At 43.3% G+C, this 576,716-nt stretch overlaps 4 protein-coding genes and 1 non-coding gene across 11 annotated transcripts in view; 2 read left to right on the forward strand and 3 right to left on the reverse strand.

The window, feature by feature from the left end:
* The first annotated feature begins 8,782 nt into the window (after nucleotides 1-8,782).
* LOC137449168 (U11 spliceosomal RNA) lies at nucleotides 8,783-8,922 on the forward strand. Its single transcript, XR_010989326.1, has one exon. It is a non-coding gene; the product is annotated as a U11 spliceosomal RNA (small nuclear RNA).
* A 31,840-nt stretch (nucleotides 8,923-40,762) lies between these two features.
* TAFA1 (TAFA chemokine like family member 1) lies at nucleotides 40,763-321,362 on the forward strand. Of its 2 annotated transcripts, none has more exons than XM_068154321.1 (5): nucleotides 40,763-41,382; nucleotides 43,502-43,622; nucleotides 258,132-258,272; nucleotides 312,841-312,965; nucleotides 321,213-321,362. In XM_068154321.1, exons 2-5 carry the CDS (start codon nucleotides 43,505-43,507, stop codon nucleotides 321,228-321,230), a joined length of 402 nt encoding a protein of 133 aa, XP_068010422.1. In that variant the 5' UTR covers nucleotides 40,763-41,382; nucleotides 43,502-43,504; the 3' UTR covers nucleotides 321,231-321,362. The 2 variants fall into 2 exon arrangements, with proteins under 2 accessions (XP_068010422.1, XP_068010423.1); XM_068154322.1 differs by lacking the exon at nucleotides 40,763-41,382 and adding an exon at nucleotides 42,544-42,644.
* An 82,409-nt stretch (nucleotides 321,363-403,771) lies between these two features.
* Nucleotides 403,772-508,861, reverse strand: TAFA4 (TAFA chemokine like family member 4). Of its 6 annotated transcripts, none has more exons than XM_068154325.1 (7): nucleotides 508,209-508,861; nucleotides 473,878-474,013; nucleotides 470,651-470,766; nucleotides 426,763-426,846; nucleotides 425,480-425,635; nucleotides 410,588-410,671; nucleotides 403,772-405,730 (listed from the first exon to the last, which is right to left on the reverse strand). In XM_068154325.1, the coding sequence occupies exons 2-7, from the start codon at nucleotides 473,955-473,957 to the stop codon at nucleotides 405,594-405,596; spliced, it is 657 nt and encodes a 218-aa protein (XP_068010426.1). In that variant the 5' UTR covers nucleotides 473,958-474,013; nucleotides 508,209-508,861; the 3' UTR covers nucleotides 403,772-405,593. The 6 variants fall into 6 exon arrangements, with proteins under 6 accessions (XP_068010426.1, XP_068010427.1, XP_068010425.1 ...); XM_068154326.1 differs by lacking the exon at nucleotides 508,209-508,861 and adding an exon at nucleotides 471,914-472,051 and having other exon boundaries at nucleotides 473,878-473,931; XM_068154324.1 differs by lacking the exon at nucleotides 508,209-508,861 and adding an exon at nucleotides 501,456-501,672 and having other exon boundaries at nucleotides 403,773-405,730.
* A 22,898-nt stretch (nucleotides 508,862-531,759) lies between these two features.
* EOGT (EGF domain specific O-linked N-acetylglucosamine transferase) lies at nucleotides 531,760-554,310 on the reverse strand. The gene is made up of 17 exons (XM_068154331.1): nucleotides 553,668-554,310; nucleotides 553,150-553,196; nucleotides 552,099-552,329; nucleotides 551,114-551,214; nucleotides 550,467-550,575; nucleotides 550,282-550,376; nucleotides 549,223-549,327; nucleotides 547,960-548,066; nucleotides 546,295-546,398; nucleotides 543,131-543,223; nucleotides 542,282-542,353; nucleotides 541,657-541,743; nucleotides 539,774-539,842; nucleotides 537,958-538,019; nucleotides 536,819-536,938; nucleotides 535,989-536,091; nucleotides 531,760-535,132 (listed from the first exon to the last, which is right to left on the reverse strand). Exons 3-17 carry the CDS (start codon nucleotides 552,306-552,308, stop codon nucleotides 534,986-534,988), a joined length of 1,584 nt encoding a protein of 527 aa, XP_068010432.1. The 5' UTR covers nucleotides 552,309-552,329; nucleotides 553,150-553,196; nucleotides 553,668-554,310; the 3' UTR covers nucleotides 531,760-534,985.
* Nucleotides 554,311-555,130: 820 nt separating this feature from the next.
* TMF1 (TATA element modulatory factor 1) overlaps nucleotides 555,131-576,716 on the reverse strand; it is a 22,028-nt gene continuing 442 nt past the window's right edge. The window contains exons 2-17 of the mRNA XM_068154330.1: nucleotides 572,385-573,628; nucleotides 570,011-570,114; nucleotides 569,031-569,157; nucleotides 568,232-568,337; nucleotides 567,681-567,823; nucleotides 566,559-566,725; nucleotides 565,913-566,069; nucleotides 565,348-565,440; nucleotides 563,937-564,093; nucleotides 563,014-563,206; nucleotides 562,624-562,693; nucleotides 562,454-562,546; nucleotides 560,983-561,093; nucleotides 560,233-560,379; nucleotides 559,637-559,762; nucleotides 555,131-558,208 (exon numbers count right to left, since the gene is read on the reverse strand). Of these exons, the coding sequence (XP_068010431.1) occupies nucleotides 558,065-558,208; nucleotides 559,637-559,762; nucleotides 560,233-560,379; nucleotides 560,983-561,093; nucleotides 562,454-562,546; nucleotides 562,624-562,693; nucleotides 563,014-563,206; nucleotides 563,937-564,093; nucleotides 565,348-565,440; nucleotides 565,913-566,069; nucleotides 566,559-566,725; nucleotides 567,681-567,823; nucleotides 568,232-568,337; nucleotides 569,031-569,157; nucleotides 570,011-570,114; nucleotides 572,385-573,628 (3,182 nt within the window). The 3' untranslated portion in view covers nucleotides 555,131-558,064. The remainder of the gene's footprint in view (nucleotides 558,209-559,636; nucleotides 559,763-560,232; nucleotides 560,380-560,982; nucleotides 561,094-562,453; nucleotides 562,547-562,623; nucleotides 562,694-563,013; nucleotides 563,207-563,936; nucleotides 564,094-565,347; nucleotides 565,441-565,912; nucleotides 566,070-566,558; nucleotides 566,726-567,680; nucleotides 567,824-568,231; nucleotides 568,338-569,030; nucleotides 569,158-570,010; nucleotides 570,115-572,384; nucleotides 573,629-576,716) is intronic.

Here is a 576,716-nt window from a genome sequence, read left to right on the forward strand (position 1 = left end):
TTTTGGCAATGACTAGGTACAGTGATGAGACTAGAGAGAGGGAGGGAGTGTAAGCATATAACCCAGGAGTCCTCACTTGCCATTTCTCATCAGAACTCTGCTGTGTAACATTTGCTGGCTGTTGTCTTGAATAACAACACTCTTGTTTGCATAAATGGGCTGATAATCTGACATTTGTGAAAGTTTTCTTCCACATAAATGCACAACAATAGGAGATTCATATCTCAGTGCTTCTGCTGGACATGAAAGGGTTCAGTTCAGAAGAAACTCAGTGGTACCTCTTTTTTTAAAGCCATGCAGAGATATGCATGAGTTGGAAATAAAAAAAGTCCTTATCTTCCTGCTGCTATTGAGATCCAGTACAATGGGGAAATGTTGATTAAATGTCAGATACACTACACTGGGCAGCACTTTAATCAGTTGTTTCTATATATTCCAAAAAGAGATGCACACTTAGAATTCAAAGCTCTGATAGAAACAACCAGTAGTGCTTTCATCAATAGGATGTATGGAAATGCCAGAAATCTCATTCAAACATTTTCAAGCTTTTGTACAGCAACTCTATGCAGGGCTTAGAAAAATATGGTATCAGAAATGTAAGCTTTTCAGCATTGCTGTTCTGCTCCAGTGAATGGCCATAAATATCATCTTTATAAAGTTTCATGTTTGTCACTCAAAGATCCAATAAAAATCCTGTTATGTTTATAATTACAAGAATGTTCTGTTCCCTTTCCCAAATTCCAGCCTGTGCTCTGGAGGTCAAGATGCAGACTTTGTACCATGAGCACTGACAACATAGGTGAGGCTCTATAAAAACTTCTTTCCTGTGAAGGTGCTGGAGCACTGGAACAGCCTGTCCAGGGAGTTTGTGGAGTGTCCTTCTCTGGAGCCTTTCAAAACCCTTCTGGACACCATCACATGCAACTTGATCTAGGCGAACCTGCTTTAGCAGTGGGGTTGGACTAGATGATCTTCAGAGTTTCCTTCCAACTGCCACCATTCTCTGATTCTACACCAAACTAGGCTCAAGTTAACACCTCAATAATTTCAGTTTATTGAATGTGTCTGCACAAGACTAAAACTTAGTTAATAGCTTAGAAGATGATGGTGTAATTGTGGCTTTCCAGTATCTGAAGGGGGCCTACAAGAAGGCTGGGGAGGGACTTCTCAGGATATCAGGTAGTGATAGGACTAGGGGGAATAGAATGAAGCTGGAGGTGGGGAGATTCAAGCTGGATGTGAGGAAGAAGTTCTTCCCCATGAGAGTGGTGAAGCCCTGGAATGGGTTGTCCAGGGAGGTGGTTGAGGCCCCGTCCCTGGAGGTGTTTAAGACCAGGCTGGACAAGGCTCTGGCCAGCCTGATCTAGTGTGGGGTGTCCCTGCCCATGGCAGGGGGGTTGGAACTAGATGATCCTTGTGGTCCCTTCCAACCTTGACTGATACTATGATACTATGATAAAGGAGGGAACTTCCATTCCAGTGTTATCTCTGATCTGGTACTCAGGAGCAGAGAACAATCAAATTTTGTCAGAGTGGTTAGCTTGATAAGCCAACAGGTGTCTGAAAAAGAGAACACAGAAAAAGGTGGTATTCTGAGATGTACTTTTTCAGCTGGAACCACAATTTGACTTGTAATGGTTATTCTTTTTTTTCCCATCCAGAAAATTCTCACTGAGCTCATCAAAGGAAGCTGTGAGCAATTAATGCTCCCCATATTAATGCTTGGTTGCCCCTAGGAAAATAGAAAGCAGCTGTAGTCCACTAGCAGCTGAGTAGTGAACAGACCTGGCTAGTAGTAACCCTTAAAATACACTATGGTTTGCAAAAATTAGGCAAGTGCTATTTCCATTCCTCTGAACAAATAACACTGCACACACATACCCCCTACTCTCAAAGTTCAGTTTTTGTTGTGATCCAAATAGTTTTCCAACAAAATCATGTGGATACTTGTCACTTCTTGCTGAATAATTTGAACAACATTTGGGAATCATTCTATTTTGTTTCAGTTTAAGTTTACAGAAATCACCTATGGTTGGCCTGAGAGTCCTCTGTGCGTTCTTATAAATTTCTTCTGTTTTCACTTCTTCCTTAAATTAAAAATTAAGTTCCAGCAAATAGAAATTTCCTCTGCCAGTTGGTGTTTAGAGAAGCATTCCTCTAGTTGCAGCTTCATGTGCATGGTAAGGAATAACAGAAACTTTTTAAATTATAGAACCAATTATCTACACACAGCTGATCAAACACTTTGCACTTCTAGCTGTGAGCACAACTCGCCACATCTGTTAGCCTCTCCCGGGGTAAGTCTATGCTGCAGTTGCTACTGTGAATGTTATGGAGTGGAGACACACCAAAAGCAGCATTAAACTAACAAGCCCTGGATTTGTGAGCATGACAGCACACAGCTCAGTGGTGCTTTTTATGCCTGGAGTCTTAGCCAGTCACTTGCTGGGTGTTGCAGCCAGCAGAGAGTTTGGGGGTGCCACAGAGCTGGGCAGCTGCAACAGCTCTTGGCTGTAAAGGCTACTACTGCTCTGTCATTCACAGTCTCTTTCCTTTGCTTTGTTTGTTTTTTTTTAATTGCCTTAGTTATTCAGAGAGTTTATTGAAGCTGCAGCTTGCACTTAGTGCTCTTAGTGGACAGAAGGATGACAGTGAATTGGCACAACATCAAATAGGGATGGAGTCCATGCAGTCTAGGAGGTAGTTTATCCCATCATGGAAAAGTTGCATGTCCTTGAGTTGTAGCTAAATGAAAGAGCAAATTTGAGACAGGTAGAGCACCTTAGAATGGTCTGGGTTGGAAGGGACCTCCAGAGGTCATCTACTCCAAACCCCTTTGCAGTAAGCAGGGGCATCCTAAATTAAATCAGTTTTCTTCTGAATGCAATCTATTGTGACTATTATTTATTGTTCGAAACATCCTTTTTCTTGCTTAGATCACAAGGACCCAGAGCATGCAGAACATAAAGTGCTATTAATGCACAATGTATTCATCCTTGCAGTCACATGGATGGGCTGTATGAATAGCTTTCCATACATTCTTTTAGACCTCATGAATAATCTTTCTGCAACACAGAGATTTCCACATGCATTTTCCACATGCATCCATCCATATGCCTTGGAAAACCCTCTACTTCTATCTTCTGTACAGTCACTAACTTGTGCTGTATGTTCAGCTTTAACTGTGCATAATAATAGCAATAGAAAGGCATAGGGTGTTCCTTTTCATCTTTATGTATAGCAACACTGTTGGAAAGCTGTATGATGCTCCATATTCTCTTTGCAAGCAGAAGTGAAGAAGCAATTGAATTCTTTTTGTTCAGACTCATGCCATTTTTCACCTTTCAGAATCAACAATTGTCAGCCCATTGTTTAAAAATCCCTTGGACTGGTTCTATTTGTGGGGCCTAAAGAGCTTGTTTTCCCTGGCTAACAAAAAGCTTCTTTTTGTTATTATTTTTTTCCCCTCCACAGAATGAGAGAATATGGGCAAGCAATTTTTGATTTAACCTCCCACTGCTGAGTTTTCAAATTTCAAAGTGTTAACAAAAGGGACTGAATGTTTTCAGTGCTGAAAGCTCTGATTATACTATGACACAAATTTAGAAGAATCAAACCCAGGCAGAGAATAGCAGGCTGGAGATATGTGACTCTCTTTAACTGCTGGCCTCCCATAATAGAAATTGAACTTTCTCTAGAAAGCAAGCTGTTAAAAGAGACTGTTCTAGCAAGTCTTAGTCTGTGCCCATTTTTGATGGATTTAGTTAACCTGCAAGGGAACAGCAGTATTGGCATACATCACTTTGAAAAATGCCAGCTGAAGGAGATATTTTTGTTTCCTGGGTTACGTGCTGCAGCCGTGTCATTTGTTCTGATTTTTTTTCTGTCCCTGCTAACACACTCTGTTCCTTTTTTTATGATTGCGTGTTCACCCTCTGAACTACCCCAGAGAGGCTGGAGGTGAGGAGAAAGTTCTTCACTGAGAGAGTCGTTAGCCATTGGAATGTGCTGCCCAGGGAGGTGGTGGAGTCACCATCCCTGGAGGTGTTCAAGAAGGAATTGGATGTGGCACTTGGTGCCATGGTTTAGTCATGAGGTCTGCGGTGACAGGTTGGACTTGATGATCTTTGAAGTCTCTTCCAACCTTGGTGATTCAGTGATTCTGTGAGCTTGGTTGCATTTTTTGGTGAGTGAACAGTAGTTTCAAAAATCTACATGAAACTCTCATTTTTGTTCCTGGCTAAATAATTGTTTGGGCTAGAAATATAATTAGATGAGTAAAATTGTTATCCTAAAGAGCCTCTAAACATGGTAAATAATTTTTAGTGGGGAGACTTAAGGTTCCACAGTTTTCCTCAGCTGACATATCATATGAGAAAGAGTTGCCTCCAAAGGAGAAAACTAATGAGATTAGTTACATTTGGGTGTTGCCTCAGTGGGTTTTTCCTAAGAATTAATCACTGCCTGGTCCTGTGCCTTTTGAGCCTCCTGCCCGGAAGGGTAATTAATATTAAAGAAAGGATCCTTTAATTTTTTTGAGTCTTCAGTAAAACCTTGGATACAGCTGCCTGCTGAGGCACCTCACAATGCAAACCAGAACCTGGGATTTTAAGATTCAGATCCATTAAGGTTCAGAAGATGATGGGAAAACCAAAACAATATGGACAGTGTCACAACTGCTTTTACTTATAGCTTTTTTGGTGAGAAGAATTTGGGTCAGGCTTGTCAAGAAAGTTTGATGCCAGTCAAGCTTTTACAACAGAATTGTTTTCTTTTTCTTTCATTCTCTTTTCTCTGATTTCCCACAGGGAGTGGACATTTGTGTGGACAAAATCTGCTTTCCCTGTGCTTTGCTGATACCCCATCACATTTGTTTGCAAAAGGCACAAGCACTTGTATAATTCATGATGGTGTGGCTCAGAATGCTGCCTTGAACTTACTGTTTGATGCTCCCTTCCTGGGAAAGCCATCACTTGTTATTTAGCATAGGAGCTGATAGTGTTGATAGCAGCTCGGAGCATCTTTGCTCCCTGGCCAGCACCAGAAAGCAGATGTGTGACATGCCATAGCCTTAACAGATGGACATGCCATATGCTATTAAAAGTGGTGATCCAACTTTCTCTCACATTGTGGGTGAATAGGTCTTCTCTTTTACAGCAAAGCTTTAACAGGCAGAAAAAAGGTGTTAATTCCTAGGGGAGGTAAGCAACTCAAAGGATTGATTTCCCAGGCATCTTGCAGAGTTTCTCAGTGTTGAGCAGTTGTGTGCCTTCCAAGGGTCTGTATACCTGAGAGTTTGCTGTGCCTGTGTTCCTGGCTGAGAGAGATATCTTCTCTGACTCACAGTCCTGGGATTACACTAATGCATGTCCAATTCTGAACTAATTTATTTGCTTTTCCTAAAGTAGGCTTGAAGCTGGCCGAACATGGCCAGGGGACATCTGGAATGACTTGGCATACACAAGGAGCAACCTCCCATCTCCACAGAGCAGTGGCAGGGCTTGTAGAAGTAAAACTGGATGTGTAACTGAACACCAGCTAATTTACTGGATGGAGTAGAAAGTTGCACAACAGCCTAAGAACAACTACACACATAACAAATCTGCTGGTTAGATGTCTTGGTTAGGTGGGACACTTGAGGGCCATGAGTATGTAGGTACTGAACTGCTCCTCTGCTTCAGGGTCACACTCAGCTATGGACCCATGAATGATACTATGGCATTGTGTGGTTAAGTGATTCGTTGGACTATTGTACAGGTTCTTTTTGATATTCAGGAGGAAAAGGTTTTGGCATGCCACTGATCACTTGTGGTTTTAACAAGAAAGCTGAGATAAGGAGAAAATTCTTCACTGAGAGAGTCATTAGTCATGGGAATGGGCTGCCCAGGGAGGTGGTGGAGTCACCATCCCTGGAGGTGTTCAAGAGGGGATTGGATGCCATGGTTTAGTCATGAGGTCTGTGGTGACAGGTTGGACTTGATGATCTTTGAGGTCTCTTCCAACCTTGGTGATTCTGTGAACTAGAAGTTATCATTTTAGGGTGTGAACTGTAACATAGAAGGGACTAAATGCATTTTGGTGAATGGCTGAAGATGTCTACAATGGTAAAACTTAGCAAGTATGCTGAGAAATGTAACATCCATTAAATAATTTGTGTTTAGGAGCCTAGCCTTATATGAGGAGCATCAAAGTTTGCTGGAAACATGCCAAAGTAAGAATGTTTTGAAGATGACAGGTGTATTGGTTTGGTTTCCCTCTGACTATAAATTTGCTTCCTTCAGATGAATAACTGGGCTCTGGACTGGATGGAGATGATGCAAAATAGGAGTTGAGGAGAAGAGCTTTCATAGGTAAAGTCTTCTTAGACCCAAGCCAGCTCCTAAGGGTGATTTTTTTTTTTGCTGTCTGAAGTTATTCAGAGCCCCAAAATGCAGGATTATAATGAATGGTCTTGATGTGGAGAGTCTACAGCATAATGTGAGACAATGGCCACAACAGAACCCGCATAGATTGAATAATGCAGAATCAATACGTGAACAGAAGCGTGTGACAGGGGTTGCTATGGCACCTCCTTCATTTAATAAAGGAATACAAAAAGGGATAGAAATCTCCACAAATGGTCTCAGCACAAAGCAGAGCTGTTCCTAATGGCTCTAATATATGCAGTGGCATTTTTGAGAAATTAATTTTCTTCTGCTATGAACAAGAAGGTTTGGGTTTTTCCATCATACTTTAAATTACCTACATTTGTACCTGTTCCAGTTGAACTGCCTCTGAAGCTTCACTTGGAGAGTAGGGAAGTTGTGAATAGAGAGATCTGTGCAAGTGTTTTGTTCAAATGCCTTCTGCAGTTTTGTGCTAGAAGTGTAAAAGGACAGGGACAAGCACACCCCAATATGCAGTTCTGTGAAGAATGTGGAACCTAAATCTGCAAGAACCTGACTTTATTTTGTTACTTGACTTAACAGAGAATGGACAATTAGAGGATTTGTTCAGCTTTGCAGAGCCATGCTGAAGGCTGTTCTGGCAGCCTACCTGTGAATCCCAAACTGAGTCCTAGCCCAGGGTGCCCCTAATGTAGAAAACCTGCCCTTACGTTCCAGATGGAGATGCCAGACCACATTCTCATGGGTTTAAAATCAGGGTATCCATGGAATTAACAGGATTACACAGTTTGGGTCTGGAGAGACAAAAGGGCAAGAAAGTTATATGCAATGAATAATTAATCTATGAAGTTAAGAACTAAGTTTGCTTGTCAAACATCAATTTACAGCATCACAGTATCACTAAGGTTGGAAGAGACCTCGAGATCATCGAGTCCAACCTGTCATGCGACACCTCATGACTAGACCATGGCACCAAGTGCCATGTCCAATCTCCTCTTGAACACCTCCAGGGATGGTGACTCCACCACCTCCCTGGGCAGCACATTCCAATGACAAATGACTCTCTCATTGAAGAACTTTCTCCTCACCTCGAGCCCAAACTTCCCCTGGTGCAGCTTGAGACTGTGTCCTCTTGTTCTGGTGCTGGCTGGCTGGGAGAAGAGACCAACCCCTTCCTCACCAGGATTTGATGACATCACACACATTTGAATAGTTTTGCCTGGTCTGTAATTTTCAGGGCATATTGTTTAATTATACATCACCAGTCATGTGGTATAGTTCTTCATCTCGAATGGGACTGTGCTGAAGTTCTGCATCATACCTTGTAGGTGTTCAGAAATGTGATTTATTGACAACAAATCCCAATTGTTCTAACAGAGAGTTTCATGCAAATTAATACCAGAAGGGCATATTGTGCCAAAAGGTAATACAAGGAAAATTTGGGTGAAACTTCTTCAAATGTTGTTGTTTGGTGGTTTTTTTCCATTGAGAGGTTGAGTGGAGGTTTATTTGTGCTTGAGCATTTGTTACCCCTTAAATGTATCGCACCCACCACATCTCCCACTGTTCCTGGAGAGCACGTCAACCTTTAAATGAATAATTTAAAGCTAACGTAACTTTCCTGAGGAGCAGTCTAATGAATAGATGCAATTGATGCCCACTAGTTATCACATTCCAAGGTACTTGGTGAATAAATTAGCTTTTTTCCCCTCTAGCATGAAACAGTCCTTATTTTGGAAATGCATTTGTTAGCCACAAATATCCCTAAAACAAGAAAAAAAAACCCCACATGCCAACAAAACAGTGTTTGTTATATGCAAAAGGCCTTCACTTGAGTCACAGGCAAGTTTGTACTTTAACCACATGAAGTAAATACCAAATGACAAATGATTAATGCTTGCTTAGGAGAAAATAACATTGTTTGCTTTCAATTCAGGCATTTTTATGGGCTTGATTTAAAGCCTACCAGTAACCTGACAGTCTCCCACCTTGTGCAGATCAGGCAGCTGAAGAACATGTCTTTCTCCAGATTTTTGTGATAAAACAACTTATGGGGCTATTTAAAAGGAGGCAAAAGTAACAGGTACTGGGAAGCAAAGTAAAGATCATTCCAGCAGCTCCATATCTCTTGCTGTTTGTCTCAGCTACAACACAAAAGAAGAGAGCAAACACAGAAGAAAAACTTCACCCTGTGAGCCTGTGTGGCAGCCTGGCTATGAAGGGGACAGCACTTCCAGTTTATTAGAGATGAATTGCTGAAGCTAATCAAAAGTATAAATAATTTGCAACTAGAGAATGAACTGGGCTGCAAAACTGATTTGTCCATATATTGATTGACTGCAAAGGCATTTTTCACATTCCTTGCTATGTGATAAATCCCACAGGTGGCAAAAACAAAAAAGGGTTTCTGCCGTGCGTGGCACGGGGGCGGTCGCGCAGCCGCCTCCGCGGCATCGACATCAAGAGATTTCCGAAGCACAATTTTTGTAGGGGGGGGGGAGGGGGGGAGCTGGTAATTGCCTTTTCCGGCACCCTGAGCACAGGTGGTTAACGGTAGTGAGGTGGGGCTGGCGTCTGGTAGCGACCCAGAGTATGTTTTACTGTGTCCAGTTCTGGGCCCCTCAGTTTAGGAAGGAGGTTGACTTGCTGGAACGAGTCCAGAGAAGGGCAACAAAGTTGGTGAGGGGCTTGGAACACAAGCCCTATGAGGAGAGGCTGAGGGAGCTGGAGTTGCTTAGTTTGGAGAAGAGGAGACTCAGGGGTGGCCTTATTGCTCTCTACAACTACCTGAAGGGTGGTTGTAGACAGGCGGAGGTTGGTCTCTTCTCCCAGGCAGCCAGCACCAGAACAAGAGGACACAGTTTCAGGCTGCGCCAGGGGAGTTTTAGGCTGGATGTTAGGAAGAAGGAAGAAATTCTATACAGAGAAAGTGATTGCCCATTGGAATGGGCTGCCCAAGGAGGTGGTGGAGTCACCATCATTGGATGTGTTCAGGAGGAGACCAGATGTGGTGTTTGATGCCATGGTTAAATTGATTAGGTGGGTTGGATAGGTTGATAGGTTGGATGCGATGATCTTGAAGGTCTCTTCCAACCTGGTTTATTCTATTCTAGTCCAGTCTAGTCTAGTCTATTAAAAAAAAAATTGGACTGGAACATTTGCATTGAATTCAGAAGGACTGAACAGTTTTGCCTTCTCATGGCTCTGCTCTGTAAATCAGCAAACAAATGTTGGCAGCTATTTTATTCTCACTAATGAAGTATACTTGAAACTGTTTTGTGCTTACTTCCTTCTGTGGATTCACACACGATACACTTCTCTTTGGCATCAAGTCACTTTTCAACCAAATTGTGTTTTCAATGTAATGAAGCTAAAAGATGTCTATTAACTCATTAATTACTTTTCACTTATGCCTTAGGTTGCACTCTCCCCTTTTTACAAGAAGATGCTCCAAAACATTTTGACTAAACATACACAGTAGCAAAGGTTACAGCCACCCTGAATCACAAGGGGTTTTTACTTGTGCCTCAGGTAGGGACAAATAAACAACTGTAGCCGCTATAATATCACTTCATGCAACTTTCTCTTGCCACTAGTTAGGCCTTAATATACTTAAAAGTTTGCTCTTCTAATTTGAACTGTGTGAGACTTTGGCTGGAGGCTACTCCTGCGTCCCAGTGATAAAAGAAGACATAAAACATCCCAGTGCCTGATCGTTCTCCCTGGCTGTCACTGAATCATGTTTAATAGCATCTCCATTGCAGTTTTGGCCAATTTGCTTGCAATGGCATCCTTTTCCATGGGCTTACTGCTCAGCAGGCCCTGAAGCAATCTATGAATAACTTCCCAACAGATGCTGTTTATGAATTGAAGCAAATGGCTTCCCTGTTTCTCTTTTTTCTCACTTCAATAATTTTCGGTTACATTACGATGAATATTTATAGTCCTATAGCAGTGCATAAAAATGGGAACAAGCAGACCTGTGCATTGTTCCATACGTGAGTGCTGTTCTAATGGGCTTTGGCTCAATGGTTTTAATAATGTTCTGTTGATGGACTGAAAAGAGAATGCAAATTGCAGATCAGTCGCTTCCATTCACTGTTTTAGCAGACCAGGCATTGATGGAAGACTGTATTAGGAGCACGTATAGTGCACCTTATCTTTTGGAAATTATACACCCCTAATACAAGCCTACAATACCTTTCAGCTCAGCTTTATTTCCTGTGAGTAATCCCAACTAACTGCACTGTCAAATGCAGGATTTCATGCTATGGAGCCAATCCTTACTGACGTACTGGGTTTGCAAGGCAATGTGTGATGAACTGGCTGCACCCCCTATTCTCTGTCTCCCCGCATTGCTGGCAAGGAGGAAGCAGAGAAAATGTAGGGTAATGCTAAGCCCAGGAAGAAGGGATGGGTGAAGGGAAGGAGTTTTTAAGACTTGTTTTTTATATCTCATTACCCTACTTTGATTGGATTGGTAATTAACTAATTTCCCCAAATCAAGCCTGGTTTGCCTTTGGTGGTGGTGGAGAGTGATCTCTCTGTCCTTATAATGAAAGTCTTGTGGGTCAAGATATTTTGTCCCTTCCATCCAGTTGAGGATGGGGAGTGATAGAATGGCTGTAGTGGGCACCTGGTGTCCAGCAAAGGTCAACCCATGACACAGGGTTTTTTAGGCTCTGGCTAAAAAATCATGTGATTGATGATAAAACTGCTGTTTAGTGCTAGAAGTAGTCAGCGTTGCAAATATGCCATATCTCAAGCTGTGCCAGGGGAGGTTTAGGCTGGATGTTAGAAAAAAATTCTACATAGAGAGAGTGATTGGCCATTGGAATGGGCTGCCTGGGGAGGTGGTGGAGTCACCATCACTGGAGGTGTTTAGGAAGAGACTTGATGGAGTGCTTGGTGCCATGGTTTAGTTGATTAGATGGTGTTGGCTGATAGGTTGGACTCGATGATCTCAAAGGTCTCTTCCAACCTGGCCTGGCCTATTCTATTCTATTCTATTCTATTCTATTCTATTCTATTCTATTCTATTCTATTCTATTCTATTCTATTCTATTCTATTCTACTCTATTCTCTGCAAATTAAATTGAAAAGTGTAAAGGATATTTGTGATCAGCCATCATTCTTTAATAGAACAGCACAAAAATTCTTGTTCACTCCTTTAAAAGGCCACTTTACAACATTTTATAATTCTGTAACAGTTCTTCAATGCTGTTTTGCCAAGGGAAAAAAAAAAGTGGTTAGATTTACAACTGTAGATGTTTATTGAGTTTTTTCCAAGTGAACTGTTCTTGGTGCTGCTTCATTCATCTCCAAATGTCTGATCTACTTGTCATTTCTATTAAACAGCAGAGAGGATAAAGAAATAATGCCTTCACTATCACAGTAATTCCAAGATTAATAAACCACTCTAACTTCCTAGATACACTTGTACAAACATATTGCCTATAAATATAGCCTGGATACAAAGCATGCATATTTAAGCACAGAACATGTCCAATTATTGCCTTTTCCATTGCTCTATGATCAATTCATTCGTATGATAAAAATAATTGGAAGCATGAATGACCACACATATTTTTCACACTGCGCACCTTTAGCCCAGCATTTTATTCCCCAGTTCAGAAACAGGAGGCAGGAAACAATCTGAACAATTTCTTGTATCCTAATATGATGGCACTCATGTGGATTACAGCTTTCAAAAAAATCCATTGTAAACAGAGCACTCTAAATAAATATGACTGTTGTGCCTGTGAAACTCAGATCCAGTGGTTCCATCACTTTTGGCTTCCCATAAGTGAATAAAAAGCATATACCATGTTAAGTTATATTATCAATTGCCATCTCAGGAAAGCAAACTGAGATATGAGTTCTAGGCCATTAAGTAGCAAAATAACACAATTACAGCTGCAGCAACCTACACTTCTAGAAGCATTTCTTCTAAAAGACATGCATTGTAGAAGGTTGGCATTGCTAACTGATGGGTTAATTTGGCGTTTGGAAATGTGCATTTGTTCCATTTTGCATCAAATCAATACCCTGAAGAGTTGTCATGTTGGACTATGAAGGCGGATTTGGACATCAGGGTCAGGTCTTGTTCGCCACTGTTGTAGGTTAAGGATCAATTGCAAAACCTTAGAGATAGAAGTCACGGGATCACAGGATGTCAGGGGTTGGAATGGACCCAAAGACAGCATCGAGTCCAACCCCCCTGCCAGGGCAGGACCAATCAATCTAGCTCAGGTCACAGAGGAATGCATCCAGACGGGTCTCAAAAGTCTCCAGAGAAGGAGAATCCACAACCTCTCTGGGGAGCCTGTTCCAGTGCTCTGTTACCCTTACAGTGTAGTTCTGTGATACAGTAAAGAAGTTCCCCCTAGTGTTGAGGTGGAACCTCCTGTGCTGCAGCTTACACCCATTGCTCCTTGTCTTCCAGGGGGGCTAGAGAGTCCAGAGTCCCTTCAGAGGGAGGCGCAAGATACTGATATTTCCTATTCTATTCCCTTTTCCCACATCTCCCTATATAAAGAGCAGACTTTCTGGTCAGGTCTCTCTCTCTCCAGATGTGTGGCTTGCAGTTTGTGGGGGGTTTGACCAGCTGGGTGATATTTTTTGGTGTCATTGAGGCTTAGCAGAGGCTTAGCTGAGGCCTCATTGAGGCTAGTTTGGGGCTTAGCCAGGAGCCTAGGCTAGGGTTGATTCTGTGTTTATATACCCTTTTACTTTGGTACCTTTTGTAGTTTGTTTACTATTGTAAATAGTATTTCTATTTAACTTCCAATTATGTGTGTATTTACTCCTCTGGGTTACATTCATTCTGTCCTCAGTCCAGAGCTGTTCCAGCTCAAACCGAGTCAGCTATGCTGGGAGCTTCTGATGGGCTCAGACCTTGGCTATTTGAAGATTCTGGTTCCAGCATTCTTTCTCCATGTTTTGATCTGCTCTTCTCTAGCATGTGCCCTCTGCTGCAATTCCTTTAGGAGTTCTTGGCACTTCTTGTTGCACCAGAAAAGTGCAATGTAGTGGTGATTTCTTCACATCTTTACTGATGTTTCCTCTGGTCTCCTCTAGGCAGATCTGCAGACAGTATAGAATCATAAGCAAGTCCTTCCCTTGAGACTATATTTAATTAAGAAAGGAACCAAATCCACAGAAATGTTAAGGCTTAATTTGAATTTTTCAGTATCTTTTAAGAATGGAAAAAACAACCCTGAAACATTAAAATGTTGACAAGATATTCACCAAAACATCTTCTTCCTGTCAATCACACATAGTACACTTTGTGTTTTTAATTATTCCATATAATTTATCTTCACAGTTCTCTCTGTAACTCATTTCCACAGCTCCTTGCTTCTTGGACAGGTTATTGATCCTGATGTGTACAGATAAAGGTTTTTTTTAAAGGCAGGCTTTTAATAGTAATCACCTATGCACAAAAATCAAGGAGGTCTTTAATGTAAGCAGTAGTAAAAATGTGATCAATGTGAGCATTACAGCATTAGGGTTTGAATTAATTGCTGCAGCTTATACTTTAGCTAACTTTGACATCACTTCAATATCTGACCTTTTCAGAATTCTATCACGTGGGAAATGTTATCTTCATAAATCACTGTCAGCTGAGAAATTTTGCTGGAGACATAAAATAAAGCAAGTTAGCCTGAACAATCTTCCTGTTGAAGCTGGGAACTAAAGTAGATACTGGCCCTAGCTTCCAGCCCCCATGACAATGATTTAATATCTCAAAAAATACTCAGAGAGAGTGGTGGAAAAGATATACCCAAAAGAGCTGACACAAAACCTATAATGTCTTATAGGAGCGTCACTCAGAAACTGGCATTGGGATACAGAGATCAGATATGCTTAAGAGGAATATTTGGTCTCTGTCTGAGGACTTTTTTCTTTAATTCATCATACAAATTCCTGCTGAGGAATATTTCTATCAGTTAAGTTTTCATGGGGAGAAAAAAAAAAGAAGATTCTATATTTTTAACTGCTGGACTAAGATCGAAAGTGTAGACCCAGTACTCCCTCCTTATTAACCTCAATCAGGGATGATAATTAGATGCTTTCTCAGATTAATCATAAAGCATTGATTTTAATTTGTTTGTTTGTTTGTTTTTTAAAGAAATACCTGAAATGAACTGTGGGGATCAAGCATGAAAGCATTTCAGATCGCACACTGCTCAGCTTCCCACTGGTCCTTGGGGACCGTCGCTGGTGGTGGCAAATACCCTTCAGTAACAGGAATAACAGAGCAGGCAGTGGGCCCTGAGAGACATAAGGGAAGTGGCTGAAATGGATGTTGGTTTCAGGAGGAAAAGATATGCATATAAATGCCCATATATTTCTTCAAAGGGGTTTAATGATTTACATGTAGTTGTGAACAGTTGGACATGATGATCTCGAAGGTCTCTTCCAACCTGGTCTATTCTATTCTATTCACTCTACTCTACTCTACTCTACTCTACTCTACTCTACTCTACTCTACTCTACTCTACTCTACTCTACTCTACTCTACTCTTATTCTATTCTATTCTATTCTATTCTATTCTATTCTATTCTATTCTATTCTATTCTTTTCTATTCTATTCTATTCTATTCTATTCTATTCTATTCTATTCTATTCTATCTACAGCTACCTGAAGGGAGGTTGTAGCCAAGTGGGGGTTGGTCTCTTCTCCCAGGGAACCAGCACCAGAACAAGAAGACACAGTCTCAGGCTGCATCAGGGGAAGTTTAGGCTGGGGGTGAGGAGAAAGTTCTTCGCAGAAAGAGCTGTTAGCCATTGGAATGTGCTGCCCAGGGAGATGGTGGAGTCACCCTGAGGGTGTTCAAGAGGGGATTGGACGTGGCACTTGGAACCATGGTTTAGTTAGTCATGAGGTGTTGCATGACAGGTTGGACTTGATCTTTGAGGTCTTTTCCAACCTTATTGATTCTATAGTTTTCTGTACATTTGAAACAATTCTAATGAATAGAATAGAATAAACCAGGTTGGAAGAGACCTTCAAGATCATCGCATGCAACCTATCATCCAACACCATCTAATCAACTAAACCATGCAACCAAGCACCCTATCAAATCTCCTCCTAAACACTTCCAGTGATGGTGATTCCACCACCTCCCTGGGCAGCCCATTCCAATGGGCAATCACTCTCTCTGTGTAGAATTTCTTCCTAACACCCAATGCTTAGTGTTTCTAACAAGTTGTTTATTGTTGTGGACCTTCCAATTTACCACGCACTGAGCAGGCTATAAATACTGCTTCCATGTCAATTATTGATAAAATCAACATCTTTTATCACTTTCTTGCCTGACATAAACTATGATGAGCTGAAAGTCCTACAAATACTTTTAAGCAACCTCCTCCCCCCTCCACCCCCAGTACACATGAAGAAAATATTTGCTTTTACAAAACAGTGGAAGTGCTTTTTCTGTGGGTAGAATAAATTTCCTCAGCCTTTCTATAGCGGATACTAATAACCAAAGTGGCTTTCTTATTAACTAACAAAAGACTAACATACTTGGGTTTTAAAAAATCCTGTCCTTCCCATTGTCCTTTTCATCTCAGCCTGGCTTTCTGCTACAGTTAATTATTTTTCTCATAGAGAAAACAAATCACTGCAGTACTAACAAGGGAGATTCTGATTAAGGGCTCACAGAGGCTTGGATCTTACTGTTAACATTATTGTGTGAGGAGGAATGTATCAATCTGAGATTGAAAATTAATAATAAAAAAAAATTGTTTTAGGAGCATGATTCATAGTCAAATCAAAACACCAGAATGATTATCTGATTCCATAGAAAAGGCAGATGTCTTTCTCTTTACTCTATGGGAGCTGAATTGGAAAATGAAAAGGAGTGTGCCTTTAACAAAGCTAAATTTGAACCATCACGTGTGATAATTTAATTTATGTTTTGGTTTGGGTTTTTTTTTTTTCCCTTCTCTCTTTGCCTTTCTCAGTGTGGCATGACTCAGACAAAAATAGCAGGATATTATCACAGATGTTCCTTTGCACCAATGTCTGGTTATTGCTTATCCAAATGATGTTTTAATACAAACACACCACTGCTCCTTCTGTTCTATTGCTGTCAAAATTCTGTTTCAAATGTAACAAATGGAGAAGTGTGAACAGATGTGTCATTGACAGTTTGCTTTCTTCACTGGGCTGCATGGCAAGCTAGCGGATGTTAGTCACATCTGCATTTTTGGAATGTTTAATTCTGTGCCTTTTTCACCCAGTCTGGTGCTCCTCAGCTGGTTATTATAAGGCCAGCTTGAATAGGCTGTGGCTGAGCAGCAGATCCGGAAAGCTTCTGCAAGCTCAGAGCTGTACAAAGACTTAACATCCATCACTAGCTCCTTGAACCTCAGGTACTTCTCTGGCCTTCTGGAGAGAACTGAGTTAACTCATTTCCCCAGCCATAGACAGTCCCTGAAAACCTAATCAATGATTGCATTTATCCCAGATTTTTAACATACTACTCTGGCTTCCCTAACGGCTGCACCAGTTTGGTTTCAGCCCCAGCTGTGCTCTTGTAAAGCCCATAAGACTGGCTGCTTAGATCAGATCAACAGGAGTCTGCAGCCCCTTGGGTGTCTGGGTCATCAGAAAAAGAGCATTCTTTGTCAGGTGGCATTGTTTAGGGTGTATTCCTGCATGGCAGAATTTGGGCAGGAAAGTCAGCAAGATCCTAGCTAGCATGGATCCCCTAATCCATTGAAATGGGTAGATTACAATTCCGGGAACCAGGCAGAAAGAAATCCCAAGGAAGAAACTATCTTAGTACAGCAACAGCTGAGACCACACACCACTGTGGAAATGAATCTACTTTATAAATATAAAGTGGAAAATATAGTCCCTCACTTACAGTTTTTATGTGATTTATGTCTTTAATTTATTTAAATCAGTGACCCATCAAATGCATACAACAAAACTAGAAATTCAGCAAAAAACTTCCACTGCCATAAGGATGCACTGAGGTTTTATTTGCTTGCCTCATGCAGCTGCTTCACTGTGCTCCATGAATTTCTCTCAAAATGAAGCACAATGAGGAATCATCTTGCCAGAAGATTATTGATCTGTGATTTGGGTATCAGGCTCAAAACACTGTAGACGCAGATGTGAGAGAGACAATCTACTCCCTCTCACCTCCAAATTGTTCAGAGTACTTCCTTTCAGATATAGAAATCTGCAAGTTTTCCACCCTGGTTTTGTGACCAAATATATGCCACTTATATTTCTTATGGGATTTTTCAGTAAACCAAGAATGAATCCATGTATTAATCAGATGGTCATGGTTTGAAAGCTGCTGATATCCATGGCACATGGCCCAAAGGGGTCCACAAACAGCAAGTCTTGCTCTGTGAGGCACTGAAGTGAAAGAGTTTATTTTTCCTTTCTTCCCCCACCTCCCCCCATTGGTTACAGTGGGATTTGGTGCAAGCTCAATAAATTCAACAACAAGTACTGGATCTTGAGCTGGTGTAAATTTCACACATTTACTTCAATAGCAGACGCTGCCTTTCACGGTGGGAATTTTCCTGCTATCTTGGGTATACCCAATTTGCAAGTGCTGAAGTTTGAGTGTCCAGTTCCATAACTTTGAAAAAGATATTGAGATTTTTCCATGATCTACTGTTGGCAGTGCTCTGAAAAGTATTTTTCTCCTTCATTTTACTGTCTTTGTTGTTGACTAGTAAAGTGATTATTTGCACAGACATCTTCCAGAAAGATGTGAGCAAATTATGCACACAGTGTTTGAGGAAAACATGATCCATGTACCAGGAGAAAAAAAATTCAGACCATAAGATTTTTCTTCTGGCAGCTGTTCTAGATTTTCTTTTAGGAAATCATACTGTTTGTAGCAATCTGGACCTCCCTGCCAAGAAAATCCAACCTTCTTTCAGTATTTGTCAGGAATGCTACTCCAATGTATCAACTGTTAATTACTGAAACCCTTGTCTGAGCATAGGGAAAGGAGAGAGTTTTAATTCTCTCCAAGGTAGAGATTTCTTCTGTAGCCTCTGAGAAGTCCATCAACCTGCTTGCTCATGCAGCAACCACTTATTCAGAATAGAGGTGGTGTAGGAAGGAAGGGCTGATGGGGCAGAGTGTGCCTGTGGGCACAGGGCTTGAATAAAGCACCTCTATAAATTACTGCCTCAATAAAGAGCTACTTCACTTCTGCAGGCTTAGAATTGTACAAGCACTTCCAGGAAAAGCTCTTTTATCTTCCACAGAATGGGGTTAGTTCTACTCATCAGCATATATATATTCCTTAGGAAGATATCTTCAGAATTAGTGTCTTTGAAATGCACCAAAGACAGGTTGCACTTTCTAAAGGCTGTGACATTATATGTAAAAGCTCTTTCTGAACTTTGGCCATTTAAAATATTTTAGAAATCTTTCTCATTAATAGATTGGGCCCCAAACATGAGATAATGGCATTCAAATATTTGTTCTTGTTCCCCAGTGATTACCGTGTTACATTATCTATGTCAAGGAAAAACTCTCACATTCATGATGCAAATATTCTCTAAGTGATTCTTTATAGCTGTGCTCAGCTCTGTGCAAAGATAGAGGCTTCTTGAAGGCCTGTCAAACTCTGCTCCATGGCATTCTGTGATAGTCACAGAAATTTCTTCCTCAGTATGATAGGACAAGATAATAGAATGAAACTACGATGATTTCTGGAAGATAGGGACCTGTTGTACCTGTGTACCTGTTGTACCTTTACCTTACTGTATGTCATGTGAGTAGCACTCTACTCTTCCAGGTGTATCTGTCCAATTGCAGTGTAGAGGTCTAGCCACTAAGCATGGACCTTGGCAGGTCCACCCTACTTCTCATAAAAAAAACCTGTGCTGACAGCAATAAGGGACAAAAGAGTGATGCTAGTTTGTCAGCTATGCCAAAAGATAACCCAGAAATACTTAACTCAGGTTCTGGTGTGAATTCATGAATCTTCATGGATGTAAGGTGTAATACTGGAAAACATACTTTACCCTATCCTTTTCCAGATAATAGCTTGCAAGGCCATTGCCCTGAGTTCAGTATTTTCCCCTCTATTTTCTCAGCTTTTCCCTTCTGAATGGGCACTACTCCCAGGCTTTCTGATCTCATGTTCCTGCTCCATTGCCTGGTGTCATGCTGCTGTGCTGACCGCTCCTTCTAGAGCTCTGATGGTGATGGATGACAAGCATGGCATGCAGCTGTGTCTCTGCAATTGTTATAGCCAAGTTTAGATGCAGATTTCATCTGTATCAGGCACAGGCACTCCCTGCATTTGTGTTTCTTTAACAGGATGCCCTGATAAACAGCACATCTGGGTTTTTCTGAGACCTAAAAACACAGGTAATACCAGTATTATAGACCCATCATAATACAGGAGAGAGTGATCCATGATAGGTGATCTACTCTTGGTAAAGTCAAGCCTCACTCACACTTTCTAAACCAATATGAATGAGTAGAATGATCTCATATCAGACCAACTCTTTACTTTTTCATCTGTGATGCTTTTGACTGAATCCAAGAGCTTCAGAAGCAGAATTTACAGTGCCATCAAGCCACAGCTCCATGAGAAGCCTATAATTCTCTTCCCAGTGTCATATCTAGTGACCTCAAAATGAGACTGGCTTTTGCCATACTCTGTGGATTATGGAGCCCTCTAATGTCAAGAAGCTGCACTGGGTGAAACACATCCTCCACAGCTCAGCTCCTCACCTTTAGGCAAGTTGTGGATATTGGCAGGTTCATTACAGTGTGTTGGACCACGGGATAATCTCCATTATGAATGAAAGATGTACTGTGTATGCTAACACTACATACAGACTTCCAAGTTGTGCTCCTGTTTACACTCTGATAACTGTTAACTCCAGTGGTGCTTAATCAGGCCACAACTCAGTGTTGTATATTTAAGAAACAGATATTTTTCTTATAATAGAGTTTTTGTAGCAGCAGTGACATGCACCATTCCATCAAGAACTGATTGGAAAAGGAGAGAAATAAGCACTCAGTGTTGTGTGATTTTTTTTATTTCCTTGGGTTTTTTAGCAAGATAGATGCAAAATAAATTTCTGGAAGAAGCCAGTAAACTAAAGTTAGAAATTAAATTGTGCCAAAACCTTAAATCTGGTAAAAATAAGTGGTCACCAAAGAAGGAAAAAGAAAATAAAAAGAAATATGAAAAGAAAGCCAAGCCACTGAACCTCATAATCAGATCCTGGGCTGCATCAAGAGAAGTGTGGCCAGCAGGTCAAGGGAGGTGATTCTCCCCCTCTACTCAGCTCTGGTGAGACCCCACCTGGAGTACTGCCTCCAGTTCTGGAGTCCCTATTACAAGAGGGATATGAACATGCTGGAGCATGTCCAGAGAAGGGCCACAAGGATGATCAGAGGGCTGGAGCACCTCTCCTATGAGGACAGACTGAAGGAGTTGGGGCTGTTCAGTCTGCAGAAGGGAAGGCTCCAAGGTGACCTAATTGTGGCCTTCCAGTATCTGAAGGGGGCCTACAGGAAGGTTGGGGAGGGACTTCTCAGGATGTCAGGTAGTGATAGGACTAGGGGGAATGGAATGAAGCTGGAGGTGGAGAGATTCAGGCTGGATGTGAGGAGGAAGTTCTTCACCATGAGTGAGTGAAGCCCTGGAATGGGTTGTCCAGGGAGGTGGTTGGGGTGCCATCCTTGGAGGTGTTTAAGCCCAGGCTGGATGAGGCTCTGGCCAGGCTGATCGAGCGTGGGGTGTCCCTGCCCATGGCAGGGGGGTTGGAACTAGATGATCCTTGTGGTCCCTTCCAACCCTGACTGATTCTATGATTCTATAAAGTGTCCAACTGCTGAAAGCAGGAAAGAGCTGTATTAACAGATGGAATATAGCATGTAACAATGAGAAAATCAGTCATAATGGCTTAAAAAGCCAGTCTAATTTTCCATGACCCTACATAAGCCTAGCAATGCTCATTAGTGTCTCCATGAATTTGTTAAACCTTCTCAACACTGAGAAAACATGACTTCTTTCACTTTGAATTTGTTTGCATCAAAAACTTTCATATGGTGCAGCTTCCCTGGGAGTGACAATAACTTGTATTTGAGGATTAAAGAAACACATTATTTATTCCACAGCTCAATAAGAGCAGCTAAATAGTCTAATCTGCCACATTTCTGAAAGCAATCAAATGGACAGATCCCTGCTCTTTTAAGTAAGCAAGCTTGCCTGTAAGAGAAGCATTCTCAATTTCATAATTACTTGAAAAATTAGATGAACACAAGTGAGGCCCTATGAGGAGAGGCTGAGGGAGCTGGGATTGTTTAGCCTGGAGAAGAGGAGAGTCAGCGGAGACCTCATTGCTCTCTAAATTACCTGAAGGGAGGTTGTAGCCAGGAGGGGGTTGGTCTCCTCTCCCAGCCAACCAGCACCAGAACAAGAGGACACAGTCTCAAGCTGCATCAGAGGAAGTGTAGAGTCGAGGTGAGGAGAATGTTCTTCATAGAAAGAGTGATTGGCCATTGGAATGTGCTGCCCAGGGAGGTGGTGGAGTCACCATCACTGGAAGTGTTTAAAAAGAGACTGGATGAGGCACTGGGTCCCATGGTTTAGTTGATTAGATGTTGGGTGACAGGTTGGACTTGATGATCTCAAAGGTCTTTTCCAAACTTCTTGTTACAATTGAGATACATCATAGAATCATAGAATCAATAAGGTTGGAAAAGACCTCAAAGATCATCCAGTCTAACTTGTCACCACAGACCTCATGACTACTAAACCATGGCACCAAGTGCCACGTCCAATCCCCTCTTGAACACATCCAGGGACAGTGACTCCACCACCTCCCTGGGCAGCACATTCCAATGGCCCTGTTAGGCAGGCAGGTAAGTGTGCTAGTCCTTTTCACAGTATCACAGTATAACTAAGGTTGGAAGAGACCTCGAGGATCATCAAGTCCAACCTGTAACCACAGACCTCATGGCTAGACCATAGCACCAAGTGCCACGTCCAATGCCCTCTTGAACGCCTCCAGGGATGGTGACTCCACCACCTCCCTGGGCATAAAATGCAGAAATGGGGGATTTGGTTTTGTTTTGGTTATGCTGTATTTGAAGAAGGGACCAGGTGTCACACAATGGCCTTTGGTGGTGTTGCAGAGTAGATATAATAAAAGGCAGAAATGGGGGATTGGGTTTTATTTTGGTTATGCTGTGTTTGAAGAAGGGACCAGGTGTCACACAATGGCCTTGGTGGTCTTGCAGAGTAGATATAATAAAAGGCAGAAATGGGGGATTGGGTTTTGTTTTGGTTATGCTGTGTTTGAAGAAGGGACCAGGTGTCACACAATGGCCTGCCATGGAAACAGCAATGTCACGGATTTTAGAAGTAAGTTGCAACGAAATGCCCTTTTTGGCCTAGAACCTACATTCACCCCTGACTATGTTGTTATCCTACTCAAGCTGACACACTGATTAAAAGTAATTCCATTTGCTGCTTCGTTTAATCACTAGGTAAACACAATGCAGAGTGCTCGGTGTGCCTGGTAAATATGAAGTCGATCAGCTGTTGCTCCTCAGGTGCTGATAGCGCTATCGCCCGGGATTATCTCCTGGGTTATCAGCACCCTTCTGCCATAGAGCAACTTCTTGAAATGCCATCATGGTAAACATGAGGCCTCTGGGTATTTGCTGTTCTCTCTTTCAAATATGCATAATCACTCAGCAATACCTGCATGGTTAAGTTATCCTTAGAGCCAAATGACTTTGAATTAGATTTCTTTTCTGAGCTACCTCAATCCCCCGTGCACCACAGATATCTGTGCAACCGGTACACAAACACTGGGCCACATATTAATACCCACTTGCAGATTAAGGTGGACAGCAAGCATCAAGCCCTCTCAACAGCTCATGCTACTGCACATGACTGTTCTGCTAAACTCAGGCTACAAACATCCCCAAAAGAAGAGATGGCTGAGCCTGCCCACATAGATGTTCATCTGTTGGCTGTCCTGTGTCAATGCTGTCACCCTTACTGACAGAGGGACACCCTGTGCCAGGGGAAGTTTAGGCTTGAGGTGAGGAGAAAGTTCTTCACAGAGAGAGTTGTTAGCCATTGGAATGGGCTGCCCAGGGAGGCGGTGGAGTCACTGTCCCTGGATGTGTTCAAGAGGGGATTGGACATGGCACTTGGTGCCATGGTTTAGTACTTACGAGGTCTGTGGTGACAGGCTGGACTTGATGATCTTTGAGGTCTTTTCCAACCTTATTGATTCTATGATTTATGTGTATGATTTACTGTTTTCAAGGCAGGTGAAAGTACTGCAACAGCAGAGTGGGTTTTGAAGAGCACTGGTCCATCTCTTCTAAAGCAATGAGAGCTTTACTATTGATGTCCATGGCACCAGAAATAGAGTCCAGCTTTACAAACCTCTTCTGTTCAAAAAAATGCAGAGCATATTTTGAAGTTAGGGACAACGTAATGAGGGCTAAGTTAAGCCAAGCTGAAGGTCTGGTGGGCCTCCTTCTGTTAGCTCACTTTTTGTCATGTAGATCCACTCCCTTCCTTGCATTGCACTGGTACCATCTGACATGAAAACCCAGGGAAAACAGTGGACAGGCTGCATGGAGATGGAGGGCAACGCATTATGGCACAGGCAGTGTGTTACACTCTTGGATGCAGCCAGTCCTTTCCCTCAGTTCCACAAAATGAAGCCTTGTAGGGTAACACACAGGAAGATGTGTCTAAATCCTGCTAAAAAGGATGTTCTGTCATTCTGCAAGAAACAGCCTCCAAAGGTCCCCCAGGTAGGAGTTTTGAAAAGCTCTAATTTTGCAAATTAATATTTTTCAGGCAGTTCCTGTCATTTATTATTACAATTACTATTGCTACTCTTGGCGTTTTTGCCCATAGTATCTTGTGCCTTTTCACAGAGCAAGGATAAAATTGCAACCCAATTAATTTTTCCAATTCTCCTCTCACACCTCTGAAAACATAAAAATTCTGAAGTTGTCACCAGTCTGCCTATTATTTTGTTTGCTGCTTCCCTCCTGAACAGCGGCATCAAGATGGGCTTGTATTTGATACTTTGTTGTCATTTCTCTTTGTTTTCTGTTTGTGAGACACTGATGACTTGTTGCAAATGGGAGAAGGCTCTCAGCATGTCAGCTGTCTGGACAAACTGTAGGAGCAGGATAGCTGGTTAAAAAAAAAACCAAAACCTGTCTGAGCTGTAGGTTGAATACTGTTTGCATGGCTTTCCCTTTTCAGTTTACAATCACTCTGACTTCAAAGAAGGGTTTTACAAATTCCTGCATTCAGAGCATTGCAGAGAAAAGTATTTGTTCATTCTTCCCATCAGTAGCTCCCAGAAACAGCTTTGCAACAGCTGGTAAAGGGTAGGGAGGCATTTTATTGTTCCAAATCCCTTAAAGCAGTAACACCATGCAAAACCGCAGGACAGTTTATAGATGCCACGATCTTTTTTGCTAGCATCCTTCCTGGCTTGTGCATTCTAGTGGAATACATCCTCACCGCCGTGATTTTCTATAAGCATAATTAACATTTTGACTTCTCATTGCAATAAGGTGCCTTTGCAGCTCTGTCTGGAGGCTGAGCCAACACATATTGTTTCCTACTTGATAACTTTTTTCTATGACTAGAAAACCCCAATCTACACATTAACATTTCATTCAATTAACACCTCAGACAAAACAGCTCTAATCTTTTGCACATGACTCACAGAGTCAGTGAGGTTGGAAAAGACGCCAAAGATCATCAAGTCCAATCTGTCACCACAGACCTCATGACTAACTAAACCATGGCTTCAAGTGCCACGTCCAATCCCTTTTTGAACACCTCCAGGGACGGTGACTCCACCACCTCTCTGGGCAGCACATTCCAATGGGTAACAACTCTCTCTGTGAAGAACTTTCTCCTCACCTTGAGCCTAAACTTCCCTTGGTGCAGTTTGAGACTCTGTTCTCTTGTTCTGGTTGCCTGGGAGAAGAGACCAACCCCTACCTGGCTACAACCACCCTTCAGGTAGCTGTAGACAGCAATAAGGTCTCCCCTGAGCCTCCTCTTCTCCAGGCTAAGCAATCCCTGCTCCCTCAGCCTCTCCTCATAGGGCTTGTGCTTGAGGCCTCTCACCATCCTTGTTGCCTGGAAATATATCCAATGGCATTGTTTTAAGCATGAGTTTTCTTCAGGAACTCTTGTATTCACTTATTAATTTATTGTTAAGAGCATTGAAGATTGAGAAAAATAAAAACAAGCAGACAAACCTGCAGCCTGCTGATGTGACAGACTTGTATCCTGATAACAACATGCAGTGTGGTGTAGTCTGTGGTCAGGAGGGAATCCTGGCCATGAACAATGACATAACTCTCATTACCTTCAGGAAGATCAGCGTTTTTCCAGTCTCTCTCTTGTGAGAGCAGAAGTTCTCCTTCTTTTACTGAGCCTCATTTCTAATTCATCGATGATCTGGATGAAGGGGTAGAGTCAGTCATCAGCAAGTTTGCAGATGACACAAAGTTAGGGGCAGATGTTAGTCACTTAGAGGGTGGAAAGGCTCTGCAGAGGGACCTCGACCGACTGGACAGATGGGCAGAGTCCAATGGGATGGCATTCAACAAGTCCAAGTGCCGAGTGCTGCACTTTGGTTACGGCAATCCCATGCAGAGCTACAGGCTGGGGTCGGAGTGGCTGAAGAGCTCCCAAACAGAGAGGGACCTGGGGGTGCTGATCGACAGCCACCTGAATATGAGCCAGCAGTGTGCCCAGGTGGCCAGGAGGGCCAATGGCATCCTGGCCTGCATTAGGAATAGTGTGGCCAGCAGGAGCAGGGAAGTCATTGTGCCCCTGTGCTCTGCTCTGGTTAGGCCACACCTTGAGTACTGTGTCCAGTTCTGGGCTACTCAGTTTCAGAAGGACATTGAAACACTTGAACGTGTCCAGAGAAGGGCAACAAGGCTGGGGAGAGGCCTTGAACACAAGCCCTATGAGGAGAGGCTGAGGGAGCTGGGATTGTTTAGCTTGCAGAAGAGGAGGCTCAGGGGTGACCTCATTGCCCTCTACAACTAGCTGAAGGGTGGTTGTAGCCAGGAAGGGGTTGGCCTCTTCTCCCAGGCAAGCAGCACCAGAACAAGGGGACACAGTCTCAAGCTGTGCCAGGGGAGGTTTAGACTCGAGGTGAGGAGGAAGTTCTTCACTGAGCGAGTCATTCGTCATTGGAACGGGTTGCCCAGGTGGTTGAGTCATCGACCCTGGAGGCGTTCAAGGGGAGATTGGATGTGGCACTTGGTGCCATGGTCTAGTCATGGGGTCTGTGTTGATAGGTTGGACTCGATGATCCTCGAGGTCCTTTCCAACCTAAGTGATACTGTGATACTGTGATAGTGTAATTAAGTCACTCTTGACACTTTCTCTGATGTCAACCTTATTATGAACTTCAACTATTTTTTCCCCCCTCTTCCACTAAAAAGATTAGATTTCTTTAAAACACTCCATGAACTCTACAGAAACATTTTTGGGCAGAGAAAATTGCCATTGAATAACTGGGCATTTTTTGTCAAAAAGACTGTAAGATCATGGCATTGATTCCCACTGGTGCTGAGAAAATTCACTCTTCAGGCCCATACCTGAGTTTCCTCTTTGCCTGATTTATTTCAGATTTTTCTCTTATCAGGTGAGTAGTTTGACCATTTGATTTTATTGTTGGTTCCTTTCCAGATGCCAGAAGTACTGAGTATTTAAATATATAGCAGAAGTTCAGCAGGAAATTGAAAATTGATTCTCTACAGCAGTTATCTGAGATATGGTTCAAGTTCTTGCTTCCAGTTAGCCAGAGCAAAGAGCTAAAGCGGTCTCAGGGGAATGCCAGCTTGACAGACATTCTGGAATGATTTCTGTGGCATCTTTGAAGATAAATTCAGAAATTGTACATTTGTTTAAACAAGTCTCCTGTTTACTATTGGCCCTTCTAAATGGCTGGGCTTCTTGCTCATGGGGGGTGAGAAAAGAACAAAAAGGGATTTTGAATGACTTCAATAATATGTAAGCACCTTTTGGTGGAGACACAAGTGACGAATTGTCAAATGATGGTCAGATTATGGCTCCTTAGGATTTTCTTCAGCTGTCCTGTGGCATGATCACAGGCTGTGGTCATAGCTCAGCCTACTGGTGCTAGATCTTACACATGTAGATATAAAGGTGGTGGCTTCTGTCCAAGATACCCATAAATTGCAATAGAAGCCATACAGAAGAAAAACACAGGGGGACATAAGATGACAGACCATTGCTGGAGCTTTGATATCTACAGAGGCAGACATCTAATGTGTGGATGGCTGTTCCTACAAGCACACAACCACTGGTAACCAGCATTGAAGACTCGTAGCTCAACCTCTGCTATGAAACTGAATTTACCCTCCCTCAGTTTTCCCAACAGTTCCCAAGGCTGCTGAGTACAGCTGAAGCTCCAGTAAAGCTAAGTGTTTACTGTAAAAGTAAGTGGCACAACATAAAGTCATATTTTCACTAATGCTTTTATGAACTTGATATACTAACAGAGCTGTACTGACACAGAGTGGTACTCAAAACCTTTGTTATTCTGAGTTGTATATAAATGAATGGCAAAACCAGCACTTGGGTGCAGAATTTAGTGATGTTTTTCTCAGCAAAATCAATGAAACTAATCTTGGGTAAAATATTTGCAAAGAATATAAAAGTGACTTAGACATCTCTCTGCCTAAGCTTAAGATTGCTTCAGCAGCACCTCCAGTGGCAGCCTATTAAATGTTTCTTGGACTCCAGAAGCTGTGATATGCGAGAGAGCTCAACCCCCCTTTTATACTCTGGCAGGAGAGTGACTGCAGTAATGATTCGCTGCTACTGGCCACAGTTAGCTCAATACAGATTTATTTGGGGCTGTATCTTTTTTGTTTGTTTGTTCAAAATACATTTCCACACAAATGGGTCTGGTGTGTTCAAACTTCCTAAATAATAATTCCACCAAAATTCTGTCATAAATAACTTACCATCAAAAAATCTCCTGGAATTAAAAACAAATCAGCAGATTCTCTGTTCAGCAGCAGTGATAAATCCTTCCTCTATCACAGCATACACTGTTTACATTTGCCTAGGGGCTCTAAAACATTATGAGATGAAATGATTTCCCTGTTCCTTGGTGTCTGGCTGCCATAGAATTTAAGCGTTTCATGAATTTAATTGTGAATAGAACAGTTTAACATTCTTCAGTCCCCTGTGGGGAAATGGAAGGAGGAGCCATGTGGATATTCTGCTGCCTGGAAAATGATTCATATTTAATATTTAGCCCTGATGACTGTTTCAGGTGAGATTCAGAAGGCCAGCAAATGACTCCATGTCCATTAAAGACCCATGTAAAGTGTCAAAAGAAGTATTGGATGTCATAACTAGGGCCAAGCCTTCTGCTTGTGGTAGACTTTCATTCCTGGTTGAAAAAATATCTTTCTTTATTAATCATTATTTCAGCATTCTCCTGAAAATCTATTAGTTGCTTTTGGGCTCTCTGAAAGGTATTGTATTTCATTGCATGAGCATTCCTCTGTCATACTTTGAGGAGAGAGTTTATATACCCAGCAACTAAAAGCTTGTAAAAAGGCAGTTGCAGTCTTCTGCTGGAGCATAGATAGAAGAAACAAAAATACACTGCTGTTGCTTAGATGTAAAAAGAGATATTTTGTTTCAATGGAAGAGATTGTTCTGTCTTCCCTAGATTACTGAAATCAGGGAAAACATATAACTTAGGTTTGCCAAACCATTTCTGTACAATTTAGGGAATGAGGGAGAAGATTGCTGTACAAGCTGGAATAAAATCAAAACTAGTAGTTGTGCCTCCTTTAAATACACACCCCTTTTTATTTTCATTTTGCAATCTCTATTTCTTTTCTTGGTCCTCTTTTATTCACTTTCGTGCTTTGCAAGCAATATAGAAAGGATTTCTGTGCCATTGTGTACGCTCACTTATGCTGACTTCTCTGCTTGGTGCACAGAAGTTGGGGTGTGATACAGACAGCCATTTGATGTATAGAGCCTACAGGGCCAAAAGAACTTGGTATTTCATTCTGGTTGAAAGTAGGCTGAACATAAGCCAGCAGTGTGCCCAGGTGGCCAAGAAGGCCAATGGCATCCTGGCTTGTATCAGGAACAGTGTGACCAGCAGGAGCAGGGAGGTCATTCTGCCCCTCGGCACTGGTTAGGCCACACCTTGAGTGCTGTGTCCAGTTCTGGACCCCTCAGTTTAGGAAAGATGTTGACTTGCTGGAACATGTCCAGAGAAGGGCAACACAGCTGGGGAGGGGATTGGAGCACAAGCCCTATGAGGAGAGGCTGAGGGAGCTGGGGTTGCTTAGCCTAGAGAAGAGGAGGCTCGGAGGAGACCTTCTTGATGTCTACAACTACCTGAAGGAAGGTTGCAGCCAGGTGGGGGTTGGTCTCTTCTCCCAGGTGGCAAGCACCAGAACAAGAGGACACAGTCTCAAGCTGCACCAGGGGAGGTTTAGGTTGGATGTTAGGAAGAATCTCTTCATAAAAAGAGTGATTGATCATTGGAATGGGCTGCCTGGGGAGGTAGTGGAATCACCATCACTGGAGGTGTTTAGGAGGAGACTGGATGGGGCGCTTGGTGCCATGGTTTAGCTGATTAGATAGTGTTGGATGATGGGTTGGACTCGATGATCTCAAAGGTCTCTTCCAACCTGATTTATTCTCTTCTGTTCTGTTCTATTCCTTCAAAAGCAGATGACAACAAAATCTTTGAAAAATCTGAGAAGAAGGTGGGGTAGCAAAAGGGCTGTGTGGGAGAAGAGGAATATTAAAAAAGGATCAAAGCAGATAAATTTCAACTGGCAAGTGATTACATGCTCAGTTTCCTAGAGTTAAATTTGTAGCTTCCAATGTATTTTAGTGAAGGACCCTGCACAGCAAACCTCCCCTAAAGTAGCCATAAAAGCATTAGTTTTCTAACCAAATAAATAGAATTGAATATAATCTGAAATATTTTGCTAACCTGCTTGGTAGTGAGGCAAAATCAGCACGATGCAAAAGAGACTGCTGACAATTTCAGTGAAGAACAGAACCAGTCAAGTATAATGTTCATCATTTCTTGTTTACTATGATAATTAGATCCCAACATTCCACACTGTGATGTGCATGGCTTGCTTTGTTCAAGATGTTACCCACGTTATTTCTTTGGGAGTTGCCTTCTTCCCTTGCCACCAACTTAATATACATGCTTGTAGCACACAGGCACTGGAAATGAGCGCTTCAGAAGTTCCTGATCCAGCCCAGCATTGTTCTGTGTGCACACCAGATGACTCGGAGACAAATGAATCTGCTTCCAGGGCCACCACTGTGCAAAGCATCACTTTGGCTCATTAAAGCAAACGAATGGCCACGAGCTCAATAAATCTTCTTTACCACTGAAAATTAGCAGTGGTGTGAAGCGGCCTCTTGAACTTTGTGACTGCAGCCACGGTCAGGAGTGACAGAATTGGAGCGCTGGGAAATGGAAGAAATAAAGGAGTAAATCTGCAAACAGAACAGACTGGAGAATGGAGCACTCCTGCATCTCTCTTAGGGTGGAACTGTGCATTAGCAGATGGCAGCCTAAAAACAATATGTGCTGAGAGAGCTCGGGATGTATGGCAAGATTTTCAACACCTACGCAAACGTTCAAAAGAGTATTGTCTGTCAGGGGTGGTGGAGGGATTTACCAGTTGCTTTTGTGTGGCTCTCTGAAGCGATTATCTGTATACCATCAGTTATGGGGTGTTGGAGGCAAATCCAAGGCAAATTTTTACAAAATGGGATGTGAGTAGTCACAATATTAATCCATATGTTTTGATGCGAGCATTGTGAAACACAGAGAGTACAGCCCAGACCCTTCACATTGGTAGATCATGTAGCTGGGTTGCTTGTGAGAGGCAGCAGAAAATTGCAAGTGAAGAGCAAATCGTGATCTTGCCATCTGCCTGGAAGGAATTATTATATAGGATTTGCTGTCAATCAACCAACCTGTTTTGAAGCAAAGGCAGAACAGTATATGGTTTTCCCCCCCGCCCCCCCATGCTCATTTCATGCACTAATTCCTTACTCAGAAACCAACCATTTCAAGCACTAGCACAACAGAGAGAGCTCTGTCTGCAGCTCTCTGCGCGGCCCTGCAAACAAGTAGATGAGGTGGGAAGAGACTGCTTAGTGTTTTTGTTAAATAATGACAAAGCTCATAGATGTGACAAGGAATCGAATCTTACAGAGCCATATTTACTGAGGTGATGACATCAGGGAAGGGTTGGCTGCTGTGCATCACTGGGGAAGTTTAGGCTCGAGGTGAGGAGAAAGTTCTTCACTGAGAGATTCGTTTGCCATGGGAATGTGCTGCCCAGGGAGGTGGTGGAGTCACCGACCCTGGAGGGGTTCAAGAGGAGATTGGATGTGGCACTTGGTGCCATGGTCTAGTCATGTGGTCTGTGGTGACAGGTTGGACTTGATCTTTGAGGTCTCTTCCAACCTTGGTGATACTGTGATACATATTCATGTCAATTCTCTTTTTTTTTCTCTTGTTTCAGTGGGAAAACTTTCCTCAGTCTCTCATTTCCACCTCTTTGAGGTTTGTTTGTTTTGGTGCTTTCTAATTTCTTGGGGTTGGTTGGGAGGTTTTTTTTTCATTAATATAACTGAAGTCAGAAATTGTCCTTTTCTGCCTGCTTGATCATTTCAAGGATTTTCCTGCAGACCCTAGGCTACAGCATTGCACACCAATGCATTTCATCCATAACCACATTTCCATCTGTAGGGCCTCTAATCCAAGGGTCTCCAAGCATGCTAAAATAGTTATATGGAAGCCACACTGTACCCTTGCAGAATCCAGGGCACTTTAGAAGTAATAGCCTGAAGTATAATTTAAGATCATATAGTGAATCCATTATAAGAGTTTGCACTGCAGGGGGGCAAGTAGGATAGAAACCTCTCAATTTGTAATGTTGGTGGTGTTTTTTTCACCACTGCCTTTCTTTGTGATAAAGTGAAAGTGAATACATAGGTTTGCAAATAAGCTATTTGGTCAATCCCCTAGTGTAATGTAAGAGCTGAGATTTCCTCTGCAGCTGGGGCTGATGCAGACTTAGTAGACTTTAAAGTGCTATTTTCAGGGTAGCACCTGGAGTTATAAAGACCAGAAGTGTGACACTGCACAGCTGAATTAGCTCCTTGCATTTTCCTTTTGCAAAGGTACCAGACGAAGCTTTCTTTCCAAAATAAGATGTTCCTGAGAACAGGTGCTGGGTTGAGCCAGGATGTGCACTTGATGTGTACTGGAGCACCCAGGCACACCTGAATGCCTGGAGACATTGCGCAGCCAGGAGAAACATTAAGGTCCTAGCGCAGCTCTGTGTAGTGCTCCACAGCACAACCATCCTGATGTATTTCCCAAGTCAATCTGGCAATGGTTTGTCCCTGGGATTTAACCAAGAAGTGCTTTACAACTGTGGTATTTTTGAGCCCCCAGCCCAGCTCATCCCTGTGCTAGGCTACGGTGTTTGTTTCAACAGCGAGTAGCCAAAAATTTATACAAAGAACTGTCTGAGTCAGGGGGAGACAGAAACAGGAGCTAAACCTGTCTGAAAGCTCAGATAGGATCTTTTTATGGTTTGTACTTGGGAGCTACAATTTTGGGGTTGGTAGATGTGTTCTTGGTTGTGTGGATGTTTGTGGCTTTGGGCTTTCATGGTTTCTTAGGAAAAGCTCTTTCCTTTCACAGTGATAGGAGAGGTTGGAGGCGGCCAAGGAAGAAGATGGTCATGTTTCTGGGCGTTGGTCTGTGTGGTTACATTTTTGCTTGGCTCCTGGCTGCTTTTCCTACCATTTTCCCTATGTCTGGAGAAAGGAGGCTGGCTGGGCCGACAGACAATCTCTTGTGCAGCTGGGCAGGAGATGGGATAGCAAGCTGGGGCTGACCTGCTGCAATACTACAGGGAGAAATTTCTTTCCTAGATGGCCTCATTTCTATGCTGATGTCTGAAATATGTGAACTTTGACAGAAAGGGTTTTCTTTAGCTGCAGTTAAAGCCTCCTTTCTTTATTACTGGGCATAATAGAGGCTTATTGTTTTGGAAGCTTAACTGAAAGGTAGGAATATAGCAAGCCTAGAAGGAGTGAAGATATCCCATGTCTGAACTCAGCACAGTGAATTTGCTTCCCAGAGTGTCTTTATTGCCTTGCTTCTGTTGCATTTATTTTGTGTTGTGAATATTGAAAACATTTGCATGTTCATGTAAAAATTGACACTTCAGCAGCAAAAATAAGCACTACACCTAATGCTTGAGGACTGATATTTGACACACTGAAACTGATCAAGTCAAATATTAAGTATTCTCTCTGACTATAGATATATTAATTTTCAGTTCATGCCCTCTGGCCAGTCACTAGGGGTGTCCCCCAGAGATCAGTTCTGGGTCCCATCCTCTTTAATATCTTCATTGTTGATCTGGATGAGGGGATTGAGTCAGCCACCAGCAAATTTGCACATGACACCAAGTTGGGAGCAGATGTTGATCTGTTAGAGGATAGAAGGACTCTGCAGAGGGACCTTGACCGACTGGACAGATGGGCAGAGTCCAACATGATGACATTTAACAAATCCAAGTGCCGGGTGCTGCACTTTGGCCACAACAACCCCATGCAGAGCTACAGGCTGGGGTTGGAGTGGCTGGAGAGCTCCCAAACAGAAAGGAACCTGGGGGTACTGGTTGACAGCTGGCTGAACATGAGCCAGCAGTGTGCCCAGGTGGCCAAGAAGGCCAATGGCATCCTGGCATGCATCAGGAATAGTGTGGCCAGCAGGAGTAGGGAAGTCATTGTGTCCCTGTACTCAGTACTGGTTAGGCCACACCTTGAGTTCTGTGTCCAGTTCTGGGCTACTCAGTTTAAGAAGGACATTGAGACACTTGAATGTGTCCAGAGAAGGGTAACAAGGCTGGGGAGAGGCCTTGAGCACATGCCCCACAAGGAGAGGCTGAGGGAGCTGGGATTGTTTAGCCTGGAGAAGAGGAGGCTCAGGGGAGCCTCAGAGGAGGCTGTCTACAACTGCCTGAGGGGTGGTTGTGGCCAGGAGGGCTTTGGTCTCTTCTCCCAGGCAACCAGCACCAGAACAAGGGGACACAGCCTCAAGCTGCGCCAGGGGAAGCTTAGGCTGGAGGTGAGGAGAAAGTTCTTCACTGAGAGAGTTGGAATGTGCTGCCCAGGGAAGTGGTGGAGTCACCATCCCTGGAGGTGTTCAAGAGGGGATTGGACATGGCACTTGGTGCCATGATTTAGTAGTCATGAGGTCTGTGGTGACAGGTTGGACTTGATGATCTTTGAGGTCTCTTCCAACCTTGATGATTCTGTGATTCTATGATTTGTGTGCTGCAGATGGGTCTTGCATGTGACATGGAATTAGCTGGTCTGGGAAAGCAAGTGCTGACTGAGAACTGTGAAAAAGTGCATTCTGAAACTAGGACTATTTCAGTAATATTTTATGTAATGGGTTAAATTAGGCTGAGGGCTCTTGAGTTGTGCTATGCAGAAGCTGAGGATCAATGAGAAGAGGGAGGTTCTGGATCTTTAGATCAAGGTGATCTCTCCAGCTAGTGCATATCCGATGAAGGATTCCTTGACAAGAACACTATGACCGACATTACTCAAGGGCTGTTTTGGCTTTGATGTCTTTATTTCCTTGCATCTCTGAACTGAAACTAAACAAACAGCTTGTCTCCACTCTATGAAGGTTGCTTTTACCTGCCATGATAACCCAAGCACAGCCATCTTTTTATGGTAATAGTCTGAAAATACTGCATGCTACTGACATTTTGTTGCATGATGATAACGCGCTGCACAGATAATTTGTCTTGTTAATCCTTATCAAGTACTGATTTTGTTGGCCAATAGCAAGTTATAGATAAGGGTTGGGAGGGAGGGTTTTTTGTGCCTTGTCCTACATACTTGAAAAATAACTAGGACACAAACTTTTTGATGCAAACTTGCTTGACAAATATAGATGTGTTCTTTTTCTTTTTCTCTCCTCTCTTAAACATGGAAAAAAACTGCAAGGAGGAGAATCATTGCCTCCCAAACACAGTAATTGTGAAGACTAGACATCCCTTTAACAAGGAATAGCAGCATCTTTAAGATAGACTGGGGAAAATAACAGTGAAAAGTCTTTCCTCTTGTGGAGAGGCTCTTGCTTCTCCTTGCTTTTGTCAATATTCAGACTTGTTATGTAATTCTTCATTGTTTTCCAATACCAGCTGCTTAGGGTGTTCTTGTGGCTCATTTTTTTTTTGTTGCTTTTTTGTTGGTTTGGTTTGGGTTTTTTTTCCCCTATAAGCCTATGAGGAGTGGCTGAGGGATCTAGGGTTATTTAGCCTGGAGGAGGCTCAGGGATGACCTTATTGCTCTCTACAACTACCTGAAGGGTGATTGTAGCCAGGAGGGGGTTGGTCTCCTCCCAGGCAACCTTTGACAGAACAAGAGGACACAGTTTCAAGCTGCACCAGATGTTAGGAAGAAATTCTTCACAGAAAGAGAGATTGGCCATTGGAATGTGCTGCCCAGGGAGGTGGTGGAGTCACCATCACTGGAGGTATTTAGGAAGTGACTGGATGGGGTACTTGGTGCCATGGTTTGGTTGATTAGTAGGTGTTGGGTGATAGGTTGGACTTGATGATCTCAAAACTCTTTTCCAACTTGGTTAATTCTGTATTATGTAATTCCTTTGGCTATGCCACCATGCTGGTTAGAACTTCCCTGTATGTTTGGAAGTGGGAGATGGCTGATAAAACTTCTGCTTGTGCCAAGCAAGGTTGGAGTGACTGAGATGCCAAGGAGAGGGGTATTGCAGCCATACAGCTTGAGATAAGAGGGTGGGAAGGAGCCAGCAGGTTTCTGGGTGCCAAAGTGGAAGAAACAGAGCTTTCCCATTGAGTATGTTGCACTGTTCCACAGTACTGCTGTGTCTTTGGCTATCTCCTATACCTACACAGCTACACCTATGCTGGAAAGAGGAAATTTGAGGTGAAGCAGTCATTGAACCCCCATGGGAAATGGTTTCCCTGCATGTGTTCTAAGGCTCTGCTTCAAGCAGAGTGTGTAGAGTCTTTGTGTTTGGCTAGCAGAGGCTGTGGATGAAGCCAGACCTTTCTCCAGAACTTTCTTGGGTGTTTTTACTTCAGAAAAATTTGTGTAGCTTCCTAGCTGTGTTATCATGGTCTACTCAAGAAAATCTCCTTGCCACTGAAACAGCTAAAGGAGAAGAAAGCCTAGCAACATAGGATATAAGGCTTTTGTAGAAGACATAGGAAAGAAAGGAAATGGGTTCAGCTCATTCTGGGCAAAGCTGTAACCACAGATGAGTTATAGGAAGCATGCAGATTCATAGAATGGTTGGGGTTGGAAGGGACCTTAAAGATCCTCTGGTTGTAACCCCCCTGCTATGGGCAGGGACACCTCCCATTAGACCAAGTTGCTCAAGACCTCATCCAACCTGGCCTTGAACACCTGCTAGGAGGGGGAACCCACTACCTCTCTTGGACAATCAGTGTCTCAGCACTGAGAAATCTTGCACTCTCCCTGTTCCAGAAGAATCTTGCCTTATTCTTTGTGCTCTCTGTTCCACCAGGGAAAGATAGCAAGAGCTAGCAGCACCCAGAGAGGCTTAGGCCCCTAGGTGACCCCTGCTGCTTGGCTGGCTGTACTCTGGGCTTGGTGGTTGGTGTTCAGCTATCAGATGTAGGCAGATCAATTTTTACATGCTCAGCTGCTGGTTGTCTATGTGGGCTGGTTCTCAATGGAAGACAAGCTGTGTGGGGAGGCTAGGCGGGCAAACAGAACTTCTGCTCTGTCAGATTTTAAAACAGCTTCCAGAAATGCTGTAGACACACGACAAGACAGTCAGTAATTTGGGTTTCAGTGGAGGTGAGGTAAAACTTGCTGTTAGACTAGACTTGGCTTACCCTCAGCAGGAACGTGTAGGCACAAGAGGGGCCGCAATGTGAACTGCCTGTTGCCCAGGCAGCAACCAAGGCTCGTTTTTGGGTCAGAGCTTTTTGTAGGGTGGGTGGAAGCAGCTGGGAGGGATGGAGAGCACAGTCGGTGAAAAGCAGAGTCTCATTGTCCCAGAAGCACTAGAACTAATGAGCTTTGCATTTCAAAGGTGATGAGCCTTCTTCAGGCCCTGTAAAATACACGCCTGGGATTTGTCACATTAAATCTCTACATGGGAGAAAGGTGTCTATGGGGGAGGAAGAGGGAGAAGCAGAGGAGGCAGCATGCAGAAAGCAGGGGGCAGAGGCCCTTATTTGGGTGCAAGCACCAATCTGCTGTCTGCATGAGTCTACCCAGGTTGTATATGCTCTCCTTTTCTGTGTGCACAGAAAAATGTGATAAATAGAGGGTTCAGGCAGTGAAGAGCATTTATTTTTATTTGCCTATTTTTGTCATTCCCTTGGCATCTCTAGATGAATAGTGGAACCAGGAGGAAAAGGCTATTCTCCTTGTGAATATAGTCCTTGTGTGTAAGGTAGACTGTCTCAAAGACAATTTGATGCCTGCTGACCCCTTGCAACCTACCTTCACCTCAGAAATATCACACCAGTGCAATGGTCTGCTTTTGGCAACCTCGCCAGCAACCCTACGGAGTCATTCAATTGCAGCTGTGGACAGGCAGTTTTCCATGCTCTCTGACTGTGATAGCTCAGGTCCTGGTCTCTGTCCTTTCTTTGGTTTGCTGCCAGGTATTAGAGTGGAGGTGGAAGGAACTTCTTTGGGCACTTCATATCCCAGCAGCCAGGCATAGACCATCTAACCCAAAGGCTCTTCTAGCCTTCTGCAGGGCATGGATCCACCCTGCCCCAGTGCTGGTGGGAGCTGCCATTGCACAGGACGGTTGACATAACCTTTTGTCCCATATCCCTTCTTTCTAGAGATGAACTAGTCTTTCAGGCTTCCCTTTTCATGAGAAAGGACTTCAAAATGTGCAGACTGTTCACTAGTGGGCATCTTATTTTTCCTTCCTATTTTCTTTTTCCAACACATCACTGTTAGAGGTCCAACACTTGGCACACAGGCCCATGGGCCCATGTAAAGCATCAGCCCTTTCCTGTCAGCACCAGTGACTCCTGAAGTGAGGAGGCTGAAGTAAAGTCCCAAAGCATCAGGTGAAGATGACACTGTGCATAGCTCAAAGCAGGGTAAGAGGAGCTGTTTCATGTCTTGTTGGTCCACTGAAAGTTAAAATTGGCAGCAAAGACATCAAAGCAGGTGTGAGGATGCTTCTGCAAGACTTGCCAAGGACTCCTCTGTTCCTGTCTGATGCTGGAAGCCAGGGCAGGGATAAGAGCACAGGGAAAGCCTGTTTAATATTCTTTTCTGTCCCTCTGATCCCCTCCCTGTCTTGCAGAAGCAACATGTCCCACGTTTCTGCAGAGCTTGTCCTGAGCAATAGCAGCATCTGTCAGGGGTTACAGTGGCATTAACCTCATGGAGCTCGGAGTTAGCAGTGCTTGGCAGAGTGACAGTTCTGCTGTACCTTACATAAATCTGTATCTTGCATAAATCTGTCTCTGCCTTTTCTGCCAAGGTGTGTGGTCACAATTTGTCTGATTCCCCCTGCTGTCCACAAGACCTTTCAGTTTCCTAGATTTTATTTGCTTTTTGGGGCCCCTTTGCTTCCTCTTTCCTCACACCTCCCCACTCCATACCCTTTCCCTCATAGTTTCCCCATGAGTCCCAATTTGTTAGGCAGATGCCCTGCCTCTCTCAGGTGCTGCAGAAAGCTCTTTGTATTCCTGTAGAAAGAGTCTTTAGACTCCTTGTGGCAACAAACTACAGAAGTCCTCCACCCACCACCTTCTGCTATGGGTTGCATCTGATCCCAGGTCCTGGTTCCTTGCTCATCAGTACTTCATGGTACTTGGTGTGCCTTGGTTGTTTCTTCATTTTTCCTGAGCACTCCTAGATCCTTCTGAGGCTAGAAAGTTGCAGTAACTGCCCCAATTCTCAGCCTTTTTCCAGTGTCTAAGAAAATTCTTGGGGGAAACATGACAACTTTTATTAAACAGAACATTAGATCCCCAACAGTACTCATGCCTCGTGTTTTCATACCAAGGAGCTGAAAAGAAAATGCTGACCTCTTGAAAAAAATCTCAGGTCACCATGAGAATTATCCTGAGCCATTGTTTCCTCCCCAGCACTCCTCAGAGACCTGATGGGAACCATGCTGCAGTGGAGGGGAAAGGTTCACTCTCTAGTGCTTTTCCTGTGTCAGTTTGTCACACCTCACCACCAACTCCCCTCGATTGCTTTATTGTTTCAAGGCTGTAATAAAGAGCTGCTCTGAGGACCATGGCAGGGATCAGCATAACGCTCCTGCTGGTCTACAGGGCCCATTTCTTAGTATGCATTACCCAACAAAAGACTCCAAAGGAGTCTGCAGTCTGTCAAGCAAACCCATTGCATCTCTTGGTCAGACTCTCCACTGAGATGTATATCCTTGGGTGCTGAGAAAGAGGTACTCAAGAATACCTCTTTATTACTTTAGTACCTTATTACTGTTACTATTCAGTGTCTGGAGCTGGTAAGGAGTGAAGGCAAATACATGCTTCTACCACAGGTTACCGAGGGGGTGGTGGTGGTGTAAAAAAGCCCACATTGTGTTATAGCATGCACCCTGGGCTCTGAAAATGGAAGTTTCTGTTTTCTCTCCAAGCCTTTTTTGTTTGTTTTTGGTAAACAGATGTATAAGCCATAATGGTAAGTGAGTGTTATGTATTAGGTCCATACAATGGCTCTTTAAAAAATAATTACATGTGGTACACGAGGGAGAGGAAACCACTCTGTTCCTGTAAATGGCCACTTAAGATGTGAACAATAAATAAATAACCGTAGTAAATAATCTGGTGTATCTGAGCTTAAGCATTTAGGAGGAATAAATCAGAGCTCCTTCTCCATTGTCTGCTGAGATGCATCGGAAATGGAGTTGGAAGGAGATTTCGCCCAGAGTTGTGGCAAGGTGTTGGAAATCCCATGGGAATGTGTGGGAGTCTCCTGCTTTCCCCTGCCTCTCTTGCGGGTTTTTTTGCTACACTTCCCTGCACCACCCCTCCCTGTTCACAAGCCTGTGCCACTCTCCAGCGGAACAGGAGAAATTCCTTTTAGTCTCACTTGCCTCTTGTGAATAAGTGCAAGAGCCACGCCTGGGGGACGCAGCCTGCGCCAGCAGAATTCACGCCTCTCCCAGACTGCTCATTGAGCGCTTAGTCCTTCTCCCCTCCACCAGCGCTCCTCCACCCTCCTCTGCCCATCCATACCTGCTCCTCGCAGACGAAACCAGCTGCTCTGTACCAAATCGGAGTGAGTGCCGGTATTTAAATGCGGCTCTAGTTGCTAAGCCCCGGCGAGTAGCAGGGCGGCTGGCCGGGGCTGTGTCGCTTTAAGGCATGTGATACCTCCCGAGCGGGGACGGCTTGAAATAGGCTCCGGCACTTCCATACAGCGGTGTACGCACAGCTCTGCACTGCCCGCGCTGGAGTCAGGCTGCTCTGTTGTGAAACACAAACTGCTCCTCGTCCTTAAGTATCCTGGAAGCTGCACATTATCTCAAGATCACTTCAAAGGTCTCATCAGGCAGAAGGTGATGCTAGGAGATGATTTAAAGGTGAAAATGAGAAGGTTTCCACCCCTCAAACCTTGGCCACTTTTCTGACGGCAGAGTCTGAGAGCTCAGATGTCTCCTTTACTCTGGAAACAGGATTTGTAACGAAAAAAGAGATTTTTACCTTTGTTTTCTTCGTTTAATCCTGATACAGAAGATTATTGGGAAGCTATTAAAAATCCCTTCTTGTGATACAAATGGATTTTAAAAAGTGTTAGTTCTTTCCAATGAACACTAATAGAGTGCTCTGCTCTTGGTTGGATTACTCAGGTAAGAAGCTTCTTTAGGATTTAAGATTCAGAAACCAGATCTGGAACTCGTCAGATAATAACTGGAGGAATATTCCCTGCTGGGTTTCTCTGCTAATGATAAGATGATCTCTCTGTAAAAGTGTGTATGTGACAGCAGTTTGCTGGCAAACAAGTGCATGAAGAAATGGGATTTTTTGTAAGAAATGCTGGGTTTTGAACACAGGTAGCTTGAAAGAGTGTAGTTTGAGAAGGGGGTTTTACTTTTCTTTTAAAAGGCAGGGAGCTAATAAAGCCTGAGTGGGTTAAGTCAGTTTGCTGCCCATGTGGTTAAGAATATGATGCCAGAGGAAAGACAGAGGAGTATAGCAGGCTGTAGAACTTTGGCTTTGCTTTGCTGGTTTGACTAGGGTTTTTTAAAGTTCAGTTTCAATAACCTGAATACCTGAAATATCCCTGTGTGAGAGTCCCTGTTCCCTCTTACCTTTTTGTATAAGAAAAAGCACAGGAGCACCAAATGTGACAGGAAGGCATTAATTCCTGAAGACACAGGAAGCCTCCTGGGAGCTCCCTGTTCTGAAGGGATTGAATCTATTTTGCAAGATAAATAGGTCTAAAAAGAGAGGAGAAAAAGTACACTGTGTGCTGCAAAGTAAAGAGTCGGAAATGAAATTAATTATCTGTTATGCAGTGCATCAAACACTCAGTAGAGAGAAAGGAAGAGCCTCATGCTGATCAAAATAAAGGTTTGGTATTTTCTCTTAATTATACTTGCCAATTTCTGTGGTGCTTTTCAACCACTTAGACTTTAAAAGCTTCCCAAAAACCTTTGCTGATTTAAAATAAGGGGAAAAAACTCAACCATATATGTTTACTGCTACTGTATTCCACTGTTTTAATCTTGTTAATTTTCCTACTGCAGAAATCCCCCTGATGCATCAGATACAGACTTTTGGGTCTCTAGTTTTACTGTAAAGACATGATTTTTTTCTGTGGGAGAGAGTGAATCTTTCCGAGTCTTCCTTGCTCTGTGCAAATGATGTTCAGCTGATTGGGTTATTAGATTGGGAACGGCATCATGTCATTGGCTGAATAAAGAAGGTGCCTGAAGTTTGATTAATTTGGCAATATGAAATGCAGCAGAAGGTGTTGTTAAGGGAACTGGACGATGTGTAGCGTAGCTGAGCCTTGCAAGCCTCCCAGTCCTTGCAGGCATTGAGGGGGAGCTGTTGAAGTTAGAAAGTCAGAGGGAAATTTAGCCTGTTACTAAAATAATGAATACAGGTAAGGAAAAAAAATCTGTTGTCTGCGTTGGATGGGGAAGTATGCCAGCACTGGGAGACAAAGAAATTGCTCCTCCCCTTTGCCATAGTAGTCTTTTAAATGTTTTGTTTTTTTTCAGTTTGCTTTGTGAAAAGATCAAATCTTCTGTAGAGTACATCTGAAATTCAGTCTGGACATCCTCCAGTCCTTTTATGTGCACAGGTCGAACAAAAGGAAGCTGATTTCATCTGGGGATTAGAACAGAATTCTGAGAAACAATTGCTTTGTTTAGCAGACAGATTTGTGATTAAATATTTATGCTTGGGAAAGTCAAAACCAATAAACTGTTACCTTCTGGGTCGGGATTAGGCTTCCAGTTTCAGGGCTGGAGTGTTTGTGAAATGCATGTCAGATACCTAAGGATGCTGTATGCCTATCTGTAACACATTTAAAGTACTTTTGATACTGTTTGGACATCATGGGGTTTGTTAGCTTGCTGTGTGATTGTATTATTATTCCTTTTTCTTTTAAACTCTTGAAAATTCAGCTATGGACCAGTTTGGGAATATTTTTCCAGCCTTCTGTATACATTGGGTTTGGTATTTAGTCCTTAGAGCATTACAGTTTCATTTCTGCCACTGAATTATTAAAGTTATCCCGGCGCCTCTGTTGACACCTTGTTACCTCAGCTGTCCTTTTTGGACGTGACCTTTGTTGTATGACAATTGCAACCTGCAGGGGGAAATAATCACCCAAAGACAAAAGGCATTTAGCAATAGGTGGGAAAACATACAATAAAAATACTGTTGTAATGGAAGCTGACTATGCTGTGTGCTGTAAGGCAATGGATAATAATGTCTGTCTAATATTTTGTTTAGAGAATGGCAGTGGTCTCTGCAATGTCCTGGGTCCTGTATTTGTGGATAAGTGCCTGTGCAATGCTGCTCTGTCAGGGGTCCCTCCACCACACTTTCCAGCAGCATCACCTGCACAGACCAGGTAGGACCGAGATCAGCTGTGGGGTGCTGTAAGATTGCAGGCTCTCTGCCTGTACTCATGTCTGTCTTGATTAATGATTGAATAACCAGGAAATACATCTAATCATTGAACTTTTATGAGTTGCCTTTTATATTGCATGGCATCTTCCCTTTTTTTGTTTTAATTGATGTGTTGTGCTTTGCCAGTCTGATGTTGGAATATTAATCCTTTAACATCCTGTAACAACTTCCTAACACAGGAATCCCAGTTTGGGCAATGTTCAGTTTCTCTGTCCTTATTTCTCTCTCCCCTTCTCCAGATTTTGTGCAGTTGTAGAGTGGGTGTATAGCACAGAAAGATATTGTGACACCACAGGTTTGGGTAGCTTTGCAGTTATCTGACCCAAAGTGGACATGGGCTTGCTTAAAGTGCTGGCACCATCATAGTCACTGGTGTTTAGAGATCAGCTGTCTGCCTTAGCACAAATCAGAGACAATTATTCTAAGGTTTGTAGGTTTACCTCTGAAAATGGATTGGATTGCAAAAGTACAGCCCAGAGGAGAATTTGGGACTGTCTTTCAATGAAGTTAAATGCCCAAAAAGTCCCAGGAGAGCAGTGGAGAATGCAGCTCACTTGGGCTGTTGTGATCCACAGAGACTGCACATTAGTTGTTTTATTGTGTTTTTATTGGTAGATATGGATCACATAACTTTTCAACTGCTAATTGAACTTTGAAGAGCATGTGCTGTGTTAAAAATTGAGGAGCTGGCATATTCTAGCACAGTATTGTCATCTGGTTAAAATGAGATGGGCCAAGAATGTCACTTAACAGATTTGAATACAAGGAAAAGTGGAAGAGGTTTTAAGAACTTTAGCAATGAAGGAAGGAGAATGTTAACTTGCAGTGATGAATCATTTAACAATGGGGCAACTAATACTTTAATGGGTTTTGATCTAATGGCATAGCTTCAAAGATGGACAGTCTTGAACCTCAGGTCTTTAGCAACCTAAATGACTCTCTTTTCCCAACCACTTTCATTGTTAAAAAGTCATAGGTATTGGCATTGTCTTGGTTGCTTGTAATAAAATATGCATAGCATAGAGGAACAGACCTAAATCATTGACAGACCAGCTCTAGGTAGCTGTGTTAGAGTATCAGATAAACTAATGGTGTTAGCTTTGTTATCTGGCACTGGAAGTTTGAGAGTGTTTGAAGTTGGAGTGCCAAGGTTCTTATTTGGAACTTGCAGAGCAGCGAACAAAATATTCATTACGATGCAACTGTAAGTCACGCTGCTGGTTATTTGTGTTTGTCCCCAGTGAAGGGAAAAGGAAAAACCAGCCCAGCTAAACAGATAGGTAAAAGGAAAATGTAATCTCGTTTTGTAAAATCGATCGAAACAGTGACATTATGAGGAAAAATGAGAGCTGGGCAGATTCAGAGCTCTGCAACATTTGCCTAAGCTTGAAAAATCACTTTTTTTATGAAGCAAGAACAGCAAGACACTGAATGCATACCAAGTGTTGGGGAAATGTGAAAGATGACAAAATCTTTCACTCAGAGATGTGATACAGATAGAGTGAAGGTTTTACAGCTGCCTCATCACCTACTTAGAAACAGCCAAGCTTTCCCTCTTGCGAGACTTCCTCAGGCAGCTTCTCTGCACCCTACATGAATAAGATTGATGGTGTTCTGATCCCAGGCAGCCAATTTCAGTCTCTCAAGAAATAATCCACTACATTGACAGATGAGTGGAATTTGACATGATGTTCACCTCAGATTCAGATTGTGCTGCACCTGGGAAGTACCAGCCAGTGAGCTTCCTTTAGGGAAACTGTTAGGGATTTTTGGACAATTTCTGCTGTCACAACAGAAAATCAAGACAGTGTTTTTTTATAAGGCCATGAATTTGCAGTCTGCCAACTGCATGTGAAAGGTTGCACATAAAAGGGATGGAAATATGTTAACTAGCAAACTGAGTGATTTTAATGTATTCAACTGCAGTCCCTGAGCACACCCTATTTTTCATATGTATAATATTAGGAATGCGTCATTTACTTTTAGTTAGTCACTGTGTAAGTAAGATTAAAATGTTCAGCCAAATAAAAGTGAATGAAAAAATGGATGCAGATGAGCCAGTGCATAATTTCAGTAATTTAATATTTGGTATATGAAATTTCAACTTATTGAATCATGGCAAATATAGCTATAATCAATAGCATGCTCAGCATACCTTTTCCCTCCGTTCGTGATCTTCCATAGGTAATGAGATGCTCTAAAATAAGAGATTTTGAGCTGCTCAACTCCATTGTGGGGATACTTTGGCACAAGATAATTAAAAAAGCAGATTCCATCCCAGCTTTTGCTTGTACTTCATGAATAGAGCAGTCTCCCTGAGCACGTGAAGGTGCAGGTAAAAGATCAAATCCTCATGGAGCGTATTTAAACACAATAAACTTGAAGCGAACTCCATGGATTCGTGCAGTGAATGTACTCATCTGTATCACTGAGGGTAATCCGGTTTGGAAATGCTGGAAACCAAGGGCAAAATATGAAAAGGTTAGGTTATTAGAGATTTCTCAGCTTGTTATCTCTCTTCATTGAAACTTCCTTAAGCAAGCATCTGAATTTGCCTTAAACAGATTTCTGCACGCTGTGTACAATCACAAAAGTTTGAAGTTCCTTTTTAGTGTGGCATAATTTTTCAGTTTTATAATTCAGTGCATCTTTATTGAGTTAGGTGACTTAGCAGAAGGTACAAACCTGCAAACAAATGCAATAAAGCACTTTACGTGACAGTATTTGTAATTGACTGCAGCTTTACTTTCTCTGGAATGTTGGCAGACGGGCACAGATTCTAAGGGCATAGTAAATACTGCTTGGATGCAGGATGGATGAGGCTGTATTACTTGTACTTGTTCAGGAATTCTTTCTTGTCTCATTAAGGCAATGAAAAGTTTAAATGCTGCTGTTAAGTACCCTTCAGTGTTGGTGGCTCTTCCTCTTGACTCGTAGGTGAGGTGGGCAGGATAGATTTTCAGATTTCTTTTCTGGGATCCAGAGACCTTTGGCATGGTAAGACCCCACCTGGAGTAATGTCTCCAGTTCTCGAGCCCCTATTACAAGAGAGATATGAACATGCTGGAGCATGTCCAGAGAAGGGCCACGAGGATGATCAGAGGGCTGGAGCACCTCTCCTATGAGGACAGACTGAAGGAGTTGGGGCTGTTCAGTCTGCAGAAGAGAAGGCTCCCAGGTGACCTAATTGTGGCCTTCCAGTATCTGAAGGGGGCCTACAAGAAGGCTGGGGAGGGACTTCTCAGGATGTCAGGGAGTGATAGGACTAGGGGGAATGGAATGAAGCTGGAGGTGGGGAGATTCAGGCTGGACGTGAGGAGGAAGTTCTTCACTATGAGAGCAGTGAAGCCCTGGAATGGGTTGTCCAGGGAGGTGGTTGGGGCGCTGTCCCTGGAAGTGTTTAAGCCCAGGCTGGATGAAGCTCTGGCCAGGCTGATCTAGTGTGAGGTGTCCCTGCCCATGGCAGGGGGGTTGGAACTAGATGATCCTTGTGGTCCCTTCCAACTCTGACTTATACTATGATAAGTTAGCTGAACACCATTGCAGTACCATTCCCCTTGGGTAATACACATGGCTTTCTGTAGGATTTTTTCTGACTATATTTCATTTCATGAAAATTATGTTAGGCAGAGGATGTATGAAAGCATTCACAGGAAATAACTTTATGTGGAAACAAATCTCCATTTTTTTCAAGCATGTCATTTCTGTGTGATTTAATAAGAAACACTGGTAATGAGAAGAATTCCACACTGGCTGGTTTAGGCTCTAAGATACATACAGTTGTAGAGCTGTTGAATTGGCCTGAGGATTAGAGTGGACAGGTTGTGATTTGCAGAGCTAGCTGAGTGCCTGTGATAGTCCATTGATCATCTGATTGACAGGACTGACCCTGCCCAGAGGTAGGAAGTAGATGCTGGCATTTGGTAAGACAACACAATATGACAAAGTAAAGGATTCAAGTTTAAAAAATGAAAAATAACCACCTCCCCTTCAATCATGCAATTCTGAGCAAGTGTTCTGGCTTTGTTCCATGAATGAGAGATGTGTTGTTCCTAGCAGAGATCATCAACTAGTAATGAATCACAGTGGACAGAACTGGCCACACATTGCTTAAAAATACAGGAAAGCACGTCAGATTCGCCTGTACATTTGTGCAAAAGAATTAAGGCTGCTGGGTTAGTCTTGCATGTAGTGTAAAGATGTGAGGCAGCCACAAGCAGAAACATGTACCTGCTGTAGCAATGCTGACATTTGCAAATATGTTAATTAAAAATAAGCCCATTCAGAGGAAGAAATCACAGACTGAGTCAAGGCTGGGCTTGTAAGTCTACAAAACATGAAGTACCTTTTATTGTGATAGTAGTTAATGATGTGCCCAGTAAAAATCATCTCGGGAAGGGATTCTCTATACTTCATATTGCAAGGAGGAAGATCAGTCTCAAAGCAATTCTGCATAAACCAGCAAGCCACAGCAACCTAGGGATGCTCTAAGCATGTTTCTCAGTAGACAGCATTTTGCAGAATCTTGAGTCTGTGGCTGTGAGCAAAAATTTTCTTAGTTCTGATCTTGGCCTTCCCACTGATTTTTATAGCCCTGGGGGGAAGTGCACATTTTCACATTTCAAAAGGTCTGCTATTTTCATATGCTCCATATATGTGGCTCTTCAGTTCAAACAGACTGGGAGGGGTATTGGTCTGAATGCAATTCCTTAGGAAAGTGTAAATAACATGTCTCTACATTGTAGAACAACCAAGATTTTGGGGTTTTGTATTGATAGAGGCAAATGTAGGACTAGGCAGTTAATAAAGTTTCTGTGACTAGCAAGAACTGTATTCCATTCATCATATGGTCTGAATGCAAGCTGTTGCTTTCAGTATAGCGTCCAGACTGCCACACAGCACCTTAGCCAGCATCCAGTAGATGATGTTATAGGCATGAAAGTTGACAACTGGTCTGTCTTGCTGTGTTAATTAAAGTGAACAAATTTATAAGCTCTAAGGCCTGATTCAGCTTTGATTTGCACCGGTAAGTGCACAGGAACAAACCTGGATACAAGCAGGGAAAACTCTTCATAATGAGGTATTCCAGTAACACTCTGGAAATCATCTTGTGGTACCTTTCTGTTACACATTTTGGCCTTCTCAGTCTGTTCTTGAAAATATGAGACTACCAGTTACTAAGTAAAGAAATCCAGGTTGGAGGTACCTACTGGGTTCCTGGTCACATGCAAAACATATTTGGATGTGTGTGGACAAATAGAAGTATTTTGTGTAGACAGAAGCCTAATGTAAAGAAATCAACACTTTAGGACGAGGCAGGATTACTAACAGCATGACAGCAATGAATTGCCTACTGTGCTTGTGCGATGTACTTGTTTACAGCAGCAGACTTTATCAGAAGTATTGTACCCTGTGATTTTTATTTTTCCTGACAATTTGAACCTCCAAAAGAGAAACACCATGGCTATAGGGTGTGCTTGCAGCCAGAGAGTTAGCTACATTTTTTTGGGGACCCTGTAAGCTCTTACTTTAATGGTCTTCTGCCTCTCAGGTAATGGGGAAAGGGTGTAGGTCGGCATTGCCAAGTAGCCAATGGAGGGTCAAAGGCAAAAGAACACCTGTCTTCTTCACTGGAGAAGGGTGCATAGCTGGGAGGCTTGCAGCTCAGTTGCAGTTGGAGGAAAGCTGTCACCAGTCATGCTGTGGAATGTGATGCCTTGTTACTTCTGATCCAGGGAGACAAAGCAACCTGAGGGGGAGCAGGTGTTGCAGCTCGATGGACTGTGAAGAGCAGCATGGGCAAGGTGTGCAATGGGGCACTGAGCAGACCGCTGTGCCCAGCGTGGTTCCACAGGAGCTGCTGGAAGCATGGTTGTGTTCCAGTGTCCACCCTCACAACACACCTTGTGCAAAAGAGCAGTGGCAAGATGCTAACATGGTATTTCCAGAGAAAGGATGTGCCTGTGCATGTGTGGTCTTCTCTGGCAGCATGTGTGCTCTAGTTCAGTTACTCTGCTCTGTCCTGCCTTTTGGCCATATTGCTGTCCCCGTCTTGTGCCTCTTCAACTCTTTCCTCAGGCCTCTGCAGGAAGCCATGCAGGCAGGTGCAAAGCATGTTGCTCTGTCTGGCAGAAGCTGCTCTGGGAAAATGGGGACCAAAAAGTGCCTCTTGCTGCAATGGCCCTGGCAGGCATCTCCTACGCCTGTGTGCTGAGCCTACAGCTCCAAGTACAGCCCTGGGGCCTTGGTGAGTCATGAAGGGACCTTTCAGAGCACTGCACTACTTGCAGTTTGCTGTCATTGTATTGAAGACTGAGAATTCATACTATGGTGGTAAAGTCCCAAGAAAAAAAATAGCACCTGCAACTATAAACCCAAAAGGCAAACTGTGTTGCTCTGTGCTGAACTAACTCTGCTGATAGAATCAGAATCCTGTCTTTAACGATTAGCCTACTTTAGTCCAAGGCTCATTTATATTTTAAAAGGCAATACCCAAATTTCCTCATAAGAGAGATGTGTTTTCTTCCATTAAGTTTCATATTGTTTAATCCTATCCTGCCTATAATATTTGTACTTCCTTTTGAATATTTTCTTTTTTACTGTGCTGTGAAATCAACCTTTGCTGAAAGCAAGATTCATTTTCCTGGTGGGATTCAGAGCTTTCACCATTTCCAGATGCTCTGTACAGAACTGTTCTCTGCACCTAAACTTTTGTTTTGCTTTTTCTCTTCATGGGAGCAATGCTGAATGTTTCTTTTCACTGTGCTGTAGGCAGGGACCACAAGGACTGGAGCACTGCACTGGATGGTTATAAGGCCTTCAGGTGAGGGAGAAGAGGAGTAGGGGTGGCCCTGTATATTAAGGAATCTCTCTATGCCACAGAACTTGAGGTTAAGGATGAGTGGTTTGAGTGCCTATGGGTAAAAATCAAAGGGAGGCCTAACTAAACTGACATCCTGGTTGGGGTCTGTTATAGACCACCCAACCAGGATGAAGAGGTAGATGAAGTATTCTACAAACAGCTGGAGGTCATCCCAAATCACCAGCCCTTGTTCTTGTGGGTGACTTTAACCTGCCAGATATCTGCTGGGTACTTAACACAGCAGAGAGGAGGCAGTCCAGAAGGTTCATTGAGTGTATGGAGGACAGCTTCTTGATGCAGCTGTTATGTGAGCCTACCACAGGACCAAGACTCCTGGTCTTGATCACAAGCCCTGTGAGGAGAGGTTGAGGGAGCTGGGGTTGTTTAGCCCGGAGAAGAGGAGGTTCAGGGGAGACCTTATTGCTCTCTACAACTGCCTAAAAGGAGGTCGGAGACAGATGGGGAGGATACAGTCGTAAGCTGCACCAGGGGAAGTTTAGGCTGGAGGTGAAGAGAAGATTCTTCACAGAATGTAACTGGCCATTGGAATGTGGTGCCCAGGGAGGTGGTGGAGTTGCCATTCCTGGAGGTGTTCAAAAAAAGATTGGATGTGGCACTCTAAGGCATGGTTTAGTTGTCAGGTGGTATTAGGTGATAGGTTGGACTTGATGATCTCTGAGATCTTTTCCAACCTGATTGATTCTGTGACTGCAGCACAGTTGGACTCTAAATTTATAAGAATCAGTGATGCACAGTAGGGAGTTGGGGGTGTAAGTTCAGATGAATGAAGTTACAAAGCCTTGTGTATGTATCTGTGACTCATTTCTATGCTCTATTTAGAAGATTGTTCTGTGACATCTCTCTCTTGCTTTATGTATTCCTTTAGACCAACAGTTTTCCCTCTATCCTTCACAGTGGGTGAAGGAATCAGTCCTGCCCTTCTTGAAAGGTCACTTGAGAGACAACAGGTGCAGGATCACTGTTGCTATCCTATGATAATTAGTAATTTTGTCATAGTGTGCCATTTCTGGATGATGTGAAAATGATTCTTTGAGAATCACCAAGTGAAGAGCAATACACAGACAATCTGCCACCTGAGAATGCTGCATTTCCTTCTGCTGGGATGCTGTCATTGTGGTGCCTTGTCTTTGAGCTCCAAGTAATCTGGGAATAGCCTATTCTACACTAGCAGGTCCCACCAACAGTCATGTGTGCTGGGTGCCTTCTAGGTGTGCATAAATATTTCTCCTACAAGCTGTGAAATTGTGTGTATTGTGCACCTTCTCACTAAATGAATAGGAAAATAAAAGGCAACCTAAGTGGTGATCCTTGTCTCTTGATTGTTAGGAGAGGTGCTGATTCATTTCAAAATGTGCACTTTAACCATTCTCATGCCAGATCAAAGCTTCTATCAGATTAATTTTGCTTTGTGTAGGTGACAAACCTGAACCAAGAGCCTTCGTGGTGAATCTACTGAAAAACCAATGATCAAAACTCACCTCTATGGTTAAGTTTCACTTTTGTGCAAGTGGAAGTTACGTTGGCAGGGAAACTGATCAGAAAACTCCTGTGAACATGTGTGCCAGTTTAGTGGAAAGTGGGCAACTTGGTAGTGTAACATCCACGTTGTGTGCTGTGTTGTAGCTTCCAAGTTGTGTTGTAAATGATGTCAGCAGCCAGCAGGCTCTATAGATCAGCCTGAGCGCAGGCAAGAGGCTCAGGATCTTAATTGTATACACTGATAAAACTTTTTAATATCTTTTTTTTCCTTTATGTCCTCATTAATGCTCTTCCAAAATGCTGTTAAATAGTTCAGGCAAGCAAAGCTTTGGTGTAGTTTTGCTCTATTGTTAAGGATTTATTAATTATAATCTTTTCTTGCAGCGTCTATTTATATTTGATCATGACGTTAATTAGTTGCCAAAACAAACTAGAGTTAATTGTGTTTAATTAAGTGGTTGGGAGCAAGCAAGGATAGTTTATTTGGAAAATTGGTTTCATTGATTTACATGTTTATTTTTTGAAAGAATATGAGTAAGTGAAGGGAATTGTTCAGTACCATTAGAGCCACAAGGATGATTAGGGTTAGGCCACACCTTGAGTGCTGTGTCCAGTTCTGGGCCCCTCAGTTTAGGAAAGATGTTGACTCGCTGGAACATGTCCAGAGAAGGGCAACAAAGCTGGTGATTTGGAGCACGAGCCCTATGAGGAGAGGCTGAGGGAGCTGGGGTTGCTTAGCCTGGAGAAGAGGAGACTCAGGGGTGACCTTCTTGCTGTCTACAACTACCTGAAGGGAGGTTGTAGCCAGGAGGGGCTTGGTCTCTTCTCCCAGGCAACCAGCAGCAGAACAAGAGGACACAGTCTCAAGCTGCACCAGGGGAAGTTTAGGGTGGATGTTAGGAAGAAGTTCTTCATAGAAAGAGTGATTGGCCATTGGAATGTGCTGCCCAGGGAGGTGGTGTTGTCACCAACACTGGAGGTGTTTAGGAGGAGACTGGATGGGATGCTTGGTGCCACAGTTTAGTTGATTAGATAGTGTTGGATGATAGGTTGGACTCGATGATCTCGAAGGTCTCTTCCAACCTGGTCTGGTCTGGTTCGGTTCTATTCTAGTCTAGTCTATTCTAGTATATTCTATTCTGTTCCACAGTTGTGAATAGATTCAAGGTTGGGAAAATACCTGTGCTATATGTTGGACTATACCAACCTGTTAAGTAAATGGTCACATTCTGAATCACCCTGAATTGAAATAAAACCTGAAAGCAAGCAGAAATGGGATCAAGTAACGCTGGAACTAGCGGTGAGGTAATGTTTGGAATGATGCAGCTTGACAAATGACTTTGGAGAAAAGTTTTATTTCAGATTTGGCTAAAGATGCTTTACATCAGGAAGGCCTGGTAAAATACACTGAGATATGACTCAATACATATTTTTATTAATTATATTAAACCATATTAAGCCATAATTACATTATGGTTATGGTATTTCTATGATACAGTAATTTCTGTATTTTCTGCATTACAAATCAACTCATTCTACACTTCAGAAGCATTGAACACCAGCCTGCTTCATGTTTTAATGTAAAGTCAGAACTGAGGGGAGAATTTTGAGGACTTAATTGTTTGTTTGGGTCATTATTTTATTTTTTTCTTTGAGGACTCAGTTTCACAAGTTGAAACTGAAATAAAAAATGTTTGATATCTTTTTGCATTCCTTGTTTCTGTCTTGATATTCCTTGATAGGGAGGGGGAAAAAAAGTTACATGCACAAGGATTCTGCTACCTGAGCAACCACTTAAAACAAGTTGGCATCCTGATAAATAGTTTCATAGTTTCATTCAGGGTTGGAAGGGACCACAAGGATCATCTAGTTCCAACCCCCCTGCCATGGGCAGGGACACCCCACACTAGATCAGGCTGGACAGAGCCTCATCCAGCCTGGTCTTAAACACCCCCAGGGACGGGGCCTCGACCACCTCCCTGGACAACCCATTCCAGGGTCTCACCGCTCTCATGGTGAAGAACCTCCTCCTCACATCTAGCCTGAATCTCCCCACCTCCAGCTTCATTCCATTCCGCCTAGTTCTATCACTACCTGAGATCCTGAATAAATGCTGCCTAGAAAGTGTATATTCAGGTGTGCCAGTGGCTGTCTCTGTCCCAAAAGACCTCAAGGACTCCAAATCCAGTGTCACTGCAAGCACAAGGAAGGTCTTGTATGGCCTTCTAGCTGGTATCAACTCTTGTTTTGGCTTGCAGTAGCACTGAACTTAAAGGAGGTCTAGTGTTTCCAGAAGCTGCCTGTTTCCCCCAAATCAGCCTTCTCTGCTTTTGTAATAGGAGATATTTCTGATATCTAAAACTCTTGTTCAAGTGTATGAGCTTGTCAGGGCTGCACTAAATGTTTGCTGTGAATATCATTAACTCATGAGGTTGCTGCTCTTGGTTATGTGCATGAGGCACTTTCAAATGTGGGTGGTCAGTCAGCCAGAAATCACTGTCGTGCATGAAAATAAAAGCTCGAGAGGTGAGCTTGATGATAACAGAGGGGTTTGAGTTTGTAATTGGTTTCACTGTGCCAGGGCAGGATCTGACAGAATGATTGTCTCTAAGCCAGCTTCCACATCTGTAGTATAATTACTTCTGCTGTAATATCAGATTTTTGTGAGGCTTTAAAATGCAGGTTTTTATTTATTTGTTTATTTCCCACCAGGTAATTAGAAATTGTCTTGCTATGGCTGAAACATCAGTGCCTTCTCCATTAATTCAGCTGCCTGGGTGGTGTTTATCTTAACCTCATTTTGAGTTTCTCCAACAAATAGATGACTCCTTAAGTTCTAATTTAGTCTCTCATGGTATTTCTATTATCTCTTTCTAGTTGGCAGGCAAGGAAATCAGATGTGCATCAAATGAAACCATTTGTCATGGATTAGTGCATGCAAATGACTTGATGACAGCCACAGACAAAAGCCAGGGAGCATCTGAATGCTAACTTTGGAAGAGAAAATTTAACAAGGCCAACACAGCAGTGATAGCAGCTCCTGAATGAGATTATTAGATGCACAGTGACAATCTGCCTCCTCCCTAGCTTTAGTTTCTGATACTGAAATCTTGAGACACTAGGTAATCACAGTGACTCCTGCTGAGTGGGGAAGTGTCCATGGAAGACCTACACAACAGCAGGACCTTCCCCCTGCCTATCAAAACCCAGCTACACCTAGAGCAGAGGAGAGGGAAGGGACTTATAGGTAGGCAAAAGTGGAGAAGAGCCTTAGTAATACTCTGGAATACATATCCCAGTTTGTCACAGAAGTCAAAAGAGTCAGAAGAGCTATCAGGCACGATCTTAAGTGAACCATGCTGAGGTGGAATGTAGCTTCCTCAGTGTCTTGGTTGGAAATGTTTTGCATTTCCATTTTCCCTGAGGACAGAATTGGTAATTGTGTAATGCTGATCTACTGCAGATAACATTGAACTGAATGAGTTGACAGCAGTTATTAGATACTTATCTCATCCTTGTGATTATTACTCTGATTGCACTCTCTTGAGTCTTTAAAGGTAAATGTGGGCTCTGCTGAATTCCCCACTCAAAGGATGGTGTAAGGAGAGCTGAGACACCATTATGGGAAGGGTATTTTGAGGTGCCCTGGCTGGCAGCAGGCTGTGGACAATGAGCATCCTATGCACATTTCTGTGTTGTATTTCAATCCATCGCAAACCACTCTTAGGAGAGCAGCAGACCACAGAGGCTGTAGTTTGGTGAAAGGACCAAAATGTAACCAGATTGCCTGTTGTCTTCTCTAGGTTTTTATTCTTTCCCCCTCCTGCTTATTCTGTTTCTGAATCCCTCTCCCTTCCTTTAAATCGGTTTCCTTTATTTTCTTGAAGATCTTTCTTTAGGTAAGCTCTCAGTTTTAGAATAGGCTCTTTGCACCACTTTTACTCAATGCACCTTGATGTGGTGCAACACAATCCCACTTGATTTCATCCCAACTAGAACACCACCTACTTTCCTTACAATATGCTTCAAACATTGCTATTTGTAAAGAACTGAAATAGAGCTATTTGATCAAAAGGATTGAAATACAAGATATTTTCTACTTGCTGACAGTGACCCCATGTTATAAGTGCTTTCTAAGAAAAACTGGAGAAAATACAGGTGTTTTTTTCTTTACCCACAGAAAAAATATTTCTGGTGGTCAGGATTGTCTGATAGAAAAAGATGCACAGGTGCTTTGTACCTGTTCTGCAGCAGACTGAATGCAAGCTAATACATTATCATAGTGCTTGCTGGTTGTTTTTTGTTGTGTTTTGTTCCCCCCATCTCAGCCCTTATGCTTTGATTTTGGTGTGTTTGTGGTGGAATCAGACCTTCATCCTTTATATCCAGCAAAGCTTCCCTGTTTTGGTGCTGTAGTGTAGTCAAGGCACCTTTGTGGAGGTCATGATGTTATCACAGACATAAACATGTGTGATGCAAACTGGAAAGCAAGCTCTTGGCTGAGCAGAAGGAATTCTGAAAGTCATAATCTCAGAATGGTTGGGTTGGGAAGGACCTCAAAGATCATAGAATCATAGAATCAATAAAGTTGGAAGAGACCTCAAAGAGCATCAAGTCCAACCTGTAACCCAACACCTCATGACTACTAAACCATGGCACCAAATGCCATGTCCAATCCCCTCTTGAACACCTCCAGGGACGGTGATTCCACCACCTTCCTGGGCAGCCTGTTCCAATGGCTAACAACTCTGTGAAGAACTTTCTCCTCACCTCCAGCCTAAACTTCCCCTGGCACAGCTTGAGACTGTGTCCTCTTGTTCTGATGCTGGTTGCCTAGAAGAAGAGACCAACCCCCTCCTGGCTACAGCCACCCTTCAGGTAGATGTAGAGGGCAATGAGGTCACCCCTGAGCCTCCTCTTCTCCAGGCTAAACAATCCCAGCTTCTTTAGCCTCTCCTTGTAGGGCTTATGCCCGAGGCCTCTCCCCAGCCTCATTGCCCATGTCTGGACACGTTCAAGAGTCTCCTGCTTCCAGCCCCTCTGCCCTTGGCAGGGACACCTTCAGCTAGATCAGGTTGCTCAGAGCCCACTCCAACCTGACCTTGAACACTTCTAGGGAGGGTACATCCTAAACTTCCCTGGGCAACCTATTAGTGTCTCATCACTCTCACAGTGAACATTTTTTTCCCCAGAACAACTGCTGGTGATAGAAGTAGTGCAAATTAAAGGAGAAATGATTTCTGCTTTTGCTGTGGATTAGTTGGTTTGCCCTAGTGAAGCAGTTCCTTGACTTTTTAGGTTGTCTGAATCGGCTTGGAGCTGCTGGTTGCTGCACAGTATTTTGGACGATGTACCTTCTACAAGCAGTGTGGTATTCAGTGGTTCCTTTGTGTCAGTTGTAGTCCTCTGAGTTCCAGGCTATCTAAACCCTCTTCTTAAGTAAACTGAATTATTTACTTATGCTCTTTTTGTTGTTTTCTAGTCTGTCAAAGGGAAAGGTATCTAATGTCTAGAGATGGAAACAAACTACAAAGCAGTATCACAGTTATTCTGAAGTCCTTGTGATGAGGATTGTGTGTCTTTAGTATACTGCTCCTACATCTAAGGGGCTGTGCTCTTTAACAGGTGAGAAGAGATTATCCCTATGTCCTGATGGAATCTGTAAATTTGTGAAGTCTGTTAGGTGAAATTCACACAGAATTTAAAGCACCACTCTGCTTTTAGATCTAACTATAGCAAAATAATTTCCTTTTCCTTTGTGTAGTAAGTATACATTGTATGAATAAGTACCCAAAGCTTCAGATGTCCTACTGTAAGCTGTGTCCTGTCTGATTATGAACAAGTGCTTTAAGGTCCAGTTTTCACACAGGAACCAAACAATAATATGAAAAAAAAATCAAGTATGCCTTTGTCAGGAGGGATTATTCCATACAGATCTCAGAACATCAATATTTGCTATAGAGTTTTCCAGGACACCCACCCAACACCTGCCTTCCTCTCTGGTTCTTTTCTTTATATTTATGCCCAACTAAGGGACAGTTGTTCCTCCTGTGCAGTCAGTACACAGCATCCAAAAATGGAGTAGATCCTCTGAAGAAATAGGTCTCTATCATGAGCATATTTGGGGCAAATAAGTAAGGTTTGCTTATTCTGTTCCTTGTGTAGCTTCTTCAGATGAGGCTGGTGGCTGTCAGACATTGCCCTCCCAGTTGCTGCCCGGAGGAGACATCTCATCCCTAGTCCTCCATCCTTGGCACGACTTGCTGTGCAAGTGCAGGCATTGCTGTGAACTGGGTGATGGATCATGGAGGCTCTTAGCTCCCTCTTTTCCTGAAATCAAGTGCTTTACTGTAAGCCAGCTTCACATTGGCTTAAGCTTTCATGGTGGTTAAGCTATAATCTATCAGACTGCCCCAGCTGTGAGGTGTAAAGAGCCTTCATGTTCACTTACTGTTACTCAATTGACAAACAAGTTGTACTGTTGTAGCAAATTTTTCCCGTGTCCATGCTCTCAGCTGTACCAGAGACTCAGCACACACAGGCAGGCAGTGCTGAGTTTGCTTGAAATGCAGATCTTTCCACTTTCTACTTAATTACTTCCTTTAGAGATGAGAAGGTTGGGTCTGTCTTTGGACAAAAAGGCTTCCACTTTAAGTGTGTTTCTCACTCAAAGGCTGTGCTTCTCACCAGAGAAGGTTCCACAGACAGCACAACTCAAAGAATGCATTTTTGGGAACGTGTCTGCCTTGTAAATGTTGTTAACTACACACTGTTATCTCAATACACTTGCAGGCCAGCTACAGCAGCATGTCAAGATGAATCATGTCAATTATCTTTAATGGGGGGTGGGGAATTGAGGATGTTTCAGTTGTTAAAATTGGAAAAAACTTAACCTCTTGGTTGCTTCTAAAGGCAGAGATTGCTCTGGGGAAAGATCTAGAAGATCAGTCCCAAAAGAGGACTGTTCTCTGAGGGTTGCTAGATAGAAAATCATCTCTGAATGATGTCTTGATTGACCCAGCCAAAGGTGTGTGGAAGACTTGGTAGGAATAATATGTTGTTTGGGTCCTGCATGTCTTTCCTTACTCATGGCCATTTTGGGGCTTCTACTGTTGAGTTCAAAGGCAGCTGCAGAAATTTTGGTCCTCACTTGCTAAAATCTCCAGGGCTGGGGAAAGGTCTCCATTACTTACCTCTTTTTAACACCACAGAAGTTCAGAGGATATATATTTACTGGTATTGATAGTGCTTCCTGGCAGGACATCATACAAAGGCACAGCATGAATCCTGTGGCCCAGTTTATACTGGGGCCATCTAGTTGGACTGGGGAGTCCTGCCAGGTGATCCTCTTCTATGGGATTCTTTTTCTGTTAGACTGTAAGAGGGCAACCAATCTCTTGCTGGTGTCCAGTGCCTGGCTTGTAGAGGGTATTTAGAGGTTCTTGTTAGCCTTGAATGAAACTATGACTTCATTCCCTCTGTATTGCTGAATTGATGTAAAACCTGCTCATTTTAACCTCTTGTGGTTAGAAGCTTTTATGCACTTTAGGAATTGTAGTCAATTTTCTGTTGTGACAACTGTTTGTTTGTTTTTGTGGGCTGAAGGAATACAAGGTAACACCACGTGTTGCAAAGCAGCGTTTCCTTTGTTGTGTGACTAAAGCACTGCAAATAATTGAGGTTTTTTTAATTTGACAGCCAAAGGAAGATCTCAAGTGTTGGTTTGGTGCAGTGTTTACATTCTGCAATGAGTTGAGAACAATTTGATTGTTTTCCTTACTAACTGGAAAAGAAAAGAAAGAGAAAAAACAAACCCCAAACAACCCTGAAACAACGTGGCATATTTCTAAACACTGAAAGAAGGCCAAATCAAATTAATAAAAACAAGGCTAGAGAAGGTATTGCTTTCCTTAAATAGATTTAAATCTCTAATCAGAAGCTATGTTCTGCTGTAGGGGCTGATGCTTCATCTTTTTACCACAAGTAGAGCTGTAATGTTAAGGTGTTGCTGGTAGGGAGAATAACTTTCAATACCTCTCAAGTCTTCCATAAAAAAATTAGGTAATCAGGAGAGCAGAGATGGGACATCAGGAATTTTCTCCCTCATTTGCTAGGAGAGGGCAAAAAATAGCCAGTCCATTGCTCATGGTCTCTGTGGCTAATGTAGTGTTCTATGTAAGACTGAACGGGCTTTGAGACACGTCCTAGCCCTGCCACAAAGTGTAGTGATGGAAAAGGCAGTGCTAAACTGCCCCTGAAACTGAGCACACAGCTCTGCTGTGAGCTGGTGAGGGATCTCAGGCAGCTTTGGCAGACACTACTCATGGAGAACTGCACACATATGAAAAAGGTTTTAATAAGGGTATTTTAAAAACATCTTGTTGTGAAGCTGAGTCTCTGGGAAGGGATTTTGCTTTTCTTTCAGAGCAAAGCTGAACTGCTGCCTGCCAACTCTGTGTAGTGCAGCAGTCATAGGTTTTCTGCCATTCTTCAGCTGGATTTGGACACAAGGCTTGAACTGTGGCTTCTCTCCCTGATTGCATTTTGGAGGAGGCGAAGGTAGTACTCCAGACACAGCAGAGCTCTACTTGTGGCCTCTGTTCATCCATTCAGAAAGAAGCAGAAGCCCACAGGGAGGCAAAGCTTTGACAAACTGATGTTTGCCTGTGTTGCTATTCAGGTGTTTTGCTGACTTCCCAGTTATCTCAAGATCTTTGCCAAAGAGCCAGCTTCACTGATGAAGGTGACAGTTATCCGTGTCAGAGAGCAGTACTCCTCCTCACTTAATGCGCATCTGTAGCAGTTATTTTGCTGTCCTTGAAGAAACACAGATTGGAATATCACTTTGAGGGATGCTTCTGGGTTTTTTAACTGAGGCTTAGTATTAGAAATGTGTTGCTGTATCTGAGAGATAGCATCTGCTTTTGTCACTTTTATGCAAACTCAGCTCTGCTTTGCAAGGCACCACTGTTCTCCTCTTCCGGAGAAAATGTGATCATCTATCAGCAGTGCAGCTCTGTCTGTGAGCTCTAATATTAATAATTGAATCTAGCAGTTCTTTAAACTGTGTCTACTTCTGCCTTTCCCATGACAAGTTCTTGGGAGGGTTGTAGCGGGATTCATAAGTGGCCATATTGGATTTTGAGTACTTACAGTAAATGAGTTAGGGATTATGTGCCAGAGGAGACCTTTAACGAAAAGTAGTGACTTGTCAAAAGGAAAAAAAAATAATCTTCTGGCAGGAACATACCATTTTTAGCAGGATCCAGATTGTTGTTAAAACAGATCTTGAAATGTTATCAACAGTATGATCAGTGGCGTGGTGGTTTGGGCATTTCCCTGGAAGCCAACTCAGATGAAGGACTTGAATCGCAGGCCTTCGCCGGGCTGTTGAGTTGTTCTGAATGTTCCCTTTCCTGGGGAGAAAGTTTGATTTCACTCATTCAGCACACAGGGAGCTCACAGAGTAGCCTGGCAGCAGCACAGCACAAAGACTAAGGATTGTGGGTTTTTAGCAGCACAAAGAATAAACCTCTTTCTACAACCCCTCGGAGTTTTGCAGAAGCACCAACCTAGTTCCCTGTGATGTCTTTTTATGTTGTTCTCCAGCTCGGTGGACAATCTGTAGCTGTCAAATCTTGCAGAGCCCCAACATTCTGCCAGCAGAAATAGAATGGGGTGTAAAATGCTTAGGATTGGGTTTTGACGGCCCTTCATGGGAATAGAAAATGTAGATTCATTTCATAGCTGACAAGGAGCTGATTATTTATGTTTCTTGGAAAACAACTAAGAATCTTTATTTATTTATCTTTTTACCATTATGGATGACTTTCTGTGCATTTTCACATCATTCTTTTTGAGGCATGACAAACTGAGATTAGACAGCAAACAGCCCCTGAGATCTGTCATTTCCCCACCACCCCCCCCCCACCACCCCCCCATGATTTACATAGGATGGCATCCATAAATTGTGCAGGCAGCTACCAGTTTCTGTGAATGAACAAGTCCTTCATTTGTGGTGCAGTTATGAGAAACACCCTGTGAATGGTATCTGCAGAAGTTAATGGTGCCATCCCATTAAAAAAAAAACCCTTGCTTAACATTTTCAGGGTGCTAAGCCATGAGGTAAAGGTGCTATTTTTTTATTTGTTTGGGTTTTTTTAACAGAATAGAATAGAATTAACCAGGTTGGAAAAGACCTTTGAGATCATTGAGTCCAGCATATCATCCAACACCATCTAATCAACTAAACCATGGCACCAAGCACCCCATCCAGTCTCTTCCTAAACACCTCCAGTGCTGGTGACTCCACCACCTCCCTGGGCAGCACATTCCAATGGCAAATCACTCTTTCTATGAGCACCTTCCTAACATCCAGCCTAAACCTCCCCTGGCACAGCTTGAGACTGTGTCCTCTTGTTCTGCTGCTGGTTGCCTGGGAGAAGAGACCAACCCCCACCTGGCTACAACCTCCCTTCAGGTAGTTGTAGAGAGCAATAAGGTCCCCTCTGAGCCTCCTCTTCTTCAGGCTAAGAAACCCTTGAGTTTTTATGCTGGATTATATCATTGTCTGCCTGTCTCCTTTCTCACTTCTCTATCACATTCTGATGTCAAAAGTACAAACATTCTCCTCTTGCAACAGGAGGATGTAACAGGAAAAGGATGAAAATTTGCCATCTTGCTCTGGTGCTCTGGACACTTCAGCATCTTTAATATAACTGTTTCTCAATAAATAATTCACATAGTTTTGAACCCCCCTTCTTTGTCTGAAGCACCTCCCTCCTCTGTAATGGGAAGTTTTAAAGAGATGCTGTAAGAAAAGGAAGCTTAATTTTGTTTTGCTGCAAAGCCTCCTTATCTGTGGCTCATTAGTTTATTTCCTTTCATATTCCTTGAGGAGGATGGAGGAAGGTGGTAATGTATCATCTCCCAAAATGAGACTGTGAGGATGTGCATATGGCCATATTTATCCAAGTGTTTTGTTCTCAGTGGTGTAGGCATATTCACATACAACCCTCTGTGTTTTACCTCCTCTGGTAGTGCAGAGATCCATTTTTAGTGTACAGAGCTGGATTCTGCACTCACTTTCTTCACAAAAGTGAATGTCACAGTGTCCTTTCTTTGTTCCTTATTTCTCATCTTCTCAAAGTAGTCCATAGTGGGGATGTTCAAAACAGCCAGGTCTTGGTCACCCTCAAGGCTAAGTGCTACATGTTTCCCATCAGCTTAGCAGGTTTTACAGTCAGGTATTTGAATAGTTTTAAGGGTGTGGTGTTTGCCTGTATTCTGCTGGGTCTTGATGAAGACTGAAATGTTTTGAGTTTTGGTACTGCTTGAGAGCATCTTTCCACATTGTGCAAGTGCCAGGCTGGAATGAGATGCCTCCCTCAGGACCATGGCTTGTCACAGGCCAAAGGAGCAGCAGGAATAGCATTGTGAGGGGCAGCAGAAAATCCCTACATTGTATTGCCCAGGGGAAATTAATGTTACTTGCCTTCTTCAGATAATTTTTTTTCCCCACAGAGAATTTCTGCAGCTTTCCTAATAGCAGTAAAGACATCTGTTTGCAGCTGTGGAAGGAAGACATGTGTCAATAGCTTCCCTGGACAGGCCAGCAGCAGCAATGTCATTGCAATGCAGGAAGCTCAGCACACTATTTCTCCATATTTTTTATCTAGCTTTGCCTGTCCTGAGGCCACAGCACTGTCAGGCTTAAAGTGGTGCTGGTGAGCTATGGTTCGGGTGAGGACACATTGAACATATCTCCTGCCATCACAGGGCAAAGGCCTGGCAGAGGTAGGGATAGAAAATAGGCCATGTTGGGCACAGGGCTTCTGTCATTCTCTTTAGTTTATATGCATTTGTGGTTTGCTTTTTACATTCCTACTGGTGAAAAGCTTCAAAAGGGTCATTTTATGGGTAGTAAATACTAAATTCCCTCTCCCCCCCACCCCAATTATTTATCTGCCTACCTATTTCCCAAAGAAAGAAGATACTTCCTTCTAATTTTATTTTATTTTATTTAGATAATGCTTCTCTTTTCCAATTTTTACCTTCTGTACTCTCATGGCCACAGTTACAGACCTCAGTGGTTACAAGGATTGGGTTTTCTAAATGAAGCACTTGAAATCATAAAGGATAAGCGTATGAAACCTGGGAATGGTATCAATTATCCTGCCTTCTCTAGACAGATTTTTCTTACCACATGTTGAATTATGATTCCTCTAACAAAGTCGAAAGCATATATGTCCACTCAAGTGCAGAGAATGCCCAAAGAGTCACTAAGTTTGACATGACTGTTTCTGCCAGTATTGAGTATGTGAGTAAGTAGAGTTCATGCTGTAAACGGAGCCATGGTAACTAGGTGGAGGGTAGTGCTGGTATGTATACACATCCATACCTTTACTGTAAGCCAACTCGTTTCCTGCTTTACATCCCTCCCATTCATATGGATTTCTTTTGTGGGCCCTTCAGGCATGACACACTTCTGAACGTGTGTCAAGATTCAGAAGCTTCGAATCCATAAAATCAATCCACTTGGTGATCTTCTGCTCAATAACACCTCAGAGTTTATAGCTTGTTCAGCTTTGTGATGGGTCGTAATTTGGCTTTACAGCCATTTGCCAGCCTGGCAGGCAGAGGGGTAAATATCTTCCCCTCTGGGAGCCTCCAACCTGGCAGCACCTCTGTGTCATGCTCGGAAACCTGCAGCAAGGGGATGCTTATGACCTCCCTGGGAAGGGACCAATACTGCTCCAGCATCTCCAAATGCTGCCCTGTGCTACAGCTGCCTTTTGAGATGAGGGTATAAAGATCTGCTAGTCAGTAGGGAGTGAGGTAGTAGCAGGTTTTCTTTACAATAAGCTTGCCAAACATTTTGGTTTCAACACACTTCTTCTGGCAGTGAGAAATATATTAATTAGCATTTTTATCACATAATAGTCTATAGGCTTAAAATGTCAGTGTTGAGCACGTTTGTAGACTAGGCTTAACTATTAGAGCTTTTCCAGGAATTAATCCATATATGTATTATTCCTTTATTGGCAATATTAAATCATTGTAGTTGGAGAGCTGTACATCTGTTCTTTATTCATTTTTCCCCTACCACCAGGAAAATGCAGATATTGCAGCATCTCTCCCAGCTGTCAGTATTTGAAGATGGTTTCTCTTTTAAAGTCTCTTATATAAGATGGAGGAGTGGAGGATATAAAGGTTTCATCAACTTGCTTTTCTATAACTTAATTTGTATTTATTATTTTTTCAAGGAGGGAAACTTCCATGCCTGTAAGGAGAGAAAAAGAGGTAGACTATGAAACATTGTTCTTAATGGCAGCAATGAAAGTGTTCTGTGATTTGGAATGTTAGAGCAAGTCTTCTGGGAAATGGATTGGTAGGCCAGGAGAGGGTATTGTGATCAAAGTGCATGGTAAATTAATTTACCTCACACTCCTGCAATTTATCACATAGATATCACCTCTGCACATGAAAAGATACATGAGTATGGATACAATATTGCTCTAGTGCTTATATCTTATTCCAGAACTTAAATTATTTAGCACTCCTGCTTTAACCTTACTGAAATATTAAAACCCTGCAATCCCTTAGATTTGCTTTTGTTACAAGTGTAACATTACATTTTCCTGTCATTATGACACCACTTCATAATTGCAGCCCAGAAAGGTCTTTGGTCATTTGAATAGAAAAGTAAAACTGGTTTTGACTGGTAAGCTGCTAAGCAATTTTATCATGAACAAGGAAACACATTAGAAAGGAAGAGGAATTAGAGATTCACTTACATCGGGAGCCCTTTTAAATAGAACTTTTCATTTGCTCACCCTTGCAACTTTTGGCTTGCAGTCATTTCCCATCTATGTAGCAGTTCTGAGTGATTTTTCAACTTGCAGTAGATATGCTTTGCAATTAGACTTGGCTGGTAAACAGTTCATTAAAAAGATCTACTTCAAAGCAAGATGAAACAAGTCTGTCACAGTTTTTGATGGAGAATGGAACAAAGTAAAGTTCCAGCTATTGTAGAAGGGCCTCTAGCTTGGGTGGTAGTGGTGCAGTGAAGCTGAGCATATGAAACGCACAGTTATGCTCTGACCTGAATTATGGGGGTTAAGAGTTTTCCTTTGTTGCTCATGGTCCAGGTTCCCTGATTAGGCTGTGCTGGTCTGTCTGTGCCTTTGACCAAAACCTGCCTTGTTCCTGAGCAACAATTTCCCATCAAAATTACTGACAAGTGGGTCTCCATCTCAAAACGTTCCAGCTGTACAGACTACATGCTGTCAGATTAAAAGGATTTCCTCAAAAGAAGTCCTAGTTAGCTATAGCCACTGTGCTTAACTCAAGTAAGTTGAGCTGATCCCTGCTGCTCATGGAGCTGGTGAGCAGGGCATTGCAGAGGAGTGGGTCTGCTCCTCTCCTGCTGTCCCACACTCTCTTTCAAAGCATTACTTAGCTCCTGTCTTCAGAGCCACCAACTCCTTTAGCTGGAATCCCGTTATTGCTTGGTTCCTCTAATTAATTACTTATCTGCAGGTCTTTTAGAACTTGGTAATTGGTGGACGTAGCTGCCTGTTTCCCCTAAAGTCTGAAACCATTTTATGTATGCCTTATCGAAGTGTACAATCAGCTAAATTAATCCTAATTACAATTTCTGAGACTCTCTTGAATTGCTCATTTTGTGAAGAGAGAAAAGTTTTTTTTCCTGACGGTTATTTATGGGTAGAGGTCACGGATATCACTGTATTAATCTTTTTTTGATTGCTACAACCTGATAACTCAGATTGCTTCTTCCTAAAGCATTTTTGCTTCTATTAATTTGCTTTTACTGCTAGATCTAACATGCATTCTGCTGTAATAAATCACCTGCTAATAAAACTACGCCATCCTAAATCGGTTTAGACTCACTTGTGACTATGTTTGTTCTTGTTAGGCTCCCATTTGAGGAAAAAAAATGTGTAGCTGAAAATACTCAGTGGAAGTTTAAATAAAGGAACCCCCCTGAGCACTCAGTTATTTCACTTTACTTCAAACTTCTGTAGCAAAATGCTGTTGCCTTTAAATTCTTTGAGGTTTTAATACTGACATGAGTGGGTTTGACCAAGCTTTGGATAGTTTTATTGGGGTTTTTAAATGTAGGATTATTAGTGTTCCTGGATTGGTTGGGTTTTTTTTTTTTTCTCCCCTGTTTCAGTTGTAGGGCTCAGAGCCTTTATCTTCATTATTAATAGAATAGAATAGAATAGAATAGAATAGAATAGACCAGGTTGGAAGAGACCTTCAAGATCATCGCATCCAAGCTATCAACCAATCCAAACCGCATAATCAAGCATCCCATCAAGTCTCCTTCTGAACACCTCCAATGACAGCGACTCCACCACCTCCCTGAGCAGCCCATTCCAATGGGCAATCACTCTTTCTGTATAGAACTTCCTCCTAACATCCAGCCTAAACCTTACCTGGAGCAGCCTGAGACTGTGTCCTCTTGTTCTGGTACTGGCTGCCTGGGAGAAGAGACCAACCACCGCCTGTCTACAACCACCCTTCAGGTAGTTGTAGAGAGCAATAAGGTCACCCCTGAGTCTCCTCTTCTCCAGGCTAAGCAACCCCAGCTCCCTCAGCCTCTCCTCATAGGGCTTGTGTTCCAAACCCCTCACCAACTTTGGTGCCCTTGTCCGGACACATTCCAGCAAGTCAACCTCCTTCCTAAACTGAAGGGCCCAGAACTGGACACAGGACTTGAGGTGTGGCCTAACCAGTGCAGTGTACAGGGGCAGAATGACCTCCCTGCTCCTGCTGGCCACACTGTTCTTGGTGCAGGCCAGGATGCCATTGGCCCTCTTGTCTGCCTGGGCATACTGCAGGCTCATGTTCAGCCTACTATAGACCAGCACCCCCAGGTCCCTCTCTGCCTGGCCACTCTCTAGCCACTCTGACCCCAGCCTGTAGCACTGCATGGGGTTATTGTGGCCAATGTGCAGAACCCGGCACTTGGATGTGTTAAAATGCACCAGACATTGTGGTGGATATGCTAAGGGTGCTTTTTGTAGCTGGCACATTAGCATGGCCATGCAGGGCAAGACACATTCAATCTGATCAGCTGCAGGAAAGTATGCAGGAGAACAAACGAAACTATGAGGGTGGCAGTGCTTCTGAAAGCTCAGTGAACGATGAGGTGGTACAAACATTGGAATTCAGACTCCAAAACTGGCAAGAAAAAAGTGATGGAAGAAGTTGCTACTCTCATAGAGAAGGAGGAAATCTTTCCAGAACAGGCAGTTGGTGCTCGGTTGAGTTTTCATCGTAGTGTTACTCCATCAGCAGAATGTAGGCACCAAGTAAGCCCACACTAATTCAGTGGCATTTTACAAGCCTTGCCCAAAAGACTTCTGGCAGTAGATAACTCTGTCCTAGGGTTATATACAAAGGCACCTCTTGAACCTCTTACAAATGAGCTTCATTGATTGCTAATGCAAGGCATTTCAGATGAGCTAAGTGATCCATCAGAGAAAGGAGGAAATGGATAATCAAGGCGCTTGATCTCAACCAGTGCAAAATGAATCTCTTCCACTGAGGTAGAAAATTCATCATGACAACTTTTGTTCAGGTCCACAGGAGTGAGTGCTGTATAGCTAGGTCTGCAGGTGGCAAAAGTGTTTGGGTATTCAAGAGTTAAAAAAAGGAAATAAAAAGGAGCAATCTTAAACAAGAGGTCAAAGGTACAGAACCAATTTGCCATGTGCTATTCTAATCACAAATCAAGAATATGCTGGGATTCCAACATCAGATTAGAGATTAGGTGATTATCAAAAGTGTATGTAGATATTCAGGTATGGTTGGGGAAGGTGTTAGTTTATAACCCTCATTTTAACAGTCTACTCTTGCTATTCAGCTCTTAACTTCTTGTCTCTAGTGCAAATCCTAGTCATTCCTGCACTAAAATCTGCACCTATGTCTCTGATGTCCATGGCATCTGGCTTTTAATTCTGATGCAGTTCAGATGGAACAGAAGTATTCTCTTACTGTAACTACAGCAGGATTTATTGCTGTCAAATCTGTTTTTAGTATTGTCCACTCTGAATAATTCCATCCTGCCCATGACATGAGTGTCATCTCTAGCTCCTCAGCTTGTGTCATCCTGAGCACCACTGAATCATGCTGCACAGGCCATCTAAAATGCAATCATTCAAGTTTATATGTGCAGCCAGAAGACTTGTTAAAACTCTTACCTCATGCCTTCATTATTTCCACCTTAATTTGTCTGTTCTTCATAAGTTTATCTGTACTGTTCTAGTGTCTATCTGAAATGATGAGGCAAAGACTCTCCTTAGCCAGTACCTCATTGGTTGGGTTGGATTGGTTGATGGATTGGACGCGATGATCTTGAAGGTCTCTTCCAACCTGGTTTATTCTATGTATTCATTTTTCCTCTGTCCTGATATCCCCTTTGCTATTGTATCAATTGTGAACTATTTGTTTTGATATTTTTTAATAGCCTTTTTGGTCTGTTCCCAGCAGATTCATTTCCTGTTTATTGTTGTACATGCTTTCATGTGTCTCCCACAGTGTGCAGGTTTTCATGTTATTCATTCACACAGTACTTTAGGTACTCTTTCAAAGTACCAATCCACTTCAGTGTCAGCTGGGATGCTGGATTAGATGTAGCAATTGGTCTGATACTCTATAATAATGTCTCTATAAAAGCAGAATGAAAGTCTTTCTGTAGCTAGTCTGTCTTCAAAGATCTGTACTTAGTATAGCAGATAAATTATTCTTAAATTCAGGCAACCATGTTTGATCTACAAAGGCACCTCCTGCTTTAGGTACACAAATGCAGGTTTGTAGTTACTGGGATTTTCAGCCATGAGGTTTCAGGCATCTAGTTTAAAAGAGATGGCTGCATAAGGATTTCATTTCAATGGGTCTTAGTCCTCTGAATATCCCTCTCATAAAAAGAAGCTTCTCAGCATATCCACACAATGTAAAGGCAAACAGATGTCCTAGCTGGAGTTTGTACTAGCTCCAGAATCAACATAGCTGCACCAGGATGTACTAGCTCAAACTGATTGCTGTGTTCATTTGGTACCCTGCTTCCCTGGGTGGGTTAGCTTCTGTGTGGCTCCAGCCCCACACATAGGTTGTTTACAAATCTGTCTTCGGCACTTGAGTCTTCAGTGTGCACTGGTTTAACGCTATTAGTTTAGGTGCTCAGAAGACCAAAACTCCATACTTGGATATTTAGGAAAGATTACCTTAATTGCACAAGTGTTTGTGCTGTATGTTTCTCAGATTTTATTAATAAACCAGCAACTACCAACACCAATTATGAAAAGGTATAGCTAAAATGTAATATTGATTGAATCATTTATGTCTGTGCATATGCATAATATAGAGAACCCCTGGTTTATTAATCTGAAGCAAACTGTGCTGCTCTGAAAGAAGATGTTATTAAAGTGAAGTATATGAGTATAGTCAGGCTATTGCTTTACAAACTGCAGTGATAAACCTGAGGCTTAGGGAAATATCCCCTACAGAGAAGTGTATGCGTGTGTTTATAATAACTCAGAGACTTAGAACAGGATTTCTGATGGTGTTTGTAGCCTGTGACCTGACAGCAGTCAGCAAACAACTTGATTAGCATCTAAACCCAACATTAGGGCCTCAAGGGTGACCTTCAGTAGAGGGGAGCAATCAGACACTTTTAATTTCCTAATTACTGAGTGGGGCTAATGGATGCACACCGACATCAATTCCACAAAAAACTATTTGTGTTTCTCTTGGGCTCCTCAGATTCCTTTGTTTATATTGATTGTATCTCTGCCCTGAGAAATGTATAGACAGTGAAAGCAAGCTATTTTGGCCTGAGGTGCTGTGAGATCAACACTGTCAGAGTATACATACTGATTTAAATGTGGCTTTCCAAAGAGAGGGCAAGATGCTGTAGCTCACCTCCACTGAATTACTAGTTATTAATAACCGTGTTCCGGGTTTAAGGAAATAAGTGTTCAAACACAGATATAGGCAGGGCAAGGAGTGGCTTGAGGGCAGCCTCAGTGAGGAAGGACTTGGGGTGTCAGTTAGTGGAAAAACTCAACATGAGCCAGCAATGTGCACCTGCAGCCCATAAGGCCAACAGTGTGCTGGGCTGCATCAAAAGCAATGTGACCAGCAGGATGAGGGAGGGGATCCTCCCCCTGTGCTTTGCTCTTGAAAGACCCCCACCTGGAGTACTGCTTCCAATTCTGGTGCCCCCAGCATAAGAGTGATCTGAAGCTGCTGGAGCAGGTCCAGAAGAGGGCCTCAAAGTAGAGCAGAGGGCTGGAAACCTGTTGTATAGGGACAGGCTGTAAGAGTTGGGGTTATTCAGCCCAGAGAAAAGAAGGCTCTAGAGAGACCTTATGATGACCTTCCAGTACCAGAAGGGGGCCTAAAAGAAAGCTGGAAAGGGACTTTTTACAAGGGCTTGTAGTGATAGGACAAGAGCAAATGGATTTAATCTTGAGGAGGGTAGATTTAGACTGGATGTTAGGAAGAAATTCTTTACAGTGAGGGTGGTGAGACACTGGAATGGGCTGCCCAGGGAGGTTGTGAATGCTCCCTCTCTGGAGGTGTTGAAGACCAGGTTGGATGAGTGACCTGGTCTAGTGGAGGGTGTCCTTGCCCATTGTGGGGGGGGAGGGGGGGGGAGGGGGGTCAGAACTAGATGATCTTCAAGGTCCCTTTCAACCTAAAGCACTCTATGAATCTATGAATGAAGCAGAGGATTCCCTCAGAGTTGAGGGTTTTGAATTGCTCCAGTCAATAGTACATGTAATACCATTAGTAACATCTATTAAACACAACTCTCCAAAAGGGAGAAGCTAATGTTTTTAAGTGGCTGTGGGTGCTCACTACTTCAGTAGCTCAACTACTGGTTCACATGCTTTGTGAACATGCTCACAAAGTATTTCTTACTCACTGAGAACTGCTTAAATAAACAAAGTAGCTTAGGTCTGGTCTGGAGCAGCAGGTTCTGGGTTTCAGACCTTGCTGCCAGCCAGTGCTATGGGTCAGTGACCTTATGTTGGGTTCAGAGGCCACACAATAAATTATTTCCTGTGTATCACTGGGATACAGGGTCCTGCTTTTTCACCTCTCTAGCTTTGCTGCACCTCTTGGTAGCACAGTTCAAGCTTGTGTAATGACCTAGAACTAAGTAATTACTGTGCCTAAAAGTCCATACATTTAATGGAGAAAAATGTTAGTAAGTGTGCCATGTAGTAATTAGACCACTTTAAAAATTACCCATCTAAATCACCTGAATATGTGATGTCTTTTAATGCTTTTCACTGCTTTTGCATTATGAAACATGAGAAATAACTGCTTGGTCTTTCTGTGTCATCTGTTGGTTTTTATGCTGTCCTGTGCTCCTCCCCTTTGTTTGTTCCTAATAGAAATGCAGTGTTTAGATTTGTTTAGTGCTCTTGATTCCCTTTGGCCTTTTTGCAGGTGTCTCTCCTGGTTTTCCCCACTTTGTCTTTTTTAAGGTGGATCTTCAAATTTACTTTTATTTTTTTAAAGTATGATTTAACTATATTCCTTCTCTGCTATTCTTTTCCAAGTGATTGTTTTTCTAGCTCCCAAACTGAGATTATGGCTGAACTATATATATACTTTTTTTTTTCCAACCTGACATTGTTTGCTTTAGAAATATCTTAGAGAAGGTACATCTGACTGTTTTGACTTGAAATTGCATCTGTTCTGTTAACTCTTGTATAATTAAATCTTTCCCCTCCTTTTAAAAAAAACACCCAAAACCATCTATAAAAAAGTAGTCAATTGAAAGGCATTTAACAAATTAAAATAACAATGAATGTTGTCCTTCAGAGTGGATCAGGGGGGAGTTAAAGCTGGTATTCCCTCCAGAGCTGCAATGCTATTTTTCTTTGATAATACCAACAAAGTGGAAGCAGCTTGGGCAGATTTGTGTGGGGAGGTGTAAAAGTTGTGGGAGTGTGGAAATAGGAAAATAAATTTATCTTCATCCCACTACAGTGTGTCATTGCAGCTGTTTATTTCAGTAGTTGTTCCACATAAAATACTGAAGCAGAGCCAGCTTCTGTGCTGCCTCAAACCTACTGTGGTCTATGGGTGTTTTCAGGTAACCAACCAGTAAGAAGCAACAGGCTGGAGTGCTGCCTGTACTGCTAAATGTGCCTTGGGCTACATGCAGGTCCTGCTGCTTCGTCAGTTGACAAAATAGCACCACCAGGAATTGTGTCTGTAAAGAGAGGAAAAAACCAAACAAACAAAAACCAACAAGGCCCTTTGAGGAGGAGCTTGAGGTTGAAGGATGCTCTTGCTTTACAGATTTGGAAACCAGTGTCCTGTAATTTTTCCCATATCCCCATTCCTGAAGGGAGCAGTGGGACAAATGCTGAGAAGGATTCACCTGGTTCCCAGCTTCCTTCTCCCTCTCATCACAACTGTGCGATAGAGAGTCACCTCTCTTAAAAACAAAAAGTGACTTGGAGTGCTGCTGCTGCTGCTATTGACTGTACCTAGGGTGAGCTCCAGCATGCCCCTGATGAGCCTGCATCCCTGTTTTCATAGAGCTGTGTATTTTGGCTCCAGTATAAATTAAAGCCTTTAACTATTTCCCAGGCCTCTTATGGCATCTCTTGCATTGGAAAGAAACCTCACCCTCTGCTCCCAGCTTCTCATTGTACCTGGCCAGAGACAAACTTTTAGCTGAGGCATGACTCTTGAGTAGAAAGAGAAGAGACTTTGGCAAATAAAATACAGATTATTTGTATTTATTAAATATAATAACTATTAAACTTAAATAGGAAAATAGCTGTTTCAAATGCAGTTTTCTCTTCTAAAGTTCAGCTGCTGCTAAATGAGATTCTGGTGCTCCTATACTTAGAAATGCTTAACATAAATTATGACCTAATTAACATTTGCATGGTAATCTAGACTTCCTACAGCTTATTCTGCTAATTAACACATGACAAATGATCAAGAATTAATATTTCATTGAAACATAACTTGTCCAAGAAAGCCCATTAATGTTGCAGAGAACATTTCCTTCCTTTATTGTGTTCTACATGAAAAGCGTTCTGTTACATTTAAGACCATTGTGTAATTCTTGTCAATAAAATTATTTGTTATTAGAAAAATTACTGCAATAAGGATGACTGCAGGTGTTCCAAACTGCACTCAGGTCTCCTGAAAAATAAGTGAATATGTGTCCTGACATGATCTGCTGGGCTAATTAGGGTTTGGGGTAGTTTGGATCAGGGAGGTGACCATCCTCTGTACTCTACATTAGTGAGGCCACACCTGAATTAGGTTGGACTCGATGATCCTCAAGGTCCTTTCCAACCTAAGTTATACTGTGATACTGTGAATATTGCATTCAGTTTGGGGCACCTCAATACAAAAAGACATTGAGGTGCTGGAGTGTGTTTAGAGAAGAGTAACTGAACTGGTGAAGAGCCTAGAGAGCAAGTCTTGTGAGGAGTGGCTGAGGAAAGTGGGGCTGTTTAACAGGGAGAAAAAGAGAGACCTTATCACTCTCTGCAACTGCCTGAAGGGAGGTTGTCTTGAGGTGGGTGTTGGTTTCTTCTCCCGAATAACTAGTGATAGAACACTGGAGGTGTGTAGGAAGAGACTGGATGGGGTACTTGGTGCCATGGTTTAGATGGTGTTGGGTGATAGGTTGGACTCGATGATCTCAGAGGTCTCTTCCAACCTGGTCTGGTCTGGTCTGGTCTGGTCTATTCTATTCTATTCTATTCTATTCTATTCTATTCTATTCTATTCTATTCTATTCTATTCTAACAAGAGGGAATGGCATCAGACTGCACCATAGAAGGTTTAGGCCAGATATTAGGAAACACTTTTTCATGGAAAGGGTTGTCAGACATTGGAACAGGCTGCCCAGGGATATGGGTTTAAAACCTGTGCAGATGTGGTACTTTGGGATATGACTTGGTTGAGTTGGGTTAGTGGTTGGACTCAATGATCTTGAAGGTCTTTTCCAACCTAAATGATTCTGTGATTCTGTAATATCTCGTTGGACTTCAAACAGTCAGCTCCACACAGCTTGAAACATGAATCAAATGCAAACCCCATGTGCTGTTCATCTGCTCTTGTTTGTTTGTAATGAGATAGTACCGAAGGGTAATATCCATGCTGTGTAATGCAGCGTTATGAGCAGATCTGCAGGTTAGCTCCAAGCAGGCCAATGTCAGCAGAGAGCACAGCTAAGTGGCATGCAGAGGTAGCAGCTTGGGACCTTAGCTGCTATTGCTGCATTCGCTCCGTTTCATATTCCCCCCTTTTTAATGCTGCAGAACATCCTTGTGCCTATCACTGCCGCAGTGGGGCCAGCTTGCCAGCACTCTCAACAGGAGCTAGGTCCTTGTCCTTGCCTTTCCTGGGGAGATGGGTCTCCTCTTTGCAGGATATGGAGGTCTGAGCACTCAGAGGTTCTCATCTTAAGTGGATGCCAAAGTATGGCTAAACATTGCCCTTCAGAAGAAAGAATTTCTCTGGATTCACAGGAAAAGAGCTTTAGGATTTCAGGATGTGTGTATAGGCTAAGGATAATTAACAACTAAATAATAATAAACTGCTAACTCCTATAACCAAGAAAAGGAAGGTTTGAATCAAGGTTGTAATTACATGATAAATGCAACACAAAACCCCAGCAAGCTGGTTTCTTGAGTTCAAAATGATTAAGTACTGGCCATTCTTGCCATGTGTTGTTTTTTTCAGGCATTTCTATTTCTGCTAACCCAAAATTTGAATAAAGCTGTGTCTCCTTGGGCTGAAACAGTAATTCAGGGGCTCTTAAGGGTAATTGAATTTAAAAATAATCAGATTAAACCCGTTATTGGTCTACCTGTATTCTTATGCAAATGATATACCACTTAAAGCAACAGGTATCCCTTTGCAGGGAACTCATCTTCCTTGTTCGGTCATCAGACACATCTCTACAGACATCACTTGCTCCATTTCTTTTAGATTATATAACATCATTTGTGCACTAAGCAATAAATCCTTAGTGATTAATCAGTCAAAATGCCTATTGGTTTCAGAAGGAATCTCAACTGCTTGCAAAATACAGGATCTGCTCTCTAAGGAAAGAGCAGAAAACATGTGCATATTAGACTAACATTTGCTTTGTTTTAAAGTCAAATTAATTTTGTCTCGCCTGAAGCCGAGAAGGAACTTAATCATTATATAGAGAGTCTGTAATAAATCCTGCTTGACATGTGGTATTTCCCTATGAGCTTCCAGGAAGGAGAGGGACACGGCAGATCCGTTGTTCAGGGACAAAGGCCTGGTATTTCTCAAGCAGCAGTTGAACTCCGACATTTTGTGTTTGCTTTTGTGCTGTAGTTGTGTGTGCTTCTCTTGGAAAGTGCTCAGAACTCAATTTTGTTGCACATGGCTGCTTGGCACTAGGCTCTGATGCAGGCACAATGCAGAAACATCTATCTGAAAAATCTGCTTCGTGGGATGCCAATGGCATCCTGGCCTGTATCTGGAACAGTGTGGCCAGCAGGAGCAGGGAAGTTGTTCTGCCCCTGTACTCAGCAATGATTAGGCCACACCTTGAATACTGTGTCCAGCTCTGGGCCCCTCAGTTTAGGAAGGATGTTGACTTGCTGGAACAAGTCCAGAGAAGGGCAACAAAGTCGGTGAGGGGTTTGGAACACAAGCCCTATAAAGAGAGGCTGAGGGAGCTGGGATTGCTTAGCCTGGAGAAGAGGAGGCTCAGGGAAGACCTTATTGCCATCTACAACTACCTGGAAGAAGGTTGTAGCCAGGAGGGGGCTGGTCTCTTCTCCTAGGCAACCAGCACCAGAACACAGTCTCAAGCTGTGCCAGGGGAGGTTTAGGCTGGATATTAGGAAGAAGTTCCTCCTAGAAAGAATGATTTGCCATTGGAATGTGCTGCCCAGGGAGGTGGTGGAGTCACCATCACTGAAGGTGTTTAAGAAAAGACTGGATGAGGCACTTAGTGCCATGGTCTAGTTGATTAGATAGGGTTGGGTGATCGGTTGGACTTGATGATCTTGGCAGTCTGTTCCAACCTGGTTGATTCTGTGATATTGCCACGCTGTTCTTCTCCGATGTATAAGGTCAGTGTCTAAGGTTTGAGCTTTGTGGCTGTCATCTTGTACTTTGATTGCCCACAACATTTTTAATTCAACCCAGAGAGGTAAAGATATTTGGGTCTGTATGTTATCAGTTCTGAGGTTATGAATCTCTTAACATTTCAACCTGCCCAAATTATTAAGGTTAAGAGTTCATTTCTCACAAGTGTGATCATGAGGAATCGTGACTGCTCAAGCTGCGGAGTCTGTTTTCTCTCCCACCAAATGAAAACTGCAGTGCAAGTCTAGGGGGGGTTGGACCAAAAGGGGAATGACGAGGTTTGTATCTAAATGGTGATATTATGTAGCATGCCTTCTTGGGAGAGGCTTCAGTGAGTGCTGGGTGTAACCCATTGTGTAATTAACTGTTATTGCTTTAATATTGTAAGGATCTGAGTGTTAGTGGAGTTGTATCTTTGCGTTTCTTGTAAGGGTAACCGTTAGAAGAGTTTCTTTTGTCCAGAGATGGGAGCGCAGATAGACATTGGTAATATTGATCTGCCAACAGTGATATATTTTACAACTGAGTCTGAAGCATATCATCCCTTTGAAGCTCTCTTTCTTGTTTAACTATTTTCCCTTTGTTCTCGTCATTTTTTATGTTCTGGCATTGATGCCTGCAATGCTAAGAGAACTGAATGAAAAGCCCTTCAGAAATCCAGCACTTTGTGTGTTTACATTCTTCTGCTCTACATTAGAGGTACTCAAACACACCTAACCCTGAAGAAAAGGCTTCCTTTAAGGCTTTTGATTCACTGTGACACATTACGTGTGCCTGCATTACGCAGGTGGCATCATGGCATTTGCCCTCTACTATGCAGCTGGAGAAGAAAATAACATAACATTTCATGTCAATCACTTCAGCTGTAGGTTGCCTTTCCATGCTCCCAGATTCTTGATGTGCATAATATTTTTTCCCCTAACTTCACAGGGGAAAAAAAAAAAAAAGGGATTTATCATATAAGACTGGTTTTGAATTTAAAATATAGTATCATGTTGTGTGTTTTCTTGAACTAACAAAGAAGCAGAGTCTTGATTTCAGAGCACCTTGAGTCTACTTTAAAACTACAAGTTTGCTACTTTCTCCAGGAAAATCCTGTTGAATTTGTTGAGGATGTCTTCAGAGCTTGAATTTGCAGCAGTCTCTGAACCTTCATGATCTGCACCTTTAAAGCCATTTTAGTGTTTCCCAGGAAGGAGTGACATCTGCAGCAGGATGCAGCTGGGATGTGCAGTGCTTCAGGCTGCCCTGGATGCAGAAGCATGTCACAGCTGCTGCTGTTCCAAAGGCCTGTAAAATTCCTATTTGGAGACTATATTTTAGATAAATCCACATTTATCCAGGATCATGCTGCATCGTGCAACTGAAGCAATCTGATTCATGCCATGGAGTGACACTGAAAGCCAATGGCTCACTTTTTCAATTACTGTCCTTTGAATTCAAGAGGAAACATCTTGAGTGTCTTTGATCTATAACCAAAGGTCAAAAGTTTAAGATGCAGGAGATACTGCACATCACCCATGGATCTGGCAACAGCAGAAATGTCAGTCAAGCTTCCGACTGATTTGCAGTAAGAATGATTTTATGTCTCCAGTGGTCCTACATCCTCCAAATGTAGAACTCTCTCACACTTGTTTCCTTCAACTTCTTTCCTTTAAACATTTGAAGGGTGATGGCAACCTGGCCTACTGACTGAAATGCATCATGAATAATTAACCCTTAGCTTATGTGATTATTTCAAATTAAACAGTCTGTGATCCAGAGAGGGTATTCATATTTTTATTCCAGAGGTTGAGGACTGAGCATGTTGACACAGATGTATTTCGTCTATAAAAGAAACAGCAATCTCTTGTCTCTGTTTTCTGATATTCTGGCTCCAGTAGATCTGCAGGTAAAACCACAGCCCAAACTGCTTCAGAAAATGTTTTGCTTCTTTCCAGTTGTTTGAAGCAAAACCCGTTTGCAAATAAGCTGTCATTAATGGAGTTCTCTGAAAAACATCAGTTGGTGCAAGAAGGAAGGAGCTGCTCTTCCAGTTTGGCTATCTAAATCCAGTTAAACACTGCTAGATTTACCATAATAAATGGCTAAAATGCCACTGTCATCTACTGAAAGAGACACCTCAAGTTATTGAGGGCACTGTTCATTTCCTCCTGGCAGATAAGGGATCTGTCCAGCTGTCAAGTGTCACACGTCAGGCGATGCTGCTCTGTGCCTGGACTCCAGAGCGTGCCTCGTGCTTAGTGCTTGGATGGCATTTTTGCTTACTCTTCTGCTTGGTTTTGCCACTTTGAGCATGCATTTGTGTTTTCAGCTTTCCAGAAAATTACTTCAGGTTGTAAGGGGTGGCGGTAATTGCTCAGGGAATGAGCAGAATGGAAGCAGCATTTAAATGGGTAAACATTTGTGATATTTTGGAGATGAGGCAGATCTCAATTGCCTGGCCATGGTGAAGGCACAGGCTATGGATTTATGGCTGCAGGAATTGTCAATCACAAGGTTGTTTTGTTTTCTTCAAACTCATGCTTTGTTCTGAATATCTGCATTTACACAGACCATCACAGGCACAGTAGAGGTTAAACTGAGGGAGAGGAAAAAAGTGTCCTTTTTTGTGGAGCCTGCAGCAAATTCATCATGGGACAGGTTTTTATGGCTGAGTGTGGAGGCTGTGCTACTTGAATTTGGTCTGTCTTTACTATTGAACTCTGTAAGTCATTTTACCTTTTTGCTTCTTTTATCTCTTTTGAAATGGGAAGTTCCACCAGAGGGTGTTTTCAGCATTAATTAGTTGGCATAATTTGAGAGGCTGAAGAAATTCATGACAGTTCAGCCACTTTATTTTGGGCTATTGCCTCTCTTACTGATTGGTGTTGCTTTTTCTTCACATATCACTTTAAGAGGGAAAAGCCACCCTTTGTTCAGTTTGATGTTAGACTGATTTTTCTTTCTGTCTCCTTCAATCCAAAGCATCTGAAGCTCATGGAAGCAGCTGCCTGCATGCCAGGCCACTATGAAGTGAAAGTGGCTGTGCACTGATCCACACATCCATTTTTCTGAGGTGTTTAGCTTCACTGATGTTGGAAGGCAATACTTTGGCCACTGGAGCTGGTATTTATGTTTAGCACTGAGCTGTCCATTTGCTGCTTGGTTTTGGAGACGTGAAGTTCTCTGACTGTAGACCTAGCACAGGTATCGCATAGCCTTTCAGCTCCAAACGGAAGGATTACTTTGCAGTGAGTTATCCAGTCATATAATCAAAATGTTTATAGCATCTGCATCTTGGCAAGGCCATCTGCAGTGCCCCAAACACAAATTCCATCAAACAGCTTGTTGCAGAGCAGCCATGTGTATTAACTCTATTTATCAGATAATTAATTCTGGTAGCAGAGGGAAGGGATGGCCATAATTTACAATGCAATTCAGGGCCACGTGGAAGAAAGCAATGCTCTGGTGGTGTGGGATGCAAACAGGAATTCTGGGTGCACCTTAATATCTCAGTGAATATACTAAATGCATTAAGTAACCTTCTAACCTGAAGGTCTTCCTTCTGCTAACAGGAGAGTCGGGTTCATATCCTGCTCTGGCAAGACAGAAACAATTTCCTATTCTAAGTGTCTCTTTGGTGAGGGATGGGGTTTGGGGTTTTGTCTGGGCTATTTTATTTTGTTTTGAGTTTTACTACAGCATAAATACCAAGAGGTGGGTTTATTGGTTCCTGGCAGCAGTCATATTTCAGGTTTTTTAAACAATATGCTGTTCACAGGCCAGCAAAAGATTTTAAAAGTTATTTTAAGTCACAAATCCTGGCTGGATTAGGAGATGTGGAATTAAATTGTCCCAGACAGGGCTTGAACCCTATAAATATATAATCATCCCCACTGCTATTTACTGGATGAGTTTTGTTGCTGAATGCCCTGCCAGGGCATGCTAGATGACTTTACCTCTGTTTCCTCGCTCCTTGCTAGAGGAGAAGAGGCAGACATCATTTGTATCTTCCCTGGAGCATGTGGAGTGTTTCTGCCTTCTACCCTGCAGCATCAAGGTAGGGTAGGTAGGAGATGAACAGGCAGGAAGCACATTTATCCTGGCTCTTTCTTTATTTCCTTAGTATTGTCAGACCGAGTAGTCCTATTTGACAAAATGTGTACAGCGTGCAGTGCTTCACCTAGTTTTTTCATCATTGGGGTAGCTTCTGTTTATCAACAACTTAATAATTATAGATACTACATTTCCTACAGAGCAGGTAGCATCTTTTAAAAGTTATTCTCCCTCCTTGCAGGTTTCCTCCATTTTCTGCAGTTTCTAGCTGGAGGGGAGAGAATTAAAATGAGCATTCAGTTTTATTTTCCAGTTCAGAATCCCTTTCCTTCCTGCAAGCAAAGCGCAGGTTGCACTGCAAGCACTAGATAAATGGCTTCTTTTTACCTCATCATCAAGTGAAATGTTCTTGCTCACTTTGGGTTTGGTTTTTTTTTGGTTGGTTGGGTTTTTTTTCTTCTCTCTGCTGCAATGTGTTTGGTGGTGTTCCATTTGCAGCATTTGTAACAGGTTCCAGTCTAATGACCTCCCACCATCCCCTCAGCAATGCCTGCAAGTGGTGCATTGTTATAGCAGAAGAGGGAATGGGCAAAATTTCCTTTAGTGCTGCACTGCTCTCTTCAGAACTGCCTGTACCTTTGGAATATGCTGCATTGTTAGTTTGCCTTTTATTCTACCTCAGGTAGCTACAATGGGTTGCCAGACCGCAGTGAGTAGTCAAGAGGTGGCAAGGCTAACTTCGATTAGTGTTGTAGCACTGAGAAGCTGATGATGCTTTAAGACATGTCCTGGGAAGCAGCATCTCAGCTATATGGTGTGCCCCAGGCTGGGGAGGTGCTGTGGCTCAGGCTCATGCCTTTTGCCTCTTCCCCTCCGTGGGTGTCCACAGACACTCTCTTCCTGCAGCATATCTGGATTTGGGTTGGGCTGAGATGTTTTTTGTTTTTATTATTTGAAAGTGCTTTTTTGTTTGTTTGTTTGGCTTTGTTTTGTTGTTTTAAGTTTTTTTGGGGGGATTTTTGTGGGTTTTTAAATTATTTTTGTATACTCTTTATTCTTCAGCACTTTAAAAGTGAGTAGTGGTTCAACATTTTAACTCATCTTTCATGTTGTTTTGAAAATCATGACTGCCTTGCACTGAGCAAATTGCAGTATCAGAGCAAAGTGTCTGCTCTGAGATGCAGAGAAGGGTAGGCTTGACACTTGTACAAAAATCCTACATTAGGGCATGGCAATAGGATGTTGACTTGCTGGAGCGTGTCCAGAGAAGGGCAACAGAGTTGGTGAGGGGCTTGGAACACAAGCCCTATGAGGAGAGACTGAGGGAGCTGGGGTTGCTTAGCCTGGAGAAGAGGAGACTCAGGGGTGACCTTATTGCTCTCTACAGCTACCTGAAGGGAGGTTGTAGACAGGCAGAGGTTGGTCTCTTCTCCCACGCAACCAGTACCAGAACAAGAGGACATAGTCTCAGGCTGCACCAGGGGAGGTTTAGGCTGGAGGTTAGGAGGAAGTTTTACACAGAGAGAGTGATTGCCCATTGAAATGTGCTGCCCAAGGAGGTGGCGGAGTCACCATCACTGGAGGTGTTCAGGAGGAGACTTGATAGGGTACTTGGTTACATGGTTTACTTGATTAGGTGGTGTTGGATGATGGGTTGGACTCAATGATCTTGAAAGTCTCTTCCAACCTGGTCTGGTCTGGTCTGGTCTGGTCTGGTCTATTCTATTCTATTCTATTCTATTCTATTCTATTCTATTCTGTTCTCCAATTATACAGTAGTGCAGGATGTTACTAGCATTGTTGGAAAACATAAGAAGAGCCATGGAAATTGTGAAATATGGTATTTTTATACTCCACTTGAAGCCCCCTAAATATCATTTTCAAATACACCTAATTGGAATAGATTCTCTTCCACAAGATCTTTGTCAAAGTTTGTATTGAGGTCAATGGAATTTGTAAAAAACCAAAACACACAAGAAACCCCCCTTTGTCTTTGGACAAAGACCAACACTTAGATCCAAGACCCTACAAAGAAACAATACATCATAAGGGGAAAGAGGCCCTTCATGATGCTCAGGTTCTTACCAGAAACTCCAGAAGATTGGTGCTAAACACACTTTCTATTCTTGCTAGCTCTTTCTCAATCAACCTCTATTGTGGGTGAGAAGGAAGGAAGAGCTATTCTTTCCTGAAGCCCTTTTATGATGATCTGCAATCCAAGACACAATCAAGTCTTTATATACTAGAGAAGTGGGTGGTAGATGTCAACCCAAATAGATTAGATGAATTATTAATGTGCATATTTTTGAGACTGACACTAGCTGGTTGAGGAGGACAAGACTGTTTAGATAACTACTATGCCTCCAGACACACCATCAAATGGAGGGTCTGGCTTGGGGCCTCTCAGTTTGCAGAGATGATTGAGGAGGACACTGGCATGCCTTGACAAATCACTGTCCCAAGACAAACAGACGGTGTGGAGATGTTCACCATGTCCTTCAAAATTAGAGCTGTGGGCACCCAGCTAGCTTAAAATTGATTTTAAAAGGGTGTGTGTCCCCTTCAGTGTCCCCAGTGCAGGGCTGTAGGTGCTGAGGGAAGGATGAGGGGGTATGATGGCATTAGTGTTGGAGGCTCCCATGCTCCCCCTAACTACTGCTGTGGGAGAGGGAGCACCAAGCCACAGGGCAATTGCTGTGCTAATATGCCTTTCCTTATTTTACTGCCTTTCCTATACATTCTGGGAAGGGAGAAGGGGCATATGAATTTGAGCTGAGTGAGAGGGTGCTTCATCTGTTTTCTCAAGGAAGGCAATGCTTATATGAAGGGAAGTCATAATAACAAAAGTTTTATCCCAGATTTCCAACTTCTCATTCCCTTGCTAACAGCCACACAGACTCAGCTCTGGTTGTCAGTTGTCAACTGGTTGTCAACTTTTCAGTCAAGAGCCAGATCATCACTTTTGAAGAACTGGATGAAGCTTCAGTGATATGGACAAGTACTTTTGAGATTTAGCTGGTTTCCAGACACCCTTAATCTCATGTTATCCAACATAAAAGATTAATCTGGTCAGCTTCCAGCTCCTCTCTGTATACCTTCTACAAGCTCTCTGCAAACCTTCTACAAGCTCTCTGCAAGGTATGCAGCTTTTTAGAGTGTGATGGCAAATGCATGCAGAATGTGCTAAACCTATTCATAAGCAAATACTGGATAGGTTTTACTAACATTTGTCTGGATCCCAGCTAGTCTTTTCAACTCAATTTATATTGATCTTTCAGCCTAATTTCAACCTGTCCCATTAGGGTTGTTTGGTTTTGTTTTTATTCATTGATCTTAATTTTGTTTTTTTTGGAGCTGTAAGAATGACCAAAGTGATGCTATTAGGTTCCTCTTTGGAGAACTGATAGTGACAGCGGCAACTTTCATTTCAGGTCATCAGGAATATTCAAGTGTGTGACTGATTTTCCCATGTTTTCCACCCTGAGGTCAGGTTGATGGTAGGCTTAACATGAACCTGCAGTGTGCCCAGGCAGCCAAGAGGGCCAATGGCATCCTGGCCTGCATCAAGAACAGTGTGGCCAGCAGGAGCAGGGAGGTCATTCTGCCCCTGTACACTGCACTGGTTAGGCCACACCTCGAGTACTGTGTCCAGTTCTGGGCCCCTCAGTTTAGGAAGGAGGTTGACTTGCTGGAACAAGCCCAGAGAAGAGCAACAAAGTTGGTGAGGGGTTTGGAACACAAGCCCTATGAGGAGAGGCTGAGGGAGCTGGGGCTGCTTAGCCTGGAGAAGAGGAGACTCAGGGGTGACCTTATCACTCTCTACAACTACCTGAAGGGAGGTTGTAGACAGGCTGATGATGGTCTCTTCTCCCAGGCACCCAGTACCAGAACAAGAGGACACAGTCTCAGGCTGCACCAGGGGAGGTTCAGGTTGGATGTTAGGAAGAAGTTCTATACAGAAAGAGTGATTGCGCTATGGAATGGGCTGCCCGGGGAGGTGGTGGAGTCGCTGTCATTGGAGTTGTTCAGAAGGAGACTTGATGGGGTGCTTGGTGCCATGGGTTAGCTGTTTGGGTGGGTTGGATTGGTTGATGGGTTGGACACGATGATCTTGAAGGTCTCTTCCAACCTGGTTTGGTTTATTCTAATAAAGGTTTATTCTAATTCTAATAAACTCCAAACATAAAGAAAGAGCACTTTGTCCAAAAACTCTATCACCTCCAGAATGAGAAGAGTGTACAGTGGAAGCATGCTGGTAGTGCAGACACCACTGTTGTCTTTCAGAGATGCTAATTTGAAATGACATGGAAACACAGAGGTTAACATTTGATGTGATTGAATACTTGTAGGGTTGTCATTAATTTTACCTGTAGCCTGCAGAATGAGAAAGGCCTCCTTAACAAGACGTCTCTTAAACCCCAAGGCTACATTTGCCATCTTAAAGGTGGAATTCCCTGATGCTTACAGACATTTTCCAGTGTGGCACATGTGGCTTTAAGAGCTGCATGAAATATTTATGTGTTGTGCAAATGGCACTGCTTAGTTACTGTTGGATACCTGTTGTGGTACAAGGCTTGAATCAGAATTGCACAAAGCATGAATCACAAGATGCAAACCGAAGCCCCTGAAAACAGCCCCATTTTGTTCAAAGCAGCTGACTCTTTAGTTTGAGGTTGAAGGAAATTCTGAATTCTGTCCATTTCCAGAGGGATCGTGCTTTTGTCTGGATTTGCTGTATCAGGAGAGAGATGAATGCTTGGCAACATGTTTTGTGAGAACAGTAAAGTGCATCTTGGCTGGTGTATTATATATTCTTAGATCTACTCCACAGGGAAGAGCAGGTCAAAAGGACCATCCTGCTGGCTTTTAGCTGAGTTTCCCACAGTGTGGTTATCAGTTAACTGATGAAGAACCACGCTCTTCAAGATGCAAGGTATTTCCTATGAAGGGATGATTACATTTGTTTTCCCCTGGCAGCTGAAAGTGCAAAACATGCTCACATGCTACAGGACTAGCTCTAGAGGTGGCACAAGTATGTTTGGGTTAATTTTAGGGGTAAAGACCCATGGGGAGAAGCTAAAACGTATGACACTGAGATGCTGGTTTAGTCCCTGCAGCTGTCTATAGCACCTGCTTAACTTCTTGGTCTTCTGGGAAAATTAGAAACAGGTCCACAGCTATAGGCATGTATGTAGGTACCTGAAGATGCAGAAAGAGGCTGCAAAAAACCTCCTGGATTATCTCCTTATTAGTAAATATTTCACTGTTGCAAGAGTGGCCCTTGAGTTGTGCCTCCTGCCTCAGACTTTCCTTGCCTAAAATAATCTGGTTTTGTAGTGATGTTTTGAGTTAAATTTCTGAGTCTTTGGAATATTTTGCCTCTCCTCTCCTCTCCTCTCCTCTCCTCTCCTCTCCTCTCCTCTCCTCTCCTCTCCTCTCCTCTCCTCTCCTCTCCTCTCCTCTCCTCTCCTCTCCTCTCCTCTCCTCTCCTCTCCTCTCCTCTCCTCTCCTCTCCTCTCCGAACCTCTCCTCTCCGAACCTCTCCTCTCCGAACCTCTCCTCTCCTCTCCTCTCCTCTCCTCTCCGAACCTCTCCGAACCTCTCCGAACCTCTCCTCTCCGAACCTCTCCTCTCCTCTCCTCTCCGAACCTCTCCTCTCCTCTCCTCTCCTCTCCTCTCCTCTCCGAACCTCTCCGAACCTCTCCTCTCCTCTCCTCTCCTCTCCTCTCCTCTCCTCTCCTCTCCTCTCCTCTCCTCTCCTCTCCTCTCCTCTCCTCTCCTCTCCTCTCCGAACCTCTCCGAACCTCTCCTCTCCGAACCTCTCCTCTCCGAACCTCTCCTCTCCGAACCTCTCCTCACCTCTCCGAACCTCTCCTCACCTCTCCGAACCTCTCCTCTCCTCTCCTCTCCTCTCCTCTCCTCTCCTCTCCTCTCCTCTCCTCTCCTCTCCTCTCCTCTCCTCTCCTCTCCTCTCCTCTCCTCTCCTCTCCGAACCTCTCCGAACCTCTCCGAACCTCTCCGAACCTCTCCTCTCCTCTCCTCTCCTCTCCTCTCCTCTCCTCTCCTCTCCTCTCCTCTCCGAACCTCTCCTCTCCTCTCCGAACCTCTCCTCTCCTCTCCGAACCTCTCCTCTCCGAACCTCTCCTCTCCGAACCTCTCCTCTCCGAACCTCTCCTCTCCGAACCTCTCCTCTCCTCTCCGAACCTCTCCTCTCCGAACCTCTCCTCTCCGAACCTCTCCTCTCCTCTCCGAACCTCTCCTCTCCGAACCTCTCCTCTCCGAACCTCTCCTCTCCGAACCTCTCCTCTCCTCTCCGAACCTCTCCGAACCTCTCCTCTCCGAACCTCTCCTCTCCTCTCCGAACCTCTCCTCTCCGAACCTCTCCTCTCCGAACCTCTCCTCTCCGAACCTCTCCTCTCCTCTCTGAACCTCTCCTCTCCGAACCTCTCCTCTCCGAACCTCTCCTCTCCTCTCTGAACCTCTCCTCTCCTCTCCCCTCCCCTCCCCTCCCCTCCCCTCCCCTCCCCTCCCCTCCCCTCCCCTCCCCTCCCCTCCCCTCCCCTCTCTTCTTCTTTTCTTCCCCCCCCCTTTCTTTTCTTCCCCCCTACATGTAATTTCTTGCCAATCCTGAGTTTGTTTTGTTTTTTCCTGTGAGCCTTGCAAGACTGACAAGCTTCTTGTTGTTTGATAGATATGTACAACTGTCAGTGCCATTTTGCTCATTCAGGGATGAAGAGACCCTTAATAATGATAAATGGTTAATATTACCAGCTTTTAATGCCTGCTGTCTGGAATTACAAATCTCATGAAAGCCCTTACATGCTTTCAAATGGTGGTTGCTCAGTGCCTTTGTGCTTTTATGTGCTAGAAGTCTAGCAGCTATCCCTTTTGTGCCTGATAGATGCAGAACCACAGTTGTCTGAAGTCAGAATGAAACCACAAAGATTGCTGGAGCTCACCTAAGCATTTGCTTAAAGATTTGGTTTCATTTATATTGCTTGGTGATTCTAATCTTTGTTTCAATTATAGTAACATGTTGATAACTTGATGCTTGGGTATGGATATAATCCCAGATCTATGTATATGTGAGTTTAACAGGTAGATCTACCTCTTTGTCTGATGCAGAAGTGTTTCTATGGCTGCTAATTGTATATTTAAAGTAACACTTCTGCATAATTTGCAAGCCCAATTAATGCACAGTATTAAAATGCAAATCTTTGGCCACCTTCTCTAGAGTCTGTTCACAAACTTCTTTGCTGTGGAATAGTGCTGAGTACAGTCTCAGACTCTTTTGCCAGAGTTACTATATTTAAACTACCCTGGATATGCTCTCTGGTATCTCTGTCAGCGTGGGAGAGCAGGTGGAATCAGAGTGAACAGGAGTGTGAGGTTAGTTGCTTCTGGAATTACTCTTGGATCCATCGGAGGGTTGAGTTGTCCTGCTGGGTTAACAGATGGAAATGGACTCCCTCTTTTCCAGAATAAGTTGTTCCATCAGGCCCTAAAGAATAATATATTGCCTACCCTAAAACAAAGCACTGGTATATGGGAAGCTTAGTGTAAAATAGTTTTCTGGAGCCTTTCAGATGGGTGTCAGTGTACCCCTAGTACTAAATTACCCCTAGTACTAAATTACCCCTAGTACTAAATCAGACCAAGTGCTTAGATGAAACAAAAGAGAAAATTACCACAGTTAACTTTAAACACTAAATATTTTTTTCCATGTCCAACTATATTGCTTGTAGCTTGTAGCAGTATGGGCTAAGGTACTCTAAGGAGCTCATAGTCATTTATTTAGGATGACCTTCATAAGTTCCTTTAGGAGTTTATTATCTGCAGTGGAGACATCCCCAACAAGTGCCAATTAAATATTTATGCCACAACATAACATTGCACAGCTACAGTGGTCACCATTAACATTTCAGGATTTGTTTACAGATGCTGAATTCTCACCACAGTTATTTGCTAATTTGGGCACATGCACAAGCAAATGGTATCTCAGATAACTCTAACTGTTGGAGGAAAGACTAAATTTTTAATTGTGAGCACTGTATATACACAGTTTGTGTATTGTTATTTTAAGTGATTGGGCCCAAAAGCCCCAGCTGAGAGCAGCAGTCTCTTGTATGAACTTCTGTAGGAATCTAGCAAAGTATCATTGCAATAAAAGCTGCAATAAGAGCTGCCATTCAGAAGACTTCAGATAGCTGGGTTAATGAAGGTAGCTGCTAATTCTAAGTAAATTGAGGACATTCATTCAGAGATTGTGTCAGAGTGTAGAACATGAGTTTAGGTGACAGCAGCATTTCTCCAGTTCTGTTAAAACAGAAATAATGCAAGAGGGAGAAGTTACTTTAAAGCCAGTAAGTGATGTGTCCTTACATAGTTTCTTCTCGCTTTGGGTTTGGAGCTAAATGCAATTTACAGTCCAGTGCTCATAGTGGAAATGATGTTTCTTTTAAGTTGCTGTGATTCCTGTTCTTAAAGGGTACAGCTTAATGAAACACAATTTCTCTTTGAAATGCCTCTTGTCAAAACTAAACACTTCGGAAATTTTCAAACAAACATCAGATGAACTGGCTGTAATTGGCACCAGTGTGCAGACTATAATGTGCATTGCTCGTGGAGGATTTGTTTCACTCTACATTCATTTCAAAATATTGGGTTGTTCTGCATGTTGCAAATGTTTGGTGGCAAGAAAAATAAGTGATGAATGAACGCGACTGGTGGCGGGAAGTAAAATATGCTGCAAGCATGTATTCATCATATGACTGTGTGAACTCCATTGGGGTTGGATGGCCTCAATTTCCACATATTTTGCTGAACACTTACCAAATTCAGGACTCTCTCTGCTTCCATTTGTGTATTTCAGCCAAAGGAGAGGTCGTACCCAGCCTAATGATGAGTAAGTTGCAGATATGTCTCATTTTTTTCCAACTGTTCCAGTCCTCCCTTCAGATTTCATAGAATAGAATCACAGAATCACCAAGGTTGGAAGAGACCTCAAAGATCATCAAGTCCAACCTGTCACCCAACACCTCATGACTACTAGACCATGGCATCAAGTGCCATGTCCAATCCCCTCTTGAACACCTCCAGGGATGGTGACTCCGCCACGTCCCTGGGCAGCACATTCCAATGGCTAACAACTCTTTCTGTGAAGAACTGTCTCCTCACCTTGAGCCTAAACCCTGGTGCAGCTTGAGACTGTGTCCTCTTGTTCTGCTGCTGGTTGCCTGGGAGAAGAGACCAACCCCTTCCTGGCTACAACCTCCTTTCAGGTAGTTGTAGAGAGCAATGAGGTCACCCCTGAGCCTCCTCTTCTCCAGGCTAAACAATCCCAGCTCCCTCAGCCTCTCCTCAGAGGGCTTGTGCTCAAGGCCTCTCCCCAGCCTCATTGCCCTTCTCTGGACATGTTCAAGTGTCTCAATGTCCTTCTTAAATCTCAACAACGAGGGTGAGGGATCGCTAACAGTACCTCCTTCTGACTTTCTCCTTTACAGTATCACAGTATCACAGTATCACTTAGGTTGGAAAGGACCTCGGGGATCATCGAGTCCAACCTATCAACACAGACCCCATGACTAGACCATGGCACCAAGTGCCACGTCCAATCTCCCCTTGAACACCTCCAGGGTCGATGACTCAACCACCTCCCTGGGCAGCCCGTTCCAATGATGAATGACTCGCTCAGTGAAGAACTTCCTCCTCACCTCGAGTCTGAACCTCCCCTGGTGCAGCTTGAGACTGTGTCCCCTTGTTCTGGTGCTGGTTGCCTGGGAGAAGAGGCCAACTCCCTCCTGGCTACAACCGCCCTTCAGGTAGTTGTAGAGGGCAATGAGGTCACCCCTGAGCTTCCTCTTCTCCAGGCTAAACAATCCCAGCTCCCTCAGCCTCTCCTCATAGGGCTTGTGTTCAAGGCCTCTCCCCAGCCTTGTTGCCCTTCTCTGGACACGTTCAAGTGTTTCAATGTCCTTCTTAAACTGAGGGGCCCAGAACTGGACACAGTACTCAAGGTGTGGCCTAACCAGAGCAGAGTACAGGGGCACAATGACTTCCCTGCTCCTGCTGGCCACACTATTCCTAATGCAGGCCAGGTTGCCATTGGCCCTCCTGGCCACCTGGGCACACTGCTGGCTCATATTCAGGTGGCTGTCGATCAGCACCCCCAGGTCCCTCTCTGTCTGGGAGCTCTCCAGCCACTCCGACCCCAGCCTGTAGCTCTGCATGGGATTGCCATGGCCAAAGTGCAGCACTCGGCACTTGGACTTGTTGAATGCCATCCCATTGGACTCTGCCCATCTGTCCAGTCGGTCGAGGTCCCTCTGCAGAGCCTTTCCACCCTCTAACTGACTAACATCTGCTCCTAACTTTGTGTCATCTGCAAACTTGCTGATGACTGACTCTACCCCTTCATCCAGATCATCAACAAATATGTTGAAGAGGACAGGGCCCAGCACTGATCCCTGGGGGACACCACTGGTGCCTGGCCGCCAGCTGGATGTGGCACCATTCACTACCACTCTCTGGGCCCGGCCCTCCAGCCAGTTCCTAACCCAGCACAGAGTGTAGTGGTCCAATCCACAGACTGACAGCTTAGTCAGCAGTTTGCTGTGGGGGACGGTGTCAAAGGCCTTGCTGAAGTCCAGGTAGACCACATCCACAGGCCTCCCCACATCCACCAGGTGGGTCACCTGATCATAGAAGGAGATCAGGTTGGAGAGGCAGGACCTGCCCTTCCTGAATCCATGTTGGCTGGACCTGAGCCCTTGGCCATCCTTCAGGTGCGCAGTTATTGCCGCCAGGATAATCTGCTCCATCACTTTCCCTGGCACTGAGGTCAGGCTGACCGGCCTGTAGTTTCCAGGTTCCTCCATCCGACCCTTCTTGTGGATGGGGACCACGTTGGCCAGTTTCCAGTCATCTGAGACCTCACCGGTGAGCCAGGACTGGAGGAAAATGATGGAGAGTGGCCTAGCTAGCACATCCGCCAACTCTCTCAGCACCCTAGGATGGATCCCATCTGGTCCCATGGACTTGTGAATATCCAAGTGGCTCAGCAGGTCCCGAACTAACTCCTCATGGATTTCCAGGGTATTACTCTGCTCCTCGACCCCAACGCCCAGCTCCGGAGACCACTCGTCCTGAACTCCTGCCTTGCTGTTAAACATTGAGGTAAAGTAAGTGTTCAGGACCTCAGCTTTATCCTCATCCTCAGTAACTGTGTTCCCCTCCAGGTCCACTAGGGAGTGCAGGTTCTTCCTGCCCCTCTTCTTATTGTTAATATATTTATAAAAATGCTTTTTATTGTCTTTGACAGAGGTGTTCAGCTTCAGTTCCAGCTGGGCCTTTGCCTCCCTAATTTTATTCCTACATAATCTAACAGCTTCCTTGAACATACCTCGAGAAGCCTTCCCCTCCTTCCAAAGGTGATACAGCCTCCTCTTCCCCCTTAAATCCTCCAGGAGCTGCTTGCTCATCCAGGCTGGTCGCCTTCCCCGCCGGCTTGCCTTCCGGCACGTGGGAACCGCCAGTTCCTGTGCCTTCAAGAGCTCCTGTTTGAAGTAGGTCCAACCCTCCTGAACCCCTTGGTTCATGAGGGCTGGTACCCAGGGGACTTTGCAGACAAGTTTTTTAAATAGGCTGAAGTTCGCCCTTCGGAAGTCCAAGGTGAAGGTCCTGTTGGTGCTCCTCCCAATCTCCCTGCATATTGAAAACTTCACTATATTGTGGTCACTGCACCCTAGGCAGCCTCCCACGATCATGTCTCCCACCAGCCCTTCCCTATTGGAGAACAGCAGGTCAAGCAGAGCCTGTCCCCTGGTAGGCTCGCTTAACAGCTTAACAGCTGTGTCAGGAAGCAGTCCTCCATTCGCTCCAGGAATCTTCTGGACTGCCTCCTCCCTGCTGAATTAAGTTCCCAGCAGATATCTGGTATATTTGTTGGTGGCCCTGCCTCCAACTTTTGCTGTTGTGAGATGCTGTAAAAGCAAATGTTTGAAATGTTTCAAGACACTCTCCTACTGTGAGAACACAAAGCTCTGTGTGTATTCTTGCCATATGTGTACCTGCAAAGACCTGCCAGCTCAGTATTAAGACTAAGTTGTCTTTGGTTTAATAATTCATGTATTTTGATAGATGCTATTAGAATCATAGAATTGTTAGGGTTGGAAGGGACCTCAAGGATCATCTAGTTCCAACTCCCCTGCCAAGGGCAGGGTCACCTCACACTACATCAGGTTGCTCAGAGCCACATCCAGCCTGACTTTAAAAACCTCCAGGGATAAGGCTTATACCACCTCCCTGGGCAGCCTGTGCCAGTGTCTCACCACCCTCATGGGGAAGAACTTCTTCCTAACATTCAGTCTGAATCTACCTATTTCTAGTTTTGCTCCATTCCCCCCAGTCCTATCATTACCTGACACCCTAAAAAGTCCCTCCCCAGCTTTCTTGTAGGCCCCCTTCAGATACTGGAAGGCCACAATTAGGTCTCCTCAGGGCCTTCTCTTCTGCAGACTGAACAGCCCCAAATCCCTCAGTCTGTCCTCATAGGAGAGGAGTTCCAGCCCTCTAATCGTCCTCATGGCCCTTCTCTGGACACATTCCAGCATGTCCAAATCCTTCCTGTAACAGGGGCTCCAGAACTGGATGCAGTACTCCAGGTGGGGTCTCTTGATCTGCTGGCTATGCTGCTCTGACTGCTTCTGACTGGCTTCCAGGTGAGATCTAGACCACAATGGAAGAGCTCAGGTCCATTTACACTGCCCAGACAGATATAGCCTTCAGGTGGGCATGAGGTATGACAAGACTGGGAAATGGAGACAGGAGGTGGCTGAGAAAGGGCTAATGAAATCATAGCAGAAAACCAAAATAAATCAAACCAACACAGAGAGAATTGAAAAGGTAGCACCCTGGAGGCAAGGACATAAAAACTGAAATTAAATTAAATTGCTGCAAAGTATTACACCTGGAACATCCCTACTGTCTAGTCAAAGAAAGAAGGAGGGCTTCAAGGGAGGCCGGGACTGATAGTGAAAAGTAGAAGTAAAAAACCTGAACCCTGTGTCCTGAAAAGAAAAGCCCTGGCATGAACACCTGCAAGTATTTTCCCTGTTGTAACTTGGAGGTGAGACTATCTGTACCTTCAGAATATAATGCAGAAGATTTCTGATTTTCATCTTGGTTCTTTGTTTTTTGGTGTTGTTTTTTTTTCCTGAGGAAGGATGGAGGAAAATACCTGGGAGCAATGTAGCAAATAAAATCAGTGCTATGCACTGGAAAGCAAAATAGTTGGGGCTGTCTCTTGATGTATTTTTGTTTTGGTTTTGTTTTTTTTTCTTCAGCTTGAAATTAAACTAAACTTCAAATGCATTCATGCTTGGTGGTGCAAGTCACTTCTCAGAAAGGCAGGCAGAGATCTGGGATGGAGGGGTGGATTCTTTCCAAACTGAAGATGCTTTCTGCATGATGAGTGTAATTAAGCGGTTTTGAAAACAGAGCCTTTCTAAAGGGACTGTGGCCTGTATCAGGAACAGTGTGGCCAGCAGGAGCAGGGAGGTCATTCTGCCCCTGTACTCAGCACTGGTTAGGGCACACCTTGAGTACTGTGTCTAGTTCTGGGCCCCACAGTTTAGGAAAGATGTTGAATTGCTGGAACGTGTCCCAAGAAGGGCAACAAAGCTGGGGAGGGATTTGGAGCACAAGCCCTATGAGGAGAGGCTGAGGGAGCTGGGGTTGCTTAGCCTGCAGAAGAGGAGGCTCAGTGGAGACCTTATATCTGTCTACAACTACCTGAAGGGAGGTTGTAGCCAGGAGGGGGTTGGTCTCTTCTCCCAGGCAACCAGCAGCAGAACAAGGGGACACAGTCTCAAGCTGCACCAGGGGAGGTTTAGGCTGGATGTTAGGAAGGAGTTCTTCACAGAAAGAGTGATTGCCCGTTGGAATGTGCTGCCCAGGGAGGTGGTGAAGTCACCATCACTGGAGGTGCTTAGGAAGGGGCTGGATGGGGTGCTTAGTGCCATGGTTTAGTTGATTAGGTAGTGTTGGATGATAAGTTGGACTTGATCTCAAAGTTCTTTTCCAACCTGGTTAATTCTATTCTATTCTAGAGTATTGTATAGAATAGAATCCTCTGTGTGTCACCTTTTTAGAGCTGGTTTTTCTTTTTTATTTACAGCTTCTTGATCCTTTCTCAGACTTGCCCCTGCTCTGCTCTTGAAGCATGGTATGTTTTTTCACTCCCTCCCTGACAAACAGTGCAAACAGAGCATGCATCAGCCACACATACTCCCTTTCTCAGGAGTATCTTTCCTTGGGGACAGATAAAAATATCTGTGAAGAAATGCTACCCATGTTGCTGAAGGTGTGTCCCAGGCTCCAGGAGAGATGCTGTCCTGATAGCTGTGCATTTTGTGACTTGGGTCTAGCTGACGTGGGGAAGGCATACATTTCAGTGCTGTCCCCTCTGCTCCTGCTTGTGCGTTGTGGTTGCTGACCTGTGTCACTGCTGCTGGGGTGAAAGCCATGCCCTGCCCTGGGTGTAGGAAGGCACTTCGGGAGACCAGGGCACTTGCTGAAGCTGAATGAATTTCACTCCCGCACAGTCACTCAGCTCTCTGAGAATAATAGAAATTACGTGCACTTGCATTTAAAAACCTCCTTCTGACAGCACTGTTTAGAAATATGTCAGCTTCTGAGCTCAATGTTTGAAGTCTTTGGTTGGGAAACCTGCCTTTTCTGAGTTCTTGTCTTGCTAGAAGAAAGCTGGCATCTTAACCTCCTACCAGTTTGCTTTTAGTCAGTCAAATGATGAGATTTAGCCGAGTTCTTTTTCCTTGTAACTGGCAGCATAATTTCACATCTACCTTTTCTTGCTACACAAAGCCAACACCACACACATGCTTTCTGACTATGTACATTAACAATACCACTTCTTAAATCTGTCTAAAAAGCAGCAAAATCTGTTGCTTGTGGAGTTGTGTTATTTAATTTAATTTAAAAATAACTTGGGCAGTAAGCATCTGGGTTTACATAAAATTCTGAAACTTTTGTTTCAGTAAAAGGAGTGGGGTTTGAACAAAGCCACACTGGAAAAGTCAACATGTTCTTCAGCAGTTCTCTTCTTGGGATGCATTCTGGATCACCTCTGCTGAAGATGGTCACAAAAGAAGTTTGTGCTGCTCAATGTCAGACAGGTCCTTTCCTGTAAATCCATCAGGAAATGTTTCTTGCAGTCTAGTCACTCCAAAAAAACAGGCCTGGAGCAGACAGGATTACAGGGATATTAGGAAGGGCAATCAATTTAATGCTGGTGCTGTAAGAGAGGCCAAGCACTTGGGGTGTGTAGTGGTGCAATGGTTTGTGCCCAGGTGGCCAAGAAGGCCAATGGCATCCTGGCCTGCATTAGGAATAGTGTGGCCAGCAGGAGCAGGGAAGTCATTGTGCCCTGTGCTCTGCTTTGGTTACGCCACACCTTGAGTACTGTGCTCAATTCTGGGCCCCTCAGTTTAGGAAGGACATCAAGACACTTGAATGTGTCCAGAGAAGGGCAACAAGGCTGGGGAGAGGCCTTGAGCACAGCCCTGTGAGGAGAGGCTGAGGGAGTTGGGATTGTTTAGCCTGGAGAAGAGGAGGCTCAGAGGAGACCTTATTGCTCTCTACAACTACCTGAAAGGTGGTTGTAGCCAGGAGGGGGTTGGTCTCTTCTCTCTAGCAACCAGCACCAGAACAAGGAGACACAGTCTCAAGCTGCACCAGGAGAAGTTTAGGCTCGAGGTGAGGAGAAAGTTCTTCACTGAGAGAGTCATTCATCATTGGAATGTGCTGCCCAGGGAGGTGGTGGAGTCACCGTCCTTGGAGGTGTTCAGGAGGGGATTGGATGTGGCACTTGGTGCCATGGTCTAGTCATGAGGTCTGTGGTGACATGCTGGACTCGATGATCTTTGAGGTCTTTTCCAACCTTGGTGATATTGTGGTTTAATCCACCCGCACCCACATAAAGCACAGCTAACCCAGCCAGAGAAGCAAATGAAGGCTGTATTTTACAAGCAGTAATGAAATGCAATGAATATATAGAAAATATACAGTATTTACAATAGTATACAAGAATTTAAAGGAAATAACACAGGAAAAAGCCCCATCACAGGAGGATCCCTCCTTGGGTTCCCCCCAAACTCTCTCACCCTTCCCTTTCTCCTCCAGTTAATTAGATGAAAAAGGAGAAAGAGAGTGAAAAGGATATTAAGGGAAAATCGTTAGCTCAAAGCAGTTATTAAAGAAAAGTTAGATTTTGTTATCTTATCAGTTTCAGTCCAGGGTCAGCAGCATGCATTCTGGCCAAGAAATGAAAGACAGACTGAAGCTGGAGTGACTGAGAGAAAAAATAAAATGCTAGAGATATTTGCTGTGGTACATCTCACACCTGACCAGTGAAATTCATTTAGAATTAATCTTTGTTTTCCTTTTTACACCCAAACATTCAGCTAGAGAATTCTGCATCTGTCTTTTCTTAAAGACACTGCCTAACCTGTCACAGAGTGCCTTTCAGCTCAGAAGCTGCATTTTTGTGATTTGAATTTGGGAGGTTTCTCAAAGTATTCCTGCCTGCAAACAAGTGAAGTGGGAACCCAGAACAAGAGTAATTTTCATTTGTCAGAACTTTGAAATGACTTTGTTTGTCCTCTCTGCATTTCTGGGTGTTTTAGAAGGCTAAGGAGAGGCAGACACACAGCAGAGTAATTACTTTGTGGAGCATAAAGCATTCATATGGCGAAAGGAGGCAAATGAGTGCTTCAGGGAAGATGTGGGATGCACCTGAATTAGCCTGGGTGCCTGATGTGAGTGATAAAGCTGACCCCTTCCTGGCACAGGGGTTTTAAATACTCATTGTCATGGAGAGATCAGGTAGTCGCACTGCAATTTGCTACAGTAAATCACCCAAAGCAAGCAGGTGAGCAGGATTTACACAGGGCTGATATGTCATCCTTTTACACGAACAGGCACTTAAGGCGTTTGGTTCGGTTATGTCTTGTTCCCCTGGGAGGCTGGAGTAATTTTTTGTGGGGGTAGTTTAGTTCAGCTCTGAGGAGGCTTGTCTGGGCTCTTTATTTTATGGCACGGCAAAAGCTCCTGATCTACACTAGCCTGTCTTTGCTTGCAAGTACTTGCTGTTGAGCTGCGTGATACCTCTGTTTCCCCAGCAACTCTTTGAATTCATTTAAATCTCTCTTTAAAAGTTACTTTTGCTGTCTGTCTTAAGATAGGGAGTTGTAGGGGAATTACAAAATCAATATACAAACCAAACCTGAACTAAATTTAGAGAGACCTCTGCCAATGCAATCCGTGTTTGTGTTCCTCATCTAAGAAAGATTTACTCTTTGCATTGCTCGCTTTGTTCTTCCTACATCTCTTTCTGTACCCATCATATCAAACGTGGGGAAACAAAATGCTGAAGCTACTGAGGTATGAATTTATGCATGTGTTGTGATGTGTGATGAATCTGTGTTATTTTCCTCACCTAGGTATTTCTTAGAAGGAGATCCCAGTTTGTGTAGAATAAAAACTGTATGGTGCATTTATATGGATATTTAGGAAGTACAGAGATTGCTTTCAAGAGGTGAATTCTGGATGGCATTCCCAAAGTCCAGCCAGGATGATCACCTAGTTGCAACCATGACATCAGAAATCTGTAGTGACTAACCTGGAGACAAAAGTAATAATTCAGGGAAACACTGATATTTGGTACATGGCACAGCCTTTGGCTCTGGTTTAGAAAACATTGGCATTGAGACGAGAGGAATTTCCCCTACGTTGCTGAACTCCTGCAGTCTGCCCTGTTTGATTCCTTAGCACTCCAAATAAAACCCCCAGGACGCTGGCAGAGTGTTGGATTTCTTTGGAACTCAGGAAAATATGAAAAATAATGGGAATTAGCCTTTATTGCACCCTTAAAAACCAGGTCCTTTCCCTTTCTAGGCTGCATGTCAGAGCCACTTGGGTTGCAAGAGCTTTTCCAGTCCAGACCTTTGCAGTGGCTTGACTAGAAACAGATTTTGAAGATGTGAGATGCTGTCTCGTGCTGAGCAGATCCCAGGCCTTGTGTTGATCATGTTTGTTTCACAGACACTAGAGAGCACAGCCCTCTGCTTCACGCCCTCCTGCAGGGCAAGCGGCATCTGCCAGCTTTTCCAAGGACAGCTATCACTGCTCTGTGTTTTACAGGCACTTCTAAGGAGTTCATTGCAGGATGGGATGAGCTGGTCTTCCTGACAGGGAAACCTGCACTATTTTGTCTCTGCATCCCCTGTATGCTTCTAGGAGATGAAAATTAAACTTGCAGTAGTGTCTTAATCCTGAGCAAGTTGTGCGCAAGCCGGTAGCCTGCATGGGGGCCCGTTTCAGTCTGTGTTTCTTCATAGCCCAAGGCTGTCAACTCTGTGCTTTCCCTGAGCTGTGGGGATTCAAAGGAAAAAAAATAAGATAAAGAAAGCAGCTTTGATTTTTATATTTTTGCTGCCACCACTGAACAGCATATAATTAGCTTTTTTTTTTTTTACATATTAAAGCTGGTCTGATGATGCAATATCCATTATAACTCTAAAAGCTTAATCTTAAACAGAGCAAAAAAAACCCCAGAGGAGGATCATATGCCTGGAAATTAGCATAGGGCTTTTTCCTCTTTAGAGGAATGCCTGAGTGCATGGATGCTGAGAGGATGTGACTCATGCAGAATGAGAATGAGTTGTTCTTCAGCCTCTTGATATAGTGCCTGGGATATCACATCAAGTCCGAGGCCTGATGTGGAACTCCCTTGGAGGACCAGTTTCTAATTGGATGTGAACTACTTTTAATGATGGAAGGATACCTCTTTTGGTGTTGCATTTGTGGGGAAATAAATGGGAAACAAAAGCAGTTTCTTTACAACTAGTGACATACTCCAGGGTACACAGTCACACAGAGATATTTCCTGATTGCTGGATTCAGAGCTGCAGCATGGTGTATAGAGTATCTAGGCTGCATGGCGAGACTCACACAGGGCTCAGTGTAGTTTATGAAGTGTAGTTTATGCACCAGAACAAGGGGACACAGTCTCAAGTTGCACCAGGGGAGGTTTAGACTTGAGGTGAGGAGGAAGTTCTTCACCGAGCGAGTCATTCGTCATTGGAATGGGTTGCCCAGGGAGGTGGTTGAGTCATCGACCCTGGAGGCGTTCAAGGGGAGATTGGACGTGGCACTTGGTGCCATGGTCTAGGCATGGGGTCTGTGTTGATAGGTTGGACTTGATGATCCTCGAGGTCCTTTCCAACCTAAGCAATACTGTGATACTGTGATACTGTGGTATTGGTATTTTACAAAGACAACTTCAATCTCAGGACAAGAGTATTTTGCCACATTTCCTAAGGAAAGTGAAGATCTCCCTGGAATTTCCTGTTCTGTGCGTGTGAGGAATGGGTAACTGACTGGCTCTCAATTCTTTTCTCCTCTCATCAGACCTACATTTGTAACATACAGGCTGTGAGGAACATCTCACCTCTTCATACAATTCTTACCTGCCTGGTTAATACAGTGTCGATGTCTTGGCACCATCCCCTGAGGAATGAAACCATGTGTTTGTGACTTACTCCTGTGCAGGTCCTCTGCTTAGTGGTTTTAATGATACAAGGCTAGGGTTAGCTTTCTTTTTTCCAGTGCAAAGGTGCAAGCTCTCAGGAGAAGCCACCTTCCATCCTGTGCTGCGTTAGAGTGCAGGCAAAGCAATCTTTCCACCCACCAGTTGTAACTGATATATGAAGTTTGTCAAATAACTCATGTGGTACAGTTGCTCTTTCTTAGAAATCAGATCATGCTGTTCTTTTGTTGTTTGCCTGGGTTTTGCCTCTTATTAAGCAGCTGAACAATGGTTTGTACAAACCCAAAATTTATAAACCCCCCCTTTTTAAATTGGTCCTGGCAAGTGGCAATTTGAATTGCAGAGCACTGCCTTTGACAGGAAAAAAAGATAACACTTGGACTTTGCCTTTTACTTTTTCCTCTGTTCAGAAATCATCAACCACCAACTACCTGGCTATTTAGATAACCTTTCATTCTATTAACTTAGCTATTTATCAACCACAACCTCATTATTTAGCATGAACAGAAGTGTTTTGCTCTGCAAAATCTCAGTGCTCTTTCTACCCACTGCTGCTGATCTATCTGCAAACCCTCACACCAGTTGATTTTCTGTCTTTGTTTCTGTGGTATACTCAGGAGTTTAATATTCTGCCCTATGCTTTCTGTGCCCTGGATGTCCTCACGGAGTTGTTACAGAGTAGCTGGGGCAGGCTACATTTATAATTTGCTTCTCAGTAATTTGCCTGTGAAGACAAGCTCTAAAACAGCTACTTTTGAGCTAAAGGTCTTGCAAATTTCATATAACTATGCAAGAAACAAAGATCTGGTCTCAGGGTTGGCTGCATCTGTGTCGTTCTTCCTATTCTCTTCAGGTTTTTGAAGCCAGCCAGCCACAGCTAAAACTGAACACTTTTCAGTGTGTATTATCCAGCATAGTTAATATCTGGTATGTTTTTTTTCTCCTTGCCTGCTCCTTGGGAAGGGAAGCATGAAGCACAGTGTGCTCAGGTGTTTTTGTTTGCTTGGTTTATGCAATGCATAGATTTTCCTGGGTTTAACTCAAATGAATATTCTTGAAAAGGGGGTGTTGAGGGGTCTGTAATTCCAGTTTCACACACAGGAGCCTGGTCTTTCTTACAGCATATATTTTGCACACAGTGAAGTCCTGAAACATGGGTTTCAATCTGCACACAGTGCAACATGTACTGCAGGCACAACAAAGCCCAGTTGTGTCAGGGGGAGAGCAGTGCAGTGCCTGCTGGTGCCTGCTGGATGGGCTTTCCAAAGCATCACAATCATGTCATGTTTATTTTGATTATTTGGAGAAAGTAGTTACAGTGTCATGCTGATACAGGTATTTTAATTCATGGCTCGTGAGTTGGTGGGCACTGGGTGCCATGGCTTCACACCCTAGGGTACATGGTTGAGTGGGATTCAGGGTATCCAAGGAATTTTCAGGGGATATTGCTGTAGAAAGCAGAGGACTAACCTGTTTTGCTCACAGAGGAAGCTAAAGGGATTGTTACTGTTTTCTGTCATGGATGGGATTTCTCTGATTAGACCTTTCTGTCCAAGACCTTTGCACCACATTCAGACTTGTCTAGGTAGGACCAGGCTGAAATTAGTCCTCATCTGCACCATTGAGGGGGATACCATTTGTGTGTGCAGGCACTTGTAGCCTTGGATTTCTCCAGCCTTATAACCACTGTGAAACTCTTCTCTCGACAGTAGGATCCTTGCATCTTATTTCATCTTGGCCACAAAGGAAAACTTCTAACAAATTTCATTATTTCCTCACTGAGAGTTGAATAGACCTCATGTTAATTGCCACAGTGCTTCAAATTTTCCATTAGTATGTGCTGCATCATTCTTTCATGTCAGTAATTCTTTGTTCAGTTTGCCTCACTGCAGGAATATATTAAGAATCCTTATAGCCCAGATTTAGACATGCTTAGGCATGATGATTTTCCATTTATTGCTGTAGAATGAACATTGCAGAGTAAGCAGGAGGCTAACCATTTAACATCAAGTGTCTTATTAATCAGCTTTTGTTTATTTAATTTAATAAGCAGCTTTTGATAGCTGTGAGAGTCTGGTCATATATTTAATTCAAGCAGTACTTACTGCTTGGGTCTATGGAAAATTTGACTTCAGCCTTTCTGCTACTTCACTGCTGTGTGTGGTGGCCTTTGGATCTCAGAGAGTTTGTTTCATCTTTTCTCCTTTTTCTTTTGAAAATGCAGCAAGTGTTTTCTCATTAAGATGCCAGTGAGTCCTCTTTCTTGGGCTGAACTCCTTAATTTTGGGAGGTGTGTGCAGGCACACAAACCCCAGGCAACTGCTTGTCTTTTATCATCAAACCCACAGAAATAACTGCTAGAAACTCTTGACTTTGTATCTTGCCTGGTCCTTGGGAAGCTCTTGAACCTTCTTATCATTACTTTCTCCTTCCTGACAAAAATGAACATTATCAGATCTCTGCCTTGAGTAAATCCTAAACTATTTCAAAAATGCTACTCTGTGAGGTGAGGACCAGAATCCATGTTAGAGACCACTCTCTTACAGCCTTCTAGTTGCATCAGGCCATGGGTTTTGTCATGCAGCTGTTCTTAGAGCCATTAAAAACACTTCCAAAACATGCAGCATACTGCTCTGCTTTGCCCAACACTGCAAACCTTGTTTCCTTAGGGATCTGGAGTCCAGGAGATGCCTGTCACTCTGGTCTCCCTCCTCAAAATTCCCCAGAACAAAAATCAGAGACCTACTGGGTAACAGGGCTCTGCAAGCCTTTTCTCCAGGTTCATTTGCATTTCATGTAATCATTACTTATTTATTAAGTAATTAATCTGGCTGTATTTTCCTGAACTAGAATGATGCCATGTGGTTTTGTATCTTTCATTAGTTCAATCATGTCACGCTAACAGGACGTATTTTCATGCACAGCCTGTAGTTTTCAGTGGCCTCAGGCTTCTTTTATTTTTTCCAGGGATTCAGTAGCTGAAGCTGGATCTTGCTCTATCTACTGAAGATTCAGGAATGCTTAATTTCCAATGTAACATGAGTCAATAAAATCTTGCTAAATTGATGCCAGTGTATTACTGAAATAAATAGACAGATATGTGAATACCAATGTATTTCTTTTTCAAGCTAGAAAAAAGGGTGTAAAGCCCCCCTTCTTTTACCCATGATAGGCATATTTGTGCATGTTCACATCATTAGACTGACATGGAGACTGTGTATTAAGTTGACTATATCTATATATATATGCATAATTGTATTCACAGTGCTGTGGGCTACACTGCTGTCTTTGGAAAGATGATTCAGGATTAAGTCTCATACTTATAGAATCATAGAATCAGTAAGGTTGGAAAAGACCTCAAAGATCATCAAGTCCACCCTGTCACCCAGCACCTCATGACTACTAAACCATGGCTTCAAGTGCCACATCCAATCCCTTTTTGAACACCTCCAGGGACAGTGACTCCACCACCTCCCTGGGCAGCCCATGCCAAGGACTAACAACTCTCTCTGTGAACAACTTTCTCCTCACCTCCAGCCTAAACTTCCCCTGGTGCCGTTTGAGACTGTGTCCTCTTGTTCTGGTGCTTCACAACACCTTGAATAAATTATGGTTTATTCTATTCTATCTAAATGCTGCAGGGGTGGGGAAAGGGAGTTTCAGGAAAATGGATAATGGTAATTGTCTTGGTGAAATATTGACAATATTAATGTTTAACTGCTTGATAAACCCTTTGAAAAAAGGTAGTGTCTGCTGCACTTGGAAGATCTGAAATGCAGTCTGAGAAATGCAGAGATTGATAAATGACTGAGTGCTGCACATCCTCGGCTGTAGTTCCCATTGCTGCAGCCCCTGCAAGTGGCCTCTATTATACTATCCTGATACCTAAACAGGAAGATAAGTGAGGGGCAGTCAGTCATTGCTGAAAAGCTAAAAAGAATCTACCTCAGAACAACAACAAAACCCAAAATATGTTACAATTTTTTTATATACTGGCTATGATGATCTCAAAGGTCTCTTCCAACCTTGTCTATTCTATTCTATTCTATTCTATTCTATTCTATTCTATTCTATTCTATTCTATTCTATTCTATTCTATTCTATTCTATTCTATTCTATTCTATTCTATTCTATTCTAAAACTCAAACACCCCAAATTCCATGCCTGACAGAAAGCCAAGGGCACAGTCTGATTTGGTTTTTAAAAGCATGAGTGTAAAATAAATTAACAAACCAAGCTTTTAAAGCCAATTTATGAGGAAAGAAAGGAGAGAAGAGTTTTTAAGCACATATTTCAGTTTTTCCTTTCAGCTTATTCCCATGCATCCATTGATTTTTTTGGGGCTGTTGAGTAGTCCAGTTGTAGTCATTGTGATCCTAATTCTCTTAGGTACTTATTAAGCACTATATTACTTGCTTGTGCCAGTTCTTAGGAATTCATTGTCCTGAATTAGAAAGACAAAGAGCAAAGAGTGACATCTGAGTTGTTATTTTTCCTATTGTGCTATCTGGCAGAACAGTAAAGTCAGCATTTTACAGCCTCTTCCTCTCTCTGCACTCTAATCTAGACCTAAGACATCTCTAGCAACAATGGAAATGGAGTACTTAAATATGTTTTTCCATGATTTTTTCATCCTTCCAGGAACAGGCATTCATATCATATTCTTGCTAGCCAGCTCCTTCCATTTCCAGATTTCCAAGACCACTGTCTTCAGGAGCAATTTAAAGTTCTTTTATCCAGTAGTGGGACTATGACACATTTCTGAATAGGATCTGAAACAAAGACACTAAGTGCTAGTGTGGGAGCCTCAGCTCCTCACTGTAAGTGGAAAGGGCTCTTATGTGGCATCAATCATGGAAAGTTTTATTGTATGTCCATCAGCTGCAAGAATGAGCCATCTCTCAGCTATTATGCCTGTAAGGCCTATGTGGACATCTAAAGCACATTTCTGCTGCAAATAATGTCAAAAGGTCCATAGGTTAATTATCTCTGAGCATTACAGTTCCTTGGGGAGACATAAGCACAAAACCAAATGCTGCTGTGTGCATTGGGCACAGCAAGTCCAGCAGTAATGTTTTTGGCACAGATAATGCTCAAGTGAGAAGCCAGCCCACTGCCAAGCCTTAGGTACCTTGGTTTTCCCAGAAAACAAGTGGCCATCTGTGAATTGGCCTGAGTTAGCTCTCTGCTCTAATGGAATAGCTGATATAAGAAAGCCGGTGAGGGACTTTTTAGGGTGTCAGGTAATTATAGGACTTGGGGGAATGGAACAAAAATAGAAATGGGTAGATTCAGATTGGATGTTAGGAAGAAGTTCTTCACCAGGAGGGTGGTGAGACACTGGAACAGGTTGCCTAGGGAGGTAGTAGAAGCCCCATCCCTGGAGGTTCTTAAGGTCAGGCTGGATGTGGTTCTGAGCAACCTGATCTAGTGTGAGGTATCCCACGGCAGGGGGGTTGGAATTAGATGACCCTTGAGGTCCCTTCCAACCCTAACAATTCTATGATTCAATGATTCTATGATATGCAGGAGCATCAACAAGTGCTGTTTGACAGCAGAGTTCCCTGATACAGGATGTCAAAAATAGCTCTTGGGGAGGAGGGGAGAAATCAAAAGCTCAGGCTGGTGGAGAAGTCAGCTTTGCTCAGCAAAAGGCAACATCAAGCTCTCTGCATGGGATAACGGGAAAGAACTGAGCTTGAAAAGAGCTAAGGCCTGTTATCCTGTAGTGACCTGAAGTGATGTTGGCATGAAGGAGCTATTAAAGGGCAGTGGAAGCAGAGGAGGTACTCCTTTTAAGTTAGAAATGAGTCATTTGAGGAATGAGTTGCTTTTATTTTTTTATTTAATTGCTTTTCTCTCTATTAGCTACATATCAGCTCTGAGAACTGTGCCTGTTTGGGCATCTGGGAATTTGCCAGCAGTTTTTCAAGTTGGTGTGTCTGTTGGTTTTATAGACTTGTCAGCAGGAAATCATGGGAGAATGCAAATCAGGACAGCTTTAATTGTGTGTAACTTCTCTGTCTCTATCCATGCTTATTTCTCAGTGATCTTATTTCCACAACACTAAATGCCTGTATGCTTTTTTATTGCTGTTGTGTTTATTCATTGAAAAGTTAAATAGAAAAGTGTGTTCCTAAATGCCATCTCGCTAGCATTGTAATATCATGTCTCTGGCGCTCTCAGTTATGCCACCAAGAGTATTTTTTGCTGCCAGTTCCAAAAATGAAGTCATAGCTTGCTCTTCCCTGCTTGTTTCCTGCATCAGGCTTTTTAACCCCAGATCTACCTAGAATTCCCTAAGAACTTAACCTGTCCTCTACATCTTTTGAGCCTATCTATGCCATTGCTCAACCCTTGTCGTACAAAACTGCCATGTGGATCAAAACACCTTCTCTCTGGTGATACCTCCAAAATCACCCCATGAATAGGACACCAAGTTCTGCTCCAGGCTTAGTCCTTTCCTCTTTGCTTTTCTCATCTATCCTCCACCTCTTTTATAGCTTACTCTTTACTTCCCCCCCCCCCCCCTTTCCTTTCTTCTAGACTTGTTTCTTTCCCTTGTCCCTATTCTCTCCTGCCCTCTTAAAAGGCAAACCCTTGTTTTACCTGATCTGACTCTCCCTTTTCCCCAATGGTTGCTCTCCCAGTGATAATCATTCTCTGTTCCTCACCCTCCTCCTCTTGTCCTTTTCCCTGTCACTCTAGTTTCTTTCCAGGACAGTGTCTGACAGTCAGGTTTGCACTACTTTACCCAAAGGAGACAAAATGAATCTGCAGTTATTTCTGTTTATAGCAGCTTATTTCACTTTACATCAGAACTCCTCTTACACTTCACCATGATGGAAACAGCACAGAAAAGAACCTTTTCATTTCTATGCATGCTGAAGAAGCCACCCAAAGTGATTTGTTGGCTGATTCCTGCTGGATCTTGAGTAACCAGACATGGGGTCATGTGGACAGGCACTGAGGTTTCACGGTTCAGTTCACAGAACCTCCATTATCTGCTGCTGCTTCTTCCACTGGTTTGTTTTCAGTTCGAAGAGACACTTTTCTTCCAACTCAACCATCTGCCTTGGTCTCACCACGCTTTTTCTCTTCTCTCTCTAAATGGAATGTTCACCATCTGGACCTTCCCCCTCTTAGTGGACAGAATTTGTAAATATCATGATGGATTTTCTGGTTGCTTTCCTTGCGATTTCCTCCTTTCGGGAAGAGTGTGGAATCGGCAGAGCAATCGCCTCGTGGATATTGACTGAGTCACCATCCTCAGCACCTCTCCTGCTCTATCTTTTCCAACTCAATTTGTGTGCTTGAGCTGGGATGACTTCCTAAGTGTCTGTGAAAGCATTACAACATTTGACAAAAATAGTAGTGAATAATGCTTTTAGCTCCTCCTCACTGTGGTTTCATTTCCTCTATCTCAAGTGTAGCTCATTAAGGTTGTTGTTAATTTTAAAAAATCTCTTATTGTCTATTAATTTTCAGCTTTGATACCATCCTGGGTGACCTGTGCTAGATTCTATGGTCCTGCTCTGGCAGGGGGGTTGGACTCAATGATCCTTGGAGGTCCCTTCCAACCCCTAACATCCTGTGATCCTACTGCTGGATTTTCTTTAACCTCAGTGGCTCACTGCAGCTCTAATCATAGAATCATACAATTGTTAGGGTTGGAAGGGACCTCAGGGATCATTCAGTCCCAACCCCCCTGCCATGGGAAGGGACCACTCACACTAAATCAGGTTGCTCAGAGTCACATCCAGCCTAGCCTTAAAATCCTCTGAGGATAGGACTTTTACCACCTCCCTGGGCAACCTGTTCCAGTGTCTCACCACTCTCATGGGGAAGAACTTCTTCCTAACATCCTAATCTGAATCTACCCATTTCTAGTTTTGTTCCATTCCCCATAGTCCTGTCACTATCTGAGACCCTAAAAAGTCCCTCCCCAGCTTTATTGTAGGCCCCCTTCAGATACTGGCAGGCCACAATTTGGTCTCCTTGGAGCCTTCTCTTCTATAGACTGAACGGCCCCAATGCTCTCAGTCTATCCTCATAGGAGAGGAGCTCCAGCCCTCTGATCATCCTTGTCGCCCTTCTCTGGACACATTCCAGCATGTCCAGATCCATCCTTAATCATGTCTCACTGAGTTTCTGGTTACTGCTGAGGGCTCATCTCTGACAGCAGCCAGGCCTTTAACTCTCTGCAATCACATAAATCAGTTTAATTTACCTGATTTTTATTGCTGTCAGTGGAACGGGATGCTTTCATTTGTACCTCCACCTTCAGCTTTGCATTTTCTAGCTCCAGCCACTGATGGTTGTTTCTCACAGCACTCAGTATGATGGTAGAGGACAGCTGTTGTTTTCTCTATACCTCTGGTTTTGAGGAGAATATAGAAGACACCTATAGGACATTTGCTCATTTGCAGAGGGATGGATTACCCCAGCCAGCCATCCACTGCTAGAGTCCTATGAATGGGCTTGATGTCTCCTTCAGCACTATTTACTGCTTCATTGAGTTGGTCTACTAATCTAAGTGCACTGAGGGTTTTTTAAAGAAGTATCATTGCCTTCAGCTTAATTAATTAAATTTTCTAATTGTGCTCTCTCTTTACTGCTGTACGAGGTAATAATTGGTGCTTCGATTGGGGTAATTCAAGACCAAAAAAATCAACAACTTATGATTGGGTTGTGGCTTTTGTTTGTTTATTTAAGGTTTCCTCAGTGGAATACTCATAACATTTAATTGCTCATGACCCTGGGAAAGCATCTGCCATACTCAAACCCAAATCATTTTGTAATTCTATGATACACAACACAGGAAAGAAGCCAACCATCCTGGGTGATGTGCCTGCTGGGTCAGGCTTGACTTCCTAACAGACCTACAGCTGGCGATGGTGGAGTTCATACCACTGCTGGGAACCCCATGTTCCTTTTAAGACTGCAGGGTGAGAACCGTGGGGGTCATTTAAGCCTGATCCCAGTTTGTAATGACTTTATTGTCCTCTGAAATGGATGTTGGAGAAGAGAAATAGGCCCATTGGGTGTCTTGCAATCGTAGGGTGTATACCACAAGCCAATCCCTGTGTAGTCTGTTTAAGGGAAGAAAACACAGCAGAAAGATCCACTTGAATGGTTTCAAGACCATAGTATGTCTCTTATTTTCTAGAAGACTCTTATATATGGTAATTGCTGCTTTGGGAACAGGCCATTGAGAGTTTGTGGGTATTTGGCAGTGACTGGAGTCAAGGGTCTTAAGGGCTTTTCCACATGGGAAAATTCACTGGTGTAATTACATCAGCATAATTATACATCTCTAATTGAACCAGCATGAACACCCCATGTTTTCCAGGATGAGGGTTACTTTCTTCTTCTTTATTGTGTTTCCACTGTGACGTGTTTTGAGTAAAAATCAGCAAGCTTTATCAGGTACATTCACCCTTTTATCAAAGTGCTGCAGCTCAGGCTGTGCCAGGCCCCAGCAAGCCATCCACAAAGAGACATCCTGCCATCTGCCATACTCATAGCCATGTGGATTTATGTCCAAGCACCATGGTAAAATTAGGAAGGCTGTGTTGCTTAGCTCAGTGGGATTATCTTGTCCATGGGCTGTGCTTCAGCCAGCTGTGCTGCTTTCCGGCTTTTCTGCAGTAGAATAGAAAGGAGGTGTCTAGCAGGGACATGACTCTTTTGGTACTACAGATTCCAAAAAGGGATGAAGAAATGTGTGCTTTCAGCATGGTGACATTGTACTCTATTATGGAACAAAAGAGGCATGGGATTCTTTTGAGAAATGTAAAAGCAGGATGCTCAGTGAATGTTGCCTTCAGAGAGGGGAGGAGAATACTCCCAGAATCAGAGCTTTGCTTTGAGGCTGGGTAAATGAAAGAGTAGAGGAAGCAAAGCAGGTGAGGGGGGAATGAATTTACTGGAGTTTCTGTGCAGGATGAAGTTAAAAGCATTAAGAATTGTGTAACCACTCTTACTTGCAGAGGCAAAACTCTTTATTTTGGAGTTGTGTGTGTGTGTGTGTGTGTGTTCAGAACAAAGAAACGTTGCCTCTTTCTGCAAGTCAGCATCAATAACCAGCTGGATCCTGCCTTAAAATGTTTCCCTTTGGATTTGCAATTATTATTTTTGATTAAATTAAAAAAAAAAAAAAAGAAAGGACCTCATTTTGTTTTAAGTACACACTGCAATATTTCTGATATTATAGGAAAGAGCATACTGTGCACTTAAAAATTACTGCTTGTTAATTAGCTTCTTTGATCCTAAGAGTGAAAAACATCCCACCTGTGCTACAAGGCAGCTTCAGGAGTCACCTTTACAAGAAAGAAAACCTCTCTGCTGTTACACAAACCAATTATTTTTATTAGTTCTTTTTTTCTTCTTTTAGTAGGGGTAAAGCATGAGTTCTTTTTCTTTTCCTGGCTTGCTAAAAATGTGTGATAACAAGTTGACTTCAGTGGGAGTTTTGCATGGGTAAATCTGAAGGATCAGTCCCCACATTGTATGTGATTTTGCCCTAGTAATTATTCTTCAGTTGAACAGCTTCTCCATGGCAACTGCTTCAAATAAGTCTTGTATCTTCACCTATTTTTAAAGAAGGACTTATTAGAATGTATGTTTTAAGGTTTTTTTTTCCCCATCCTAAAAAGGAAGACAGGAAAAGAATCAGACATAGGTAGAAACATACAGGATTTGGCCAAAGACATCCTTTCTTCCACTCACATCCCCACCTTTTCTCTGTCCTAGGAGGGGAAAAAGAGCAAAAGCAAAACACAGTTCATAGAATAATAGAATCATAGAATCAGTAAGGTTGGAAAATACCTCAAGGATCATCAAGTCCAACCTGTCACCCAACACCTTATGACTACTAAACCATTGCACCAAGTGCCACATCCAGTCCCCTCTTGAGCACCTCCAGAGATGGTGACTCCACCACTTCCCTGGGCCACCCATTCCAATGCCTAACAACTCTCTCTGTGGAGAACTTACTCCTCACCTCCAGCCTAAACCTACCCTGGCACAGTTTGAGACTGTGTCCTCTTGTTCTGCTGCTGGTTGCCTGGGAGAAGAGACCAACCCCCTCCTGGCTACAACCACCTTTTAGATGATTATAGACAGCAATAATGTCTCTCCTGAGCCTCCTCTTCTCCAGGCTAAACAATCCCAGCTCCCTCAGCCTCTCCTCATAGGGCTGTGCTCAAGGCCTCTCCCCAGCCTTGTTGCCCTTCTCTGGACACATTCAAGAGTCTCAATGTCCTTCTTAAACTGAGGGGCCCAGAACTGGACACAGTTCTCAACGTGTAGCCTAACCAGTGCTGATAAAATCACTACCTTGTCTTTCCATGTCCCCTTCCTGAGCCTCTATGATGTTAGGACACTGACTTGATCAATCATCCCACATCTGCCCTGACAGTTTCTTCATACTAAATGTCTTTTTCCTGCTTATTTTTTTCTTTCTTTTTTTTTTCTTCTTCTTTTTTTCTTTCTTTTTGTTTGTTTTTTTTTTTTTCTTCATCTTCATCCTGCTTTCAGTCTGGGAATTAATTGTCATACATTTCTTGTCCTCAGAACTGCATTTTTGTCAGATGGCTCAGCTGGAGTCAAGGCCTGTTAGCTGCTTGCTTTGTTTTGTACCCTCTCATGCAAAAGTAAAGGGAGCACAATATTCCATGGCTGGATATTTTCTTCTGTATTGGGCTCCTCTATTTCTTTTTCCCCAGAGACTAGAAAACCCATATTTTGTCAAGAACACAGTACTCAGGAAAAACATCCTATCATTTTACAGTTAATCTTCGATTTTCTTTTCTGTATGGCAACCGTAGCGAAATTCCAAGAGCAGAAGTGTCATAAGAGATCATCTTCTCTTTCTAGTTTTCTGTCATTGGAGGTGACTATTTTCTGAAACAATACATCCCTTTGGAAAGTCCTTTTCCTTGATTGGTCTGCAAGTGTGGGGTTATTGTCACATGTTTTTTGTTTGGTGCCACATTTTAAAGGCTAATAGGATAAAATGGGGCCCTGTCCTGTCTGCTGAACAACATGAATATGGAAACTCTGGCAGATAAACTTACCTGTCCCCATGACAGGATTTTTGAAACACTGCTGACTGACAGTTTTGATGGCAGGTTTTTAAACATGGCTTTTTTTTAGACTGATATATAAGGCCATGTTTTGTTTTAATAGAATAATAGAATAAACCAGGTTGGAAGAGAACCTCAGGATCACAGAGTCCAACCTATTATCGAACCCACCTAATCAACTAAACCATGCAACCAAGCACCCTATCAAGCCTCCTCCTAAACACCTCCAATGATGGTGACTCCACCACCTCCCTGGGCAGCCCATTCCAATGGGCAATCACTCTCTCTGCGCAGAATTTCTTCCTAACCTCCAGCCTTTTGTTTTGGTTTTATCACAGTATCACTAAGGTTGGAAGAGACCTCAAAGATCATCAAGTCCAACCTGTCACCACAGACCTCATGACTAGACCATGGCACCAAGTGCCACGTCCAGTCCCCTCTTGAACACCTCCAGGGACAGTGACTCCACCACCTCCGTGGGCAGCACATTTCAATGACGAACAACTCACTCGGTGAAGAACTCTCTCCTCACCTCCAGCCTAAACTTCCCCTGGTACAGCTTGAGACTGTCCACCTTGTTCTGGTGCTAGTTGCCTGGGAGAAGAGGCCAACCCCCTCCTGGCTACAACCACCTTTCAGGTAGTTGTAGAGAGCAATGAGGTCACCCCTGAGCCTCCTCTTCTCCAGGCTAAACAACCCCAGCTCCCTCAGCCTCTCCTCATAGGGCTTGTGCTCAAGGCCTCTCCCCAGCCTTGTTGCCCTTCTCTGGATACGTTCAAGTGTCTCAATGTCCTTCCTAAACTGAGGGACCCAGAACTGGACACAGTACCTGAAAGCCCAGGTAATGTGGCATACAAAAGATATTACCTAATGGGTTTCAGCAGCACCACATCGCATGTAAGAGCTATTTATGTAATTTTTTAGGTTGCCTCTAAAAGTTTTTGCAGGGGTTGTATACTTTGGAACTCACTGGTCTGTCTCCTGAAGTTCATCAAATGCTGATGGTTTAGATCTGTTTGGGTTTGAGTGTGCTTTTTTTAGCAAATTCAGTGACAGATTCTGGCCCTGAGTTTTGCCTTCTGTAGCTGCTTGTTCCCCTGGTTATATGCTCCTTTCATCCTCCCTGCAACACACTTTGCTTTTAAAGACCCAGTCTATATTATGGCCCAATAAAGTGTTTTATCTGCAGAACTAAGATGGCAACAAATCGTGGCAGAAGGTGGGAAGAGTTTGCTGGAGGATGAGAACATAATAAACCAGCTTTCTCATTTAACCTGATTTATCACTCTACCCTGAGCCACAACACTCATGCATGTCAGCAGGTGCTGCTCAGTTTTTCTTCATTTCTTTGCAGCTTTCAGTGTCAAAGAGAGGGCTCATCAAAAAGAGGACTCATCAGGCAGCCTCCCTGTGTTTGCTGGGCACACTATAAAGCATTGCCTTTTGCTGTTCTCTGACAAGCAAAGTAGAGCAGGGTGGTTAATAAAGCTAAACTGGTATTTTTCAGTCAAAACTGTTGACAGCCATTTTGCAAAAGCCATCTTAACTCTATTATTTTGGGAAACAGCTCAACAATTAACGTTACAGTGGAGACTTTAACTCTCTGCCAGTTCTGGCTATCACCAAAACAGCACACAAACTCACTAGACGTGGCAGCAGCACCTCAGGTAGGCTGCATATCAGGCACTGAACAGCAGCTGTCACATTTGATGTGGTGCCATCAGATGGAAGAAACTCTAGCTGTGTCTTAAACAGGATGCATGTATTAACTTTTCATTATGTATGTTTGGCTTGAACAGTTTCAGCACCAATCTCATTGTTTTCTGTTGGCATTAAAAAATTAAGCCAGCAATTAAAAAATGAAATAAACAGAACTAGCAGTGAAAAATCTATTTATTTTCTTTTTTTTCCCCCAGTATGTCTTGGCTGCAATAGTGATTAAATGGTATACTGTCAGTCAGGTTGAGAGAATAATTCAACTGTAAAAAGCTGTGAGACAAAATTTCTTGTTGCCCTCAGTTCTGCACCACCTGTTTTGTCACTTAGTCTAATACCAGAGTAATTAATTCCAAAGAGTTATCACTGAAAAAACAAATAGCCCTGGCTTCCTGCTGGAAATGATAGATATCACTCTTCAGGGAAAATAATAAATAAACACTGGTTTGTATTTGTCACAGGAATTTGGACAACTCTGTTTAAATGAGAAGCATCCAAATTAACCAAGTACTTAGTGAATGGTAGCAGTGGGTCTGATTTGGTACCATTCATCATTGGCTGTACCAGTCTTCTGGCCAGGAAACCAAGAATTAGAGGGTTCTCCACCCTATTAGCCTTATTATTGAACTTTTAGTAATAATAGTAGAAAGACACCCAAACCTCACCTCTTCCGTTTATGGCTTAATGTGGTTCCACAGACCAAAGTGAAATGCTTGCTGGTGCCCTGTGGACTGCCAGGCAAAGCTGGGACAGGAGCTGAGATCCTTGCTGCAATCCCTGGAATGCCTTTGCTGAGTGTGCAGAATTTCCAGGGGTATTTCAGCCAGGATCATTTTCCTTGCATGGCAAAGAGAAAAACCATTTTGCAATAGCAATGAAATGATTAATACTGTTGGGTTTTATTACATCGAGGTCTTAAAACATCCATTTATCCCATTTGTCCATCCCATGCAGGTTTTAGACAATGTGACATCTTCTCCATGAGTCTCCTGAGCTTGCTTCACTCCCTGAGGCAAGGTTCCTTCAGTGCTTGTATTTTCCTCAGGACACCCATCTCTTTGCTTGTATAAGTAGGATAGTGAATTAAATATTCTTTGGTGGGGAATTCAGCGGTTTATTGTTTCATTTATCACTGGATTTGGGTTTTGAGCAAAGAGTAAAGGAGAGGGACTGCACACTGAAAGCTGAAGGGAAGAACAAAAGCTGCATGATCTGCATTGCTGGCTGAACTGCACTCTGATTTGGGCAAAGTCCTGAAGATCAGGGGGAATGGAGCTACATACACCTTGTGCATAGGATTAATGTTGTAGGATTAGACCTGACAGCAGGTTGGATCCTGCTTTCTCAGGACTTGGCTTTGCAATTTAACATTCTTCTCAGTCACTTTGTGGCATTATTGCTTATGAGACATTATCTTTAGAGACCTTCCAGCAACTTCCTTGGCAGAAATCCTTCTAGTCAAAACCTTTCCCCATTAACTGGATCTTGTGCCTTGCTGTATTACAGAGATTATACTTCCTGATTTCAATGGAGCCCAAGATGTGGCTGTCCAAATGATGAAGAAATGATTGTGTCAAATCAAGAGCCAGGGTACAAGGAAGGAGAAAAGCGTATAGTTTCCATGGTTGGAGGCCAAAAGAGGAAAGATTATTGTCTCTCAGATTATAATACACCTGCTCTATAGATTCCTATAGGTTAGCTTGCCTTTCTATCCTCCTAAAGCTGGTTATATTGAAACACACAGCTACTTGAAAGGTGGTATTATTTAAGATAACATAGCAAGTGCATCTCTGTCACTTGTTCAACTAGCAAGAAATATCATAAACAAGATACCTGAAACAGTTTTTGTACCATACCATGTCATTTTGCTGTCACAATTAACATCTAGCAAATTAGGTGTTTGGTTTCTCCTCAAATCAAACCATCCCAGTTCTTATTATGAATTAATGACACCAGAGCACCAGAATAGATGGGAGGAAAAATAATGTGTCAGGAGCCTAAGTTACAGTTTTGAGTCTTCAGAAGTGAAAGCAAGTCTTTGTATGTGTTAGTATCCTCTGAATGGAAATGTGTCTATTAACTAGGACAAGGGGCAATGGATATAAACTACAGCACAGGAGGTTCCACCTCAACATGAGGAAGAACTTCTTCACTGTGAGGGTCCCAGAGCACTGGAACAGGGTCCCCAGAGAGGTTGTGGAGTCTTCTTCTCTGGGAACTTTCAACACCCACCTGGCTGCATTCCTGTGCAACCTACACTACATTCCATGGTTCTGTTCTGGTAGGGGTGTTGAACTTGATGATCTCCAGAGGTCCCTTCCAACCCCTAACATCCTGTGATCCTGTGAACTGTGGTAAATCTAACACATGCTCCTGTCAAACCACATTTTTGGCTAGGGATATTATGAGTAGATAGACCTTAAGTAAAACATTCAGCTGTAATTTGTCTCATCTCCATCACAATGCCACTTCAAAGTCTGCTTTTTTTTTCACGTGCTTTGTTTAATTTGTATCTTAAGTCCTGCTTTAGGTAGCACAGAAGTGAAATCCTGCCATTTATTGAATGGTTAAAACTGATCCTAGTTTCCAAGTGTCTATTAGAATGCAAAAGGAGTCATGACATTTATCTTGCAGACTCATGCTTTTGAGATATAAATGTATATATAATATCTAGTAATGAAATTTTACTTGCTGGTCTGGAGTCTTTGGTCATGTTGAATTTATGCTTGTGCAATCTTTTCTGAGGGAAAGAGCCTTTGCTTATATCTTTGAAAGGATGAGAGATAATGGACTTCTACACTGAGACATTTGTACTTCCAGAAAAGCTTTTACTGACCAAGAGCAGTACCCAAGCACTGCTGTGGCTTAGGAAAAGATTAATTGGTGAAGAGGCATTTCACATTTAGTGAAAATGAAAAAAACAGTGATTTGATAACCTTAGAGGCTGACTTCTTTCCTAAAAACTGACTATTTGAGCATGCTGAGGAAGACACACCATTGAGTTAGTATACAGAAATAAATCTCAGAGAAATATATACTAACACTCAGGCAGTGTAGCCATGGCTGTGGGTTAATGACATGGCTGTGGGTTAATGACATGGCTGTGACTATACCTATGGAGGAGAAATCCATGAGATGAATTCCACATGTGTCTGTGTGTGCAAGTTAATCCTTTACAGCATAATAGCAAAAGGAAGTTATGCTGCGAAGTCAGGGCTGAGAAATAGTCCTGCAAGCTGCCTCCTTTTCAGTTAATGAAGACGGAGGCATCTTTGTAATGTATAGAAAATCAGGGCTCTGTAATGTGTTGATTATCCTCCCATTAAACATTATCCTGGACATAGAAATGGAATATAAGTTAGCTTTATAGCGGAAATATTGACTAGACAGGCTGCTAACCTAGAGATTGATTTTATTATTTAGGAAGGCAGAATATTAGGATACATGAGTGTTTCTTTTTTTAACCAAGATGCTGTGCTGTCAGTGGTGAAATATTACTGCAGGAGAGTTTTCTTTTTATACACAGTGGTAAGAAGTATGGCTTCCTTTCTCGGCACTTCAGCCACAGATGCTATCAGCTAGACCATCTGTGGTGACAGATTTGTGTTATATCACTTAGAAACTAAGCGAAGCTGGTGAAGCCTCCTACTACAGGCTATAAGTAGCTCCTGCTAAGGCTGGGATGTATTGCAATTCTGCCTTTCTTCGGGGGGCAGAGGAGTGGGAGGATTGTGTGGATAGAGGCTCACAATAGCTTTCAATCATGGCCTCACCAAGTCTTGGAATGCTGGCGTGGGTCTTCTAGGGCAGGGTACACGTGAAGCCCCTTCCTCTGTGTCCCCACAGGGGAGAGATCTGGACACTTCTTGTTCACTGTGGGTCAAGGGGGTGGAGTCACCGTCCCTGGAGGTGTTCAAAAAGGGATTGGATGTGGCACTTGGTGCCATGGTTTAGTAGTCATGAGGTCTTAGGTGACAGGTTGGACTTGATGGTCTTTGAGGTCTTTCCTGACCTTATTGATTCTATGATTCTATGAATAGCAAACCTAACCAGCCTGCGGAGGTCAAGGGGACACTAAATCTCACCTCAGGGGAAGGCTGTGTAGGTGCTATGTACCAGGTTCTCATGTGGCCCATTTCTCTTCTAGAGGCATGACTCTGTAGTAAACACCGTGTTTCCTCAAAGTTACCTTGTCTTAAAGGTGGTGACATTTTCATAGAATCATAGAATCAACCAGGTTGGAAAAGGCCTCGGAGATCATTGAGTCCAACCTATAATTCTGGGTCACAGTAAACTTCTTCCTGCCTAGATGTCACTTTTTTTCCCTTCTCCTAATCTTCAGAATATTCTTAATTGCTGTTCTGGGATTTCCCAGAGGATGATATACTTTGATGAACATCATTGCTAGCAAGTGATTATGGTGACCATGAACACTATTTGAGCACGCTGGGACCAGAACCACTCCACCACACAAGGAAGGCTGGGCACACCAGAAACAGTTTCTCCACCATGAGTGTGCAAGACAGGGGTGTTGATGGCATGCTGCATCACACAGCATTTCTATGCAGTGTAGTTATAGATAGGTGTTTTGGCAAAAACATTGCAGAAAGCTTTACTGAGCCAAGACTGGGCTGGATGTTAAGAAGAAATTCCTCACAGAAAGAGTGATTTGCCATTGGAATGTGCTGCCCAGGGAGGTGGTGGAGTCACCATCACTGGAGGTGTTTAAGAAGAGACTGGATGGGGCGCTTGGTGCCATGGTTTAGTTGATTAGATAGTGTTGGCTGATAGTTTGGACTCGATGATCTTGAAGGTCTCTTCCAACCTGGTCTGGTCTATTCCATTCCATTCCATTCCATTCCATTCCATTCCATTCCATTCCATTCCATTCTCATAGAACCTTCAGTCTTCACATCTGTGACTGTCCAGTTGGGGGTATTTGGAGATGTATGATGTTGGAAGAAATATTATTTTCTCTTGTCTCCATAGGCTGAGACTCAGTTCTTGCTGATAAGAACATTGTAATATACTTGTGGTATGTTCAGATTCAGTGGGTCATATTCAGATAACAAATGAGCACAATAGGATTTAGCAGTGTAAAAGCTTGTATCTTGTCATGAGAATTAGAGGCTCCTCAGCCCATGGTATTACCCACTCACTCCTCATCTCAGATTCTAAGAAGTAACAACAGAGCTATAGGACTTGAGCACCTTCACGGGAGTTGACATTTTGCGATCTCAAAGCTTCCCACCTTCAAAACAATGGAGATCATCCATTTGGTTCTGCAGAGATGTGGCCGTGGCTTCTTTCAGTAACAGCAGCCATAAAGCAACCAAAAATAAAGCACTGGCATTTTACAAACTCTAAGTGATAACAAACACCTACTTGTCAGTATAAATTTGCAAAATTGTCCTTCCGTTCTTTTAAAATAAAATCCTCCTGATAGCATGCTTCCCATCCAGCAATCAGCCTTTCAAACAGATGATCTCAGGAAATTGGGTTTGTATCTTTGTCTTCAGAAATTTAGGCTTGCTACATCTCACCCACAATAATTTTGCAGGAGGAAATCATAGCAGTGGTTTTCTGGGTGCTGCTCCTGCATGCAGTGCAGCCAGCTGAAATTTTCCAGTTGGTAAGATAAATACTGAAAGAGTCATAAAGGGAACAGTTCTTTCTGTGTGTGTGAAGTATTTCCTGAAGGATAAATGGGTAGTCAGTGAAGTCCTCAGTTGGAAGATGTAGCTTACATGCAGTAGCTTATTGGCACCTCAGGTGTTTCTATCCCTTTTCTCAATTTGTCTCTTTTTTAATTCTTTTCTTTATCCTTCCTCTCTTCTTTCGTCCCTCAGAGCATTTGTACCCTAGCATTATGAAGACTCAGAGTAATGTACCTGAAACAGCTGTATCGATTGCAGTGCTTACTGCATCTATGTTGTCTGCAGCTGCCATATTGCCTCCAAACAAAATCTCCACTCAAGTTTTCTCCTTTCAGATTAAAGTCCCAAGACACTTCTGCAATGCAGAGGGCATAAGAGGAGGTTGCCGGGCCAGTCTCCTAGGCATGATATCAGAGGTCTTTCAAAGCATGCATCATGCTCTGACTTCCTCAGTTGGCTTACCAGCTAGGCTGCTGCAGAGTTACACTAGGCACATGCTGTCAGGAGCATAGGTAGGCAGCAGGTTGGCTACTGAGTATGGCCCAATGCTGCACCTGAGAAGAAAGGTGTGTGCATGAAGTTGTGCAGGCATCCCACTGCTCCTCCATGAGGCTCTATCAGTGCCCCACAATCCCTGCCTAGAGCACTCCTGTGTCGCTGTAGGGATAGGGTGATGGTCAAAGCAACAAAGATAAAACGCAAGCAGATTACAGAGAAGGACAAAAGACTCCATTTATTCCAGCAAGCAACACATATTTGTATCTATCTTGTTAGTGTGGTTGCATGTGATTGGTTAACAGACTCTTCTCAAGATTCTTATGGGTTAGTGATAGCATTGCTATAGTTACTTGTTAAGCTAGTCCAGGTGGCCTCCAATCTTATCTTGCAGTTTCTCATTCTCCAACATCCAGTCCAGAAAGTTTCCAATTTGTCATGGGAACTCAGCTCCTCACCAGAGCTCTTCAGAAGGTCCACAGATTCATCACAGTCCCCCACGCTCCTGTATTGCCATTTCAGGGAACACTGTGTGGAGTAGGAAACAACCTTACCCTTGACCCAACACCTCAAAAACAGTCTCTGAATAGCACTGCAAGACAGACCTGGAAGGCTCAAATCCTGACCTAGTCTATTTTGGGTATCTGCTTCTCGGCAGAATCCTTTGGGTCTTATTGCTGAAATACGCTGGAGAAGTTGAATAAAACTGCTTAGTAACATAAAAAGATCAGATCAGCCAGTGCACCATCCAGAAACATTTGAAATTAATTCTTTTCTCTTTTTGATTTCCAGAAATTATTATTTTATTTTTCTTGCCTTTTAAAAATGTGAACCAGCCATCGTCTGTTTGAAAGCAAAAGGAAACCAGCAAGAGAGAGCACTTCATTTAATTATTTTTACATATCAAAAGTACTGCCTACAATGGATGTGTATTGTTAAGAAAAAGAGACAAAATAGTGTTTTGTTTTACTCCAGGATCAGTGGTGTCCCTTTAACTGGGCTTTTTTCTTGATCATGCATTTGGCAGGAATATTTGCCATGTATGTATGGATGGTAGGATGAAGCTGAGCTAAGACACAGCAGATTTATTAATTTACCAGGTTTTCTTATTTATATGGGAGAGAGGGGGTGTGTTCAGCCTTCAGTATCATTTACCTTGTTGCTTGCTAGCTCTCTCTCCTGCCCCATGTGAAATGAGGGAGCTTTGTGATGTCTTTGCAATGCCTTGGAGCTCTAGAAATGCACAGCCATGCAATAAAGTCAAGTCAGGCTTCCTGCTCCATGCTTTTAGGGAATCCTTCTATGAAGACCTTGAGCTTCTGAGCACTTTCTTAATGCCATCACCCAAAGTCCTGCCTAAGCAGAGATTCCCTGGTGTCTGGGTTTGGGTTTCTGGCCATTAGAGGTGTGCAGCATAGTGGGGTGTGATCCACAGGGGCTTGTGGGAGGGCTATCTGTCTCCAAAAGTACATACCATTCTATACTGAATACTCAGCTATCAGCATGCATACAAAGACATTTTCTCCCCAGTAACTCTTCATACAGCTAAAGGGATCAGTATTGGAATCTATCTGTCCCTGATCGCCAGTGTATCACCCTGATAATGGATTGCAATAGGATGTGTTACAAACGATTAGAGAAAGAGGGAGTCAAAGCATGAGATCTTGTCAATTGGAAGGCATCATCCAGTCTAGATGATGCCTCTGGGCATTGTCTAGTCAAACTCCTGCTCACTGCTGGGCAGGTAGAGCTGGCTTTTCAGGAGCTTCTCTAGTCAAAGTCTGAAAAGTGGATGCTGTGCAAGGTCCCAATGAGGTGGGTGAAATTCAAATTAAATGTAGACAAGAGTTACTGCAATAGGAAAGGTCCTGCCAAAAAAAAGAGAGATCATCACTAAGCTGCATGTTAAAGAGGTGATAGAAAGCAACCAAAATCTTTGGGTCTCTATTATGTCTTTGTCATGTCCTTGAAGCCAGAAAATCCACCTGCTAGATAACTCAGGTCAGAAACCAGTTCTGCATCAGTGACACCATGATTATCCTGTAAAGAAGAATCCTTTATTAACAATATGTTTAAGTGATATCAATGATCAGCCATTCATGAACTTTTATTGACAGCTAAATAGAATCTGAATGATTTGGGGGTTTGGCTGTCATTCAGGGGTGCTTTTTCTTTCAGGTCTGTCTTAACCTGAAAGCATGTAATTTGTTTCATTTGTGGTGCTGCATGGGAAATGAACCTAGGTCTCTAGCGCTCAAAGGCAAATGCAGTAATCATCTGCATGACTTGATTCCTTATTCCAGTAATATGAAAATTGTCAATTATGGATGAGTTATGTGTGCTACTGATACCTGTAATTTGGTTCTGCAGTTTTGTAAACATGTGCAGCTGCATTTAATTGTATTCTACTAGTCATGTAATTCATTAAGGTGCACCTGCAGTCACCTAAGACAGATATTAATGAACTGAAAAGCTGTATTTCATTGTCTGCTATTTATATTGGCAGCTCTTACAACTGTTTGTTTTTAATCACATAATCTGTCTATCTGGGGTGCTGATATTTGAAAAAAATAATAAATTATTATGAAATAGCATAGCTAGCTGCTGCATTGTGACTTCCTCAAAGTACTTGCTGAATAATTAATGTAAATAATTGCTTTTCCATGCAAAGCCCAGGACTGGGGGAAAACTCTAGAATTGATTTTTGCAACAGTTATTCTGGCAAAGATGAATCATTAGATAACTGATTCCAGGGATATGAGCTGCTGAAGCCCTTACTCTGTATTTCCATGCTTGAGTGGTGATGGATGTTGTTCAGCTCTCCGAATACAGTAGCTTACCTTTCGTCTTCCAGTCCAATCTCTCAGAGAAGCTATCTTGTCTTCTGGGAAGACATTTTGTGCACAAACATGTTTAATGCGCACAACCTCCCCCTCCTCTTCCTCTTCCACATCTATCATTTGGACTAAACCAAAAAAAGCAGATAGTTTTGTCAGCCATGTAACCAGTCCTCAGTTCAGTGCATGTTCCAGAATATACAGGTAGAGCACTGAGAATCAGGTCATACACATCATAGCCCAGAGCTCCTTTTTCCCCCCTGCTTTTGGCCTGTTTCATTTTGCCTAATATTGTACAGAAATAAATGGCATCATGGCAGAAGCCTGTGGCTTCAGCAAGTCTGGGGTAAACTGTCTCCATAGATGATGGTCATAACTTTGCTGCACAGGATAAAGATAGAAAAGAAGGTGACACAGAGAGCTTCAGTTACTGTCTGCATCCCTGGGAATGTTGTTCTGTGGCTGTTGTCTGCATTGGAGTTCACAGAGGAGAATGATGAGCCCATTATCTGCAAGCTGCTTAGGGGAAGCTCAAGCCTTTCCATCAGCACAGGAGACACACTCTGCTCTTCTCTCAGGGCTGGTCTCTGCCTGTTCATGCTCTGTGATAGCTACCTCTTGCCTCTGATGAAGTACAACAATTAGGCATCTTCTTCTCATGATTACTTTCTGCTTGAGCAGTTTGTGGTCTATTTCCTTACCTTACCTCAAAGATTGTCCCCAAACACACTGGTACACATATGAAACAGTCCACACCACTGAAGTTAAATGGCATAGCAAGTGAAACAGAACAAAATTACTGAGACAGGTAGAGTTTCTTGCCATAGCTTATGAATGTTGTAGTTCCCATCCCTGAATCAAAGGTATTGTACTTGAGAAAAAAGCGCTTTTCCTTAAAGAACCAGTCAGTTGGTTGAAGATCTTTTCTGGAAACAACATGAACTTGTTGTATATTCCATGTTCACTGAATTTTTTATTTTTTTTTTTTTTTGCCAGAAAAGTTTTCCAGGCCCTAGCTATTAGAATACACTTTCTACCTTGAATAAAGTTGGTCCTCTGCCCTGTGATGTGGGTCCTGGGACAAAAATAGAGTGAATCCTTTCCATGCATCGTGACATTTTCAAGGATGTGTAAAATTTTTGTTGCAGGTTGGGGGGGAAGGGTGTTAATTCAGTATTTCTGTGATCTGAGTGAGTATGATGACATTATGCTGAGAAATGTTTTCCTGGCCTTATCATGAAATTCTATGATGGAGGCTTTTGCAGTTGCAGTGTTCGTCACAAAATGGCCTAATCCCATCTCTCAGATGATGTGCTTTGTGGTTTGGCACCATTTAACTGCAGAGTGATGGTTATTGTAAGAGCAAGCTTCATATTCTTCAGCCTATCTAGGATGTTAAGTACAAACATCACATCTCCACTTTTGGAGGTGCTTTATAGATAGTTTCAAGCTAGAAAAATGTCAAGCAAGAAGATGAGTTGGAATCTGAGTAGCAAGACTTGCCTGAGGGGACACAGGCTCCTCAGATAGAAAAGACAGATATTGGAGCAGATGCCTTCAATTAGAAGGAATTAAGGATTAATGTTGTAAATAACCTAAAAAAAAACAGAGGAGCTGCTGGAATGAATGATCTGATTATGTCTGTCCTGACATCTGTGTAAGTGTTGAAGTGTCCAACGGTGGGAACATTTGCATGGGAACAATCAAAGTACTCATGTTCTTCTTATGCTAGTCTAAAAACAGATGAAAAAGTTAATAGCATGTCTCTTCTGTTTCTTTGTAATGCTCATTAAGAACATTGCAGACAGCTGAAGAAAAAAAAAGCAAAGGAAAAAACCCAAAGGATCTGCCATTGTTGGGGAGAGGACTTGGAAATGAGGAAAGTTGGGTGGGAATTTATGGTGTATCAGATTAGGGATGGTGCTGTTCACCAGGGGAATAATTTCACTCTAAAATATAACTTCATATTTTTACAATTCTGTTCTACTGACTGTACTGAAATGAGGTATTAAAGAACAACTGAGATGCAGAACAATGGCAGCAGTAGGCAACATTTTGAAATCACTTTATTCAAGCTGTTCTTTCCCAGGAAGTATAAAATAGATGGAGCCTAGTTCCATTAAATTAATATGTCAGTTGAGTCATTTTAAATTCCCCTTTCTGCATGATAATGGGATTTGTAAGGATAATGGGGTACCCAAGTCCCACAGGTTGATTCACCTACTGGGCCTTGCTCTTAGTCAGTTCCAGTTAGGATCACTTTTTTCCTTAGACTCAGATTAAATCTCCTCCAATACTTGGCTTTCACTGGCCTTTGGGGTTCTTTGAACTGCTGACATGTTATGCACTTCACTATGTGAGGGAACAAGATTTAGCCCTTATCTCTGCCCATAAACATCACTCAGTGTTTTCTTTAAATGAGGTTCTATTCCAAGCCACATGGGTGCCTAGATTAGAGGTAAAATATCTCGGTCATTAAATCGCTCCTTGTCTTGCTGCAAGTCATGCAGTGTTGGAGAATGGCTCAATTAGTTTTGAGTTTGCCAACCTATTGATTTTCTGCTCCTTTCCCCTCTGTCAAGCAACAGACACTGGTTATGACAGCACCTATCTGTGTTTTATGAGAAAGTTCCATGAGCAGCAACAAACTTCAGAAATTAATGGCTTTATGACAAACTCACAAACTTGTATGATTGCATTTACTTTGATCATTGATTTGTACACAGTCTGAAGTGTTAGGTGAGAGGAGAGGTGTATCCAGCTCTCAGTGACCAGTAAGTGTCATAGCAGATTGATTCTTTTGTGCCAAGTGGAAATGGAGTTTTCTTTGCTCACAAAAAGGTACCTCTTTCTGGAGTATGCTAGCAGTCAAAACACTTCTGTTTATGCTCATGACTGCCATTGATACCCAGCATTGTCATTTGCTTTTTGCTGTGGGTTTCTAAGCATGCTGAACTAATGAACTTTAGTTTATAACCTTAATGCTTGCTTGTCTAATTGCTTCTTGCTACATTGAACATTTACTCTTATGTCTCAGGTCTTTTATTGCTGAACTCCACTCAAAACACTTCAGTGATGTAGGCTTACATCCAGACCACAGAATTGCTCATTACACAATACAGGTAATTCAGTGTTTGGTTTCCTGCAATGCATATCAAGGATAGTTATCTAGAACTTGGTTTGTCTTGAATAAGGACAGAGCTAGGATTATTTTTGCTGTGGGTAGAAGGCCAAGGGTTACAAAAAAATGAATGTTTTTCTATCTTTTAACAGTATTGGCAATTTCAGGGTGCTATGAGACGTGCGCTTTGCTAACTTTTGGCTTCTGGTGAATTCTGAAAGGGTGTCAGAGCAGAACTTGGGGTATGAAGCTCACAATGGCTGTGTACTAAACACAGCTTTAATTTCAAAATAAGTGTGGGATAGTTTGTAGTTTAATTGGTTTTTGGCTTCATCTGTCTAGAGAAGGTAGGAGGAGGGTATATAAACTATCCTCCATTCTGCAGCTTGCTTAAACCTCCGCTCTCACTGAGTAGACCAGGAGATGGTGGGTAGCTCCAAGGACTGGGTAACACCTTGGCTCAGCCCTCCCACTCGTTGGGTCAAAATAGCTGAGCCAGCACCTGGGTGCGGGGAGGTAAGAACTTAGTCCTGTTATAGGCCAGCGGTAAATCGCTACCCTTTCCCTCCCACGGGGAGTAGGTGACTGTGATTCAGAGAAGCGTCTCTGAGTCAGGTGGCCTCCCAGGGCTCATCGTGGGTTGTTCACTCCTGGTTTAGTGTGCAGCGATGCAGGAGAGTTGACGCTCGCCAAAACATTGCTGGAGGCAGCTAATTGCATCCAGTTGGAGAAGAAAGTATAAGGAACTGCTTTACCTTTTGGTTCCTTCTAACCAGTGTCTCGTCAGCCCTTTGGTGACAAAGGAAAGCTTAACATCCTAATATGGAAATTTGCAGCCACTCTTTTCAACTGTTTGCTTTCTGAAGAGTGTATTCTAAAACACAGGAATGTAATTGTAGTAAAGGCTGGGAGCCTGCAGAGATATCACAAGTGCTAAGGCAGCAATACCACAGCAAACTCCTGGCCAAGCTGTCAGCCTGTGGCTTGGACAGCAGCACTCTGCACTGGGTTAGGAACTGGCTGGAGGGCCGTGCCCAGAGAGTGGTGGTGAATAGTGCCACATCCAGCTGGAGGTCAGTCACTAGTGGCGCCCCCCAGGGATCAGTGCTGGGCCCCATCCTGTTCAATATCATTATTGATGTTCTGGGTGAGGGGATTGAGTAATTTTGCAGACAACACCAAGTTGGGAGCAGGTGTTGATTTATTAGAGGGTAGAAGGGCTCTGCAGAGGGGCCTTGACAGGCTGGACAGATGGGCAGAGTCAAACATGATGACATTCAACAAGTCCAAGTGCTGGGTGCTGCATTTTGGTCACAACGACCCCATACCGCACTACAGGCTGGGGACAGAGTGGCTGGAGAGCAGGCAGACAGAAAGGGACCTGGGGGTACTGACTGACAGCTGGCTGAACACGAGGCAGCAGTGTGCCCAGGTGGCAAAGAAGGCCAATGGCATCCTGGGCTGCATCAGGAATAGTGTGGCCAGCAGGAGCAGGGGAGACTGGGGAGAGGTTACGAGTACAAGCCCTGTGAGGAGAGGCTAAGGGAGCTGGGGTTCTTTAGCTTGGAGAAGAGGAGGCTCAGGGGAGACCTTATTGCTCTCTACAACTACCTGAAGGGTGGTTGTAGCCAGGAGGGGGTTGGTCTCTTCTCCCAGGCAATCAGCACCAGAACAAGAGGACACAGTCTCAAGCTGCACCAGGGGAAATTTAGGCTTGAGGAGAGGAGAAAGTTCTTCACTGAGAGAGTCATTCATCATTGGAATGGGCTACCCAGGAGGTGGTGGAGTCACCATCCCTGGAGGTGCTCAAGAGGAGATTGGATGTGGCACTTCATGCCATGGTTTAGTAGTCATGAGGTGTTGGGTGACAGGTTGGACTTGATGATCTTTGAGGTCTTTTCCAACCTTACTGATTCTATGATTCTATGAATCTGAAGTAGTTGAGGCAGTAGGAGTTTTCTGGAACAATGACTTCCCAAAGGAAAATATCTTTCTTCTTAAATCTGAAAATGCCTATCATGAACAATAGCATCTTAGCACAATTTAATGTGGAAAATAAAATTGGAAGTTTTCTCTGGTGCATCCCTGAAGGCTTTCCTGAAGAACCCCAATATTACTGTCACTGCCTGGGTACTGGCAGGAAGGGAACGTGCAAGTTTGTTTTCCCCAGGGCAGCAATTTCAGCCAGGCTTAGATAGAGTTCTCCTTTTTTTCAGGAAACTCTTACTGGGGAACACAGTGAATTTTATCTGTTATATTGTAGGGTAGCTTTGCTTGGTCTTTTAATTAGCTTGTTGTTGCTGTTGTTTGGTTGGGGTTTTGGGGGTGTTTGGTTGGTTGGTTTTGTTTTGTTTTCTTTAAGTAAAGGGAGTCTTTATCACAGTATCAACAAGGTTGGAAGAGACCTCAAAGATCATCGAGTCCAACTGTCACCACAGACCTCATGACTAGACCATGGCACCAAGTGCCACGTCCAATCCCCTCTTGAACACCTCCGGGGATGGTGACTCCACCACCTCCCTGGGCAGCACATTCCAATGGCGAATGACTCTCTCAGTGAAGAACTTTCTCCTCACCTCCAGCCTAAACTTTCCCTGGCACAGCTTGAGACTGCCATCTAAGCACCTTGTCCAGTACTAAAAGTCTGGTTAACATCTTTGTTCTGACTGTTATTCTGGGTTATTCTGTTACCCCCCATGTGTAGGAATGAAGGTTCAAGCCTGAGCACAAACCCTATGGTTGTAGTACTGCAGCAGGAGCCTGCTGTGGGTGAAGAACTGTTTCCTCTGCATGCAGCTTTCTCATTTAAGTTGGTTTCTTGACATAATCTGTTTCTGAGATTCTTAAAAAAAGGTGGCATACTCATGAATGTGACCACTTCTGCAGGACTAGCAAACATGCAGGAGTAAGCTGACAAGTCTAGGATCTGCCCAAATATCCTTTACTGGGTGCAGTATTCACTAACTGTTCCTCGAGAGTCAGCACGTCTTGCTCAAAGGGGATAACCACAGTATTTCTTGTAAATATATTGCTAGTGAACACTTGATTAGCTAAATGGAAAGTGTACTCAAAATGTTCCTTAGGCAGGAGGGAAAGCAAATGTAAGAATAGGAAAGGTTCAAGATTTTGATGTATTTTAACAGTAAGTGGCTCAGACTTGTATAAGATACTTTTTATTCCATTCTTTTGAGCACTTGTGTCACGGCAGATACTCATGTCTTGTTCTCTCTGTAAAGTGACTGTGGTACTTATGAAAAGACTGTTATCAGTGCCAGGGAGAGAGAAATGCTCCATGGAAAGTGGCAGTGGAAGCTTTCCTGCTCCACAAGTGTCCTTGTCTTGAATTTATTTTTAATTTTTACTTTTTTTTAGGAGCTCTCTCGTAGGATAAAATTCATACATCAGCTATCACAGCCCTTCAAACAAAACTAACTATAAATATCTCTGCCAGCTCCAAGTATAGGGTAGTTTTTCACTGGAAGTGTTTGTTCAGCCAGTATCTCCTGACCGTCCCCAGGCGCTGTTGAGTAATGTCTCTGCAGAGGCAGGGTTTGCTCTCCAGAGAAATACTTGCCATCAGAGCTGGAAATCTAGTGTCTCTTCCCATTAATCTTAAAGACTCTTGGTGAGAGTTAGTCACCCTCATCAACCAGTGTCTCAAAAAGGATGGCTTGCACCTCTGAAACTATCTGGTGGTTGGTGGAGTAGCAATACTGTTGGCTATCGCTGGTGTTGGCGTGGGGAACTGGTGGTGGACCCAAAGCTCTGTTGTGGCAGCACCGCTAACTTCCCAACTGATGATGCACAGGAGCTGTGCAATCCCTTTGCAGGTGATTTGTTGGATGTTTCTGACTTTCCTTACCCAAGGATATTACTTTTACTCTCCTCTGAGTGTTGCTTGTGAATGAGTCCTGTAGCTCTAATCTTAAAATTCAGGCTGAACATTAGACTAAAATTTAATGGTAATATAATTGCTTCCTGTGAGATCATTCCACTTCATGAAAGGTGCCTTCTGATGGTCTGGAAATAATGTTATGAACCAGAAAGACCTCAGAAACACTAATGCATCACCATCTCTAGAGCTGTGTTATCTAAAAAATACTTGAAGTGCCTTTCTGGTGTGCACTGTGTCCAGAATCAAAATGAGGAAAGACAAATTTTTAAGATAAATTGGTTGGTGAAAAATTCATGTGCACTTTACTAGAGCAGGCAGGATGTAATCTGTTTTGTATTGAATCTGCTTGGAGAAAAAAAACCCCACAATGATAATGAGATTTTTTTTAAAGGCACTTCTAAATTCATGCTGGCAAAAGACAAATAGTCATGACTTTTAATTTCTATAAACTTAACAGCTGGGGACAAAATAAAGCATTATTAACTTAAGGGGTGTAAGGAAGTTGCTTTTGTTTCAAGGACAAAATAAGTTATTCTATTTTCAGTGTTATTCATCTAAGCTGTCTGATCTTTCTGCTGGCACAACCAGGCCAGGGAGTGGGTTTATTTATGCTGCTTTTACTGTTAGCAGTGGGAGAAGAGGGGCCACAAACCTCTCCTGTGAGCTCTGTCTTCCCCATCCTTGGTAATGCCCGCAGAATGATTTGGTATGAGGGAACTATGCTTCAGGAGCAAGCTGTTCTGCTACTAAGTGGGATATTCCTTGCATTCAAAACATAAAATGTATTGTCAAACAGTGAGGACCGTCTTAAACTCCTTTTATGTTTTGGAAAGACATGATTTGTCTCTTCTATCATGAGAGTCATTAACGATAAAGATGTTTGTCCTTGTAAGACTGAGTTCTTATGCTAATTTTAATTGCATTAAGTGCAGTTTATTGTTATCAGAAGATAAATAAGTTCTTTTTCTTTATTACTGTATGCCTTAGATTATAACTAAAAAGTAATCTATCTTTTTGTTGGCCTTGTGTTGTTGTTTTGGTTTGTTTCATTTTTTACTATCAATTTAATGGTAATTCAAAGACCAACCACAGTTTCTTGGTATTCTGACGTGCCTGCTGCTTCTTTCACCTCTTGAATTCAATGCCACTTATATTAGTGATTTATGTTTTTTTTTTACTCTAAATATGTTTGTCACCTGCAGTCAACCACAAGTTCATGTTTATATATTGAAGGGTTTCCCTCGAGTCCCAAGTCTTTACTAACTGATTTGTCATAGAGGTGAAGGGCACAACCTCTGTGTTTAAGAAATCAATAGAAGTTGCCATTTCCATTAAGGAGCCTTAGCTGAAGTTGTTCTGTCTTGCATATTACACTGCTGTCAGTATATACTTTCATTTGCACATGGCCTGGAGCTAAAAATGGGGACAGACCAAAAGAGGTAGAGCTTTTTTATTCTCAATAAGCATATCCTCTCTGTACAACAGGAGGAGACTGATCTGAAGATGGCTTGAGGAAAGAGAGAATGCTGAAAAACTCATGTGTGTGAAAGGGTGTGCTTATGCATGCTCACCTCAACCAAAACTGTACCTACCCCTGAAGTCAGCATGTGACATTGCAAAATGTCTCTCTCATGATTTTGGATTGGCACATCCCGGTTGACACTAACCATTTCCTCTAGGCAAGAGTGTCATTTTAAAGAGATTAAACTGCACATGACAAGGATAAACTCCCTTTCTCCTCCCAGAGTTCTACCCAAAGCTTACCTCCTTAATAGCAGTGTTGGTTACCCTTCTCTCACTGTAGTATCAATTTGATTAGACCCTGAGATCTCCATGGCAGGACTAAAGCACCATCATCAGTGCTCCTCAACGAGGCTGCAGGAGCCCAGTCCACTTGTCTAGAGCTTCCAAAACCCAGTTTATGAAAGGAAAAGATTTGTCACCCACTAAGGGCTAAAATCACAGCAACCACAGCGGTGTGGAAGTGGGTTAGGGAACAACTTGCTATTCCTGCTTGTATTTTCTCACATTTCTGCCTACACATGAGCCCCTGTACTACTGCTCTATCTTCTGCACTCTCCAGTGCATATAGAACATTCTACCTTTAAGTACTGACCACCAGCAGTACTGTACTCCCAGGTAGGATAATTTTAGGGAAGATCTGTTTCTACCAAAATTATTAAAGGGGCATCTGATAGCAGTGTTTCAGTTAAGGCTTATTGAACACTCTCCATTTTATCCTCCATTTTCAGAGATTTCTAATTTTGCTATAAAAATTCACTCAACCTTGAAACTTGGCATCCATGGTTTCATTTCAGAAGGTATTTTTAAAGATACAAACCCAGAAATATCCCTATTCTGGCAATGGCTTAAATGGATATTAACTTTCAGTCCTGCTGCGTGGCACACTGGGAAGTTAAAAAAAAAAATAAATGCTAAAAATTACTCCTAACAAAATAATAAATAAGGCTTTGCATCAACACAGCAGGGATTATCCATTGAAATCTTGAACTCATGAATGTGGTCTGCTACATTCATTAGACTCAACCTGGACAGCCTCAGTGTGTGGTGCTATCATCTCAGGTACAGTTAATTTTACCCTAGGGCAGAGGGAGAGATGGACTCTCTCCTCTGGCCTATTTTTGAGTCATTATTCATCAGAAAATTTGCTATACACTTTGTCATTGGTGTTCCTTATTCCTCTCCTCATTACACCATGGAAGTGCTTTGCAGTTGTCTTAAGTGGGTCCTTATTTCCTGGTGCAGTGCAAAGTTGTTGTTTTTTTGTCCTCAGTTAGAGGTCTCCATTTTCCTGTCCCTTTTACCTAACCTATCTGAGCCTGGTGTCTTCTTGATTTCATTGGCATTTAAACTGCTAGACATCTTTAGCCCTCAAGGATGCTCTGAGCTGTAAAGACTCCTTGCTGGAACTGCTGTTCTGGAGTTATAGGAGATGCACGATTGGTTGGCTGCTTCATGCGCTAAAGAAATCAAGCAGCGTGTAGCTTCTCCCATTAAAAATTAACGCTCTGCAGTAGGCAGTAAAGACCTTAAATGTTTTGTTGTTAAGGAGCAAATAAAGGAAAAACACCACCTTTTTGCTAAAGAATGAAGGATGCTTCAAGTTAGGAGCTTGCTTTTGTTATGCAGCTATCGTCACCTTGAATCTAAAGACAGGAGAGAGTGTCCAGGAATGCATGATCATGCCTGTGGGTCGCTCAGATGTTGTTCCACCATTCATAATCACAGTGCTTTTACCTGAAATGGCCAATGTATGTATGCAATATGTTAAGAGGTTGATAAGCACCTATGTGATTTGGCAAGTTTTTGGGTATCTGTTCATATACCTAGCATGCAGGTAAAGCTTCGTGCGCCTGCAGGTGGCTAATCTGAAAAGAGGCCTGTAGGAAATTTGGCACAGAGTTCATTCCCTAATGCAAAGGATAATAATTCTCGTGGGAAAAAGTGAAAAGGTCATTTCACAGTGTCACAGTATCACAGTATCACTAAGGTTGGAAGAGACCTCAAAGATCATCGAGTCCAACCTGTCACCACAGACCTCATGACTAAACCATGGCACCAAGTGCCACATCCAATCACCTCTTGAACACCTCCAGGGATGGGGACTCCACCACCTCCCTGAGCAGCACATTCCAATGACGAATGACTCTCTCAGTGAAGAACTTTCTCCTCATCTCAAGCCTAAACTTCCCCTGGCGCAACTTGAGACTGTGTCCCCTTGTTCTGGTGCTGGTTGCCTGGGAGAAGAGACCAACCCCTTCCTGGCTACAACCACCTTTCAGGTAGTTGTAGAGGGCAATGAGGTCACCCCTGAGCCTCCTCTTCCTCAAGCTAAACAATCCCAGCTCTCTCAGCCTCTCCTCATAGGGCTTTTGCTCAAGGCCTCTCCCCAGCCTTGTTGCCCTTCTCTGGACACTTTCAAGTGTCTCAATGTCCTTCTTGAACTGAGGGGCTCAGAACTGGACACAGTACTCAAGGTGTGGCCTAACCAATGCAGAGTACAGGGGCACAATGACTTCCCTGCTCCTGCTGGCCACACTATTCCTAATGCACTATTCCTAATGCAGGCCATTTAAAGTGGAGCAGTGATTCCAAAAGTTCCCAGACATTTGTGAATATCCTGGGTCAAGAGGCTAAGCTCATGGCGGTGGAACTGGGCAATCTGGTCATGGTTTGGGGCTATGCGAAGATGAATTGTGGAACATCAACGTTCATGTCTATTTTACACGCTCAGTTTGCAGTGAGAGATTTGCCTGGTGCATGGGGCTGTGCTGCCCTACTGTAGCTGTCTCAAGCACTTCTTCACTCTGCTAAATAGCAACGACTGCAAGCCTGAGCAATGTCCATAGAGTAGGACGCAGCGATTAGAGCAGATCTGTGGAAAACAGGCACGTTTCCTCTGTCTGCCAGAAATGGCATAGTGTTTTTGGCAAGGACCACAGTGAGAGAAATGAGAGGGGCATATTTTGTCCAGCCAACTGTCTGCTCTCATCCACCTCCCCTCAGCCTATCTGGTACATTATCCCTCTTTTCAGTTGCACCATCTAAATGCTAAACAGCAGGGCTGTGGCATGTCTGTAACTATGCAGCACTCTTTTGTTGCGCTCCATGCTGTTACCAGATGAGAAAGAAAAACAGTTACCAAGTAATGGAAGATTTAGGAGAACTGTGGAGCGCTGCCATGCAAATAAGAGGGGGGAAAAAATATATATAATGTTATAAGAGTGAAGTGTTTGTCTGGAGAAGCTCTCTAGAGTGATATAAAATGAAGTTTCTCTCTTTAACAGGGTTGCGGCAGAGGGGTCCTTCAGCTCATCTGGAATGTGACAGGGGCTTTATGGGGCATAAAAGCTGGTGCTCATAGTCTCTGCCTAATTGGGAGTAATTGCAGTAAACTAATGGTGTAATAAAGACTAGTTAGAATAATGCTATTAATGACAGTAACACGTGTTAATGGTGATAAGATGATTGTTGCATGTTGGTGGCTAATTGCTGGGTTTAATTTTCATTTTACCAATGAAATTACCTCTTGTCAACCACCTACTTGTCCAGTACAATGTGAAGAGTGGTAGCTAAGACAGACACCTGTATTCAGACTCCCTTGGATGCTTTACCCATGCTGCACTGTGCTCCACTTTTAAAGTGTGCTCACAGCCTGCGATGCACATCCTTAACGGAAAGAAATGAGCAATGTCACTTTGAGACAGATCCACGGGGTTTAGACCAACTTTCCATTTCCTCAGTTAATTACCAGCATAATCTCTAGATAATCTCTTCTCAAGTCTATGAAGATTGGCTGCCTTTGAATTCAGAGGACACTTAGTCTTTTTGGATTGTAGCCATAGATTAAACTTCTTCAAAGTGGAGATAGCTGTACTTTCCTGCTGTTGATTGAAACACGCCAGTGAACACTTTTCAAGTCGGATAACCCCTCCAGAAATGCAAACAATTGCTGGCCTCCCTGTGTCCTCCCAGCTCAGAGGTGCCAAATCCCATTATAACTCATTCCTGTGCAGTCAGTCAATCATAGCCTTGTTGTTCGATATGTAAGAGGCTTTTCCAGTTATGCTATGAATGCTTTATCAGTAGGAGATCACACATTATGAAAGAGCTATTTCCACTAAATTTGCCAAATTTGGTCCATTATTGCATCGTTATGCATGAACTGCATAACCCTAAGCTGGGAAGTTTACTACATTTTTTTACCTGTCCTCATCATGACCAGGTTCTTACATCTCCTGTGAAAGGAGAGATCTCACATCTACAGCAGATGTACCACTATCATCTGCACACCTCTGCTATCTTCAGTCCCAGGCCTTTGATGCATGGCATGTGATGCAGACAGCATCTGCCTACAAACATGCTCACAAGGTGAGTCTGATGTCACCTCTAGGAGCTTTGCAAAAGATCAGAGAACTGTCAGAGGAATATTAAAATTCACAAGCCCTATGAGGAGAGGCTGAGGGAGCTGGGGTTGCTTAGCCTGGAGAAGGGGAGGCTCAGGGGAGACCTTTTTGCTCTCTACAAGTACCTGAAGGGTGGTTGTAGCCAGGAGGGGGTTGGTATCTCTTCCCAGGCAACCAGCACCAGAACAAGAGGACACAGTCTGATGCTGTGCCAGGGGAGGTTTAGGCTGGATGTTGGAAGAAGTTCTTCACAGAAGGAGTGATTGCCCATTGGAATATGCTGCCTGGGGAGGTGGTGGGGTCACCATCACTGGAGGTGTTTAGGAAGTGACTGGATGGGGCACTTGGTGCCATGGTTTAGTTGATCAGATGGTGTTGGATGATAGGTTGAACTTGATGATCTCAAAGGTCTTTTCCAACCTGGTTCTATTCTATTCTATTCTATTCTATTCTATTCTATTCTATTCTATTCTATTCTATTCTATTCTATTCTATTCTATTCTATTCTATTCTATTCTATTCTATTCTATTCTATTCTATTCTATTCTATTCTATTCTATTCTATTTTCCTGTGGGAGCAGGCAAATTTATTTAAATGAACAAATTTCCCCTGTGCTGCATGTTTTCCTCCTGAATCCCCCACACCACCTCTCCAATTCTGTGCAGGTATGGGTTACCTAAGGAGCTCTTTGCCCCACTGCATGCGTGTGGCTGGGGGGAAATGCAGACTCTCAGTAACCAACCTGATTTCTTATAAAACACATCAACCATTCAAGCTTGTGCTAGGCTGTCCTTCGGGGATCTCTAAGACCATTTTTGGCCCTGCCCTTCTGGATGTGTGCTTCTGGTCTTAATGGGCTCATGTAACAATGCTGGGATCTGACAGCATAAATGCTTTTGGAGAATAAATGTAATGTTGGACAATAAAACTACTAAGTTTAAAAAAAGAAAACCACAACATTTAGTAATTTATGGGACAGCAAGAGAATCAAATGCTTGATATATTCTTTCCTGTAGGGCATCATTTTAAATTAACTTTTGCTTTTGAATGCACCTTACACTTCCATACTATTTCACATCCAAAAAAATATCATGCAGATACCTGTATAGTCATGTTGCTGGGGTTTATCACAGTATCACTAAGGTTGGAAGAGACTTCAAAGATCATCAAGTCCAACCTGCCACCACAGACCTCATGACTAGACCATGGCACCAAGCGCCACGTCCAATCCCCTCTTGAACACCTATCTATGGTTTAAGATCAGGTCTCTAGCAGTAAATCTTCCACTTAATTTGCTGATGTTTATTTACAAACTAGACCTTACCCACACCTGAAGGTAGCTTGGTAGATGTCTGTCTGATTTCAACACCTGATATGGCCCGCTGTTCAGATCTCCATACAGTAATTTCCCATGAGCTCAGAGGAAATCATTCCATCTCCTAGTAGACGTCCCACATCATTTTCTGTTGTACTCGAAATTTCTTCTATTGTATTGGATTTCTCCCCTGCCCCAGACACACAAAGTCATTTCAGTTTTTGCTAACAAGTTTTTGATCAGATTTCCTTTGTGCTCTCAGCTCACCATTGGGGTAAAGGTCTCTTTCATCTTTCTGTAGCACTCTCCTCCTCCTTTTCTCTGAAAACACCTGAAACTGGTAAAGAAGAACATTGCAGTGCAAACCCAATTTGCTTGTTCAGTTTGAAATGGTAAATACTTTGTAGTTTGGTTTGTTTTGTTTTTAATTGTGCCTGAAAGAGAGACTTTCTTTCTTCTAATGTGAAAGGGGTGGGGGGAACCCAAACCAAACACCAAACCAACATTTAAAAATTGTTATTATTTTTTAAATTAATCTTGTGACATTCAAAGATGGAATTTCTACTTATGAAGAATGGGACAACTCATTCACCAGCAGTATGTGTTTTTATAAGTGTCAGGATTAGTTTTGGATGAATGATTTGCCTGAAAATATAACTACAGACTCCAGTGTGGTGCCATAAAGGTATCTGAAATGACAGAGCTGGGGTTGACACTCTCTGGGTAGAAGGAATGGTGCAAGATTCGCTCCTGCCCCATCTAGGCCTGAATATTTTGGATGCTATCTGTAAAAATTCAACAGCTGAAGGGTTTGCTAATCCAACCCTGCTCTCTACCCGAGTGCTAAAGATGTAGCTATGGCTAAAATGTTTATGGCTGTGTGAAACGTAGAGAAGTGGGTGAGAAATGGCTTTAGAGAACGACAGTGATTTTGATTTAAGGCTTAGGAAACTTGAACTTGTCTTTCTGCCGTGAAATAAATAGAAAATGGACTTAAATGCAGTCTCTGAAGCCAGTAACCGGTCAGCAACATGTGTTAATGAAGGACTGCAAAGGTTGGCTCTGCCACAGGATGGAGCTGTCATCCCTCAGCCATATCTAGCCGTCACAACCCTGTCTGTGTGCCCCAGCTCATCTTGCAACGCAGCTCTGGTTTTAGCTTGCCCAGTGCTTTATCCAGCCCTATGGTGAAGACTGCTCCACCATAATCTTCCGGTCCAAAAATCTTAGAAACACTATAAACGATTAGATTACCTTGTGCTCGTGCCCCCTTTTCCCCACCACTGCTGTGGAGCATCAATTATCTGCAGGTTTGCGGAGTCTACATGAAACACTTGCTGCCAGTAGGACCACATTTGTACTCTTCTGCCGTGCCTTTTGTTTTCCTAAGCCTATGAGCAGCATCCAAAATTCCTGTGAGCTGGACCTGTTCTATCAAGGACCATTCTTTCCGAGTTCAGAAAGAACAAAAGCTGTAGCAAGGAGAGGGCTTTCAATTCAGCTCTGGCAGATGAGCTCTCCTGGCACTGGGAAAGCCATGTAAAATGCCACCAGATAAAACCCTAATCCAGAGTAAAGTGGAAAGCCAGATGTTTTAGACAGGGATGTCAGCAGCCTTTTTGTTTTCTGAAACAAAGACGGAGTAATCTTGAGGCTACCAACCCATGAGTACACGATGAGTGGATTTAGTAAGATCTCAGAAAGCAGTGAGTGTGTAGGGAGATATTAAAAAAATAAATACATAAAACACTTTCCTGTGTTGGGCTTGTTGAATGTAAAAACTTCTTGTTCCTGTTGGATTTGCCGCACAAATCCATGTGAAATAGAGTGTATGTGTCACATCTGCATATGCATGTGTGTACTGAGCACTTTAAAATCTCTGACGTGCCTCCCTGTGGTGGTTAATAAATTTTTCATGGAGAAGAGAGACCCTCCTGAATTTCCAGATCAAATATGGTTACTCCCTGCAACATTATAAGGAGAACTTGATCCCAGAGGGTGTGAACTGGTATCATCTTAATGAAACCAAGAGAGCAGATCAGAACTCAGCTGAGAATAAGCAAGTTTCAGAAATAAATTCTTGATGCATTTTACTGGTAGAATATTTACTGTGGCAGAATAGGCTTGTTGTAGGCTGAACATGAGCCTGCAGTGTGCCCAGGCAGCCAAGAGGGCCAATGGCATCCTGGCCTGCATCAAGAACAGTGTGGCCAGCAGGAGCAGGGAGGTCATTCTGCCCCTGTACACTGCACTGGTTAGGTCACACCTTGAGTACTGTGTCCAGTTCTGGGCCCCTCAGTTTAGGAAGGAGGTTGACTTGCTGGAACAAGTCCAGAGAAGGGCAATGAAGTTGGTGAGGGGTTTGGAACACAAGCCCTATGAGGAGAGACTGAGGGAGCTGGGGTTGCTCAGCCTAGAGAGGAGGAGACTCAGGGGTGACCTTATCACTCTCTACATCTACCTGAAGGGAGGTTGTAGACAGGCAGATGATGGTCTCTTCTCCCAGGCAGCCAATACCAGAACAAGAGGACACAGTCTCAGGCTGCGCCAGGGTAGGTTTAGGTTGGATGTTAGGAAGAAGTTCTATACCGAGAGAGTGATTGGCCATTGGAATGTGCTGCCCAGGAGGTGGTGGAGTCACCATCACTGGAGGTGTTCAGGAGGAGACTTGATGGGGTGCTTGGTGCCATGGTTTAGTTGTTTAGGTGGGTTGAATTGGTTGATAGGTTGGATGTGATGATCTTGAAGGTCTCTTCCAACCTGGTCTGGTCTATTCTATTCTATTCTATTCTATTCTATTCTATTCTATTCTATTCTATTCTATTCTAATATTTTCAGGCAGAACATTTTCAGGCAGCACAAATAAACAACTTCCTCACTTGCTAAACTACAGAGAGGAGACCTGAGCACTGTTGTCACTGAATGTGGTTTATTGCTGGCATAATTGACATAAACCAGAAAGCAGTTCATGATAATGGTATTGTTCATACTCCTGTAATTAAGATTGTGTCAGTGTTTCAAGGGCATGATACCCAGGCAGAAAAATGCATGCAATTACAGCGTTCATTTCTTGGGAAGGAGATTTTTAGCCAATTTTTATGTGGGAAACACTGGTTTGGTCAGTGACCAGGTAGAGGAGCCCAATAGAATACGGTTTTGGGTTCCAGTGAGGCATCAGATGCTTTGCATTCCTCCCATAATTAAAGCCTAATGTGGAAGTGAGGCCTTGATGGACTTAACTTTGCAGAAATGCAAATATTAGACCGCCTTAGTGCGTTCCACTTTTACAATGTATTAATTGCTGTAAATATGCAAAGGTATGCAATTAAAAGAGCAAATGAGTATTTCTAATTAGGATGGAATGGTAGCACATCTCATCAAAGTAGGACACAGTGTGCTACTTAGCTGTGTATATGTTTTTGCCAATTAGTCAACAAGGAATTCTTGTATGTACAACTGAACCTTATGTAATTGGAAAATGAGCACTGAAGTACCAAAGTCCAAACCCAACATTTTGATTACCCTGGAACACAACAGGGTACTTTTGACCTTCTTTGCATCTGGGGAAAGGGATAATTCATTGACAAAACCTGCACCAGCATGTGGGGATGTGGCTTCTCTTTGCTGTCTGCACTGCAGCGTGCTGATGGGGCCACCCAGCAGAGATGTGAGGAGAGTCCTGCTTACAGTCAGAGCAAGTTGTGTGGGACTGCGAAACCAGGTCCCCAAGAAACCTAGGGGCAGAGCTACTTTATATCCCGTTCATATGCTCCTTTAGATGTGTCTTTCAGCACATCAAGCACCATGGCAAGCGTCCACAGAATGTCAGCGTGACATTGGAGCCTGGCTGTCCTGTCAGTCCCAGCAGTGTGTTACAGCTGGCTTGTTCTCAAGGGCAGAACACCCCATGAACATGTACCAGCAGTTTCCTAGAAATCAGAAACAGCTGGTGGCCAGTCAATAGTGGTGTCCCCCAGGGATCAGTTCTGGGCCCCATCCTGTTCAATAGCTTTATGGATGATCTGGATGAGGGGATTGAGTCAGTCATCAGTAAATTTGCAGATGACACCAAGTTGGGAGCAGGTGTTGATCAGTTAGAGGGTGGAAGGGCTCTCCAGAGGGACCTTGACAGGCTGGACAGATGGGCAGAGTCCAACAGGATGGCATTCAACAAGTCCAAGTGCCAGGTGCTGCACTTTGGTCACAACAATCCCATGCAGTGCTACAGACGGGGGTCGGAGTGTCTGGAGAGCAGGCAGACAGAAAGGGACCTGGGGGTGCTGGTTGACAGAGGATATTGTCTTTGTGGATGCACTTGTGGGAGATAGGCAATTCCACAGGAAGACCATGCGTAGCGTGTAGCAGGGCTCCATGACCATTGGGACCATTTCAGGTGAACTGCTGTAAAGCTGGAATAGGTGAGCATCATGCCAGGGGTACAGCCCTCAGACACAGACCCCAAGTTTGTATGCTGCACCTCATGTGGTGGGGAAGAGAACCAATTTTCTGTGCAGTGAGGAAGATCCCAGTGAATATTTCACACTTTGGATGAGGGGGCTCTTGGAGTAGGGTTAGTTTCTCTTAGTTGATGCTATGCAACACACACACTCCCAAGGGAAGATTTGTGTTTGGAAATTTAGTGAATGGAGCATTTGAAATACTAAGATCAGACCCTGATTAGAAAGGAAATAATGTTTGTCCTTAACTATCTGTTCTTTACTGTAAAGGTCACAGAGCCCTGGAACAGGCTCCCCAGAGAGGTTATGGAGTCTCCTTCTCTGGAGACTTTCAAGGCCCATCTGGATGCATTCCTCTGTGACCTCAGCTAGATTGCATGGTCCTGCTGTGGCAGGGGGATTTGACTTGATGATCTCTTTGGGTCCCTTCCAACCCCTGACTTCCTGTGATCCTGTGAACTATCATCTTTGGGGTAATCTTTATGGAAAAGGATACTACTAAAACAAATCAGAACCACAAATTCATCAGTCAAGGTGTCAGTTCAGGCTGATGTGAAGTTTTCAGGAGAAGAGCTTAGTCTGCCTGTCCTGGTGAGCTAAAAATCTGTAACCACTTGTAAAACCCCTTGAAGGGACAACACAGCATGATGAGCATGAGGGAGAGTGGTGGAGGACACAGCAAAGACCTTAACTTAAGCACTCAAGAAGCACTCAGAAGAATGTGACTCTAATATTTGTAATGATTTGCTGGGTTTGGGGCTGCCCTTCCCTTGCTTTGGGTAAAGTTTTCTTGTGCTTGTGAGCATTCAGAATCTGTGTTGTAGATCCAGCGAGTTTAAGGGGTGCATTTGGGGAAAGGAAAAGCCATTTCTCTCTCATGTAATAATATAAATGCACTTAGATACAGGCTGTACTTAACTGACTGAAAGCTTCTGTGGCAGATGAAATAGAACATTCTGGGGCTGCAGAATAAAATAAAATAATTCATGCTGTACTGGGCAGCCTCCTGCCCTGCGCCCTGACCCCTCAACAGATATTCTTCCCATAACCTCCTGAAATATTCCCAGAGTCTCTTTTGTGGTGAAAGGTATCTTGCTTAGTGCTTCTCCTGTGCTCAGAAGGCACTGGCCTGGAGCTATAAATAATTACTGACTACTCACACTGCCTAGCACAAAGTTCAGGTTTGAACTTTCATTCAGATACCTCTGTGACTGCTCGTGCTTGCTGTACATGGTAAAAGTTGTCTTTTCTACATCCACCCCCTGCACTTCATTTTAAAGTCGTTCTGTCGTCTGCTTGAGATGCTTAGACAATGTAATTGAGGACTTTTTTCATGGTTCCTCCCTCCCTTCCTCCCTCCCTCCCTTCCTTCCCTCCCTTTTTCCCTTCCTCCCTCCCTTGCTCCACTCCTTCCTTTTCTCCCTTTTCTCCCTTTTCTTCCTTTCTTTCTTCCTTTGTTTTCTGTCTTGAGGAACGTTTCTAAAACTTTGCTCTTTCCAAAATAAAGAGAGTTAGTCACCTAACTCCAGGTCATCAGCATGTGAGTATTTCAGTTCCTTTTGCTCCACAATGAATCACAACCAAAAGGCAGATGTCTTCCCTACTACTGCCTTTCACAGCTCTCCTCTGGAATTATGGACATCCCTTGGCACACAGGTGAGGCAAGGATGGGAATGAGTAGATGAAGGTGAGGAACATCTACAGTCTCTCCATCCTGAATGTCTGCAAGCCCTGGCAACTGCCTCAAGGAAGGACATTGCCCTTCATGCCACATTTGCAAGAGATCAAGCTTACAGTGGCTCAGTCATGAAGCTGGAGGGCTTAGTTGGAGCCCTCCAGGCTGATCTCCATCAAAAGTGCATTAACTCATGCCGCTTGTGTGAAAGCTTTTACACACACCCATGGGACTACAGCTGTTTTGGGGTCTTTGGTTTGGTTGGTGTTGTGTTGGGGTTTTTTTTGTTGTTGTTGCTGGGTTGGTTGTGTGTTTTCTTAAAGACCAATTCTATGTGGTAATGGCAACAAATGCTTCTTGTGTCATGGCTGAGGCTGATGTGTTGATAGCTGCACTCACAGCTGATGCTTCAGTAGAGCGAATCATTTCCTTCAGCTTTCAACAAACCTCAAGGAATTTTGCATCTGGTTATTTGCATGCTGTTATCTTGACAGACTTCCTGCCCAACCTGCTCTGCATCACTCAACCTTGCAAGATACTGAGCTTCATATTTTGAGTGAGGGTAACTTTCCTGATGTATTGAAGGTGTTTAACACTTTCATTTGACCTTAGCTTTAACTTGCTCTTATTTGTCACTGGGAAGAAAGGTGATTAGGAAGATCTATGGCACTCTGCAGTGATCACAGACAGCTGATATGCAGCACTGGCTGAGTGGGCAATTGCTGATAGAACTGTTTCAAGTTTAGTACAGTTTGGATCTCAGACTTGCATCTCTGTCAGCTCTAGCTGAATATTTCCTAGCACAATTTCAATATTTACTTCATGCAGAATAGAGAACATCTGGGATTTATGTGGCTGCTCACAGGAGGAGTACAGGGAGAAAAAAAAAAGTGATTCTGGGGCTTTGCCTACAAAAGCTTCAACTTTCTGAGCAAAGCTAAATGGTGTTTGGCAGTGCTATAGTAGAAAATTAGAATGAGAACAGTATAAAGGCTCCTGTTAGTACCAAAAGAACTTGTATTTCTGCAGAATTTGGCATAGCAACATCATGCATTCCCAGAACTCTCCTGATGTATTCAAAAATAATGAAGTGAAAACAAAATGGGTTTGTGGAGTACATTATATGTGCCAGCAGGCTTGTTTGTGTGTGTCGGAGATAAATGTTTGTGTGCCTGTGTATATGTGGGGTAATTGTTATCTGCTAAAGGCTGTGTGATCCCCCTCCCTCCACAAATTCACATCACCACTGAATGCTGCAAATAACAAAGGAGTGCTGGGTACTACCATTTATATGTCTACACTTGGTTTTCCTGTAAAGAGGCTAATACTAGCTAAGAATTAAGCGGTCTTCCTGCTACTTTTAAGGCATTGGGGAATATTTTTCATCCCTTTCGCTTTTAATTGCCACTGTCCCTGCTTTATCCTCTCCCTTGTTGCCACTTAGTCCTGGCTGAACTGAAGAAATGGCTTTTGCACAATGTTCTGTAACTGTTGAGATCTTTGATTATAAAAGGTACATGCTGTTTCTACAGCCTCCTGTAACTGTAATTTGCACGGGGAAGTAATGATGAAGGTTGCACTGAGGGGGTGGCCGAAGCCTTAGGAAACCTACTGACATGAAAGTGCTGCTCTGCATTGCACTGGGCGAGGCTCTGTCTCTCTTCTATCCCCTTAAAGGTGGTTATTTTTGTCAACAAAATAGGGCTTCCCTACAGTGTCAGGGCATTGTTATCCCAGAGGAAGTCAGCTGAATATCAGGACACTACAGTATCTTCCCAGATGTTTGATGCTGTGATAATACACACTCCATTTTGACAGCCTGCATTAAGAGCCCAAGCTTTGCACTCACTATAGTGAGCCTAATGTGCTGCAGTAATTGCACAACGTTCCACTATTGTGCTGCTTTTCTTTATTTAGCTCAGAAGAAAATTATTTGCATTGGTCTATGCCTGAGGCAGGTAAGCTCTGTGTGGTAAAGTTGCTCATTGCAAGACTTCTTGCAAGAAGCCACAGCACCTTAGTATGGGCTGGAGCACATCTCCTACAGAGACAGACTAAGAGAGTTGAGGCTGGTCAGCCTGGAGAGGAGAAGGCTCTGAGGAGACCTTATTGTGGTCCATCTGGAGAGGAGAAGTCTCTGAGGAGGCCTTATTGTGGCCTTCCAGTATCTCAAGATACTGGAAGGGGGGCTACAAGAAAGATGGTGAGGAACTTACTAGGATATCAGATAGTGATGGGACTGAGGGGAATGGAGCAAAACTAGAAATGGGTAGATTCAGGCTGGATGTCAGGAAGAAGTTCTTCACCAGGAGGGTGGTGAGACACTGGAACAGGTTGCTCAGGGAGGTGGTAGAAGCCCCATCCCTGGAAGTTTTTAAGGCCAGGCTGGATGTGGCTGCAAGCAACCTGGTCTAGATTGAGGTGTCCCTGCCTATAGAAGAGGGGTTGGAATTAGATGACCCTTGACATCCCTCCCAGCCCTGACAATTCTATTGTTTCTATGATTCTGCTTATTGGGAACTGATGATATTACCAGTTTCCATATCCTACTATCCACCCTGTCTCCTATCTATATCATGAGTCAAACATGAATGTACAACACTTGAAACATTTTCTGTTTGTTTCCCTTTGCAGTCCTACTTCCCTCCCGCCCCATACATTTTGGCTTGTGTACTAAATGTTTTCACAGCTATGTAGCAGTCTTTATATCCAAAGTTCCTGTGTGTCTTCCTGGCGTGTGTTGAAGTCAGGGGCACTGTAGCTATGCAGTAAGTCAAAACAGCCCTTTAAACATTGATAATAGGATGTATGCACAGTATATGTGTCTGTGTGTGTATATATATATATATATAAACCTGTAAAGCAAGTCCTGGACTTCATTGAAATATTTGGATTTGCTCTGCATGTCTTGAAAGTCAATTGTGTATGAAAGTGCACTGCATGTGCACAGAGCATCTTTAGTGGTGATGTTTCCCAGGGGCACTTGTGCATATGCAAGTCATAGAATCATAGAATCAACTAAGTTGGAAAAGACCTCAAAGATCCCCAAGTCCAACCTGTCACCCAAGACCTCACGACTACTAAATCATGGCACCAAGTTCCATGTCCAATCCCCTCTTCAGCACCTCCAGGGATGGTGATTCCACCACCTCCCTGGGGAGCACATTCCAATGCCTAACAACTCTTTCTGTAAAGAACTTTCTCCTCAACTCCAGCCTAAACTTCTCCAGGTTCAGCTTGAGACTGTGTCCTCTTGTTCTGGTGCTGATGGCCTGGGAGAAGAGACCAACCCCCTCCTGGCTACAACCTCCCTTCAGGTAGTTGTAGAGAGCAATAAGGCCTCCCCTGAGCCTCCACTTCTCCAGGCTAAATCCCAGCTCCTTCAGCCTCTCCTCACAGATCTTGTGCTTGAGGCCTCTCCCCAGCCTTGTTGCCATTCTCTGGACATGTTCAAGAGCCTCAACGTCCTTGCACAGGGTGATGGTCACGGAGCAGGATACTTGGTCTTCCAGGAGAGCTTGCTTGTAGCATATGGGTTGTAGTTTCTTACTGTGGGGAAGCCCTATGCTGTTCCCTATCTCAGAATGGTCTTTCCTGAAGGAAGAACAACCACATCTGAAGAGGAATGATCACCAGGAGGTGATGAAAGTTTTGTTCATGGTGGGGAGGAAAAACAAAAGAAGTTTATAATCACAAAGGAAAATGACCTCTCCTCTGGAATTTTCTAGATGTGTATCATTATACTTGGGAGTTATCTAACATTTCTGTAATTGCTATACCACTGGTTCTCATACTGCAGTGGAGTAATTCTGCATGTGTAGGTGCACATAAAGTGGAGCCATGTTTTTATTAATCTCAAAGGAACAACAAAACTTTGAGCTATATCTAAGCACTGATATATTATCAGCTGAGTGTTGGCCCTTCTGCTTAGTCCTTTCTCCTCTTTTCCTAATAATTCTGACACATCCTTTTTCTCTTTTTTGTTTTGGACATATTCCTCCATAATCACAGTGGTAAGATGTACCTCCCAACATGAATCCTGGTTTGTACAGACTTCCCTACTTGGATTTCAGCATTAATCTAACCTTAAAGTCACCACTGTGCCTAGTCTAGGTGTAATATTTCCATATCATTTTTGTTTGGATGTGGTGGTATTCATTTTATTCATACACAAGTGAGGCCAGTAAAGTACATCTCTGGTGCATATTTTCTTAGTAATGTAACATTTATTGTTAGCATAAAATAATGGTGCACATATATAAAGCAAATGTTTCAGCATAAATCACTCTAAATGTTCAGTCAGCGTGACCATCTCATATAATGTTTCCATTTATCAATCAATATGTCAACATGCCTTGATGCATCAGATGCAAATTATCATCTCAGGTATCTTTAACTCCTCAAAATGTCATCCATTGAACTGAGCTCGTTGAAGTTCACCTTTTAACTTTTTCCCTGAGATGCTCAGTCCATCAAACATGTGAAGGAGGTCAGAGGTTAATGAATCTTAATTGGACTTCATTATGTGGTAATACAGCACCTCGAGTGCTTAATTATGCCCTGGTGCTGAAGAGAGCAGTGTGAGAACGTAAGGGTGTAATGAACTAGAAGCTGTGCATTATCATGCACTGTAACACTTCATGACTTGCTATGGTTTTCTGCATTGTCTCCAGTGAGCTGTAAACATGGTGCATACTAATACAGTCAAATTCCAGTTTTGAGAAGTATTTTAAACACATTTGTACATATGAAGACTTCTGTTTTAATTGTGCTATAAGGATAGCCCAGTGCTGTATAACAACTCTCATTGCTAGAAACTGTTTTGCTTTGCCTATGATGCCAGAAGAGAAATCATGTTCCTTCCCAGCAAGCTTTTGGCCAGCAAAAGTGCACCTTGATTTCTGAGCTGAAACTGAGAATTTTTTTGGTGGACTTTCAGTTGTTAGGGAAGGAAACCTAGTTACATGCTGCTGTCTGTACCATCAGGTATTCTGCTTTGAATCCAATAACTGAGTTCAACAGCCTTGAAAGGGTATTAAACGTCAATATCCTTTCCTCAGAACGAATCGGTTCCATCTCTCCAGCTTTTGGGATAAAATGAGGCAGCATTTTGTATTCTCTCTCTGCTTTTGTTTCCATCTCTCTTGTTCAGTTTATTTACGTGGGATAGGTGCAAGTTGAGTGTATGACTACCAATTGTTTCAAGAAACCAACATGTAGGACATGTTTGTCCAGTGGTTTTCCTCAAGATAGGGTCATGTGTCTATTCCTTAGTTTGTTAAGAACAGCCCCATGAGATAAATGACCAGTGGGGGACACTCTTTGAACACAGCAATGACCAAGTTGTCTTCACCTCTCTGGGAAGTGGCCTTACCTCCCAGGAGCCTGGGCTGCGTTGAGGGCAGACCTCTTTGCCACTCACTGTGCTTGCTGTGGGCTGGTGCTTAGGGATGGGGAGCAGTGCAGGTGTCTGCTCTCACTACATATAAACTTTGTCTGACAACGTTCTTCTTCCTGGGGGCTGTTCCGAATTGAATCCAGCAGTGAACACTGCAAGGTAGCAAATCTTCCTTTTGCCAGGTTCTTAAAGCCCACAGCAGAGAGGGCCCCTGCTCCTGATCAGGCTGTCACAGCGCTGCTGTAATGACGTGCCTATTTTTCATTGCATCAGCTGATAACTCGATTCAGATAAATGATTACATGAAGAAAACAAACCCAAGAAAACCCCAGGCATATGTGGTGCAGGAAAGCAAATCTCAGCCCCCTATTAATTTTTAGACTGTTCAAAACCACTTTCCCGGAGCATAACACATCACTATTGTCCTGAAAATGTGAAATATCATACAAATAAGCAGCGGGTATGAGGGATACATTTGTTGTGTGTTCAGGTAGGGTTCATCTGGTGGAGTTCTATCACATTCTGATAGATTTATGACAGCTCAATCAGGAGTACAGCACTTGTGCGTTGTGTGCTCCTCCATACCCGCGGGGACAATGCAGTTTTCAGGGAAGGCAAAGAGCATTCCAGCAACAATCACAATTCAGGACAACAGTGTCTTCAGTCTGGATATCAGTGGCAGCATCTAATTATAAAGAAGAAAATGTCAATGCTTCCTCTTTATTACTAGCATTGCGGCGGCATTAAATCTAACTTTATTTGACAGGGACTACTCAAAATTATCTCCTACAGAAATGTGCTATCAGACAGCAAGAGTATATCTTTGTCAAAACAGGAAGCAGTAGCTGCTGTTAAGCAATTTTGCAAATATAACACCTTCAGGCACATATACTATATTTCATTCTGCATTTACTGATACCACAATTAGCCTTCGGTGTCAAGATAAAAAAAGATTATGGATGCAAATATGGCTATTTCTTTTCTTTCAGTTGATTGTATCTGATCACAGCCAGCTACTGCTTCTCAGAGTGATGAGCTTAAATATGTTTTACCCTTTTTGTAAGGGGAAAAAAAATGGAAATTGACAGTGGAGTACTTAACTGCTGAGATTCATGTGCTCACTTTATGTATATATGAAATGTAATTCAAGTGGCTGCAAACATTGACTAATCCAAGAATTCAAGCTTATTTGAGTTTTCTGAAGAGAAGCTTAGATTAGATCAAGTTGATGAGTTCTTTTGAGTTGCATATTACAGTGTCATAAAAGACTTAACTGAATTCACTCCACATGCAAGCTGGGCTCCTGCACTCAGTACTACCAAAGAATAGAATCAGGATTTTTTTCATCTCCTCTTCACAGGCAGCAAACCTCCTCGTTGTTGCTGGAGGAGTTCTGGCAGGTTGTCTCACTCAGCAGCAAAACAACAAGGTTTGTTATGTATCAGGAATAGTGTGGCCAGGAGAAGTCATTCTGCCCCTGTACTCAGCACTATTTAGGTCACACCTTGAGTACTGTGTCCTGTTCGGGGCTACTCAGTTTAAGAAAGATGTTGACTTGCTAGAATGTGTCCAGAGAAGGGCAGCAAAGCTGGTGAGGGGTCTGGAGCACAGCCCTGTGAGGAGAGGTAAGAGGGAGCTGGAATTGTTTAGCCTGGAGAAGAGGAGGCTCACAGGAGACCTTATTGCCATCACAACTACCTGAAGGGAGATTGTAGCCAGAAGGGGATTGGTCTCTTCTCCCAGGCAACCAGCACCTGAACGAGAGGACACAGTCTCAAGCTGTGCCAGGGGAGGTTTAGGCTGGATGTTAGGAAGAAGTTCTTCACAGAAAGAGTGATTGGCCATTGGAATGTGCTGCCCAGGGAGGTGGTGGAGTCACCACCACTGGAAACGTTTAAAAAAAGACTGGATGAAGCACTTAGTGCCATGGTTTAGTGTTGGCTGATAGGTTGGACTCAATGATCTTGAAGGTCTTTTCCAACCTGGTTAATTCTGTATTCTGTAAAGAGTCAGCCTTTATACATGGATTTTATTACTGTAGTTTTCTAAATATGAGCTATTCTTCTGGTTTACAGTTTTAGAGGTGGCTTTAAATCTTGTCTGAGAATTCCAGTGACACATAATGACCTTCTGGAAAACTATCCAGAATTATAAAATCATTGAGTTAAAATTTGAGTCATCTATCACACAGTTTGTCCCCAAGGAGCTCTGGTGAAGGACTGACACAGTCTGAGCTTGGCCTGATGCTTCTGTTAAACACAGTGGGCTTGCTCCCAGAGAAGGGTAGAGCCTGTCTTGCTCTGCTCTCCTGCTCATGATAGAATCATAGAATTGTTGTGGTTGGAAATGACCTTTAAGATCATAAAGCCCAACCATTATCTAACTCTACCAAGTCTGGTGATAAATGATGTCCTCTTTCACCACATCTATGTGTCTTTTAAACATCTTCAGGGATGGTGATTCAACCACCTCCCTGGGGAGCCTGTTCCAGTGTTTCCTAATCCTTTCAGTGAACAAATTTCTTCTGATATCCAATCTAAACCTTCTCTTGTGGAACCTGAGGCTATTTACTTAGACCTTGCTTTGGAAAAGTCCAAATGTTATTTCTTTATGCTTTGGAGGTGCAAGAATTTATTAAGGGAGATAGCAGAAATTGTTGTGGAAAATGGGAAGTCTTCAGCACAGCCTTTGTAATCAGAAACTTCCTTTGTATCTACACCAAAAACCTACCTGCATTATTTTTTTTTGCAGCTCATTACCTGAAAAGGAGGCATAGCGATGGAAGGGAGTGTATGGGATAAAGAGATGGGGTCCAGACCTAAATAAATAGAACAGTGAATGTTCCTGAGGTTATGCTGTTGGAAGAATGGCTGGATGCAGTTAAAAATCCAGCAGATCAGTTCAGTAAGGTGAAATTCATGGGAGGATGCTAGGTAGTAATCAGAAAAATATGCTCCAACCACAACAAAAACTGTGAAAAGGAAACACTGAGATGGCCACAGCAGGTGTACTTCATACCACTGGCACTTGAGGCCTGCCAGAGAGCATTACAGACATGTGTCAGCAGATCATTTGAGTATAAAAGAAGCATAAAATTGCCTGGGCACCCACATCCAATTGAAAAGAAAACCACTGCTTTGATACTTAGAAAATATGTCTCTTCCAAATATTTCATGTGGAGATTGTGGTGCTTTTGCTGTTCTAATCAGGAGGACATTCATGGAAGAAACCAGTGAACAGCAGGCCTGAACAAATGCTTTTTTGAGCTCCCAAGTAGGAATTATTTTTAATTATAAGACATAAAGCATCCATCAGAGTAAAGCTCTGATCAGTATCTTGCTGCCATGTGAGTTGTGTCATTGATTTCAGTGGACCTATTAAAGATAAGCATGTGCTTAAGTGCTTGGCTGGCTTGAGTGATAAAGAGGGTACATAATTTTTACAAAGATATCTAACAAAACCTGCACTAATTTGCAGCTTAGCTCCCATTTCACAGTTCTGTCCTTTAGGGAAACCTTAATTCAATGAGAATAAGAAAGGAGTCATAGACCCAAACTGCACCAAAACACAGGAACACTGTTTTCTCTGCAGAGATCACAGCAATGTGCCATGACCTCCAACAACTTCAGTTAAAGAGAAAATGCACACAGAATAAAAGAGTACAAGGGTATAGCTGTGGCTAATAATTTTGTGCAGCATCAAAAGTCAGTGTGCTTCATGAAGAGCAACTGTCAGTCTTTGGCCAACAACTACAAAACATGCTATGATGCACTGAAATATCAGGAGAGAGAAAAAAAAGGAAGAAGAAAGTTTTCCTGACTTCTGAAAAGTGGGCACACAGTGCATATTCCTTTAACAACCCAAGGGAATTAATTAATGAGGAGGAAGAAGAAGAAAAACCAACAAACATCAGAAAACCAAAGTCCACTGGGAAGTTAATTGCAGGTATCTGCTTTCTAGGTCACCTGCTGCTTTGGCTGGCTTTATCCAGGACTGCCATTAGCAGCTTCCAGCCTCACCCTGTGAGGCAGTTGTACAGACCTGATAAAACTCAAGGTGCTATAACCCTGAGTGGCATTCTACCAGAACTGGCTTTCCGTGATTAATCCAGGGCAGGTGATTATTAAAGAGCAGCCACCTTTCCTTCTCATTAGCTGCCAACCTACAGAACTTCCATCTCCATTAACACACACGGGCTAATGGACTTCTATGCTACAGGGTTTCATTGTGACTCTGCTCCTCCAGCTGTTTCTTTCATTGATTTCGTCTCAGTCCACTTTAATGGTACCTTTGGGGGATGCCTTGTTTTCCCCTCAGAGGGATGGAAAGGCTGGAGCTGAATGAGGGATGCTGGGGATGTGTAATCTCAATCTCTGCTTGTCAGATCCTCTCAGGTGCTAGTCACATAAAGCTGTAGCAGCAGTATGTCTTTCTTGACTTCATCTGCAAATGATGTCTTCTGCTGTTGGTGTTGTTCACCTTTAGCAAGCTTGTCATTCTGTCATAGCAGAAAATGGAAGGGCATGCAAATGTAGATTGCTTTGTAGGTTTTAGCCCAATTTTCAGGAAAAATCTATGTATTTGTACCTAAAACTCTACTCTGTGCTTACCCATGGGTTGTTGGAAACTTTGCTGTTATGCAGTGATGATTAGGACATAAGACATTGCCTAGGATGTCTAGAGTCACAAATTCAAAGCAAGGAAACAGCAGTCAGCAGCCCATGCCCCAGCCCCTTTCCTGCTTTGCTCCTGTGCAGACTCTTGCAGGTGGAAAGGGGATAGAAGTAGACTGTTACTCACAGATGAGGAAATTAAACTGTAAGTAATCAGGTTGGGCAAACAATAAATGGCTTTCAGAAAAGTAGATGAGAGGCCTTTTGAGATTTAGAGCAGATAACAGCACTGGCAGGACTAGCTGTACTCTTTGTTTTATTTACAATGTAAGGTAAATCTGGTTTGTTTCAGTGTCTCACTCCCATACAAAGTATCACTGCAAATACCGTAGCTGAAACAATAACCAATAAAGTCCTTGAAGTATTTATTTGATAGAATAGAATAGAATAGAATAGAATAGAATAGAATAGAATAGAATAGAATAGAATAGAATAGAATAGAATAGAATAGAATAGAATTAACCAGGTTGGAAAAGACCTTTGAGATCATCCAGTCCAACCTATCATCCAACACTATCTAATCAACTAAACCATGGCACCAAGCACCCCATTCAGTCTCTTCCTAAACACTTCCAGTGATGGTGATTCCACCACCTCCCCAGGCAGCACATTCTAATGACCAATCACTCTTTCTATGAAGAATTTCTTCCTAACATCCAGCCTAAACCTTCCCTGGTGCAGCTTGAGACTGTGTCCTCTCGTTCTTGTGCTGGTTGCCTGGGAGAAGAGACCAGTCCCTACCTGGCTACAACCTCCCTTCAGGTAGTTGTAGACAGCAATAAGGTCTCCTCTGAGCCTCCTCTTCTCCAGGCTAAGCAACCCCAGCTCCCTCAGCCTCTCCTCCTCCTGTGCTCCAAACCCCTCCCCAGCTTTGTTGCCCTTCTCTGGACATGTTCCAGCAACTCAACATCTTTCTTAAACTTAGGGGCCCAGAACTGGACACAGTACTCAAGGTGTGACCTAACCAGTCTATGCCTGTAGGGTTTACAAATTAAAACATCAAAGAACTACTGTTTTGGTTTTTTTTTCTACTTCCCCCCCCCCCCCCCCCCCCAAATAAAGCACCAAACCATGTTTTAATGTCAAATTTCAGCTCTGATTTCAAGCAATTTAGTCAGAGTCTTTCCAGCATTAAGGGTTCAGAATTGCGTTCACTGATTGCAGACTCACTTCTCTGGCAGACACAGTGATTTCAGAGAGAGTCTTCTGGCTGTTCCTGAGAGATCTGTAGTAGTACAACCACATTTCTTGTTGAAGTGTGTTTCGTCTAAGCCCTACCATTTAGCAAATAAAAAACCATTTAGCGAGATACAGTAGACGGATGCTGAAATTGGCCCTATTAAAGATGCTTTAGCAAATGGTATAATGAAATCTTCTTCAGCTGAGACACTAAGCTTAATATGACTCAGAATAGATGAAGTAAATAGTGACTAAGAGTAAAAGCACTTTATAGAAGATAATTATCGTTTAAGTAAGGTACTTGGCAGATGTGAGGAATTTCTGCAATGCTCTTCTGTTTCTGCTAGCATTAAAGGTAGTTTCCTCTCGGTGACTCAATGTGGAGCAATTTGTTTCATAACTTAGGAGCTTAAAACATAGTTTGGAGGTTTTCTGAAATGCCTCAGACTCTTCATTTTGTGATGCTTTTGAAATAGTCTGTGTATTTATGAATGATTTTCCCCTGAGTCTTTATTAACTAACAACCATAAGTCCCCCACATCTTCCCACAGAAGCTCCTGTGAATAGTGAATGTCCTTGTTGCCTGTGTAACATTTTCATATGCTGCAAGAAGTTGTGCTTTACATGCAGATGCTCTAGTAAAATTCTGGCTGACTAATAAGCTGCATGCTTTAAGGTCAGGTTTCAAGTGCAGCTTGCAGTAATCCCTTTTTTTGATTACATATTATAGTTGGAGGAGTGTATTGGGTCTGACTGGGTTATAAATATGTGTCTGGGTTATAAATATGTATCTGTTCCCACTGGGTTATAAGTATGGGCTCAACAGCCTTGTAGCCTCACCTTGACAGCACGTTCAGAAACAAGGAGACCATTGTCAGTTCTGTATGAACCAGGGCTTGATTTCCAGAATTAAAATTATTTCCATTTTGCCATTTTCCCCTTTCTGATACGTGTTTAATGCTTCTGAAGTTTTCTTCACATATTAGAATAGAATAGAATAGAATAGAATAGAATAGAATAGACCAGACCAGGTTGGAAGAGACCTTCAAGATCATTGCGTCCAACCTATCATCCAACACCACCTAATCAACTAGGCCATGGCACCAAGCACCCCATCAAGTCTCCTCCTGAACACCTCCAATGATGGTGACTCCACCACCTCCCTGGGCAGCCCATTCCAATGGGCAATATTAGTGAGTTCTTAATTTTTTCCGTAGATAATAGTCAACAAGAGTTTAAAAGTAAGGCCATGTCTGGACCTTACGTGGTCAGGTCCAAAGCCTTGCCTTATCCAGAGCCAAATGGAGAAAGATGCCTCATAACCTATTCTTCCCAGTCCTTTGAAGTCATCATTTTCTCCTGGGCAGAGGGACTACTCCTGGATAGGGCTTCTCACAGGACAGGCTTCCCCAGGTGAGAAGTAAGAGGTTGACACACATAAGTAATTTTACCTGCTTAAGTTGTGTTCTAAGATATATGAGTCCTGAATAACTTTTTAAGTAGTTGAGTTCAGAACAAGAGGACACAGTCTCAAGCTGCGCCAGGGGAAGTTTAGTTTCAAGGTGAGGAGAAAGTTCTTCATCGAGAGAGTCATTTGTCATTGGAATGTGCTGCCCAGGGAGGTGGTGGAGTCACCATCCCTGGAGGTGTTCAAGAGGGGATTGGATGTGGCACTTGGTGCCATGGTCTAATCATGAGGTCTGTGGTGACAGGTTGGACTCGATGATGTTTGAGGTCTCTTCCAACCTTAGTGATACTGTGATACTGTGAGTTACTTGATCAATTAGTTTTCTGTGTTACATGTTATCCATGGGCACTTAGGAAGCCTTTCCACTGAAGCACAAAGCATTTGACATTTTTATTTTGCCAGGCATTATTTTCTCTTCATGTGCAGTCTATTCGGCAACTGATTGCAGTGCCCCATACAAGATCTTTACAGGCATTGCTCTGTGTTTTAGCAGTCAGTATAGTTACTGTAAGGTTTAATGTTCACAAGCCTTCTGAAACAAATGGCTTTTCAGTATCCATATTATTTCATCATACCAGTAATAAGCTATTACATGAATATGGAACAAGTTTTATGTGACGCAGCAGAGAAACAGTATTAATTTCCCATACCATTACATTCTCATTTTGAATTAGCAAAGGTGTGACTGAGAGCCATTTCTGAAAAAAACATTGTGCCATATATTGCTGCGTGAGGAATGTCCTGATGAGGAGTTGCTGCAATTATGAAGGGACAAATGGCACTTTACATTTAGATGAAAATCCCTTCCTTACATATCTTTCTCCATCTGTGACACTGCAAAGGAGAGAGGGACCATGCCATTTAGCTACTGGCCAAATGGCCCACAGGGGCCCTGCACTTGCCCTACGCACATTTGATTTAACTTCTCTCAGGCTGCATCCCATTGCAAGGACACTCAGAGGTCTCCTCTTACCCACTGCTTTCCCATGCAACTGCTCTACTTTTGTACTGCTGCCTGTAACTCATCTTACTGTGGCTTTTCCACCTTGAAAGGGCTCCATGGCTTTGCACAGTGAGTGTTTTAGGTTAAGATTAGATTTAGGGCTGGGCAAATGTTTTTCAGGGATTAAGTTATTCACACACACAGAGGTTGGAGCCATCCCAAAACTCCTCGCTGAGAAGTTAAAATCAAATCTGCTGAATAAAATATTTTAGGCTAAATCCAATTGGGGGCTTGGGCTATCAGCGCCCAAGGAAAACTTTGGCATTGAAACGAGATCAGAAGGCAGAATGAGGAGGACAGGGGCTGCCCTGCTGTGCAGGCTGCCCAGGTGAACATCCTTCAGTCCTCATTCCACAGAGCAGCTGGTGCCGCTCTGGACATGCTGGTTGGCAATGTTTGCTCATGTCTACCCTTGTGGACATCTGCCCTTGTGCAGATGTCCACAAGACCTTCCCTCATTTTTGGTTTGCTTTGCACTGTACCTCCAGAGTCAGCTGTGTCCCAGTTTGTCTTGGCACATCTGATTTGTCTTCCACACTGTAGTACTTTCCATGTGTCTTGAGTGAATTTAATTTTCCTGATTCATGTCTATTTCTCCAGTTTTTCAAGATCTTTTTTTTCCTAAGCCTGTTCCTGAGAGACTTCCCCACCTCTTCCAGCTGCTTGTCAAGTGTGTGTTACAGCAACGGGCTCTCTTTTCTAATTACTGTGTAGAAACATTGCTATCACTGCTGGTAAAGAGTAGTAAGCATTTCTTTGAGGCCTGAAGAGTTTACCAAGTGTTGCACTTTTATTCTGGAAAGACATAAAAATCTCCAGAAGGTGTATAATTATTTATTTGAATGTAGTGGGTTTATCGATTCCTGTGGAATCCAATCGATTTTCATCCCTGTTAAAACCCAGGTGACTAAAGAATGTAGCCTCTTTGATAAATTAATAATTGAATGTAATGCATTATTAATTGTGGTTCTTGTTGTGTCTTTGATGACACAAGGTGTGAAAACCCCAATTAATACCACCCCCCACCCCCCAATCACACCCCTGTTTTCACACCAATTTTTATCCAGTTCTATCATAAATCTGGCAAAAGAATAATACTAGGTATGCTCTTGGTCCATTCAGTTTGTGGACTGACCTATATAATTGCAGTGTTTGAGGCCTGCTGAAGTTATTCTTTTTAGGGTGTCAGGTAATGATAGGACTAGGGGGGATGGAGCAATTGGATGTGGCACTTGGTACCATGGTTTAGTCTTGAGGTCTGTGGTGACAGGTTGGACTTGATGATCTTTGAGGTCTCTTCCAACCTTGGTGATTCTATGTGAAAAGTAGAAATGGGTAGATTCAGATTGGATGTTGGGAAGAAGTTCTTCACCAGGAGGGTGATGAGACACTGGAACAGGTTGCCCAGGGAGGTAGTAGAAGCCCCATCCCTGGAGGGTTTTAAGGTCAGGCTGGACGTGGCTCTGGGCAACCTGATCTAGTGTGAGGTGTCCCTGCCTACGGCAGGGGCGTTGGAACTAAATGATTGAGGTCTCTTCCACCCCTAACAATTCTATGATTCTATTCCAAGCTATCTGCTTTTTTTTTTCCAGCAGAAACTCTTGCATTCCTCAAGTGAGAGGTTTCACTGCAAGTGAGAGTTTCACTACATGCATGCAGTCACTGAGTGTGAAGGTTTGCATTCATTCAGCTCCAAAGTATGGGTAAAAATTGCAAGTGTTCTCGACCAATCATTACCATGAGAAATCACATGGATGTGGCACAAATAGCTGGGGGGGGGGGGGGGGGAGGGGTGGAGCCTGAAAATCAGTTCTTAAACATTGCATAGGGCAGTAAGTGGAAGTCACCTGTGGTGCAAGAGAAATGGCTTGAAGGAATCCTTGTCCATGTTCCAGGAGAAATGAGCCCAGTGCACTGCACTCTGCTATTTGCTTCTGTTTCAACATCGCTGTTTGCTCTGGAGACCCCATTTACTGCAGCTGCACACACACATCACTTTTGCTCATGACCTTGACTTATCTTTTTATTGACCTAATGGGGAGAACTCAATATGTTTTCTGGAAGATGGGATTACAGACAGCACTGGACAAATGATTCCTCCTTTCCTTATCCTGGCCTTAGGTACGTGTTGCCTCACTGGCCTGACGACCAGCAAGAGCTACTGCTCAGTGTCCTTTCCTTGCCTTAGGAAGTGGCAGCACTGCTAAGTGTCCTTGATCTTGCCAAAGGATTTTTAAGCAGAAATACCTCATTCCTGAGATCCTTCCTTTCTTTTTTTTTTCCTCCTCCTGAATTATTTTAAACCAAGATATTCTCTAAAAGGATTTATAACTTACCATTAGAAATCCGCTTCATTGCTTTTTAGCCCTTTAGGATTTTGTCAGTATTACTAAAGGGATTTTTATCACTAGGGAAATATGGCTTCAGACATTGTATCTTAAAAAAATAAATCTGAGGCATAGGCTGTCAGTGAAGCAGCCAACACATTTATATTCTTCTCCAGAACAGCTTGTCTTCTAAACCAGGGGATTCTTTAGCAAGGTGTTTTAATTTTTTATGTGTCAGAATAAAGCAACTTTCTGGCTGAGGAAAACCATCTGTGTAGATGACAGCTTGACAATTGGGGTTTACTATTTTGCTAGCATGTATCTACCACATAGATTTCACCTTGTTTTCAGAACATTTTGCTATAGCTGCATTTCTATTCATTCTGGTCCCATGCTTAAATATATTCTTAAGTCTTGTTCTGATCAGCTATTCACTTAGGATTGCAAGCGTGTACCTAAGTAAATCAAGCAGCCTCTCAAGTGTTTTCCTGCATTAAGGCCTGTCTCCTGGTGTATAGAGGATGAGTAAAGAAGGAATTAGGGACATTAGTTCCTGCTATGCTAGACCTAAGAGGCACCATAGAGTAAAAAGCATTCAAGCTCCCCCCTACATTTATCTCTGGGTATACAGGGCTCAAAAGGTGAAAACTTGGGTGGGCTTGAATGCACTGTATATATGACTTTATTTAATAGCTTTTCCTCACAGAATTCTTTGTCCTGACTTAGAGTTGTTATTTTACCTAGAGGAAGGAGGACCAGGAGGATTTTGCAGTCACAGCTTACTGCATATCCATTGTGAACTCCCTGAGCAGGCAATGGAAGCAGTTCACCAGCAGTATTTGCATAGAGACCTGTTCATAACCACATTATGTCTCCATATTATACCTTGTATATCAGTAGTTTGGGAATGGGAGCCAAATTAGGAAGGCAACATGCCTGAGGAAATGCTGCATTGCAGAGGAAGCGTGTTAACCTTAGTTGTGGTCTTCAGGGATGCAAAAGCTGAAATCCATGCAAAAGCTTCCTGATGACCAAGTTCTGTTCATCATCAAATGCAGCAAGAAATAAATTTCCTTTCTTCTCCATCTAAAACTGCCCTCACAGGGTGTGAGGAAGAACCCCATGTCTTTGGCAGGCTCTTTCTGCTTGTGTTCCACCCAATGCAGACTATTCATCTGGAGTAGGGGAGACTGAAGTGTTGTCATAATAGAGTGGTTCTAAACTGAAGCTCGAGGAGGCCCTTAAAACAGGAGATATCACCTGGTTAGGCCACACCTTGAGTACTGTGTCCAGTTCTGGGCCACTTAGTTTTGGAAAGATATTGGCTTGCTGGAATGTGTCCAGAGAAGGGCAACAAAGTTGATGAGGGGTTTGGAGCACAAGCCCTGTGAGGAGAGGCTGAGGGAGCTGGGGTTGCTTAGCCTGGAGAAGAGGAGGCTCAGAGAAGACCTTGTTGCTGTCTTCAACTACCTGAAGGGAGGTTGTAGCCAGATGGGGGTTGGTCTCTTCTCCCAGGCAACCTGTGACAGAACAAGAGGACACAGTCTCAAGCTGCACCAGAGGAGGTTTAGGATGGATAATAGGAAGAAATTCTCCACAGAAAGAGTGATTGGCCATTGGAATGTGCTGCCCAGGGAGGTGGTGGAGTTACCATCGCTGGAGGTGTTTAGGGTGCTTGGTGCCATGGTTTAGTTGATTAGATGGTGTTGGATGATAGGATGGACACAATGATCTCCAAGGTCTCTTCCAACCTATTCCATTCCATTCCATTCCATTCCATTCCATTCCATTCCATTCCATTCCATTCCATTCCATTCCATTCCATTCCATTCCATTCCAACTCTGTTCCTGAAGGTCTTTATCCATGTCTTGGTTTTGCCTGGAAGGTAGGCTCCCATGGTGGACCTCTGTGCTTCAAGTTTACTGAAGCTTTGAATGTCCTCATTGTAAACTGGTCAGAAACATTTTCTAAAGTGTCATGTGTGGTTTTTTGTTTGGGGTTGGTTTTGTTGTTGTTGGGATATGTTTGTTTTGTTTTTTTCAGGGTTTAGGGTGGTTTTCTGTTCCATAAAGAACATGGGTAATTGTTTAGAATGCATGCCACTGCAGAGGTTACTGAGTCATCTTGTAGAGCAAATAACTGGGCTTTTATTGAAACGCAGTGCAATAATAGGAGTGAAATCCTCTGAGTACAATCTTTGTAGCTACTTACAGGATTACCCATAGGAATTCTCCCGTGCTTTGGGAGGTGGGGATGGACAGCTCTTTCCTTTTCTTTAGTTTTCTTTTCCTTTAAAGAAAAACAAACAAACAACTTCGGGATCACTTGCCAAGAAGTTTGGATTAATTAACAACAAGTGCAAAATGCTGGTTCCTGGGAATGTCAGAAAAGCCAAGCACGATCCATCCAGATCCAAATGCAGAGGCTTTGTCATGCTGTGACCATACGGTGACCCTGAGCTGCAGCCTCATCCTCTGTTTGTAGCAGTATTTAGAATGTTCTCCAGCTCATCTTCTTTTCCTGAAGGATAGGATAGGATAGGATAGGATAGGATAGGATAGGATAGGATAGGATAGGATAGGATAGGATAGGATAGGATAGGATAGGATAGGATAGACCAGGTTGGAAAAGACCTTTGAGATAATCAAGTCCAATCCCATCACCCAACACCATCTATTCAGCTAAACCATGACACCAAGTGCCTGTGAACAAGTTTTGTCAACAAATGCTCACAATGATGCGCTATTAACTTTTAAAGTGGTGTGTGCAATCCTCGCAGCTGGTAGCTCTGTGCTGTTTACAGCAGAACTGATCTGTCTGTTTATATATTTATAAGAGGCCAGGTAGTGATTAATGTCTAGGGGACTGGGGGGCAACTTGCCTCAGCAGGCACTTCCATCATGCAATCCCTGCTCCCCCTGCATTGCCCAGCTCAGGTCACCTTTGTCCCTCCATGAACTACATGTTCCACTTCTGCACCGCTAAATTATGTAAGTCAAAAACCAGGCAATAGGATTAAATGTGTGTGATCTTTAAAAAGAAGACTGTGTCAGGTAACTTTTACTTCCATCCTTGGCTTTGACCCTTCAGGCTTTAATCAGCTTTCATTTTCAAGCTCATCTTTGAACCCACAAAGGCTCTCTTGTCAAAGGCGAGATATTGTATCTAATCACTTGATTTCAAGAGCTGGGCTTTAAAATTAAAATAGTAGATCTTCAAGTTCATGATAAGGACAGGAAAAGTCATCCTTAAAGCAAAACTTAGCAGGACTTCTTTTTTCTGCTGACGAGCCATGGCTGAGCCCACGGTGCAGCCCTGCAGTCTAAGCCAGCTCTCAGCAGCACACCCAGGAAGGATAGGAGCCCAGCAGCTCCTTTCCTGAGTCAAATTTCACAAATACCAAGCTTGGCAGCTTGCCTCACACATGGGGTTTGTTTTAGCAGGGGAGCAAACAGTTTAATTGCTCAGATTCCAGGCCCCGACCTCAACTAACCTTAATTAATTAATTAGATATCGGTGCAAGTCATCAAGCCTTTAGGTGAGGAGAGGAAAGAGCTTCTATTTTGAGACCTGCTCTAGGAACTTCTTGTTTGCCTTTGCCAGAGGAGAGGAGTGGGGAAAGAGCTTTCTGCTGCTGCTAAAACAAGACCTTCCATGGCTCAGGTAAGGGCAAGGTGAGCCACAGTGGGGCATGACTTTGGACTCTCCTACAGCACCCATCATAGAGGTGTTTGTGTGGCTTCTGTCACCTCAGGTTGGCTAATGTCCATACCCAGGCTTATCTGCTCCCCAGCTGAAGTGGTAATTTAGAAACTAAACACACATCAAGGCAGAAGGGCTGCAGCTGGAATGAGTGTTAGACACTATCCCATGCAGGGGTTGGTGGTAGGCTGCCCAACAGAGGATGAGTTGTTAACACAGCATACGTGCAGGTATCTTCTAGGCTCTGTGGACAGTAAGGACAGACAGATTCATCCAGAGAATGGTTCAGGAGAAAGGGCTTATCTGGAAAGAAACTCCCTTTCTTGCTTACAAGTCCCTGAGCTGCCCTTCTGGAAGCAGCAGCCTCTGCAAACATTGAGATAGATGCCTAGAGGGAGATGGATGCCAAAAGGGAGGTGGAGCTGTTGCAGCAGTTGCTCTCATACAGCTTGGGGTGGCTGTAACTCAGCAGGACAGCAGCTTGTTTGTCTGCAAGCTCAGAATTGGGATATAACAGCTTCCCTTGGGAAGAGAAACACAGCTTTCTTGAATAATTCATATTTTTTTCCTTAATTATTCAATAATAGGTGCCCAATCTTTGGTACTGAGATCCCAGATAAAGTGCCAACAGTACATTATGCCTCTGGATCTCATTTTCAGTAGTTTAAGGCCAAATTTTCAAGGTTATAAAAGCATCTTAAGATAGAGATAGCAATTTTCAAGACTGGTAATTAAGCTGGGCATCCAATTCCCTAGGAGCACAACCTCTGTAGGCATTTTGTAAATGTCTCTTTTGGCACCTAATGACCTTGGCACCTTTCTCAAGCAGAATGGAGGGAGTTTGGATGACTTCCTGTGATTAAGTTGCAGTGGAAGCTTTTGTTGAGTAGGAAATGCAAAAAAAAAAAAGAAAAAAAGGTCTTTAGCATGTTTATTTTGTTAGCTGCTTTCTTGTGACACAGCAGAAAAGACAGGTCTGAAAAAAGCTGAAGTGACAAGCAGTCTTGTTATTTTGAGGGTGAAAAAAGAAGTAAGGATGCCATGTTTTTCTTCTAGCTAATTTGGCACTTGTGTCTGAGGCTGTGGTACCACCTTTATGTGGCGTCATTAGAATACATTTGCTTAAAATAGCTTTACACTATTCATTTCTTAGAAAGTCTGAAACACAACTAGCAAATGTTAAATATTTTAAGCATAGTCTTCCCAGCTGCACGACACTACTACTGGTTTTGGCAGATCCCCAGCACGGCTGGGAGTCCTCCCTCTGCTTTCTGTCCTCAGAATGTTTTCTGGATCAGAGCTTTTGACAAGCAGAGAGAGTGTGGGAGTTTCATGTTCCACAGCTCCAAATCATTAGGAAGCAGCTGAACTGGAGTAGATCAGCATTTCTGCGCTGACCGTGGTAGTGTTCTGTTTGTTTGGGTTAGTTGAGGTCCTGATCTATTCAAGAAGAGATTACATTCAGATGAGTGTTTTAAAGTGCTCATTGAGGGACATAAACGATCTTGAGGGTACATAAATGGTCTGTTTTGTTTGTAATAAAATATTGCTGTGGTTTACAGATGTATATATATGTATCATTTACTTTATAGTCAACTAGATTATAACAGCTTAATATAAGTTAATAAATAACAGAAAGTAGTGGAATTTGTGATACTTTTATTTCTGTTAGACTGGAAACTAAGCTCCCCACTAATACACTCCAGCCTGCTAACTGCCTTGTACAGGATTTCTTCCTGTCCTCTCTCTGCCTTATGGGGACAGGCAGGGAGTGGACATCTCACCACATTCCCCAGTGCAGTGTGGTGAGCTGGATCAGTCCCAGGGGCAGCACAGCCATGTCAGCAAGTACAGAGTGAGTTCCACTGGGTTGGCTTCTACTTGGGGATCAATGTATTTGGTATTATTTGTAGTATAAACTTACCCTAAGGCTCAAGTCTTTAAATGTATTTAGGAACCTAAATATGCAAGTGATTTACTGATGGACTTGCCTGGGAACGTGGATGGGGACTCTGACTGAGTGTTGTAACTCTCTCTAGTCCCCAGAAAGAGAGGAAGTGTGTTTCTGGAAATAGCAAAGTGTGTTGGACTATGTTAGGCTTCTGGTAAAAGTGGAATATTACTTTGCCAAGGAGAACAAGGAAGAATTCACTTAACCCTGACATGAAGATTATCTAGCCCCTGCTGAGCATCTGCTAACCATAACCCGCTCTGGCTTCTGATATGGTAAACTTGTAGCTGGTCACTTATGAATAAAGTGCAGAACACTAATTATTTACAGAAATCATATGGCAAATAACTGTGCACAACAAAAATGCTTCCTTCAGTCTGTGAATCTGCTTGTGAATAATTTGCAAAGAGGAAAAATGTGATGCTGTATGGGAAATTATTCATTGCTATGAAATGCTTTTCCCAAACTTATTAATCATGAAAGAGCCAAGGGAACATTGCATAGCGTAGTTAGTGTTTGTGCATAAAAATCAGGTAATGATTACTTAGCATGAAAGTCTGGCAGTAGAAATTCAGCCAAAGCTTTACACTGCTATTAGGTTTTCTTTACATACATTTCAGATCAGAATAGCGCTGCCTTGCTAACTTTAATTGATATGTAGAAAGTAGGGGACAGCAAGTGAAATGACAGAAATGTTTGCTAGGGCTCTTGCTTCAGCAGACCCATTCACAAACTTCAGCTTTTGCAGCAGGTTTTTACGATGCTCAAATAAAGAGCAGCAATTCCTGGTAGCTGAATTGCCCTGTGTGCTACTTGACAGCTGTCAGTCAATCACTGCTGAACTTTACTTCTTTGTTACATGTGTTTGAAGGAGGAAATAGAGGAGCACTCAAACAACCTAAGTGGACTCCATTAGCATAATGACAAGAACGTAATACTTCTGGAGGGAAAAACAGTATAGGGCAAGTTTAACCTGCCTTCCAGCCCAGTTTCTGCGTGGAATGGAAGTTTCCTAACCAAGGAATTGAATCTAATTTCCTGAATCTCTAGACTGATGGTGGAAATAGTTCTGGTAATAGAGGAGTGATCACTTCATGTGGCTGGTGATTGCCATTTGGATCTGAGGAGGATACTTGCAAGATGCGTGCCAACAGAGGCTGGCTTTTAGGTTGAGCCCTTCGTCTTTTTACTGTCTGACTTAGTCTTCATTAAAATTGCTGTGGCTTTGTCTGTCTTTCACTTCATACTCCTGGGAAGTGCTTGCCTTGACTCAGCATTTATTAACTTGAATGATTCAGTTAATTTAATCAGGATGGTTAGAATTAATACCACAGCACATGTATTATATAGCTTGTTTGTCCCTAGCTAATTTAGCAGCATTAATGCAGTAACAATAATCCTAGCCCTGTTCTATTCAGTAACCATGTAGCCCTCAACTTTAGAGACCCCTGAATTTCAGTTAGTTTTCTAAGGCTTTAAATATCTTGACCAAACTATGACTGAATACAGAGCTATGCTGACTTTTTTTTCAGAGAATCACAGTATCACCAAGGTTGGAAGAGACCTCAAAGATCATCAAGTCCAACCTGTCACCACAGACCTCATGACTAAACCATGGCACCAAGTGTCATGTCCAATCCCCTCTTGAACACCTCCAGGGATGGTGACTCCACCACCTCCCTGGGCAGCACATTCCAATGCCTAACAGCTCTCTCTGTGAAGAACTTTCTCATCTCCAGCCTAAAGTTCCCCTGGTGCAGCTTGAGACTGCATCCTCTTGTCCTGGTGCTGGTTGCCTGGGTGTGGTGGGTTAACGCCTTTTTCTGAAAACAAAAGAAGAAAGCAGGGTGGAGGGCTTGGGGGTACTTTACCCTCCCTGAAGGGCGTTTCCCCCTGGGAAAGCTGAGTCTGTTCCACTCCCCCCTCCCTGCCCAGCTAGGGTATAAAAGAAGGACATCACTGCCCATTGCAGGCTCAAACCCACAATCTCAACACTCAGAGTCTCATGCCCTACCAACTGAGCCACGTGGTCCTCCTCCTCAAACCCAGCCTAAACCACCACACTGGGAGAAGAAACCAACCCCCTCCTGGCTACAACCACCCTTCAGGTAGTTGTAGACAGCAATAAGGTCTACCCTGAGCCTCCTCTTCTCCAGGCTAAACAATCCCAGCTCCCCCAGCCTCTCCTCATAGGGCTTGTGCTTGAGGCCTCCCAGTCATTCATCATTGGAATGGGCTGCACAGGGAGATGGTGGAGTCGCTGTCCCTGGAGGTGTTGAAGAGGGGATTGGATGTGGCACTTGGTGCCATGGTCTAGTCATGAGGTCTGTGGTGACAGGTTGGACTCGATGATCTTTGAGGTCTCTTCCAACCTTGATGATACTGTGATACTGTCATACCAGCCTCATTGCCCTTCTCTGGACACATTCAAGTGTCTCAATGTTCTTCTTAAACTGAGGGGCCCAGAACTGGACTCAGTACTCAAGGTGTGGCCTAATCAGTGCTGAGTACAGGGGCACAATGATTTCCCTGCTCTTGCTGACCATAGTATTCTTGATACATGTGAAGCCCCAAAACAGATAGCTTTCGAGAATGTGAAGCAATTGAAGGAAGCACAAACCACATAGAGCAATAAATCGCTAAGGCCTGGGACACTGTGACAGAAAAAGGAGATAAGTGATAAGGACTGACGGAGAAAGCATGATTCAGAACCAGAAAGGTCAAACTGACCCTAACAGCCTTGTCCAGTCAGTAAAACTAAGCCAGGCACACCGGGAATTGACCACCAAGAAGATCCTCAAAAGAGATGTCCCTGCCCACGCTCCGCCTACACCACGCCTCTTATGAATATGTATGCAGAGATATGATTATGTATGTGATCTGATGCAATACCACATCCAAAACTGTATAAAAGACATGCTTTTGTTACGGGAAAGGCAGAAATCCATTTAGTGATTTCTCCAACGCGTTGCTAATAAAATACCTCCTGTCCATCTGACTTAAACTGAGTCTCTTAGGCAGTTATTCTTGCCTTTTGGGGCAAAATTCGGCATCACATGCCAGGATGCCATTGGCCTTCTTGGCCACCTGGGCACATTGCTTCTTCCAGCTGAAGACTGAAATCTTAGTGCCAGGGCTTTGAAATTGCTTTTCTGACTTTTTACAAGACTCCAAGGGAAAAATAAAAAATCAAACCCTTCTTTGAACATGTAGCAGGATTCCCTTTTGGTGGTAGTTAGGAAACAGGATTGAAAGTTAAGTGTATCCATATATGTATCTGAAGGGGGCCTACAGGAAGGCTGGGGAAGGACTTCTCAGGATCTCAGGTAGTGATAGGACTAGGGGGAATGGAATGAAGCTGGAGGTGGGGAGATTCAGGCTGGATGTGAGGAGGAAGTTCTTCCCCATGAGAGTGGTGAAACCCTGGAATGGGTTGTCCAGGGAGGTGGTCGAGGCCCCGTCCCTGGGGGTGTTTAAGCGCAGGCTGGGTGAGGCTCTGGCCAGCGTGATCTAGTGTGGGGTGTCCCTGCCCATGGCAGGGGGGTTGGAACTAGATGATCCTTGTGGTCCCTTCCAACCCTGAATGATACTATGATACTATGTGCATATATAGGATAGGATAGAATGGAATGGAATGGAATGGAATGGAATAGACCAGGTTGGAAGAGACCTTCAAGATCATCGTATCGAACCTATCCTCCAACACCACCTAATCAACTAAACCATGCAACCAAGCACCCCATCAAGTATATATATACAAACACACACCTATTTAAAATGTGTATATTTAAGAATTTTTTAATATGTTTATATCATCACAAATATATATTTGCACATATATGTTCTACATATGTATTTTAAAAACCCCACCATCAAATCATGCTAAATCAGTTAGAATTCTGAAATGAAGAACCAAAGTTTTCTTCCTTGCACGAGACATAACCTATCAAGTGTGGTAACAAAAACATCATAGTTTGTGTGCCAAGGTGTTGGAGTTCTTGCCCTTTTAAGGAAGTTAAAAATAACTAAATTTCATAAGATGTGTAAGGAAAATGCTTGCTTGCTTTCATGCTGATGCTGTTTATTTTTGTCTGGCCCTGGCTGGTTTGTTAAATATCACTAAATGATATTTCCAAGTTTGCAATGCTCCCACAGACCAGGTGCAAAAATTTTTATGTATGTATGTATCTATCTATATGTTACACATATATATATATATTCTTGATTATAAATAATTAAAAGGAGAAATTAATGATAAATTCCCACCTACCCATCATCAGGACGTCACTGCACAAATGTCATCTCGTTTTATCTCTATTCAGTTTAGTGCTCAGGGAAATTGGTCAGACATTACAGCCCAGAGGACTGAATATCGAGTAGTTGTCTATGAAATTTTCCAGCAGATTAAGGTTTACATGCCTCTGTCATGGACTCATCCCTTTATTTTATCATCTTCATCTCCATTCCCATATAAACCCACAGCTGCTGGTGTTTGAATTTCCTCCTCTTTTGCAGCCCAGACCATCTGGAAGAACCTGCCTGTGTATCTCTGTTTGCAGTAACTCTCCATCTATTTTCAAATATCAGCCAAAAATATCTTCCTTTTGCCCATAACCCTTCAGTTCTCACCCCATCTGCAGCCACATTTTAAGTGTTGAGGTTGAGATTGGACTATCTAATTGTGGATTGTGCTTTGAGATGGGAGTAGCTATCCCAGGTGTCCTGGTACACTTTTGGGCTCCAGCCAGGGAAGCACCCAAGGGAAAGACTGCAGACAACAAGGAGAGAGTGCCTTTGACCTGTGAACCTGTGTAGCTGCTGCCTGATGGGGAAGCTCAGCACTATGAGTCGTGTGAGCTTCACTGCAAGCTTTGTGTCACAGGTGGCTTTTACAATTATTTGGGTACTTCCTTTAAGTACATTAGAAGAAAACTTTATTTTCAGCCAATTTCCTTTGTTGTCCCTATTTAGACATCAAATAATTTTAACTTCCCCCTGACCCCAGTTGCCAAGTAAAACTAATTCTGAATTTTCCTAACTCTGAATTTTCTCATTTAACAGATAATGTCAGTTAAATTAAACTCCATGGCTGTTACTAAATGGCATGTTAATCTAGACTGCCCAGCATCTTAATACACATGTACAACTCCACCTGCATTTATTTCTTAGCAAGGTTACAGTACATTATGGCATGTATGTGGTCACCAGTGCCACCTCAGAATACAGAATCACAGAATCACCAAGGTTGGAAGAGATCTCAAAGATCATCAAGTCCAACCTGTCACCACAGACCTCATGACTAAACCATGGCACCAAGTGCCACATCCAATCTCCTCTTGAACACCTCCAGAGATGGTGACTCCACCACCTCCCCAGGCAGCCCATTCCTATGCCTAACAACTCTCTCTGTGGTGAACTTTCTCCTCACCTCCAGCCTAAACTTCCCCTGGTACAGCTTGAGACTGCATCCTCTTGTTCTGGTGCTGGTTGCCTGGGAGAAGAGACCAACCCCCTTCTGGCTACAACCTCCCTTCAGGTAGTTGTAGACAGTGATAAGGTCTACCCTGAGCCTCCTCTTTAGGCTAAACAACCCCAGCTCCCTCAGCCTCTCCTCATAGGGCTTGTGCTCCAAACCCCTCACCAGCCTCGTTGCCCTTCTTGGGACATGTTCAAAATACATAAAGAGTACATCATAAATCAGTCTGCAAGGACAGAGTAAAATTTCTCTGTTTAATTCTAAGGCATTTTGGATGCTCCAAAGAACAAAGTATCATGTTCACCACATCAGTGAAAAATTCTTAATTCTTGCATGAAGGTGTAGCTGGTACATCAAACACTGAAGATAAATTTATGACAGCAATTCTAATTTGAGCCACGTTTTTGAGTTCAGTCCACCTGAGCACAAAGACTATTTGATTGATAGGAAAAATGTGTGATCTGTGTGTCTCTAGGGTGCCATCTTTTCCCATTGTCCCTTTGAGCTCTCAGTTCTGACACAACTGAAAACAAGGGGTCAGGTTACTGCTCAAAACGGAATGATTTTATGCCACTTACTAATGTGATTTCCTTGTAGGCCAGCCAAAAAAGATCGAAGAGTTTGACATGCCTTTATGCCCCTTGAAATGTGGTATTGAAGACTATATTAGCATACACATATTTGCTCCATCTCTTTCTTCTGATGTACAGCTAACCTGTTCTAAAATTAATCTGAAGCAGGCTGCTTGCAGAGGGGGAATCTGCTTATTCGAAAGACATCTTACCTTGATTTCTGACACAAAATGCCTGAGCTGTATTTTAGATTTAGTTATGATTAGATACAGCTTATTGATAGACAAAATGGTACCCTTGATGCTTTGCCTTCCTGTTATTTTGACATTTCCCTTGTAATTGGTGATTATGAAACCTGAAAATTAGCAAGATGGAATTATCTGCTACAAAGAGAATGCCCTGAGTTTGGCAATAGTGAAGTGGAACAGAAATGTATCTGCAACCGTTTGCTTTTTGTGTTCTTTTCTTTTCCTTTCTTTTTTCTTGTTTGTTCCATAATCATTTCTGGTGGCTGCTTGTGTTTCAGAAACTGCAATTTGTTCTGCATAGCTCCTTTCATCCAGAAGAAATAGACTAGAAGGTGTTTTATGGACTGTGATAATTTAACTTACCATGGCAATATAGGCAAAACATGGCAAACAGAACTTTGAACTGGCAGAGCAATTAATTCATGCTGAACACTAAGCACCTCTCACTAAGCACCTCTCCACTTGGAGACTGCTGACAGGACATTTTAATGTTAATCACAAACTTACCACCTTTGTTGCATCAAGGACTTAATTTCCCAGCACTTGAACAGTATGTGGCAAGAGAAGGAGAAAATAGGGAAGGCGGTGAGAAATCATTTTCAGGTAGAAAGAACAACAAATCAAAAGATACTGAAAGGGTCACACCTTCAGGAATCTTATTGACACTTGGCTATGGCAAGATGAAACAGTTGAACTAGGGAAAGGCAAAAGCTTACTCCTGTCCAGAAACCATTCAGAGCAAAATTTGACTCCATTTGGCTTTGTCACAAGCCCTGATAAGAACAAGATCTTGCTCACTCTTTATGATAAGCAGTTGCTCCTGTAGCATTAGTATGTTGAATCCTAATATTCTTGATCTCATATTAGTATGTTGAGTCCTAATATTCTTGATCACATTCAGAATAGAATAGAATAGAATAGAATAGAATAGAATAGAATAGAATAGAATAGAATAGACCAGGCTGGAAAAGACCTTTGAGATCAAGTCCAACCTATCATCCAACAGAATCTAATCAACTAAACCATGGCACCATGTGCACCATCCAGTCTCTTCCCAAACACCTCCAGTGATGGTGATTCCACCACCTCCCTGGGCAGCACATTCCAATGGCCAATCACACTTTCTATGAAGAACTTCTTCCTAACATCCAGCCTAAACCTCCCCTGGAGCAGCTTGAGACCATGTCCTCTTGTTCTGGTGCTGGTTGCCTGGGAGAAGAGACCAACCCCCACCTGCCTACAACCTCCCTTCAGGTAGTTGTAGACAGCAAGAAGGTCTCCCCTGAGCCTCTTCTTCTCCAGGCTAAGCAACCCCAGCTCCCTCAGCCTCTCCTCATAGGCCTTGTGCTCCAAACCCCTCACCAGCTTTGCTGCCCTTCTCTGGACATGTTCCAGCAACTCAACATGTCCTAACTCAGCTGTTTCTCTGTAGCTCCACAGGCAGATGTAGTTCAATTGCAACTGGCTGTCAACACATCAGAAAGGGTAAGACTCAGCCTTTGCTTTGTGTGGCCATCACCAATCAAGGGAGAAGAGCGAATTCCTTAAAATATATTTTCATTTAACATGGATACTTGAGAAAATATGTCCTTCAAGAAATGTGACTGCTTATTGAAGACTGTGACATTTTGAGTTTGGGGCTTTAAGGAGTAAATGGAAGAAGGAATTACAGAATCAAGGAATTATTAAGGCTGGAAAAGGCCTCAAAGATCATCAGGTCTAACCCTCAACCCAACATCACCATGCTCACTACTTTATATATGGTGAATGAGAATCAGATTTGCTTCTCGTACAATAACATGACAGAAATGTTTCAAGCAGTGTATAAGATTTTTGTACAATCATTTGCTGCTGAGCGATTTCTGAATCCTGAGGAGATTTCAGTGCTAGATGTGGTCTGGGATCTCTTTTGCATCCTATTGTATCTCTAAAGGGTGTTCTGTAGATTTTTTTATAGCTGGCCCTTGGGTGACAGGTTGTCTTCCATTTCAGAAAGACAGATGCAGTGGTCTTGGCAGCTTCTAACTTGTTTCCTTTATAAAACATATACATTTTTAAAGATACATAAAGATATATCTATTGGAGAAAAATCCCCACAACACAACAGCAAACATTTCTTCTCCTATCATTACAAATACAGGAACAATCTAAAAGAAATATGACACAAAATGAAGGATGGAGAGAAGATGTGTGCTGACTCTATACCGACAGCAGTAAAACTTTTGCAGAGCACATTGAAACTCCTGTCACTGGAACTGTTTTATTGCAACTGAGAATGATAAGAACTCTGAGAACCAATCATTAGAGACAATAAAAACAATGCTTTTTATTCCCCCCCCACCTCCCTCCAGATAGGTAAATCACATTTTGAGAGGTAATTGATAAACTAATGCTACACAGCCAGCTGTAAATAAACCATCCATCCCAAAGATGAAGTATAGACTTTCTTCAGTCACAGTCCTAAACCTCCATCAAAGATCTAATTTCCTCCCTTTTGCAGGTGAAAATGCAAGCCTTTATCCGACAGTAATTCTTTTAACAGGAACGCCACTTAAAGCCACCCTTCTCTTTATACTGTATGGGTTCTTACCATCTGTCTTACAACTCTGTACTGTAAATAAGAAGGAAAATAAAAGGATTCTCAGTTTATTATAGCTTTAACTGTAGGAAACAAGATTCAAGCGTTCCCTTGATGTCAACAAATACCTCTTTTGGCAGCCAGTGGAAACATGGTTGTACTTCTGCACTTCTGCTTGAATTAATGAGTTTGAGCTTAGTACTCAGGATGCAGGGCTGAGAGCCAGAGGTTTGTAGCCTATAATCCAGGGCTGGAGAGACTTTTCTTCTCTGAGGGCAAACAGGCCTTTGAGAAGCCTTTGGCAGACCACACAGCAACACCTGGCTGGAACAGCAGCAGCTCTGAGAATACACAACAAAAGCCATGGAAGTGGAGGCTGCAGGAGGTTGCATAGAAGTATCCCATGGTGTTATTAAAAGCACTTTGTAGCACTGACTAAAGCTTCTGGAAGAAATCAGTAATTTCTTATGAGCTGTGTAACCACCGTGACTTCTTATTTGGAAATGGGATGCCTTTCCAGGGTATCAAAGCTAGAAGTCTCCTGCACTTCTCTGCCGAGTTGTATGTTAAGTTAGAGCAAGGTCCTGGCTCATATTCCAAAGTAGTATCTCTGTCTCTCTCTCCTTTCTCTCTCACACCTGTGTAATTGCCTATCCCGCTGCTCAAAATCAGGAGATAAGACAACCAAAGCCATCCAAACCAGCAGCAGTTTTAAAACTAAATGTGTCAGGACTTCTGAAAGCTGCAGCAGATTTTCAGAATGGTAGCATGAAAATAATGCAGCACTTTGTCAGGATGCTCAAGCCCTGATTTCTTTAATTTCTTTAAAGCCATTTAAAATATTCCATGACCCCTTTTCTTTGATTTTTAGCAAGCGATTCATAAGTTAATTTCCCTGTCCTGTGGGACTGATGTCCTCACAAGCTTTTTCTCTTCTGCCAACAACCTGATCAGTTGTCCATGAGGAATCTGTGTGCAGAAAAGCCACAAGCTCACAAATTTGCATGAACCAGAAACTGTGATTAAAAATGGCATTAAATGTTACCAAAAATGGGGCCCAGAAATGTAGGTTGTTTTTTTCCCCCTCTCCAGTAGATTTAACACATCCAAGTGCTGGGTTCTACACATTGGCCACAACAACCCCATGCAGTGCTACAGGCTGGGGTCAGAGTGGCTGGAGAGCGGCCAGGCAGAGAGGGAGATGGGGGCTGAACATGAGCCTGCAGTGTGCCCAGGTGGCCAAGAAGGCCAATGGAATCCTGGCCTGTACCTGGAACAGTGTGGCCAGCAGGAGCAGGGAGGTCATTCTGCCCCTGTACACTGCACTGGTTAGGCCACACCTCGAGTACTGTGTCCAGTTCTGGGCCACTCAGTTTAGGAAGGAGGTTGACTTGCTGGAACGAGTCCGGAGAAGGGCAACAAAGCTGGGGAGGGGTTTGGAACACAAGCCCTATGAGGAGAGGCTGAGGGAGCTGGGATTGCTTAGCCTGGAGAAGAGGAGGCTCAGGGGAGACCTTATTACTCTCAACAACTACCTGAAGAGAAGTTGTAGCCAGGCGGGGGTTGGTCTCTTCTCCCCAGCAACCAGCACCAGAACAAGAGGACACAGTCTCAAGCTGTGCCAGGGGAGGTTTAGACTGGAAGTTAGGAAGAAATTCTTCATAGAGAGAGTGATTGCCCATTGGAATGGGCTGCCTGGGGAGGTGGTGGAGTCGCCATCATTGGAAGTGTTTAGGAGGAGCCTTGATGAGGTGCTTGGTGCCATGGTTTAGTTGATTAGATGGTGTTGGATGATGCGTTGGATGCAATGATCTTGAAGGTCTTTTCCAACCTGTTTTATTCTATTCTATTTTATTCTACATTTTTCTGTTTCTCAGAAGAGCCCCTGGTGCCTGGCAGTGGCACACAAGTAGTTACTGGCAGTCTGTGGTATGGTGTGGGAGTGAGTGTGGTGGAAAGGACTTAATGGATGACCCTTTCTTAGGCTGTGGCATTAATAATGGGTTTTATACATGTATTCCAGGGACCTGCTGCAGCATGATGAATTCAGCAGCTTACCTTGGCACAGTTCCTGTGAAGTTGGTATAAATTTGCAAACATAGGGACAGGGAGGGCAGGCTGCATTTGATTGTGTGATCAGGTGGAAAACTAAACATAGGAGTTTCGTATGCTCATCTCAAGTAAGGTAAAATCTCTCTCTCTTTCTTTTTTTACCCAAAATACCTTTTGTAAAACCTTTTTTTGTCTTGTTTTGGTTTTGATGCAGGAGCACAGAAGATGTGTTGCAGTGGGCATTAACATGAATGTCAAGGAAAAAAAGTATCTTTTTTTCCACCTGCATGTAACAAGAAAGAGCCCAATTCATTTATGCAGAACTTAATTAATTGCATAGTTAGCAGTATTATAAATCTAAAGAAAATGACCCTCCTTTTTTGGCCTACTTTTTTCTGTTCTTTCAGCTTTGGTTCTGCTGGTCTCATAGTTTTGTGAACTATTAATTCTGCTTCAGATACACCTTGTATAGGCCTAACCATATGTTTCTGCAGATTCTTTGTAAGTCAACCCCTTCTCCTCTGGGAGTGGAGTCACCATACCTTAATTCCCCTTTGCATTCAGGAAGTACACCAGAAGGCTTGCTGCCAAAGTACTTCCTATCCTTTTAATAACTCCTTTAACTCTCCCATCTCCAGTTTGATGGCTTGTGTTTTATTGCAAAGTGAGCTTTCCTCTTAAAGATAATGACACCCTTTGGTTTGTAAGTACCTAGTAAATTGGTCTCAAGGTGTCTTATGACTTTGACTTGAAACATCCACCCCATTCCTTGCACAGCTCCCCGCTTGTATAAAAATATCCTTACCAGGTCTGTGGTAGTGATGGAATTTCCATAACACACTCATGATCATGTTGTTATTGATTAATAATCTGCACGTCTGCGATGCTGGGATGTGTTTGCTTCTACGTGTACACAGGCAGAACTCCAAACAGCATGTATGTCTAACACAGACTGTAGCTTTATTAATGGAAAAGACATTATACACTATACATGTTTAAACTAATTGTTAGATGTCTCTCATTAAGATATTGTAAAGATAGGAGAAAAACAAGATAAACTAGTCAACAATGAGGCAGTATATTGAAATAAATGAGTCATGCCTATCAAATCATATTTGCTTTTCCACCACAGCAGCCCAAATCTTACAATAAGCCTGAGGAATATTGTACATTTTTCAGACAAAATCAGTCTGAAATATCAGATTCACATTCTGGTATAATTGTGCTGCCTTGGAGGCCTGATGGTGTGTAAGGATTAGTGTCATATGTGATCCTAGGTGGCAATAAATGTTAGGATGTTCCTAAGCCAGAATCCAGAAATATGTGTATCTAAAGATAACCAAATCTGTTCTGCATTTGTCTCAGGAGGATACAAAGAGCTTCAGTTCCTTTTCCAGTAATGTGTACTAATGCACTAATCATTCACCTAGAATGTGAACCAGAATCTCTTCATGACAAACTATCATAGAGTATCTAAAAGGTGTGTCTCCCTGTGGAAAAATTAAACCAACACAGAAATTTTCAAAGGAGCAGGTATCTCCTAGATGCTCTACTTCTGCACAGCTTTTAATGCCACAAGAATTTCACAGCAATTGCCACAGGTGTCAATTCAGGCACATGTAACAGGAATCAGAAACCCTTTGGCAGCAAACCTGCTCTAGTGAGGCAAGGCACTGACTTTTTGGCAGGTTTCTCCAGATGAATTTGCATTCATAAATACTATTCATTAGAATAGTTTACTATATAACAAGGAAAGTGGCTTCTTTGTGAGCACTTGTGTAATGAATATAAATAACACCATACTGTGAGGTTTGTCCCTTTCCCTCCGAGCCCCTTTCTGAGTGCTTTCCCCTGAGTGATCCACTTGGCCCATCAGTCATACGGGTTTGAAATAAAACAATCCTCCTTGTGTGAGCACTCAGGGTAATTACTAAGGCCACTGCTTAAATAACTCTGCTGGAGTCACTCCATCTGTGAACTGCATGAGCCTACGTCAAGTAATTCACTACACACGTTAAAAGAAAAGGAGAGAGACACAGGAAAATCGCAGATAACTTCAGGGCTTAGCTGTAGGTCTCCTACAATTAAATGAAAGATTTTCTGAAGGTGACCTTGGGGATGTTCCTTTCATACTCTTGTCAACAGTGGACCATGATGACAAGGCGGGCAGAAGGTAGTAATGAGACAGTTTGATTGATCAGTGTATGTCAAATTAATTCAGCTGGAAGCTTGCCAGAGCAAAACACAAACCTGCATGGTAGAATAAATAGAAGAGTGCATTTGATACTTTGGCTAGAACAATGCCCTGAAACTGCTGAAGGAGGGCTTGGGCACAGAAAGGTAAACAAATGGATTCTCTAAGGAATTATTTGTCATTCAAAACAAATTTGGTTTTACAACAGGAGATAAAAACCATGCACAAATCTTAGCAGCTTTGCCAAAAGGAGAAGCAATATATTAGAAAAATACTGGGGGGGACAACTGAAGAATATTCCTTTCTCTTTTGTCAATCTGCAATTCAGCCTCTTAGATTAAAGGTTTTTCCTCTTTATTTTGTATGTAGAAGCACGTATTATTTTATGGATGTTCTTCAGAATCAATCTTGGGAAGATTGGTCTATTAAGCATATTTATTTGGATTTGATTGCAATCATTTATGAAATGTTTATGGTCTGCTGTGTACGCAAAGGGAAACCCTGGGCTGGTGAGTCAACGGCCAAGCCTCCCTGATGTCAGTAGGCTCTGGGTATTACTGCTACACATACAAGGAAATCAGGATTTTGTCAGATAGTCAGGTGTAAGGGCTATTTCCTGATTTGCTTAATTTAGCCCAGCTCACTGAAATAAAAACAGGAAAAATAGCATTTGCCTCCTTAACAATGTCCTCCACAAAAAGTATCTACACAACTTATGCCTCCAAATAGCATGATGATCCTGTTGAGCAGCTCCCTTTCCTACATGGTGGCACATCCAGAAAGCCTTCTTGCTCCTGAATGTAGGGATTTTTTTCATGTAACAGAACAGAATAGAATAGAATTAACCAGGTTGGAAAAGACCTTTGAGATCATCCAGTCCAACCTATCATCCAATGCCATCTAATCAATTAAACCATGGCACCAAGCACCCCATCCAGTCTCTTCCTAAACACCTCCAGTGATGGTGACTCCACCACCTCCCCAGGCAGCACATTCCAATGGCCAATCTCTCTTTCTATGAAGAACTTCCTAACATTCAGCCTAAACCTCCCCTGGCACAGCTTGAGACTGTCTCCTCTTGTTCTGGTGCTGGTTGCCTGGGAGAAGAGACCAACCCCCGCCTGGTTACAACCTCCCTTCAGGGAGTTGTGGACAGCAATAAGGTCTCCTCTGAGCCTCATCTTCTCCAGGCTAAGCAACCCCAGCTCCCTCAGCCTCTCCTCACAGGCCTTGTGCTCAAACCCCTCATCATCTTTTTGCCCTTCTCTGGACACGCTCCAGCAAGTCAGCATCTTTCCTAAACTGAGGGGCCCAGAACTGGACACAATACTCAAGGTGTGGCCTAACCAGTGCTGAGTACAGGGCAGAATGACTTCCCTGCTTCTCCTGGCCACACTATTCCTGATACAGGCCAGGATGCCATTGGCCTTCTTGGCCACCTGGGCACACTGCTGGCTCGTGTTCAGCCTACTATTGACCCGTACCCCGAGGTCCCTTTCTTCCTGGCCACTCTCTAACCACTCTGCCCCCAGCCTGTAGCACTGCATGGGGTTATTGTGGCCAATGTGCTTGGGAGGAAGGGAAGTTCTGGAGTTACAGAGAGATCAAGGAAAGAAGTGAAACCATGGAATGTGCTTGCATTGTTTGTAAGAAATCCGTGCTTTAAAAATGCCTACTGAAAACAATAGCAGCTTAGACAAGTCATTTTGCTCCAGTGTTAACAAAGTGTATGGTTGCAAATGTATGTGTTGAATGCTAGGAAGGCTGGTGTTAAGGTTCTTTACGTAGTCCCAACTGTATTATCCTTGGTGTAGATATTATAAACTAGGTTTTGTGTCTGGAAGGATAGCAGCAGATTCCTCGAGGTGAGCTGCTCCTGCTCATGCCCATTGGAACCACAGGACTTTGAAGCTTGATATTGCAAAGGTTCAGACACCTGGATCTCATTCTGCATGGTGCAGAGGGAATGGAAAGAGAGTACGTGGTGGTGGGACATGGATCCTGTGGATTTTCCCCACGGGCACCACTTGGCAAATCGGCTGCTGCCAGCACACTTCCTCTATGGCAGCACCAGCACTGCTGTGAGCACATCTGGGCCTCATGGCACAGAAGAGAAGGAGGATAGGAACAAGACGTGGGAATTTTGCCACCAACTTCAGTGTGAAACAGATTGAGGTGTTGTCTTTTTATGCATTTGTCTGCAGCAATTAATTTTTTAGGGAGTCAGGGACAGCCAGCTGCTACTGAGCTATTTGTTCCTAGGATCCAACTGTTAAAAAACTTCCCAACTGGAGAAGCCTTTATCCCCACCTCATCTCTTTTTTGGTCATTTACATTATCACCTGATAAATATCTCATGACACCATGCTCTCTTTGACCCAAACCTGCACCTCACAGACTTCCCAGCAACTTCAACCATTCCATCCCCAGGAATGTAATGCATCAATAACAAATAAGAATGACTCATTATGCTAGTCTGAGTTTGCACCTCTTGAAGTCTGTGACTGTATTCAATGGGAAGGATCTCAGCCCATCCACTGCCTTGAAATTCTACCTATTCCTTCTTGCAGTAGTAATAACTAATGTTTTTCTCCACAGTGATGATGCTCTTTAACTCTCCAGTTTATTGACTGTAATATCCTACCCTAATATTTATTGTGCACGTTGGAAATTTTCACTTGGTTTTCATTGCCAGTTTATGTCCATATGTCTGTTATGGTAACATTTTGATTTTGCAGCTGATGTACACTTTTCAGTAATGAAGCACTTGAATGCTGGGCCCCTCACTTTAGGAAATATGTTGAGTTGCTGGAATGTGTCCAGAGAAGGGCAGCAAAGCTGGTGAGGGGTTTGGAGCACAAGCCCTGTGAGGAGAGACTGAGGGAGCTGGGGCTCCTTAGCCTGGAGAAGAGGAGGCTCAGGGGAGAGCTTATTGCTGTCTACAATTACCTGAAGGAAGGTTGTAGACAGATGGAGGTTGGTCTCTTATCTCAGGCAAACAGAACAAGAGGACACAGTCTCAAGCTGCACCAGGGGAGGTTTAGGCTGGATGTTAGGAAGAAGTTCTTCCCAGCAAGAGTTACTGGCCATTGGAATGTGGTGCCCAGGGAGGTGGTGGGGTCACCATCACTGGAAGTATTTAAGAAGAAACTGGATGAGGCACTTGGTGCCATGGTTTAGTTGACTAGATAGTGTTGGATGATAGGTTGGACTTGATGATCTCGAAGGTCTTTTCCAACCTGGTCTGGTCCATTCCATTCCATTCCATTCCATTCCATTCCATTCCATTCCATTCCATTCCATTCCATTCCATTCCATTCCCATTGCTCTGAACTTTGAAGAGGCATCAGAGGACTGGAATGAACCTAGAATTTACTTTAAGAGCCTCTCTCACCTCTAAACAACTTACCCACACCCCAAAAAAAAACCCACCCCAAACAAAACAAACAAGCAAAACAAAAAACCCAAACAAAAACTGTTTGCAAAGCATTACATTAAATAAGGATTATGTAGCATGTTTGAATAGCTTTCCCAAAAGGCCACATATCTAAAACTCACTCACATTTCTGCAAGCCTACGCTGGTGTTTCTGATGTCATTTTTATTAATGTTAAGGAAGGGAAATGGTTTTGATTTTCCCCCAAGGAGATACCAGGTTTTCATGTGGTGAAAGAACAATCATCATTTGCTGAGATTTCCATTGCTGTGACTCATTTACTTGTCCTGCTCTTTCAGTAATTAGCCTAGATGAGCTCTCTTTCTGCCAGTTGGCATTCCCAGAGCGTCTGAGGGGAATCCTGGTGCCTTCTGGTTGCATCAGTTGAAATGAGAAAGGTCCTGGGTCACTCTGAGCACAGGCTTTGGCACCATACCTCTCTGTACTCATCCATCACCTCCCCACTAATTAATGTGTCAATCCAGAGCAGTCAGGTTTGGCAGTGGCTCATGCCTGGGATGTGGCATGTCAGAAGGGTCACCTTCGAGGAGGGACCATTTAAAACACAGGAGAAGAAAATGCTAGTTGGGAGATTTTTGACACCTGGAATTTCTAAATTGGCTCTTGGAGATGAGGGGAGATTACTGCAGTGAGGTTTTCCTCTTCTTCCTAAAATCCTTTGCTACAATATTTTGCAGTACAAAGCATTTTTTTAAGTGGAGGGAGGAGGAAGGGGGAAGCATTAAAGATAAGGATTGAATTAAGGGAACTAGCCAGCTTTGGAGCTAGGCACTGTGACAAGATTGAGGTGGAAGAGCAGAGACTGATTTTTGATGTGGGATAATTTAACTTAAGACCATGACTATCACTCAGAGTTTTACACATTGTAATGAATGCAGGCATGCAGCGAGAGCAGTTTGGGAGCATCTGATACATGAAAGCATGAATATGATATTAGACACTTTTAATTGCCACATTTTTGGTGTCTCAGGCTCTTTTTGAATCATTTCTATTGTTACAATTCTTTCTTAAGTGGCTATAAGGGTACTTCTTATCTCTACAGAGTATGTTGGACGTGGGAATATAGAAACCAATTGGGTTGTTTCTATACTTTATGCTAGTAAATGATTTATTTTGTAGGAGAGCAGCTTTTGTGATGCATCTCCTTAATTAATCTACTTGGAGCACCCTTTCCAAGCACAGTGTATATTGGCCCAGGTTCAAGATCTTCTCAGTGCAGAAGAGGGGTACCAGAGAGCCGATTATAGGTCTCAGACTCACAAACCCCATCTGCTCCTGCCTTGATTTCAATTACAGCATCTCAAAGGCTGGCTCCAAGTTGTCCTCAGTTGCTTTGTGGCCTCAGAGACTCTCAGCTAGCTGAGAACCAGGAAAATTGAGGTTTCTACCCATTACGCGTTGTGACAGCTGAGCATTTCTCCAGCTAGGGCTGTACTCCATCCAGATGTGCTCTGTCAGTGACTGGGGTGAGTGGGACGAAATTGTGTCCTCTCTTGGCAATGTCTGTTAGTCCTCAGCAGCCTTTATGTGAGATGAGTGGATGCCACTCTCCACAGATTTCCATGCTTACAATGAAGTAATTACAAATGGTGTGAAAATTTAGTCACAATGTGGCAAATGTTTCCTTAGGATATGTATCTAAAGGAATTCTTTCATAAAAAGCAGATAGAGAAGTGATAGCTTCACTCAATTCAAATGGAGATCTTTGATATGTTGGTATTCTCAGTGTATTTCAGTCAGAAGCATTAGTTCAGCTGTAACTACTAATATACATTTGTGTGTGTGTGTGTGTGTATGTATTTGAACTGCAGTGTTGGGGAGGTAGACACCAGTCTTGGGACTGGGTGAAGCTGCATTTGTTGAATTAATGCTCATAAAAAATTATCCACAAAGCAGTTCTAAATATAGCTGATATCTGCAAATACCATACTAACTTAAGAGAAAAAAAAGAAGAGAGAATCTGTTGTCCTTGCATAAGGGAAATCAAGTGCCTGGTAGGATGCCCTTTTGTAGCTCCTATGCTGACACTTGAGACGTTTAAACTCACCTGTGAAGGATTCTTGCCAAAAGAGGGTCTGTACTTGAGCAGCTCTGAAAGCAGAGCTGGTGATTTGAAATTGTAAAATTGCTACAAGAAAATCTTCCTGCTGGAAAGTCAAGGAGAAACCTGAAGTTAAAGAGAATTGAATCAGAAATCCTTTTTTGTAAATTATACTCCCAGGCTACTTAAGAAGAAAGTTTTGTGGATGTGAGGCAAAATAATTCCTTGAGCTCGATGTCTACCATTTCCGAGAGAGCTGGTGCTATTTTATGCTTTTATTGTGTATGTGTTGATGTTTTGCTCTGACTTGTGAGGAGATTCAAAACTTTGATCTAGTTGAACAAAATAAAATCGTAGCGGGAGTGCGTCAGGAAGGGGCAGGGAGGCCACAAGGGAACTGTGTCAGTGGTGGTGGGGCTGCTGGAGAGCATCCCTTTTTGTCTCCACAAAGAGCAGCTTTGCTGGTAGTGAAATTTCCAAACAAATATCTCTTTCTGATCTCCAGAAGTCATCTTTTGGATAGGGCTCCCAAGCGTCTCTTGATAGAATTCCCCAACATGTTGAAGCAGAAATATCTAGGTTTCTGATGGAGTTTATTTTGTCTCTGAATTCTGATAGATTATCCTTGCCAGAGACACCTTACAGCTGAGCTTGGGAAAAAAAAGCATACATCAAAATGTTCTTTTTCTCCTTTATTTTTAACTCATCCTTCAATAAAGTAAATGAAGGGTATTTACAGTAAAATAAATCACCAGGAGAAGATGCTTTCAGTGCCATAGTACCCAGTTCTTTGCCATCAATATCCACAGGATGATAACCAGGTCTAAAATACAAATGTTTAATGAAAAAGATCTTTTCAAATGCAGCTTTCTTTATATTTGGGTGGGTTTTTTTTCCAAGTTACAAAGCTATTGCTTTGCAGAAGCCATTAGAAGACTCCTGTAACTGTACTCTGTTGGAGAAGGATGTCATGCCTAAAAATGTTGTCACCCTCAGAAGGCTGTGAAAGTCAGGGCCAAGTTATTCTAATAAGGCAGTGCTAGAAGTTGTGGGTAGCATCACAGTGGGAAAGCAACATTTTCCTTTCTGTGTCTGATGCAGTAATCTCAGTTTCTCTAGGGAGATACTAGGAATTTTGTGGATGGTGAGATTAGTGCACTACTTAAAGCATTTAACAGCGAGAACAGCTACCACATTAGCCTCTAGTACATTAATAGTACTTAACATTTCTGAGCTGTACAGCCCCTTTCTGTACAAGTTACTTGTACCCATGTTTTCCTCACTGCAGTCAGTTCCAGCTGCCCTGAGAGATGGAGAAATGGGAAAGCTTTCTTAGAAAGCAATTGATTGGGGTGAAATTGAGGCTCCTGTGGGAAATTATGGAAGCTGCCAGGTTCGTGCCTCACTGAACAACATTCCAATTTTCCTAAAGGAAGAGGCTTTCTCGTTTGGGAGAGATGCTGTGTTGTGCAGGAAGTACCAGGTGGTGATTCCTGGTGGAAGGGTTAATAGACTTGTTTTGTAGCCAACATAAAAGTTGGCTTGTATTGATGGCTTCTTCACTTGGAAAGCTCTTTCTTTCTGCAGGGAAAAGCACAATAGGTGAGAGTGGGAATAAAGGAGATTTCTTACCCATTCTCCTCCAACTGACCTGAGGCCTTGCAATTTATGCTTTGTGCTCTTTTCTCTCCCTTGCTCCATTAGCTGCCCCTGCCAACTCTGATGCCAGTAGCTAAACTGTTTCCAGTTTGTGTTTTTCACAGGCTTTGTGTTGCAGTTTCATCTCACTTAAGGAGGCTTCCATCCCAGATTCCATTCACTGATCTATTTATGCATAAAAACTACTTCTCAGCTAAAGTGCAGACCTGGTCAGGAGGCATAGTGACACGTATAATATTTCCACTGTCCAATATCAGGAATTTGGGGTCACAGCAGAAGCAGCACATTTTATACATGGCCCAAGCAATCCAGAGAAGAGCCCTTCTCAAGCTTGAGTTTGTTTGCAGTCTCTGATTAACAGCATTACCATCCTGCATTTCCTGCTGGGTAATGTCTTGCTTGCCTGTCTCTCTTAACTGAGACCCAAAGAGCATCATGTACTCACACAGTCTTGGTAGTCATTCCTGCTACCTTGGCTTGCACCTCCCAAGCCAAGGCTGCCAATCAATTAGTGACCATCCATCCAGGTTTGCCTTATAAATTCTCTTAATTGTTTGGGGAGGGGGTTGGATAACTGATGTTTGCCAATCCTGCCTGGCCAATTTGCTAACAAGGCTCAGCTGGAGAAGGAATTTTGGGGCTGGGTTAAGCTCGGAGGCTTTAGAGCAGCTGCTAGTGCGTTGTTCTCAGCAGCTTCACCTCTCCTGTGAGAGCTTCTTGTGCATTTCCAAATGGAGGACTTTTCTCATTTTCAAGATGGCTAAGAGCTCCTTCACCATCCTCTAAACATTTCCTTACCTCCTTACAAAAGTGCACCACAAGTGGTGTACGCCAAGGAAAATAATGAACCTGTATGTGGTATTTTACTGCTACCTTCTCTCTGTGTATACTATGTCAGCTATATTGAAAGTAATGGGATTTATAACACTATTATGGTGCTGATAGTTGGCTATGTCTATGGCTAATCTTATTTTTTCCTCTGAGCTCCCCTGTCCTTTGCTGCACTCTGATTTGATTATTTTTTTTCTGGAATGTAGTGATACCAATCTCTAGGAGACAATCTTCTTTCACAATTAGAGTTATTAGATGGCACTGTATCTAAAAAGAGGCCAAAGTGACTTGATAGGTTTTTCTTTTGTTTGTTTGTTTGTTTTTTTCATGGCTGTAGACTCATTAGAAGAGCCTCATCCAGTTGTGACAGGAAGGCCAGAGCACATCTCATTAGTGTTTAGTATGAGAAAAGCCTGGCATGCAGCACCAAAGGTTAGTTACAAATGTATTTCATGATAGATCTAAAGCTCTCTGGCTTAGCACTTGCTCTAAAGTAAAGCTACTGAACCATCGCTCTGTGATGCAGTACATTAAAATGCAATGATAATTACCCTCATTATGAAAACATCTCCTCATAGTTCTTGCAATACTTGCTTCAAAAACATGTTTAGGAGGAGTACACTTGGGACACAAACTCTAGAAGTGGAGGTTGCGGGTTGAGAAACCAAAAGTGCATTTCTGGATGGGAGAGGTGCTGTAAGAGATGTCTCTCCCTTACTCAGTTCTACTACAAACTGCTGTCTCCAAGAAAAGGTCCAATTCAGCACTCACCAGTCTGAGGTTTCCTTCAGTCCTTCCTGGAAACAGCACTGATTGTCTTATACAGGTAGCATAGGCTCACGGCGGGGGGGGAGAGAAGTTCTTGTGCGTAATATATAACCCACAGGATTTGGTTTGAAGAGCTGTATTAGCCTGGAGACAAAAGAGGGAAGGCTTAATTAGAAATAAAACAAGCAGGCTTTCAACCACCCTGAACTTGGTGAGATACAGAAGAGGACTTGCTGTAAGAAAATTTCTTGATCTACTAAGATTCCACAACTAGCACTGCCTAGAAAAGCTCTTACATTGAGTGAGTTCTGGGCCCCTCAGTTTAGGAAGGATGTTGAGTTGCTGGAACAAGTCCAGAGAAGGGCAACAAAGTTGGTGAGGGGTTTGGAGCACAAGCCCTATGAGGAGAGACTGAGGAAGCTGGGGCTGCTTAGCCTGGAGAAGAGGAAGGTCAGGGGAGACCTTCTTGCCATCTACAATTACCTGAAGGGAGGTTGTAGCCAGATTGAGGTTGGTCTCTTCTCTCAGGCAATCAGCACCAGAGGTGAGCACCAGTCTCAAGCTGTGCCAGGGGAGGTTTAGGCTGGAGGTTAGGAAGAAATTCTACACAGAGAGAGTGATTGGCCATTGGCATGTGCTGCCCAGGGAGGTGGTGGAGTCACCATCATTGGAGGTGTTTAGGAGGAGACTTGATGGGGTGCTTGATTGCATGGTTTAGTTGATTAGGTGGTGTTGGATGATAGGTTGGACGCAATGATCTTGAAGGTCTCTTCCAACCTGGTTTATTCTATTCTAAAATAGGATAGATCTCCCCATCCCACACAGTGTTAAGGTCTTCTGCAATGTGCAGCTTAGCAGGGGCCAGGAGTCTGATAAGGATCAACATCCGATCTTACAATTCAGCGAAAAACTTTGCTGATGTGTGTAAGCCTTACAGTTTGTTGCTTGTTTGCAGCCCTCAGGAGGTCTACCAGCAGCAAACCAGTCAGTTGGGTAATCATGGTAATTAAAAGAGATGTAAACTTTCAAAGCAGCTGACACTTAGTCATTACACTGAGCTGTCATGCTTGACTGAGCTAACGTTAATTCCGATATCCCATTATATCTAGCTGATATCAGTCTAAAAGATAGCTGCTGTGTTTCTTCAGCAACTTGCGGCTACAGTCATAAAAGTATTGATTGCAGTGCACGTTTGACAGATGTGAAATGTGTTTAAGAGAAATTGTGCCATAGATATTCTTTTACTTAAACTGCTCGATGCCGTATGGATTCCAGATATGCCTCCTGGATTTCACTCCTGTGGAATCTGCCTGCGAGGTGCCTGACTGAGGAAACACCTCCTTTGGGGCTCTATGTTTAGGTTCTTAGCATAGACCTTTTTTGATTTTTGGTACCCAACTACAAAAGCGATGGAGTATGGGAGAAAAAAATAGGTTTGCAGCCAGCTTTGCCATTTTCTTTAGACCTCAGCCAAAGTCAAGTCTTCTAACTGACTTCAGCAGTCTTTGATGAAGAGGCTAAGCACTGAAGTTTTCTATTCCTTGGGAATTATCTATGTATTTGAGAGTCATTTTATCTTGTCTTTCTTGCTGGCATCAAATTGATTTCCCAGTAGCAAATTATTATTTTTAAGACCTTGTTAGGTTTCATTAGATACTAAACCCCCAGCTAGCAGAAGCTGTGGGGAGCTGTAAGGGAGCTATAGAGAAGTTCTCACCTGCAGGATGTAAAGGCTGTGGAAGTGTCAAATGGGCTGCTTACAGCAGACTTTGTTCTTCCAGGTGGGTAGGGGACAAGTTTTCTTGTTCAACCCTTAAATATTTATGTTTTTTTTCTTTTCTGAAGTATCCCACCCTTTGCTATCTTGAAAGTTAAAATAAGCTTTTATTAGACACCACCTTTTGCTTTTCTTCACTTTTGCATGAAGTTTTGAATCCATCCATGTGCCCACACTGAAGCATCAGGAAAATGCTGGCAACTCACAGGATAAGAAAACATGAGAGGGGAAAAAATATATTTCCTTTAAAAAAAACACAAAATAAGACTCCATCAACTTGCAAAACTTAATAAGCTTAATTAGTTTTAATCTCCTTGGTTAAAAATTTGTGTTACTTTATAGGATGGCAGGGGATAAAAATTGGGAGCGGGCCCACAGACTTGCAGGAGAAGTGGGAAGAGTGAAGTAAAATGGCAAAAGAATTATTCATAGATTTATTTCTCTGTGTTTGGGGGGGAAAAAAATTTGTTACTCTGAGGCTTTTCACAGAGAAAGGCATGATGAAAAAAAAAGGCCAAAGTTCAACTCTATCTAAAGATTCAAAAGCTGTCATCAGATCAATGTATGCCTTACAGTGTAAGGCAAAAATCGTTTCTCAGCTAATATCCTCAAGGACAAGATACAGTTTGATTTGGCTCTTCCAGGAGGTATTCTTGATTGCTTTGGAAAGCAATACTTTTAAAATGGGGGGTGAGGGGTAGGGGGGTGGGTGGGGGGGTGGAGTTTTATTTTTAAAGCCCTGAAAATCAGGGCATCAATCAGCCATGAGGATGGAGACTTTCCTTTGTCATATGAATCTTGGATCTTCTGTTTTACGCCTAATTGGAAATTGGTTTAATGAGTTTATGAAAAATCCGCCTGCCTTCCAAAACATTTCATGAATTGTTTTTGTTTGGGTTAGTGCCTTCTGTTTGTTGGCTTCTACACTGCAGTATAGAGAGATTTGGGGCTTTTTTTTCTCTCCTTCTATTATTTTTGGTCAACTTTGCATTTGATTCCGTGGTAGTTTTAGGCTATGCCTTTAATTTTTTTTTTACAGATCCTGAGCAGAAAAGTAGAAGAGTGTAAATGAATCACTGCTGGGTGTAAAAAAAGCAAAATAGAGATAATTCTAAATAATTCTAGATAATTTCAGTGGAGGGAGATCTACCATAAGACTGGTTGTACCAAAACAATTTGGGGCTGCTTGTTTCTTTTCTTCTTGCTTCGTTGCCCTGGAGAGGATACTAACCTGCTTCTGTTTGACCTTGGCTGCATTGTTTTGGTTAAGTCTAACAGCTACTTTTCTTTGCATCTTTCTCTCTGTTGGGGGTTGGGGGAGTGATGGTGCAGAAAGATATCTTCTCTGGTCATCTTGACCAGAGGGCCTCTCATGTTGTTTCTTAATTGTAAATGCTACACCTTGAGTACTGTTTCCAGTTCTGGGCCCCTCAGTTTCAGAAGGTCATTGAGACTCTTGAAAGTGTCCAGAGAAGGGCAATGAGGCTGGCGAGAGTCATCAAGCACAAGCCCTACGAGGAGAGGCTGAGGGAGCTGTGATTGTTTAGCCTGGAGAAGAGGAGGCTCAGGGGAGACCTTATTGCTGTCTACAACTACCTGAAGGGAGGTTGTAGCCAGGAGGGGATTGGTCTTTTCTCCCAGGCAACCAGCACCAGAACAAGGGGACAGAGTCTCAAGCTGCATTAGGGGAAGTTTAGGCTGGAGGTGAGGAGAAAGTCCTTCACAGAGAGAGTTGCTGGCCATTGGAATGTGCTGCCCAGGGAGGTGGCGGAGTCACCATGCCTGGAAATGTTCAAGAGGGGATTGGACGTGGCACTTGGTGCCATGGTTTAATAGTCATGAAGTTTTGGGTGACAGGTTGGACTTGATGATCTTTGAGGTCTTTTCCAACCTTATTGATTCTATGACTCTGTGAAATTTTGTACATACTCATTGCATTCCATTGTAGATTGCAGTTTTGCCTGTAAATACAGCTTCCATTTGCTTCTGACTGAGCTGGTCTGGCAAAGTTAATGTTGGGAGGGGGGGGGGTGGGTGTAACTTTCAACCTACCACAGATTCATATGTGGATAGACCCTTATCAGTGTGTAATTAGATTACCTGAGGAATCTTATCCAGACCTGTCTAGAAAGGTACTGGAGACAACAATCTAGTAGTTCAGTTTTCCTGTACTTAGGCATTGTGGAGACCAATAATTTACCTTTCTTGGTTTTTTTTTCTATGTCTTTTCTTTTGCCACTTCCAATGCTGATTGACAGAGATAATGAAACTGGTAAATAAATGTTCATGGTAGTTTATTTAAAGAGGTGCACAGGCTTTTGGCATGCATCCCACAGGTTATTTAATAAGATTTGTGCACTAGGCTCCCACACAGTGCTAAACTCCCGATGGGCAAATATTCATGCTGCATGGCTACTTTTAAATGCTGGAGCCTAAGAGGCCTAATTCCCATTTATTATTATTATTATTTTTTGAGTCAGCAATGCTGTTATTGCTATGGAAGAAAGGGATATTCCATTTTGAAAAGCCCACTCTTACCCACTCCCCCACCTCAGCCCTACCCTGGCAGCCATAGCTTGAATGAATCATGTGTGAAGAATTACTGATAGAGAAGCACCTGCTACAAAACTTCCAAGGGAAATGCTTGCAGAGATGCTTTTGCACAGGAGACCCTGCAAAGTAGATTCTAAAGTAACAGGCAGACTTTGCAGGTCAGAGTTTTCATTACTTTGCTCCTGGTCTGGTAGGAGATGTGGTCAGAAGGCACATTCAGAATGTGCTGATACTTGACATCGTTCATGAAGCAAAATAGTAGAAGTTTCAGGGTCCCAGCACACCTGTGCTTGGCTCAAAAAGGGAAAAGAGCCTGTAAACTTGGTTTTAAGTGGTTTACAGCGTAGCCTTGCAGATAAGACTAAGCTAGGAACAGAATGTAAACTGCTGATAGTGGGAGAGGTCTTTGAGGGGACCATGGCACCCATTTTTATTTGCAGATTTATCAGCTTGAGTGCTTCTGCCAGTCCATTCACTGCCTTTGTGTAGGTGATCATTTTGTTTACAAAACACACACACAACAAAAAGTAAACAAATGATAAAATAATACTACTAATAATTTTATAACAATATACTAATTTTATTATTAATAATATTAATATGATAATTATAATTATACTTTATTTATTATTTATTCTATGCTTCTATGATTATTTTTTTAAAGCTATTAAACGAAAAAAGCAACAACGAAGGATGTATTTGGCTGTTCTGCATCAACTGAAGAATCATAGGATCAGTAAGGTTGGAAAAGACCTCAGAGATCATCAAGTCCAACCTGTTGCCCAACACCTCATGACTACTAAACCATGGCACCGAGTGCCACATCCAATCCCCTCTTGAACACATCCAGGGACAGTGACTCCACCACCTCCCTGGGCAGCCCATTCCAATGGCTAACAACTCTCTCTGTGAAGAACTTTCTCCTCACCTCAAGCCTAAACTTCCCCTGGCACAGCTTGAGACTCTGTCCTCTTGTTCTGGTACTGATTGCCTGGGAGAAGAGACCAACCCCCACCTGGCTACAACCTCCCTTCAGGTAGTTATAGAGAGCAGTAAGGTCTTCGCTGACCCTCCTTTTCTCCAGGCTAAACAATCCCAGCTCCCTCAGCCTCTCTTCATAGGGTTTGTGCTTGAGGCCTCTCCCCAGCCTCATTGCCCTACTTTGGACATGTTCAAGAGTCTCAATGTCCTTCTTAAATTGAGTGGCCCAGAACTGGACACAGGACTCAAGGTGTGGCCTAACCAGTGCAGAGTACAGGGGCACAATGACTTCCCTGCTCCTGCTGGCCACACTATTCCTGATGCAGGCCACGATGCCGTTGGCCTTCTTGGCCACCTGGGCACACTGCTGGCTCATGTTCAGCTGGCTGTCAATCAGTACCCCCAGGTCTCTTTCTGCCTGGCTGCAAAGCTATTTCCTTCCCCCAATAATTCTAGCTCAAAAGATATAATAGAAAATGTATCTCCCTGCTGGAGCTTCTGGAAGATACATCCAGCATATGAAGCTGAACATCAGCACAGGGCATCAGAAAGAGCAGCAATCTGCCCGGCAGTCCTGTTAACCAGTTACTGATGGACTGTTATGTCAGGACTGGGCAAGCCAGAGCTATCACTTCTACTGTGAGATGCAGAAATAATATGCAACATAAAGGAAACAGCAGGAGAAAGTTCCTTTCTCTTCTCTTCCTATATGCTGGTATATAAGCCTACAATGGTATAAATCAACAATGGTGTTTTTTTCAGTCTCTGTACTGAAGCGGATTTCATAGGCCTTTTGGTAAGACATGGGAATTCTCAGGGGTGTAGACCAGCAGGAAAAGTCTCTGAGCAAATGAAGCACTTTTTAATGGCTGTGTTTCCTGTAGGTTCTTGAAATTGTGTTTATTACTTAGAAAAACTGAAACATGTGCTCCTTTGTGGCAGTGTTACCTATCAAGTGCATCCATGGAAGTGAGATGGTTGCACATTGCACACCCTCACTTCTAGCTGTAGTGTCCCACATTCCTGGAGCTGTGTTTCTGTCCCTCTGTCACCAGGGTTGCCCCAGGCATGAGCCCAGGGGTGTCATGACTATGTTGCTGTTACTTGAAGAACAAAACTCAGCATCCAGCTCAGAGATGATGAAAGTTACTGAGAAGGAGAAAATTTGCAACTTGACAAGGCTTTTTTTGCCTTTTTTTCTTTCTTTTACAGCCACTTCTCTGAGTGCTGCTTTGCTTTCTTGGTTTAAAGGGTGTTTGTCCTCCAGATCCTGCTGCTTTTATCATGTAGGGGGAGTAGAAAACCAGATTTTTATAAAGCTCGATAATTTGAACAAAGATGCAATCAACTACAAAAAATGTGACCTTAAAGACATGGGAATATTTCCTTGTGTCCTATGCAATGATGCTGGGCTGATAGTTGTAATTGTTTATCACTCTTTAACATGATCAATAGGGTAGCTCACGCAGCTCCCTCTTTCAATGGCATTGATTGTAACAGCTCCGACTCACAGCTGCTTTGTGTACATTACAGCTGTAGCACCGTATTAACCTGACTTCTGAATGGCTGAGGAGATTTACCCTCAAAGGATGCTATTCTTCACTGATCTACAGCCCTTGCAGTATTCCTGAGGCTATGTGGAATGTAAATCAGTGGAAGAGTTGGCCTAGGTGATGAGCTATTCCATCACAGAGAAACGTTTCCATTTGGGTGTATTTACAGTAGGATGCACTTAGCTCTTCTGCTGATAACTCTGAAGTGAAGTAGGGGTGCAATATGGAAATGGAAAATTAACACACACACACCCCCCCCCCACACACACCTTTGTTCTTTGAATACATTCACTTACAGTTATTACTCACCTTTTTCTTAGTGATTGAGTCAGCACAAGTGTACAAGCATTGAAAGTGCAGTCCTGGCAAGCTCCCTTTCATCTGACACAGGTTCAGTGCACATATCTTACTTGTATACTTGTGTGCTTTGCTTACTTGTACTGGGAGGATTATTTGCATGGGTGAGCTGTGAGCAGTCTTGTCCAGATTGCTGTCCTTCAACAGGAAGATACTGAGACAGACCAACAATCATTTGTTTGCTTTGAGCAATTTCAGTCTGCAGTTGAGCACGGTGCTACACAGATCTGTCTAGTTCAGGGCCCTGTAAATAGCTGAGTTTGTCACTGCTCAGCCTGTGGTACAGGCACCAGGATTTGATGGTTGTACATCAAAATTGAAGTCACTTCATCTGTTCCAATCTGGGAGCAGATTCAATCTTTGTTTCCCCCAGGATCACAGATCAGAGTTAGGTTCCTGCAGCCTAAAAGTTTATACTATGTTTTTGTTGGTTTGGGGTTTGGGTTTTTTTTGGTGTGCATAAATAGTGGTACATAATTCTATATCAAGATGAAGCAAATGCTACACCTTCTTGAGCCCTGACCATTAACCAAGCTGAATTAATCTGTGGTAGGGCCTCAGCTGTTTATCAATAACTTAGATTTCTCCTCAGCCTATGCATGATACTTGTCAGGGTTAGGGGGGGGAAGGGTCTACTAAATAATCTTAACACTTCAGATTATTGAAAGACCACCTTGAAACACTTAAATTGTTTGTGGGAGTCAGTCTAGGAGGAAAAAAAAATTACTTTCAGAGTTTATAAAAAAATGCACCTGGAATCAAAATCAATCAGAATAATGCAGTGCCACTGGCTGACAGGCTGATTGGGCAACAGGTTTGTGCCAGCTTAGCACTCCCAGGGCCTGGGTACAGCCTAAATACCCTTGCCAGTGCTGTAATGCCAGTCTTCCCCATGTGCCTATGTAGTTTTCTACATGTCTGCAGGTTTGTCACTGCAAAGTGTTACAGTATGTCCCATCCCTCAGTGCTGGGGGATGCAGGTCTTGCACCACACACAGCTGTTAGAATCAATAAGGTTGGTAGAGACCTCAAAGATCATCAAGTCCAACCTGTCACCACAGACTTCATGACTGCTAAACCATGGCACCAAGTGCCCCTTCTTTGCTAGAAGCTGTAGCTGGGGGAAAAGGGCTTAGATTTTCTTGGTGTTGCTGCCACCAGTCCTGACTGATAATAGAGCACATAGTGAAAAGTAGCTCTGTCTGCATGATGGATGTCAGTACAATTATGAATTCTTTCTACTGTGTGCCTTTTCAAAGCTGGTCCATGTCAGAGTTAGAGCTGTGCTACTGAGTGGCCCAGAGCATGGGAAAATAACTATCCTACACAAAATAAGTTTTGTTTCTCTTTTTCTTCTCTTTGTTCTTCCTGCCTCTTCAGATTGCTAACCACAAACACAGAGATAAAATCTGCCCTTGGCCATATCAACAGACTCCCCACTGACTTGTGGTGGGACCAGAAGCTAGATGTTTTGCTTTAGCTTTCATTCTACAAAAAAAAAAAACAAGAACACCCCAAAGCAAGAGACTAGCCAAAGCTCAGAATTGGAAATTAAAGACCCAAATAAATTATTTGTGTGCACCTACAGCTTGAAGCAGGTTGTTTTCCTACTTCTTTGTGCTGGTATCTCACATGCTGATTGCCTTATTAACAAGCTGCCGCAATCTCCAGGGCTGAATAACTGAGCAAATGAGGATAGGAGCTACGTGTACGTTACTTGAAGGGCATGCTTCGGTTGGGATTTCCTTTGTATATCACTGGAACCATGAGGAAACCGCTTTATATTAAGTGCTTGTGATGGTGTTTTGACCTTTTGTGCTTCCTGCCCCTTCTTGCATAAGGCACCTGCGTTGTTTTGGACCGCCTTGCCGTGCATGTAAGTCACTGTAAGTGGTGAAATGACTTCTTGATTTGACGTAGAGCACTAAGTAACGGGTTTTTGTTCCCTGCACTACTGCTTGTGAGTCGGCTAACTCCACATGCTGTGAGAGCTATTGTATCACGCTGTCAAAACCTGAGGAGCCTTTTATTGGACTTTCATGCTAAATAACTTTAAAGGTACCACCTGGTGTTTCTTATATAAATTATAAATGTTTTTAACATATAGTGTGTGTGTGTGGGGGGGAATACTTTAATAGCACAGTTTCCTGCTGCGGAGTCTCACGCTACGTAAACTTCCGATGATGGCCATTGATCCCTTCCCCCACCAGTGACGGTCTTCTTGTGGGATTTGGTTCTACCTATTCATTTAGCTCAAACAAAAGGTTCCTTTACATATTTGCTCTTGGGAGTATTCATTTTCATTTTGTAGGTTTGGTAGGAAACACCCACAAATATGATTTCAGATGTTCTTACCCCCCCCACCCCAACAGCGCTTGATTGTGAAGCTTGGCATAATGACTATCATAAAATAAAATCACTGCAGTTTCAGGGACGAGCACAGAGTTTTTTCCTCAGCTTGATCATGTTCTGTTTTGCTGGGAGCTGTGAAACTAGAAGCTCTGGTATTCAGAACCACATGAATAATGGGAGTGCAAGCCTGCAGCTGATCTAGAAAGTTGTGTTCTGCTGGTGGTGGGCAGCTCTCCCAGTGAAACAGAAATCTAGTGGCTGATGTGCCTGCTGAAGGTTCCCTTGTGTGTTAGTAAACTGTGGTGACAACATGCCCCATAGGCTGAATCCCTTTAACTGCCTGTGGTCTTTGTGGTGAACATAAGGTAACACGACTTCTACAAGCTGTTTCCTTAAGGTGTAAGAGGAGCAGCATTAGCTAGCACTTGCTGGAGGCAAAAAGCATGCACCTCGATGGTTAGTACACGTTTGCCAGCCTGGTGCAACTTGTTAAGCCACAGTAACTTCACTGTAAGTCTTACTCTGCGAGTCAGTGATGCTCCTCAACTATAAAAGAAACGTCCCAGGGTCATGGAGTGTTTCCTATTCCACTTTTGTGTTGGGGGATTTGCTTGTTATCCTTCTGCCAAGGATTGTTTCAGAATTGTCTCTGATAACTCCTAGGACGAGAGAGGCTGGAAACCTTCTCGCTCCAGGCAAAGGTGATGAGCAAGCACTTCACAGTGTGCATCTCTGCATGCAGATGAGAGCAAGCAGCATTGCTTCTCATCTCCCTGCAGGCACCAGGGAGGGCTTCATATGTGAGTTTCTGTATGGAGCTGCTGCCCTGGAGTGAGCGTTTGTGTTGGCACTTTATTGACAAAAAGCACTTGGTGTACTTGATATAAAACAGGCTTTGCCGTTAAGGGTAGCACAAGGATGATGCTGTCCTGTGAGAGAAGCTACATGGGGCCAATGTTCACTGTTCTATCTCCTGAGTAGAACTGAAGTACTCTCAACAGGGTGAAAGTTCCTTGCCTTTTAAACTTAATCATTTTACTCAATCTTCCTTTACTTTTCCGCTTTCCACGTTAACACTGACTTCAGGAAGGTACAGTACCTGAAAGGGGCCTACAAGAAAGCTGGGGAGGAACTGTTTACAGAAGGCATGTAGCAGAAGGCCTAGGGACAATGGTTTTAATCTAGAGAAGGGCAGTTTTAGGCTGGACATTAGGAAGAAACTCTTTACTATGAGGCTGATGGAACACTGAAACAGGTTGCCCAGGAAGATGGTGGAGGCCCCATCTCTATGATTGCATAATAATCCCTTCTACCCCTTCTGATGAATATATGATCTTGCATACAAAAGTCATCTTGTGTGCTAGGGTTGAGTGTATGCAATCAACTGCAGTTAGTAATGGAGCATTAGCAAGGAAGGAAATTACTTTGATCCATCGTTTCTGATGTGGTCCACAGCCTTCAAGTGTAACTCAGCTGGTAATAGAATAGAATAGAACAGAATAGAATAAACCAGGTTGGAAGAGACCTTCAAGATCATCGTGTCCAATCTATCAACCAGTCCAACCCACCTAATTAACTAAACCATGGCACCAAGCACCCCATCAAGTCTCCTCCTGAACACCTCCAATGACGGTGACTCCACCACCTCCACTGGCAGCCCATTCCAATGAAGCTGGGTAAGCTTTGCACTGCTGAGTTTGGGGGTCAGGTTGGGTGACAAGGCAGAGAAGGTCTGCTTCCAAACATTTGCGTATCACTGGCCCAGGTGGTCTTGTGAGTTCAGCAACAAAGGAGACTTTCATGGCTGCTGGGTGTTTGATTCCAAACCGGGGGTTTTCTTAAAGCAGGTGGTTTTCTGTACATAACTCTTGTGACCATCAGCTGTGCATGGGTTTACGATACACTGCAGATCAAGTATTATTTTTGATGGCCTCGAAACTGCTGCCTGGAGTGAGATAATATTTGCAAATGCTGCATTGTAACTGTTGACATGGGGAAAACTGTTTCACAGTCTTGTACCGCGAAGATAAATTAAAAAAGCAACAGCAGAACTTGCAAATGTCACAATTCTGAGAATATTCTTTCTCCTTGCCTTCCTATTTATTCATACATTTGTAAATGCCAAAATGTCTTTTATCTGCCCTTTCTCAAGGGCAGTTCCCTGGTGTCATAGTAATTGAAAATTAAGAATTTACAGTATCGTAATTAAATTCTACCCTTTGAACTCCTGTAGACTGTAGCTGCATATTAACAGCATCCCACTCAGATCATGAGTGGCAAGAAGTATTTTGAACACCAACTGCTGCAAGATAACATAACAAGCTCTGACAGCTCTCTAATTACCAGACTACCCACTACTTAAAAACTCTTTAATACTGTAGCAATTCTCTTCTTTGCACAGAAGTCAGAAGGTATAACTAATTTGTCCTTTAATTGATATCTATATTGCTGTTTAAATAAAGGGCACATACTCCCCCCAGTATGCTTAAGCATTAATTTGTCACCTCTGAACTGAATTTGGGAAATAATTGTGATGACTGTAAAGGCTTCTTACATTGATTTTTGTCACTTTTACCTCCAATTTGATCATTAGTCATATCAAACATGATCAGCAGATCATGTAAAGTGATCTTAAGCGGAGCTGAAGTGCTTCTGTGTACATAAAGTATTCTCACTTTGCTTGTGGTTGGGCTGGAAAATAAATATTTAATCCTGAACTAGAAGTTACAGAGCCATGATATAGGCAGGCCTATCACCTGAGCAACAGCAGAGGGACCAAAGTCCTGCCTGCAGTATGACTGCCCATTTCTAGTCTAGAAGCCCAGCAAGATACTGTTGGCTCCTTAGCAGCTTGCTCCCCATACCAAGGTGTGAGTAATGGCATTGCTGAGCTCATCTACCACAAACTCCACCGAAACTGGCCCCCTGCCCAATATTCACTGCTATCTCTCTGCTTTTCCTGTTGGTGGCTATAATTGAGGGGGGGAGAAATGAGGTTCTGGTAGCCTGCCAGTTTGGAGAGAAGAGTGGGAAGGTGAGAAGGAAGCTGCTGTAACTAGATTTTCAGAACAGACACAAAAAGTGAATTCTGGAGGGGTCTGAAGGTAGAAGAGAGTAAAACTGGCATGTCCTGCTCTTAGAAGTGTAGTTATTTCCAGAAGAGATGAGGACATCTGGAAGATGTGGCCAGAACCGCTGTGCAGCCTCTCTGAAGGAAGCAGCTTGCAGAGATCAATACACACGTCTGCCTGAAAAGCTGCTGGAGGAGTGCACATCTCTCCTACGGCTATTAATGAATATGCTGTGGGTTTCTGAACAACTACTGCTTTTGTGTTCTTTGGCACTTTACAATCGTGTCATGATTGAAGTCTTTCCTTAAATTGCAGCCAGAGGAGGTGGGAGACCACTAATGAGGCTGGTTTTTGGGACAGTCCTCATGCTGTGTAAATAGCCCTCAGAGAATGTGCCATAGACAGAGATAGTAAATGCTGGTTTCATTTCTGCTTTACCCTTTTGTTCAATACCTAGCATGAATTTAATAGAGTTGTTGCCTTCAGTGCATGTAAATACAATGTGGTGTTTTGATGATGATGACTAAGATTACCCACATTATTTAGGTAGCTAAAGATGCAGGAAAGTGCTTCTGAGAGCATCACTCTGTGCCTCATTCCCATCTAGGCTGCAACAAAAGCAGAGGTTTAAATGAACTCGTGTGTCCTAGGCATACCTTATGTTGCTTCTGACTTGAAAATCATGACTTCTCTTGACTTCTCATGACTCATCCTTCTCTTTGGCCTCTTATGAAACAGAAAACAGACTCAGTTGTTTATATGAATCTCTCCCTTCAGCCATACCATATCCTTCCATATCCTTTGCATGCGTTTTGTTTTAATGTTTCACCACAGAATTCAGACCACTTGCCTTCAGTTGGTGAATGGCACAACAGATCTATGCTCTTACAGTGCACAGAGAGTTTCGAGTGCTCTGAAGCACAAAAAAAGGTCTCCAAGTGTTTTTCAGAGCTCTTTTTTTCATGCTTCAGTTTCTCAAAATGGCAGAGCAGAATGTTATTGATCTGGCTAAGAACAGCCTTCCCGTAGCAGAAAAATAACAGGTTACCCAGAACAAGAATATGGTGACCTGCATGAGAGTTATTCAAGAGAATCTTTAGGTTAAACTTGAAACTATTTGGCAATCTTTTTAGGGTTGTTTTGGGGGGGTTGGGTTTTTTTATTTGTTTTTGTTTTGGTAAGGAATTTGTAGGTCATGCTTTTAATTCTGGGCAAAACAGAGCCTGAGATGACTACAGCTGAACACTGTAGTAGCAAGGGAAAATGTAACTGATAAGAAGAATGACTGATGAGACAATAAAAATAAGTAGCATTGTGGCTGCATGTAGCATCTGCCATTAAAATATCTTTAACAAGCTGCATTGCTAGTAAGGAATGCTTTTGTAAGCTTGCTTTTCCACTGGAAAGAGAGAGAAAATATCAGCACAATGTAACAGAAGAAGAGCTGACAGTCTCTGAGATTGTGGTAAACATTCAGTCATGCTGAACAGCAAAAAGTAACCAAATTAGTCCTGCTGTAGATGATGCTGCAGAGAGGAAGAGTAGATGATCACTCAAGTAGCAGACTTACATGCACATTTTCTGGGATGAGTGTTGTCCCAAAGTGGCACTGAATATAGACGCACATTACTGTTACATATTGGATGTGTGCACAGGGCCAGTCCACTGGTCTGGTAAGAGAACATCCAATTAACAAAATCTCCACATCTCCTAAAAGAAGGAATTTTTTTATCTACTCAATGGCAGAAAGTTTATATTCATGTGGGTTTCCCACTACTTCTGTGTTTGCTTTGAACCCTGCCCAATTCCCTTTCCTTCTATATGCCATTGTGGGTGAGACTCTTTATATGGAAGATATGTTGTCTTAATACCTTTGTGGGCTGACAAATTGGTCACAACCCATCAAAAGAACTCTCATCAGAGCAAAACCACTAGAATTAGATGGAGGGGAAAAAAAGTGAGGAGATATAGCTGGTTTAATGAAAAACACAATTCTCTCTGCTTTTCTGGATACAACACCCTGACTGTATCGACTCCTGAAATGTGCTGTAATCATGTAAAAGGGACCTCTAGACAGAAATCTATTTGTTGTTTCTCTTCTCCTCTGTATTAAGTGAGCTCTTTTGTAATGTTACTTTTTATAGCCTATAATCATGGTGATTATGTTTTGTGGAATCTTTCACAGTAGTCTAACGTTTAGTAACATTTATTTCACTGTGCAGGGACTTCGAATCTTCTCTGCTATCAGATGTTAATATGATTGTTATTGTGGTAATATGGGATCTAAGGCCAAGTACAGTTGTTATTTGTTACCACTGTCACCTTTGGTAAATTACTTCTGGTTATTATGAGTGGCTGAAGTCAGATCATCTGTGTTAAGCAAACCATGAAGAAGATATGAGCAACAGATATGTTTAAATATCCACACACAGTATGTAGCGGTTAGAATTGCTAATGCATTGGGCAGCATCCAGCAGTCAACAGGGCTTGCTTTCAGAGTTGTACTCATTGCAATGATTATTTTGTGTTCAAGATGCCCTGGTGTGCTTTTTCAGCACAATGCACATGTGTCTGTCGAAAGCTAACCACCAACAAAACAAGAGGACACAGTCTCAAGCTGTACCAAGGGAGGTTTAGGCTGGATGTTACAAGGAAGTTCTTCATAGAAAGAGTGATTTGCCATTGCAATGGGCAGCCCAGGGATATGGTGGAGTCACCATTATTGGAAGTGTTTAGGAAGAGACTGGATGGGGTACTTGGTGCCATGGTTTAGTTGACTAGATGGTGTTGGATGATAGGTTGGACTTGATGATCACAAAGGTCACTTCCAACCTGGTCTGGTCTATTCTATTCTACCCAGAAAAATTCATCTAAATGTTAATATTAGTATAGTCTTGACATCTTGTCTCTATACATGCTGGACTATACAACAGCATAGTAACATCAGATCAATATAAGGAGGTATCAGAAAGAAAAGAAGTTTTTTATCTCTTTAAAGAACAATTAATACTGTGGTTTCTGTAACATAACCTGGGAAAGGGAAATGCATATCCGTTTCTCTCCCTGTTATCTGCTCACTTGCTCTCCCACTTTATGACTGGTATTGCACTCTGTGCTGTAAACAATCACCATTAAACTCAATTGAGGCACTTCAAGACAACAACAGAGCTTACACCAGCTGTTTATTTCTCCTTATGTTACTCCATCCTTGCCTTCTGTCATTGTTCCAAGTCCCTAGCTGACAAGAATCAGCTGAGTAAATTTGTGTCCATTAGGATGTATCCTGTAAGAAATGTACTTTTATAAAATATGTATCAAATTGTCAGGAGTTTGAGCTGGGTGTTCAGAAGTCACAGACCCTGGATTGTCAGTGAGAGAGGCATGATCCACCCCAGATCATGATTGCTACTCATAGCTCAGTAAGTTACAGCATGCATCTTAATATTATCATAGAATCAATAAGGTTGGAAAAGACCTCAAAGATCATCAAGTCCAACCTGTCACCACCGACCTCATGACTACTAAACCATGGCACCAAGTACCACATCCAATCCCCTCTTGAACACATCCAGGGACAGTGACTCCACCACCTCCCTGGGCAGCACATTCCAATGGCTAACAACTCTCTTGTTGAAGAACTTTCTCCTCAGCTCTAGCCTAAACCTCCCCTGGTGCAGGTTGAGACTGTGTCCTCTTGTTGTGGTGCTGGTTGTCTGGGAGAAGGGACCAAACCCCTCCTGGCTACGAGCTCCCTTCAGGTAGTTGTAGAGAGCAATAAGGTCTCCCCTGAGCCTCCTCTTCTCCAGGCTCAACAACCCCAGCTCCCTCAGCCTCTTCTCATAGGGCTTGTGCTCAAGACCTTTCAACAGCCACGTTGCCCTTCTCTGGACACATTCAAGAGTCTGGATGTCCTCATATGTTCATGTCAAGCTGGTATAAGACTGATCAAATGACTGATATTTAACTAAAATCGTTGTTGATACTTCTTTTTCTCTTGTACAACCTTTTTTTCAGGTGCTTGTTACTTAGGAAATGTAGCCACTAGTCTCAGCCCTAAGGCAAATCCTATGATATATCCTGTGCACTTAACAGAAATATTGCTTCAGCAAGAGAATAAAGTAAGAGATAATACTTCTGCCTTAAATGGGATGACACAATGATGGTTCAGAACAGCATAACTCTGAGTTTTTGTGGATTTTTTTTTAGTACAGAACTGAAAGCCCTTTGAAGTTAGATGTCTGTATTTCCATGTGGACCTAGCAAGTCCATGGGGCACCCAGGAGGGCAGCTTCTCTTCACCTTGCAGAGTAGGGCTGACCTGAATTCATTGTAGCACAAAAACTCAGAGAGGGCTGACCTAACATCTTGTGTAATTATTAATTATTTTTAAGCTACTGTACAGGCAAGTAGACTTCAACAGCCAGGCTGCCATGGGCGGCACACAGAGTCATAGAATCAACCAGGTCGGAAAAGACCTCAGAGATCATCAAGTCCAACCTGTTACCTAATACCTAACACCTCATGACAACTAAACCATGGCTCCAGGTGCCACATACAATCCTTTTTGGAACACCTCCAATGATGGTGACACACACCTTGTAATGAGTGTGTAAGGGTCAAAACAGAAGAGGAGTGTCTCATCACCCTTTGCAGCTCCTTCCAGGCATCCATTGGCATCTCTTCACCAAGAGTCAGTTCCTTTTCTGAGTGTTGTCATCCTTTCTGTCTAGAGAAACTATCACTTCCACCTGTAGGTTTTTGGTCTTAACTCAGTGAGGAAAAGGAAAGCAAACTTTGTGGTCCCTGAAGCTTCCACGGGGACCATGGGAATTTGTGACATGCTGACAGCAAGGTGATCCTTACAGTAGAGCTCTAAGGAAACACAGCAGCAGAGTGAGCCCTGACATGCAGTGCAACCATGGTAGATGATTTCTTTGTAAGGACAGTGTTCACATGAGCTTGTTGCTGATGCTTTTAAGAAGATCCTCTCAGTGCCCTGGGAAATACAACTTTTCTTCCCCTAGAAGAGCTGGTTTGGCATGAAATCTTCCAGTGCTCTGTTGACCAGTAGAGTCCCCATGCCTCCAAATTTTAAAGAAGATCAGTGATATGTACAGCATCTGATTGCAGAGCTTTGTGCTGCAACAAACCCAGAATATAAGAAAAGCTGTTATTGATTTGTAGTGCTATTAGAGTTTCCTTGCCCTCCCACCACTCTGCTTCAGTGCTTCTGACAAGCAATTGGCTCTTGGGTCCTGGAGAAAGAATGAGAAAGACAAATCCAATACAGGATTTGAGCATCACTGTAAGGCTCGAGTAAAATTCAGGATCCTATGTCTGAAACTGTAACTCTGAAATCTCATCCAGCTACCCACTTCTGGGGATACCTAAATGCTTTAGTTTAACAGCATGCCTCAAGTGACTGGATAAAATGTGCCAGTACTTCTGGAAACAAGGCCCAGAATCCAGGGCTTCTGTCTTTTCAGACGTATTATAAGCTTTCTTGTTATCTCCACTAGCTAGCAGCATGAGATTGCTCTACCTACCATTTAATGGTGAGGGCGCTCAGCAGGGGTGGGTGTTGAGGGCCTCTGTGCCTCTGCTTTGCTGGCTGAATACTTTAGCTGCAAAACTTCTTTGTTCAAAGGGGAGAGGGAAAAAAAAAAAAGAAAAAAAATATCACCCTCAACTACATTTTAAATCTGAAGGTCCTGGATAGGACCTTACCACAGAAATCAGCTGGGAGTAGAGCATTTGGTGAGTGGGACTTAGGTTGTGCTTCTGACCCACATCTGCTGGTGGCTAGCTAGACAAGAGTGCTGATTTGAGATGCTCTGTGCTCCAAGCATGGGATGTTTTGTATTTAGTTGGAAGCACTGTGTAAGTGCAGGAGTTGTAGCACCAAAGTCCTTTACTAAACCTGCTCAGAAAATGAAAATGTTCTTCTTACATTTTATCTGTCCAAGAAGTTCTTCCTTATTTTGTGCTTCTAACTATGCTTTTAACATTACCTGATAAAATATTAACTGCCTGCGTGGCACTGAAGGACAAATGCGAGTTGTAGCATCAGCCATAATTATTTGCTTGTTTTGCTTGAAATGTCATTTTTAGCCAGTTTTGCACATTCTACAAATGCTTCCCATGCCAAATCACCCATGGAACGTACAAATCATCCCAATTGTTAAATTCATTAACCTAACAAACTGTGGACTAAAAGCCACATTTAAAGCGTGCGTCCTAAATAGTATTCTCATTATGTGGAATCAGATTAGTCCCTAATCAAATTTGACTTGGAGCTTGGAGCAAAAGGTAATGGAGTATGACCCCTGATGTAAAGCAAGGACAGGTGAAGTAAGTATCTAGCACCATGATATCTCCATTTTCTGCTGTGCCAACTAATTCCATCTCTTTTTTTTTCAGACTATTTTCATCATTTTGTAAACAGATTTGTACATGCTTAGATCCTTACCTCAGCTTTTCACACACAGATGACATCTGCTAAGATATTTACAGATACTCTTCCCAGCAGCTTGGTGTTTTTGCACATTCATGTCACTGATGTAACCTTAATAGCATGGACCAATAGTAATTATTGAGTCTATTATCATTGTGCCAACAGACCGAGCGTTGATGGGACACTGTGGTTTGAGACGCAGTGCAGAGAGAACAGGAGAAAGGCTGCTTCAGAAACTTTGCTGTATAAAGAGAAAAGGCAGGAGGGAGTAGAACAGGCAAAGACAAAGGGTTAAAAAAAAAAATAGACTAAATAGAGCCAAATATGAGTCAATTACTTCCATCCCAGAAAACTGAAGAGAGTCTGTGAGGGAGACTCACAAGAGAAAGGAGAGGAAGGATGGAGAGAGTCTGTTTACAGAGGCCTGTAGGTACAGAAGGAGGGGCAATGGCTTCAAGCTAGAGAAGAGCAGATTTAGACTGGATGTTAGGAACAAATTCTTTACCATGTGGATGGTGGAACACTGGAACAGATTGCCCGGGGAGGTGGTTAAGGCACCTTCCCTGGAGATATTCAAGGCTTGACAAGGCCTGGGCAGCCTGATCTAGTTGGGGATACCCCTGCTGACTGTGGGGAGATCTCTTCCAGCCTGGACCATTCTATGACTGAGAAAGTCTGACCACACTCATGTTATGCATTGCATGGTGGACTTTCTCCCCTGGTTTTCAAGCATGTGTGAAAGAGGAGGAATGGACTGCTGCATCTGCAAAGCAAAAAGCAGGAATAACTAATTCATTTAAATAAATAAGTAAACAAACATCCTTCTGATATTCAGAAGCCCCAAAGAAGGGCTGTCAGCTCTGTGGAAAGCAAGAGACAAATACCTTTTGAAGTGTGGTCAAGGACATGAGGTGAGGTTACAGCAAAGCAATTTAGCAGATAAGAGTGCGTGCGACGGTGCTGAGGTCATTGCAAGCCTGCTCATGTGCTGTTACCAGGCTGATTTGTGATAGAGTTTAGATATCTAATATTGCTGTCTGTTTGCAGCATTTAGAGCTCTGTCACGGACCTATACCTGTTGTCCTGCAGTATAATGATTCTGCCTACATGGAATCAATAAGGTTGGAAAAGACCTCAAAGATCATCAAGTCCAGCCTGTCACCCAATACCTCATGACTACTAAACCATGGCACCAAGTGCCATGTCCAGTTCCCTCTTGAACACCTCCAGGGACAGTGATTCCACCACCTCCCTGGGCAGCCCATTCCAATGGCCAACAACTCTCTCTGTGAAGAACTTTCTCCTCACCTCCAGCCTAAACTTCCCCTGGCACAGCTTGAGACTGTGTCCTCTTATTCTGGTGCTGATTGCCTGGGAGAAAGACCAACCCCCTCCTGCCTACAACCACCCTTCAGGTGGACAGTCTGTAGGCATGCTGCAGTTAGCTTGACAGTGTAAATGGTTTTTATGAATTTACACCTGATCATTCTTTTTCTCACTTCATTTTATATCTTTCAGGAGTTTTGGTTGGTTGGTTTTTATGTTTCTTTGGGTGTTTTGGTGTTTGTTTTTTTTGGAGGGGGTTGGCTGTGGCTGTTTGGGGTTTTTGGTTTTTTTTTCACAGAATATTGATAATTTCAGTATATATAAGGCAATGCTTCCAAAATCTCTGGTTCTTCAGAATCTCTTTTAAATGAGAAAAGTTTCAGACTGTTTTAACTTTTTGGCCCTTTTAAGTAAATGGGAGTTTTGGTTCTGACTTCAATAAGGTCTGCCTTTTCCTTCTGGAAGAAAATGTAGTTATATTGTTTGAACTATATCAGAACTTCTCTGCTTGCTAAAATAAAAGACCCTCTTTCTGCCAGTTTAGCACTTACCCAAAAGCAGTCTTTGTGGCGACTTCTGGAGTGCTATTTGGTGTCAGCATCTGGCTTAGCTCCAATAAATTGGAGCAGCTCAGCTCCAATAAATTGCTGCAAATTGAAAACCAGAACACAACATGAGTATGGAAAAATGGTAGGGATAGAAAATAGTAAATAAAAGCAACCTAAGTGAGCATACCTTGGTAGCTACTCTGCAGCCCTTAGCACAGCTTCTCAGCAAATTCTAAACTGCCTGTGGAATTTCTGGTTCAGTTAATGTATCTTAGAATCACAGAATGATTTGGGTTGGAAGGGACCATTAAAGGTCGTCTAGTCCAACCCCCACATAGTCAGCAGGGGCAACTAGAGCAGGTTGCTCAAAGCTCCATCCGATCTGACCTGGAATGTTTCCAGGGATGGGACATCTCCCACTTCTCTGGGCAGCATAAGCCAACGTTTCAGCACTCTCATTGTAAAAACTGCTTATATCTCATCTAAATCTCCCCACTTTTAGTTTAAAACCATCAACTATTGTCCTGTCACAACAGGCTGTGCTAAAAAGTCTGTTCCCACATTTTTACAGACCTCTGTAAGTACTGAAAGACTGAAGACTCTCTAGAGCCCTCTCTTCTCTTGAATGGAGAAACCCAACTCTCAGCCTGTCCTCAGAGCAGAGGTGTTGCAGCTTTCTGATTGTTTTTGGCCATAGAAATATGGTTGTTCCCACCCAGGTCCTCTCCCACTGCCCAGGTGCTTTAATGCACAGACATTCATGGGAATTAGCTGTGTGTGTTGGAAAGGAGGATGCACTGCTCCAATTCCCAGCATCAGGGCCTGGAGGATGGCAGGGCATGAGCACTAATATGATTTCATCACCAGTACTTGGGGTTCAGCATATGCACGTGGCATAAAAACTGTCACTGCAGGCTGACACGGGGTAAGAAATACATCATCAAGTAAGAGAAGCTGCATTTTAAAGACACAGTTTATCTGTTCTGAGGGCCCCTTCTCAGGAAATCTTTTGAAAAATAGAACTGCAGTAAGGAAAGGCTTCTCTTCCCTTTGCTCCCTCTTTCTGATGTGTTAAGAGGTTTTTTCACCGCTGTGTTTAGATAACTAAACTGATGCTACCTTCAGATCTTGGGCACTACTTCACTGGACAACTAATAATTTAGTTGAAAAATAGGAGCTAGCTGGGGAGAAGGGAATGTAGGTCAAACCTTATAAATAGCTCCTGATAAAAAAAAAATATAGGAACAAGAGAGAATTCAAAACTATTTCATGGGAAATGCCAAAATGTTTCATTTCAGCACTTTAATGATCCAGCTTCTTAACTTTTTGCCTCAGATCAGCAATTTTTTAGTTTAAAATAAAAAGCTCTATATACTAAAAAAGGAAACAATCCTTTGTTCAGGAGTTAAACCCAACACACAATAAAATACTTTATTTGAGGTTAAATGAAGCATTTTGGATGGTGCCTATGCTAGATGCAGAGGTTTTGTTGTTGGAAAAGCATCTACGTTTTGACCTAAATCAATTTCCTTCTCGATCTCAGAACTGGCTGGGAAACTGAAGAAGCTGTTCCTCCTCTCTTCTCCCTGTTCCAGCATTTTTGAAGCAGTACAGTTCCTTAGCAGACTTTTTTGAGGGTGCACAGGCTTTCCTGGAAGCAAATCAATCTGTCTGTGACTATCGGATTTCTTTTGCTGAAGTATTTTGCATGTGTGTTCTTTCTGTGACAGATCCTGTTACTGCAGAACGCTTTCCTTGGATTTGCATTCGGTGAACACTTACTCCATGTGGATTTTTCTTTAAGCTTTGATTACTGTGGCAAATACAGGATTGAAATTCCTGTGATTTTTCTTGTAGCAATGGAAAAGTGTCTGTTGCTTTGGGACTGCAGACCATAGGACTTGAATGATGGGTGCTCGCTGACCACCTAAGCTCACAGGTTAGTACTGGTTAGTTAGGGTTATTGCAGAGCCCCTGCCATCACATCCATATTTTTGTCCAGCAAATTTGGCTCCTGGATGGAAAGTCCACCTCTAAAAGCTGTGCTAACACTTTCAACATTGTCCAAATACTACAAAAATTTAGTGCTGCTCTCTGGCATCCTTATCTCTCACTCTTGCTTTCCTTATCTCTTTCAATAATGTTGAAAAATACTTCAAGACTGTAAAGAGCAAGAAGGGAAGGAAGACAAAAATGGGATGTTTTTGCTCAGGGCAGCTGTTCAAGTGGGTGTCTCATCAATTGATTTGTCTGCAGTGGAGTGAGGAGCCAGGTAGTGCCTGTCTTCTACTGTGCTCTGTGTACCTTACACACTTGTCCTCTATTGTCTCAAAACAATGCATGGGATAGGGCAAGGCTGATAGCTCTTAACGAGTCTATTGTCTCAAAGAAGATGTGACAGTACCTGGTCTTGAACAGACAGGGTGGTCGCCTTAATAGCTCTGGAAGAGAGATGCTGGCTGGACAGATGGTTTGACAATAAGAAAAGATAATTTCTTCAGAGGCATGAATTCCCTTTTTTAAACCACTGCAACAGAACCACTGAAGGGCCAATGGCACCCCTCTGTGCATACCTCACTCATGCACACTCCTCTGTGACTTGGAGACACTGCCCTCGCTGCCAGAAGGGTATAAAAGGACCACAACTTTCAGGGTCCACGTGTTGCATTTACCACAGAAGACCCTGTTGTAATGTACACCTATGACCAAGAACTTGGACTATGTCTGTAGGACCTCATGGGAGCCAAGATGGTAATACCTTTTTTTCCCACCTCTTTCTTCTTAACTCTCTCTCTTCCTCTCTTGCTCTCTCCATTTTCCTCTCCTTCTTTTTCTCCCATTTTCTCTTGGCTCTGGTCCATTACCGAGAGTTTTAATTTGCTCTAACAAAACCAACTCACCAAGATTTTGGATCTCAGTACAACATCCCTCACTGGCCAGGGATGGCTCGGGGCCCCAGGTCATGACAACTCTGCAAATGGAGGGAAAAGCAGTACAAACCAAGGACCCCTCTTAAAGTTTTCATGATATGATGGCTGAGAGAAAGAGGGGGTAGTAACAACAGGCCAGATAACCAATTAGAGGATAGTTGCTGTTTTCCAAGTTACTCTCAATATTTGCCTTTTAAATTTCCCATACAACCTAGAACCGAATATACTTTGAGATGTGATGCAGGGGAGCATCTGGGGTCCAGCACTAACCTTATACCCAGCCCCACTAGGCTCAGGCTCGCACCCAGAGGGTGTGGCATAGACCCAAAACTCTGATGTCAATGACACTCTTTCAGTTGCTCTCCTCTAGCATAACTGAACTCTAAAATACAGCACTAATCATACAGATGAGAGCTGTGGCTCTTTGGTGAGCTTTACCTGTGTGTTCAATTGCTTTCACAGCACAGGATTCTTTTTAATCCAATCTTTGTGGCATCTTACCATTTTTCTGTTTAAGATGAGACAGCTTCATAGCTGAAATCAAATTCCTGCCAGCACTCTGCTGCTTTGCTGTGGTTATGTGCATAGGGAGGAAAAGAGAGGAGAGAAAATCTAGAGGCTTGTGATGTTATGGGGGAAGAATGTAATAGATAGAGAAAATGTTCATGAGAAAAGGAAAATAATTTGTGTGAATTTACTGTAAGTTAGAGTAAAACATTTGCTAGATGTATGAATGTTATTATCTAGATCAAGAGTATTACATGGAAATTTCATTTAAGTTTCATGCCCAAGCCCCAGTTTAACTTCCACTAAGTCAATAGAAAAGATTGCAGTGTGTTGAATGGAAGTGAGATGTAGGTCTATAAAAGAGGTTTTCTTCTCACAGGGGACATTGCTTTGCTATTTGTACTCTCTGTTTCTAAGGAACATCTCTCAGAGGTACTCCCTCTTCCATTTCTCTCGTCAGAAGCATGTGATTAATGATCTCTTTTTAAGCTTTATTATTCCATTCAGCTGACTAATCCAGTACACACGTGCATAGCTCTGAAATCCTGAATTGTCACCACACCCATCCAGGCTGCTATGTATGTAGACTTGCAACTATCCTGGAATCTGACAAATCAAATCATTTTAATGAACCACAGCAAATAGTTCATGTTGAAACAGCTGTAAGCACAATATGCAAATCATGTTTACTGGTAGCTTATGCTCCAGAGAAATAATCTTTATATGACTGCTTTATTATTTACAGGAGGTCCAAAATTTAATTTTAGTCAACATTGACAGATGCCAGCCACATTAATGCATGGACTGCTATATATGGAAAATGCTAAACACATGCAGAGATCTCATGTTTGTGAGTTGATAATGTGGTTGACAAATGGGTTTAACAATATCCCCTCCTTACTGAGCGGTCGGCTCAAATTCACCTGAGGTCTGTGGCGGCAGAGTGAAGAGGAAGGTCAGAGGAATATGAATGAAGAAGAAATAAAGGAGTGACTCCAGAGAGCAGTGGGTATAATAAAAGCATGACAGAGGATGATTAATTATATTTTAGTCAGATAATTCCCAGAGAATATGTGTGCATGATAAAACTTTCTAACCTTTCAAGTTGTAATTAAATGAGAGATACACTAATCTGACCAAGTAGAGACTCTTCTGTTCCTAAAACAACACTAATGCATGTATTAAAAATGTGTTATTTTAAATAAGCAATCCTACCTGGCTTGAATAATTCCAGAGACATTAAATGCAGAAGACAGAATGGGAGTGAGAGAGCTACATAAAAAGAAAATATTATTTTTTTTTAGATGTGAACTACAATAGGTAAGATGCAAGAAATAGAATTAGAGGGAACAGCTAGTGCTGGAAGAGTGAAATCATCCAAAATTCTTCTTTACTTTTTGTCCCATGCCTCTTGTTTTAAGGATGCTCTTTTAAGACTTTGCATACCTGCTGTCAATGAGTTTGGGGGCTCTGTCAGAATCAATATGGGTTTCTGCTCAGGTCCTGAGTGGCTGATTTAGATAAAAATCCTGAGAACACTTGAGAGTGTACTCAGCGCTGGTTAGGCCACACCTTGAGTGCTGTGTCCAGTTCTGGGCTCCTCAATTTAAGAAGGACATTGAGACACTTGAATGTGTCCACAGAAGGTCAGTGAGGCTGTGGAGAGGTCTCGAGCACAGCCGTATGAGGAGAGGCTGAGGGAGCTGGGGTTGTTTAGCCTGGCAAAGAGGAGGCTCAGGGAAGACCTTAGTGCTCTCTACAACTACCTGAAAGGAGGTTGGAGACAGGTGGAGGTTGGTCTCTTCTCTCAGGCAACCAGCAACAAAACAACAGTCTCAAGCTGCACCAGGGGAAGTTTAGGCTGGAGGTGAGGAGAAAGTTCTTCACAGAAAGAGTAACTGGCCATTGGAATGTGCTGCCCAGGGAGGTGGTGGAGTCACTGTCCCTGGAGGTCTTCAAAAAAAGATTGGATGTGGCACTTGGAGCTATGGTTTGGTTGTCATGAGGTGTTCAGTATAAGATAATAAGTTGGACTTGATGATCTCTGAGGTCTTTTCCAACCTGATTGATTCTAGTTTATATGTATTCAGCAAAGTTAAGCATGGAACATAAAGAGCATGGTTTCTCCTCTTCCATTGGTTATTGCAGTTCCAAAGGTACCTTGAACTATTTCTGCATCTTGACATTAGCAGGGCTGCTCCTTCAGCTAGAATCTTAGAGCAGGTAGGTACAAGCTGTTCTGGATTGCATGGGATGAAGCTTCAGATTGCAATTATTTTCCATTTAACTCTATTCATTAATATCAATTACGGTGTTGCTGAAATTTCAGGCACAAACCCAGAGTGATTTAATCATTAATTAACACAAAAGGAAGAGCTAAGGACAATGAGCCGTGTCCTCCTGTTTAGTGAACTTCACTTTGGTAGAAGTCAATATGTTCATTTGTAGTTAATATTACAAAAGATATTCCAGCCCTCATTATCTCACCTTGCTTTTGATACAGGGACTTTTTAAACCACATTTGCAGCTGTCTGGCCTGGGCATTAAACATGTCTGTCTGCTTCCTGAAACATTCAGCTTGTTCCCAAGGGAAAGGTGGTTTCAGCTTTCATACTCTCTGCTGTACTTCATGCTGATTTTTGAAGGGGAAGACTATGAAATTGGGGTCGTGTTGTTCAGAGATGGATGTCCTGGTGATAGACTAGTCTTGGTCTGCCTTCATAAGAAACTGTTCATTGCTTGCCTTTCTCTCTTGGCTGAAAATGTGCAGGGAAATGTGGTCATATTAAATGATTCTGGTATTTCTGTTGCTGTTTCATTCTGATTTGTTAGGAGTCCTTGAGATAGTAGCACTTAAATGAGCTCAATAAATCTACCTTTTTGCTCCAGCTCATCTTGGAGCTATCCTCATTCCAGGCTGTGGTTTCACCTCTGTCTCCTTGTTTTTCCCCTGTGTGTCTTGCTAAGACACCATCTGAGCACAACAATGCTCTTTATCTTCTTCTTCAGTTGTCTTGCTCATCCTCAGTGCAGTGTTTCCTGGAAACAAAAATAGCTCTTCCACCACTATTTTGAGGTTAAGATGCAGGCCAGATTAAGCAGAGATGCTCCTATGTCATTTACCAGAAGTACAGCATCTTATTTTGGGATTTTCTTCTTATCAAATGCTTGGATTAGAGAAGGGCAACGAGGCTGGTGAGAGGCCTCAAGCACAAGCCCGATGAGGAGAGTCTGAGGGAGCTGGGATTGTTTAGTCTGAAGAAGAGGAGGCTCAGGGGTGACCTTATTGCTGTCTACAACTACCTGAAGGGAGGTTGTAGCCAGGAGGGGGCTGGTCTCTTCTCCCAGGCAACCAGCACCAGAACAAGAGGACACAGTCTCAAGCTGCACCAGGGGAGGTTTAGGCTGGAGGTGAGGAGAGAGTTGTTAGCCATTGGAATGTGCTGCCCAGGGAGGTGGTGGAGTCACAATCCCTGGCAGTGTTCAAGAGGAGATTGGACATGGCACTTGGTGCCATGGTTTAGGCATGAGGTTTGAGGTGACAGGTTGGACTTGATGAACTTTGAGGTCTCTTCTGATCTTGGTGATTCTGTGATTACTTTGGTATGAATTCAGGGTGACGTCTGGTAGTAAATCTGCATAGTGAACTAGGGACTTAGACCTAAAGAAGCAGCTGAAGAATTCTGTTGGGTATTCCATTTCTGTTTGAGATTAATAATAAAATATTGGTTTGGTGTTGGCTGCTTTAACCATATTAAAAGAGAAAGCATTTTTTGGAGGTGAGTGGTCATATCAGATAAAACAAAACATCCCCATCCCCTAAAAAACCCCAACAAAAGAAATAAACCAAAACAAAAAAGCCAACACCCCTGAACAGGGATTTGAGCAGGAAGATTTGTGGTTTAACAGAGCTGGATGTATCACAGAAGTGCTGCCATTCAAGGAGCCTTTGTATTCATGGTCTGCTGCCTATCATCTGGCCTTAAAACTCTGAATCTGTGAAATGGTTAAGCACATGTTTAATCATAATGGATTGTGGACCCACTCATGTATAACATTCTCATATCCCGCCCCCCCTCTCCATTTTTCCTTAAGTTTGAAAATAATAGTGTGGTGAATTATGCTGATTTCACCCTGATTTCATAATTTTTTGATGTTGCAGCCTTGATCAGCAAATTTTAAATCAAAGCATTTCCTGTGGCTTCTTAGATTAAAGTGTGTGGGGGGGAGAATGCAGCTCAGCTGTTTATATACAAACATGCAGCAGTTATAATGAAAGAATTACCCACAATGCCAGTGTAACTATAGTAACCTGCATTCATAAAGCTCTGCATTTAGTGGTGGTTAAAGCCAAACACACATTTGTTTCATATAGACAATGTTAGTCTTGTGATAGAATATAACAGCAAAGAAAGGACCAGTGGATGCAAGCATAAGTTGAGTGTGATCTGCCTTTGCCAGCAGCATGCAGGCTCCCAAGCTGCTCCAAGCATGGCAGAAGACAGAGTCAAAGTGTTAGTTAAGCAGAAAGGCAGCTGAAAACCCAGTTCTCTAAACCTTTGTTCACAGGTGAAGGTCCTGTCTTGCTCAGAGTATCACTGACTTCAGCAGGATGGGGCAAGACTGATGCTCTCTAAACTGCAGCAACTCCTGCATTGTCATGCTGCTGTAAATACCCAAAATCACTTGCCTGACTGTGGCAGAGTTGTTACTGATTCTAAGCCGTGGAAAAAGAAAATAGTGAAAGGCAAACCGAAGGTAGATAGGGGAAATAAAATAATGAGGGGATGTACACTGTAATCGAAAGGTCCTCTCTAGTTCTGATACACTTTATGATGATGCTCTGTTAGAGAGAGGTGTCTATGGCTGATTGCGAGCAAAAATAACTACTGATCAATAGAAACCTCCTCTGGGAATGGAACATTGCCTGGAAATGATCTTAGCACAACTATCTGGCTCATTGCCTTGCAAGTTTATGCAACTGCTTCTTCTATCTGTTTCAATTCTTCTTATTGCAAAAACCAGTCACTATTGGCCTGTGTCCACCTTTGTAGCTTGGTAGTTTCAGGGATCATAAGAGTACCTTTGCTCCTAAATGCTGTGATTTTAGTTTTGTGCACTGAGACTTTAAAGCATCCAGGACAGTAACAGTGCATGGTGGACAGAGGACAAGAGAGTGATGAAGAGAAACATCTTCATTAGAAGGGTTCCCAAACATTGAAGTGTGCCTCCCAGGGAGATGGTTGAATCCCTATCCTTGGAGGTGTTAGAAAGATGCAGGGATGTTGTGCTGAGGGATGTGGTGTAGCACCAGACTTGGTAGAGTTAGATAAGGTTTGGACATAGTGATCTTTTCCAACCAAAATGATTCTATGACTCTGTGGAAGAAATGTTAGGGTATAAAATGGGCACATGGATGTTCAAAATCAAACAACTGTGTTGTGGGTTAGCACAGATTTTTACTAGAGTTTGAGGTGTCAATTTATGTGGTTAAAACAGGTTCTGGAGTGGGCTAGCCTGTGAGGTCATGGTAGCTGGTGCCTTATCCATCTTTCTGGTCTGGCTGGTGTGGTACTCATTTACAAGGGAGGTGATTCTCCCCCTCTACTCTGCTCTGGTGAGACCCCACCTGGAGTATTGTGTCCAGTTCTGGAGCCCCTATTACAGGAAGGATCTGGACATGCTGGAATGTGTCCAGAGAAGGGCCACAAGGATGATCAGAGGGCTGGAGCTCCTCTCCTATGAGGACAGACTGAAGGAGTTGGGGCTGTTCAGCCTGGAGAAGAGAAGGCTCCCAGGTGACCTAATTGTGGCCTTCCAGTATCTGAAGGGGGCCTACAGGAAGGCTGGGGAAGGACTTCTCAGGATCTCAGGTAGTGATAGGACTAGGGGGAATGCAATGAAGCTGGAGGTGGAGAGATTCAGGCTGGATGTGAGGAAGAAGTTCTTCACCATGAGAGTGGTGAAGCCCTGGAATGGGTTGTCCAGGGAGGTGGTTGGGGCACCGTCCCTGGAGGTGTTTAAGTCCAGGCTGGACGAGGCTCTGGCCAGGCTGATCTAGTGTGGGGTGTCCCTGCCCATGGCAGGGCGGTTGGAACTAGATGATCCTTGTGGTCCCTTCCAACCCTAACTTATACTATGATACTGCTGCACTGGCTGACAGCATTTCCTGTGTGGAGTCTGCTTCTTTGGAGACTTTCAAAACCCACCTGGATGCATTCCTGTGTGGACTACTCTAGGTGATCCTGCTTGGGACTCAATGAGCTCTGGAGGTCCCTTCCAACCTCTAACATTCTGTGGTTTGGTGACCTCCTGATGCACTGGGAAGTTGTGTCCACATTGTGACTGAAATGAAAAGCAATACAAATGCTCTTGAACTTAGCTGCATTTTATTGTAGCTGAGAACATGAGCACAATTTCAAGTGAAGAGTACAAAGTTGCTACATTCTTACCATCTAAAGGTTTAATGCCATCTGTTGTATATGGATGAGTTAAAAAGGAGAGAAATAAAGGGCTGCCATGGGGAAACACCCATTCCCATCAAATCTGAAGTAAATCTGGGGCAGTGAGTGATAAATGTAAATGCCTTGTATAAATAGGAAGAGAACTGAAAATAGAATAGTAAGCAACAGTACAGCTGGGATATAATATTCATAATGACATGTTCACAACATGGGATAAAAGTTCAAAATCTTGTTTCTAAATCAATAAAGAATAAAAAAAAATATTACATACTTTGCTCCAGTCAAATAACTCTTTGAATTTCAATTGCAAATAAAGCAAAAGCAGGTTGCCATGACTACAGAGTGTTATTGAATGTCTTCCTATCTGTATAATTGCTGGATATTTGTAGACAAACAGTTGAAATTTATCTTTCCCTTTCACTTGAAAACTTGGAAGCTAAATAGTTGTTCAGATGAGTCCCCTGGTGTCTTTGTGAATAACTGGCTCACCATTAAGCTGCAGTTCTCTCCAGTCAGACAAAAAGATAGCAATTCAAACAGCTATCATACATATTTCAAGCTCAGACATTGTTATATGTTAACATTGTTATATGTTAACATAATGCTATATCTCAATTGCACAGATCTTTCCCCATTTAGATAAATCAAGGACTGCTAACATGGTAGGCATGGTTTTATGAACTTTCTCTTTGGGCTGTTTGATCTTTGCTTCCAAACTTGACAGCTTTTCACAGAGGAGGAGTGGATCTCTTCATCACAGTTGCATGGAGAGTTGATGGGACAGGGAGTGATAGATATAAACTACAGCACAGGAGGTTCCACCTCAACATGAGGAGGAACTTCTTCACTGTGAGGGTCACAGAGCACTGGAACAGATGCCCAGGGAGGTTGTGGAGTCTCCTTCTCTGGAGGCTTTCAACACCCATTTGGATGTGTTCCTGTGCAACCTGTGCTAGATTCTAAGTTCCTGCTCTGGCAGGCAGGTTGGACTCGATGATCTCTGGAGGTTCCTTCCAACCTCTGATACTCTGTGATATCTTTCCTGGGCTTGAGAGGGCCCTGTCATGGGGCTGGTTTGTACAGTGTTATCTCACAGAACTTCTCCATCTGGATGGTGGGAAATCAGATCTAACATACATTGCTCCTGATTTTATTTTATTACATTTGTACTGAAGATTTCAGCTAAACTCTACACATGCAAAGTGAGATGTGGAATTTCCACTCTCTTCATATATTATGCATATATCCTCTACTCCATTTGCCTGCTAAATGCAGCACTTCCCACTGTCAGAACTGATGTTTGGTGCCTGGATAAGTAAGAATTGGCTGCAGTCAAGCCAGTTCAGATGCCCAAACCTTTCAACAGCATTACAAAGCTTCAATTTTTTATCTTGTAATTATCTGTAGTTGACCTGCATAGTTTGTACTATTACTACTTATTATTATTACTACTATTATTATTAACTATTATTTACCTTGTGGCATGCCTATGAGAAGATCTGGTCCTAAAACTGGAAGTAAAATATTGGGAGGGGAATCAATAATTTTCTACTTTTCATCCAATTTAGAAATATAATTAAATAGGGAGTAAACAGGCTTGGTCTTCAACTGAGTAGTTGCCTCTGACATACATCACCTTTACAGGAATCAAGAAAACACAGGGTCAGAGAGGACAGTTGTGTAAGGTACCAAGAGCTTTCAACTCAAATTTATGCAAGTAAATCCATAAGTAATAGATGTGTATGGAAAGTGAAATCAGGAGGAATGAGGGGAAGTTTAGGCTCAAGGTGAGGAGAAAGTTCTTCACTGAGAGAGTCATTAGCCATTGGAATGGGCTGCCCAGGGAGGTGGTGGAGTCACCATCCCTGGAGGTGTTCCAGAGGAGATTGGACGTGGCACTTGGTGCCATGATTTAGTCATGAGGTCTGTGGTGACAGGTTGGACTTGATGATCTTTGAGGTCTCTTCCAACCTTGGTGATTCTGTGAAAGATTAAGTATGCTGGGGGGGGGGGGGGGGGGGGAGGCTGTTTCCTCCTCACTTCATCAGTACTTGTCCTGATGTGGAAACCATGATACTCTTCATATAAATTTTTTGAACCTATATGCTCACCTCCAGTCTCATTCTTGGTAATTAGCTGTTATTAGCAAAATGGCAGAACTCCAAATCAGAGATCTCTTAAAAGTTCTGGCAGTACAGATATTGATCACATTTTGGAGCTACTTCCTTGGTACGTGACTAATTATCCCAAATCCAACTTAGACTGTACCTCAGTCCTGGAAAATGATTTAACCATATGCTGAAATAAAGAGTTGCTAACATTGTTATCTGCAGCTTGCTTTCTCTAAGAAATAAAATAAAACAAAATGCTCAGCTTAAAGCCAGAAATACTACTTTATATCCACATCCACTGTCTGTGCTAGGATTAGTTCAGTTTATTTACTTATTGAGGAGTTGAGGTCTTTATATAAATCAAGTTTTACATTTACTCTATTTACATAGTTCCAATTGACTGGTAGTAGAAAAGAGGTATTGAAAGGTCTTTGGCCTTCCTACCAAAGATAATTAATTATGCCTCTGAAGAGCACTTAGTTACTCCTCTAATCACTTAGAAGTTTTCTTTCAAGCCATATTAGTCTCTGTTCAGGTTCCACTACATTTAAGGCTCTCTTTCCAGGAGTTTAATTATGTGAATGGAATTTCTTTCCCCTTGCACAGTCTTTGGAGCAAGCTCCACACCTTCAGCCTCAGCATAAAATTGTCCAGTCATCCCCAAGTGATATGTATTTTATTGTTTCTCTGACTGTAATTCTCTGCTCTTCTTATTTTGTAACCTTTTCTCTTTCATTGCCAACCCCATCCCTGCTTCTGGTGTGAAGCAAATGGTTCTTTTGAAGAAGAAGAATCTATACAGATAAGGTTCTTGTTCATTCTTCTGTATTTTCTTCATAAACATGGCTTTTTTCCTTGTGAGCCTGCAGAAAGCAGCTTGGGTAGCTCCATGTATACTCTGCATTCCAGCTCAGAAGCCAGCGTCATCCACTTGTAGCTCTGAAGGCTGCTGGAATCTCTTTGTAGGCCTGTTTTAGGCCAAGAGAATCTCAGAGCTTGTACTTGGAGCTAAGCTGTGAAACTTTCTCTCTTTGGCACCAGTATGTGCCAGCCTATTAAGCCCAGGCTGGATGAGGCTCTGGCCAGCCTGATGTAGTGTGAGGTGTCCCTGCCCATGGCAGGGGGGTTGGAACTAGATGATCCTTATGGTCCCTTCCAACCCTGACTGCTTCTATGATGTGCCAACACCAATATTTCAGATGTGTAGCTCAGGAGTGACTATGGAAGATAATTTTTTTCCCCAATTACTGCCAAAAATTGCTGCACCCTTCACTTTTGCATACTAAATGTCCTCCGCTTTACCATTTCAGTGAGAGCAATTTATGATAGCTTGGTTTTATTTTTTTTTAATTACATATTAACCCCAGTGATCTGGGTGGAGATATAATTACATCAGATCTTAGCCTTTATCTCCTATGTATATGAACATCTTCAACATCTGAATAATGTTAAAAGGGAAATAAACTAAGAAAGGGAATGCACGGAATTAATTCTTTCAAGGTTCACAGACTCAGCATTTCAAAGGTGTGTGAAACTTCTCTTTTATACTTATTTCACTGAATAAAGATTTTTTAAGGTCAGCAAGTGTCACTGGAATTACATATTCCATTCTCTCCTATAATGTAGGTCACACAGTTTCATCCAGCTGTTTCAGTGCTGAGCCTTGTAAACTGTTGAATAAGCATATTTACTGAGGCAGAAGTCAATGAGCTGGAGAAATGAACTGATTTCTCCCCTCTCAATCTGGCAAATCCCCTCTCTCCTATGCCATTTTTACTCAAAATGCCAATTTTTATTAAAAAATATAAATAAATTTGCGTACATAGAAATTATGTCTTCATTAGAACCAGCATGTAATATGTTTGAGCACATGTACCTCATCAGGGACTGATTGCTGCCTGGTCAACTCATGATTTTTACTTTGTTCCAGATGCAAGGGACATGACTCATTAGTTATTTGATCTCAGTGGTATTATTGGGCTCTTCAGTTTAGGAAAGATGTTGAATTGTTGGAATGTGTCCAGAGAAGGGCAACAAAGCTGGGCAGAGGTCTGGGGCACAGCCCTATGAGGAGAGGCTGAGGGAGCTGGAGTTGCTTAGCCTGGAGAAGAGGAGGCTCAGGGGAGACCTTTTTGCTCTCTACACCTTCCTTTCAGGTAGTTGTAGACAGATGAGGGTTTGTCTCTTCTCCTAGGCAACTGGCACCAGAACAAGAGGACACAGTCTCAAGCTGTGCCAGGGGAAGTTTAGGCTCAAGGCGAGGAGAAGGTTCTTCCCATAAAGAGTGATTGGCCATTGGAATGTGCTGCCCAGGGAGGTGGTGGAGTCACCATTCCTCGAGATGGTCAAAAAAGGATTGGATGTGGCACTGGGAGCCATGGTTAACTAGTCATGAAGTGTTAGGTATAAGGTAATAGGTTGGACTTGATGATCTCTGAGGTCTTTTCCAACCTGGTTGATTCTATGATTCTGTGTTCTTCATAGTAAAGAAAATACATATGATGTGCTCCTCTGAGTACACATGTGCACCCCACACACACTAATCTCACACTATTTTCTCTACTTGCTAAAGTGTCCCTGAGAATAAATAGTATTAGTTCTGCAAACATTTGTAATCCCTTTGTCATGATCATCTCTACATCCATAATCCACTTGTTTAAGACAATGGAAACTCCAAAAAAAAAAGCTTTATAGATCAATTTTTCTAGGTGGAGAAAATGATAAAAAGAAAGAATATATATGGTCTGTGTTTATTTCTGTCATTTTCATTGGTAATTTTCTTTGGTAGACTGTTTAGGACATCTGGAGCCCCGCTGGCCCCTGAATACTGCAGTAATATGCAAATAGGAAGATTTTACTGTCTAATTATATTGAGCTTCCAACAAAGTCAAAGCGGGGGGGGGGGGGGGGGGGGGGGAAGTCCCTTATCAAAGCTGTTGTGCTTGTGGCTGATCCTATGACCTGAGGGCTGCTAAATACTTGTAGAGCCTCACTGTGGTTCCTCAGCAGCTCTCTCTCAGAGCTGCCCAGGGGCACTGGTGGCCAACCTGATGCTTTCTAAGAGAGCAAGGAAACCTTTGGATTCCTGGTGGGTCTATACCAGCGCATCCCAGCTAAGAAGAGGGTTATGATACATTGGGTGTGAGTTTGGGTGTTGCATGGTGTTAGTTGTGAAGCTTTTTCTGTAACCAAACTGAGCAGAAAACTCAAATATGTCTGTCCAGCACTCTGCATGTATGCTGCTAGAGAAGAGCACTCACAGGAGCCTTAGTTTTGCAGCAGAAGGGATGATAGATTGAAAGAAATCAATGTATCAGCTACACTGCCACATTTATCAATTTTGGATGGAGACCCTTGGGGGCTGGGGGGGGGGGAAAGGGGAGAGGTGAACTTGAAGACTTGAAACTATTGATATACTAATTTTCATTAAGTCTGATAGAAACAAAATCAGTACAGGTTCAGGTGCTTGGAAAGCTTGAAAGCTCATAAGCTTGTAAGTTATTTTGTCCCTAAATTACTAGGTATCATTTATTTTCCAGGCATATTATTGCACTATATTCCACTGTAGCACTATAATTACATCTGGGGGATACCTTGTTCACGTGGCAGACCCCAAGGGTTGTAACTGCCCCATGCTATGTATATGCCCATCCTGGAAATGGGGATGCTTACCACAGTGAGCAGGTGTGGTGTCAGTTTAAGGGAGTGACAAACTGAAGCCATGTTCCAAAGGACCAGGTCTTCCAAATGATTTTCCACCCTGATTGTGTGGTTCTCCAGGCTGCAGTGGGCAAGAGTCAGACCAAATCCTTCCTTGAACACACAGGCTAAAATTTAGCTGGTGGCAGAAAAGCTGATGTTGAGGCTTGGCATCACTCTTCCTCGTGTCTTCTCTTGTGTTAAGCATAAAATCTTGTTAAAAATAAGATTTTCCATGTCTTAATTGTAATACAGAAAGTGTCTTTTATTCTTCCTATGCTTGAGATAGCAAGGTAATTTCAGAGCTGAAACCGATTGTCTCAGATGTTCATGACTCAAATATTTAATCTAAAGGGTAAAATTCCCAGAGTACTTCTCTCATCATTTCTTGGTTCTGTAGAGAATAAAAGCTTCAGCTTTATATGATCTGATATTATTTCCATTATTGCTATTATGCTAGAGGCAAATATCCTTCAAAAAGCAAAATCAAGTTCCTAAGTGCCCAGTAAGTTGCACACCACAGAGGCCACATCTCTCCTCCTCACTGGGTTCTAGAGATACCCTGTAATCTGCTGAGAATTTAATAACAATTATTTTACTTCTTGTGTTGGAGAGCCTTTAAGATGTAACATAAAATAGTCCTGTAAAATCTGATGTATCTAACTTTGAGGGGTGTTTTAGAGCTGTATTTTCCAGCTAACTGGAGTTTTAATAGTATGCCTCTGTGCATGTGCATCTGTCCAGATGGGTGTGCATGGACTTTCTTTGGCACCACTCTGATTTTACTCTTCTAATATATGCAAAGACTATGATAAGTAATAGCTTCCTCCTAAGTAGTTCATACATTTTTTGAGCTCTACTTCTGGAAAGAAAAAAAAAAAAAAGAATAAAGGTAACCATTTGCCTGTGTGGTTAGAAGGTATCAAATTCATCTTTCTCCAATAACCCTTCAAATTCTTGATCTCCTTAACTTCTCAAAGATTCTCTTCTGATCTGAGCCCACTTGTTTCTGGCTGAGAGTGGTAAGAGCTGCTGAATAAGAACTCCTATACAGCATGCAGTGTAACATGACAAACTGTAAAATATTCTGTGATTGAAAATAGTGGCTAATACGATGCACCTACTTGTAATGCAGAAAAGACCTCTTAATGGTATCTGACAAATTCCTGATGTCTTTTTTTCCCCCTATTCTTATTGAGTAGGAATCCCATTGACTTTATCAGCTGAGTATGGCTGCAGGATTTTATCCATCCTGCCTGGTATAACAGCATGAATATGGATTGCTTTCTATATTTATTGTAATACAAGGGAATATGCTTTGTAATTATGCATAATGAGGTTTGCAGGGCTAGGAGGGGTGTGTGTCTGAGCATTAGCCACAGACATGCAGGCAGGGGATGGATTCAGTTTCTCTACTATTGATCATTTCTAAACCTGAAATGAGATGATGGGGAAGCTTGCTCACCACAGTTGTACAAAGCAATTACTGCATCTACAGAAGGAACTTGTGCAAATAAGTGTTTGCAAGAGTTGAATGGGTGAAGGCTACAATAAATACATGAGAATTCAGGGACAGGTGGGTGATAATTGTGTAAGGGTATAGACATGGAGCAGCATGATCAAAGATTAGACTGAAACATCGAAGCAGACAAAAAGTCTCTGCGTAACTAAAACTTGTTGATTTCTCTCTCTGAAGTGTCTTTTAAAAGCATTATTTGCTGCAGATAATTGTCACAACTAATTTGTAGATGACACACTTGGGCTTTGATCAAAGAAAGAAATAAGGGAATTGTAGACCCAGAATAAGGGATTTGTGACTTGGGACTATGAAACAGATGGGGAAATGAGAATCTACAACCTGTGACAGAGAATGAGAGCATTAATGTGTGTGCTTAGTATGAAATTGATGTAGCTGTTCAATACCAGGAAAATGAGAGCAATCCAGGCTAGATAGAATCATAGAACTGTTAGGGTTAGAAGGGACCTCAAGGATCATCTAGTTCCAACCCTGCTGCCATGGGCAGGGACACCTTACACTAGGTCAGGTTGCCCAGAGCCACATCAAGCCTGGTCTTAAAAATCTCCAGGAGTGGGGCTTCCACCACTTCCCTGGGCAACCTGTTCCAGCATCTCACTACCCTCGTGGTGAAGAACTTCTTCCTAACATCCAATCTGAATCTACCCATTTCTAGTTTTTTCCATTCCCCCTTAGTCCTAAACAGATGCCAAACAGTTACACACAAAACCCATTCCTTTTGTTATGGCACAGAAAGAGGGATTCATTTCATGGGTGTTTGAAGGGTTACAATCCAAATGTTGACACCTGAGCTCAAAGATCCCCTTGCAGTGAACAGCTTTGTATGATCTAATGCACAGGATGCTACTGCCAGGCAGCAGATGCTTGACAATATTGCTAATGTCATTTAGATAATACATGACAAACAAATAAACTGCCAAAGTTTTATATATGCTGACATCCTAAAACAAAGGCCTAAAGACACTAATAAAGAAGAGAAACATCAAACTGTGTTAGGAAGGGGAATCATTTGGTGGAGGTGCTGCACCTAGTTCATGGCCTAGTGTCATGGACCACGTTTTAAATCATCGATGCTATATGGAGTGGACATATCGAGCAATAATGGCTGTGATGATCCCCATTAGTTATGGATCCAGATTTCAGGATCCAGATTTTTGGTACTTTTGAACAGAAAAATAAGCCAATGTGAGATTAACTCTGCTAAAGTTAATTCACATAATGGATGATCATTTCCACTGTCTGGCTGGATGTGAAATTAATACTGATCCGATGAGCCAGGATTGTGATATTTTGTTGTAGGAAATGATCTGTATATTGCCTTTTTTTTCAACCTAACTTGCAAATAGCTAATAAATGTCAGACTATGCCAGATGACATTAAGAAAGCTAATCAAGCAGAAATGGTTTAAAACACTTACTAGTGCTTGTGGTGGTTTTAGATGGAAAGTAGAAGACATCACTCAGTCTCCTCTTGTTTTGTGATAGCAGCGGCAGGTAAAGGCAGAGCAGTTGTTCGAAAGTTCCTCAAGCTATCTGCTAACTGCACATATCTCTCAGCATAGTCAGGGACTCCTGAGGCAAATACTATTGAATTTTAAATTCTAAGTTGTCTGAACCTATATGGATATATGTTTAAAGATGAGGAGGCATTTATATGTGTACGTATGTGCAAATACATCCCTGAATGGCATTATAATCTCCACTTAAGTACAGGGTATGCCCTGTTCAAAGTCAATAAATAACTTTTCTCTCATTATCCTTTATTTGTTGGGGGGGGTTTGGTTTTTTGGTTTTTTTTTCTAAGGAGATTGTAGGAGTGATCAGGCTGTGATTTTATAGGTGAAAATAGATAACATCATTTAGCATTAATTAATGGCTCTTTTATTATCTGCTATTGCTTGGTCTTTTGGACAAACATAATGCAGCCCACTCTTGCGTGAAAGTCATAATAATAATTGCTATTTGGTGACTTGAAATGAGTTTCCTCAGCTTCAGCAGAGCTGGTAGTTCTCAAATGGTTATGTAGTTAAGTATTTTATTTCACATTTATAGCAGCTACTTGCTGCATTAGCTGGCATTTCCAGGGACAAAGGAGATATCAGCATTCAGGAACAATTCTAGGATAGTGCAAACATTAAAAAGGAATTAGAGGAACAGCAAGAAAGCAGCAGATAAATGATAAGAGGCATAGTCACTAAGAAAATGGGATTGCCACCTGTGATGGGAAAAATGATGACTAAACATCGTGCTCTCTCTGTGAAAAATAACTCACAAACAAAAGAGCTCATTCTGATTTTATCTGGTGGATAAGCTTGATGGTGACTGGCACCATGCAAATTATATTGATGGATCTGAAGTATCTAATTAGTGGAATTGCAGAATAATCTCACAAAATTCCTGGGGAAGGGATTGCATTAGCTGTGTGCATGTTGCCATTAAAGTTCTTTATATTTTTGGGAAGGAGGCACCATCTCTTGCCCCCCTGGACCATTTCAAAAGTTAGTCATACGGGAGTTTTGGGGCTGAAAAAGCAGTGGACCTGCCCAGCAGGGAAGCAGTTTCCCTGTGCTGGGAAACATGGAGAGCTAAAGAGTCCAGGCAGTCTTGAAGGAAGGTTTGAAGTTTATATAAAGCCTTCCAGATGATTCAGCGCATCAGTCACCTATAATGAGACAGAGCTGTTTCATAGAACCATAGAATCATTTTTTCTGGAAGAGACCTGTCAGATCCTGAGATCAAACCGTTAGCCAGGGACTACCAAATTGCCACTGAACCTCGTCCCTCAGTACCACATCTGTGTGTCTTTTAAATACCTTTGTGATAGTGACTCCATCACTTCCCTGGACAGACTCTTCCAAGAGCTGAAAACCCTTTAATTGAAGAAATGTTTTTCTAATATCAAACTTAAACCTCCCTGGGCACAGCTTGAGGCCATTTCCCCTTGCTCTGTTGCTTGTTATTTTATCTGTACTTGAAGTAGTATCTGAGCCAAGTCCTATAGAAACCATGTTTAAGGTTCTCTTAGTTAAGACACAATTACTACTGTATTATAATGAAAACTGTTTTTTGGAGACATTCTAAATGAGCTTTAATAGTCATTTGCTTGATCTGGAAAACAGAGAAACCACCAAAAAAAGAAAAAGAATTTAACTTTTAAACACTTCTTATTACTGCCCAAGTCTTGTAGTAAAAAAGGGGAAAGTCTCAGCCACACAAACTAAGTGCAGGAATCCAAGAATCAAGTCCTTACTGAAACTCTGTTTTCTTTCCAAAATGCAACAAGTAACTTCCAGTTGTTCTTCTTGTGGCAATAACCTTTCTGAAATAAATCAGTGCATTGGTACTTTATTAACTCATCCAGGTTGGAAACAGCTTCTTTAAGAAAATGCAGTAAAATTCAAGCATGTAGCAGGGAGTTCCCTGGCACTATGATGGCCATAGTAGATCACTAGGTAGAGGTAATATAGTTGTTCATAAAACAGTTAGTGCTGGGTTGGTATGGAACACACATTGCTAAAAAAAATACTCTTCCTTAGTGTTTAGCAACTAAGAGATGTGATGGAGCTTTGCATGTAGGGCTGAGTATGATTCACAGTATCACAGTATATCTAAGGTTGGAAGAGACCTCAAGGATTATCGAGTCCAACCTATCAACACAGACCTCATGACTAGACCATGGCACCAAGTGCCACATCCAGTCTCCTCTTGAACACCTCCAGGGACAGTGTCTCCACCACCTCCCTGGGCAGCCCATTCCAATGATGAATGACTCAGTGAAGAACTTTCTCCTCACCTCGAGTCTAAACCTCCCCTGGCGCAGCTTGAGACTGTGTCCCCTTGTTCTGGTGCTGGTTGCCTGGGAGAAGAGACCAACCCCTTCCTGGCTACAACCACCTTTCAGGTAGTTGTAGAGGGCAATGAGGTCACCCTGAGCCTCCTCTTCTCCAGACTAAACAATCTCAGCTCCCTCAGCCTCTCCTCATAGGGCTTGTGCTCGAGGCCTCTCCCCAGCCTTGTTGCCCTTCTCTGGACACAAGCATCAAAACTGGATGATTATGCAACATAATTTCTAATGAAGATTAGATGTTAAGGGTGTAATGAGAAAGTTTCCTGGTTGTTCATGATGTGGTACTCAAAAAGCTTTGGGAATTATGGTAGCGTAATTCTGTTCAAATATGCAAATACATCATACAGGATGAAATGGTTTCAGTATTTTATACCTGATGCCTATGAATTTTCTTAGGAAAATGTCTTCTGCTTGAAGGTATTTAAATTTTCTGCAATACTTTCAGAAGAGCTGAAAAAGCAAATGTTATGATATATGGATAGTCTGTATTATTCTCATGCATACTTTTGAGCAGTTTCACAAGGGCTGCTGAAGGAAGTGGTAAGGAGTTTGGATGCTGCGTAGACACAATTAGGACAGTCTTTGAGCATGTTTTGTACATAATTCCTTGTAATGCTTAAACTGTTGCATAGTAAAGCTGGAGAACTGGAAAGCAAACACCAAAGTATGTTAAGTGGTCACTTGCACACTTAAAATTCCTTTTTTGGGGAACATGTACCTCATCAGGGACTGATTGCTGCCTGGTCAGCTCATGATTTTTACTTTGTTCCAGATGCAAGGGACATGACTCATTAGTTATTTGGTCTCAGTGGTATTACTGGGCTCTTCAGTTTAGGAAAGATGTTGAGTTGCTGGAATGTGTCCAGAGAAGGGCAACAAAGCTGGGGAGATGTCTGGAGCACAAGCCCTATGAGGAGAGGCTGAGGGGAGCTAGGGTTGCTTAGCCTGGAGAAGAGGAGGCTCAGAGGAGACCTTATTGCTGTCTACAACTACCTGAAGGGAGGTTGTAGCTAGATGGGGGTTTGTCTCTTCTCCCAGGAAACCTGTGACAGAACAAGAGGATACAGTCTCAAGCTGTGCCAGAGGAAGTTTAGGCTTGAGGTAAGGAGAAAGTTCTTCATAGAAAGAGGTGTTGGCCATTGGAACGTGCTGCCCAGGGAGGTGGTGGAGTCACCATCCCTGGAGGTGTGTAAAAAAAGACTGGATGGGGTGCTTGGTGCCATGGTTTAGTTGATTAGATGGTGTTGGATGATATGCTGGACTCAATGATCTCAAAGGTCTTTTCCAACCTGGTTAATTCTATTCTATTCTATTGTCATGGCTAATTCAAAACTCCAGTAAAAAGATGCCAACTTGCATTGTCACCTGTTAAGCACTGAGAGACAAAAGCATCTGCAGGTGGAAGAGACAGGGCAAAATTCATTTCTTGAGTTACTGGGTAGATTTGCCCTGTGATATGTTGGCTTAAGAATTTCCTACATTTGTATTACTGATACTGTTCTAGTTAGTCACTTAAAATACATCCTGTGCAAATAAATGTGCCATATGCAGACATCTACATTCACAATGTAGTTACCATACTAAAAGTCTGTTTAAAAGCTGATTTCTGGCTTAGGCTGAACAAAAAACCCACTGTGCTACACACTAATATGCTGACAACATAATGAAAGAGGGAGAAAGTTTTGTCATACTTGAGTGAAAACAATAATGTATTTACTTCCATAACCATTTCAGTAGGCTTGGATTATGCTTTATACTTTTGAAATCAAATTGTTTGGTGTTCATAAATCAGCTGTGGTGCTCTTTCTGTTTTTCTTCTGTAACCTTTCATTGCTAGAGAGTAGAAATTCATCACATTAAAGCAATCCACAAGTTGTGGGAAGAGTTATCTCTTGGTGGCAATATAGTTTAGCCTGGAGGAGAGGAAGCTCGGGGCAGACCTTATTGCTGTCTACAATTACCTGAAGGGAGGTTGTGGCTAGGTGGGGGCTGGTCTCTTCTCCCAGGCAACCAGCACCAGAACAAGAGGGCACAGTCTCAAGCTGCACCAGGGGAAGTTTAGGCTGGATGTTAGGAAGAAGTTCTTTATAGAAAGAGTGATTTGCCATCGGAATGGCATCGCTGGAGGAAGAGACTGGATGGGATGCTTGGTGCCATGATTTAGTTGATTAGATAGTGTTGGATGATAGGTTGGACTCGATGATCTCACAGGTCTCTTACAACCTGGTCTGGTCTATTCTATTCTATTCTATTCTATTCTATTCTATTCTATTCTATTCTATTCTATTCTATTCTATTCTATTCTATTCTATTCTATTCTATTCTATTCTATTCTATTCTATCTCACCCAGATAAATTCATCTAAATGTTAATATTAGTATAGTCTTGATTTATTCATTTAACACTTGCTTATAGTTAGAGTAGGCACCAAATTTACTCTAGATTAAATATTAGCCTAAGACCAAAGCTTCATTGTCTATTTCATTCAATGAAGGCATAATTCAGTTGATATTTTATATTACATTTAACAACATTAAAAGGGAAATGTCTGCAAAGGTCATAAGAATACTGTGGTTTACTGAAGTTTTCAAGCACAAATTCACAGAGTTTAGCTGGTTGGTTTAGAAACAGTGAAGGGATCAACACTGCCATTATTAGAGTTTTGGGCTGGATGCCTTCAGCTTCAGCTGCCAAACGTATTGATCTGATGTTATGTGTTCCTTTGGATGTTTCACTTCATCCTTCCTTTCTCTTCCTTGAACTAGTTTGCTAAAAAATAGAAAGTAATAAATCCATCCAGTCTTGGAGGTTAACACACATGGAAAGGCACTTCTGAATGTCAACATTAACTAAGGAAAGACCTGGATTCCTGGGAGAGTGGCAAATAAGCTTCAGAGACTTTTTGATGATGTCTTTGAACTAATTACAGACCACAACAGAGGAGAAAAGAACAATTCCACAGAATGAAATTTCAAATTCCTCTTGCATTTAGAGGTTGGAATTCTTCACTAGAGGCTGGAAAAATGCTGCAAAGACAAATTGAAGGTAGATTAATTTAATGCAGTGTGCATTCCATAAATAAGGCAATTTTCAGTTTAAATAATTAAGCAGATAGAGTGAAGTCTTGTCCCTGTTTGCCAGTTTCTTCAGTGGGACCAGGATTTCACCTTGAGATTTTTGTGTGGCATACAGGGACCAAATCTCCTGTCAACTTTACCACTATGAGCTGTCTGAATGAGTTAGATTTCTTTTCAGCTACATTAATTCCTGAGAAGCATCTTAGAAAGGTACTTTAGTGCATTTTGCTGTATATTCTTGGAATAGCTTGGGAAATTCAAAGTGAATGAGAGCTGAGCCAGGGGTGGAAATGTCTATTCTCTTCAAATTCCTCATGCTATGGGAATTGAAGTTCAGCTTTTTCTTCTCTCTCCGTTCCATTTATTCTGTATGTCATTATCATCTGAGTAGTTAATTATTGCTATTGATTCTACTGTATTATCAAAGAGACAGCTTTTCCCTTCTGTTTTGGCTGTTAAATATGTTTAGGCACCGAATAATTGCTTTGATAATAGCAGATACAGGAGTGAGAAATACCTTCTCACTCCATATGCAACACCTAGCTTGAAACTGAGCAGCTGAAGCTGAGTGCTACAGGTGTTTATCACTATTGCTGTCCAGTTGAACTGAGGTGCTTGTGATCTGCTGCAACCCAGGGTAAAATCAAAGTGGACAGGAGCTGGTTTGTGAAACAGGCCAAGAAGAAGGGGATTAAGCTGTTTCCATGTTTGGGAAAGGGAATCAACAAATCTTGTCTAGTGTCTGAAGTATGTCTTAAAAAGCATATACAAGGGTGATTGTGTTTTGCCTTTTCTCCAATTGCTCTATGAGTATTGGTATCAAGAATCAACCAGTGTGGTAGAAAGGCCTTGGCATATCCCGTAGTGACACACAATACCTTGTAGGCATGGATCATATTCAGCAGAATTTGCTTTCCATGACTAAAATTCTAACACTTCCACACCCCCCAATATCAAATATCTGCCCTCCCTCACTTTAGCTGCAATACAGGGCCTTCCAACAATGGCCTCACTTCACAGCTGTCTCAGATAGTCACTCTGGCAGTTAAGTTTGTGAAGCTCATGGCAGTGACAGTAAAACACAAAATATGCAGTACACAGTGTTTAATACTGCTTAACAAATCTGTAAGAGTAGCCTAGTGGAATTACAGATATGTGAGCATGTTTGTGCATCTATTTAATGAACTGAGCTAAAAATATATTACAGAATGTATTTTAATGTTCTGAAAAAATCTAGAGAAATGTACTACTCAGCCCTAATGAGCACAGATTTTCTGTAATAGGCCCTGTGAGTATAACATGGAAACCTCTTTATGTCTGCACACAGACCACAGTCAGGCCTGCTCAGCACTGAGAGTTGCAGAGCTGGATGGATGCTGATGTGCACAATTGCCCAGTCCATCCGTGCACAGTCAGAGATTTTGCAGTCTAATATGCACAACCACTGTTAAAATGTGTGGTCCCTGCTGTAACATAAAATTCTTTCATGCTGCATGCAGACCAGTCTTAAAATTAAGATCTCCTTGTCTTTGGGTAGCTGAAAGAAAATGAAGTAATGCTTATGTGTGTACATGTGGGGGTGCATGTCTAAATAATGGAATTATCTTCAGTAATGCTTTTGATGTGCTAACCCAGGCGTTTCCAGAGGTACACAGAAATGTTTATTATGTTTATATCTCATTTTTAATGTTAATTAGCACTAAGAGTGCTATTAACCATCAATTAGATTTACTAACAGTTTGAGCAATGATCTGGCAAGTCTGGAAAGCTATGCCATAAAAAAACTCCAAAGTCTTATGAAGTACAATGGAGAGACTTGACTTAGACTGATACAGTTGACAGTCTTGGGTGATGAGGAGCATGACAAAGAGTTTCACAGGGACTAAGAAAGCTAGATCAATGGGTAGTATAAGGGCAAGTGATTTTCAGTGTTGATAAAAGCAGGATAAATAAAACAAAATGTGTGTACACAGAAGGAAAATTACAAAAGCTAATTTTAACCTTGGGACATTAGTCTGCCTTTATAGTCAATGGAGGAAGATGAGCATATAAAGTGCCACTTAAACGATCATCTCTGGGCTAAAGCTAGTCCTTGTGGATGTCCCTCGCAGTACTGGGCCCTAATTAAATCCTAGCTACTCAATTCAAAGACCTGATTCATCTCCTGAGCAGAACATCTGCTCGCTGTGCACTACTGTTAACACGATCCAGCGTGCGATCTGGCTAGCAGCCTTGTGCTCAGAGAATGAATAATGGATCTGGGAAGGATCATGTAAGTGAAGAACTAGGGAAGGTGATGTTGTCAAGATGTAAACTGCAGAAAGACAAGAGCACCCAGGGGAATGTGTGGTGAATTGTTTCAAGGAGCTGGCAGACTACAGAATAGCACAACAGGAGTTCAAGCCCAAGAGGATAGGAAGAAAATAGAGGAAGAGGCCAAGAAGTATTAGAAAGCAGAGCTAGAGTAGTCCCAAGAGTGAGTCACCTGGGGCCACCCATGGCTCTTGGGGAGAGTTTCACCTTTAGACTATCCCGTTTTTTTGGTAGCTGTGACTCAGGGATTGTGTTTAGTCAACCTTAGCAGAGTTTTCTCCTGTTTCCTTGTCAAACCGTTTTGTGAATTCATGGCAAACTTCATGTGTCTTGTGTGAGAAAGCCTCCGTTATTTGTTTGAACCTTCAGCTGCTTAGTCCAGCATAACTCCTGGCTTTGCTGTTGGGAGATGCAGAGAAAATTCCATTTTTTCCCCCTGGCATATAACAGTACCCTAATTGCACAACACTTCAAACCACACCTCTTACTCAGAATTCATAACAACAGTCTTTTGCAGAAAGTCACTCTCATTTTGGTTAGAGACTTTGCGATTTTGTTCTTAAGTAAGATGATTTTTGAGGTCTTTTCCAACCTCACTGATTCTGTGATTCTAGTATCAGTCACTGCCAGTTTACTTACTGTTTACACGTGACAAACCTAACCTCTTCAAATGGGGCTTGCTTCAAAGAGTTGGAGTTGGCTTTTTTGATCCTCGTATCTATTCACTTTAGGTTGTTATTTTGCTGAGTTTTGTTAACAACAATTTAAACATTCACTTCTATTTCTTCAAGACCTTTCTTTGCAGTTTTACATTGTTCTTTTTTTGTTTTGTTCTGATGCCCAAGTGCTTTCTCTCTCTCTCCAAAGGATCAGAAACAAATCCATAAAACCAAGAGCAGTTGATTGGAAAGACCATATGTTAGATAACTGGCCAGAGGGCAGCAGAGGCATCATCAGTCCATCACACCAATGGCCATCTGATGAAATTCACTGCATGATAGAAGAAATTTCTTACTGAGTGAGAGTCAGTGAGTGAGCATCAACAGCTAAGGGCTTGGTGGTCTAGAGCATTGATCAGTGCACATTTTCAGTGACTTAAATATCATCCCTTTTGAGGCAGGCACAGTTGGTAATTTATTTAGGCCACAAAACCTCTAACATAAACAGGGATTAATCTTGGAAGGAAACTAACACAGACAACAGCTTTGTGCCATTTCTTTTGTTTGTATAATTAATGTTCAACATTAAGTGTTCACTCAGCTGAGACATGCATGGTACCAGCAAAGTAAATTTATTCAAATGCAAACAGTTTCTCTTGTATCGTTTTTGGAACTATGTGGTACATTTGCTCAGCTCCCTGGTAATACTTTAAAAGCTAATTACTTTGAAAAGTAAACAAGTATGCAAATATACATCAAGAAGTGCTAATTTGATTGGGTTTGAGGTTTTGGGTTGAAAGAGCCAAAGAGGAGAGAACTGTGAATTTGCTGTACTACTGACTGCTGTATTTTCCCTTGTAGCTCTTTGCATTAGGTTTTTTCCCATTATCAGTCTCTACAATACTTTCTGTACCCAACCTAGTTTAAAAAGAATTGGAATCAATGCTTCAAGATGATCTTTGAGGTCTCTTCCAACCTTAATGATACTGTGATACTGTGAAGATCATGCAAATTTTCAGCTGAAACAAGTCAACGAAACAGTGATAGTGGGGAGGAGATCACAAATGCCCAGGAGATTTGATCTGTTTGGAAAGCAGCAAGCAATGGAATATTTATGCACAGATTGAATAGAGCTTGCATGCACTTTCCCTGTGTTGGCTGGGGATGATAGGCTTTTGATTGCTGAATGAGAACATGAATGGACAAAACAGGGAAGGAGAATGAGAAGTCTGGGGCAGCTGTGTCCTACTGTGCCTCTTCCCAGCTCAGCTTTCTCTTGTGCTGTGAACAAAGATGAAAAGTCTTGGGGTTAAGGATCTCCTCCCTATCTCTCTCTCTGCTGCAGCTCAGGATCAGGAGCTCAGGAGCTCAAATATTGCAAGCCAGTGTGCTTTCTGTTCCATGCCCTCTGCACTGACATCATGTGAGCAGGAAGGTATAGAAATTTCCACTTCAGAAGTTGCTGGTTATGCCAAATATCTTAGTATCCAATTGTGCCAGTGGAACATCTGCCCTCAAGTGCCTGGGTGGAAAAGACCATGAGCTCACCTTTGCTCCTTGCAGGTCTCTGTCAGGAGGATAGGAACCAAAATTGTTTCTGGATCCCTCATGGGAGCTACTTTGGGAGGCTGTTCTCTGATCTTAACAAGCGAGCAGGAGAATGAAGGGGGACTAAAAGAAAGCTGGGGAGGGACTTTTCCAAAGGCTTTCTAGCAGTAGGACGAGGAACAATTGCTTTAAGCTGGCAGAGGGGAGATTTAGACTGGAGATTAGGAAGGAATTCTTTACAGTGAGGCTGGTGGGACACTGGAACAGGTTGCCCAGGGAAGTTTGGAGGCTCCAATCCTGGAAGTGCTAAAGGCCAGGTTGGACAAGGCCTTCAGCAACCTGGTCAAGTGGAAGGTGTTCCTGCCCATGGCAGGGGAGTTGGAGCTAGATGATGTTTAAAGTCCCTTCCAATGTAAGCCACTCTATGAATATGATTGTATGAAAGTTTAAGCCTTCCAAAACTAGGCAGAATCTTAGATATATTTTTTTTTAATTATAGACCTACACATGTGAAACTTAAATATAGTCCGGACAATACCCAGTAACTTCTCAAAGGCAGATAATAATGATAATAATAATTATTATAATGATGATGAGAACAACAATAAACAATAATAACAATGATAATTCATGACTTTAATATAAGGAAGATTCTAGTTCAGGTTTTTTAAGGATGCAGTCAGAATACTAAATCACTCACTCAGATCCTGTGCCCAGCAGCCTGAGCATATTCTGACACAACAATTATTTAGGACCTAGTGCCATCTCACTGAGCCAGAAAATTCCTCACAAGACGATCTCCTAGTCTTAGAATTTCAGTTCCAGCACTATTAATTCACTAGTCTGCCTCTCAGTATGAACCTGTGCTTGCATATCAATCCCTCAGAATGCTCTTTAAGTCTGTAACTCTGGTTCCAGTATGACTGAGTATTGTTTACTGATGTGAAAAGAAGCACATGATCCTGAAAGTATTAACATATATATTCAGACATTGAAGAGGTGATTTTTCCCACAGAGAGAATTATGCTTTCTAAATAGGAGAAGGGCTGCGAATCATGAGACTGTGAGAAGGTGACTGCAATATCAAAGGAGGAAATGGAATAAATGAACTTTCCATTCATTTCGGTAACTTATCCGCTTGGTGGAGTGTGTAAATTATTGTAATTTATTTAGATGGCATTTCTGTAAGCAAAAGTATCTTTCTAGACACAGTAACTTAGCAGGAAAGGGCATTTTTTTTAAAGAGGTTTCTAGTGGGTTTCTTTTTTTGTGGTGGTGATTGAAATAAGCCCCACGTCCTGAAGCTATTATTGTAGCAACATGGATTTTCTGGCTGCATTACTTGTTCACAGATGGTTAGCCTTTGACACGGCAATGAGATTGTTCACTTCTGCAAGATGTTAGCACAGATCAATAAGAAAACTGTCTTACAGAGAGAACACCTGTTTGTCAACCAAGCCTGCCTTAAAGGTATTTCTGATATTACATTTTTTGTTTGTTCAGTAGAAAGCTAGTAGTTTCCCTGGCTTCAGGCCTAAGTTGCCTCTTTGTTCATGTGCAGTTTGATAGCAGCGAGGTGAAGATCCATAGAATCGTAGAATGGTTTAGGTTAGAAGGGATCTTTGGAGGTCATCTAGTCCAAACCTCCTGCAGTTAAGCAGGGTCATCCCCAACTAGATCAGGTTGCTCAAAGCCCACTGGTAAAAAGAGGGAAACATGCATATTTGCAGGGTTGTTTATCCGCTGGAGGTGAGGAGAAGGTTCTTTACAGAGAGAGTTGTTAGCCATTGGAATGGGCTGCCCAGGGAGGTGGTGGAGTCACTATCCCTGGAGGTGTTCAGAGAGGGATTGAGTGTGGCACTTGGTGCCATGGTTTAGTAGTCATGAGGTCTTGGGTGACAGGTTGGACTTGATGATCTTTGAGGTCTTTTCCAACCTTATTGATTCTATGATTCTTAGCAACTTAGGCTAAAACTCTGCTCCCTTGACTCCATTTTAGACCACAAAGTTATTGTAAATGCTAGTTCAATTTTCTGCCAAGCAAAAAAGATCACTTTAATCTCTCAGTTTTTAAAATATTTGGGGACTGCTCTATCCAGGTTGTTGCTCACAGGACATGAGGTGTCTGCCCGTTTACCAGTGACATTAAAAGATGTGCTATGACAGATGTCACTGCAGTCCAGGACTAGTAAGAAAAAGGATCAGAAAGAAAAATCGAAGGCCCAGGAAATAATGTGAGTGGAATTAGAAGAATGTGAACTAATCTATCTGGGGACAAGAAGTATTCAAGGATTAATGCTGGAAAATTGCTAGCTGCTACAGTGGGACTGGAAAAAAAAACAAAACCCAAAAATAGGCAAGTGATGGCATTTTCTCAGAGAGCAGGAGGTAATAGTCTGTTTTCTTGGTGGGAATGCTGCTGGAAAGCACAGTGCACCATTTCAATTAGCTATGGCATTCCTCTTCCACTCTCAGACTCTTGGCTAGATTTGCTATTACATAGCATCTGTCTCTGTTTCTGTTTCTTGATTTTTCATTCTTTGTCTAGCCCCATTGTGCCTATGTGCCCAAGCAGTAGTAGATAAATGGCTGTTTGTCTGGTAGTTTATACACTGATGCTCAACTCTTCTTGAAACTTGATTAGCTTGAGTTGGTTGTCTATGTTTTAGCTAACAGTATGAGCAGATGAGATAAATGCTGGGTTGGGAAAATAAGGCAGATTTCCTCTCTTAAAAGGAGACAATAATACTCATCCACTTAAGAGCACAGAATTTTTATCACTGTTAATAATAATGCTATTGTTATGTAGTGGAATTTAAACAACTTCAGTAGCAGGGATGTCAATGACGAAGTGAAGAGCTGCAAACATAATTAAGGTGATGGAGGCAGTCATATGAAGAAAGATGAAGACAATCAGCAAATGCACAGCTTGTGTAAGTGGTGATAATGATGATAGGGGATGTGATGACCATCTAAAACATATCTGACATCTGTAAACATAGAATAGGGAATAGTTGTGTTCAGTTGGTCACAGCATTACAATTAAGGTTAATGAAGAAAACTGAGCAAAGGAAAATACAGGACATTTTTTTTTTGCTATCCAGCCCAATGGTAGATCACATTAAATGCTAAAATGGTGTCTTCAAAGGAGCCCCTGTTGCACAGCAGAAGTCCAATTGCTTAAATAATGTGAAAATAAATTGAGCAAGATGCTCATGAGTGTGCAGAGGGAAACATTTTGATACTAGGAAAGGTCTGGGTAAGATGACCTCTTCTGCTTCTAATTTCTAACACTCTGTTAGAAAGAGTTGGCAGAGGTGCCTCATTTCCAGTTTTCAGACACTTCTCATTTTTTAACTTGTAATGAGAGCCCAGTTTATATTCAGCATTAGCCAAAACTTTCAAGATTCTTAACTCAGGAAACTAAACCGAGGGTTTGGAGCATTAGGCTGCTTTCTCTGGTGGGACACATCTGGAGCTGCACACACCAAGTGAACATGAACTCAATGGGATGCGAGTTAAACTTGAGGTCTGTGGTGCACAACATTTTGGATTGAATCAAACACTGTTTTTCCAGCTATCTTGAAAGTGGACAAAGCTGGAGATACAGAGATACATCAGGACAAGTCTAAGAAGAATTAAGCGAGGGAAAACCATTTGTGTGCAGTGCTGCAATGAGCACAACATCTGCAGCATATCAGCTTAGCAGCTTTTCCTTCTTGCCCTTGCAATACCTGCATCAGGACACCTGCATAGCTCTCTCTTTTTGTTGTATGATCATCTTGAAATCTATCACTTGGGTTGTTTTAGCCTAAAACTAGAATTTATTTGTTCTCTAATGTAAAATGGCTCCTTTGTGATCACAAGAGATACAGTTCACATAATTCCTGTCTCCACCTGCACCTCAACCTCCTAGATACTCTCCCCTTTTTAGATGAGATGAGATGTGAGCACTGTGCAAAGTTTCTTGGCTGTAGCACTATACGGGAAAGAAACTGGAAACCATTAACTAAAAGTGGTTGAGCTATATGAATGATAACCCCCTTGAGACATAGAGATTTTTATCTTGAATTTAAATTGATGTTTGCCTGTGAAGTGTCAATATGTTTCACCAAAAATGTTTTAGTTTAAAACAAACAAATAAACATTCACACACACACCCTTTTAAATAAAAGAATAGAATAGAATTAACCAGGTTGGAAGAGACCTTCGAGATCATCGAGTCCAACCTATCATCCAACACTACCTAATCAACTAAACCATTGCACCAAGCACCCCATCCAGTCTCTTCCTAAACACCTCCAGTGATGGTGACTCCACCACCTCCCTGGGCAGCACATTCCAATGGCCAATCACTCTTTCTGTGAAGAACTTCTTCCTAATATCCAGCCTAAACCTTCCTTGGTGCAGCTTGAGACTGTGTTCTCTTGTTCTGGTGCTGGTTGTCTGGGAAAAGAGAACAGCCTCCACGTGTCTACAACCTCCCTTCAAGTAGTTGCAGAGAGCAAGAAGGTCTCCCCTGAGCCTCCTCTTCTCCAGGCTAAGCAACCCCAGCTCCCTCAGCCTCTCCTCACAGGGCTGTGCTCCAAACCCCTCCCCAGCTTTGTTGCCCTTCTCTGGACACGTTTCAGCAACTCAACATCTTTCTTAAACTGAGGGGCCCAGAACTGGACACAGTATTCAAGGTGTGGCCTAACAAAAAGCTGATTCCAAATTCTCAGGGATAGCATTTGAGTGAATAGTGACCATTGCCACAGGTAAACAGGAGAAAGAAAAAAATTAATCAATTTTCTGCCTGGTCCCTTTGGTTCTGCTAACTGCAGAGCTCCCTGCTCACTGCTGCTGTTTAACCAATAAAAAATAAATTAATATGAATTTCAACCCAATGCTTTAATGTATCACACATTGCTTTCAAAGTAGGAAATTATTTGCTCACTAGACTTCATGTATTTCCACTCAAGTATGTAGCCCTCTTTATTCATATTAGAAGGGAACAGAGCGAACTGAATTGCACATGTATTCAGAGAAGCAGTACAAATCTGAACAGCAGCCAGATGATCAATTATTAGGAGGTAGTACTGCATTGTGTTGTTCACCAGGAGCTTTGAGAAAGAAGAGAAAGAAATTGTCAGAGGGAAACATTCAATGCTGTTACAAAAAAAAAAGGGGGGGGGGGGGAGGAACCAGAATAAATCAGAGTTACAATTGTATGCTGAGAGCTGGAGTGAAAAGACAGAGCAAATCAAGGTGACAGGGAATAAAATATTGCTCATCAACAGAAAACAGGGAGGAGAGAGACATCAAAACATGGAGACTCATGCAGGAAAAGGCAACTCAGGATAGTGATGGTGGGAAAACATAAGGGCAAGGAGATTTGGGGAGTGTTGGAAATAGCGTGGAAAAGTAGATAATCAGTCAGCCTTGGTTTGTTGGGGAAGGATGCCACCAAAACAAAAAAGGAGATAAAAGTCATCGTGAAATAAAATATTGCTGCTGCCCTCTCCCTTGCAATTTTGGTGAGGAGGAGGCAACCACTCTTCCATGAAAGCTTCCCATGGAAGTGGCTGCTACAAAGCCTTAAATTTTGAGAACAGCAGGGTCTGAATCCCACACCATCCTCTGCTTCCCTTCCTTTCCCTCAGATGCAGTTTGGTCCTGACCGGTAGTGAAATGGCTTAATCATGCTTCAGTCTGGATGAAATAGATTCCTTTGAGAGAGAGAGAGATTTTTTTGACTTGTTAATTTATAACCACAGTATAGTAATCTGAAAATTAAAATATTGCTGTTCACATATCCAGTCTGTAACATTTACTGAAGTGTTTGACTGTGCTTGAAGCTAAATAAGGTTCAGTAATGAGTGTGCTATAAATTCCTTAGGCTGGAGACTCTCAGGTTCATGCGCTGTGGATAATGTATGCAGTGTAAAACGCTTTCCAAGCAAAACCATCTGATTGCTTCTGTTCCTTCAGTTTCATCCTCTGTCTTTCTCTACTATTCTACAGTCAATTCCTGGCAAAAATATAATTTTCTACTCAAATGCAGGACCAGCTGCTGGTGGTCATGGTGTGAATGACTCAAGAAATATATGGGATGGGATAATATGCATGCTTGTCCACTGAAAAATGACTGAGAAATGGTTGCTTGACTATGCTTGGCTGCCTCAGAGGATAGAATGTACTGATGCTGCCCATGGCACACAGCATCTGTACACTGACCTTTTCTTTATATAGGCTGCACCTTATGATCCTTTGTTTTCCTTTCTGTGGGCTTTGTAATGTGTGGTCAGCCCCACTGATGGCAATGTTGCTGCCACTATAGCAAGACAACTCAAATCCCATTCAAAGCATGTTCACTTGAATCCCACTCTAACATCTCAGGTTCATACATTGGCCAAATTCTTTTAGTCCCATTCCTCCTCATTATTCCATTTTATTGCCATTCTTTGGAAGATTAATGCAGCTTCTGCACAGGTTATAATTATCTGCATCAGTCTGTCCATAGTATCTCTGCAATCCTAGCTCTCCATCACTGTACATTCTTTATGGATCACATTACTTTCACCACCCCTTATCTAACTGCTTCATAAAAACCACCTCACACATTTACAAATCATGACAAGAGCATTACCATAAACTACTCTGCCCAATAAACACATCAGGGACTCCATAGGCTAATCACCTTAGTGGATAAAATTATCAGGGGATGAATTTATCTGCAGCAATCATCTCAAAAGCATTGTTCTGCTTTTCCACGAGAGTTTAAGATCCCTGCATCACTCTCTCTTAACTGAAAGCCTGTATTTTGAAGTTAGTTATTGCTGATCTTCCTTTTTCATCAGTGGATTTATTTATGAATATTTAACAGAAATCCTAGAAGTGTGAGATTTTCATGTATCATATGAAACAATAAAGGATATGTTATGAGGGCAAAGTCATATAGTTTCCCAAACTGGAGAGCAGGCTGAAGGGAAAGGCATTTAATAAAAGAATTAGGCAGTTTTAGAGACCTGGAAACCCCAAGGTGCTCAAGGAAAGCCGGTTGGGGAAGGGCAAGGCTCTGGCAGGGCCAAACAGTTCTGGCATGGTTGACAGAATGATTTCTAAATCCTTTCTTAGCAATGGCTTCTCATGCACACTTCTATACTCGTTTCTCAACAGCAGCTGTGCCTAAATCATGTGCTTCTTATCAGTCTAATTATTCCCTCTGAAAAGAGAGTTATCCTATCTTTCTTTCATTGTGTGTCTTTTCTGAGACTCATTTAAACCAACATCCATTTTTTGAATGGCTTTTGCTGGCAGCATTTTGAACAACAACATTTGGAGGCCCCAAGAACAATATTCTGTGGCTCACCCAAATTTTATTGTTAGGTTATTTTCAGGCATCATTCCACTTTGGGTTTTCACTGTGCTCTGGCAAGGAACTGGGGCTGTCAGTGTTGGAAATGTTCATTTTTGTTCAGCAGCACCAGCAATGTTCATTTCTTCACAGCTTTGATACCTAGAAATTTTGTTCTGAGGAAGAATTGTGCAGCTGCAAAGCAAAGATCAGAATAGCATAGTAGGTCTTTTTAATCTCTAGTTTTATATTGCTGCCTGCAGTTTAAGTTATAGGAGGAGCACTGCTTGAATGCAGGCATATTACATCTGTTTTGCTCAAACTGCCTTTTCTCTTTAATCCTCTCTGACATATTAAATACTAAATTTTCCAGACCACCCAAGTGACTAAGGGCAAGAGTTTTTTAAAAAGATACTTCCAGATTTTATGCTCAGCCTTACTAGGGCCTACATCATTTAGACCAAGAAATCCCATTTACAAGTCATAAAGACCTTTAGGAGTGTCATATCTCATTGAAAGTCAATGAAATTTAGATTCATAATGTCTATTACTTTGTGATACGGAACTTCAGTTGTTTCTCAAAAATAACTTTCTTCTCTTGCTGAACTGTCTAAGTCCTGCCTCTTCCTATATACCTCTTAATGGCATTCCAGAGCAGTAAATCCCACAGAAACTTCTAATGTCTAACCTCCTTTTCTTGCAGTTGCTGTAAGTTGATCTCCCTTTGAAGTAAAAAAAAAAGTCTCATTACAAGACTGAAGGTCCCCACTAAGGGAACATTGGATCATCCTTGTGGCCCTTCTCTGGAACGTGTCCAGAGAAGGGCCACGAGGATGATCAGAGAGCTAGAGCACCTCTCCTGTGAGGACAGACTGAAGGAGTTGGGGCTGTTCAGTCTGGAGAAGAGAAGGCTCTGAGGTGGCCTAATTGTGGCCTTCCAGTATCTGAAGGGGGCCTACAGGAAGGCTGGGGAGGGACTTCTCAGGATGTCAGGTAGTGATAGGACTAGGGAGAATGGAATGAAGCCGGAGGTGGGGAGATTCAGGCTAGACATGAGGAGGAAGTTCTTCACTGTGAGAGTGGTGAAGCCCTGGAATGGGTTGTCCAGGGAGGTGGTTGGGGCGCCGTCCCTGGAGGTGTTTAAGCCCAGGCTGGATGAGGCTCTGGCCAGGCTGATCTAGTGTGGGGTATCCCTGCCCATGGCAGGGGGGTTGGAACTAGATGATCCTTGTGGTCCCTTCCAACCCTGACTGATACTATGATACTATGATTCTTGGCTGTCTCGTGGGTTGCATATCTGTTCTTTGGATTTTATCAATACAAGGATGCTAACAGTACCTATTGCAATTGGCTCTGAGCAACCTGATCTAGCGTGAAGGGTCCCTGCCCATGGCAGGGGGGTTGGAACTAGATGATCCTTGAGGTCCCTTCCAATCCTAACGATTCTATGAAACACTTGGGAGATGTGTATGGTCCTCTGCAGGCAGCTCTGCCTCATTGCTCTCACTGTGCTATCAGGGACAGGGTCCAATAGGTGCGATTTGCTCATGGCCTCTGTCACTTTCATCCATGTGTATAGAGTGCAGGTGCTGGCAAAACTGTAATTGAAAATACCTATAACTCTGCCTCTCTAACAAGTAGAAGCAAATCCCTCATCAGCATTCTTCTGCAGCCACTCCTGCCCTGTTGTCCTCTGGAGTCTTCATCTGATGCTGGTTATTGCATCACCATTTGAGATGCAATGTGCCAGAGGCAGTAGCTGCTCAAAGACTGCCTGTTTTTTCTGGATACCATTTTTCCTTTGATTCATCTTTTAGAGATTTTTTTTTTTTTCTCATGCATAAGAATAAGGTCCTGTGCAAATTTCTCAGGAGATCAATTTAGAATCATAGAATCAATAAGGCTGGAAAAGACCTCAGAGATCAAGTCCAACCTATCACCCAACGCCTCATGACTAAATAAACCATGGCCCCAAGTGCCACATCCAATCCCCTCTGGAACACCTCCAGTGATGGTGACTCCACCACCTCCCTGGGCAGCACATTCCAATGGCCAGTAACTGTTTCTGTGAAGAGCTTTCTCCTCACCTCGAGCCCAAACCTCCCCTGGAACAGCTTGAGACTGTATCCTCTTGTTCTGTTGCTGGTTGCCTGGGAGAAGAGACCAACCCCCACCTGGCTACAACCTTCTTTCAGGTAGTTGTAGACAGCAATAAGGTCTCCCCTGAACCTCCTCTTTTCTGGACTAAACAACCACAGTTACCTCAGCCTCTCCTTGTAGGGCTTGTGCTCGAGACCTCACACCAGCCTCATTGCCCTTCTCTGGACCCATTCAAGTGTCTCAATATCCTTTTTAAATTGTGGGGCCCAGAACTGGACACAGTACTCAAGGTGTGGCTCTTTATTAGAAAGACCTGTTCTGTAGTGTGTATGTTTGTTTTGATATGGAAATCCCTAGGCCTGCCCTAGATCCACCCACGCCTCATCCACTGGCGTGCCCTGGGTTTTCTTTGTGAATTCAGGAGTAGAATCCATACCATTCCTCCTTTACAAAAATATACTTATTTTTAATTACTGCCAATAAACCAGTTCTTGAGGACCAGAGCCTGTTCTGGCTGTAAGTATAAGGCTCTAAATCTCTCAGATAAAAAGCCTTCTGTGGCTGATGGAAGGAAGTATTAGTAGAAAATTGTACAAGACTCCAAATGCATGTGTGAATTAGAGCTTTGCATATCCCTGCTTCCCCTGTTATATTGAATGGGAAATAAAATACAAATAGAGGGAAAAAAGGAAGTTAGTATTTAAAGGAAATATTAAAGATGCTCTTTTCCTCTAGAAATACTTTTGTTATGGATTTTTGTAGAAAAGTTTGATTTTATAGACATGCCCTCATGTTGTTGAAACTGCCCTTAGAAAGTGAGCTTATAGAACCAGAAATAACCTAAGGTGCCTCTGTGCACATTGCCCCTCTTAGCTTGCGAACTCTGACTGCAGAATCTATCAAAAATTTGGCTTAGTATGAAACTATTTCCAGTTGTAGCTGATCTCCCTTGTCCAGCAGTTCTCTGGATTCTGGCTGTGTGTGTAATGGGCCAACACAACCCAAGACAAGAACATTATTGGTCTTATTTGAAACAGAATCATTGTACACATACAGAAATCAGGACCTGAACTGAACAGCGTGTTGCACCAGCCAGTATGAAAGACTCCTGTGGGCTCCTGATCTCCTGTGACCTCCATGAGTACACTTTTAAGTGACTAAGACTCCTGAAGAAGCTCAATAGGAGTTTGAAACAAAACACAAGGTACAAAGGTGCCTGGAGAGCAGCCTGGCAGAGAGGGACCTGGGGGTACTGGTCGATAGTAGACTGAACATGAGCCAGCAGTGTGCCCAGGTGGCCAAGAAGGCCAGTGACATCCTGGCCTGTACCAGGAATAGTATGGCCAGCAGGAGCAGGGAGGTCATTGTGCACTGTGCTCAGCACTGGTTAGGCCACACTTTGAATACTGTGTCCAGTTCTGGGCCCCTCACTTTAGGAAAGATGTTGAGTTGATGGAACGTGTGCAGAGAAGGGCAACAAAGCTGGTGAGGGGTTTGGAGCACAAGCCCTATGAGGAGAAGCTGAGGGAGCTGGGGTTGCATAGTCTGGAGAAGAGGAGGCTCAGGGGAGACCTCACTGCTCTCTACAACTACCTGAAGGGAGGTTGGAGCCAGGTGGGGGTTGGTCTCTTCTCCCAGGCAACCAGCACCAGAACAAGAGGACACAGTCTCAAGCTGCACCAGGGGAGGTTTAGTCTGGATGTTAGGAAGAAGCCACCATCACTGGAGGTGTTTAGGAAGAGACTGGATGGGGTGCTTGGTGCCATGCTTTAGTTGATTAGATAGTGTTGGATGATAGGTTGGACTCGATGATCTCAAAGGTCTTTTCCAACCTGGTCTATTCTATTCTAAATCTGTGGGAAATCAAATTTCACTGGTGACAGTCCTCATGGAACTATTTGTTCTGAGCTTTTATGAACAAATAGCATTTGCTTTAGAGGAATCTGTGTCTCCAGAACCCTTTCACAGCAACAACATCTGAGAAAATAATATCCCAGACTAAAACTTAATGACCCACAGTAGGAGTCACTTATGTTGCTGCTGTTGCATAGAGTCTTCCCAAATGGAAAATAATACTTATCTCACATAATGAACAATGAAAATACTGAATATTAATGAAAATATAAGTATAAATTTAGGAAATGGACCACTTCAGTCTATTCTGATCCACTGGGCACAAAAAAGGAAGAGACAAAAAGCCAGTCTGTAACCAGGAATCTTGCAGAGCATTGCAATTTCCCACAGTTACTGGAACTCCATATATATATATGTACTGAGTAGTCCATTAATCCATTTGTGTCAGTTATCATAATGGGAACAAATTAAGTAGGGCTTAATGCTGAATTTTTTTATACTTGGGTCATTTATTATTATTTTGTTTGATAGTACCTTTGTGTTACTTTGATTTCATGGGTCAAATTCAGCTGGTTTCTGACTTCCTGCACTCAGTTAGCCTAGACCTTATAAAAATGAATAAAAATCCAAAGCCCTGTTTGGCTGCTCTGCAGCCTTTGTCACTCTCTGTGTGCAGAAATGCATCCTGTAGCCTCCATCCTTCTCCTTCTGGAGCAGAAAAGGAGTGTCAGGGGATTATATGTAAAAGAAAAATTGGAGTGCAATTTTGCTGAGTTTTTTTTGTTTGTCCACTTAGGAAGTGGCTTGTGAAGTAGCACAGGACTGTACTTTTCTATCTCTTACATATTCCTGTCAGAAACAAAACCCCTTATTTTGTAAGTAACGTAGTGGTGGCTTATTATTTCTTAAAGAAAAGTAAAGCACGGTGTTTTTCCCCTGAGCGCCGTGCAGTCTGTAGTTCTGGCACATTAGCTGGCATAAACATTTTGATTAAGGCTTATGAATGTATTAATTACACCTGGGAAGTTTCCAGAGCTTATTCAAACTGCAAGCTCTTCAAATTCCAGCCCCCAAAATGTAATGCTTTTTAGTAAATATAAAAAATGGCTAGCACAGGGTTGCCTTCCCTTCTCTTTCTCTAGTGTGTTGGAATGGAATGGAATGGAATGGAATGGAATGGAATGGAATGGAATGGAATGGAATGGAATGGAATGGGAGTAGGCCAGGTTGGAAGACACCTTTGAGATCATCACGTCCAACCCATCATCCAACACCATCTAATCAACTAAACCATGGCACCAAGCACCCCGTCAAGTCTCCTCCTAAACACCTCCAGTGATGGCAACTCCACCACCTCCCTGAGCAGCACATTTCAATGGGCAATCACTCTCTCTGTGAAGAATTTCTTCCTGACATCCAGTCTAAACCTCCTCTGGCCTCTCCCCTGGTGAGAGGCCTTGAGTACAAGACCTATGAGGAGAGTCTGAGGGAGCTGGGATTGTTTAGCCTGGAGAAGAGGAGGCTCAGGGGAGATCTCATTGCTCTCTACAACTCCTGAAGGGAGGTTGTAGAGAGGTGGGGGTTGGTCTCTTCTCCCAGTCAACCAGCACCGGAACAAGAGGACACAGTCTCAAGCTGTGCCAGGGGAGGTTTAGGCTGGAGGTGAGGAGAAAGTTCTTCGCCAAGAAAGTCGTTCGCCATTCGAATGGGCTCCTGAGGGAAGTTGGTGGAGTCACCATCCCTGGAGGTGTTCAAGAGGGGACTGGATGTGGCACTTGGTGCCATGGTTTAGTGATGAGGTCTGTGGTGCCAGGTTGGACTTGATGATCTTTGAGGTCTCTTCCAACCTTGGTGATACTGTGATACAGACGTATAGTCCTAATGAACAATCTGGAAATCTTGATAGAATTGGTCCATATGATTTCCTTTGCTCATATTCCTATGGTGGATTGCTTATGGTGCATCAGAGAGCAGAAGCTGACCAGCAAAGCTGATGAAATTGTTTAAGTATTTCTACTTTTTCTTTTTCTTATTTTTTTTTTTTTTTTATTTTTTTTTGGCAAGCCACATGAACAAGTTCTTACAACAACCTTCAGCTGGATTAGGTTGTATGGAGCATTGACAATGAGAAGCAGAGGGACCTTGATCAACTAGACAGATTGGTGGAGTCCAATGGAATGGTATTTAACAAGTCCAAGTGCCGGGTGCTGCACTTTGGCCACAGCAACCCCATGCAGAGCTACAGGCTGGGGTCGGAGTGGCTGGAGAGCTCCCAAACAGAGAGGGACCTGGGGGTGCTGATCAACAGCCACCTGAATATGGGCTGGCAGTGTGCCCAGGTGGCCAAGAGGGCCAATAGCATCCTGGCCTGCATTAGGAATAGTGTGGCCAGCAGGAGCAGGGAGGTCATTGTGCCCCTGTACTCTGCATTGGTTAGGCCGCACCTTGAGTCCTGTGTCCAGTTCTGGGCCCCTCAGTTTAAGGACATCGAAACACTTGAGCGTGTCCAGAGAAGGGCAACAAGGCTGGTGAGAGACCTTGAGCACAAGCCCTATGAGGAGAGGCTGAGGGAGCTGGGGTTGCTTAGCCTGGAGAAGAGGAGGCTCAGGGGAGACCTCATTGCCCTCTACAACTACCTGAAAGGTGGTTGTATCCAGGAAGGGGTTGGTCTCTTCTCGCAGGCAACCAGCAACAGAACAAGGGGACACAGTCTCAAGCTGGGTCAGGGGAAGTTTAGGCTTGAGGTGAGGAGAAAGTTCTTCACAGAGAGAGTTGTTAGCCATTGGAATGGGCTGTCCAGGGAGGTGGTGGAGTCCCCATCCCTGGAGGTGTTCAAGAGGAGATTGGACGTGGCACTTGATGCCGTGGTCTAGTCATGGGTCTGTGGTGACAGGTTGGACTCGATGATCCTCGAGGTCTCTTCCAACTTTGGCGATACTGTGATACTGTGAAATGTAACAAAAGATCTGAATACTGCAACCACTGGGCATCTGCCCCCCAAAAGAAAAACAATATCTTATCCATCCACTGTCCATGCCTCTGCCAAACAACCCAAGAAGTCTCACCTAAGCGGTGCTTTGCTCATGCATTCATGCACACGTGCATTCATTATGACTGACCTGCCCTAGGAAGGTCCATTAAGTGCAACTCATTTCAAGCACAGATGGTCCTGAATAGCTTAATGTCTGCCTGGTGGCCAGAATAAGTGAATTCTTGATGGCCTTAGTCTTCTGATCACATACATGCAGCCAAGGAGGAAATGAAAACATGTTTATCATTTTGATAAACAATCTCTCTCATTGCTGCAGGATGCTCCATGTAACTCAGCAGAGTCAAATACTATTAAATTGTCATCACTGTCAAAGGGAGAATGTATAGGTTTTGCTACCTGAGTCATAGTTAATAACTTCCACAATGTATAACACAAATCAGTACTGCTGTTTGCCTTTTTTATGTTTGTTTACTGATACGTTCAGGCTGGGCTAGAATACAGAGGCAAGTTGTAATTTTGAAGTGCAAAATATGCTTTTATTATTGCTTCTCAGCTAGAGAGATAAAACCAGAGATGTCTAGAAGATGGCTTTCAGGTTTCCACGAGGCATGCACTCAGACCCTCTAGGTGATTAGACATTTTAAATCACAGCCACCCACAGTAGGCTCATACTTAGGATTAAATATTTCACTCTGCAGTGTGCAAACTCAAGATGATTTTAGAACAGAGACACAAATGAACACAATTCTATGAGTTTAGTGTTCTACAGTTAGAATGAAACCATTTCCAGAGATAACAAATGGTTGTCCCTTTTCTACAGTAAGAATGGTGTATAATTTCTACTGTTTGGTGTTTTAAGCCTATGCAGAAATAAAAAGACTTCCAGCAAGCTGGGAATTATGAGCAGAGTTGTAATGTCAGAGTTGCCATATTCAACAGCCCAAAATCCTTCCTGGCAGCCAGTTCTGTCATTTTTCCTCTGACAGGCATCACATTGCCATCATGCAAAACTAAGGGCATCCTGTGAACTTAGTGCTCAGAAAGGTTCTTGCTATGAGGGCCTGCTAGCACGTGGTGTGGAGAGGGTATAAGTCATATTAGGACATTTTCATTCATCTCTGAAGCTTCTTGAAGAAAGAGCAAAGGTATTCCTGATTTTCAAGTTCCTCTTCCATTTCTAATCTTTTTTTTTTCCCTGATATTCTTGGGGGATGAGGGAATTAGACAAACACATAAGATACTATTTTTTTTGGCCAGGTAGATAATGGAGCCACTTCATGAAATGTATCTGTCAACAAAACATACAGAAGACACTTACTTAAAGGATTTTAAGGCCCTTTCTTCTCCTTTTATGTCAATGTCAAATCACCTATTGACTGGAATGGGTTGGATGAGGCTGTTATTGTGGAAACAAATCCAGAAGCTACCTTAGCTCAATAGGCCATAAGCTTCTAAAACAAGACAGTTCTGTTCTTTGTGACAAGGATTCAAATCTGCACTGCACTCACAGCCTAGCAGTTCAATAATTCACATTTTTTCAGGACTCCCAGCACAGTAACATTCTGGGCCCCATTCTGTTCAATATCTTTACTGAAGATCTGGATGAGGGGATTGAGTCCATCATCAGCAAATATGCAGATGACACCAAGTTGGGAGCAGGTGTTGATTTGTTAGAGGGTGGAAGAGCTCTGCAGAAGGACCTTGACTGGCTGGACAGATGGGCAGAGTCCAACAGGATGGCATTCAACAAGTCCAAGTGCTGGGTGCTGCACATTGACCACGACAACCCCATGCAGAGCTACAGGCTGGGGATCAGAGTGGCTGGAGAGCAGCCAAACAGAAAGGGACCTGGGGGTACTGCTTGACAGCTGGCTGAACATGAGCCAGTAGTGTGCCCAGGTGGCCAAGAAGACCAATGGCATCCTGGCCTGCAAAAAGAATAGTGTGGCCAGCAGGAACAGGGAGGTCCTTCTGCCCCTGTATACTGCACTGGTTAGGCCACACCTTGAGTACACCTTGTCCAGTTCTGGGCCTCTCAATTTAAGAAGGACATTGAGACACTTGAACGTGTCCAGAGAAGGCCAACGAGGCTGGAGAGAGGCCTCAAGCACAAGCCCTATGAGAAGAGATTGAGGGAGCTAGGATTGTTTTGCCTGGAGAAGAGGAGGCTCAGAGGAGACCTTATTGCTTTCTACAACTACCTGAAGGGAGGTTTTAGCCAGGTGGGGGTTAGTCTCTTCTCCCAGGCAATCAGTACCAGAACAAGGGGACACAGTCTCAAGCTGCACCAGGGGAAGTTTAGGTTGGAGGTGAGAAAGTTCTTCCCTGAGAGAGTTGTTAGCCATTGAAATGTGCTGCTGAGGGAGATGGTGGAGTCACCATCCCTGGAGGTGTTCAAGAGGTGACTGGACGTGGCACTTAGTGCCATGGTTTAGTAGTCATGAGGTCTGTGGTGACAGGTTGGACTTGATGATCTTTGAGGTCCTTTCCAACCTTATTGATTCTATCATTCTATGATCATTCATAATCTAGAAGAACCACTGAGAAAAAAAATCACTGACTCAGAAGCAAGAGATCCTCAAATATTGGTATTACAGCATTTCTTCTCATGCCCTTTCCCCAGCTTCCCTAATAGAAAGAAAAGAAAGTTGGAAATCAAAAAATACAAATCACAGAATAAAAAGGTACTTTGCTTACACACCTGAACATGTCAACATTTTTGCAGTGGAAACTGAAAACTGATTCATGTTCCTCTCTCCATTCTAACTTGTTTCCTCATTTATACAGCTAAAACAGAAACTTCAGCCAGACCTCTCCAACCCCCCAGGACATTTGTGGTATATATATTTCTGTGCATAACATAGTCAAGGAATGTGCTTTTTCAATGAGGTTGGGGTTTTTCTTCCTACTCCAACTGTTTCCATTTGTATTTGTCTGGGAGGCTCAGGGGAGACCTTATTGCTGTCTACAATTATCTGAAGGGAGATTGTAGCCAGGAGGGGGTTGGTCTCTTCTCCCAGGCAACCAGCAACAGAACAAGAGGACACAGTCTCAAGCTGTGACAGGGGAGGTTTAGGCTGGAGGTGAGGAGAAAGTTCTTCACTGAGAGAGTTGTTAGCCATTGGAATGTGCTGCCCAGGGAGGTGGTGGAGTCCCCATCCCTGGAGGTGTTCAAGAGGGGATTGGGCATGGCACTTGGTGCCATGGTTTAGTCATGAGGTCTGTGGTGACAGACACAGTCTCAAGCTGTGACAGGGGAGGCTTAGGCTGGATGTTAGGATGAAAATCTTCACAGAAGAAGTGATTGACCATTGGAAGATGCTGCCCAGGGAGATGGTGAAGTCACCATCACTGGAGGTGTTTAGGAAGAGACTGGATGGGGTGCTTGGTGCCAAGATTTAGTTGATTAGATGATGTTAGGTGTCAGGTTGGACCTGATGATCTCTTCCAACCTGGTTAATTCTGTATTCTGTATTCTCTAACCCCATTTTTTATATGGCTTTAAAAATAAGTCTAGTGTATACATGCCTGGGTTGGTAAAATATATAGGAGCAAAACCACATTGCATGGAATGCTATCCAGTATCCATTCATAAGCTAAACATTCTTTAATAAAAACAATCTGATACCACATAACAAATTTTCTAGGGAAACAGGGTATGTACCATACTAATCTTCCTCCATGTGAGATGGATTATTTTTTCCCTCTCTCCTGTGTCAGAAATGGGAAGGGTCTTTTTATTATTGTTGTTATTATTATTGAGGGACTTTTTAGGGTGTCAGATAGTGATAGGACTAGGGAGAAGGGAAAAAACATAGAAACGGGTAGATCCAGATTGGATGTTAGGAGGAAGTTCTTCACCATGAGGGTGGTGAGACGCTGGAACAGGTTGCCCAGGGAGGTGGTGGAAGCCTCATCCCTGGAGGCTTTTAAGGCCAGGCTGGATGTGGCTCTGAGCAACCTGATCTAATGTGTGGTGTCCCTGCCCATGGCAGGTGGTTTGGAACTCAATGATCCTTGAGGTCCCTTCCAACCCTAACAATTCTATGATTCTAAGATTATTTGCATTACACTTGTGTTCCATACAGATAAAAGTTCCAATTAATGTACTTAACTATCTAGTGGTTAGGGTGGTTTTTTTCATTGCTTTTATAGTTTCATTATAGTGAACTATAGTTTCATTCCTAAACAACTATAGACTCGGAGTTAAATTCTTTATTGCTGCAACAACTTGAGCTTCCGCATACCACTTAAAGGTGTTATAAAGCTCACCCACCACAACCCATTATTATGAGTAGATAACCAAATAAGCAAGACTAGCTCATGTGGTTATTAGTACTCACACAGCAAATTAATAGAGAAAATTAAACGTTTGGCTTATTCACAGATGTTTACCACTGAGCCTGTGCAGTCTAAAATTAGAAGTCCTTATTACTGCGTCCATTATCTTTATTGTCGAGGTTGTAATCAATAAAATCACAAATCCTTCTTCTCTTAGGGCATGGTTGTAAGATGGATGAAACCAATGAGAATTTTCCATTGCTTTCAATATGATTTGAATGGGGGAACAGGGAGTTTATCTCGAGAACTACTTCATAAAGAACTACAAGCATTTGGGGCTGAGCTGGTCGTCGCAATTCCTCTTACTCCTAAGGGGCGCTTAAAAGATGGTTTCTCAGATGATGGCTTTCTGAATTGTTGGGATCTCTCTTCTGTGGCACCTATTGGCTTTCAAAAAGCTTGTGTCAGCAAGCTAAATGCACCTAATAATTAATACATGAAGCACAGTTTCTCTCCAGATAAGTCTTCACTGCAGAGTTAGTCTTGTCTCATGCTTGCAAGCTCATCTTTGTTAGCATCATGACTGTGCAACCTGAGCTTGTTTACTCTAATGGGCATTTGCAGGCTTTCTTCCACTCACTCACTCTGGAAGGTCAGTGGTTTGAGAATTTAATACTCTAAAGCATTTCCATGCTTTGTGCAGCTCTGTTCACTGGTAGTTGTTATACCACTTAATACTGTCGAGAATCCTGCGTGATCTGGTATAGGTGATCCTGCTCTGGCAGTGGGGGGCAGTTGGACTAGATGATCTTCTGAGGTCCCTTCCTGCCCTTAACATTTTCTGATTCCATGATACACCTTATGGCAGACCACCACATGGTCTTAACAACATATAGGCAAGGGAAAGCCCTCCCTGCCCACTTAGCCCAATGCTTCACTACAGAAATGTCGGATTTGTAGAATTACCAGGGTAATAGGACACTTCTGAGTAGGGAGATGGCTCTGGACACTCAGACTCTTCCCAAATCCAGACATGGATCAATATCTTTGTACTGTTTTTCCTCCTGCCTGGCTGCAGAGTTACTGTAGTGTTCAAAAGGCTCTCGAAGTTGTGGCAAAAAGAGTGAAAGCCGAAGACAGGACTAACACTTTTTATGCTGCAGTAAAAGCAATGTACAGTTAGCATTACCTAGTGGCATAAAGCAATGATGCTCTGCTAGCAAAGCTGCATGCATATCCTGCTCTTCAGCAGGCTGTGCACGATGTTTTGTGCTAAGTTTAAACAAATCCTGCCAAATCTGTGCTGCAATTTCATAAAGTAGCCAAATATCTGTGGGGAACAGACTGGCACTATTAAATACTTGGTGATTCTGAGCTAAAGGTAATCTGAACTGAGAAATTACTTGGGCAGTGCATTAGCCCACTGTGGAGTCTCATCTCCTTGCACTATGCTGCTAAGGTGAATGGGAATGACACACTTGACATGTCACTTCTGTTCATAGCATATGTCACAAACACCAAGTATTCATAAACCTTAAGCCATCAGCTATCTATCACTCCTTTGTGTTCTCCACCTAATCAAACTATTGCAAATTTTCATAAAGAACAATCAGAGGGGAGACAAATGAAGCCTGGTTATCCTGCACACTGTGGGAATCTTTCCTGCCCTTAAAACTGCCAATTGAGTGAGTGGGGCAGCAAAGGGAAGTGCTGTTGGACCATCCTGTACTTTGCAGAGGCTGATTGTCATCTGTTAAGGGCAAGGTACTGGCATAAAATCAAATACTTAGAGCAAAAGCTTGTTTCTAGTTGGATTCCCTTAGCCCCTCTCCTGTTAGGAGATTATATTTGAGGGAAGAGGTCTCCAATATTGCAAGCATAAAATCAGCCAGCAGTTGTTGCACATTTACCATAGTATGTTACTTAGGTTTCTTCAGGCCCAGACCTTGACACAGTCATTTTTAAGCAAAAAATTCTGCTGATGTCAGAGAAGCTTCTAATACAAGATTTGCAAGCTATCTCTGCCTTAGAGGGACATTTATCTGCATTTCCTATTAAAACTGCAGTACAGCAGCACCTGGCTTAGGCAGGAGCATGCATAATGGGAGAAATAACATTGTAATCCCACCTGTATAGAAGCCAGGCAGAGACACAGACAGGAGCACGCCTGGGTGCTTTGATTAGCCACTGCTGCTCTTCCTAATCAGAGTGTCAATATTCTCTTTTTCTTTTTCTTTCTTTTTCTTTCTTTTTGTTTTGTTTTGTTTTGTTTGCCAGAAGGAGGAACGTGTGAAGTTATAGCAGCACACAGATGCTGTAATAAGAATCGAATTGAGGAAAGATCACAAACAGTAAAATGCTCCTGTCTACCTGGGAAAGTGGCTGGGACTACGAGAAACAGACCTTCCTGTGTTGATGGCAAGTAGCTCCTCCTGCATCTATGTCTCTGTTTGTGTACCATTCAGTAAATAGCCTTATGTCTATAGATTGTGCATAGGAGCTTTGTTGTGCTCTCTATTTAACAAAACAGAAAAATCCATAGGCATAAGCATACATTTCCACCACCTTGCCTGCTACTTTAGTGCATGGTTCTGTGCACATGGGTCATGTTAAAATGTGCCCCAAAAATGTAAGTATAGCATTCAGTACAAGCATGCAGAGAAGTATAACAGATTGAGTGGCAGGATCCAGCCCACAGCATCCTTGCAGCTAAAATGAGGAAGTGTGGTCTGGATGAACAGGTGGTGAGTTGAGTGTGAACTGGTTAAATGAAAGGAGTCAGAGAGTTGTAGTCCATAGGACAGAATCTAGTTGGAGGTCTGTATCCTCTGGAGTCCCTCAGGGGTCAGAACTGGGACCAGTACTATTCATCAACAACCTGGCTGAGGGAACAGAGTGCACTGTCAGCAAGTTTGCTGGCAACACAGAACTGGGTGAAGTGGCTGGCACTATGGAAGGCTGCACTGCCATTCAGCAAGACTTAGGCTGGAGAGTTGAGCAGGGAGAATTTTAATGAAATTCAGCAAGGGCAAGTGTAGAGTCTTGCACCTGGGAAAGAACAACCCCATGGGGCAGTACAGCTTGGGGACTGACCTGTTAGAGAGCAGTGAAAGGGAAAGGGACCTGGGGGTCCTAGTGGATGGAAGGCTGGCCATGAGCCAGCAATGTGCTCGTGTGGCCAAGAAGGCTAATTCCATTCTGGTATGTATTAGAAGGGCTGTGGTGAGTATGTTGAGAGAGGTTCTTCTCCCCCTCTAGTCTGTCCTGCTGAGGATGCATCTGGAATATTGTGTCTAGTTCTGGCCCCCTCAGTTTAAGAAGGACCTCAGGGAACTGCTTGAAAGAGTCCAGAGCAGAGCCACAAAAATGATTAAGAGAGTGTAACATCTTCCTTACAAGGAGAGCCTGTAGGAGCTGGGGCTTTTCAGCTTGGAGAAGAGGAGACTGAAAGGTGATCTTGTTCATGTTTATAAAGATGTAAAGGGTGGGTCCTGAGAGGATGGAGTCAGGCTCTTCTTTGTGATGCCTAATGACAGGACAAGGGGCAATAGGTGGAAGTAGAGGCATAGGAAGTTCCATGGAAATATGAGGAAAAATATTTTCACTGTGAGGGTGACAGAGCACTGTAACAGGCTGCCCAGGGGAGTTGTAGAGTCTGCTTCTCTGGGGATGTTCAAAACCCACCTGGATGAGTTCCTGTGTGACCTGCTCTTGGTGATCCTGCTCAGGCAAGGAGGTTGGACTGGATGATTTTTCGAGGTTTCATAGTTTCATAGTTTCATAGTTTCATAGTTTCATTCAGGGTTGGAAGGGACCACAAGGATCATCTAGTTCCAACCCCCATGCCATGGGCAGGGACACCCCACACTGGATCAGGCTGGCCAGAGCCTCATCCAGCCTGCTCTTAAACACCTCCAGGGACGGGGCCTCGACCACCTCCCTGGACAACCCATTCCAGGGTTTCACCACTCTCATGGGGAAGAACCTCCTCCTCACATCCAGCCTGAATCTCCCCACCTCCAGCTTCATTCCATTCCCCCTAGTCCTATCACTACCTGATATCCTGAGAAGTCCTTCCTCAGCCTTCCTGTAGGCCCCCTTCAGATACTGGAAGGCGACAATTAGGTCTCCTCAGAGCCTTCTCTTCTGCAGATTGTACAGCCCCAACTCCTTCAGTCTGTCCTCATAGGAGAGGTACTCCAGCCCTCTGATCATCCTCGTGGCCCTTCTCTGGACATGTTCCAGCACCTCCACATCCCTCTTGTAATAGGGGCTCCAGAACTGGACACAGTACTCCAGGTGGGGTCTCACCAGGGCTGAGTAGAGGGGGAGAATCACCTCCCTCGACCTGCTAGCCACACTTCTCCTGATGCAGCCCAGGATCTGACTGGCTTTGCGGGCTGCAAGTGCACACTGAGAGCTCATGTTGAGCTTTTTGTCCACCAGCACCCCCAAATCTCTCTCCTCAGGGCTACCCTCCAGCCAGTCACTGCCCAGCCTGTATTTGTGCCTGGGATTGCCTCGACCCAGATGCAGGACCCTGCACTTGCTCTTATTGAACTTCATGAGGTTGGCCTGTGCCCACCTCTCCAGCCTGTCAAGGTCCCTCTGGATGGCCTCCCTTCCCTCCAGCGTGTCTGCTGCACCACACAGCTTGGTGTCATCAGCAAACTTGCTGAGGGTGCACTCAATGCCACTGTCCATGTCCCCCACAAAGATGTTGAACAAGACAGGTCCCAGGACTGATCCCTGAGGGACTCCACTTGTCACTGGCCTCCACTGGGACATGGAGCCATTGACAGCCACTCTTTGGGTGCAGCCATCAAGCCAGTTCCTTATCCATCTAGTGGTCCACCCATCAAACCCATGTGTCACCAGTTTGGAGACCAGGATGTGGTGTGGGACAGTGTCAAAGGCTTTGCTCAGGTCCAGGTAAACGACATCAGTTGCTCGCCCCTCATCTATTAATTTTGTCACCTGCTCATAGAAGGCCACCAGGTTGGTCAGGCAGGATTTGCCCTTGGCAAAGCCATGCTGACTGTTCCCAATCACCTCTTCACTATTCTTTTGAGCGAGTAGTGACTCCAGGAGGATCTGTTCCATGATCTTTCCAGGCACAGAGGTGAGACTGACTGGCCTGTAGTTCCCTGGTTCCTCCTTCTTGCCCTTTTTGAAGATGGGGGCAATGTTTCCCCTTTTCCAGTCTGTGGGGACTTCACCAGACTGCCAGGACTTTTGAAATATGATAGAGAGGGGTTTAGCAACCTCATCTGCCAGTTCTCTCAGCACCCGTGGGTGTAACCCGTCGGGTCCCATGGACTTGAACACTTTCAGGTTCTTCAGATGATCACGAACCTGATCTTCACTTACAATGGGCAGTTCTTCCTCCCCGTCCCTGGCTATGACTTCCATAACATCAGGAGTGTGGCTAGAGGCCCTTGCAGTGAAGACTGAGGTAAAGAAGTTATTAAGTACCTCAGCCTTTTCCTCATCACATGTGACCATGTCACCATTTTCCTTTCTGAGGGGGCCCACACCTTCCCTAGTCTTCTTCTTCCCATTAATATACCTGTAAAAGTTCTTAGTATTCCCTTTAACCTCCCTGGCTAGATTCAACTCAAACTCTGCTTTGGCTTTCCTGACCAGGACTCTTGCTGCTCGGGCAGCTTCCTTGTATTCCCCCTGTTCTACCTGTCCTTCCCTCCACTTCCTGTAGAGTTTCCTTTTAAGTAATAGTGTGTCCCTTCCAACCCCTAACATTCTGTGGTTCTGTGTTTCTGTGAGCTGGGTAATATATCCCTGGCATCATTTCACAGAGCCCCCCTCCAGTGCCACATTAGTTTTGATTCATAAATATTTCAGAGGACAACAGACATTCATTTTGATTTATTTAGTCATTTAGAAAGTCAGTGGCAAAGAAAGGTAAATAAATGAATCCTGTGGTCTTGTCCTGCAACAAACATTACAGAAAGCTAGGAGAAAATCTTTGTCTTCAGAAATCACTGATGCTCTTCCTTGTCATGGGGATTTTGTTTGCTGAAGGGAAAACACCATATTATTTGTGTCTGGATTTCATACCAGGTCTGGCTCCACAGGGTATATTCCTCTCTGGGGCTCCCCTGCCTCCGCTGCAGAATGAAACCATGCAGCAACCAGGGACAGAGATGCATCTAGGAAATACTTAGCAAAATATAAATGGCATAAGAAGGCAAGGAGTAAGTGGTACTAATCCCATTAGTTACTGTTCCCAAACAAGCTGCTCTGTGTTGCAGAATCCCTCTGTGCAGCAGCTTTGTGAAACAGAGTGAAAATTCCTTGCTCTTCTTTACGGCAAATGCCTGGTGCCATTGGTTACACCACCCCATAGCCCAAAGGCGGTTAGTAGAGCCAGGGCTCATTTTGGCTACAGTCAAGTTGGGCTCTGCCCTGCGCTCTCCTTATCTTTCTCATGACTGGACTTCCAGGGCTGGTGGTGTAGCTGCAGGGTTTGGAAGCACTCGATATTTCTGCCCTTGGGTCTCTTTTTTGGCGTTCAGCTTCCCTCAGTATGAGTGAGAGTGAAGAGCTCTGAGAGCAAAAGCTGGGAAAAGCAGTTTCTTCTGGGTACCCTTCCTCAGTCATATGCTGTAAAGGCACTAACAAGGAGGCTGGGACAGGTCCAGTTGTCACCCAGAGCTAGACAGAAGTATTGGTGGGTGTTGTGGTCTCAAGGATTCTGTAGACAAAGCTCTGGGATTTGCGCATTCAACAGCAAAAAAAGATGAGAGACTGGAATTGCCTTGAAGGGATGAGAACCTCATGTTTTCTCAACAGATATTGGTGGTGTGTACATATTTGTTTTGTATATTGAAGATAGAAAGAAAATGTTTTAACTTTCAGAATTTTGAATTGTGAGGCAGTCTTTCATAGCTTGCTACACTGAGAATGAAACTGAGCTTCTGAATTCATGCCTATGAATGCTGCTGTGAATGACTATACTTTAATCCACATCCTTTCATTCTGTTATTGTTTAATTACCCCGACAAAAAGAAGCTTCTCTTTCTGTTAAGCACACTCATAAAACCATAGGTGAAACCAACAGCTGGTCTTAACCAGAGATCATCTTTACAAGCCTTGAAGAGTTTCATGTTCTTCAGCAGGTCATGAAAATCAGAGGCACAGGGTAGAACAGACAGACACCGTTAATTCAGTTCTCATAAGTGTGCTCAAAGAAGAGAAGCTCAAAGAATGCCCTGTTAAGGAAAAAAAAGATTGGGTGCAGGTGTGGACTGGAGCCTAATTGCTCTGTCAGGATTACAATAAAAAGAAATGTTATTGTCTGGAATTTTGAAAGGAGTAAGGATAAAACAATGGCTAATATAAAAGTGCAAAGCCAGGTCCCATTGAAGTCACTGGTAAGACTCACAGTGACTTCAAAGCCAGCAGATGTGAACTACAAAGGAATGTCTCCTGCTTTCAAGTTTAGTTGTGCTAGTCAGCCCATGGCTTCTTTTGTAGATGGCTGGTGATCGGTTCAAAAGCTCAATGTGCTGCTCATAAAAACTAATAGAAGGGGCATTTTCTTTGGCCTTTGTTTTATCCCAGACTTTGCTTTGTGACTCTTGGCATACTGACCTGTTTTAAGTCAAAACTTTGACCTATTTAGTGTGTCTGTTCTTGCTGAGGCAAACTCCCAAGACTTCCCTTGGGACTTCCATTGACGTCAGTACTTCAGCTCAGGGAAAGATTTGGGATTTGCTGTTTCTTTTGTACATGAGGACATTTCAAAAGGTCATCTACAACTTTTTCCCTTCTTTCCCAACCATATTGAAATGATTAAGACTATCACCATCATTGGAAGTGTTTAGGAGGAGACTTGATAGGGTGCTTGGTTGCATGGTTTAGTTGATTAGGTGGTGTTGGATGATGGGTTGGACTCAATGATCTTGAAGGTCTCTTCCAACCTGGTCTGGTCTGGTCTGGTCTGGTCTGGTCTGGTCTATTCTATTCTATTCTATTCTATTCTATTCTATTCTATTCTATTCTGTTCTATTCTATTAAAACAGGGCAGTGTTTAATACAATTTCAAACCATGATCTGTCACCAAGAAAGTTTGCTTATGTCCATCAATTCAATATCCACAGGTGCTCAGGTACAGCAATATACAGTCTGATCACCTTTGAGAGATGACAGTGACTGGGAGATCCCATGTTGGACTCCCATCTGTGGCTGATTGCTGCCTTGAGATGTCTCCAGCCAATGGCTATTTAGTTGTGTGTTAAGTAAGCTGAACTTAGTCTTTTCCTGTTTGTACCATTGGCCGTAGTGTGAATTAATGGGATCAGAAGCAAGATTTTGGTGTTTCTTAGTCCAGTTTCATCAGAAAATAGCTCATGAAAGCTGATGCTTTGACAGTTTGGGTTTGTATCCGGAGGAGAGGTTGTATTGTCTTCCACCCTTGCCATCCATTATTCCAGGACACAACTGGGCTGCATAGGTGGCACTGTGTGTACAGCTGCCTTTTTTTCCTTTCTGTTTAAAAGAGAATATAATATGATGTAGGAGTCAGCTTAACCTGTCTAATAAATTTCAGGGGTGATAAGCAGTCCTTTTGTCATCTTGTGAGATCTTACCATGGGTATGTAGTACATAGGACTCTCATGTATGCAGGGCTCACATATTCAGGCTGAGGATGTGTTGTTTGTAGTATGAAGGATGGGAAGTTGCCATGTATTCCCAAGCATCACTTCCTGCCAAGTCTAGCAAACTTTTTCTTTGGAGCCTCATCATGAAAAAAATATAGTGAGGCCAGGCTGTGGCAGCCTCAGATGTTATAAATTATTCCTTGCTGCTCATTTTGTAGACACTGTCCTAAAACCTGCCTCAGTCACCAGATGAATAATGTAGTAGCAACAGTGAGAGCAAAACAAAACCCAAATCTTGTCATGAAACAGAGATGCCAGTTTCTGTTTCTTTGCCTCTTGTGTTGCACATTTATTTTCATGATTTCCTCTACTTCAAGGTCTTCTTTTTTTTTTTTTTTTCCCCTCCTAAAGGATGGTTTTGAATGCTTCCTTCCTTCCCTACTATATATTTTGCATCCCACCTGGCAGTAGCACATACCATGGGCATCAGTCTGTTCAGCTGTCACAGCTGTTATTATTTTCTCCATTTGCCCAAATACCTCTCCAAAGCAAGCCTCAAAGTCTGGGGTTACTTCATTTGTGTTAAGGCAGCTTGAGACAGTGTGTTTTTCTGAGGAAAGCAATGCTGAGCATGTCCAGGGTGTCCCTAGCCCTCTGCCTCCCAAGCACAGGGGACTTGTGCAGCTCTGATTATTCCTACTCTCCTCCTAGGTGATGCTGCTGGACACAGCACATGCATAGGTTCTCTGAAGGTACCAGAGCAACTCCTGACTTACCAATTTGTCTACACACCTCAGAAACAGCCAGGTCCAGCAAAAGGCTGGAATTTGTGGCTCAGAGTAGCATTCAGACCCCTCAAGTGTCACCCTGTGATAGAACTGCTGTCTCTCATTTTCTTGTTATGTGCAGGCTGTTTCTGCAAAGGTTTCTTAGCCATGCTTTGGAATTCATGCCTCCTCTCCACTCTCCTTATGAACAGCTTGTCTTCCTTGTTTCAGAAGCCCATGAATTTTCTTTCTTCTGCAGTAGAGTCTTTGGGCTTATGAGGCACTCAGGTGCCAAAACAATCACAGAGTCGTTTGGGATGGAAGGGGCATTAAAGGTCATTTAGTTCCAACACTCCTACCATGGACAGCAGCACCTTCCTCTAGATCAGGTTGCTGAAAGCCCCAACACAAAACAGTTGACATTTGTCCCCTTGCTAGCTGTCATACGGCTGATAGCATTTGTCCTGTGGACTGAGGTTTTACTCCTTTGTTAAGTGATATCTTCTTTTCATATTGTTGTTATCTGAGAGAGATGTTCCCAGCAATGTCCTCATCTTCTTTACAGCAACACCTCCTGGTAGGGTCAGTTGGCAAATGGCAATTGTCCTTTCAGGTATCAAACCAGCATCCTTTAGTGAATAAATTCACCTCTATGAATAATTTGTCAGTCACTTCAAAATTTTAGTAGTTTTGCTTTAATTTTCTTTTATTCCACATAAAGCCACAAAGAATCTGCTAAAACAAAGAAGAAGAATAAATAATAAGAATAAATACTCACCTTCTAAAGAATTTTTTACTGCTCCCTGTAGATCTTCTACATTAAATTGGGACCAAGATTTCTTCTGTTGTTCAAGTTTGACATGGAGGCATTCTTAATCTTGTTTATTACTTTATCAGAACTTTCTTTTTGTGCTCTGTCTCCCTTGGTATAAAATGAATTGAGCACAGTGAAACCCTGATGACAAAACATGACTTTTCAATGCCTTTAAAATTGCTATTTAACCTTTTTGAGACATACTCAGCATGTTCTCAAAACATTTAAATGTTATTGAGGGATTTGCATTCACACTGCTTCCCTAAAAGCCACTTGCTTTTGCTTTTTTTTCACAACACTGGAGACACTTTCTTCAAACAAATGGCTGCAGACCACTCCAGGTTAGGTGACTGTACCAGATTGTGGCATCATAACTTCAAAATTGCTGTGACAGTAGCAAATGTAAAGGTTATATCAACACTGTCATATTCAGGTCAGGACTGTAATGTCCACTTCTCATTCTTCATTGACCTAATCTTCATGCAAAATTGATGTCACCTTTCTGAATATGCTAAGATTTTCCTCTGGGGCTTTAATAATGTTGGCTATGTGAGCTAGAGAGGATGACTGAGCAAGTGACAGCCCTGAATTAATTCACCTGTCTTTGGGGGTTTCTGGTTCTTTATGGCTTGTCTGTACATGGCTTGCAATTCTCTTTGGTTGGTTCCAGTAGCAAAGTAGTCTTGTGGCCACTTCACTTACCTTTTTCTGTTTTAGTTTGTTGTTTGAGTTTGTTTTTTTAAGCAATTCATTTTAGTACTCCATATAAACAACATGAATGTTCACTTGGACATGAGAGTCCCCATCTCTTCTACAGTCTAAGTGAAAGCATGTGAAAATCCTCTTTGGAAATTTCCCATTCCCTGTAAGGATACACACTTTTGCTTTCCACTGCACTTTGCAGCAGCTGCAAATTATTCCTTCCAGGATATCAGTAAAGAGGACTGGTCACAAACAGCCAGTGTGAAGGAGGTGGCAACAGTGGGTGAGTAAGCCCATGGGGTTACTGAATAAATGCTACCAGAAAAGCTCTGATAAGATTCCCTCAGTCCTAATACTCCATGTAATTGCTATAAAAATGTAATAGGAATACAAGATACTTATAATTTTAATGCTGTCACTTTCATACTGTGAAGAATGTGGTTTGTACCTTATAATTTACAGTGGTATCGACCCATGCTGTACAGTCAGTAGGTGTTTATGTCTGTGTGTTCTTTGGGGCCCTTGAATAATGCATAATACATTCATCCAAACCGGTTTACTGTGCTACAGTCATTGATGCTCTCAGAGACAGATATTTTAATGCTTAATTTTCTTCTGTGCCCCTTTCCTCAATCTTCTCCCAGTCTTTTTTACGCTCTTTCAGAGGCAACCTCAATATTTCTGGCACAATTTTCTGGGGAATGTGTTGGACCACAGAGTATGGAATAACAGGGAAGCACCTGCACTGGCTTTTGAAATCAGTCACAAAGGGACTTCATGCAGGTTGTGCATGTTGCCAGTGCTTATAGGAAATGAGATGGTGTTGGTGTGATTCCATGTTGTCTGAAGCATTAGATTTCAGGTGGCCAGACTAGTGTTTACCTCTCCATAGTCCGCTGTTGTCCTGTTTTATACTAGTCGTGCATCAGGGGAAAGGAGAAATAACTCACTGATGCAGAACAATAAAATGGAATTAATCCAATGTTTCCCTTTCTCCCAGAGAGGCTTTGGATCATGTCAAGTTTCAAATCATTCTGTAATATATAAGTTATTAATGTGCTTGTACATACTTCAGATTTCTATTAGCTTGAGGATTATCCATCACTAGCCACCATGTGGCCCTGTGAATTTACATCAGACTTTGTCAGGACAACATTAACAAACTAAACAGAAGTCTCAATGACTGTTGGGAGCCCTGTGACTTTTAATACCTCTTTGGGCATTGTACTTCACAGCTCTTCAGTCATGCCTCTGGTGCTGCCCATCCTTATATTTCCATGAGGGAAAGACAGCATTCGTCAGCATGTTCTCTTTGTTAGCATTTCTTCTCCTTTCTCTCAGCCAGGCCCTGCAAATACAAAGGTCATACCTCCATGTTATTTCTTGGGCAGACAGTAAGAGCAGCCACGCTGTTGACATGAGCTCATTTATTGTATTTGTAAATTGTTGATAAGAGGCCTACTGGGGGTACTGGTTGACAGCCAACTTAACACGAGCCAGCATTGTGCCCAGGTGGCCAAGAAGGCCAATGGCATCCTGGGATGCATCAGGAATAGTGTAGCCAGCAGGAGCAGGGAAGTCATTGTGCCCCTGTACTCAGCACTGGCTAGGCCACACCTTGAGTCCTGTGTCCACTTCTGGGCCCCTCAGTTTAGGAAAGATATTGACTTGCTGGAATGTGTCCAGAGAAAGGCAACAAAGCTGGGGAGGGGATTGGAGCACAAGCCCTAACCAGAACAAGAGGACACAGTCTCAAGCTGTGCCAGGGGAGGTTTAGGCTGGATGTTAGGAAGCTGTTCTTTACAGAAAGAGGAATTTGCCATTGGAATGTGTTGCCCAGGTAAGTGGTGGAGTCACCATCACTGGAAGTTTTTAAAAAGAGCCTGGATGAGGCACTCAGTGCCATGGTTTAGTTGATTAGATGGTGTTGGGTGATAGGTTGGACTGAATGATCTCAAAGGGCGTTTCCAACCTGGTTAATTGTATTCTGTATTCTACTGTAGACTGAGTATTCGTAATTCAAGAGCACTGTATTCCTGCAGTAGAGAGGTGTAGCTTCTCCCTTCATGGGCCCTTGAGTAGGTGCTGTCCTTCCACAGCACCTGTGCTTCCTGAGCTGACACCAGCTAAGAGCTGGGAAGAGGAAATACAGAAACCTCCTGGATCCAGTGCAAGATTCAAGCCTGTAGAGTCAAATGAAAGACTCCTATTGACTTTGGGTCAGGTCCTTAGTAAATGCTTTGTTAGATACAATCCTGTATCTATCAGCACTTACATCAAGTGAAAACTGTTCACAGCCACAAAGCCAATAGTTTTCTATTTATCTAATGTGTACTTTAGGTGGTATCACCAGAAAGCCTCTTTTTTTTTTCCCACTCTGAAAATACATTCAATCAATTCTTATTTCTTGAAGAAGGGGGGGGGGGGAGGGGAATGCTGTCTGAAACCCAAGGAGTCAGCTTCTCATCCTTCTAGCTGTGCTTCGCCCTAGATAAGAAGAGATCTCAGGGTCCCCTATTATTATTAACGCACTGTCTATATGAATAACGAGCAGGCTTGGTGAATTATTCCACACTCCTAGGAAAATCTATAGCTCTGTCCTTCTGCAGCACCACTGGAACTGAACGGGAGACTCATGGTTTTGTTTCTTTTTTATTTGGTGAATTCATAATTACTTCATTTGCAAGGAGGAAAAAACTGTCTCTATGCTCCCCACTGACACCCATTTAGTAAGCTCAAAAAATAAGAAAAGAAATAATTCACAGCATAGTACCTGCACTATTAACAAGAGGAGAGGAAGAGAGAGAAGCCTAACTGTGTGCTAGAATCTTTTAAGACTTTGCTTTTGTCCATAAAAACATCTTCATGAAACCCCCTTGTAGCTGCCCTGACATTGCAGCCAAATCCTGAGAGGTGATGACTTCAGGGGGAGCTAAAGCAAAACTGGCAGTGGTAATGCAGAATAATTAGTCCATTTTCTGAGAAGCTCTCATTACCAGTTTGCCTTCTGATCTGCTGGGCAGAGGCTGAGTAGAGTGAAGGGGAGGTGTTTGCCTGACCCTGCTTTTGTGTCAGAGCATGCTATCATCTCCTCAACCCAGACCATCCATGAGTAACCTGGGGAGAGCAGAGAGGCCTTCTCCCTGAACAAGTTTACAGTCATAGAATGCCCTAGATTGGAAGGAATTTAGACATGTTTAGACTAGATATAAGGAAGACATTTTTTACAGTGAGGGTGGTGAAACAGAAGCTGAGGCTGCCCAGATAGGTGGCAGATATCACACCCCTGAAAATGTTTCAGGTCAAACTGGGCAGGGCTCTGAGATGTCTCTGCTTAATGGAGGGGAGTTGGACTACAGAATAGAGTAAACCAGGTTGGAAGAGACCTTTGAGATCATCATGTCCAACCTATCATCCAACACCATCTAATCAACTAGACCATGGCACCAAGCACCCCATCCTGTCTCTTCCTAAACACCTCCAGTGATGGTGTCTCCACCACCTGCCTGGGCAGCCTGTTACAATGGCCAGTCACTCTTTCTATGATGAACTTCTTCCTAACATCCAGCCTAAACCTCCCCTGGTGCAGCTTGAGACTGTGTCCTCTTGTTCTGGTCCTGGTTGCCTGGGAGAAGAGACCAACCCCCACCTGGCTACAACCTCCCTTCAGATAATTGTAGACAGCAACAAGGTCTCCTCTGAGCCTCCTCTTCTCCAGGCTAAGCAACCCCAGCTCCCTCAGCCTGTCTAGGGCCTGTGCTCCAAACCCCTCCCCAGCTTTGTTGACCTTCTCTGGACACTAGATGACCTTGAAAGGTCCCTTCCAACCCAAACCCTTCTATGATACATCAGTGTGTGTGTATACAGAAGTGTATTTGTATCTGTGTGTGTGTATACAGATGTATATTTATATCTATGCAAATGCTGTAAACTCCTCCTGCCGCGCTTTTTGGAGACGTCTGTATGTTTCCAGTGATCAAGGTACACAGAGGGAGGATATTCAAGGGTCGAATTTCCAGCCAAGCCAGGCCAAAGTCAGCAGCAAGGGCTGCCAAGTCAGGTGCTTCCCCATTGCTGGGTGAGGGCTGCGTTGTTTGTGCTGCTTGCGAACACCCGCCGGGCATTAGGGAGAGGTAGACTGATGATCGTGTCTTTCTGGTGTGAAGATGGTGCAGCTAATGAGATCATCTGACTGTGAGTTTATGTGAGTACATCTTCATCTCAGCTATATTTCATCTCCCCACCTATGTCTTACACTTCTTTCTTTTCCAATTGACATTGTGGTTTCCTGTGTAGCAAAGCAACCACCCTTTTTAATATCAAGCCCATAGAACAGCTGACTAATCCAGCCTGATGAAGTGCAGACAGCTCACTTGTATCCCAATTTCCACAGGAAAAACATTTTCCTTTTCTTTTTAAGAGGGGGGAAAAAACCCATAAGTCATGGCACTATCTCTGTCTGCGTGAGGGGTGGTCATTTTTCCAGGCTCCAGCTGACAGGTTTCAGTGCCGACACAGAGGGAGCAGAGCCCTTGCAGCCAACCAAGGTGCACAAACAGCAGCTTTATGGTGAAATTAGAGAATGGCACAGCTGCATAGCAGGGCCAACACATACAGGAACGTATAATTACTTCACCTCCATACAGGGGAAAGTAACCTTTCTCTAAAATACTTGCAATAAGCCTGCTAGAGGCTAAATGGAAAAACAGTAGGAGTTTTCTCCTCTTATAGGAAGCATTAAGTGTTAATCACAGCACTGGAAACAGCATGGTAAGGGGGTTTGGAGGCAGGGAATGCAGGCACGGAGGTCTGCCAGGCATGCTGGTGTGCCAGGCACTAGAGGTAAAAAGAAGCATAAACTGGGTGGGAAAAGAGAGCTTGGAGAAAATTCCCTTGCAGGGATGCAGCCACAGGCAGGACCATGCAGGTGAGCCCCATGAATTGAGGTAGCACAAGGATTGGGCATGCTGCCAAGGGAAGGGGGGTTTGCAGCTTTTGTACGTACAGATCTACCTTAGTGAGCTCTGAATACACCAGAAGGACATCAGCTCCCCATGACCTATCTGCAGATCTATAGATGGTAGATCATAGAATGGTTTGGGTTGGAAGGAACCTTAAAGATCATCTAGTTCCAACCCGCTGCCATGGGCAGGGACACCTGCTGAATCAGGTTGCTCAAGGTCTCACTTCACTTGGCCTTGAACACCTCCAGGGAGTGGGCATCCACAACCTCCCTGGGCAACCTGTTCCAGTGTCTCACCACCCTCACTGTAAAGAATTTTTTTCTATTATCCAGTCTAAATCTACTCTCCTCAGTATTAAATCCACTACTTCATATCCAATTACTACAAGCTCTTGCAAAAAGTCCCTTCCCAGCTTTCTTGTAGGCCAGCTCTCTTATAGGGGCAAAAAAAGGCTTCAGCAATGGTAAGGGAGTCTCCTCTCAGAAGAAGCCAGCATCCAGCAGTGTTGAGGGTGAGGTTTCCAAACGTCAGGAAGTAGATGGAAAAAGCTGGGGTGAGCAGGGGTGTGTCAGAGCCAAAAAGCTTTGCTTGGGTGGTAACACAGAAGTAGGTCAGGAGAGTAAGAATTTCACAGTATCACAGTATCACAGTATAACTTAGGTTGGAAAGGACCTCGAGGATCATCGAGTCCAACCTATCAACACAGACCCCATGACTAGACCATGGCACCAAGTGCCACGTCCAATCTCCTCTTGAGCGCCTCCAGGGTCGATGACTCAACCACCTCCCTGGGCAACCCATTCCAATGACGAATGACTCTCTCGGTGAAGAACTTCCTCCTCACCTCGAGTCTAAACCTCCCCTGGCGCAGCTTGAGACTGTGTCCTCTTGTTCTGGTGCTGGTTGCCTGGGAGAAGAGACCAACCCCTTCCCGGCTACAACCACCCCTCAGGTAGTTGTAGACAGCAAGAAGGTCTCCCCTGAGCCTCCTCTTCTCCAGGCTAAACAATCCCAGCTCCCTCAGCCTCTCCTCATAGGGCTTGTGTTCAAGGCCTCTCACCAGCCTTGTTGCCCTTCTCTGGACACGTTCAAGTGTTTCGATGTCCTTCTTAAACTGAGGGGCCCAGAACTGGACACAGTACTCAAGGTGTGGCCTAACCTAAGCAGAGCACAGGAGCACAATGACTTCCCTGCTCCTGCTGGCCACACTATTCCTAATGCAGGCCAGGATGCCATTGGCCCTCCTGGCCACCTGGGCACACTGCAGGCTCATATTCAGGTGGCTGTCGATCAGCACCCCCAGGTCCCTCTCTGTTTGGGAGCTCTCCAGCCACTCCGACCCCAGCCTACAGCTCTGCATGGGATTGCCGTAGCCAAAGTGCAGCACTCGGCACTTGGACTTGTTGAATGCCATCCCATTGGACTCTGCCCATCTGTCCAGTCGGTCGAGGTCCCTCTGCAGAGCCTTTCCACCCTCTAACTGACTAACATCTGCTCCTAACTTGGTGTCATATCAAGGAGGCACTTGTGTGTAAAACACTTCCTGTATTCATATCTGTCTGCAAGGTGTGGATTCTGCTGTTTATATGCCCCGTGTTACTGTAGCAAGGCAGCAAGAGCTTTGCTATCATTTACAACATGTGTGTGGAGTATCTTGCCAGCCAATACAGGATATGGGGTCTCAGGAGTAAAAGCTTTAAAACTTTACACTGTGCCTTAAGCCCTGGGTTTATCTGTGCCTTGCATGGCAAAGCACGCGTGTGCAGCCCAAGCACAGCACTGCCATTGCATTCAGAAAGCAGTCTGACACCCAGAGACAGATTTTCAGATGGTGTAAACTGGCTCTTGAAATCCAGAGACCTGCTAGTTTGTGCCAAATGAGGACATGGTTTGTGGAGTTTAAGGAAACTAGCAGAATGGTGACTAGCTATTAGTCCTTGCTCACAGTCTGCAGGGAGTATATAGGAGCAGCTTTCAGCTGGCGGCCAAGAGGAGCTTAGAGAATCGTTAAGATCAGGTTAGCCTCAGTGCTGTCTCCCCTTACTCCACATCTTTGCAGTAATTCAGGTGAGAGTCAGTCCCTGCCAGGAAACACCACATTACTGCATGGCTAATGCTGCATGAACTCCTGTCACACATCTTTTCTGCATACTGCATTTTCAGTGCAGCAGTGCCGTGAAATGCTGCTTGTCTCCAGGTGACTCTCATACAGTACAGAAAATACGTGATCAGAGTACTGCAGAGCATTAAGTCTTTTCTTCTTTTCCTTCAAATCTACCTTCTATCTGTAAACATGAAGCACGTTCAGAAGGCTTTAATGTGGCTTGTAGGATTAGGATTTGAACACAAAAGAAGTGGATGACTACACAAAAATGAAAGCTGCTGCTACATAGTGTGTTCTCTTTAAATTTAGAGATGAGAACCTGAAGTTATTACACGCTGAAATTTTAAAGAGACAATGGCCAGGTCTTTGTAGGAAGGGTAGACATTGTTAGCCCTTTTGCTGATGCATTGAGTTCAAATAAGAGCCACTAACGTAGTACCAGGATTATCTGTTGTGTTGAACTACATGAATTAATCTGGCAACTGCAACTAGAGGCAGACAAAGCAACAAGTGTTTAATTGACTTCAGAGAAATGGTTATCCATACAATTGATCACAGACACATTTCCAGTTCCTCCTTTCAGAATGCAACCAGGTAGCTGTAGGCCCCAAACCCCTTAGCAGTCTGTCAGTCTGTTTGGGGTGATTTTCATGCATTAACATTGCCTTACATTTAGGGATGAAATACATTGCAAGTGAGGGATTTATTTCAAACCTTAGGCTTTGTGCTGAGGAAGGGTGCTATTCAGCATGTGCATAACCTGGAACAGGTCTCTATATATAGGTGACAGAAAGAAGTTTACTCACCCAGTAACTCAAAAGAAAGCATTATTCCTCTAGGAGAGTTCAGTATTTCCATAGATCATTCAGTTTACTACAAGAACTGCTCAAAGTGAAGCAAGCACAAGTGCTGATGTAGTATGGCAAAATTCAATAATAGTTAAACAGTGCTGCCTCTCCCTTTTGAAAATATCATGGAGAAGACAGCAGTGGGGAAAGGAGCTCTGCTCTACAATTTAAGCATTCTGCCCTCTGTCATTAGTAGCTAAAACCTATTCTGCAGGCAGATGGATTGCTTTTAATATGTGCTCTTGTGTAATCATTTTCTTTTGATTACAATTCCCAGGCAGCAAGCATACAGCAGAGTTTTGAAGATGCATGTGCATGGTCAAGACATTTATTTTTTCCTACCTTCCTAATGCACCCAGAACTCACAAACAGCAAGGTGAAACATCAGCACAAACCATCACTCAGGAATGAAAATGAGAAGGAAATGACAGTGTCCTAACTGAGGACAATGACAAATCTCCCATTAACTCAAATGAGAGCAGGAAACATATTTCTGTATTGGCATTATTATTACAAAATGCCCTCTCATTTTATTTCAGACCCCTCCACCAAATACCATCAAATACAGTTGTGTATGATATAGTTATGCAAATTCCAGATGAACTCTTACTTCCTTTGGAAATCTCCTTTCCTCCTCTTGAAAATTGCTAGCTGGATGAACACATTTTAAAACAAGAGCACCTGTAATCCCTTTTAAATAAAAAACCAAACCACCCAAAGCCCATTAGTGTAATGAACACTTGAACGTGTCCAGAGAAGGGCAGCAAGGCTGGGGAGAGGCCTCGAGCACAAGCCCTGTGAGGAGAGGCTGAGGGAGCTGAGATGTTTAGCCTGAAAGGAGGTTGTAGCCAGGAGGGGGTTGGTCTCTTATCCCAGGCAACCAGCACCAGAACAAGAGGACACAGTCTCAAGTTGTGCCAGGGGAAGTTTAGGCTGGAGGTGAGGAGAAAGTTGTTCACTGAGAAAGTCATTAGCCATTGGAATGTGCTGCCCAGGGAGGTGGTGGAGTCACCATCCCTGGAGGTGTTCAAGGGGGGATTGGAGATGGCACTTGGTGCCATGGTTTAGTCTTGAGGTCTGTGGTGACAGGTTGGACTTGATGATCTTTGAGGTCTCTTCCAACCTTGGTGATTCTGTGAGATCATTATCCAGGGACACAGATCCCTATTGCTTTGAAGAGGGTGGGGGAAAAGAGAATGACCACTGCTTTGAATCACAGAGCTCAGGAATGAAGCAGTGAAGGAGAAAATCCATATGGTTTTTGACAGGTTATGTTTCCTCTGGGATCCAGCTTGGTGGCAAAGGCCTGGCCTCATTACCGCATCAGTGCTATTCATTTCTCTTGTTTGTCCACATATTGTGATGAATTTGGTTCATCTGAATGTCAGGCAGGGAATCTCAGGTGAGAAATTTGTGGCAGAGCTGGAGAAGTGTAATGTTTCTCTCCAGTGCAATGACAGATCCTTTCCTGGGATGGATGTGCAGGTCTGGCCACTCCGCTTCAGAAACAAAAAAAAAAAAGGGAATTAACTTTTGGGCCCAGATGTGGAGGAAGGCTTTGGTTGCTTGTGAGAATGGACAGCCTCCCTTGAGAGAGGAGAGCTGTAAAGAGCACTGCAGAGAACAAAGGGGACCTCATTGATTTCTGCAGCTACCTGAAACGACATTGTGACAGAGGCTGGTGCTGGTCTCTTCTCACAGGTGATAGAATAAGAGGGAGCAGCCTCAAGCTGTGACTGGGTAGGTTTATAGTGGATATTAGGAAAAAACTTTTCAGGACAAGAGTGGTCAAGCATTGGAATGTGCTGCCCAGGGAGGTGGTTGAGTTGCCAGCCCTGGATGTGTTTATAGGTCGTTTGGATGTGGAGCTTGGGGATATGGTTTAGGGGTGAAACTTGTAGAGTCAGTGGTTGGACTTGGTGGATCCTTTCCAACCTGAATGTTTCTGTGATTCTGGGACTCTGAGTATGAATTTTCCTGTCAGATCAGTGCATGGGCACCAGGAATAAAAAAAAAAAAATGGCTAAAAGACCAGCAGTGGGGTTAAATATGGACACTCTATCATTAGAAGAGCAGTCCTAATTCTACAGAAGAGGGTGGCAACAGCTGCCTAAGAATCATGCCACCTAGTTTTGAAGACTTCTAGTGGGTTTTGCCGCACCCATAAAAGGCAAGAAATGAGTTGTATTTGCTCAAATAGCATTGTAGCATGCAGGTGAACAATGGGTGGACCACAGACTGATATAAGTCAAGAAAAAGTGCTGTAGAGCAGACTCATAAGAATTCATTCATCTGTTAGAGACACAGCAAACTGCATATATGTTTTGTCTTTAATTCTTCATGAATTGATTCAATCTGGCCAAAAAAACAGCTTGAGACTGTGTCCTCAGCACCAGAACAAGAGGACACAGTCTCAAGCTGCACCAGGGGAGGTTTAGGCTGGATGTTAGGAAGAAGTTCTTCACAGAAAGAGTGATTGGCCATTGGTATGGACTGCCCAGGGAGGTGGTAGAGTCACCATCACTGGAGGTGTTTAGGAAGAGACTGGATGGGGTGCTGGGTGCCATGGTTTAGTTGATTAGATAGTGTTGGACTTGATGATCTTTGAGGTCTTTTCCAACCTGGTTTATCCTATCCTATCCTATCCTATCCTATCCTATCCTATCCTATCCTATCCTATCCTATCCTATCCTATCCTATCCTATCCTAACCTATCCTATAATCTCACAGCAAATAAACCACATTAGTTCTCAGGCAGCTGCATTTCATCCCAACTGAAAAGGTGAAGTCTTGGAGGGTTGTGTGTAATAGTTTTGGAAATGCAATTTTTTAAACCAAAAATGTTGTGAATTCCTTAATAAAAGAAGGGAGAATAAAATTGCCAAGCAGATAAAGGGGAAAGTTTAACTTTATTTGATACTGTTCTTTTTATTATTATTATTATTGTTTGGTTGGCCAGTATTGATATATTAGTTTTTTTTTCCAAATCCATTTGTTTGCAACATCATGCTGATAAATCACTTTAAGCAGTGGAACCAATTCATTCTCTATTGTAAATATTGACATATATATATATATATAATCTATTCTATTTGTTGGAGACAGCAGTGCTGGACTTCCCTGGATGAGCAATAATGAGGGAGTGTTGCAGAATCCCTTTCTACTGCCCCTCTGAAGCAGTGCCTGTGAGTTCTGTGTGGTCACTGCAAAAACCTAGCATTTGCAAACACAAATTAAGTAAATTGTAGCTTTGTACCTGGTCTGCATTCTCCAGATGGCCCATGGTGCCCACAAGTGGGGATTCTAGCAGAACACCTCGGTTTGAGTTTGCAGATTTCCCAGCTGAGTTTGCTCATTAGAACACAGCAGGATGGAAACTCTGATCTGAAGTGAGCTGTGATTGCAGTGGATGTGGTCTAATCATGTTGTGTGCAGTCAGGTTTGGAAAATCAAATGAATGGGGGAGGGTTTGAATTTCCTAAAATTAAAGTGTGATTGCATACTGTAGATCTGTGGTTATTGTCACTGAAAACCTTATGAAAGCTGATACAGTAATTTGACAAACCAGGTTAGAAACTTATGCTTTGACAGGGGGGGTTGGACTAGGTGACTTCTGAGGTGCCTTCCAACCCCCTGCATTCTGTGTTTCTGTGAATGCAGCCTGTACCAGGAATAGTGTGGCCAGCAGGAGCAGGGAAGTCATTGTGCCCCTGTACTCAGCAGCAGTGATTAGGCCACACCTCGAGTCCTGTGTCCAGTTCTGGGCCCCTCAGTTTAGGAAAGATATTGAGTTGCTGGAATGTGTCCAGAGAAGGTCAACAAAGCTGGTGAGGGGTTTGGAGCACAAGCCCTATGAGGAGAGGCTGAGGGAGCTGGGATTGCTTAGCCTGAAGAAGAGGAGGCTCAGAGGAGACCTTGTTGCCATCTACAACTACCTGAAGGGAGATTGTAGACAGGTGGGGTTTGGTCTCTTCTCCCAGGCAACCAGCACCAGAACGAGAGGACACAGTCTCAAGCTGTGACAGGGGAGGTTTAGGCTGGATGTTAGGAAGAAATTCTGCCCAGAAAGAGTGATTAGCCATTGGAATGGACTGCCCAGGGAGGTGGTGGAGTCACCATCACTGGAGGTGTTTAGGAAGAGACAGGATGGGTTGCTTGGTGCCATGGTTTAGTTGACTAGATGGTGTTGGATGATAGGTTGGACTGGATGATCTCAATGTTTTTTTCCAGTCTATTCTATTCTATTCTATTCTATTCTATTCTATTCTATTCTATTCTATTCTATTCTATTCTATTCCTTCTGCAAAAGCCTTTAGTGAAACTCCTGCAAATGATTGCTGTATTGAATCAATACACTTCTGAAATACTCGGGAACACTCAGTTATAACAAGCTTTGGGTTAGACCCTTTCCTTGTGAACCACTTTCATTTAAAACTCATTATTTATGGTAAGCATGGCCACACTCTTCATGCCTTTTGCATAATCCATTTTGAAAGCCAAAATCTAGGAGCTGCATTAGCTCCAGTGCTCCCAGCAGGCAATCAGCCTCCCGCAACAGCACACCTTATGGCACCAACAGTAATAGGCTGAAATAGGCAGAGCCTCACAAGGACTGTGCCTGCCCAGTTCCTATTAAAATTAATGGGGACTGGGCATCCATTCCCTCTAGGCAGCTTTGAAAATATCAGCCAAAATGTAGTTGTAAGTATTAACCTTTAGGAAGTTGGTGTTGGCAGCCTCCCACTGCTCTGTGCCGGTTTCCAAAATCACTAGCTCTGATTAGGCATGAACCCTGCATGAGAGACTCCAGCTCTTATTTGATGGGACCGTGTCCTTGGAGGCTCCTGGTGGGGAGCAGCTGTGGGCAATTCACACCTTCAGGCTGTTTTGGCTGTTCCTGGGGAGTTAGAAGGTAAATTGTGAGGCTGCTTTGCTACTTGTAGCAGGAGAAGCCTGAACTGAGCGTGATGGGGTTTTTCCCCCTGCCCCTGGTTTACAGAGGCAAGAAAGCCAGTTCCATAAAGGTCAGTAGAAGGTGTGAAAAAGGCTACCCTGAATATGATGCAATAGGGAAGTCTGGGGCAAAAAATAGCAAAAATATTGCAGTCTGTTAAAATCAACATATTATAGAAATAACCCTGCCTGTGAATGCTTTTATATAGTACACTCCGTAAGGAGCTTCTGCCCTGCTGATTTAACCTTCTTTAATTAGGGTTTTTTCCCCCCTTCCCTGTCTATATTCATAAAGAAAAGTAGTCTGGCATTTGAAAAGAAAAGAGGATTAGAATCATTTATTATTGGATTACTATTAAAGCAATAGAAATTCATATTTTTAAACAACCTCCAGGTCTCGTGTCTAATCCGTACAGATGATGACCTGTGAGGAAGTAGAGTAACAGGAATAACTCAGCTGTGGTTTAGACTGAAGGATTTCAACCCAGCTAATAAACTCTCAGCAGTGCATGCCTGAAATACTACCACAGTAGCTGGAGAGCAAACTGTCCTCTTTCTAAACTCTTTCACCAAACAGTTTTAAAATAACCAAAGTGTTATCAACACACAGAGCTAACAGATTGTTCATGGACACCAAATGCATTCCTACAGCAAAGAAAATGCTAACTGTGAAGCATTTGCTGGGTTCTGCTTTACATAGTATGAGATAAGAGGCAAATGTAACTCACAGGGCTCTATTACTGACTGCTGCTGAAGATGCAAAGCGATAAATGTGCCCTTTCAATTCCAACAGTGCATCATTAGTAGAAGTCCTGTAAGGATCACCTGGATCTGAATGGCCTCTTACACTGTACCTTCTCTACCATTGTGAGTGTCAGCTCTAGTATTTTGGTAGATACCTATGCCATTAGGAAATACTAATTGCATTTCTCTGAATTTTGCTGCATTTTTATTACAGTCAGGGAATCATTAAGGTTGGAAAAGACTTCTAAGGCAATTGAGTCCAACTGTCAACGCAGCACTGCCATAACCACTAAATCATGACCCAAAATGCCATGTTTATGCATTTTTTTTAACACCTCCAGGGATGGTGACCCCACCTCCAGCAGCTTGTTCCAGTGTCTGACCACTCTTCCAGTAAAGAAAGTTTCTCTAATATCTGGTCTAAACTCCTTCTGGCACAACTTGAGGTCATTTCCTCTTATCCTTGTTGTTGTTTCTTTGATTCTTAGTTATTTTGATTTATTTTTTATCTTCTCTTCCTAAATGTGACTGTCTAACAGTTGTAGATAGACCTGGAGAACAGTTCCAGGAGCATTGGCAGTGCTGGCAGATCTCTGAAGAAGCAGAAGGACCAGGCAGAGCCTTTCCTGTCTCTGCTGAGTCCACAGGTTTTGAGCAGAATCATGGGCAAGGCTTACTGTAGCACTCCTCTGCTCAGGGTATGGATCATGCACTTCTTCTGCTGGCTTTTCCTGAAATATGAGGTCTTCTAAATGTAGCTTTCTGTGGAATATAAATCAGCTACATTAATGTAGTGTCCTGCTTGTACACTGTATTTTGGTCATGTCTACCCTTGTATTTGCTCACTCCATGGCATACTACAATATGTCAGAGAATGTAGATGCTGCTGCTTCCTACCACATTTTGTAGCTAAAAATGACAGGTGCCTGGAATTACTGCAGGGTTATTTCTATTTGTATTTGTTTTCACTAAGAAAACAGCACCATGGATGTCAAGAGATTCTTGCCAGGGGTTCTGCAGTAACCAAGAGGGCTATACTTGCACTCCAAAGTCTAACAAGGAACCACCATCTACTAGTTTATGCTGCAAAACAAGGCAGGCATCCAATGAGGGCAGGAGCAGAGGTTTCATGTAGTGGAAAAAAAAAACAACTATGAAAAATTGGGTTGTAGGCAAGACAGGAGTGAGGAGAGGTTACACTACAGAGGGTGAGCAGACCTGCTGTGTTAGGTAATACTGAATACAGTAAATAACCTCAAACATTTGGAATTTTGTTTCTTGCTCTGAAACCTGAAAGACCCTGCAGTAACTAAAAAGATGAAAGATATACAGATCACTGTTACTGTGCCTGTGAAGGAGGAGATAGAAACATGTAGCATGGGGGGCAGAGGGGAGGAAGACCCACAGGGTCCTGTTCTACACTCAGTCTGGACAACCCCTAAGGTAAAAGGAATTATTCCTACAGCCTGCTTTCCATTCCCATCCAAACCCACTCTCCCATCCAATTTCTCTTTGGTGTCAAAATAAATGAAAATGTTTCACAGTGATTAATGGTGTGCTGGCTGCACAGTGAGTGCTGGTGGGGATGCAGCTGATCAGTGAAGAGGATATTTTCAGAAAACCTCATCATATTTTGTTGTGACTTTATGCTGACTGTTGAATTTTGGAGGGGGGAGAAGTGATGAAACTGAGCCAGTTGCATAGGCATGGCCCTGTGCAGATTGGCACACGTGGGGAAAGAGAGTCATGGGGTGATTCTGCTCCCAGAAGGAGAGACCTCTCTGGAGAAATGTTCCATTGCTTGACACATACTGAACTGCTGGTCACTGTCCACACCTGGATTGTCCTCTACAAGGCCTACGAGGAGCAGCTGAGGGAGCTGGGGTTGTTAGGCTTGGTGGAGACCTTATTACTGTCTACAACTACCTGAAGAGAGGTTGTAGAGAGGTGGGGGTTGGTCTCTTTTCTCAGGCAACCAGCACCAGAACGAGAGGACACAGTCTCAAGCTGCACCAGGGGAGGGTTAGGCTGGATGTTAGGAAGAAAAGAGTGATTATCCATTGGAATGTTCTGCCCAGGGAGGTGGTGGAGTCACCATCACTGGAGGTGTTTAGGAAGAGACTGGATGGGGTGCTTGGTGCCATGGTTTAGTTGATTAGATAGTGTTGGGTGATAGGTTGGACTCGATGATCTCAAAGGTTTTTTCCAACCTGTTCCATCCCATTCCATCCCATCCCATTCCATTCCATTCCATTCCATTCCATTCCATTCCATTCCATTCCATTCCATTCCATTCCATTTCATTCCATTCCATTCCATTCCATCTCACAGCTCCTAGGTTTTGATGGAGTTTGTTATACATAAAACCTATACTGCATTTATTCACCTAAAGCCTGACCTATTAAGTACAAAGAAAACAGACTACAGCACAATATTGTTTCTTTTACTAGCATTGATCTTTAATTTCCTACTTCAGTTTTGCCCTCTACATTAAGGGTGCTGTTTTTGTTGGTTGGGTGTTGGTGGTTTTTTTTTTCACTGCTGTGTATGTGAGATGTTTAAAACTTGTTTGAGATTTCAATTTCCAGAGGGCTCTGTGAGGCAGAGGTTGTACCTTTTCTAACATTTTGACAGAGCTCAAGCTCTGTGTGGTGAAAGTCAATTTCATTGTAAGCTGTTGTTTTCACCACTGCAGTGAATAATCCAATTCTTAATTATTTGATGTGCTATTTTATTGGGTTTTTATGTATTATTTGCTTAAAATTTGGTTGTTTGTCATCATTATAATTTTAGTGGAAGGGACAATGCCAACCAAGCCTTGGTGGAATAGATTGTTATCCAGTGTGAAGTATTGATCAGGTCAAGCAGTAAATTAACAGGAGCAGAACACCATTAAATTTTGAACATAATTGCCTTCTACTCTTAATTTCTATTGGATGTAATCAATAGGTGCTAGAGGAAAGTTAAAAGAGTTATTTAGCAAGCTGCTATTTCCTGCAGCATAATGGAAAACTACTGTTTCATCCTCTAGTTGATGCAAATAATTTGCAGTTCAAGTGTGGCCACTTAAGCATTTCATCAAAGACTCACTTTTGGTCCTGTCTTGAGTAATCTTCCTCCCTTCCAGAAAGAAACATGATTTAGTGACACAATCTGTTTTGATTTACCTGCCTCTTTGGTCTTTGTGCTTACACTGGTGTTGTAGACACACCACTGCCCTGCAGGATCTCACCCAGCCTCTGTTCCTATCTCTGGTCATGCACACACAGAGTGTCTTCAGGGGCATATTCTCAGGCCAGTAACTTTCAATATAATTTCCTTTTCCAAGGAAATGCAATGTTACAGCCAGTGGGAATGAAGACCATAGCCTTGGTCTTGATTTTCCCTCTTGATTCTTCTACAAGCTTGTTTGGGCAAGTTGCTGATCTCTCTTGTTTTCCCTGCCTGCAAAATGCTAACATAATCAATTGCCTTCACCAAGGTCTACTGTCAGGCTGATGTGCTGTACTCTCTTCTATGATTCCCTGAGCTGATGATACATCTTGCTCTGCTCCCCAGCCTGCTTGTTACTCCTTGTATCTCATATTTCCCTCTATAATAATATTTTAGATACTTCTTTATTTTTTTCCCCTGCTGCTAAATTTAAGTATTGCTTATTCTGCTGTAATCTAAAACCAGTTCCTTATAAATCAATATCTCAGTGCTATGACTATTTTTACACCTCTTTGAACACTCTTTCCATTACCTAGCCTTTTGCTAATAAAATGCTGTAAAGGAAACACCACATTTCAGGTGGCCCCCTGCCAGAGCTGTATGCCCAGTATCCCTGCCCCATGAAATCACAGGGACATTAGAAAGCCATTGAATGGAAGATAGACATCTGATGCAAATTAGGGGATTATTGCTGACTTTGGTGGGCCTTGGAAGCTGTATTACTGAAGGAGCACACAGAATATAACAGGCCAAGGTAATCATACCTCATATCTTACGATAGTGTCAGTTCTGTGCTAGTGGTGCTGTTCCATATTTATAACTTCATATTGGCATAAGGCAATTCACATTCAAGCTAATGGGAGTTTTCCAGGAGTGTTGATTCAGGTTCTTCACGAGAAATGAGTGTAGCCCCTTTTGCACATCTTACAGCAGAAGCAGCAGTTAGGGAAGAGTCTACTTAATGTTTTATGAAGTGGTGCATAATGATTCACCAAATGGACAGACCTCCATGCAAGTCTTATTTTCTAAGAGAACCAACCTATGCTCCTTCTGTAAACAAAATATCTTCAGGGTGTGGCAAGTTACCCATGTCAGAATAAAGTCAACACATTCAGTGATCTGAAATCTTGATCTCCATCTATCCACAACTCTCTTCATTATGAAGTGTGAGCAGGTATTTCACTGCAAGCACATTTTATTTCATTCAAGTCCAGTATGTTTGAAAAGACATTGCTTGCTGTCTATGCAAATTCAAAACCTTCTAAATCATCAAAAGAGCTGAGTGTGAACTTACCTCTGTGACAATTATTCCTTGTCACATTATTTTGTTTAACAGGGAATTCATCACAGGAGAGAAGTGAAAAGTAAAGCCTCTTGGCAGCTACAAGGAATTAACTGTGCTTACAATCATATATTTTCCAGGGGAAGGCTGGGGGGCAGTTTGATAGTGCTGAAGCTGTATCATGTACAGTGACACCCTGTGATCATCACTGGCTTGGATTTGAATCTTACAGAGGAAGGACTTTTTGGTCATATGTTACAGATTAGTATGAGCTGTGCAAGACTCCCAGGTGAGGCTGAAATTATCTTGTTCTGGTCATTCCACCAGTGCCCACTGCATCACTGGTCCTCATACAATGAGCAAATAGAGGAGTTGGTGGTGTTCCTATGGTATTTTTAGGAAACTGCATCATAAAGCCCAGGTGCCCACAGGAGCCTGTGGCCAATGGAATTGGACATAGAGCTAATTGAGTATCTCTGGCCAGGATGGTAGTGTTCACAATTATAATATCATTCTCCGTTTCCAAAGGAGAAGAGCTTCTCCTTGTGTTTCACACTTCTGCCAAGAAAAGGATAAAAGGAGATTTTTTTCTCTGTGTTACTGAGGAGAATCCCCTTTTCATCCAAATGAATTATGCTGTCTCCAAGGCGCCAGATTAATCTGTCTGTGATGTCCCTTGTGTATTGTTTCTAGACTAACATGTATCTGTGTTTTTTCTTTCACAATCAAGTGGTACAAATGAAAGCTAATTCAGACAGTAGTCTTTCACTGCTACCCACCACCATGAAACACTACAGAAATGATTCAGCCCTGCTGAGGAAGAGAGGTACCAATAGACTGCTCTCTAAGCAAACAAAGATTTGCTGTGCATTGGGGTAAAGTTTTGCCCTTGAATTGCCTTGTAAGAAGTCTCTGGAGGAGATGCTTTAAGCATCTAACATAGTTCTTTGGAAGAGCAGCAAAAAGAAGCAGTTGAGATGGTGTTTCAGTGCTGTGTTTGATCCTCTCTTGAGCCTCTGCTGGCTGCTTCTGAGCCTCTTGAAAGGGAGGTAGCTGCTTACAACGTGCAGAAGCCTATGTCCAGTCCAAACTTCTACATAAGATTGACATTCACAGCAATCCTCATCTGTTTGGGAATGAGCTGTGGATAAGACAGGTTGATAACAAACACAGTTTGGTTCAGCTGATGATCTCAAAGGTCTTTTCCAACCTGTCTTATCCCATCCCATCCTATCTCATCCTATTCTTCTCTAGCTTGCCATCATCATAAGAACCTTGTGAACTACAGATTATTGCAGTATAGGTATGTGCAGCAGCACGGGCAGACAAGGTAGGAAGTCTCCGAGACACACACGAAATAGGATTAAATGGAACAAACTAATTCTCAATCAGATCTGCTCAATACTAAAAGAATATAGAAAGAGACAGAATTAAAATCAGCAAGTTAACAGCTTGCATTTCTGGTTAGGAAGAAGTCCTGCTTTATGAAGTGCTGGTGGATTTAATGTTCAATTCTAGCCTGATTTGTCATGCAGATTGTAAAGCATATTTGCAGTCATCACCTTCTAGTTGAATCAGGGTGGTGGAGTTTTTGTTTTTCATACAGTTCTTCATGTTTTATAGCCTAGAGCCTTGGCAGGAGTCCATCTATGGTACAGATGATTCACATCATTGTTAGGCTTGGGACTGCAATTGTTGCTGAGCTGTCTATACTCTGTTCTGTTTGTGGAAGGACCAGGATTGGAGCTGTGCTATTTTTCTGATGATCTCTAAATCCAGAAGTGGTTTTGCACTGATTTTGTCCCTAGAAAGCCATCCACTGCTTACAACTGGCTTTCCTGAGAAAGTCACACAAGGCATATTGGAAAGCAGGCTTATTTTGTGCATGTTAGCATATAAGGAAGATATACCAGGCACTAATTCTAGTTATGACCAGAAGAACCTGCCATGCAACAGTAACAGACCCCCAAAACACAAAACAAATGAAACAAACCCCTAAAAACGTCAGCTTTTTGGAGGCTTTGCAAGGTAGTTCTGAGACTTTACCTGAAAGATAGCATTTTCTTTGCATAACTGTTCAAACTGAATGTGTTAACTCCATGCATAAACTGTTTTCAACTCTGTCTTGTCATTCAATCCAAAGCATTGAAGCTGATGAGGGACTTTTTGGGATGTCAGGTAGATAGGACTAAGGGGAATAGAAAAAGACTAGGAATGGGTAGATTCAGATTGGATATTAGGAAGAAGTTCTTCCCCATGACACTGGAACAGGTTGCTCAGGGAGGTGGTAGAAGCCTCATCTCTGGAGGTTTTGAAGGGCAGGCTGGATGTGGCTCTGAGCAATATGGTCTAGTATGAGTGGGGTATAGAACTAGATGATCCTTGAGGTCCCTTCCAACCCTAATTCTATAATTCTATGGTTTGAATGGCACCTTAGTGAAGTTTCTCAAAGCCTTGGTACTGGCAGATATAAGATGGCCTGTGTCAGCTGAAAGGAAGCTCCAGCTTCTGGGGGAAGCTTTGCCATTAGTTCCATGGCAGACAGAACTGAGAAATTAAGGCTACAGGAAAACTGTAGATGCTGCAAGTGAAAAGTTCCTTACTCTGCATCACTAGAAATACAAGTGTGAACCCCCACCACTCATATGCATACATCTTCCAACAGTTTCAGCAAAATTAGGAGATCTGCAGATCTTTGTCCTGAGTGATGGGCAAACTCATTTGCAAAGATACTCTCAACATCACTATAAATAACAGTTTCTCTTTTTGCTTTTGCAAGCCATCATCAGAAGGTGAATACTTCCTCACTTCTTCCTTCCTCTGCTTCACCTACCCACACAGCCATAACAGCATGCATGTAAAAATGCATAAAATTTTCAGCCTTGCAATTTAAATGTCAGCTCTTCAATCTTATTCCAGTACAGTTAGACCCTCTTTTGCATACAGTATGCCTGACTTCTTACAAGTCTAGCTTGCCTAAAAATGACAAGAGTTGCATCTGTGGCCCTTTCTGATGGTCCAATGTATTACTCTACCCTTGCAGAATGAGATCAGTCACAGGCAATGCCCTAGAGGTAGTAAATAGATAATTACATCCTCTGTGGAGAGGATGTGACCCCCACCTTCACCAGAGCTTATCAAGATCTCACTGCCAGTTGGTTGAGGTGTTGACCAACCTGGTCTAGTAGAAGGTGTCCCTGCTCTTGTCAGGGCAGGGTTGGAACTAGATGATCTTTAAGGTCCCTTTCAGCTAAACCTTTCTATGAATCTATGAAATGTCACTGGGATTTAGCTTCACTGTGATATAACCAGGCATTCCAGGCAGAAAGGGATCTGAGGATAGTGGTTGACAGCCAGCTGAACATGAGCCAGCAATGTGCCCACGTGGCCAAGAAGGCCAAGGGTATCCTGGCCTGCATCAGAAATAGTGTGGCCAACAGGTGCAGGGAAGTCATTGTGCCCCTGTACTCAGCACTGGTTAGGCCACAGCTTGAGTCCTGTGTCCAGTTCTGGGCTCTTCAATTTAAGAAGGACATTGAGACACTTGAATGTGTCCAGAGAAGGGCAACGAGGCTGGGGACAGGTCTGGAGCACAGCCCTGTGAGGAGAGGCTGAGGGAGCTGGGGTTGTTTAGCCTGGAGGAGGTTCAGGGGAGAACTTATTGCTGTCTACAACTACTTGAAGGGAGGTTGTAGCCAGGTGGGGGTTGGTCTCTTCTCCCAGGCAATCAGCACCAGAACAAGAGGACAGAGTCTCAAGCTTTGCCAGGGGAGGTTTAGGTTTGAGGTGAGGAGAAAGTTCTTCACAGAAAGAGTAATTTGCCACTGGAATGTACTGCCCAGGGAGGTGGTGGAGTCACTGTCCCTGGAAGTGTTCAAAAAAGGATTGGATGTGGCACTTGGTGCCATGGTTTAGTTGTCAGGAGGTGTTAGGTATTAGGTAATAGGCTGGACTTGATGATCTCTAAGGTCTTTTCCAACCTGGTTGATTCTATGATCTCTGCATGGGAAGAGGAGGTTGCTGTGTTCTCATTGCCCTCTTCTTTCCATGCCTCGAAAAGGAGAAAAGACAGCACAGAAATATGTAGGTGTATCCATATGTAATCCATTTCACAGCTATCTGGTTGTCAAGGTTATTTTTTTTCCTCCCATCTTGTCTGATTTCCTCAGGTATATATTAAGAGAAACTGTTTGCAGTCATGCTGAGTGATGATTTGGGGAGGTGTTGCAGACTGCTGAAGACAGACACAGGACACATTAGGCTGCTCTGAAGAAGTTGCAGATATAGCCTGTTCCTCTTTATTTAGTGCAAGCTAGTATTTAGGACCTCACTTTCAAAGGCTGAGGGCTTCCAGTGAGTCATCCAAACTCCAAATTTGGGCACCCAAATTACTTACCCTTAGTGGTTTTCTAAATTAAAACTTACAGCCTAAGCCAAAAAGCACTATCAACTGGACAATTAATTTGCCCAGACCCATTCCACTTGAAAGTAATAGCAAATACAATGACTTTAAAAACAGTCATTTACATAACTGGGTAGCTTTTGAAGAATTTCCTTCCAAACAGCAGTAACAAATGACCAGGTGGACATTGAGAGCTCTCTCTTGGGTCAGTTTTTTTAGTGTTAAAAAAAAAACCAACCCAGAGGTTGTTTTTATAGCTACATAAAATGTTATGGCCATTCCTAAAGAATTCATGAGTGCTCTGTTTTTATTCCATTGCCCACAGAAAATGGAAGGGAGCTTGCCACTAGCCTCTCTCTCCAGCAGAGGGGACACAAATACAACCCAGCATCTCCACAGAGGGACAGTGGATACTTTTACCATTTCTGCCCACATCCTTCAGAGCAGCCTGTGCAATCCATAGTGATGCTGGGACAGGAATATAATTGCCTTCCCACCTTGACAAGGTTTTGCTTTGTTAACACAGAGCATGGAAACTACCTTGAGATCCTTGCAGTGGAGGTGCTAAAAGACGTAGGAAACTGCTGTGTTGGGATGATGCACTGATTTTGCTGCCTTTGGGGGTCAGAAGCTGTCCTAGTATGACTATTTCCACCTCAACAGAAGAGGGAACTTCTTTACTGTTGTAAGGGTCACAGACCACTGCAACAGGCTCCCCAGACAGATTGTGGAGTCTCCTTCTCTGGAGACTTTCAAGGCCCATCTGGATGCATTCCTCTGTGACCTGAGCTAGATTGTATGGTCCTGCTCTGGCAGGGGGGTTGGACTCAGTCTCTTTGGGTCTCTTCCAACCCCTGACATCCTGTGATTTCTATCTGCCTTTTAATGAACAAATGCTGACACCATTTGAATAATTCCCATATATACTAATATAAAATCTTGAGGCACATCAGCCACTAAAGACATCTTTACAGAAGACATTCTGCATTTTCCTGACCAGGACTGGTGCTCCCTGCGAGGCAGAGCTGGGAAGGGCTCCCCATGATCTCCCAATGCAGAATGGAAGCCTTGAATGCTCTCTGGCTGTGAATTGAGCCCCTGAATGCAGTGACTGAATATTCATTTCATCCATTCTTCAAAAAAAGGGACACACCTTACACTTTCAACCACAAGAATAGCTCCATTCATAAGCCTCTCTGTGAGACAGGTCTCTGTCATCTCTGTTTCTCAATAAGGAGTGAAAAAGCCAGTGTATTGCCTTGTATAAAAGTAATGAAAAAAGGTATCCAGAGAGAGAAATTACCTTTTGTGTGTGTGTTGTTGTTGTTATATAGTGATGTGGGTTGATTACAGGCATGCATATTATTTCTCTTTGTTGTTCATTTCATTGTGCAGTCCAGGAGAACAAGGAAGCTGTGTGCACCTGCTGTATGGCTGGATGATGGTAGGGTTTCAACACTAGCAACAGCAGATACTTAGGGTAAAACTTTCCCCTGATTTGAGCTGGGCTATTCATCACACACGTAGCTGCCATTAATCTTACATGCAGAGCCAGGCTTCTCATATTTCAAAATCTTTGGAGAGGCAGCTTTTTAATCTATATTTGGTGGTTCTTTTCTTTCCCCCCTTTGAGATTGATTTCTCTTTGCATATAATGCTGTGGTGGTTTGAATTTAAACAGAACCCTGAAATTAAATAGTTGAATATGAAACCTTAGCAGAGAGAAAGGAAACAATTATCTGGAAATTCTTTCTTTCCTTTCTTTCAGGTTTTTTTTTTTTTAATATAAAAAACCTCCAGTGGCAGCACTGCTGACTGACAAAATTGACATGTGTTTTAACTTCTGTTTCAAGCAATGGATTATCTTAATCACAACAAGAGAGCATATATGCTCCTGGATGGGGCCATAAATCTGATTAAGCTCAGTAGTGATTCTCAAAGCAATTAATTCTACTATAATGCAGCACCTTGAAGTGTCTGAATTAGAGCAGTTGGAGCTGGTTAAAGGTGAGAGGCAGATGTAGAAGGTGAGAGGCAGATGTAGAAGCTGCCCAGCAGCTTCTGATGTCCAGCTTAACCTCCTTCCACTCCACCTCTGTCATACTCTCTTAGGCAAAAGGCAAATTTGCAGGAGCTGCTTCTGGGAGCCCAGGCAGGAAAATTAAGAAAAAGGACAAGGAAGGGAAAATATCAGAGAAAAGAGTGGGAAAAAAGGCAGAACAGATGTGAGGGCAGCAAGTAGCAGGGGGCAAGGTCTTAAGCTTGTTCTCAAAAATACATGGACTGTGACAGCTGGAGGTTATGAGCATTTCTATCAAAAGTTGCTGGTGACCAAGAGCAAAATTTAAGTGGTTTGCATATCTTTCTGGGCTCTTGAGATAATAGTATAGCTGGCTGCTCCTTATTTTGTAGGTCATTTATACAGCTCATATTCTAAGCCCTTCTTCCTGCTAATACTCACAAAGGATGTTATTGGAATCCCAAACTCCTTGCCATTTCACAGAGCTGAATCTGGACACATAGCATTATAGATTCAGCAGTGTGTCTCTATGGGAACTGTTTCTCTTGCCAGACAGCATTGGGAATGAACTGGGAACTAGCTGTTTAGATACTCAAGTGTATGTGTGTGCATGTGTGTGTGTCTGCCAGGCACACACATACATAAACATTCAGGTGCAGATATGTGAATCTTACCATGGAGTGTTTGCATTTCTTTGTCTCACCATTTCTTCTTATTTTGCTTCATTTAGCATAGATTATCTCTGTAAGTCTGGCAACTAGTCAATTACTGAATTCCTTTTCAAAGGAAGGGAAAGGAAGATTACAAAATTCATCAAGCTAGCATAAATCACCATATCTTCCCCACCTGAGGATCTGACCCTCTCACAGTAGTTTCTTTCTTCTTTATAAAGGTAATTATTCTATTAAAATTAATAGCAAAATGGAGACTGCTGTGACTGAATTACATGGGATAAGCGTGAAATACTGTGATCTGCTCTGCTATGAATTAGTAATTGCAGTGTGCCCAGTGAAATTTGCATACTTTCCTCTCCTGCTCTGCTATCCACCTTGGTTCGGTTACTAAAGCTCTCTCCAGGGCTGGAGCTGGAGATTGATAGTGATTTATGCAAGGAGGAGGTGTTTGCAGAGCGTAGGTCCCCTGAGTTTTAAGATAGCAGAAGAAGTTATAAGATAAGCATGGATTTGTTTGGTATTTGAAATATCTGTGATCACCTTCCTAAATGAGATGGAGGGGGGTTTTGTGTGCTTAAATGGACAGGGAACAAAAAAAAAAGGCCAGGGGGAGGGATGTGTGAAATCTCTCTCCTGGTACTTCCGTGTGTTTGGCTATGTGATGTAACTTGAAGTTCATACTGCCTGGAATAGGGAAAGCAGTTAGTATCTCCAAGGAATGGCACTCAGAATAAGAGAGACCCAGTATGTATGAAGTAGCTCATGGACCTGCAATAGCTTCTCTTCTGGAAAGAGACACATGCACCTGCTTGCACTTAGGTTGTTCATGGAAAGTATAACCTTAATCTTGGAGAAGATAAATGGTACTGGGGCAAAAGACAGCCTTTCCCACACACCTGTTGAGAGATGTACCTTGAGCTGGCATGAGCACTTGCTTATTAACTAGAGGATGGCAGGAAACTCTAGTTTTTCAGTGCTATATGGATGTTGCACTGGAGCAGTGTCAGGTCCAGACTGGTTTCTAAGTGTGAGTGCAAGCTTGTCCAGCACCAGCAGAGAAGTTTTGCCCTGAAGCCTTTTCAGCCCTGCTAAGCCAGGGTATGTGCTCATTTACCTCACAAGCTCCATACCTTACCTCACAAGTTCCATACCTCACCTCACCTGACAGAGGTGGATATAGGACAGAAAACTGAGCTAGGGTGAGATACTCCCCTTTGACCCGTGGCAGCCTGAATTTGAGATCCTTGAGAATTCTATCAGAGGTGTGTGCTCATCTTGACTTTCAACGCAGAGGGGGAAGGTCACTGCTGCCCAGGCAGGCTGGGAAAGCCCTAGCTGGCTGCAGTCCTGTGAAGTAATTGCTTTTGTTAACAGGATTTTATTGTTATTAACCACATTAGGATGGTCACATGCTGGTATAGATAGCTTATGCTTGATTAAATAATCACCTGCTGCAATGATAAATGCAACTTTATCCCAATGAATCAAAAGCTGGGTTTGCCTTCCTGAAGGAAAAAAACCCAAACAAAAACACCAAAGGAGCCTCATATTGACATATGTTGGGTAATGTAGTTTGTTTCTTTGGATAAACCTTGATCTTGACAATCCCCAAGCTAATGGAAGCTCAATTGCTTTTCCTTCCCAAATTATTCTGTGCAGCAGCAGGACTTTTTCACCCCAAGAAAGCAACCTTAGCCAACATGTGAAAAGGTCATCTAAACTTCAAGATGCAGGCCATTATTTTTAATTCATGTGATCTGTCTGTTTCCTAGCACCTGAACAAGCCTTCCTGCAAATTACCTTCTTTTTGTGAATATAAACAGTTTATTAAAACTCCTGGATTAATTATTAAAATGAGCTTATAAATATTTGAGGAAGCAGAAGGCGCTCGTAATAAATGATCAGATTCTTCCTTCACTGAAAGGTAAATTACAAAATGATGAAGACTGACTTGTCCAACAAAGCCATTTCTGCTGCTGTCCTCACAAGGTCCAGGGTAAGATCATCATATCCAGGCAGCAGCAAAAAAAAAAAAAGTCAAAATCAGCACCTAAAGTGAAATAGCAGTGTTACTGTCTTGGAGTGGTTTTGCTAAATGTGAGGCACAATCAAGTATGGGACCACTTAATTGCCCATCTTCAGTGCCTTGTGGGAGGAGCCATGAGTTTCCAGCCTTGACTTTGAGATCAGAATTGTGGGGACTGAATTAATTGTGGGGACTGAGGGAGCTGGGGCTGCTTAGCCTAGAGAAGCAGAGGTTTAGGGGAGACCTTATTGCCATCTGCAGGTACCTGAAGGGAGGTTGTAGCCAGGTGGGAGTTGGTCTCTTCTCTCAGGCAACCAGCACTAGAACAAGAGGACACAGTCTCAAGGTGCACCAGGGGAGGTTTAGGCTGGCTGTTAGAAAAAAATTCTTCACAGAAAGAGAGATTGGCCATTGGAATGTGCTGCCCAGGGAAGGTGGTGGAGTCACCATCCCTGGAAGAGTTTAGGAAGAGACTGGATGAGGCACTTAGTGCCATGGTTTAATTGATTAGATGGTGTTGGGTGATAGGTTGGACTTGATGATCTCAAAGGTCTTTTCCAACCGGGCTAATTCTGTATTCTATTCTGTATTCTGTAATGAGCAGAAGAAGAGAGAGAAGTACTGAGGAGAAGCCTGAAGCAAGTGAAACAAGTCACTCACACAGATCGATTGATTGAATGAGAAGTCAGATACTCTTAAGTGGTGCTGGGAAGAATATCAATCCCACAACTCCGTGGTAGATCACCCTGGACAGTGCAAGGGGATTTCTTGTATGAGAGCACAGGCCAAAATTAAAGTTAAATAAAAAAGAGCAGCATTAGGGTGGCAGACACTTCTCTGGATGAACTTTTCTTGAAACTCTTTTCCAGATGAGAGGAAGTTTCAGCTTCAGAATTCTTAGGTTTGCAATGTTGGTTGGTAAGGTGTAGACTCACTTTGTAGACTTTCCTATCATTTGAGTCCTAGTCTCCATGCACGTGGTCATGTCTGGTTGTCCAGGACATTGCATATTAGAAATGGCATGTGCCAGTCAGGACAGAAGGATTTGGGTGATGGATAATTAGACTGATTAAATAGAAAGAGATGCCAAGTAATTATGATCTCTTCACCATGTGTTTCTTTCTTATGTATTCTGTGTTTAAGAAGCCTCTTGAGGTGGACATGTGAATTTCTTGAGGATATGGTAAAATCAGTTTGTGGTCAGGCAAGACAGGCCAGGAGATGTTCCTGGTGTGAACTTGTGATGGTTATTAAAACCAAAGCACTTGTAAAGATAGAGTCACTTCACGGATGAGCTCCACATATCCACCCTTTACAGTTTTCCCAAAGCTTGTCCACTCGCTTCTTTCCTCCATCCATCTTCTCTTCCATTGGTGATGACTGCTAGAGCAGATCAGAAATGTTGTTAAGCTGAGGACTGCAACTGCCCAGAGGTAGAGGATTCATCTGCCAATTATCTTTCCTATTTGATCTCCTTCCAATTGTCAAGTATTTGTGGAGGTGACTACTGAAGAAAGAAATCCCAGCTATTGCAGCCTTGTGCTGCTTTAAAGTGCTCCAAAAAAGATGAGCAGGGAGTATTACAGAATTTCACCCAAACCACCTTCCTGTTCAGTTGACTAGTAACTGTAGCAATTCTCAGTGCCTTTGTTTAGTTTATTCATCTTTGGAGGACTCCTGCTTGCATGTGTTTTGCAACTGGGGGAGCTGAGCATATTCTGCAGAGCATTTTACACCAATTCATGCTCCGGTTTGTAGAACTTGCACTGGGAGGGCACAAGCTCCATTTGCATTATTTTGTATGAGCATTAATGAGATCAAGTAGAACAAGGAAAGATGTTTGTGAAACAAACTCCCTTTTGTAGTGATAAAAATAGAGCTTACAGCTTCCTAGCAAAGAATCATCTGACCAGAGCGTGCACCAGATTCCTGGAGTACCTGGAGTCACAGTATCAGTATCACCACCAAGGCTGGAAGAGACCTCAAACATCATCGAGTCCAACAAGTCTAAGACTCACAGCTTCTTCCATCTGCTTATCGTTTCAAGAGCTCATCTTGTATAGGAAATAATGATCCTTGTATAAATTCAAGAGGTGCTGCAACATGTCCAGAGGAGGGCCAAAAGGATGATCAGAGGGCTAGAGCACCTCTGCTGTGAGGACAGACTGAAGGAGTTGGGGCTGTTCAGTCTGGAGAAGAGAAGGCTCCAAGGAGATCTAATTGTGGCCTTCCAGTATCTGAAGGGGGCCTACAAGAAAGCTGAGGTGGGACTTCTTAGGGTATCAATGATAGGACTAGGGGGAATAGAAAAAAAGTAGAAATGGGTAGATTCAGATTGGATGTTAGGAGGAAGCTCTTCCCCATGAGGGTGGTGAGACACTGGAACAGGTTGCTCAGGGAAGTGGTAGAAGCCTCATCCCTGGAGGTTTTTAAGGCCAAGCTGGATGTGGCTCTCAGCAACCTGATGTAGTGTGAGGTGTCCCTGCGCATGGCACGGGGGTTAGAACTGGATGATCCTTGAGGTCCCTTCCAACCCTAATGATTCTATGATTCTAAGGACAACAGAGTAGGGTCATCATATAAATTATTTGTCGCAAAGACTTACCTGGAATTGCAATCCAGGGACTCTTCCAAGGTAAAGAAAAAGAAGAGTGAAATCCACAGTAAACGGTAGTGCATTTTCATCTTTTAAAAGAATACAGCTCTGAGTTAAATTCAATAAAGTCAAAAAGGCGTGAGCTGAGCCAATACCAACACAGCCATGAAATTTCAAGTGCCCATTAACAGACTTCTCAGGCTGGTAAAATGTTCCAGTGTAAACAAGCATTATGAGCACTGAAGGAAAACATAATTTTAAAGGAAAGCCTCTCGGTTAAGGTCAGTTTAATACCCACTCAGGAATTTCACTGGTTTTAAGTCTTGCTGATAAGCTTTTATAATTGAGTTACTTCTCTTGTTCCATGCATATTGAAGCAATAATTAAGCTATGAAATGAGATACAAAGTATCATGTGCTCGATTCGTCAATTTTTCTCCTGCGGTCTCGCCGTTCTCGTTCCGATTGCACTGGCATTGTGGCGCTGAAATGTCTCCAAATCTATCATGTCAAGATTATGCATGATGTAATTTGTAACAGCAGCTAGGGATTTGTTTACCAAAAACAAATGTTCCTTTAATCTTTACAACAAAATTAGACTTGTCTTACATCACAGAACAGAGAGATTTGAATGAATACACCACTTCTAATAAATCAGTAATTACCTTGTGGAGTGGCAGTTGGCTCATTTAGCTCAACCTTTGAAAACTGCTTCCTCTGGACAGATTTTACACAGTGCCCTTCCAAGATAAATGTTGAGAGCTGGACTGTGGAGATTTAAGTGTGCTCTGTAGGTGTATTATTTATACCACAGCAATCCCCAATTCATGGAAGACAGTTTGGACCAGATGTCTTTTCACAGCAGAGCTAAATGCAAGTGAACAGAACTACCACCTCCTGAAGAAATGTGTAAGCTCTGCCTTTTGGTACCACTGTGTGGAAAGAGGCACACCATGTGCAAGTTCCATCATGAGGACAATGAAACCTGCTTTAGTTTATCATTCCAAATTGAACCATCCCTGCAATGAGAGCACAGGGCACTTGACTCTCAATTGCACTGTGAGTTTGGTGGTTGGTGAGGCTTTAAATAATCACAGAATCAACAAGGTTGGAAAAGACCTCAAAGATCATGAAATCCAACCTGTCACCCAAGAGCTTATGACTACTAAACCATGGCATAGAATAGAATAGAATAGAATAGACTACAATACAATACCATACGATACAATACGATACAATACGATACTATATAATACGATACAATACGATACAATACGATACAATACAATACGATACAATACAATACACCAGACCAGGTTGGAAGAGACCTTCCACATCCAATCCCCTTTTGAACACCGCCAGGGACGGTGCCTCCACCACCTCCCTAGGCAGCACATTCCAATGGCTAACAACTCTCTCAGTGAGGAACTTTCTTCTCACCTCAAGCCTAAACTTCCCCTGGTGCAGCTTGAGACTGTGTCCTCTTGTTCTAGTGCTGGCTTGCTGGGAGAAGAGACCAACCCTCTGGCTCCTGGCTACAGCCACCCTTCAGGTAGTTGTAGACAGCAATAAGTCTCCCCTGAGCCTCCTGTTCTCCAGGCTAAACAACCCCAGCTCCTTCAGCCTCTCCATGTAGGGCTTGTGCTCGCCAGAGCTTCGATCCGCATCACTTCACTCTGAAAATTCAGCAGCCACATGCCAACTGATGAAGGTTGTTGTTCTTCTGCATGTGTGTCCACTGGGTAACTGATTTGTGTGTATTTAATTAGTCTGCAGGACACAACAAGTCCAACATTTGAAGGGAAAGAGAGCATACTAAGAATGGATTTGGAAATATTAAGTCAAGCACAGATGAACTTAAGCTACTTGTAGAATGTTTTAATCAGCAGCCATGCACCACTTAGGCAATGTTATTGCTACTAGGTAGGAAAAAGACCTGTGATGATGGGTGTTCTGGACATAATTATGACCAAACCAGCTGATGCTTTGCACTAAGGAGACTGGGGAGAACAAGAAGGTCTCTCCAGAGCCACATCCTGCCACCATGACAACACCAGCAAACAGCTGCTCACACCTAACCCTTTTTTTGCATGATGGATAAGACCACACACAAGAGTTCTCCTGTAAAATTGCAAACCTGGGTCACTGAAGTGATGGCTCAGTTCTGTATTCACTCATGCACCTCAATGTGTTGCTGAATTTACCAATGCCACTTAACTCAACAAGAGTCTGGCACTGGGGGTGATATTCAGACTCTTCTGGGACATTATTCTTGTAACAAGATCAAAATTAAGGGATGTTCTGATCCAGGAATTTTGCAGCCCTGATTGTTATCCTTATTCCACTCTTTTTAAGGGAAGAACAGCAGATGGCTTCATGTACTTCACACCTCTTAGCAGTCTCATTCTCCACAAAAAAAAAAGTTATTTCTATCCAGATTTTAGGAGAAACTTCACCCATTTGCTGCTCACACTGAAATCTAAATGTTGTGCTTTGGGTTCTTTTCCCTCTACTCCTGTCCTCCACGCTTTTTTCTTCAGCAGGTACTTAACAGCCCTCACTATTACAAGAGGACACAGTCTCAAGCTGTGCCAGGGGAGGTTTAGGCTGGAGGTTAGGAAGAAATTCTACACAGAGAGAGTGATTGGCCATTGGAATGGGCTGCCCAAGGAGCCGGTGGAGACACCATCATTGGAGGTGTTTAGGAGGAGACTTGTTAAGGGTGCTTGATTGCATGGTTTAGTTGATTAGGTGGTGTTGGATGAGATGATCTTGAAAGTCTCTTCCAACCTGTTTTATTCTATTCTATTGAATTACAGAGAGACCCTGGAACCCCAGCCATGCATTTCAGCATTTTCTAAGCTTAGAGATCCAGCCTTAGGTCTTTAAAGCACAGAGAACTTAGTGTTTTGCACAGAGAAAAACAGTGACACCACACTACCTTGCACTTGGAAAAACTAACAAGCAAAACCCCCATTCTTCCCTGGAAAACCATCCACAAAGCTTAAAAAGGTGGTTTTCATTGATTACCAACACAATCACTTTATGTGTTATTGATTTCTGTAGATTCAAAGGAAGACTTTTCCTTGTTTAGTTATTTATTTACAGGAATCTTCTCTGTGGACTGGAAACGAGACAAATACTACACAATCTCTACCCAAGCAGTACACCACAATTTAATTTCACATCTGATAACTACCCAATATATTATGCATGCTTTGTTATGCCTTATAAATGCATTACAGTTATGTAATTTATTCACTTTCAGTCCTTTCCTAGAGTGCTTTGCTGCTAAGCTGTGTTTCTGGCACCTTATTCAGTCAAAATTCCTCAATAAACTTCCACCCTTCAGAGCTCATCTTGCAGCTTTCCCCTTCTACCTCGCTAACCCCAGCCCCCCCCCCCTCCACCCTGCAGCACAGGGGATTCACATCTGAGCAAACAGCAACTTTTATAGACACCAGATTTGGTCTAAAGCCTGCAAAGACTAAGGAGGCTTTTCCTGTTTCATCAGTAACTGTTGGATCAGACGCACTTCATTGGTTTCCAATGCAAAACCATGAAATAATTGTTCCTCCTGGGTGCTAATTTCCGTCATCACGAGGGACGAAGTCATAGCAATTATAGCTTTGGTTCAGCGCAGTCATTTCCCAGCAGTGCTGGTTGTGTAAGCAAACATGGCCACACCTGCATCAGGACCACAGCAGCTCACAATGTATGTTATATATAAGTGTGTATATATATACATATATATGTGTGTGTGTGTATGTATGTACACATATAACTTAGGGTTCTTGCAGCCACCAAAGGAATAGCATTTTGAGGCCACAGAATCACCAAGGTTGGAAGAGACCTCAAGGATCATCAAGTCCAACCTGTCACCACAGACCTCATGGCTAAACCATGGCACTAAGTGCCATGTCCAATCCCCTCTTGAACATCCTCAGGGATGGTGACTCCACCACCTCCCTGGACAGCCCGTTCCAATGGCTAACAACTCTCTCTGTGAAGAACTTTCTCCTCACCTCAAGTCTAAACTTCCCCTGGCACAGCTTGAGACTGTGTCCTCTTGTTCTGGTGCTGATTGTCTGGGAAAAGAGACCAACCCCCTCCTGGCTACAACCACCCTTCAGGTAGTTGTAGAGAGCAAGAAGGTCTCCCCTGAGCCTCCTCTTCTCCAGGCTAAACAACCCCAGCTCCCTCAGCCTCTCCTTGTAAGACTTGTGCTTGAGGTCTCTCCTCACTCTCATTGCCCTTCTCTGGACACGTTCAAGTGTCTCAATGTCCTTCTTAAACTGAGGGGCCCAGAACTGGACACAAACAAGTCCACCTGCAAACCTCTGTGTGCCTCCCCTGCTGTTATCTCATTGCATTTCAGCTCATTCATTCAATTTATTAATGAATTATTATTAATGAAAAATTGACATTGCATGGAGACATTTTTTCCTTCTTTGATGGCACACCAGCCCTCCACCTTGGTCTGAATGTTTGCAAGCATACATTCCTGTTGTCTTTCCAAAAATGTGTAATTATGCTGCAGTTTGTTGGTGTTTCATTAAATATATAACAAGAAGATTAAGCTTTCACCAGGCTTTCTAGAAGCAGTTCAAGTAGGATGTAAATAACACTGCTACACTGCACAAGTGTTTTATCAGCATGCTCTCAGCTCTCTTCTATGGTAAGGGATAGATTCAGTTCCTAACTTCATTAATAAATAGCAACAGTGTTTCTGCCTAATCTACAGATTAATTTTCCCCATACAAATTGTGAGGGCACCCTCAGTCACCTGCATTATTTTCAACTCCCTGTATGTAAGCATTTCATGTTTTCATTAGTCTCATTAGCACTCATTAGCATCAGCAGGTTGCTCTTGAATGACCCACAGTCTTTGCAGCAGGGTTATGTCAAACACCAATAAACTCACCCACTTAAAGCTATGAATAAAGACAGGTGGCTTGGTGCTTGCTTTAAATGTATGTTGCTGTGCATGAATTCAGGAATTTCCAATTAAAAAATTAAAGCTGTGTCCTAGCCCCCTGCAATGTCATAGAATGGAATAGAATTAACCAGGTTGGAAGAGACCTTTGAGATCATCGAGTCCAACCTATCAGCCAACACTATCTAATCAACTAAACCATGGCACCAAGCACCCCATCCAGTCCCTTCCTAAACACCTCCAGTGATGGTGACTCCACCACCTTCCCTGGGCAGCACATTCCAATGGCAAATCACTCTTTCTGTGAAGAACTTCTTCCTAATATCCAGCCCAAACCTCCCCTGGTGCAGCCTGAGACTGTGTCCTCTTGTTCTGGTGCTGGTTGTCTGGGAGAAGAGACCAACCGCCGCCTGGCTACAACCTCCCTTCAGGTAGTTGTAGACAGCAATAAGGTCTGCCCTGAACCTCCTCTTCTCCAGGCTAAGCAACCCCAGCGCCATCAGGCTACCCCATGCACTTCTGGGGAGGCAAGTTTGTCATACATGATCTATTTTATCATTTCATGTCCTTTTTGTTTGCCACAGGTACTTGCAACAGGCTGTTTTGTGGAGGCTTGCTCTGCCTATCATTGTAGAAATCATGTTTCCAGATAGATCATGCAGTGCAATTCAGGTGTAATATCAACCATGATCCATAACTGTCACGTCTGAGCTCAGTGGAATGTGGAGTAATTAAAAAAAAGCCAATGACACCTTTTGAGTGCAGTGCTAGTGACAGAGAACAGGGGTTGAGAGCCAGCTGCCAAGCACAATTTGGTTGATCCAACCTGCTGACCTCTTTTGGGACTGCTACAGCCCATTGGCCTTCCAACCTGAAAGCTTCTGATGGCTTCATTTTTTTTATTACTTTAAAATCTAAGACTTTGAATAGATCTTACAAGTTGAACTGCAGGGCCCAGGAAAAAATTTGTTTGGTTTTCATTGGCCTGTATTCGCTCTGGCTGAGGTTGTAAACAGGCAGAGGTTGGTCTCTTCTCCCAGGCAGCCAGCACCAGAACAAGAGGACACAGTCTCAGGCTGCACCAGGGGAAGTTCAGGCTGGAGGTCAGGAGGAAGTTTTACACAGAGAGAGTGATTGCCCATTGGAATGGACTGCCCAGGGAGGTGGTGGAGTTGCCGTCACTGGAGGTGTTCAGGAGGAGACTTGACAGGGTGCTTGGTGCCATGGGTTAGTTGATTAGGCGGTGTTGGATGATAGGCTGGACGCGATGATCTTGAAGGTCTCTTCCAACCTGGTTTATTCTATTCTATTCTATCTCAGAGATCTACCTGACTTGAAAGGTAGTTATCCAAATTCTACAGTTCTCCTTAAAAATCTGTGGATGATTTTATCTGTGTAGGTAGCTGAGAAAACAGTTTTTTACCTCTGGACAGCTGTATACACTTTATAAGTACTCAGAGGACTGGAGTACTGTCATTTTTAATGCACTCATGGAAGTGAAGATGCACATTCACTCACCATGAAGGTGCCACCCATGAGAAATCATAGTCCTGCTTCAGTTATGGATGCCCTACAGCCATATGCCTCAGCAACATTTGTTTCCAAAGGTGCAAAGAGAGGGACATGGAAAAATGACAGTGCTGCAGCATTTGACCTTCCCAGGCTGAGCAGCATTGAGAGCTAGAAATTCCTTTGCAAGATCTAAGCTGTTTTCTGTGAAATCTGCTCTCTAACAGACCGTCTCTGCTCAGCTGAAAATCAGGCACGTGCTTAAAACCCTTCTGCCAGCACACAGGCTTAATTGAATTTTAATCATAGATCCAATGAGGCTGGAATAGACCTCAGAGATCATCAAGTCCAGCCTATGACCTAACACCACCACACTGACTGGACCATATACATAAATAATGTTGTTATTTAGTGTCACAGTAGCTGGGAAATTCAGGCTGAGTCCAAGCCACCATTCACAGAATCATAGAATCAATAAGATTGGAAAAGACCTCAGAGATCAAGTCCAACCCATTACCTAACACCTCATGACTAACTAAACCATAGGTAATTCTAATTGTACAAATACAGAAAGAAGTTCAGTCCCTAACAGCTGGAATGCAGTGGTGAAGCCCAACAGGACAGCAAAGACATAGGGTCACAGACAAGGAACCAATCAAAAATAGCCCATCCTCTAAAATAACCCCAAATGGAAAACAGGGACAGCAAGAGGATGATTTACCTGTAGCAGTATATAAAAATCTGAAGCAGAGCTGGGATTAACCACGCCTTGGGAGTTTCTGATTCTCAAGCCATTAGCCAGCACCATCTCTCTTAATCACGTTGTTGTGAGAGGAGTCCACAACATGCTTGTGTCATTGTTTTAAATTTACCTAACAGGGTGCCAGCTGTTAGAAGATGGCAGTGTAAGTTATTTTTCACTGGTGAGTCTTCTCATTGCTGTTGATGTAGCACCCTTTTTGCTAGCTTATGCAGATCTTCAATGGAAATTGTTAATGAATTCTTGCTGTCTAATCTGCCCTTTCAGAGGTTATGGGTGTATTTTCACAGAATTGACCAGGCTGGAAAAGACCTCAGAGATCATCAAGTCCAAGCTATTACTTAATACTTAACACCTCATGGCAACTAAACCATGGCTCCAAGTGCCACATCCAATCCCTTTTTTGAATATCTTCATGGATGGGGACTCCACCACCTCCCTGGGCAGCACATTTTAGTGGCCAATTATGCTTTCTGTGAAGAACTTTCTCCTCACCTTGAGGCTAAACCTCCCCTGGCACAGCCTGAGACTGTGTCCTCTTGTTCTGGTGCTGGGTGCCTGGGAGAAGAGACTGACCTCCACCTGTCTACAACCTCCTTTCAGGTAGTTGTAGAGAGCAAGAAGGTCTCCCCTGAGTCTCCAGGCTAAACAACCCCAGCTCTCTCAGCCTCTCCTCATAGGGCTTGTAATCAAGACCTCTCCCCAGCCTTTTTGCCTGGCTGCTCTCCAGCTACTCTGTCCCCAGCCTGTAGTGCTGCATGGGGTTGATGTGGCCAAAGTGCAGAACCCAGCACTTGGACTTGTTAAATGCCATCATGTTGGACTCTGCCCATCTGTCCAGCCTGTCAAGGCCCCTCTGCAGCCTACAGGGCTGTTCAGACACATATTACACTGGTTAGAAAAATCTGGCTGCTAAATACATTGCAAGGAAAATTGCAAGAACTCTGACTAGAAAATAAAGAGACAAGCTCTTCAATTCTTTCTAAAGCTTCTGCCAGTGAATTAATAACACATTGTTCAAAACCTGGAGAATATTACAATGATCAGGAAGGGAAAAAAAATAATATTAAAATCTCTTTTTAATGTTTACTACAATTAAAAATTATTAAATTAACCCAGGAAGATTGGGTCTGAGACAGTTAGGAGAGATGAGAGCTCGCTTGCCAGAATGATTGCAATGTGCTTGTATCTTAAACTGGAGAAATGTCAGTTTTCCCACAGTTATGAGAGGTGCATTATCAAAGGCTGCAAAGTATTACACTGTGTGAGCATTAGATTGATGCTTCTAAAATTGAGTAAGGCTGAATTAAAGCAGATATTTTGATGGACTCCCTGTAGGAAACAGCCTGTATTTCTCCTAGACAGCATTATTCAACCTCAAATCTTCTGTTTCATATTTGTATTCTTTAACTTATCCAACTGCTGCTTTACAACTCCCAGAGCAAATGGTATCTCAGTCTGTTTAGAATCATAGAATCAATAAGGTTGGAAAAGACCTCAAAGATCATCAAGTCCAACCTGTCACCCAAGACCTCATGGCTACTAAACCATGGCACCAAGCGCCACATCCAATCCCTTCTTGAACACCTCCAGCGACAGTGACTCCACCACCTCCCAGCTCAGCCCATTTGTGAAATACATAACCCTTTGCATGACACTGTCTTCAGCCTGAGTTTCCTCATCCTCCTAGAATGTGTGTTCCAACCCCTGCAATTCATTCCACACCCCGTGACATGCCAATAAAGAGAAGCTACACATCTCATTCAATTCTCTGAGATTTTGTTTTATAAGCAATAGGAGATAACAGGGTTACAGAGTCTCATGTTCTAGTTTATATCAGGGCATTAAAATAAAAAACCAAACCCCAAAGCAAAGCAACAAACAAAATTACCTGACAAATTGTACCTATCTCTGTGCTATTGCCATTGCCAAGTCTCCATCAGTGCAAGAGTCTCTCATGGGGAGTTTGAACTTTCCTTTAATCTAATCCATTTAGAAAATGACTAACAATTTATTGAATGAAGTGGAGAAAATGGATATCTTTTCATTAAACTGACAGAGTCTTGTTCACTGCTGGCATCTGTGAAATGTGTCCTCTATTTAAATTTTATTTATATCAATCTTCTCCGGTGGAAAGTGGATTAAAATGGAACGCTTTATAGTTAACAGTGAAAACTTTCCCTTCCTACCACAAGTGTCACACTGGTTTTGAAAGAGCTCAGTTTCTTGTTCCTTGGAGTAACATGATCCTGATGAGCAGGAGGAGGCACAATCTAATATCTCTATTCCTTTGTATTCTGTTTCTATATAAACAAAATATGTACACTTTATCACAGGCAAAAAAATAAGAGGCCTAGCTGCTGTGGCTTTATGACTGCAAATGCAGAAGCAATCCCAGACCATTTTAATATATGACATGGTCCCTTGAAACTGTTGAAAAATGCATGATGATACTTTGCTCTCTTTTCATATTTCAGGGTCTTCCATAAACATGAATTAAAGTTTTCTATTACTCTGTGAGTATTATCATATTGTTACATTGTTAAGTGTGTCTTTCATACTTATTGTCATATATAGCTTGGCACGTTGCTAAAGCAATTGCCCAGGTACAAATCTGGAAAGGTTAAAGGAGAATTCTCATAGAATCATTCTGGTGGGAAAAGACCTCTAAGACTGAGTCCAAGCGTTAATCTAGCACCACCAAAGTGCCCCAAAGTGCCATGTTGGCATGTTTCTTGAACACCTCCAGGGACAGTAACTCCACCACCTCCCTGGGCAGCCTGTTCCAATACCTGACCACACTTTCAGTAAAGAAACTTTTCCTAATATCTGATCTAAATCTTCCCTGGCACAGTCTGAGGCTGTTTCTTCTCATTCTGTCACTCAGTACTAGGGAGAAGAGATGAGAACCCACCTCACTACAACCTCCAGTCATAGAGAGCAGTAAGGTGGACCCTCAGCCTTTTCTTCTCCAGACTAAACAATCCCAGGTCCCTCAACTTCTCTTGATAAGACTTGTTTTCCAAACCCTTCACCAGCTTTGTTGCCTGTCTCTGGCCATGCCTCAGCATCTCAATATCCTTCACATAGTGAGAGGCCCAAAACTGAACCGGGTTTTCGAAGTGTGGCCTCACCAGTGCTGGAGTACAGGGACATAATCTGCAAAAAAAAAGAACATCTTTGCATTTTTTATGCACACTGGAGCAGCAAAAAACAACACAAGCAAGTGCCTGCAGGTCTCAGGGCTGTGGTTGCACATTTCCTCCCAGACCACCCTCTGCCCTAATCACCTGTAAGAGGGCAGTTAGTCACTTCTTTGAGCAACTCAGTAGGTTCAGTTTAATGCAAGAACTTGAAGACTGGGAAATGTGAAACATAACAAGTTGGGGGGTTTCAAGAAATAAGGAAAATTTAGTCAAAGGGATCATGTAGTACGCATGGGTCAAGAGGCAGATGGATTGGTTAGTGTTTCCCTGCTGATTTCATCTCAGTTTAGGTGTAGATATTTGGAGGTGTTCAGTGCATTTTTGCCATCCCATAGTAGAATAATTTGCTGCTGCAATCAACAGGAAAGAAAGCATCCCTATCCAGCTCTCTCCTTGCATCAAACATTTGTGCTCCAGATGATGCACAGGAACAAACCAAACAAGTTATCACTACCTTTATGGAACCTGAAAAGGTTCCTATGAGCTTTGGAGGCTGATTTCAGTCTAAGTTGGAAGTTCCCTGCAGCCACCTAAGGCTTTGGTCATTATGTTGGGGGAAAAAAAAACGTGTTGTAAAATGCCATGGAATTATGTAAACACTAGCAAATAGAAGTCACTCTCTTCTCTTTCCCTGTATTCAATCTGATCCCCAGATATCTTCTCTGTAGTTTGTTTCTCTGGTTGGTGCACGTGATTGATGCCCTTTCAACCAAATGCTTTTTGAGTCTGTTAATCCATGCAGACTAAACATATCAAAAGTGAAATATTTTGATTACCATTTTTTTCTGTAGCTTTGCAGGCAAAGATTTAAAAGAACAGTAGGAATTGGACTGGGAAAAAAAAATAAGAGTTTGATGAAGAAAGTTGCTTTTCTCCCCAGCTCCAGTAGTTACATGCTTAGAATTTGATATTCATATAATAGATACATTTTCTTGTAAGGAACTTGGATATCACAGAATCACCAAGGTTGGAAGAGACCTCAGAGATCATCAAGTCCAACCTGTCACCACAGACCTCATGACTAAACCATGGCACCAAGTGCCACATCCAATCCCCTCTTGAACACCTCCAGGGATGGTGACTCCACCACCTCCCTGAGCAGCACATTCCAATGGCTAACGACTCTCTCAGTGAACAATTTTCTCCTCACCTCCAGCCTAAACTTCCCCTGGTGCAGCTTGAGACTGTGTCCTCTTGTTCTGGTGCTGGTTGTCTGGGAGAAGAGTCCAACCCCCTCCTGGCTACAACCACCCTTCAGGTAGTTTTAGACAGCAATAAGGTCTCCCCTGAGCCTCCTCTTCTCCAGGCTAAACAATCCCAGCTCCCTCAATCTCTCCTCATAGGGCTTGTGCTCAAGGCCTCTTCCCAGCCTCACTGCCCTTCTCTGGACACGTTCAAGAGGCTCAGTGTCCTTCTTAAATCGAGAACTGGATACAGTACTCAAGGTGTGGCCTAACTAGTGCTGAGTACAGGGCAAAATGACTTCCCTGCTCCTGCTGGCCCTGAGCAAGAGCTGGGAAACAAAAGGGAAAAAAGCCAAAACAACCCTAAATACAACAAAAGCAGGACTAGCCAAGGCTCTTTACATCATCATATTTTTCTTTCCCCATGCTTGAAGGTATCTGTCTCGGTCAAATCAGCCTTGCATGAATCTCCATGCTTTATGTATTCTCCAGACAGTGAGAACACCACAATGAAAACCACTCCAAAATGTTGCATGCATGATGTGAACACTCACAGCCTGGGATGGCTGGTGACTAGTGGGAGTCTGTACTTCTCATCCAAAATTAGCTGTTCAGGCCACCAAGAATCTCAGGTTCCTCAGGATCTGGGAGTTCTTGAATTCAAACTGCCCCAAGGAAAAGCATCTTAACTTTGACAATTCTCTTTCTCACACCACTGCTTCCCGCACGTTTCAGAATGACATAACCTAAACGTACAGAAGCTGCATTGTATTGCCTGGGGAAGCTATTCCATCCCCTCCCCATGCAGATGTACCTAGCCTCAAATGCAGCAAACTGTGATTTATTTAAAAGGGTATTTTTCCCTGCGTCTTTGAACAGGGCTGGAGGTGTAAAACTCTGAAATCGAGTAGACCTCAAAGGATCTGCAGAGCCCAAGAAGGAGAACTAGTCGTAAACATTAAAAGGCTCTTAAGAGAAGAGAAAGCCTGTAAAACACAGGATTCAAAGGAAATAATTTTCATTGGGCTCTGAACACCCCTGCCACAGCATGGTGCTGAGGATGAGACTATAGAAAGCTTTGTAGTGCTTCAGACTTACAAAGGATTTTGCCTGCTTACATATTAGAGACAAATAGCAGCTTTTCATCTGCAATTGTGCTTGGTTTCCCCCAAACCTAGTCTCCAGCCCAGCTACAGGTGAGGGTACTCGCTGGTGAGCCCTTGGGTGGCCTACCTTGTGATTGTTACTGTAGTGTGATCACTAATATATAAATACACACTAAAACCTGCACATCAACCAGTTGACATTAAGGTTCAGCACTGACTTTGCATATGATTATTTTTCAAGGTCAATATCCACATACTTGGGCTGTATTTAACAGCATCAATAAGCAGATAGTTAGATCATTTTAATTGCTATGACCAGCATTGCTTCTCTGTGCTGCCTCTCAGTCTGTATTCATCTCACATCTCTCTTTTGTGTTGTCAACTCTGTTGGCCAGGGTATTCAGTTTTGCGGGTTTTAGTACCCAGCACCACAGGATCCTTCTTCAGGCTTACTTAATGCTACAGCACTGCTACTACTAAATAATTATGATCATCACTTTTGATTCCGTTTCACAGGATGCTTGTCACTTATTTTAAGGATGCTCTGCTCTCATGATTGCTGTGAAGGCCAGTATTTAACAGGATGTGGTTTTTCAGTTTGCCCACTGCACAATATATTATCAGAGTGCAGATTCAGTCCTCGTGTGCCTTTTCATGCATAGCAAGAAGAGATATCTCCTTTCTCCACTGTTAGCAGCATTAATGATACCCTTCTGAAAATGATGTGTGAATAACATCACTAAACTGCCTTGCAAGCACAGGTGTAAAGGGGATTTTGTGTGTTGTACATATGGAGAAATTATACATTATATGATAAAAATGGAGTATAAGCTGTGAGAAGAAATAGGAGAAACAATAAAGAGCCAGATGATCACCATAGGGCCCTTCTGAACCAAACTATTCTATTCTATTCTATTCTATTCTATTCTATTCTATTCTATTCTATTCTATTCTATTCTATTCTATCCCATCCCATCCCATCCCATCCCATCCCATCCCATCCCATCCCATCCCCACTTGCTCCCATTTACTTAACTCTTCTTCCATACCATAGGAGATTTCAAACCCAAGGTGTTTCTCTCTGTGTTTCAAAAAAACTCAGCAGGTGAAAACCATATCCCTGTTGGGACAATTATTCAGCAAGTCCACTGGTATATTCCCATGCCAAGTGAAGGCCTGTTTTAGAGATATTAACTTGGACTGCTGAGTTGCAGTTGATTCCCATTAGAATTAATTAGCCAGCTCAGAAATATTACTCTCCGTTCTGGTTTATTTTATAGTGAGCTCTCCAGCATGGGCCACCAAAGATCTTGGCCACAGGCCACTCAGATCAACCAGATACTCCAACAAGTGGCAGGGGTTTGTTTGTCCAGCTTATGTGAAGAACAAAGACCTCACCTTTCCACAGGAAATCTTAACTGCACTTTAAATTAAACAAAGACTAAATTTAATGGCTGGGTGCTTGACCTTCCTTACAGGAGTTCCCACTCTACATTGACCATTTTTACTTCCCAGAGTTTACTGCCAGCATTACCTAAAAACCAGATTCCTTCACAGACACGTGACACACTTTGTGTTCATTTACCAGTCCAAATTACTTTTCTCTGTTACAGTCTTACCCAAAGAACCTGGTATTTGGCTTGGTTTGGGTGTGAGCATGTGTACCTAAGCCTCCCATTTGTCAACACTCAGTTTTACACACCTACAAGCTTGCATCTGTGAGCGTGGTATTTGTTAGTCTGCAGCAAAGGAAGCTGGATCAGAAAGTCAGGGGAGCATTAAGGAGAAGCAGCAATTATGTGAGGCTACCAGAAGAATTCAAAGTGACAGGGTTGGCCGTGTCGGCAGCGGTTCATTTTTCACAGACCATAGTGGAAAACAAAATGCTAAATGCGAACAGTCATGTGAAAAGGCATTTTTCCTTTCAGAGCTAGGTCAAAAGGGGAACCATTCTTAGTAAATTAGGATTGGAGCAATGAAGTCAGCTCCTTGGGTGAGACTACAGCAGGTCTGCTAAGATACCGTGGTGGGTATAACTCTGTGTAGTTAAAGCTGATGACACATAACTTTGAAGCCTTGGTCACCTGGCACCCACACTTCTAACTCAGCAGCAAGAATGCAGTTCAAGCATTACTGAAAATACCAGAGTCTCTGATGTCCCTTGCTGAGTCTCTCTCTTCTACAGTTTCCTGCTCTTTGTGCCACAAGGAGCTCCCTCTTCCATGGTGAAATAGAATTGTGGTACACACTTTGTAGTCCAGGAGTGTCTGTGGGTTTGATGCATTATTTTTCTGTGTGGGTTGGTCATATTGTTAGAGATTAGGGAAAAGGGACCTGTGGCTTCATCTTTCTAACTGTGAATTAAGGGAATGGGCAGCAGCAGCTGCTGCAGATACGGCTTTGGGTGTTTTCTTAGGATTAGGGGGGAGCATAAACAGATTACAAGTAGAGAAAAATAAATCAAGATTTTCATTATGAACTGAAAGGTCATTAAATCAATGTTTGCACAATGGGGCATCTTCCAGAGCTGAATGGCATGATACAAAAGGTAGTCTGCTGCTTCAAAGGTATTTTATAGGCTTGAAACAGCTGTGTAAGGTGACATGAATGGGTTAAGCACCTCTTTGCACTGCTTTGGCAGTCAGGCTTCATGAGTGTAACCATATTAACTCTTGCCAGGGAAAAGAAACCACAGGCAGAGCCACTCAAGCACCAGCTAGTCACAGTTTGCAAGGTTGGCTAGAGTTTATCAAACTCCCCAGACAAAAAATGTCATTAAGATGCAGTTAAGGTTATAGACAGATACCAATTCCCAGGCAAGAAACTTCATTAAGGTACAGTCAAGGTTGTAAACACATGTGCCAATTAAATTCAAACAACAAGATCCAGACACTGTCATTATTTACAACACTAAATATTTGGAAACTAAAATGTATTGCTAGAGATAATGTGGTTTCCACAAAATTCATAACCATGTTTCAACAAACTGAACTGCTGCTGCTGGTCCCTATCACCTCACCTTCTGTTTCTAGTTGTGATGATCCCTGCCATGGGTACTGTGAAAGCTAAAAGTCTACATTAGCGTAAAATGTGGAAGAAAAACAAAACAACAACTGTAGGTACTGAAAGCAAAGAAGATGCTGCTAATCCTGAAGTCTAGAACCTGAGCCACAAGCCCTGAAGACCTGGAGAATATTTTGAGGACAATTACTTGCCTTGTCATGTGTCCATAAAGATCAGACTGGCTCCTGAAGAGGGGCTGTTAGGGTGGACAGCCCTTTGGTCTGAAGCAGTTTTGCTGCCATCACAGCATTCCCCACAGTCACAGCAGGATGGTAGACTGGATCTCAGGTGCAAGGAAGGTCTGGAAAGCAGTCTGAGAGAACACAGGATGCAAATCAAGTAATTAAATGTGGAATCTTTGCAACTGAATTTCAAGTGAAGCATTTAGAAGGGACACTCTGCCTCTTAAATGCAGTGTTAGAGCTAGTGATATTATTCCATCAGATTCTTCATTGTAACACAGTTGTGAACATTGTCTTTTCTCTTTTAGCTTCAATAGTGATTGGGAAATGGTGGTGTGAGATGGAGCCCTGCCTAGAAGGAGAGGAATGTAAGACGTTGCCTGATAATTCTGGATGGATGTGTGCGACCGGCAATAAAATCAAGACCACCAGAGTAAGTCATCTTTCTGTCTATACCCAGGAGGTCTTAATAGGAGAGTGAGTCACTAATGATTGCTCTACCATATCTCTTCCATTGTCATGCCTGCTGTAAAAGTTGTCAAGATCACTGCATAACTCCCCAGCCACCAAACACTGCTGGCCATAATTTAGTGAAAATTTCGATGGACTCAGGCAGGTCACCTGGGTCCAGGTTTCCTAACCAGCAGGCTAGGGCTGCTGAATCACCAGGTGTCGTAGTTTGGGCTGGGTGCCCTTCTGCTACAGGGGTGCTTCCTGTGTCCAGAAGTCCAGCCCAGTGGGTGGACACAGGAAATTAGGTTATTTCCTACCATGATCCCTTGCACCACTATAAGTTTCGCGGCGGGGTCTGGCACTTCCTCTTTTCTTCCTCCTCCGTCAGTTGGTAACATGGGGGAGAGATCTCCTGGCCTTGGGCCTTGCTAGGCCCAAGGCCACGGGGGGATGGGCAGTCTCAGATCTGGCCAGCTGAGACTAGCCTAGCAATGGGAGGGGGAAGAGGGAGCCCTGGGGGTCTCGGGTGTACCCCCAGGTAGGGATGGGTTTCTCTGGGTCTGTTTTGGGTTCTTTTTCTCTCGTCACTGTATCTCTAGTTCTCTGCACGCACTCACTGTTCTATTTAAACTTTCCATCACCTTTGCAATCCGTTTGTCTGAGTCGTTATTTCTGCGCGTGGTGGGGAGGGGGGGGCTTGCCCCAACCCATTACATTTTGGCGCACCAACGTGGGGCTGGCTGTTGTGCCCACTCTGCAGATCGATTGCAAAGGATGGAGAGCTTAAATTCAGTTCTGGGCGTCGGTTTGGGTTTGGCAGTTGGGGGCTCAAGTGATGTTGCCGGGGCGACCGTGTAAGTTCTTGCGGATTGTGGTGGGATGACTGGTGCGCTGCCGGTGGCGCGGACCCTCTGCTATTTCAGGCAGGGGTGGTTCTCGACCATCGGCATCGGGGTACCGCTTGAGAACGCGGAACCTGCCCCTCCTCCGCGGCGGGAAGCGAAGTGGGGGAGGGGCAGCGGCGAGCAGATCAGAGTCAGGTCCGTTCTCGCTGCGGGGATAGAGCCAGCCGCTGCGAGCGGGCGAGCCAGCTCCCGAAGCCCCGGGGGGCCGACGGGGACTCCAGCTGGAAAGCCGTTTTCAAGGGCTCTGAGAACGCGCGCATGGTTTTCGCTGGAGAAGCCGTTTGAGTGTCCGAGGGGTGGAGGTGATTTTGATTCTGCGCCGCGGCGGCAGAGGTGGGCGGAGCCCTGCTGCGGGCGAGCGGCGGTGGCGGACCCGGCCGTACGCTCAGGCTGCGGCGGGCCCGGCCCTAGTCTCTTCCCCGACTTTTTCGGACGAGTTCCGAAACTGGCGCCGAGCACCTGGCTCCACCTCCCTTCTTCTCAGTGAGCTGTGGTGCAGCCCCTCCCTTTCTGGTGGTGGTGGGGGGTGTGTGCAGCCGGATGCTGTCTTGCCTTGGTACGGGTACGCCTAGTGGGGGGGCGGTGTACCTCGGACAAGCATCCGTGTGGTTGGACCGCAGTTGGAAGCGGTTGGTTGCGGCACCCTGGATGGATTGAAAAAGGCAGTCGTGGGTTGGATTGTTTCGACTGGCCTGCCCCAGGGGTGGAGAATATGCCGCCGAGTGACCATGGGTGAAAAGTAGAGGCTTGGCTGAGAAGTCGTGAGGCTGTTCCAGGTGACCAGGATGCCCAACGGATCCATGGAGAACTTGCACCGCAGGAGAATGAGTTCTGCATCGCCGGGAGGTTCCATTGGATGAAGGAAGAAGAACTGGAATGGACAGACACTTGAGCATGACTGAGAGACTGAGTGGACGCCCAGATGAAGACACGGACTTCGCCGAACATGTCATCAGTTTTCTGATTTGATGATGTGTTTGGGTGCAGGCATCATGGTTTGAAATAAAGGGGTGGCTCCTGTCGTAGTTTGGGCTGGGTGCCCTTCTGCTACAGGGGTGCTTCCTGTGTCCAGAAGTCCAGCCCAGTGGGTGGACACAGGAAATTAGGTTATTTCCTACCATGATCCCTTGCACCACTATAAGTTTCGCGGCGGGGTCTGGCACTTCCTCTTTTCTTCCTCCTCCGTCAGTTGGTAACATGGGGGAGAGATCTCCTGGCCTTGGGCCTTGCTAGGCCCAAGGCCACGGGGGGATGGGCAGTCTCAGATCTGGCCAGCTGAGACTAGCCTAGCAATGGGAGGGGGAAGAGGGAGCCCTGGGGGTCTCGGGTGTACCCCCAGGTAGGGATGGGTTTCTCTGGGTCTGTTTTGGGTTCTTTTTCTCTCGTCACTGTATCTCTAGTTCTCTGCACGCACTCACTGTTCTATTTAAACTTTCCATCACCTTTGCAATCCGTTTGTCTGAGTCGTTATTTCTGCGCGTGGTGGGGAGGGGGGGGCTTGCCCCAACCCATTACACCAGGTCACTTTCTTACAGTCTTTATTACCTCATTAAAAAATCCACTACCCATCACTGTGTCCCATACTTGTGGCTAAAAGGAAGGATATTAAATCAAAGGGATTTTCTGGATCCATCCATTCAGTGGCCATTCCAGGCTAGACCTGTGTTAACAGCTATACATATGCTTTGCAGCATGAAACAGTGCTGAGGACTCAACTCACTACCTGCACTTCAAGTCTTCACAGCAGCTTTAGCCCCATGCTCCCATTAGTGATATACTCTTGAGATGCTGAAGATTCAGATAGCACAGGCCAAGAGGTCATGACACCATTCTCAATGCCTTGCTAAGGAGATCATAGAATCAACCAGGTTGGAAAAGACTTCAGAGATCTTCAAGTCCAAACTAACACCTCCTGACAGCAAAACCATGGCTTCACGTGCCATGTCTGATCCTTTTCTGAACACTCCAGTGTGGCTCCACCACCTCCCTGGGCAGCACATTCCAGCGCCAAACAACTCTTTCTGTGAAGAACTTTCTCCTCACCTTCAGCCTAAACCTCCCCTGGTGCAGCTTGAGACTGTGTCCTCTTGTTCTTTTGCTGGTTGCCCGGGAGAAGAGACCAATCCCCACCTGTCTACAAGCTCCCTTCAGGTAGTTGTAGAGAGCAAGAAGGTCACCCCTGAGCCTCCTCTTCTCCAGGCTAAACAATCCCAGCTCTCTCAGCCTCTCCTCATAGGGCTTGTGCTTGAGGCCTCTCCCCAGCCTCCTTGCCCTTCTCTGGACACGTTTGAGTATCTCAATGTCCTTCTTAAACTACAGAGATATGACTCCAATGGGAGAGAGTGAGAATGAGCTGGGTAATCTTCTACTTCTATGAGGTTGCCTATGGAACAAAAAAAAGAGGGAGGAAAAATAGTGGTTTTCAAAAATAGGTTTTAGCTTTCCTTTGTATTGTGCAAAGGTTGTTTCACAACCTGTCACTTAAAACTGCCACCTATGCCTGTATTCAACAATTCTAATTAAATTATTCTCATGCCACAATTGATTTCTTTCCCCAAGAACATCACATATGTTTATAAATGAATAAATTTTGTCTTTTGTTTGTTTGGTTTTTTTTTCAGTGAAGTGGAAAATAACTTTTGAAACCTGCTAAATGCAAAAAGCCTCATTATAAAATAAAATCAATATTATTTTTGTTTTCTCCTTGTTCATCAAGTTTTCTACATCCTCATACCCACCTGTGAAATCACAGGACTGTGAAATTTAGTGTTATGATTTCCTGACTTCTTTTTGTTTTCCCCTACTATCCTGACTCTAGTAATTTTTCATGTCTTCTAAGCCTTTTGTTGAAGGAGGATGTTTCACCCTAACTGAATCCCATGACATCTGATTTTGGCTGATTTTTTTCCTTTCCCTCTGTATAATATACCCCAGGGTGGATGATTTGTATTGCAACCTTAGTTTGTTGAACACTGCCTTCTGGCATGGCTAATCTCACCACCATGGTAAATTGCTAGGATACCTACTAATTTAAGAGGTTTTTCTTTGCAGAAGGCAGAAAATGACCCCTGAAAACAAGATGCCTATTATCTCTTTGTCATCTCTCAGAGCAAAGGAAAAAGTGTGGATGGAACAGTGTTCCTTGACTCAATTTTCTCCTGCAGTGCAGTTGTTGCAGCAAACCACTCTATGTTCCCAACTGATCTCTCCAAACTGAAGCACCACTGGAAGACTGTGCCTTAATGTATGTGCCTTGCAGTGCAACTAAAAGGAAAAACAGCCAAACTTCTGGCCTGTCCTTATCAGTAAGGCCACACTTTCCTCACTGAAATTGAAATGGGGGATTTAAATGGAGGAATAGGATATTAAAAAAGTAATAAGCAATGTAGAATAATAGAATCAATAAGGTTGGAAAATACCTCAGAAATCATTACGTCCTACCTATCACCCAACACCTCACGACTAACTAAATTATGGCTTCAAGTGCCATGTCCAACCCTGTTTTGAGCACCTCCAGGGATGGTGACTCTGCCACCTCCCGGGGCAGCACGTTACAATGGCCAATCCCTCTGTGAAGAATTTCTTCCTAACATCCAGCCTAAACCTCCCCTGGTGCAGCTTGAGACTGTGTCCTCTCGTTCTGCTGCTGGTTGCCTGGGAGAAGAGACCAATCCCCTCCTGGCTACAACCTCCTTTCAGGTAGTTGTAGACAGCAAGAAGGTCTCCCTTGAGCCTCCTCTTCTCCAGGCTAAACAACCCCAGCTCTCTCAGCCTCTCCTTGTAGGGCTTGTGCTTGAGACCTGTCCCCAGCCTCATTGCCCTTCTCTGGACAAGTTCAAGAGTCTCAATGTCCTTCTTAAATTGAGGGGCCCAGAACTGAGCACAGTACTCAAGGTGTGGCCTAACCAGTGCTGAGCAGATGGGTACAATGACTTCCTTTCTCCTGCTGGCCACACTATGCCTGATGCAGACCAGGATGCCATTTGCCCTCCTGGCCACCTGGGCACACTGCTGGCTCATGTTCAGCTGGCTGTCAACCACGTTATATTTTTGCAACAGTTCAGTACTTCTGCAGTCTGTCTGCAAATTATATAATTTAGGAATAGCTTTTTTTTTTCTTTTCTTTTCTTTTTTCTTTCCCCTGTGAAATTGTCCTGCTCTTAACTCCCCCAACCCTCATCATATAAACTATCTTCAGGCGGTAGCCTGAGTCTAGAAGTGATTGCTAGAAATTTAGCGGCTTCATTAATATGCAGATATGTGGTCCAATCTATTCAGTATGCATTATTGTGTTTCATTTAAATTAAATACTTACAGAGTGAGTGCTCCTAACTGAAAAAAAAAAAAAAAATCCTACAAACATATTTCTTCATTTACCCACAGGAGTTATTTTAATTAGCTTGTGAGGGGAGTACCTTATGGTGCTGCTTCCAGTAGAATTTTGCTTTGTGGCTTTAAAATATCATTACAGAATCCAATTGAGAAAGGCAAGATGACATGATGTGCTTAACAACTGCCTCTTGCATTTTCCAAGCAGAAATTGTACTTCAGAATCCCTAAAACTTTGCTTGAATCCAGTGCTGCTGTGGCAAGCATAGCAACATAAATATCAGGCAGTAGAAGCAATGAGATCCTGAAACAGGCATTTTTTTTCCCCTTTGTTTTGTCATTTCAGATGGCATCAGAGAAAGAGATTACACTATAGTCTGTACTGACCCTGATCCAGGTTGCAAGACTGAGCCCTGTGTGTCTAATTTATGTAGTTAAGGAAGTTATGAAAGCAGAAGAAACAAGACAAACCAGTCAACATCTTAGATATATCTGTGGTGATTAAGCCAAAAGCCAAAGCCAAGTCACCATGGGTTGTAAGCTCTAAACTATTTTAATGAAGGCTTTTCCTTGCACTAAATAGATTTACATGAGGCAGCTGCTCTCCTGACAAGGAAAGCATTCATGTTTATGATTTAAAATACCTATTAGTACATTCTTCAAGACCCAGAGTAAATCACATATAAGCATGAGTGTGTATGCACATATCTCTATATGAATAAATGTATATGCACATGTAAGCTTACAGTGTACTCTATCAATTCAAAGCTTGGTTCTCAGCTGTGCTGAATACTGATTACTGTTAGAAGAGCATGGACAACACTTCCAGAGAAGGCTTTTCCAGCTCATCCTCCACACCTTCCTTTTCACACATTTATTCCTGTGTTTAGTGGTTTAGCATACCTCACTAATTAAGTTGTCAGAGCCAAAGATAGAAGGCTCATGGCCTCTGTAAATTGATTTGTTTTCTATTGATGGTCAGAGCAAGTGGCAAGCACTGGAAAGAAAGAATTTTGCAATTCAATTTTTGGAGCAGTTCCAACACTTTGTTTTAACCCTTATTCATTCCATCTAAAAATATATATATATATTTATTTGTAGAGGATAAGATTCAATGCTTCCCTTAAAAATGCAAGGCTCTCAGAGCTGTACTAGGAGCTGGTTGGAGATCACCTCACTATGTTTCAGCAAAGCAGCCAGCACCGGGAGAAATGCAAGAGCAGGAGTCTCAGTCTGAATGCTGGGAGATGGTGCCCACAAAGGCACAAAAATGCCTGTAAGAACTAGAGCTGCTGAAAGCCAGGGAAAAATGGTTCTTGGTGTATTGCATGTTTTGTCATTCCCCATCTGAACAAGGGAGTCATTCACAAGCTCTTGACATTAAATTGATGTCTACACACAACTGACTGTGCACCACATGGCAGAAATCCTTGAGGAGCACAGTTCTTTTCTCCAGAGCTTTCTGCACAAGCTCACAGGCAAACTGCACTTGAAAATGCCCTTTTTATGCAACCCACACCAGTAACACCTTGCCCTCATGTACTAGCCCTCTAAATACAGTTTGTTTTTTTGCTGGTACTCTGGAGGATGGGGCTAAAGCACTGAGCACTTAGGGATTGGCAGAGCAGCTCAACTCAGAGCCTCCCTTCAGCTCCACAGCCTGCACCCTCCATTATAGCCTATGCACCATTGGGCTTCCAGAGTAACTCTTGGTTTACCATACATTTTGCCATCAGAGAAATGCAGGCCATTTCATAGTGCCCTAAAGGACCTGAGCATCACGGTTCTTAGCAGCCATCTCTCCTTTCATGCTACACCAATAACACCTGAGATGTCCCTGGCCCTTTGGCACCGTGGTCCCCTGTCATTCCCTGCTCCAACACCAACCACAAATTCTTGAGGCAGTGGTCAAAGGGATGTTCTCATCCCCATGAGTGAAAACCCAGCAAGAGACCAGAAAAAGGCAACTGAGGGAAGGAAGCAAATAGTCAACAGACCCAGAGTTCTGTTTTCTTTTTTCAAGCTGTCCAACTAGATTAATATGTCAGATGATTTCTAGATTAAGTTTTTCTTTAGAGCAATGAAGAAACCTCTCTGTTGTTGTGATAACAGTCTCTGTAATTAAGAGGTCAGTTCAAAGCAGTAGAGCATAAGATAGTAAGGATCTCTGGCTACAAGACTTAGTGCTGCATTTCATTATATCACCTGGTGCTTAGCTAATAATTGTAGCCCTGATTTAATACCTGCATGTATTCAAGTCAATTTGAGTTTCATTGCTAACATAGTTATCTAGCAAAGGGCTGGACCACTTGTGCCTGTCGGTGTGTATCAGTAGAGGAAAGAAACAAAAAATCTCTCCCCAAGAGAGCTATTTCTGCTTCTGGTCAGTCATCCTTAAAAGACCTCTGGGTAGTATTGTTTCCTCTTCAAGCCATTAGTGTGCTCTTTCATATCAGTTGTGGTGTTGGTCATAAAAAGTTATGGTTTACAGTCTGTTGCAGGTTATGTTATCTCACCTCGGAGTAGATGAAATCATTCAGACATTCCCATCTCTTCTATAGCTTGGTCACTCCTATCCTGCCCATACTTGGGCAAGTGGTTTGGTGGAGGTGCAAATGAACCTGAGAGATAGATCCTTCTGCGTGTTCTTGTTTAGCAGATGTTACTAGCATTACTCTGAGAAGACAAATATGGAAAGCTGAGGTTAGCATGGAGCCACGACCAAAGCTGTCCTTTCATCTCCTATCCAGGGGATTGATGCACATCCAGGATCCCCCCCAAGACAGGATCTCACTCCAGGCCTGCCTCTTGCACATCCTAAAATCCCTGCAGCCTCAAGAGAAAAGAGCCTTCTCAGAATATTGTCATTTAAGACCAGCTATTGTAATTTAAGCTCAGCTATATCATGAGCAGGGCAAAGTGCCACGAAGCCTGTCTCTTTCTTTCCTCTTGCAACATATTTCCTGTAACTCTTTCCCCCTTTCTTCCTACAGATCCACCCGAGGACTTAACAGAGCAACGGCTGCATGGAGACAGTGAAAGCCCTGCTGATTTATGAGGACAAAGTATTGAAAGTTTAAAACCATCTCAGCATTTACAAGCCAAATGGATTTTCTTACTTGCACTCTGACTGTTTACCAGATAACAACAGTGGCTTTACTGTGCGAACGAAAAGTATTCGGTGGAAATAATGCCCCCTGCTTTTTTTTTTTTTTGACAGCTGAGAACAAAAACGAAGAAAAATGGTTCCTTTGGGAAAGTTTCCAAGATTGAAAAGTACAAATAACAGTATGAGTTTGGATCTACAACTTACTTTATACCAGTTAAAGTATATATATATATAAATATATATATATTAAAATATGATATTTTGAAATAAAAGCCTCACTCTTCAAGAAATTAACTAGTACCACACTTTGCTGCAGCTGCTGTAAATTCTTCTTTCTTTCTTCTTTTTTTTTTTCTTTCTTTCTTTTTCTTTCTTTTTTGTAATGGTCTGGAAGATTCCCTACCTGTTTCAGAGTGAATACACGACAGTGAAGAGGCAAAGCAAACCTGCTGCAGTACAAGGACGCCCTAAGAGCTCCACGAATCCTACCGATGTGGCACCTGGAGCCTCCCGTTCCCTTCGGCAGAATTTTGAGGGCATTTCGTTGTTCCACTTTGTGTTCTGGAGGCTTTTCCCCTTGTGCAATACTAGCATGCTGGCTTTGCTTCATTAACCATACTTGATTGATATATTACAATGATAATTCTGTCCTCTTCCAAGAAAATATTTTTAGAGCTGTTAGATATTCCATGAAGAAGAGCTGGACAGCTACTGAGTGAAGTACAGTATGTATTAAAAGTTTATTTGGCAGTTTGGTAGACTGTGAGCTCCCTTCTTATTAAAGATGTCCTGTACATACAATGTCTTCAGACTTTGTGTAGCTCGTAGAGACTACAGTAAAACCCCAGTAAGCAACTCCAGAGCTTTGAGTTGTTGGCTCACTAATTCTTTGAAACAACAACAAAGCTATTTCTTTCCAGACCAACATGCAAGAGGGCTTTGACATGGTTTTGGGGGTTTTTAATGGGTCCATTTGTAACTGGTGAACAAGCATTTTGGCTTGAGTGAATGCCTCTGTGGACACCTTCAATGCCCAGGCACACCCACACACAAAGGGACTCCCTGGCTGCATGTTCTTACCCCACACCACTCACAGGAGAACAACCTAAATTTGAGCTTCCCTCCTTGCAGGCCAGGCTAATCCTCATTGAGAGCATTTGCCACCACCTAAAAGCAAATATCTGGGCAATTCCATGGCACAACAAATGCAAAACAGTTTGTGGCAAGCAAACTGTGTCTGAGCCCTGCTTTCATTTCCAGGAATGAACTCCTTTCAGTCTAATTTTGATTTGTTTCTTACTAAGATTAATTCAGCTGAGGCAAGATGCTCTTCAGCAAGGATGCATTCAGAGACGTTGACCTGCTCACTGCAAGTGATTTGAATTCACATTTGTAGCTAAGCTGTTGCTATTCCCCGTGCAGCCTCGCCTTTGCATTGGTGAAGAAAGATCAGATCTGAGGGTGGAAATGTGCAAGCCTAGTTCACATTCCCAGGCACTTTTGTGGGCAGTCAGGGGATTTATTCGTGTGGAAAAGCATCTTGCTGTCACGCATAAGTCTGTGCAATCTGCCCTTCAGTATGCCTAATGCTATCAAATCAAGGAGGAACAGGCAATTGTAAAATTTGTTCTATCCAGTCCAGCTTCATTTCTTCAATATTTCCAGTTTCCTTTTGGCCTGCTTACCTGTCTCTCACAGGACCCCCTTGGCCATGCTAATCACTTCTAATCCAATGCTGGGGAAGTACCGTACTTTCCCAGCTTAGAGTTGGTCAAAAATCTCCCACTAACCTTCTTTCTCCTTCAGGGCAACCACTTCAATCTCTGATGCTTGAAGAGGCAGAAATTTGTCACTGTAATTACACTGTATATTAAAGCAGCTACATGACGTGTCACGCCATACTCCATGCCAGCCTTCCACGCAGGTCCTTGCCTGATGCTCACAGTGGAAATGAATATGCTGTTTTCAAGTGCTGCTATTATTTCCCTTCAAAAAGATATTAAAGGGAAAAGTGTCCAGGGAAGAAACTTGTTTTAATTCTGTGCACAGAAAGACCAAATAGAAGCATGAGCTTCTCCACTAGCTGTAGGTCCTAGCACAGGGACCTCACTGGTGGCACAGATGGATGGGCCATGTATTCTCTGGCTGTAGCCAACTGCCTAACCACTAAATGCATCTGGACTTAGACTATGTTCCAGATATGTTATGCCATGGCCATGTGTCCATAGAGCTATTCTCTCAATTCGGAGACAACCACTGCCTGCCTGGTTACCCACAGATAAGTGTGGTCCCAAAATGAGACCATCTGACCAGTTCCAGGCTCACCTGCCACAAAAGTAAGGAGAAGCTCCTCCAATACAAATCCTTAATGTTTCTTAATTTTACTAGAACAGCATTGTAAAAACCCAGGACACTTTAGAGTTATGAAACCCTTGGTGCACTGAGAGATACATTCTGCCACCAGGAGATAAGCTGAATAAAAGCCAGGACACACTATCATCCCTTTACCATGAGGAACTGAGGCATGTGAAGCTAAATTGCCATTCAAAATCACATTGGAGGGCTATGGAAAGTTGAGCAGCAAGTATAATTCTCTTTCCTTATTCCCAGTCTACTGACACCGCAAGATGCAAACTAACCCATGACCCTGAGGTACCTCATGATACCTGAGGTATCACTATTGAGAGGTATTTACCCTATAGCAGTATATCTAGCGTAGAATAGAATAGAATATACCAGGTTGGAAGAGACCTTCAAGATCATCCTGTCCAACCCATCATCCAACACCATCTAATCAACTAAACCATGCAACCAAGGACCCCATCAAGTCTCCCCCTAAACACCTCCAATGATGGCAACTCCACCACCTCCCCAGGCAGCCCATTCCAACGGGCAACCACTCTCTCTATGAAGAATGTCTTCCTAACATCCAGCCTAAACCTCCCCTGGCGCAGCTTGAGACTGTGTCCTCTTGTTCTGGTGTTGGTTGCCTTGGAGAAGAGTTGAGCCCCTGCCTGTCTACAATCTCCCTTCAGGTAGTTGTAGACAGATAGCTCAGACAGCTAGCTCAGGCTGTGAGTAGATAACAATGCTTATGCCTGTGTCTATGAAATATGCCTGTTGAGATTGGGAAATATTAGACTTGCTAAAACGTAAGAAGGCAATGTTGCCATTCCCACAGCAAACTTTCTTAGAGATGTTTATGCCGTTCTTGTTCTTTTTCTTTTTTTTTTTCTTTGCCAGTAGGCAGCCTCAAAATATCACCACACCAAATTCAGTAAATAGCTGCAGCCCTTTGAAGCTGCTGCTGCTGCAAAAAATAAAAGATCTGCTCACGAAGTGCGGCGCCGAGAAATCGCTGTTTTAATTAAAATGCTTTGTAGAAGAGAATTAAGGCCTTTGCAAAACTAGTGACTAATAAAAGGTGAAGCCAAAGGGAGAGCCAGATGCAGCCCAACTGCATTGTTTCAGTCAACCAAATTGAAAACAGTCATAAACACATTCAACCAACCTGGAGTCACAGTGATCCCGTGTCCCAGTGATATGCAGAGTAACAGTGTGTAGCAGGAAGATGTCAGAACTGCTTACCATGGCCGATGGAAACCCAAAGTATGTCGGTGGTGGAGTGAGTGGGGCCCACATCCTCATGAGAAAGTGAGATTCACATTCTCTGCACAATGTCAGGAGCTATTTACATCCACAGAAGAGAAAGCTAAAGTTCCTGCTTTCTGGCAGGAGTCTAGACAGAGGCATGTCAGGGAAATAAAAAGAGAAAAATATTTGTAAATGCATCAAAGATAAACTTAGCTTTATGTCAGTGGTTTTGTTTTTTTTCCTTCAGATGTGTGAAACCAAGTTATGTAAATCTAAAATGTACAAGTGGGAAAACTAGTGGGGGAAAAAAAAAAGAAAAAAAGAAGTAGCTACCATCTGCCTATTGATTCAGAAAATCTAGATTATGTGCTTCTGTCCAAAAGTCTCTGGTAATAAAGAGCTCAGTGTGGTATGACTTGATATTGCTTTGAATATGCTGCATGCTATAGTTGAGGGAAAAAGTCCCACAAAGTTCACTTCTGTGACCCAACACTTAAAAACCAGCATGATGTGCACCCAAACCTGGCATTACACAAAGGACCATGAACATTGACTGAAGGTGCTACAGTTTATCATGACTGATGCTCTTATCAGACCTCTCAACAAAGCCTGCAGGCACTTTCAGTGGTGCCTTGCTTGTATGCTTTCCTACTATAAAATGAAGGACATTGAGACACTTGAACATGTCCAGAGAAGGCCAACGAGGCTGGGGAGAGGCCTCGAGCACAAGCCCTATAAGGAGAGGCTGAGGGAGCTGGGGTTGTTTAGCCTGGAGAAGAGAAGGCTCAAGGGAGACCTATTGCTGTCTAAAACTACCTGAAGAGTGGTTGTAGCCGGGAGGGGGTTGGTCTCTTTTCCCAGGCAACCAGCACCAGAACAAGAGGACACAGTCTCAAGCTGTGCTGTGGAATTTTAGGCTGGAGGTGAGGAGAAAGTTCTTCCCAGAGAGAGTTGTTAGCCATTGGAATAGGCTGCCCAGGGAGGTGGTGGAGTCACCATCCCTGGAGGTGTTCAAGAGGGGATTGGACGTGGCACTTGGTGCCATGGCTTAGCCATGAGGTCTGTGGTGGTGGATTGGACTTGATGATCTCTGAGGTCTCTTCCAACCTTGGTGATTCTGTGATTAGGTTCCTAATGCTCCTTATTTGCCATCTTTCTGTTTCACTGTATGGTATAATTACAGATCCCAGAGAAGCTGTGGATGAGATGCTTGGAAATGCACATCCATGTAATCTGCAGGTGGCAGTCTTTGTTTCCTCTTCAGTGGGAGGATGAAAATCGTCCTCTTTTGCCCATACCTCAGTCACACCCCAGTGAGCAGGGTTTAGAGCTTGCCTGGCAAATGGGTCATGCTTCTTTGCTTGATATTCTGGGGGTGTTTTTTTTTTTTTGTCAGAGAAAAATAGAAACACATTGCACAAATAATCTTTCAGGTAGACAGAAGGAGATGTGTGTGCAGGGCAGTTGGTTTAAGGCTGTCAACACTTCTTCTAGTTCACTGGTTTGAATTAAGATCATAGGCCTGACATAAATTTATGGTTTCTTCTCTGGAATGCTCACAGTCAAAACACTTAACTTCACAGGTATTTGTACTTTATAAAACTATGCTGTTCTGAGGACAGGTAAGAAACTTGAGACTTCCACAAAGTTATGCTAAAAAAAACTACCAAACCCCACCCCCCACCCCCCAAAAAAGCAAACAAACAAACCAGCATAGGCAGCAGTGGAACTGAGAACTCCTGGATTTTAAGTCATTGCAGGTGCTTCATCCACAGTGCACATCACTGATATTTCACTGACAGCAGATCCTTGTTTTTCACTTGGGTCACAGCAGAATTAGGATGCCTGCAGTCAAGTGGGGACAATTTTCTGCAAGCACCAACTGTTCAGATCTTATTCATCACCTTTCAGCTGGGGTTTTCAATCAGCGACGCATGGAAGACCGCCACTAGACCTACTCCAACACCTTCTGCTCCCACAGGGACGCTGCTTTACCTTAGTTTGGTTCCATGACACCTTAGCAGAAGCTGCTTTGAGCCTTTAGGATCAGAGCAGAGATCTGAAGACACAGAAATGGCTGTGCCCAACCCAGACAAGCTGTAGTCAAGTATAGCCAGCAGTCTTTTTGGAGGTCACAGTTTCTCAGAGATGCCTGTCTGAGAGAATTATTTTCACATAACAGTTGATTTTGAGCAGAGAAGCACACATTCCTCCCACCAAAAGGTACCTGAACCAGCCAACCCTTAGATGAAAACCATGACTACCACTGCAAGGGGAGAGGTTACTAAAGAGGGTAACTAAGTTATGGAGGGAGAAAAACATCACAATGTTTGTTTATAAATATTCATCTGTGGGCACACTTGGCAGACCTTTGGTAAAACCTTTTGCTGTTGCTTGACAAATGCCTCTAATTCTTGAGTGGCGAAAGGTACAGAAAGGTCTTTCTCATGTGACAGGCATGAGTATGACACTTTCTCATCCAAGATTCATTGTCAGATTGCTTTTGTTTTTCTCACCACATGGCAATATGATGAAATTTCTGTGAGCAGAAACAATATACAAGTCTGAGCATCAGGGTACTGACCCACTTCCCATTATTTTTCATCTGTTTCCCTGACAGACATCTGTCCTTGATTCAGTTAGAAATGAGGGCTAGAAGCCCACCCAGATTTGAAGCAAACTACCCCTAACCTAAAACATTGCTCAGAAGAATATGCAATTTCTCCCTCCCAACCTGCCATTCCTCTTCATTTCCTATTTCATTTCACTTTCATTTCATCTCAGCCCCTCTCTTTCACACCATTTAATTATTTTCATCCATCTCCATTAGTTTTTTATCACCACTACTGCCCCATAGACTAGAGAAAAGCAGCTGTGCTGTCAAGACCCAATTCAGAGAGCTGTTCCCCTCACCAGCAATGATTTATGTGGTCTTCTTTCTTTTCCTTTTTCTTGCATACTTTGGAAGGTAAGACCCTGACCTCACTGCAGCTGCTGTGCCAGCAGGTTCCCGTGTTTTACTGCCCACACCAGCAATTCCCAGCTCAGGGCCACAGGGTCCATCTCAGGTGTGCCCTAGTGTACAAAGCAGATGCTACTGGTACTTGATTTGCAGCAGAGGAGTTAATTGTCATCTCCTCACCTTCACTGAACCTGTTTGTTGTTCATCCTACGGTCCTGCATACCTTGACCAGAACTGAGAACTCTGCACGCTGACTGCTGAGAGCCTGCTGCTAATTTATGCCTCTGTAACAGGAAAATTTATTGCTATTGAGTTGATCAGACTTTTCTTTGACTTGAAATAGAGCATGAAGAACAGGTCAAGTTGCTGTTAAATGCACCAATATGGGATCCAAACACAGACAGGTTTTGTTTGCTTGTTTTTCTGGGCTCATTTTTAACTTGTGCTCTTTTACTCACATTTTCTTTCTGAGCCATTCTGCTATCTAAACTTGTAGAGTCTACATGGTGACTCATGTAAAGTGGTCTGGAGTTCATACCCTCAAGTCCCTAATGCCTTGCTAGCATCTCACAGATGTCAAGCAGTGCAAGGGTTAGGAAAAGTTACAGGATGAAGGCAATGGTCTCTGTGTTCTTCTTCTGCTTAAAAAAATAAACTTCTCTGAAAATATCTTTGAAACAAAACCTCAATGATCAAAGCATTCTACAGTGAAGAATGTGAAGAACCTCAACACTGAATTAATGCTGAAGATCAACTAAAAACCATGAAAGACAAAATGCACCTGGCACTTGATTTCAAGCCCTTAGTCAAACATGCCATTAGCTTTGCTTTTGCAATAACAACTGATAGGTCACCTTGAGACCTGTGTAAGTCTTAATAATAAATGTTAGCAGGGAAGGAAACCTATCAAAAAGGCACCTCTGCCTTTCAGTGCTACCTCTAGGCAGGCTCCAGCTTTTCTTTACTTCTGCCAGTGGCAAGTTTAGCATTTAGCACCAGGTGCCTGTTACCAAAGGAGCTGCACTGGATCCACTGTAAGCAGGTTTGCCTCTCTACCCACTTCCACTGATCTAAATCTAGCTTGAATTTGCCTGCTGGGTATGTGGGATAATGGCACTTAAGGTTTTGCAACACAGTATGACAGTTCAAATAAAGCTTTGCTGCGAAGGAAGATACACAATCTCATTACAGTTGCATTCTCTTTTGCTAAAGTTTAGTGACATATGTGTTCAAAGCTGCTAAGAATGCTCAGGCTACAAAGTTTTCCTTGAGCAGTTTAGCTATTTTTGTCCATTCTGCTGGCCACCAGACTCTCAAAAACATGTAAGCCAAGTAACAAATGCTAGTGCCACACAGAAGTATCACAGTCTGGATGTGTAACTTCAAGAGGCAGCTTTGATGAATGCTTCATTCATTTGGTTTCCTTTTCTTCTGACCTTGATCTCATTGGCTCAAAACCAGCACAAACAATGATGAGATGAGAGAAAAAAACACATGTGAAAAGTCACACTATCCCTAGATGCTAGAGAAGAAAGGGAAGACTCAGAAAGCCAAGGACAGGGCGGGAGTTCTGGCACCCAGAGCCCTAAAATTGTTGCAAGCCTATAGTGTTCTTTCCTGCCCATCTGTGCTGAGTTGTGATTATACTCAGAATATCATGTTCTCTCTGACTCTTCTACTCTCTCAGCACCTAATTGCTAAATATTATTATAGCATATCTCCTTTTCAGCCCATCTCCACTCTGCCTTTGTCCTAGGCAGAGAAAATTATATTTACTTATACAAAAGCCTATTCTTTTATATGACATACAAAAGGAGACAGATGACAAGACTCCATTGCTCCTACTTAGCAAAGCTGATCGCATCAATTCCCTCACCATGAGATTACAAACAGTATTCCAGCCTGCCCCCATAACTAAAACACCTTTTTATTTATATCCCATATTTTCCTTTCTAACATCAGACAACTTTGATTTGTTTACATAGTTAGTTCCTAGAATCATAGAATTGTTAGGGTTGGAAGGGACCTCAAGGATCATCTAGTTCCAACCCCTCCTCCATGGGCAGGGACTCCTCACACTAGATCAGGTTACTCAGAGCCACATCCAGCCTGGCATTAAAAACCTCCAGGGGTGGGGCTTCCATCACCTCCCTGGGCAACCTGTTCCAGTGTCTCACCACCCTCATGGGGAAGAAGTTCTTCCTAACATCCAATCTGAATCTACCCATGTCTATTTTTTTTTCCCATTCCCCTGAGTCCTATCACTCCCTGACACCCTAAAAGTCCCTCCCCAACATTCTTGTAGGCCCCCTTAAGATACTGCAAGGCCAAAATTAGGTCTCCTAGGAACCTTCTCTTCTTCAGACTGAACAGCCCCAATTCCCTCAGTCTGTCCTCATAGGAGAGGTGTTCCAGCCCTCTAATCATCCTCCATTTCTAATTCTCTCTTTTGAACATAAATGCATTGAGATTTCAAAATGGTGGGCCAAAGATTACCATTTTCTCCTACAGATGTTTTGTCCATAAAGCCTGTGACTTCCACCTTGCAATGCTCTTTCCAGCAGCACCTTGGTACAGCCAGAATCATCCCTGGGCAACAGAAACTGAAGCAGCCAACTCCAGATTGATAGCCCAGACATACACATATTTCATAGAATCATAGAATAATAGAATCAATAAGGTTGGAAAAGACCTCAGAGATCATCAAGTCCAACCTGTCACCCAACACCTCATGACTACCAAACCATGGCACCAAGTGCCACATCCAATCCTTTTTTGAACACCTCTAGGGACGGTGACTCCACCAACTCCCTGGGCAGCACATTCCAATGGCCAACAACTCTCTCAGTGAAGAGCTTTCTCCTCACCTCCAGCCTAAACTTCCCCTGGTGCAGCTTGAGACTGTGTCCTCTTGTTCTGGTGCTAGTTGCCTGGGAGAAGAGACCAATCCCCACCTCTCTACAACATCCTTTCAGGTAGTTCAAATAGTTTCACACATAAAATACATTAGATGGTTTAATATTTAATGCTAGTCTTTATCCTTTGGTCACTGATCTCAGCAGAAGGTACAGGAAAAATTCACTGGTACCCAGTGGTATTAGGTGAAAGATAGGAACAGGAGCAAAATGGGAGTTAGTTACATGCACAGATTTACCTGCTGCCTGGGAGGGTTTTCCATACTGAAGTTGCTGAAGTCCCCCTGGAGGACTGAATACGAAGGGTCAGCCTGTGTTTTCTGCCTTTCTATCAAAGCATGTCAGTTTCCCTCATAAATGGATCTGACCCACAGTATTTGCTGGTTAATAATGCTGCTTTGTGGCCCCACTGTTGAGTTCAAAATGTCTTTTTTCCCCCCAATAACTATTTGTAATGTGGCTTTTGTAACTGTTTGTTCTTATGATCTATGAGACCTTGGAGTTAGGCAGCCCCCAAAAGGTCTCAAATCTGCCACAGTGGCTTTCTTAACGATATCTTGACTGTGCATGTAGCAGCAACCTCCAACAATACTTATGATGAGATGACAAGACATCCATTTCTCTATCAGAGAATAAAGCTGCAGAGGAGAATAAGGAGGACAGAACCTCTTACTGTCAACATTGTTCAAAGTCTGGGGGCAAAATAAAGAAAAGCAGCCTGAGATTTGAAAAGAATAAAATATTTAGCACATAATTGTCACTGATTTCTAGTCCATATGGTCCTTCCTTAATACTGCACACATCTACCTGGATGCTACAGAAGTTACATTCTGAAGTATCATCTCCTGTAGCTACTCCACTTGAAGCCTTGACACTGGCAAAGGAGCCTCAAGAGATAACCACACCACATGAAATGAATGCACAACTAGTCAGTATTGTGCTGCCTTTGGTTTCCCAGTGTGGGAACACCAATACCCTTGTGCTCCCAACAGGATTTGACCAGAATAGCTACGGGAGAGTTGTTCTCCACAAATTTCTGAGAGACATGAAAGTCATCCTATGCTTGAGTAATTGAGGCACTTGTCTCTACCAGCAGCTGGTTGCTTTCTGTAGTCCTCATTAACCCACAGCAGCCCTATTTAAACCAATCTAATTAGTCCCTTGCAATCAAAGGCAGTGTTTTGGGTAGAAGAGCTGAAAAATGAGAGTTCACAAGAGGTAAAGTTCTTGATCAGGACTACTATCATTTTTTCAAATCAAACTCAAAGCTTGCATAATGAGGGTTTCTGGGATGATATGGTCTGTTACAAAGGAAAACCAGTTGTTCATCACTAATTGCCTCCATCTTTCTCACACACTTTTTCACAGACACCTGGAATCAAGATTTCTGAGCACATACCAGCCTAGCATTAAGTTAAATGAAAACTGAAGAACTGACCTGAAAGCAAAGATTACCAACCTTAACTTTCAATTTATCAGAACCTTGCCATGATTTAAACACAGCCTTCTCTGTTGAAATATGGGCAGCTTCTACCTGCAGCTCTCAATTTTCTTCTCTGCTCCACAAGGAACAGGGTAAATTGAGTGTAGTGGAGTACCTGTGCAAAATACCCTGTACCCCTCAGTGGTAGCATTCGTCACCAGTTAGTCCTAAGATGTCTCATGTCTTAGTCAGAGCTAGAAGAGAACTGATTCTGTTCAGAGATTTAACCTTTCAGGTCAGACAGTGGTAGCCCTTGATGTTTGTACTTACCACAAAGGATTGGTGTGCAGAGAGGCTCTTGCTTATACTTGCTCCTGTGGAGATCATGGTCACTGCTAAATCTTGTATGCCATGTTGTGGTGCAGTAAGGGGTCACACCTGCAGGGAGGAGCAGACAAGACAGATGACCTTAAGCTGGCCAACAAAGTATTCCATTACATACAGGCCATAGTCAGTATAAAGGTGAGGGATCACAAGGGTCAAACTCCCTTATTCAATGGCTAGTGCCTGAGGAGGACCCTATCTATTCCTCTGGCTTCAATCCTGATCCTGAATTGAGCTCCTGAATCTGGTTCCCAACTACTGTTAAGTCCAATATGGGACTTCCCCAGTGCTTGCCCACATCATCAGTGGTGACGGTGACGTAAGTAGTTCAATAAGGTTGATATATATTTGTATAAATTTCACAGGATCACAGGATGTTAGGGGTTGGAAGGGACTTCTGGAGACCAAAGTCCAACCCCCCCTGCCAGAGCATGACCACAGGATCTGGCGCAGGTCACACAGGAATGCATCCAGATGCGTCTTGAAAGTCTCCGGAGAAAGAGACTCCACAACCCCTCTTGGGAGCCTGCTCCAGTGCATTAAAGTAGTTCTAGTTTTCAATTCCAATCCATAGGTGTTTCTCCCTTATTCCCTTTTTCTTTCCCTTTGGAAAGGGAGAGGGACCAATAGAGGGCATTTGTCACTTGTATAGTGTCCAGCCCAGCCCTGATCCTTGACATCCTGAGATGCAGGCAAGCCCATCAAACATAACCCAGAATCCAGTGGTGTGAATGATACCAGCTATTTCATATCAAGTGTATGGCCTATAGAGGCAAACCAGACTCATAAGAGGAGCAAATTGATATTAAACCCAGGGTCTGGACAGCAGAAAATCCACATCTCACAGAAGACTTATGCATAAAGACAGTGTCTACAATGGCTATGCTGATCATTTCCTTAGGATTTAGAGAAATGAGCAACTTTTAGCTTTACAGACTTCATGGTTGCTTGATCTCACTATAGTAAACAGCCCCATATTTTTCCTTTTCATGTTTTATCCTGAAGCAACAGAGCATTACATTAATTGACTTGTCTTATTAATTCAATAAGCTGCTTCCAAGATGAAATGCTTAGCTATGCTTGCTTGTTTTTGGCACTTTTTGGTTGTTGGAAGAAAAGCTTTAAGGCTAGAATTGCTCTGATGTTTTCCACAGTTCACTGAATAATTTTATGCACTACTGAAGATTTGCCACATTTGGAATTACTGCAAACTGCTACTTTTTCATCATATTATAATTTAATTCACACTTTTAGTACGATAAGAAAGCATTTAACAGTTTGCATATTAGAGAAGTGTATTTGTTCTGCCATAAAGTTGTGGTTAAGAATTCATTACAGGGCCATTCTTTTCCAGGATTTGTAATTTGGACACAAGATGCATGTGTAAGATTAAAGATGACACAGAAACCACCCCATTCCAATGCAGTATACAAAAGGAATTTCAGGAAGAAGGAGGGAAGGGGAAAAAAAAAAAGGCTTTGTTGTAAATATGTAGCAAAAATCATTTACTGCAAACTTGAATAAGATTGAGCACATTTTTCCCCACTATTTCAGCCACTCACTGGATGGGAAGTGAATCTACGTTAAACTTTAAGAAACTTGAATCCCAATGAAGATATCCAGTGTTCCTTAAGGGGAAAATACTCCTGTAACTGTGTGGGTTCCTAGATTTCAACTTCTTTAGGAAACATGAACCCTGGGTTTGCCTTTCTGCTGGTGGAAGTGATGATTTGTCTCTCTGTGAGCTGGGTGAAAACTAGTCACTCTTTTTTTTCACTAAACGTTTTCTTTTTCAAAAGGCTGGCCAAGGGTTGTCAATGCTTTTTACCTTTGAACACTCTCTTTCCCTCCATTACATGACTCTAGGCTGTGTCCATATGATCTGCTGTGAAGATAGGATGTGGTCATGTCTGCTTGGTGCATGGCATGCACCTTGGCATGACATCAGCTTGTCAAAGCCACCCTTCAGCAGCCATCTCTGGTGTCCTTCAACCTCTCCATGTCCCTTAGATGGTCCTGTCACACCATAAGTTATTGCCCTAGAGGTAAAATTCTCCATTTTATTTATTAGACTCAGAGTGGAAGCTCACAGTGAAGCCTCTAAGGTGAGGTCTCCCCAGGGTAATTGTCAATACTCTCCCTCCACTGTCATGCTGCAAAGGGCTGTGGCTCCTTCAGGCTCTCTGATGAGGAAAAAGGATGTGTGAGCTCTCATCAGTGATTTCTCCTCAACCTGCACACCTCTCTAAATCACTGCTTCACTGCACAGCATCTCACTCCTGGAGACAGTGCTGCATTTAGCTGCCTCAGGGCTGATGTCTGGCTGGGCTGGGCGGCTGCAGGAAGCGAGGTCTGAAGACAAACAGGGTAAAAACCAGAGTCAGTCCATGGAGAACTAGGTCAGTTGTTACCTGCTTCTAGGGGTAGGAAGGCATGTCTGCAAAAACTCTTCTTCACACTCTTCCACACCTGCAGCAACGAAAATTTTGTCCCCCAGCAATAAGTGGCAGTGCTAGGTCAATGGTTGGACTTGACAAGTTAAATGGTTTATTTTCAACCTAAACAATTCTAAGTCTGGCAGAATCTCTGCTCAGAGGTAATGGCAGTGGTCAGGGCAGTGACTCCCACCAGCCCTGGTAGGGGTGGGTGCAATGGGTGACAAACTTCCTCACCACAAAGCCAGTTACAATGACTGCTGCAGCAAAACCATCTGGTAATCACAAGGCTTTGAGTCAAAACTAAAGACTTTGCCTGCAGCGAGGTCCTATTTTTAAATGAAGGTTATTGATCAGGTTACTGGCCTTAAGGAAAAAAAAACCCTAAAAATCAAAACATAATTTATGCTCAGAGTGACTTTGTAAGTGTTTGCACAACAATTAATACCCACAGTTATGGTAATGCAGCTGGACACACAGCAATAGATCTTTTCCTTGGAACATTTTACCCTCACAGCCACTACCTCTAACTCTTCATTATGTGTCCCCATACTCTTTGCATTTCAAAATTATCATACTAAGCAAAGCTCAATGCACTGTTCAAATGAGTAAGGAACATCTGGTAAGCTGAGACTGCTGGGACTCCATGGACAGATAAAGTTGTAGCACTTTTCCTCTGTATATAGAAATACATTGTAAATTAAATCCAAGAAAGCACAGGTCAGAAAAGGAGGTGGGGAAACATCACCATTTGTGCCAAGGTCAAATTCTCTGCAGCTTAGCTTCCAGTCAGTGCATTTTCATGCCTTTGCTCACAAAGCACCATAGTGTCCACTCATTATTTTGCATTGTGTTTGTTTTCTAGTGGTGCTTGTGATGTCATGTTCTGACCTTCACATTGTATGTGCCAACTATCATATAAAACTGACAGATCTTATATGAAAGCTGGTGAAGGGTTTAGAGCACAAGCCCTATGAGGAGAGGCTGAGGGAGCTGGCGGTTGCTTACCCTGGAGAAGAGGAGGCTCAGAGGAGACCTTATTGCTGTTTACAACTACCTGAAGGGAGGTTGTAGCCAGGTGGGGGTTGGTCTCTTCTCCCAGGCAACCTGTGACAGAACAAGAAGACAGTCTCAAACTGATCCAGGGGAAGTTTAAGCTGGATGCTAGGAGAAATTCTTCACAGAAAGAGTGATTTGCCTTTGGAATGGGCTGCCCAGGGAGGTGGTGGAGTCACCATCACTGGAAGTGTTTAAAAAAAGACTGGATGAAGCACTTAATGCCATGGTTTAGCTGATTAGATGGTGTTGGGTGACAGGCTGGACTTGATGATCTCTGAGGTCTTTTCCAACCTGATTAACTCTGTATTCTGTTTTTCTGTATTCTGTAAAATATTTCTTTTCCAATTCCCTTTTTTTTTGACTTTTCTTTGCTTTAAAGTAATGTGGGATAATACTGAAATCTCATTGCAGAGCTGCCCAAGACTGAACCACTGCTTGCTGGTCTACCTTAGCAAGAAAGAAAGAAAGAAAAAAAGAGCAAGTTATGTAGTAGGCCATCTGCCATGGAACATAAATGTCTTGTAATAGCAATGAGCCAAGAGCCATGAACCACTTAGCCTGAGGGAGAAGATGTTTCAGCAGGGCAAGCAGCAAGGAAAGCCTCAAAGAGAAGGGTGACGTTCCCTTTCAGCTCCAGCTGGCGCAGCATTAAAGGCCAGCTCTCCACAGCCTGCTACATTCCTGCCCAGCCTGACAGCTCCTGCAACCTCACCTTTTCACCTTTGCTTTCATGCAGAGAGATGCTATCCTGGGGAAGAGAAGAGTCACTTATGTCACTGTTCTTCTGTGGGCAGACCTCTTCCCTATCCCACTGTGCCAGGAGAAGATGTTACCATACCTGGAGGTTATCACAGTATCTCAGTACATTAGAGGTTGGAAGGGTCCTCCAGAGATTATCAAGTCCAACCCCTCTGCCAAAGCAGCATCACCTAGGGTAGTCTGCACAGGAGTGCATCCAGGTGGGTTTTGAGTCTCCAGAGAAGACCACACCACCTCTCTAGGCAGCCTGCTCCAGGGCTCTGTCACCCTCACACTCCTCACGTTGAGGTGAAATCTATGTTCATGCTTGTACCTGTTGTTTCTTGTCTTGTTGCTGTGCACCACCAAAAAGAGCTTGGCCCCCTCCACTTGACTCCCACCCCTCAGATGTTTATACACATTGATGAGATACCCTCCCAGTCTTCTGTTCTCAAGACTAAACAGCCACAGGTCTCTCTTCATAGGGGAGATGTTCATGTCCCCTAATCATCCTTGTGGCTCTCTGTCAGATTCTCTCCAGCAGGTCTTTGTCTTTCTTGAACTGGGGAGCCCAAAACTGGATAAAGAATTCCAGGTGTGGTCTCACCAGCACAGATTAGAGGGGTAGAACAATCTCCCTAGACCTGCTGGACACACTTTTCTTGATGCACCCCAGGATACCATTGGCTCTCCTGGCCATAAAGACACATTGTAGTCCCATGGAGAGCTTGCTGTCCACTAGGACTCCAAGGTCTTTATCACCACCTCCCTAACAAAGATGATCTGTCTCCCTGATGTACTGGCCTTCTGGCACAATCCAACACAGGTCAGGGAGTACTTGCATGTTGGTAGACCTGAGGTCCTTGCAAGAAGCAAGGAGAAATCACTACAAGTTGGTGGGACTATAGCATTTTGCAGAGCAGAGCTGCATCTGGAAGGCAGCAATGCCACAGATGTGCCAGTCAGCACTGACACCTACTGCTGTTATTGCCATTACACATGAGACCATGTATTTCCAGAACATTCAGACACATTTTGGCTTTTGCCTCAAAAAAAAAGGGCAGAAAGTGCAGCCTACATCTCTGCAAGAAGTTTTATCACCATTTTCTGCAACACCCCACCCCCCCCACCCCCCCCCCAACACCCTTTGTTCCATGTACATCAGGAGTTACTCTGACACACCTTGCAACCACAGTCAAAATGCCAGCTGGGATTAATCCAAACTGGTAGGACATTTCAAACTCTTTACCCTGGAGCAGAGCTAGTAACAAAAGACAAGCAGCTTTCAACACAAGGTAGGGTTATCTCAGGTCACAACAGCTAAGTAGTATCATTTTAAATCCCCAAAGGGAACGCTTAAGAAAACATCTTCCAGATAAAATCCCTGCTCTTGTTACCATTGCTGGAACAAGCAGCAGGAAGATGACACCCTTGCCTTGCTGATGTAATAACAGCATTAAATGTATGGGAAGGTTGAGTGCTAATTGTTTATTGGCTGATCGGTGATATTCCCAGGTGCACATAAAGGAAGAGGTTGAAAGGGGATAAACCATCCTTTGGATTTTTCCTTTTGAGAAATCATTTGAACAGAGGCATGAGGAAAAGGAGTGGCAAGACTGAATCTGCTGACTGCTCCAGTGTAGGGGAACATTCATCTAAATACCAATAAAAAATGTGACAGGCTACTGTTTTCCCAGGCCACTTCACTTCATCCTGATGACTGTTTTGAGATAAGACAATTATCAATGCAGAAGGGCACACCCCCTCTTTAGCATAGCAGTGGGCGCCAGGAGAGCACACACTTTCCAGCATCTGCCTGCCTGGTGCTCTTGAGCCTCCACTACTCACTGTGCAGCTCCTCCAGCTAGTAACACCCAGAAGTTCTGCTGCATCATCCATCCAGCTGCCTCAACCTCTTCACCCACCACTGTCCCCATCAGCCACATGGAGCTCGTTAATTTGGCTGATCCCTTTCTGGCTCTGCCATTGCAATCCCTCTCCACAGCTCCTACAGCAGCGTGTGCCAGCCCCTCACTGCACTCTGTGCAAAGGAATTTCCTTTAAAAATCAGTCTCCTGCTCACCCACCAGGTGCCTCCAGCCCTGATTTTGAACAACATGATGAACAGCTCCACACTGGCTACATTTCATACTGTCATTATTTGGTAACCCATGGCCATGTTCCCACTCAAGCCTTCTCTCCAAACTGAGAGCTGCCAGCCCAGAGCCTCAATTTGCTGCACTGTCTGGGCCCATATTTATTTTAAGCCACCAAAACTCATCCACAGCTTTGTGCCCACAAATTTCTCAGCTTCTACCACATCTCAGAAGATTTGGCCTCCCTGAAGATACAACCCCAGAGCCTTTTTTTTCTTTTACCTATCCAACATGCAGATCAGGCACATGGATCAACAGAGTTTCCATCCCTTTGAGCAGGGCTCAATGCAGCTGAGGAGAAATGAGAGCAAAGTTGTCCCATATCTGGACAAACATCTTCTGGCTCAGGAAGGTCTGACATTCATTTTGAATCAGCTGAGGGCTACAAAGGGTGATGGGGAATCACTCTGGCAGTCCCCTTATATGAGATTATCTGCCACAGCTGATATTAATCGATGCCCAAGGGCAAAGTGACTGGTATTAACCTAGCCACCCTCTCCATGACAAGAAAAATAAATTCATCCTTTGTATATTCCTAGGACAAGGAAATAAAGCTAGAAACCAAGTGCTTAAAAACCTGCATTTGTCAGACTGATCCTGTTTAATTAAACAGGAAATTGCAAGGCAGCCAAATCAATCTCTACAAAGAAAAGCTGTTTGTCTGTTTACAGAAGAGAAACTTGCAGTGATTTATCTTAAAGAATGCAATTGTCTAATGATTAATAGTGACCAGGGGTATTCAGAGGCAGGAAACAAGGAACGGGAGTGACTTCTCCTGATCTGTGTTTGAAGCAGGGCTCAGCTATAATGTCCCTGCCTCTGTGAGTATTAAGCAGCCAAAATTCCTTGGTTTATAGCAGGATATTGCTGTTCTTCCAGTTTCTTCTGATAATACAGAAGTTTTTACCACTGAGAAAGACAGATATGCTGGTAGATCTTTGAAGATTTGGGTCCCATATCTGAACCTGGATTTTGTTTGTTTAGTTGGTTGGTTGGTTTGGTTTAGTTGTTTTTTTTCCTGATCATGATAAAAGACAGACAGGTTTTCACCTTCTTAGTTCTTATCTGAGTCCATTGCCTTTTTAATGCAGGGCAGTGCAAAAAATAGGTGTTGCCTGCCTGGGCTTGAGTCTTATTTTGCTTTGCTCAAGCTTACAGCAGATTTAGAGTTGCTGCAACACAGAGAAGTAGATAAAGCTCTGAAAAGCACAACAGATTTAATGTGTTGGGCTGCTGGCTGCCATTGTCTGTCTGCAGGCTACCTATGGCTGCCTCTAGGCTGCCTACAGCTCTTTAAAAACTAACTACAGATGCCTGTGCTGTAGCAGTGCACCAGAGACTGGAAAGTGAGAATAGAATAGAATAGAATAGAATAGAATAGAATAGAATAGAATAGAATAGAATAGAATAGAATAGAATAGACCAGACCTTTGAGATCAATGAGTCCAACCTATCATCCAACACTATCTAATCAACTAAACCATAGCACCATTGCCCCATCCAGTCTCTTCCCAAGCACCTCCAGGGATGATGACTCCACCACCTCCCTGGGCAGCACATTCCAATGGCCAATCTCTCTTTCTATGAAGAACTTCTTCCTAACATCCAGCCTAAACCTCCCCTGGTGCAGCTTGAGTCTGTGTCCTCTTGTTCTGGAGCTGTTTGCCTGGGAGAAGAGACCAGTCCCCACGTGGCTACAACCTCCTTTCACATCTCTGTATATGCATATAATGTAGATGCATTCTCCCTAGTACCAAGTGATAGAACAAGAGGAAATGGCCTGAAATTGTGCCAAGGGAGGTTTAGATTGGATATTAGGAAAAATTGCTTTACTGAAAGTGCAGTCAGGCATTGGAACAGGCTGCCCAAGGATTGGTGAAATCGCTGTCCCTGGAGGTGTTCAAGAAATGTGTGGATGTGGCACTTTGGGACATGGTTCCATGCCCACGGCAGGGAGGTTGGAACATAGAATCAATAAGGCTGGAAAAGACCTCAAAGATCATCAAGTCCCACCTGTCACCCAACACCTCATAACTACTAAACCATGGCTTCAAGTGCCATGTCCAATCCCTTTTTGAACACCTCCAGGGACGGTGACTCCACCACCTCCCTGGGCAGCACATTCCAACGGCTAACAACTCTCTCTGTGAAGACGATCCTTTAGGTCCCTTCCAACCCAAGCCATTCTATGAATTTAGGTTGAGGGTTGGACTTGATGCTCTTAGAGGTCTTTTCCAACCAAAACAATTCTGTGATTCTATAACGGTGCTGAATAGCCCCAACTCTGGATGCATTTTCTCTACCATAGAGACACTGTGAAGAAACCAGAAACTACTCTTACTGTTCTTAAAAAAAAAACCCAGATGGGAATTAATACTTGAGGGACACTTGGCCCTCAGATAAATCTATCATCTTGTTTAAAAAGACAGCCTGTGCTTTTCATAACACGATCAGGGTCTTCTTGCAGCCATTCATCTCAGGATATCCTCAAAAATATAGATCACTGGTGACAGGAGAGACAAATGAGCCTGTCAGGGTTATTTTTTCATTATATTTATTTACTTGTGTGCTGAAGTATTCCAGCCTGACAAAAGCAGTGTGAGGAGGCAGAAGGATGATTTGATTGTCCGGAGAACAGCTAGTTCATGGATAGTTTCTAATACAGCTGCTTTATTATACCACTAATATGACACAACTTTCCATTTTAGGGATCTCCACTATCTCACAACATCTCTTTATAAATTGCCATTCAGTTCTGCCACTGTCTATCAAATTTGTGGTTTCCAGGAATGGCTATTGGATTATATGATGGCTTCCATTAAAATTAAGGATCATTTTCAGAGTCCAAGTCATAGATTCAAGGCTCTTCCCTCTCTGAGAGGTGTCTAAACCATATGAACACAAGCTGATGCTCAACTTGAGTATTCAGCTGGCACTATTGTCTTTCAGAGTTGCCTACTCCTGGAAAAGATCTCAAAGATCATCAAGTCCAGCCTGTCACCCAAGACCTCATGACTACTAAACCATGGCACCAAGTGCCATGTCCAATTCCCTCTTGAACACCTCCAGGGACAGTGACTCCACCACCTCCCTGGGCAGCACATTCCAATGACGAACGACCTCACCTCCTGAGTGTGTAACTACACACATCTCAGAAGCACACCTGTTTGAAGTGAGCTGCTGGCACTTATCTACCCAGTCTGAGAAGCAGGGAGTGGACCTACCTTGTGCTATAGCTCCGGCACAGTTAGATCTCCCTGCAGAAGCTTGTCCTAAGGCTGCTCCACCATGACAGGGTGAATGTATGGCTGCTTTCCTGAGATGCTGCTGTTGGCCTCCAGCTTCCTGCTGAATATAATCTGTGGTGTGATGAGGGATGCAAGAGAAAAAGTATAACCATGCAAGATGCTGACTTTGTATGCTGAGGTGACTTTAAAGGAAGTCTTGAAATGTCCCTGTATATTTTAGGGGGGAAAAAATAATTTCCCTAGAGCTCAGAAAAGAGCCTGGAGTTCCCTTCCTCCCTAGGCTGAAGAGTCAGTCTCCATCTCACTTACTTCTTTTTCCTGACACCATTGATTTTCTGTCTTCACTCCCAAGTGTCCCAGCAGGAGAGTGAACAGGTTGTTTCTCCTCCCCTTTCCTATGACCTGACACAGAAAACAGTGGACTTTACAGCTATATAGTAGCTAAATGAGCACTGCAGTGGAGCAAAGTGTTCTAAATAGTTCTGCAGTTTTGTTCATAGGATTTGCCTCCTGATTCTGAATCCTTCCCTGGCTTCCCCGGTAGGGCACTTGTGATAAAGGCTGGAACTGAACCCAAATTAACTATATCTCAGTGCAGGAGCTTGCTCAGTACCACTTTCCATTCCAGAGCATGTCAGCTCACAGCTTTCCAAGAGATAAATTAGATTTGCTGTTCACTACTGATGGCTGCCAGGGCTTAGAAATGTGGATTTCTCACAGAGACAATAACAGATACCACAGCTGCAGAATCCTGGTAGGACATTTCCCCTCCCCCCTCCATCCAGGATTGCATTCTACAATATATCAAACTAATACCCTTGAATTTAAATGAGAAACAGATGTTGCCAGTTTCTTCTACAGGGAAGGCAAAAAGATGCACAGTCAACTTGTTAGAGGAGCAGCACACCCTAGGCTGCTGAGCTGAGCCCCTGCAGGGGCCCCCAAGTGGCACTGGGAGGAGGGCTCTGCTCAGCGGTATGCACAAAATTTAGGTAAAAACACACAGCTGTTCTTTTGTGGGACTGACCAAATGATTTGAGAGTTTGACAAGTTGTGATTCCGTTCAGGAGTACCTGACAAGGTCAGCAGCAGTGTCCTCTGCAGCCACATACAGAAATCCCATCGCAGCCGAGCACAGAAGTGCCAACCTTGCTATTCCGCCCTCCTCACCAAGTGGATTAACAGATGGAAACGATTGCTATTCACTTGGAACCTGTAGAGGTGAGGATTACACACTAACCTTTTAATGAGCTGTAGTTTTTTTGAATGCTTATAAGGCAATGCAGGCAGAGGTCTGACAAACCAGTTAGAAATCCCTGGTTATGAAAACCTCAGGGTTTCGATCTAATGAGAAATGTTCAGTGTTACTCTAAGGTGGTTTAGCACTAAGATGGAAGTTTGAAAGACTAGCAATGATTCTGAAAGAGATGTCTTAAACATGGCCAGAATGTAAAAAGCCTAATATTGAAAGTGTTTTACTGTTTTGCTGTTGTAGATAGACCAAAGAAATGTGTTGCTCAGACACGTTTCAACTGTGCCTCCAGCAGCACAGTTCTGATCCCAAGAGTTAATGTTCTTTCCCTAAGAAAGTGCTTTGCTAACATTTCAGTCCCTTACATTAGAGCACATTATTCCCTCAGTTGCATACTTTCCCCCCATTTCCCTTAAATGACTCAAGGAAAATCTACTCTCAGTCTGTAGCAGGAAGGAATCTTTAACCGATAACCTTTTTGTGCTTTATTGACCTAAAAGGCTGCTGTCTAGAAGGCTAACTCACATTTTAGAGCATCTATCACTGTAATTTAGGGATGATCATAAAACATTGTCCAAGCATATCTGCTTTGTTTTCCCATAGATCATTTACTGATTATATATAGGCAGAACCCTACTCACCTGTGTGATGAGTGCTTTCATTGCTATGCCTCCGAATGAAGTGACCCTGCCAGACTAATATCCACAGGCTGCAATATAAATGCCCTATCAAATTCTAACCCTTGTAATTACTCAATCCTAAATACTCTCCTTTCTTCCTCTGTAGGCTCCAAAAATATCTAGCACATGAGGCTCTCACAACCACCCTCGCTGATCCCCTGCCACCACTTAATTGAATTATAACACCATAAATAATCTGGAGGCTATCTCAGAGGCATCCCATACAATTTTCAGGGATGCTGCCTGGTGGGTGACCTATTTGGAGAGGTGCAGACAGGTTTCTCAGGGTGTTTTTCAAGCTGATTATCTCCACACTCCCTGATGGGCCTTTGTTGCAAAAGCATTTAAAAAAAAAGAAAAAGAAAGGGGGAAAAAAAAAAAAGAGTTAAACTCTTTAATCTATTAACTGTTAGTCCCAAACCAAATTCCCAAGGTGGAGAAATACTGAGCAGACAAACCTAAACTTTTGGATTTGAGAGTACCAGGACAGCAAAGTGTTTTAAGATGGGGATCTGAACGTTGCAGCTAAAAAGCATCTCCTGGCAGTGAGTGGATTATGGAGACTGTGCAGCCAAACACAGGAGATACTTATTGCCAAGTACCTTCTGGCATCCGCAGACATAATCTCCCAAAAAAGAAGATTTCCACCACAGAGGCATGCTTCACATACACAGCTTATCTGAATTGAAGCTTCCAAGGTCATTAAGGCTAATCTACTGGCAGCCGTGGGCCTACACTTCAGATAGACGAAGTGCGTGTGCTGAACCACAGCCCTGAAACCACTCAGCAGAAGGCATTCAGAAAATTGCTTTTCTCTTTGCTTGCCCAGCTGCCTACCATGCTTGTAGGACAACAGCTACTGTGTTGGAGCAGTCCATCACCCCAGCCACCTACCCACCGATGTTATTCTGTTAAGCAGAGCTCTGCAGGGTGGATCTACACAAAATGAGTCTGCTTTTGTTCCCAGCCCACACAAATGAGCATCCTCTGCTGTCCCAGGAAGAGACCCAGCCTTTGCTCCTGAAGAAACCTTTCCCATATGTTTGCTCCTCAAGAAGCATGAGCTGCTACCCTGTGAGCCAGGCCAGCATGAAGAGCCCACTGGCACTGAGCACATCCTTGTGCCATTCAGAAACAGAAGGCCATGAACTCTGAAGCACGCAAACCATTTAATCACCCACCTACCTTACCCCTCTCCTACCTTTTGTTCTCCACCAGGGCCAGCTCAATACATTTTGAGCTCACTTTTGCTAAAATAAGTCATGTACATTTTTGTCTTTTCCACACTGGTTTCTGAAGGAATGTGCTCAGCTGTAGGAGCCCAGTGTCTGCCAGAATGCAGTGGCTGATCCTTTCTATGCCAGCATCTCCAGACAACTAATGTCTCCCAGCCCCTTCCAGCCTCAACCCCAACTTCTGCTCCCTCTCTCTACATTTTTCAATACTTTTCATATTAATGAAATTGAAAGGGGGAAGGGGAACAGGACTGAAGTAATTTTCCTCATTAAATGGGAAAGACTGTCATCCTCTTCAGCATTTGTAGAACTCAAAAGGCTGCAGAGCTGACACCAGGGTGGGTGAAGCAAATCCCATGACAGCAATGCAGCAGCTTAAAAATCCACCAGCACCAAAAAGTGCCAAGCTGTTGGTCAGCCACTCCTGAGTTCTCTTCAGGAGGGTCTAGCCAGAGCTTTCACAGCCAGACAACAAACTTCCTACTGCAAGAAATTCCTGCTCTCTCCCCCTGTGCTCTGATTGATTCTATATCAGTTGAATCAATCAAAACCAGCTAGTTTACTCACCCACAAGCATCAGGTGTATTGGTGGCCAAAGTCTGATGCTGGAGTGCTCAAAGATTTCACAATTTGTGCCACAGTTGAGAATTGGCACTGATTTGGAGCAAGAAGCTGTGAAGAGCAGACAGGCAGGCTTAGCTTTCCCATGGAAACTTGTCTGAAAGAAGCGTGACCATCGTAAGGCACCTCTGAAAGAGAAGTGGTCTTGTAGATTAGGAGCAGGACTGATTGTTTCCAGCTTTTACTAGAGATTTTATCCAGCACACCACTTAGCTTCTTTTTAACATTTTTTTTCACCTCTCCTGTTTCCCTCTGCTGATTATGCAAACACCTCCCCCCTGCCTTTTGCTGCTACCTCTAAGAGAGCAGATAAGCTGGGGAGGGGGATCCCTGGAGCACAGGGTACACACTGGGCTGCAGCTCACAGAAGGCTAGGGGTGGTGTGGTCTCCATGTGAAATCCACACTCCACATCCACTACCAGAAACTCTCCTAAAATAATAAAACTGAGGAGAAATAGACTAGTGAAGGTGTATTAAAATCCCACTCAGTGAGCACTAACAGTGTAAGTATTCATGTGTGTGCTCCTTAGCTGACAAATAATCTTCACCTGGCCAGTGAAGGCTAAACAAAATCAAACGGCATTTTCTTTGCCTCTGCTTGAGAGCAGTCACATAACCACCAGCTGTCATTTAGCCTGCAATAACTTGTCTCACTTCCAGTGTGACCAGACCAAACCAAATGGAGAAAATCTCTATCCTGAGTGCATTCACACTGGGCACTGCTTCAGTTTAACACATCTACTGAGACTTCACACATCTGCTAAGAGATGAGAACAGCTTGTGAATGGTGATAGAACAGGTTAGAAAGCTTTCTGCTTTAGTGCTTCTTTGCAGGGAGACTGTCCAGCACAACTGAAGTGCTTTAAGTAGTTAACCATACACACTGATGGGACATGTTTCTCCCTGATGGTCCCACCATGTTCCTCCAACCATTCCCACTTCTGTTGCTCCTACCTGTGCACCATGCTTTGCAGCATGAAGGGAGGCTTCTCAGCTTGCAACAACATGCTGGGTTTTGCTGCCATGACATGCAGCTTAAGGGTCTTGGTTTCCTTTCTTCTTTCTCCCCAGCCCTGTAGCTGCTTCTCTGAGTACCCTGCATGTGCAAGCAGGAATGTGTATGAGTGCTGCCAGAGGATCACAGAGGTGTTGAGACCTGATGCTTTACCCAGCTCCTCTGTTGTTCTGTGTGTGTGTGGTTTGGTGCAACCAGAAGCTGTTGAAGTCTGATGTATTAATACATAATTCCTACAGTGGGAAGCAGCTAGGTCTCCTCTCTCGCTGCTTGTGGAGCACCTTTACATCTTCCCTGCTTCCCAAGGAGGGGTTGGGGGAAAAAAGCCAAACCTCTGGCAGGGGTCAGCTCATTTTTTGTCTTCTGATTATGCACAACTCTCTTCATGTGAGGTCTCATGAGAGGTATGAGCCAAGATTTATCCTCACCCCAACCTTCAATTAAGGAAAGAATGAACAAGGGGCCTTAGCGAGTACCTGCATCATGCCAAAGCCCAGAGCTGTCAGTGCAGCTGTCTGCATTTTGCTCCCAGGAGCTAGCTACTCATACTCAGAAAACAAGGGCAAAGAAACTCAAAATAACCCCCTGAGCCCAAATTTCTGATTAAATAACAATAAAGTACCTAATGTAAACTGCTGCATGCAAAGGCAGCTGGAAGGTGGGCAAAGCTGTGCTGGGAAGTCCCAGCTGGACTGTGCCTGTGAGAGTGTCCTCTGTTCTTGGCCAGGAGACAGAAAGACAAGCTCCACGACAACTCCCACAAGAACAGCTATTTGGGGCCAGAGGAGACAACTATACACAGAACAGCTCAGAAGGAGAAATAATATCCAGTGTTCAGCATCACCATCAGCTAATGGGCTGGTGCTTGTCTGTTTGATTTTCTGCTAACTGCCTCCAGAAGTTCAACCCTTCTCACAGGGAGAGCCTGAGACTCTGTCCACTCAGTGCAAGACAGCTGTGGGAGCTACACCTGGGGCCTGAGCTATGTCCTTCAGAGCCAATGTCACATGCAGCCTGGCATTTTCAATTCTTTCTTTTTGGTGGGTTTTTTTTTGGTCATAGGTATCAAGCAAGTAGCAATTTATGCTCACTAACTGAATCCAGCCTGCTTTATCAACTCCAGATTTACATTGGCAGAGATCTAGCTGACCTCAGTACCGCAATAGAGTTTACAACAGACCGAAATCATCTCTCCAAAGTTTCAGGGTCTCCTGGGGTGCAGCTGAGGCCCAGCATGGAACTGACCTGCAGAGACAAGAAGACATTTTCAAGTGCAAATTCCACCTATTCAGTTATCTCCTGCTTCACTGCTGAACCATGATGGAAGGCAGGAACAGGGGTGTGCATGGTGCTCTGGGTACCTGTCTGACTTTATGCCCTTGGGATAGTGAAACCCCACCATGGTCTCTGTGATCTGCATCACCAAATTCCCAACAGCAATTCAGACATGTCTGCCCTATAAATTTCAACTAGGTTACCAACAAAAAAACCACAGTCATCTTGTTAAAGAGAGTAAGTAAACACCCTCCACTGTGTGACTGATGCACTGGGAAGTTACACAGCCTAATGAAGAGCTCTCTGAGCTGCTGGCATTATTACATTTACTGTGACCTTAAAAAAGAATAGCTCCAGTTGTCTCCAGAGCACTGTGTTGTATGTTCTTGGATTTCTAATGCTAGCGGGAGCACAAAATCCAGCACTGATTAAAATCATAGAAGCTTTTGCTTCTACACCAAGGAAAGAGTGAGAATGAATTGTATTACAGACATTTTGACAGAAAAAATATTTGCTTTCTCAGGGGGTGATATAATGTGTCAGTCATCTAGTCAAATAGCAGACAGGCTTGCTTCCACTCAAATGCAGTTTCATCCAAGTCTGGTTTTACTCTATTACACGTTTCACAGTGCGTGAGTCTGAGCTTTGTGCAAACACCCCCAAGAAGCCCCTCTGCAGATTCTCCTACTGCAAGCAGAGTCAAATGGCCAGCCAGGAGAGAGGGTGGGCAGGATTGCAACTAAAGAAAGGGTTGTGGTAGCAGGATAGGTACAGGAAGAGCACATCCAAGATGAGCAGCTCATGGACCATGCATAAGGCTTTTTCGTGGCTGTGGTGCCTGTGCAGCTGTGGACCAGCAAGGACTCCAGTGGATGCCCTCATAAGGTTTTCTCCTCCACCATGAAACCATCTCCACACTGTCCCACAGGGAAAAAATGGCATTGCTAAGAGCCTTCTGTACTGCCAGTCCTTCAGGCACTCCTAGCCTAGTTCCCTGACACATCTTACATCATAACTACAAAAAGATGTTGGTTTGTGACTCAAAGCACCAGAAAGCCTGCCTGGGCAGTTGTGCTTATGTGAATGTGGGTTGCACTTGCATTGAGTTACTTAACCACCCTGATCTAAGAACATTCAGCAACAGGCTTACTGTGAAAATAAACTGCATTTAACAAAACCAGCTTTAGATACAGCAGCAAATTTCCACTGCATTTTCACTTCTGTGGAGATGCTGATGGTGGGTACTGTGCCATCTAACGTCAGCATTCGACAATACATGACTAATGATACCAGAAATGAAACAGTCAATACATTTCCAACTCCACTGGCTCCTAGGTGGGGCTTTATTAAACCCAAAAAAGAAAAAGAAAAATGAGGCCTGTCTGTTTGAGATTGAACCAGGAGATTTAAATGCCCATTTTCAGACTTTACAGCCTTCTATCATATTTAATCTTTCTTTTTGCAGGTGTGGTTATAAGCCTTCGAATGATCAGAATGTCTTAAGATACTAATTTATTTTGGAAGGCATATGGGAAGATTTCAGGAAATAGGAAGTGAGGTTTCACCTGCTCTCTCCTAGAGTACATGAGAAAATGAACACAATGGTTTAATTAAATACACTTACAGAGCAGCAGCTGGCTAAAACAGGTTTCTCCTGGTGTTTTTCCTCTCCTGTTATATTACCTAGAAAATGGGTAATTTCACTCATGCATTGTTTTTAATAGAATATTTGTGGTTTTCACCAATGTGAAACGTCAGATTGAGCCACACAGCTATTTGCTTTGGACTAATCATAATATTACCCACACCTCAATTCAAAGAACCTAACAGTGTTAAATATAATCAGATCATTTTCCAGAGAGTTCAAAAGATTCATTGCAGAGCAGGAGTTTTGATAGGGAAACAGAAAGAGTTACTTTGCTAAAGCCCTCTTTAATATCTTCATTGATGATCTGGATGAAGGGGTTGAGTCAGTCATCAGCAAATTTGCAGATGACACCAAGTTGGGAGCAGATGTTGATCTGTTAGAGGGTGAGAGGCTCTGCAGAGGGACCTTGGCAGGCTGGACAGATGGGCAGAGGCCAACAAGATGACATTTAACAAATCCAAGTGCTGGGGGCTGCACTTTCGCCACAACAACCCCATGCAGAGGTACAGGCTGGGGTCAGAGTGGCTGGAGAGCTGCCAAACAGAAAGGGACCTAGGGGTGCTGATTGACAGCCACCTGAACATAAGCCAGCAGTGTGCCCAAGCAGCCAAGAAGGCCAGTGGCATCCTGGCCAGCAGGAGCAGGAAAGTCATTGTGTCCCTGTACTCAGCACTGGTTAGGCCACACCTTGAGTTCTGTGTCCAGTTCTGGGCCCCTCAGTTTAAGAAGGACATTGAGACACTTGAACATGTCCAGAGAAGGGCAACGAGGCTGGGGAGAGGCCTTGAACACAAGCCCTACAAGGAGAGGCTGAGGGAGCTGGGGTTGCTTAGCCTGGAGAAGAGGAGGCTCAGGGGTGACCTTATTGCTCTCTACAACTACCTGAAGGGTGATTGCAGCCAGGAGGGGGTTGGTCTCTTCTCCCAGGCAACCAGCACCAGAACAAGGGGACACGGTCTCAAGCTGTGGATGTGGCACTTGGTGTCATGGTTTAGTCATGAGGTCTGTGGTGACAGATTGGACTTGATGATCTTTGAGTGATTCTGTGATTCTGATTCTGCGAAATACCTCTGCACAAAATGGTGTTGGAGAATTAACTCCCCTTTGTGCCTGGGCTTTAATTATTGTCTTTTTTTCTTTTCTTTTCTTTTTTAAATTGGTAGTGCATGGGTTTTAATTATCACATTTTAACAACAGAATAATAGAGAATAGAAAATTGTGGTTTCAGACTATGCTATTAGCTTATCCCATTGCTATTCTTGAGCCTCCTGGGTCTGTAGCATGTAGTACAACTATACTTGAGGACCACCTATTAGCTTCTGCATGGCCCAGTAACACCAGAGGTATATTTCCTCCAGAGAAAAATATCCTTTTTGTACCATGCATGGATGGAATCCTTCCCAGCACCATTCAGGGGTCAGCATTTTGCTTCTACCCTGAAAATGGTTGACAAACCACTCTTGCTAAAATAGTTCTCTATTAGTGCTATGAGGTTAAAAACGTTTTCTCAGACATTGCAAGGCTGCATCTTCCTGACACAAAACAGACAGACCATCACAAGAAATCATATCACTGGGCTGATCAGTTATTTCTGACCAAACACATCATCCTAGCTTAAATGACTCCAGAAAGTCTCTGGAAATGGTGGTTGTCTTTTTTTGCAGCTGAGGTGTGTGTCCTAATGGATGTTTCACTGATGGCTCATCTGGCATCTGAATCAGAGACTGTGAGAGACTAAGTCTTGTCCCTCTTGACGCGACTCAACAAAGATAAAATCACCTTTGCTGCTTGTAACCTTTGCTGCTTGCCCAGACAATAGCTGATGTGCATTGGGCAGATGCCCCTGGATAATGACTCCCTGGAATGTGCAAAGGACAATGAAATCACCACCTGGACACATACCTAAAAAAATGTATAAAAGATCTGAGCAACTAGTGGCTTGAGGGAAGGAAAAGACCGGGGCAATGCTGCTCTGATGAAAAATGAAGAGAATATTAGGAGAGAAAAGGGCAGGCACAGGAGAGAAAGACCTCACCATGTAGCCTGGAGGCAGCAAACCAGGAGGAACCCTCTCTCCGTGTCCTAAGTTCCACCTGCTGCAGCTGAAGAGGCTGCTCAGAGAAGGGCTTGGACTTGGACTTTGGGATCTCTCCCTCCCCTCCTCCGCTGGAGGACAGCACAGCCAACAGGGATGACCTCTCCCCCACACTGCAGCCTTCCTCCACAGACCCAAATTGTCTTGGGGGCGAGGGGGGTGTGTGGTGGTTTAGGCTGGGTGCTGGCCCGGATGCCACTGCACAGATTACACCTGGGAGGTCCCAAGGGGTGGGCCCAGCCCAGGGGGTGGTCACAGAAAACCAAGTATTCTATTCCCATAATGCCCTGCTCCCCTATAAAATGTCCATGCGGGGTCTTCACTTCCTCTTTCGTCCCCAGCTGCAGCCTAGGTAAAATGGCTGAGCCACCTCCCTTGGGCCTGCCCAGGCCCGAGGCTGGGCTGGGGGGGGGGAGGAAAGAGCCCTGGGGGGGTTTGGGTGTACCCCCAGGTGGGGATGGGGTGTTCTTGGGTATGTTGTGGGATTTCTCTCTTTTTGCCACAGTGCTTGTGGTTCTCTGTAAAGCTTTCATTGTTGTTTGTTTTTAAATTGTTTTTTTTCTATTTAAACTTTCCATCACTTTTGCAATCCCTTTGTCTGAGTTGTTATTTTGCCCATGGTGGGGAGGGGGTTTGCCCCAACCCATTACAGTGTGGTAATATAATTCCTTTCCTCTTGTCTCTCCCCTCCTTCTCTCTCTTTATTTTTTCTCTCTCTCCTTCTGATTCATCCACTTTATTCTGTTAATAAATAGCCTCAGGGCTGTTGATATTTTGACCTCATTTGTGCCTCTAATTTCACAAAATGGGAATATTCCAAAGAACTGAGTCTCTTTCCCTCTCTGGACCGAGACAGAGACTGAAGCCTCTATTGACCTCTTTGGTAGGAAGTCAGTGCTGACCATCATTGCATCTGACAAGGTTTTAAGAAATTCCAGATAAAGTGGAGTTGATAAACTACTCACTGTTACACACCGGGCACTTTTGGATTTGCAGGATTTATAGCTGTTGTTTCAGCTCCTGCTTCTTGGAAAAGAAAAGCAACTTAGAAGGTCTGGAAACACAAGTAACTTGAACAATAACTTAGAGAACATTACACAGATCAATGGCCTTTTTGCTATGGATGCAATAACCTTCTTTGTGAGAGGTATTGATTCCTGGTCATAAAGACCTTTTCATTTCCAAGGATCCCTCAAGTATGCTAACTGATATCTATGGGAAACTCCATTACTGTGGTTCTGCACAGCCAGTCTGGAAAGCAAGAAACAAACACTGGTGTACCCCATCTCACATCTAGCTGGACATGGTAACTGAATCAAGTAATTCCTCAGTTTTAGCCTGGGTCTGTAAATAAATTTACTTGCAGTTCTGCTGAGTCCCCAAATGTTTTCATTCTCCATGAATACTCAAAGGACCAAGCCCCGAAATTAAATGCTTGCAGGAAGGGAAATTTAAGTGAGAAAGCACTAGCTATTGAGACACAGAGTTGGGCATCCACGTGGGTGGCTTATGAGGAAAGAAGGGAGAGAACATTTCAAATGCTTTCAGTCAGACCAGAATTAAACTTATGTCTAAACCAGGACTTAATTTGAGAAACTCATCAAAATGCCTTTGACTTTTGGGCTCCAGCACAAGTCAGTGTAATCTTGTGAAAAGACTACATAAGCCATTTTGTTGGCACAATATCCCTGCTAGGTTGTTAGGTGCTACACCATCAACTCCTAAAACACTGTTTGGTTCTCTCTGTTCAAAGAAATGAGGAAATTGATAACAAATCTGGTTAGTAATGGCCCCTGTCTTGGAAAAAAAAGTGTTCAGTGGTCTCTACTGACTTATTTTCATACATCTTCCTAGAGATGGCATCTCTCAAAGCAGAGGAACCTGCCCTTAGCCATTGGGCCAGCAGTAAGCAGAAATGTGACACTTTACTGAATCATTACGGTTGATTTTACACATACCCTAGGCTGTTCTTGGAGATCTTCCATTCACAATGGACAAGGCCCAAATTAGCTTACCTTGTGAGACTTCTGTCCAAGTTTCTGTGGCTGCAGATATGTGAACACATTTGCTTCACAGAGAGCTGGGACCAGCAGGAATTGTAACGATGCTACTGCTGGCAGCAAGCTAGATTTTATGTATCAGCATTGGGACTTCACAGACAGTAGGTCTGGCTGTGGAAATTGGATTAGTACCTGCAACCAAACAGAGTTTAAGCCATTCTAAAGTCAGTGGGAGGTTCTGACTAACCTTGGTAGGTTTTAGATCAAATCCCAGGAAGAGTATGATTGAACTAGGTAGCATTACTCTGGCATGTTGTTCCTAGAAGACTCTCTTGCCCATGAAAACAGTGCTGTTACTGAAGAGCTTTCTAATGGAGAGCCTGAGCTACTGGGGGGATTGGCTGGCTGAGTTTTGAAGGCAGTTTCTTGAGTTGCTGGCTGTTAAAGACAAGTACTGGACAGGGAGCAGACAGTCTGATCTAGTCCAATCTTCCTTTTGTTAGATAATCTAGTCAAGCCTGGGTGTTATTAACCACCTTTGCTCACAGTTGTTTCCCTCATTTTGAAGACTCTGGGTGGAACCCCAGGAGAGAAGAGAGCTGGAGGGTTTTCTGGAGCACTTCCTAGGCTCTTCTCTGCTTCTGCTGCCCTCCCCATAAAAGCAAAGCATGACGTCACTTGAGACACATGAATGGAACCTGCTATCTAAACCTTCTTTTTGGAAAAAGGAGTAAATATAGTGAACATATAAACTTGAACCTTGCCTCTCCTTTTCCAAACCCATTATTAAAATGAGGGGGGGGGGGGGGGGGGGGGAGGGGGGGGGAAGAAGTGTTTTAGAGGCACCAGAAGCCCTCACTCCTAGCACTATACAGAATAATGAAAGAAAGACATGGTCCAAAGCCTGCCATTAAATGTTTCTCATCATCACTTGTCGCTAGAAAGGAACTGCAGCTATGCTCATGCAGTGTGCTCATGACAAAAAACCCTGTAATTGGGACAAGGCAGCAGCAAAGCTTCCCACAGCTGGCAGGAATTGTGACTGCTCTCTTTGGGTTTAATCATGGCTTTTAAAGCAGATCAGTAACAGCAACAATTAGCCTTTTAGATTGGTCCCAGAAATTACCATTTTTAAAACATGGTGACTCTGCAGGCACAAACCCCAAACCTCTAAGCTGTGCATAAAATGAGCAGACTTGTTTGCCACCAGTTTGGTTCCTCTTTTGTTTCCATTGTCTTGTAGTTCTGGAAAGCAGACAGGAACCTGTACAGATACTCTGAAGGAAACAATCCTTAGCCACCTCCTTTTCCTCCAGAAACCTATGCTTCAAGACAGCTTCTGCTCCACTGGAATGTCTGGTGCTCCAGCTGTGCAAGGAGAAAAAGTAGGCACGAGCACATGGTTAGGCAGACTAATGCCTGATAAGATGCTGGTCCTTAGTCAGCAGAATGACTGAATCTCACCTAGTAGGAAAGGATGGAACCACAGCCATTTAGAATGGAGACATGGAAAAACAAGGAGCAGAAAACAACAAGAAAAATTTCAATCTGGCAATGGACCCAAAAGATTTACATCCCTGGGAGACTATAAAAGGCAGTCTAGGAATACATACAAGTATCTCCTCAGAGCAGGTAGGGTTGTGCCACAGGCTGTTGTTGAGAAGGTCCTTCAGTGCACCTCCATGAATGGCAGTGAGGTCTGAGCCTTGCTGCCAAGGCTGCACTATTCTCATGCCTGCCTCTGCTAAGCCACTCAAACAATCTTTCTCTGCACAGCAAGTTTCCTCACTGACTATAGCATCTTCTCTGCAGTGAGCCCTCTGTATTATCCGTGCAAGTTCTGGCACACAAACCTGGGCATCCCTATAGAAAAACTCTCTCCCTCCTCTGTGTGGCATTACACATGGCCTCATTCCTTCCAGGAGGGTTTGCCAGCACAGCAACGAAATGGAGCCTTTTTAAAGTACAGATTTGGCCTTTGTGCCTCAGGGCTTAAATCTCTGATGCTGGAACTTTGTACCACTCTGGCTTACAGAGTCTTTAAAGTACAAGTGTAAGCTGCACTGCGATGTATCTACGCGTCAAGTTGTAACAAGATATTTCTTGCCCACCTCAAAGAGCAATGCAGTGGTCTTATCAACCAACACTTCCACTGGGCTTTGATTTCTGTCAGAAAAGCACTTGAACATTGACACTCATTGCCCTGTTTAGTTGAAGCCTGCTGTGAATCCCACATGTGAGCTCCACAGGCTTGTGTCCCTGCCAGACCATTGTGCCAGCTACAGCCCAACTTCTGTCCCAAATCTTATTTAGCTTTCTCAACGCTGCACATGCCCCAGGCAGAAGAGGGCTGAGAAACAAAACGTAGCAATGGTCTCTCTGACTGAGGAGAGAAGACCATAGCCTGCTGTGTGAAGTCCTAACTTCTATGAAATCAACCAAAAGCTGATGTAGCCTGCACCAAGTTTTCCAACCAATGGAATTATACAGTGACCAGATGATGAAACCCATTCACAAGAAATGCTGAAAGACACCAGGGGAGGTTTAGGCTGGATGTTAGGAAGAAATTCTTCACAGAAAGAGTGAGTGGCCATTGGAATGTGCTGCCCAGAGAGGTGGTGGAGTCACCATCACTGGAAGTGTTTAAGAGGAGACTGGATGAGGCACTTGGTGAGCTGCAGCCATCAGTTCTGGGAAGTCCTCTGCTCCTGTAGGCAGCAAGTGGACTGAAGAGAGGAAAAGGTGACATATCTTTTTGATTGATTTCTTGCTGTCAGTAGGGAAAAGGAATGGGAATTTTGAATGCTCCTCACCATTTAAGAGCAGACTGGATGAGGCACTTGGTGCCATGGTTTAGTTGATTAGATGGTGTTGGGTGATAGGTTGGACTTGATGATCTTAAAGGTCTTTTCCAACCTGGTTAATTCTGTATTCTGTATATGTAGGTATTTTAACCAGAATGATTGTAACATTTCCTTGATCTATTTCTGTCACAAAATTGTTGAAAAATTTAGAAAGTCATTTTCAACATGATAATTTCTCTTTCTCTATAGGCAATATAAAGCTAGGGGAGAGGGGAAAAAAAGAGAGAGAGCTGAAGCTGCAATTACAGGAGTCTTTCAAAGAAGCAAAGGAAAATCAGCTTCATGGAGCAATCCTGCATGATTAAGAATATGTGGAGCTTAGGCCAAGCCTTTCATCCCAATGGGCTCCATGCACATGTGGACAGAAGTGCAAAGTACCCATTTTTTACTTCAAGCCTGTCATTCACCACATACCTTCAATCAAAGGGCATTGAAAGGTGGAAGTGCTGATTTTGTCCATGATGACTCATAATGGGTTTAACACCTCCCTGGGAAAGTGCAATAGGAATTGGCAGGAATACAAACCTTACATTTCCTGAGGTCATAGTTTGCTTTTAAAATGGTACTTTTTTTTTTCTTTGCTGTTGTAAATACTGTGAATGCTGAGCCAGAGCCATCATTAAGGCTTGCATGTTCCATGATTTACATTACTACCCCTGCACATAACAGAAGCAGCAGAAGCCTGATAAACCAAATGCTTTTGAATGCAGTTACCAGTTTAATGCTGGGCTTTCATTTATTCTTACCTTATGAAGCTATTCATTGAGGCAATGTGCATTAACAGTAAACCAAAAGGTACCTTAGGGTTAGTCAGTAGGTTGCAAGGAGAAATGCTTTTGTAATAGCTATGAATGATTCCTATTATAAACAGCTCCAACTCCACATAGGAAAGCAAAGGAAAAAGTGTTTATTTCAAACATGGAAATGGGTAACTTCCATTCCATAACTTTAAGGGGTCAGGAAGCAGACTCTTACATACATCTGCAATAACTGACACTAGGATGGAGCACACTAACTAGGAAACTAAGAAAACTGGGTGCTCACACTGTCCTTGCACAGCTAACCTGCTTCCTTCACATTCACCATTTTCCAGATGTCACATCTGAGGCAATCATCATCTGCACTGCTTAGTCTTTACCTCTTTCTCCTCATCTGGTGGTATCGCCTAGCAGTGCAAGCACCAAGCACTAATAGCAATGTTTTACCAGCAAATTTGCCTGTCACAAGAGCAGAGACCTGCTCAAGGCTGGATGATTCTGAGAGATTTGTGCTAAATATGCTCACAATGTAGCAGCTGGATGTTGTAACCTTGATTTTCTCCCTTTATGATGCTCAATGAAATGCTGTTACATCAATTTAGAATTTCTGTCCTTGGGAAAAAAAGCAAGCTTTTCCTCCTCTTTCCCATCCCCAAATCATAGAATCAATAAGGTTGGAAAAGACCTCAAGGATCATCAAGTCCAACCTGTCACCCACAACCTCACGACTGCTAAACCACGGCACCAAGTGCCACATCCAATCTCCTCTTGAACACCTCCAGGGATGGTGACTCCACCACCTCCCTGGGCAGCACATTCCAATGGCTAACAACTCTCTCTGTGAAGAACTTTCTCGTCACCTCAAGCCTAAACTTCCCCGGTGCAGTTTGAGACTGTGTGGCATGGAAGACATCTTATAAAGGTGATTTTCTTGAAGTTTCAGGAACAAAATCCTGTAGGTTGGCACAACAGCTGCCCTTGCTGCTTTGTGAGAGGTGAGGGGCTTCATGCCCCCCACAATGGCCAGCATTTCTAGCCAGGTTATGCTCCTCTGTGTTGCACAGAGGACACAGGGCTCTCACCACACACAGGCGTTCGTGAGTGTGGTAGTTTTAGGCTATGCCTTTAAAATTCTGTTGCAGATTTCAAGCAGAAATGTAGAAGAATGTAAATAAATCACTATTGGGTGTGAAAAAGAAAATAAAAATCATTCTAAACTATTCCACTGGGGAGATATCTGCTTATAAGACTGCTTGTACCAGAACAATTTTCCCTCTTCTGATCACTTCTCTGCTTGCTTCATGCTCTGAAGGGATACTAATCTGCTTCTGCTTCACCTTGGCTGCATTGTTTGGGGTTAAGTCTAACAGCTACTTTTTCTCTGCTTGTTTCTCCCTTTTGGACAGGGGCTGGGGAAGGAGAGGGACAGCTTCTTTGGTCTTCTTGACCAGGGGGGTTCTCATGTAGTTTCTTAATTGTAAGTATCCATAAAGCTTGTAAATCCTGTATATTGTGTACACATTCATTGCATTCCATTGCAGATTGCAGTTTTGCTTGTAAATACAGCTTCATTTGCTTCCAACTGAGTTAGTCTGGCAAAGATAATGCTGGGGGGGGGGGGAAGTTTCAACCCACCACAATGAGGAATCATCTCAGTTGTACCAGGGGTCCCTCTAACACCCACACTGTGTCTCCGCATTACTCACCCAGCACATTCTCCAAGGTGGAGGCCACAAAAGCAAGTTGTTTCATCTAGAGTTCTTCATTCCTTAAAGGAATCATCTGGGTTTGGATGTGGCTTTTCTCTTTCAAGAAATGGAAACCTCTGGAAATTTTATGTCCCTAAAGATGAAACGGAAAGCGAAACACTAAGTTAGCAGTTTCATCAACTCTTTGCCTTTTAAGAAATCAAAAACAGAGGCAGAAATGTCCTTTACACCCTGAGAAGAAAGCCAGAACAAAGACATATAACTTTGTGGATGTCCTTTAGATAGAGCAGAATGGAATAGAATAGAATGGAATGGAAGCTCCTGGAGGATTTAAGGGGGAAGAGGAGGCTGTATCACCTTTGGAAGGAGGGGAAGGCTTCTCGAGGTATGTTCAAGGAAGCTGTTAGATTATGTAGGAATAAAATTAGGGAGGCTAAGGCCCAGCTGGAACTGAAGCTGGCCACCTCAGTCAAAGATAATAAAAAGCATTTTTATAAATATATTAACAATAAGAAGAAGGGCAGGAAGAACCTGAACTCCCTAGTGGACCTGGAGGGGAACACAGTGACTGATGACGAGGAAAAGGCTGAGGTCCTGAACACCTTCTTTGCCTCAATGTTTAACAGCAAGGCAGGAGTTCAGGATGAGTGGCCTCCGGAGCTGGGCGATGGGGTCGGGGAGCAGTGTAGTGCCCCGGAAATCCATGAGGAATTAGTTCAGGACCTGCTGAGCCACTTGGATATTCACAAGTCCATGGGACCGGATGGGATCCATCCTAGGGTGCTGAGAGAGCTGGCGGATGTGCTAGCTAGGCCACTCTCCATCATTTTCCTCCAGTCCTGGCTCACCGGTGAGGTCCCAGATGACTGGAAACTGGCCAACGTGGTCCCCATCCACAAGAAGGGTCGGATGGAGGAACCTGGAAACTACAGGCCGGTCAGCCTGACCTCAGTGCCAGGGAAAGTGATGGAGCAGATTATCCTGGCGGCAATAACTGCGCACCTGAAGGATGGCCAAGGGCTCAGGTCCAGCCAACATGGATTCAGGAAGGGCAGGTCCTGCCTCTCCAACCTGATCTCTTTCTATGATCAGGTGACCCGTCTGGTGGATGTGGGGAGGTCTGTGGATGTGGTCTACCTGGACTTCAGCAAGGCCTTTGACATCGTCCCCCACAGCAAACTGCTGGCTAAGCTGTCAGCTCGTGGCTTGGACCACTACACTCTGTGCTGGGTTAGGAACTGGCTGGAGGACTGGGCCCAGAGAGTGGTGGTGAATGGTGCCACATCCAGCTGGCGGCCAGTCACCAGTGGTGTCCCCCAGGGATCAGTGCTGGGCCCTGTCCTCTTCAACATCTTCATCGATGATCTAGATGAGGGGATTGAGTCAGTCATCAGCAGGTTTGCAGATGACACCAAGTTAGGGGCAGATGTTAGTCAGTTAGAGGGTGGAAAGGCTCTGCAGAGGGACCTCGACCGACTGGACAGATGGGCAGAGTCCAATGGGATGGCATTCAACAAGTCCAAGTGCCAAGTGCTGCACTTTGGCTACAGCAATCCCATGCAGAACTACAGGCTGGGGTCGGAGTGGCTGAGAGCTCCCAAACAGAGAGGGACCTGGGGGTGCTGATCGACAGCCACCTGAATATGAGCCAACAGTGTGCCCAGGTGGCCAGGAGGGCCAATGGCATCCTGGCCTGCATTAGGAATAGTGTGGCCAGCAGGAGCAGGGAAGTCATTGTGCCCCTGTACTCTGCATTGGTTAGGCCACACCTTGAGTACTGTGTCCAGTTCTGGGCCCCTCAGTTTAAGAAGGACATCGAGACACTTGAATGTGTCCAGAGAAGGGCAACAAGGCTGGTGAGAGGCCTTGAACACAAGCCCTATGAGGAGAGGCTGAGGGAGCTGGGATTGTTTAGCCTGGAAAAGAGGAGGCTCAGGGGTGACCTCATTGCCCTCTACAACTACCCAAAAGATGGTTGTAGCCAGGAAGGGGTTGGTCTCTTCTCCCAGGCAACCAGCACCAGAACAAGGGGACACAGTCTCAAGCTGCACCAGGGGAGGTTTAGACTCGAGGTGAGGAGGAAGTTCTTCACCGAGCGAGTCATTCGTCATTGGAACGGGTTGCCCAGGGAGGTGGTTGAGTCGCTGTCCCTGGAGGCGCTCAAGAGGAGATTGGACGTGGCACTTGGTGCCATGGTCTAGGCATGGGGTCTGTGTTGATAGGTTGGACTCGATGATCCTCGAGGTCCTTTCCAACCTAAGTTATACTGTGATACTGTGATACTGGAATGGAATAGAATAGAATAGAATGGAATAGAATGGGATGGAATAAGATGGGATGGGATGGAATGGAATGGAATGGTCATACAGATCTCATAAACAGGGGCTATTTTGGCAGTGATTTGGGTTCTATCTGCAGCCGTTGTCGAAACTTTTCAAAGTTACTATTTTTTTTCCCCCCAGAAATAACTGATTAAAAATTGAACCTCTTGTGAAAAATTCAAGAATAACTGTCCCTTCTAATGACAATTTTAACTGATATCTGCTTGAATACATTATCAGATTCATTATTGAAATTCTATTTTTGCTAAAGCAATTTCATTAAAAAAAATAATTTGGGGTTTCATTACAAGAAATGTGACAGGTCCAAATGCCTTGAGATGAAAACTGTTTTGCTTAATGAATTGCATGGCATTCAAGTGTGAGAGACTAAATCTTATGTCTCTTGATGTGACTCAACAAAGATAAAATCACCTTTGCTGCTTGCCCAGACAATAGCAGATGTGTATTGGGCAGACGCAACTGAAATGACTCTCTGGAAGGTGCATAGATCAGGATTGCTCACCAGACTGCAGCTGTCCTGGAAATGGGCAGAGGCCACTGCTATCAATACTCTCTGGAATATACATACCTAAAAACTGTATAAAAGATCTGAGCAACTACTGGCTCAGTAGAAGGGAAACACAGTGAAGGAAAACACAGTAAAAGGAAAACACAGTAGAAAGAAAAGACCTGGACAATGCTGCTCTGAAGAAAAACAGAGAGAATACCAGGAGAGAAAAATGGTAAAGACATCACCATGTAGCCTGGAAGAAGCAGACCAAGAGGAACCTTCCCTCCATGTCCTAAGTTCCACCTGCTGCAACTCATGGAGCTGAAGAGGCTGCTCAGAGGACAGCACAGTCAAGGATGCCAAAGCTGCAGTAGCCTTTCTTCACAGACCCAACATCTCCTCCCTTCCAAAGTTGCAGCAGCCTTCCTCCACAGACTCAGGCTGTCTTGGGGGGTGAGGGGTATGGTAATATAAATCCTTTCCTCTTCTCTCTCTCTCTCTCCTTTCTCTCCCTCTCTATTCTCTCTCTCCTTCTGATCCATCCACTTTATTTGTGTAATAAATAGTCTAGCTGTTGAAATTTTGGCCTCATTTGTGCCTCTAATTTCATAACATGTGAATATTCAAAAGAACTGAGTCTCTTTCCCTCCCTGGGCTGAGAGATCAAGTCAATCTCATTGTCTGGCACTGTATCTAGTAATGCTGTCATATAGCTAGCTCTTCACATCTGAGGAAACCTAACATTTGACTCCACTACTCTTGCAGTTGCTGTTATTAGCAAGTCATGCAACTGAATTTCTCTAAGTCTCAGGATGAAGCTTACGGATTTGCCCAAGGGGGTAGTAGAGATGTTACAAACAAATCAGCCAACCTGCCCATGAGTGTAACCTTTGGCAGGGACAACAATTGATAATACTGTCAACCCTGAAGCAAAATTTTCCTAGCCTGAAAGCAGGAGCTGCTTTATTAATGAAGAATATTTAACTTACCGGTTGAACGAAAGGAAATGTTTTAGACTAAAACTGGGGAGGGGAGGATGTCACAAAAGAGAAAATAGTCTATTTCTGCCTAAGATGCTCTATAACTTCTAGATGGTGTCCTGCTAATTGCAAAAAAAAACCAACCACCATGACACATTTGAGTCATAAATCAGCATTTCCTGAGGCAGCCTTTAAAAGTCATTGCGGTAAGACTGCTTTACTACAGTGCTGAAACCACAGTTTCTCAACAGCAGCTCCCTCTTCAATGCAAATATCTCTGCCAAGATTTGATAAGACAAATAGGGAGGCCAAGGTGGAAAAGAAGGAAAGGATGAAAGAAAACTTTGCTGCAAATTAGTTACAAAATGGTTTTAAGCTTTCTCATTTCGAGTGTCTTTCACATTCTCCACATCTTGCAGTAACTCTTCCAGGAGGGCTGGATGATGCTAATGGATGATCAGCCTTGACCTATTCCTTATTCAAGCAATCTGTTCATGGCCAGCTTTTCCCATGAAAAGAAAGGGAGGAAACTTTAGGATTTCACATACACTGCTTGAAACAGCAAGCAGGACTTGACCACTGAGCAATTTGCAGATGATAGCTCTCCTTCCAGGGATCTATCTTCTGCCCTGCTATGTTTTGCCTCATCCTTTCTGTCCCATCCTAGATTGACGTCCCTTTTTCTTTCCTATCTTGCAGAGCATCTCCCTCCTGCACATCATCTCACTGCAAGGTCTTCCCAATGGGGAGGGAAAAGTGATTATTCTGTAGCTCTCACTGATGCTTACACTGACACTCACACTCCATCACTTGAAGAGCTTTTCAGGATGACGATTTCCAGCCCTCCCAAAACTGAGTAAAAATTAACATGTTAAACCCCCAGAATCTGTGGTCTGTTGATCTGACCCCGGGCAAAACATGGTTCTAGCTGTGACTGCTTTGCATCTAATCACAGCAGAAGAACAACTTCCAACTGGTCTTATTTGTAGTTTTTTTATCTCACTGGCCAGCTAAGTCAATCAATTGCTGCAAACTGTGTTGTGCTGCAGGGTAGAGAATAATAGAGAAATATTCAGCCAAACTGTACAAAAAAAAATATTCTCACTGCTGTGTATATATGTTGGAACAGCCTCCTGGCTGCTACTTGTCAGGTAATGCCATTGGTCCTTGATAAGACTGCTACAGTTCTTCCATTTGCAGTTAAAAAAAAAGAAAAAGAAAGAAAAGAGGCATTATTCACCTCAGGGAGCATCCCTGGAATAATTACCCCCTCCAAAACAATTATACCTGCAAAAAGCTCCTTTTCCTCAGAGGAAAAATCCTTGTGGAGATTGTTCCCAATTAACGTTTAATATATGCCTCTATTTCTCCAGGAAAAGGGTTGTTCTAGTTCCCATTGGAATCACTTGGAAACTCTAATGGTCTTTGAACGAAGCCCAGTGACGATGCATCTTCATTAATGATAGGAGTGCTCCCCTGTCTCAGGTTTTTCTGTGGTTTGGATGCTTATCCATCACACTGTGGCATGCTGGGGACAAGAAATTGGACATAAACGTGCACAAAGAACTGAGATTTCCTACTGGCTCGGCCACTCCTCATGCCTGCTTCAAGGGCTGTGTGAAGGATGAAGTATTCAGTAATGTTTGCTCTGGTGACACTGCTGGGACCTGTCCCTGCCTGTGACTTCAGCACAGCTGGGAAATTGGGTTGGGCAGCTCAGCACTGGTGCTAGACACACTCCAGTGTCCACAGATAACCCTCTGGGCCACCAATGGAAAAGAAAGACATATTCCCTGACCCATTAGTCCCAGCCCAGTGGTTCTCTGTTTGGGGGTCTGGAAATTGTCATAGAATTGTAGAATCATAGAATCGATAAGGTTGGAAAAGACCTCAAAGATCCTCAAGTCCAGCCTGTCACCCAACACCTCATAACTACTAGACCATGGCACCAAGTGCCACGTCCAATCCCCTCTTGAACACCTCCAGGGATGGTGACTCCACCACCTCCCTGGGCAGCACATTCCAATGGCTAACAATTCTCTCTGGGAAGAACTTTCTCCTCACCTCCAGCCTAAACTTCCCCTGGCACAGCTTGAGACTGTGTCCTCTTGTTCTGGTGCTGGTTGCCTGGGAGAAGAGACCAAGCCCCACCTGTCTGCAACCTCCTTTCAGGTAGTTGTAGAGAGCAATAAGGTCTCCCCTGAGCCTCCTCTTCTCCAGGCTAAACAACCCCAGCTCCCTCAGCCTCTTCCATGCTTCCATCACCCTGCTTATGCTTTTCTGTATAGGCCATTACTTTTTTCAACAATCTGGGTGCAGTTTTTAATATTGATTGCCATTGTTCTTTCTCTCACATACAAACACACTTCTCTCCCTCTCACTTTCATCATACAGTCTTTTCTCTCACCCTTTTTCAGGTATTGTCTAAACTGCTCTTTGTATTGTCCCATTGCTGTTCAGTAAACAACTCCTCCCGATCGAATCTGCTCTACAAAACCTTTGTAACATACTGCTTACCTGAACCTCCCTCTAATTCTTCCAGTGCTGTGCTTTTCAAAGCTCTGCTTCCTTGCTCTGGTGGTTCTGTGCCACATGTCACGCTGTTTCCTTACAGGATTTCTTTTCATAGCCCCTCCAGCAGTTTAGGGTTTCCATCTAAAATATCCATGCTGCTCCTTGGCATTCAGATGCCTGCAGCACCTTGCAGCGATGAAGGAAACAAAGACAGTTGTCAGCTGCAGACAAGAACCCAGGAAAAGGTGATCATGCCAGCCTGTAAATCACCAGAACATCTAAAGATCAGTTAAAAGCAACAATAAACAGCCATCAAATGCAGTACTCAAAAAAAAAAATAGTGGATTTGAATCAAAAGAGGACAAATGTGTCCAGAGAAGGCCAACAAAGCTGGGGAGGGGTTTGAAGCACAAGCTCTATGAGGAGTGGCTGAGGGAGTTGGGGTTGCTTAGCCTGGAGAAGAGGAGGCTCAGGGAAGACCTTGCTGCTGCCTTCAGCCACCTGAAGGGAGGTTGTAGTCAGGTGGGGGCTGGTCTCTTCTCCCAGGCAACCAGCACCAGAACAAGAGGACACAGTCTCAAGCTGCACCAGGGGAGGTTTAGGCTGGATGTTAGGAAGAAATTCTTCCCAGAAAAAGAGTTTAGCTATTGGAATGTGCTGCCCAGGGAGGTGATGGAGTCACCATCACTAAGAAGTGTTTAAAAAGAAACTGGATGAGGCACTTAGAGCCATGGTTTAGTTAATTAGATGGTGTTAAGTGACAGGTTGGACTTGATGATGCCGAAGACCTTTTCCAACCTGGTTAATTCTGTATTCTTAAATATAGCACAAAATGGCTCCCATTCATCTCAGGACAGGTTAATTTTGGGTCATAATACTGGTAAAATTGGGATGAATGGAAACTGTGGGCACCACTGGAAGAGTAAGTCCTTGACTGCTGATCATTCTTAGTGAAGCTCAGACTCTAATGCCTACCCTCCAGGTGTTTTATAGGGAAATCTGTGTCTTGGTGTAATAGAGGCATCAGATTCTTAGTATACTGTGTAGAATTAAGCTTCATTTTCTTCCAATATTAAAACCTGGTTTGACCTGTGCTTCTGTCCAACATTCTGTTCTTACCTGGTAGAGGAGACATCACGGTCAGTCAGGAGGTTTTCCCAGGGTAAGGCTCATCCATTGCTCTCTGGGTGTGCTGCTTTTTATGCTAGGTTTTTTTGCAGTTGGACTAAGATGATCATTGTAGGTCCTTCCAACCAACCTGCTATTCTTATTCTTATCCCTATACCTATTCTTATATTTATTCTTATTCCTATTCTTATGCTCATTTTTTAATTCTTATTTTCTTCTCCTACCCTTCAAGAACACTCTTGCTTCCAGATCCCCCTTTGAAGGATTTTGCCCCTAGAAGCTTTGGGTCAGCAGCATGCCCTGAAAAACATTTTGGAGATGCAGGGCTGATGGAAGATTTTACCGTTTGGGATCCAGGTGACATAAGCTGAAGAACAACCTGGCAAAAATAACACTGGGGCTGCTTGGACTGCACAGTACAGTAGCATAAGAGAATTGCGCTGTGGAGTGGGATCCTACCCAACCTGAGCAGCCTGCAGCACTGCTGCAGCCCAGCTTACAGAGGGGTGACTGCAGTCTAAGAAGTCCTGTCCAAAGCCTCTTTTCTCAGAGGAGACAATACTGTGGACCATAAACCAGTAGTAAGGGTTTATATCTGTGTTGCTTATCAAACTTCTGAACTCTGAAAAATATGTGAGACACATGTGAGAGTTTCTTTTGATTATGCAATGAAACTGTTCCATTCAGGGCAGCTGAGCTGCTTGCCAAATAAATGAATAAAACACAGTATTTTTTCTTAACATGGACCTCACATCTTTAATAAACATCAGCTTCATGCTCTCTTGAGAATCTTATTACACAACTTCCTTCATTGATTCATGTATCAATATCACTTTGTATTAAGCTAGCACATAATTGATGATACGAAAGTGTTTTCATATAACAGCTCCTTCACTGCATAATATAACCCACTTATCATATTTGCAGCTCAAGACTCAGAAAGTACATGGATGCTTTATACACTGCAATGAACAAATTAGCTATATAAAAATATAGTATATCACTTGCAAATGGCATGCAGACCGAAGTAAATACGCAGTGCTAAATGCTGATTTTGATACAGCTCAGGTTGAAAGGCATAAATCAGGCAATAGGGGCTGGGGGGGAAGAATGTAAGAGCTCAGTAGAATGGAAAAATCCCCTGCAGAAAACAAGACCTGATGCAGTGATTTAGATGGCTATATGGCAATGATTAACACATACATTAGCCATTCAGAAACAAGAGCTTCCCCCAGAAATCAGCCCAGTCTCACAGCACTGCTCAATAGAAGCAGAAGCAGCAGGTGAAATCCCTGAAGGGATTTCTTTATTTCTTTTCTTTTTTTTCTCTCTTTGGTTTGGTTTGCTTGCTTTTATTTTGTCTGCAAGTGCATAAGAGGATTCAGCAATACTTCTCTATCTAATATGGGGAGATGACAAAAGGCTCAGGAGCCTGCTCTCTTTTATCAAATCTGTTTAAAACTAAGCTCAGAAAGACAGACAAGGGAACCACCTTCTTGCCAAACAGCATAGCAGGGCAGTGATGATGCAGACTGCTCTGCAGCCCTGTGTCTAGTCATTCCTTGTGTTGGCTTACAAGGTTTTCATCCTGTGGAGTTCATTCTACAGACTCCTAGGCAAAACCATTAATATTGGAGAGCTCTTATGAACATATTCACCAATGGTGGTTTGCAGGAGAAACATACTTGCAACTTCAGTCTCATGCAGACTCAGTTGAATGCAAAGCCAGGGTTCATTTTTGAGCTGCTGCTGTCTCACCAGGTATCTGCCCCAGCCCAGCAATGGGACCATGTGAGATGCTGCTACCTATCATGGACTTGTGCCAGCACAGCACTGGCTCCAGGTTTTCATACATTGCTCAATTACCTGTTATCTCCACCGTGCTGCTATGCAGTTAAATAGCTCTAAGCTTTTACTGAGCTTGGGGAAATGAATGAAGAGAAACATTTTTTTAGCAATACATCAGCTAGCTGTGACCATTCCAGTCAAATTCCTGCTTTCTGCTCCACCACACAGAGGTGTTTCTTGAATGTCAAAAATGTTGTAGCAGGGTTACACCCTGAAGTTAGAGCTACTCATGCCACAAATGTACACGTTGCACTTAAGTTTGCTTTTGGATGGAGTCAGCCTTTGTTTCATTACCTATTCCAGCTCTGATCCTCAAAGTTGTGTTCAGTGGTCAATACCAACTGCATCAAAGATGCTGTCTGTGAGACTCAGAGCCTTTCTTCTTCTCTGGGATGAACCTTATCCCTATTCTTACAGTCACTATTACACAGCTAAGGAGATAACTGCTTCAGGAGGCACTAGATACAATTTAACCTCCCTCTCCTTTCTTTGCACCATCATACACTTTCCTGCCCACTAACATCCTGCACTCAAAAAAGTGAATATTATATATTCATGTCTCAGGGATAGACACTCCATCCACAGATCTGCCCACATGTTCCATCAAGTACAGCTGGTGCACTCTTTCCTTTATTCCTTCTCCCTTGCACTGTACGTTTTACAGCAGACTCAAAACAGGAGTTAATGCATCTTTTTTATATATGTTACCTTCACCCCAGCTTGAAAATGCATTATGGATTTTAGCTAATTTGATGAGGGTCAGATGCACATGGGATTCTTCAGCTTCATAAGCTGCATTTCATTTCCAGCAAGGTACAGTCATAAGGCACAGCTCTTAGATATCTTGAATAGAGAGAGCTCTCACTGGCCAAGGATGACAATGAAAAAGTCACACTGGTTTGAACAATAGGAGGTAAGTGCCCTATTTCCTATTATTCCTAAATGTCCCCACACCCTTATATTCACTGAGCTGCAAACTGTACCTTGTTGTTCACTGAGCTGTTTTCTTGCAGTACTTATGTCAGGTGCATTTATAGCGATGAAGTACAACTGTGGGAGATTCTTTTGTCATCCGATAATCAAAGTCACAAAGAGCTCTCAAAGAAGGAGAATCACCAGTGGTCCTGTTTATCCTTTGAGGTGAGCAGATTACTAACAGAAAACACATTTCTTTTCCAGAAACCATCCTCAATTTTTCCCCTAAGCAGCATTGTGCAAATTTATCTGTGGAAGCTTCAAAACCTACATGTTGGCAGGAAGCAATGCAAATACTCTCCATATGTTGAACCATGAAAAATACATCACTGGCTCTTCCCTCCACCACAATACTGACTCATCACTTCCCTACTCTTGGAAATGGTCCTCAAGACTCTGGGTTACCTTCCAGCTCCCTTGGGCAAGTAACAACCCACACTATATGGTCATGTAACTCCCTCTCCTCAAAGTGACCAGTCACTTACCAACCCCCTGGTTCCTCTGGGCAGTAAACAGGTCTTGCTCCAGGAGCAGCACAATCCATTATTAATCCTGCATTGCTATTGCCTGGGACTTTCAGTCCAAGACAGAAATAAAAATCACAGGCAAGCTAGGACAGCAATCAGAGCAGGGTCTGTAATTCAATAGGGCTACCTGGAGCAATGTTGTAATCTCAAACAGCCTTCGTAAGTTGTTCAGACAGAGATTCCTTGAATCCTCAAATCAGTTACAAATATAGAGTTGCATTACTGCCCTGGATTTAAATGCCTTGAAGTCAATGGAGAGTCTCTTATGGATTTTTTTTAGAGGGTCTTTTGGGCTTGTTTTTTATATATATACACACACATACATAAATAGCATATTTAAATCTCCTAAGGAGTTTAATCTTGCTTGAGAGTCTCTGAACAACTCATAGCTGGGACCCTAAGGAAAGGCACAGTCTGAAAGCTTTCTGTCTGCAGGATTTTGTTATAATGTCTTTTGAGCAGAGTTTTTATTCCATTAACTACCACTTTTCTTTCTTTCTCCTTTTTGGCAAGGCAAGAGCTGTCTCTCTTCTGTAATGTAGATATCACCATCTCAGGGCACATTCCCAAGGAGGCCAATTTAAAGACTGACAAGAAAATCACTCGTTCTATTTGGACAGAGAGAAAATTATATTATTCCAGTTGGAAAGAAAAAAAAATATTAAATTAAATCCTACAAGGAAAAAAATAAAATATAAAATAAGATAAAATAAAATAAGATAAAATAGAATAAGATAAAATAGAATAAAATAAGATGATGTCTAATCCTAATCAGGTTTGCAGGATAAATCAAGGAAAGCTTGAGGTTTTGTCACCTGTGGATCACAATTATGGGAAAAGCTTACTGAGATTTCTTTACTTGCACTAATTTTCCCCAAACTGGTTTCAATTTGGTGCAGAAGCAGGCCCTGACCAAGCCCAGTTGGATGCTTATAGTTACCTGCACAAGTCCACCCACACCCTCACTCCTACAAGTCCCACTGAGGCTGGGCTGGGACACCCATTTGTTTTTAATTCCAATTTTCATCCTGCATCCTCTCCCTTCCTAAAGTCTCCCTTTACCATAGCCTTCCTCCTCTTCTATCTTTTGTGGAGCAATGTTCCTCATTCTACCTTTTCTCAGCTCCTGTTGCATAAGGCTGAGAGATGACCCCAGGTCAGTGCATTCAGAGCATCACTTTGGATGGGTAGGTTCAGAGGCAACAACAACTATGACCAAAACCCCCCTGAAGTAAGATTGAGTAGGAGACCAAAAGACAGAATTTCCAACCCATTTCCACTTGAGGGCTTAGCAAAGCAGGTCCAAGAACAAAAAGGGAAATGAGGTGAGAGACAACATCAAAATAAATGAAGGCATCCTTCAGAGGGCACAGATCAGATCAAAAGTCTCTAACATTTTGGCATAACCAATGGCTGGCAAAACACTTCCAAATGAGAGAGCAGCTTGCTGCTGTGGGAGGGGAAAAATACTTTGGTAAGCAAAAATCCATATTTTTTGATGTTGGAAAATGGAAGCTTTTTTTTTTATACATATTTCTGTCTCATATTGATTTGGCAATGGGGGATATGAATATCAATTAGAAGTCTAGTTTGCAGGCTAAGAGTTGCTGCTCAACTCAGTGGTCTTGTCTGCACCTAGAAAGAAAACTTTCGGTATGGGTCCAGTTTGGGCTCAGCACATTGAGTCCTGCTGTTGTCACTCAGTGATGACCAAACTCACTCTCTAAAATCATAGAATCAACCAGGTTGGAAAAGACCTCAGAAATCATCAAGTCCTACCTAATACCTAACATCTCATGACAACTAAACCATGGCTCCAAGTGCCACTTCCAATCCGTTTTTGAACACCTCCAGGGACTGTGACTCCACCACCTCCCTGGGCAACACATTCCAATGGCCAATTGCTCTCTCTGTGAAGAACTTACTCCTCACCTCGAGCCTAAACTTCCCCTGGTGCAGCTTGAGACTGTGTCCTCTTGTTCTGGTGCTGGTTGCCTGGAAGAAGAGACAAACCCTCATCTGACTACAACTACCTGAAAAGAAGTCTGCAACTACCTGAAAGGAAGTTGTAGAGAGCAAAAAGGTCTCCCCTGAGCTTCCTTTTCTCCAGGCTAAGCAACCCCAGGTCCCTCAGCCTCGCCTCATAGGGCTGTGCTCAAGACCTCTCTCCAGCCTTGCTGCCCTTCTCTGGACACGTTCAAGAATCTCAATGCCCTTCTTAAATTGAGGAGCCCAGAACTGGACACAGTACTCAAGGTGTGGCCTAACCAATCTCATGGAAAGCCATACCAGCAGCATGGACTTGGCCTAGGAATCACATAAGATTTAACATCAAACAGAGAAAAGTGAAAGCAAAAATTAGCTGCAAACCCAGGTGCTCTTCTTTAATGAAACAATTTACAATTTTGCTCTATGTCTTGATTTCAAAACAGGAAGGGGACAAGAAAGCAAACAAGCAAACAACAGAAACTGCAAACATAGACCAAGAACAACAGGCTGATCTGCGTGCAGTGGATGAGTAGAGCATAGGTAGGGAGTGAGGAGCCTGAAGCTTCTTTAAATGTCTTTCTATTGCTAATTAAAACACCATGCAGAATTTCTCATGGGAGGAATCATGGAAATTGAGCCTTGTGGTGTTAGCTTGAGAGAGGGGCATCATCTCTTCCCTCTGAGATGAAATTCTCCCACGCTTCTTTCTGTTCCTCAGCTTCCCACACCACCTCTCCATGCTGCTGCCAATTCTGGAGCCACACACCAAACCAGCTGAGCAGAGAAGTGTCCCCTATACTTCATCGAGCAGGGCTACATAACCACAAAATTCAGGATAAGGCAATCTGGGGACACATAAAGGGACAACTGTGAGTGATTGACTCCTCTCCACAGTAAATTTACTTTGGATGTACCAAGGCTCAGTTTGGGCTACAATAAAGTACTTGGCAGTGGCCATGGGGCAGTTTGTCCCAGGGGTATATCACACGCTTGGTTTCTGCAGCTTTGCCTCTGCAGCTCAGGTCTGCAGCAGAGGGCACCTTTGCAGGCTTCTCCCTGTCCCCAAAACCCTGACCCAGCAAAGAGTTCCCACAGCTCCCCTCCCAGCCCGCCTTCACAGCCCTGTTCACCACCCTGTTGCAATGTGAAAATCCAGCCTCCACACTTGCTGGAATAATCTTGTGTCATGTTCACAGAGATCAGACAGGATTTATTTCTAGATGAAACTCGGCTGATAATATAAAGCAAGTTATTAATCCCCTCAGGCTGGCCATCTAACACCCAAAGCCTGTTACTCTAGCTGGCTGGAAGGAGGTATTTGATTGAATCAAGAGGGATTTGTTTAGCTCTATCTTCTTGTTTAAGTTAGAAGCTGCTTAAAATTTGTAGCTGGGGTTTGTGCCCTTGCATCTGCCTCCCGACTGTTGGCTCTTCATTACCAGTGACTGAACCTGTGAGACTTTGTAGTAGAAATAGGAATAAAAGTCAAGATTCATGTTCTCTCTCCTACAGTTTTCTTTAGTATTGAAATGCCAGGACTACAAATAAGACCAACTCTGATTATTCAGGGCATTTTTTTCTGTCTTAAATATTCATTAAAGATCCCTTCCTTTCAGGCTATGAACTCAACGTCCCTGTCCCTCCTCTGGCTATGGCTCATCAGCTCTGTCTTCCTTTCTCCCATCATAGACTCCAGCTGATGCCCCAGTACCTGCCTCCAATGCCTCATCTTTCAGTGTCCCCCCCCACCAGACCTCTCTTCCCAGCTAATGCCATGCCCCCCTACCCCGAGATTCCAAGGAAGACCCCATGCTCCCTGCGCTGCTCCCCAGGTGACTCCCTGCTTTTACTGCTGCTCCTGCTCATGAAAAGATTGCATGTTGGGAAATTTGGGGTGCACAGGATGCTTTGAAGAGGGGGGGAAGTTTTGAGCAGTGGTGTTTATGTACCTCTGTGCTGAAAAACTCTCATTTCTCTGTAGCAGTGTTTTAGATCTGTCAAAACTCTGTGTTTAGCTGCTGTTTTAACCAGCAGGGAATGGATTTTCTCTCTTTTTCTGTCAGAGGGTTTGATGAGAGAACTGGTATCAAGAGGATCAGCCAGAGAGTGATGATAATGCTTTTAGCATCTGAGCCAAAGCCCACTGGCTATCCTGAAAGCCTTTCCATTGACTTCAGTGGGGTTTGATCATCCTTATGTATAGCCACAGGACAGGGCAGGCTTTGCTTTGAACACAGTTTCAGAGTTAGACACCAAAGTTTCCAAAGGACACTGACTGGTCTGGTGACATAAGTCTACCAGTGGGCAGAAACAAAAGGGAGAAGAAAGGAAGGCATTTTTTACCCCCACAACTTCCATTCCCTCAAACACCTTCCTCACTGTCCCTCCCATTGTACTTTTTCTCTCCCCGCCCCCCCGCCAAGTATTCCCTAAAGGATCTCAAAAGAAGGGGGAAAAAAGTATTGACTCATTTTTAACAGAGATATGTAAACCCAAAACAAACAAATGAAAATGAGGGGAGTAAGGAAAGTTAACACGAGAAGATGATTAAATGTTTTGAGAGGCTGACAGAAAGGCATTAGTGTAACTTCACAGAGTCTGGAATCAGCTCAGTGCAAGCATCACCATCCTCCCCATCTCTATTTATTGCATTATGCATAAACTCTGCTATCCGGGGAGATGAGCAGATCTTGACATGCTGTGACAAGCTGCCAAAGTTTCTGCAAACAGGCAGTTCCTGAGCAGCCACAATAAATGAGGACAGCCCACACGTGCTCCTAATGAAGCGCCTGCAATCTGCCTCCCCTGTCACCCGCGCCAGGCACTCCAGGAAGAAAGGAACAAATGGTGCAAGGAAGTGCCGGCCGAGGGGAGCAGCACTGGGGCTCCTGCACTGGTGGCTAAGGTGGCCTTCTGCAGCTCCTAACAGTCAGCACTGCTGCTTTACATCAGGAATTAAATGAGCAGTCACAGGCCTGAGCCTCTGTCCATCCAAGGGTTTAAGCAAACATGTTCATTAAGATGTCATTTGACACCATGAAGTTTTGGGGGGTGAGCCCAAAGGGTCTCCTTCCCTTCTTAGGCTTTCTGCCTTGTGAATGCACTAAAGTCTGGAAGTGAATTAGATGCTTGCACAAAATAAGAGGAGGAATGAGAGAAGGTGTGGCAGAGCCAGGTGGTTGTCGTGGCAGAAAGCCTCTGCGTGTAAATGTTGGTATCCATCCACAGGCTGCAGATGAACTTGTCTCCAAGAACAGAGATGCAGATGCAAAGCACGTGGTGTGTGTTCTGCTCCTCTGCAGCAGCTTCTCCTTGGCAGCCCCTGGTTAATTATAACTTTGAGGAACAGCAGCCTATAATCACCTACATGGAAACTCATTTCTCTTTAAATGAAACCTGGCTAATGGTTGCTTTTTACCGGAACAATTTTCAAATAAACAAGGTCTGAAACTTAAAAGGAATCTTAAACTCCATTAAATAATGCAGTTCCTTCCCAGGAATTTCTCCTGGGAAGGGATGTCTTCTATTCAAGTGCCATGTTATGACAAGCATGACAGACTTGATAGCGATCTGTTCCAACTCATGACATTGCTTAAATTAGGTTAGATAGGATCTGTGCAGGCTTTCTAAGGAAAGCTCCTCTGGGCAAAAGCACTATTATTTTTGTTAATGGCTGTGAGTTATGATTTTCTCCTCCTAGGAGTCATAAACTATGTTGCTACACAGTAGTACATCATGTAATGTATGTAGTACATGATTCCTTAGTAGGGGAGGAAACTATTACATTTGCATACATTAGAGCCAGGGTTGCAATCAGAATGTGTTTTCCCACTTCCTTCATTGAATATTTATGGGTTTCTATCCCACTTTCCCTTCTGCTGTACATGTCTCCAGCTTGACCTGGTGTCTTGCTCTATCTTATTCAAACTTTGGAAGGGTACATGTTTATGGCACATTCCTGTTGCTTTGCAAACACCAAGTGACTGGCTTGCTTTCACATTGCTCTCCAAGCCTCACACACATTCCCATGCATATGCAGCTGCAGCCTCAGCCATGTGAAAAGACAGATGGAGGCAGAAAGCAACTGAACTCCATCGCTGTGGGCTCGTGAGCACATCAGGGCACCAGACAGCAGCTGATGACACCAAGGACACTTATAGGTAAACAAGTGGGATTTTAAGGTTGTAGCAACACCTGAGCGAGCTTGAAGATGCCACAGCCAGCAAGTGACAAGGGCTGCCAGACCAGCAAGGGCTATGAGAGAAGGAAAAAAAGCCCATCCTCCTGTTTCAGTCCTCTCCTAGCAAAACATCTCAGCACCATCATTAGCAGTATGGTAGAGAGGCACAGGGCAATGTATGCAGTGTGTTACAGAGCTGTTTCCAAGGGCTCAGATCTTCAAAGGTGCTCTTGGGCTCCTAAGTCACTAAGGTTTTATGCAAAGATCCTACTTAGTGATCTGCCAGGCAAACCCACACTTGTATTCCTCCACACCTTTGATGATTCATGCTCTGAATGTGATAAAAGCCATTCAACTGCAAACCCAGATCATTAGAAAGTAGATTTAAAGGGTGTTTTTTGAGCTTACGTGAACACACCTGCTTCCCCATCAGTAAAAAGTAAGTTGAGAGAAGACTCACACCCACCTGTAATGTACAAAGACAGCTGGAGGCCAGCTGGGCAACTTGGACAAGGAGAAGTAGCAAGTACACTGGTTTGATGTCACACATGAGCAGCAGATCTGGAAGACTCTCAGAAGAATCAGATTCAGTATACCACCAGGGCAAGGTAACACTCACACTTTGGAAGAAATTCTTTTTGATTGCTACAAAGCAACAAAAAGATGTGAACTTTTAAGAAATGCCCCTGGATCTCAAGTACACAAACCCATACCTGGCTCATTTTGCTAATTACAGTGTCTGCAGCCTATGTAACAGCACATCTCCAGTCCCTCCCCCAGATAACATCTGTACAAATGTCTATGGTTATAGATGAAACAAGAGGTCAAGTGAGATGCCCCCCCTTTGCCTCCTGAAGCCTTTCTGAAGCACTCCGCCATCAACAAGAGTGACCAATTATGGATATGCTCTCAAGTACACTGATGGTGATCAAAATAAAGCAGATCTTCTCGATGTCCATCATGCTGGCAAAGGCTCAGGCAGGTAAAGAGAAAGTTTCACACCCATGTGTCAAAGGCTTACAGTAATAACAGGCTACACATTCAGAACCGAGTTTTTGTTGATGCAGGGAGCTTAGAGAGAAACCAAGAGCATTTCTTTCTGACTCAAACCAATTTCAGCTCAGGTTTCCAGAGTGACATGTTGTTATTTGCTAGCTGAGAGATCATTCAAGGCACACTTCAACCTTGCAGGCAGCCTGTGGGTAGCACAGCATGCAGTGATGGGCAGGGGTTGGTGTTTGCTGCCAGCAGGAGCTGAGAGCACTGCACGGTTGTAGACCACTGTCACTGAAGGGACACATAGAGATGTCTGGTTTGCTACATAGAAATACTCTCCATCTCAGAACAGATTTATTGCTCAGCTGCCAGGGAAGAGATGCCTTTTCTCTCTTTCATTAGAGGATGGGTACAGGGTGAGACTTCTGAGTGCATGCAAAGCAGGAGGAGGTAGCATTACATGATACTCCAAGTGTTCTAATGTACAACCAAAGCTGTACTTATAGCTAAAAGATGTTAAAGTGCTTAAAAATTGAGAGAAGCACATGGGCCCAGATCCCTGAGGAAGAAAGTTTTTCCTGAGTGTAATTTCCAAGTCTCCCCAGGCAAGGGACATGCCACAACAAGAGCACAGCACCTCTCTGCTTTGGTTCTCTCTGCATCTCAAAGATGGAGAAATGCCTCTGCAGAACTGATCTTTGTGCTAAAGGACAGTTACAAAACTAAACGAGATTTTGAAAACAAACAGGATGTTGCAAAGATGAAAATAGGATGAGAACTATGATGAACTATTGGGACAGACACAGAACAAACAGTAGCAGGTGGTTTTACTTTCTACAGTGGAATTCATGACAAGTTGACATTAACACACACACACACACAAAAAGGAGAGAAAACAGGAAAAGGAAAGAAACAGCAACTACAAATGCTCAAAATAAAACAAAGCCAATGTGAAAAGCATCTTGAAATAACTTTGTTGCCTCTCTTCCTCCGTGGGACACTAGCCACAGTGATCTAAATATCACAATAGAGTAATCTGCCATCCTGGGCTGGACAGACACCATCACTCTGCTCCTACATTCAGCCTGGAAAGATCATTAATATGAAGCAAGCAAGGAAGAAACATACTTTAAACCACTGTTGAAACTCACAGTCCCTAAGGGAGGAGGTGTCACATAGCATTGTACAGATGTGTGTCCCAAATTCCCAGGTGGCTCAGGACAGATGCCATTACAATTGCAACACATGGGGAAGTTTGTCATTGCATTGTCTCATGATTTTTTCTGCTAATGAACAGCACACTTCAGCCTGCAGTGCTGTTAATCTAGCATCCCTATGAAAACAACATGTATCTTCCAAGAGAAGAGGATATTTATGGCTGATAAGTGTTATTTGATCATTTTCACCAAATTAATTTGAAGTTCATACTGCATCCTCTCCAAATTACTCTATAAAATTACACTTAAAGCAAAAATGATACAAATCATAGGCAAACTGATACAATCCTCACTCCTTAAGAGTACTGCATGGATATTATTTAACCATGATGTATGCAAATCAAATGCAAATTAAATAGCAGTGGGTGTGGTGGATATGCAAATTTCAAACCCTACCCAGGCCCAATTTCCCCTTCATGAACTGCCTACAGCTATAGCTCAGAATTTATGAGCTGCTCATCTTCTAACACAATCTTTGTCATTTCAGTGAGACAAAGAGAGTGGAAAATGATACAGTCAACCTGGAGCCAGAGCCCTCATTCCTCCTCAGGGGTCTGGCCACCCAAAAGAATGTAGTCTTGAAGACAGACAGTCAAAGTATAGCACAGGAGGGTGTGGGTGCTTCTGAAAAATCCTCTGTACAGAGGATACCTGGAGTTTTTTCTTCTGTTAGCTACCAAAGAGCTGGGACAGTGAGGACTGGGGTTCACACATGGGAGATAACACTAAATAGCAGCTGCTTCACTGCTCCTTCTGGAAGCTCAAGGGTACAAGTAGTCAAGAAAAAACCCTGCAACTGTTATATAGCTCATACTGCTCCAGCCTACATCTCTCTCATTTCCATCAGCTGTAGCCCAATTGCTGCAGCAAAAACCACTTTCATCAGCATCTCCCCATGGTTTCGATGCAATTTGTCTCTTTGTTTCCCATCAATAATGTGAAATGACAAGTTCCATGGAGAACTCTATCACACCTATACCTAGAGGGGATAGTTTTTATGTTGCTAAGGCCTAAGTGCCTGGATTTAATTTTTATGAAAGTAGATCCCAGGTCTTTGGACAGAAAGTGTTCCCTGTTTAAACCAGGTTAACATTTTGGGAAGCCTTCACATCTCATAAGAGAAGGTGGGCATCATCCAGCCCCCCAGGCACAAACACAAAACTCACCTCAGCAACAACCTTTGGAGATCAGATGCAGCACAAAATGCAGGGAGTCTCCCAAACAGAACAGGAAGAAGGGAAAGGACAGAAGTGGAGGTTTTCCTTTTGAGGATGGACCAAACCACACAACCGGTCAGTAAGTTTGCTTGATTCAGAGGTTCATCAGGACCTCAGATTCAGAGGTTCATCAGCTATAGCCCACCATTCACATCTATGGTAAAGGACTATTTGCTACTTCAAAATTACATTTTCTACTAGCCAATTGCTAGCAACACAGCCTGTCATAGTCTGTAAAGGGGAATTCAATACATAGAACAGAGGCAGGCTTCAACAAACAGAAGATTTAGTTCTGACTTAGCAGCTCCATGAGCCACAAAGGAAAGCCTGCTTTTTACTTCAAACTCAGCAAAGGCAAACCTTGTGTTCCTGGAGTTCAGGGAATCTGTCTTTTCCTCTGCAAGCTCATTTTGCACATAGCACAATTTCTCCTGGTTCAGAGTATCTTGGAAATCTCTGCACTAGATAATACCTCTGAAGAAGAAATCAAGGAAAAATGCAGTTCTGAGGACAGTGTGCATGAAGCATCTACTGCAAAGTGAACATCCTAATTTGTGACTGCAGACCCTGGAGTAACACAATCTAAGGCAGTTTCTGCTAAAGCAGTATTTGTGACTTGCTTCTGCCTGTTCTGTTCCCACCTAATTATCCCTTCCTTAAGTGAACAGAAAATAGTTTCATCTGCTTTTGTAAAGTTCACTCCATCAAATTAGTCAGTAAGGAACCCAGTGCTTTCACTGCAGGTAAAACCGATGCCTAAGAACTACTGAAGAAAACAAAGCTTTCACTCAGTGAAAAATGCTCCATTTGACAAACTCAACCAGTCCCTCCCATGAGAGGAGAAGCAAAATGTGCGGGAAACTGCTCATCATCCACCACCTTCATTTGGCACACACTCACTTGGCTCCTTCCCACTCACCTTCAGGTCCAAAGGGTAGGGTAGGGTAGGATAGGATAAACCAGGTTGGAAAATACCTTCGAGACCATCAAGTCCAACCTATCACCCAACACCATCTGATCAACTAAACCATGGCACCAAGTGCCTCATCCAGTCTGCTCTTAAATGGTGAGAAGCATTCAAAATTCCCATTCCTTTTCCCTACTGACAGCAAGAAACCAATCAAAAAGGTATGTCCCCTTTTCCTCTCCTCAGTCCACTTGCTGCCCACAGGAGCAGAGGATTTCCCAGAACTGATAGTTGCAGCTCACCAAGTCTGCCATCCTACAGGCTGTTCTCCTCAGCCTTTCCAATGTTTCATAACATATGCTCACTCCTACCAGGGATTAGGTAGCTCCAGTAAAAATCACACTGCTTCAGAAGGATAGAGAGAGCAGGCAGCTTTTGGATTAGCAGGGTTATCCTCCACTTAGGAGTGTCTTAACCTATTCTTAGCCTTGGAAGGTAGAAAGAAGGAAAAGCTCCTACCCAAGGGGTGGTGTCCTTGGAGTATTAGCAGTTCTGCAGTTTGGGAGCCCTCATCAGCAATCAGCAGTTATTTTATCTGCTGCTGTTAGGCTGCATCTGTGCTTTGGTCTCATGAGTCTGTCAAAGTAATAATGCACCTGACATCTCCTCTCCTCAGCCTGCTGTACTTTTTATGGTTTTATAGCTTATTCCTCTATAACATCACTATATATATGCACTTCATGTGGGATGACCTTGAGAGGCAAAAGCTATGGTTAACTAACTACTCCCATAAATCCAGCTCTATCTTGGTGTCTCATTCAACCCTCTCCATACTGAGCCTAACCAGGTCTGGTTGAAACTCATGGGAAACCTCTGGCACCAGACAGAATTCTCTTTACGCTGTCTTCCTGCTTCTCTGACAAAGGAAACTGTAGTGTTACTAAGTTTTCCTTATAAAATTAACCCTTCCTTATTTGGAAATAAATTGAAGGCAATGAATTAGAGAATTACAGAAAACAGAGCCACAGGGGAACTGGAAAATGTTACCCAGCCTGTTCCACCATTGCCAACAGAGGAACAGACCTACTTGAACTATTCCTGAAAGATCTTGTTTAAGCTATTCTGAGAATCTCCAGGAGTCAATTCTGCTGTGGTTGTATTTAGACATGTTTTGGGGGTTGTTTTGGTTTTAGTTATTTACACAGTTTAGTCACAGGTTTTTATATAAGTTCTAGCTCCATGGAGTGAAGCAAATTAAAGATCATTATTAGTGGGGGGTGTTGAGGGTTGGTGTTTGCGTTAAACCAATGTGTAAAATACACAAGACACTGTCAAAACAAACTGGGAGACTCTTTGTCTGCACTTCCCAGTCTGCAAAGATTCTGAACTATACAATGCAAAACACAAAGTTGGAAAGCATCCTGTGGGGAGAAATAATAATAAACCAATCTGATGCCTTTCCAGTTTGACAAAACAAAGAAACGCTCTGAGCAGCGGTTTTCAGGGACAGAAACCATTCAGCTTTTCATTATATGTGTTAATTTATGCTTCACATGTTTTAAAAACCCAGTAAATTTGTAACTTGAAAAGCTGTTATTTCATCTCACTGGGAGTGCCACTCATGTAACGTGCAGAGATGCACTGGTAGATCTAAGCACTAAGGATGCTGTTACAAAAAACACTGGTTAGTTTAGCATGGGATGGAGCTTCACTGACTGATTTAGGGGTGGTTTTTTCCCCTAATCACAGATGGCCATCTCCTTCCCAAACATGGCTCTGGCCTCAGTGACATCAGTGGGAGGAAGATCTTAGGACAGTTGGCTCTGTCACCTTACAAGAACATCCAGCACTTTGATGTATGCTTTAGTTTGTTAAACCAGTTGCACCCAGCTAAAGAACAAATGCAAATCTCCTTCTATAGAGTCCAGTAGAGCAGAATAAAGACATTCCCTCCAGGATTCAGGAACTGGAAACCATCAGGATAAAGTTTCTGCAATACCATTGCCCTAAACCTTCTAAATCCTCAGAAAAAAAATTATAATCTTCCAACTGTGCCATATGTTGAAATGTTTCTGAAGCCAGTTGCTCATTCTGCAACATCATTAAACAAAAAAGAAGGGGAGGGGAAGCTTAATGCTCCAGCAACTGACTGCCAGATCAGATGCCAATAAAACCAGTCAGACAAGACAGGATTTCAGTTTGGCGGTTGTATTCAGTTGTGATTGCATCACTGAGACATAGAATCATAGAATCAATAAAGTTGGAAAAGACCTCAAAGATCATCAAGTCCAACCTGTCACCCAACACTGCATGACTACTAAACCATGGCACCAAGTGCCACGTCCAATCCCCTCTTGAACACCTCCAGGGATGGTGACTCCACCACCTCCCTGGGCAGCACATCCCAGTGCCCAACAACTCTCTCTGTGAAGAACTTTCTCCTCACCTCAAGCCTAAACGTCCCCTGGTGCAGCTTGAGACTGTGTCCTCTTGTTCTGGTGCTGGTTGCCTGGGAGAAGAGACCAACCCCCTCTCCCGGCTACTTTTGAGTCTTGAAAAGACAGCTCACTCACCTTTGTTTCTTCTCATCAGAAACTCTTAATTCACATTCCAGGATATACTTTGGTATGTGCCAAACAAATGAAGAGGAGAGGTTAGCTGCTCTCTTCAGTTTCAGATGCAGAAAGCATTCTTACATTGAATGAACAGAATTAAAAATAGAAGTACTATTAAAAAAAAAACAAGGCAAGCCAGACAAAAGCTGGAAAACAAGATGATCAACATCATAGTCTCCTCCAAGTAGAAAGCCTTTTGACTCTCTCAAAGAAATTACAGACCAATTGCTACCATCATGTGGAAGCTTCATCTAGAAGGGTTCAGCTACAGGAAAAATGCATCATCTCAATCCTATCTTGAAAACTGTGTTGGTATTGTCTGGACTTTCTCACAAGGCAGAAACTTTCTGCATCATATTTTCAATACAAAATCAGAATCTTGTATGCTGGGAGCACTACAAATGCAGCACACCACTGGAATAATTACCAACTAGTGTGAAGAGAGGTCAGAGGTTAAACTATACACCAGCAGCTTGGGAACAAATGAAACTGGGTTGCCTTACAAAGAAGCCTCAACTTGTCCTAGGCAAGCAAATCATCCAGAGAGAAATTTGTTACATATTATCTGCTCCTGTTTAGGCAGCCTCACGCCATCTATTCCCTCTGTACCTACCAAGAAGGTCACTCTGTGAATCTGGAAGCCAACAAAACAAAACTTTTCCAGTTGTGGAGAAGTGTCAGCTTATTAATCATGTGCATATGGCTCTTTCTGGAAAAGAAACTTTCACCTACAAGCAAACTGATGTTGATGTTTCTCTGCTCCAGCTAAGTTCAGCCCATCACATATGCCAGATCATTACAAGTTCTGCAAAAGCTAAACTAAAAATTAGAGCCATTATATGTGAAAGAGATTGATGGCTTTCCTGCCTGATAAAAGTCAGTGAAGAATAATAATGCTCTACAATAAACAGGAATAACAACAATAGATTTAAAAAAAAATATATAAATTCAAAATAACTATTTTTAAAAGAAAAAAATAAGTCATTAAAGTGTTTCCTTCAACAAGGAGTAATTTCTTCAAGTTTTTCCAAAGCTAATTCTTGCCCTTGAATATTCTAACACATGTTCTTCTCTTCATAGAATCATAGAATCAATAAGGTTAGAAAAGACCTCAAAGATCATCAAGTCCAACCTGTCACCCAACACCTCATGGCACCAAGTGCCACATCCAATCCCCTCTTGAACACCTCCAAGGATGGTGACTCCACCACCTCCCTGGACAGCACATTCCAATGCCTAACAACTCTCTCTGTGAAGAACTTTCTCCTCACCTCGAGCCTAAACTTCCCCTGGTGCAGCTTGAGACTGTGTCCTCTTGTTCTGGTGCTGGTTGCCTGGGAGAAGAGACCAACCCCCTCCTGTCTTCACCATCTCCCTGCTACTTGCCAACAGTACCACCTTGGTCAAACCCCTGTAAATCACACAGAGGGATGTAGGCCATGAAACAACATAGGCAGCTCTGCTGACACCCAAAGATCTTCTTGTGGTCACTGTCATCCTTACCCTCTTGAGCCAGCCTGCAGCCTTTGCTCCAAAGAGTGGAGCTAGGTTCTGTTCTTGCTTCTATGAACAGCCCACAGGCGTCCACATAACCCTCATTCTCTCCATTAATTATGCAAGATGATTGGAAAAGACGGATAGGTGTTGCAGGCTTGGTTACCAACAGTCTGCAGATGACAGTCAGTGTCCTTGCACTCCACAGATACAACCACTGACATTAAGGACATGCCAGAACACCTCCAGGAAAATAGCTGTTGGAGAGGAGCAGATGGCTTGAACTGGATCCAGGAAAGGCTGAAGTGCTGAAGTGAATGAATCCCAGCACAGCCAAAATGCAGGATGAGAAGAAGGAGTTCTTTAAACAGCTCATGGAAACATCATCTTCCCCTCTGTGGCAAAGCATGTTGCCCACATTTGTCAAAGCTGTGCCTTGGGTCTGACACCTTGCAAAGTCTGGCTGGTTAGGTGGCATCAGTATTCCATGAATTTGTCACCTCTGGGCTGGATTATAATAACTCAACATGTTTTGAAGCTCAGTGTGGGAAATGTACACCAGCTCCAGCTGGTTGGGAATGGGGAACAACTGCTTTTTCTGTGGCAGATATGCCAAGGGCATATCTGGTTTGTGCTCAAGTATTTTCCATAGCTCCCAGTCAACATCTGATGCCAGCTTAAGGCCCCAGTCCTATTTTTCAAAGCAATTAGTGTCTCAAGACCCAACACATCAAAGTCTGAATTTTCAACCAGGAACCCCCATGGCAACTGTGCTCCTCTGAGAGGTCTTAAAGCTCAGAACAAAGCATCTAGGAGAGTTGTGAAGAAAACATATCCCTTTTATCCCTAGCTATGGAATATTTTTCTAGTGAAGGCAAGTTCAGGTTCTGGTACACTTCAAGCTTTATTTTTTTAAGGTGGATTTACTTCTTAACTTGAATGCACAACTCAGATACTGTTCAAATTCCGTAACTCTTCCCAACTTCTTCATTGTATCAACTGTTAAGAGTTTCTATACCCTTTGTAAAGAACTGGAAAAGACTCTGCAGAGTCCATTAGACACTTAACACTGCCCCTGTATTTGCCCACAATGTACAGATGCTCCAGCAGTTTAATACCCCTTAAAAAATAATACAGAAGAGTAAAGGCAGGAAAGAAGAATTAAATTTAGGCCATGCTTCAATTCACCTTTGACCGGTGTTGGTTTTCTTCTGGTGGCACACCATATCAGGCAGGAAGTTAAGAAGGTTGTTGATTTGGTATACACCTGCATTCTCACATCTGAGGGTTTTGCACCTTCCTCACGTGAATTATTTTGTTCATTCTTCTCATGGATTAGAAGTAGATTTGGGAAGCTTGTTATTTACTCCTCCTTCAGCTCAACCACCTTGATAAGTGTCCAGGGCAATGTTATCCTACCTTGAATACTGGTGTACAAGAATGGTTTAGTTCCAGTTTTGACTAGTGGGAGTACCAAGTTTGTTTGCATTAAGGCAAAACTTTGCTGTGAGGGAGCACTGGAACAAGTTGCCCAGAGAGGTTGTGGAGCTTCATTCTTCAGACTTTCAAAACCCCCTTGGACGCGTTTCTTGTGCAGCCTGATGTAGACTTACCTGCAATAGCTTGGAGATTGGATTAGATAACTTTTAGAGGTCCTTCCCAGCCCCTGACATGCTGGGATTCTGTGACTCTGTGACTGAAAAACATTTTGTTTCCTAGCCATTATTAGGAAACACAAAGAAACAGTCTTTGGCAGCTGGACACGATCTTATACCTGAAATGTGTGTTAAGCTGACTTCAAAAAGCAGTTTCTTCAGGAAAGGCTGCTTTCACCAGCCTGAGCAATTCTCTTCCTATTTTCTTCCCCTCTCACTGAACTTTCTCAGGCTCAAGTCCTGCTAGCGGTAGATGCAATTATCTTGCTGCTCCCACCAATGTCCAGAGCATCAGTTGTTGAAAACACTCAGAGTGGCACAGGCAACCCTTCACATTCATCACATTCTGCCCCTACACAGACAAGATTAAAGACCTTTCAAGTAATTAAAGACAGAAGGATGTCATTGAAAGGTACAAGGCAGCTGGGGAAGGTGAGTTATCCAAGTGACACATCTATGATTCTCTTGTCTTGCTGACCCCTTGTTCTGAGGGCCACTGTTTGTAAATCAAGATTAATGTGAAGAACAGCACTTAAGTGCACCTGATCATAAATCTGGGAGAGTTAGTACACTCTCTGACATGATTAATATATTTTATATCTGACACTGTCTGTGTAATGCTCTGTGTTCAATTTATTACCATCCCAGACCTGAAAGTAGAGCATGGGTTTACTTGCAGTGCAACTGTCAGGGTTTTGCAAAGCATTTCATTTACAGCTCTTTAAGCATTTTTATCACTCTTGAAGTTCTTTTCATTTAAAAAAAAGCACTTTTTCTCTTAAACATAATTCCAGCATAATCATATGTAAAAGAACTTCTTGGCTAAAAGGCACTGGCAAGTGCTGTTAGATTAGGCTGGGTGTTAGAAAGAAGATCTTCACAGAAGAGTGAGTGGCCATTGGAATGGGCTGCCCAGGGAGGTGGTGGAGTCACCGTCACTGGAGGTGTTTAAGAGGAGACTGGATGAGGCACTTGGTGAGCTGCAACTATCAGTTCCGGGAAATCTTCTGCTCCTGTGGGCAGCAAGTGGACTGAGGAGAGGAAAAGATGACATACCTTTTTGATTTGTTTCTTGCTGTCAGTAGGGAAAAGGAATGGGAATTTTGAATGCTTCTCACCATTTAAGAGGAGACTGGATGAGGCATCTGGTGCCATGGTTTAGTTGATTAGATGGTGTTGGGTGATAGGTTGGACTTGATGAAGGTCTTTTCCAACCTGGTTAATTCTATTCTATTACAAAGCCAACAGGCTGGGAATTTTGGGGGGGATACATGTCAGAAAATGTTTTTTTCACCTAAATCAAAACATTTTGTAGTTAAGGCATGTTTAGAAGTTTGATACTTAGAGGGAAAAAAAAAATCTCATCTGAACTACTTTTTAATATACTTTTTTACTTGAAACAGACTGGTTTTCATCTAGAACCACTTTCTTCCTTTGAAGTTTATAATTATCAGCAAATACTTCTTTTACATTAAAAAAAAAAAAAAGCCTGAACTAAAACTGCAGTAATTGCAATCTACAAAAATGCCTTTTTTTTTTTTCCCCCATAGAATCATAGAAGTGCTTTGGTTCAAAAAGACCTCTAAGATCCAGCCATCAACCCAACACCACCATGGCCATTAAACCATGTCCCAGAGTGCCATGTCTACATGGTTTTTTAACACTTTCAGGGACAGTGACTCCACCACCTCTCTGGGCAGCCTGTTCCAATGCCTGACCACTCTTGCAGTAAAGACATTTTTCCTAATAACCAATCTAAACCTCCCCTGCAACAATTTGAGGTCATTTTCCACTTGTTCTATCACTTTATACTAGGAAGAAGAGACCAGCTGACTGGTCTCAGCAACCTGACTACAGCCTCCTTTCAGGGAGTTGTAGAGAACAATAAGGTCTCCCCTGAACCTCCTTTCCTCCAGATTAAACAACTCCAGTTCCCTCAGCTGCTCCTCATCAGCCCTGTTCCCCAGGTCTTTTACCAGTTTTGTTGCCCTTCTCCAGACATGCTCAAGCACCTTAACATCCCTCTTTTAGTGAGGGGCCCCAAACGGAACCACTTCCCTCCTCTGAAATTCAACCAGCTCATGAATTTTTGTGTTTCTGCCTTAATTTGAGGCAAAAAATGGTTTTTCAGATCTTGAATTTCTCATATATTAGGAAACAAATTCCCCTGAGCTGTAACTGGCACACAAACTCTACTCTACCACCTGAAACAATTTCTTTAGCAGATCTTTGGGTACCTGGAGGGTTTTGACTGTTGTCAGGGAACATGCTGATGTTCCACAAGTGTCTCATTGGTGAGCTAAACATACCTAGGATCAGCAATAAATTGCAGAGAAAATTCTTTTGCACAATGGCTGCACCAGTGACAATGACATCATGGTGCAACAGCAAAACAAATATATGACAAACCAACAGATCCCATGTAGCTGAAGGAGCATGGAGAAATGGGAATCAGTCCTATTGAAAGCTCTTCACCAGCTGCTTCCTCCCTGTTCACTTCTCCTGAAGCCACTCCTGTGGTCCCAGTGAGCCTCCCAAGCCATAGGGCTGGTGGCACATCTCCTCCTGTGGCCTGTTCCTCCTTCCAGGACTGCACATTTACAATATGTGGCAGACAAATAGCTCCTGTCCCCTCCTGAATCAAAATTAGAGCTAGAGAGCAAAAAACAGAGGCCACAAGTTTTATTCCTCTGGTGAGCAACATATGGTCAGAGCTTGTCCACTTTTCAAACTGCTCCTCTAATTCATGCCATAACTCTAGTGGCTTCCAGGCTGACATATGCCATGAGAAGTACATGCATGACAGAAGCTAATGTGACCACACAAATTTCTCTCCCAAGACTCACCATGCTTCCATGCTTTGATTCTGCTTTGCACACTCAGCCGCGCTCACCAGTTCCTGCCCTTTGCCACAGCACTTCCTAAAGTCAGCACTCTACCAAGAGGTTGCTTCTCATTATATCTCTTGCTATTCAGTGCCACTGTCACCTCCTCCCACCACACCATATGTTTCTCATCTCTTCCCCACTGAGCAGTCTCTGGTCTCTGAAATCTGACAGCTGAAATGACCTCCTCTTCCTTGGCCCCCTGTTCTGTCTCAGCAGAAGTCAGTGACTGCATTTGATGTGCTCTGCTCTCCTCAGGAACCAGATCCACACCTGTGAATGAGGGTAAAAGCATGTCCTCATTCCCAGCCTTGATGTACTCCATGTCCTGATGCTGTGGGCTTTTTGAGACACAAAGGTCTCCTGGTGTTTGGCTGTAGAGCACTTAAACAGTGCCTCACATCTGATTGAGGTCACTGGGTGCTTTTGTAACACAGAGAGCCGAACCTACTCTCCAGATTACTCCTGACTAGCCTTTGCTAAAGCCTTTTTGTCATCAAAACCTTCCAACAGAGCAAGAAGTCTCAAAGAGACTCTCAGGATGCAAGGTCAGATTCTTGCCTGTAAACAAAACACTTACTCCCTGTTCGTGCTCCAGCTCTGCAGGCAGGACTAATACAAAGCAAAGCCAAGTTTTCTAATCTTCCACAGCATAAAACAGTCAGCAATCAGAGGCTTATTAGCAGATAATGATTTACTTTCTACCCACCAGCTATTTGCAAAGATCATCCACTCTCCCTGTCTGAAGTACCGTTAGGGTTTCTCCAGAAGTCTGCTCCATTTATCATTAGGGGGATTTACACTGTAAACAGGACAGCTGCATTACTAAGTCTAATTATACCCTGAGAAGACAAAGCACCGTGTGCCTACACATAGCACTGGAATTAGAAGTCCAGGCAGAACAGAAGAGAGGCTTTTAATTAAACAATGTCAGTTACCTCTCACAGAAAGCCTACGATTTAATTTAAGCACACACACAGGAAGAGCAGCAGGTCAAGCACCTTCCCCATCTTGTGAACTTTAGGCCTGGTGATTGCCAAACCTGACACAACCATTTCTGCTCACCTGCCTCACATTTCTGTTTAGGAGTACTTCATCCTTTTATTTTTTTTTTCCTCCTTTCTTTCCTTTAATTAAGAGTAAGGAAAAGGTTGTAGTAACTTCATAACATGTCAGGTTTAATTTACATAAGACCCCATCACAGGTGGGGACTGTGTGTGTGGTAGGAGTTTGTAATAAAAGATTACAGAATGCACCTGCTGTGGCTGAAATATTGTGAGCCTTTTTCTGGGCTCCTAGAGGCCTGCATTAGGTCAGGTTTGACTTGAACATTTATCAACCTTTGGCGTTGGGATGGAGTCTGAAGCACTGTGATGATGCCAGCTGATTTAAATTGCCAAGAAAAGCAATCAGCTTGTTTGCAGGAGACTAGAGAAGTGTTTGTTTTAATGGCTGTTTCAAAGATGGGCAGAATTCCTTTGCCCCAGACAACGTATTTTTTTTTTTGTTGGGTCCCAAATGTCGCCAGATAATGACTTTTATGCCAACAAGTTAATTGCAAAAGCAAAGCAATGCAAATATATACCGAGCTATAATCATGCATTTGCTACAATGGCGTCAAATTTAATGCAATGAACAGAGTGCTTTGTGAAGGAGGATTGCAGATGCTGTGGAAAATAAGCACTGTTTGTTAGTGTAACCATCACCCAGCCAAATTATTTGCTAGTTCTCCCCTTTGTCCTGCTCACTGCTTACATCTTCCCCAGGATGTGGGGCACCGGGGTCAGTTGATTTCTTCGCCTGAAGGGATTCAGCCCAAAGGTCACCAGCATATGCCTTTGGCATCTGGTATAGGTATGGGATGGATGCCCTCACTGCAACCAGCTGAGGCAGCTCCATATCGTGTAGGCAGGTCCAGGATTACTGGTGCAGGCAGAGCACCTGCACACTCTCATACAGTTTTGAGAAGTCTCCTGCTCACAATTTTGTTCCATTTACTCATTTTGAGGTCATTTTAACTAAAAAAAGCTCACTGCAGACCATTGCTGTCATGTGCAGTTACACAGCCTGCTTCAGCAGCTCTTGCAAACACCAAGCAGCAGCCAGCAAATGAACAGAGAAACAGACCACTTCACCTGGATATTCTCAGCAGCAGGGCTGCAGAGCTGGCCTTTGCATCAGTCCAAGAATGTCTAGGAAACAACCATCTTTGGAGGGTTAGATGTCTCCTTTTGAATAAATCACTTGTCAGTTCATTGCTCACAGCTGCCAGGGTGCACCAGACTATTTACTGCATCCAAGCCATTTCCATTCTAATGGTACACAATAGAAGAGAAAGACATTCTGAAAATACACAGAGCAGTGACAAGTGTTAATAGGGCTGCTCTCCTGCCTTAAAGCAATTCTATTAACACATTATACTGCAGCCGAGGGTAATTATTTCCAAGGGAAATGGTTTTTGCGACCATGACCCATGGTAGGCTCTCATAATGGTGATTAAATTCACAAGTGACTAATATACATAAGACATTAACTGAAGTTTGAGGATTTATTAAGATTTGCAGAGACATCTGCAGGGCCACAGAAGACAGTCTCCTTGGGCTGATGGAACCAAAAAAATGAAAGAAAAGCTCACATTGGCCGATGAAGCCAAATAAATTCGTTTCAGATTTTTCAGTAAGAAGTCTTAAAGCAATACCTCTGCAAATTAAATTTAGTAAAGGAAGGGAAGTCCAAGGATTGTTGCTCATAACATGTAATAAAAATATTTTTAAAAATATATTTTGCCTTAGAATCATAGAACCATGGAATCAATAAGGTTGGAAAAGACCTCAAAGATCATCAAGTCCAACCTGTCACCCAACACCTCATGACTACTAAACCATGGCACCAAGTGCCACATCCTATCCCCTCTTGAAACCCTCCAGGGACGGTGACTCCACCACCTCCCTGGGCAGCCCATTCCAATGCCTAACAACTCTTTCTGTGAAGAATTTTCTCCTCACCTCAAGCCTAAACTTCCCCTGGCACAGCTTGAGACTGTGTCCTCTTGTTCTGGTGCTGGTTGCCTGGGAGAAGAGACCAATCCCCTCCTGGCTACAATCACCCTTCAGGTAGTTGTAGACAGCAATAAGGTCTCCCCTGAGCCTCCTCTTCTCCAGGCTAAACAATCCCAACTCCCTCAGCCTCTCCTCATAAGGCTTGTGCTTGAGGCCTCTCACCAGCCTTGTTGCCTTCTGTCAGTTCAATCTAGCACTGAATATTAAGTTAATTTAGAAACATGAAGGAGGCAGATGAAAGAAGTAAGGAGCATTTAGATTCACTCATCTGGCATTGTCTGGCTCTCCCTTACTGCAGCCGGGTGGCGGCACAACGTTGTGCAGTCAGTCCTTCGCTGCATGGAAATATGCAAAGTACTGGTAAATATGGGATAATTCTTGTTCCTTTGCACCATCCAATTGGCTAAATCAGTGCTGGAGACTGATAAAAGCTAGCAGCTGATCACTTTGCCAATGGGAAATCTCTACCTCTGTCTCCCTCCTGAAACTGGGCTCACCATTAGACGCCAGTCTGCCTGCCTTCAGCGTGTATTTACCACTCATCCAAACCAGTTTCAGCAGGGACTAAAAACAGAGCAAACAGCAAAAGTGAGAATGCAAGTTATGCTCTGCCATGCACACTGCAGCATTAGGACAGAAAAGCCTTTCCAGCTCCATAAAAGGAAATTCTTTTATGCATGTCCACAGTGACTGGATGTGAGCTCTACAGTGACAGATAACTGAGAGCAGCATCAACGAGCTAACAGCTTCCCGTATGCTTGCAGGATGGCTTGGCTGTTTATGGTATCTGCATGCAGCTGTGGAGCAGTTGGCAAACCTTAAGCTTGTCCTTTACAGGAAACCATGCTGCAGCACCTGTCTGGAGGAACCAAATGCTGTTATGGAGATGTTCCCCTGGTGCACAATACTGTAAACATTCTTGAAGAACAGAAGATGGTATTTTCAAATGGGGAAATGGCACTCATTTAATTCTGTCCATGCAACAGCAGTGCAGGCAGCTTTAATGAGTCTCTCTCCACTGCCTTTTGAATGTCTGTTTATACACAGCTTTGGATACAAGAAAGTGAAGGGAAAGGGGAGCAGAAGCAAGGAAAAATTGGATCTACATCATGGATTGAATGAGCATAGATGCAGCTTTCACCACACAGCCAAGTTTGCTGCTATAATGCCTCACGGTAGCTGCACACAGTCAGGATTTGACAGACAAGTTGGCAAAGCTTCTCACACCTTACAGTGTCTACTCACTACACGGCAGACTGAGAGCTGTAGGCTGGCAGGCTACAGGAATCCACACTGGGCTAACCCTAAGGTGTGTCTTCTCCCTTGGACCTGCACCTCATGGGCAGGGTAGGAACAGTCTCAGTGTCTCAGCCCTTGCTTTTCATGGAATCATAGAATCAGTAAGGCTGGAAAAGACCTCAAAGATCATCAAGTCCAACCTGTCACCCAAGACCTCATGACTACTAAACCACGGCACCAAGTGCCACATCCAATCCCCTCTCATTTTGCAAGTCATAGAGCAGAGAAGGGTGCAACTGCCTTCAGACACTGACTGCAAACCTTTGGGCTCCACCATTCATGCTGAATGTCTATTGACAAACATCCACACTAGGACATCCTCTGCAATTAAAGGTCTATCTATATTAATTCAACCATCTTGTCATCATTTGTACATAATAGCCTGGAACCGCATCTCAGCTACAACCTCCATTGCATGACCCTGATTAACAGCAGCACCACATAAGCACACAATGTTTTCAGTTGGAAAAGATCTCTATCGTCAAGTTCAACCATTGACTTAACACCACCATGGCCATTAAACTACATTCTGAAGTGAAACCAAACCCAGCATTTCTCTCAAGCAGGTGACCCTCTCTTTCAGTCCCTGAAATCAACTGAGAGCTGATCCACGTGATGCAAATCAGGACATTCATGGACTTAACAGAGAAAATTATTCCCCAAATACGATTTTTTTCCCTAGATCTGAGGACATAATAAATCATATTCCAGAAAGTACTGTAATGGTAGAAAATGCTAAGAAAAGAAAGAATCTTGTTTATCATTTCAGAGGTTACTTATTCATTTGAATAGCTACTTAATAAGTGGGGAGAACATTTATGACAGGCCAAATAACATCATTCCTTCTTTTTTCAAAAAGCTCTGGAGTCTCCAAAGCAATCCTTGAATTGAGCCTCTCCTACAGGTAAAGTATCGTTTGAGACTGCAGAAAATGTTCCTACTTGTTTCAGAGTTTTTCTGACAGGACATAATTCTACATGCCTATAGATCACCAGATCAATGACCCAGGAACATAACTCTGTTGAAATATTCTTGGCATGGTGAACATTAATGGCTTGGAATGGGCCTACAGGGTCTAACCCATCAATGCGCCTGCAGCAATTCAGCAGATTGTAGCATCTCTACAATTGCCACCAGTCCATTAAACCACAGGTCTACAAATGTACATCTGTCTAAAGGAGGGGCAAAGTCTCATTTCACCTGACAGACTGAAATAGCCTCATCAGGACTATTAGCTAGAGTATCTTCAAAGGTGCTTATGGGGGCTTTAGATTGCGTTGAAGACCCCACTCCTTTTCCATGTCATGACTCCAGAACTCCAATGGGGTGCTTGAATAGACAAGCCAAGATTTCAGTCATGAAATTACATCAATACAACATAACAGAAGCTCCACACAGGGCCCAGACAGCCTTCCTGATTTGTGATCATCAGGGCCTTTTTCCAAAGTACGAATGTCCAAAAGGATTTGAACTTGGCACAGTGTTGCTCAGTGTCAGAGCCTTGCTTTGATTTGGTGGATTAGATGTGTTCAAGCCTCTTTCCTGAGCCAGGAGGAAAGACCGAAAGCTTTCTGATTTCACCCAGCTCAAGCCGGTCACTTTCTGCAGCTTCTTGTTTTCCCTTTGTTGTTCCAAATACTTCTCCTCTGCCCATTCTGGCACATAAAAAGGTCTCACTGGAAGCTGTGGAGAGGCAAAGCTTGGGCATTGAAACCATGGGGAAGGAGGAGAGAGTAGAGCCCTGAGCAGTCAATGTGCTGAACTCAACTTGGTGCACCTGAGTCCACAACATTAAAGTGACTTGTGTCTCAGCACTTATTCACTCAGCTCCTGCTGATTTACAGGTCTATATTCTTCAGCACTTCTTCTCAGGAAAGGAACTCAGGATGAAGAACTTTGTGAAGTTCTTCATGACCTTCACAGAAGACAGCCTCTTGCAGTGAGGAGTAAAACCTGGTTTGTGAGTAAATGGAGAAAAAGCAAGGGTACAAAGGAAACAAAAGACACAGTGGTGACAATCAGAGCTATACCCAACCCATATTTTGAGGAATTTTCTGCAAAAAATATTTACTGATATTTGGACAGAACCTTTCCAAAAAGAAAGTTAAAATATTGATACATTCATCACAGATAAACATGTCATACCACAAATGCAGCTTTATGGAGAAGAGTCCTGAGAGATCGTAGAATCACAGAATTGCAAGGGTTGGAAGGGACCTCAAGGATCATCCAGTTCCAACCTCCCCTGCCATGGGCAGGGACACCTCACACTAGATCAGGTTGCTCAGAGCCACATCCAACCTGGCCTTAAAAACCTCCAGGGATGGGGCTTCTACCACCTCCCTGGGCAACCTGTTCCAGGTATTATAAACAGCTGAAAAATTTTCCTCTTGCATAAACTCCAGCAGCCCAGATCCATTTTGTTGCTAGGCTTAGTTTTCAATCATGAATAAAAAACAACCAACCAAACCACCAAATGCAGCTTTTGCTGAAAGAATGCAGACATCCATGTGCTTCCTAAAAGAAAGTTCCCTTTTTTTTTTGACATGATTACCTCAATCTAATTAAAAAATGTGCCTGTCACATCTTGCAAAATTAACAGGGCAAGTGCTATCAGTTGGAGAGGTCAGGATAAATTACTTATAAACAAAAAAATATTAAAATTCATTCTTGCTCCAAGTACCAAATTTTTTACAAACCTAATTAAGGCACAAACAAAAAAATCAGTGTCCTGAAGTGACTCTGAGATGCTTCCCACTGGCAGAATAGGAGTCTGTGTGTTTAAGGGAGCAACTCAAGGCATTTGGGAAGGAGATAGGATAGGATAGGATAGGATAGGATAGGATAGGATAGGATAGGATAGGATAGGATAGGATAGGATAGGATAGGATAGGATAGGATAGGATAGACCAGGTTGGAAGAGACTTTCAAGATCATCGCATCCAACCCATCAACCAATCCAACCCACCTAAACAACTAAACCATGACACCAAGCACCCCATCAAGTCTCCTCCTGAACACCCCCAATGATGGTGACTCCACCATGTCCTCAGGCAGCCCATTCCAATGGGCAATCACTCTCTTGGTATAGAACTTCTTCCTAACATCCAATCTAAACCTCCCTTGGTGCAGCCTGAGACTGTGTCCTCTTGTTGTGGTACTGGCTGCCTGGGAGAAGAGAGCAACCTCTGCCTGTCTATAACTTCCCTTCAGGTAGTTGTAGAGAGCAATAAGGTCACCCCTGAGTCTTCTCTTCTCCAGGCTAAGCAATCCCAGCTCCCTCAGCTCTCTTCATAGGGCTTGTGCTCCAGACCCCTCACCAACTTTGTTGCCCTTCTCTGGACTTGTTCCAGCAGCTCAACCTCCTTCCTAACCTGAGTGGCCCAGAACTGGACACAGTACTCGAGGTGTGGCCTAACCAGTGCAGTGTACAGGGGCAGAATGACCTCCCTGCTCCTGCTGGCCATACTGTTCTTGATGCAGGCCAGGATGCCATTGGCCCTCTTGGCTGCCTGCTTCATGCTGGAAAGCACAAAATGAATGATCTGAAAGATGAGAGAGAGGATTTTATGCAAATGTGCCATGAATACCAATGCATCCCCAACACCAGAACAGTGAGTGCATTGTTATGGTGGAAGCTGAGCAATTGGCTTTGTTGGCATTCAATGCCCAAGATCAATACTCAGCCTCTTTCTCTCATGACACTGTCACAAGTCATAAATTATAAACTGGAGTCTTTTGTGAAAAGTTCCTGTTTACAAGGTTACTCTGTAAGTTAAAATGGTTGTTGCCCTGCAGATCTCTACTGTAAAGCATCTGTGGTAGATTTACATGATGAAGTTGATAGATTTGTATTTTGACAGTACATCTGTCATCTTTGCTTCACGTGTCAAGAGGTCAGGTGTGCACTTGGTGTTATCAGGTGGCTCATTAGTGTCCTGTGGGATGTGCTACCTTGTCTACTTAGCTTTAAGTGACAAAAAAATGTTCCTTTCAGCCCTTGCTGCAAGAATTCATCTCCCCCTCCCAATTGTTTGTATTTTCCTGCTGTCAAAAGAATGGAACAAATTTGTAGCATACGTAGAGAGAAAATGTCTAAGGACACAGCACTCAATTCCTTCACACCCCTTCCAACCAATCTGGGCTGCTAAGCATGAAGGGTGCCCCCATGGCCTCTCCTCTAGAGGACCTGAAATGCTTATTTGACACTCAGCACAGTCACATTACAACTTGAATAGTCTCTGTCACATAAATGTCTGTTAACCACTGCCAACAAGCCATCAGCTCACTGCTAACCACTGTTAGACACCAATGCTGTCTGTAAGGGTAAGGCCTAATCCATAGGCTTCCAAGGCCATGGTCTGAAGTAGAATGAAGTAGTTCTCCCATTGCTTTCCAAAGACTGTAGAAGTTTCTGAAAGTAGCAGTACTCTTTCTGTGCTCTTCTTACCATATTCCTCATGGATTTGTTAATGCCTCCTGCTGTCTGCAGGCACAGCTTCAAAAGGCAGGCTAGAGAACATCATAGTGCATTCATCTGGACCTGTGTGAACTCATCAGCTCCAGGAGCTTCATATGAATCCAAGCGAGAGCAGAGTTTAGTCCTGCGAATACCAGCGCTGTTTTACAAAGCACCAGTTTTGTTTTGTTGAGACTTAGAGTAATGCATTTTACATTGATTTTACCACTGTAGTAGATTACTTTGCAGGCCACTTAATTTAAAGGGTAAGCAAAGAGCTGGCAGTTTTGCTTGCAAATCGCTTGTTCGAGTGAATTTTAAACGATGGGCAGATTGGTTGAAAAATGAAGAGAAAAAATTATTGTGTTTCTGTAAGATGGAAAAATCATTCAGTGCATGAGCCTGGGTGGATCTGCCTGCTACTATATAGCAGACAAACAGAGTCTCTCCCTAGTTGTGGTGCTGTTTGGTTTTCTGTGCTGTCTTTTAGGTTATTTTTCCACTCTCGTAATGCTCCTCACATCCTTCTTGTGGTGGCTGATGGATGGCATTGTAGATGTTCCTTTAAGGTGCATGAAAATTATTTTTCCACTTATTGTGGCTCTCTGAGGCCTCAGGCACATGAAGGCTAAAGGTCAACTACCCTTGAAAAGTCTGTTGAATAACACTTTATATAAATAATGTGGAGTACCTTGAGGTAGTTACCTTACTCATGTTACCTTGTTGCACTGCTGCCTCCCTGTAGAGATAATTTTGTGGAACTGGATGAACCTTGTCCCTCTTAGCTTGCTTTTCATGTCTGAACCAATCTCCCTCTACACAGAAGATTCAGCTAGAAGTTTCCTGACTGGAAGGCATTCCTGTGAAAAACCTCCCTGATGATTCCAACTTTAAAAAGCCCCAAACATTTTATATATGTATGTGAAGAAAGTGCATCCGCCCACAACCTGGAGCTGCAAAGAACACAAAAAAAGGACTCCACAGCTGAGAGCCATGAGTGGGATTACCAAACCTTCATCCAGCACAGACATTAAAGAGCAGAAGGGATATTGGATTCCTACAATTTCTACATTCTTGTGTAAATTCCCCTCACCAATCTGTGCAACCTCACATCAGTATAGATCCTGATGAAGTGAAACATAACTCCTGTAAGCAGACAAGACATTTGTGTTCCTGTTCCTTTGCTGAAGAGGTTTTCAATGACTAAACACCAAGATATAAGTTGATGACTAAATACTATGATCTAAGTGGAAGGAGGTAGTTCTGCAGCATTTCACTTAGATAAGAATTTTTTGTATACTCTAAGTGAAAAAGTCACTGCTAGTGCTAGATTATCCTGTGTCCCTAAATAACCACTGCTTGGCAGATAAAATACAGGTTGGGGCTGAGGCAGACCACTATACATGAGAGAGCTAATACATCTGTAGAAGTTACTGTCCCCCAGCTGCAACCTTCACGGTAATTTAAGCCACCAGATTATACTTCTTCTTCCATAGACCACAAACATGTGTGGGGCCTGCATTTCAGGTAAGGACCAGTGTATTGTTAAGGTGCACTGCTTAATCACTTGTGATCTGACCATGCCCTTAGACACCTTTCAAAATGAAAAACCTATATTGGCTAGAAGAGATTTATAAGGCTCTGCACTTCAGTCCCAGGAGGGTGTACAAAGACTGAATACACAATTTTCTTTCTTCATTGCATGGCATGGGCAAGAAGATTGAAGCCACAGCTGACTTTCCACTTAGTCTTCCTCATGTCTGCACCCTTCACTAGGCTTCACATCTCAAAGGACCAGAAAGCCATGTTCACTTCCAGGACTCATTTTGGGCTGGCAAAATGCAACAGTGGCCTTTCACAGCCTTGAGCCTCCACATTCAGTGTAGCCTGCAGTGCCTTTTCTGGCAAATTTTCATTGCCCATCATTTGCTATAAATGATTGTAAGACAAACTTTTTATCTATCCTGCCAAGGCTGCTCTTTTGTGTGCATGTAATTTCTATTGGTATTAATGGGAATGTCACACACAGAGCCAGGGAGAATAGCCCCTGAAGTATTCTAACAGCAATATTAATTGCTCCTGGAGGGTGACTTTGTCCTCATCACAATAATAAAGCTACAGCACTTTATTTAATGCAAAAGTTCTCTTGAAGGTTGGCACAAGCTGTTATTCTAACCTATTACCTCTGTGAATTTTCATCCAAATTAGGAAAATCTGGTAAGAGAAAATTATTCATACAAGGTTCTAGGCTTTAAAGCACAAGCTGAAAGCATTGCCTAGGTACTTTCAGGTTTGTTTTGTTTTTAAAAGAGTAACTGTTAAACAAGCAAAACACACAAAGAAAATCAGTGGGAGATACACTGCTTATTTATCAGGGGGAAAAAAATACTTGGAAAAGACCTCCAGGTTTTATGATTGTGCAGATAATCCTGCTTTTGCAAAGGGGATCTAGTTGCTCAGCTAAACACTTAAGCAGCCAAGTGGAAAATAGTACATACTCCGTGTTTCCAGGTGTAGGAGTCTCATTCCCATGCAGCGAGAATCCCTGCAGCCAGAATCTTCAAGCAAGTATTCTCATGAACTCAACACAACCAGCATACTCCAAGCAAGCTCTAAGGTGAGCAGTGCCATTCTGTGTCTAGACAGAACTAGCACCATACCGTAGTGGGTGGGGACACTGTGAAAAGCAGCTCTATAAAGGGCATTACTATAGTTTAGAGGCATTTATTTCTCCTAAATACTTTAAAGTTGCTTGTTTGGTTCTTTTACAGGCTCATACTCCAACAGAAATAAAAATGTCTATTGTTGTGACAAAAGTCAACTGTTCTCTTACCTCAGTGTCCATTCGGTCTGCCAGCAAATTGTTAACCTTCAAAGACACTTCCTGTTCCTGTAGGTTTTGTTAGGAACTAACCTCTGGAGAAAATGTACAGCAAATATAAAAAATTTATTCACTCTCTTTAGATACAAAATCTAAAACAAATCCTTGAAGATAACAGACTTAGAGGTCAGTGGAAAATGGAATAACCTCTATCATGGATTTAATAGAGCTGTAGGATGCAAGAGACACCTTACAGTGATTTCTATTAAGATAATTTATTTTCTAGATAAAGAAAATTCCTTGTGTCTAGTTTAATCTATATATCAAAGCATTTATTTTGATACCATAGATATTTCTTTATGAAACTGGAGAAGATAAGGAGGGGGTGGTGAGGAAATGGCTAAAGACTGAACAATGGCACTTTCTGTTCAAAATGAGATAGGATGGAGGTTCCTCACCAGCCAGTCTCGGTATTCATGGTGTTCAACCATGGCCTTGCAAAGAGCCACCTAAGCCTAAGCCAAGGTACCAAAGAGGTACCTAAGCACAGGTAACAGGCAACACCTCATGACCTCAGTACTTCAAAAAGTAATGGTGGGGGATGTTGAGCAGCACAAACTTCAAGGCCAGTCTCAAAGGTAGATTTGAACAAACAGAATCAGCAAAGAGGTATGAGCTGAAAAAAAGCAAGCCTAGAGTATTAGCCAGACGCTGACTGAATTGCTGGCATGATTCAGCTATGAGAAAGGTAAAAGCAATGTAGGCTGCAGAAAGTGAAGTACTTGCAGCAGAGATGGGGAAGTGCTAATAACACTCGAGAAAACTGGCAATGGTAGATGTCAAACAAAGTGCAGAATTCTGGCAAAAAAAAAGGTTTTCCTAAATTACTAGGGATGCAAAGAGGGCTAGACAGGGAGGTGGGGGGGTGGAAATGAGATGAAGAGGCTATGGTTGTTTTATGCCTAATGAAATGTCACCTGGGTGAACAAAAATACCTCTGGGTCATCCTAATGAGGAGAGAAAAGAATGCAGTCAAGAAGTAAGATATAGGTATAATCAGGACATTAATCAGTTCAGCATGGATATTAGAATAATATCTCATCAGAGAAGTGTCTGCCACAATCTTTGCTAGAAATGGTATGGCAAAACATTGCCACTTTAAGACCAAAAAGATTACTTTCTGAACCATATTAGGATACAATGCCAGCACAAACAAAAGTCTGGACATGATTACCCAAGGGGTTTAGACCCATAGGAGCTTAACAGTGGGATGTAAGCCGAGGTTCCTAAGAGATTGTAAGTATGCTGCTTACAAAAAACACATTTCTAGAACAAGCAGATAAACAAACTCAGTCATTTACAGAGGGAACACACCAAGAATCTGGGACGCTGATCTCATCCACTAACAGAGCTGTTGGCAAAGACTTTAATTTTGCTATTGCTCAGCAGAAGAGCAATGCTGGTGTCAGATGCCAGGCAACAGCATTAGAAGATGCAGCAATCCTCCCAAAAGAGACAGGCATATATTATAGCATTTGTGCAATAAGTCAGAAAAAGCAGTACATCAACCCATGATCCTCTGGAAAGAAGCTGCATTTGGAATAGAAAATCTCTGTCATGGGCTGAGCATCTCAGCAAGCAAGTCATTCATTTGGGCTGTAATTCATCATAGTATCAGTCAGGGTTGGAAGGGACCACAAGGATCAGCTAGTTCCAATCCCCCTGCCATGGGCAGGGACACCCCACACTAGATCAGCCTGGCCAGAGCCTCAGCCAGCCTGGGCTTAAACACCTCCAGGGACGGCACCCCAACCACCTCCCTGGACAACCCATTCCAGGGCTTCACCACTCTCATGGTGAAGAACTTCCTCCTCACGTCCAGCCTGAATCTCCCCACCTCCAGCTTCATTCCATTCCCCCTAGTCCTATCACTACCTGATATCCTGAGAAGTCCCTCCCCAGCCTTCTTGAGCTATCAAACTTGCACCATAGTTTCCCCCTTCCTTAATAGAAGCAAAAGCACCTTCCAGGTGGCTATTTCAAGGCATGTAACTTAGTGTATCCCTGTTGGGTAAGTATGTTACATGCTGTAAACAGGAAACCAAGAAGTTTTGGTTCTGTTCTCAATTCTGCCACAATTCCAATGCATGACCATTGGCAAGTAACTTATTTACTAAAAACAAAAGAGGGAAAAATAACATCTTTTTCTCTAAACCTCTTGTTTGTCCAGTTAGAACATCTCTGCAATGGTTTTCACAGAATCACCAAGGTTGGAAGAGACCTCAAAGATCATCAAGTCCAATCTGTCACCACAGACCTCATGACTAAATCATGGCACCAAGTGCCATGTCCAATCCCCTCTTGAACACCTCCAGGGATGGTGATTCCACCACCTCCCTGGGCAGCACATTTCAATGGCTAATGACTCTCTCAGTGAAGAGCTTTCTCCTCACCTCCAGCCTAAACTTCCCCTGGTGCAGCTTGAGACTGTGTCCTCTTGTTCTGGCGCTCATGAGATTTGTGGTGACAGGTTGGACTCGATGATCTTTGAGGTCCCTTCCAACCTTAGGAATACTGAACTACTGGTTGCCTGGGAGAAGAGACCAACTCCCTCCTGGCTACAACCTCCCTTCAGGTAGTTGTAGACAGCAATAATGTCTCCCCTGAGCCTCCTCTTCTCCCAGCTCCCTCAGCTTCTCCTCGCAGGGCTTTGCAGAGCAGTTACCTGAATAAACAAATATAGTCTAGGAAAGGGTGAGTGTTGTACAAGCAGGAAATGGAAATCATCTTCACTGATGACACTGTCAAATATATATGCACAGAAACAGGAGAAATAGTAAAGGCAATTTTAAAATTTAATCATCAAATCAGAACAATGGAAAAATATTAGGAATGTGGAGCTCATTAGGGCAAGCACAGCCTATTAACTGTTCAGCTGTCCAAGCTGAGAGCAGAAAATCTCTTGTTTACTTATCACCGAGTACAATGACCATTATGATCCCAGCTGTAATCAAATACATAATTGAAAGTGAACTAAACCAGAGAAATCCAAACTAAAATAAACCCACAGGGCCAGATCTTCCCACCACGTACTTCCATGGGCTTACCTGGCTGAACACTCCCACTCACTCTAGCAAATCAAAAGCTAATCATTACTACTATGAACAGCTTCACACTGCTGTTGGTGTCTTTCCCATGAACTAGAAAGCTTACACAAGATGACCTAAATTAGCACCACACTTGGTTTGTTTTGGGTTGTTGGAGGTTTTTTTCTGTCTATATAAAAATTAGATGTACACTGTTACCCTAACATTGACATAAAGCATAACAATGAACTCAGTAGCAGGGTCAGCAGCAGTTCATCTGCACAATAGCCATCTGCATCACTGCATTCCAGTCTGTTTGAATGTATCTTAAGTCACAAAATGTTGGAATGGGGAACAGACTGGCTACAGCTGCACCTCCACTCACTGTTCTATTTATGAAGAGTGATGACAAAAAAAACTGCAACAGGCAAATAAGAAGAGGAGTATGAAATGCATCGACAATAATCTGGAACAATTATGTGTCACAAAAAGTAACCACTTGGAAATTCAGTGTGTCAAGGAACTGGACATTTAATTATTATAATCATTCTAAACAAGAACTAATTGAAACTGAAGATTCACTTTTATCTGGAATGTTGCTTACGAATTTTAAGTATGTTACCTATTAGGATATAACCAATGCTATGAAAATCCAAATGACTCTCCTTCCAGTCAGCCTTCCTTATGCAGTACAAGGCAAGCTTTCCTTTTTTCTTTTGAGGCATCTGAATGAATATTTCTAGCTAATGGCTAAATTCTTTTCCATATCTAGATTCAAAGAGGCAAGGAATATGTATACTTTGCTACTCCCCTAGAGAATGGATTTATTTTGGGACAAGAAAAGCTGTGTCTACTTTCAATTTTTTTTCCCCTCTCTTCCCATGCTTTCCTGCCATGACTTATGAATGTAAAAGTTAAACTACTTATAAACTAGCTAAGGAAATAAATTTAATTGCACAGACATAAGCAAAGTATGTCCTACAATAATAGCTACTGATTTGTAAGTTCCATCTTGTCACTTTCATACAACCTTGATAGCTACTAAACCACAGTTGAAAACACAGTAAGACGTAATTTACTAACACTGTCCTCTCAACTCACTTAGCATTGGGATCAGCTTTGCATTTTTATGCTGTGGTGTAGGTAAGAAGTACCTCAGATGAATCCATAGAATCATTTAGGTTGGAAAAGACCTTTAAGGTCATCTGTACCAGGTCTAACACAGGTATTGTACATGTTACATTCATGACCTAACCTCATTTAATCAAGTTTACATATCTTAGTATCATTAAGAAAGTTTTATCCTCAGTGCACTGCAGAAGTTTAAGTATATGCTTCCACAAATTTCTGCCAGGTGTCAGATCCTTGGGAATGCCAGGTGCATTTCAGGTAGGACCAAATCTCCTTGCTTTTTATTTTCTCCCATGTGAAGTTAAAAGGTACCATACTGTATAGCAAAATCCAAGTCCAGGAGCTGCAGCCACGATTGAAAGAAGTATTGTCCTTTTTGCTGACTCATTTTGCAAGTTCAAAGAATGAAGTCAAAGGGATCATCGCAAAAAAAAAGGGTCTCTGTGTAACAGCCAAGCAACGGTTGCACATGCCATTGTTCTGGTAGTGACCCACAGGCTTATTCTTTGCTACCGTGTTACCTAAAAAAGAAGAGGAAAGAGTTACCTACACAGAATCAGGATGATAGAAAGAGGATGACAGAATGTACTTTGCTGATGCAAAGAAACTGCACAGATGAACACAAGAGGAAGGAGCTTGCCCCAGCCATGCCATGATACCCTGCAGAGAAACAAAATCTGTATGCAATTACATGTCACTCAGTAGTATAAGGGAGACTTGCAGATGGAAATCTCCCTCTGTTTTATTTTGTTTAGCACAATTTTCAACACCAATGTCTACAGCACAAGTGTACGGCTTCCATCCCAGAAGATCACTCATGCCAAATGCTACCCATTCCCAGCGGTCCATCTTAAGGGAGGAAACTAGGGATCAGTTGAATCATTGTCTGCAGGTGGGAGGAATTGTTCCTGCAGCAGAAGCCACTTCCAGATAGCACATGTTCCACAGGATTCCACAGCCTCCTCCCCCTTTAAAGCCATGTGCATGCTGAGTCAGGTGCTTCAGGGATGTGTGTGCAAGCCTTAGTGTGCAAACCCAGTGGGTATGGCTGCATGCTGAGGAGGGGGCAGGTCAGATTTCCCATGCTGGAAGTGGATGGAGAAGCAGCCTGCAAGGAGAAAATCTTTGCCATCTCTGCTGTGTAGTGTCTTGACATCTTGCAAAACTAAAGAGACACACGGCATAGAGAAGTTTTTGTTTCCTTCCCTGAGGTAACTGAAGTAAGATCTTCAGCTTTTCACATTCTAACTGTCCCACTCAGCTGCTAACTATTCATCTAAATGCTGAGCAGTGTCAGGAGTGCTTCATATATTTCTAGTCACTCTAGTATTTCCACAACATGAAAAGGTAGAGGACTTAAAATTGATTAAGCAGCATTTCCTCTTTCAGTATGTAATTAACCTGTGGAAGTCATTGTCCCAACCAGCACTGATCCCAGGGTCTTAGAAAGCTTTAAAAATTGATTAGAAATTTAAATGGTAATGAGATCATCTTATTAACAGCGAAAAAAATAATATGGATTGGACCCTAATTCTCATGTTTCAGACATAAGCCAATTATTAAACTGGAAGGATTTCATGTGTGTTTACACTGTCTGTAATTGTCCACAAGGGTTTAGCTGTGACTTTCTGATTTAAGTGTCCCAGCACTGAGACACACAGGCTGCTGTGTGCTGTGGATTACCGGTCTGATGGTTCATACAGTCCTCTCTGTGAAAAGTTTGAATGGTGCACCTAAAATGTGTTTTGCAGACTGAGCTGAGTTTGGACAAATCTCTGGTTACTTTTTAAAATAAATTAAAAAAAAAGAAAAAAAAAAAAGTTATATCATCCTTTCCTTCCTGAGAGGCCTCGAGCACAAGCCCTGCTAGGAGTGGCTGAGGGAGCTGGGGCTGCTTAGCCTGGAGAAGAGGAGGCTCAGGGGAGACCTTATTGCTGTCTACAACTACCTGAAGGGAGGTTGTAGCCAGGAGGGATTTGGTCTCTTCTCCCAGGCAATCAGCACCGGAACAAGAGGACACGGACTCAAGCTGCACCAGGGGAACTTTAGGCTCAAGGTGAGGAGAAAGCTCTTCACTGAGAGAGTCATTCGTCATTGGAATGTGCTGCCCAGGGAGGTGGTGGAGTTACCGTCCCTGGAGGTTTTCAAGAGGGGACTGGACGTGGCACTTGGTGCCATGGTCTAGTCATGAGGTCTGTGGTGACAGATTGGACTTGATCTTTGAGGTCTCTTCCAACCTTGGTGATTCTGTGATTCTCCCTATAACACAACAAAAATATTGTCCCTTTATTTTCCTTCTATTTAAGTACTAATTAGGCCACAAGTTTCCATTCACAATCTGGAGTTTCCATGACTTACTGCTTTTGTGCAGCAACTGTATCTTAGTGAACAAAGAAAACCCCACACAAGACAGGCAGAGGAAATATGGATCACAGAATCAAAGAATGCACTGGATTGGGAGGGACCTTTTAAGGTCATCTAGTCCAACAGCCCTGCAGTAAAAGCAGGGACTTCCCGGACTAACTCAGGTGCCAGAACAGATTCTGTAGCACAGCTTTTGGTGTCCAGCAAGAAGCCATCTACACATAATCTTGTCATCCTGTTCTTCCTTAAAGTACAGGGGAGAGAAACAAGTACCTGTGGGAACAGTCTTGTGGATGGGCTCAGTCACATCACTCATTTCTCCTCACCTGACTTGGGAGAATCCCAACCAGCTCTGCTTGGATGCACACACCTGTAGTGGGTCACAACCCACAAAACCCTGGACAAATCCTACCCCTTCTTACTTGGAGCAATAAAGAAGACAAACTGCATGATTTCAGACTGGTTCTCAAGATGTGCAATACTGGAAGATAGCTACAAGAGTAACAATAATTTGGTGATAGTATGACAAGTTCTCAGCTTTTAGAAATGTCACTGCTGCTGAGGATATAGCTCTGTTAAATCTCAGTCTCCTAAAGGAAGTCTTCAGAGTTCATTTAGTAACACTGCCAGTAAATGCATGAAAAAGCTTTTATGGCTCACCCCAAAGTGTTTAAAAACGTGAAAGTAACTATTTCCTGCAGTATCTCACAGCCAGTGATGGAAGAATTTCTAGCAAAGAGTAATTAAAAAGGGAGGAACCAAGACATCTTTAAGGCATTTTGCCTTTTCCCTTCCCTAACATGGCAAATCACCAGTTAAAGGTTAGGGCTCTCTTGTGTCATTTTAGTGCAATGTTTAACCACTAACTTCATTATTCATATCTAGATTTCTATTGCTGCAGTACTCCAACACTGCAATCAGAATCAGGACCTCCCTTACAATGTTGCTAACCACACACACAAGAAAGTACAGTCGTGACTTGACTTATGTTCAAATCTAAACCAACACAGTGCAATAAAGACAACCAAAACCATGCAAGGAAAATTAACAGTTCTCATGTCAGTAATACAGTAGAATAATTCATGTCTAAACACAAGTGCCAGCTCTTTCCTTATCTTGTCAGTTAAATGACCCTCAAAGAAATCTCCTCTGGTAATAAAAATCAATGCAAAAGGCATTACTCCACATCCCAGCAAAGTAGAGGAAGAGTTTAATGAAACAATGTTTGCCCTCATATTGCTACTCTCTGCCCTCTGTTAGACCTAGACAGGCTCACTGGAGTTGATTAATTTGCACAGCCTAATTGTAGCCAGGATGATTGTTCCACACTAGCTTTAGAAAGATGTCCCTAAATGAATGCACTACCATATTCTGTAGTTTGCTGGTTGCAATAACCCAGATTTGCAACAATTCCTCTGGTCTTAAAGACAGGAAGAGGGTTTTCTGGACTGATTGGTTTGGTCAGGCCTTTTCAGTGAGCCTGACACCATGCATCAATTGTAACTAAACTTTAGAACACCAAAATACAGAATAAACTAAGTTGGAAGAGTCCTTTGAGATCATTGAGTCCAACCTATCACCCAACACCACCTAATCAACTAAACCATGGCACCAAGCACCCCACCCAGTCTCTTCCTAAACACCTCCAGTGACAGTGACTCCACCACTTCCCTGGGCAGCACATTCCAATGGCAAATCACTCTTTTTTTGTGAAGAATTCCTTCCTAACACCCAGCCTAAACCTCCTCTGGTGCAGCTTGAGACTCTGTCCTCTTGTTCTGGTGCTGTTTAGAAGAAGAGAATAACCCCCACCTCTCTACAACTTCCCTTCATCTAGTTATAGACAGCAATGAGGTCTCCCCTGAGCCTCCTCTTCTCCAGGCTAAGCAACCCCAGCTCCCTCAGCCTCTCCTCACAGGGCTGTGCTCCAGACCCCTCCCCAGCCTTGTTGTCCTTCTCTGGACACGTTCCAGCAAATCAACATTTTTCCTAAACTGAGGGGCCCAGAACTAGACACAGTACTCAAGGTGTGGCCTAACCAGTGCCACCACAGCTGCCCAAACCATTTAATTTTGACTCTTCCATCCAGATTTTTGTACCGTTTTCACTCCCCAAAACTGTCAGGATCAAACATCTGGTTCTTAAACATTTTGCTTCTTAATGCAGACTATAACCTAATTAACAACATTCATTCCCACCTAGAGGAGGCTGCAACAGAGAAAGCAAAGCACATCTTTCCTTGCTATTGCTTCCCAAAGACTCCAAATTCTTAGCATATTTAGATATGCAGTTTGCTACGACTTGTTGAACTTCAATGGAGGGAACTAATTTTAGATTGTCAAGCAGACAGAGGACATGGCATTTTCTCTCTGATGGCCATTAATTAAGAAACAGGATGGAATAGAAAAGATTTGGTTTTGGTTTTTTTAAAGGCCATCTACAGAATTGCCTGTAATTAGAAATTATCTGAACCATCCTGATTTCTAGCCATACTCAGGGTCCCACAGTTACCACTGACATCAGGGCAGATTCTCAACAACTTCCAAGACAGGCTGCACCTGCCAAAAGCTGAAAGGACTTTCCAGTATCACAGGAAACTTTAAGTGATGCTGGTAAAGACCTTGGATCTGTGTACTCAGCCTGCAGACTAAAAATTAATCTTGGAGCATGATTATCTCTCTAGCATTGGTCACAACAGAATGGTTTCCTTGATCACTAAAGACCGAAGCAGGGCTTTCTCCACTTTGACCCCAGTGCCCAAAAACTTAACAAGGGGTGACAGAGGGGAGGTTCTGACTCAATGAAGTGGTGATTCTGACTCACCATTTCCCTCTCTGAGGACAACTGCATTAACCACCCCTTCTCAAAAGACTGGGAAGTCCTGTGCTGGAGCTCACACGCACAGATGCAATGCAATAAGCAAGTGCTGTCAGCAGACTGTCACCTTTAAATATAGGCGCTCGCTGTACTTGCCTTTGTGGTTTTGACTTTATTTCCACTGCTGCAAGACCAACCTGAGTAGTCTGGTAGTACTTTACAGTCTTCTCCATCCAGACAAGGGTTCATGTGACACCACCACTTCTGTAGGACAATGGAAGCTAGAAAAAGAAACAGGAAAGAGAAATAGGAAACAATCCATTTTTTTATTAGTGCTGGCTTTAGAAGGGAGGTTGGCTGTGCAACTGTCAATTGTTTGGTTTCAAAGGGTAGAACCAATAGTCTTAATAGCTAATCTCACTGATCGTGTTTGAGCTAAAAATGTGGTTAAAACCCTTCACCAGCACCTAGAAAGGTAGATGCAAATGGTAAAAACAGGCAAGCACTGCCAGAGACTGAGCAGCGTTTGAACTAACCTCTCCAAGTGCCTCTCCATTTCCACTGCCTACAAAGAGGATTTGCCTCCCTCATTTACATGCTTCAGCCAAGTACCTGCTGTAAGGTAGAAAGAAATTTAAGCTTCTTGTTTAACCCAGACAGGCATATGCCAGACTGGACCAAGAAACGCCAGTTTCTCCCTTCACTGGATGAGAAAATAGAATTGCACAGAGATGTAAATACGTGAGGTCTGTCAGCAAATAGCGCAGATAAGAGTGCAGAAACCACAGGAGAGCAGTAGATTATTAACTAAAAACCTACTTGGTTACACTGCCAGGTTTGAGTATGCTTTGGAAGACTGCAGCAGTGCACCTGAGCTGTGCAGATTTATTAATTTTCTAGGCAAATTTCCACTAATAAGACCATGCCTTTTTGTTGTCACAAATGTACTCATGGCTTTAGAATCATAGAATTGTTAGGGTTGGAAGGGACCTCAAGGATCATCTAGTTCCAACCCATGGGCAGGGACACCTTGCGCTAGATCAGGTTGCCCAGAGTCACATCCATCCTGGCATTAAAAACCTCCAGGGATGAGGCTTCCACCACCTCCCTGGGCAACCTTTGCCAGTGTCTCACCACCCTTATGGTGAAAAACTTCTTTACATGCAATCTGAATCGACCCATTTCTATTTTTTTCCCATTCCCACTAGTCCTATCACTACCTGACACCCTAAAAAGTCCCTCCCCAGCTTTCTTGTAGGCCCCCTGAATATATTTGGTGTTGGGTGATAGGTTGAAATTGATGATCTCGAGGGTCTTTTCCAACCTGGTCTGGTCTATTCTATTCTATTCTATTCTGAAAGGCCACAAATCGGTATCCTCGGATCCTTCTCTTCTCCAGACTGAACAGCCCCAAATCCCTCAGTCTGTCTCATAGGAGAGGTGCTCCAGCCCTCTAATCATCCTCGTGGCCCTTCTCTGGACATGTTCCAGCATGTCCAGATCCTTCCTGTAATAGGGGCTCCAGAACTGGACACAGTGCTCCAGGTGGGGTCTCACCAGAGTGGAGTAAAGGGGGAGAATCACCTCCCTCGACCTGCTGGCTGTGATGAGTACTGCTGTGAGTAACCCATCAGCTTCCCCACAAACATCTGCAAGCATCTGCATGCATTTCTCAGCTTTGCATCAACTCATGGGATTCATCAAAAGCCAGAAAATTATTATGAAATATACCAGTTCACAATCCCACATCAGTTAAATTGGATTTCAAAATAAAATACAGCTTAAAATGTTGGTTTAGTTCCTCTGCATTATGCTGCTGTGCGCACAAAATAATGGATTGCATGCTTTAGAATATCCCACACCCAAAAGAGATCAGCAAGAATAATTTAGTCTACTTCTTGTAAAGCACTTTTGTGGGGTGGTTGGGTTGTTTGGTGGGGTTTGTTTTTTTTTGCTTTTAATTTCAAGGTGGATTTGTACATCTGCAACCTTCAAATGAGGGTGACAAGCAGCCAAGCTGACAGCAGGATATTGCTGAAATGTTCATTCAATTACTTTTGTTTTGCACTTCCACTCTAAGCCTACATGAAAGGCACAATGAAAAACATACTGCTGGAACACCAGTTAGGCTTCTAGAAACTATTCTTCTCAGTCTCATAAAGCTATAAAGTAAGTGCATGATCCTTGTCACCAGCCATTGGGATCTTGGATCATTTGCCTTGATGCTGATTGATTGTTGACAAAGCAGGTGAAACTTGGCTGAGCTTCCTAGGAAGGGAAAGATCGTTTTCACTCCAGACATAGGGTCCATTTATCTATTTGATCTGCTTTAACTCTCCTGTTTTCTAAACATACAACATTTATTTCAGGTAAACATGAGCAAGTCTGGAAGGGCCAAATCAGGAAGACTGAGGGCATGTACAAAGGTCCCTAAGCAAAATGGTAGCAATCTAGTATTGTCTTCAGAGCACTGCTTCAAAGACAGAAAGTCCTCCTGTGAGGTCTGACTACCCCATTACACATCTCTGCTCAGTGCTGTTGTGAGTGTGGATGCAGTGACATGCTGAGACTCCATTCTGACACGTGAACATGCTTTCATATATTTAATGCCACCACACAAATGTGAGTTTGCTTTCAGATTTTGAAAACCACCTCTCTCTCTCACTTCCTACAGGTACCTAGAATTCCTTGTGCCTCAGTTACTCTGATAATTCCTCACATCCGACTTTGGTTGGGTGCCATCTGTTTTGAGACCACAGAAAATGCACCAAGCACAGCAGCTTTTGTTTATCTGTACAACCTGCATCAACCTGCTTCTATCCCTTGATTAAAAAGAACAAAAGTGTCAGCTGGCTCAGGAGTGAGCTCACACAATATTCTTGCCCATGCATCTTCCTTCTCCATGTGAACCACAGGGAGCTGAAGATAGTTAAACTGGTCCATCATTTCCAGCTGTACCATCTTCCATTGAACCAAGTGCAGGTGTGAATGGCAAACATTGCTGAGTCAATCTCTAACTCAGATCCACAAGCTCTTCAGTAGACTGCATATTTCACCTTCAAGTCATCTCTTGTTTAGATATTTTCTTAGTGACTTCTACCCTTTCTGTTGCCTGATTTCTATTCTGTGCAGATACCTCTCTCCTCAGAGCAATGGCAGCCCTTTGAATACTTAATACACATCTCATTCCATTAGCTTCCAGCAATTCCTCAGTTCATTGCTGTAACAATCGACTAATTCTTACATCCATTTTATGTCCAATTTCTTCGTAGTTGCAATGTCCACTCTGCTGATCTGTGCGTCCCAGCTGGCTGTAGCTGTTTGTGTCAAACACACCCTTAAGATTAGTCCATTAGAATTCCCCATCAGAGCCTTAGGCTTACCTACAGAGCTAGAGTTCTTTAACTACCATTGACCCTGTAACTGTGCAGACTCACTGGAAGACAGAGAGGTTTCCTCTCCTGTTCAAACTGAGGCACTCTTGAAGAGATTTCAACAGATGACTTTTCTACTAAATGAATGAGAGGCCTCGAGCACAAGCCCTATGAGGAGAGGCTGAGGGAGCTGGGGTTGTTTAGCCTGGAGAAGAGGAGGCTCAGGGGAGACCTTCTTGCTATCTACAATTACCTGAAGGGAGATTGCAGCCAAGAACGGGTTGGTCTCTTCTCCCAGGCAACCAGTACCAGAACAAGAGGACACAGTCTCAGACTGCACCAGGGGAGGTTTAGGCTCGAGGTGAAGAGAAAGTTCTTCACAGAGAGAGTTGTTAGCTGTTGGAATGGGCTACCTGGTGAGGTGGTGGAGTCACCGTCCCTGGAAGTGTTCAAGAGGGGATGTGGCACTTGGTGCCATGGTTTAGTAGTCATGAGGTGTTGGGTGACAGGTTGGGCTTGATGATCTTTAAAGTCTTTTCCAACCTTATTGATTCTATGATATGATTCTATGATTTTACTCATACACAGCCACCCTCATGAAAGGAGAGGATATGGCTTTAGTTTGACATTATCCAACTGAGGGGAAAAAAAAAAAAATCAGCCAAAGACTAGCCAGAAATAAATCTAGGTACTGATGCTAGATAAAGTAACTCCATGGAAACAATACGCTCATAGAGAGTAAAGGCAAAAAGTGCCAATACCTCATCTTGCCTCATGCAACTCACTGTGTTGTCCTCCAGTTGTGTGTGCCTACACAGTGTCTTGCAAGCTGACCTGGAACAGGTGAAGAAAGAAATTTCTCCCACTTTAATTTTTTCCTAAGAGTTAAACAGTTTCAGCATGAAACACACAGCCTTAGTTTTCGTCCCCTTCTGTCTTGTTTTCTTCTCCCACATTACAGCACCTGTTAGCAATCATCATTTTCTCCCTGTGAAGGTACTAAGCGTGCTGCATTCCAGTAACTTTTCAATCTTCTGCCTGATAAGCTGAGCTGATTGAACTTCTTTAGTTTCACACCACAATGCATTTGTCTTCATTAATGCAGTTATTTCAAACAGGTTCTGCTTCCTGTGTCTAGGATTGTGCTACGTGCCTGCCTTGGGCTTCTGCTTAATTACTGCTTTACCCCACCAGGTGAAATCCATACATATTTTTGCCAGGATAGATTCTGTATTTGCTTTAGGGTCACTGCTGAAAATGCTGTGGTCAGGTGCTGAGCTAAGCACTGTGAAATCTCCATAGGTGTCTATCTACCTCTTCTACTGATGACTCTGGGCAGAGGTGTGGGCTTGAGGTACGAGAAATGACTGGCACTGAGCAGTGTACACCATGGCATGTGGCTCAAGATTAAATAGCTTACAAAAGATACGACTTAAACCCTCAAATGTAGTTAGGAACCAAACCTTTGGCTGAGTAATTTATACATTGTATTCCAAGCAAACTTGGGGAGCAGAGGCTTACATGTGCCAAACCCAGAAATTTTCTGTATTAATCTTGAAAACTTCTCAGCAACTGACATCTGTCATGGATGGCAAACCTCTTCTCAGAAAGCTATATAAACTCTTGTGATCTGTACTCCAGGAATTCCATGCTGACTGGATCAGCTTCCCCATTACAAGCACAGGACTGAGATCAGCCTCAGTTGCCCCTAAGTATCTAGACCATGCTGCCTATCCTCTGGGCACAATACCAGTGCTTTTCTAGTCTGCTCCAGGTATTCTGAAATATATTTCAAATTACAACTGACCATACCTGAAGGATGGCCAAGGGCTCAGGTCCAGCCAACATGGATTTAGGAAGGGCAGGTCCTGCCTCTCCAACCTGATCTCCTTCTATGATCAGGTGACCTGTCTGGTGGACGTGGGGAGGCCTGGGGATGTGGTCTACCTGGACTTCAGCAAGGCCTTTGACACCGTCCCCCACAGCAAACTGCTGGCTAAGCTGTCAGCTCGTGACTTGGACCACTACACTCTGTGCTGGGTTAGGAACTGGCTGGAGGGCCGAGCCCAGAGAGTGGTAGTGAACGGTGCCACATCCAGCTGGCGGCCAGTCACCAGTGGCGTCCCCCAGGGATCAGTGCTGGGCCCTGTGCTCTTTAACATCTTCATTGATGATCTGGATGAGGGAGTCGAGTCAGTCATCAACAAGTTTGCAGATGACACCAAGTTAGGAGCAGATGTTAGTCAGTTAGAGGGTGGAAAGGCTCTGCAGAGGGACCTCGACCGACTGGACAGATGGGCAGAGTCCAATGGGATGGCATTCAACAAGTCCAAGTGCCAAGTGCTGCACTTTGGCCACAACAACCCCATGCAGAGCTACAGGCTGGGGTCGCAGTGGCTGGAGAGCTCCCAAACAGAGAGGGACCTGGGGGCGCTGATCGACAGCAGCCCGAATATGAGCCAGCAGTGTGCCCAGGTGGCCAGGAGGGCCAATGGCATCCTGGCCTGCATTAGGAATAGTGTGGCCAGCAGGAGCAGGGAAGTCATTGTGCCCCTGTACTCAGTACTGGTTAGGCCACACCTTGAGCCCTGTGTCCAGTTCTGGGCCCCTCAGTTTAGGAAGGACATCAAAACACTTGAGCGTGTCCAGAGAAGGGCGACAAGGCTGGGGAGAGGCCTTGAGCACAAGCCCTATGAGGAGAGGCTGAGGGAGCTGGGGTTGTTTAGCCTGGAGAAGAAGAAGCTCAGGGGTGATCTCATTGCCCTCTACAACTACCTGAAAGGTGGTTGTAGGCAGGAAGGGATTGGTCTCTTCTCCCAGGCAACCAGCACCAGAACAAGAGGACACAGTCTCAAGCTGTGCCAGGGGAGGTTTAGACTCGAGTTGAGGAGGAAGTCCTTCACCGAGCGAGTCATTCAGCATTGGAATGTGCTGCCCAGGGAGGTGGTGGATTCACCATCCATGGAGGCGTTCAAGAGGAGATTGGACGTGGCACTTGGTGCCATGGTCTAGTCATGGGGTCTGTGTTGATAGGTTGGACTCAATGATCCTCGAGGTCTCTTCCAACCTTAGTGATACTGTGATACTGTGAGATCTATTAGCCAGTTTTTAGGGCTCTAAAACACTCAGAATCAGAATTTCAGAAGTATAAGAATAAAAAAAAACACAACTAAACAAAGTTGAATCACAGCAGATGTTGGTTACAAGCTTCTCTAGTTAACAATAGGTTGGTAAGTAAAAAGATGAGGAGATACTTTCTAAATGGAGAACTGTGGTACTGATCAGCCTCAGTGCTACCAATGTCAATATTTCAGGCATTATGGGCCAACATGATTTCTTTCAGGATTCCTGTGTGTTCTACTTGAACACACAAATTGATACAGTCTATAGTCTGGACAAATCCACTGGATTATGCTTTCTAACATAGATTTTCAACACATTATCCATTCTACTGCGCATTTCCTTTTATTCTTTGAATACTGACACAGCATTAGCATCCTTTTGAATTCTCAAGTATTCTGAAATCCATTCAAAAGGCAGTGGGAGGGAAATCTTCTCAGCTATTTCTTCTTTTATGTATTACTTATGTATTGATTTTTGGTTGGATTGTTTTTTTTTTATTCTATATGCACTCTTCCCTTCAGTCTGTTACCCAGATGGGCTTTCAGCAGAAATTGTCTTTTCTCTTCATTATGGTTCTTTGGCTGTAGAGAAAATGCTTAACTCTTTAGTCCCATTCACATTTTTTCCAATCTCAGTGTTTCTTCCTCATAAATTCTTGAACTAATGCAATTGCCTGGATGGAGGTGATTTGGCTAGTGATGATTTGCTCAGAAGCATTTAACACACTTAGCTAAGATAGCCACTCCACAGACGGAAGTTACTAATGTTGTATCTTCTTGGCACTAGCTCTAAGATAAGCTGGAGGTACTTACTCAGAGATGTTTATTTCCATAAAGAAAATGGGCACAAACAAAATCTCATGACTACTTTTAATGTAATTTAGTCATTGACAGAATGAGTTGGCTTTTGCTAAGCAAATTTTTCTGTAGCTGCAGTCTAGTACAGCTATGATTGGAGGCAGGGAATGCAGGCTGTGTGCTCTGTCCTCTATATATTTAAAGTCTTTCATGTTCACTCGTGGTTTTTTCCCTGAGTTTAGTGGCTCAGTTTATCTACAGCAGCATCTCTCAAACTGTTAGATGGTCCTGTGCTTGGAAGCTGAAATAATCCCCAGGAAAATGAGGTGCGTATGTGTACAGAAGTAGCCTCGTGGTTTTGTTTGTTTGTCAATAGCCCTCAGAACTAAGTTCACCTAAACAAATGACAGAGTTTCTTGTTGCATGCATCCAAAATGCAACTAAGTAAGTGTGTTATCATAGCCAAAGGATAAAAAAAAACATTATCTTGATCAAAAGAGCTTTTGCACTGTAGTCTCAGCTAGTCTACAACGAGTGATTTTTTTTCTCTGCTTGTAAAAATGCTAGGAAGATCTCAAGTCTGTAACAAACATTGATTTTCACCTTCATATCTTCCTTTCTGAATGATTTACTATGACTTCTCCTACTACCAATATTTAAAGTTTCCAAGATGAAAGACACTCCAGCAATGCAAAGCACTCTAGAAATGTCAGCTGTGCCCCACAACACAGTACTACTGCACAGCATGGGAAAGGACTGATTCATAGCACTGAAGGCAAGGAAAACTTATTTCTGTATTTACAAGAATTAGCTAACTTTTCTTTTCCTTCCTGCACCACTTCAAGACATTTTTCTTGGAACTCACCTAGACATCTATCGCTTCATCTGTAACAAAGCATCTAGTTTCCCCACACACACATAGTGCATACTATGAGAAAACAATGTCACTTCTATGTGCAGGAGTGTGCCTGAATGTAATCAAGCAAACATCCACTCTGCCTTGGTTCAAAAGTGAGGCCTTCCTGAAATTTTGGTAGCTGTGAATATTGGTGAACATATCCACTACTCTTTTTGAGCAGGGCTTAGCCTTAACATATAGAGCTGCTCCAATAATCTGCTTTAAACCTGACCTGTTGTAAAATTCTTTAGCATCTGTCAACCTGCTTCAAGATGTTAATATCAAGCTGACCTATGACTGTATGCTAAAAACCATGATCACAGTATCACAGTATAACTTAGGTTGGAAAGGACCTCGAGGATCATTGAGTCCAACCTATCAACACAGACCCCATGACTAGACCATGGCACCAAGTGCCACGTCCAATCTCCTCTTGATGATGATGGGCTTGCCTATTTCATGGCATATATATATACACAAAGGGGCTCAATGCCCAACACACATCAACAAGGAGCTCTGTTTGATGAACTAGGCTCTACCCCCACCGAAATTAACAAAGAAGCTGACATTGAAATGCAATGGGATCTAGGTCAGGAAACCCATATCATAGAGTCATAGAATCAATAAGGTTGGGAAAGACCTCAAAGATCATCAAGTCCAACCTGTCACCACAGACCTCATGACTAAACCATGGCACCAAGTACTACGTCCAATCTCCTCTTGAACACCTCCCTGGGCAGCCCATTCCAATGGCTAACAACTCTCTCTGCAAAGAACTTTCTCCTCTCCTCAAGCCTAAACCTCCCCTGGTGCAGTTTGAGACTGTGTCCTCTTGTTCTGGTGCTGATTGCCTGGTAGAAGAGACCAACCCCCTCCTGGCTACAACCACCCTTCAGGTAGTTGTAGACAGCAATAAGGTCTCCTCTGAGCCTCCTCTTCTCCAGGCTAAAAAATCCCAAATGTTGCAAGACATGTGCTGCAAGACAGAGAAAACTAAGGGGGAGGGGGAGCCAACTACATTTAAAACTTGCAAAATATTGTTATTGACCCAAATACAAGGTCAAACCATTCTGTCAATGACTCAATTAGTCCAGAGATTTGGTTTATGCTATTTTCCTTATGGGAATAAACACCCTTGAGAAGTACCTCCAGCTTGTCTAACAAGCTAAAATGCTAAACACAGATACATAAATTTCAAATGAGAAAGGTCTATTCTATTTTTTTTTTATTTTTTAATTTATTTTTTTTTAAAGGGTCATAGCAGAAAGCTGCTCAATTATCACATTTGAGTTCTGAACAGAGGGGTTCCAAATCCCTCACCAACTTTGTTGCCCTTCATTGGAACATGTCCAGAGAAGGGCAACAAAGCTGGGGAGGGGTTTGGAGCACAAGCCCTGTGAGGAGAGGCTGAGGGAGCTGGGGCTGCTTAGCCTGGAGAAGAGGAGGCTCAGGGGAGACCTTCTTGCTCTCTACAAGTACCTGAAAGGAGGTGGTAGCCAGGTGGGGGTTGGTCTCTTCTTCCAGGCAACCAGCACCAGAACAAGAGGACAGAGTCTCAAGCTGTGCCTGGGGAGGTTTAGGCTGGATGTTAGGAAGAAATTCTTCACAGAGAGAGTGATTGCCCGTTGGAATGTGCTGCCCAGGGAGGTGATGGGAGTCACCATCATTGGAGAGGTTTAGGAGGAGACTTGATGAGGCACTTGGTACCATGGTTTATTTGATTAGGTGGTGTTGGATGATGGGTTGGATGCGATGATCTTGGAAGGTCTCTTCCAACCTGGTCTATTCTATTCTATTCTATTCTGGTAAGTAGAGGTTGCTAAACTTTGCAAAGGTCCCAGACAATTGCAGTCTTCCATAACTTGGAAGCACCTATTTCTTGAGTAGTCTTACTTTCTCATGAAGCATCTACAGTGTAGATGGCCAGTGATGTTCTTGTCTGGCCTAAAGGAAAGGTGGAATTTGGTCATTGCTTCCTAGGTTGTTAACACTGAAAGAGAACTCAGACCTTCATTTAAACACAGTAAGAAGAAACAGATTGCAAAATCATTATGCAGATCTCACCAAAATTAATTGTAATTATTTAATTATATAACAGTTCATTTGTTTGGTCAAGAAAGGAAAACATAATTACATCCTGACAGCTTTACAAAGGCTGCTGCTCTGCATAGAACATGAAATAGGATCCCATTTACTCTGCTCCAATGGTATTTTTGGAGCTACCCAAAAAAGAGCTGAAGAGGAAACCCTCAAAAATTCAAAGACAATGCTGAGAGGCTAGAGTCATTCTATTTCCTATTGGTTTCCAGCATGACTTGCACAAATTTGTTCCCTTTTTGAATGTAAGGCAGCTAAAATCCAAACAGAATACATTTTCTAAATTCATATAGAAGGTACTTCATGACATCTGCCACAAAAACTGCTGAGCATTCATCAACAATTCCAATAAGAACATCTCTTTGTGTATCACTGCAAATTGTCTACCTTGACAAAACAGGTGGGTGGCACTTTCTGGACACATATTCAGTGAACACAAACTACATTGTTTTCTTATTTTGTCCAATGACAGTTCAGCAGGTAAGCAATTTGAGAGTGGTCAGCTGCTGGAACAGTCATGACACTAAGCTTGACTGAGGAATTCAAGGAGCATCTGGGTGATGCTCTTAGTCATATGATTTAGTTTTAGCCAGTCCTGTGAGGAGCAGAGATTTTGGTTTGATCCTTATATGTCTCACCTTCCAATGTGAGATATTCTGTGATTTGAGATAGGAACTGCAGTTGCCAGCCACTGCGTGATGAACAACAGCACAGAGGGAATTGCTGCCCTGATGTAAATGATAACTACTCCTGGATGAGGTCTGAACTTGAAAGAAAAGACTTTAAAAGACTACTACAAGTTGGTTGTTCTATAATATATTTTTTTTTGATTAGAAAAGTAACTCTGTGCTTTGGGTATGTCCTTCCCGTTAGGCTCAGAGCAAAATATAAGCAAATTAAACAGCCCTGAATTCAGTAAAAAATGTGCTGGAGAAGAAAATGAAAAGTCTGTATCAGAATGAAATATAAAAACTCAAGACAGTAGAGAATCCTACTGAAGGATATGTATAGAGCAGGAGAAAACACATCAAATCCTGAGGCTAAGGAAATATAGATTCTGTGGTACAGCAACCAACTGTAGTCCCAGATACTTGCAAAATTAAGTGAAGCATGCTAAAGCATTGCCCTAAGGGATGAGGGGGAATCAAAGGCTTCACTTTAGAAACCAAAACTTTTATATGCATAATATTTTGTCATATTTAATTTCAACTATACTTGAAGGGAAAAAAAAATAAACAGCTACTAAATTATTTCTGCCACTCTTTGCCTTCACTGAATTAAGTATCTGCAGTACGGTGCATTTATATCTTTCTGGCACACAATGATGGTGTCACCTTTGCAGTCCTTAGGCAAATTTAAAACAATGCCTGGTCTTTAGAATAGAATAGGAGTAGAGTAGGAATGGAAATCAAAATAGAAAAGAATAGACCAGGCTGGAAAAGACCTTCGAGATCATCGAGTCAAACCTATAATCCAACAATATCTAATCAACTAAACCATGGCACCAAGCACCCCATCCAGTCTCTTCCTAAACACCTCCAGTGATGGTGACTCCACTGCCTCCCTGGACAGCACATTCCAATGGCAAATCACTCTTTCTGTTACGAACTTCTTCCTAACATCCAGCCTAAACCTCCCCTGGTGCAGCTTGAGACTGTGTCCTCTTGTTCTGGTGCTGGTTGCCTGGAAGAAGAGACCAACCCCCACCTGGCTACCACCTCCTTTCAGGTACTTGTAGATAGCAATAAGGTCTCCTCTGAGCCTCCTCTTCTCCAGGTTAAGCAACCCCAGCTCCCTCAGCCTCTCCTCATAGGGCTTGTGCTCCAATCCCCTCTCCAGCTTTGTTGCCCTTCTCTGGACATGTTCTGTCTAAAAGTATTTCTGCTGTTTGATTTGTCACCCAAAAATATAGAAGGTACTTCTGATTCGACAAAAATTACCTAGTAAGTTACAAAGATAAATCTGATTGTGTTCCTGAGGCATGAAAAGAGTAATCAACAGATTTTTAAGCATTTGTTTAATATTTAACATGAAATTCTTGTGATTTCATGTGAAATAAAAGGAATAAGAAGAGTTGTGCTTATGGCGAATTAATGAAATGGGGGAATCTGCTAACTTCTAGACTTATAGTAAAAGATGAAAGATACATCAGGCTGGATGTGAGGAGGAGGTTCTTCACCATGAGAGTGGTGAAGCCCTGGAATGGGTTGTCCAGGGAGGTGGTTGGGTCGCCGTCCCTGGAGGTGTTTAAGACCAGGCTGGATGAGTCTCTGGCCAGCCTGATGTAGTGTGGGGTGTCCCTGCCCAAGGCAGGGGGTTTGGAACTAGATGATCCTTGTAGTCCCTTCCAACCCTGACTGATACTATGATAAAAAATTTAACAACAAAAAAAGTATGCCTTGGAGTAAGTATTTGCTGAGTTAACAAGAGGAGCAGCAGCCTTTCCAGGGAAGAGACTCTGATAGTGGAAACAGAAGAAAGGTAAGCCTCAGTTTCTGAGCTGCTGGTAAGCCAGGGAGGAAATTGATGCTAGGTGCAGAGTGAACTTCAGGGAGGTTCAGCCTCAGAGCACCTGGTCAATGTTACAATCAAGGTAGGATTTTAACTTCAGTGTGTATAATCAATTTAATTATCAATTTCAAACAAGTTATGCTGATGAAAGCATAAGGATGGCAATGTTCATCTCTGTCGGGTTTTCAACATATGCACAGGAGAATTATGGACTAAGGCAACTTATTACCACATTTTTCCTTCATAAGGGAGGTGTCCTAGCTCAGATACTGTCTCCTGTACAGCTGCATACTTGCTCTGCTTTCTAAACTCTAATGTGTTTGGGGTGACATCACACACACACAGCACACAGAATCACCCAGGTTGGAAGAGACCTCAAAGATCATCGAGTCCAACCTGTCACCACAGACCTCATGACTGAACCATGGCACCAAGTGCCACATCCAATCCCCTCTTGAACACCTGAAGGATGGCCAAGGGCTCAGGTCCAGCCAACATGGATTCAGGAAGGGCAGATCCTGCCTCTCCAACCTGATCTCTTTCTATGATCAGGTGACCCGCCTGGTGGATGTGGGGAGGCCTGTGGATGTGGTCTACCTAGACTTCAGCAAGGCCTTTGACACCGTCCCCCACAGCAAACTGCTGACTAAGCTGTCAGCCTGTGGATTGGACCACTACACTCTGTGCTGGGTTAGGAACTGGCTGGAGGGCCGGGCCCAGAGAGTGGTCGTGAACGGTGCCGCATCCAGCTGGAGGCCAGTCACCAGTGGTGTCCCCCAGGGATCAGTGCTGGGCCCTGTCCTCTTCAACATATTCGTTGATGATCTGGATGAAGGGGTAGAGTCAGTCATCAGCAAGTTTGCAGATGACACAAAGTTAGGGGCAGATGTTAGTCAATTAGAGGGTAGAAAGGCTCTGCAGAGGGACCTCGACCGACTGGAAAGATGGGCAGAGTCCAATGGGATGGCTTTCAACAAGTCCAAGTGCCGAGTGCTGCACTTTGGCTATGGCAATCCCATGCAGAGCTATAGGCTGGGGTCGGAGTGGCTGGAGAGCTCCCAGACAGAGAGGGACCTGGGTGTGCTGATCGACAGCCACCTGAATATGAGCCAGCAGTGTGCTCAGGTGGCCAGGAGGGCCAATAGCATTCTGGCCTGCATTAGGAATAGTGTGGCCAGCAGGAGCAGGGAGGTCATAGTGCCCCTGTACTCTGCTCTGGTTAGGCCGCACCTTGAGTACTGTGTCCAGTTCTGGGCTCCTCAGTTTAAGAAGGACATTGAGACACTTGAGCGTGTCCAGAGAAGGGCAACAAGGCTGGTGAGAGGCCTTGAACACAAGCCCTATGAGGAGAGGCTGAGGGAGCTGGGATTGTTTAGCCTGGAGAAGAGGAGGCTCAGGGGTGACCTTATTGCCCTCTACAACTACCTGAAGGGTGGTTGTAGCCAGGAGGGAGTTGGCCTCTTCTCCCAGGCAACCAGCACCAGAACAAGGGGACACAGTCTCAAGCTGCGCCAGGGGAGGTTCAGACTCGAGGTGAGGAGGAAGTTCTTCACCGAGCGAGTCATTCGGCATTGGAATGGGTTGCCCAGGGAGGTGGTTGAGTCATCGACCCTGGAGGCGTTCAAGGGGAGATTGGACGTGGCACTTGGTGCCATGGTCTAGTCATGGGGTCTGCGGTGTCAGGTTGGACTCGATGATCCTCGAGGTCCTTTCCAACCTAAGCGATACTGTGATACTGTGATACCTCCAGGGATGGTGACTCCACCACCTCCAACACAGGAAATTAACTACATGTGAGGCATCATTGTAGCCCTGGTGTCCAACATAAGAGCCTATTAGGCATATAAAATTCATTAAGAGAACAGCTCTCAAAACCTGACATCCCAGCATTATTTGCATGCCAAATCTCAGGGCCATATTCATTATCCAGTGAATTTTTAGCCAAGCTACTAAGTCTAAAGACAATTGGAAGGGTTAACACCTTAAGCTTGAATTTCTTTGCTTCTGCTGTTTCCAGAGTAGTTTTAAAGGATAATTCTTGTGTGGAAAAAAAAAAACACAACTGAGAAGTTTTGTTGGCACAGACAGGAAATGGACGAGTACATATATTAAGAGGATTAATTACACCCAGATTTATGCACAGACTCATTATCATCAATGCACAGAGATGTTTCCAAAATTAACAAAAGGAAGGATTACGCTTTTGAGGCAGTGGGAAGTCAAGCAATCAAGGAGACTAAACTTCTCAAACGATCTTAATGAACCAGGAGCTAGCAGGAGGCTGCTTACCTTCCACGCACGAGGGCTGAGCCCTCGTCGTCCCAGCCACCTGGCCTGGGAAGCAGGAGCACTTGACTGTCTGGGAGCGTTCCTCAATCCGGTTCTTATTGCAGCAGCGGTGCACTGCCACAACCTCGCACGTCCCTTGCTTGACTTGGTGCTGGCCTGATAATTGCAGAGATCAGCAGTGGGGAACAAAACAAAACATGAGCTCGCAAAAGAAAAGCTACTTTCTATGCTCATACAAGATAAAGCAACCCCACTTTAAATCCCAGGGAGATGAAGGGGCAAAATCATCTTGTAGGACCTGGCTGATTCTCCAAGATTGTCCTTTTCACAGGATCATGGAGTGGTTTAGCTTGGGGAAGGACCTTCAAGATCACCAAGTCCAACTGTAAACTCAGCACTGTCAAGTCCACCATTGATCATGCCGCTACGCACCACCTAGTATTGCTAGGTTCATCACTATGTTCACACAGTATTGTTATGAATTCATCATGACAAGTCAATTTTTCAGCCTATCTTCCCTGGCCCTTACAAAACCACAGGGAGAAAAGGTGATTGGAGTGGTCAATTAGATGGATTAGACAAGAAGACAGGCAAACTCCTCCTTCCTTTGGCTATTTTGCATTAGGTTTTATTTACTTCTTTCCATTCATAAAGGGACTTAATGGACAGGATAATGTTTAATGCAAGGGATACTTAAATAATAAGGAAACTTTCTAACTTAAAAATATGTAAACATTGCTTGCTATGCCTCTCATAGCAGGTAGGCTAAGATCAAAGTAGGCTGAAAAGTTGTCAGAGATGTTTTAATACTGTCAAAAAGAACTCCCACTGACTATAAGAAACTTGGAATAAATCCCTTATTGCTTTCCTCTCAAGTGCCTTTCTTCACAATTCACCATCCTTTACTTCTCTGAGTTTATTTTTCCCTTCCTCTCCTCTTCTTTCCTTGCTCCTGCCTTCCCATCTTAGCTCCACTGCTCCTCACACTTAATCACTTTCCTCTACTGCTAGACTTGCTCTCTGCCCTGAGTAAAACCCTTTCTCAGAAAGCCCACTTCACATAACCCATCTCCTCTTTGCAGAAGTCATTTCCATGTCCTCACTTTCATGAGCAGCCTTCAAGTGCTTCATCTTGAATTTATCTTGTCTTATTTAGAGCCTTGGATGGCTCTTATTGGTGTTTGTAAAGCACCTTGTAAATTAACAGCCCTCCAGAATAGGGTGAGTTTTTTAATAAGTGAGCTAGACAAGGAGACAACACTGAGAAGAATAAAAATATTCACCATCAAAGCAGTACGGGCTCCTCAGACAAGAAGACACAGTACAGATATTGGTGTAGGTGTGGGCAATATCAAAGGCACAGCAGCCTACAGAAAGGAAGGTAAAAGGAAGAGCACTCTGGAAACAGAGAACCCTCCAAGTAGCAAGCATGGAGGATTATCCTGTTTCCTACTCCCTCTATGCTTGCCCTCTTTTGTTTGCTGCTCATATTTTTCACAGCACCTGTCACTAACTAATACCAGATACAGAATTCAGAGTTTGAGAACACCGTGGTCTGATGCAATAAGGCAAGGCTTGCAGCGTTATAGATGAAATCTTATTGAGTGCCTAAGATCGCTGTCCTTTGGGGGCGGAAATTTTTGTGAGTTAAATGGGAAATCTTAAGCTTCAGAAGAGTTAGTGACGCAGTTTTGGCTCCTAAGGGTATTTTCATAAAGAGGAAAGAAAGGAAAAAAAAGGGGGAAAAAAGAGGAGAGTATTCAAACATATATATCACTCTCTTTAAAGCTCTCTTGGCAATGATCCTTTGCAGTATGTGTATTTTGATTTCACAAGTATTTCAAGCACAGCTAAAGAGCTCCCTGACTTTTGATGCCGAATTTGTATTCACCACAACCTCAGTGGACAAGAAACTAAGTATATGCAACCCTGGGAAAGGGAATTTAGGCTTCTATTTGTGCATTCAACATATAAAATGAATAATATATACTGAGATGGTTTAGGGTTGTACTTTTTCTTTTTTTTCCCCTCTTTTCCTGAGGAAAAAGCCACACTGTTCTTTTAAGCAAAATATGCTACAGCAGAGAAATGCATAAGCTATTTTACAGAAAACTGGAAAAATGTTGAAGCCAGTATAAAAGTCTCTTACATAGCTGCTGCAATGAGTTTATTGGCAGGCTGTGAATTTTAATGCAAGTACTTAACATCCATATTGGAATGGAATGGAATGGAATGGAATGGAATGGAATGGAATGGAATGGAATGGAATGGAATGGAATGGAATGGAATGGAATGGAATGGAATGGAATGAACCAGGTTGGAAAAGACCATGGAGATGGAGTCCAACCTATCATCCAACAATATCTAATCAACTAAACCATGGCACAAAGTGCCCCATCCAGTCTCTTCCTAAACACCTCCAGTGATGGTGACTCCACCACCTCCCTGGGCAGCACATTCCAATGGCTAATCACTCTTTCTGTGAAGAACTTCTTCCTAACACCCAGCCTAAACCTCCCCTGGCACAGCATGAGACTGTGTACTCCTGTTCTGGTGCTCGTAAAGATCTTCAATATCACAGAAACATTCACTCAGGTTGGGAAAGACCCTCAGGATCATCAAGTCCAACCCATGAACCTACTCTACAGGTTAACCACTAAACCACTTCCCCAAGCACCACATCCAAACCACCTTTAAACACATCCAGGGTTGGCAACTCAGCCACCTCCATGGGCAGCAAACATGAATAAACACGAATTTCTTATTTTTCTTTTAATGAAAACAGTTACCAGCTTGTAGGGTAGTGGCTTGTAGGTCAACAAGGAAAATAAAGACACAAATAGATAAATTCAATTGGCTATGCCACTTCATTCCAAAGTGTTGTTCTACAAAGCACCTTGCATGACAATGTCTGGAGTGAGTAAGCAGGTGGCCAGGGCTTCTGACAAGAAAGACTGCAAAATGAGGTTGCTAATTTAAAAGAGTTTGTTTGTTTGTTTATTTATCTATCTATCAAATCAACAGCCCAAGTCAAAACTCTTTGGATTAAACAGGGATAATTTCAATTGGTTTCCTGTGGTGCTTACAGTGGTGGTCCTGCATTCACTGGAGTCAACAGCAAAGTTTCTGTTGACTTCAGGACAGTGAGGCCACAGCCTGGACTGCTTCCTGAGGAGGAGATTTTATAAGGGAGGGAGGAAAAAAGCCAAAAATTTGTAACTGCTCAGGCCAGATGCTTGAGTTTTCCAGGTGTCTCTTCTGAAAGACCAAGTGGCCAGGTCATCTTTTTAATTAAAGTCATTATTCTCCAGACATCAGATGCCAAGGTAAGAGGGGAATCCATTTTTTCAGAAGGTATATCATAAGGATTGGACTCGATCCAGCCCAAACAATCAATATGTAGCTGAATGTCTGTTTTCCAGCTGAAATTCTGCTTCCTTTAGGTGAACAGCCCTGCTAAGTCAACACCAAAATAAATCAAACAGGTTGGCCCTGAGCATACAGCCCAAAATACCTGGGTCTCGCTTTCAATTATCATGTTTGAATTCCAAAGCAGTGACAGTACTCCCCTTAAGTGCCAGGAGTCAACAGACACACAGGTGTTTGCAGAAGGCAAAATTAAATTACCTCATGAGTGCATCCTTTGCTTTAGTAGCTGTTTTACTGTACACTTACTCATGCTTCTCAGCTACACAAGCAGGTAAAAGGAGGTGTCCCCTCTTCACCTGCTGGCAGGGGTAGGGTGCTAAGGTTTGAAAGTACTTCTGCCATGCAAAAGAAGACAGTAATCTCCCTTGTCCCTAGTGTGCAGTTCTTATGAAGTATAACAGTGCAAGGTACTAAAAATCCAAAGACATCTGCATGCATCATTTGCATTAATTGGATTGCCCTTGTAATAGTCTTTCCCCTCCCACATGTTCACAGTTCTTATTTCCTACCCTGCTTGTTTGCACACATTTTAGCACTTTTTATTCTGTTGAGCATCATATTCATGTCTTCTTAATATTCAGACACATCTGTAAAGAGGTGCTGAACAAATTCTAGGTGTTAACATGCTACAGTCCTGTTTTTGTCTGTGTTCATCAACTAGCACATAAGGAAAAGCATCTTTACCTTAAGGGTGACTGACAGTAATGACAACAGTACTGGCAGTAATGGAACAGGCTGCCCAGAGACGCTCTGGAGTCTTCTCTGGAAAGATTCAAAACCTGCCTGGATGCAATCCCATGCAACCTGCCCTGGGTGACCCTGCTTTAGCAAGAGGGTTGGACTAGACAATCCCTGGAGGTCTCTTCCAGCCCCCACCATCCTGTGATTCTGTTACCTAGAGGACAAGTGCAGAGTTTGCAAAGTGGCTTTCAGATTTAAGGAAACCCACAGAATACCTAATAAACCAACCATCAGCTCAGTCTATTCTCTGCCTAGGTCTGTTGAAACCTGTTGCAACTACATTCATGTTTCCAAAGGCAGCAAAAAATAAAGAATATAAGAAGACTCTCCTGCACATTTTAGTCTCCATCTTGCACTAGATAAACCTTCATCTCAGGTTTAAAGTACATTTAAGGTACAACTGAGAGCACAAGGGCAGAAAAACCTCAAGAACCATCTTAAAATATTTTATATTCAATGGATTCTCAGGAAGCCAAGGCTTTAGAGCAGCAGGGGACAGAAGAATTTTTACAGTTGTGAAGATCACAGTAAGTGAATTCTACGCTGGACACATCAGGAAAACCATTTCATAGAGAACTGCAGTGAGAGATAGGGAGAAAGGAAGGCTGTGGAGAGTAAAGCCCCTTGGGGCTCACTTAGAAAAAGCCCATAAATTTATAGCTCTCCACCTGTAAACCTATTCAGATCTGCAACTTAAGGGCTGTCAATATTTGCAGTTCAAATTCAGTTACATCTTCACATTTAAATAAGAGAACTCTCCAAGGAGAGATACATTTTATCAGCAACAGGACCAGAGGAATGTTCCTGTCACAGAATACTTTCTGCATACCGAAGCGGGTTGGGTCTGCCCAGCCAGGCACCGTGGAGGGCTGAAGGTGAATGTTGAAAACTATGGACCTCTGGGTTAACTCTGATAAGGAGTTTGGCACTTGTTGCTCTCCCTATCCTAATTTCTTTACAGCTTAACTTCCCTACTAATGCTGTTCAAGTTCACCGAGGACACTTTTCTGATCTCTCCATACAGGGGATGAGGCTTGCTAATAGAAGCACCCTCCAGGACCCTCCCTTCTATGAATGGTCTTAATAACCTTGGAGACTGTCCACAAGAAAGCACTGTGACTATTTCTTTGTTACCTTTCAGCTTTCCAGCCCAGAGGATAGACTATGTAGAGCTGCTAGGCAGCCTTCACAGCTTTCAGAGAAGGCAGTCACTGTCTCTGAAGAATAAAAAAGTACAAACTAAGAAATTATTAGGCTTGCACCTTACAAGCCAGCACAAGTGTTGTGAGTAGTGCTGACTGAATAATCACCAGGGAACTGTTTAGTCTCAGTATAATAGATTTTTTTTTGCATTAATATACTTGACAAGACCTTATTTTCACTTCCTTCATAGAAGTCAGAGGGCAGATATGCAATTAATGCTTCTCAAACTCTATGAAATCCTAGAATGAATAGAGAGAAATAAAATTATTGTTAATAAAATATCAAACACTATAGTGACAGACTTCAAAACTACAAAGAAAAATATCAAAGAAAGAGGAAGGCTTTCAGAAGGTTGCTAGTCAATTCTGTCAAGATCCATTTTGTCTCTGTGACCAATTCTAATCACTCCCAAAGAGGACTCTTCCAATGCAAGATACATGCAGGCAGCCTGCCTTTATCAGAAATCCTGCATAACCTTCTCCTCCTTTCTCATTTTTTTAGCTAAGATACAGATGGAAAAGAGACACTTAAAGGGAGTTTTTATCTCTATTTCATGAGCTGCCCTCACTGATGAAGAAAACAACTAGTACTGTGGAGAACAGCACATCTAGACAGTAGGACAATACAATCCTAGCTCAGCACATTCTTCAGTAATCCTCAAAACCAGCAAGCTTGGTCTGCACAAAATCAACTGCATCATTTATTTAAAGGATAAGAGGATGTCTGTCAATAGGAAGATGAATGGCTATGGAAGCTAATATTGCAGACAACAGTAGGAGAAAGAAGTGAGTTTAGAAATCAGCACTGATGCTGTTTGGAAGAAAGCACTCTAAAAAGCTTGGCACCAGTTCTTCATCTGCTCCACATTAATTTCCTGCTGGCTTTTGCTCACAAATACATGACCACACAGAAGAACACCCCAAGAGGTAAATATTCTTAGAGAAACACATACATTAAAGGAAAGAACAGTTACAATTTTTCACTTTTTTTAACCAAACATATTAATGAGAGATTGTCCAGCTCATGGGGTGGGTGTTTTTATTTTGGGGGGAAAGGGAAGCAGGGGCGTTTCTAAAGATTCACCTCTTCTCAAGAGATGCAGCTAAAAGTCTCACTTTCTACACTGAGCATTTCAGCAGAGATTTCTTTATCATAGTTCCATCAGCCACTGGATTTTTTCATAATAATTTCAAACTCATGTCAAGGTCTTGACTTGGATGCTCTCCTTCCTCAGGGATATACAATATTAATATATATACACACTTGCTCATGAATTGCCACTGCATATAAAATTCATGCCAGTTTCACTTGTAAAGTTTTGACTTTTCACTTGTTGGCAGTGAGGGATTGTTCAGCATGTCCAGAACTGTCACCAAATGCCGGTTCCGCTACTCTGCAGATAGACAGACAAGAAATATCTTCCCATAGTCACCTACCCATGATAACAGGCAATGTAAGATGTAGCACACTGTTCTGGTTTCAGATGGGATAGAGTTAATTTTCTTCCTAGCAGCTGGTACAGTGCTGTGGTTTGAATTAAGTGTGACCATAACACGGGCACCACATTGATGTTTAGTTGTTGTTAAGTAGTGCTTATCTTCAGTTAAGGGTTTTTCAGTTACCCATGCTCCCCAGTGAGCAGGTGCACAAGAAGCTGGGAGGAAGCGTGGCCAGGAGAGCTGACTGGAACTAGCCAGAGGGAAATTCCATGTCACAAAACATCATTCTCACTATATATAAACTGGAGGGAGTTGGCTGGGGGGGGACAGATTGCTGCTTGAGCATCTGAAAGCAAGTGGTGAGCAGCTGCATTGTGCATCACTTGTCTTTTCTTGGATTTTATTTCCCTTTCTGTTACCTTTCCATTCATTATAATTATTATTGATATTATGTTGTATGATATGATATGATATGATATGATATGATATGATATGATATGATATGATATGATATGATATGATATGATAGTAGTAACTCAGCTGTTCTAATCTCAACCTGCAAAATTTATTTCTTCCCAATTCTGCTCCCCATAGCACTGGGATGGGGAAGGAGTCAGTGGCTGTGTGGTGTTTAGTTGCTGGCTGGGGTTAAACCATGACACACACACTCCCCAAAATAAAGGGAGCAAGAAATTCAGGTTGTTGTGCCTTACTCTCATATTCCTCAAATACCTGGCAGTATTGTTATTACTAGAGCTAGCATTTGTAACAAAGCAAGCAAGGAGACAAAGACTGATCTGCCAAATGAAGGGAATGAATTTGGTGCTCGCACAATATGCAGGTTTCAAATCAAAGAGTTTCTCAGTGTTTTGTGTCAAGACATTTGTACTTTATTGGCACGTGTTAAATCACAGTCAGCATTTAACTGGATAACAAGGGAAGCAGCACTGAACCACTCTCACTTACTTTGGGCAAGAAGCGACAGCATGAGGAAAACAACAACTCTCAAAATGAGCAACCAATTTGAGAGGAGCAGTGGTGGTAGGGTGGAACTAGATGTGTATTTGTAAAAAAAAGGTGAGTGACCTCAAACCCTGGTAATGAGAGCTGAAAAGTTAATGAAATCAAAAGCACAGCCTTTCAATGCAGGTGGAAGAACATGCTGACACAGCTGGAGTGACTCATGTAATACAGTGAATTCTCTGGCAAGTGTCAGAGGTCACATCCATATGGAGATTAAAGTCCCCTGGAATAAGTAGCATAGGTGACCTTAGATCAGACACAAGCACTGACACTTCTCCAGGGAATGAAGCATTACATCTGAGTGGTCGATAAATCAAAACAGCCAGGACCAAAGTAAGTGCTGTAAACGGGGAAGAGGCCGGAGTGAAAAGTTGCTGTAAATGAAAAGATAGGTGCATGAAGAGAAACCTGGAAGCAAAAACAAACTAAAACTTGAGCCTCTCTACCTATTGGGGCGCTATGCTGAAGTTAATCAATAAGGACTGCCTTTCAGCCAGGCAGTAATATCCATCCTGGTTCAAGCACACATATCGCTTTTACAAATGAAATCCAAGAGCATAAAACTTCATAAACTACCTTAGTGTAAAGCGGTGATAATCATTTCCTGCAGGGAACTTTCTACTGCACAGCTATTTTAAGTGAGGTAGAGAAGAACATACAAGGGAAAGATTTGGTTTTCCATCATAACTTGTAGCAAATGAGCAACATTGTGCTCTGTAATACAGAAGTATTTCCCACATGTCCCATTAACATTCGCTCTCGCTATTACATGCAGGTCGCTCTTTTCCTCTCATTTGTTCCTTCCTTCACAAATTTATCATGAGAGAAAGGGAAAAAGAATGAAACTAGTCCCCTAGAGAGATTTCTGCTTGCCTGAAGAAGCAGGTACACATACATCTGTACAGGGCAGTTTTATGGTTACCTACCAGTTTGTAAGCAAAAATTAGATTTTTTCCGCCCCAATTGTGAGAGCTGATGGCCTCTAAAAACAGGGTTGCTCTTGCCTTAGGAATGGAAAAAATAGCATACCTAGGACTGTAAATAATGAAGGACTATCCCAACCACATCTGTAACTAGCCCTTCAGAAGCCATCCTGACCAAGGTGTCATCAATTCAGCCCCAGGAAGCTCTGGGTTCCAGGTGAGTTCACTGTCCTCAGCAGCCTGCTGCCGCTTGCAGCTGCTTCCCACACAAAAACTCACTTGTTGTACTTGTACAACTTAATACCTCACATCTATGGCATATCAGAAGATCTTTAAATGTTATAATAAAGTTTAAGAAAGAAAAAAAAAAAAAAAGAAAAGAAAAGAAAAACTCCTAAGCCTGTCTCTTGAATGCAATAAAATAAATGTTAAGGATTAGGCCTTGAGCCCTTCTGAGCATTCCTTCACCACCTGAAATATCAAATGACCATCTAAGGCTTAGCAGTGTAAAACAAATGTTTGCAATCCACTAAATACCAGAGGTATTTTTAACCTAGTTCAATGTCATTCATCAGACAAGCATTACATTTGTTTAGAGAATAAGAAAACCACAATTGTCATCTAAGTCATTAGGCTCTGCAGATCAAGTCAACAGCAGTTGCCAGAAAATAAAGCAGGTGTTTGGGAAGGAAGCATTTGCTTCTTTTCAGGTGAAAGCTGGTTCTTGATTCTCATGTCCAGGTATAACAGGTAAAATGGAGGAAGGCAAACAAGAAACCTTTGTACTCTGCTCCATTTCAGTACTCAAAACAGCTCAAGTGACCAGGTACAGGGAGCTGCTGCTTTCCCAGAGTTTATTTTTTGAATACAGAAGTGTGTTTCCCTTCCTTCAATGAATTCACTTTTATGGCACTGTGAAGCAATAGGACCGTGCCTGAAGTTGGCAGCTAGATGCAGGCAAATGAATAATTGTCACTCATTAGTTAGCCTTCATTTGAGAATCTGCTCAAGAATGATCCAGACATAACATTGTCATTAAAGGGCATGGTTTATGGTAGTTTTGCTGGTGGTCCCATTTGACAGCCTACATTTCAAAGACTTTGGCAGCCGATCTCTCTTGCCGTTAATTGCTGGGTGTTTATTGAAATCACGCAGCGGTATTTGTTGCTACCACAAGAACTGCCTCTTGCAAAAGCCAGTGGATAAGACTGCAGATTTGAATGATACATTTGATTGCTGAAGTGAGATGAAATTTTCATGCCACAGGCAAATCAGCCAAATGGAATTTCGAGGAACGTTACAAGCAATCAGATCAGTTAATGCACTGGGCACCAGGCCATCAGCTCCTTGGCTGGTCTTTAATCCCTGGAAAAGCCCCTATATCTTGATCACTACTGATTAATTATTTTCTGAGTTTGCCTCATTTTATATCAGGTTTTATATAGCTGTAATGGTTGTCTTGGGTTTATTCTGATGGAATGGACAAGGAAAGCACTGCAGCAGTCCAGCTATAAGATCCACTGCCAGTTAAGCAATAACAGGTCATAAAACTAAATTGCACAAATGCATTTTTAATTCTGAGCAGCATGAGGACTTTCAAATGGTTTCAGTGTGTGCAGACTGTATCTAACCTGGCTGCACAGCTAACTGAACTTAAGCTATCATAACTGTTGCATGCATAAGAGCAAGGCATCAGTGAGGTTTACAGAATGCTGACTTTCAAATGGTTTCAGTGTGTGCAGACTGTATCTAACCTGGCTGCACAGCTAACTGAACTTAAGCTATCATAACTATTGCATGCATAAGTGCAAGGCATCAGTGAGGTTTACAGAATGCTGACAGAGGTTTTTTTAGTCATTATTATTATTATTGAATTAGGTGGGGGGAGGATCTAACACTAAAAAAGCCCTGCAGAACACCCATCATTTTCATGGAATGGTAGGGGTTGGAAGAGACCTCTGGAGATCATCATTGAGTCCACCAGAACAGTGAAAGAGAAAACAATAAAATATAGACAGGATCAAATGCATGAGAATCAGAACCTGGTAACAATTTCCATAGGCTTACACCATAACTCATGATCCCGACATACTGCTAATAAAAGAATAATTAAAAAGAAGATCAGAATTCAGAAGTTGTGAGGTGCTGTACATTCTCTGTTTCATACTGAAGACTCTTTTTCAAAGCTTCAGACTCTTGTTCAAAGCTTTACCATTAACACTTATTTTTTTCTTTTTAAGGTTGTGCAGATCTCTTGAGCCTCTCACTTCCCACTTCTTAATTCTCTTTACTTGAGAATAGAGGTGTGAATCTAAAATTTTGACATTTCAGTTGCAGGCTGTAACCCAAGAAAATCCCAGAGAGATGCAGTTCAGAGAGCCAAATCTGGAGGTCTGTGCTCAATAGCTATGGGCAGGCACATGTGGGGACTGCCACAACACACATCCTGTTCTGATCTTTCACTTAATTTCTTCCATGTTATTCATATTATTAACCCTATGCCTTATGCAGCAAAAGGTCTTTTTGCTCATTCCACCCAAATGTAGCTGTATTGGACAACTAGCATCAATAAAGATATTTCACCCAGGCTTACAATGTGAGTTGCTGAGAATAGAATAGAATAGACCAGACCAGACCAGACCAGACCAGACCGGAAAAGACCATTGATATCATTGAGTCTAACGTATCATGCAACACTATCTAATCAACTAAACCATGGCACCAAGCACCCCATCCAGTCTCTTCCTAAACACCTCCAGTGATGGTAACTCCACCACCTCCCTGGGCAGCCCATTCCAATGGTCAATCACGCTTTCTATGAAGAACTTCTTCCTAACATCCAACCTAAACCTCCCCTGGTGCAGCTTGAGACTGTATCCCCTTGTTCTGGTGCTGGCTGCCTGGGAGAAGAGACCAGCCCCCACCTGGCTACAACCTCCCTTCAGATAGAACAAGCTGCAAAACAGCAAAACAGAGTGTGAGCACACCCTGCTCAGAAATGGAAGAACTAGAAGTTAAGACACTATTTTTCCTGCTCCACAGATTCTCTTCCAAGCACCAGAGAGCCCAAACCTTCTTCCATGCTTATTAAAAAGGACAGTCCTCAACAACCATTAGATAGTTTTGGTTTTTTTCCCCCATTTTAATTAAGCCTTTCTGCTTAAAGTGTAAATTTTGAAATGTGGCTTTAAAATGCTACAGAAGGTACTGTAACCTGCACAACAGGAGCAAATTGGATAGTAACATCAAAAGCCTCCCTCCACACCATGTCTTAGCTTTGACAGAAAGAGAATGCAACTCTGGGAGAAAGTCTGACAGTTTAATCCTTGAATCATATTCAAGCCTCACTGTCATCACTCAGAGGACTAAGAAGGCTCTTGTCTCTTGAGGATTACCTCACTTGGAAGGAGTTTTTCTGCCATAAGATGGAAATTTGCTCCCTGATAACTGCATGCATTTATTTTGTGATGTAGCACTAGCAGCATTTTTCTACACCTGTTTGGAGCAAGGCAGTCACTGGCTTAGTTCCAGCACACTTAACAAAGCATAGTTGGATTGGAGGCTTAAAAGACGTAGAATTGAAAGGGGAAGTCTCAACTTCCCAAAGGCTTATAGATGCCCAGTGGAAAATGAAACCTATTTGAAATCAAGATGTTTGAATGGAAGGAAGACACTTGGATACAGAATTAACCAGGTTGGAAAAGACCATGGAGATCATCAAGTCCAACCTATCACCCAACACCATCTAATCAACTAAACCATGGCACCAAGCACCCCATCCAGTCTCTTTCTAAACAGTTCCAGGGATGATGACTCCACCACCTCCCTGGGCAGCACATTCCAATGGCAAATCACTCTTTCTGGGAAGAACTTTCTCTTCACCTCCAGCCTAAACCTCCCCTGGTGCAGCTTGAGACTGTATCCTCTTGTTCTGGTGCTGTTTGCCTGGGAGAAGAGACCAACCTCCTCTTGGCTACAACCACCCTTCAGGTAGTTGTAGAGAGCAATGAGGTCTGCCCTGAGCCTCCTCTTCTCCAGGCTAAACAATCCCAGTTCACTCAGCCTCTCCTCAGAGTTTGTGCTCCACACCTCTCCCCAGCTTTTTGGCCCTTTATATCTTTCTTGATCTTGGTCAAAAGAGAATCCAGGTCAGCCAGGAAAGGGTACATACATCACTCACTACAGGACAGAGGGATTGCCCTTTTTAGCAGGAACGCTTGTCACAAGTGGGCAAGCTGCAGAAACAATGCAGTGAAATTGTCTTTCTAAAGTATGCCAGCTAGTCTGTCATATTTGACAAACCTTTGTTCTTACCTGAAAACAACAGGCTCCCTCACCTGGTGAATTTTCCCTTGGCCCTAATGAGACTATCAGCAAACACAGAGAAGAATTAGAAGAGTCATCAAGAAGGCAGAGCATAAAAAATGAGCCACAGAACAGGTCAGAGCAACAAGGGTGAATGAAGAAGAGTACATGCCATGTCACAACTGCTGCAGATGTGAAGGAAACAATCAGGTGACAGAAGCAGATGTTCCTGTTAAAGCCATGCAGATTGGAGGGCTGCTGTCAAGGATAATGGAGTAGCCATAGGTGGCAGAAGAGGACATGCCATTAACTTAGACAGCGCTGGTTAGAGTCCCTCAAGAGCCATTGACTTTAACAGCGACACTCCACCGTCTCCCCTTTTTGAATAAGGCTAAAGGTGACCTGGTACAGTTGTCATCAATTCCACCATCATTCCACAAAGATGGTACTCTAATTAAAGTGGTTGGGTTTTTCTCCTCACAGTGTGTGCTTTTTTAAATATTTTGGGGTGGTTTTTTTCCTGATCATTTTCTGTTTTAAAGAACTCAATAGTTGCACTGCTTGTTTGTCTCACTGTTAGAAACTCTGCTGGTGTTAACTCAGTAGAAAACGGTTACTGCTAGTGTGGCTGGCTTTGCATGATCTCAAAGCTTGCATTGTCTCACTTGTGAGATAAATTGTCAGAATGGTAACTGTGAAAATCCATGGACATCATCAGACCATGTATGGTGTCCTTCTGCACTTCAGCTCAGTGTCCCACCAGGGACAGGGTGGCTATTGCTTGTGATAGCTGTTCTACAGTTTAGGAAAGACTTTGAGTTGCTCAAACGTGGCCAGAGAAGGGCAACAAAGCTGGGGAGGGGCTTGGAGCGCAAGTCCTATGAGGAGAAGCTGAGGGAGATGAGATTGCTTAGCCTGAAGAAGAGGAGGCTCAGAGGAGACCTTATTGCTTTCTACAACTACCTGAAGGGAGGTCATAGACAGGTAGGGGTTGGTCTCTTCTTCCAGGCAACCAGCACCAGAACAAGAGGACACAGTCTCAAGCTGCACCAGGGGAGGTTTAGGCTGGATGTTAGGAAGTTCTTTCCAGAAAGAATGATTGGCCATTGGAATGGGCTGCCCAGGGAGGTGGTGGAGTCACCATCACTGGAGGTGTTTAGGAAGAGACTGGATGGGGTGCTTGGTGCCATGGTTTAGTTGATTAGATTGTGTTGGGTGATATGTTGGACTCGATGATCTCCAAGGTCTTTTCCAATCTGGTTAATCCTATCCTATCCTATCCTATCCTATCCTATCCTATCCTATCCTATCCTATCCTATCCTATCCTATCCTATCCTATCCTATCCTATCCTATCCAGCAGTAGCAGCTTCATAAGGGCAAATTCCTTTGCAAGATCTCTTGCTGGAGGGCCTTGAGTAGCCAAGAAAAGATGATTTTGATCTGTAGAGAATCACAACAGCAAGGGTCAGCGGCAGCTGCACTAGTGCCACTGTCAATACTTAGCTACGAAGTCCTCATTGTCTATACAAGAGGCTTGAGCTGACTGGATAGGCCATGGAAAGAATAAACCTTTATTAGAATAAACCAAACAAGGTTGGAAGAGACCTTCAAGATCATCGTGTCCAACCCATCAACCAATCCAACCCACCCAAACAGCTAACCCATGGCACCAAGCACCCCATCAAGTCTCCTTCTGAATACCTTCAATGACGGCGACTCCACCACCTCCCCAGGCAGCCCATTCCATAGCGCAATCACTCTTTCTGTATAGAACTTCTTCCTAACATCCAACCTGAACCTCCCCTGGCGCAGCCTGAGACTGTGTCCTCTTGTTCTGGTACTGGCTGCCTGGGAGAAGAGACCATCATCAGCCTGTCTACAACCTCCCTTCAGGTAGTTGTAGAGAGTCATAAGGTCACCCCTGAGTCTCCTCTTCTCCAGGCTAAGCAGCCCCAGCTCCCTCAGCCTCTCCTCATAGGGCTTGTGTTCCAAACCCCTCACCAACTTTGTTGCTCTTCTCTGGACTCATTCCAGCAAGTCAACCTCCTTCCTAAACTGAGGAGCCCAGAACTGGACACAGGACTCAAGGTGTGGCCTAACCAGTGCAGTGTACAGGGGCAGAATGACCTCCCTGCTCCTGCTGGCCACACTGTTCCTGATGCAGGCCAGGATGCCATTGGCCCTCTTGGCTGCCTGGGCACACTGCAGGCTCATGTTAAGCCTACCATCAACCAGCACCCCCAGGTCCCTCTCTGCCTGGCTGCTCTCTAGCCACTCTGACCCCAGCCTGTAGCACTGCATGGGGTTGTTGTGGCCAATGTGCAGAACCCGGCACTTGGATGTGTTCAATCTCATGCCGTTGGCCTCTGCCCATCTGTCCAGCCTGTCGAGGTCTCTCTGCAGAGCCTCTCTACCCTCCAGCAGATCAACTCTTGCCCCCAGCTTGGTGTCGTCAGCAAATTTACTGATGATGGACTCAATGCCCTCATCCAGATCATCAATAAAGATGTTAAAGAGCACAGGGCCCAGCACTGATCCTTGGGGCACACCACTAGTGACTGGCCTCCAGCTGGATGTGGCACCATTCACCACCACTCTCTGGGCTCGGCCCTCCAGCCAGTTCCTAACCCATTGCAGTGTGCTCCTGTCCAAGCCATGGGCTGACAGCTTGGCCAGCAGTTTGCTATGGGGGACGATGTCAAAGGCCTTGCTGAGGTCCAGGTAGACTACACCAACAGGCCTCCCCACATCCACCAGGTGGGTCACCTGATCATAGAAGGAGATCAGGTTGGTCAGGCAGGACCTGCCCTTCCTAAATCCATGCTGGCTGGGCCTGATCCCTTGGCCATCCTCTAAGTGTTGTGTTATTGCACTCAGGATGACCTGTTCCATGATCTTGCCTGGCACTGAGGTCAGGCTGACAGGCCTGTAATTCCCTGGCTCATCCAACCGGCCCTTCTTATGGATGGGCACCACGTTGGCCAGCTTCCAGTCCTCTGGGACCTCGCCAGTGAGCCAGGACTGCTGGAAAATTATGGAGAGTGGCTTGGCCAGCTCATCTGCCAGCTCTCTCAGCACCCTAGGATGAATCCCATCTGGTCCCATGGACTTGTGGGGATCCAAGCTGCTAAGGAGAGTTCCAACCACCGCCTCATGGAACATAGGGAAACTGTGCAGCTCCCTGGCTCCTTCTGCTATCTCTGCAGGCCAGCTGTCAGGAAGAAGTTCTGCCCTTCTAGTAAAAATTGAGGCAAAGAAGGTGTTAAGTATCTCTGCCTTTTCCTCATCCTTTGTTACAATGTTCCCCTCCGTATCCACCAAGGAGTGGAGGTTTTCCTTCCCCTTCCTCTTACTATTAATGTATTTATAGAAGGACTTTTTGTTGTCCTTCACAGTAGAGGCCAGTTTAAGCTCCAAGAAACTTTTCCACCCATACCTGTTCAACTCCTGCTGTTTTCAGAGCTTTCTAGGAACACTGTGTGTGGTTGGAGTGCTTCTGTCACATTATTCTATTCTTTGATTACACTTCACTTTAAACTTGAACTATTCTGCTGTCTTCTCTCCAGCACTCACATCAGAGGACTCTAGACTGACAGCATCATCACTACCCAGCAGGTAGGGCTCAGCACCAGTGAAACTGACCAGAATCACATTAATCTTACCCAGTCAGCTCACTGCAAAAAAACAGCACAAATTCTCTCCTATCTAGATAACAGGGAAGGAGGCAGCCAGAAAGAAAAGCCCATCCACAGCAACATTTCTTAGGTGGATAATTTCTAACAACCCAGAGATTTCCAAATAATTTCACACTAACTACCTGTCTGAAGGCACTTCCAAACACTAGCAAGGAGATTTGGATTGGAAACAATGACCTTGAGGTGAAAGGCTCTGAATCTCATTATGAATCCATTGAGGCTTCCTGTTCTCGTGTGTTTGCATCTTGTAATTATTTACAACTGTCTCTTTCACGCACAAGAAATTACAAGACTTACTTTATAGTGACTATACACCTTTGGAGCTTGCAAACCTGACCACTGGAGATTAAGCAATATTATTCATGTATTTGATTCTGCACTACCACTTCCATGAAGAATCATAAGGTTGGAAGAGACCTCAAAGATCATCAAGTCCAACCTGTCACCACAGACCTCATGACTACTAAACCATGGCACCAAGTGTCATGTCCAAGCCCCTCTTGAACACCTCCAGGGATGGTGACTCCACCACCTCCCTGGGCAGCACATTCCAAAGACTAACAACTCACTCTGTGAAGAACTTTCTCCTCACCTCGAGCCTAAACTTCCCCTGGTGCGGCTTGAGACTGTGTCCTCTTGTTCTGGTGCTGGTTGCCTGGGAGAAGCGACCAACACCTCCTGGCAACAAGCACACTTCAGGTAGTTGTAGAGAGCAATAAGGTCTCCCCTGAGCCTCCTCTTCTCCAGGCTAAACAACCCCAGGACCCTCAGCCTCTCCTCATCAGGCTTGTGCATGAGGCCTCTCACCAGCCTCGTTGTCCTTCTCTGTCAGCACACTGACAGTCCTGGCTGGCTCAGTTTATTTCTACCATGGCAAACAGAACATTTAAGGAAAATAATTCACATGCCTGCATGGCCATGCAGTAACTTCTTTAATACAAAGGTCTGGATTTGGGGCTGAAAAAAAATATCTGCATTTCTGCATTAATGAAAATCTGAGGTTTGCTTTAGAAATGTCACAACATTTTCTTGTTAGGCAATAAGCATGGCATTATCTAACATTCAAATGCTAACAAACAAATGGCTTTTGAAAAGTCTTTTTGTCACTTTATGTATGATTTATTGCTTAGAAGCTTCCCATTTACGTGCCTCTAACCAAGTCATTTACTTTTTATTCATGCATTACATATAAAGCAAAAGGAAACCCTAAGTGAGGTCTCCAAGAAGTTGTTTCTGAGAATGCAAAAATGGCAGTGCAGAATTTAAGGCAAAATTTCCTTTAGTTATGAGCAAAGGTTAGGGGAAGACACAAAAGAGGAGGAAGATCTAAAGTTTCTAGAGCGGGGATAAAACAGTTATTCAGTTTAAAACAATCAAATACAGTGAAGGATACATTTTACTGTGAATCACTGACTGTGATAAGGAAAGATGGATTTGGAAAGGGTATTTTTATTCATTCTAAAGCTGGTGGCAGATGGCCACCAATATGTACACTATGGAGTGGCCTCAGCTGAGGAAGGTATCTGTCTTCAACAACATAATCCCAAAAGAGTTCACTTAGAAAAAGGAAAGCAGATTTTCCACTATCAAGTTCCAGGCATCCTGTGCTCTGAGAAGCTGAAAATAATGAGCTATCTTTAACCTCTACAGTTTGAAACTAAACAGCAAGCTGGAACCATGAGCTGACAGTCTACCTGTTCAGAATCTGACCTGGCAGTGTGTAAAGAGTCCCAAACTCCAAGTTACACAAATGTTGGTTTGCAAGGCTCAGCACAGCAGTGACTTAGACCTTCAAATATAGCCTTTAGCAACATCTGACACTTCACTTAAAATACCCTGCTTTTACTGAAGGAAGTTTGCCATGCAAGTTGACTGAAAGAGCAGGGAAGCACCAGAATATAGATCCATTCCTAGCACCTACAGTTACACACAGGGTGGCAAAAAGACACATTTCAGTGTCACCTTTTCCTCAGTGTCTATATTAACACTAATATGTCCAACTGAACCACCACAGTGATACAGGTAAATGTGATTTCCCCAGCTATCATGACTGTGCCAAGGAAGACAATACCATGAGGAGAGTCAGTCCCTGGGCCATGTGTTCTGCATTGGTCAGGGATGTGATGCCCAAAGAAAAGCATTATAGTTGCCACAGGGACTTCTCTGCTGCCTCCCCACAAAGCCCACTCAGGTCATACCACACTATTTTGATGATTCCTGCTGGCAGACAACACCAGCAGAAAAGCTTGGAAGAATTTTCAAGTATAGCTTCCAAACAGACTGCAACAGTTAGGCACCTGAAGGATGGAATCACTGTATTTAGTATAAATTTCATTCCCTTCCTGAGCTGTAGGTAAAGTACCTGAAATGTCAATAGTAAAAGTCTCAGACCACCAACGCCCTCTCCTTAGCTACAAAGGCTGCCCTTTCCCCCCCCCTCCTTTTGAAATCTATTCAGGCTGTGAGCTGGGGTGGTTTCGTTTCCAAGGTGCCTTGGCTTCACATCCATTCTTCAACACAGAGGAGGCGCTGAGAGCTCTGAATGGCCACCCACAGGTATCTTTTACAATCAAATGAACGACGAGGTGTGTCAAAAGATTAAACCCAGCTACACTCCAGCAGAGAACTATTCTCTTTTTCAGTTTGCACTCATTAAATTTTGCTAACTGTTAGACATGGAATCAGACATGTTATTTGGCAACAACAACTACTTTCAATGGACTAGAAAAAAACCAGCATCGTTTATCTCCTGCAGGAATGCGTTTTGCACTCTGAAATTAAAAGGTGCAGTCTCTGGATAACCATAACTCACTTTTCCTTATAATTATTATCTTTGTATCACTGATATTTTATCAGGAACTTTGATAATATATCATTATTAAAAAAAAAATAACACTGAAAAATGAGTAAGAAAGAATAGACTTCTATTTCTTGTAATGCTCCTCTCAGTTTAAACCACAGGGATTTTGGTGTTAAGTGAACTTCTTGCAAGTCCATTTAATTGCAGTAAAACTTCCAGTGGAGAAAAAGTCTGTTAATCCATGCTGATGACTGATTATGATTCACTGAATTGGTAAGTTTCAGGTGAGAGGTGGATGGCAATTACAGAATCACAGAATCAGTCAGGGTTGGAAGGGACCACAAGGATCATCTAGTTCCAACCCCCCTGCCATGGGCAGGGACACCCCACACTAGATCAGGCTGGCCAGAGCCTCGTCCAGCCTGGGCTTAAACACCTCCAGGGATGGCACTCCAACCACCTCCCTGGACAACCCATTCCAGGGTTTCACCACTCTCATGGTGAAGAACTTCTTCCTCAGATCCAGTCTGAATCTCCCCACCTCCAGTTTCATTCCATTCCCCCTAGTCCTATCACTACCTGAGATCCTACGTCATCCCTCCTCAGCCTTCCTGCAGGTCCCCTTCAGATCCTGGAAGGCCACAATAAGGTCACTTGGGAGCCTTCTTTTCTCCAGACTGAACAGCCCCAACTCTTTCAGTCTGTCCTCATAGAAGAGGTGCTCCAGCCCTCTGATCATCCTCGTGGCTCTTCTCTGGACAATTACTGGGCTGAGCAGATCCTATGCCAGAGATTCAAGATTCTGCCAGTCGAATGCACTATCCTTTGTCAGCTTTTAAGCAATTTCAAGCATTTGGATAGAGGTGAATTGTTAGACAGTTTATTTCTCAAGGCACACAGACAATTTATGAAAGCTGCCTGTTAGAAGTGGAAAACAACGTTGCTGGCAGGATTCTGCAAATGGCTTACCCAAATACCTGGTGTTTTTACTGAAGCTGAACAGGGACTCTCAGCTGCCACCTCAGAGCATTCAAGGTGCTGAATTAAAATCTTTAAAGAGGAGCCTGTAGTGAGGAGTGACCAGCTTCCAGCTATGGGCAGAGAGAAAACACAGTCTACCTTCTTTTAGTAAGCAGTCAGTTCTTGGGTGTAAAAACAAAGGCAGTGTGGCTTACATCTTATCTTGCCCAGTACTGAACCAAGGCAGGCAATTAGGCAAAACAAGAACAGACTCAGTGAAACAATTTGCTATTTGTTTACAATATTGTATAATCTAATAGAGACTCCACTGCAACAAAATCCCGTTCTGGAGGTCTTTGCTTTGCTCATAACTCATTACCTTAGAGACAAGAGATATCACTGATGCTATTTTAATCCTGTAAGCTGCCTTTGCTCAGCTGTACAGCAAACCTTATAAAACTCTGCTCTGTACAAAGCAAAATCTTCTCTCTCCTAGCAAGAAGACCTTGAACTCCAAGGATTGAATCTCTAGCAAGTCAGGCAGCGAAATGACTAGTCATAAATAGTAGTGCAGGATAATGCCTTATATTTTCAAATTTTAGGTTTTGCTGTACTGTATTATTGCACATCCAGCAGCCCTTGTCACCAGTAATTACTATCCCCCAGCAACTACGCTAAAATACTCGCCAATTAACTAATTTCATTTTGACAGTTTTGGAAACAGAAGAGGAGAAATATTGACGTCTCCAAACCACAGGCAGCAGCTGACACGCATCTTCTTTCTATCCAAAGGAGCTGCTGTCAAATGAATTGCTTAAAAAAGGTATTTGAGGTGGTTCCACAGACTACAGCAAGGATGTATTGCAGAGCTTTCTGCAAGTATTAATTCTCAGGGTACTGTTAAGATCAGTACAAATGAAAAATACTCCTTGGTGGCAAGAAATGACAAGTTGAGAAAAGCACTATTTATAGATAGCCAGTATTTTAAAAGCTAAAAAGAATCCTGAGAGCAGCAATTGCCTCAAAAACAAAGCAAATCTTGACTTTTCCAGCACTATGCACTAAATATTTAATAAGGGATCCTGGAGCTCAGAAAGGTTTAAGACACTGTGTTAGGATATTGAACTAATAAGCTCCTCCAGTAAGCCTCTAAATACGTATGGTTAACACTACCTAGTTTATTTTAATTATTTAACACAGAGACTGAAGGAGGTTAATGTGACCCAGTGGACTTGTTTATGTTGAAAAGTATTGCCTCTCCTCACTCAAAAATCTGCATGCTGAGCTGCATTGTAGCGCGGAGTTACAAGGGAGCAATAAGGAATGGAGGTTTACAGCTGCTTGCAAACATCCAAATGATAGCATTTATACCAGGGCAGTGACTGCATGAAGGCACAGGTAATAAAAGAGTCAGACCCATTGACTTTGCTGACATCACTGGAGAAACTAATGCTTCTAAGTTAGGTGCATAGCAGAGCGCACCCTTCATGCTGGGGTATTGCTAGTTTCCAGAATTTAGTGGTAGAAGTACAAAAGCCTACAAATTCTAACTGCTGTTCATAGAATCATAGAATGGTTTGGGTTGGAAGCAACCTTAAAGATCATCCAGTTCCAACCCCTCTGCCATAAATAAGGACACCTTCTGCTAGATCAGGTTGCCCAAGGCCTTATCCCACCTGGCCTTGAACACTTCCAGGAAGGGGACATTCACAGCTTCCCTGGACAGTCTGTTATGGTGTCTCACCACCTTCACTGTAAAGAATTTCATCTGAATATCCTATTTAAATCTATCCTATTTGTCCTTCTCTCTCTTCAGATCATGGATGACACGCCATTTGGATCTTCAGCCCTGTTCTCCAGCTAAGGCAGTGGAGAAGCAGCCTTCACTAGCCACTGAAAACAATGAAAAAGGCAAAAAGAAACAAGAAAACCACTTCAAAAAGCCCAAAGCAAAGGTATAAAGGTATTAAGGGAACAAAGCCACCTTTGCAAAGGTATAAAGGTATTAAACAAGGGGACAAAGCAGTCCCCTTGCAGTCTTCTGCATCCAATCAAAGAGAGAAATGAGGGAAAGGCAAGCAGGGCAGGGAGGAGTAATCCAGTTTTAAGCAATACCAGCTAACGCCCTGTGTATTCAGCTCTTCCTCAGAAAGCCTAAAAGCTAGTCTTGTATAAATGAAAAAGAGCTTGAATTTCATTTTCAGCTGGGCATTTCAAAGGAAATCTTGTTCAAAGGCATTTGTTTTCACGCGTCTTCAGGAATGCAAGCATGAGATTAGGTTTATGTTCTTCTCATGCATCGAATGCAAAACCAAAAGTCTTATGCACAGCACAATGTGCCAGCAAATAATGTGGTTTAGTTCTGCAGTATTTCAGTCTACTTCAGAGCAATGTTCAGAGACATCCTTTTGATTCTACAACCAACCTTCTACAAAGGTTGTTAAAGTAAGGGAAAAGTTACTGAGAGTAGAAGTCATGGGATAAATTGGCAAAGGCTGCCTTTGGAGTTCACTGCATTAGACGCACTCAGAAGGGAATAATGGAAATTTTGCATGTGTGTCCCCTAGAAACAAAGGATCTGCTGTACTAGAGCAATCCTATCAGCAGATCCATTCATGAACACAGCTTTGCACTGCTTTACTATTGGAGATCTACTGACTTAGAACTGCAGATCCTTCCCCAAGGCATGATAAACACTGCTATTTCAGCTTCTCGAGAGACCAGCACTGGTACCTTGACCTTCTGCCATTCAGTCTCTCTCACTAGCACCATCAGCTTCTTTGCAGTTATAAACACGGAATGACTGTGACTGTGCTTTGTTTCTAACTCAGTGCTCTGCATTTTTGAACACTTTCTGAGCCCCAGGTGCCTAAATTCCACAGCTATTCAATTTCCATCATTTAAATGCTGTTTGTGTTTTGGGGCTCTGTCTTCTAGAAAAACAAAACTTCATGAAAATTACTCATTTCATAGTAAAAAAAAAAATGGTTATTAAACAAAGCTGAGGTAAAATGATACCAAAGCCTCCAAGTTAGACCAACATCGTCTTCAGTCACCTAAAGTCTCAGTACTGGGGAAATCAGTGGGGCAGAAACAAAGAGGGAAGATCACCCATACAAAAAGAACATTTGAAAATAATTAGGGATTCAAATGTTTTATCTGAGAATGAACCCTGGGGGTAGCAGAGTCTTCCTTACTCCCAGTCCAGAATAAAAATAGCACACTTAAGTCTTAATTTTGTTGGCTTATTTTTCCTTTTCTGCAGGATTTTCATTACTGCTTTCCTTTAAAGCTCTCCCAAGACTCAGTTATGTGCCCAGAGAGCTTTTAAAGGAAAAGAGCTTACTTGCTTGGCATTGCTTTCCAGCATCTCTTAGCTCTAATTACAAGGTAAAGACTGAAAAGACAAATGAGTTTTATTGTTGTATCTTTGGCCTTTTGGAACAGAAATAAACCCCAGCAAAACCTAAAAATAAACAAAATGCACACACCAAAAGAAAAAGGGGGATGGGGGAAGGGGGAAATCAAAACAAACAACAACAACAAAATACTCAACACCAAAATCCAAACTACAAACCCCAAAACCCAAAAAATCAATGGAGTTTCCAACCTCAGGTAAAATGGTGAAGTCATCAGCTTGTAATGAAGGGAGAGGGTGTGGAGAAAAGAGAAAATCCAATTTACAAAAATTTCACCACAAAGCTCAGAATGCCTTGTGGCAATCCTGCTTGAGTACAAAGTTGTGCAGCATGCAGGTGACATAATTAGGTCACTGGGGGGCAAGGCTTCTTAGAACTATTACATAAAGAAATCCATAAAATTTCTCAAATTAGACTTCCTCCAGGTTTCAAGAAGGTTCAAAACAGCAACTCTGCAGGTAACCTGGAAAGAAGTCCTTCCTGGCAGCACATAGCACTGCACTTATACTATCTGGCTAACTAACTAGTTACTTTCCATCATTATTCCATTCTCCACTCACAATTATTTATGAGATCCTACTAAATACATTTCACAACTTTGGTACTCAACATGAAACAAGACGAAAGAGATGCAGTAGGTAAGCTGCCATTGGTATTTCCCTGTCATTCAGGATGAGGGCTAATAAGAGAGAGATTTTGCATACAGGATTTGCAGAAGGGTCTAACAGGTGACCCAGGAGCCATTCAGCCAGCCTCCAACTGAAAACACCCACCTTTTCTGCTACCAACTCAAATGAATGGTATCTAATAATCAAAATCTGAAGTAATACAAATCCAGTGTGGGCTGGACACTCACATGTGAGAATGGCAACAGTTGTGATGGGAGGGATGTACCCCAGTGGTGGGATCCCCGTCCACACTGACGATAACAGCTACAGGCCACAACCATAAGCAACTGCCCATTCACTGGATTTTTCAAGATAGTGCAATACCTGCCCCTGCTCACTGATCACCAATGGTTAGATGGCATTGCCCCACAATCTTACCTTGGGCCCGTTTCCCAGTGGCAATGCCATGAAAACCAGCATTCAAATTATCACCATCTTCACCCACCAGAAGAAACCTATTTAATCTGACATTAAACAAGCTAAATCTCATCTCAGAGGTGAACATCACTTCTTGAGGTGACTGTAAGAAATGATCCCTCTCTGACTGTGCTCTTTCACCAAGTTGCATCCATGACAACACATCTGTTTTGTGTCCCTGTCGAACACCACTGCCATGGCTTCCAGTCTTAGCCACTTCAAAGCGCAAAGGCATCCTCTGTGCCACTTAACCACACAGCAAGTGCTGGCTCCATTGTGGAGGTGTGCTAATCAGCAAGCTACCAGGATGCACAGGGCAGGTAATCCTCACAATTGCACCATGACTTATTATTAGTGGAGGCAATAATGTACCTTACTGTTGGTTTTCTTCAAATTCATGGAAACTCTACCACATTTAAGAACTTCACTTGGTTGGTTTTGGCCAAGCAGTTTAATAACAAAAATTGCTGGGGAGTCAGTGACAGAGGGACTGCAAAACTACTGATGTCCTACTCCTTTAGGAATTTTCAGTCCTTCGTGGTTAGGATGGGTTTGAAATGCAAGATGTACACACAGTTCCCTTTTTGGAAAGCACTCTGAATTAAACAGCCTGACTAAGCACACTAAGACTCAGCCATCTCTTGTCCTCTGCAACAGTCCCAGATCCATTTACTCTGAAGCATTTCATAATTAATTTAGAACATGCTGGCCTATTGGATTGACAAGTATCACAATACACAAGAACAAACTGAAATTAAACAGACTAACTAAAGAGAAGGAAGAAACAACTTGCTCAGGACAAGAACCAAACTATTGTTCTGGCCACCTGTAGCTAATCTCAATGCCTGGAACACCAACATAGGGATCTACCTAACAACAGCCTTTTCTGCACAACTATTATGACTACACATAAATAATTTCTTGATCGTCCTTTCCTAATGAACGTCCAGGAGAGAATCCCAGTACACATAGAATCATAGAATTTTTAGGGTTGGAAGGGACACCAAGGATCATCTAGTTCCACTCCCCCTCCCATGGGCAGGGACACCTCACACTAGATTGGGTTGCTCAGAGCCACATCCAGCCTGGCCTTAAAAACCTCCAGGGATGAGGCTTCTACCACCTCCCTGGGCAACCTGTGCCAGTGTCTCACCACCCTCATGGTGAAGAACTTCTTCCTAACATCCAATCTGAATCTACCCATTTCTATTTTTTTGTTGTTGTTGTTTTTCCATTCCCCCTAGTCCTATCATTACCTGAGACCCTAAAAAGTCCCTCCCCAGTTTTCTTGTAGGCCCCCTTCAGATACTGGAAGGCCACAATTAGGTCTCCTCAGAGCTTTCTTTTCTCCAGGCTGAGACACATGTATGTTATGCCCTTAAAGCTCTCAAATTCTCCTAACCACCCCAGTTTCATCTGGATTATTTCATGTGTTTGCCAGCTAGATCTTTCCTGTTCTCTTTGTGTATTTTCCATCATCTATCACCTTGGGCATACGCAGCACCAATCCCTAGGGGTCAATCACATTGTTAGAGTAATAATGCTAACCAGTTGCCTTCTCTCAGTGACACAATTAACCCTGATATCCTTATTTCTAAAAAAAAAATCCTCCTTCAAAATGATTTTTGCTTTAGGCTTTCAAGACAACCAGATAAACTGAACAGCTGGGACAGTCCCACAGGTCAAACAGCCCCAATCCCCATAGCACGGCATCAGATAATACATTCAGCCAGTACACATGGCTTGTATTGATAAGTTGCAGACAGGTTTGTGCCACTGTATCTGCAAGCAAGTTCAAAAGGAGGTGAACAAGTTGCCAAAATCTTATTTCATTCCAATATTGAGGGCCATAACAGAGGTCAAGCCTATACCAGTTCCAACCTTGTATTTCCCCTACATAACAATTTTCCTTATTTTATTATCTCTACACTCTTGCCTTGTGCCATCACTAGGGCCTGTGGTTGGGGTTTTCTCTTCTACATATTGAAAAGGAACTGATGTGGAATTAACGTTAGCAACCCAGTCACTGGGTGCCAGTGCAACAGCAGTGCTGCTGTGGGCAATCTGTGTTTTGATCTCTTACCTGCTGCTTACAACAAACAGCACTAGCTTTATTCTGCCCGCTTAACACTACATTCACCCCCTGATAAATACAAGTGTTTCTTCTTAAACTTAGGACCATCTCCAAGGAAAGCAGGTGTGATATTTTCCAAAATATTACTAGCTGTCATTTCAGCTACAGTACTTATTACTCAAGGACAGTGGTTTTTAAAATACGTATCAAAGAATTGTCAGGGTTGGAAGGGACCTCGAAGATCACAGTATCACAGTATAACTTAGGCTGGAAAGGACCTCGAGGATCATCGAGTCCAACCTATCAACACAGACCCCATGACTAGACCATGGCACCAAGTGCCACGTCCAATCTCCTCTTGAACACATCCAGGGTCGATGACTCTACCACCTCCCTGGGCAACCCGTTCCAATGACGAATGACTCGCTCGGTGAAGAATTTCCTCCTCACCTCGAGTCTAAACCTCCCCTGGCACAGCCTGAGACTGTGTCCCCTTGTTCTGGTGCTGGTTGCCTGGGAGAAGAGGCCAACCCCTTCCCGGCTACAACCACCTTTCAGGTAGTTGTAGAGGGCAATGAGGTCACCCCTGAGCCTCCTCTTCTCCAGGCTAAACAATCCCAGCTCCCTCAGCCTCTCCTCATAGGGCTTGTGTTCAAGGACTCTCCCCAGCCTTGTTGCCCTTCTCTGGACACGTTCAAGTGTTTCGATGTCCTTCTTAAACTGAGGGGCCCAGAACTGGACACAGGACTCAAGGTGCGGCCTAACCAAAGCAGAGTACAGGGGCACTATGACCTCCCTGCTCCTGCTGGCCACACTATTCCTAATGCAGGCCAGGAAGATCATCCAGTTCCCACCCCCTTGTCATGGGCAGGGACACCTCACACTAGATCAGGTTGCTCAGAGCCCTATCCAGCCTGGACTTAAAAATCTCCAAGGATGAGGCTTCTACCACCTTCCTGGGCAACCTGTTTCATTGTCTCACCACCTTCATGGTGAAGAACTTCTTCCTAACATCCAATCTGCTACATTCCCCACAGTCCTATCACTACCTGATATCCTAAAAAGTCCCTCCCCAGCTTTCTTTGTACTCTCAGCATTTGGTTGCAAGAGACTAGAAGTCAAAAAAAAAAAAAAAAAAACCAAAATAGAAAAGCCCTTGCTCTGCTGATTCTTGTGTAGCCTCTACCTAGATAGCTAAAAATGTGACCATCACTGGAATTTCTGTGGGACATTCTCTCTCTAACTGTACAAATCTCTTCTGTCTTACTGCACACACACTCAGCACACAAATAGCTGGAAAATACAGCACTGGCACTGAGGTGAACTGCCCACAATTTCATCCTAATGGATTGTTAGCCTCAGAGGTGAGCTGGATCCCATTTGAATGCTGACACACATATAAAGTATTGCAGGTCTGAGCACTCAGCATAAAATCATGACATGTAGTTAGGAGACACGTTGTGTTGTAAAGGTACAGTGCCACACAAGATGTTGTTACAAATTTTAAGCCATATCATTTACATTTTAAATCGGCTCCAAAATTCAGATACTGCTTCAAGTAACATGAGGAATGTGGGATTGCTCAAGGTCAAATCTGATTACAGAGCCTGCTAAGATGAGGATCATTTTTATAAGCAGTTGGAAACTAAATTATTTGTCCACGCTATCTGGCAGTAAATACCTGCCTGTTTTAATTGCTGTTGATGTAGCCTAATAAAAAAATTGGAAGGCAAACACTCATGCTCAGTTTGTTCCCTTTCCAGGTAGAGTTCTACCTGATGTTCAGTGAGCTGAGCTCATTACTGCAGGCTGGTCCCCGACGCGTACAGGGACACACCACTTACTCGTGGCTGACTCAGCTCCTTGGCTCTTGGAAGATCTAGTACAGCAATCTGGGACACAGTGAGGAGACTGAGTATCAAGGAGAGCTGTGCCTCTCATGGATACACAGGGGCAGGTAACAGAATATTAAGTAGAGAGAAAAGTCACATGAAAGCTGGGAGAAAATGTTCTAACTTGGACCGTCCAACTGCGTGGAAGGAGGAAAAATAAAAGGAATATATGGATGTGTTCTGCTGCTGCCATCCAGTGGGAAGGTTGGGTAGGAAGCGCTTGCGTAAAGATCGATGGCTAACAAGGGCTGAGCCTCAGTCGCTGCCACATTGATGCTTATTCTGCAGCGTGCCGTCAATGCCATCCAAGGAAACAAAAGTTTTCACAGGAAGTAAGATAAAGCAGGTGCTGAGTAAAAATAATAAATAAATTGGGGCTTTTTTTTTTTACAAGTAACAATCTGCTCCTCCTGTGCAAGGACAAAAGAGGCATTCTGCTGCTCCAGCTCGTTCCTGGTGCTGCCCGTGAAATCGCTCTATGGATATGATCCACTTCAATCCTGCACCTGTTTAGCTGGTTTAAGATGCTGGAGCTGACAGAGGGATGGTTATGCCGAGCTCTGTGACACGCACCTTACACCATCAGAAATTTTAAGTCTTCAAATCTATACATTTCATTGCAAGTAAAATGGAAGTTCAGCAGCTGCCTTGCATACAAACATTAGAAAAATCCTGCTGGCTGCTAATCTACAGCGATAGGAATCTAAATACCTTGTTCAATCTGGCTTTAAAAGCCTGCATCTGCCTTGTTTCAGTACTTGGGAGCTCAGAATACGGATGTGTAGAGCAAAATGAGACTTGGATACTGTGCTATCTACTTAGCATCCCCTCATCGATAACAGAGAGCCTCAGAACTAGTAAATGATAGCATAACATTTTCATTATCAACATCATTACTTGTGGATGATGAAGCAGAGGCAGCGACAACAATTTAAAGGCAACTCAAATTGCCATGGTGCAGTCTTCAGGGCAATTTGTGAAGAAGATAAATTTCTAATGCTAATAGGACTCTACAGCAAGACATCAGTAGGCAAGGACTCCTCCAGCAAATCAAGGAGAATAGGAGGGAATCAGGGAGAAGTGTTCTGATTTAGGACTAGGAGAGAGGAAAAGACAAAGCTTTCCTTGGCAATCGAGCTGCATAATCAGCACTCAGCTTTACAAGACTGTGAGGTGCTGCTGTGACTGACTCTTGTATCTCTGTGAGTGTGCTTTTTATACCTCCATAATATTTCCAATACCTTCACAAAACTTAATTTCAGAAGGATTAATTTAAGATAGCTATCTTTTGTCAGTAAACAGGTGTCCTTAATTGGGCCCTATAACAAAACACACACACAAAAAAAACCATTTACCTTCTAAAAACGTTAACTGTAGCCTGGTAATTCACATCCCCATAGACAAGACCTGTAATCTTATTCTTCAACTAAGCCATCACTCAGGAGTTTTTACAGGAGAAGTCTGCTGTCTCACTAAAAATGGCTTATCACTTTGAGGGATCCACAATGTTCTATTTTAGGATTAAATTGTGTTTTTAATGTTTCTGCCACTGAGGTTATCCAAATGGTGGTGTGGTGCTACCCCTGTAGAAGCATCCCACATAGACAAGACACAGACCATGAGGAACAACCTCAGCCTTTGCAGATTTCTACCGCTTAACTGGTTTTGAAACTGTCACTTCTTGGGACACGGGGCAGCAGAATTAACTGAAAATGTACATTATTTAACGTCTGATTTAGTCAAGAGAGTGTGTAATCATTAGCACAGGCCTATTTATCTCCATCTCACTTCATCCTTCAGTAATTCAAAAGATATTTTGAATTTCAATTGGCTTATCGAGTGCTCAACGACATCACGAGATCCTGTCTCCACTGAAAGTGATTTCTGCCTTTCTTCTTCCTTGAAGACAGTCACATCCTGTTCGCACTATCAGTCACTCTGACATGAGATTCCTCTCACAAAGCAGATAGCTTAAGTCATCAGATTTATGCAGAAAAAAAATAACAAGTAGCTCTCATTGCCCCAGAGAGCACTTTGCAACTGGATGTTGTTCTTCATACGCTCTTACTGAAGCACTGTGTTTATCCTTGTGTATCTCATAGCGACTCCTTTTCATATTCATCAATTCTCTTCTGAATGCTCTATTTACAGTAGAACACCAATGACCTTTTCCTAAACAAATATACTGCCTACTGATTTTCAAAAAGATGCAGAAATAAAGGTAAAGAGGAAATGAAAAGACAGAGGTATTTAAGAAACCCATTCACACAGAATAGAATTAAGATCTGGAATGCATAATCATATGGTAGTGTAAAGCTGGCATCTGTTAAAAAACACATGCCTCTACACACACCACAGCACCCAGAGAACTCCAGTGTTCCACATCTTCCTTTCTAGCTTTTGTGGTATAGATCAAAGAAAAAAGTTTGCTTTCATTTAAACCTGTAATCTTACTCTTCAACTAAGCCATCACTCCAGCTTTACAGGAGAAGACTGCTGTCTCACTAAAAATGGCTTGTTGCTTTGAGGGATCCAGAATATTCTGGTTTAGGATTAAATTGTATTTTTAAGGTTTCTACCACTGAGGTTGTCCAAATGATGGTGTGGTACTATCCCTGTAGAAGCTCAGAGGTCTGCATGCCCAGATGAGTGATGGCTGTCAACCAAACATTTCAATGGGGCAGTGCCAGACTGCTGTTGGCATCTCCTAACGTGGGCAGTACCTGAGCCATCATAGCTGCTAAGGGAACAAAGTCTAAGAATGGACCTGGCATTCTGGCTTTCTACAACTTCTCTTCAGTCAGAGAGCATTTTTTGTAATTTATCAAGAAGTCATCATGATATTACTGAGGAAATAATTGCATCCATCTCTGTACATGCTGCTTTTCAGTTCTAGTTCCTTTAGTGTTAACTGTGCTTCACACCAACTTCTGCATGAAATGAGTATCAGCCTATCAGTATTCAATGGCTGTATTATCACCTCACTCAGATGAGACAGAAGGACCCCACTTCTTCTCTCCCTCGTCCCCACAGGCAAGTGGCAAAACAGTTCTTCATGAACATGCTAATGTAAGACCAGTGGCAATTAGCAATATCCATTGTCTCACTACAACCATCTGCTGAGGCTGCCACAAAGCAGACATCTTTCCACTGCTTGTCCCCTGACTGAATTCATCATTTCACAACATGCAGCTTTCCCTTGGTCAAGGAATGACCTTGTTAATACTTTTTGCTATCTGACAGATCTCGGACTGAAAGCCTATATCATACTACATCAGAAAAATACAGGGTGCAAAACTTAACAACTGTAAGAATAAAGTATTAAGGATTTAATGCAAAATGTTCAGAAGAATTTTTTAAAAATCCATTTCTTTGCATGGCTTTTTGAACAACTTAGCTAACAGACTCTAGACTAGGAAACACAGGAAATAAGTTTGGGCAGGAGCTTGCTGGTCACTTGTTGGCTTTAATAGTCATACACTTTAGCTGCAGCTGGACAGCACAGTAGGATAGGATAGGATAGGATAGGATAGGATAGGATAGGATAGGATAGGATAGGATAGGATAGGATAGGATAGGATAGGATAGGATAGGATAGGATAGGATAGGATAGGATAGGATAGGATAGGATAGGATAGGATAGGATAGGATAGGATAGGATAGGATAGGATAGGATTCACCAGGTTGGAAGAGACCTTTGAGATCATTGAGTCCAATCTGTCATCCAACACCATCTAATCAACTAAACCATGGCACCAAGCACCCCATCCAGTCTCTTCCTAAACACCTCCAGCGGTGGTGACTCCACCACCTCCCTGAGCAGCACATTCCAATGGCCAATCTCTTTCTGTGAAGAACTTCTTCCTAACACCCAGCCTAAACCTCCCCAGGCACAGCTTGAGACTGTGTCCTCTTGTTCTGGTGCTGCTTACCTGGAAGAAGCGACCAACCTCCACCTGGCTACAACCTCCCTTCAGGTAGTTGTAGACAGCAATAAGGTCTCCCCTGAGCCTCCTCTTCTTCAGGCTAAGCAAACCCAGCTCCCTCAGCCTCTCCTTACAGGGCTTGTGCTCCAAACCCCTCACCGTCTTTGTTGCCCTTCTCTGGTGACGGGTGGTATGGTAATGATGGTATTTAAGTCCTGCCCTGTGTTTGCATAAACAGTAGCCCAGCCATCAAGTCCCAGGCAAGGCAATCTAAATATAACCTCTGGCACTGGTGGGCAACTGAGTCCAATTTGTTCGCAGGACCTGGAAGCATTCAGCGTGCACACATGTGTGTCTCAGCCCCCCCATCTGTTATACGAGAATAATCACACTTCATTTGGTAAAGCATTTCATGTTCTACTGAAAAACACCTTGCATAGTTTTGGTTTCAGGGAGCCTGGCTGCCACAGCAGAGTTCCTCCAGCTTATTGTTGTTTATTTAGACTAAAGTGCTTGGGGCAAAGACCCTTCCCCTTTGGTGAGAGGCAACACAGTGAGAATGCTGGATCACCTTTGCCCCTCTGGCAAGCTGGTCATTCTGCAGCCAGAGTTATTTGCAGTGCTGTTTGGACACAGTTCTTCCTATAGCCCTGATGAAAAAAAAAAAAAAAATGGGAATTGTTTTGTAAAATAAACCACCAACCCTACTCAGGCCTTGGTTCTGACCCAGAATTCAGTTAATTCAAATCCCTTGATCATAGACTCATAGAATCAACCAGGTTGGAAAAGACCTCAGAGTTCATCACGTCCGACCTATTACTTAATATCTAACACCTCCTGACAATTAAACCGTGGCTCCAAGTGCCCCATCCCATCCTTTTTTGACACCACCAGGGACAGTGACTCCACCACCTCCCTGGGCAGCACATTCCAATGGCCAGTTACTCTTTCTGTGAAGAACTTTCTCCTTACCTTGAGCCTAAACTTCCCCTGGTGCAGCTTGAGACTGTGTCCTCTTGTTCTGGTGCTGGTTGCCTGGGAGAAGAGACCAACCCCCACCTGTCTACAGCCTCATTTCAGGTAGTTGTAGAGAGCAATAAGGTCTCCCCTGAGCCTCCTCTTCTCCAGGCTAAACAACCCCAGCTCCCTCAACCACTCCTCACAAGGCTTGTGCTCAAGACCTCACCACAACCTCGTTGCCCTTCTCTGGACACGTTCAAGTATCTCTATGTCCTTCTTAAGTTGATAACTGGGGAAGGGTCAGAAAAATACTTTCCATATTCACTGTTGGATTAGATATTCCCCCAGAAGAAAAGGAAAAAAAAAAATGTTCTCAAGAGTAAACTCTGTTTTCTCTCTAGCTTGGCACAAAGGACCATGTGATACAGTCTGATAAAAGGATGTTTCTTTGCATTAGCATAGCAGAATTATTTGTCAGTTCTAGACTAATTATCTTGGCTCCTTGTCTGGGGACTGTGGCCTCCCTTGCAATAAATTGCATTTTGCTGAGGACAGCAGTTTCACTCCATTTCTAAAGAATGTTCACACAAAGTGGTTAGGCTCTGTGTATTTCCAGTAAAAATAAGTGTGTGGAGGGGGAGAAACGTAGCACACCTGTCACAGTATTTCCAAATGACGTGTCAAACTAGTGCTTTTTCTTATCTAGTTCAAACACCAACAAAAATTGAGCATAGGTCTGACAGTAAAATCCACTATGTTGTTCCCTCTCCGTTTCTGAAATGTTGGAAGTAGAACAAAATCTGAAATATTACCTCAATGTAAGTGAATTATTGTGAGTGGGAACTCCCCAAACCAGGCAACTCATTTGGACGCACAGTCAACCAAGTGACAGCCCTAAAATGCAACTTCCAGTGCAATCAGGCTTCTTTCTTTTTAAGCAAGATGCATTTAGAAACACTAGGAATATAAATATCAGTTGTATTGCAGCTCCTCAGTGACCCAACAGTGTTAACTCCAACAGGGTGCAGCTGGAAAACAGTGGGGATCTCTTTCTCTATTCCAACTGTTTCAAATGAGAAATTAGAGTTGATTTAGTTTAAAGGAGAGGGATGTATTTGTGTGTTTTTGTTTGTGGTTTTGGATTGTTTTTCAGCTGAAGGAATACCAGCAGCTGCTGAAAGGACTCAATAGACAGAAATCATCAGCACATCTAAGAATACTTAGGAGTAGCAACAAACATCAGTGACAGTTTAGAGTCTCATATCTTCCTCTGAACAGAGAATCTCCTCAAAATAGTAAGTCCTAAGAGGACAGGCACCATTCCTTTGGGTGACCAGTTATTTATTCTCCCCCATTTAAGAAAAAGAAGTGGGGGGCAGGGGTGTAGAGTGTTGATACAATTACTGCTTATTCATGAAATGCAATCATCTGGTTCCATAACTTCCAGTGCTTCAATGTACTTCTTATTCTATCACCAGGCTGTGCAAATGGCATCACTGGCACAGGGGGTGCATGGGTCAGAAAGAATGTGTCAGTACTTTCCAATTATGTGGCACATAGGAGAGTATAAAAGAGGTGTAAATATGTATTTATAGAGATAGGAGAGATTTCCACATGCCCTTTTCCAAGACATTTTTTCTTTCATCATGCTGTACATTAGATTAGGAAGAGCACTGGATCCAATCTGGTACCATACAAAGGGCATAGCTATGAATGAGGGACTAGCAAGCTCTTCCTCTTCCCCTTGCTGCACTGTTTGTTGCTGAAGAATACATTTCAAATAGGCTAATGCCACTTTAGAGCCCTTGAATCCCCTCATTCTCATTTCCCATCCAGTGACAATCAAAGGGCAGAACAAAGGAGGAAGGACAGTGTTCTCTATCGGCTTTTACTTCCTGCAATGCAGAAGGAAATCTCCCAAGGAAAAGGGAGCTATTGAAAATAAAACCCCACAAAAATATATACAGAGCACAAGCTCTAAGATTTATCATTCAACCTGAAAATAGGATGCACAGGAAAGACTACCCTACTACATGGAAACCTTTGCTTTGTGTTTACTAACAATTTAGCTTTTTGCTATCAGGACTCAGCAACCTGACAGTAAAACTGGCCACATGCAGCATCCTACAGACTCCTGATAAGGACACTAGGATCAAGCCACTCCACCCCACAAGTACAACACACTAACATAATTTGCAACAATTTCTCTCCATGCAAAAAAGAGACAGTAAAAGAAATCTGTTTATTGAAAGATATTTGCTGCATCATAGGATGCCACTTTAAGGAAACACAGGTGCAAAACTAATGGAAGAACTGGTATCAGGAAGATGCAAGCAGTAAATAATGCTGAGAAAACCCCTGCTTCCTACTTATCCGGTCATTATTTCTTGAAACAACAGCATAAATCAACACTGGATCACAAGGCATACAGATGCTGTCCATCAGGGATACAAAAGTGGAAATAAATAAATAAAGGCCAAACACTAAGCAATAAAAATGTTGATCCTAGAATTTTCCACTCATAACTTCTGTCATTTGCCAGGTATTGCTAAACATTGCCACTCTGGAAGATAATGAATGTCAGGTGTAGTCTCCACTCCTGTTCTGATGGATAGCATCTCTGGTCTGATTAGGAGAGATTACCCTGCTGAACCTTACAAGACATCTTTAATCTCCTGATTTAGAATCCATTGTCCTCTACAGGTTGTCACTCTCTGGAAAGAATGCAAGAATGCTGCCAAGCACAGAAAAACAGACAGCTGCAGGAAAGGGCAACGGGCAGCCATCTGGAGGTGCTCCGCCAACAAAACACTTAAAAGTTAGTAGGGGGAAAAAAGAAAATCCATCTCCAGGTTCTTCCATTATTAATTAAACATTTTCTGGTTTCCAGAAGAAAAATGCTTGCTCAGACATGTCCTTGAAACCAGAGACACCAACAATGTAAACTTCTAAACTCACATGAAGGGTTAGCGCTCTGGAAGGGGAAAATGCCATGATTTGCATGAGAGCAGAGCCAAGAGCTTCATGCAACCTGAATGGAGGTGGGCAAGTTGGGCACTAGAGCCAAGCAAAACAGCTACTTTCCTGCTCTTAAATACAGGGTGAATATTTTGTAGTGACCACAGCCAAAACCATTGGAAAATGGAAGCCGGCACAGAGGGTCAGTGTCCTAGTCTGTTTTTAAATCACTCTTCACTGGGCAGCACACGCCAAATTTGGTCCAAATCATCAAATCAACAGAAACTGCTGTCCATTTCCATGATTTTTATTCAAGCCTGTGCAGTCACTCACTTGGGATCAAACTCTCCAGTAGCACAAGGCTTTGCAATTTCATTGAAACAGGACTTTAAGTTTGGGACGGGCCTTGTGCTGCCATTACAATTGATGCAATTGCAAGGGCAGCCCGTGCAGTAAGCACAGAGATGTCGATCGATAGCAGAACAGGCCCTGAAGTAATTTCCATCCCTCAAAATGGCAGTGATTTGCAAAACACTGGATGATGAATTCTGGAAGAATGACTGGCTTAAGCGTTAATAAAATCATAACTATGAAGTCTAACTTTTCTGCTGGGACCGAAAACCATGACATATCCGGAGCAGGCTAGAAACTAAATCACCAAAGAATCACAAACTCTGGCTTCACTGGGGTCAGGACTTCATCTTAGACAGGTCTTTTAATCATTTCAGAGCAAGGAATTCAATGCAAGTGCTTTGCATTTCAATCTGTTGCCTTCATCAGTCAAGCATCCATCCTCCCAAAGACTCAGCCTGTTGACCTCCATATAAACCCAGAGCCAAGCTCCTGAGTAGAACACATTCCACTCTTTGTTGCATCACTTCACTCAAATGAACACTGAGGACAAGATGCTTACCATCCTATTTGTGGATTTTTCACTTATCCAATCATTTTTTTTCTTCCCCACATTAGTACAAGCCTCCCCATGTGCAACATAATATTCTTGTTTTATAATACAAAGTTCTGAGTTTGGGGAAGTAGATTAGGGAAAAAAAAAAGACAGAGAGCAAAGAAATTTTTCTTGGTTAGAGTTTTGGTCAATGGAATGTAAAGATTATCATTTATCACAGATTGCAGCTAAATAAAAAAATGAGGCTGTCAATGTGAAATGAATAAAATAAAGACAGTATTTTCAAGAGCTTTCCCCAAAGGCTTGAAAATAAGGTCACTTTGATATTGCAGGAAAGAGCTCGGTTTCAGCCTCCTGCTTTACAGATTGATACGCTGGACTTGGTCATTTGTGTGTTAGATGAGACTCCATCTTCTTTTTGTTAAAGAACTTTCCTCCCTCCTCTTTTGAAACACCATGAAATATGATACACAAAACCTGCACATTCACCACTTGCTCTGTAATTTCCCCCCCTCCCCAACTCCCTGGAATACACAAATCTTTTCCTACACAATCACATGCCACGCAGTTAAAGTGCACATTCACAGAAAACAGTAGCAGAAGCTACGTTTTACCCTGCAAAAGGCTAAATTAACACCGAAGTGCTCTTTACTGGCAACATAGCTATGAATCCAAATAGAAGTTGCTGTCAGAATGTGTCATATATATTAAAAGTTCCGGTGGGGGTGGGGGGGTGAGGGGGTGGTGTTTGAAAAAGGGGAAATAAGAACTGTTTCCTCCTCTTTTTTTTCATATATATATATATATATATATACACATACACCAGCAAACTCCATTTTGTCTTAAAGGGAACCTATTGCTCAACTGAATTGCTTTCCCTACCTTATTACTCGAAGAGAATACAGCCAGAGCTATATATTGTAGCTACCCTATATTTAGAAGCTAGATAATAAAACACATAAATAACACACTGAATAAAACATTAAGACATAAAAGGAGCTAAACAGAACGAAGGGCTAAAGCTTATTGTGCACTAACCATGTCTGACCCATTGAAACACAAAAGGACTCATAATTCTAATTAGTAAAATGCACAGTTATGATTTAAATCGGGAGGCAGCCAGCACGGTGCCTGCCTGGGGCCGCGCACTGGAGCCCTTTCAGTGGCAGCGCAGAGCCCTCTGGTGGAACGAGGAACGGTGGCCATGGAAACTGCACAGCAGCACAAGTTAAAATGACACTCCAACCCAAAAATAAGGTGGGTTTTTCTTTTTCTTTGAAGCAGCAATGTTTTCAAAAGCAAGCTTCATTTATTTATTTCAGACATACAGCCTTCACTTAGGCAGATGAAATCCTGGAGCCTGGGTAAGGGAGGAATCGTTCCTCTGACTCTAACAGGGACAGGATTCTGTCCACAGAGTCCTTAGAGTCGAGAAACAATCCAGTCTGCTACCAAAAGTCTGATTGAGAGGTATTAATAGATCTGAATTCCAGCTGATACTGGCATTTGACTTTCAGGGCTTACAATCATCAGGCTTAGACAGCCCTGCAAACCAGAACCATACATGCCTCAGCACATGAGATGCTGTTTTGTACATAAAGAAGCAACCTGCTCCCAGGACGTTCTCAGAGCTGCTCCTACCCACCTTCATTTAGCCACTAAGCACAGTGCAAGAGCCTCACTGAATTCCTTCTCTATCCTTCAGATGAGCTGTGATGTTCATTTCTTCTTCATCTGATGTCGGTCTTACTGTTCACAGAATGGTCTGGGTTGGAAGGGACCTCCCAAAGGTCATCCAGTCCAGCCCCACTGTAGTCAGCAGGAACATCCTCAACTAGATCTGTCCACCCAGAGCCCTGTCAAGCCTCACCTTGAATATTTCTGGGGAGATACGTACCACAGAGGTGCTGATGTCACAGTAAGGGACTCCACACTGACAACTCATCAAGGTTTTACATGCTATAGGCTGCTTTTCCTCCCTCACTACCTAAAAAGGGTCAATGCAGCATGTACTTTTCCAGAAACCAGGTTTGTCCACTAGGTTTGAGGGGAATTCTCCCACTCCTCCAGGGTATTGACTTCTCTGTGCTGTTTGGATCACAGAAATGAGCTACTAAACACGTACCCTCTGTACTGCCTTCAGCAGGTCTGGTTTGCTTCCCATCAAGAGTGGATTTTTTTACCTCAGATCCATGTATATTCAATACTTGCCACTACCAATTGACCATCCCTCTGACAGGTTAGACTAGCACCCCTTCAGAGAGCCACCAAAGAAGCGCACACACAAAGGAAAAAGACAGACACGTTCTGAAAAGGACTGCTTTCCATCAGCCAGAGCAAGCCTATTGCTGCATTATCCACTAAGATTGCTCTACACAAGCTGAGCCTTTCCATGCATCCATCTCTCCCTGTTCAAGCATCACTCAGTAGAAAACAAAGGAGAACCCTTGTGGAATCCCACAAAATTACCTCAGGTCCCAGTTTGGGCCCTGCCCAGCAGCTAATATAAGAAGCTTGTCTTTTACATGAGGTGTAAATCAGAGGTCTTCTAGAAACCAGCTAGGATAGCATTCTGGTTGCTGAAAATCAAATCTAAGATGCCAAGCAGCAAATTGCAAATTTCAGCTAAGCAAAGAGTTTACCATAGCTCAGGCTGGTGATCAGTCCCTCCTGAACTGTTTTCCCAGTCTCTACTGTCACACGTATTTTCTGGCCACTGCCATTTGACCTCTGACAACTCTGTAAATCATACAATCATAGAACTGTTAGGGTGGGAAGGGACCTCAAGGGTCATCTAGTTCCAACCCCCCTGCCATGGGCAGGGACACCTTGCGCCAGATCAGGTTGCCCAGAGCCACATCCAGCCTGGCCTTAAAAACCTCCAGGGATGAGGCTTCTACCAGCTCCCTGGGAAGATAAAATTGTCTGTGGTGCAACAAGGAACAAACTCCATTTAAAATGTTGCTATTTATTCCTCTTGTTAGCTAAAAGATCTGCATCATCCTGCAGGTGTGATAAGCAAGCAAACCATTAGGACTACCACTGAAGGTTTCACTTGAAAGCACAAAGAAAAGAGAAAGAAAGAACTAAGGCAACTGAGACATAAAATTGGTCTTGCTGGAAACTTCAGATATCCCTTAAATATATGGATTCTGGGCATATTAATAATAATGCACTTTCCAAAAATCTAGACCTTTAAGCAAGCAGAAAGAGGCCAAAAGAATTTCAGGTGTGAGAATCATCACATAAAAGTAAAACACACCAGTCTCAAAAAAAGCCAAGCTGCACTGGTAAGTCATGACAGAAACTGCTCAGCTGGCTATACCAATTAACGCTCTGTAAGTCCAACCCCCACATGAGATGACCTGAGGAAGTATCTTTTCAGGGCTTCATTATTTGTAGATCCTGACTTATAGCAGTGAGGTGGAAACAAATCTTTTCTGGTACTAAATGTATGTTGCTTCATTCAGCACAGCATGGAATTGATAGTTATGTCGGTATCAGTTAGGTACTCTGGGAGCCTGAAATATTGTCCAATTTTAAACAGCTATGGTAAGGTTGGTGGTAATGCTTCCCTCAGCTATTGTCAGTGAAAAGACAAGCTCTTCAGAAAGGTAATTCAGAGCAACAAAGTCTTCTCCACATAGATGTAGAGGGAGCCTGCTGAAATAATCTGCATAAGCAGCATCTTCAGTGATCTACTGGTAATGAAAAGGAACATTTCTCCTGCACCTTTTGCCTAGTTAACTCTGCCAGTCAAAGCAATTACAGCATTTAGAATAAAAAGCCAGGCTGTGGCCTCCAAGCTGGGCTCAAGATCCAAAGAGCTTCAAAGCAATGGCAGGACTAGCTTGCTAGATTGAACAGCCTCTTTCTCCACTAGCAATTATTTGATGGTGGTGAATATTTTGCAGAACAAAAGAAAGAACCAGGTCTGCCTTACACTTCGTTGCAGTGAAGAGGCCCTCTTTGTCAAAGGGACTGCTCAATGGCATTCTCTCCCTCTTTTGAGAAAAGGATGGTTATTGGGTCCTTAAAGATCTCATCTCTGTTCCTGTCTGAAGATGGCAGAGACATCTGTCTAATGTCATTCTTTCAGGCACCATCTAACAAGACCAAAGTCAATAATTGTCTTTGCCCAGATTAGGCTCCTTAAAAATGACACTACTTTTAAAAGAAAGGGGGGGAAAAAACCACCAAACCACTCAATCCCCACTTTTCATCTTAAACCCTATTGTCAGCTCTTGCTTAATAGACTTTCTTAGCTTTAATGAGTAAGTAGTTTTTCTAAAGTGACCAGGAATGTCAAGCACACATGGATTTTCAGGGGCAGACACAACAGTGTTCTTAAAAACCGGCTCCTCCTAGCACAGGCTAAACACCTCCTGCCTCAAGCAGCAGGTATTGCCCACCTAGCACATGCCTGTCAGATGCCAGCTGCTTGACCTCAGGGACACTGGACAAAGCCTTTGCCTAATGCAAAGCCTGAGTTCCACCCTTTAATGTGCTTCAGGGTATTTCACTTTGAAAAGGCTGTCTATCGACCGCAAAAACGTTATCTGAATTGCCATCCAAGAACGTGCTAATTTGTATTAAACAAACGAGGCTAATTATTTGTTTTATCCCGGAACAGACAACACTTAAAGCCCTAAATGATTTGTTTTCCTGATGAATGATGTGTTGTCTCACTCGCATATATTCCTCCACAGTTCTGACCATACGTTAGAAGATCAGTCTAGGTGCTACATCAAACGGCACAGATTATATGAGGCTGGGAAAGGCAGTCCTCGTGAGCATACACCTCCAAGTCTTCTAAATACTCTGTGGTGCCATATGTCGGACATGGGGAACTGGGAATCAAAACCGGGGTGACCGTTTCATCTGCTACATGGATGCACAAAGGGGGATGGAGGTCACTCCAGTGTACACATCTGAGAAACTCATGTCCAAGGAAGAATATGACACATTACTGAGGAAACATTGCTCCACAATCTAACCAAACCATTCCTGAAACCAAACCATTTACTGTGTCCAGTTCTGGGCCCCTCAGTTTAGGAAAGATGTTGAGTTGCTGGAAGGTGTCCAGAGAAGGACAACAAAGCTGGGGAGGGTTTTGGAGCACAGCCCTATGAGGAGAGACTGAGGGAGCTGGGGTTGCTTAGCCTGGAGAAGAGGAGGCTCAGGGGAGACCTCATTGCTCTCTACAACTACCTGAAGGGAGGTTGTAGACAGGCGGGGGCACAGTCTCAAGCTGTGCCAGGGGAGGTTTAGGCTGGATGTTAGGAAGAAATTCTTCACAGAAGGAGTGATTGGCCATTGGAATGGGCTGCCCAGGAAGGTGGTGGAGTCGCCATCACTGGAGGTGTTTAGGAGGAGACTTGATGAGGTGCTTGGTGCATGGTTTAGTTGATTAGATAGTGTTGGATGATAGGTAGGACACAATGATCTCCAAGGTCTCTTCCAACCTGGTTTATTCTATTCTATTCTGAAGAGCAGAACCTTTCCTTAGTCTAACAGAGAAAGCACAGTACACAAATCTGCTTAACAGTTGAGCAGCTTGATTGTGTTTTACAGTGCCACTTTGACACAGGAAACAAATTCTGGATGTGAAATAAAAGTATACAGCCAAACATTCTGAAATGTTATGCTGAAGAGAATGTCCTAATTTACATAAAACATCAAGGGTGTTCATCACAGGAGCCCACCACACAGGATCACGACTGCCTTGTTACAGGTATTTCCCTAACCTACATATGCAAATTGATCTTTGAAACACCAAAATAACATTTCTTTTTATAAGACTCTTCCCTGAAAGGCGAATGCTGCAGACGGCTCTTCTCTAAGTGTAGCTGTGTAGTCAGCTCTGAAACGCTCTGCTAAGCAGCAGTTGTTTATAGGAAAGGTCAGGAGGGCCAAATTAACTTGTCATTGTGCATAGACCCTCTTCCCCACTGAAGTGTTTCAACTAGTTTCCATAATAGCTACCTGCAAACTGGTACCATGGATCATCCTCCAACACTGTCCCCACTGGAGTCACTTTAAGGGCTTTATTCTCCAAAATCAATGACTGTATTCTATGGCAAATACATACGAGTGCTGCACAGCACCAGGGAACACAAAGCTGGTGATGGGGCAAGGCAAGGAGGTGGTTTGTGTATCTCTCTGGTACACACACTGCTGACATGCTGTGAGCACACAGACCCAGCAGCTACAGGCAGGTGACAGTCAGTGCTGCTCACCAGGACTAAAGAACTCTTGGTGAATACATGGGAAGCCTTCAGCTCCTACCTAGACAGTTACCAGATGCAGCAAGAAAAGAAGCAAAGGGTTCTTATCTGGAGGGTGGGTCCTCTAACAAATGTATCCTTACTTCCTAGCACTGAGCTGAAGTGGGTGTTAACATTAGACCTGGACCCACCATAGTTTGTCTCAGAGTAAAGAATATCACATGTGGATTTCAGGCATCACACTGAATTTTAGAATGAGACTACATGACAAACAGCAACACTTGCAGAAACCCCCATGCCAGCATGAAGCTAACTATTGTACTAAGAATGTAATCGTCTCCTAATGGCATTGCAGCCAGGCTTCCTACCTCTCCTGAAAAGCAGAGCTCACAAGTGTTATTCTGTTAAATCACCTCTTTCTCACCTTGGGATCAAAGGTGACATAGAGTTAGCTCAGCTATACAGTTTTAGGGCTTGCACTGAAATCTTTGCATTAGCACCTCAATATTTCTTTCTGCTTTCAAGCTTATTTGCCTACATGATCCTATCACAGAGATGTTGCCTTGAAGTTCCAGCCTGGTAGCTCTTCATGAAGTCAGCCAAACTTGTTCTGAGCTACTTCTGCCGTTAATAATAAGATACTACACTGTGCCTGGTAGGTGCATCCTACTGCAATAACATGACCTCTTAAATGCAGTATCTTTCTCTTTGCCTCACTGTGAAAATTAGGAAAAGGTGTATATTACAAGGTGAACTAAACCACAGTCAAGTACTTGTGTTACTTAGAGAAAGAACTGGCTAATAAGTCTGAGGGCTTTGATCTATTGCCCATCAAAGCCAATGATACCCTTTGTAAAGTCTCTTGATAACAACTGGATTAAGAAAGGGAAGATAAAGATACATTTCAGAATATCTTTGGGTAAGGATAAAGCAAAATGACACAAATCCCAAAGTCCTAGCAGTCATGAAGTCACTCCAAAAACTGTCTGGTGAGCTTCAGTACATAAAATTATTACAGAAAAATAGCATGAACAGTTGCAATAACTCATTTTCTCTTCTTGTTTTTGCATTTTTAACCCATTTCACTGGTTATAACACGGTGTCAACAGCCTCATCAATTATCCATAGCTTAAAAGTGGCCCTAGCATTCTGCAGTGGTATTAATTGGACTCAGTCGCACATAATGAGTTTAAAAGCTCCTACCTGTGTGCCCCCGGGGATGGTGGCTAGAGGCGGACAACAATTTACAGCAGACCATTAACACATAGACCAGAAAGAGCCAGTCAGATAGAAGCATTGATTTGGCACAGAATCTCATCCTGGAGGCAGAAAAGGATGCAGTTGAGTGCAAGAACAATGTGAGAAGGGAATAGCATAAAAATGATGGGGGGGGGGGGGGGGGGGGGGGGGAGGAAAAGCTGAGATGATGTCACAGAATAACTAACATGGCTTATTGCAAGGCAACACTGACAAAAAAACCCTACCACGTATCCATGGTTTAATTGTGACCAGTTCTTTGTTAAGCATGTTTTATACTCAGAAGCAATGGCTATCACATTGTATTACCCACAGACACAGATGCATAATAACACAGTGAGTGCAACACATCTCTATAGATTGGAGATAAGTGGTGTGGGGCTTTTTAATTAAGATCCATCCACACTGAAATTTAAATATCAATAAAGTTGTGCTACTATTTTTTAACTGCACCTGTACCACCATCACAGGAGCATCACAGAAAAAATGTCCTTTTTGCTTCATACTTCTCAGGACATACTTGCTGATGCGACTAGCTCCCGTGCAGCCACGCACTTCAGCTGGCTGGATCACCCAAGCACACAACATCTCTGAGCTTTCCTGGAGATCAGTGAATTTTCTGAGGGTTGAACACTCATGAAACCAGCACCTCACTCACATATGTGAGGACTTCCTGCTCTGCCAGGGTGTCAGAAAACACTTGTTCTAAAGAAGGGGGATATTGTTAGTCTTTATTCGCATAAGTGTAGGAACTAAGACCACAAATCCTCAGTAATTTTGCTGCAGATATCTACAATTAAATCCCCCAATAGCTTATGTTATGCCATTCATCATACAGAAAGGTAATCTAATCATTCCTTTTTAAACTCAGTTATGATGATTTATTACTCGTGCTGTACATAAATGGGTATTATGCATTTGAACCCTTAGACACAATGTTCCACACTTGCAGCAAATGCTGCAAGCAGGAATACATCAAATTAATTACAGGCAATTTATAGATTTGCATAAATTGAACTAAATACTACTTTCATAGCAGTGACGTTAGTCTGCAGTTAATCAGCGTGCTGGGGTTTGCACAAGCCTATCCTAAGCATGCTTATTTACACCAAAAAGTCCTTTGGGGACTTCTTTTCCCCTGCAGATTCCTGTTCTGATTCTTCCAAGTAGTTTCTAAATATTTTGTTTATCTCTGCAGCTTCAAAATACCTGAGACTCTTCAGCTAATCCCGTACTGAAATGCTGAATGGAGCTGGCAGTTTGAAAACAAAACCCTCAGGCCTTTAGACAGCTCTACTTTCAAAACCAGGTGCAGCACTTGGAACCTGTTTTACATTTGATGACCATCTACAAATGAAACCAAAACATGGCTTTTTTTAATTATTATTATTTTAAAGTATTTGCATAATTTTCCCTTTCTCACATCACAAAACTATTTTGTTCCCTCACTGTGTGTGAATGGGGATGTTGATGAACCCCAAACAACTCATAGGTGCACTTATTAATAGAAATAGTTAAGACTGCTGTATGTAAATGCAATTCAGCAAAAAACCACTATTTTACACTTGAATGAGGAAAGATAGCCACACACAGTGGTGAAAACCTCAGCACCCTCAGCTGTCCTTGTAGACTTCACTCCAGCCTACTAACTTCTTTCAAAAGCCACTGGAACGTTGCTAAAATATAACTCACTTGCATACAGATTCCTGAAAAAAAACCCACCCCAAAACACTTATTTTGTATGTAAAGAAGTGGCATCCTAAGGACTGATTTGGCAAAAAGATACCATTCCTTGCTTTAAGAAGGTGCTTTATTTCAAACAGAGTATATTGCCACCCTGAATACAAATGAACCAGTACAGGAAGAAACACACTGTGGCTCTTTTGCAGCAGTGTATAGCAGCCTTGTGCAAACATGAATCAAGCCCAGAAGATAAAGATGTCACTGGTTCTTGCCTACCCTACCCTCTTAAGGAGCACTCTCAGACTAATTCAGAGCAGCTAATAAGCGTGGGCCTAATTCACCTCTTGCACCCAAATGAACCACATAATGCTGCTGCAGCTAATGGGATTGAGTCTCTGTGAAACAAGCATAAATGTTATTATTGCTGTTGTTCTAGTCTAAGGAAACTGGCCAGTAAGCTCTGAAATCAACTAACCATTTCAGATTTTAGTCATCCAAATCTTGCCTGGGTAAGTGAACCTCATTTTCCTGAGCAGAGTGATGAATCTAACCTTGGATTTCTTGCTCTCTCCATGAAAATCACAAGGCCTATACCTTGTGCACCAGTTACCACTGACTAGGAAGTCTTCAACTGCTCATCTTGCAACAGCATCCTTGTGCTGCACTAAATGCAAACACAAGACACTTCTGTGGGTATTAGTGGAGACCCCAGCTCTGGTGTCACTCTGTGGTATCATAATGAAGACAGGGATCTTTCTTTGGGCTTCCTGAGGTATGACTGAAACCAGGATCTCACCCTTGGAATTAAGTAAATAGATCAGACCTTTTGAGCATGCCCTTTCGAGCATGCCCTTTCAGGTGTGAGCTGAAGGAAGGGACAGGTATTTATTCCCAAATCATGTGCCACATGCTCAACAGCTGCTGCTTCAGCATTTAAGAACCCAGGTGCTCCCACCATTGCCAGTGCAGGGCCAAAGCTAGTCTCAGAGGAAATGGTTGTGTGCTGAACTAATTTCAAAAGCTTTCCCAGATTATGAGTTTGACTCATTTGAAGCCACAGGCCCGATGCTAGGAAATGTTAAACCACATTTCACCAGGTTAAGAGGGTATCCTCACCCCTTTGTAAGTGTATTCAAGTCCAGGAAAACTTGTATCACTACAAAGCATCAACTTAGTTATAACGAAACTGAAAGGCTGCTAAAAGCATTCAGTACCACAAAACGGCTACAGCATTTGCAGGCCTCAGAGGTAGACAGGAGACAAGTCTTCAGCCTGGTAATATAAAGAAATACAAGAAGCCCTTTAAAAAGGCAGGAGAAGAATGAAATCTGGCAGACAGATGCAGCAAGGGGTGCTGAGCCCTTCAGTGTCAGTGGGCTGCCACTTTCAGAAATGTCAAGCCTTCATTCTCTGTTGGATTCAAGTGGATATTGTTGCTAACCAGAACAGCGAATCTTCAGTGTCTTTTGAAAGATAAAAAGTGCTCTTACCTTGGGGACTTTGCAAGAATTTTGTTCCAGTCAAACACAATTATTTCAGTGTGTTTTTCATAGTTATTCCAGATTCCCATTTGCAGCAGCAAACAAGCCTTTCTGCATTTCAGAATGATTCCTTCGCTTTGGGGACCTAGAAAGCAAGCCACATTACACTGCAATTAACGGCTGGTCCTGCTTACCAAAACCATTGTTTCACAGTGCCACCTACAGTGCAATCCCAGGCAAAAAGCAGCAGTCATATCACTCTTTGAGCTTGTTTCCAAGAACACAGAGAAACTGTGCTAAGGCAGCTCTGAGATATCACTATATGAACTAAAGGCAGAGTTCACAATACTACAAATTACAAACTTATTGTGTTTGGCTCACTGTGTCCTTACAACCACATGTCCTCTTACAACTCAACTGCTGGGAAAGTTGGAAGGTCTGAGAGACCACCGTAGTAGAGATTTCCACGATTATGTGAAATCCCCAACGGTTTGAACCAGAGATTATCAAAGATGGGAAAAATCCTTCATTGTCTTCATAAAGTTTCAGCCAAGGAAGGTCTTTGGAGTACAGCAGCCTCAGGAGCAGAGGGTCTGCAGGGTCACACCCACAGGATTGTGTCTGTGTGATCAATGCATTATAAGCACCCTCTGGCACTTTTATCTCTATGTGCTTCCAGCATTACATCTCACCCAGCCCACCTATACCCAGAAGCTACTCTTTGAAACCCCACTATGTGGAGACACTTTTGCAGCAGTTCTGCAGAGTAATGAGCTCAAACACTGCATTTCATAGATGCCTGCTTCTCTTTGCTTTTAGTGTTTGTATTTGTTCTCTCACTTTTATCCCTGGGCTCAACTTGACCTTCTGCTATTGAAAACACAACACACTGCAATTTGTGAGAGTAATAATAATGTGGCCTTCACGTACAAAGCAATCACAATAACCTGTTCCCATCTTCTCCCACCACTCTTTTCATTTCACCCTTCCTTTGATCAATTAGAAATGTGCTTTTAAGAAACACAAAATTACACTATCACATCAGAGGGCAAAGCATCTCTGGGATCATAAAAGCCTGTAAGCAAACACCTTTCAGAAGCTTAGGACAGGAAAGCCCCTGGCTCAATACACTCAGCTTTCTGTTCAGAATACCATGAGAAAAGAGAGTAATTGCTGAAATTAAAGAGGTACCAGGCCAGCAGTCTATAATTAATCACATTTTACTCTGTCTTCATTTTCCAGTGTGGACTGTTTCCGAGTGAGGCAAAATCAAAACAAAGTGTGGGCATAGAGATGTCTTAAGACAAAGTGCTACCGTCCTGCATCAGTCCTTTCTTGTGCAAATACACACAAAATAAAATAAATCAGCATGACTCAAATGGCCTATTGAGAGAAAACAAACAAACAGACTTTTCAATATCATATTGCATGACCAGAATGGTGGTGGGGTATATTTTTACCCATTTCATAATAGGACAGGTAGATAAATATATTCTTACAGTGCTCTTGTAGAAATCAATATTGCAATACACTAACTGGGGCTGTAGTGCTTATCTGTTCCATCATTTTTATTAGAGAGGAAAAAAAAAATAACTGGTGTGGATGCATCCACAGGTAAACACTAACTTAAGTGTAACCTGCTCTGTAAACATGTTAGGCACTGGCAAAAGACAAGGAAGTATTGATTATTCCAACTCCTCCTAATTAAATGGATCCAGCCAAAGTACTACATGATACAGCCAGCAGCATATCTTGGGGCTTTCTGATGCCTTCCAGTGATATTTCTTAAGAAAATAGGATTATTTGAGATGAGTGTAAAGCAAACTCCTACAGTACAGTCTTCCGTCTGAGGTTCAGCTGGTTGATGTCAATAAAGGAGGCAGATCAGAGCAGAAACAAGAGGCTCAGCTTGTTCACAGTGGTAAAAAGAACACCAGGTTTCTCACGGCAAAACCATGTTTTGTGTGCATTTTGTGGCCAGGGGTTTTACAGCTGGTCCCTGCCAAGGTCCTGTATGACTTCAGAAAGCACAGCTCTTCTTATTTGCCGGCAGTACAAACAAACAACTCACTCCTGTCCTGCTCCAGGAGCTCCAGGGCAGTGCAGCTTGCAAGGGGAACTGTTCCCACAAGCAGGCACTACCCCCCCACCAGTTACCCATGGGCAAAGTAAGTGCCACTGTAGATGAAATAAAAATCAGTGTCAGCTCCCAGGACACACCAGCATTTCTGACAATAACTGGGATTTTGAGCATGAAGTCCTTGACTTCAGTGCTGCAGGGTTGGTTTACAAAGGAGGGATTTGAAGAGAAGTTACCCATGGAAAGCAATCGTATGAAGAAAGGAGTTATTTTGAAACAAGAAACTCTGGTCAGGGAGCTACAGATGAAGATGATGGGGGAGAGCAGAAGAGCTCCATTCTCAGTATTTACACATGGGTTGGCCATGAACAACTCCTGCTTTGCACCTTAGTCTGCTTGGACCCCACTTCAGGTCACACAATTCACCATGAGCCCATCCCAAGTCTGTGTTCTGGTATCTGAAGAGAATTGCAGTGGCCAGATCTGCTGCACCTCAGTCCCAGCACAGTCTGTTCTCTGTGACTGTGCACTTCAGTGCAATAGCTATAAATAGCATTTCTCTGTGCCAGAGAAGTGTTTCCAGAATAGAAACAATAAAGGTCTAAAATAATTTGAAAGTTGTCTGGGCACTGTATAATTCCTTTGGCAGATGGAACAAGATAGCATTTTAAATTAGGTACTTTTCCTACTAATATTTACATGTTGTAAAATATTTCTCATAGCTAGTTTCTGTAAAGAACAAATTACTAAACCCTTTTATGCCATCTTTTATAATAAGCTATTAAATAATTCAGAACACCTTCATCCATTAAATATTTAAAAGGCTTTAATTTCTCCATTCTCAGTAATTCCTCACTTAAAATAAGGATATGGCATCCCTTAAAAGACTCCTTGTTTTTCTGTAAAGCAATTGGTAGGAGGAAAGCAAATACGAGTGCCACAAACTTTACAGGGATTTGCCAGCCTGGAAGTTTAACCTCACCATTAGCCCTTTGAAACTTTTGTGTCTTACTGAATAAAGAATTGAGAGAAAACAGAGCAACGTCCGCAGTTCCTTACAACAGGAGGAACAAGAATCCAGTCGGGTCATCGCATGCATTTGAAAAGCATCGCTGTTTGAGTTTGAGGGGAATCAGAGACAAAACTCAGGAGCTACAGTTCCGCTGGGCTGCATCCAAAGCAGTGCTGAACAGCAGCAGATCGAGATGAGTTCTGGTGAGACCCCACCTGCAGCGCTGTATTCACAGCACAGGAGAGACATCGACTTGCAAGGCCGTTGGACTGAGACTCTAAAGGTCCGTTCCAGCCCATACCAAGCTGTGACTCTGTTTGCAGAACTCAGGGGCGGTACAGGGCGGGGGGGCGCGTCTCGGCTCTCCAAGCCAAGGCAGGCTGGGACGGGGCAGGGCGGCCGCTGGCCTTGCTGCGTGGCGCTACTGCCCCCTGGCGGTCATCTTCCGCCTCGGCGGCTCCGCCGGCTCCCGCAGCCCGCCGGCACAATGGAGCTGTCCCCGGCCCCGACCGCATGCATAATTCAGCGGCGAGCTATTAAACACTTCCAACTTTTGTCATTACTCGGAAATCTCATTAAATCTCATCCGTACAGCGTGCACCGATTGCTCTGCAGAACCCCGCTCATTGTTCCCCGCCGGAGCCACCTCGGTCCTCAGAGAGATCCCCTCCGAGCCCCCCACCACTACCGCAAAGCCTCTAATTTGCTGGCGCTCCTTTGTGCCAGAATGAACTGTCCATGCAAATTAAGTTTCATAGTTAATCATATTAACACGTTGCTGTCACAGGATTGCTCTGTTCGCTGCTCTCTGGGAGGGCAGAAGTGTGGGCTGCTGCAGGAGGGGGACAGGGACTGTGATCCTCCTTCACCACCTCACAGTCTGTGCCCTATCTCCTCAAGGCTCTCCATGCACCCACAGAAATGAGCCAGCCAGAGGGAAATAACACGGTTTATATTCGCATTTAGTCTCCCATGCAGAAATCTCTATCAGGCCAGGTAAGTTTAGCATGATCTGAAGACTTCGAGTGGCAGTAAATTCACCACAGCCTGAGTTACTCCAACAGTTAATTAACCTCACTTCAAACACTGCACCCAGTTTCCAATCTGAACTCTTCCAGCTTCTACTTCTAGGCATCTGATCTCATTAGGTCTCTTGCTGGCAGATAAAAGCCTACTCTACTTTCAGGTATCAATGCCCACAGCCCACTGTCATGTCCCAGACTTCCACATAAGTGAGATGGAGGAAGCCTCTCCTTGGAAGGCTTTACACTATTAAATCCATCATGCAGTTCTTTTCTGCATCACTGTCAGTTTCTGAACATCAGATCTTTTGAAGTGAACCACAGAAGGTACAATAACCAGGGATGATCTTTAACAGTACCACAAACAGCAGTAACAAACCTTCCAGCTTGTACCTCATGTTCCCTCCTGATATTCCTGCTCATCTAAACAGCTGGTGGATGGACAAGTAAGATGCTTAAAGTCTTCAGTTCTGCCCATCATGAATCACACTGAGTGACAGTTACACCAGAGTAAATAAATAGAGTAGTAAATAAGACTCTTCTCACAGTGCAAGAACCCAAAACTTCTGCTGAACCCAAATCCTCTACCCTTTGCTTCTAAAGTCAACAGCAACTTTTCTGTTGTGTTTGCTCTCCTGCAGCTCTCACTGAGAGACCCAGTCACAGAATATGGCAAACTGAAGTGAGAAGGCTCTTCAGACAGCAAGAAAGTTAGCCAGACCAGGTAGCCCTAAACTGCAAGAGCATCTCTTCCTTTTTAAGCCAAGCATGTAGCCTGATAACCACAGGGGGGCTGCAGCAATTTCCAGCACCTTCCAGAGCCTAGCAGACTCCCAACATGCTTCACCTGCAATTTTTTAAAGTTTTTAAAAACTTACATTCTTAAAATGTATTACATCATTTCCCATTTACAACATCTGCTAGTGGCTCCTCAAGTCTGTCACCAGTAGCCAGCCCTTTCCACAGGAATATTTCAAACCTCACTCACTAGCAGCTGAGGGAGGTGTGGAAAAAAAAAAAAAAAAAAAGACCATGCCCATGAGAGCTACAGGAAATAAAAGTCACAGCCTCCTAAGGAAGGAGAATCAAACTGCCTTTGTAGCCACAGAGCATAAGGTATCAGCCACACCAGCAGCTGCACCATCCACACAGACAGACATCCTATATGCTGCGTGTTCTGGTGAGAATGTATCTGTCTTCAGCAGCATATGGAGTTCTCTAAGGTCTATCTGTCTTCACTGTCTCCATCAGAGATGAGAGCAAACCTTCCATTCATTGTGGGCATGCCAAGAGGATGTACTGGGAGAACTGCAAAAGTGTAGAATACAGAATTAACCAGGTTGGAACAGATCTTCGAGACCATCAAGTCCAACCTATCACCCAACACCATCTAATCAACTAAACCATGGCACTAAGCACCCCATCCAGTCTCTTTTTAAACACTTCCAGTGATGCCTAAACCACCCCATTTCTGGCTCTAGTTGCTGTAGCCTTCCTTGGCTAACTGTGACAGAGTGAGACTAGTGAGTCAGGTGGGTGTTCTCTTGGAAAGCCTTTTTCAGTCAGACTCATTTTAAGTGAAAGTTTGTGGCTGCCAAGTTTAATCCAGTGGAACTCAGGTCAGAAAAAGCAACAGCAGTGCAGAGAATCAGAAAACAAATTCAAGCAAAGGACTGAAGGTGAGAGCTAGCAGACTGCCAGATCTGAAGTTTACACAGTGTAAGGAGAAGTTAGAAATCAAAGCTGTTGCCCTCTTCTGCTGAAGCAGAATGTCAGGTGTCTACTCAGCTGCAATGCAAGCTACAGGGGCTAGCTCAGGTCCCCTCCAGGCCAGGCAAGAGTAACTTTTTCACACACTAACTCCAGTGTATATTCTGGGGACATTTGGTCACCAGAGCTCACAGCTTTGAAGTATATTTACAGGGCAAGAATTAGCAGTTTTGTAAATGAAGTGTATGAATTATCCCGGCAAGAACAGCTGATCACTTGGAGTTTAAAAGTACAATCTCTGTGTGTCAAACAATCATCTCAAGGGACATAAAATCTCAGCTGAATTCTTAGAAAAGCATTTCAGAATCTCCTCTCACATTTCATAGAATCAATATGTTTGGAAAAGACCTCAAAGATCATCAAGTCCAACCTGTCACTACAGACCTCATGATTACTAAACCATGGCACCAAGTGCCACGTCCAATCCCCTCTTGAACACCTCCAGGGATGCTGACTCCACCACCTCCCTGGGCAGCACATCCCAGTGGCTAACAACTCTCTCAGTGAAGAACTTTCTCCTCACCTCCAGCCCAAGCTTCCCCTGGCACAGTTTGAGACTGTGTCCTCTAGTTCTGGTCAAATTGAGTCCTCATCTTTGCATTAGGAAAAAGCCTACCAAGACCAACAGGACTACTCAGAGAGTAAATTGCAGCTATTCCAGGCAAAGTGAACTCCCAAAGAGGTATTGCCTTCAAAGTTCCATTTGTAAGGTTGCACTGACTTCCTAACTTAGGTACCCAGCACAGGATATCTCCTCATTACAGCCCAGCGCTTCAACTCTTTCAACCACATTTATCAGAGAGAATTTTTCATTCTGATTAGCCAGGTTCTTTCAGTCCCTCACTACAGCTCAAAATCTTCCACACCCTCTGGTGTATGGCACGCTTAAGAGATGGGCAGACTTACAGGCAGTGTGTTCAAGGAAGCACAGGAATTGATTCAGCCCTGTTCAAAGAGGAGGCAGAGCACAGGCAGTGCCCTGCTCCACTCCCACTGACCTCCCTAGAAGCAGAGCAGCACTCACGTAGTGCAAGCAGCACATCAAAAAACGTGGAGAGAAGTGTCTTTGAGGGAAATACCTTCAGCAATGTTTCAGACATGGCAAATATGCATTTTCCCTTACTGTAAACTTCTCCTGCCGGGTAGCAAATCATTAAAGTTGCTGCACAGCTCATCTCAAGCAATGAGACACAGTTTTCTATTCCCAGGACTTTTATTTCTGCCATGGAAGGAAAAGATAACTGACCCACTATAAAGCAGGTCACTCACCTTTCTTCCCACTCACTAGGGACCCAGGTGAGCTGCTAGATTATTATGCAGAGATTACCCAGGAGAGGAAGGGAAGGAAAGGATGGAGAAGGGATCTCACGTAATTTTGTGCCTCTGGGTAATGCACTGGGAGGTCCCAGAGCTGTTCTGGGTGCCTGGTGGCCAACTCAAGGCTCTCAATATAAGAAGTAGTTGGTAACTGACTGTGGGTGAGAATTCAAATTAAGAACAAGAGGTAACCCCAGGGGAATAACATAGACATGAACAGGTTGAACAATTGCAAGCAGTAAAGGAAGGTTGTGTTATTTAGCCAAAAAAGGAGGAGTTTGTTGGAGACATTTCTAACTGTCTCCTTGAAGAGGTTTGAAGAAAGAAGGGTGTGATTTAAACAAGTGGTTTTCTGTAGCTACTGCAGACAGCATGCAAATTATTTAGTGGCCTGCAAAGATTATTTAGTGTGTGTGTGTGTGAGAGGAGAAATTTTCTGTATCCAACTGTGGGAAATTTGTGGTACAAGCCTGTTTTGATGGAGGCTTTTTAAAACTGGCTGAACACCTGTGAGATGGGCAAAGCTCCTTTCTCCATTCACAGGGATGGATTACATGTTTGCTCAAGGTCTGAAGCAGAACTACATCTCCTGTGTGCCTTGGAGCAAAAAAAAAAAACTGGACTGGAATATAAATGTGAGGTAAATAGTCACTGTTCACAGTGTCATCCTCAGTACCCTGACCACAGACAGTCATCAAGTCAGAGGCTGGAGGAGGAAAATTGTGGTAGAAAGAAACTCAAAATACCTCCTACGTGTATTGATTTTTTTGTTGATTTTTTGTTTCATGCAGACAGGGTCAGCTTGGTTCATATTTAGATATCTTTCCGGTTGGTGTCAGGGTTCCTATAACCAAATTTGGATCTTCTGATTCTACTACATTAGAAGACTATTTTCTCTTATTATTCCCCCAAACACCTCATAGCAAATAATTACATCATGTTTTCTCACGCTTCCCTAAGCTGTGTTGGCCTCTGACTGCAACAGGGTCTGTCCATCTCTATACCACCAATACAACCTCTGCTTTTGTTTCAGTTCATGCAACACTCCAAGGGGAAAGCACAGAAGAACTACTTTTGCTTTTAGAAGACAAACATGCTTTATGAGCAGAGAATGCGCACTGCCTGATGAAGAATCCCAACTGTCTGGGTGTATGGGATAATTGTTCCACTTGGGACTCATTAGCTAATTGTTAAAATAGTCTGAGGAAAAGCATTTCATAAATGCAGCACTAAATTTTCCAGAGGTGTAATTATGGGCTGAATGCACATTTTTACCACCTGTGTTGTCAACTGCATAAGCCAACAGCAAAATATCTTGTGGTGCGCCATCTCTGTTCTTCCTGCCCACCTCAGGGTAGTACGTAGGATAACTGCTAGCAAACTGGAAGGAAACATTTTTGATATTCCCAGTTTTGTACAAACACAATCAGCTTGGGACTAGCTGAAGATTCTTTCCCCTAGCACAAAGAATCTCCTGTAGCAACAGTGAAGAACAAAACTTTCACAGGAGGGGAGAGGCACAAACCAAAGAGCTATAACTCAGCTCCTTGATCTTGTTTTGTCACTTGACTTTCATGTTACAAAACAAGCTGTTTCCTCAGTGTTAGAAAATAATGTTTGCTGAGCAGAATCTGCTTCTCAAGTTATGTAATAAAAACCCAAAACATTGTTCAACTGAGTAGGAAAACTCCAAAATTGGGTTCCCAAGCCATCAGTTCAAAAACTGCTACCAAACCAATAACAACAATAATACTCCTCATTCTCTGTAACTGAATGGCAGAAGCAAAACGCTATAAACTACCTGGCAAGGCATTTGTATGGCATGGTCAAGACACAGCTGCCCTTCACAGGAGAACCCAGCCTTGTACAATCTTGATCCCAGTTGAATGAACAAAAGCATATTCAGAACCAATGACAAAGTTGCACTGACTTTTCTACAGCTGGGTGGATGAACTGACCACCACACAGATTGCACCCACACTGTACACAGCACTGACTAAGCTAGGAATAACTTCATTTCTACCCCAGAACTGACACCACTGATCTTCAGTCCTAAACTCTGACCTCTGCTCAACATGGAGAGATGTCTGCTTGTTTGGAGCTAACTGGAGCCCCACAGTCACAGTAGAGGCATGGTACAGTTGGGATTTGCTCTCATTGATTCTGAGAGATCTGGGTGAGGCTGCAGCTGTACATTGTTTGTATTGTGTCCTTCAGGTACCAGGTTTTCTAAATCCTGACAGTACCTTACTACTGACTTAAGAAGAAAATTGAGCAGATAGATGTATCTGTTAATTATCTCCTGAGCCCTTGGTCCTGTGGTGCTAGAATCAATATTACATTGCCAGAAGGAAAAGAAAACTTAAGAAATGGACAGATCTCAAAAGGATGTTTCATTTGTGATGTGCAAACAATGTGCTCTAGCTGACATAGTTGCTCTGGCAGACCGCTGCCATGTAGATGGAGTGACTCTACCTCTGTCCTCCAGACCTTTGGCTCTCTCCTTGTAACCAGAAAAGTTCCAAATTCCAGTACAGACACATAAGGTTACACACTCCCTCAAGTATTTTAATATTAGACAAATTGCATTTTACCTCCTTCACTCCAGAAGGGATTTCCTTCATCCTTTTCTCTTGCAGTCCAATCCTTCAGGCCTCCTTCCCTGTATCTCCCCAGCCCTCTTGTTTCTTGCTTGCATAGCCTCTCTTCCTGCCTCCTCTGAGAAGTTCAGCTGCATAGCAGCAGCACGCGTGTGAGCATCAAGAGAATGCTGGCAGGCAGGGAAAGAGGCTACACCTGAGTCACATAGTGATCAACAGTGAATAAAGGTCTCCCTCTTTGGAGCAAGTTAATCATCTGTTGCCTGCTGCTCTCACCCTTTCTGAACAGGCATGAGGAAACCAGCCAGACCCCTGGCTACTGTTGTGATTAAAAAGGACAGAACCTCAAAAGGTGCTGAGGGATTTGTAAGGAGACTATTCCTGGACACTATCCTGTCCCTGCTCTACAGAAGCAGTAAGAGGAGTTGTTAGCATAGTATTTCCCTCAAGCACCAGAATTGTCAAAGGGTCCTCCTTCCATTACCAACCAGTTTCCACACAGGAGGCTCAATCAGTTCCTCTGAATGAGCCTTTGAATGAGTAAAACCATATCTTCCTCATGGCTAAAGCTAGACACTCTGATTTTTTGTTGTTGTTGTTGTTTTGTTGTTGTTGTTTTGTTGTTGGGTTTGGGAGGTTTTGGGTTTTTTTGCTTGTTTCTTTGTTTTGTTGCTGTTTGGGAGGTTTTTTTTTTGGTTGAAGGGGGGGTTTTGGTTGGTTGAGTTGGGGTTTTGGTGGGTTTTTTGTTTGGTTTGGGGTTGGATTTTTTGGTGTTTTGGGGAGGGGAGGATCAAAAAGAAAGAAAAAAAAAAAGAAGAAGAACGTTTTCTCTTTCACAGAGCTAAGGGGAGGCTGAAATTTAGTCTTTCAGGTCCCCATCTGCCTAGGATGGACTTGTTTTTCTATTGACCCTTCATTTGTGCACAAGCCATTTCATGGTCACATAACCGTGTGCATGATTGATGGGAGGAGCTGGGGGAGGAGTAAGTGGCATAAATTTGATTATGCTTTGAAATGTGCAGGGTTGGAAATCAAGTATGAGATCCCCCCCACTTTCCCTGCCTCACTTGAAGCCAATTATGATTGCCCTAAAGATGTGGGACCTGTTGAAAGTAATAAGTTGTTGATTGTTTATTTTCAGGGTAGACAAGAATCATCTTTTAATCAGCTTTGCATCACCACTGGAGAGCTATTAACTCTCTTTAAAATAATTATAAAACAGAAGAGAAAAATGTCCTCCAATTATTTTCACCCATGAAACTGGGACTTCATGAAAAGAAATCTCAGGATTCATAGAAAAAAAAAACTTGATGGCACATTTAGTTCACTCGTTTAACAATGAGATTGCCAGAGAGGTGGGGAAACAAAGCATGAAAAACTGAGTGGTACTTAATATTTTTCCACAAAGCTTGTCACAAATAGTCACCCAGCAGGCTGAGTGCAGATTGACTCCTACACCTTCTCACAGTCAGCACTGCCTGGCTCTCCCCCTTCCAAATCTCTCTCTTAAGATTTTCTCCATCTTCTGTTTCCCAGAGAATTCTCCTTTGACTGCAGCCTTCAGGTTTAGTGCCATATTGGCAGCTGCTTCCCCTTTTATCTCCCCAATATTTGTCTGCACTCACAATCACAATGGCAGAGCTAAAGAAAACCACTCTTTCTCTTTCTGTGGATTCTGCCTCTTGAGCTTCTGTGATGTCATAAATAATGAGCAATGTTTGCAGCCTTTTGGGTGGACACTCAGTTATTTCGGATGAAGTCTGTGGGTTTTTCTAAAGGAAACTGTAAAAGTCTTCCATTTCTCTGATATGTGACTAGTCACAGAATCTTGTCATCCAATTCCCCCTCAATATATATTTTTCCCCCCATTTTTTAATACATTAATTGTGAATATTGTCCTGGGGCAAATGGTGCTCAAACTCAGCTACAATAAAGAGAGCAACCTCCAGATTCAATCATATTAGCAGCAGGTATGAAATGTCTCAGCAGATGCTACCTTCTTGTCACCTCAGACAGGTAACTAAAATAGAGACTCTCCACCTCACATACAATTTTCCAGAGGTTTCCCCCACCAATAATCCCATGAAAACATATCCTCAGTGTGACTTATTTTCTTCCACTCTACTACCACAAACACCTTTGCCAGCATGCTGGTTATAACTCAAATGCAATCATCCTTAGAGGAAAACAAGATCAATCATGAGCACTCTGTTGGATCCTGAGACAGCTGCTTCTGTGCTGTTGCTGAACTGCTACTCCACAAGTATTTGCCTTTTAGGATGGTGACACAGCCAGAGTTCAATATATGCTCCTAAAGTGTAGTTAAGTAGCAAGCAATTTTTGGCAAGAGGACTTGGGGACAGGTAGGCTTTGTTGTTATCACAATGCAGGGAACCTGTCCTCAAAGCATAGAATAGAATAGAATAGAATAGAATAGAATAGAATAGAATAGAATAGAATAGAATAGAATAGACCAGACCAGACCAGACCAGACCAGACCAGGTTGGAAAAGACCTTTGAGATCATCAAGTCCAACCTATCATCCAACACTATCTAATCAACTAAACCATGGCATCAAGTGCCTCATCCAGTCTCTTCTTAAATACCTCCAGTGATGGTGACTCCACCACCTCCCTGGGCAGCCCATTCCAATGGCCAGTCACTCCTGTGAAGAACTTCTTCCTAACATCCAGCCTAAACCTCCCCTGGCACAGCTTGAGACTGTGTCCTCTTGTTCTGGTGCTGGTTGCCTGGGAGAAGAGACCAACCCCCACGTGGCTACAACCTCCCTTCAGGTAGTTGTAGACAGCAATAAGGTCTCCTCTGAGCCTCCTCTTCTCCAGGCTAAGCACCCCAGCTCCCTCAGCCTCTCCTCACAGGGCTGTGCTCCAGACCTCTGGACATCAGTCAACTCCAAGAACTCAGATTCAGTAAGAGCTAACTGAACAAAAATACAATGGGCTGTATAAAACCGATCAGATTGTATTATGGAGTAAGGGATGACTGTGAAGTGCTGAAGTAATTAAGTACTCCAACAACCAGCACCCCAGTGCCTTTATTTTATGGGGGGGGTTATTTTTTTCAGTTGCCAACTGGAGATGAATTGTGATTCACTTTAAAAAGGGATCCTTCTTGTAAATCAATCAGTGTTAGATCCATTTGACCTACTGGTGTCTCCTTAAAGATTGATGAACTGGAACACCAAAGTGAAACTCTCTCACTTTAACTGTTCCCACCTGAGTTTTGTGCACTGAGGTACATTTTTAAGAGGTCCGTGGAGTGTTTGCATCATTGCTTGAAATTCCAGGGTTATTGTACATAGCATTTCCATAGCCACACAGACAGAAGAAAAGCCATTAACAAAGAAAGTCACAGGACTGGTTTAAATTAAGAACTGCTGCTATTAAAAATGTGCTACATCTCAGGGACCATAGCAGGAATTTGTCAGGCATTTTGCTTCAATACTGGACACTAATTAAATGCAAACCAGCAACTGTAATTAAAAAAATTAAAAAAAAGGAGGAAAATCACCTCTTGGATTTGTATTTTCCCCTCTCCAAGTGGAACTCTCTTCTTGCAGCTGACAAGTGTTTTGGCCAAGATTAGCAAGCAAGGCTACAGGTAACCAAACCTTCACTCACCAGAGAGTTCCACTGCATTCAGAAAGAAAGATACAGACTTCCAATGCAGAGCTGTGCCTTGCATTGTTTCAGGCTAACCTCACTTCTTTTCCTGTAGCTATCACTGGTTTAGTCTAACATGCTGGTTTTCAACCAGTGTTGAAATCCCACCTGCCTCTATCCCCCCCCCCAGAAAATTCACAGACAACAGCCAAAATTCCCTTCTCTGCTCACAGGTACTGGGATTGTTTAGCCTGGAGAAGAGGAGGCTTAGGGGAGACCTTATTGCCCTCTACAACTATCTGAAGTGTGCTTGTTGCCAGGAGGGGGTTGGTCGCTTTTCCCAGGCAACCAGCACCAGAACAAGAGGACACAGTCTCAAGCTGTGCCAGGGGAAGCTTAGGCTCAAGGTGAGGAGAAAGTTCTTCACTGAGAGAGTTGTTAGCTGTTGGAATGTGCTGCCTAGAGAGGTGGTGGAGTCACCATCCCTGGAGGTGTTCAAGAGGGGATTGGGCGTGGCACTTGGTGCCATGGTTTAGTCATGAGGTCTGTGGTGCCAGGTTGGACTTGATGATCTTTGAGGTCTCTTCCAACCTTGGTGATTCTGTGATTCTGTTTGGTGAGCACCCAAAGGATATTTTTGAGAAAGTCCAACCACCCTTATTTTACCCCTTTCATCCTTTTTCTTTTCTTCAGCTGGCTTTGAGCAATTAGGATGAATACTTGGGTATTTATTTATCTGTTGAGCTTCATTCAATTTGTACAACTCTGGGCAGGTATTTTGTGAGTGTGAAGCATTTTATGGCACCTGCATGTCAGGAAAAAAACCAGCAGGACCTGCTTGGTAGAGTGGTAGCACTGCATGAGACAGAATAAACAACCAGTGGAGGGTGTGGTATGTAATTTTAACTTAATTTTGCACTCCAGACAAAGACAGCTGGTTTCACAAACCATGATTTTTGTCCTTTCTGCCTTCTCCGTTGTACATGAATTCCTAATTATTTCTCTGCTTGCAACAGCACCATCCAACTTATTAACTGAGAATAGCAGTATCACATAAATAATCTATTGCCTTTTTAACCTCAAGGTCTGAACATCTGGTTTTCAGGAATATGAAAAATTTCTAATTTAATAATGGAATATTCCTGTGATAGTCACCCTAACTAGAAAGTATTACTTTCTGAAGCTTCCTGTTCTCCACTCAGGAGGATTTAGGATCAAATAAATTAGTCAATGACAGCATATCCTCTTCCAGCAGAGACCCAGAAGCGTGGGGAGAGATCAAAAGCAGGCTGGCTGTCACATGAAGAGCCAAGACCCACATGCTTTTTGTCAATATTCAAGTTAGAAGCATGAGGAGGTTGCAGGCTGGCTGTAAGCACTGTTGTTCTTGCTCTGTGCTTTGGATCTATTCTAAGTTAGCAGGACTCTCTGAAGAAAGGCTGAGTTGAGATCCTTCAGCCTGGAGAAGAGAAGGCTCCAGGGAGACCCTGTGGCAGCCTCTCAGCAATTAAAGAGGGCTGATATGAAAGTTGGGGACAGTCTTTATAGCAAGGCCTGTGTTACAGAACAGGGGATGATGGTTTTAAACTAAAAAAAAGGACAATTTAGACTAGAAAGAATTTTATTATAATGAGGAAGAAGATGCTCCATCCCTGGAAATATTCCTGATCAGGTTGTCTGGGGCTCTGAGCTACCTGCTCTAGTTGAAGATGTTCCTGCTCACTGCAGGGGGATTGGACTAGGTGGCATTTAAAGGTCCCTTCCAACCCAAACTATTCAGTGATTCTATGATTGATATGGTGCTCAAGCCTGGCTTAAGCAACATTGCAGAAGTCCAGAGCGAGCTGTAGGTTATCTGGGACTTACTGGAGCTTTCATCCACCAGAGACCTCTGGCCTACCTGTCCCCTGACAGATGTCCCACAGCTCAGAACCACAGCCATACCCTTTCTGCATGTGGTACAAATGTTTCAGAGTGAAAGGGGTTGCTGCCCTGGCACTGAAGACCAGGAGACTGTCTCTCTGCTGTGACTGGGAAGTTTCAGCTGAATTTGCACAAGGACCAAGATGGGTTTTTTCTTTTTCTTTTTTTTTACCATCTCTAAGAAAGATCTGCTGAGCACCATGTAATAAAAATAAAGACAGACCAGACTTGACAGGTTTGCAATTAATTTTCCTTGGCTCTTATTTACATCTTTGATTCTGGCAGTCTTCCTCTTCTGAACAAGAAACACTGGCTCCCATTTGTTACTCCTAACATAGCAAAAATCCATAATGTGGCAGGTGTTTGCTACTCATTTCATTGACACAAGTATCATGTTTACTCAAAAGCTGAAGCAAGACAAAAAGAATAAAACAAAGTAAAGCCTGAAGCACCAGTCCGACCTCAACCCTTCACAGTTTGGAAGGCCACAGCTGGGTAGAATCACCAAATCATAGAGTGCATCAGATTGGAAAAGTCCCTCAAGGGTCATCTTGTCCAGGGTGGTTACCCTGCAGTGATCAGAGACATCCTCCACTAGATCAGGTTGTTCAGAGCCCCATCAAATTTGATCCTGAATGCCTCCAGGGATGGGGCCTTCACCACATCTCTGGACAACATGTTTCAGTATTTCACCACTCTCATCGTGAAGAACTTCCTCCTAATATCCAACCTAAATATGCTCTGCTCTAGTTTAAAGCCATTGTCCATTATTCTATCACTACAAGCTCTTCTAAACAGTCACTCCCCAGCCTTCCTGTAGGTCCCCTTCAGGTATTGAAATGCTGTTATAAAGTCTCCATGGAGTTTTCTCCAGCCTGAACAACCCCAACTCTCTCATCCTTTCCTTGTAGGAGAGATGCTTCAGTCCTCTGATCATCTTTGAGTCCCTCCTCTAGACCTGCTCCATCAGGTCCACATCTTTCTTGTGTTGGGAGTACCAAGGCTGAATGCAGGACTCCAGAGGAGGGTCTTACAAGAGACCAGAGTGGCAGAATCACCTCTCTCGATCTGCTGGCCTCTCAACTCTGCTGCTACACCTCACATGAATTTTGCCTCAGCACCTACAGACCCAGCTTCTTTCTCAGCTGAACTGATGGGTTTAGGCTATACTCTTTAATTTTTGGAAAGCAGGTGTACACCTCTGCAAGCAGAATGTTCTTTAGTGGAATTTAAAAATGCTAATGGCTCATGCCACAGGGTCCCCATTTCAGTCCGTGGCTTGAAGAAAGCAACTGATCCTTCAGAATTAAAATTCCAGTTAGTTATACAAGTGAGTTTGCTTCAGCAATCCTCCTTTAAGGAGTATGCCTCGGTACTTGCAGTCCTGCAAGGCTGACAGGCTCAGAGCTGTGTTTGTGCTTTGCCTCACAGAGTCATCCCTCAGCTGCAAGTTCCAGCTGCAGTTTGTTTCCTTCCCCTGGCCAGGGCCAGAGAAACGTGAGAGGGGCCTGGAGCTGCCCCCATGAAGAAGACTGAGATACAGACACCCCTAGCCTGGCATCCTCCACATTTCCTCTTCTCTCAGCTCTTCAGGCCCATCTCAAAGACTAAAACTTGTCTTCACGTATAACTCACTGCAGTGTCACACTGCTGCCTCAAAGCTCTACAGAGACATCCTGGCTGACTTCTCAGTTCATGTCCTATCTACCAACCAGTACTTTACCCAGAGATTTTATAAAGCCTCTCCAATCCCTCCCCATTACATGTATGGCCTGCCTACAACACACCACTTTCTCATCACCCAGCTGAATTGCTTCACACAGGACAGCCATGAGCCTACCATTAGAAGAATGCAACATGTGAAAATCTTTGTGAAGCAGCTGTTGCCTCACCCTAGAAAGCTAACAGAGATGTCTGGAAAAGATAGAAATAACTAAACTTCAAAACAACCCTCGGACAAGGCATTTGCAACAGAAAGGCGGTGACCCAAGGACCTGAAGCAGAAGCTCAGCCATGCTTGTCAAATGTTGTATTTGTAGCTGCACTGAGATTGGAGAAAATATATTCTGAAAAATAAGATCTTCAAGCCTGAAAGCCAGCATGACTTAGGAGTCACTTAGAATTTAAGCATGAGAATTGTGAAAGTCTTATTCAAGGCACAGCACCGTATACATAATTATTCCCACCAGGGAATCCTCCAGTGGAACTCGCGTGGGTGCTTGCTCTGTTATGCAAGACCAAAGAAAAACAAACCACCGAAAACCACAACCTGAAAGAGTTTGACAGACAGAGCAGCCCTTTTAGCAGAAGGCTGGTTATCTCCTCCTTTAATAAGATCAACAACCATGTCTTAATAGAGCAGCTCCTCCTAACAGCTCCTCCTCCTCCTCTACACTGCATACCCTGACAAGATCTACACGATATCAGAGGCAACGCTGGGTGGGAGACAGAGGCTCTGAGATGTCCCTTTTTTCATCATGTATAATTTATGAAGATGGTCAAAAAATAGCTAGCAATTTAGCCTGGAATTTTGCCAGCTCTGATATTCATAGCACAATGTGATCAAAGAGCAGAATTTGCTAGTCACTGGGAAAACAATCAAGCTCATAAACCTGACTTCCACCACCAAAGACAAAGCCTGTAAACATTACTATTGATCAGAGCAGAACTGCTCTCATCAGGCTGCATTGCACTGGGCATTAAACATCTGCAGAGTCAAAACCTATGTAAGCTGAAGTTGGGGCAGACGGTCCCAAGAATTTAACATTCCCAATACAGGAGCAGTTTTCAAAAGAATGAGCAACTGAAGCCACTATGAAATCACGCTGGGAATTAAAGAAAAGGATACAATGGGTTTTACATAATACCTTGGGTTATGTTACGGCATATTGACACATACAACAAATTAAACCAGCTAATTCATCTTACTGCCTTCCACTGATAATTTTTTAATTAAGTCACTTATCTTTATCTACATATTTAAGAATGTACATCTTTCATTATTCATCTCTTAAAGAAAATCAATGTTGTCCTGCTTTGCTAGAGCTCAAACAAGCGGGCGGCATTAGCTACGATAAGACAGCCTAATAGAAAAATAATTCATTAACTGCATTAACAAGCCCAGAGAAAATTCTATTCTGTTTTCACATTCCTAAAAGTCTGAATTATGAACCAAAAGCTTAATGGTGTTCAGAATGACTAAAGGATATAGAATGGATTTTTTTTTTAAGGGGAGAAAATAAAACCAACCTTACAAATATAAAAGGAAAGGGGAGAAAACTATTAAAAACTATTAGAAGAGTTCAATGAAATTGTTTGAGAGTGTTCATCCCTAATGCTGAATTGTATTATAAATCCACTAACAAAAAGCTTCCTAGTCTGTAATAAATGAAGAGTCTGGGAGCTAATCTGTAGCACTTGGTTAGGCAGGAGTGTCTCAGTGCCTATCCACCAGGCAGTTCTGAACTATTTGCACATCAAAACCGACTCTGGTTTTACACTTGGGATTCTAAAGCCTTCTGAAAAAGACACTGTCGAAAGAGTAAACTTTGCATCTCAATTTCTCGAGGAAGCAGACTTTTTCTAGTCATCTTCAGTGTCCTTTTTCTTCTCAGGGTGACCTTAACTTTCAGGTTTGTAAAATGGGCTTCCTCTGGTGTTCAATCCCACAGTGCAATAAATTTCAAAAATGCCTTATTTATCTTCTTTCATATATTAGTCACAGGGAGCAGGGGAGGCCTCTGTGGGAATTTTTCCGCTCTCGGGTTTGCTCAAGCTTAAGTCAGTGCCGATTTAGAAAAGGCAACTTACGCTCTAGCAACAAACAATCATGAATATATTTATTGGAATCACATCTTCCCATTCTCCTCCGGCAGCACGTTTGGGTTGTCACTCCCACTGCCATATATTGATATATATTTACAGTGACCAAGGCAATCTGAAAGTAATGTTTTGACGCGGCCCGTCTTCTTACGCTTCCGCAAGCCTGAATCATTGGCATTTGGCAAACAAATAGAACTGATCATTCTGCAACAACAACAACAACAACATGCAAATGAAATGCAAATTAACCAGGCGGGTACAAGATCTATTTCTCTCTGACAGGTGAGAGTCGGTGCGCTGCCCCACACCTGCCTGTTGGCCAAGTTCTGTTGAAGCGAGTTTAAATATTTGTTGATTTTTTTACCTTACTAATCATGACCTCATCTGCTTGCACCATGTAATGACAATAATGAATAAACATGCTGTGCTTATGAAGAACTAGAACCTAACAAGCTGATCAATTGTTAATTCTATAAAGTGACTAAAACGTGTCTCTACTATCAATAAGTAAATCAGCCTCTATTTGTAGGACTAATGCACCTTGTATATCTCCTCCAGCTATCCTCCCCTTCCCTATAATAATGTAATTATCAGTTTGGTCATATTTAAGTACAACCTGAATGAGATTTGATATTATTTTTTTTTTCCTGAGGGTGGAAAAAACAGAAGGAAAAATTATTTGGCTATTTAAAGAGACAACACTCTACCTTTGGAGGATGCAGATTTTCCATTTGCCATCCAACTAGGTATACACAATTACTCATTTAAAGACTAATTATTTGACAGTATTATTCTTAAATCTTCTAGGCTATTATCAGACAGACATTCCAGAGAAGAAGGCCTTTTCATTATCAAAGCCCTCTTGCTCTAAGCCTCTGCAACAAAGAATTTAAACAAAAGACAACAATGCTCATTAACTGTAACAGAAGATGTTATGTCTGTAGAAAAAGGTATTTAAAACAAGACCAGTTTGGCTTTATTCAGTCTTTAGTTTTCCTCTTAGACAAGGAAAACACAGAAGGTGTATCAAATTTTCAGCCTTAATACAATTATGTATGTTCTGAATATGCTAATTACAAATAGCTGCCAGTCTCCACCACATTTCCAAGTGAGATTTAACAGCAATAGTTTATTCATTGCTGAGGATTCTGTTCAAGAGCAAGAATGTGTAACACATGCAAAACTCAAGAGTTTTGCTGAAAAATATCTGTTTTCCTTCTAATTCCTGCAGATGCCTGTGAAGATACTGGGCGAATGCAGCTACCCCTTCATCCACCCAACAGCACAGTTCGTCTCAGTCCAGGGTGCAACTAGAGAGCAAGGGCAGCCTGAAGCATATTGCAGGTGAATGATGCACATTGGCAGAGTAAATAATTGTATTTAAAGTTGCCTCACCTTTTTCAGAGTGATAAACAGCAATTATTCTTAAAGGTTTAGGGCTTCTGTGTCTATTCTGGTTTTAAACTGAAATACATATCATGAAAATACATTAGAAACATCTACAGGAAGGAAATGTTCTGGAGGGAAATGCTATTAAGTATGTGGATAAGCTCAATACCAATTAATTTCTGACCCCTAATGAACCAAATGAATCTATTAGTTCTTCAGGTGGAATATTACACTAATTCTGTCAGAAATTCTGCTGCTTCACCATAGATCCATCCCTCCATGTGAATTTGGTGTAGAAAAGGAAGGAGAATCCTTTTTGACCCAGGACTCCCTTAAATTAAGAGAGTCTTAAGAGTCTTTGACATTTTCTAACAACATTTTGTTCTCTTAGTGGTCTCTGAACAGAAATAGATCTGTCATTAAACAAAAGCAGAATGGATCATTTGATCAGCACACCAAAAATATGAGGATAGTTTAGCACTAGAATAATTGTTTTGCCTTCTCCCCATTCAGCACCAGCTAAGCCTGTACATCCTCTAACTGGTATTTCCAGTTAAACTGTTACTCCAGTAGTATCTTTCAGCTAAACAAGCCAAAGCCTGATACACTCTGATATTCTTCCAGATAACAGATAGCCACTCAAAGCTTCTGAGACACTGATTAACTGAGTAACCTTACAGGAGTACACACATGTAACCATCTTTCCATATCCCACAAAATTACTAATCCTTTATTCAGATTCAGTGGCCTACTTTGTGTGCAAGTCCACTCAGTGTTTGGGGAAAATTTTATAGCACTTGACTTCTAACCCTGGTGCTTAGCAGTCATTAAACTGACAGTGCTCAGCACAAACAGCCAGGCAGCCCACACAAGCACACCACACAGTCCAGGGCAGTGTTTTACAGCTACCTGTAAAACCTACAGGCCTACAGGCTGGGCCAAGTCCTGTAAAACACTCATGGAGTGAGGCACAGCTGTATAAATACAGAAGGAAAAAGGGTTAGCTTCCTAACCATGCCAGCTGGCCAACATTAACGTCACTGCCTCATTGCATCCTCATTTTCCTAGGGATGGAAGCAGTGTTGTGACCTCGGAGCAGTCACAACAGCCTTCTCTCTTCTAGGCTCTTTGAGTGTGGCTGACAAGAATCTCCTTCCCTGCCTACTTGACAAGGCACAATCCAGGGAGCATGTCTGAGTGCTGTCAGGGAAGGCTCACCCAGTTCCCCCCAGGAGCTGATGCACATAGTGCACTGGTGGCAGTGGAAGGGAGCTTCAGGGTATCACCAGCATTTCTTTCACACTCTATCACATCTTCGAGGAACAAGGCAAATGGATATCCTGAATAGAGCCCTGGCAACGGCCAGAAGAAGAGATAACAGCAAAGAGGAAGAGATGACATCTCCTTCCTTCGCAGTAACCCTATCTGCTGAGCATTTACCAGGAGATTGCACGAAACCAGCAAGGAGTGTGGGCTGCCTGAATGCCCAGCAAAAGGACCCTCACCAGAAACTGTAGCTTCTCTATTTCTTTTCAGGATTATAAGGGGGAAAAAAGTCCCCCAGATCAATTTAAACAGGTCATATTAACCTCCTGGCTTGTGTCCAAAAGCATACTTCCACTGAAGCCCTGAAGCACATCTGTTTAATAGTTTAAACTAAACATGAAGTTTCATTGAGGAGCGTAAGTTAAATGAATTTTGCTAGGAAATTGTAACACGGATGCATTATATTCATTTCTGAAATAAGGCATTTCTCTTCCTGCCCCCAACATTATTAGCATGTTACAGTGGCTTAAATTAAAAAAAGAAACATTTATTTTATCACCCTGATATCAGCTTGCTGCAATATAACATTTCTGAAACAGGAAAATATCACAGCTTAGCATCATAAATTCAACACTGCAACAAGATAAATCCTTCCTATTAATGTAAACCGCTGCACTTCACAATATATCTGCATCTGCAACGCACTTCTGCTTGCTGGTTGGACTATCATAAACACACATAATTCTCACTGAATAATGGAAACAGCAAAGAGATCCGAGGGTTACTACGTTCTCTAGACTAAAACAGCCACAGCCTGGTCCTTCACAGGGATTCGTGCGTGCAGGGATGTTCCTGCTTGTCGACGACAACATAAAACACCAGCATCACCATAACCAGAACCTAGATAACACAGCAAATGACATCAAAGTATAGTCACTCCTTAATCACACGTGCCCAGAATGGATGCTGGAAGCTTTATTAACTTGCAATGTATATAGATAAATCCCAGTGATGCATAGATGCAAAGCTGGGTGCCCTATCAATTAGGGATCTCCAAATCTCTCACTGAATACCTGAGGTGACACTGAAATGACTCAGAAAAAGAAAAGCAGCTCATTAAAATTTGTTAGAAAGAAAAATCACTACATGTTCAGCGCTGCCTACAACCACCAAATTTCCTCCCTTCCCCTTTGCACTGAGATTAACTCTCTAAAACTTGTGCCAAGTGGGAATTGGGCACCCAGTTTAGGAAATGCAAACACATTAATCAACAACCTGAATTATGCAAATATGAACCTGAGATTTGCAGTTTGCTTTTACAAGCTAAAAAGACTCCCATTAACTGGCTTATCTGTGCCCAGGCTTTACTGAAATGCTTCTGGTTTAGTTAGCAGTTTCTTGCAGGCAAGAGAAAAGCCTACAAATGCCTTAAGGGATAAAACATCAGAGTCCTGCTCTCTTCTTCTAAAGGGTTAGATGCTTCCAGGACCAGCAAGTCCAGGCTGACCCCAGTTACATCATGTCCTTCAGTTCATAAGGATGTAAGGCACGACAGTCGTGCATTGCAAGTGCCTGGCTGGAGAACAGAAAGAGGCAAGAGCTCAGTATGGATGGCTGGGGACTAAATCCTTTAAGCAGACTTTTGCCATCATGTAACACCAAGGCTGGGATTGCTGCCCCTTAATATATTTATCTCTGCTTGCTCTATCTCACAGCACTTGTAACACAAACATTGCTTCAAAGGAAGAAGGGAGAAAACTTGTACTGGTGCTGTGCAGAGGGAAATACCCTCCGAGGAGAAAGGCTTGACCCCACCAGAGTTTTTATTCCACAGATGTTCCCTGCATAGTGTAACTGAAATTGAAACACAACAGAAGAGGCAATAAAAAACAACAGGTCACTTTTTGAGTCACTGAGATACCTGATACTACTTTCCTTTATTTGAGATTTACTCCAGCATAGTTGTAGCAAGATGGAGAAAATCAGCCTTGCAGCTCACACAGCCTTTCCAAAATAACTACTGGAAAATATAAAATAAAGCAAAACTGGTGAAATCCTCAGTCCTTTGTTCCTCCTTATAAGCCTCTTTAGAATAGCAAAGAGGCTTCAGTGACACAGACCAACTGCAATCCCCACAGCTCACGAGCCACTGCAAAGCGGCTCACATCCACTGCCTAACCTCAGGTGAAAGTGTGCTGTGATCTTCTGATCTGCAGGGTTGGCACCAGCTTCAAAACAACTGCTTGCATGATGGGTATCAGATTTTTCAAAAGGAAAAGAGATGCTGAGGGAGTTCTCCTCCTAGACCTTGAGAGGGAGCAAGGAGTCCCACAGCCATAAACCGCGACAGTGATACAAGGAAAATCCAATACTTTGGATTAAAAGTGTGTGTGTGTATATATATATATAGGAGAGTTCTTTATTCTGAATATACTTCCAGAATCCTGGACAAAACTGTTTGCTCAAGTCTTTCCTCAGGACCCTGGAATGAGGCTTAGCCCTCCAAGGTACCTCACTGCTCCATATTCATATTGATAGTGAGTTAAAAAGCATTTTTCACAGTGTGTTATTGAAGATTGATCTCCTAAACAAAACAAATTCTTGCACCCACAAACTGAAATATAGCTCTAGATTAAGAGCTTTATTTTTGGTGGGCCACAGAGCAAGGTGGCATTGCAAGAACCAAATCTCAAGAATTCAGATGAAACTCTATTTCACATGAATCTGACAGCTAACTACTTCCCATCAAATAATATTTTGCTGTTTACCTCTTAAGTGTACATTTTCTTTTAACACTTGAGGTGTATTGGCCAAGTTCTGCTCTTTTCACTCCAAGCCCAGTTCTTAACTGGGCAGCTTGCCTGAGAGAGGACAGCAGGTGTTGGCCTTAGATTAATAAAAGATTGGCACAGGGAGACCAGGAGCTGCTCCACACAAGTACCACCAACCGGTTGCCAATTCAGGTCTGATCCAGAGCAGTCACATCTGGATGGCAATAACACCTGCACAGATGACCAGGAGAACTAGTGGATTTAATCTAGTTCTTAGGAATGTATAGAAATCTCAGTGAAGCCAACGGGAATCTTTTCATGCAGTTTATAACATATCCCAGAATTCCAGAGCTGGAGCAGCCTTGTAGGCAGCTGAGCAGAGAGTCCGTGGAATAAGTGGCATGGACCCAGACTATCTCTGCACCCTGGCAAGGCAGAAAGCTCTTCAACAGTGGACTGAAAGCTACTATGAAGCCTCTTAAATTATTTTGCCAGTGGTTTTTCTTCAATAATTAGGAGCTTTTAGCCGCTACAATACATCAAACCTTTACTTTCCGTGAGCACTGGAGTCACTCAGAAAAACAATAGCAAACACCAATGTGAAACTAGAAGGCAAAAGGGGGGGAAAAAAGGCTACAGCATCATCTAAACATAAGATAGTAAGTAATAGCATTTAAAAAAAAATCTATTTCACACAGATGAAAATCATTATGGTTCTCTAGGGACCTTCCCTCTCTCTCGCTGCAGTAACCCGTGTCATTTCCTAGCTAGTAAAAATGTGCCACAGGATATCAAAAGATGGCAATGTTCTTCTAATTTTAATATTCCTCTAATCCAATAATGGCTTGTTTACTGCTTTCTAATTTAAAGGTAATTCATTAGATGTATCCTGTCACGTCTTATTGGCACTGAAGGCATAAAGAATCATAACACACCTCTGAGGCATCTCAGTTGTGCTGCTCATATTCTGTGTGGTTCCCCCCCAAAGCCGGGGGCTCTCGATGCAGTGGAGCTGATAAGGGGGTGCCTCTCTGTGTGTGTGTACACAAGAATTACAAACAAAAGTATTTAAAAAACTTCAGGGATGAGTTCTGGACCCAGAAATTTACATTCAACACGAAGAACTGAAATAAACAGAAAATACTTAAGCCGTACAAGTGGTGTGCAAATATTTGATAGGGACACAAAGGGTCTTGCACAGCCTGTGGGGAAGCCCCCAGCTGACCTGCCAGGGACTTGAGTGAGTCTGCTGCAGAATGATGAAGGTTAAGGAGACATTAGACAGAAGGAGCAGCCTGAACTCAGAAATGCACATTTCAAGAGCCAGACTGTGCTTAGCAACATCTGTTGTGATTCTGCAAAAGCCACTCAAGACAGCCGAGTTTTTGAGTAAGCCTCCAGCAATGTAACAGGAACTGAGGCCAAGGGCTTCAAACCTGCTAGACCTTGGCAGCACAGAAGCACTGAGGTCCTGAGGTGAAGGCAGGAGCACAGCAGGAGCCATTAGCACAGTGGGGAACACACGGTTTTCTGCCTCACCAGCCACGGCAGCATCCACCTGGCTGCACAGTTTCCCTCCTTGCTTTCCTGACAAGGTCTGTGCCCATCTCCACATGAACACTCTGTTCCAAGCAATAAGACAAAGGAGACAATTTACTACAGGTAAATCCACTGTGTGCTACAACACATTGTTCCAGCAGCTTTCCTGCCACAAGGGCTGAGAACTCTTTGACTGTTTATATGCTGCCAGCAGCCAGCTCAGTCACATCACCTCTCTCTGTACTAGGGAACTAATGTGCCCATGTTCAATAATCTCTTCCCAAGAAGCAAAACCTTTGATCAAGCAGAGGAACCACACACAGTGGCTATTTAATGAGCCATGCCTAGCTCAGAGGAGGGCACAACACTGAAGATCGTAATGAAACCATGCTTGGAAACCACCCCATTTGTCCAAACTCACATTATTCCTTTGGAGCACAGCAGGATCACCACATCAGTTTGGAAGACAGTTTGGGTCAGTACTTGTCCAAACCCATCACCTCATTGGCTGTTGATGATGTCATGCCCATGCATTAATCCCTAGTGACTGCAGGTTTAACATCGGGCACATCGCCACATCATCTACGCAATAGCAACAAACCTGAGTCTTAGAGGAAATTACTAGAGCAAAGAATAAAGCAACTTGTTGAAACAAGGGGAAGTCACATCTCAAGTGGAGGAAATAATGCTATTTCCATCATGGTTTTGGCTCTTCTCTGTTTTGTCAAAGCGAAGTTGGTGGGGTCAGGAAACACCACACACCTTGCTGAATTGAATGGGTATTGTCATGGCTCTGTTTTAAATTAAGTCAGCTTTCAAGATCTGCCACTCAAAAAGGTAAAAGTCACAGTGGTAAGAAACCATCTAGTCTGGGAAAGAAAAGTATTTGGGGAGCTATAAAACCAGTAACTGAGATTAAAAATATGTTTTAAGTAACCTACAGAGCAATCTTGTCCATTTGCCAGTGACAGAACAGCTGTGAGTAAATGAATCATGCACACACACGTACAAGGATATATTTAATTATAATAAGAATACTTGAAGTGTTAGGGACAGACAAACACACAGTCACACTTCCAGTGCCAGAGCTCGCCCAGCCTGCAGGGTTGGCTAAGGACGCACTTGAAAGCCCCAATTACCCCAAATGCTTGCCGGCAAATGGGGGGCTGCCCTGTGCCGGGCTGCGCAAGAGGACCCTGCTGCCCCCCATCCCCCCACACCCGCCGGCCACTCCGGGCACAGATAAAGCACTATTACTCACCGCGCTCCAGGTAACTGCCCTCTTAAACACAAGTTACATCGCCGATCAAGCTTCTCCCAGGACGGCTGCAGCATCTCTACGCTGGACCACAACCTGCGCCCCCAGCCCGCCCGGGATGCGCAGCGCAGAGCCCCAGTCCGGGCAGCCGGAGGGGATCGCCGGCCCCAGCTCTGCTCCCCGGGTGCCGCTTACCTGGCCGCCGTCTCGTCCGAGGAGAGGCTGCTCTGGAGCCCACCGCAGGCAGGAGAGGAAATCATCCAGGGCAGAGCAGTGAAGGAGCGCACCCGGCTTTAAACTGCCAGGAGGATGCTCCGCACAGGCTCCCGCACGCAGCGGTTCATCACCCAAAGTGGCTTTGGAGCTCCCCTCCCGCTCCTCTTCGTCAGAAGCAGTGCGGGGGAGGAAGCACAGTGTTACGGCTTTCCCCTCTCTCCCACCTCCGCGGGGCTCCCCGCTCCCTCCCGTCACTCCCCCATCCCAGCCCCCGACCCCACCGTGCACGGTAAGAGATGTGTGGGCAAAGTGTTCCCTGCTCCCTCCGCTCCGGGGAGCGAGATGCTGCCGGGGTATTGTGCTGCCTTCCGGAGGCTGAGCCCTGCTCAGCCCGGGCTTTTAACTGCCTGACAGAGCCCTGACCTTATTTTAGCATGCGAGCGGGCGCTGCTCAGCCAAGAGAAGAGAAACGAGACGTTTCTGCAGCTCTCAGCCGGGCCGGAGTTCGCAGCATCTTTTAGAGAGACCCGCAACTTGAGAAGGGTGCACAGGGTCAGGGCCACCACCTCCCCCTGCCTCTGATCGCCTGTCTGATCACTGACACCACCGTCCTACGGGTTATCAATAAATTAGCACCTTCAAAAATTTAGTTTAAGTGGAAAAAAAGTGACAGATGATGTTTCACTGGCTACAAAGCCCGAGTCGCTTTGACAGGCTTTCCAGCAGCTACTGGGCAACGGATTCTGTTTCTTTCTCTGCCACTGGCTGCCTGCACAACCTTTGTCACCTCACTTTGCACCCTCAGGGTGCTCCTGTAGCTCTGATCCTTGCTTGAACAGCGGCGTCCAAATCTGTACTTCAGTGGGAGTCAGACATTTAAATATCCATCAATATTAGTCTCAGTCTGTGAGAGAGGGCAACGTCTCACCATAAGTGACCACAATGCTCAGTGCAACAGTAGGCTGATCTTGGCTATGCTCCCTAAATGCTGTTATGATGTAAATCATCATTATCCTGGGCAAACATTCCTTAAATTGGAAGAATCACTGAAAACATCCCTTGTGGAGCAGGTCAGGCTACTTTTATCACAGGAAATCATTCCTCAGTCACTGATGTGGAATTGCATAGTGCCTGTCAAGTTGTCCATGTGCAGCTTCTCTAGTGCACATGTACAAAAGAGCGGGGGGGAATCTCAGTAGCTTTCACACCACAGCTCATTGTAAATTAATAATGGAGCACAGACTCTCACAACTTGGATAAATTCATTTTGCTTGAAAAAAAGGGTCCACCCCCCCAGCTCTCCCTTAGCACAATGCAGCTTTGCTGAGGGGACAGGAGAAGAGGCCTAGAAGGGAAGGAGCTCCAAGCTTGTACAAAGGATTGTGAGAAGCAGATCTGGGTGAAAAGGAGAGAACAGGGTGTACTGTTAGGGAAGGGAAATATGTATAGGTCAGGAAATAAATCAGCTAGGAAAAGGTCTGGGCAACAATTTGTTGAAAACAGGCTAGCCAGGACATCAGGAAGGGATTAGGTAGGATCACCATCCCCTGATAAGTGTGGACAGAGCAGTTTGCCTGCCATAGGTGATCTTACAGCTGGGCTACTGAGCTGTAGGAGACAGGAGCTTGCTGCTCTCCCTGACCTGGTGCTATCCTGGGCTCACCTTTCCTTCCCCAGACACCTCTGTCTCAGGGCCTCTCTTAGATTCAGTTTTCCCATCCATACAATGGAGACACCCACATTTCTTGTGCAGGGCTGCTGTCAAAATGAATTAAGTGATGTCCAAAGAGTACTTTGAAATGCAGATGTTATGCTTGCTAGTTTTAATGCCTCCAAAGCGGTCTCTAGATATCTCTAAATCCTCAAGATATCCCTGATCAATTCCTGTTTTACTGATGAGGAAGCTGAGCAGAGGGACGGATGCTTTAGTCCATCTCTTTTATGTTGGGTTCTGTGGGTCCTTCTGACCTTGCCAGGGCTCAAGCTTCCCTTTGCTGGCCCACAGTGACCGAGTCCCATCCAAAGCCACATTTTGCTGATGGCAGAGGGCAAGCATCATACATTGCAGTGTCTCCACCCAATTACTAACCCCCTGTAAAGCTATTTCCTTTGATGAGTGAATGCCTAGGTTTGAGCTCCCATCCCCTCCCACAAGCTGGTGTTACACACATATTTCTGGGATCTGCTATGCACTGCAGGTCCCCCCCGTGAATGTGTGGGCATCGTGAGGCTGCACTAAACACACACCCCACACCACCCCCGTGTTCTCCTTGCCTGTGTAGGTGTATTGTGAAGGAGCAGGACACAGGAGCTTCTAGTCCCTAGGCCTGTGATCAGATTATCTCTCCCTCTGTCACACATCCTAATCATCACAGCTGGCGGTCATGCCAACAATATTAATGCTGCTGAGTAGCTTTCAGTTTTGCAATTAGCAAGGTTTTCTGCTTCCCTCGAATAAAAAATAGGCGTGTACTCCTTAATGCTGCACAACTGAGACAGCCACATTCAAGGCCCACGTTACTGTCTGGTGGAGATCAACCAACACTCTAAGAGCTGTAGATATTCCAAATCTTTTGAAGATTATGACGGTTACAAAGCTCATTATTCCTAAAAGATGTTTATCCTTCCTCTCCCTTTTGTTTGCAAAATTGGGCGATGCACAGTTTAAATAAACAACTATTGTACTATTAAACATTGATTAAAGAAAAGGGTTCAATTTAAATTATTAAGCTCTAAGATAAAAAGCAGCCCTTCTCTTTTGTACGCCACTTTATTCAGAAGTCAAACTTCTGTAGTCTCACTGAATGTTAATGAGCAGCATAATAATGCACAAGGGCAAGAGGGGGCTGAGTAATTAAAAACAGAGGCCAGAAATCAAAGGGCTTGAAATATACTTACCAAAATAATTCAATTATACATTAGAAACCTGGGATAATCAAGACACATCCCACGGTTTCATTCATCATTATGCCCCAATTTAATATCTGTGCTGGTTTGCTGTACATGGGAAGCAGCGACTGGGACTTTTCACATGTGATGCCTCAGCTGAAGAGACAAAGGCAATGTGCACTCAGGTCCCAGTCTCCTCACCCTGCACCTCGGAAATGGCTTCACTTGTCTGACTGTATTCTCAGTTATCTCATTTAGGCAACTATTTTTAGCCACAAGTTATTTCTGTATGGGTTGTATATTTCTTTTCTCTGTAGCTCTTCAATTAATTAATACAAACCTCCACACCCACCACTTTATCTTCCCTATAAATCCATCTCCCACCTCTCTCCTTGGCTTCACCTCTTCTTGTGGCTTTAGGCTTTCCTGGTTATCCACAAAAACCTCTGCCAAGCAATGCTGTGGGTAGGTTAATTCAGCAAACCATAGATCTAGCTGGGCTGGCTACATGAGCCTTTGAGGTTTTCAGGCAACACAAGCTGGGTCAAAAAATCCTAATGTAGCTTTGCAGCATCACCACTCTTATGGGCCAAGCAGTTCCATCACAGGTTCTAGTTTCCAGGGTGGCAAAGTATAGGGTGGAACACCACATTGCAGGGAAATTCCAGAGCCATGTGATAAAACAGGGGAAAAGAGACAGTCTGACTTTGTTCACTGGTTTTGGAGATCAGCGATGGATTGATGTGATTTTGCTTTGTGCAGACTCAACACAATAAGCAATGATCAAACCTAGGCCCATTGACACAGGTACAGAATATAGAATGAACCAGGTTGGAAAAGACCTTCAAGATCATCAAGTCCAACCTATCCCCCAACAGCCTCTAAGGTAACAGCTTCATGGAAGGAACTAAAAGTGATGCACTGTCAGGAACCATGGCAAAACCAGAAACACAGAAAAGAAGTTTCCAGCAGGCAAAGGACAGCTTTGCTGCTCCAAAAGTTTGCAAATGCACAAGTTTGTTCCCTCCCTTCTGGCACATAATTAAGACAATAACAGGTGAAAACAGTTGGAAACAAACAATTTCAGGGAGGGAGGAAAAAAAAAGAATTTCAGCAAAACCAACTCTCAACTGCATCTCAGCTTCCTGACAAATCAGAGTCTGATTGTCTTATCTGAATTTCTAAAGGTTTAAGCACAGAGACTACCAGTTGTCTCTAATGAGCCAAGAAGTCAAACAAAATACTGCTGTGCTTTACAAGTCCAGAGGAGCCTGTAGGTCAGTACAGGTCGCAACATTAAGCAGTAGGGAAAAAAGGGGGAAACAAGAATCTCAGGTCAAGTTTTGCAGAACTAGGGGTTTTAATTAAAATGGAGGTTATGACTTTAGCAGACAGGTGCCATTTAGTATAGTCCCAGCTATTACTGAGATCTGCTGCATCTTCAATTTAGAACAAAACAAAACACTGCATGAGAAAGGCCGAACAAATGTGCTTCGGCCAGCTTGTAACTAGCAGCTAATGTGGATGCCTCAAACTTTCCCAGCCCTATCAGCTACATCTTCCTCAATCAGAAATAAAGCTCCTTTTGAGGTGAGGCAGCTTCCCCCAAAGATGTACATTCACTTGTTAAAAAGATTATTAAGACAAACAAAACCAGCCTGTAATGTGAGCTGGAGGAGGGTTTGGCAAAGGGAGAGAGGGAAATGGACAAGATCAATAGAATCTCAACATAGAGTGAAGCAGAGAGCAAAATGCTTATTTTCCCCTATTTTTCTAATGAGGAATTAATTTTCAGAACAAAATGTACACATTGCTTGATTGTGCAGAGGGATTGACTGAAAGCGGGGGGAGCTCTGTCCAAGGGCAGGGCCTGAGCTACCCGGGAGCCCCACTGCTCAATATTCTTTTCCCAAGTTTGGTGATGAAATACTCTAATGGATATCTTAGTGACATCCTTTTCTGAGACACAGTCTGGGGCAGTAATTCTAACAGGACAAGTCAGCTGTAATGAATCTCTTTCCTCAGCACAGATGGGGCCTCACTTTACTCGCATGCAGAGCTTCTTCCACTTCCTAAGACTACAAGGAGACAAAAGCGAGCAGCTCTGGCCTCTTCTGCTTACCTGCCTTGAACAATAGAGTGGCAATCAATAAACAAACAACTACTGTTTTTTTTCCTTCTTCTTTAAATATGCAATTACAAGAAATAGATTATAGAAGTGACAAAACTCAGAACAACTCCACAAACAGAGCTGGGCTCTGATTTCTGTCAGTGTGAGATCAAAGTGGTGTAGTTGCTCACTCACAGCTCAAAGCTGCATTATTTTCTCTAACTGGGGCTGTACTGCTAGTCAGCTGAACTCTGCAAAGCAGAAATATCAAGCCAGCTTGATATTCCTCCCACAGTAAATAACAATTTACAAAGGAGGTGGGGAATCTCCCTTTCCCTCCCTCTTTCAATTCATTAAGTTCAACTGTGATAACCAGTGAGGCATACAAGAAAGGGTTAGGTATCTCTGCCTCTGAATATTTAATTCAGGGCTAAATGTAATGCACAGCATCCTTATCCCCTTGGGAGTTCAGCAGCCAATATGCCAATGAATATATCCTGACAATAGTGATATTTTCTGCACTTTGGAGGCATGAGTGACATTTGCTCACCACATATGTTACATTGGATGCTGAGGTCTACACTTGTGAGAAATTAATCAGAATCCATCTGTTTCCTTCTCATCCTGGACAATTTCATTACAACTTAACCAAAGATTATAGGATTCCCATGTCTGTGTCCCCAGCCCCCAGCCCAGTCTTGGTGTTTCCATACTGAATGATTAAAGCTGCTTAGTTTAAGTAAGGTCAGAATCAATCTTCCTTCCTGTAGGGAAAGGCATAATGCTCATGAGCAGGGTCCAAAATCTGCTCTGAATTGCATGTAGGTAAATCCAGAATATCTCTACTGAATCAAAGGGGGGGGTAGATTTATCATGGTGCAGGATCTGGACCTTGATCCTTCGACACATGTTTCTGCTGGCTGATTTTGATTGGGATCAGGCTCGAGATGCCACAGAGACAGTCACACTGCAGGTCCTCTCTGTCATTTTCATTTACCTGCCCAGGTGGTAAGCAAAGGGATGCCTCAGCCCTCCTGTCAGGCTAGAAGATATTGTGCTGCTGCTGGGGAAAAACAGTGTACATGCAGCTTAGCAAAATGCTTTGCTTGTTTCTTATTTACTAGCACCTCTTTAATTTGATGCAATAACAAGGGAGAAATGGACATAAAAGTTGCTTGGACTCAGTGGATTTATTATGTTCAATATTGCACCTCAACAGACATATTTGCCTTAAAGTGTTTTGTTTTTCTAAGAGTTCTTTAGATGAGGTACAAATGACAAAAAAATAAATAGTAATTAAAATAAAGCATGAGTGCAAATGAGAATCTGGTACCCAATTGCTAGATAACAGCTGCAGCCAAGCCTGCTGTCAGGAGGTTTCCTGACAGACAGGGAAGTCAAAAAGTGGCTATGGAGCAAAAAGTGGGGTTTCCATTACAGAACTATTGACACCAACTGGCAGGCCTGGAAAAATCTCTATAAAGAGGGAAATGAGCCCCTGTGCTAAGGAGCTGAGAAGCAGTTCTAGAACCCAGGATCCACACATTAAGGAGGTGAAACCTGGTATACAAAGGATCAAGAGTGCAGGCTGGATGCAGCTATTCACCAGGAGTGCAGTGGGGGCTGCACTGACAATCCAGGGCACGAGATAGCTCCTCTGTTTGGCAGGTCCCTTCTTAGGGGAGCAGCATCTCCTCTACCCAACACCAACCCGAAACCTTTCAGTCACTTACCTGTGAGTGCTTTTGTGGCTTGGCCTGAGTGAAGGAGGCTACTTGGAGATGTGAGGCTTTCCAGCAGCTTCAGGAGGACCACTCAACTCTTCCAGGTGTGGCTGTCCCACGGTGTGTCTCAAAGTCCATATCCAGGCTTGTGAGATGGCAGCAAGCAGGCACTGGTTCTGCTGACCTTCAAGCTGCTTGATAGGAGCAGCAGGACCCCAATGGGGTTGGGTTAATGTGGTTGCCCTAAACTAGGCAAACATATCTCAGCACTGCAACTTCATGGGGACCAGTCTCAAAACCTGCTGGCAGTGAAAAAGAAAGGAAGCAGTCAAGCAGAGCTGTGCAGGACTGGCTAGAAACAGAAGCCACGTGCAATAGGTTGCAGCCAGATTTGTTTGCAAGCAAACAAATTCATCCAACAATGGGGAGGTGGAAGCTGAAGGCAGATGAGGTCTACAAAGCAAAATGCCACAGAGCCAGCCCGAGATGAGAAACCACATGAAGCTCCCTGACCCCGTTTGGAGCCGTGCTGCCTTCCCCACCACTCACAGCTATTATTCCAGCTGACTTGCAGATACCCAATAGTTATTTTTGAAATGAAGGTGCATTCAGATCAGGCTGTCACAGCCTGTCTTTCCAATCAGGAGTTACTTGATCAGATGCTTTTTCACTGTAATGCAATCAGATGATGCTGGGGCTTTAAAGAGGACCTGTATTCTAGCTCCAGTGTTGGATACTTCCTCGCCAGAAAGCTATTGACACATTGGGAGATAGCTATAAAAGAAAAGAAAGATCTTGCATAAATTAACTTATGCTATTTATAGACATGGAGAGCAGTCTATCCATGGGACCATCTGGTAATCTATGTCCCATGGCAATTAAATTCAACATTTCAGCGTATCTTCTCCATCAAGGGCTGAGATTATGCACTGAACTCTTTTTATTTGTATTATGCCAACCTCATATCTGTGCTTTTTAGTGTCTCCTTACACCTTGCCACAGCACTTCCCATACCCAGTGTCTCAAGAGGCTGCTACAAGAAAGGAAAATGTCCAACTGTTTATTTTTGTTACTATAAGGTCAAAGGGCCAGTAGGTGACAAAGGCTCTATTTATTTTATTGATCCTAAAGAATAATCTCTTCATAAAAAGAAACCAGACATTATGCACTAAATTATATATCAGGTACAGAGTGGACTTCATACAGTTAAATCTTCCCAGGGCTCCTTGTTATAAACACCCCACAAACATTTGCAGAAGCAACTTAGCTTTTTTGGACACAATGCTTTTCAGCATCCAGCCCAAAATGCTGTCCAAAATTCTCAACAAACCTGTGAGTAGCCCTCTCAGAATCTCATTTTCTTCAAGGAACACTGAAAGCCTAAAAACTGTGGCAGCCAAGCACTTTGCTTTTGAAAGCATGCAAAAGACAAAACCCAACCGTGCTTAACACACAGCTTGCCCACATTGCAGATTCCAGGGAATTTTCTGAAGTAACTTAAAAGCTCAAGCCCTGCTGCCTTGTTCTCTCTCTTTTTATACACAACACATCTGTGTAATTTTAATAATTTATACTGACACCATCATTTCAGCAATTGCACTGAGTGCATTCAGCAACAGGAGTTACTATAAAAGCAAGGAAGAAAATAGAGAAGATTCGATTAAGCAGGAAGGTTTGCCAGAAAAGCAGCCTTGCAGCAGGGCTGAAGGACTCTTGAGCAGGGAGAGATATTGCTTTATAGGAATAACAGCTCAGATGTACATGTTTCATGGACACTGATACTGATACACTTAATTAATAGAATATAGGATAGAATAGAACAGAATAGAATGCAACAGAATAGAAAAATAGAATAAATAGGAAAAATTAGGAAAAAATAGAATAGAATAAGATAGAAAAAAAGAGATAGAATAAAGTAAGATAGAAGAAAATAAGAGAGAGGAGAGGAGAGGTTCGGAGAGGAGAGGAGAGGTTCGGAGAGGAGAGGTTCGGAGAGGAGAGGTTCGGAGAGGAGAGGAGAGGTTCGGAGAGGAGAGGTTCGGAGAGGAGAGGAGAGGTTCGGAGAGGAGAGGAGAGGAGAGGTTCGGAGAGGAGAGGAGAGGTTCGGAGAGGTTCGGAGAGGAGAGGTTCGGAGAGGTTCGGAGAGGTTCGGAGAGGAGAGGAGAGGTTCGGAGAGGAGAGGTTCGGAGAGGAGAGGAGAGGAGAGGTTCGGAGAGGAGAGGTTCGGAGAGGAGAGGAGAGGAGAGGAGAGGTTCGGAGAGGAGAGGAGAGGTTCGGAGAGGAGAGGAGAGGTTCGGAGAGGAGAGGTTCGGAGAGGAGAGGAGAGGAGAGGTTCGGAGAGGAGAGGAGAGGAGAGGAGAGGAGAGGTTCGGAGAGGAGAGGTTCGGAGAGGAGAGGTTCGGAGAGGAGAGGAGAGGAGAGGAGAGGAGAGGAGAGGAGAGGAGAGGAGAGGAGAGGAGAGGAGAGGAGAGGAGAGGAGAGGAGAGGAGAGGAGAGGAGAGGAGAGGAGAGGAGAGGAGAGGAGAGGAGAGGAGAGGAGAGGAGAGGAGAGGAGAGGAGAGGAGAGGTTCGGAGAGGAGAGGTTTGGAGAGGTTCGCAGAGGAGAGGTTTGGAGAGGTTCGGAGAGGTTCGGAGAGGAGAGGAGAGGTTCGGAGAGGAGAGGTTCGGAGAGGAGAGGTTCGGAGAGGAGAGGTTCGGAGAGGAGAGGTTCGGTTCGGAGAGGAGAGGAGAGGTTCGGAGAGGAGAGGTTCGGAGAGGAGAGGTTCGGAGAGGAGAGGTTCGGAGAGGAGAGGTTCGGTTCGGAGAGGAGAGGAGAGGTTCGGAGAGGAGAGGTTCGGAGAGGAGAGGTTCGGAGAGGAGAGGTTCGGAGAGGAGAGGAGAGGTTCGGAGAGGAGAGGTTCGGAGAGGAGAGGAGAGGTTCGGAGAGGAGAGGTTCGGAGAGGAGAGGTTCGGAGAGGAGAGGAGAGGTTCGGAGAGGAGAGGTTCGGAGAGGAGAGGTTCAGAGAGGAGAGGTTCAGAGAGGAGAGGAGAGGTTCGGAGAGGAGAGGAGAGGTTCGGAGAGGAGAGGTTCGGAGAGGAGAGGTTCGGAGAGGAGAGGTTCGGAGAGGAGAGGTTCGGAGAGGAGAGGAGAGGTTCGGAGAGGTTCGGTTCGGAGAGGAGAGGTTCGGAGAGGAGAGGAGAGGTTCGGAGAGGAGAGGTTCGGAGAGGAGAGGTTCGGAGAGGAGAGGAGAGGTTCGGAGAGGAGAGGTTCGGAGAGGAGAGGTTCGGAGAGGAGAGGAGAGGTTCGGAGAGGAGAGGTTCGGAGAGGAGAGGAGAGGTTCGGAGAGGAGAGGAGAGGAGAGGTTCGGAGAGGAGAGGAGAGGTTCGGAGAGGTTCGGAGAGGAGAGGTTCGGAGAGGTTCGGAGAGGTTCGGAGAGGAGAGGAGAGGTTCGGAGAGGAGAGGTTCGGAGAGGAGAGGAGAGGAGAGGTTCGGAGAGGAGAGGTTCGGAGAGGAGAGGAGAGGAGAGGAGAGGTTCGGAGAGGAGAGGAGAGGTTCGGAGAGGAGAGGAGAGGTTCGGAGAGGAGAGGTTCGGAGAGGAGAGGAGAGGAGAGGTTCGGAGAGGAGAGGAGAGGAGAGGAGAGGAGAGGAGAGGTTCGGAGAGGAGAGGTTCGGAGAGGAGAGGAGAGGAGAGGAGAGGAGAGGAGAGGAGAGGAGAGGAGAGGAGAGGAGAGGAGAGGAGAGGAGAGGAGAGGAGAGGAGAGGAGAGGAGAGGAGAGGAGAGGAGAGGAGAGGAGAGGAGAGGTTCGGAGAGGAGAGGTTCGGAGAGGAGAGGTTTGGAGAGGTTCGCAGAGGAGAGGTTTGGAGAGGTTCGGAGAGGTTCGGAGAGGAGAGGAGAGGTTCGGAGAGGAGAGGTTCGGAGAGGAGAGGTTCGGAGAGGAGAGGTTCGGAGAGGAGAGGTTCGGTTCGGAGAGGAGAGGAGAGGTTCGGAGAGGAGAGGTTCGGAGAGGAGAGGTTCGGAGAGGAGAGGTTCGGAGAGGAGAGGTTCGGTTCGGAGAGGAGAGGAGAGGTTCGGAGAGGAGAGGTTCGGAGAGGAGAGGTTCGGAGAGGAGAGGTTCGGAGAGGAGAGGAGAGGTTCGGAGAGGAGAGGTTCGGAGAGGAGAGGAGAGGTTCGGAGAGGAGAGGTTCGGAGAGGAGAGGTTCGGAGAGGAGAGGAGAGGTTCGGAGAGGAGAGGTTCGGAGAGGAGAGGTTCAGAGAGGAGAGGTTCAGAGAGGAGAGGAGAGGTTCGGAGAGGAGAGGAGAGGTTCGGAGAGGAGAGGTTCGGAGAGGAGAGGTTCGGAGAGGAGAGGTTCGGAGAGGAGAGGTTCGGAGAGGAGAGGAGAGGTTCGGAGAGGTTCGGTTCGGAGAGGAGAGGTTCGGAGAGGAGAGGAGAGGTTCGGAGAGGAGAGGTTCGGAGAGGAGAGGTTCGGAGAGGAGAGGTTCGGAGAGGAGAGGAGAGGTTCGGAGAGGAGAGGTTCGGAGAGGAGAGGTTCAGAGAGGAGAGGTTCAGAGAGGAGAGGAGAGGTTCGGAGAGGTTCGGAGAGGTTCGGTTCGGAGAGGTTAGGAGAGGTTCGAAGAGGAGAGGAGAGGTTCGGAGAGGAGAGGAGAGGTTCGGAGAGGAGAGGTTCGGAGAGGAGAGGTTCGGAGAGGAGAGGAGAGGTTCGGAGAGGAGAGGTTCGGAGAGGAGAGGTTCGGAGAGGAGAGGTTCGGAGAGGAGAGGTTCGGAGAGGAGAGGTTCGGAGAGGAGAGGAGAGGTTCGGAGAGGAGAGGTTCGGAGAGGTTCGGAGAGGTTCGGAGAGGTTCGGAGAGGAGAGGAGAGGTTCGGAGAGGAGAGGTTCGGAGAGGAGAGGTTCGGAGAGGAGAGGTTCTTCGGAGAGGAGAGGTTCGGAGAGGAGAGGAGAGGTTCGGAGAGGAGAGGAGAGGTTCGGAGAGGAGAGGTTCGGAGAGGAGAGGAGAGGTTCGGAGAGGTTCGGTTCGGAGAGGAGAGGAGAGGTTCGGAGAGGAGAGGTTCGGAGAGGAGAGGAGAGGTTCGGAGAGGAGAGGTTCGGAGAGGAGAGGTTCGGAGAGGAGAGGAGAGGTTCGGAGAGGTTCGGTTCGGAGAGGAGAGGTTCGGAGAGGAGAGGAGAGGTTCGGAGAGGAGAGGTTCGGAGAGGAGAGGTTCGGAGAGGAGAGGTTCGGAGAGGAGAGGTTCGGAGAGGAGAGGAGAGGTTCGGAGAGGAGAGGTTCGGAGAGGAGAGGTTCGGAGAGGAGAGGTTCGGAGAGGAGAGGTTCGGAGAGGAGAGGAGAGGTTCGGAGAGGAGAGGTTCGGAGAGGAGAGGTTCGGAGAGGAGAGGTTCAGAGAGGAGAGGAGAGGTTCGGAGAGGTTCGGAGAGGTTCGGTTCGGAGAGGTTCGGAGAGGTTCGGAGAGGAGAGGTTCGGAGAGGAGAGGAGAGGTTCGGAGAGGAGAGGTTCGGAGAGGAGAGGTTCGGAGAGGAGAGGTTCGGAGAGGAGAGGAGAGGTTCGGAGAGGAGAGGAGAGGTTCGGAGAGGAGAGGTTCGGAGAGGAGAGGTTCGGAGAGGAGAGGAGAGGAGAGGTTCGGAGAGGAGAGGAGAGGTTCGGAGAGGAGAGGAGAGGAGAGGTTCGGAGAGGAGAGGAGAGGAGAGGTTCGGAGAGGTTCGGAGAGGTTCGGAGAGGTTCGGAGAGGAGAGGAGAGGAGAGGAGAGGAGAGGAGAGGAGAGGTTCGGAGAGGAGAGGAGAGGAGAGGAGAGGTTCGGAGAGGAGAGGAGAGGTTCGGAGAGGTTCGGAGAGGAGAGGAGAGGTTCGGAGAGGAGAGGAGAGGTTCGGAGAGGAGAGGAGAGGTTCGGAGAGGAGAGGTTCGGAGAGGAGAGGAGAGGTTCGGAGAGGAGAGGAGAGGAGAGGAGAGGAGAGGAGAGGAGAGGAGAGGAGAGGAGAGGAGAGGAGAGGAGAGGAGAGGAGAGGAGAGGAGAGGAGAGGAGAGGAGAGGAGAGGTTCGGAGAGGAGAGGTTCGGAGAGGAGAGGTTCGGAGAGGAGAGGTTCGGAGAGGAGAGGTTCGGTTCGGAGAGGAGAGGAGAGGTTCGGAGAGGAGAGGTTCGGAGAGGAGAGGTTCGGAGAGGAGAGGTTCGGAGAGGAGAGGAGAGGTTCGGAGAGGAGAGGTTCGGAGAGGAGAGGAGAGGTTCGGAGAGGAGAGGTTCGGAGAGGAGAGGTTCGGAGAGGAGAGGAGAGGTTCGGAGAGGAGAGGTTCGGAGAGGAGAGGTTCAGAGAGGAGAGGTTCAGAGAGGAGAGGAGAGGTTCGGAGAGGAGAGGAGAGGTTCGGAGAGGAGAGGTTCGGAGAGGAGAGGTTCGGAGAGGAGAGGTTCGGAGAGGAGAGGTTCGGAGAGGAGAGGAGAGGTTCGGAGAGGTTCGGTTCGGAGAGGAGAGGTTCGGAGAGGAGAGGAGAGGTTCGGAGAGGAGAGGTTCGGAGAGGAGAGGTTCGGAGAGGAGAGGTTCGGAGAGGAGAGGAGAGGTTCGGAGAGGAGAGGTTCGGAGAGGAGAGGTTCAGAGAGGAGAGGTTCAGAGAGGAGAGGAGAGGTTCGGAGAGGTTCGGAGAGGTTCGGTTCGGAGAGGTTAGGAGAGGTTCGAAGAGGAGAGGAGAGGTTCGGAGAGGAGAGGAGAGGTTCGGAGAGGAGAGGTTCGGAGAGGAGAGGTTCGGAGAGGAGAGGAGAGGTTCGGAGAGGAGAGGTTCGGAGAGGAGAGGTTCGGAGAGGAGAGGTTCGGAGAGGAGAGGTTCGGAGAGGAGAGGTTCGGAGAGGAGAGGAGAGGTTCGGAGAGGAGAGGTTCGGAGAGGAGAGGTTCGGAGAGGTTCGGAGAGGTTCGGAGAGGTTCGGAGAGGAGAGGAGAGGTTCGGAGAGGAGAGGTTCGGAGAGGAGAGGTTCGGAGAGGAGAGGTTCTTCGGAGAGGAGAGGTTCGGAGAGGAGAGGAGAGGTTCGGAGAGGAGAGGAGATGTTCGGAGAGGAGAGGTTCGGAGAGGTTCGGAGAGGTTCGGAGAGGTTCGGTTCGGAGAGGAGAGGAGAGGTTCGGAGAGGAGAGGAGAGGTTCGGAGAGGAGAGGTTCGGAGAGGAGAGGTTCGGAGAGGAGAGGAGAGGTTCGGAGAGGTTCGGTTCGGAGAGGAGAGGTTCGGAGAGGAGAGGAGAGGTTCGGAGAGGAGAGGTTCGGAGAGGAGAGGTTCGGAGAGGAGAGGTTCGGAGAGGAGAGGTTCGGAGAGGAGAGGTTCGGAGAGGAGAGGAGAGGTTCGGAGAGGAGAGGTTCGGAGAGGAGAGGTTCGGAGAGGAGAGGTTCGGAGAGGAGAGGAGAGGTTCGGAGAGGAGAGGTTCGGAGAGGAGAGGTTCGGAGAGGAGAGGTTCAGAGAGGAGAGGAGAGGTTCGGAGAGGTTCGGAGAGGTTCGGTTCGGAGAGGTTCGGAGAGGTTCGGAGAGGAGAGGTTCGGAGAGGAGAGGAGAGGTTCGGAGAGGAGAGGTTCGGAGAGGAGAGGTTCGGAGAGGAGAGGTTCGGAGAGGAGAGGAGAGGTTCGGAGAGGAGAGGAGAGGTTCGGAGAGGAGAGGTTCGGAGAGGAGAGGTTCGGAGAGGAGAGGAGAGGAGAGGTTCGGAGAGGAGAGGAGAGGTTCGGAGAGGAGAGGAGAGGAGAGGTTCGGAGAGGAGAGGAGAGGAGAGGTTCGGAGAGGTTTGGAGAGGTTCGGAGAGGTTCGGAGAGGTTCGGAGAGGAGAGGAGAGGAGAGGTTCGGAGAGGAGAGGAGAGGAGAGGAGAGGTTCGGAGAGGAGAGGAGAGGAGAGGAGAGGTTCGGAGAGGAGAGGAGAGGTTCGGAGAGGTTCGGAGAGGAGAGGAGAGGTTCGGAGAGGAGAGGAGAGGTTCGGAGAGGAGAGGAGAGGTTCGGAGAGGAGAGGTTCGGAGAGGAGAGGAGAGGAGAGGAGAGGAGAGGAGAGGAGAGGAGAGGAGAGGAGAGGAGAGGAGAGGAGAGGAGAGGAGAGGAGAGGAGAGGAGAGGAGAGGAGAGGAGAGGAGAGGAGAGGAGAGGAGAGGAGAGAAACAAAAGCTTTCTTAGCTGGTATGGGTTGGCCAATCACACAAATAACATCTCCAGCAATGCTCTGCCTCTGACACAGCTGATATTACAAGAAGCTTTTTTTCTGAAGATGTGTGTGTGAGAGGGAGAAAGAAATTAAAGGCTTAAGCAGTGATGTAATCAAATATTAATCCACTTTGGTCTGAAACTTAATGCAGTCACAAGACAATTAGAAATTCTGTGAGCACACACACACCTCTCCACAATTTATCCTGCCTGAGTCACTCTGTGTGGGAACCACCCAGATCTCTCCCTCTTTTCTGGCATGACTATAACTTTCCTCTCTCTGGTTTCCACTTTCTAATGCACGACACAAAACCTCTGAGAAGGAAGGTGCTGAGGATGTGCTTCATAACCATGATTGTCTTCCTAAAGGTCTAAAATCTGCTCAAGACCTAAAGGTTATTATGCAAAGTCCTAGAGGAGAAAAGCTGGTTTAATACCTTCCTTCATCATCTAAAAGGACATAACCGACCATTATTGGCTACGGATATACCATATTCAAAGTATACCAGGGCCTAGATGTAAGTATTTGTGGAAAAGCTTTAAAGCCATTGTTGTCCATTTTTGCACATTAAAACCCACAAAGAGATTTATTTAGAGCACTGAATCATTTCACTTCTCTCTGGCTAGATTTTTTTTTTCAACTATTAAAATATTCATCATGCACTCCAAGAATCTCTGTGCCAAGAGATTTATTTTATTTATTTTTTTTTATAACCTTTTAAAGAGCTTCTTTAAAATACCTTCAGGTGTACATGTTGCTCTTAAGGAAAAAAAAAAAAAGAGAGAAAAAGAAAATAGGGAAAAAACCCACTGAAAAGAAGAGCTTTTTGTAAAACACCAAAGAGAGAAATGAGGCAGCGGGCAGAGCTGAGAGCAGAGAGCTGCCCCTCGGCAGTGACCTCTGACCACAGTACAACAAAGGGGTGGATTCCACGAATTTTGGTGCTTAGGATAAACAGAAAGGACATTTTGGGTTTTGTTTTTTTTTTTTTTCAAAGTTAAAACTTTTCAGAGTGAAAGTTCCTGGGGCTAAGAAGAAGGAAAAAACTAAGGCGGCTGCTAAGGAGGCGGAGGAGGGAGGGGATAAATAAATAATTAAAAAAGCTTCTGTAAAGAAGGCAGTTGTGTCAAAACCTCCCTTTCAGATTTCCCTTCAGATGGACAGTATTTGTTGTTGGTTAGCACTGAGAAAAATCAGTAGTTTCTGTTTGAAAATCTCCTTCTCATTCTCTTTGACTGACAGGATGCCACCGGCCCTGAAGTGATGCTCAGCAGCAACCAGCCCTCTTAGCATGAAGGCAGGGTGCTACACACAGCACTGGAGAGGCTGCCCTCCTTTTTTCACCATGTATCATAGATTGGTAGAATGGTTGGGGTTGCAAGGGTCATTAAAGATCATCTAGTTCCAACCCCCCTGCCATGGGCAGGGACACCTTCCACTAGACCAGGTTGCTCAAAGCCCTGTCCAGCCTGGTCTTGAACAGTTCCAAGGAGGGCACAATCCACGACTTCCCTGAGCAACCTGTTCCAGTGTCTCACCACCCTCACATACCCTAAAACAAATCTGTGCCTCTTACTTACTCCAGTGTGGTCAAGCAGAGAGCTGCACATAGCTGGTAGTGTGACATAGTGGGTACTGATCAGCCCAAGCTGCATTTGTCAGAGACGGTTAGAGCTGCCCCATTCGAGGTGAACATTGTGTGGTGATGCTGTCACCACAGCTGGATGGCATCATGCACTTGGCACAGGAGGCAGGAGGAGCCACATAACAGCAAAGGGATCTGCTACCCACAGTGCAGTGGGATGAAAGGCACAAACACTACAATCATCAGATGAGCAAGAGCCGGATTTGCAGCTCAGGAGCTCCTCCCAGCACTGGTTTCCCGGACTAAAGATCAACAGCACCATGGAGGCTCAGCCCACTTCATCCTGTACCTTTCCCTATGGCAGCAGATTCCACCTGGAAAGACATCTTGGATGGAGCCTCCAACAGAGTCTGGGGCTGGCTCAGATGTCTTTACACCCGTGATGTGTCTGGTCCTCACCCTGCAGCCTCCTCAGCTGGAGATGCTGAATATGATCAAATACAGTTTGGCAGCTGTAAAGCTCAGTTACAAACTGCCTGGGAAGAGATTACCTTCGGTTTCAAGAACATTTCTTTTAATCTGAAGAGAAGCAGACACCTTCCCCCTCCTCCCCTCCCAATGAAGCCTCTGCTTTATGCACAGAGCTAACCTTCTTCTCTAACACCAGGATTTGAACCATTATGATCCTCTCTCTATTCCCACATGTGATTTAGCTTCTTCCGCATGCAGAAAAATAATTTTAACTATCCTTTCTTCTGCTGCTTCTCACAAACCTGAAAAAGGATACCAAACTTCCACCAACTGCTTTGGCATCTCCTCCAAGAGCTCTGTGGCCACCATGGCTCCTTGGGGAATGATGGTAGGCAGCGCCTTCAGGTGATACCATACAGAATTTGTGTCATTGCTTCTCTGTCCAAAGGGGTTTCACTCTGCATCTGTATAAATGTGGAAAGCAGAAGAGGCTGTTTACTATTTATGGTCTCCAAGGGGTAAGGGATGTGCTTGTACATAGTTATTACACCTGCTTTGTTTTCTCTCCCAGACACTGAGATTAATGAAAAAAGGCAAGCACAGCTGCATTGGTAGACACTGACTACATTATTACTGAACACAGAACTTAACACTGAATGTCTGGGTCATTTAAAAGGTGAGATGCATTTGTGAGGAAACACATTTAGTTTATTTATGGACCACAGAGACAGGCAATGGATTCACTGTTTCATAGGCTTTCCCAAGGAATATGTTCCAGTTAAGGTAGAGTGAGAGAAGACATCCCACAACTGGGGAGGAAGCTTGCTTTTTATCAGCAAATTGCTGCTTATGGTACAATAGATTCAACATCATAGAGTGGCTTAGGTTGGAGGGGACCTTAGAGGTCATCTACTCCAACCTCACTGTCATGGTCAGGGATGCCTCTCCACTGGACTCAGCTTGGCCTTGCGCCCCCCCCAGGGAAGAAGCATCACAACCTCCTTGGGCAGCCTATTCCACCCTTGTACTGAAGAACTTCTTCCTAAGATCTGGTCTAAACCTACTCTCCCTCAGCTTAAAACCATTTCCTCTTGTTCTGTTGCTAGACACCCTAGTGAAAAGTCCCTCTCCAGCCTTCCTGTAGGATCCCTTCAGGTACTGGAAAGTAGCTCTAGGGTTCCCCCCCGTGTCTTCTCAGTGTCTTCTAGGCTGAACAACTCCAGCTTCCTCACCTTGTCCTCATAGCAGAGGTGTTTCAGCCCTTGGACCATCTTTGTGGCCCTTCTCTGGACTCATACCAACAGTTGTGTCCTTCTTCTGATGGTGATACCAGACCTGGACAACCATTAATGAATGAAATAACTTTATCTGAAACATGACCTGCTATTTCCACAAATGAGTCCCTTAAGTTTAGCACATTCATTTCCTGCAAACTCTTTGATTTTCATTTAATGTCTATCTAAAAGGCTAAAGACTCCACCTGGCTGCACTGACATTATCTTTTAATTAGCAGAGGTCACTTAATGTTTTAGTGCAATCAACTTTTCCTTTCTTTCCACGATCTGCTGAAAGAGCCTCACAGCTAATGCAGACTGATTAAAACTTGAAGATCCCTTTGCATAAAAGCATCTGAGGACAAATATAATCAAGTTATTGCATGCAGATCATTTTCCTTGACAGCTTTGATTGCCACTCCATTAGCTTGTGACTGATTAACCTCACAGAGACATAGAATGATTTGGGTTGGAAGGGACCTTTAAAAATCATCTAGCTCCAACTCCTCTGCCATGGGCAGGGACAACTTCTGCAGCTCACCAGCGTGCAGCATCATTTTATGTAAAACACCCTAATTTGTGCAGCAGCACCAGGTCACAGGAAGAACAATTAAGGACCTCTGGTAAATGGCTTCTCTTCTTGCATTGTGGGTTTCACCAGAGGATTGACAAAGCCACGGGTGAAATTAATCCCCAGGGCTGTTTCTAGCTGCCTGTGTTTGACATCCTTTAAGTGCTTCCAAAACCTTGTCTCAGAAGAAGGAAAACTAAAATTAGGGTTCACATATGATTGGTAAGTGATAAATAAAGCTGACACAGGAGAGACAACTCGCTGCTTGGCATTGCAGCTGAATGCACACATAAAAAATGTGCCCAACCCTGTGGTGGCTTGCAAGTGATAAATCAAGTTCCCTCAGGCATAGATAAAGCTGGGAGCCTCACCTGATTTCAGTGGAGAAAGGCCTACTGGCTGTTTGGTGGTGAGAGATTTGCCAAAGAGTGAGCTCTTTGGGATCAGGGACCATGCTCAGCTGAAGAGGGTGGCAAGTCTTCTCCCTCCAGAGCCAGCTGCCCTTTTGTGGTGGGTTGAAATTACCACACACACACACTCCCAGCATAAAATTGCCAGACCAGCTCAGTTGAAAGCAAATGAAGCTATATTTACAAGCACACTAAACTCTAGAAGTGTAGAATGAAATGAATATGTACAAAACATACAATGTCTACATACATTTACAATTTATAAATAACAAAAGAACCCCCCTGGACAAAAGCAGGGGGTTACCAACAGCTTCCTCATCTTTCCCCCCTTCAAAGAGTAGCTTATTAGTATTTGGCCACAATAAAGAATGCAGCCAAGGTTAGCAACAGCCAAGCAAAAGCACCCAGCTAGTATCTGCTAGAGTGAAGAAACTGTAAAGAGAGAGTTAGTTTACACAACTAACTTTATGTTAGTAACTAGACCAGTGGGAATATTTAGATCTTATCATAGAATCATAGAATTGTTAAGGTTGGAAGAAACCTCAAGGATCATCCAGTTCCAACCCACTGCCCATGGGCAGGGATACCTCACATTAGAGCAGGTTGCTCAGAGCCACATCCAACCTGGCCTTAAAAACCTCCAGGGATGAGGCTTCTACCACCTCCCTGGGAAACTTGTTCCAGCGTCTCACCACCCTCATGGGGAAGAACTTCTTCCTAACATCCAATCTGAATCCACCCATTTCTAGTTTTGTTCCATTCCCCCAGTCCTAACACACTAAAAAGTCCCTCCCCAGCTTTCTTGTAGACTCCCTTCCGATACTGGAAGATCACAAGAAGGTCTTCTTGGAGCCTTCTCTTCTCCAGACTGAACACCCCCAATTCATTCAAGTCTGTCCTCATAGGAGAAGAGCTCCAGCCCTCTGATCATCCTCGTGGCCCTTCTCTGGGCAAGTTCCAGCACCTCCACATCCTTCCTGTAATAGGGGCTCCAGAACTGGACACAGTACTCCAGGTGGAATCTCACCAGAGTGGAGTAGAGAGGGAGAGTCACCTCCCTCAACCTGCTGGCTATGCTTCTCTTGAGGCAGCCCAGGAGGTGATTTGCTTTCTGGGCTGCAAGTGCACACTAGTGGCTCATGTTGAGCTTCTTTTCCCTTTTACATCCCATGGGATTTTTTTTACATTCTATCACTTTCTGTTTGAGAACTGTGGGGAAATTTTCTAGGCACCAGCCTAAAATGGCCACACCTTTTAAGAGGCAGATTTTTAGAGCTAAAGGCAAACTAACAGGGCAGTTCTTTATCTAATAGTTTTGCTAATCATTATCCCTCTGACCCATGCACCAAGAAAATTATTCCAGGTAAGATCTCCCTTATAATCCCTGTGTTACAGAGTATCTGCTGTTGAATTTGGCAACTCAGTAAAATGAGAGGAGCTCGTGCTATGCCTGTTACAAACTAATGAAGGCTTCTTAGTCTTGGGAGCTTTTCATTGCTAGACAAGGAGCACATGTCAGAAAACATATGGCAAACAACAAAACCAGGATGAACCAGACCAAAAACAATAATGAAAGAGAGAGAGAGAAAAAAAATAGAGCAAGCATTTCTATTTAAAAAACAATTACATAAAGCTCCTTGGAATGGCCATATCCATCCACAGACCAGCAGTTTTCATCTCCTCTGCTGCATTTAGGTTATGAAAGGATTTAGTTTCCCAAGAAGAGCATTTGAGACACAAGGAATGCAGGACAATTTTAAATTAAGCAGCATGAGTAGGGGAACATCTGCAATAGATTGGGTGCCCTAAACACAGTACGGGAGATAACAGTCAGCTTATCTATGGTTTGGTAAATAATTTCTGCTACCCCAAGAGCCATTACATCTTCAGCTCTTCCTGTCATTTGTGATTCCACTGAGGGGCTGAAGAATCAAGTCCCTACAGGTGCTTATGGAGCAAGTGAGCAGCTATAAATAACATCCCCATGTCCGGCTGCGCGGGACAAGAAACCTCATTCGCATCCTGACGTTCCTTCATTAGACACCAACTTTCAGCACTACAGATCTCAGTGGCTCCCAACATTGAATTTGGCAGGCAGTCACCAACCAGCAATATGAGCCATTAGGGAAAGGTTTTCTGCTTTCCTGTGTCCCCAAAGCTCCACAGTCATTGAGAGAGAGAGAGCTGAGGAGTTGGGGTGAGGGAAAATCCCACCAAGTGGCATGTTCCCAAACTGGTGAATCTGCAAGCAAATCTTCCATTGCAGTCTTGAAGTCTGAATTCATGAGGTGAGGGATGACACCAGCCCAGAGCAGATCCCCACTGCAGGGGTAGTGCTGCCACATCTTTTCTTTCCCCATGCTGCTGCTGGGTGTTTGCACAAGGCTGCAAGCTGCTCACAGTTCACTGCCCTTGGAGGGGCACTCCTCAGCTCTATCACAAGCTGCTGTGGCTAAAAATGAACCTGTAGCTCTGTGGCTGGAGAGTGGACTTCTGTCACCAGGGAAAAGATTAAGATTGGGGCCAGTGCAGCAGCATTCTCCCTGCTGGTCCAGACAGACGCAGGCTCAGCCCTGCCCACGAAAGGCACCAGCACAAAGAGAAGATCAAACACAAGGCTCTGAGGGAATCTTTTCTGGGTGCTGGTATTTTGGGGAGCATCAAAAAGAAGTGTCACCTCAGCTAAAGAGAATGAGGGGGAAACCCAGCAAGATTTAGTGTATAAAGGTATTGAAAGCAATGCTGAGGAAGCACTTAGCTCAGGCAGGCAGAGCTAGACACGTAAGCAATGCACAGAGATCTCATGGGACAAGGCTAGGACAGAAGTGACAGCTGGGCTGAAGGAATAGCATTTTAAGATCCAAAACCCTGTCAGGAAAACCCAACCGTTGCAGGCGACAGAGAAGTTCAATAAGAAATGTGCAGGCAGAAAAAGGACAGAAGGTACATAAATACATGGTTATTCAATAAAGCAAGAAATGGAATGGCAAAATTGAGCAAACAAGGCTGCCTGGTGATGGGAGACAGCCTGATTTATTTGCCTTGCTGAAACACGGTAGCGTGGAAAACACAGCAGGGGAACTGTGTTGTCTCAGTAGGAATTATTCAGCAAAGGAGGGTTAGGTCATGGCTAGAGCACCTGAAAGAGCTTCTGGAAGCCAAGTTTCCAGAGGAAGAAAAAAAAAATCACCCAGATGAGGCACAACTGATGCAGAGGCACCAGGAGGGTTGTACAGAGAGGAAAATTATTATTAATAATAATAACAACAACCCACAAAGAGTTACTAATAAAGCAGTAGTGACTTGTAATTAACTGTATGCAACTGTGTGCACAGTGACAAGCTGTTTCTTAGCAACTCAAAGGCAGCTTTTGGAAGGGCTCCTTCCAGGCAGAGAAACTCCAATCGCCTGGGGACCAAAGTTTAGCAGTAAACTGTGCCTGGACCATTAGGTTTTAGGGGCTTCAGTAGATTGCAGCAATGTAATTTACCTCCCATAGGAAGAGATTACACTAAAAACCCATAGATTTGGTAATGTGGACAAGAATCAAGCAGTCCTGTAAATGAGGATATTCAAAGTGTGGATTTGACATTGGGGATCATAGAATCATAGAATTGTTAGAGTTGGAAGGCACCTCAAAGATCATCTAGTTCCAATGCCCCTGCCATGGGCAGGGACACCTCACACTAGATCAGGTTGCTCAGAGCCACATCCAGCCTGGCCTTAAAAACCTCCAGGGATGCCCAGGTGTTTCTGACAGAAGGGTGCAGCAGCACGGAGGACAGTGCAGATTATCAGAGCCAGACAGCTTCACTCAAAAGCTCTGCAAGCAGAGAGCAACTGAGTCATGAACCTGGAGATACCTCTTCATTAACCTCAGGTGTCTCTTCTTGTGAAATGCCCAAGAGAAATCCACTTCCCAGCCATGATATTTTATGCTTGTGCAAAGAAGTCATTAGAAGTTGCACAAAGCTAGGTGACCAACATGTTTCTGTAGAGGAAAACTGCACCTTCCCACAAGCTGAGCTGCAAATTAATAAGGGAAACTCACATATTAATCATAGGATCTTTGAAAACATCTTGAGCAAAGGCACTGGCAAAGGTCTTTTGATGAGCTGAAGCACCCAGGAGAGAAGGAGTATTGCCATGGCTCAAGAACTGGTTAAGGGAGTGGCAGAGCTGGCTAATTTTTAAGTGGATCAAAGACCTGCATCACCACTGATGCTTAATAAATTAATGAGCTAGAAAAGCACACCAAGGGTAAATGTCAAATACTAGAGAGAAGATAGAACTCCAGGGGTTCAGGAAATCTGCATGAGCAGACACACAGAAAAGTGAAGAAACACACCCAGAGCACAATGCAGCCCTGCTCCTCAGTAAATATGAGTCTTTTAATTAGTTGGAAACTGCTTCCAATATTAACTAATAGTTAAAAAGAATGTAATGAAAAGGAGCTGCCTACAACAGCCCTGCCAAAACTTTTCTCTGTGAAGTGCTGGCTGGAGACTGGCTGGCAGAAGTGCCACCAGGTTAAAATGACATGGGTCCCCACCTCTGATGCAATCTCAGCATCTCCAAAGTCCCAGCCGTGGGTTCAGTACAGGCAGTGCCAGCCCCCATCTTCCAGATGGCAAAGTCCAAAGTGTGACCAAAAAAAAAACACCAAAATGAAGCAGTCCAGGTCTGGTTAACATCAACAGGAGATGAGTAACTGAGGGTATATTGTCACCTGCCCCCAAGGAGGGAAATTTCAGCATCAATTCTTAATAGAGCAACAAAAAAACCCAAAAAAGCTTTAAAAAGGGCTTTTAAAAAAGCACATGGACAACAGGAATTTAGAAGTCATGGAAAGAGATATTCAAGGACCAAAAAGCTTCAAGGCATGTGCTGTACTTACACCACAACAGGTCAATGTCCAGCAAGATTTCCCCCACTACGGGATTTGCACAAGGATCCACAGTCATGCTCTTTTTTGTCCTCCTTCATTTAAATGTCCCAAGCACAAGATCTGACAGGGAAGTCCCTGTGCTGCTGCACTCAGGAGAAACCTCTCAGACAGCAGCTGAAATGCATCCCCTCATGAAAGAGGCTTTAAAGAGCTGCTCTATTTAAAGTCACCTGCCAACAGAAGAGTTTTGGCTGTGTAAAGGTGATACTGGAGAGTTGTTAGAAAGGAACTATAAGAAGAAGTAAACAGAGTTTTACTGGGGGGGGGTGTGGGGGGGTGTGGGGGGGGGTACAAAACCCAGAAAGCTTTAGAGATAAGCAAAATTGTTCACTATTTACAAAATATAAGGTCAACATTTTTAGCTGAGTACCGAGTCAGCAGGACCTGGGAGGTTCTCAGCCAAGTCCCTTCTGCTGAGATCAAGCTTCTGCCATGCAGGCAGGGTTTGTACTTTCTCCTGTTGTCTCCACAGTGACAGCAGCATCCTCAATTGATGTCATCGCACAAAGCTAATATTAAATGCTTTCAAATCTGATCAATAAAATCCAATTTACATTAAATGACCAGAAAGCTGTCAATTCTGGGTTTTAATCCTAGACTTTCTCCTGAGCTCCTGACTCAAAAGGAAAGCATTATGGTTATTAAGTAAGTAAAGATTGATTTATTACACACCACTCGGAAATGTTTTCTTTGAAGCCTGCATTAAAAGGTCAGAGATTCCCAACTTTTTCTGGGGGTGGAATGTTAAAAACACTGAATAGATAATAGCCAGTTTTGCAACCAAGGACATTAGTAGGAGGTTTGGAGTATCTGTGTTCCTCTTCATTTACTTACCCTTTTTTCCAGCAAAGCCAGAAAATGGAGTGTTTGACCCTTCTGCGCTGCACTAACTACCTGGGTTTCCTTTGTTAGGGCAAAGCAGTGTGATGAGCGCTGTGACACATTCTGGACTCACTGCTTCCACCCTGCAGACCTTGCACACTGAAGCTAGGGTGGGAGGGAATGGCACATCTGGCAGCAATTCAAACACCATACCCAGGGAGCAAGCAGATTGCTTGGAAGAATTCAAATCAAAGCATCACCCAGAATTCAAACTGTACAGATGCATTTTTCTGCTGCAATCGTTCCCCTTGACAGTTATTCAAGTTTGCAATGAAGCACAAGGCAGGGAATGCTCTGTGCTCCAAGTGCACCTCCATCAAAGGAATCTCCTGCACTTCACCAGCACTACCTCAGCTGCTGCAGGATGGGATGCACCACGACTCCAGGTCCTACCAGGAAGCAAGTTTCCACCCAGCTATCTGGGCACCATTCCCTCTACCATTCCTAATTGCCACCGAGCCAATTTTTTGCTCAGCAGAGCTCCCAGGCTTCAAAGCAGCACAGGTTCAAGCATCACTTCAGCAGGTACTTGAGTGCTTTGCTGAAGCTGTAGCACTTGAGCTCTGGCTGCCTGTCTCAGATGGCTATGAAGCCCTCTACTCCTCACTGACTTCAAGCGACAATGCAGGCACAGAAGGAGAGGGCAGAGGGGCAAGAGCATCCCACCCTGCTCCCTGCCTGCTCTAGAGCTGCTGACACAGATACACAAATAACTGATAACATTAAGCTACCAGGGAGGGGTGTGTTTTGTAAAGCAGAATGCAGGCTGCTTAAATAATGAATTAAGAGGCATCAAAGACTGTGTGTGGAAAGGACAGAGAGGGAAGGTCTGATATTTTAGACTATGCTAGACCACCATGAATAAATTATAAGAAAGGCTGAACACTTTACTAAGTATAAAGATGTCTAGCAAAAAAAAGAGTTCAGTTCCTACACTTCTCATCCCCTACTGGGTCCCAAATGAAGACAGAGCTGAGGGCTCAGTTGGTTCATGAGTTTTTTCCCCATGCACATTAAAAGTGTCTTTATTTAGTACCATCCATCCTGCCTTTGAGCCTTTTACACCAGGGACAAGCTTGCTTATTTTCCTGCTGCTGAAGTTCTCCCAGTCATAACAGCCTAAGAACACCCAGTCAGTTTGACAAAGATGAAGTGATGGGTAGGAGGCATATTTCATTACACTATCAAGGCTTTGGCGTGGCAATTGGTGAAGAAACAATTCAGAGCTGTCAGCTCAGTACATGCAGATCCACTGACTGATGTGCTGAGTCCCTGATGGGGTAATGAATGATGTGGAACAGTGGTCATTGCCACACTCACACCCTCATACCCAGCAGCTTCACAAAGCCCTGACCAGCGTGACCATTCCTCCCCATCACAGACAGGGCCCCTCAATCCTTCTTGCACATCCCAAGGGTGAGGGCATGTTCTCACACCTGACACTCAACTGTGATAGGGATTTTAATTATCTACAAGATGCAAATAATCAAATACCAAACAGGGAGGACATCCCTCTGCAGTTTCCAGCAGAGCTGCACACACACTGCACTGAATATCCAGAACTGTCCAAGTTCCTCACCTGACACAAAGCCATGCATGATAGCGGAGAGATGCCAACTTGTAGCAGTCAATTATTGACCTTTCTGTTTCCACTGGAGCTGCTCCACTGAAAGGAAAACTGTAATTTCCAGGTTTCATCAGATATACCCACAGAAGGACTCCAAAGAGCCCCAACTCAAACGCCAAAGTCAATGGATGTATTGCTCTTGCATCACAGAATGGGAAACCATCTTCCCTTTTCAACACTTCCAGCCTATTACAAAACTCACCTGGCTTTCCAATCTTCTTGCACAATAATTCAACTACTACCCTGTATTAACTTCTAAATCCTATTTTTCTTTTTGCTTAGCTGTTGAAAACTGTGGGTCAGGTGCTAGGCAGAGAAAACAATTCCACCAGCATCCTCTAGTGAGCAGGGGCAACGCAGGACACCACAGCCCTCCCTGGGGCAGCCAGTGGCCTGCATCAGCTCGGAGTTTCCAAAGCCGCCAAGAAAAGTCAATCAGTTTCTTTTTTGAATCATCAGCTGTGAGATAAGTTTGGAAAAGGGATAATCTGCAAAGCTCAGCTATTATTCTTCTTTAAAAACAAAGGTCCTTGTTGGACAGTTAGCAATTACAGGGTTCTTAGAACAGCTCCCCCATTTCCCACTGTTTTCTTACTAATTTTTGAGTGTCACTGGCCTACATATTCAGTGACACCAGATGCACACACACACCTCCCAGGGAACTAAATGGGAGAAGTAATCAGGCAGTGGAAGATGCACAATGTATTGCAAGACTGGGCAATGTGTTGCATTAAGTGAAAAATCAAGACTCTGCAGCAGGGTAGGAATTGCCTTAACTGCTAAAAAGTGACAGATTGGCACAACATGTTTTTACAAGGAAAAGAGAAGCAGCATTTTGCTACAAAAGATTAAAAGATTAACTGAAAATTATTTTCCAACACCAAGCAAGTTGCTTAAAGTTGCATTGAGATATTCTAGCAGCTGAAACCCTAAAATCTGGATTCATGAATTAATCTGTTTCTGGGCATTTCCTTCTACAAACAGGAAAAGGGGAAACCAAAACCACCCTCTGCAGGAGCAGTTGCTTTGTTGTACTCCTCGGTGAGCTGCCTCTTTGCATTTGAAATGAGATTCGCTTTGAACGAGCCAGCCAACGTTGGAAAGGGCTCTAGTGCCACCTGCTGCACTCCACTAACATAGGTAGGAACATCTGCTTGTCCTCACCTGGAGATGAGGTATCCAGTCCAGAGCAAGAGTCATTTCCAGCTGCCAGATAACCAGAGGGACAAGCAACAGCCTCCTTTTGTGACCCTACAGCACTGCCCTGAATGCAGTAGGATAGGATAGGATAGGATGGGATAGGATGGGATGGGATGGGATGGGATGGGATGGGATGGGATAGGATGGGATAGGATGGGATAGGATGGGATAGGATGGGATAGGATGGGATAGGATAGACCAGGTTGGAAGAGACCTTTGAGATCTGTTATGCTCTTCTGAAAGCCTGAGGTCGATGAGACTTGGCAAACACAACTTAAACCTAACTAGCCATAAACACACAACCAGGCAAAGCAGATTTCAGGTTCTGAACTGATGATATTCAGCAGCGAATAGGATGAACCCAAATTCTAAGTGCTGGGGTAGCTGAGGTCTAGGCAAATTGATCTCTCACCCTCTACTCAAAGGCTTTGTACATTTTGTGGCCTGTGTTGTTTCAGGTACTTTTCTAAGAGGCAAACCCAACTTGATTTAAAAGAATAGAACAGAAAAAAATCCAAGTAAAAATATCCCCATCAAGTTTATGCACACTCAAAACAAATTCAAGCATTTTCATTCTCAGGAACAGCATCATTTTTCTTTTTTGCTGCATGTTCCCCTTCCTATTTTTCCATGGCTAAACAGAAGAGGAAGAAAAGGCAAGAAAATATAAGAGATTCAGTCTGCTCTTTGGTTTTATTCCCTTACCCAGAAGACAAAGGTAATAACAGAAATAATTAAAGCTAACTCTATTTCTAGATTATTATTATGTACACATTCAATGATATTTTAAGCTATATATTTTTATAGTATTAAAAATATTATATACTATCAAAATGTTTTTTCTAAGGGTGGACAGCAGACTAACACACAGAGTTGGGAATGTGCTGTCAGCTGGCAAACTGTGGCAAAACTCAACCTCCACTGCACTTTCTAGCACAACCTCTAAGTCCTGACCCAGTTTTCCAGTCCTAGTCCTTCTTCCCCAGAGTCCCATCCAGCCAGGGATGCACCTCCCCTCCTCACCTGGCTCACACTAGGGGAATTCAGGTCAATTTGTGTATCACTCCTCTACCTCCTTCTAGTTTATGACAGTCTTATTTCCCTCATTCTTGGCTCTGTCCCAATGGGGTTTCCACACACTTCACTTGATTTATAATTGTGTTCACAGAGGTCTTTTGAGCTTCAGCTTTGGGAATGACTCTCTGCTTGTTTTATCTGCCTGAAGCCTTTACACTTACTCATTCCTCCTTTCTCCTCACCCTTCTCATTCCCTCTGTGCATTTCCCTCCCCACCTCCGCTAAATGCTTTTATCAGCTGCACTACTTGAGATACCCCTACTAGAAACTGCTCAACACAGAAGTTACTAAAACTTTAGAGCTGGGCTCAGCAAGACTTACTTTCTTCTACCTCTGCATTTTCCTAGAGAGGTCACCCCAACCACAACCAAGACCCATTCACCTGCTATGAGGTCCTGCCACACCAGATGAGCAGCTCACACAGCCACCCCTTGCCCTAGAGCCCATATCCACAGGAAAATGAGCCTGTGGCAAAGTTTAACCTGCCAGCTTTTGTTAAGGCTGTTGACTTGTCCAGAGAGCTGGTAGAAGCCCCATCCCTGGAAACATTCAAGATGTGGTTGACCTCTGAGCAACTTGACCTAGGTGATGTCCCTGCTCACTGCAGGAAGGTTGTACTAGGTGAACTTTAAGCTGTCATTTCCAACCCAGATCAGTCTGTGATTCTGACTTTGGCTGAAATGAGGCAGAAAGCCTTCATGCAATCTGATGGATGCAGTCCATGGGAGGGAGGATCAGCTCCCATTCAGAGTAGGTCAGCAGCTTCAGCCTCAGCACATTCACACCCACACTGGGAGACCAAGAACTGAAGTACAAAAGGAATGATGAGAATTTATGAATGACTAGTGAAGTGCCAAGCCACTCTGGCTGTTCCAAGGCCAAAGCCAGAAGAGTATTCAGTAGGTGTTCCTATAGTTCAGACAAGGAGCTTGATCCACGAGGAACGTGTGTTCAGAGGACTGGAAGTCAGAGCTCAACTTGAAGGCAAGCACTGCAAATTATAACAATTACTCAATGTTGAAATCAAAGAAAATTTCCCCTCACATTTTACCCTTCTGAGCAGATAAAAAGCTCTCAAGGAGACTTTCCTTCAGTTTCTCTCCTGTTTATAAAAAAACCCAGAAGATTAAGAGACATTTTAAACCCCGAGTTCTCTCATTAATGGTACAACTGGTAAGATTAACAGCAAGAATGAAACTATTATTATTTCATTGCTTTAAAAAAATGTATTGCCTTAATATTTGTAATTGTGCTCTCTAAGAGATTAATAGTCCTGATTTGCCACCTCTCCACCACAAACCATTTCTCACACTCACCCAACTTCCACAGAACTTCCCAAATGAAAAAGAGAAAAAGAGATCTCGAAGACTTCTGAAGTGAAAAGGAAAGACACCACATGCATCCATAAATTATTCTTTATTTCAAAGCCAGCTCTCAGTTTACATCCTACATGAAACACAGGCACTCCTGTAAACATCCAGGACTGACAGCATTCACTAAATCCCAAAACTGGCTTGGACACGCTGATGCCAATCTGCCAGTTAAACAGACTCTAAACTGAAATAAACTGGAGAGACCAAACAAAAAAAAACCCACCCAAATCCCAAAAACTCAGAAGTATCAAGGAACAGGATTCCTATAGTCTGCCAGGAAAATAATCCAGAGCTATACCCTGCCTGAAGAATGAGTAGCCCAAAAGACTCATGGGTATCCCCAAAATAAAGGGAAATCAAGACATGAAGCCAGGAGACCCACACGGTTCAACAGGGAACTGCTGGGCAAACTCAAGTGGAAGAAGAGTCTGCACATCATGGAAGGAAGGGCTGGCAGCACTGAACATTCTGTGAAATTCCAATTTCCAGGCAGACTGAGATGACCCAGCCCCTCTTTAAGAAACCAGGAGCCAGATCCTTGCTCTTGGCCAGGACTTACTGTGCTCCCTCAGGATTTATTGGCAAAACCCCATTAATCCAACCAAACCTCTTTCTGCTGCCCAGATCATTTTGTGACTATTTGTAAAGCTAATCAACCAAAATACTATTTTCATCCCAGTAATGTTAAGCCGTAAAGGCTGAAGAATATTTTTGCCATCAACTGTTGATGCTGCACTCAAATTTGCTGAAAGGAGTGAATGCTGGCAGGGTATTTTGCCCTTGGATTAAATCCCCACAGTCTCCCTCCACGCGTTCAGGCATATGTTCGACCACTTGCTTTAGCGAGTCCTCGCGCAACTTGAAAGAGAAGCTCCTCATTAGCTGCTTCTGTACAGATTCAAGCACTTGCACACTGGCTTCTTCTGCAGCACAGAAAGCTAAGCAGATACAAATGTTTTCCACAAACCAATCTTGAAACATCTGGCAACAAGGCCATCGGTGCAAGGTGACGGTGTTGCCCCTGAATGATTCCTGTATAAACCAATCTGAACATCAGTCTGGACCTCAGAACATCAGGTTGTCATGGCAAGGAGAAGCAGAAACACATGACTCTGTGCAATTAACAATGTTCAAAACATTTGCCCCTAAAACCTGGCAAACTATGATCTTTGATTTTTATTTGTTTTTCATTAAAAAGTTCTTTATTTAAAAAGTATCAAATATCTGTGCACAGTCCATAGTTAAAACAACATCTTTGAGTTGGTTTCATTCAAACTCAGACATTCTACTGACTTCAGTGTCATACTTCTTGCCTTTTCTTTTCTTTACATATCCCACAAAGTAAAAAACCACACTCACACACAAATACAAAAAGCTGTTTCTCAAGGGCTTTTTTGTCATGTCAAGAAGTGCAATTTTGCTTCTATGGTTCTTTATAAACAGTTGTATCCCTCAGTGACACAATACACTACACACTAAGAATTGCACCACATACCTTCCTCTGTCTTATGTATCAGCTCTATGTAGCTTTTCCTATGCACTGCTTAAAGTCATGAGAGAGCTATATGAATACCATCCTTACAGGAACTCATCTTTACCAGTAGAGGCAGGTCAGTAAAAGTATCTACCCTCTGTGTGAAATTGCCTCTGACTGCTGGAGAATGGCAGTCAATAATATCTACAATTATACCAGTCAAATGTTTACACTTACTGTAACTGTTTTGCTTTTGCATACAAATGTATGCTCTGCTTCCAGCCACTGAGACTGTGTGATTATACTGCAAGTCTGCCAGGGGAATACATTCTCCAATTTAATAAAAAAAATAAATAAATAAGAAAAATCCATAATTTAACACAGAACTCTGCTTTTTATCTCACTGAACTTGAGTCTTCCACACATCCTTCTGGCTCCGGTTAAGACAACAGAACAACTCCCTTCTCTTTTTTTCCCCTACCAGCACCAATGTCACCTCCAGAGGGAATTTCATGAAGAACTTGGCTATGGCTCAGCATTTCCTTCACTGAGAACAGAAAGCTGTGCTACTGGCTTTGGAAGGATTTTCTCTATTCTCCAGACTGACTCTTCAACATATTGAGAAAACAATACTAATAGGTGAGGCTTTTAATGACTCCAGGAACAAGGGTCCTTAGGAATTCATTTCCTTTCAGCTGTAGCTGAAAGACACCTTATACATCTTATCGTGTGTCATTAAAAAAAGAACCCAGAAGCCCATTCCCTTTAGCATCCTGAAAAGACTCAAGTTTTATCCCAATTTGCTTACTTTTTCCCCCATTACAGAGTGCTTATTTATGTGGAAAAGTAGGAAACACTCACATTACCTGACATTAAGTGTTCACTTAGGGGAAGTTTTACCTGCTTTGAGCCAGAGAACTGACTAAACCTACCTAAAAGTTAAAACCAGAGGGGGGAGAGTCAAAGTTTGTATTTTATGCAAAACCAGGACATACTGCTGCTCTCTAACTTGAAAATGCTTCTAAACTTGAAGTCTGCACTACCTATTGTGCCAAACATCAGAAGTTAAAGCTTACTTAACCATTTTGTTCTTACAACCACTATTACACAAAGGAATGTCTTCAAACCTTGAAACAACATAGGGGCAGGCATAGCAATGACATGGATGGTGATGGAAAGGAACTAACCAGCCATCCTGGAACCACTGTGTCATGCAACTTGACTGCAAATGGCATCCCAGCCAGTGTCTTAAACAGGAAGGCAATTCCTATCCAGATTTTTATATACAGTTACAGACACTAGTAGAGGAGCATCCAGCTTCTTAAAAAGAGGAACTGAGAAGCTCTGACAGGCCAAGTTCTTTGCCAGAGAGACTTCACTGACACCCCAAGCTGCACCCCTCCCCATCCTTCAGCACTTCCTCACGTAACACCAGGCATTCAACGTTACTAGATTAGTATCTTACCTGAAATGGATGGACACATCCTTTTTCTACAAAAGACAAGTATTTCAGAATTTGGAGTGCAAAAAACACAGTGCAAAACCCCAAAGGAGTTCTGAAAAAAGTAGTTTTGACATAACAAAACCTCCCAGAATTAAAAAGCAGGGCTATAAAGATAAGGTATGGCGCTAAGAAGTGGCTTGACAAGGTAACAACGGGTTCTCTCCCTCGTAGAGGTTTACATGTCTCACACCAGCATTTTGCTTTATGTTGTTACAATATTTTTTTTTAAAGGAGCATTATTTAAAAAATAGTATTGCAGTCAGCAGTCTAATTTAGAATTCATCATGTTTTACTCTAAATGGCCACTTGGAATGCTGTGAAACATGATTTGCAGCCAGAAGCACCAAGTACATAAATTCTTCCACATCAAAGGAGTAGTTCGTAAATTTTGGATGTTCTCCCAGCGTCGGGTGGTGTCCCTAGAAAAATGAAGTAAGGCCTTTTAGACAGAAAAGAGGGGGGGGGGGAAAAAAACCCCATACATCTTCCATTCAAAAAGCAAGAAAAAAAATTGAGCATCTGCCACTTTAATTTATTATTTCTGATCCACTGAGCTGCTCAGAGGGAAAAAGAGTCAGCAAAGTAGCAGCGTAACAGGAGTACTATGGATGGCTTGGATTAATGGCCAATTAATTTCATTTCTCTTCTTCCCTCAGCCATTAATATCAAATGATTTCTTATTCACAACAAGGAAGTTAATTTGGTCTAGGGAATGAAAACCATATTTCAAGTATCAGCACAGAGATAGCCTGGGATGTCGAGTTGCTGGAAGGTGTCCAGAGAAGGGCAACAAAGCTGGGGAGGGGTTTGGAGCACAGCCCTGTGAGGAGAGGCTGAGGGAGCTGGGGTTGCTTAGCCTGAATAAGAGGAGGCTCAGGGGAGACCTTATTGCCTTCTACAACGACCTGAAGGGAAGTTGTAGCCAGGTGGGGGTTGGTCTCTTCTCCTGGGCAGCCAGCACCAGAACGAGAGGACACAGTCTCAAGCTGCACCAGGGAAGGTTTAGGCTGGATGTTAGGAAGAAATTCTTCACAGAAAGAGTGATTGGTCATTGGAATGTGCTGCCCAGGGAAGTGGTGGAGTCACCGTCACTGGAGGTGTTTAGGAAGAGACTGGATGGGGTGCTTGGTGCCATGGTTTAGTTGATTAGATAGTGTTGGATGACAGGTTGGACTTGATGAACTCAAAGGTCTCATCCAACCTGGTTAATTCTGTTCTATTCTATTGAATGCTTCAAGTGCTAATGCCCACCCTTCCAGCAGTGACCACCATTACCCCATCCTGAGGGAAGACTTTGCTCCTTTTCCGCCAGGTGATGTAGTGAATGCCTCTCAGCCTTGCCAGATCCAGGTAACAACGTTCATCCTCACAATTGTATCTAAGGGCAGACAGGGGGGGAAAGAAAAAAAATCAGATTTAACTACAGAGATTGTGCTGGTTTATATTGACCCAGGTTGCCCAGAGAGGTGTCAGAAGCCCCATCCCTGGAAACATTTGTGGTCAGGTTGGATGGGGCTGTGAGCAACCCGATGTAGTTGAAGTCCCTGCTCGCTGCAGGGTAGGGGGGGTGGACTAGTTAAGCTTTTAAGGTCCCTTCCAACCCAAAACTGTTTTACAAAAATATGTAAAAGGAAGCTACAAGAGAAATTCAGGTAAACCAGAATGACACTCAGCTAAGCTTGGCCAGCAAGCTGGTGCTCATGTCCTGAGCCCAGAAAAGAGCATACGAATAACCTTTGGGGGGATCTTTAGCACCCTGGACATGCAGCTTATGTAATGAAATCACCTGGGTCACCAATAAATTTCAGGCTCACCAGGCAGAATCTGGCCAATGAGAGTTTCTCTATTTTTTGCAGTTGTTGACCAGGCTGCAATTTATTTATACCACAGAATCTTAAGAAATGACAGACTACAGCTGGGGGATAAGAGTTACACTGTGGTTTAGAATGAAAGCTTCCTTACTTTTGATTCCTAGAAAGACGGACAAAAATGAAGTCTAGAGGAGAATGCTAGACAAATACTGGCAAGGGAAGGTGTATCATTAACACATATGAACAGATATCAGCAGTTGTGGCATAAGAGGGAAGAGAGAGAAACAGACTTACAGTTCAAAAACCACAGCCCAGTCTGGTAAGAAAAGCAAATGGGTAAGTCCAGCTCCATGCATCCCAATGAATATATCAGAGTTGTGGGTAATCCTCAATTGCTCTGAAAATTCAAGTTCCCTGCAGACAACACAACAAAACTGGTGATCTGGCACTGGTAGCCACCTCAGCAAGAATTAGCTACATGTAGAAAGGTGCAAAATGAACTTCAGTGAACACTGAAAGAGAATTGATTTTTCAGGGAACAATACCAAGAGTGACAAATGCTGCAGTCAGCCATAACTCAGCAGGGAATTAGAAGAAATGCAGACAGGCTTCAAAATGTCACAAGAGCCTGTCCCAAAAATTAGACTTTTTAAAAATTTCTTTTTTTGTTTTTTTTTTTCCCCAAGTTAAAGTTTATGGAAGTCTGGGGTTTGGTTTTGTTTTTCTACTTGCCCTTAAAAAATGAAAGCTTGCATTGCTTGCAAGAAAAAAAGCCCAACATAGAGGACCTGAACTGCTTTTAAGGTAATGCAGAAGTTTCTCACTCTTCCTGCGTGATCCACGATGCACCACTGAGGAGATGGGAGCTGCTGCCATCTGGCACAAGGGTTCACCACTTGGGAACTTTTAACTTCAAGCCATTTTTCACTAGCACCGTGCCTACTACATCTGGGCACCACACAATGACATCAAGTGGTGACTTCAGAGGCCACCAGGGCAGCAAGTAAGCCGAGTTATTACTCATTACTAAACTAAGGGTCATATAAAATAAGACTCTGGCATCCTACAGAGAAATCCCTGTTGACCCACAGGTACTGCAAAGCATTACAAATTCAAAGGGTGATGGGACCAGAGCTGGTTTTGAGAAAGGGGAAGAAATGGAAAGAAAAGTGATTTCAAACTGTTCATTACATAGTAGCTTTAACCTGAGCCTACTAATGCTAGGGATTCATTCCTTAGTAATGCATCATGGGATGGGAGTGCTCAACTAGCTCACCCAGCACTCCCTTGGCCACATTCTTTCTTCCTTCCTTACCAGTTCTTGGATTTTGCAAAGGTTAGGTAGTGGGGCATATGTAGGTAAGCCTGCAAAGAGCTTTCAGCAGCCAGAGGTGGCATCAGATCACACGAGCGTCTTCTACCAACTTACGTACTTGTATTTGTAGTCTACCACTCTGACCTCCAGTGTTGATACTGTTTTCAAAGCATTCACAAGCTAAGGAGAAAGAGAAAAAGTCAATGATTTGGTGGTGTCCTTCAATTAATCCCTCCCCTGCATTCCTGATCATCTCATACATTCCTCCTCCCCACCAGGGAGTTACAATGAGCAAGACAGAACATAGAGTCACTGATGTATAAAGCTGCAGTTCCCTTCCTTTTCTGCCTTCCCAACTAAGATATTTATGTTATTCCTGGGAGAGTAAGCCCTGGAATCATAGAATTATTTTACTTGGAAAAACCCTTTAAGATCTCTCTGGAGAAGAGACTCAGATCTCTGACATTCTCACACAGGCTACTGCAGACTTTTACATGCTCCGGGACATGACCCCAAACCACCCGAACTAGTAGGAGTTTTGCCACAGCGTGAAGATGCAGTTGGAATTTCAAACTAATACTCTAACATCTAAAGATGCAAAATGGTGGCTAGAAGGATTTTCAGAAATACCTTACTAGGTCAGACTCCTGTCCACATAAGAAGTAAAACCAAGTTAGAGCCTGGACTTCTAAACTAAAAGGCCTTTTTTCAAGTCTCCAATCACAGAGAGCAGAAAAGGGAGAAAGAGACAAATATTTTCTCTTGTAAAAATGCAGTAAAGATAAGATTAATTTCTCCCTTTCTGTCATGTGCTCATTGCCAGAGAACATGCTACATGTAGCAGTGTAGGCATGCACAGTGGCATGATGTAATCCTTTAATCCATTACCCAATACGCCACGCTACACGCCTTGTCTAGCAGGTAAGGCAGACATTTAGCCATCCACCTCTTCTGCCACTGAGCTACTGCATCAAAAAAACCTCTGCTTCTCCCTACATAAGGTGTGGATGATAATGCCAATTTATTTCTGCCATGCACTAAAAGCTCAGAATGAAGACAGGTATGAAAACATTTGATACTATCATTTTACCACAAAAGAAGCTATAGGTCCACCAAGCTGTGTGGTTTGAAAACATGAATCAGTATGAAAATTCATTCACACTCAGACATAATAGCTTATGCAACTTAATCTGCAAGCAATTTTAGCCTGGACAAGAGGAGGCTCACAGGAGACCTTATTGCTGTCTACAACTACATAAAGGAAGGTTGTAGACAGGTGGGGGTTGGTCTCTTCTCCCAGGTGGCCAGCACCAGAACAAGAGGACACATTCTCAAGCTGTGCCAGGGGAGGTTTAGGTTGGATGTTAGGAAGAAGTTCTTGCCAGAAAGAGTGATTGCCCATTGGAATGGGCTGCCCAAGGAGGTGATGGAGTCACCATCGCTGGAGGTGTTTAGGAAGAGACTGGATGGGGTGCTTGGTGCCATGGTTTAGTTGATTAGATAGTGTTGGATGATAGGTTGGACTCGATGAACTCAAAGGTCTCATCCAACCTGGTTAATTCTATTCTATTCAATACAAAGGGTTTCATTAGAGGCTTCAACACAGGGGATGCCATAAATAAAAGAGGTAATTTGAAAGAGAAATAATCTAATGTTATCAGGAGCTCTGCAGTGTCTGTTTGTTAAGAGGAAATACTTTCAGTATTAGACATCTGTAGTCTTCCATTGGATAGTTAGAAAGGGCAGTTAAGATTCAGTGTCTGGTGTAGAGAAATAGAGACGGGCTGAAGAAATTAATATTAGCATTGAACATATTTGTCCAAGACTTGTCAACAGATAGGTGTCTTGGCTATACCTTAAAAAAAAAAATAAAAGTCCATGAAATGAGCAAAATTTCTAATCAATTTGTTTTAAACCAGTACAAAGGATCTCACCTCGTTCTGGTTTAATATTTTCCGGTAATCTGTACTGCGTGCGAGGATCGTGACTCGAATTTTCCCATCCTAAAAAGAAAGAAGTAGCAATGTAACCATAGAATTGTTAAGGTTGGAAAGGACCTCAAGGATCAGCTAGTTCCAGCCCCACTCCCATGGGCAGGGATACCTCACATTAGAGCAGGTTGCTCAGAGCCACATCCAGCCTGGCCTTAAAAACCTCCAAGGATGAGGCTTCAACCACCTCCCTGGGCAACCTGTTCCAGTGTCTCACCACCCTTATGGGGAAGAACTTCTTCCTAACATCCAATATGAATCTACCCATTTCTAGGTTTTTTTCCATTCCCCCTAGTCCTATCATTACCTGACAACCTAAAAAGTCCCTCCCCAGCTTTCTTGTAGACCCCCTTCAGATATTGGAAGGGGACAAGGTCTCCTCGGAGCCTTCTCGTCTCCAGACTGAATAGCCTGAACTCTCTCAGTCTGTCCTCATAGGAGAGGAGCTTCAGCCCTCTAATCATCCTTGTGGCCCTTCTCTGGACAAGTTCCAGCACCTCCAGATCCTTCCTGTAATAGGAGCTCCAGAACTGGACACAGTACTCCAGGTGGGGTTTCACCAGAGTGGAGTAGAGGGAGAGAATCACCTCCCTCGACCTGCTGGCTATGCTTCTCTTGATGCAGCCCAGAAAGCCAATCACATTCTGGGCTGCAAGTGCACCCTGGTGGCTCATGTTGAGCTTCTCATCCACCAGCACCCCTAAATCCTTTTCTTCAGGGTTGCTCTAAAGGTAGACCTACATACCCCAAAACAAACAAACCAACCCCCAAACAAAACAACCAACCAACCCCAAACACTTCCATATTTACTTTTGGCAATTATATGACCAACTAAATAAGTTCCTCCTTCGAGCAGCAGATGCTGTAACCACCTTACAATTCACGCTGTATTTTCCAACAAATTAAAAAGTGCCCAAAACTCTGTGAAAGTTTGACTATTAGCAAAGGACTGAAACATTTTCTGAAAGATTTCTTTTATTCAGTACAAAAGAGCCTTTGTGTTGCAGGTTATATGGCAGGTTTGGAAAGCAGCTTTCAGAATGGGTTCAGGCTCAAGATCCTCTGCAAAAAAACAATATTTCACGTCTGTAACAGTTCCTCCATTTGCCTCTTTAAATTAATTGGACTCGCAGGGGTAAGTGTTCCAAGTGAAATAAAGAGATTTAACTGCATGAGTCCCATTAGTGTCAGCAGGAGAAGCATAACTGTGCAGTGCGCTGAATGTGTGCCCCTCAGCGATAATGTGCAGGCTGCTCTCCAGCAAATACTTCAGGAAGCCCCAAGCTGCCAGAGCCATCCATGCACCACTGCAACTATCTGCAAAAAAACACTAGTGTGTACAGCAGAAAAGCCCAGGGATGGGCAGATGGTGCTAGGCAGGGATGGGAAGGATCAGATTCAATCATTGCATCCTCTGATCTGTGCTCAGCAGTAATTAGGAGGCTTGGTAAAGAGCTAGCTCACTGCATTGCTCTGTGGGATCTCCTCTACTGGACCCAAGGACAACACCTTGCCAGCATGCTCCAGAAGAGTCCACGTAGGAAGGGTACAAAGGCCTTGAGCACAGAGAATGAAGTTAAAGAAGAGCTCCTAGGGTTGGAAGTTTTAAAGTCTGTGCTATGGAAACAAGACACAAGGGTAACACTCACAAGCATACACAAACGTTTGCTGAAGGCTGACTGACTGGAAAACATCCCAAGCATCACATTAAAAACAAGAAGTGCACTACATGTCCTTAACTCCCCACCAGGGCCAGCTTGCTAATGCTGCTTTGGTGGTAAAAGCCACCAGCTCCACATGACAACTTTATTAGCCAGTTATCATACCTTGGGTCCTTCCTGTGTGATATTTAACCTGTGTAAAACATGCTGAGCAAAGGCTCTAAACAGCCCCGTACCGTGACAGCCAGAGATCTGAAATTAAAACACCAATTGTTAACACAAAAAGTCATTTTGCTCAGAAAACCTCTTTCTGATCAGACTTCTGCCATTTTTCTGTGGAACAAAAGCCTACTATCGTGCACTGAGCTGAACATGTCACCATCCACTGTAACACAAGTGGCATTTTCATTTACAAAGAAATACAACTCTCTCTACAGTGTTACAGCTTGAGCACATGAGCTGATGCCCTCAGGGAAGTCTGTCAGTGTACAAGCTCCTGTGCTCTGCAAAAATACCAGTAAGTTTCACAGTCCTCACCCATTAAAGAGGAATAATCTGCACCTCGAACTGTGACACAGGGGACTGCACACAATGAGCCACTATCAACCAGCTAAAGTACCTGCAAAATCCTAATCTTCAGGGAAGATGGTTTCATTTGGAGTTGCACAGACCTTCAGTGCAGTACATTTCATGGTAACTCAGCTAGCTATTGAGAGATTCCTTAGCTCAGATTTTACACTGGCACAGCCCCATCTGGTTAACACAGCAGACGGGAAAGAAAAGGACTCACCAATGGTGTGTTATAAAACAAGCCATAGCGCATTCGAGGCAGTAACGAGAAGACTGCTTCTTTAAAGCACACCTGCAAAGGAAGATCACAAGAAGTTACACTGCACTGCTACCTTCTGCTGGCACATCCCATGTCATTCAGTGGGATCACTGCTTATAATGAGCTAGCAATTACATGCTCCTGTCAAGAGCACCCTCACTTCCTTGGCTGTGCAAGTGAATAGAACAAAGACAATCCTGATTCCAAACGAGCTCTCACTTAGGATGCTACAGATTCAAGTGTGGGAAGAGGTAAAAAAAAAACCAACAACAACCAAACAATACCAACACCTCCAGAACAGAACAAACATGAACTAACTAGAAGAAAACCAGTTTGAGAGTAGAGATCTTAAGACAGGTTGTAAGAGATTTAAGAGACTGGAATGAGCTCTAAATGAATGGGCACATTTTTTAGTGGGAGTAAAAATGTTGTTAACGATAAGCAGCAGGCATACAAACAGTTGCAGGGGAAGATAAAACCTCAGGAGGGATCAGAAGACTTAGAAAGACAGTAACATATGGAAACCCTTAACTTCAGTAGCATGTCCTGCAGAAGTGAAACCAATACACAAATATCACCTCTCAGAAGACACAAAAGTTAGGTCCATCTATATGAAGCATAGACAGGCCACAGAATTAGGTTACAGCTCTGTCTCTCTAAGGTAGAATACTCATATTACACAAATTAAACATGCATAGAAAGTATGAATTGCTTTCCTCTGGAACACCCATATCCACAAGCAGCATGAGAAGCTGCCATACTTGCTACCTAGTGACAAGGAATTAAAACATAATATAAATAATTCCATACCCTTTTAGAGTCAAAGGTTTTCAAGTGTATTATTTCATAGTCTGTAAACGCCTTCCATGTCTCACTGAACAGGTCACCATAGCCATACGAGCTCTAGGAGGAAAGATAAAAACACAAGGGCATAATGATTACACAAATGCATCTAAAAACTCTCTCCATGATTTACAGGTACTGTATATGAGTTTTAATACAGTTAACATGTGCATCACCACCATGGGACTAGCACAGAACACAGACATGATAGAACACTGAACCCTGCACTTACAAGGGCAGTTAACTCAAATTACCTATCAGGGAGTTAATTTTTAATGAAAGAGTTCTATAAATTATCAATCTAGACAAGTTCTTCAGCAGTAGATGAGAACTTATGAGTCAGAAGCAAGAAGTACCTACGACTATCCTCAGAGAAATCAGAATACAAGCTAAATTTGAAGTAACAGGAACACAGGGATGGGCACCAGACATAGGGATGGTAGAAGGTATCTGTCTCTTGAGATTAAAAATCCACTTAGGAATTCAAGAGCAGCAGTTATGTGCTTTACAAGCCTGCTTTACATTTGCCTCTGTTTGGGAATCATCACTTGCTTATTGCACATGTATCACAACTTGAAGGCAGAGATCTGATTTGATGGAACACAGAGCCAGGAAACTTCTGGTATGTATTGTTTTGACAAGCTACCATGAAGCTTCTCTACAGGGCAGTATAAAACTTTCCCCTTTGCAGCAATGCTCTGTGGAACTTTTTAGGAACCACCTACTCCCTACAACATTGGCCTAGCAGCAGGGGCTCTTGTCTTCAAGTCTGTAACACCTCCTACACTTCCAAGGGCTAAGAGTCACCGTCTCTTGCTGTTTGAATGCAATTAAATATGACCTCAGTGGCTCTGGTGCAGACTCTCACTCACAAGGCTTCCTTTCAACTCTGGAGCTGGTTCAAGCTGCTTGGAAAGTTATGTGGAAGCAATTTCAACCAGAAACATGAAAAGACTATAGAAGACAGCAAATATCTAGTGAAATGTAAGAGAATCTAACGTGTACCACATTTCTTTCAGCTGAAGGGCTGCTTCCTTCCCCTTCTTTTGCCATTAAGCTTTAATGAATTTTACAATCCATACTACTGTGTTACAAGAACTGTTTTTCCAGATTAGAGGCAGAGAACTGATCTTCAAAGCTGAAAATACTAATTTCTAACCCTCTCTGGTCTCCTTCAGTGCATTATAAAACTTACTTCCCTGCCTTTGCAGTCTACAGATGAACATCCTAGTGGATCACCTACTCATTTTCTGCTTTGTTTAACCAACAATCTAAGGGCATTACTGTTTAATAAGAAGAGTGCATGGATTCCACAGGAGCTGGAAAGTATGGCCAAACCTAATTACATCAACCTAAGAAAAAACCCAAGAGAATGAATACTAAGCTGGTCCATCTTTTGATCAGCACAGACAGTCCACCAGCAGTTAGCTGGTGCCATCATCTGGTTGTACACAGTAAAGGACTGAAGCAGGCTGAGCAGTTAAGACTGGGCTAAAATGAGAGCACCCTGATAGTACCTACTTTGAATGGTGCATTTGAAAAGAGTTATTTGATTCAACAATGTGTAATACAAGACAAAGAGCTGCTTTTCAAAGGCATTTACAAGGCCGTCTGACACATCTGATCTTCCCAGAAAGCCATCAGAGCTGGATTAACAGGTCCCTGTATGACATCTAGAGAGAGCTGGCTTAGCTGGCAGGAGCCTTTATTTTACCTTTAAATGTAAAAGAACTAGACAAAAAAATCCCAACAAACCCAAACAAAACAGAAGTTCTCACTGAACAGCAAGCAGGGAATATCAGCAGCTCTCTGCAGACTATCACACCTGTCTTAGAAATGAATAATCAGAAAATCCACTATTTTATGATGACAAGGTAGCCAAGAACTGTGTGATTTTAGGACATGATTACACATGTTCCCTGGCATATTAGAAATTGCCTAGTTTTTCATTATTTAGTTTAACCCTCTGCTATGCAAATTCTGGCACACAACACTAGTATTACTCTTAAACAGTCAAGGTTTTGACTCAGCAATACAGCAGAAAGAGTCCCGCTTAAAAATGTGGCGTGGCATTCTAATCATGGCAATCTAAGAGGTGACTGAGAGCAGCAACTACCAGGAAGCCCTTTAAAGGAATTAAGTATCAGACCCTGTCTTTTAATATATATGCCTGTCAGCACTGGTTAGGCCACACCTTGAGTCCTGTGTCCAGTTCTGGGCCCCTCAGTTTAGGAACAATGTTGAGTTGCTGGAACATGTCCAGAGAAGGGCAACAAAGCTGGGGAGGGGTTTGGAGCACAGCCCTGTGAGGAGAGGCTGAGCAAGCTGGGAGCTCTACAACTACCTGAAGGGAGGTTGTAGCCAGCTGGGGGTTGGTCTCTTCTCCCACGTGGCCAGCACCAGAACAAGAGGACACAGTTTCAAGCTCCACCAGGGAAGGTTTAGGTTGGATGTTAGGAAGAAGTTCTTCACAGAAAGAGTGATTGGTCATTGGCATGGGCTGCCCAGGGAGGTGGTGCAGTCACCATCACTGGAGGTGCTTAGGAAGAGCCTGGATGGGGCACTTGGTGCCATGGTTTAGTTGATTAGATAGTGTTGGATGGTAGGTTGGACTTGATGATCTCAAAGGTCTTTTCCAACCTGGTTAATTCTATTCTATTCTATACACATAGAAGGATTTAATTTAGTTGTTTTATTTATTACAGGCTGCACATGACTGAGTTAGTCAGTCTGCATTTCATTTTCAACACAGAAGAAACAGATTTGAGTAGATCCACTTCAATATTCACAGAGAGAGAAACAAAGCCTATAGAAAACAGCATGAAATGTTCAAATGCTACATATTAAAAATATAGATCATGTTATTTTTGAGGTCATACCAAAACCAAAACACGTAATTATAGACTAGCAAAACATGAGCTATGAAGTAGTGCTCTAATAGCACATGGTTTATTGCAGAAACATCTGTTCCCTACCCATTGTTCCTACACCTGTATTAGCAGAATCCAAAAATGGATCAGTTCCACATGGCTAAAGCCCACAAGACAAAGATTGGGTGCTAAAAGCTTCAGAGTCTCAATAAAGCAGAAATAGAACCTATTATAAACATATTAAAAGCACAGCACACTTACAGTGTCCCACATGACTATGTTGACATCAGTACTGAAGGAATTGTTGATATGTTGAGTAATGTAAAGGTTGACAAAATCACAGAAGTGGTGGTACATATTAACACCTGGGAAAGAAAGAAAGAAACTGTTAGCAAAACACTACATTACTTGCCCTACTTGATATTGCTTCATGCATTTTTTCCTTATAGTATACTGCATTTTTTTATTAGGTTTTCCCTGCTTCAGACTCAATGCTTCTTAAAGCACCCTAAAAAGGTAAACCTTTAAAGGGAAGGAACCCAGGGAAGAAAAACATCTGAAGATGTGTTTTTATAACATTTCAGAGAAATTAGCTGAGCAGCCAAAAGACAGCATGAGAAAAAGGTAAGTTTCACATGCTGTTTCTCATTACACTTTCCAGCTGCTTTCTGAAGTATATAAAAGCAACTACTGCTTTAACAGTAGCTAGTTAGACATAGGGGAAACAATAACAACAGGCCTTTGGCACCGATCTCAGCTCTTCTTTACTGTGTTAAGGGAAGCTCTATCTGCAGGACTACAAGACAGAGCTTGTACCTGCACATGAGCCAAAGCCCAAGAAATTCCTCAGGTTTTTTTTCCTCAGAGCTTTCTTGTTCATTCTTGGTTTCTTAAACTGGTCCCAAAAGACGATGGTGCATAAAACCTACCATGAAACAAAAGAGCGTTGTGCAGTTTCCTTGCTATTGAAGGCTAGACCCCAGGTTTGGAACCATGTGCATGCAGCCTCTGTTTCCAAGCTGAGCTGCCATCACAGGAACTAGCTGCTAGGCTTCCCATACTGCTCCAGCAGCAATTATTTCTGCCTCCCCCCAAAAAAAGGAGATGGAGAAAACTGCCTCCTGAACCACAGCCAGACCACCCTGCTCAAAGGTACAAACTGACAGCACAGCAGCTCATCCACAGTAACTGTTCAGAGGCCTGCAATAACTTTGCTTAAAATCTAAGCTACTGGCCTGCAGGGAAGAGGAGCTATTCAGTTTAAAGTTGCAGTGTGACACTGGGTCAGAACACTGCGATTACCCAGTTTAAAACACAGCTTACCCCACAGCTGTTACGTTTGTATCTCTACATCCTGAACACCCCCATTCATTTACATTTGTCAGCAAAATATGCTGCATGAACAAAAAGGCTGGTGAACTTCAAAACCTGTCAGAAATCACTGGCTGATTGCTGAAGCTGCTCTGGTGCTGCCCCTCTCTGAATATCACTTCCTCTTCCACATCATTCAAAACACAAAGCACCCTGAACACTACAAGACAGGTACACCCATACCTTGTGTCTCATGGTATGAAACCTGTCATCCAAAACCAAAGCTAAAATCAAAGAGACTCTGCAGACTAGTCCTTGGCACAAAGACTGCCAAAACACAGTCCAGAGAATGACTCTGCAAGAGAAGCAGCAGGAAATTGTTCTGATTTTTTGTTTTTAATCACCTGAGGAAAAAGGCAAGATTTTAAACTCTCAGTTTCTGAGTTCATCAATGAAAGTACAGAAAAAAATGGAATGAAAAAGTCATATCATTTTCAAAAATAATAATTACATTACAAGAGAACTTGACAATCACAGAGGTGCAGCAGACAGGCAAGCTGGATATGGGCTCTTCTTCCTGCAGTACCAAACAAACTAAGCAAAGATACCAGTTACCTGCATCTAACTTCATGAAGTATGTTGGCTTTTCAATAACCACATCACACTGCCCATCTTCCAGGGGCCTGAAGTTTAATGCAGTAAATGTCTGGAGTTCTGCAAACCTACAAAGATGCAACCACACAGAACATGTTTTGTCATTACACACTTAAACAAATGTACTTCATACATCTAAGACATAGTAAGTGTCCCACCTGATTTTACAGCACTGCTGAAAACTGATAGTCTGACAATTACAATGATTTGAAATTGTAACTGAAGGCTCTTCAGGTTATGAGCTTCAAGAGGTTAAACACTGCCTTTGATCTCAGGGGTGAACAGCACCTTTGATCTACAAATCAAGGCAGCAAGAGATGTAACAAAGAGCCTCAGAACCTAGATCTGTGGATCTATCCAACTTGATCTGCATTGTATAAGACACCAGCAAGATCTTCATGCTTTGGTCAGAATAATGAATGTAGATGTAATATTTATTATTCCTGGATCTGTACAAGGATGAACAGTTAAGACGACAATAGCAGGTAGAGAAGAAAAGTCTTTTCCACCTCTGCAGCTGCTCTTAACTGAAATCAACCATCAATACAAAATGAGGGGGGTGGAGGGGAATCAAGACATGAGAAAAGCATAAAAATCAATTCTTACATGGAGCTCAACAGCTTCAATTCCTTCAAGTTTCACTGATGAACTGGCAAAGCAGCTTTGAAGTGCTAACATGCAACCTGTGATACTTAACAAGCTACCACAGAGCACCCTCTGCACTTCCTACTCAGCCTGCAGACTTGCCCATTTCCCATTCCTAACAGGCTCCCTGAGAACACCACAGGAATTGATACATATGAATATATATCCAGATCAGGTATGGCACTGGCCTCAAGGACTGTGTGACTCAAGATGCTAGTGCAAATTTCAAAGGCATTTCACAACTGTCTCCTATAAGCAGGTAAGTTATGGCACCACCATCATGTCCAGAGAACACCTGAGGGTTAGAACTTCAAATTACAAGACATTTTCTGATCTTTTTCTGCTGCAAATCAGGCAGGACACAATTACACACAGCATAGTTCAGCACATTCTTCATGGATGCGATTACCAGAGATGTCTAACGGGAACTCTCAGTTTGACCTGAGAAAGGAGCAACTCTTTCCTCAGTATGAAATCCCCTATATCCCTGCTAATGCTAATGAAAAAAAGGAAGAAGAAAAAAGAAGGAAGAAAAATTAGTAAGTGAACTTGGAAGCAGCCTTGACAAGCCATTCTTACCAAGACTGCAGAGGGCTCTTGCGTTGTCCTTCAGCCAAAAATCCTTGAACATCAAGGGTGCAATGACCTCCAATTTCTCCCTTCTGTAAAAAGTCTTCTTTGAATCTAATGCAAATGAGTAAAGGTCTATCAGCTTTTGTGTAACAGTGCTACAAGCACTCTGCAGTCTTGATTACATACTCAATCTAGCACTAGTTAGTCTCAATTCAGCAAGTTACTTCATGCATATTTAAAACCCGAGTATTTTCTCCAGCATAAATCAAGTATTTCCCACAATTCCTAAATGAAGACAGTGGTGCCCTACACATCAGTTTAGAAAACAGCACTAATCTACCCACAATGTTATTAGGAATCATTCTGACATACTCAGAGGAGTAATTTAATTACATTTTGCTATGTGATTACTTGCAGCAGTGTTATTAGTTGGGAGTTTACCTTTCTCACTGAAATTCACATTAGATTTCACCACCCAGGTAGGAACCCAGGAATTTTATAAAACATACAAAGAGTGAAGTCTAAGAACAGCTTTCATCAAAACAGACTACCCACCAAATCCATTGCTTAAATTAGCTTTGAGGATAGGCTGAGAAACAAAACTTCATTCTGAAGGGTACTTGGTATCCCAGTTGCGAACCAGCTCTTTTCAAGTCATGTGTCCCTGATATTGCAGGAGGAACAATGGGTGATGTCAGCATCACCGCTATGTTGGGGGCTTCACCCAGTTTTGCAATATGTAGCATTTGAACTTGGGATATGGAAGATCCAGGTTCAGATCACTCTTCAGACTCACTGTATCTAAAATATTTCAGTTCCTGCTTCGGGCATCTAGTTTAGGAAACAGCTTCTCAGTACCTCATACAAAATGAAAGGATGAGGCTGGGGACACAGAAAAGTCTTCATCTCCTCCATTAGAAGGGAGGATTTAAACCACCCATCGCCATTCCACAAAACAGAGAGATTAGGTTTTTAAATAACCTGGCAACAAGCACACCAGCTTTGTTTCTGAGACCCTTTCCCTGCCACCCCTTGGTTTTACTCTAGCACAAGGAGATCAGAGACCTGTCGTGGTTTCTCTTTATAGTTCGTAAATCGATGTACAAGTTTGTTGCTCTGCAATGCTGAAGGTACCGAGAACACGTCAGAGATGAGTCTCCCTGTTAAGAAAAGAACAAGTAGGATTTCATCAATAACAAAAATTACATTAAAAACAAGTGAAAAGTATCATATCTGCCAGAAATACCTACTGGTGCTGCAGGCTTACAATGGGTTTTCATCTCACTGAGCCTCTCTCGAACGTAACCAAAGTCAGCTTGCTTCCAGAATATCTGTTGAGCTGTCTCAATGTCATTTGCCCTGAAGGATGAAGGAGAGAGGAATGAAGAATAAATAAAATCCAGGTTCACCACTCAATTCTAGCAATAACTTCAACAAATAGCATTCTTCCACTCAAAGTGAAAAAGATCCAGTCAGCTATTTTACTGACATATAAGATGCAAAGCAGGAAGCAACTTATCAGCTACATGTAAGTGAAAACATCAGTGACAATTTAAAGCTATTCTCCCGTAAAAGGGTATCATTTTTTCCTCTCTTTTTTAGGCTAAGAAAGGAAATCCAGAGTTATTTTGGGAATCTGAATTCAAGGCTAAATCACAATAATGAAAACATGTGGCAGGAAGCATTTGAGAAAGTATTTTCTTCCTTAAAAAGTTAGCATTTTTCGTTAAAGCAGGTTGAAAACCACATGTTCTATATAAACACACACATATATACACACACCTACCATCCTTTAAACTAACCACCACAGTACTGCTACCTTCACAGCTAATAGGAAAGTGAGTGCTACACTCTTTTTTAACAGACTGTATTTTATACATGTAGAAAAGAAACATACCATCCAGTTTCAACATAATCACACACTGGGTAGCTGAACCTGTACTCTGAATTGCAAGATTTCTCATAACCCCAGCAGGATTTCAGCTTCTTCAAGTATTTCTGTAACACACAACAACTGAATCAGGTTATGTGACAGCAAAATGGGAAATCACCTCAGCTAGTTGTTAGCTTATAAACCACCTCTTGCTAATCTTGCATAAAAGGCTCTTGGTTTGGTCTTAGCTACAGAAAGCACACCCAGACTCTTTATGCACAACAGAGGCTCTGTCTGCTCCAGGACAACCACTTCTTCTGACCCAGTAAGCAGGATTCCAAAATCTTCACATCACTGATAGATACAGATAAAACTGAGCTCACAGAAAGCACAGTGCTCCAAGCTCCAGACTGAGTGTGTCACTGCTCCTCAGACAAATCTAGAAACAGAGGCTTCACCAATGATAAGGGAAGCCAGAGAAGGGGCAGCACAGCTCCAGCTCTGTGAAGCAGCTCCAGCCTGATAAGACACTAGAACTGCACCCAAGCCACATGCAACCCAGGTCCCCAGGTTCACTACCCCTGCCTCAGGTGAATGAATTATGTGCAACCACAGAATAAGAGTATGTATCAACATTTAATTGACCTGCCTATACTCTTGGCAATTCCACAAAAGTACTACAGCAACCCAAAACTCACAGGCCTGGAAACTACCAACACGCTTCATGCACACAGGAGTTCAGATCAAGATCATCATTTTACTTCTATAACAAACTGTAAGAGAAGGGATAAAAATCCTGCCACACAGTATGTCAAAAACCCAGTTCTGTGACAGATCCAGCCTTGTAAAACTATTTCAAAAGCCACAGTTCCAATTGCCAGCAGAACTGTTTTAATTGGCAAGGAGACCAATTCATCACCACCTCTTACTGCTGCAACTCCAAGAACAAACCACCACCACATTACATTTGAATACACAAAGACAATTACAAAGAAAAAATCAAACCTACTTTATATGGGCAATGAGAGTCCTGCTCACAGATGCCAGCAATGTGCTGGTTGTTGTGCAGAAAGTATGGAATATGCTCATCAGCCAAGTTGATAGCTTTGTAGCTATAGAATGGCTCTTCTGGAATGCTTTTGAATTCAGTAAGATGTTCAGCTTGGGAATTAACCAGGATTTCTTGCAGTAGCAATCCAAATGCAAGCAACATGAACATGGCAACCTAGGAGTTCTTATACTTCAAAGAAAAGGGAAAAAAAAAAAAGACAAGACATTGAATATACCTGCAGCAGAGCACATTTCAAGCATGCAAGACAATATTCAACCCAAATCAGTCATAAAAACAAAGCATTTCTGCTGGTATTTCTGGGGTGGATGCTTTTTCCCAGGAAAATTAAACCTTCAGTATGAGAGGAGACTGCACAACGTCAGGATTCTCTCTGAATCATTAGTCATGGAAGGCTATTACGCACTACCAGCTCCCAGTCAAAGTGAAATGGGTGTGTTTACTTTAGCTAAATCCCATGGGATCCTGAGAGTTCAAGTGTGGAAACTAAGTATAGAGCATACAACTTCCAGGCAGCAGGAAGAAAATGTAAGAAGTATTTAGGAGGAAGGGTTGAGGAGGCATTTCAATTTTTACAAAAAGGTATAAAAATAATATATTCTCCCCTTTGAAACAAATTAATCATTAGCTGAAGGGAAACTACACAGTCACAAACAAATGGTCAAACTTAAGCCTGTTTTGAGATTCTTGTTTATGGTAGTTAACACTGAATTAAACTTTAAATACTGAGCTAGACACCTAAAATGAACTACAGGTCCACACGTATCTATGGCAGCCTGAACACCTTTCTGGTAACATAACCTTCTCACCAAGCACCCCTGGTTTGAACTGCTAAACTTTGTAAGAAACAAAAAAAGAAAAGAAAAGAAGGAGAAAAGAAAGGATAGCCTGGATCTGAAAACCCTTTTTTAGCATTATAATTTGCCCAAATTTGCATGCTTGCACGCAACTGGAGCCGTTAGCAATATTCTTACGCTATAAGTCGTTTTACCTGTTTGGTTTGAAGAGAACTGCTTCAGATTTCCCAAGTACACAAACCTGGGGGGGTAAGGGGGGAAGCAGAGTTAAATACATCCTGTTCCACAGAACATAGCTCTGCTCTTTCAGAAACATTCCCAGCCATGCCAGCAGCCTTTCGACAGCCCCGGAACGTTTTAGATCATCTGGGTACTGGGATCCCTGCAAGAAAGCGCTTCCCCTTACCGATGGCACACACCCCGGGGTAGGTGGAGGATCGCGGGAGGCCACACCGTTCCCCATCCCCAGCTCAGACCCTGCACTCCGGTGTCCGGCTCTTCTGAACCGCTTTGCCCCTCACTTGCTCCTCATCCGCTGCATGAGGATCTGTCCGTTCAGGAAGCCACCCGACACTCACCGTTCGTGCCAAGCCCATATTGGCACCATGGTTAAACCCAGCCCGTGGCCTGCGCCAGACCCACAGCGAGCCCCATGAGGCGCCACTGCCCCGCCCGAGCCACCCACGCCCCGAGGCCACGGCGGGCAGCTCACCTTAGCTCAGCTCAGCCCCGGACAGCCCCACGGCCCATGGGACCGGCTGCTCCTCCCGTTAGGCGCTCGCCGTCAGCTTTAATCCTCATGCCGCCGCGGCAGCTGCCGGCTGTCCGGGAAGGGGGGGAAAGCGCGCACTGGCCGGCGCCGCCGGGCTCCGCGGGGCAAAGGCGGCTGCAGGGAGAGGTCTGCGACCGCCCCCCGCCCCTCCTTCACACCCGCGGGGAGCGGAGCGGGCGGCACAGCCACACCCCGTCCCGTCCTCCGCGGCGAGGAGCAGCTGCGGCCTGAGGGCTGCCGCCGCAGGGACCCGCCCCACCTGGAGGCGGCGGGAGAGCTGAGCCGCCGGGGAAGGAAGGAGGAGCTCGGCCGGGCCGGCGGCGCCGCCGCTCGCCGGAAACCGGGTGGGGGTGCGGGTCAGGCTCCGCTGCCGTTGCTCGGCGCCCCGGCGCGGTGGCCGTCGGGTGGAGCCGTGGCGATGCCCGCCGGCGGCGCTGGGACCGCGGCAGAGAACGCTGCCGCCGGGACCGGGCCGTGCGGCACCTGCCCGGGGCCACCGCCTCACTCCGGCACGGCCCGGCCCGCCAAGGGGAAGCGGAGCGGCAGCGGGTGCTGGCGGAGCGTCTTCCTTCTGCTGCCGGAAATCAAGCGCTGCCGCTGTATGGCAGCGGGCACGGCGTTCGCAGGATGCGGAGGAAAAAAGGCCTTTTCCTGCCGCCGCTCAGCAGGAAGCGCAGCCTCCGGGCACCCCATTGTCTAAGGCGTCCTCCCCCCCCGGGAGCCTGTGCGGGCCGGCTTTCACACGGCAGGGAAGAGCGGTGCCGGGCGGCCCAGCGCGGTACCACAGCCCCCGCTGCTCTCCGTCGCGTTCACAGTTGCAGGCAGAGAGATTAATTAATCCCCTGCTTCGCTTGAGCCGCAGCCAGGCACACGGCATCGCTCTTGCGCAGCCTTTATTGGAACCCACAGCGTCGGTCACAGTTTCACTCGATCCCTACTTTGACAGGCGCCGCGGGGGTTGCAAGCAGCAGCACTCAAGTGCTTTCAACCTTCCAGTACAGGAAAGACCTCTTCTCCCTTCGTTTAGAGGTGGGAAATGAGGCACAGCCCTCGGTGACTAACACCTGGCCCTGGCACAGGACACTCGTGGGAGAAGGCAGCGGCAGATGTGCTGACATCTGTACGGACACGGCTGAATCAGAAAGCTGTTCTACTGGAATAAAGGAAATTGGTCTAAATTTCACATTATCTTTAATCCCATTACTGCAGTGCTTTTAGAAATAAACCAGCCTCTTGTACCTAAATAGCCATGACTGTACAAGATTGTAACTGGCATTTTTAACTCCAACCTCCACTTGAGAGATTCCTACTTTAGCAGCATTTTCCTTTCATACCACGAGGTTCATATACACCCACCAGAAAAAGGCTTTTAAAATCTTTTCTCAAAGAGAACCACAGCACAGTCTTAGAACAAAATTTTATTTACCCTGCCCCCATGCTTTTTACAGTTTATACACATTTTACAACTAGAAACCAAGAGTTCCCATTTCACTGTGTGATAACTAATTTAATTTCATACTCAGGATCATTATAGCCCTTAGTAAAACAAACTTATGTTAATTGCAACAAATTTGTAACAAGACAAGAAAATTAATAGGCCTAACCCTCTGTCTCTCATGTATGAACACCTAGGATTTTGAGCATCATCTCTGGTGCTGGTAAAGGATGGAACACAGTGCCCAGGGAGGTGAGCACCAGCTCAGTCTATATCTCCACAGACCAGGAGAAAAAAAACCTCTGAACTCACAAGTACACTTCGAGTAAGCTTTTAAAGATAATTTCTTTATACTTCCATATGCAGTGAAAATGAGCTATAAATTAGCCTAAAGTAATACATTTAAACAGAAGTAGACATCAGCATCTGCCCTATGTCCTTTCACTTTGCATGTTGCTGTTTTAGGCAATCTCAGTAACAGCAATGAAATTAAGGTGCCTGAGCAGACATCAACCTTTCCTCAAATCAAACATATGAGATTTGTACTGAGCGTGACCAAACCATAACACTTCGTCTGTTACCCTCCAACAGCCACTTTGTCTTCTAGGGCTTTGATGATTAAGACACAGTTGGCCACCCAATTCTCATGACAGTACAGGCTGCATTAAGAATAAAGAATCTAAAAGTAGTCACTAGAAATAGTTCCATCTACTTTAGTACTCTGAGAAGTTGTATCTAAACCAGTTAGTGCTGACTGGATATTAACATTTCCCATTTAGCTTTTCCTGAAAAGCTAAAAGAGCCTGAGACATACCCAAACCTGCACCTGTGTCAGTCCTTAAGGAGAATCTACTCGCACAGGACACAGCAAATGTCACCACCAGAAGTGCCAGCAACAAAAGGTAAGATCCTTTGGAGTTTGATCTGTATCTTTTTAGGAGTGATGCATTTGTCTACCAAGATTGTTAAAACAAAGCAAAAAAGGTGAAAAATCAACAACTTACTGATTTGCTGCAGTGAATAAAAGCTGAACGGGGTATCTAATCTTTGATCATCCTGAAGTAATTTCCTTTTTGCAAGGCTGAACTTCTAATATCTGCACATGCCACCACACAAATCAGCACGTTCCAACAAGTGCTTTTATACAGTGAGCTTTTTACATGGGTTTTGTTCCGAAACTCAGAGCAACCAACCCTGCTTCCATAGGAAGGCAAACGGTTAGAATCTGAGTTTAGAGGACAAATGGTTTCACCTTGGTTTCCAAATCCGAAGCTAAGACAGTAAGATGACAGCTCCTTCCCATCTCCCCTCAAAAAGAGAAAAAAGAAAAAAGGAAGACAATAAAAGGAAAAAAAGGTATTTTGTTAAAGCAGTTGAAGCTTCTATGACAAATAGGGAGTTAAGACAAATTTTAGTGTTCTTTCTTTGTGGCTTTATTGAAATCCTCAGAATACTTGCCTGAGTCTCAAGCTCAACTAGGCTTTCCCACAAACATACCCTTGCCTGTTTAACTCCAGTTCTCTCAAGGAGGAGTAAATCCTTGATGCCTGTAGAAAAGTCCTATTACTATTTTTCTCTGGAAGCAACTTCTCACCATTCACATCCTTCGTTGCTCTCAGGCCACCGGACACACAGGCAGGAACGAAGCTCTCTAACACAAACTAGAACGTGCACAGGTGTGAAAAATACCTCTCACAACAGAGGCAACGGTGTGACGAGCAAAGAGTTTCAACTGCTGAGCATTTCACAGTTCTGACACATAGCAAAATATTTGCTGTCTGGAATGCTGAGAAGACGACACTTCTTTCCCCGATTCTCAGCATTCCCAAGGGCCCAATTCAAACATTTCCTCTGACATTGCCAAAAATGCAGCCAAACTTCAAGCCACGTGGATGCTATCTGACCAATACCTTGCTTAAGGAATGGCATGAGAAATATTTTGCAGCCACTGGAGACTTGCTTGAAAACTATATTAAGTCACAGTACAATTTTGCCAAAAGTCTAAACTTTGCTACTTATATACAAGGAACCGTGAGAGCAGCAGCAATTCATTTGAAAAAAAACAAAGTTGGAAAAAAAAAATCATTTTTTTTTCCCCCTGTGTTGTTCTGAACTGTGTTAGCCACAGCTAAAAATAAGCAGCCAAATCTAGATCGGATATTGAATAGTTCAGGTTGGTGGCATTAGAAGTTAAACACATTTAGGACCACAAGCAGAGCTGCTCTCTCCACAGAGCTCGTGAGACAACACAAGCGATATACAAGATGAGGCTGTAACATAAAGCCTCATCTGAGTCTCACACTCTTTAAGTCATTCAGAGGACTTAGTGTAAAACAATCAGGCTAATCTGATTTGCTCAAGAATGAGGGAGCTACCACCCCAACATGTTCAGGTGTCAGTACAAATACGAGGTTTTCCTGTCAGAAATAGCCACTAATTATGCTTCAGATAGCAAGCCACTGCTACTTTAAGCATTTACTACTGAGATTTTAGAAAAATCTTGTATTAAGAACACTTAAAAGAGACTTCTAGTTATCATTTTCATAAAACAAGAGTTTACGACCTTGAGGCTGCTTTAGTCAAACTCAGGCCTTCCAGTGCTGTTACTGTTCGGCGTTGTTTCTGCTACCGTTCACAAGGAAAATGGTCCATCGCTTAGCAAAACCTTAAATAAAGGGATGACTGAAAAAGTAAATTAAATATTGCACAAATAATTTAACTGCAAACAGTCCAGGACACTTAAAGCATTGATTTTTCTGTCAACATATGAACTCTATTATATAGTCACATCTTCTATAATACAGGAGGGTTTTTTTTTTTACAAGCTGTTTAAATTCAGCATTTACAGAAACAATTCTCTTTACATTCTGTTCTCACACAATTTTATGAGTTGCAGCTGGAGTTAATTTTGTCTTTGTTTTAGAAGTTCATCTATCTGAGTCTTGTACATGTTTTTCACATCTTCCAGATCTAGTCGGAGTTCCTCAGCTTCCTCTGCCTTCTCTCCATACATCTGAAGAATTGTATTGTACCTCTGATCCAAATCCTGCAAGGACAGGTAGTTTGTTAGCTGACTGGTTTTCAGCTGCTAGGATAGTGATTTGCTCTACCAGGGAAAACAAGTTTAGTATTATTCTATCCAGGTGTAACTACTTTACAGTGAAACACATCATAAACTCTTCACACATACTTCACGCTTTAACTCTCTGAACATAGCAAGAAGCATAGCCAGCAGGTTGAGGGAGGTGATTCTCTCACTCTATCCACTCTGGCGAAACCCCACCTGGAGTACTGCATCCAGTTCTGGAGCCCCTATTACAGGAAGGATCTGGAGGTGCTGGAACTTGCCCAGAGAAGGGCCATGAGGATAATTAGAGGGCTGGAACACCTCTCCTATGAGGACAGACTGAGGGAGTTGGGGCTGTTCAGTCCGGAGAAGAGAAGGCTCCAAGAAGACCTAATTGTGGCCTTCCAGTATCTGAAGGGGACCTACAAGAAAGCTGGGGAGGAACTTTTTAGGGTGTCAGGTAGTGACAGGACTATGGGGAATGGAAAAAAAACTAGAAAGGGGGTAGATTCAGATTGGATGTTAAGAAGAAGTTCTTCCCCATGAGGGTGGTGAGACACTGGAACAGGTTGCCCAGGGAGGTGGTTGAAGCCTCATTCCTGGAGGCTTTTAAGGCCAGGCTGGATGTGGTTGTGAGCAACCTGATGTAATGTGAGGTGTCCCTGCCCATGGCAGGAGCATTGGAACTAGATGATCCTTGAGGTCCTTTACAACCCTAATAATTCTATGATTTTGGACTAGGTATAAAAGAAAGATATTCCAAAGACAAAGATCCTGGACTGGCTTCAGAGGGGGCACTGAAGCATCCTGAAGTTGAACTGCTCTAAGTATTAAAAAACCAGTTACCAAACCACACCAAGTTTTACTACAGGAATGACCAGTCTGGGAAATGTTTCATCAGGAAACTTAACATTCAGCATTTAAAGGACAATGATCCTTTCCAAAAGTATTCCAGAACTATTCCAAGTATTTCAATTTGAATTCTTAAACATCCAGAGGACTAAAATGTGTCCTATTACCTGTATCAGTACTGCACATTCAGTTTCTGCATCAACCTCTTACAAATCCATGCTATTTATCAAAACACCCTCTTCTCTACAAAACCCAAACCAAAACACTACTTCCAGACAAGTGTCTTTAACTAAGAGAAACAAACAAACAAAAAAGGAGTTGTCTATTTGGTCTTATGCACAGCAAACATTTCTAACAACTACATTTTTGAAGTGACCACCTAGTCACGGAATAGGTGCTTTCAGATTTTAATACATGAAAAGAAAACCTCAGCCTCTTCAGACATTTATGCTTAAGGAAAGATTTCATTGTAACCCCAAACTGAGAGGAGTATTCCTAAAAAAAACCCTTTAAAATGTCAGTTTTACATCAGATTTAAACCAGAAATACACCTACCTTTAACTGTGCACGTAGTTTTGGTATTTCCTTCACTTTCTCCTCAAGTTCATCATTTTGATTTGTTAATTTCACCAGTTCTTCTGCCATTATTGAGCGAGTTTTCTCAAGGTTTCCAATTTCCAGCTAAAGTAAAGACTTTTTACAATTAGGAGGAGGACAGAATTTACTGTATTTATAAACCATTGTATCAAAACACTTGGCAACAGTAATTAAGGCGTTTTCTTAAACCAGATTACGAAGCAGCGTGGCCTGGATGCACTGACACTTTCTTCTCAACTCTGATCTGTGGTTTGGGGTTTTATTCTTTTCCAGACAGACAAGTGCAGTTTTCTGGATAGCTTCTTGTCAAAACAAAATGGAAGAAACAAATCCTTCTCTTGCTCTTCCCTACAGATTCCTCCACTGGCTATGCTTGTTAATAGCATGGCTGTGAAAGGGGAAAAGTGAATGCATTCTCCTGTGAGAGGGACTGTATTTCTGAATGTACAACTGATGGCATGTATTTTATATTGAATATCAAATCTGAATACTGATTGCAGTAGTATTTACACTTATCAAGGCTGTGTTTGGTTATGTAAGATTAACTACAGTACCTGTAGATGTGAAATCTCTCCTTCTCTTAGTTTTAGTTGTGATTGAAGGTTTTCAATTATACTTGAACCTGCTCCCATCCTTATGGCATCATAAAGATTGCTCCCACTGGTAGCTGTTGGCCCAAATGAGTGCTCATGAGGATCATCCTACAAAGATAGTATTAGAGAAGTTTGAAATTAGACCAAAATTAGACTCTTTGAAATCCCCCTCTTTCCAAAGCTTTATTTCATTTAAGATTTAAAATTAGACTATGACTAGGCAAGCTCAAAAGTAAAAGCTGAAGGTGAATAGGTACAATGTGAGATAGCTCCTTACTGGCAAGTTCTCACATCACCTTTACAACTGTTATTTCACTTGGACATCAGTAACTGAGTTCACAGGAAAGCAGCAGCAGCAGTGGATTTCACACCACTGCCAGTGATACTGCCTCAGGAACAGAGCTGTATCCTCAACCTGGATTGCTAGTAAAAACACATTGGTTTGACTCCTAGTAGTGTTGTTCAGCTCTTCCAGATGAAATCAGACATGTGAATTCCACAGCAGTACAAGAAAATATTACAGTTATAGTTCCATACTGTCTTTCACAGATGTTTTATAGCCACAGACATTTTGTAACCACATTTTGGGCACTTCTGCATAGCAATTACCTCACCTAAGGCAATTATATTCTTCAAGAGTCATTTTCTGCATTAATAAAACTTGTGGAAGAGCAAAAAAGAAAGGTATCTGTCAATATGACTACATGGTACCTGTGAGAGGAAAGATGTCTGAAGACCTGCCATGTCAACTCCACTGATGGAACTAGAGCGTGACATCGTTGGAGTACTTGAAACAGTTTCAACCGTGAATGACTTCCGATCCTTTAAAAAAGAAGCCGAAACTCAAACAACAAGCCACAAAAACACCACACAGCGCCATCAGTTAGATAAACAAGATTACAAGACAGATTCTGCAAAGAGCAGACTGCCCTTTTCTACCACCAACTATAAAACACAACATGACAGATAACCTTTTCCCTTCTCCCATCCCTAAAACATGTCAAAGTTGAGCAATGACAAACTACTGTGCTACTAACACTTCTAGCTTACATTCAAATCCTCAGATTTCTCTGGAAATGAAGACAAAGTTGCAAATTACACCAAGAGATTTTTTCTTTCAAGCAGCCAATTGCCCAAATGTATCACAGGAAGAATATCCTAAACCCAGAATCCTTTTAGAATGCATGGTAATACTTTCTTGTTTTAGTAAGTGGAGAAATTCAATTCTGAGATCTCTGACATGCTAAATACCTTACTGATGTACCTTCCAAACAGACTAAACTCTTTATACAGGCAGCATCTGGAAGTATGCTTGCCTCTGATAAAGCAGTTACAATCAGGAACTGGAGATGGTTTAAAAAACAGTAACAGTTTAGAAACATTTTTGCTTGAATATCTACTACCAATTATTAGTAACAAAGCCACTGATTATTATGGATTGCCCTGTGACTTCTGACTTAAGCTAAAAAGCATGTGATACATTACACACTGTCCTGTAAAACAAAATTAACTCAGTGGAAGTAATGCTAGTAGTCAAAGCAAAGAAAACAAGTGGCTTCAGAAAAATCCAAAACCATTAAAAGATCCCAGAAGATGAAACCAATCATTACCTACATTCTATCTCTTTTCAGGTTAAACAGATTATTACCCAAGACCCATTTCAGTGAGTGTCACACAAGCACTTACTTGACTGAGAATAAAAGGCTGTTGCAATACAGAAAAAGCCAAACCCCTAATGCCTAGGCTGACAGTATAGACTCTATTGCTGTAAGTTACTTGTGACAGTTTCACGTTCTAGATAACTACTAAAATAGAAAAGAACAGAATTAACCGGGTTGGAAGAGAGCTTTGAGACCATTGAGTCCACTCTATCATCCAACACCATCTAATCAACTAAACCATGGCACCAAGCACCCCATCCAGTCTCTTCCTAAGCACCTCCAGTGATGGTGACTCCACCACCTCCCTGGGCAGCCCATGCCAATGACCAATCACTCTTTCTATAAAGAATTTCTTCCTAACATCCAGGCTAAACCTCCCCTGGTGCAGCTTGAGACTGTGTCCTCTTGTTGTGGTGCTGGTTGTCTGGGAGAAGAGACCAAACCCCACCTGGCTACAACCTCCCTTCAGGTGAATAATGATAGTATCAAGCAGATTGAAAGGAAATGTTTGGGTTTGGTACCTTCTCCTTTGCTGCTTCTTGCACAAAAATTGCCTTCTTTCTTTCCTGTTCGACTTTCATCTTCTCCATTTCTAACTGCGTAGCCAGCAGTGCCTACAAAAATAAAACCAGGCTGTTAGATAGCTCAGACTTCAACAGGACCACAACTTAAAGCCAAAGTAGGCAATAACCTTCTCTTTCTTTGCATCTTCCAAGGTTTTTGCATACTCATCTTTGAGTCCTTCCAGTTCAACTTCATACCTGCATCGAGGAAAGGGAGAAAGTCAGTAAATAAGCGTTCTATGCTGACTTTAGATTGATGTACTTTTAAAGCAAACATAGCTTCAAGGCTTTAAACCATTATGAAAATAACATACTTCAAACAACATTTAGCAGGAAACAAAATATGACGACTTTGGCAGCTTTATCAGTAGCTGTCATCATTCTGCAATCATATCAACACTCAAAAAAGCATCAAATACCCCAGCTTGAAAAGAGACCTGCTGCAGATGGTTACGTAAGACATGGCTTACTCCCTTTCACTACTTGAAGAGGTGCTATTAACCAAAAATGCAACTCACCTACTGTTTTCATTTTCCATTTTCTTCAATTTGTTCCTCTCCACTTCTAGCTGAGCCTGAAGGCGTGTGTTTTCTTGCCTTAAAAGGCTATTCTGAGATTCAGTAGAAGACATCTGAATTTTATTAGAAAGAAGTTCCTCTGTAGCAGCCCGTTCTCTCTCAGCAGCCGCTGCTAGAAGAGTCTGAGACTCACCTAATATTAAGAAAAGCATGGAATTTAACTTTTTTTTGATCAAACATCAATAATATGGGCCAATTACTTAAGCAGCAAAATGGAAGCTGAGATTTTATATGCAACTAATTTACCTTTTAAAAAATTGAGCTGGATTATGTTGTCCAGAAAACAAAGTATTTCCCACCATGCATTTAGAGGAACAAGGCAATGCAGAAGACGACTTCATACTCATTCAGAATGCAACACACAACTACAGATTGCCTCCAGAAATGAAGCAGTTTCTCTGGGTCCACCTTAGAGCAGTTTATGTACTTTTCATTGAAAATAATAAATTATAACTGTATCAACAAACCCACTGTCTCATTGCCCATTCAGTCAGGTAAGTAAACGAGTCGTGGCTTTACAATACAGGATCTAAGAAACAGGCTTGACAACAGAAAATGCTGGTGTACTTCCAGTGTCTCAGTGCCCATCTTTCCTTTAGATATTGGAAGGCAATGCAAACCTGAACACCTCTATCTTATAATCTTATGTTACAGTGTTTTAAAGAGAACCAGTGAATTATCTGTCAAAGAACCTTTGCAGAATACCCCACATAACATTTCCTTATAGAAAAGCATTTTGTGCTCATTTCTTCTGACTCACCGTCTACACCATGGGCAAGCGTCAAGCTCTTTCCATGTACTTTCAGCCATTCTGTATTTTCATCAAGAGCCTCACTGTTCAGTAAAAGCTCAAAACATCTTACCAAGTCTGTCAGAGAGGTTCTTTTCCAATTTTTCCCATGCAGAGGTCTGTGCTCCCAGCGTGGCTTGCAGATTTTCTATCTGCCGGAGAAGCGGCCGTGTAGCAGATGTTACACTTTGGCTTAGTTCTTGGTTCCGGCTCTCTGCTTCTTGGAGTCTCTGAAAGCACAAATTAAATAAAATTAAGCTTTTAAACAGTGTGATGGATTTAAAGATTAAGACTGAATTCAGCTAAACACATAGCAGTTGCTTTACATGCTAGAACTCCTATGTTCAGACTCAGAGTGAAGTACAATTATAGAATCAACCAGGTTGGAAAAGACCTCAGAGATCATCAAGTCCAACCTATTACCTAACACCTCCTGACAACTAAACCATGGCACCAAGTGCCACATCCAATCCTTTTTTGAACACTTCCAGGGATGGTGACTCCACCACCTCCCTGGGCAGCACATTCCAATGGCTAATGACTCTTTCTGTGAAGAACTTTCCCCTCACCTCCAGCCTAAACCTCCCCTGGCACAGCTTGAGACTGTGTCCTCTTGTTCTGGTGCTGCTTGCCTGGGAGAAGAGACCAACCCCCACCTGTCTACAACCTCCCTTCAGGTAGTTGTAGAGAGCAAAAAGGTCTCCCTTGAGCCTCCTCTTCTCCAGGCTAAACAACCCCAGCTCCCTCAGCCTCTCCTCGTAGGGCTTGTGCTGGAGACCTCTCCCCAGCCTCCTTGCCCTTCTCTGGACACATTCAAGCGTCTCAATGTCCTTCTTAAATTGAGGAGCCCAGCACTGGACACAGTACTCAAGGTGTGGCCTAACCAGTGCTGAGTACAGGGGCAGAATAACTTCCTTGCTCCTGCCAGCCACACTATTGCTGATGCAGGCCAGGATGCCATTGGCCTCCTTGGCCACCTGGGCACACGGTAGTGAAGTTTCACAAGTAGTAAAATTTCAAGCCAGAAGCCTAACATTTTTAACTATATGACAGAGCAACAGCCCAGAAATTTACATTTCAAGAGCCCTCTGGACATCACTTAAAACATTTTGGCAACAGTCTATCAAGTGGACATTAAGAACAAGAAAAATATTCTTAGGAAGCAGCTGAAGGGTAATTGAGAACATCTTTGCAAGCAATTTTAGAGGACTAGTACAAACTTAATGGCTATACTTTGTCATACTAAAATAATAACATTCCAGGTAAAAGGTAGCATAAAATCATGACTTTGTTTTCAATATGCAATTAAAAAAATATATTTGCTGTAGTACTTTCATTATGGTTCTACACAGCACTAATACTGCAGGTAAGCAGGAAAACAAAGCCTCTTTCTCAGGCTCTTAATGTCACGCCAGCATTTCATTTTCAGTTTGCAGAAGCCCTCCTTGCAGCTACAAGTTGACATCATCTATTTGCTGGAGCACCTGCTGTAGTTCACTGATTTCCTGGCGTAAATAGTCTTCTTTCCTTGCTGCCTGCTGCTCTGCACGTTGCAGTGCTAGCCTCAGGTCTGCCACCTAAATAAATAAGACACGGTCATTAATCTCCTGCCAGAAGTTACTTTACCAACTATTCCCTGCTGAACACTGCTAGGGTATGACTGTTTACAAGTCAAAGGCTTAAGCGTTGCAGGCACACGGATATTGACACTCATTTATCTACCACTACAATTTTGTCCAACTCAATTTCTTGAAATTTGCATCATGGGAAGGGCACTGCCAACTTAACATAGAGCCTCTCAAAGTCCCTTTATTTAGACAAGTTAAATTAAAATGATCTTAAAATAAAGCAAATATTTTAAAGCTTAACACAACTACCACTAGAGACTGAACAAGTTCACAGGACAGAAAACCCTTGGGTATTTGCTAAGTACACAAAAATGAGTTCCACCTTTTATAGCAGCTGTTGGCTTGTATCAGATGAACACACCACCCCAGGACGCTTATTTGTCCCATTAAAAAAGTTTTATTCACTGCATTTATGACCCACCTGAATTGCCAAAGCTTCCTGCTGCTGTCGTGCCTCATCCTGGGCCTTCTCCAGAGCTAATCCAAGCTCTTCCTTTGCCTTCATTTCCCGATTTAGGGCTGCTTCTTGTGCCTCACTGTCCTTTGTAGCATTAGCTTTATGAAGATCTGCAAGTTCCCTGGGGAGAGAAGAAAAAATGCAGGAAAGCATATACAGTTTATACAGTGCCAACAGTGACTTTGGTAATAACTTTGTTGTATGTTAACATTTCACAAGCATTGCACAATGGACAGAGAAGCTCTGTGAATATGGTCTCTCCTCCCAGACAACCACCAAGAGAACAAGAAGACACAGTCTCAAGCTCCACCAGGGGAGGTTTAGGCTGGATGTTAGGAAGAAGTTCTTCATAGAAAGAGATTGGCCATTGGAATGGGCTGCCCAGGGAGGTGGTGGTTACCATCACTGGAGGTGTTTAGGAGACTGGATGAGGCACTTGGTGCCATGTTTTAGTTGAGCAGATGGTGTTGGGTGATAGGTTGGACTTGATGATCTCAAAAGTCTTTTCCAACCTGGTTAATTCTATTCTATTCTATTCTATTCTATTCTATTCTATTCTATTCTATTCTATTCTATTCTATTCTATTCTATTCTATTCTATTCTGCTTACTTGTATGCACTATCAAGTGCTGCCTGGACACTTCTGTTCCGTTCTTCAAGGTCTTCCACTTCTGCCTGGAGTTTTGCAAGATCCTTTTCTTGTCGCTCCACTACACTGTTTAGTTGTTTAATGCTGTCTCGATGTTGCTTCTCAAGGTCTTCCTTGCCATCAAGCACCTATTAGAGTGCAAACAAGAAGCGTGAGACTAATTCCAGTACATGGGGTAGACAGCACCATGTGAGGACAAGTAACAACTGTGGCAACCTGTTTGGGATGAATTAATGACTAAAATGGTTAAACCCATCTAACAGTTTCCCAAAGAGAAAGGTTTTGCTCCCCCATCTTCCTCAGAGTGTAGGGGGCTACTCTGCACCACAGTTTCACATACTTCCTCATACTAAATCTGCTGCTTCTAAGTTCTTGATTCAGTCACTAACTCATCAAAATAAGCTGCCAAAATCTTGTTGGTATAGGTTTTACAAATGTAGGATACTGAATTTGGTTAGCTCACCGGATAACCAGGCAATGCAAATGCAAACAAGCAGCAGGAGAGACACCTGACTGCAGTTTTAAACTGTTCTGACAACACAGGACAGACACAAGAGAGGCTGAGGGAGCTGGGGCTGCTTAGCCTGGAGAGAAGGAGACTCAGGGGTGACCTTATTGCTCTCTACAACTACCTGAAGGGGGATTGTAAACTGGCAGAGGTTGGTCTCTTCTCCCAGGCAGCCAGCACCAGAACAAGAGGACACAGTCTCAGGCTGCGCCAGGGGAGGTTCAGGCTGGGGGTCAGGAGGAAGTTTTACACAGAGAGAGTGATTGCCCATTGGAATGGACTGCCTGGGGAGGTGGTGGAATCGCCATCGTTGGAGGTGTTCAGGAGGAGACTTGACAGGGTGCTTGGTGCCATGGGTTAGTTGATTAGGTGGTGTTGGATGATAGGTTGGACACGATGATCTTGAAGGTCTCTTCCAACCTGGTTTATTCTATTCTATCACCTCTCAGTGTCCTAATACAGTGACACAGAGAAGTCTCTCAAAAATGAAAAAATAATCAGTTTATCTAGAGCCTCCTCAAAAGGCTGTTCTGCAGCTCAAATAAAAACCCCAACAAAACCCACACAAATCTCACTTGTTTTAAGTGTTGCAACTCCTCTTCCAATTCCTTTATCTTTTTGCTCTGTTTTGTGTTAGCATTTTCTCTCTCTTTCTCTTTGGCTCTCAATTTCTTAATGATGTTGGAGTTGTGCAGCTGCTGTTTGGAAAGCTTTTCTCCTGTGAAAAAAAATGACAGAAAATTGGTGCATATTGCTATTATTCCATGAGCTCTTCCTTTTCACACCTCCCCCTGCTCTTCAGTTCCATGAAAATAATATTTTACTTCCAAAACAGTAAGTGAGACACTGTAGAAACTCCCTGAACAATGCCCTACTTAGATTTCTGGAGTGTTATACTGCATGCTGTTTTTCTCTCACAGTATCTTTAAATGCACACTGCAGGAAGTGCCCCTCCAGCCATCTGTGTCTGATCCCTCCCACTGCTCTTTGCTGTTAACTAAATTGTTCAAATGTTCAGAAACATCTCAAACATTGTGGGTTTTCCCTCATGAAGAAGGCTCACATGTGAAGACAGTATGGTGCAAATCAGCCCATAAAATCTTACTATTAAAACAAAAATTCTCACCTTCCTCCATTAATCCTTTGATTTGCTCTTCTTTTTCTTTCAACAACTCAACGGTTTCATTGGTATTAAGTCTCGTAGCCAATTCTTCTTTAACAGTCTTTACTTCCTAAGAGGTAAAATTCTTAGGACCATTTATTAAAATATAATTAGGGGAAAATGCACAGTAAGTTACAACTGATCTCCTTTTATTTCTCTCCTTCCTCTCAAAAGGCTTTTCTTTGAAAACAATTTAGGTTGGAAGGGAACTCAGGAGATTATCTGCTCAAGCCAGATTGCTCAGAGCCTGATTCCATCAAGTTTTAAAAACCCCCAAGGATTGAGACTCCATAAATTCTCTGTACAGTCTGTTCTAATTCCTGCTTCCATTTCACTTTCTATACTCTAAACTTCTGCAATACAGTAAAAACAGTTACACCAGTTTGTTACTTGCATCAATTTGTTATATCACAGATATCAGAAACTTGTTCTACTTCAACGTACTACTGTGCCAGCACAGTGACACCTACAGTGACAAAACAACTGTGAAAAATACTTTCTTTTTTCCCATTACAGATTTGAGTTCATTTTTTGCAGGCTAGCAATAAGCTAGATAAATGCAAAGCTGTGATACCAGACCAAGAACATTTAAACTCCATAAGCTGCATTGCTGCAGACTCCTGTGCTTATTCCAAACCACCACCAGTATTTAATTTTCCTACCAGTTAATCCTCTAAAGAAGCTATTCCTGTTCTCCACCACTCAAGAAATTTAGTTGTGTTCTAAAATAATAAAAATTAATATCACTAAAAAGCCAAATTACCTTCTTAGCTGCATCTCTTTCTTTGCAGGCTAGCTGGAGCTTCTTTTCAGCATCTGCAATCCGCTGAGCAAACTCCTCTTTCAGAGATGAAAGGCTACTGCTCTCTTCTTTCATTCTAAACATTTCACTAAATTGGAAATTAACATCCCAGAACAGTTGCAGGGTTATGAGACAATGCAACAGGTTGTCATAAAGGCTTTTTTAAAGCATTTTGGGGGTTTAAATTATTCATTTTATGCATGTTAACTATTGGTCCAAAAAACCACATCCACATTGAAAGTACTAATCAAAGATCTTTATTAACTTAGTCATTTACCTGTGGAAGAAATGGAATGCTTCATTTACCTTAAATGTTTTGCAACTCAATCAAATTCTTTCTGATTAACCATAGCCTGTATAACATACAGGGCAAATGATTAATTGTATTTTTAAGTTAAGGTGAATTTAGTCACTAAATAAGACCTTCACATATTATCTGTACACTTTCAAACTTGATATTTGATCACTAAACTGGTAAATCCAACTCTATTTTTTTTTTCCTTTTACCTGAATTAAATAATTCCTGGGTTTCCCTACAGCCAGTCCTGCTGCTCATCTTCACTGCCTACATTTTAGTGATCAAATTACTAAGTAAATAAGATTCATCAGAAAAGGCAGGTCTCCCCTAATAGCTGAATACAGTCCTCTAACAAAGATCTAACCAACTCTGGGTCTACACATCTGTCATTCTTGCTGCTTGGTTACTGAAAATGCTTTCACTAACCTCTTCCCAAAAGAGCTTTTGGAGCCAAGAAATACTTTGTCTTTAAGAAAAGACCATTACAGCACATGCAATTGTTATTTCCACCTTTCCCAAACAGTGCACACCCCTCACAACATTTGCTCTAGTTCTAAAGGCACTCGTTTTATGATTTTGTGTACCGATTGCATTACAGTAAAGTCACAGTTACAGCCACTACTGTTCATGTTTTCATACTTACTCTTTCAGGTTATCATAAGCTTCTTCCAGGCGCGCCTTGTCTTTACTAGTACTTAATAACTGTATTTCCCTCTTCTCCAGTTTCTCAGTTAATGAATCAATCATCTGGACAATGTTTTCACAGATAAAGATCAGATGAATGGGACAATTAAAACACAAGAGGGGCAGGCTTCCCTTTTCCCCCCCACCATCCCCTCCCAACACTATTTAATGCTGAACTTGTCAAGGTTGTTAGGAACTTGAGATGAAAGTCAGTCAGGATCACCATGTTTCTGCCACATTAATTTAGAACTAAGCAGTATTTAAACACCAAATAGGACTTCTACAGGTGTAGAAATCCTACTAAACACATGTGGCTCAGCCAAGTTCCTAAAAAAAAAAAATCAACAGTCCATAGCCTATAAAATTAAAGCTAACATTAACCATTAAGGCTCCCAGTGCTCCTTATGCCACTCTTCACAGAATCATGGAATACTGGAACTATATTAGCACAAAGCAGTGTCAGATAAGGGAAGAAAACTTCCAGGCAGGGTCAAGAGCTCTCAAATAGCATAATCAAAATTATTTCTTCCTACTAGGTTTTGGAAAGCTAAACAGAGAAGTAACACAAGCATACATGGAAAGAGACAAATATAAACAAATGAAACAGACTCTAAAAGCATAGCTCAACATGGCAAATAAAGACAAAATTTCCTGTGGTCCATGATCACCATTTCCCACAACAGTGGGAACTTCCTAGTTTTCCTAATTGCAGTTAGGAGAACTTATGGATAACAGTGCAAGGCTCTGGAGTTCCCCAGGGAATTTACACTGACATTCTGTATGATGGCACTGGGGTTTACAAACTCCCTTAAGTAAGCGCAGCCATGAGCGGGGCCCACGTGTGTCACATTTTTGGGATATAGACTGTGAGCAAACCACAATGCAAAGAACCAGAGCAAACCATGTGTTAAAGGAGCTCAGAAATTAAAAATAACAAGAGAGACCTAGGAAATGTCCAAAAAGATAGTGCACATAACAGAACAAACAGAACTGGGCAGAACATGTGCTTCAAAAGCTCAACATGAGCTCTCAGTGTGCACTTGCAGCCCGCAAAGCCAATCAGATCCTGGGCTGCATCAGGAGAAGTGTGGCTAGCAGGTCCAGGGAGGTGATCCTCCCCCTCTGCTCAGCTCTGGTGAGACCCCACCTGGAGTACTGTGTCCAGTTCTGGAGCCCCTATTACAAGAGGGATGTGGAGGTGCTGGAAGGTGTCCAGAGAAGGGCCACGAGGATGATCAGAGGGCTGAAGCACCTCTCCTGTGAGGACAGACTGAAGGAGTTGGGGCTGTTCAGTCTGCAGAAGAGAAGGCTCCCAGGTGACCTAATTGTGGCCTTCCAGTATCTGAAGGGGGCCTACAGGAAGGCTGGGGAAGGACTTCTCAGGATGTCAGGTAGTGATAGGACTAGGGGGAATGGAATGAAGCTGGAGATGGCGAGATTCAAGCTAGATGTGAGGAGGAGATTCTTCACCATGAGAGTGGTGAAACCCTGGAATGTGTTGTCCAGGGAGGTGGATTGAGGCCCCGTCCCTGGGGGTGTTTAAGCCCAGGCTGGATGAGGCTCTGTCCAGCCTGATCTAGTGTAGGGTGTCCCTGCCCATGGCAGGCGGGTTGGAACTAGATGATCCTTGTGGTCCCTTCCAACCCTGAATGAAACTATGAAAACTCTGGTTTAGCCTTCCATACAGTTGAGTATTTCATCACATTTCTAGACATCTATCTATCTATCTAAAGCAGCCATAAAAACTTCACCTATTCACTGGCCATAACTATGCTCATCATCTTCATTAAAAAGTCTGGTGTGGCCTCTTTTAGAAAGGTTGTTTTCTTTCCTGCTGAAAACAACCATTAATTAATCTAGCAAAAAAGAATTTATATACACTAATTACAACTTTCCTCAAGGAACATGAATAATGTTTCTGGAATGTAATCAAATTCTGATAGTTTAGAAGTCGGGGGGGGCGGGGGAAAAGCTTGCTGCCTATTTCCATAATTCAAATCAAAACAGTCCAAGGAAACTCTTCACAGAAAAAAAAATTACCCCAAGGAATTCAAATAATACATTTGACTTGTGAAGGCTTCCTGTTTGCTGGCACCACTGACATTTTACAGTGATGATAACTAGGTAGGTTAGGTGAAACCCAAAACTCTTTGACCAGAGATCTCAACAGTATTCTTCCACTGCAGAACATCAAGGACAGTCTTCTATGAGGTAAAGTACCTTGGCATCAACTAATTCACTCAAATAAGGTGAAGCTGATACCTACATAAGGAAATGAGTTTCATTTGTACTTAAAGAGTGTGTTTCCAAAAAACCAATAATAATTCAGGTACCTTTTTAAGCTCTTGCTTTGCAGTGTCCTCTTCTAACAAATTTTCAACAGCATCTTGCTGCTGTGGCTCAGGCTCCTCTTTCACAACTTGTTCTTCACCAGTTTGCACAGCAGCAATCAAAACATCTGGCTGCTCAGAATTAACAGGGGTTGCACTTCTCATACTCTCCTCCATCTCAGCCTCCTCAGCAGGTACAACAGGAGCATCACTCGAGTCCTCAGAGTTAGTTTTCAGGGCATCAATCGTTTCTGTCTTCGGTGCAGAAGGACTGACAGCAGCAGATGCTGAAGCAGAAGCCCTGCCTGATAACTCATCATCTGAATTGATTTCACTTACACTTCTACTGTCTAAAGACTGTACACTAAAAGAATCAATTCTTTCAAAAGCATCAGAGGAGCAGCAGCTCTCGGTCATTTTTTGAAAGTCATCTAGCCGATTATAATCTGCACAGGCAGAGGTAGATAAAAGCTGAAATGATGTTTGCATTAGATGAAGGCTGGATTTTGAATCTGCAGCTTCTTGTCTTGAACTCACTGAGCTCTCACTTATTACACTTTCATGGTCCAGAACCTCAATATCACTAGTTGTGGATGTCCCAGAGGAGAAAGTGCTAATTGGAGGTGATGGTGTATTGCTTTGCCTGTCCTCAGGCTTTCGCTCCTTAGTTTCCAAACCAATGTCTTTTGTACTTGCATTAAGGGACTGTGAACTGCTCTCTGGTGCACCTCCCGTTCCCTCCTCTCCTCCACTGGATTTTTCATTAAGAGCATCTTCAGGTACTTCCCCATTTAGAGCAGACACCTTCTTGTCAGTAACTTCATCTGTGCTCTCCTCATGCTTGGCATTAGATTTAAGCACAGAATTCTCTTCCGATTTCTCCTTGGGAATATCACGGTTTTTCAAGTCTGCTCGGCTGGCTACAGAAGAATCCTTCACTTCTGCCTCTGTTGTCACTGGTACTTCCAGCTGACTTGGGGGCTGAGACTCCTTTAAAGTGCTTTTCACCTCCTCTTTGGGTCGCTGTGATTTGGCTGGAGGTTTGGACACCACTGGATTTTTCTGTATACTCTGAACATCTGTTGGAGAGAGAAAGGCACTGAAGAAGTTTTCAGATTCATCTACTACTGTCCTCCTCACAGGCTTAGTGATTGCTGTTGGAGACTTTGGCTGATTCTGCGGTTCTGCATTTGAACTCAAGCCCCAGGAAGATGTATCCCATCCTCCACTTATGAGAGAATTTGATCCTGAAACAATAAAAGAAAAAAGAAAATAGAAATGGTATAAGAACACGCTTTTAGATGTCACAGTTCAGAAAAAGAAATGTTTTCAATATCATATACCTTAAAGTGAGTATTATACATGACCACAAAGAGCATCCTGTTTTGTTACTAATCCCTTATAAAGCTTGGAACCAATTTGTAGACAAAGCAAAACAAGCTTAAGGCAGACATGAAGGTGGATACAAACACATCTAGAAAGTAGGAGTACCTGAATGGAACCAACTTTCTCCCTCCCCATTAAACAGTACCTTAAGAAAGAAACCACACAAATTCCAACAGTAAAGCCAAGAGTGAAGATTTCAGAAAGAGGATGGACAGAAGGAACAGGGAAGGTGAAGTAAGCCCACACATCATTCTGAAAGCTACATGGGCAAATCTGAAGCCTGTTTAGGCACAAAACCCAAGCATTTGCTTTGCAAAGGGAACAAGGGAATGTGCCCTCCTGCTTCCTGTAGCAAGAAGAGGCTGGGCAAAACAACCAGAAAATCTGCAGTTCAAAAGTAGAGAATTGTACAGATTATAAAAGGAGGAAATAATTATTAGGTCTTAAAAGATGTGTGTCAGCAGCACACAGACAAACACATCACACACCATGACAGAAAACGGGGGGAAAAAGCTTTACATAATCGTAGACATTTCAGGAAGGGTTCTTGCTCTTTCAGTTTGTGACAGGCTTCATATTTTTTCCTCAAACACCAAGCAACAGCAAGAAGTTGACAATGCACAATGTCAGCAGTCCTGCAAAGATGAGAACTTTTCTTTCTCTCCCGTGAAGAAGAATCGTTCTGAAGCTGCCCTAAAACCTGCCCTATCAGGTTTTCCAGGACTTGTCAACAGCAAAGATAATGAGAATTTCAGCATCACATTTCAGTAGCTTCCCAAGAAGCAGTGATAAATCAACACCACAAAAATCCAATTTGATTTTGTACCTGCAAATATAACCTGGACAACATATCTATTTCAGGCTACTTGAAAGCAACCTCACTTTACACAGCAGCATCTACTAAAAGACACTTTAAGGGCAGTCTACCACTTTCAGAAACTGTTGATAGCTATTGGCTTCAAGACCTCAAATTCAGATAGTTACTGCTCTTGTTGCCAAAAATATTACAAACACCTGATTTATTACTACCTTGCCCATGACCCAATAGCTTCAGAAAAAAAAGCCCTGTCAGTGACCTGTAACATTCCAAAAATAATTTAACTGCTTTTAAGAATAAATATGTTTTCCCTCAAAAACAGTTGCAGGGTGATCTTTGCTGCTTTCCTTATAAACCACAAAACTGCTATAAATACTAAGATACAAATGAAATAAGCAACAACAACAAAATTATTTGGACAAGGCTAAAGTTTAAAGAAACCAATCATAAAACATCTTCTATAAACAATTCCTGTATTTTAAGACAACACTGGACTCCCAAGCTAAACAAAGACATGCAAAACTGACCACAGGCTTTGGTGAGCAACCAACCTAGCAAATACTTTCAATTTTTGCAGTTTTCAGAAATTGACCTCTACTGTGAGTACACTTGGAAATAACCAAGCCTAAGACTGTTCAAAGCCAGGTTGGATGGGGCCTTGAGCAACCTACAGAATAGAATAGAATAGAATAAACCAGGTTGGAAGAGACCTTCAAGATCATCGCATCCAGCCTATCATCCAACACCACCTAATCAACTAACCCATGTAACCAAGCACCCTGTCAAGTCTCCTCCTGAACACCTCCAGTGACAGCGACTCCACCACCTCCCCAGGCAGTCCATTCCAATGGGCAATCACTCTCTCTGTGTAAAACTTCCTCCTAACCTCCAGCCTGAACCTCCCCTGGCGCAGCCTGAGACTGTGTCCTCTTGTTCTGGTGCTGGCTGCCTGGGAGAAGAGACCAACCTCTGCCTGTTTACAACCCTCCTTCAGGTAGTTGTAGAGAGCAATAAGGTCACCCCTGAGTCTCCTCCTCTCCAGGCTAAGCAGCCCCAGGTCCCTCAGTCTCTCCTCATAGGGCTTGTGTTCCAAGCCCCTCACTAACTTCGTTGCCCTTCTCTGGACTTGTTCCAGCAAGTCAACCTCCTTCCTAAACTGAGGGGCCCAGAACTGGACACAGTACTCGAGGTGTGGCCTAACCAGTGCAGTGTACAGGGGCAGAATGACCTCCCTGCTCCTGCTGGCCACACTGTTCTTAATGCAGGCCAGGCTGCCATTGGCTCTCCTGGCCGCCTGGGCACACTGCAGGCTCATGTTCATCCTACCATCAACCAGCACCCCCAGGTCCCTCTCTGCCTGGCTGCTCTCCAGCCACTCTGACCCCTGATCTAGTGGAAGGTGTCCCGGCCCACAGTACCGGGGTTGGAACTAGAAGATCTTTGAGGTGTTTCGTGGGTTTAGCCAATTGAATCTGCTGATGAGGGCAGGTCCCTTCCCACACAAACCAGCCCATGATTCTCCTACAAATACACACTTTTCCTCTAGATACAGGTCAATAAGGATACTGACTGCAGATGATTTCATTTCCATCCTTTTCTTCATTCTTTAAGCTATTATTAAGGAGAGAAGTTTCTAAGGAGATATCCTTTTTATTCCCTCACTTCCAAACAGCAATTTAGGGCTGCTTCCAGGTTTTATATTAGCACACTCAGAACAGAGACACTTCCTCATAACCAAGCTGTGACAGTTCTTCCACCAACACATTCCTTTCACCCAAAGTTGGAGAAATATGAACTTAACACCAGAAAAAGCGGAAAATAAGAATGTCTCAGTTTACACAGATCAGACTTTACGCTCCAGTTCTGCTCTTCCTGTCACAAAGAGCGTACCCATGTACACCTGAGAAATAGGGACATAAGGCCCAGCGCTACCCGAGCCACAAAAGCAGGGCACGGGTGACAGCCACCAGGTATCGTGTGTGCTGCTGAGGTTTCCTCATCTTTCTGTCAGTGTTATCCCCACCTCGCCTGTCAGAATGGAACGAGAAGTATCACAGGGGTTTCAGAAGGTGCTTTGGACAGGGAGGGCCAGTTAAAACCCCCAAGAGCGTAACCCCCCGCGCTCCGCTTTA

Source organism: Melanerpes formicivorus, unplaced genomic scaffold (assembly GCF_026170545.1).
Source record: "Melanerpes formicivorus ecotype bairdi unplaced genomic scaffold, bMelFor1.0.p_v2 SCAF_28, whole genome shotgun sequence".
Classification (NCBI taxonomy): Eukaryota; Metazoa; Chordata; class Aves; order Piciformes; family Picidae; genus Melanerpes; species Melanerpes formicivorus.

Bases quoted from the DNA above. Each gene is read 5' to 3' on its own strand.
- TAFA1 (XM_068154321.1), top strand. From the start codon at position 43,505: ATGGCAGTGGTCTCTGCAATGTCCTGGGTCCTGTATTTGTGGATAAGT. The intron at 43,623-258,131 runs GTAGGACCGAGA...TTTGTTTGCCAG, and splicing joins GCATCACCTGCACAGACCAG to AAGGAGGAACGTGTGAAGTT. The intron at 258,273-312,840 runs GCAAGTAGCTCC...TTTCTCTTTTAG, and splicing joins CAGACCTTCCTGTGTTGATG to CTTCAATAGTGATTGGGAAA.
- EOGT (XM_068154331.1), bottom strand. From the start codon at position 552,308: ATGTTCATGTTGCTTGCATTTGGATTGCTACTGCAAGAAATCCTGGTT. The intron at 542,354-543,130 runs GTATGGAATTAT...CTTCCTTTGCAG, and splicing joins AAACCTTTGACTCTAAAAGG to GTGTGCTTTAAAGAAGCAGT. The intron at 535,133-535,988 runs GTAATGGTGGTC...TCATTTTTCTAG, and splicing joins AAGTCTTCCCTCAGGATGGG to GGACACCACCCGACGCTGGG.
- TAFA4 (XM_068154325.1), bottom strand. From the start codon at position 473,957: ATGGGAATCTGGAATAACTATGAAAAACACACTGAAATAATTGTGTTT. The intron at 426,847-470,650 runs GTAGGAGCTTTT...TCCTTTCTGTAG, and splicing joins CCATCCCCGGGGGCACACAG to GCTGCTGTGCCTTTGATATT. The intron at 425,636-426,762 runs GTGAATATTTTT...TGCAATTATCAG, and splicing joins GAGCCCGTACTGCTTTGATG to GCCAGCACCAAGTCAAGCAA.